Consider the following 576,716-nt stretch of genomic DNA (forward strand, 5'->3'; position numbering starts at 1 on the left):
ATGCCCTTCTATTTGAAATGCTGTCCAGGCCAAGTCCACTTTAAAGAACCATCAGAAGGAAGAGCTGGGCCTTGAAGTTACCCATCAACAGCACCTGGACAGGAGACTGATCAAGGCACACAGGTCACCTGGTCACAGTCTTTCACATTTTGGTGAGATGTACCATATTTCTATATAAATTACAATAATTATGTCTAAATTAGCATCTATAGTCACACATTAGCATATGCAAATCTTATGCAAATCAGTGTCCTCTTTTGCCCTCTTTTTCAGCGATGCATTTCCTTGATGATTCATAAGTGACCACCCTTCATTTGAAAGGCCCATTGTACTCATCTATTTTTGCTCACAAGAACAAAGTCCTTACAATACCAGTATTCTTCTATCCATCCCAGGGGAAACCACCGGAACCTCCTGCTGGATCCTCCCATAGTAATGGAAGACCAAACAACTGTTGACTGCACGGACTGCAAATTTTTTTGTTGTTTTCTATGAGCTCAGAGATTTTACATACATTTACCTCAGTAAATGATAGCCATGTCAGGTGTAGCCAGGAATGCTCAATGTGGCCTCCCTTCTTTCCTCTCTCCAGCCATTATGCTGAAGTCCAGATAGTTTTTAACAATGTACCTGTTCCTTCTAACCACCTTAATGGATGGTTTACTCAAATGAGGGTGGGAGTGGCCATTTTGGTGACCTGGCTCAAACACCGATGACCTCTGTGACCTTGGGGAAATTGTTTTAACTTCCATGCTTCATCTTCCTCATCTATTAAGTTGAGATAACAATACCGTAGAGTCCCTGGCATTGCTAGGTGCCAGAATGAGATCCCCCAGGGTCTGTTGGCGTTTACGTCCAAAGGCTGTTTACTTTTATGCTGGGGAGCTACAGTAAAAGCATAAAACAAACATCCATATTGTCTTCACAGCCCAGTTGCTGATAAATGCTGTTCTAGTTTAGCCTACAAAAGGGAAGAACTTGGCATTCGACCTGCTATCTTTCATAGTCTCCCCCACCCACCCCCTTTTCTTTTGGGGCCTTTGATGTTGTATTAATTGTGCAAATTTGCCTGGCAGGGAAGGGAAGCAACAAAAGACTCATCATCATCCCGTCTAGCCATTGTGCCATAGGAAAGATGTGATGCGATAATTGAATAGCTCAAGTTCTGCCAGCAGGCAGAAAAACAAAATGAACCATAAGACTCAGATGAAAGCTTTCACAGCACTTGACCTCTCTTAGGTGCTGCTCTTACAACTGACAATGTCAAAGCTGAAGTATGGCTCAAGTCAGTCTTCCATAGACTTTTATGCAATTATACCTCCCTTCAAAACATAAGTAGATCTCCAGTTCATCATCCTCCCCACCCCAAAATCTCACTACATATATCTGCCCTGGGGCCTAATCCCCCTGCACCGTTTCTTTCTTGCCCACTCAATTCCTACACCAGCCAGAAATGTTACTTGGGGAAAACGGCATTTTAAGTCAACACAAAGAGGAAAACCAAAATGTAAGTAATCCACATTTAAAGTTATTTGTTAAATAATGATTAAAAACAACTGACAGTCACTGCCGTGCCTTTGACTAGAACACTGGAAGATACCAGTAGGTCCCTTTTTATTGAGCATATGGTGAAATTACTGCCTGCCCATAGGGACTACAGACTTGTTTTTCTCTTTAATGTAAGGAGAACAACTTCAGTGGAATTATTAGGGTCCTAAAGATCACCTCAGTTTCATCCCTCTGGCTCCTAAATATGCTTCCCCCTTATATCACTTCACCTCCAACCAGAGGTAACTATACCCATTTCTTCACATATTATTGAGATATTTAACATTTTATTGCATGCATGTTCCACCTTTTCTCCAGTGAAGTATACATGGTTCTTACCACCCTGTTATCCTTACAGCAACACTATGAGGTAGATTAAGCTGACCCGAGGTCACCCAATGAATTTCATGGCTGAGCAGGGAACTGAACCTAAGGCTCCCTGGTCCGAGTCCAGCATTCTTAACCACTACATCACATATGACGTCCACAAGCAGGACCTCCTACCCATGTTCCCCAGCAACTGGTGTACATAGGCTCACTGCCTCAAGTACTGTACATAGCCATCAGGACGAGTAGCTATTGATAGTCCTCTCCTCCAGGAATTTGTCTAACCCCTTTTAAAACCATCCAATTTGGTGGCCATCACTACATTGAGGTAGCAAATTCCAGTTTCACTATGCACTAGGTGAATTAGTCCTTCCTTTTATCGGTCCTGAATCTCCCTCCAATCAGCTTCATGGGATGATCCCAGGTTCTAGTATTATGAGAGGGAGAAAAATGTCTCCCTATCCACATTCTCCACACCTTGCATAATTTTGCACACCTCTATTGTGTCTCCCCTTACCACCCTTTTTTCCAAGCTGAACAATCCCAGCTGGTGTAACCTTCTCTCATAGGGGAGATGCTCCAGCCCCTTGACCATTTTAGTGGCTCCTTTCTGCACCTCACTACTGAGTGGCCAGTGAGGAAAGGGGATGGCAAGCAAGGAAGGATAGCTCAGCAAGCACTACAGGTCCTGTTGTCCACACAACATATTTCAGTTTCTGAGAGGCTGCATGCCAATGAGGAAATGAAGGGTCTTGGATTACCATATGACCTGGCACACTGTGGCTCCTCCAGCATGCTGAAAGCCTTTTTCCTTGGCTATCCTCACACAAAGAGCTGGAATGCATTTCAAGGGCCCTGTTATTACTTCTCCCTTGTTATGCTACACTTGCTGTGTTGCCTGAGTGACCAGTTTCTGCTACGCAGACACCTGTAATTTTGAATGCCATTTTTTCCCTGACACCAATTCATCCTGAAAAAACAAGCTGTGCACAACAGCATCTCAACCGTACATCCAAAAAAAAAAAAAGGGAACATGCTTCTTTAGAAAAACACTCAGCTGGATGATAACATGCACAAGAGGGAGGGAAAAAAACACCAAGATTGTCTTTTTGTCTTTTTTTTAATTTGGCATTTTGTTATTTGCATTTATATTAAAGCAAAGTGCATCTTTTCTTATTTTTTCTTGTTTATACACATTGCACAATACATAAATAATGATGCTTATAAAACGTCTTTATATTTACAAGTAATAATATATTTATATATAACATAAAATACATTTTTTCTTTAATAAATCTCAGGGTTTTTTAAAGGAGTCTCTTTTTTGTTGTTGTTGTTTTATTTTCCAAAGCACTTCAATGCTAAAATTCCAATGAGAATGCTTCTCTTGTTCACTTAAACCTTTTATATTTAGAAAAATAGCTTATGTTAAGGTCTAAACATGCTCATTGAGCTAAGAACAGTGTAAAATTATCATACTAAGTGTATGAATTCAAGAAGATATAATGAATGACTGCAATTTCTGGATGCAAACAGTACTATCATAAACCTGATCATGACAGGTTACAAGGGGATAAATACTGAAAATCCTTTCCGTCCTTTAAAAAGAAAAGAAAAAGGTATCAAGAAGTCTGCATCGCAGATCGATTTGAAAAGCACAGGCCATGCACCTTATTGTTTTCGTGGCATCACAAATGATCACTAAGTGAAACATGGGCATGCCCTTTAAAGCCCATGCTTCTTTTTCCTCCACAATGACACAGACATAAAGAGTTAAAGCAGCACGTGGCCACATTGGAGAGGGCAGGAAGGAGGGAAAGAGGAGAAAAGGTAATAAAGTTGTTGGCAAAAGTTTTATCCTGCTGCATTTGCTTTCCAAACTGACTCTGTATGTATGCACACATGTTGTGTACATTCATTCAGTGTGGTGACCATGAGGGGTTTCCATCACCACCAGGGATTGGCTTCCTTCAGACCAGCTAAGGAGTTGGTGTTTGTTGTTACAAATAGCAGATGGAATGGTCTGCCCCAATACAGAACCCCGCAGCAAGACAGACTGGTTTGTATGCGAGTGATCAGGAGGAAGGCACCTCATAGCAGTCAAATAATATAAATTATTTATAGCACCAGATTCAAGAGAACCTGGTGGTAGCTAGATCACTTGTTAAAAAAAAAAAAATCTTATGGGCTTTGTAGCTTCAATGTGCATTTAGATCCCCACTGCCTGTGATGGTCTCTCCATCCATTTCAATGGAGAAAATGGATCTTGATGCACTGTATCTTTGTGTGTGTGGACATCTGCTCCCTCCACTGAAATGAATGAAGCAGTCCAAGCGCACAAGAACATTGTGTCTCTACTGAGGAAAACACAGATGTTTGGATTGCTGTGTGTATGTTTATAAAAGGGTGTGGGGAGGAAGTTATAAGATCGTCTGAATTCAAGAGAGGGAGCAATGCAAAAACCAAGTTGCATCCAATTCCAGCCACCAGGTTTGGACAATAACTTAAAAGTGTACAAAACGATAAACTAGCGAAATATGTTCAAGTGAAGTCGCCTCCACCCCTCACCCCACCCACACCCCATCCCAGGTGCCTTCCTTTCCCTTCTGAGTTATTGGTCATTCACACTTTAACAAAAAAAACCTTTTCAAAATACCAAAGCCAAAAAACAAAAAGACAAAAATCTTTCCATAAGCTATTTCTCAAAACAGAACAAACAAAAAAAGTTTGCATGAAAAAGCAAGCACTCAGAAGGAGATATTTAGCAGCAAAGTAGTTATAAAATGTCATTGTTGAGTCCAGTCTGAGTCTCGAGTCATCGGTTATTAAAAATAACCTCCAACCAGCACGGGCAACTGCTGATGAACTGTCTCGTATAGCACTGGCCCCAGCCCTTTACGAAGCTGATCTGAACGGTGAAGCCAGTCCACGGCTGCTGCATGAATTCGTGGTCATTGGGCCTCTGTAAGCTGTAAGCTTTCTCATAGTCAAACGCTTTGATGGAAAAGCCTGGGAACACTTTATGAACTAATAACGTCCTGGAGTCGGGGTTGTCCAGTGTGGCCGACTTGATGAAAATCGGGTAACTGCTGCGGTTATAAACCCACACCCCATCGACTTCCTTGGTCAGCTGGATGCCGTAGCCGATTTTGCTACGGACTTTCTGCACCAGCTGGCTTTTATTATCCGAATTGAGCTGTCCGAGGCAGAAGCCGTTCCCCTGAGGTAGATCATAGAAGATATCCAGGGAGGGCTCTTGGACAGAATATAGCCGACCCACACGCGTCTTTTCTTCCCAGTATGCCACCACGCACCAGTGTGACGGATCCCCCGATTCTTGTAGAACTTGGGAATCTAGAAAAAGAGGAGAGGGAGGGGGACATGTAAGTTTAATCTCACAAAAATAACATGGTCTACTTAGAACACCTGTATTCCTGTTGTCTAACGAATACATAAAGTTGCTTTATCCAGAGATGAGACCATTGATCTATCAATATCATTGGATTTGTGTGAATTCCATGGAAACCAGGCAGACATTTTTTTTTCTTTTAGAAAATTCTTATTATGGAATTGACTAATCTAAATGCGAAGAACTTTTATGTCTAGAACTAAATTTTCAAGAAATGGGCTTACAAATCATAAGGTGCCAAACTAAGAGAACGAGATTTATTTCGGGCTCAATCCTATGTGTGTCTAGACAGAAAAAAAAGTCTTACAACTCCCAGCATGCCCCAGCCAGCCATGCTGGCTGGGGCATGCTGGGAGTAGGACTTTTTTCTGTCTAAACATGCATAGGATTGTGCACTTATTTAAGAAAACACATGTTAAGAACCTCCAGATTTTAACTATATCCTGTCGGTAGTGGGAAGGAAGAGATTACATGTGACAAGTATGTATGTATTGCAAATCCGTCCATTACAAAAGCCTTAAAAAAACATTACAGTCCAGCATCTGAGATGTTTCACAGAACATTTAGAATGTGGCAGCAACAGTACATACTCACTACCACTTGTCTATTTGTACCAATGTGCTTCTGCCACGTGTTGCAACTGTCGCTCAGTTACAAATACCCAAATATGCAAAATAGCAAAAAACCTCTATGGTTATAGAGAATTGGTTCATGATTCCCAGCATGTTTTGAACTCAAGAGTTATTCTTCAGGGGGAACACTATGAGGTGAATGAATGGTTCTGAAGAATTATTTTGACAGTTCAAAACGTGTGAGAAATCCTGTACTGAATTGTACACATCCATGGAAATCTTCTGTCGTCATGTCCTGGAAAACCTTCTGAGCCAAAGAGATTGTGTCTTGCTGTCTAAGCCTGTGTTGGAGAATTCACAAGGCCTGCTACCATGTCCAAAACCTGATAACTAAATGGAATCTCCATGTCCAGAGGAAGGATGCTTCTGAGTACCAGGTGCTGGGGGCATATTTTGTTGCTTGCATGCTCTGCTTGTAGGCTTCCCAGAGGCATCTAAGCTGGCCACTGTTAGAAACAGGGTGCTAAACTTTAGGCTGTTCCATCAGAGCTCTCCTTATGTCAGCTCATTGAGACTTTATGATATCACTACCATGTCATAATGGTCAGTATGAATGAGGGCTTCTGTATTGTAATCCAGGTCTAGCGATGAACTAAAAAACTTTAAGGAGGAAAGTATTTGAGACTGGTATTTGCTGAAGCTCTCTCTCCTCCGCCTTCCTCTGATTTCCAACTGTTTATATTAATCATGAACAAGGCAAAACAATCTTGTTGTGGTCAAGGAAATGGGTGAAGACACAAAACTACCACGTATTGTGCAGTCCTGTATATCCCATAATTGATTTCTTCTCCACACCCCTACCTTCAAATCCTGGATGCAGCTGTTCAGCTTAAGCCAACGCTAAATCAATGGCAGATAACATAATACCAAAGACCTGCTTATCAGCCACAGACATCTTTTGTGATGTCAAATGTGGGTAAGCAGGGCTGACAGCTAGGTACTGCACAGCCTAACCCGCTGCGTACATCATCCTGTTCTTAAAGGCCAATCCCTAGCTTCATTTCATATAATAAATTTTCCCTCGTCATTAAAGAGAGAGAGAGAGAGAGAGAGAGAGGAGTCATAAAAGGAGAGTTAACCATAGCTCTGTCCAGACTGAAGTAGGGTAAGATCGTCTGCTATAATTTACAGGCCTTATTTACGCCTATAGCCAGATCTCTGGTCATAAATGCTAAAGGATACAGACGTCAGATGAGCTATAAATCTGATTGAATTGCAGTTAGACTGTGGTTTGTGGTAGCAGGGTGGAGACCGGAAGTCTTGCATTTGTTAGCAAAAAATGCAGAGGGGGGCAGGAGGGAATGCTTCCTCTCCTTCCCCACCAAACACTCTCTTTTCAACTGTGTCTCTATGGCTAAACAGGGTGAGAGAGATAATTATCACAATTAGTGCTGGAGGGGAGCAAGGAGAGGAAAGGGGAGTATTGACTCAAACTCCCTCCTTAAAAGCTGTAGGCAACTTGCATAGTGCATCAGCTCCATGCCGATTAGCCAGCAATTCTGTAAAGCTTTTTACAGACATGCTAAGACCTGGGAACTCCTAAAGCTGTGCAAATGTTCTTTTTAATAAAGGAACAAAGGAAGGGAAGCAGGGGGAGTAAACCAAGGGCTCAGATTTCGCTGTTTCTACCCCCACATCCCAGCCTCTGAAGCCTCCCTAACTGCCACATATATTAAATAGAAGCCATGAGTACATTAACATTAACCTGAGTACATTAACATTTCAAAACATCCTCTAGCACCTTTCAGTGGGCATTTGCACCATGCTTATATCCCAATTCTAAATATATTGAAGGAGACAAGCAAAGGGCTGGATGTGCCTGATCTAGCCTGATGTCGGAAGCTAAGCAGGGTCAGCCCTGGTTAGTACTTGGATGGGTGACTGCCTGGGAATCGGGCTTCCTGCACTGAGCAGGGGGTTGGACTCGATGGTCTTGTAGGCCCCTTCCAACCCTATGATTCTACGATCCAAAGTTCTGCCATGGAGCTTCTACGTGCACAGGCTCCCCAATCCATTTCAAAGGAAATTGGAGCAGATCCATAGGCCGTTTAAGTTGCACGGAACCAATGGAACTAAAATTAACACTGACCTGAAGAGGTCCCCATAAGAGCCAGAAACTCTAATTGTGGGATATCTGTGGCAGGGGGTGGGGGGGCACGCACACACACACACACACACACACACACGTGAGGCTGACTATCCATGTGAGAGGACGTTTTCATACGATAAATTGGCAATGTGGGAGCCAACCACAGGGAAGCGGTTGTGAGGTGGAAAATATGCTGTTGAGGTAATTAATATATGAACCTGGGCCTAAGACACACCATTCAGCAGCCACATTTTCTACACCCATTTACAATTTCTTAAAAGCCAACGCTGCCAACGCTTCTCTGATTTGACCGTATTCTTATGCCAGCTAGGAAAGTATTTCCTTAGTAGCTTGAGGCAGCTTCTAAAAATGGGTCAGTGTTTGGAAATTAGAAAGATAAAGTTTATGATAAAGTTCAAGAATAAGAAAAGTGTGTGTGTGTGTGGGGGGGGGAATGACACTCCTATGCCCCTCTCCTTAAGCCAGCGGAGGCCTGTGGGATATGCTGCCCCTACTTTAAGGTGGGCCTTGATTTTGTCTTTCAGTTCTCCCCCCCCCACTTCCACCACCCCCTTTCAGTGCCTCACAATACTTTGTTTCATATAACTATCCCAATGAAACCTGGCACTGAATAAGGGGGGTGGGGGGAGAGGAGCTGAATAAGGGGAGGGGAGAAAGAGGCAAACGTTCGTATCAAATTACTTTTAACCTAATTCTCCCAAACTACTTCAGTGTAGTCATCGGGGAGGGGTGCAGTATACAAGGGGAACACTTTTTAAAACGTACAAGTTATTTCCCAAGTTTTGAAGAAACGGGACAGGGAAGGAGGCTACTGTCATGAAAAAAAAAAAAACAAATTGAAAACTTAAGCGGGAGAGAGAGGCAGGGAGAGTGAGTGGCCAGGGAAAAATGTATCTAGATCTGTGTAGAAGGACCTTTCTGAAGCCACTCTATTGCATGAAAGAAAATCCCTCAGACTGTATTCTTTTCCTTTCATCTCCTCGACCCAGCAGTCCACCCAGCAATTTTCAGACAGACGTCAGTTAAAGAGAAGTTTTCAGATTACGTTAATTGCTGAGCCTAGCTAAATTGCAGACTCTTCTGTCTCTGGAGTGTATGTGTGTGTGCAAAAAGAGACAGACAGACAGACTTCTTCAGTGTACGACCCTTACAGCGAAGATCTCACCGCACAAGTAGGTTGCTGTGACTTGCTTGAATGACAAATTTCCTACATGGGTGGCAGAAGCAGAAAGGATTGTGTGGGACCACTGGGTGAATGTGTACCATCACTTGCCAAGTAGTAACTTCCCTCGGTGTGGACGTAGCACACTGGTGAAATGGTCATTTGCACTACCCTCTCAACTGGCAAGAAGAATCTTACCACCTCACCCACCTCTGCTTTGCAAGATTTCGAATCAGGTGCAGAAGCGCGGTAAAGTTCTCCTCACCACTTGGCAGGACAAAACAGGCACTGGTTTACCAAGCGGTTACGTACACATTGTGGTTGCTACTTGGTGGACAGATATAGATTATTTCCCCACAGAGGGTTGGAAGTCGACCCGCTGAGACCTGGGTTCTAATCCCTGCTCAGCTATGGAGCTCACTTGGCGAGATTTTCCTTATGACAGTCTCTCGGTCTAACCTATTCCATAGGACTGTTGTAAAGTTAAATGAGATAACCCCCATCTATGCTATTCAAAATTCCTTGCAAGAAAGCATTCAAATGTAATAAACAAAAAAACTATACTTGGCCTGTTCTAACTTCAGTTAGGCCTGCTTCAAACAACCATAAAAAGCTTATTTTACATCCACAGAGGCTCTTTCTTCTGTCAGCCCCATTTATATGAAGACATGGTGCAGTGCTGGTCATGTGAACACTCTTCTGTCAGCCGGTAACCTGGCTGAGTGTAACTGCTAGAAAAGCTTCAAAAATTTGCAATGTAAATTTGGGTCTGGGGATTCCAGACAGATGGCTCCTGGCACTACTAATCAAAAGACTTTGTGCAGCTATTCTGTCTTTTCCTCCTTAACCAATTTTCCGTGATCAGAAAGTAGCTGAAAGAAGCAGTGGGAAAACACGGGAGTGTTACAAATGGAAGACGTCGTCTGGACACCCATAAAATTCCATGGATGAGACAGAGTGATTGCACAAATAATGTGTGCACCATGGAGTACACTTTAGCACCTAAACACACCATTCGAATCAGCAAAATAGGTGCCATGGATGAAAAATAAACCTCATCAGAGTGGCTACTTGTATTAAGCCAACATAAATATCAAGTGTGGTATGCAAGTTGGTATCTGCATTCATGCTTTTTTTCTCAGATTGGTTTACCACTCTAGGAATCTTATCAGCATCCAGTTATCCTGGGTTGGAACAGATACACATCAGCACTCAATGTGCAACCAAACCGGGCTGAAAATCTACCACTCACTTGCTGCTTATTATCACTGAATGTGCCTTTAATGCTACAAAGTTCTCACTTCCCCAGTTGTAGTTGACTGTAAAATGGGACTTAATGCTGGAAGAATCAGCAGAACTTCCAGCTGTCCCAGGAGAACCAACAGCACAGATGGTCCCATTATTCAGTGCCACGGCTGTGCAATTCGTTCAGAACCAAAGGCCAAATTAGTAATATATCACAAGATAGAGACTCACAGCTCATTTGCATTTTCAGCTGCATGCAATTAACATAATTTGCTTATCTTTTTCATGAATGAGGCAAGTGACAAACTAGTGTTTGTTGTTGGTGTTCAATTCAATCGTCTTCATTCTTAGTTCAGTCTTAGTTTAGAATTGCTAACTTCAAGGGTGGTTTATGTCTACCTTTGCAACACATTCAACACACATATTTATTCTCAATCTTCAGGTAGGCTGCCTGAATATTTTTTAAAGAACAGAATGAATGTGTATTAGCATAAATGTTCATTTGTCATTTTATTTAAACAAAAAGTAAAATCCATTTTTAAAAGACTTGCAAAACTGCTCTGGGGATGAAGGCAGGGGGTGGGGCGAGGCAGGTTTGTGATGTAACCAGTGCCAGCCAATCAGTGCTTTGCACAGTAAGCTTCTGCTATAAACTGGCAAAACTATTTTCCCCTGAACCTAATCCCAACCAAGTAATTGTATTTCTTTATTCTTTCACAATATACAACGTACGTCTGTATGCAACTTTAAGCTGCACACTGATAACACCCAACTTCAAAACCCTAGATGACCTCTCCCAGCAGTTTCATGTAGATGCCGAATAGCATGGGCAATTTAAATCTGTTGAACCCTTTAACCCCTATGGGGCCAAGCCATACTACCTCCCCCCAGCACCATCTTCTCAGAGCCATCCCAACACAGTCCTTCCTAGCCTCAAACCAGCCAGATATCCCAGAAAGATACCATGGTCAATGGTCCTAAAACCAGGCCTGAATCCAGACTGGAAAGGATCAAATTAATCAGTTTCATCCAGGAAAGCTTGCATGTATGAAGATCATAGAATCATAGAATCATAGAATAGTAGGGTTGGAAGGGGCCTACAAGGCCATCGAGTTTTATTTTACTTGAGTAAGGCAAAGTTCTTGATCCAATTTTGGGCTCAGCACATCAAGGAGGCTGTCAATGAGTAAAGGTGTTCAAGGAAGGGAAGCAGAAAGTCTCTATGGGTATGTTAATGCTTTCCCATTAGGAAAAAGTTGAAGCAATGCTTCCCCTGCAGAGGCAATGCCTAGAAATCCCTTTGTAAATATAGTCTTAGAAATACATCCAGATAACGTAATACAAACTAAGAATAAAACTGCAAGGCTTATGTTATCAGGAATTCTACCCAGTCAAGCTAACCAAAGCCAACCTAACTTCCGAATTCACTTTTACTTCCCTAACGAACCCCTTCTGCAGCTGAGGGATGGCTAAAGGCATCCTTCAAGTCAGAATATAGAGAGATTCCCAAAAGCTTAAAAACACAGGATCTGGGATCACAGGGTTATCTATTCCAACAAAACACACTCAAAGAAATCTTATTTAAAAATTGCCTGTGAACCCGCTCAGTTTATGCAGCCATCTCCAGGTGACTGTAACGCTGACTGTCACAGAAGTGATAGCTGCAGGAGCCCAAAGAAAGCTCCCTCTCTATACATTCACTTCCAAGCATATAATGTTAGGATAGCGAATTCTTCAGTTTAGAAGAGCCTCTACATAAAACCAACATGACCATCAGTGATAAATTCATACCCTCTCTCCAAGTCCCTATCCACCTCATGCCACACACTTAATCGTGCCCCAGGAAATCTTGCCACTGTTTAGAACAGAGGTGGGCAACTTGTGGCCCTCCAGATGTTTTGACCTACAACTTTCATGATCCCTCACCATTTACTATGCTAGCTAGGACTTCTGGGAGTTGTAGGCCAAAACATCTGGAGGACCACAAGTGGCCCAGCCCTAGTTTAGAACCATGTACAGCAAGGTATTACAGGGTCCACCACTAGCCTGCTGTCCAATTAATTTTCTGTGGACACATAGCCCTGCTGGGATTCCTGCAAAAATGCTTTATTAGATGGACGGTTTGATGGTTCAAGATTTTTCTTGTGTTCTAAGCAAGAGTGCAGAGGTGATCCTGAGTATGCACTCTTGCTTAAGGGCATAAGAAGTGTCTTGCAGAATCAGGCCAAGTAACACAGATTTATACTATAACTGTTCAGAGATCCTCTTGCTTAGTAAACTTATAAACACGTGGTCGGCCACAGAGATTCTACTATTAAAGTAAAATAAAACAGACCACACATATCAGTCACCACACCTATGATTTACAGAACCACTAGAAAAAACCTCAAATTTTGATGCGGATACCTAAACATTTTATTTTTTTAAAGTTCACCTCTGTACACGAATGGAACCTAAACATCGCATAATGGTGCAACGTGATTGGAAATATTTTCCCCATTCTAAATATGAGTCAAGTGTACAAAAAGTCAATATATCTTCTAAAGCAATTGGCTATGTACGTTTATGAGTTTATCCGTGATGTATGAAACAGCTTATCAACAGCTGTTAATCGTTCTTTGCTCTTGAGAGATTTTGGTCAGATTTGAACAACACTAATATAGGACAAACTGTCCAAGATTCAACAATTCTTGTTGCTTTTGCAGAAACAAGCAAACCTCTATTCTTCATTGGTTCCTCATAATGTCCAGATGATGGTGATTTCAATACAACTGGGCCTAAGAAACTAAATTTCCCATGTTCTTCCATTATGACTGTACAAAACAGCTGAAACTATAGATTCCAAAGAAGCAACCAGGCTGTGGTGTCACACTTACTTAGGGAGTCCTTAATCTGTGGATTATTGACACAACAGACCATAATATCACTTTAGGAGCCATTATGGGCTATTGTGTCAGTGGGTGCTTATGGGGCCTTTAATCCCCAGATTCAGAGACCAGACTGTAAATTTGTTTCTGTGTCTAATTAGGCAGTTATTACTCAGCACATAAAGTAACTCTACAAGCTAAAGCATTTGAAGTTTCAAAAAAAAGGATTCCCATCCAACAAGACAAATGCCCTTTGCATAAAACTGTTTCTTGCCAGAGGAAAAATTGGAAATTCTATAAAATTTATTTTTTCCTTAAGGGAAGCTTGGAAGCTAGCAAATACATCTGTTAAATCTTTAGTGTTGTAAAGTCTGTGTGTTCTTCTTTTCTAGCCCATGATTAGATACACTATCTCATAGGTTAGAGTAGCAGGAAGTACTGTGGACCTACAAGGCCAGTGTGGTGTAGTGGCTAGAGTGTTGGACTGGGACTCGGAAGATCTGGGTCCTAGTCCCCACTCAGCCATGAAGCTCACTGGGTGACTTTGGGCCAGTCACTGACTCTCAGCCCAACCTACCTCACAGGGTTGTTGTTGTGAGGATAAAATGGAGAGGAGGAGGATTATGTAAGGAGGAAAAAAGCCTTGGGTTCTGTAAGGAGGAAAAAGGCGGGATATAAATGTAATAAATAAATAATACAAGGGTACTGTGCATCCAATGGAATCTCCATCAGAATTTGGCTTGAGGGGTTTTGTCTTCTATTTTAAAAGCAAGGTCCTAGTCCTCATGGCTGTAAAGAGCAGTTTGAGAACATGTAGGCATCTGCTTAAGGACATCCATTGTCATTCCCTTTGACATTCCCCCAAATCACCCAGAGCCAAGCCTCTCCTGATCTCCCAACCCACCTGAATGAAAGAGACACACAGGTTGCATAGTCCACATGAATGCAGCCCGCATGTTTTATGGCCCACCATGCCAAACATGGCCCACCAGCCATGCATTGTGGCTTCCCAGGTGCTTGACAAGCCATTCTACTACTTTGTCTTTGCAATCAAATGCTGGTGACAAACGGCTTACTAAGCCTGATGGGCTGCCATTCATGACTGCATTCAGCTTGGTGGTTCACAACTAGTGCAGGCCTGACATGTCTCAGTGTTTCATGTTAGCATGAGGTCTCCCACATTGAATCACACCTTTGATTGGGAAGAATTCTTCAGAATGTTCATTATAGCACGAAACTGGGAGTGGAAGAAATCTTTGGACATGCTCTAGGAAGCAGGCAACTGATCTTATTGAAAACATTAAGGAACACTGAACTGTGGAAGTATATTACCCTTACATCCTCTGCTGTTTTTCAGGACATCATCTAATGCATGGGTTTGGTGCAAGATATGAGAGTCTGAAACAGGAGGGGGATGTTCCAAAACAATGTTTTAAAACCCTAAATATTTTAATGTATGATGGAATTGATTCTGCTCTAGTTTCTCAGCTTTAGCTTACCCTTCTTTTGCATGTGCAACAGATAGGTCAGTACAAAACCCAACTCTGATCCATGTATGCCATAAACTCTTGTGGCCTGTGCCTCATAGGAGTATGCTGCCAACCGGCCATGTTTGCTGAAGAATGTGTCATGTTCACACATTACACTTGTAGTAATAAAGCTCACAATTAAAGTCCCTTTCCACTTGTGGGGTTGTTAAGAGTTATAAATCAGGGCATTGAGAAAAACCACTTATTTTTCTAATGCTCGAACACTACAGGGAGGTTGTTACATGTGCCAAGTTCATTTCAACCACTGAACAAGCCCTAGAAGTACTATATAAATACTGTGTGCAGAATTATACAAATTTAGGGTGCAAATCAGCACACAGTTTAAAATTGGTTAAATCCCATTAATTTCAGTAAAATATGTTTAACTTTATACTGGATTGGACCCACTCAAGATCACTCAACACAGAGGGATTCATTTATTTATTTTGTTAAACATATATACCGTTCTTCCATTTTACAAAGTGAAAACCCTGTAACACATTTTAACCACCCTCTGATATTCACAATGGAAGTGGTTAGAGTGCAGAAAGATTCCCTCCACTCCATCCATTCATGGATGAAGCAAGGATTCTAATCCATATTGGTGATCATGTACATGGAATCCAAGATCCAAGTTATTCCTAATCAATTCACATTGGCCTTGTTCACCCTATCCAATATGGATGAAGTCTGTGCTTTGAAAGGACAGCAGAATTACAGCTGTCAGCCTCCAGCCCTGTCTCTGGTCCCACCTTCCCTAAATACCCTATATAATATCTAAAAGGAACTTCTCCCCCATCCCATATTAAAGAACGATTGTTACATTTTCCAAGTAGAAATGAGCGTGCATACCTTGGCTTTAAACATTACATCAATGTATGGAGTAGAAGCAGGTATGATCCAATTCAGCACACCTCAACAATACCCATATTGCCAAATGTGTCAACAGAGCCATGGACTGTGAGTGTGTGATTTTTTGTTTGTCTGTACATGTGTATAGTTAGAGAGGGATGTTATACAGAAAGACCTAGATCTCATGGCATTTTTAAAAAGAGTCTTTGAAAAACAAACAACATTGATTCATAAATGCTTCATTAGCCACTGCTGCTGTCTAATTATGACAAGTGAATCAATTACTGCTGCTACGAAAGGACCCAAAGAGGAAGAAGAAGGGGGGGGAGGAGGGGGGGAAATCCTTTTTAAAGCCTAATTGTATTTTCTTTAAAAGCCAGCAGGCAGGAGCCATGGAGTCCTCGAATGAGTATGCTTTATAGCTAGAAAAAACACACACATCCACGCACACAAAACAAAAAGGGCTGGTCTGACTGTCTCTAGTGGTTAGACTAAAGCCAGCTGACTCCATTCCTCTGTCCCAGGCCATAGGCCTCATCAGCCATGCAAATTATAGAGTACTGTGGTGTCTGAAGGCCGGATTTCTACTTAGCTCGGGGGGAAAAAGCCTTAGAAGGGCGGGAATCAAGAAACCCAGCCAATTCCATTCATAATATTTACAGTAAATGGCCCTCTTTGCTGTTGTTTGGTACACAGCCCCGCCTAATTATTTTTGAAGTTTTAATTTCAAGAACCTTCTTTTCTCCTGCACGTCTCTTCTCCCCTTCTTTTTAAGTGTCCCCCAAAGCTCTCTAATTTCTTCTCTCTGGCTCCGAAAGAAATTTGCTATCATTAATAATCTCTACAGCACTTGGGGGCAAGCAAAGGAGTTGTTTATCCTCACAGCAATCCTATGCGGTAGGGTAGAGGCTAAAAAAGACAGTTGCTACCCAACAGCTGCCTAAGGAGCTTTATAGCTGAATCACGATTCAAACCTGGGTGTCCCTGAACTTCCTGCCTTTTCATTCTACACTACTAAACAAACAATTCTATGATACCCCCATAATCCTGCCCTTTGCTAAGTAATTAACTATATGATATTATAATGCACAGTCCCCTAACATAAAACATTTACACATTCCTCTGAAATACTGCCTACATAAAATAATCTTAAATTACCTGATGTATAGCTCCATCTCTAATGCTACGCAGGTCTGAACCCAGCCAGACCCCAGGGGGGAAACTTTTTGGAACCTCTATGCAGTAGGGAAGAATGGGATATAAATGTCACAATAAAGACAACAGAAATTATGACCCTGAATACACTATACCCTATAACCCTGAGGCTGCATGTTAACCCTTCTAACAGGCGAGGAGTGCTGAGAGATTCCATAGCACCTGAGGCTTACAAACTGCCTTTTTTTTGACTAATCAATGAGATTCTTTGGGGGAATTTGCTAACATCAGTATAATGCCTTTTAGCAAACCTTGACAAAAATAAAGAGTGCAAAGATTTCAAAACAAGAACCCAGCCAGCATTAAACTAAGATCAAATGGGGCCCAATTGGTGCTAGAAAAACTGAGACCAGATCCCGAGATCTTTATAAAAAGACTTTCACACCTACTGCCAACCCTTGTTTTATTAACGCTCTGAAAAATATGAAAGCTGAAACATGAAGGCTGTATGACCTATGGCCCTTCCATAATAAACACAAATGTCTTAGAGCCATGCAGTTACACCTGTTCTGTCAGTGTGAACAAGTATTCTCACCTAGACTGCTGCTAGTTTCTACTAGCTGTGGGAACTCACTGGGTTGCCTTGGGCACATCACTTAACCCTCAGCTTCCCTTCTGCATCTGTAACATACAGTTGTTGGGATGAATGAGATTAAAAAAACCCCTCAAAGTCATTTCAAATATTGAAACTGCTCCAGAAATTAACATTAACTCTCTTTAATGCCTCTCTGAGGCAGATCATCCAGTGCAAAGCCAATGCAAATTTCAAGGCCTTCTACATTGAAAAATATGGCTCCTTTAGTTTAGAGTTCATTTCATTACTCCAAAAATATTTAAAACAATTTTGCTTATGTAATGTTTCTATAGCAGCAGCATATTTTTCCTCCTACATCCTAGACACAACAAGCTAGACTTAAACTTAACAAACCATTAATATACTTCATCTCCTCTTTAACTCTCAGGTGTCTTGTGAATCCATGGAACCTGATTACCCTTGGGGTCAGGGCAGAGAGAGAAACGTACCCTCCTAATATATAAAAAGTGCACAGACATAAAGCTGTTAGTCCTGAATAACTCTTTTTAAAATACTTTAGGAATGTGTATGACAGCCTTCTAAATAGTTTCTCTCCTGGGTCACCTGAGGCATGTAAAAATCATCTTCAAATAATCAGGCAAGAGAGTTTTTAAAAAGTTGTGGGTTTTGTTTGTTTGTTTTTGAACTAGTAACTTCTAGGGCTATTTTTCAAGTCCAATCTACTATAGATGCTAAGGAAAGAGAACTGGGGGGAGGTGGTGGTGGTCTGTTCTTTGGATCTAACCTTGTAGGTTTTGTTCCTTTCGCTTGCCAACACATCTATGTTAAAAAGTCTTATAAACACCAGCCAACAAAAAAAAATAAAGTGTAGTAATCTAGTATACCAAATTGATGCAGAACACTCAGCAGTACTGGGGATTTTCCCCCTTCCCTGCATGCCTAGCTACATTCCACACAGATATGCTTTCTGCAAGTCTAGTTTTAATAATGTGAGAGCCAGGGAGGGGGTGGCGGAAGAACGCACACGAAAGGAAATCCTTCTCAGTGGCAGTGCACGGATCAAATGTTCTCAGCTTGCAAGACCCAAAACTAGGCATATTAGCCAAAAACCTCTTGATTAAAACAGCGTTTTCCTAGAGAGTGAAGGAAATGTTCGTTCAGTACAGAGATATAAGCAGCAGCAACACAGGCTTAGAATCAAGCATTCGTTTTATCCCCTCCCCATGTTCTCATCTAGCCTAGATTCTTCCCGCTAATAACAATTGTGAAAACTGTTTAGATGGGATGGCATTTTGAACATTTACTACATTCTAGCCAATAAATTCCGTTCCCAGATCTGATGGAGGAAAAGCACCCTCCCTCAATTTCAGCCCCACCCCTCCCCCCTCTGCGTCTTCCCCTCCCCTGGCTTTCATTCCTTCTGTCTTTCTTTACAACCTAATACCCTGTCGACTCAGGGCCAGGGCCTACTTAGGGGGAAAAACAACACAGCCAGGCTGGAGACAGCATGCAGACTGAAAAAGTTAATCATTACTTCTGTCTGCCTTCATAATCTAATCACTTCTGGGTCTAAGCGCATGCAAGCAAAAGCTCTCTCTCTCTCTCTCTCTCTCTCTCTCTCTCTCTCTCTCTCATACACACACACACACACACACACCTCTTCCAAACCTGGTACATGGGCGCTTTCGCCCCTGCTCCGTCCCTCCTCACTCTCATTCACTTTCTCTCTCCTCCCTGCCCCCAACTCTCCAGATAGAAACCTGGGTGACCCCCAAGTCAAGAATGAAAGCTAATAGCCAAAAGCAACAGAGAAGGGTATTTAGACTAGCTCCACACGCTGCTTATCTGACAAAAACCCTCTCCCACCACCCCTCCCCTCCTGTCTCCTACCTTACTCAGTGGATTAATAACACTTAACAATTAAGACAGTACATTACATTCATGAAGCTAATTAATCCTCCCAACATTCCTGGGAAGCAGGCAGCAGAAGGAAGCTGGGAGGGGGAGAAGGAGAGAAATTATTTTTACTCCATTTTAAAGGTAGGCTGTATCAGCGGTTCATTCTGTTGTTAGCTGAAGAGCACAAAATGTGTGGTTCACCTCCTCAGTTCTTACATACTCATTTAAACCGTAGCTGAGCATCCAGGTTTCTAGACTGCTTCCCCCCTGACGTAGCTGAGCACAGCAGTCTAGATGACAGCAAACTGCGTCACCACAAAGTGGGTTAAACACTCACAAGCAGTCTGAGCTACCATGACAAAGCCAGGTTCTGTCTAGACTGCAGTATTTGTGCTACATTCAGGTCAGGTTGCCACTAGGCCTCCTTACTGGCTTTGTTGCTAAAGGAACACACACACAAGCATGGGACAAGCATCATATGGTAAAGGAAATCCATTCGAGAATGGAAAGGAAGAGAGGACAATTTAAAAAATTATGGGTGATAAGGGCATTCTTCTTCCTCACTATCCATTTTCTAGCAGTTAGCTATTTGCTTAGCCTTTCCAAACAAGGAGGCTAACAAACATAAAATCCGTAAGACAATTTAAAAATGAATCAAATATATAATAAGACCAATTAAATGCAGCATGACAGCAAATAAAATAGTACAAAAGAGCTGGAAAAGGTACATAAAAGGACATCTAAATGGTCATCTTTCTCTTGAAGAAAAATAAACAGTGGGGCATTATAGTTAATGTGAAAAAAATACAACTTGGAGTGGGCACTTGACAATGAAATAAAGGTGCAGTAGTGAGAATGAATGGAGAGGGGTGTCCGGACATTACAAGAACTCAAGTGTGTGTGTTTTTTCAATTAAACAGACAGGCATATGGTTTAAGACAAAGTACTTCTTCACATAGTAGATAATTAACCTGAAGAATTAATTACTACAGGATGTTGAGATAGGAACTATCGTAAAAAGCTTTTTTAAATGAGAAGTTATCTTCAAGGAAGATAGGCCTATTGATAGGTGCTGATCATTATTTCCAGAAATGCATCATGTTATGTCCAGAGACTGCATACCTCAAACTACCAGAAGCGCAGGTCAACAAACAGAGCGTGGGATACTGCCACCAGCCTGCTTGTAAGCTCTCCTGGAACATCTTGCTAGCTATCTCAGTATCACTTGCCTGCCTGTGACCAGGGAATTCTGGCACCTCTACTCCTTATATCAACAACAGAAGTGATTCATACAAATCAGAGTGTTTACTCAGATCTGATTTCCACCCAATAATAGTATTTAATATTTGTATGGCACTTTTGAGTGTGAAGTGCTTCACATCCATTATCTAGTTGTAATCCTTATAACAATTCTGTAAGGCAAGTAAGTTTTATTATGCCCCCATATTACAGATGTGCTCAGAGGCGGAGAGAGTGACCTGGCCACCTCATGGCAGAGAAGAGATTCAAACTAGGGACTTGCAAATGCATAGCTCAGTCTCTTGGCCACTATGCTACACCAACTCTCAATCAAAACCATTAACATTTAATAGACTGAGGCTGCAATGCTACACCCCAGGGGTGGGCAACACACAGCGCCAGTGGGCCACATGCAGCCGTGCCCCCCCACCAAATTCAGTAAGCCCTGTTGAACTCAATGGGACTTACTTCTGAGTAGACATGTATACTCGGGATGTTTTCGTAAGATAGTTAAGACTTTCTAAGATAGTTAGGAATCTGAACATGCAATGTTTTAGTAGTGTTTCATTTATTTTTTGGCTCCATCGGCACCAAATTGGTAGCAGGTGAACAAGACTTTGTATATTTATTTTATCTATTATTTATTAATTAAATTTATTAATCGCCCATCTGGCTGGTACCCAGCCACTCTGGGCGATGTACAGCATATAATAAAACAGTTTAAAACAATAAAATTCTACAATAAAAACGTTTTCTAAAATACCCTAACCCACCCCAAATGCCTGCCTGAACAACCACGTTTTTAATGCACGGCGGAAGCTCATTAAAGAGGGGGCATGGCGGAGTTCCCTAGGGAGGGAGTTCCACAGAGTGGGGGCCACCACAGAAAAGATCCTCTCCCTCATCCCCACCAGTCTAGCTGTCCTGGCTGATGGGACAGAGAGAAGGCCATCCGAGGCTGATCTTGTTAAGCGGCCTGTCTGGTGTTGCTGGAGGCGCTCGTTAAGATAGGCTGGGCCAGAACCATATAGGGTTTTAAAGGTCAAAACCAACACCTTGAATTTGGCCCGGAAAACAACTGGTAACCAGTGCAACTCCTGCAGCACTGGAGTGATGTGATCTCGCCGGCAGCTTCCTTTAATCAGGCGAGCCGCTGCGTTCTGTACCAGCTGCAACTTCCAAACTGTCTTCAAGGGTAACCCCACGTAGAGCGCATTACAGTAGTCTAAACAAGAGGAGACCAGGGCATGTACTACCGATGGGAGCAGATGGTCGGGAAGGAAGGGGCGCAGCCGCCGTATCAGATGGAGTTGATACAGTGCTGTCCGGCTCACAGCTGACACCTGAGCCTCCATGGACAGCTGGGAGTCCAAAATGACCCCCAGGCTATGGACCTGGTCTTTCAAGGGTAGCCGTACCCCATTCAACACCAGGTCAACATCCCCCAACCTACTCTCGTCTCCCACCAGAAGTACCTCGGTCTTGTCAGGGTTCAGCTTCAGCTTATTCCTCCCCATCCAGCCACTCACCGTCTCCAGACATTTGGACAGGGATTCTACGGCCAACCTTGGTGAAGATTTGAACGAGAGGTAGAGCTGCGTGTCATCCGCATATTGATAACACCGCACCCCAAACCTCCTGATGATAGCCCCGAGCGGCTTCACATGGATGTTAAATAGCATCAGGGAGAGGATGGAACCCTGTGGCACCCCACACGTAAGTGGCCACGGGTCCGAAACCTCCTCTCCCAGTGCTACCCTCTGGTACCTGCTGAAGAGGAAGGACTGGAACCACCGCAATACATTGTCCCCAATGCCCAACCCCTCCAGGTGGTCCAGGAGGATACCGTGGTCAACGGTATCAAAAGCCGCTGAGAGGTCGAGGAGAACAAGGAAGGAGCATTCACCCCTATCCAGAGCCCTCCTCATATCATCCACCAAGGCGACCAAGGCCGTTTCTGTCCCATGCCCAAGCCTGAAGCCCAACTGAAATGGGTCTAGATAATCGGTTTCTTCCAAGTGTGCCTTCAACTGCATCGCCACCACCTGCTCAATCACCTTGCCCAAAAATGGCAGATTTGAGACTGGGCGAAAGTTGTTCAGAACTTGGGGATCCAAGGAGGGCTTCTTTAAGAGCGGTCTTATCACTGCCTCCTTGAGGGCTGATGGCATCACTCCCTCCTCAAGGGAGGCGTTCACCACTGCCCTGATTCCCTCACCCAGTCTCTCTCTGCAGCCCATAATGAGCCAAGATGGGCAAGGATCAAGTAAGCAGGTGGTCGGCCTTACAGATGAAAGCACCTTGTCCACTTCATCAGGAGGAAGAAGCTGGAACCGAACCAATCCCACAAAACCGGTTTGCCACAGGCCGCCTCTTGCTCACTAACTGTATCCACAGCGTGCGGAGTAACACTCCTAATCTGATCAATTGTATCTGCAAAGTGCCTTGCCAAGGCCTCACAGGAGGCCTTAGAATGCTCCAGTTGTTCCGGAGCCACAGGATCGACCAGGCTTTGGACCACCTGGAACAGTCTCCTGGGGCAGCACTCTGCAGACGCGATAGAGGCAGCATAATATTCCTTTTTTGCTGCCTTCACCGCCACGTGGATAGGCTGAAGATACAGCTCTAGCCCGTATTTGATCATCTTTGGAGCGAGACTTCTGCCACTGGAGCTCTAGCCATCTCACCTCCTGTTTCAGAGCTCGTAACTGCAGATGGAACCATGGTGCAGTCTGAGCCCTGTTCAGGGGGAGAGGGCGTTTTGGAGCCACCCGATCTAATGCCCCAGTGATTGCGGCATTCCAGCCACCCACCAGGGTCTCGACCGAGTGGCTGTTAGCAAGGCTTAATGAGAGTTACATCACATTTCCCCCATTAGGTGTAAACAAACAGGCAAACAAGAAAAATTGCAGGCCCCTATGTTTTTGGATTTAACAATACATTCCTTTCAAAAAGGGTAAAAGCCTCAGCCTGGTTTCCAAAGAAATGTAAGTGACCCACTTAGTTCTGATGCTGTAAGATCAGACTGAGCTACTTTACCAAAGCAACCAACACTAAGAGATAATTTGCATTGTAGGTAGCCAGCACATCTGCTCCCCATATGGTAGAATCTACAAAGTGTGAATGAGAATGTCCAACATATATCCATGAGCGTACATACATACACTTCTCATTTACGCTTTATGTTGTTTCCCTTTGCAGACACTGGTGTCCAGTCCAGTCTAGGTGGCAAATGCACTTGCTCCATAACACGTGAATAATCCTTTAGTTGACTTCGTTCTTTCATGCTTGGAAGTGCAATGACTGAGAGTTACTTTGTCCAACAAGGTGCTGAAGGCATAAAACATACTCGTGAAATAAGCCAGTGTGGGGCACAATGCAACAAAACTTTCTCTAACTGAAAATCTTTATTATCATTATTAGCACCATTATTTCTAAAGCCCGTAAGACCAAAGCAATTTTCTCTTGCTGCTGTATGTTTGCCTATGGAGGAAAACATGATGAATAAAAGGACTTTAAGGATAGCCATGATGAGTGAGACCAGTGGTCAGTTTATCTCAGCATTCTGTATTTTCACAGCTATGAGCGAGATATCACAAATGTTCACAAGCTGGTGGTGATATCCATATCCTTCCCATATTGGTAGTCCACTCCAAAATCATTTGGAGTACAATCTAGTGCATTAATTTTCTAATATCCTGCCTATAGGAAACCCCTTCTACACAATCTTGTCCACCATGGAATCGCACTGCACTGCTGAGGAGTCTGGGACATATATATATATATATATATATATATATATATATATAAAATGAAATACTTTAATGGTATAGCTGTGCTGATTATGTGGTAAGGTTTTTACATGGATTTTTATTGTAATGTCATATGTTAAATTCATAGGGTTGTATCCATACTAAGTTAGTCACATGAAGATAGGAAGCTGCCTTATACTGAGTCAGGCCATTGGTCCATCTAGCCCAGTAATGTCAACACTGGCTGGCAGCAACTCTCCAGGGTTTCAACCAGAAGGTCTTCATGCCTTACCTTGGGATGCTGGGGATCACACCTAGGACCTTCTGCATGCAAAGCATGTGCTCTTCCACTGAACTACAGAAATCAAGAGGACATAGGTTTGTCATGACTAACCTGTCCCATTGATTTCAATGGGGTTAAAGCATGACTAACGCAGCCTGGATCCAACCCATCAATATTATAAATAATAGGACTGGGCCATTGATCCAGTTGACAAAAAACTGGAGTTTTTGCACATGTGGAAAAAGAAAGTGGCTCTATCAGCTTTTTATAGCAGCAAAACTACCTCAGTCCTATCTAAAAACTCATACAGCACATTGACATAAGAATAATAGAGACTTTTGTTGTATGATTTCTTTTATGAAGTTTAATTTTATTGATGCTATATGGACTATTAATGTGTCATCTGTCACTATAGCCTTTTTGTGTGCATGATGCTCAATGTCAGGGTTGGGCAGAAGGTAGATCTCCAGATGTTTCAAATTCAACTCCCAGAAGCCTCTGCCAGCATAGCCAATAGTCAGGAACACTGGGATCTAAAGTCCAGAACATCTGGAAATCTACTTAATGCCCACCCCTGCTCTATGTTATGTCCTATGGTTGAAACAATGAATTACTTACAGAAATAAAAAGAACAACATATTTCATTGTGTACATGTCAGCTCATTTGGACTACTAACAAGGCCTTCTGGGCACCACTGTGACACCATGTTCGGTCTTCATGGCACACCCATGACTCTGCTGCATCTGCACATTAGAGCAGAAGAGCAGTACAGGTGGGCACACTGGCATCCAAAAAAAGCTTGTCTGTTAGCATTGATCATCCAACTGAAGAATCCGTAATATACTTCCAAATAATGCCAGGGCTCCCCTGGAACACAGTTTGGAAACCACTCATCTGGAATGTTAACTCACCTGAGCAAGTATTTGTCCATCAGACTTATCCTTTGATGTTATGGAACTCCTAGTATCTACAAATTAAGTCCACCCATGTTATCATTACAAGTGATACAGCCTGGGGCCAACTTTAGAAGCAATAAAGTGAAAGCTCTTTAGACGTTTTCATCAGGCATAAATGTTGCTTCAGAAGTTAATGAATGTCTGTCCGACTATGAGTACATAAGTCACATAAGATCTGTATGTCTTTAGAAGGGAGGGTATTAAGCTACCAGACAAGACTCCATCGAAAGTTGGCATCACACTCAATTTGAAGAGGAAAATTGATTTAAGCTACTCTTGGCAGCAACACAGTAATGTAAACAACATCTCCAAACAAAGAAAATTACCATCGCTAATAATCCCAAGGTTGCTTATCAGATACAAGCCTCATACGCATATACATTACATTTATACACATCTTGTTTACAGGTATAATTCTACCTCTTAACTAAAACTGAATGAAACTTTCAGAATGAGAGCCTCTAACAGCCTTCCCCAACCTCGTGTCTGCCATATGTTTTGGACTACATCTCCCAACATTCCTGATCATTGGCCATGCTGACTGCAGCTGCTGGGAAGTGAAGTCCAAAAACATCTGGAGGTCTTTGGTTGGGGAAGGCTGACCTATATAATAATTTCTGCTCTCCTACCTGAAAGTACTGTGATCTACACATGAGCTGACCCAATAACCTTGGCTCCTTACCAATGGATCTTCAGCCAGCCAAGATTCTACAGATAACAATGAAACTACCACAGGTGTCTCTCCAGTATGCTCTCAGCCAAAATATCACCCACAGTGAATTAATAATAGAAGGGAAACCTCTATCAAGCAAATAAGAAACATCAGGGAGACAGGCTTTTCCCCAATAACCCTCAAATGAAGACCCTTACATAAGGAAAAGCAATTGTATTGCAGGACACTAGATCTGACACAGTACAGGAAAAAATGTGTGCGTGTTTCTCCTTTGATGCTATATAAAAAACTCACAGCAACTTGTAAAAATTTAACCACAGCAGAGTGTGGCTAGCTCTTTTGCACTTCTATCAATGGCAAGAAAAAACAACAATACATGACTACAGGATGAAAAACTTGAGTAACATGCAGTTTAAGAGCAGTCAAAACACCCAGCAAGCATTCTAGATAAATGAGAACAAGGAAGCATTGCACCTTTATGTCTAGAAAGAACAGACCAGTTTTAATGCCCTCATTAGTTGGCAGTTACCCAGAATCCTCCGGGTTATGGCCCTTTCTCCAGTGAGTTGTGGTTTGGATTCCATTTTTTATTAACAATGCCTTTAAGAAAGGTACAAATGGGATGTCCAAAAAAATGTTGCAGGGTGGCATGCTCCTGTTCAAGTCAGTTACCCATGCCTCCTCCACCATACTCCATTCAATTTGCTTCCTTATCCCAATTTACTGGTCTTTTCCTCCCAACAGCCAGTTAATAGTCTGTGGCCAATGAGCATGTTCAGTCCTCGTTGGGCTGTTTGGGCAGGGGGAGTCCCCCTGCCACCTATTAGGGTTTTTTCCCTACTTTATTTTTTTCTTTTGTACTTCTGCAAACATCAGTGTGCCCTGAGTTCTTGTGCCTGGGTGGTGAGTTTTGGCTACATAAGCACCGACACTCATTCCTCAATGCTGGAAATAGAGGGAATGGTTTTTGTTAGTGAATACACAGGACAGGCTTCCTTTGCTATTTCTCAGGTGAACCAGTTCTGTAAAGACACAGAATTATAATGAGCAAGAACTGGTCTCTTTATTTGTGCTAAACTATCACAGAAAGGGTTGTACTAGCAAATGCCTAACTGCTTTTGACTACTCTTGAGTAGCAAGTGGGATTTCCAAAGTCTGGGCAAGTGTTCATGCATGCTTAGAGCAGCCATGTCCAAAACAAAAACTCTTCTCCCTCCCACGTAGATTTCAGCAATAAACCCAGATCAACATTCATTTTCCAAGGGCCCATCATTCATCAGCCAGCTACAGAGACACAAAGGCTCCTACGACATACCTGAATAATCTATCATCTTTAGACACAAGAGTTCCACACTGAATATGGTGCTTTGTATATGAGGCTTGACTGAGTAAAATTATATATGGGGAAATTGCAGACACACACAGACACACCAGCTGAACAACAAGGAGAGTGTTGCTAATGTGTGGATTTTTTAAATATAGACGATGTTTTAAAATTATGCCAGTGGGAGGGGTGGAGAAAAAGTAAAAAGAGCAAAAGAAACAAGCCAAGCCACTTCAGTCTGTTTGAATTGCCTACATGGTTTTGTTGTGGCGTCTTGCTGTGTTTTAACAAGTCACACTCACTGAAGGATCAGGAAACCTTTACACACTGACAACTACAACCCCAGGCTTTCGTTGTTGTTATGAAAACAAACTGAATCCAAAAATGAAAATTAAAGAGAGAGAAAGAGAGAGAAAAGACAACCAAGCAAGCCTTTTGCCATCTCCTGTAATAGCCCCTATCTGAGTAAAGATGGGGTTACTTTACTAGCAAACAAGCTAGCTATGTGTTTCTGGTTTGTGCTTGTTCAATAAAGGAAGCTATATCAGTCTAGCCAAGCAAGCTTCCGCTCCTTGATGCATGTGAAATCAGGAGGCTAGTCAAATTAGATGCAAACACTAGGCTCACACCCAGCAATGTGTAATCTTGACAAGTGTACTTTCATCACTGCCTCACTCCGTTGCATATACAGAGGCAACAAGACCTGCCAATGGTCAGGACCCAAATGGAGAGAGCAAGATCTGCACGTTGAAGCTAGCTCTGAACGGGGTGCAGAGTACAAAAAGAAAACAAAATCAATCGGTCTGTTCGCTGTTGTACTGGCAGCAGCATCAGACTTTTTGCAACAGCAAAAAGAAGGATGATGAGATTTTAAATGGTAATTTTATAAAGCCCAACACACTGGTGCCTCTGGATTCTTTGTCTGTTTGCTTGTCGGATTTTGCCAGTCACATCCATCCAGAAGTGGGCAATTTGTTTAGCACTAGAGGCTACACTGGAATTACATCACGAGACAAATGGCCTAAGCTAATCTGCATGCAGTAATTGCATGAAATTTATCTGGAGTTTGCATATCATTTTCATGAACAAGGCACAGTCCAAACATAGTTGAAGGACACATTTGTCACATTTATTTATTTGTTCTGAAATAGTTTACCTGAAATGGGTTTTAGCACCTGGAAAAAAATTTATATCTAGACTTTGGAATCATGACATTTGTTGTGGGTCAGTAGACAACTGATTTCCCAGAAGACTTCTCCATATTGATGAGAACTTCCACAATCAATTAGTCTGGCTGGCCACTGCTGGAGACAAAGAACTGGGATAGGTGTAAGGATGGTCTGAGCCAAAAGAGTATTTCTATTTCTAATGCATATCAGTTTTTATTTTTCTAAAGTATGGGGCTTATGTTTATTTGCTGTTGGTTCTTCAGTATTTCTGCAATCACATTTTCAGGCTTATACCTGCAATCAAAACATATCTGAAAAGAAGGCAAACCGGCAAGTAGGATTTGGGAAAGTCTTCACAATAGGCCACAGACTACATGAAGCTCTGCCTGACTTAATGTGTACCTCTATTCACACTTATATTTAAATAGTTAACATAATAGGATCCAAGAAAAAAAAGTTTAGAATCAAGGTCAGGGCTTTCTCGATTGAAGCTAGGATTTTATCAGCCCCTTTGGAACATGATTACATGATAATTGGCCCGAGAGGGTCCCCCCTTAAAGAATAGGTTTAACTGCACCAGTTCATTACAGACATGTAATAGTCAAGCCAGATCCACCAAGACAGCTATAAAAGTTTCTTCCTTTTTTGTTCTTGCTAATGCACAGGGAGATACTGAAGAGGCTTTCAAAGGAATTCCTGGAAAAAAGAGCTGCCAGTTTAATGTTTTTCAAGGCACATACTCAGTAGTGTTCAAGGAGATACGAAACAGATATGATTTTTTCCTCAGCGTAGCAAGGTTAAAAGGGTAAGGAAGTGCTGAGCAAATTTTTATGAAGTCTTTTTTTCCCCTCCTCCACCACCCCAAGTTAAAACCTAGATAATGACACTGGGTGGGGACCAAATTTTAAGTCTGAACAGCCAAACCAAAATTAGCTTCCCAGCCAAAAAGCTCTCTTTGCCTCGCCTTTTGGGGAAGGAACTCAAGAGAAAAATCATGAAAAGATTCTTCAGTAAACTGAGACAGGAGGCGGCGGGCAACATTCAAGTAAAGGTGACCCTGCTATTAAAATATTTTTTGAAATAATAAAAATAAAATCAAGTACTCAAACAGTCTCTCTCTCTCACTCACTCTTTGGAAATTAGACCCACAAGAACATATGAATACTAGAAGGGGGGGGAAGCCCTCATGGCTTGCCATTCCCCTTTCGCCTCTTGCACTAATAACTATGTTTTCCTTCCTTTGCTTTGTCCTTTCCTTGATTTTTCTTTTCTCAAAAGCAATGATGCAATATCCTATCATGTTTCAATGTTTCCTGTTAAGAACAAGGGTGAAAGTTACCATTATGTATTTAAAATACTACTATTAACATATCCCCTCCACCCACCTCAGGGCATCTCATTACAATGGTGCAGAAAATAGCTTTTTAGTCAAGAAAGCCGAATGGTACTCTTATCTTTTATTTTTTTGCACTTGTGTGTAAAAACACTTTCTGAAGTGTTTATCAAGTTAAGGGGCTAAGCTTTGCTCTTGTGACAAAACACTAAAGTCTGAAAGTTAGTTGAGGCTCACAAAGAAGAACATGATCTATCTTCCTCCGAGTATAACACCACAACTTCACTGTGCCACAGCCGACCCCCCCACACACACATACATACACTCTCTCTCAGACCTCTAATGGTTCCACTGGGGTGTGATCCCACATCACTTTGGTATGTGGGTGTATACTGCAGCCATCTGGGCACAGCCCATCGTGTGGGTCTCTCACACCCTATTGGTCCCTGACTGCAGTATTTACACACATACCACAGTGGAGCTGGATCATGCCTCAGGAAGCAACTTCTACATCACTACTGATGTTTGTGAATAGGGCCAATGTCCCAGCTGATTCTAATACCTTTTCTGTTCCTTGTTCAGTCCACAAGTGAACATACATTAAGGATGTGAATGAGAAATTCTATTTGTTTACTATATTCCAACCATCTTTTCCCCGTTTATATATTAGTCAGGGCTTTGCATTGTGGAGGAGCAGAATATACCACCTCCTCCCTGCCACTACACAGATATAGTCACATTTAAGACAAGCAAGTCTATCCCGACACCAAGCCTGGCTTCACAGGATTCTTTTTCCCAGCCCAACCCCATCCTGAAAAAGGAGGGGTGAGAGCGTATGAACAGAGAATCTATGCATAACTGTGCCGCACTTTTTGCCTGTTGGAGGGGAGAAGGGAATATCCTACCTCTGCCACATGAAGGCCCAGGTAACTTATGAACTGGAGCCTTGATTGCAACCATTAAAATGCGGCTGAGGCGAGTTAAAGAGTAACTGATTATGTCAGGTGAGCCTGCGTATTCATTATATGTGTTGAGGTGTGTTTAACTTTGACTTTATCACAGATTTTACATAAATCTGTGGGAGGCCTAAATCAAGACGTTGTTGTCACCAAAAGCACTGAAAGGATATGAGGCCTATATAGAAAGGTCCAAACCTTCCCAGTAGTTGGGTATGGCAACACCCCTCTCACTAATGCAACCAAGTACAAATAAGGAGGATGAAGGGGGAAATCCCACTTAAGAAACCTTAATGAAAATATTTTTGCAGAAAGCCCTGATTTTTCTCAAGACATGCTGGACCCACGTGATTAAATTACTTCAGCCATTCCCTCCAGCTTAACAGCAAACAAAATTTAAGAATACACCCAAGATTTTAATGTTGGTTAAAACAGCTAATTAAAAGCCAGGGGCTAGAGATCCTGAGAGCTGCCAAGCACTTTTAGTTCCCACCATTTTCTTGGAGTCTTGAAACAGCATCAGCCCACATTCTTGTTTACAACTACACAGTTCCTGAACAGCGGAAGACTATCATCCAATTACACCTTAGAAGAAACTCTGCAGAAAACAGTCAGCACAACAGCTAGAGAATAGCCAGGCTATTTGGGTAAAAAGTTAAGGAGGCAAACACTAAGTTTACTTTCTTTGTGTGATACAAATTGAACTAAGGCCACATAACTGCACTTAATAATATCACTGAGCTGAAAATAAACTGGAAAGGAAGCTACTTTGTCACACTAGGCAGACTGCCAGGCTGCTCTGCGTGGGTCATTCAATCCGGCTCAGAAAGATGGTACTTGCTGGCAGTGACCTCTGACTGGGCTGTTGTCATCTTCTTTTACATGGCTCACTCTGAGGTCACTACAAGACGGCACCAGTAGGAATTCCACTTTCATCATTTTGAAACCACACAGTCTGATAAGGCTTTGGCCCAGGACCAAATATCTGGGCAAAAGGTTTGAGAGGTCAGATACCTGCATCTCTTCAAAACCACCCCTCAAGAGTCATAGTGGCTGTGGAGATGAGCCATTGATAGCGAAAAAACTGATAACCCTGGAGTAACCTTAGCTAACAGTAAAATGGTGGGGAAGAGAATCAAGGCACATATTAAATCCTCCTACCAGAACAAACACAACAATAGGAAATATGTGCTGGAGAGAGGAGTCTACCTGAGATGTACTCTAGAGGCCAGGAAGAAAGAAAGGTGCCACAGACACCTTCACCAAAAAAAATCCCCACTTGTTTTGTGTGTCTTGGATCAACAGCTGCATGAGGCTGAATTTACATAGCAAAGTGTGGCTCTGTTGTCCACAGTAAATACTATACCTCCCATAGTTTCTGTGACTGCATGGAACATTGTGTGTGGTTAATTATAATATCCCTGAATGTTCTACCCTTTTTAAGCATTTACATTTTATGTCGACTGGAGCCCTATTCAGGCATTCTGAAAGGGGTAAAAGTTAATGCATGAAAGTCGCTCAAAGGGATGGTGCAGCCGCCCAATTTGATCTGGGAATCCAGCAGAACCGCCCCAGATCACACCCCTGAGACCCACTCGCCAAGCCCCTGCTTGCCCCCTGCCCATGCTTGGCAAACAGCCTGCACTAACCCTGGCAGCCCCATCGAGCTTTGCAGTTGCCATTTTTTGAGAAACAAAATGGCGATCGCAAAATGCACGTATTTGCGTATGTGCAAAGGTGCGCATTTTGCAATTGCGCATATTCGTGTATGCGAAAATGAATTTTCACGAATGCGCATATTTGCATGTGCGCGGAAATGCACATTTTTACAAAATGCGCACTTTCGCACATGCACAAATATGCACATTCACAAACGTGCACTTTCGCATATGTGAACGTGCACATTCTGCAATCGCCATTTTATTCTTCAAAAAATGGCGACCACGGAGCTCGACGAGGCCACTGGTGTGAGTGTGGGCTGCTCGCCAAGCACAGGAGGTGCTTGACTGCTGTCCAGGGACCAGCAAGTGGGGGCAGGGGCTGGGCGGGTATCCGGAGAACCTGGAGGGGGATGGGTTCGCACATCCCTAGTCACACGTTTCCATCACCCCTGTACTCATGGATAGCAACTTTCTGAAGAGGCGAGTCTCCTGTATCTGTGGAGGCTTTCCACACAATTGAGGCTGCCAGAAAACCAGGGCTCTCAATCACATGGAGAGCCTCCATGGATACAGGTGACTCTCTTCAGAAAGTTGTCTTCCATGAGTACAGGGCAATGGAAATGCACAGGAAAGGGGGGCCTCGAGCCCTCTCCTCACTCATTAACTTTTCACTCTTTCAGAACTTTTACCTCTTTAAGGCTAAGGAGTTAAGGAGATCACTATCACAAACCACTTTTCAAACCATTAGTTGGAATCCAGCTCATTGTTCAATAGCAAGGCACCTATCTATCATCCCTTCACTCCACCACTCACATAACGTAACATGTGGCACAAGGCAACCTACGTAACCCACCCCCCTTTCATCCTTGGAAAGGAAAGGAGAAAGTGGAGGTATCTGTTTGGAGCACCCACATCACACATTATGTTATGACCAGTGAAGCGGAGAGGCACATGCCTCCTCCTACACCACACAAAGGCAATCACTGCCTGGGCAACTATTTGAACCAGGCCTTAGACTATCACTATTATCTTCGGGGAAGTGGGGAATGGAAAGTGTCTGCGGTGGGGCATCTGAGGTGTTGTGCAGAGACAGAAGGATTTCCTAACATGGAGACTTCTTTTAGCTCTCTCATGCAAGTTCGCTAGCTGTTCTCTCCAACCGCACCTATTTAAAGTTACCCATCTGGCTCAATTGCCAACTCTTACATGCAGAAGTAAACCGTCTCATGTGATGAAGTTCTCACCACTTCCTTTGGGCAAATTTTATTTAGCAGGCAGATACATAAATAAAGTCATACTCACACCATTAGGGTTAGACTTTTTAAAGGATACTTCTATGCATTTGTTCACACTGCAGTTTTTTAATTTTAAAAACGTTTGAAAACCATACACATATGTAAAACATCACTGAAAAAATTAAACTGTCAGGGAACATGGCAAAAAAAATTGTACCAGAAAAACACATGCAAAAATTGCATGGTTCCCTATAGCAGGAGCTGTGTCTGATAAAGGGCACGACTTCCTTTTCATTCTCACCACAACCAACATCAAGAAAAGCCCCACAAAATGCTGGCTTTTATTATTAATGGCTGCAATCCATCTACAGTTAGTCATGACTAAGTTCCCTTAAAAAGCAATGAAACTTAAATTAGTTGCAACAAACTTCCATTGTTTTCAACGGAACATAAGTTGCAATCCTATACACTCTTTCCTGAGAATAAGCCCCAGTGAACCCAATGACACTTACTTCTGAAGTACATAATACATAGGATTATGATGTTGGTGGCAACAACTTTAGCTGGAGTGGGGCCAAAAAGGTAAAAGTTTAAACTGAGACACATTTGACACAGTCCCATATAATTTATTGGGTATGAAATCAAGAAGGGGTGGTCTAGATCGCTGCTAGAAACTCACTACGCATCACGGAAAATAGGTTTCCTTTAATTCACTTTATTGAAATCCACAGACAGAATATAAATTAAGATTTCTTAAAGAGGTCTAAAATAAAAACCTGTCAAAAGAGTTTTGACTTTCTGTCAGTTTCTACTCGGCAAGTCGGCAGATCTTAAATTACGGCTTCCCTAGCAGCGCCAGTGAAATCTGCAGGACTACTTTAGAGTAAGTAGTTCTGCGGACTTTTCAAAAAACACATCCAAAACCAGAAACGTTGTTTACAGGTTCCCTCCCATTACGTAGAATTCTGAAACGTTCTCCTTCCAATGGAAGGAAAAGCCAGAGGGAGAGGGAGGGAGGAACAGAGAGAGAGAAGCTAGAATGAAGTGTCAGAGGCCAAAAACTACATGGGATAGCTTGCCAAGAGCCAGTCTCTCTTCACTTTGCTGGCCTGGCTACATACTGCTATGGTCAGATGATGTGTGAGGGAAACTGCAATGCCCCTGCTAGTCTGGCAGGCAGCCTGTTTTACTTCAAAGACTCCATTGCTGTCATCTTAGCATTAACCCCTGATAACCTTGTCCTTTTGCGGACAGACCTGAGTTTTTAGGTAAGCCATTTAATAAGGCCTAAGTACAAGCTAATTCCCCGTATAACCAGCCTCTTTTAATGTGAGCAAAAGGGAACATACCATACAGGGCCAAGTTTAAAGCCATATATAAGGAGAGATATGTATTTATATTTGGTATAGTAAATGTAAATAAACGCTGCACAAAGGATTTGAAGGGACAGGAAAGCTTACCAATTGTTTATGTTAAAGATAAACAGATAATAGTGGTTAAACAGGGAAGTGCCTCAATTTAAGATTATAAACAGGGTGTTGAACTGTTAATAAAATGCATGACTCCATTACCGGAGAGGGGGCTAGAATGTAAATTGAAATTTATCTGAATAAAATAATCCTAGAAATGTGGGTAGGATGTGCAGCACTCACAGATAAGGTAGGCAAGGAAATGGAGCAGAGCAACTGAGCTACTAACAAAGCCAAGTATTGAACTTCTATTGTGAAAAGATTATATACATATATTTAAGTTCACCTCTCCATAGCTGACACAGATACCAGCAGGGATCAAAAGGCATAGTGAAACATTCCAGCCCCATTTGCTATTTCATAATGAAACTGCAGTTAGCTACCCTTCAGAGCTTTTGAAGCAAAAGATGAACTGAAGTAAAATTAAACATACGCATTAAATAAGATGAGGCCTATTTTGAAGTAAAGGGGTGCAAGACGCATAAGACTGCCTCTTCACAATATGGTTAGTGACTTGTACATCTAATATCTGCCTTAAGAATAAAATGGGTAATAACTCAGGAACAGAAAGGGTGTTTTTTCAGGAACAGAAATGACTGTTTAAGATCAAAAGTTCTGGTAGTATAAGCAAAAGCAGTCCTTCAGGCTACCCAAAACTAAAGCAGAGCCAACAGTTTTCCACTAGTTTTTGGCAGTGCCGAAAAACTCACTCTCCTTTTTGGTGATTTTTCAGCACTCTTTGCGAAAATGTTTGCTTACAGATTTTCAGTGACCTCACTTATCTCAATTGCCTTCATTTGCCCTTGATGACATCACAGAGCCAAGTCTGATTCACTACATAATACCACCCTGTTCATTACATGTTCCCTGTTAAAAGTAAGATCACTCATGTAACTAATCAAGACAAGAGGAAAATACAGCAGCTAGGGGAACAATGGTGCTAGAGAAGCAGCCGCCAGGGGAAATTATGATACTAAATACGATTTTTTAAAAGGTAAACATTTGCACATCCTAAGCAAGTTTTCAAGAAAAAAATTCTACTCCAACAAAATTACTAGTTTCTCCTCAGATCTAAACTGGAGAACAAGGCCGGCCCTACCATTAGGCAGAATAAAGTCTTGCTTCAGGCAGCGGATGCTGAGGAGTGGGGAACGGCAGTGAGGTATTCAAAGGACCAAGCTGTTTATGTTACTCAGCCTGCTCTGTGTCCCTTAAGCTAGCTTGCTGCCATCAAGACACTGTCGATTACCAGTGTTGAGGTAAGATTCAACTGAGAGTCTAGTCCAGTTGGCTTCTATACAAGGAATGGCGAGCACCTTTTTGTCCTTTGCTATAGGTAGCAAAGTATCTTGGGCCAGTGTTGCTGGAGACTATCAGCACAACTCTACACAGAACCCTTCTTCAAACAAGTACTGAGCTAATTCTTTCTAGTAAAGATTGGTCGGTAATTTCAAATGCAGTGAAACATACCAGCTGATATGCGGGTACCAATGAATATTGGCCTGATGATGATTGAATCTCCATTATTTTCAGAGTCCAATAAAAGATACTTTACATACTCTCTGAACCATGCATATGTTACATTATTTCATTAATAAGAAAAAGGAGTATATTGCAAATATCTCTCCACCCACAATTCTGAAAAGTAACTATAATGTAAAAGTTAACTACATCAAGAAATATATATCAAGCAAATGATGGTCACCATTTGTCTCTCTTTGTTTTAGGCAGAAAACGGTTGGGTCAATCAAAGCATATTCCAACAATAACCCGTATCCTACTGAGTACCAGTGTATTCCAGTAATGGATTGGGCCTCAATCCAAAATCCAATTTTGCCTCGAAGGACCTTAACGATATGGGTATGCCTCAACATCATTTGCAAGTTAGGACCCATGACCTTCTTTACACTTGGTTACCAGATTTTAATAAAGGTCTTAGCATGCTTTCTTTAATCAGAATGAGCATCACTCTATCATGTACTGCAAAGAGTGGGGGTGATTATATCCTAGGAATCCACCCAAATTAATACTCTCCTGGAGTCCACAGTAACATTAATTCATCCCAGTCCAAAAGACAGGAAGCAGGCAACAAATTAGTAGGGTTGGGTGGGAGAGGTGCTGAAGCTGATGGACAAAGACTCACGGAGGAGTGGAAAAGAGAGGCAACTAGGGAGTGTTTTACCTCAGGAGAAGAGGATTAACTGAGATGCAAGGAGAAAAAAAATAGATCCAAGCCACATGTTTACTCCCTACATTTCTCTGTTGAGGTTTTAACCTTTGGGATGATCCTCCCTTAAGAAAACAGTTAAAACTAGGTCCTAGGAACTCCATTTGGCTAGCCAGTCCAGGTTTTTTTTTACCTCCTCCCCTCCAAAGCCCTCAGCTTTACCCTCCCATCCTTTTCCTCCCCTTTTTTTTCCAAATGCCACATATGACATGAAAGGGCAACACCGAGTGAATTAAAGGTCACTTCTGGTGGAACCAGTTCCTTTGTGAGGACCCCCACAGGATTAAGTTTTCACATTCAGCTCCTACATATGTGTGTGTGTGTGTGCGCGCGCGCACGAGCGTGTTTGTCTGTCTCCCTCTCTCTCTTTTTCTTCCCTTGCCAAAAGAATCAAGTCACTGGCTCCAGGCTCCAGGCCTTCCTCCCACCCTGAACTGAGCCTCATTCATTAGCTGGAACCACTGCAGCTCCAACGAAGCCAGGAAGAAAAACAGCAAACATAACAAGTGAAAGAGAGACTCAGATTGGTTATTTTCAAGGGGGAAACACTTGCGCAGCGTGTCTCTCTCCCTCTCTCCCATGTATTTCTCTCATCATTCCAAGCTGGTCACCCTCCCACATCCTCCGGGCAACGCTATCCCCACACCTTCGTCATTCACCAGGGAGAGTACTTTCAGCCACATGAAGTAGAACGAAATAGTTTTTGTAACTCTAAAAGACATCCCTTAAAGAAAACACCAGGCCCTTCTGAATTCTTCAGGTAAATTATGCGCGCGCACACACATACAGCACCGTTTTCCATTGGCACTGTTTTAAGACACCCTCTTAACAGCAAACACCAGATAATGCCTTTCCAATAGAAATGGAGTGGGACTGGGAAAGAGGATGAGTTGGTCTGACTCCTCAGTTCGGTAAATCATTACCTTATGCCCCTCTAACTCCCACCAAATGGCTTTGGCCTGCTAAAAACCTTTTAAATCCCTAGCCTTAATAGCTACATAGCACTTGTTAGAAACTGACACTATGTTTTATTCCAGAGCCAGCAAGCTTCCCGTGTTGGACAACAGAAGATAACTCTGGAAGTCATGCCACATTTTAGTGAAATGGTGTGCAGATGGACAATCAAATGGCAAGTTACTGGATTAATGAAGGTTAAAAAAATCAGCCAGGCAGAACTCTTTAGAAGAGTCCATATAAGGGTCACTTCAACGCACTGCATTGGATTCAGAGTTAGTTATGCTTAGAGTACACCCACTGAAACCAATGAGACTTAACTTAGTCACGATCAGCTTAAGTCCCATTGCTTTCAATGGGTCTATTCTAAGCATGACTAAGTCTGGATCCAACCCATTATGATCTCAACAGATACATATTACAGACCCATGTGTACCTACTAAAATTGAGGCACATGTTAATGTCTTTTTCACACTGTATACACCAAAGAAACATGTTCCCAAGAGGAAGCGGGAATTGCCTTGCTGGATTAAACCAAGGGTCAATCTACTCCAACATTCTGTCATCCAGAGTGACAAGTCAGATGACTCTGAAAATTCACAAGCAAGGAAAAAATATGAAAGCTATCCCTTGTTGTTTGTCCCACTGCCACAGATTTGATATTCAGAGGTAACTGCCTCTGAACAAGGGAGTTCCATGTAGCTGTTATGACTAATCGCCACTGAACAGACTTGTTCTCCATGAGTTTGTCAAATGTCTTCTAAGCTAGTGGCCATCACCATGAATGATTGTGAATCATTATGGACCCATAAGCTCCATAAAGAATTCCGTAAGTTAATGATGTGTTACTTTTATTTCCTTTTCTGTGGGCAAAAAACGACTTGCTTCTGTCTGTGCTAAACCTACTATGTTTGCTCTAATGTTTATAACTTTGGTCTTCAAATCATCTTCAATGTACACCTTTTAAAAGTGTGATGTGTGAAGTGGCCCTTATTTTACTCCAGAGCTGAAGGCTTGTCCTGTATTGAACAATAGTGTTAGCTTCCAAATTGTTCTCCTGCTATCAGTGAAAGGTCTGCCGGTGAATCTTCATATCTCAAGGTGCCAGGCTGATAACTTTTAGAAGTCATCTCATAGTCTATTGTGGTAAGGTGAGAAGGCAATGCACGTATCTTTAAAAAAATGCATGGAAGTGAAGACGGAAGAGGGAAGAGTTTGTGTACTTTCTGTGAACCATCCCCTGTTTAAACTTAAGATAAGTTATTACAACTTTTCCTTGCGGATAAACATAAAGCGTCCTAAATGCCCATTAAAAGCTCATTAAAAGTCCTGTTCAAATACACTCTCCAGCAACCTATCTCAAGCATGTAAAGAGAACAGAAAGTTAGCTTTGAAAAACTGCTAGAAATCCTGAGCACCATCCAACTGAAGGTAAGCTCTTTTAAGTCCGCATGTTTCCAATGGGTTAGAATTAAGCATGTACTAAAATCTCGGCCACTGAAATCAATGGGACTTCAAAAACACTTAATTGTGACCATATAGTACTTCCCTGTTTCATTTTTGCTTTCTGACTGTAGTCTCTCCAGTTAGGGAATGTTTAGATGTTTGCAATGGGGTTAATAACAATCAGGCAAAATTCAAAACAAATGCTCCTTCGTGTGGTGATATTCAGCTTTTGTTTCAGAGCTTATGTAGCTCACCATTTCCTTTGTGAGTGGAAAACACTCCCCTCCCCTCATTAAACTAAATATCTATGAAGTGTGCAGTAAAAATAATTTAAGTTTTTAAAAGATTCCCTTTTTATTAGGGGGATGTTACTTTTTGATATTCTAAAGCTCCAAAACTCACCCAAAAACAACAACACACCAGAAGTATTGGATCTGCTTCAAGGAGGGTCTGAGTGCTGAACACAGTGACAAAAACCCTGAGTGAAAGCACCTTTTACTAATTCTTTCTGTGTTACCTAGAGAGCCCCTTAAGAAAGCATTCCACCACCAGGCAATGTTATTTCCTGCAGCCCCAAGCCTCCACCCCTCCCTCTTTCCCTCCCTTTCAGCAGCAGACCAGACAGACCAAGATGCTATCAATACACAAACCTTTCAAAAAGAGGCTCCCTTTAAAAGCTAGTACTTCCTTTGCTTATTTCATGTGGTATCCTGCGGAACTCAACCCCACCCTCTTGCATACTTCAATGTTTTCTCCTTCTTTAAATCACCTAACATCCTTATTGTATTCTTCTGATTCTTCCTTTTCATTTTGAAGCTTTGACACTTTTGTTTCTTCCATAAGGTCAGCTTTCCAATAAGGCCAGCTTGGCAATTACAACTTGCTTTAAAAAAAAAAAAAAAAAAAGGCCAGCCTTAACTGGCCCTCCCCTCCTTCTGCTCATTTGATTAATTCTCATTAGGGCCCTTTGAACAAACAGAATACTCCCCTCTCAAATAACACAGGCAGGGTATATATTACACTAAAAGGAAAGCAAACAAGGCTCACTTAAATACAGTCATGCTGAATGCAATTCCTGGAGAGAAACACACACTTATGCATACCTAGAGGAAGAGAGCCTACATATTTCTGACATACCAGTCGTAGGCTAATGAATGGAGTACAACTATTCCACAAACCCTAAATCAAGCCAGGACACCTTGGCAAAGGAAAATTATCTTCCAAGAGGTATACGAGTCCAGACAGGTATTTTTTGGCATTCGTAAAAAACATTTAGGGGCTGCACTAGGCATCTCAAGAGGCAGAGTCTCATAAGTAAAAGGAAGGAAGCACAAGACAGCTTTTTAAAAAAGGGCCACCTCCTATAAGAGTTAAAGGCTGGGCTGCGAAAATCTGATTGGATTTAAGCACCCTAACTGTGCACAAAATTGCAGCCATAAACATTACAAGCTAGTTAGAACTCAAAGGGATCTTGGGAAACAACAGCTCTCCAAACCAGACCCTTTATACTTTCTTCCAGTTAGGTCTCAAGAGGTACTTTTTCAAGTCCCCTTCAGAGACCTGGCCATATCCAGGCCCACACACATAAATAAAGTTCTGAGCCACCAAAATGTCTTACACCCCACCTTAATCACTGAAAGCCAGCCTGAACTTGCAACCTTGCAAAAAGCAGGAGTCTGCTCTGGCACACCCATACAGTGGACAGTATATAATTTAGCTCTCTGTACGTAAATCATTTAAGCAGACAGTGCCCTCAGCTAACTCCTGTGCTGTAACTGCCAGTCTACCAGCAGTCCTTGTCTAGGATCACAACCAGTTTTTAACAATGGTGGATGGATATGGGCTTGTTAGACCACAAAGGTAGTGCAAATGAAAGATGGCCTGCTTCTTACTGCCACTCTTCCTAGGACCATAAAACATTGTGGGTAAAATACTACAGCATCACACAAAACTGCTGGATGGCAGTGATCTGAGAAGGGACAGGCCACATCATTTAAAATAAATGACTTGGATTCCTGCATTGAGCAGGGGGTTGGACTCAATGGTCTTATAGGCCCCTTCCAACCCTACTATTCTATGATTCTATGAAAACATATTATGTGTGTTGTCCCAGAGGCATTCTGGCCACCAAGTTGCCAGCTAGCATCAGCAAAGTCCTACACACGTAATACTTGGTGGTAACCATAGCTTGGAAAATCCAAGTCAACTGTTCACCTGGACTCCTAAGAGTAGAATATCAATACAGTCCTGCACACGGTGGGTGCCTACGATCTGGTGTCAGACTAGTAGAAGTCTAAAATAGTTGTTACCAGCCCTGGTTGTAACATTCTATGGAATGGCAACTGAGGTTTCAGACAACTATCAAAGCAGAAATTAAGCTGATTCAAGGCATCTTGACAAGTTATGGATTCCTTCCACCACCATCTAGTACCTGGCAACAAGTGGAGGTCCATCGTCTGTTGGACATCTTCAGACAACAGAGTTCCTTAGGGTTCCCAACATTTGTGAATGCAAAGGTTCTCATTCTTGGGTGTTGGTTGGATCTGTGCCACTAATTAACAGAGGCACATTCACTTCCCCTGCTAGGATGCTACATTGTTGCAAATTATTCTGTTTGCCATTACAGTGACATACATCTACAGGACTGGAGGGTTAGCCTTTCTGAATATTTTTTTTTAAATGTACAACAACACAGGTACAAATGAAATCCTGTTTCTTACCTGAAAGCCCCCCAGGGGCCAGATAATTAGTTCCCCCTGTCTCAGTGGAGGAAGGCACAGAGTCTGGACAACTTGCTGCAACAAAAAAGGAAATGAATTAAGAAATAAGCATGACATACCATCTAAACACACACAGCTCACTGCAAACAATGTCTCCAGCCAAATGAAGCACATTCCACGGGGTTTAGTAGGAAGTTATTACTAATTGTCTGCACAGAGACAGTGCAATTCTTCATGATACATCCACCCTAACTCATCACCCATGTCTAGGCTCCACTGTGCCACTTAATCACATTAGTCAATGAGCACAAGATTATAGACTGGCTGGAATCATCTCCCCCACCCCACCCCCACCTTTCTTTTGTTGAGTTGGTTTTGGTTTCTCGCTAGTGGCTGGTTATTGAAATCCAACTTGCCATGCCTAAGCTGTAGATCAAGATCAGAAAGGATTTGAGCTGAGATAGCAAACTGACAATACGAAAAATAAGGAGAAGGGAAGGGGAAACTTACGATATCTTCCAAAAAAATTTTTATTGCTCCTATTTGCTTATTAGTTCAATATTTCTGGAGCCAGATTTCTAAACATAAATTGTCAACATGGCCTATGACTATACAAAGTTAGGACATGCAGTATTAACAACATGACCATACAAGCATGAAGATGGATACGCACTTTACAGCCATCCCCTCTCCACCCACCCCTAGAAGTTGTTTTCCAAGAACTCACTCTTAAACAGATAGGGAAAGAACACGTGTTACGTGTGCGTATGAGACTGTGTAATCTCATTTTATCAGAGTCAAGTATAACCCTGAACAGGAATATACAGTTTAACAGGATACACTTAATCAAACTGAAAACAATGGGGCAGACAGGAAATTGAGTTACTTGTGAAATACTGTATACTATACACTTTCTAAATGTACAGTGTTTTCTGTGTTTTAAGGAAATAGCTTTTAAAAAAAGAATCAGGTTTTTTTTAATGAGACATGTATGTTTTTTTATCTTGCTGTACTTCAAATGCTTCATCTTGAGATTGCCTTTTACCAAGGACCTACTTCTCACTGAGTCTGGGCTGTATCACTTCAGAATTGGGGGGGGGGTGATATTAAGTAGATAATAATGACCATGTTCACACATAACTCTAAGCCAGAGTTACAGAAAATCCTGGCTTAACGTTCACAAGCTCTCCCACTTGGCTCCTCCTGCCAGCTTGAATGGCAAAACTAAGAACTCACCAACAAGAACAAGCTTAGCGTTATGTCTGAAGCAGGATTCTGAAGCAGGCTTCTGCAACAAGCTGGAATCGCAAACCAGGGTTTGTTCTTGGTTTATGATTCCTGGCTTCTTTGGGGGTAACAAACCAGGATCCAGGTTTGGATACAATGGTAAGCTTTTTCTTGCTATGGAGTTCCTGGTTTGTTTTACACTCCCACTGGCAGGAGCCAAGCAGGAGAGACTGGGCAGCACTGCTCGTGAACAATATGCCAGGATTTTCTGGAATTTTGGCTTAAGTCTTTTGTGTGAACATGCCCACAGTGTGCTTAAGGTATGGGGGGACCTATGATATGCTCTCACCTTCACATTGTACAGTTTCCAGCCCTATGTCAAAAAGGAACATCTGTCGATTTATAAACTGTGTGGCTAAGCAGAAGCAAAGTAGGTCCAGTTTCTCCCATTCTGATACTTCAAGCCTAGCAATTTGGAGTCGCCTGATTTAGTACTGTGGGTCATGCTGCTAACAGAGCCCTGAGATACCCCTTCCAGTACCAGAGACCGAATTGCTGTGTGTGAACCCCTAGGGAACAAGGGAAGGAAGAGGATTTCCAAAGTTAAAGCAGGAGGAAGACATAGAGGCCAGAGATGTGAATAAAGGCATTCGATAACAGCGTATCCACAAAACCATGCTCTTTTAACCTAGACTGACTAAAATTAAACAAATACCAATACCTGACCCAGTTCTTCTACGCACTAAAATGTATTATTATAATAATCATTCTGCTCTACAGCAGTCTTTCGAAGATAGTGGTATAGTGGACAGTATGTTGAACTTGGACCAGGGAGAACAGGGATCAGAGCCCTGCTTAGCCAGGAAGCAAACTGGGCAATCATGGGTCAGTCAGTCATCCATTTTCAGCCTAACCTACTTCACAGGGCTGCTGGAAAGATAAAATGGGACTGTTACGTACATCACCCTTGGATAAATGGAAGGGCAGGATGCAAATGTGATAGATAAATAAAAAGACAGACAACAATCTATAGCACAAATTGTGCAAACAACAAGATAGTGAAGAGGTAACTAGTAGTTTGTGTAAAGTAACTCTATTATGTAGTATTCAGTTAAAGATTCAGCCTTCCCCAACCTGGTGCTCTTCAGATGTGTTGAAGTTGTAGTCTATCACATCTGGAGGGCACAAGGTTGGGGAAGGTGGTCTAGATAGTGCCAAACAACATAATTCCTTCTAAATGGATTACTGTTCACAAATACGAACTTGTCTTGATTTGGCCTTTTTTATGTCAGCTGCATTCTAAGCAGAGCTACCTTCCTCTCCCAGTGAACTATTTTGAGGTAATTTTGGTTCTGTTCTTCAAAGGCTTCCACAGACTTGAAATACTGAGGACCCCATTTTCCTACTCTGGAGTTCAGGTAGTTCCACTACCATGTGAATTCATGAATAAGAAACCCTGCTCCCATTTATTCTCAGTGAGACAGCCAATACCGAAGACAAAATTACTGTTTGAATCAGTAGCTCCAAAAAGTGATGGTCTTTTATTTATTTCTGCCTTCAAAGTCAAATTCATGGCTCAAGTACCACATAACAGATTCATTTTGATTTTCCTTGGTGCATGTACCTGTGCACATATACCTTTTACAAATGTTGTCTCCCTGGCATGCATATGCTACATTTTTTACTTGTACACATTTTTAAAAGTAATGCGTGTACTGATCCAGAAATCCTTGGACAGCACCATCTTCCAAAAACTCAGGGCTAGTTCACATGATCACTGCAACATCAAGTGATGGCTTGCATGTGTGAATGGTCCATCACAGGACGTAACAATACAACAGAGCTTTCATATCACTTCATGTACTGTGCTTTTTGTTGGGGCTAGTCCACATATCTAGCAGCCAGCCATTCAACTCTTTGAGTAATCAAGTGCAGAAAAAAAAATCAAATGACATATCTGTGTGCACGTGAACCTCCTCAGGTTTCACACACCAGATTCCGACAGGGAGCCCTATACCATCATCTCATAGCTCCAACTCTTCCTCTCCCCCACCCCGAAAACCCCCTACTGACATGAACACTTCTACTCTCTTGATAGCCATGCACACCATTGCTGATTCACTTCTTTGCTTCACCTAACCTCTCTGTAAAACTTGCCTAACAGTACACATTTGCATATCTTATTAGGTTGATCTAAGGTTCTCTAAATTCTTATGTATAAAGGCTCTGGGAGGCCTCCATCAGGAACCTCATTTCACAAGCATGTCCGATTCAAATCAACTGCACAGGATCCAAGCATGCTGGTGTGGCAAATGCAGTTCCTGATGTCAAGGTGGCCATGTGAAGAGCAGGGCTGGAAAAAGATTTCAAATTCCTGAGCACCAATTTGGGTTTGAGGTGCTTAGAATTTTTCCAGCCCTGTCGAAGTCCCATGTAGTTCCCCCGCAAGTCAGGTGTCTAAACAATTCCCTAGATTTTGTGTGGCCACATCCAGTATTATTTAGACTTCGCTAACCCAATGGGTTTGGTTTCCATTTACAACTGGGTGGTTTAGGTCTGGCCCTCCAGTGCTGGATCATAAAATTTTAATATTTTTGTTACTGCCACGATGAGTAACAGCAAAGGTGATGGTTCAAGTTTACTGAGATGGCTAGATAGCATCACCGATGCAATGAATATGAACTTCAGCACACTCCGGGAGAGAGCGGAGGACAGGAAGGCCTGGCGTTCTATGGTCCATGGGGTCACGAAGAGTCGGACACGACTGAACGACTGAACAACAACAAACATTATCCCACATTACAGCCCACAACTGCTAATATTTAACTTTCCTAACTAAATGTATTGCCCCTCTCAAGAGACCACAAGCAGCCATCTTGATCAGCACCCTGTCCACAAAGACCTCACAAAACAGGTCAAACTGCCATTTAAAATATTTTCGACATACAAAAAAGTTCAGCAAGTCCAGTTTCTCACACCATGACACTGCACCGACCCAACGTATTCCTTCCCTTGCCTATGGGGGACTGACTTTACCCTGCATCAGATGGGCCCAAGGAAGAGCCATATTGCCTGTAGCACTATGGTAAGAGAAACCAGACCTGTCAAATATCTCCTTACACAGGAAAAACATACTGGGGTGGGTAAAGGGGAAAAAGGAATCCACAGCCTTTAGGCAGAGGGCAACAGGTAACCTATATATTATTTGCATGCCCATGAAAGACAATTAAGTCACAGCTGGTTGGCATGTATTATTCTGTGATGTTCCCTTTTTAGAATTGCTAATCTCAAGTGTGAAAAGAACACTGCTGAACTGAGCTTTTGAAAATGTAGATGTTGAATTCTTTTACCTTGCCTTCTTGTTTCTGAGCCTCCAGCACATAACTTCAAACTTCTTTCCATATCATTGTGAGCTCAAAACTTACTCTTTAAAAAAAATGAATGCTAGGATGGGTCAGCAAACTTACCTAGTATCTCTGGCACCTTTAGAAACATGTTTCCTATTTGACTGCCATCCATCTATGGCGGCCTTCCCTAGCTTCAACTCCCAACAGCCCCATCTAGCATGGGCAATGGCCAGGAATACTATGAGTTGTAGCCCAAAACATCTGAAGGGCACCAGGTTGGGGAAAGCTGATCTAAGGCAACAATCAACATTTTCCTTATATTGGCTAATATAACCAAAAGAGAAGCATCTACCCTCCTTTATGAACTGATGAAGAATACTGTGCAGCTCCAAAACATGGCTAGTTCTACACCAACCACAATTGGCCCAACTGAACAAAGTACAGAAAGGCTTGAAATTTCACCAGGATTCTCTCATCCACCAAGTCTCAAGCAAACAATGTTCAGCAACAAACCTTGAGGTTAAGGAATGTGGGGAAACTTACATTCACAGCAGAAACATACAAATGTTATACAGACACTGTATATCACTCACTCACTCACTCTCTCCTCACAATGGCCTTGATTAAACAGGAAGTTAAATAGGAGTCAGAGGTTGTAATAACCACCTGCAATGACAGACTTATGGGATATTTTTGTCTCTGTAGTTGCACGTGCTACAATATTCAGAGTTCAACTGCCAAATGGACTTCAAGAAGGGGAGGGGGGCTTTGGGTTGAGCAACTGAGGTCTTCTTTTTTCACATTTCCGACTGGCTCCATTAATCACTTCCCATTGGCCGATACAGAGAACTTTCCCTTTCAAAATGGCACATTCAAGTTCTGTGGCTTTCTCTGTTTACACACAGTTTTGCTACCTTATGTCAACACTTGCTAATGAATAAATATATCACTCCACCGACTGAGAATGAGGCCCTGGCAACAGCAGACTGGATGTTTAAACTTCTGCTAATAGATTTATCCTAGCATCTTTGCCGGAAACCAAATGACAGACCCTTAACCATTCTTTCCAACAGCTCTACTGCTGCCAGCTATTCACCACCCTTTCCAGAATCCTTTCGGTCTGTGCAACAGAGGCAGCAATTAGTAATAAACAAACAAACAAACAAAAACCTTAAAAAAAGAAAAATCTGACACCCCAATCCTAACCACTTTACTTGGAGGTAAGTCCCCCTGGCTTTAGAAGAACATTTGTCCAAGCTGGTGTGTTTAGGGTGGCACTTCCTTGGGAGTAAGCCTGACTGAACTCGGAGGGGGGGGTGTTACTTTACAGCAAATAAGCACAGGATTACGCAATGCGACTCTGAAGGTTCCAGACAAGTAACCCTTACTCAGCATTTAGATTGCACACTTGAATGGGACTGACCCATCCATTGGCCAGGGGACCAAGGGGCACTGGGAGAACGCGGAAGGACATCGTGTCAAGGAGAAGAGCAGCCTGGCCCCATCCATCAGCCAGGGAAGGAGAAGCTGCAGGAAGCTTGGTTCTCACTCACTGCCGGAAAGAATACTCTGGTCCAGTTGCCCTTGGACTGCAGAAGTGAGGAGAAGCAGATAGGCAGACTTCAAGTTTACAGGATCTACTTTGGTTCCCCCCTCCCCTAGAATCCACCAAGTGGAGCCAAGTGTAAAATAGTGGTTCAGAAAGAAAGGCAGACACACACTTAGAATTATGGAACAAGGCACCTCTGAGCTGAATCTCAGGCCAGGATTTATTTATTTTTTCAGATCACAATCCTTTCACATGAAAAGCCATTCCTGGTCCCCACTCCACCCCCACCAGTTTTCTTCATTTTAGCAGCCTAATTAGCAGTGGGGGAAGGAGTTGCTGCTGTTGGTATAAACACTAGGGAGTCAGAAATCCTTGGTGATCTACTGCAAATCACCCAGAGATCTACCAGCACCTCCCGATATACCTTCCCTCCATCCCTCTATCCAAGCCAAGACCAACAGCAAGGGGAGTTTGTTCAGGAATCATCAAACTGATTTAGCTCCTCTACTGTTCCCTTCCACTCTCCTTCCCTTGTGTGTCTGTTCTGTTTTACTTTGTAAGCCTGAGGCAGAGCCTCTCCCTCATAATTTTACTGATATGAGCTGGAGAAAATATTGATCTGAAAAGCCAGATAAATAAGTAGTGTTCCCTCTTGATAAACAGGGAAACTGAGGATGAAAGATAGTGACTTGCCCAGGGCTACTCAGTAATCAGAATACAGGTCTCTCAAATTCAAGTCCACTAGAATTCGCTACCACAAGATGTAATTATGGCCACCAATTTGGATGGCCTTAAAACGGGATTAGACAAATTCATGGATGATAAGGCTATCAATGGCTATTAGCCCTGATGGCTATATGCTACCTCCAATATCAGAGGCAGTATGCCTATGAACACCAGTTGCTGGGGAAAACAAGTGGGAGGGTGCTACTCATATCCTACTTGTGGGTTTCCCACAGGCAGCTGGTTAGCCACTGTGGGAACAGAATGCTCGACCTGATGGGCCTTTGCTCTGATCCAGCAAAGCTCTTCATATATTCTTAATGTGCCATCTATTACAGCAAAGCACTTAACTGAAAAAACTAGCAAAGGTATCATCATCAGGTGACACTGTATGCGTAGGAAGAGTCTGTGGGATTCCTATCAGTACATGTCAACACCAGGGCTTGTGGGCAAGTGCTTTCCTTTTTCTCACAGAAATTAATGGAACCCATTCAATTACATGAGAGAAAATAAAGGAGTGCCTCTGAGGATGCCATTGAGGTGGGGGTAAAACCTGCTCTTTGCCTCTGAGTGACCTCAGCCATCAAGAAAAGCTCCTGCTCCTTATGTAATCCCATCCTGGGATCTGTTTCTTGGTCACACTAAGATGTGAAAAAATGTAAGGAACTTGCTATTCCAGATATTTTCACATCTAGGACCTCCTTGGAGTAATTTCTAGAGGGGCAACCACGTTAGTCTGTTGCAGCAAGAAACATACAAAGAGACTTGTGGCACCTTAAAGACTAACCAATTTATTCTGGCATAAGTTTTCATGGACACTGTCCACTTCTTTAGACTTCATGCATCTGATGAAGTGGACAGTGCCCACGAAAGTTTATGCCAGGATTAGTTAGTCTTTAAGGTGCCACAGATCTCTTCGTTATCTTTGGAGTGGTGAATGTTTATCAGAAAAAAATACAGTATTACTTAATAAAGCAAGTCATAAATAGTATGTCACAAAGACTGTAAAACCATTACATTAATATTATCCAGTGTAAAGAGTATTTTACCCCTTGCAACTCCATTCACTTAATAGACAACTTGGCCTGCTTGCATAAGTCATAAACCTGTGTTATTCATATGTGTTACAGTGTGTGTGTGTGTGTGTGGGGGAGTCTTTTGAAAGCAAATGTAAGTAAGGTAACAGGCATCTCATGCGATGCAGTCCTAGGCATTTTTACTCAGAAGTAAGAAGAACCACTGTGTTCAGTTATGCTTCCTCCCTGAGGTGGATTACAGCCCAGGAGAGAGATAAACACCAGGAACACAAAATAAGTTACACAGCACAAGGGTAACAGACATGGGGGGCTTACAGCTGCACCCCAATTTCTTAAATTACTTGAACAAGTTATTATTGATTACAATAATACTTGACATTTGTATTGCGTTTTCAAGTGGTCAAAGTGCTCCGCATGCATTACCTTGTTCTAACCCTTATAACAACCCTGTAAGGGAAGTCAGTATTTTTTGCCCCCATATTGCAGATAGGGGGACTGAGGCTGGGCGAGGCTGGATTGCTTAAGAGGCCTCCTAGTGAATTCATGGCAGAGGCAATATTCAAACCTGGGGCTTCCTGATTCATAGTTCAGTCTACACTACAGCAGATCTTATATAGCACTTTACAGAGGTCCCTACCTGCAAGGAGGTTAAAGCCTAAAGTGGTATCAAAGACTGGCTGAATTTTTGAAAAGAGAAGCAGTTACACTTTATGAACCTGAGGATTAACCATGTTTAAATTTGACAAACTAACCAGATTCAGGGAACTAAACAATTAACAATTGTTTGTTTGTTTGTTTGTTGGGGGGGGAGATAGGGGATGGGAGAGTTTAGTTGCTGCCTGAAGTTGGTCCTTTACAGAGAAGTCTATTTTTAAGCCATGCTAATTTACTGACTTGCCTGACATCAGGATATAATCAATAAAGACAACTGCTCTGCAATCTGTGTTTTGGGTTCATTAATCTTCAGGAGAGATATGAAGTGGCTTTGTGGAATTTTGTTTCCCTCCCCCTCCATTTCATCCACGTTTCCAATTTTCACTAAACCCTCGCTCTCTTCTCTCTTTTCCACAATGCCAGCCTATTTATCTAGCAGAGGGTGAGCCTGCTGCCAGCCAAAAGTTTATGCAGACAACCGCAACAGCGCTTGGTGCCAGTCTCGAACGGGCTTCTGCCCTGGCACGCTGCCACTCAATTACAACCAACAAGCATGCAGAGAGAACTGTGCTAAAAACATCTATGTGCTTCTTCCTAATTTTTCTTTATATTCTATTTGTGCCAAACTGTAGAGGATTATAAAAATAAATAAAATTAAATACCAAATAGAACATTTGAGGAAATCCACATTCCTTGAAATTCACTCATTCCATTATTCACCAATTAAATATAAATAGCTTTCCAGGGTTCCTTCTGCTGCTCCTATTAACATTATAGGCAAGATATTAGATTGATGCAAAGCCGTGTGTTTTCTATTTACAATGTAAATAGAATTTTACATCTTAACAGAACTGAAATTTGTTATTGTTTTTTAAAGGAAGAGGTTGGAAGATTTGGGCTGCAATCCCATGCATACGTAACTTGGATGTCCATTTCACTGAACTCAGTTGATCTTACTTCTGAGTACATATGTCCAGGAGCAGATGAAAATCACTTGTTTTGTCCATAGAGATCTCCTGGTTTTGGACTTATACATAAATATATTTACTTGTCAATCAGACTGGACGTAAGCTCTGTTGACTTAAAAGGAACTTATTATCAAGTAAGGAAGGCAGACTTACAAAATCAGATGCAGGATCTTGTAAAGTCTGATAGGTTTTAAGAACAAAGCCTAAAATCCCAGAGTCCACACTTATTCAGGAATAAGTCCCACTTATCTTAACTGGAATTGCTCACAATTAATTGCGTAGGAGTGTTACAAAAGCTGGCAGCAAATAAGAGCTGAAAAACTCGAATAAACCAGTGGAATAAATAACAATACTACTACTACTAATAAATACAAAAGAATAAGAAAGGGCAATGGCAATGCAGGACAGAAGAATTATTTCCCAGAAAAGCTCAGTTCTCAAATTTCTCATCCCAAAAACTTGGTTTGTTTAAATACAGCTTACTTACCAGTTGGTTTGAGAAAATCCATTGGGTATCTGGAGTAGGGTGGAGGAGGAGACTCTGAAATTAGAAAAATACAGAGAAAATAAAAGCAGAGCCATGAGAAGAGAGAGGGAGAAGAAAAAAGAAAAAGAAAAGATAGGAACTTATGATAACAGTGGCATTCTTGTAGCAAAACTGTTTGTCTTAGCTCTGGGGGTTGGAGGCAGGGCAAACCAGGCGGCGATTGCCTTGATATTTAACTGTCAGATAAACAAAGGGGCCGGCTGGCGCCAGTCTCTCGTGCTATCTGCTCCTCTGGCTGTCTCGACCGGGGCCTCTTTGGCTGGGCTGAACACTCCAGCTCTGGAAATCACCAACTGATCCCGGCTCCCTGATAATCCCAGGCTAGCTAGTTGCATGCACATTTAACATTTCGCAGAAAGACAGGGGAAGGGAAGAGGGGGAGAAAAGAGACAGAGGCACACAATTTAGACTCACATTTTCCTCCCACTTAAGCCCACTCCCCCGCCGCACCCCCCCCCCACGCTCCCAGTTCCTACAAAGCAGCCTGCACACTGGATGGTTTTCTTAATACACCAAACTATGCCAAAGTTTGCAAATGATTGCAATGTTTTCAGGGGAGGAGGATAGGAAAGGCGGAGGGGGGGGGGGAGTACAGCATTCAGCTTTTTAGACCAGGGAGGGGAGTCACTAAAGGGGCTTAAAACATACCAAAGCAGTTATCGTGCCCCCACCCCACCTCACAATACAGACTGTGAACTTCATTTTTTAAGAAGTTTCCACTGACAATTTTAAGCATGTTGTCCGAGATTCTTTCTTCCTCTCCCCCCTCCCAATTTGGAAACCAGAGGCATCTTGCCCGGAGGAGGGAAGCAAGCAAGATTGCAAACTGCTGCCTGGAAATTATGTGTTCTCTTTTATATTATAGAGGCGAAGGAGGGCTGAGTGGGGGGATATTGAGGACAACTAGCTAGCCAAGTGGTGGATTGCTTTTGCAAACCTCAGGCTGGCTGAAGATTTGTATATTAAAACAGAAGATCCGGGGACAGATTTTCCAAAACCCATCAGATGTCAAAATCCACACTGGGCAAACATGTATAATAGTCTGAGGAATGTTGACTGTCAGATCCTGGTACTTTAAAACAATGCCCTGGATTTTTTAAATTGTTTTGCAGAAAAGTATTCCAATATTACATTACAGGCTTCATTCGCTCCTCCAGTATTCACTTCCCTTACTTGCAGATCTACAGGAACTCAAAACGTACACACAAACACGCAGAGTTGAGCAGGTCTACAAAGTGAAGGGCTGCCCGATACTAATATCATACAAACTGCCCCCCCCCCCGCACGCCCTGACTTCTTTTTTAAAGCTAAATTTAAAACTGTCCCTGGCAATCTTTTTTTAATTGCATTTTTATTTACTTTTTTGTTTAAGAGAAACATACAGGCCTACATGGGAATACATCTCTGTTACACAAAAACAAGGCTTCTCTTGTTTCTGTGGCACGTCAAAACTTGGGACTTTATAGCAAAAATATGTAATTGACAGATTTGATGCCTTGCACTAGCGAAATTAAGTCCATGGCCTTAAGATGATTGGCCCCTTAAATCCAGAACATAACATTTCCCAATGGGACATAAATGATGGAAGTTCCCTGGTGGATGGTACTGCCTCCAAATCCACACCACCACGAAGAACCATCCCAAAGTGATGAAGAGGGCTTTGGAAGGCCTAACCTCCCCCCCCCCCATTTTCCTGACCGTGCAAAAACATGGATAAACACATATACACACATGCACGTGAACACTTCGATACATTACAAACCCAAGTTTTGCCTACCTAGTTCACAGAGCCTGCTGAGGTGGTAGGGGTTGCAGCAGACCAGGTCGGGGTGAGTTTTCCCATAGGATTCACAGCAACATAACCTCTTGACTTCCGAGCAATGCCTGAGATCGGGCCACCGAAAGACTTTACACAGGAGCAGAGGGAGGGAGTACCAATGCTGGCCCAGCTTGGAGTCCACCTTGCTAGGCAACAGGAGGCAGGAGGTCCTGGTGCCTCCCCGGGACTCGACGGCTTGCAGGAGGCCCTCCAAGTGCTTCTCCTTCAGCCTCTTCAGCACCGAGTGGGTCAGCGCTTTCAATTCAGCCTCCGATCCGACGTGTGCCTTGGCGAGTTTCCCCGACTTGCCCATGCAGCAGCCCCGGCTGCCTCCTCCTCCTCCTCCGCCGCCGCCGCCGGTCCCATGCGCCCGGCTGTCCGCGGCTCCTTCTCCAAGCTCGCCGCCTTCCTCCTCCCCGCCGGGCGCACGGCTCCGCCAGAGTCTTCGGACAAGCACCGATCGTTTGGTCCTGAACATGCGGGACGAGAAGAAGGTTCCCCGGCTAAAAAACGGGCATGTCGTCCGCAACTCATGAAGAATCCGGGATCCGAGTCCAGGCAGCCAGTATAAGCAGCCTGAAATGATTGGGATGAAGTGGGAACAGAGGACGAAAGGTGGCGGCGGCCGCGCTGCTGTTGGCGGTGGAGAAGCAGCCAAAGCGATCTCAAGCATACGCCAGTCTCTGAAAAGGCTCGGGCTTAATTCCCCCTTCGTCTCTCCTTCTCTCTTCGCCCTCTGCAAAAATCCTTCTAAATCCACCGGGGGGGGGGGGGGAGGATCCCTACAGTTTATTTAAAGGAAGTGAGTCGGCTTTCTCCCCCCCCCCCGGGAAAAAACCAGAAAAACCAGTGGAGCAAAGGAGGGAGGGAAAAAAGGGTGTCAGGATGTCCCCCCCACAAAAAAACCCGACTGGATGTGGAAATATTTTCGGGGGGGGGGGTTCAGACAGAAGCAAACTATCAGGTAGCGTGTGACAGTGAGGTTTTTTCCCCTCTTAACCCCCCCCCCCCAATATTGCAGAAGCCCAAAGGCACAATCCCTGATCAAAAGTAGGGGCTAAATCCAGCCAAAAGGAAGGTTGAGACGCGGGGGAGGGTAAAATTGTATTTAGAAAGGCGATGGGGAGGTCGAGCCACACGCACAAAATTGTTGAGAAGAATTTGGATTTGGACGTTTTGCAGGAACGAAAAAAAATCTGTGATCAAGGAAGAAAAGAAATCCACAGTAATAACAGAAATGTATCCAAAGATCCCCTTCTAAAAGCCCGCTCCTTTCCGTCCTGATCAGGTTTTGTGTGCTTGCTTGCTTCTTCTCAGGGGAGAAAGCATTGCACGAACAGATCTCTGTGTCTCCGGCGCAGCCAGCAGCACCTCGATCCGGTTGCTCCCAGAAGGCGTCTGTCTCGCCCTTCCTCAAGCGCTTTGATCTTTCTGCTGCTGCTCCTAGACGGCCTCCTGGCTGCTCGCTGGGTTCCTTTTCCCAGACGGAGAGTTTCCGAGACGCAAAACCAAAGTTCTCGCCTTCACGATCTCTCCACCCTGCGCCCTTTCGAAACCCCCCTTTTTCTGGTTCTGGGAGGGGGCGGGAGATAGGAAAGGAGGGGAGGGGAAAAAAAGAACGACGAGGACAGTAATAATTAAAAAAAAAAAGCAGTGAGAAGTGACCGAGGATGATCTTTTAATGACAGGCGCTGGAGCTGCCGCCAGCCCCTCCGTCTCCCGAGCAATGCAGTTCTCAGCTCCTTCCTCCGGCGGCTGTGCGTGCAGTTCGCCGTCCTCCAGCTTCTGCGCCTCCCCCTTCCCGTTTCTGCATCGCTTCTTTCCACACACACACCGCAGAAAGGGAGAAGGAGGGCCGGGGGGGGGGGGAATCCACCCAGCTCCTTTCGCCGGGCCTTTTTTGTTTGGATTTGTTTTTGCTTTGCTTGCCTTCCCTCCCTTCCTTTTTCCGCTCCCTTCTTCCTTTCCCAGCGCAGAAGGAGAGGTTGCTCGCCTTCTCCCCCTCTCTCCACCTTCGTTCTTTCTTCCTTGCGGAGCGGAGCACGGATCTCCTAGGCTGCCGGGGGAGGTTTTAGTCTTTCTTTTTAGTGTTGTTGTTTTTTAAGTACAAAAATATCAGAGGGGGCGAGTGCGCAACGAGGAGGGACGGGGGTCCCCCAGCAGAGCCCCGGCGCGCCTCTGCCGCCTGGCTGTGGGGGTCTCGGGGCTGCTCTCGCCTCTGGTCCCTCCTCTCCAGCGAGCCGGCCAGCCCGGGCCAACCTCCGTCCCCCCCTCCCCGCGCCCCCCCTCCCGTTCCCTCGCCTGCTGCCTCGGTGGCTTCCAGACTGCGCAGCAGCGCTGCCCTGCCCAGCCCCCCCCCCCGCGTCTTTTATCACGTGGGCGTCTAGACACCCTGTCGCTTTTTTATTTAAAAAAAAAACACAGCGATTGTATTGCGCAAGGAAGGCATCGGGTTTCTGAAAGCATTTTTTTTCTTTAATTCCTGAAGTCTGGAGAGGGGAAGCGGGGGGGGGGGAGAGGAGGGAAGGAATAAAGCTTAAAAGGTTTTCAGGAAGTCTCCAGGAATAATAATAATAATAATAATAATGGAAATAATATATTTTAAAAATAGGATGGTCCTCAAACATTGGCCGTTGGACACTGTACAATTATTAGTAGTATAATTTGACAATGGAAAAATGCTAATTAAAATTATGTGTGTAGTCATACTTAAATAGATGAGGCTGCAGTCCGCACCAAACCAAGCTGCTGTTATTACTACCACGAGTACTGGGATTGCTGCTGCTGCTACTTTATGTATTTGGCACCATCAATATAACCTGGTGCATTATAGGATGTCCTAAGGAAAAGACAGGTCCTTATACTGCCCCCCCCCCACACACACACACACACACAGGCAAGCGTTGACATGCTACGTCTGAAAGCTCCTGTTGCATAAGCATAAGTGATGTATCTCCCAGTTCTAGTATGCGCTCTTACTGAGAAGCAAGGCCCTCTGTGTTCAGTGTGGGCAGTCCACGGGCAGAGGGCGGGAGGGCAGGCAAATGGGAACAGTAGCATAATACTTGTAGGAGGACCAACTAAAAATGTCACAGAAGAATTTATTCATTTATTTATTACATTTCTGTACCACCCAATAGCCAAAGTACTCTGGATGGTTGACAAAACCAAACATAAAACCATAAAATACAATGATATAGCAAAACAATATAAAATTGTAAGTTTAAAATAGAATAAAATCAGAATGGGAACCAAGATAAAAGCCAGTAGCAGTGCAAGCATCTAAAAGAGCACTAACACAATTTTTTAAAAAGCACCTTTTGAGTTCATCAGAACTCTTCTTCAGGCTGGATGATAAATTCCAGGGGACTTTCTCCTGGTTAAGGGCGCATAGGATTGCAGCTTAAAACATTAACCTGTAAGCGAGGAAATCTCTAGTTCAGACTAATTTCTCCCAGTAGCCCACTAAGAATGCAAGCTGCTATACCAGGAATGGGCAACTTGTGGCCCTCCAGATGTTGGACTACAACTCCCATCAGCCCTAGCCAGCATAACCTATGGGATTGATGATGGGAGTTGTAGTCCAACCATATCTGGAGGTGCCCACCCCATGCTATACTTTCAGCTTCAGCTCCTCTGTCTGCAAAATCAGAATAATAATCTACTTTAAAATATTGCATGTGAAATGCTCCAGTCTAAAGTGCTAAGTACTATTATTAAATATATATTCCAGGGGATGGCCATGTTAGTCTTTTGCAGGAAAAATAACAGAGAGCCTTGTGGCACCTCAAAGTCTAATACATTTATTCCAGCATATGCTTTCATGGACTATAGCCCACTTCATCAGATGTATGGAGTATTATGGAGAGTATGGGGCAGGAGAGAGAGAATTGTAAAGAGTGAAGTCAGAAGGGAATTACATGCAGAAAGTATGGACAATGATAATCACTCTATTAACAGTGAAGTTGCTGCAGTTGTTACAATGCAGTTGCTGATGATACAAACATCCTGCCAGAATAAATTGTTAGTCTTTAAGGTGCCACAAGATTCTTTGTTATTATTAAATGAAGACACGGAGAGACAGACAAGAGAGGGAGAGGAGGGTAACCAGGGAAGAATATGTACAAGTGCTGTTGCAGATAGCTAGAGTATGTTTCAGAAACTTTCCAGTCCTTTTGATTTCAGTGAGGGACTTATGCATTTGCTCAGATCTCTTCCACTGAAATCAGTTGGACTTTGAGACAATCCTAAATGCAATAGGATTTACTTCTGAGTAGACATATACAAGATTGCCTTGTATGTTGTTTAACAGTCTGAATAGTTTCTAAATTTTTGTCCCTGAGTAATGCTAGAGGTTTCCCATATAGCTTCAATGGGGCTTAAGGAAATTCAGGCTAAGTAGGCTCCAGTATTTTAGATAAGCATAAGATAAGTATACACAGAAAAGCTACTGAAAGAATGTGCATTTGGCACCACACATTCCACAGTTTGGAAACTGATGAACTCTACAATAGTCACACTGAAATTACCTGGGATATCTGACACCACTACAATTAGAGACAGGATGTTGAGTGAGGCACCGTAGAGCTACAATCCACACAGTTTCCTTGCAATATATAAACCTGTTGGTGCATTTTGCTCATATTTTGTGGGTTCGGCTAAACTGACATATCTGGGAGGGTCAAGAGCGCATTTTTCACTCGGCTTAGATTGGATAGTAACCCTGGGGAAAGGGTACTTTACCTTACAGCAGTTGCTTTGGCTCACTTGCAAAATTCATCTTGAACCAGTTGCTCTCTACAGAACTGTGTTTGTTTGTTTGTTTGTTTGTTTGCAATGCGGCAGCAGCTTCAATTTGAGCAAGTGCCACAATTCATATGTAGTGTGGAGTTGTAACTTTACAAAGTGGGCTTCCTTGCAGGGAGTGTGACACCTGAGGTTCAAGGAGCTTGCTTTGCAGGTCGCAGCACACCTGCCACAGTTTAAACTCGCACCTTGGCTCTAAGCTCAGCTTCCTTAGCAATTGTACTGAAGCAGGTGACCTGTCATGAATGATGCTGTTGGGCAAATTGTTATTGTATAACAGGGAAATAGAGGCATGGGGACTCTTAATTCACACACTAGCCCACAAAACCACTTTCTGTAGAACCCAAGAGCACAGTCCAGACATCCTGACTCCTAGAGTTTTACAGCACTTGCTTGGCAAATAGCTGTTAAGTGAGCGGCTTTGAAAAATGTAAAAAGGTAGTGTCACGGGTGGAAATAGAAATAAGGACTCCTAGGGTGTAATCCTGTGCATGTTTAGACAGAAAAACTCCTACAACTCCCTTGGCTGGGAAATGCTGGGAGTTGTAGGACTTTTTTCTGTTTGGTAAATTTGTAAGAAAAACGTTATTTCAACCATTTTTTAAAGCTACTTTTTTATTAGCTGGTTTTATTGATCCAGTTGTTATTAGCTGGTTTTATTGATTAAATTGCCATTCTGAGTAATGATCAGAAAGGTGGGATACCAATTAAATCAACTGAGAAATAGCACCTTGCTAGGCAAGGGGGGTCGTCTGGTGTCACTGTGTCTGCCATCCTCAGCTTGAAGGGAGCATCCTTTATTATAGACTCTCCAGGTTCAGAGGCACTCTGCTTCTGAAGACCAGATGTGTCAGGCGAGGAAGGGATGCTGCCATCGTTTGCTGTTTGTGGGCTTCCCAAAGGCATCTCGCTGGCCACTGTGAGGAAACTGGTCTGATCCAGCAGGGCTCTCCTTATATCCTTACTTCAGAAGTGCACAATTCCCTGGAGCATAAGGGATGCCCTTTATTCCAGAACACCCCAGTGCCACACTTCCATAACCTAGAAAAGCTATTGCAGCTGCCCAGTGCTCTCTCTTATTATTCCATAATGCATTGATTTCACCATCCTAATTCCAAGCCACATCTTGCATAATGGCATCCCTCTAATTTTTTCCCATTCGAATTCGATATATTTAATACCTTTATAGCCAACTGTTCCTCCAAGGAGCTCAAGGCAGTGTACATGGCTTTCCTCCCTGACACCTTTTATCATCACAATAGCCCTGTGTGGTAGGTGAGGCTGAGAGATTGTAACAAGTCCAAGCTCACCCAGTGAGCTTCACCACTGAGTCGGCATTTGAGCCCAGGACTCCCCAAGTCCAACACTCTAACCTAGCCATCCATGCTGGCTGGGAATGATGGGAGTTGCAGTCTAAAACATCTGGAGAGCACCAGCTTGGGAAAGGCTGTTCTAACCACTACAGGGAAATATTAAAGAGAGTAACGTGAGCAAACACCATGCAGGATCAGGACAGCATTTGTCATAACCCTGTAGAATTGAGTCTTGAATGCTTTGGTACTGTTAATAAAAGCATATATGAGATTTTGCCAGGGAAGAAACAAGTCAAACACAGCCAGGTAACACAGAGGTAGCGCAGAGGCAATGACTCCAGCAAAACTCAAGAATGTTTCAACTGTAGGGCTGCAAGAATACAGGATGTTCTCAAGGCAACAGGTCCAGCCCCTGGCACCTCCACTTAAAAAAGGTGCCATGCTGGCTGAAGGATTCTGGGAATTGCAGTCCAACACATCTGGAGGGCACCAGAGGGGGAAAGACTGAAGTAGGCCATACTGCTTTGCATGCAGAAGGTCCCAGGTTCGAATCTCATTTCACCAGCAAAAAGAGCCTTGTAGCACATGATGAGAAAGACTTGAGCATTAATTGCTGCTGCCAATCAGTGTAGGATGGACTTGGTTGAGAAATAGTCTGACCTAGTGTAGGTGGCTTCTAACACTCCTAGGAATATAGGGTCAAATAAAATCTGAGTCCTATGAACACTCCTAGAAACAGACTCACTTCCATGTGGACATTAGTAGTTAAAACGTATTATATTAACCACTGGACTGGACTGGAGTGGATGAAGGATTGCCAACATCTTTGCCTAGCAGGGTTCCTGTGTCTTTTAACTGCTGCCTCACAGGCAGAAATTTAGTTTCATCTCCATGCCAGCAAAAGCTTTATCCCTGCCCCAGCAGCTGGTAAGGGCCTGGAGCTGGTGTCCCCCCACCCCCACCCTATCTGCTGTGGGGCAAAATGGAAGTTCTGCTTGGTTCAGCAGATCCGGAGGGGGGAACCCAGAAAGGAAAAGGGCAGGCAGCCCAGCAACAGCCACCTCTTCCACTGGATTAGTGCTATTAAAGATTAAGGTGTCCTCACCAATCTGGGTCACACTCTGGCAACAGCCCTCCCTGCTGGCCACGTCATGCTGCACTCATTGATCCCTTCCAACCATCTTTCATGGCGTTTCCAGATGAGGCTTTTAGTGTGCCATCACCTTGCCTCATTCACAACATTTTACAATGGGGCAGGGTTCCAGACATCATTGTCTTCCATTTGTAGCCCTGTGTTTTGTAACCCATTAAGGAGGGAAAGATGGAATAGCTACACAATGTCATTTGACTGATAGTGCTAGGAGCCATCCTTCTGGGAGCACATTTATTTATTTATTTATTTATTTAAAATACATACATACCCCCTTTCATTACAAAATCACAAGGTGGTATACAGAATTCCTTAAAACAACAATTAAAAGAAACACAAGACACCACAATAACAATAGAGCCACAATAAAAACCAGAAAATCTACGAAGTATGAAAAACCAGTAAATGCTGGTTAAATGTTTATTTATTTATTTGTTGCGTTTATAGCCTGCCTTTTTTCCTCTTTCAAGGAATCCAAGACAGCTTACATTCTCCTCCTTCTCTCCATTTCATCCTCACAACAACAACCCTGTGAGGTAGGTTGGGCTGAGAGTCTGTGACTGGCCCAAAGTCACCCAGTGAGGTTCCATGGCTGAGTGGGGACTAGAACCTGGATCTCCCAGCTCCCAGGCCATAGTCCACTATGTCACACTGGTATAAATAGGTACGTTTTTAACAGGTGATGGCCATAACACTATCAGGGTTGATCCCTGTCCCACTGCAGGATGGAGAGAATTCCATAGGCGGGTGCCACAACAGAAAAGGCCCTCTTCCTTGATGCCATCAGATGTACCTGAACAACTGGGAAGCCCTGATCTGTAGATCTCAGTGAATGGGCAGGTTGATAATAGGAGAAGGTATTCAGCCTAGTCAACCTAGAGTGGTTTAAAGGGAAGTACAAAGTGAGTTTCTTGTTGTCTTCTTGATCACTTAAGGCACTCTGCATGAAGCAGCCACTCAAGACCCCTCAGAATTTCCAGTTAGTGCAGTATAGCTGCCCATCAGATGCAGAGGGCCCGATAGGCAGCTCACATTGCATCTATTTTTGGCTGATCTGCACTGGCTCCCAAATTGCTCCTGAGCTCAATTCAAGGTGCTGGTTATAACTTCTAAGATTCCCAGCAACCAAGAACCAGCAGGATTCTTCTTACAAGGACATTTATTGGACTAATGTCCATTGGTGCAAGGTCATGACAAAATTATCACTTAACTTGAAAGCCTGCATACAGTTATGTAGAGCCCTGCTGGATAATACCAAAGGTCCATCTAGTCCATCAACCTCTTTCCCTACCCTGCTCCCCCTCCCCCCACCCAAAGCATCAAGGTTCCAGTGAACCATCATCACTATTAGCCATTAATAAACCTATCCTTGTGAATTAATCTACTGATTTTTAAGGGTGCAATCGTATGCATGTTTAGACAGAGAAAAAAAGTCCTACAACTCCCTGGCTGTGGCATGCTGGGAACTGTAGGATTTTTTTCTGCCTAAACATGCATAGGTTTGCACCTTATAGCTCCCGTGCAACCAAGTTTTATAAGGTCTAGTCCTGTATAATTTTCCAGACTACCCTCTCCCATATTAACATCCACATTTAGAAAGGTTCCTTGTCTATATGTGATCTGTACAGGAGTGGAAAAGCAGCACACAAACTTTGAAATGATTAAGAGTGCAATTCTATGGGGATAGGCAGCTGCCTCCGAACTTGGAGGTGACCACCTATCCAATGCAGGGCAGAAGAAGCACAGAGGGGATCATTCCCTCCACACTTCTGCCCTGCATTTATGGCTACACAGCTGATTTCGGTACGACACATAGGATGTAGCTGAAGAAACTACATAGGATGTGTCGTACAGGCATTTCTGCTTTCCCGGCCCCGGAACACCTACTGGAACACCCCGTTTTGGCTGCTCTGTGCTCCTCTTGCAAGCACAGAGCTCAGGGCTGTTTCTTCAGCTACGTTCATAGTAAAAAGCAGAGGAAAGAAATGGTGGTTCAGCTATTAAAGAAGGATGGAAAAATGATAACAGATGACAAAGGCAGAGGTGCTCAATTCCTACTTTGGCTCAGTCTTCTCCCAAAAGAGGGTCTATGACCCCCCTGGCAAAGGGGAAGTACAGGCTGAAGGGGCAGGATTGCAGCTTGAGATTGATAGGCATATAGTCAAGGAACACCTAATTACTTTGAATGAGTTCAAATCTCCAGGGCCAGATGAACTGCATCCTAGAGTAATAAAGGAACTGGCAGAAGAACTCTCAGAACCGCTGTCTATTCTCTTTGAGAAATCATGGAGGACAGGTGAAGTGCCAGATGACTAGAGGACAGCTAATGTTGTCCCTATCTTCAAAAAGGGTAAAAAGGAGGAACCTGGGAACTACAGACCAGTCAGTCTGACATCAATCCCTGGGAAAATTCTGGAGCAGATGATAGAGCAATCCATCTGTAAGCACCTTGAAAACAATGCCGTGATTACTCGAAGCCAACATGGATTTGTCAAGAACAAATCCTGCTAGATGAATCTGATCTCATTTTTTGATCAAGTAACCTCCCTTGTGGACTGTGGGAATGCTCTAGACATAATATACCTCGACTTCAGCAAAGCTTTCGACAAAGTGCCCCATGACATCCTGATGAGCAAAGTAGCTCAAAGTGGGCTAGATGAAACAACGATCCTGTGGATCCACAGTTGGCTACAGAATCGGACTCAAAGAGTGCTTATCAATGGGACCTTCTCAAACTGGGGAGAGGTAACGAGCGGGGTACCGCAGGGCTCAGTCCTGGGCCCAGTGCTCTTCAACATTTTTATGAATGACTTGGAGGAGGAGGTGCAGGGAATGCTGATCAGATTTGCAGATGACACAAAATTGGGCGGGATAGCTAATACTTTGGAAGACAGAAACAAAATTCAAAGTGATCTTGATAGACCGAAGCACTGGGCAGAAAACAACAGAATGAAATTTAATAGGGATAAATGCCAAGTTCTGCACCTAGGAAAAAGAAACCAAATGCACAGTTACAAGATGGGGGATACGTGCCTCAATAACACTACAAGCGAGAAGGATCTTGGAATTGTTGTCGATCACAAGCTGATTATGAGCCAACAACGTGATGTGGCTGCAATAAAGGCAAATGCTCTTTTGGGCTGCATTCATAGAAGCATAGTTTCCAAATCCCAGGAAGTACTAGTTCCTCTCTACTCAGCACTGGTTAGGCCTCATCTAGAGTACTGTGTCCAGTTCTGGGCACCACGCTTTAAGAAGGATGCAGACAAGCTGGAGAGGGTTCAGAGAAGGGCAACAAAGATGATCAGGGGACTGGAAACAAAGCCCTGTGAAGAGAGACTGAAAGAACTGGGCATGTTTAGCTTGAGGGGAGATAGGATAGCGCTCTTCAAGTACTTGAAAGGCTGTCCCAGAGAGGAAGGCCAGGATCTCTTCTTGATCATCCCAGAGTGCAGGACACGGAATAATGGGCTCAAGTTACAGGAAGCCAGATTCCGGCTGAACATCAGGAAAAACCTCCTGACTATTAGAGCAATATGACAATGGAACCAATTACCTAGGGAGGTAGTGGACTCTCCCACACTGGAGGCATTCAAGATGAGACTGGACAGCTATCTGTCGGGGATGCTCTGAGTCTGACTTGGATTCCTGCATTGAGCAGGGGGTTGGACTCGATGGTCTTCTAGGCCCCTCCCAACCCTACTATTCTATGATTCTATGAGTTTTGGAAGTATCTGACCTGGTTCAAACACAACAACAACTCACAGTACTGGTTGAGTATGGGTTGAATCATGGGTTGTTGTTGAATCATGGATGGTTGGTGAAATGTTGATTGTGATTATTTGTGAACCCTGCATTATAGTTTAACTATGGGCTGGTAACAACAAACAACTCAAAGTTCACAACCCAACAACAAACCATGGGTTCTCTTCCTGGGTTGTTCATGGTTAACAACTCTTAGTTAAACCATAGTGAAGGGCTCACACATAACGACAACTCATGATTCAACAACAACCCATAATTCAATGACAACCCATACACAACCCATACTTTGGTTTGTCATTATGTGTGAACCAGGCCAGAGACTTCTCTCTCCAATGTTGGAGTAGGCTTAGCTATCCTCATGGCATGCATGGCTGGGTGATAAATTCCAAATTATGGGGATATAGTTTAATAAAACATGCACGTCTTTAAAATATAGTGAGGTTTCCAATACTAAATTAACAGTTCATTCCAAAAGAAGCTTATAACAGGACAGCTCCACTTCATGTGCATGAGGGACCTAATGTCTACCCAACACGCCACCACCTTAAAAAGAAGGGAACTCTTGTGATGGAGCCTCTGTGCTGTCTGGAATGTCCACAACATTATATTTTGTTGGGTGTCACATCCTCAGTTCATGGGAGGGCCTTTTGATAGACAAGAGTGCTGTACACCATTGCTCCGGATGAATGGGCCACTCCAGTTTCCTATTCCACGCCTCATGGATATAGTCTACATCTATCTTAAATCTGTCTGAGAACCACCAGTACAAACAATCTGATGGTCTGAGGAGACCTGGCAAGACAACTATGTTCTTTAGACAGCATTCCAGGGGCCATAGGATCGTGCAAGAAAACCCCTCTGAGTCCATGGACAGAGCTGCGACCTTGGATGGGTTTCCCCAACATTGGAGCCCCCATTTGGGCTCCACCTAGCCGCTGTGGGGGTTTCTGCAGCGGCTCCAACTATGAGGTCAAAACTCCGATCTCATGGTGGGGGGGAATGGGTATTTCAGGGCTGCACTGGTGGGCAAGGAAGGAGTGGCTGAGAATCCAAAGGATCCTAAGCCCTCCTAGCTCCTGACCACACCCCCATCCCCTAGAAGTGGACGAAAGGAAAATATTGTAAGCCCCGCCTCCAACTTGAGTCCCACCCTGTCAACAAGAGACAACAGGATATAGGAAGGAATGAAGCACTCCAGGATCAGAGGGCTCTGTCAACAGCATAGGATTCATCTCTAAGGTCGCAATCCTATGTATGTTTAGACAGAGCATGTTTAGACAGTTTAGACTCTGTCTAAACATGCACAGGAGTGCACCCTAAGTCTTCCAGGAGATGGGGGGGGGCAGCAGATCTCCTGTTTAAAGCTGTCATTGTGTCTGGGTCTGAGCCCATCCCACTGAAAATAACAATTTCTCTGTGTATCTTTCATGCGTCTTCCCCAACCCGTAAAGGTAACCATAGTTATTCTAACACACTTCCTCATTACTGGATCAGAATGTACTGAACTTTGTAACCCATTCTTTTTCATCAGTATGATGGTTCGATGACCTAGATAAGAGAGCAGCAGAGCTGTCTATATCTTTATCTGATATATATCTGATGTCTATATCTTTATCTGATATAGACATCCGGCTTAGTTTAGATACACGTGTTTCCAAATGCATTGCATTTTTTTTTCAATGCTGAAAGCTTTCCAAAGTATTAAAGATTAAAAACATGCTCGTCATAGCAATTCTGAAATTTAAAAAAATCATTTGCAGTGGCATTCATATTTATTATTAAATTGGAAAATGATGGTGGGTAATACGGAGCCAGACAATCTGTCCCTGATATACTGTCCACAAGAAATAATATAAGCCTCTGGTTTGTGCAAACCGGTATTTCCAGACTGCCCTTCCCAAGGGGCTGCTGCTGGAAATCTTGTTCCACAAGTGCCTTTGAAGAGTTAATGGAGAGTGATAAACTCAGGTTAATTTGCAATGCAATTCAACATTTGGCAGACAGTTGGAGCCAGGGAACTGTTAAACTAATTGTCTTACTAACGGCACCAGGGTGTGACAAAGCAAAGGCACAGAAACACACATATGCCAAAGATATAATCCAAAACTCTTTTCAATCCTCCTGACATCATTAAGATACACAAAGATTATTATTCTCCCCTGCTCCAGGCAGCTTGCAACTCTGTACACTTACCTGAGAGTAAGTCCCATTGAATTCAATCACACTTATTTCAGAGTAGACATGCACAGGCGTCTGCTCGAAGCCTGTAGTGCTATGCACACTTACTTGGAGGTAAGCCTCATTAAAGCAATGGGATTTACTTCTGAATAAACATGCATAAGATCGCACTACACCAGCCTTCCCCAATGTGGTGTTGGACTACAACTCCCATCATTCCCAGCCAGTACGGCCCTGTTGTAGTCCAACACATCTGGAGGCTCCCACACTGGGGAACTCTGCAACACACAGTACCTTTTCTCCTCACAGTACCCTTTCCCCTCTTTTTTCCCTTGCATCTCAATAGAGCTCCTCCCAAAGGTGTCCACATGTACAGCACGAACACCTGCAGCAAAGAAGCCTTCGCATGCACAGTTGTACACACAGAGGCTTCCACATGATTCAAAACCCCAATCTCCCAGGAGGACAGATCCAGTCTAGGGCACAATTCACCCAAGCCCTCTTAAGTATTCAGGGAGGAGAAGGCTATCAATGGCTCATAGTCTGGATGGCTATATGGTGCCTCCAGTATCCGAGGTGGTATACCTGTGTACATCAGTTGCTGGGGAACTTGGGCAGGAGGGTGCTATCACACTCATGTCCTGCTTGTGGGTTTTCTGCCAGCAGCTGGTTGGCCCCTGTGTGAACAGAATGCTGGACTAGATGGACCCTTGGCCTGAGCCAGCAGGGCTCTTCTGTGCTCTTAAGTCCCACTGACTTTCAGGGAACAGCTTTTCTTTCCTGTTAATTCAATGCAACTTAAAAGCGCTTCACTTTGGCTGGATTCCAAGATTAAGTTCGGAGCATGCCCAGGTGAGCACAGCCTCCCCACCCCATTTCCAGAGCAGTCCTGCCCCCCCCAACACATTTATCAGCGCTGCCCCCTTCCACTGGGAAATGAAAAGACCTAACTCGTATCAATATAAGCAGGGCCAGCGTCAAGGGTAGGCATGGTTGGGCACCTGCTGAGGGCCCACACCCCAGCAGGTCCCACTGGCAAAAGTCCCCTGAAGTTGCTCCTCCCTTTCACCATTGCAGCCTGCGTGTTCACCTGCCTCTTGCTCTTGGCCAGACAACAGTGGTGCGGTGGTGAAAAGGAGGAGCAGGGGATGCCCCTGCCTACTTCTCCACTGGCTCTCTCTGCCTGTCAAGCAGGCAAGTGGTAGCAATGATGATGAGGAGCAATAACAGCCGGTGGCAATGGCAGTGAGAAGGCAGACTCGCTGAGGGAGGGGGCCCGTTGCAGTTGCCTTGTCCAAGGACCCTCAAAAATGTGGAGCCAGCCCTGAATAGGAGAAAACAAAATTTCTCTCCATTCTTCCTTCTGCGCTTTCTCTTTTTTTCTTGTGCTGTTCTTCCTCACTGCTCCGGGATGCCTCAAGCTCCACCCCATCACCTTGCAGCTATCTCTCTCGCTCTCTCTCGCTCTCTTTCGCTCTCTTTTCTCTCCCCCCGCCCTTAATGCATTCTGAAGTTCGCTCTGCTAGAACCAGGTTTGGCCATGAAGATGGAGAGTGGAGATTCCCCCCCCCCGCCCCCGCCGCCGCCGCCTTCCTGTCCCACTGTGTTCGGCTTTTTATTTATTTTTATTTGTTTGCAATATTCATTACAGGTGGTTTTGAAGAACTGAGAAATAACACTTGGTTGTAAATACCACATTGAGAAAAAGAGTGGTTCCATCTTCTTTAGAAGAAGCCATGTTTCAATGACTCCTAAAGACACATAGGCTGAACTCAGACAACACTAACAACAATAGGTCAGTGGTTAACATACCCTTCCTAGGCAAGATGATAGACAAGAGTGATGGCTGGACAGCTTTAGTCACTCTTGGATGAAATTGTTTATCCAGATCAGGGCAGGGCAACGTGTGTCCCTCCGGATATTTTTGACTTACAGCTCCCATCAGCCTTAGCCAGCATAGCCAATGCTGAGGCATGATGGGAGTTTTAGGCCAAAACCTCCGGAAGGCCACAGTTGACCACGCCTGATCTACATCCATTTCAGTTGGGTTTCCAAAGCCTTTTAAATCATGTATGGAATCTGAGCCTCTCAGTTTTAAAATTGGTGTGTGGGGGGGTTGTAAATGTTGGGGCTGTTGTAAGTTTTGTTTCTTGTATATTACATTGCTTTTGCTTTTATGGTTTTATGTTCTATTTTGTATCTCAATTGTTTTTATGTTTGTTTATTTATTGTAAGCCGCCCAGAGAGCCTTATGTTATGAGGCAGCATACAAATGTCATAAATAAATAAATACATACCACATACATAAAAATGTGGTTTAAAGTAAGTATCCGATAGGTATATCTCCTGCCAATACATGGTTTTAATAAGAATAAAAATAAAGTGTTTATATTCCAATTTCATTTTGCAAAATGCCACTCTTCCTATGCTGCAAGCTGCAAAATCAGATTCAGGTATGCCACAGGACGGCTATGTATCCTCTTATACAGAAGATAGTCCCCTATTTGAAGGGTTGCCACAGGACTGTCCTCTATTTTGTCCTGTCTATTTTGAAGGTGTCCTCTGTTTTGAAGGGCTGTCCAGTCCAACTCCACTATAAAGTTAAAGAACCATCAGAAGGAAGAGCTGGGCTTTGCAGATGCCCATCCACAGTACCTGGACAGAAAACTGAGCAGGGTACACAGATCACATAGTCCCAGGCTTCAGACTATGATGAGAGTGCAGAAAAGGGCAACTAAAATGATCATGTGGCTGGAGCATCTCTCCTTTGAGGGAAGGTTACAACAGCTGGGCTTGGAAAAAAAGGGTGGTAAGGGGATATATCGCAGGACAGGAAGGCCTGGTGTGCTATGGTCCATGGGGTCACGAAGAGTCGGACACAACTGAACAACTGAACAACAACAACAAGGGGATATATGATAGAGGTGTGCAAAATTATGCATGGTGTGGAGAATGTGGATAGGGAGACATTTTTCTCCCTCCCTCATGATATTAGAACCCAAAGGTGTCATCCCATGAAGCTGATTGGTGAGAGATCCAGGACAGATAAAAGGATGGACTTCTTCACATAGCACATAGTTAAACTATGGAATTCACTACCACAGGATGTAGTGATGGCCTCCAATTTGGATGGCTTTAAAAGGGGGTTAGACAAATTCCTGAAAGAGAAGGCAATCAATGGCAACTAGTCTTGATGGCTATGTGCTACCTCCAGTACCAGAGGCAGTGAGTTTATGTATACCAGTTGCTGGGGAACATGGGTGGGAGGGTGCTGTTGCACTCGTGTCGTGCCTGTGGTTTCCTGGTCGACAGCTGGTTGGCCACTGTGTGAACAGAATGCTGGACTAGATGGACCCTTGGTCTGATCCAGCATGGCTCTTCTTATGTTTTTATAAGAGGTACTGTATTTCTTTTAAAATTATAATAATAATTTCTAAATGTGTATCTATACTTATATATTGTATAATATATAAGTACAGATACAGTACATATCTATACAATAAGTATAGATACAATACACGACTGGTGTCCCCAACTAGTCGTGTCCGACTCTAGGGTGTGGTGCTCATCTCCATTTCTAAGCAGAAGATCCAGCGCTGTCCGAAGACGCTTCCGTGGTCATGTGGCCGGCATGACTGAACACTGAGGTGCACGGAACGCTGTTACGTTTCCTGCCGAGGCGGTACCTATTTATCTACTTGCAATTTCTTGCTTTCGAACTGCTAGGTTGGCAGAAGCTGGGACTGAAGACGGGAGCTCACTCTGTCACGCAGCACTTGGGTCTCGAACTGCTGTCCTGCCGACCTTCCAGTCTGCAGTTCAGCATCTTAACCACTAAGCCACCGCGGCCCCACTTATATATTAGCATATGCATTTTTATGCAAATAGCTGTCCTCTTCTGTCTTCTTTTTTAGTGATGCTTGTCCTCTTTTTTGAAGATTCGCAAGTGGCCACACTATGCCCCACCATAAGAAACCTACCACCATTCTGTGCCCTCAACCATCCATCAAGGGCCTACCCAAGAAATCAAAGCAAATTTAAGCCCTGGCTGGATCATACCGGTAGTATACATCAGAAAGCTGTACGCTTAAGAGTTGGACTGTATGATATAGAAATCTTTTTCTGGTGGGGGGTGTGGGTATTTTATTTTTGGAGGGGTGTTAAAACCAAGTGCCTGAAAACCGGATTTGAGGTGAGTTTGCAACCATGCATTGAAAATGTTGCTTGTCTCTCTCTCTCCTTCCCCCATCCTCACCCACCCTCCATTCCTGTCCTGAGTATACTCATCCATTTTCTGCAGGTCTCATTTAAATATTAAATAGCCCCATTACATTGCTAGACCTTCTGTCTTCCACACATAGCCAAGTGGAGACACTCGGTCAGTAAGCAGAAAAGCAGGGAGAGCTGCCCTTGTTTGGTGTTAAATTCAAAAGGTAAATATGACCCTTTGAATGCTGATGTTGTTAACTGTGCCTGGGCTTACCATTTAAGTGGGGATATCCTGTTTTTGATAGCCTGGACACCTGCTGAAAATGGAAGGAGGAAAAGGCCGATTGCTATAGCCCATTAGGTGCTTTCTTCTACAAAACAGTCACTGGAGCCTTGCTTCATCCCCAGGGGAAACAAAATTGTCCTCCAACAGACTAGACAGGAATCCATGGAGAGGAGGCACATCAATGGCTATTCCCCAAAGCAGCAAAGACATTTAGTTTTAGGTGGAAGAGTGTTCCTCTATGCCTCCACCATTCTCTTCAATAATAAATTACACCCAGGAGCTGCCAAGTTGATTAACACGATAACGTTTCATTTACTGCAAACCCCAAATGGACTTAGAATGCAAAGACCCCCTAAACAGAACTTGGATTTTTTAAACCAGAGGACCTCGGGGTCATGCCCTCCTAGGAGTGACTGTTCTAGCCAGTTAAGCCTTCTCCTTACCCCCAGGTTTATGGGAGTCAGGTGTGGCCTTAAGGGTGGCAAGGTGCATTGTATATATACTGGAAAACACTTCCTTCTTTAGCAGTGCTTGACAGGTTTCTAGGCTGAGTCCTGGTAAGCACTGAACCATGGTCAGCACTGCCTCAAATGAATAATTAGCCTAACAAACTATCCCCTTGAGGCCTCTCTGGTCATATGGGAGGCTCTTGACAGTGGCAGGTTGGAGTGGGGAGGGGAGGATAGGTGCGTCTCAAACTGGTGATGCACACGCTCTTGGAAGATGCACATGCCTGGTGTAATCTTGGAGGCTCTTCCCCACGTCAACTGTGGCCTGTACGGCTAGCCTGGCTGGTGTTCTCTCTCTCTCTCTCTCTCTCTCTCTCTGTGTACACAACATGATGCTGGGTTGGAGGAGGAGTTATCTCACTGATCACAATATCACAGATACTAGCCAGTAGGTGGCCACGACATGGAACCATGTTCCACACAGCTCTTTCAGTTGCAGGAGATGTTCTTGCTGAGGTAAGAATCACAGTTTCCCAGCTCAGGACTGGCTCTTAGGAAGTGACATAGAAGAGTTGATTTAGATAGCTGATGACTTCAGAGGAGTTGCCATTCCCCTGCCTGCAACCTCCATCCCTTTGCGTTGTTTAAAAAAACTAATGTGATGGTATGCTCAGCTCTCAGACTCCTCCAAAGGCATAGAAGAGAATGAGGCTTTTGCAGCATTAGCCTCTGTGATAGGCAGGCATGATGGAATCTCTTGATTGGCCAGGTCTGTAAAAATACCCAGGAGTCCAGTCTTCTGCCTATGTCTGGCCAATAGATCAGTGTCTCCTGCCTCTCTCTCGCACTCCAGCCTCTAGGTCCAGCAGCAAGACACGAGGGCCTTAGGTAGGAAGCACATGGGTACCTTGAGCATTCATCGAGTGGAGGAGCAATCCAAAAATATTCTAAATAAATATAATAATAAATAAATGCCCTCTCCATCTGGGGTTTGGAAACAACTACAGCTGCCTCCAACACTAGCCTCATCCTGACATCAGCAATGCAAATGTACAAATGCAGGGATAAAAATATACTTCAGCTTCTTAGGAACTAGCCCTGTACAGGGCTGCATATTTTTATTTCAGATTCCTAGCTGCCAGCATGAACATAAAACTTCGAGTCTCCTGGGATTTCTTTTCATTTTTTTAAAGCCCTGCACAAACGTATTTGAACGTGTTCTTTCTGGGTCATGCAGGAAAGTATATAACTAGAACATGATGAGAGTACACATGTTACTTGCCTCTACTTATGCTCTTTGTATATTTGTAAATAAATCAAATATTACCAAAAATGCCATGTGTCTCCAGTGCTGTCTCTCCTCCAAAGAAATCCAAACTTCTACATAATTCTGCCTTGGCACCTTCTTACAGCCCAGGGAAGTGGAGAGTGTGTATATTTAGCTAACTAGCTAGATATAGATATACAGATATAGATATACAGATATAGATCTGGGCTGTCACTTAAACAAATAAATCTTAGGGATTAATCATATGAGTTATACCCAACTGAGAAATATTGGTTTCTTATATTCAGGATCAGCTCCAAGTTTTTGAATGTCCTTGGACAAAACACCCACATTGAGCCCCCTCCCTAAGTGAGTCTGTCTTGGGGCTTTAGTCCTGACTGGTTTTGATTGTGTACTTTTGGGCATAGAAACTCTCTACAATTCACTACAACAGCTATTACTATAGCTGGTAACTACTATCAAGCAGTGGTGCAGCCGGGGTGGGGGGTGGGACACTGAATGATCACCCAGGGAGTGACAGGGCATCCAAAGCAAACTCCATTTTATACCTGTGCTCATGATGGTGATATGATTTAAGTAAGTTTAAAATTCAAAACTGCACACACTCAGATCTGTATTTATTTTAATCAGGGTTGTCAAACGGAAGTTGCATGGAATGGTAGTTGGGTGCGGTGGTGGGTGGGGCAGACAAGAGAAATGTTAACGATGTGCTTCACAAATGAAGTGATACATATGGCCACCTAAAGCCCACCCCCATCATTAAGTCCGGAGTCCAAAATCACCTTGCTGCACCACTTCTATCACATAAACACCCCACAAAGCAGCCAATAACGCCGGTGTTACGTTACTCAGTTTTTAAAAAACACAATCTGAACAATGGTAGTGTATAGGAGGCATGGAAAAACAAAATCCTAAATCAGTATTTGAGATCAGTAATGGACTAGATGAGGGATAACAAGCTGAAAATCTAGGCAAAATGGAGGTACAGTCCGTAGGATGTTCTTATGACCGGGAAGGTGGCGTTCAACCTCCTCTAGATGGGTCTGTAGTTCCCCTAAAGGCCGAGGCTTGCGTCCTGGGCGTGCTGCACTGTCACTAGAGGTCCAAGTAGCATCAGTGGGACACAGCACCTTCAACGCTAAGACTAGTGTGCCAACTGCAAGCGCTCCTGGAAGAGGCAGCCTGGCCACAGTTATCCATGATGTGGTAACCTCTAGATTGGTCGATTGCACGGTGTTGCACATGGGGCTTCCTCTGATGAGCTCTTGGAAACTTCAGTTTGTATGGAGTGCAGCTGCTGGGTAACGAACTAGGACTGGCTATAGAGACCCTGGCTGCCAGTCCATTTCCAGGCACAATTCAAAATGCTGGACTGTATCCATAAATCACTAAATAGTGACTTGGGGTCTGATTACCTAAAGCAGGGATGTTGAACAAACCACGTGGAACAGATTGGGGTTCCAGTCTGCCCTTCTGGGGTTCCCGAAATAGCCAAGCCCCCTTTCCTGCGACCCACACTTTCCCCTGACCACCTATCATTTGATGGTTTTCAGGCATTTGCTTGTTGTTTCCTCATTTGAAAAGGTTGAAACAACTACCCCAAAGCTTAGTTTCTGGCAGTAAGAGTGTTAAGCTAAAATATATCAGTATTTTTGGGATTTTGACCTCGCCCCTTTTGCCTTTGGTCCTGCCCATCAGTGAACTGCGGCCCCCAAGTGTCTCCAAAATTGAATTAGCCCCATGGGCTGGAAGATGTTCAACACCCTGACTTAAAGGATCGCTGTCCACCACAGGGTCCTGACTAAACTTACTTAGTTTATTTATTTATAATGTTTATACACTGCTCCATATCTAGAACAGATTTCAGAGCAGTGAACACAAAAGATAAAACAGTAAAAAACATAAAAATATTAAAACACCACATTAAAATTACACTTGTTTATAAACACAATACCAATAAAAAACGTAACTGGTAAATTAAGGAATGCCTCCTGGAAGAGTGCTGTTTTCAGGAGGTCCTGGAAACAATGCAGTCTTGGTGCCTGCCTGACCTCCAGGGGCAGGGAATTCCAAAGAAAGGGGGCTACCACACTAAAGTCTCTTCTCCCGGTGGACAATCAGGTGATAAGTCCATGTGGAACCACCAGGAACAGGCCCTCCAATGACCTCAGTGACCAGGCAGGTTGGCAAGGGAGAAGGTGTTCTCTCAGGGTTCTTGGTACCGAGTTGTTTAGGGCTTTGTACATGAGTACTAAAACCATAAACCTGGCCCGGTAGCAAATAGGCAGCCAGCGCAGTTCCCTCAGCAAAGGAGTTATGTGCTGGAAAAGGGGGCTTTCATCATTTTTTAGATTTGTTATGACTTTCATCCGAAGCCCTTCTGTGAGTCCCACTAGCCCCTGTAGTTAGGAAGTGATTAGAGAGACGACCCTCTCAGCTGGGACACCTCACACTTGGAACACTCTCTCCAGAGAAGCTTGCCTGGTGCCTACCTTTTTGATATATTTTGGCGTCAGGCAAAGATTTATTTATTTGCTCAGGCATTTCAGCATGTCAAATAGTTCTTTTGTTTGCCATTGTATGGTTCCGCCTGGTTTTATTGTTGACGGCTGCTGTTCCTGTATGTTGATGCTGTTTTATTGTTTTATTTTTTTATTGTATGGTTTTGTTCTCTTAATTATACACCGCCCTGGGAGATTAGGCTGAAGCTTATAAACGTTCTAATTAAATAAATAAATGACACCCATCTAGTAAAGAAACAGATGGCAACAGCCACCGACATAATGATGGAGAATGGGAAAGGAGGAGAATTCCAAAACCATTTTCTCACACTTTTATAATCTTTCAAGCATCTTGTAAGGAGGCAAAATACAGGAAGTTGCAGTGTTGCAGAGAGAGAGAGAGAGCAAGCGCAAAAGGCAAAGCACCTGCCCAGGCTTGGGGCAGATCCCTGGAGATTTAGTAAACAGCAAAGAGGACAATTTGGCTGTCATTGTGTAATGAACCAGGAGCCAGGGAGATTGTCTGAAGATGGAGTGGTGAGATTACATATGAATAGAAGGGCCTGTCATGCAGACTTTGCAGCAAGCAAACTCTCCCAGTGGGTTATACGGCCCACAGTTTTAAAAGTGAGCGATCAGCTGCAGAGATTTTCAGGGGGGAGCGGTGCGCACAGACCTTCCTTGTGGCAGGTGGTCATAGGGACACCGGAACATAGAAAGTGGCCTTATACTGAGTCAGACCATGGGTCTACCTAGCTCAGTATTGTCGTCACTGACTGGCAGCGTCTCTCCCGAGTTTCCAGCAGGATTCTTTGCTAGCTCTGCCTGGAAATGCCAGGGACTGAAGCAGCGTCCTTCTGCATGCAAAGCATGTCCTCTACAGCCGAGTTATAGCCAGCTATGCAGAGGAAGGCAGAAAAGGAGAAGCAGAATTCAGGTTTGGAGGAGATGCAAATGAGGCAGTATAGACCTCCTTTTATATGAGAGGGAAACATGGTACAAGAGGCGAGTATTCAGGCCCGTGCTTCAGAAACCTTGCTCACCTGTGGCCAATAGCGGCAAGGCAGCAGAAGAAAAGGGGCTGCTCTCTCAGCACTGTCAGGGCCCAGGTTTGCGGGGATCCCTCAGCAAGGCGCTCTCTGTAAGGCCCCTCGTAGTCCCTCCCTTCTTCTGCGACGGTGGAGGTGGGGTCTCCAAGCCTGCGTGTAAGTTTCCCACAATGCCTCCTGACGTATCGTCGCTCCAAGACACTGTAGGGAATTAGAATGGTGGCTTGGAGACCCAGCTGCCTGTCACAGGAAGCCCAGGGCCAGCGTTAGCACTGGTGGACTCTGCCGGGGCACTGGCAGCTGCCAAAGGATGCTGACTGCTGACACTGAGCCTGTGCACCGTGCAGGCACGTGGCTGCTGAATAGGTAGCAACACTTGGCACAAGCCATTGACCTTGTAGCCTGCACTTGCAGCTGGCATTTCCTGGCCGTGGCCCAAGTCATCTTGCTGCCTGAGGCAAAAGACAAGAGGTAACCCTCCCCCCTCCATGTACAGAATCTGAGTGGACTGGCAGTTGTAGCTTACTTCAAAACTGATGATGCTACAATATCGTCCGCTGTACCTGAGGGTAGCAGGATATATTAGGGGGCACAGAGCAGGCTAATTTATGGGATTCAGTTGGAATGGCGGAGAACAGCTGCCACCCCTCAGCACCTGCCGCCTGAGGCAGCTTCCTCACTCTGCTTAAAGGTAGGGCCGGCCCTGGTATTTCCACCCAGGTAGCAGTCACGTGCCTCCATGCTGCTGAGGGAGCAGCCCCCAAGCCTCCATAGGCTCATAGTGCCCTCTTGGGAAGGACATTAAACAATAGCCCTTGATGGACCACTGAGTGCCTTTGGCTCTACTTCTAGATGTGTCATTGGTGTCGCTTCTGTGTGCAGCTGAGGCAGGGTGGCCACTGATGAATGGAAATGCACCGCCCAAAAGAGGACACAAGTTTGCATAAAAATTTCACATGCTAATTTATATGTAGAGATGCAAATTTAGATGACATCATCATCATCATCATCATCATTATCATTATTATTATTATTAACAGAAGTGCAGTGCCCCTCTCACCATAGTGTGGAAGACTGACCAGGTGAGCTGTGTGCCTGTTCAGCCTGCAGTCCAGATACTCTGCTGATGGGCAACCATTCATTATCTTTCAACTTGACTTGGCCTGGACAGCCCTTCAAACAGAGGACACCTTCAAATAGAGGACTGTCCTCTGTAAAAGATCACACATGGCCACCCTAGCTGCACAACTTTGCAACACACCAGGGCAATTACGGGCCACTAGCCACATATTGTGGCCTACCACCATAAGAACATAAGCAGAGCCCTGCTGGATCAGACCAAGGGTCCATCTAGTCCAGAATTCTGCTCACACAGTGGCCAACCAGCTGTCGACCAGGAACCCACAAGCAGGGCATGAGCGCAACAGCACCCTCCCACCCATGTTCCCCAGCAACTGGTGTACATAGGCTCACTGCCTCTGGTTCTGGAGGTAGCCCATAGCCATCAGGACTAGTAGCCATCGATAGCCCTTTACTCCAGGAATTTGTCTAACCAGGTACTTGGCATGCCCCCTGTCCACACACACACAACCCTGCCCCTAGTTCCAGACATGAAGTCAAAACAGGAGTTTTGTTCAGACCTTGATGACTGGGGCTGGGGGGGGGGGCACAGAGAGGCTTCTTTAAGCTTGGTATGTCATAAGCCAGTGGAGGCTGATGGCTCTGATGTCAGTGGGGCAATGAATCCACTCCGGGTTTCAATCAGAACCAGCCAGAACAAGGTGCTTCACACCTTGGGAAGCTCCATTAGAGTTTTGAGTGAAACCCGGAGCAGATTCACCACCCCACCGGCATCGGAGCCACCAGCCTCCACTGTCACAAGCCATGCAATTTTGGCATAACCCTTGGGTGTGTTTAGGATGGGCAGCACTATGTGCAAATAAACAAGATACCTGTAATGTGCCTAGAGGGCATCTAGCCCAACCCCCTGATCGGTGCAGGCATCTTGCAATTGCAGTATTCCTGGCAGATGGCTGTCCAGCCTCTGCTTAAATACTTCCAGCGAAGGAGAGCCCAACAGTCTGTTCCATTGGCGAACAGCTCTAGGTCATTTCTTCTAATGTTTAGCTGAAATCCGTTTCCTTCCCATTTCCACCCATTGGTTCTGGTCCCCGTGGCAAAGATTTCTAAGGCCTCTTTGTTTTAAGAACAACATTTTCCCTGAAAGTCTGCACACCCTTGTTCTGCAAATAGGATTGCAGGCCTTGAAATAAATCCAGTTAATTCGTAGATGTTATGCAAAGATGCAGGTATTAAATTTTGTTTAATCAAATTATAATTAATCCCCAGGAATAATTTCCCCCCCTTAGGTACAGACTCAAAGAATTTGGTTAGAACGTTATAATTATTATTACGCTACATCCCTATGAGAAAAGAGATGTATCCCATTTTTGCAATCTTATATGGAGCTATTTAACTAAAAAACAAAACACCACCTTTCATTTCTCACTTATCCTATTTGCTAAATGCTTAGTACAGAATATTTTCAGGCCAGTCATCTAAAAAACGTTGGCCCAGTCCCAGGAGATAGGTTAGATGTATATCTGAAAAGCCATGGTTTTTAGGTGAATCATATGGCATGTTCTTTTTCAGGGTTCTCACCAACCTTTCGGAGACCGGGGCAGATCAAGGACACAGGCTAAGTGTTTGCTCAGGGTACTTTTGTCCTTGCGCCTTGGTCCTGTGCATACCACACATAAGGGTAAAAACACCATTTAATCTAGGTGGGGGAGGTTCAGGTTTCTCCAAGGGAGCCAAGCCCTACCACTTAATTCTGCCTTGTGGAATAACCAGAACCAAAATGGATGAGGCACCACATTGGAACACCTATGCCCAAAGGAACAGAAGCAAGGCGGGGTGGCTCTGAGTTAAGCACCAAGCGTTGCTCATAATCATACCTGGGTTAATCTCAGGCTTTTTGCTGGCATGAATCTCAAGCTTTGGGAGGGGGGTGGGTTCCTTAGATCTTCAGGACTGACTCCACAATCTCAAGGCCTTCCAAATGGCGCCTCTGCTCCAGGTTCCGCAATTGCACAGTAACAACAGCGTGCCGAGGAGGAGGGTGGCGAGAAGGTAAAGTCTGGACTGCCCAGAGGGAAGGAGGTGTCAGCGATTCAGTTCTGGTGTTGTCTAGACTGCCTTCACAAGTGGTTCAGCATTGCTTTTCCCAATTAAGAATAAACCAACAAGGAAAATAAACCGCAACTGTTCAAAATGAGCCCACCGAACTTTAATCTGAATCCTCAGATATGTTGCTTGGGTCTAAGATCATCTGATCCCACAGGGCACAATCCACCAGGATATTCCCCTTTGCACGTCCTACTGAAATGAATTAAACCAGAGGTTCCCATCCTTTTTGGGTCAGTGGGAACATTTGGAATTTTGAGAGACAGTTGTGAGCACTCTCACAAAATGGCTGCCATGGGGAAGGGGCTTGCCCATTCATAAAATGGCTACCATGGCAGGCATGGCTAGTGCCAAAACACTCACTTCCCCAAAGGCAAACGGGTGAGACTAAAAGAAAAATAATTTCCCCAAGAACCTAAGTACATGGTAGTTTAAAAAAAACTTTTACTTTTAGAAAAAAAAGCTTAAGAAATGAAATAAAAATCAGGAGAGGCAGAGCCCCTGACTGGTGCCACGGTGTCTGTGGAGACTCCACATTTAGACCACTGGTAGAGCAGTCTTCCTCAACATGATGTCCTCTGAATTTGTTGAACAACAGCTCCCATCATTCCCAGCCAGCATGGATCTGGATTGCTGGGCTGGACTAGGGTCTGTTTTACACTGCTATGTTAGCTTTAAACATTACATCTTGCTTTATATTTTTACATTTTTAAATACGGCTTGTGAATTGCCTTGATCGGGCTTTTGCTTTAAAAGATGGCACTGACATGGCGAAATAAAGAAATAAATCATTAGTGGGGGAACAGTAGCAAAGGGAAATCCATCTTTCAGGGAATCTTGGCCACCATGAATGCCCACCAGGAGGGGCTTTGCATTTTGAGGCTTCCATTCCCTCCAACCACTAGATAACACTGCACAATTTGACTTCAATTCACATTTTACCTAGTACACCATCCAACACTGATCTCCAGCTTTGCTAATATAAAGACTGTCATGTTTCTCTCGACTTATCTCTGCCTAACCAGGAGCCTGTGGATTTCGCTTAAGGCTAGAGACAGACCTGGGTAACAGCATCTAGACTTGATGTTTTCAAAAATGGGAGTCAGTTATTTATCCCAGGATCCTAGGTATAACCTGATACTTGCAGCACCTAGCAGAGACTAATTCACTCAGACTGCAATCTCCATCTTGACACTGGGTCTACGCAGACATTATGGCTACATCATCTAGCCAAATTTTTGTATGTTGGTGTTTCTCCTCTGACCCTCATGCCTTGTTTTCTGTACCATGCAGCCTAACCGAAGACCAGTGATGTAAACAACTCCAAGATTATCGCAGGATAACAAACTTAGGATAACAACCTGTGATTTAGTTCATTCTGACTGTGTGAAAAAAGGCCAAAGCAGTGTGCATATTAAGAGTGAAGGTCTATGCATATTTACTTGAGAGTAAGCCCCATTAAACTCAGTGGGACTTACTTCTGAGTAAACACGCACAGGATCCAGCTTTAAAGTGCTGTAAGAAAAAAGGAATAAGGATGAAGTACTGTGATCTTATACACACCTACCTGGGAGTAAATCCTATTGAACTCCATGGCACTTACTTCTGAGTAAGCATTATAGGACTGCACTGTTAGTTACACTGTTATAGCTGCAGGTATATGGCTTAATGTGCTTTGAGCTTTCCGTCATATATTTTTTCTGGCTTCTGAGATGACCAGCAGAAAATAAATCAGCAGCAATACAACAAACGGGGAAACATCATGCTTTTTAAAAAAGTATTCCTATTGTTGGCAGGTATATGGTTATAACTTCAGACTTCCTTCCTTTCAACACGGTAGTAGGTCACAACCTTAACGTTATTTACACAGTGTTTTTTTTTTTTTAAATCTATTAATGATAGGGGTACAGTCAGTTAGGCTATGGAACACGATTCCCTTCCTCGGAGACCCTGAGGCATAAATCATTGTTGGAGGTAAATTAAAGTGTTGACGCCTGACACTAGCAAGCTTTTTCCTAATCGTTCCCTCTAATAGCGAACTCAGGTGGTTGAGTGCCAACAGGACTGGAGCCAAAATGCACCCACAAAGAAACAGGAGAGAGATATTAGCATGTTTGGGCGAACCCTGAGGTTTGCAGAAGTACAAAACATTAAGAAAAAACAAACACCCAAAAAGGAGCAACACCTCCCCCCTGAGCAGAGCATGATCAGTGGACTCCAGGAACCAAAGTATCACTGGAAAACTGGGCAGTGGGGAGTGAATCAGCATGTTTGAGCCTCTTGGAGCATATTGTATCCTAGAGGTGGGCATAGCTGGCTGGCTAGAACCCTGAACACAAGCACTCCCACTAGGAAGTGAGTATATGCGGCAACATTTTGTTGCAAGTGACACTTGTACCTTTATGGGTGCAATCCTATGCATGTTTGGACAAAAAAAGGCCTACAACTCCCAGCATCCCCCAGCCAGCTATGCTGACTGGGGGATGCTGGGAGTTGTAGGACTTTTTTCTGTCTAAACATGCATAGGATTGCATCCTAAAACTCTCAACCCTGTGGGGAAGAATTGTGGGTTTCAGCTATGTCCACACTAAGGACACAATCCACCAAAAGATCACCTCTGCAAGTACACATTTTTTTTAATGAATCCCATTTGCGCCACAGGGCTTGTGCAGAAAGGCAGACCCGAATGGAACGTGCGCCAAATTCTCTTCTTGAACTGAGAATTCCGGCTCTGACGCTCTCTCGTTGTTTGTGCTTGAACAGCTGCCAGTTCCCTCAAAAGCACTGATTGCAAAACATGTTTATTTGGGATGACTTTCAGCAGCTGGGGTTGACCACGATCTGTCCACCCACCAGCTAGACCCTTTCTTCACACAGCCCTTTCCCAACAGCTTCGCCACGTGCCCCTTCTTGAGGGAGTTAGTTTGTGCTATTCCCCCCGGGGGGCCGGGCTGGCTCCAGGTTTTGGAGGGCCCCTGGGCAGGATGCCCACAGAGGACCCCCTCCCTCAGTGAGTCTGCCTTCTTAGTTCAGCATTGTCACCGGTTCCTGTTCCTCTTCCCCATCAAGGCTGCCTCCAGCTCACTTGACAGACAGAGAGCCCGTGGGCAAACAGGCCGTGGCATCTATTTCTCCTCCTTCTCACCACCACCGTTGTCTGGGTCAGGATGAGAGGCAGGTGAACAAGCAGGTTGCAATGGTGGAGGAGCAACTCCAGGGGACTCTTGTCAGTGGGCCCCTGCTGTGGTGAGGGCCCTCGGCAGGAGCCCAACCCTTGATGCCAGCCCTGCCCAGCAATGGTAACACTGGGATGAACTCCTTGTTAACACGTTTGAATTAACTGCACAGTCAATCTCACAGTCAGTAATGGAGCAACAGATGAGAGGAGAGAGAACTGATGGGTGGACCAGTGGGTGGGAGGTGGGGTGGGATGTCAGAGTGGGAAACAGAATGTGTTGAGTGACAGATGCTACAACAGCACCTGCCTTTCACACCACGGCCACCAGGCCACCCTTTCTGCGGTTATGTCAGTCCCGGCTCCTACAAAGTCAAGGATAGGGCAGAGAAACAGAAGGGCAGGGAGGCAGTTCATAGCCAGCAAGAGTAGATCTCCTAGCTATAAGCCAGCCTAATTCACGAGCTTTTTGTTGGGGTCAGGGAGTACTACCTCACCCATTCTGGGGATGTAAACTAGGAACCCCACTTTATATGCTAAGAGGCGGCAGCACAAGACTGGTGGGGTATTGGTACAGTTTTGAAGTACAGGTGGTCATCATGATGGCCCCTGTAGCCACACCCCCAAGGAGTGTCCAACAATACAGGCAACTGTGCTGATCAATATTACATACCTGCTCAAGCAATTTTTATCTCCACCAGGAGCAGGTCTTTTATAGAATCATAGAATAGTAGGGTTGGAAGGGGCCTACAAGACCATCGAGTCCAACCCCCTGCTCAATGCAGGAATCCAAGTCAGAGCATCCCTGACAAATGGCAGTCCAGCCTCATCTTGAATGCCTCCAGTGTGGGAGAGCCCACCACCTCCCAAGGTCATTGGTTCCATTGTCATGTTGCTCTAACAGTCAGGAAGTTTTTCCTGATGTTCAGCCGGAATCTGGCTTCCTGTCACTTGGGCCCATTCTTCTGTGTCCTGCACTCTGGGATGATAGAGAAGAGATCCTGGCCTTCCTCTCTGTGACAACTTTCCAAGTACTTGAAGAGCACTATCATATCTCCCCTCAGGCTTCTCTTCTCAAGGCTAAACATGCCCAGTTCTTTCAGTCTCTCCTCATAGGGCTTTGTTTCCAGTCCCTTGATCATCTTTGTTGCCCTTCTCTGAACCCTCTCCAGCTTGTCTGCATCCTTCTTAAAGTGCGGTGCCCAGAACTGGACACAGTACTCCAGATGAGGCCTAACCAGTGCTGAGTAGAGGGGAACTAGTACTTCACGTGATTTGGAAGCTATACTTCTATGAATGCAGCCCAAAAGAGCATTTGCCTTTTTTGCAGCCACATCACATTGTTGGCTCATAATCAGCTTGTGATCGACAACAATTCCAAGATCCTTCTCGCTTGTAGTGTTGTTGAGCCAAGTATCCCCCATCTTCTAACTGTGCATTTGGTTCCTTTTTCCTAGGTACAGAACTTGGCATTTATCCCTATTAAATTTAACTGTTGTTTTCTGCCCAGTGCTCCAGTCTATCCAGATCACTTTGAATTTTGTTTCTGTCTTCCAAGGTATTAGCTAACCCGTCCAATTTTGTGTCATCTGCAAATTTGTTAAGCATTCCCTGCACCTCCTCCTCCAAGTCATTAATAAAAATGTTGAAGAGCACTGGGCCCAGGACTGAGCCCTGAGGAACCCTGCTTGTTACCTCTCCCCAGTTTATGAAGCTAATGGGTCTTAATTGCCCCTTCAAGACCAAGACACCCCAAAATACTGTGGTTTACAACAGGGAACAACATATTGTTGCTGGGGAAATTCATTCCCCTTCCCCACAGCTACTGTGAGGATTGCGGCTAAGTTCTGAGGCATCAGGGAAGCCTGAGGGGGCTGGCAGGTGGCATCAGTGCCCCTGCTAATAAAAGGGTGCTGGCATGCAGTGCTGTGAGCCCTGGTTCTGCCGCACCTCTGCACAAGGCTTGGATTTTTTGAGACAAGACAGTACAAAGCTAGTACAAAAATCTTGGCATAGGTTTTGAAGAGATATGACAATGTCGGTTTTGGGGTGCTCAGTAGGACCAGAACACCGAGTATATCAGTCAGTTACACACTTGCGGGTGGCAGCATGGACTCAAGGTTTGTGGAACAAAGCAGGGCAAAACTAGGAAGAAAATGTTGGCCCAGGTTTGAGGGGATACTTATAGGATTTGTAGTAGAGCTGTGCACAAATGACCTTACAAAATTCTCCAGCCTATTTGTGGGCAGAGAAATTGGGGGGACAATTTCACTGAATTTCTCCTAGGGGAGGAGAAATTCTCCAGCAGTTTCTCACAAATAGGGCTCACTACTGTCAGGGGTCGTAGCACAGGTTCTTTCTTTTTTCCTAAGGCGTTTTGGTTTCTTGCACTGCTCCTGTAAGTGTCAACAGCATCAACTATGTTGAAGTTTCCACTTTTCTGGGGCAGGATTTTGAATTTCTTGGGCTTACCTAATCCCTGCGAGGTGGCCGAGGCTGCTGTGTGTGTTTTCCCTCTCTATTGCACATCTCTCCACTGCTCTGCAGCCTCCCAGGCCACCTGCACATCCTGAACTGAGAAAGCCCCATGGGAGGAATCGCCTCACGATGTCTTCCTCACAATGGGTTTAACTGAAGTGCAGGAAGCCAAGGAGGCTACAGGCTGCCACAGAGATTATTGTACAATGACAGACAAGACACTCATGCGCACTCCTCAGCCACCTCACAAGCAAGGTAAACACAAGAACTCCGAACCCAACCCATGAGAGTTTCTCCTCCTTTGAATTTCTTTTCGAAAGCAATTTCTCTTCTATCAAATGGAATGAGAATGGTTGGGGGAAATGTGGGAGAAATTTTCAGCACAGCACTCATGTGTTGTTAACAGAGCTTGGAACCAGTGCCGGGTCCAGCCTGGTTCTTGAGGCCCCTTGGGTAACATACCCTCAATAGCGGCCCCCCTCCCTCAGAGACTCTACCTCCTCACCACCACTGTCCCCAGCCACTCTTGCTCTTCCGTCTCCTCTTTCTCATCATTGCTACCACTTGTTTGCTTGAGGGGCAGAGAGCCAGGGAGCATGTAGGCTGCGGCATCTCCTGCTCCTCTTCCTCACCATTGATAGACTGATTGCATTTCTAATCTACCCAATAACTCATGTTCATGATTGTCTGGGCCAGAGCGAGAGGCAGGTGAACAAGCAAGATGCAAGGGTGAAGAGGAGGAGGAACTCCAGGGGGGCGTTGTCAGTGGGCCCCTCCTGGGCTGTGGGCCCTTGGCAGGTGCCGACCATGCTTACCCCTGCTTGGAACTTCCAGGTTCAGAGGCAGTTTACCACTGATTACCACTTGCTAGGAAGCAACAGTGGGAGGCAACCAAACAGGATGCCGGGCTAGATGGTGCCTTGCTCTGATGCGGCAGTGCTCTTCCTATATTCTCCTGTTCACTCTGGCCTATTGGTGTGCAAGCAATGCCACATGGCCAGTTTCACTGCAATTCTCCCCTTTGAGTCAGCCGTCCCTAAACCTGAGTCTCTCCAGATGTTTGGGCCCATACCTCCCTTCATACCTGACCATTGGCCATGCTGGTTGGGGCTGGTGGGAGTTGTAGTCCAAAATCTGGAGGACCTAGGTTGGAGAACCTGGGTTGGGTGGCGGCAGTTGGGCTGAAGTCCCCACTTGCAATCTCTCAGGCCATCAGTTCAAGACCCACTGTGGTCTCATGTCCGGAGATGCTGTCACTGGCAGTACCTGGAGGGTACTGCATGAGCTCCTTTTCATCTGCTTCCCCCACACCCCTCCATGCACACACTGCTCACAGCCATAGGCTCTCTGTGTGTCCTCTTCACCATCCTCTGTTTGACAGTGTCCTCTGGTTGAAAGGCTGTCCAGTCAACAGTGTGTTTAAAGACAAAGAACCATAGGAAAGGAGGGAGAGCAGAGCAGAGCAGTATGCCAATATCATACTGCCCCTATACAAATCTATGGTGCGACCACACTTGGAATACTGTGTACAGTGCTGGCCACCACACCTAAAAAAAAAAGTGGCTGGAAAAAGTGCAGAAAAAGGCAACTAAAATGATCAAGGGGCTGGAGCATCCCCCCTGTGAGAGAAGGTTACAACAGCTCGGATTGTTTGGCTTAGAAAAGAGGAGGGTAAGGGGAGACATGATAGAGCTGTACAAAATGATGCATGGTGTGGAGAATGTAGATAGGGAGACATTTTTCTCCCTCTCTCAAAGTACTAGAACCCGGGGCCATCCCATGAAGCTGATTGGTGGGAGATTCAGGACAGATAAAAGGAAGGACTCCTTCACACAGCGCATAGTTAAACTATGGAATTTGCTACCACAGGATGTAGTGAAGGCCACCCATTTGGATGGCTTTAAAAGGGGGCTGGACAAATTCCTGGAGGAGAAGGCTATCAGTGGCTACTAGTCCTGATGGCTATGTGCTACCTGCAGTACCAGAGGCAGTATGCCTATGTACACCAGTTGCTGGAGAACATGGGCGGGAGGGTGCTGTTGCGCTCATGTCCTACTTGTCGGTTCCTGGTCGACAGCTGGTCAGCCACTGCGTGAGCAGAATGCTGGACTAGATGGACCCTTGGTCTGATCCAGCAGGGCTCTTCTCATGTTCTTATGGTCAGAGGCCTTGAAGTTGCCCATCAGCAGTTAGCCCCTCGACAACACCTGACTGAGCAGGCACAAAAGTTGCCTGGCCACAGTCTCCCCCACTATGTTGAAACGTCTAGCATTCCTATTTAAAATTATTGTCATTGTTTCTACAATTGCATCTGTACATATACATTAGCATATGCAAATGTTATGCAAATCTATGTCCTCTTTTTTGTGATGCATGTCCTCTTTTTTTGGTTCTGCCTAAGTGGCCACCCTAATAGAGATTCTAGTTTGAGATCATGCCTTCAGAAACAGGATTTGGGGGAGTTATTCTAGAATCCAGAATCCGCCCCCCCATCAAATCCTGTTTCTGTACTTCTCCTGATCTGCTGACTTCCTGCTTCCTCCTTAGGCCTTCCACAGTGCAGACAGGTGAGCTAGGCAGTGGTGGGAGTGAGGGTTACGGGCTGGTGAAACTGTGTAGTGGTGGTGGGGAAACAGAGCAATTCCTGGTGAGGGAGGTGGCGAAAATGGAGCAATTCCAGGTGGGGAGGGGGCAAAAATGGAGCAATTCTAGGCAGGGGAGAGGGTGAAAATGGAGAGAATCCAGGGGGGGGGAGAAGAGAGAGAATCCCTCCCCCTAAAGTAATATGTGCTCATGGGACTGGAAAGGTTGCCTACCCCTGTTCTAGATTAATTAATCTGGAATAAAGTACAACCAATAAACTATAGCTGCTTAGCTATCAGTGCCTTACTGAAGGATTGGGGAAAGCAGAATTTTTGTGAATTGCCAAGAGAGCTTCAGCTATTGGGTGGTAAAGAAATTAAATAAATAAATAAATAAATAAGCAGAATCCAGCCCCACAAACAGGGCCACAGTGCTGCTACTAGGCTCTCTTCACACCTGAGGTTTTTTAGCAGGATCATTCTTCTTTAATCACTGGTTTTCATGGGAGCTTTAAACGCTGCTGCTGCTCTCCTGCTGCTATCTCACTACTCTGAGAACGAGGAAAACCCACATTTGCAATGAATCATAGAATAGTAGGGTTGGAAGGAGCCTACAAGGCCGAGTCCAACGCCCTGCTCAATGCAGGAATCCAAGTCAGAGCATCCCTGACAGATGGCTGTCCAGCCCCGTCTTGAATGCCTCCAGTGTGGGAGAGCCCACCATCTTCCAAGGTCATTGTTTCCATTTTCGTATTGCTCTTACAGTCAGGAAGTTTTTCCTGATGTTCAGCCGGAATCTGGCTTCCTGTCACTTGAGCCCATTCTTCCGTGTCCTGCACTCTGGGATGATCGAGAAGAGATCCTGGCCTTCCTCTCTGGGACAACCTCTCAAGTACTTGAAGAGTGCTATCATATCTCCCCTCAGTCTTCTCTTCTCAAGGCTAAACATGCCCAGTTCCTTCAGTCTCTCCTTATAGGGCTTTGTTTCCAGTCCCCTGATCATCTTGTTGCCCTCCTCTGAACCCTCTCCAGTTTGTCTGCATTGTTCTTAAAGTGTAGTGCCCAGAACTGGACACAGTACTCCAGATGAGGCCTAACCAGTGCCTCATCTGTAGTACCATTTTCTACAGATGAAAAAAAATGTACCATTTTCTGTGCTTGCGATTGAAATCATAATTTCCCCTTTGTGTATTTCCACTTTAGCACTTTGTCCCGCTTTGTGTGAGCGTGTGCTAGGGAGTGTTGCTGGGCAGTGTCCAATAATATTGTAATGACAACGAATTGGTGGGAAGGGGGGGCAGGTTACTGACCGCGCTTCCAGTGACAGTTTCTGCCTCTCTCCCATTCCACTATGGGCTCTGAGATCCCCTTGAACAAAGCAATGCTTACTTCTGAGTAAACTCACTGGCTGTAAGGCTTTCCTTTCCCAGGAGTAAATGCCATTGAAATCTGTGTGGCTTGCTTCTGTGTAGGCATGCATAGGAGTGCATTGTAAGTCTACTTAGAGTAGCAGTCTTAAGGTCTCCCATGCCCTTCAATGCATTTACTTGGAACCTTCCCCTTTGCTGACTGCTTCTTCTCCCTTTTGCTCACGAGACTGATGGGCTTCCCCCCCACCCCCGGGTGGATGGGGTGGATGGGGAAGTCTCTCTCAGCCACGCAGGAGAAAGGCTTGACAGGATTTCAGTGGGTATTAAAAGTGCCTTTTCTCCCTTGAATAAATTCATCATGCAGAGCTTGGAATGGTCATATTTAATAGTTTCTTTTTGGGGGGTGGAGTGGTTTTAGATAAGGCAATAATGATGAAGTGATTTTCCATGTAATCCCTCCCACCTAGCCAGCCACTATCTGTTCTCCTAGCCCACCTTGCAGGATCATTGTGAAGCCAATAATGGGGAAGAGCAACAACGGGGGGGGGGGGGGGAGCAAGCTGGGTCTAATGAAGAAAGTGTCCCCTGTGAAGTGGTCGCCTGGGGTGGAGCCGTTAGGGGTGACTTGGTGCATTGACTGTATACAAGTCCATTTGTAGATTTCTTACTTCTGCAGTTGGGAACCTGAAAATCGGTATACACTTCAAACTCAGTAGTGCAAGCAATGTACTGCATTTAATTCCATCACAGGCTGACATATTTAGCGGAGAAGGACTAGCAGCACCAGCAGCCTGGGGGCAAGCCACCGAGAATACTCTCTCTCCCTTGCCACAAACTCGGAGGAAGGAGGGGGGCAGGGGACCAGCTCCCTTAGCCCCCTATCCAGGCCACTAGAAGTTCTTCTGACTTCCCTCCTGCTGTGGAGGGGTGGAGGGATGGGGCAGAGCCATCAACCATGATACAGGATCCAATGATCAGGGGAGGGGAGGGGTATGGAGCCAGCAACCCCCTTCTGTCCTGATTGTTCCATGCAGCTAGGCCCAGCCATTAAAAGATATAATGCGGAGGGATGCGCTATGAGAGGTGCCTGTATACAAGGCCAGTGTAAATCTTGGAAAGGATGTGGAATCAAAAGGACCAGTTTGTAGTGGGATAAAATGCCAGGTGTGAAGAGAGCCCTAATCTACGGGCAAAGGCCCTCTGGACTCCTTGGCTTATAAAAGAAGGATGGAGCTGTCTGAGTGGGAAATTCATGCCACAAATTGGGTCCCTCCAGCGAACTGAGTCAATATAATTAATAATTATAATTTATCACTTCTTAAAATTCTGCTCCTCCTCTGGAGAGTTTAAAGGGGATGGAATAGCAGACGTAGGGTTATTTCATTTTATGCTTACTTAAAGGCCTGGATTCAAATCACCCCGTCAGCCATAAAGCTCCTTGGGTGGTCTGGGGCAAGTCAGTCTATCTAAGTCTAAGCTAGCTTTTAGGATTATGACAAGGGAAAATATTGGATAAACCACATGTATGTTATCCTGAATTCCAAAACTGAAGGAAGAATGGAATACAAATGTGATAGTTAGAGAAACAAACAAGTCTCCCCCCATCTGCTTTCATTTTCATCCAATCTGCAATATGCCATCAGTGTTTGTCCTGTCTGTTGTGTTCTTAACTTCTTGCTAGTTTTATTGAGGAACACTTAATTAAACCACAGATAAAATTATTCTCAATACCCTCAAGGCTCTGTTTAAAGGGAAGGAATCAATTAAATTCAAAGCAAAGGTTAAAAGGAAACGGAATGGTAACCATGGTAGTGTTTTAGTTATTTTTTTTTTAATTGAACGAGTGGCAAAGGAAAGAAAATCACTTTGAACATATTTTAAAAACCTTTTTGACTATAACTGTAAAGAGAATATATTTAGGGTGCAATGCTATGCATATTTAGACAGAAAAAAAGACCTAGAGTTCCCAGCATTCCCCAGCCAGCAGTGCTGGCTGGGGAATGCTGGGAGTTGTGAGATTTTTTTCTGCTTAAACATGCATAGGATTGTACCCTTAAACATTAAATAGAAGAGGGGGAGCAACTGCCTTTGAGAATCATCCAACCAGGAAAGTCTAAAGATGAAGGAATTCTAAAAGAAGAAGAAAAGGCAGGGCACCAGAAAGGAAAACAAATATCTCAGGAACCTTTTAAAAGAGAAAGCTAGACAATTACTACCTCCTAAAGATCTTAAGACCTCTGAATTGGTGACCTCCTGCTGGGAATAAATGATATCACCAGCCCATAAACAAAAGTCAGAATGACCCAGCCCAGCCCAAGCACCACTATCATTAAGTGCTAAGCATTATTATGATGTTGTTCATTCCTATTATTCTTTATTGTCTGCTGCTGTGCTTGCACATTCTGCAGTTTGAGTTTCTCAAGATCCCAGGACTATGGGAAGGATTCTTACGGGGGTGTCTCCAAAATAAATTGTGGAGGTACTCAGCCCTCCTGAATAATAAGAAGAGCCCTGCTGGATCAGACCAAGAGTCCATCTAGTCCAGCATTCCGTTCACACGGTGGACAACCAGCTGTTGACCAGGAACCCATAAGCAGAACATGAGTGCAAGAGCACCCTCCTGCCCATGTTCCCCAGCAACTGGTGTACATAAGCTTACTACGTCTGGTACTGCAGGTAGCGCATAGCCATCGAGACTAGTAGCCGTTGATAGCCTTCTCCTCCAGGAATTTATCTAAACCTCTTTTAAAGCCATTCAAATTGGTGGCCATCACTACATCTTGAGGTAGTGAATTCCATAGTTTAACAATGCGCTGTGTGAAGGAGTACTGTTTTTAATCTGTCCTGAATCTCCCTCCAATCACTTTCATGGGATGACCCCATTGGGTTCTAGTATCATGAGTGAGGGAGAAAAATGTCACCCTATCCACATTCTCCCCACCATGCATAATTCTGTACACCTCTATCATGTCTCCTCTTACCCTCCTTTTTTCAAGCTAAACAAGCCCAGCTGTTGTAACCTTCCCTCATAGGGGGAGATGCTCTAGCCCCTTGATTGTTTTAGTTGGCCTTTTCTGCAGTTGTCTCTAATGGCCTAGTTGGCCCTTGGATGTTCCACTTTTTGTGGAGAGTCTTTTTGGTTTAGCCTGTTTGGGAGAGTATGAACTTCAATACGCTTTGAATGTTCATTTTCCCATTCTGATGGACATGCCTGTTCCATCCAAAGGCTATGGCAGTTTGCACCAGATCCTGTGCTTCTACATAGGTATCGCAAAGATGTATGATAGGAGAAGGGGAGGATGTTGGGCATTGGGTTAAACTGTTCCAAATCATACTTAAAGGGAGCTGCTCTTTCCCATAGAAGATAATGGAATTGATTGGACTCATAGGCACCTTGCATTTTATATCATATACACAAGTTCTCAAGGTGATCCAGCCAGAGAGATCATCTATGTGCCAGAAGCAGGTTGTAGATGTGCTTAGAAGTGTTTGCATCCTCGCCTGCATCACAATGCTGACTTGAGTTCCATTAAACTGGTTGGATCCAGGCCCCATCTGCATGGCACCGCTTTCACCCCCCACCCCGTTGCAACTGTGCAGCAATGCAGCTTCGAACTAGCATCCCTTGCAATACACTCGTGATTTACTGCGGGCTTCCCTAACAGACTCGCAGTGCCCTTTTTCTGCCGTTATACTTAAATGCACAGCTGTGCAGCCCCATGGGGGTGCAACATGTCAGTGGCTTTTTTGTATTTTAGGGGTTCTGTTGTGTCTTTCCCTCCCTCGTTAGTTAAAAATTGGTTGTTCCGTGCCCCTTCATTTCCATGCCATCTGTTTATCAGTTCCCTAGTCTGAGACTCTCACAATGGTTCGCACTCACAGGCGTGAGCGGTACATGCCTACCCATCACTCCAAAATGGTGGCTGGAGCGAGGTTGGTCCTCCCCCAAGACCCTCTGGCCCTTGGGCACTGAGTCCAAAACAACCTTTGTGAAGATACGAAGCTGCAAAAATGTGCGACAGTGTGATTAAAAAACTGAAAACGCCTCTCTGTGCCTCTGTAACTGCGCAGCTGCAAAGGGATGGGGGGAGTAAAGGGGCGTCACAGAGCAACGCAAGCAGTACACATGCCTACACTGCGCCCACCGCAAAATGCGAAGTCAGTTCAGGGAAGGGACAGACGGCCCACAGCAAACACCCCAAATCGCAGTAAAACGCCACTTTGGAAATCTGCAGTTTGGATGGCTGTGAAGTAGCAACTGTGTCATCTATCCCAGCCACCCTGGAGTAAAAGGCTCATGTAGATGCGGCCCCAGGGTCACCAGTTCTTATGCGTGGTAGATCAGCCTTCCCCAACCCGGTATCCTCCAGATGGCCGACATCTACAACATATCTTCCACCCCACCCCCAGCTGTAGCAAGTGGAACCCTACCTGGACAACTCAGCAGAGCTTCCCTAACCCAGCAGTGCAGAACCATTTGGGGCCTGAGGGTCAGATGCAAGCCTCAGCACAGCAGTGCCTTGGCGGCCACATTCCAGAGGTGGGCAGGGCCTAAGGTGAAGTGGCCATGGCTACAGTCAAAGTGGGCCACTCCATTCTGCATCTGGAATGTAAGCGACTGGAAACTTTCTTCCCGCATAGGGGTTGCAGACCAGCACATCTGGAGGACACTGCCTTGGGGGAGGCTGGCCTAGTATATCCTTCTCACAACATCTGTGGGGGGAGCCATCATCACATGTAATCTGGCTGTAAGAGGAATCTTGAGGCAGGGCTGGCTCTTTGCCCCCCTAGGCAGGGCGAGATATCTTGCAGCTGCAGAGGATCCTGGGAGGCAGACTCTGAATTTCTGCAAGCCATCAGACAGGCCATAAGCAGCACACGAACTGAGGCCTAAAAACTGCCTCTGGCATGGCTGGCTCCCTTTGATTGTGCCACCCTAGGACCAATACCTGGACAACTGAACAGAGCTTCCCTGACTGTACAACGAAGAAGGACTTGCCATTAGAAGGAGTAGGGTTATATATTTGTTACGTTTATATCCCACCTTTTCCTCCAAGGACCCCAAGACAGCATACATGATCCTCCCCCTCTTCAGTTTATCCTCACAACAACCCTGTGAAGTAGGTTAGGCTGAGAGTCCGTGACTGGCCCGAAGTCACCGAGTGAACTTCATGGCTGAGTGGGGACTAGAACCCTAGTCCAACCCTCTAACCACTACACCACACTGGCTTGAGCTCTTTAATGGAATGTGACCATTTTGGAGACAAAATAGCTCCATGGCATTTTCAGAGGGCTAATAATATTTTCTGATGCCAGTTGGCTGTTGCAGTGCAAGTTACACCTTTTAGAAATAATTTTAGATATAACGTGTGTGTGTGTGTGTGCGTTCCAAAGGCATTCTGTTTTTGCGAAGTCTTCTCTACTGGATTCTAAAACACCTGGCTTGTAAAAGGCAGAATTCCGCAAAGGTATGCTTTAAGAACTCAAATTAAAGTAAGATTTCACTAAGGACTCTTTAAGGACTCCAATGAACTCATGAAGAAGTATGGTTGTAGACAAGAACAGCTTGCCACCCATGCACAAGCAGACAACTCCCTTCTCTGACCTCTCTGTCTGCCTTAAAAAGAAACCTGGACAGCGCCTTTAAAGAACCAAACCTGGGAATTAAAATTCATAACCTAGTTGGATACAAAAAACAATGGCCCCACTTATTCAGGTCCAGTCAGGCCTGAATATTCAGGGTTGTACCATTTACATAATGGGTGATAAAACTGTTTGGATCCTTACAATTAAATGACCTTTCTTTGTGAAACCTAGTATGAGGTAATTTCATGGAACATGGTATAGTGTTTGCTTCATGGAGCAACTGCATTTTCTATATAGCTTGTGTTTAAAGTTTAAAGCACTAAGGAATGAGTTTGGGTGTTTTAAATGCTTAAAAACGCTTCCTTGACTTTCCCCACCCTTAACCTGAAAGGAAGCAGAATTTGTTCCCAGAAGTGTTTTCTTTACTAACTGCCACTTGAGATGTTAAAGGATAACAAAGCCATGTTTTCAACCATGTGGAGAAGTGCAAGGGAACTATGGCTGATCACAGTTCCCTGGTGCTTGCACACCTCTCATGGCTTTGGTTGAAAACATGCATTTCTTGCACATCCGTGCTATGTATCCACGTATACCACTCTGGGATCCCTTGCAGATGAAGGTGCGGTTTAGAATTCAAAATAAATAAATAAAACCATGTTTTACAGTATACATATAAGCCAGTGATGGGCGGAAGCTATCTTGGGATCTACTGCTTGATCTTTGGGTGATTTGCAGTAGCTTGGCAAGGGTTCACAGTTGTTCAACAGTATCAACAACGAAATGGCGTCTTCCACCTAAATTGGGCTGCTGAAATGAAGAAAGTTTAGAGTAGCCAGGAGTGGGCTTTTGTATGAAAGGGCTGTGAGCCCAGTTCACTTCTGGTACTAAAAACAAATTCCTGCGCTCAGACTATGCTCAGAGGCACCCTGTTCTTTAATTCAAAGTGTACGTCTTTTGCACTTGGCTCTGCTTGGGGGATTTCAGGGTTCTAGTAAAAAACAAAGGAGATCCGACAAGACAGAAATCTGCTTAATCCTGATATAAAATATTTTGGGTGTACACCTTAAAAATGTGTCTTGTGATGTGGCCCTAACCAATGGGGTAGTTTGGGGAGAAGTAAAATGCCCCAGTATTAAATTAAGGGGAGGTTATTTTCTCCCTTCAGAAATAATGGGCAGGTTAGCACATTTATCCATAACGGTCAGTTCTAGATGTCTTCCTAGACAACCTCTTGCCTTGTGTGTAGACACCAGGATGTTCGCTGTTTGGACCAATAGGAGGGGATGGTGAGAGAGGGAATTATGGGAGTTAATTCAACACATCTGGAGGGTACCACATCTGTCCAACTCATCTGTCCAACCTGGGACCGTCTGTATGCAAAGCAGGTGCTCTACCACTGAGTTACAGCCGCTTTGTTTCTCAGTTCTGCCCACTAAAAAACATTGCTTCTGCTGACCTCCTCCTCCGCCCCTATAATTCTGTTCTCTCATTTGCAAACATTTCCCTAAAAATCTTAAACTGGAACCATAGCCCATCCATGCCCTGGCAGGACAAATCTAAAGGAGCCATCAAATCCAACTGAAATCATGGAGAAAACTATGCCTCTGTCATCCTTGTCTTCCAAACGGCCCAGTTCGCTTCAGTTAATGGGCAGTACAGAAATGTAATAAATAAATCAATACATTAAAATCCTGTTAAAGAAATCTATCTCAGTCAGTTCACCATATGAGCTTTAGAGAGCAATTTTAGACAGCGTTCCGACTTTGGAAAGGGGAGTCGGAGATCTAACCCCCCTCCCACCCCCTCGCAGCCAGTGCAGAAAGGACTGCTCTGGCTGCCCTCCGAGGTCAGAAAAGCACCCAAGGAGGAGGAGGAAAGGGGGCGCTCCATTGGGCGGGGACGGAAGGAGACCAGAGATGCCAGCATACGAGTTATTCTGAGCCTCCTCCAGCCTCCTTCCCTCCCCCTCTGAAGCGTCACTAGACAGGCTAAAAAGCCCATCTAGCAAAATCTGCAGAGCAGGAGGACGGAGGGGCGGGGTGAAGATCACCTCCATCACTCCTGCCCTGCGTTGGATGATCGGACACCTCCAAGTTTGAGGGCTTCCAGTCATCGAGGGCACAGTCAATAGGACAGTGCGCTTAGTTAATTAATCAGTTGATGAGATTTGCATACATTCACATGTGATTTTTTAAAAAAAGTTCTAAAGGGGGGAAGCCCAAACTTCCTTCGTTTTTCAAGGCTGCATGCCTGTAACAAGAAGAAACATCTCAGAAGAGGCACTCCTTGTTCTCTCTCACACAACGTGCTACTCTTAAGGCAGCACTTGCCATCTGCAGGTCATTATATGCAGCGGGGTAGTGCTCAGTTTTGCAGTGCAGGCACTCATCAAGACAGTCCCAAGGAGAGTCCAACCATTCAAGCAGCTGTGTTGACTCATATCAGCAAACCAATTCTAGCAGTTTTCCTCTCCACCAGGAGCAGGTCTTTTGTAAAGCTAATGGGGCACAATCCTATGCATGTTTGGACAGAAAAAAGTCCTGCAGCTCCCAGCATTCCCTAGCTGGCATGGCATGCTGGGGCATGCTGGGAGTTGTCGGCTTTCTGACTAAACATGCCTAGGATTGCACCCTTAATTGCCTATTCCAGACCAAACCACCCCAAAATACTCTGCATTACAACAGGGAACAATATATTGTTGATGGGAAAATCCATTTCCCCCAGCTCCTGTGTGGATTGCCCAGGGCCTAAGAGGGAACAGGGAATTTCGCAGCGATCATGGAAGATGACGTCAGCATCCTTGCTAATAATAAAGTGCCGGTACTGAGTCCCTGTAAGGCCTGGCTCCAGTACCCTACTGTTTACAAGCAATGAGCTGGGGGAGCACCCTTTTAGTTGATCAGAACCAGGATTTAAAAACGAACAAAAGCAAAGCAAATTAAGCAACTAAATGTTGCAGCCATGGAAATCTCTTTTGATCTCAAAAACCCAACACAATAATCTGCCAAGTCAAGCCATGCCAGAATACAGAAACGTATTGCTTAAAGTGTTATAGCACAATCCACCAAGAGATTCTTCTGCATGAGATGCACAAGTAGTGCACAAGTGGATCTTGCACAGGAGATCTTCCCAGTGGATTGTGACAGAGCTGTGTTGGACTCGCAGTATAAGAAACGGAGTCAACGGAGAAAATTTATTTTGGACCAACTTGTGTTTAAAATACTGAAAGCAAGCTTTTGAGTCACGCAGAATTCTTCCACAGAATATCCAGCTGAAGCAATGTCCTGCATGGCTCAAACACTTGCATTCAAATTTTCAACTCTAGTTAGTGCACGTAATGGTCTTGTTCCACTTGACCTGTGCCTCTATTCCTTTTCAGTTTCTCTCTCTCATCACCTATGCTTGATGTAAAACCTGTAATTTGAAAACTTACCAAAGAAAATATATTGCTTTAAAACAACAAATGTTGGTTCCATAAAGTATGCTTTTTAACCTATTGTATGCCCCTCATTTCTGTGGAACCAAGAATGCAACAATACGTTGATTTTGTTTATTCTCAGCTACATATGCTAGAAAATCAAGGTGGAATTTTTGTTTAAGCGATGGCTATTTTAAGATTTAAAAAAGAAAACCAGGAAGGGGAAAAAAATATTTTAAAAACTGTCAGCAACTAGTTGAAAAAAAGAAGCCGCTTCGGGCCTTAATAAGTATGTTTGCAAATCCTTTTGACTTGGAGTCTAGACTAGGCTGGTAGAACGCCCATGTTGGAGCCTTGGAAACTGTTAAGAACAGTGGTGTTTTCCATACATCAAGCCTATTTTAAGCATAAGTGCTAGCTGTGAACACAAAAAACCCTGCTGGCAACTTCCCACAAGGATTTTGCTGAGCTTAGGCTTGAGTTGATGGCTGCGATAAATGCCCAAGCGACACCACTGCTCTGGAGCATCCTTGCAGTGGCACACTGCACATGGGAAGTATTCAGGTCCATGCACGTGCCATGCTCCAAACTCACCTCGCAAGCCCCTTGCATAGCCCGCCTCATGCTAGTGTAGCATAGCGGCTGAGCTAGGGTGGCCGTGTATCCTCTTTTACAGAGGACCATCCTCTTTTTGAAGGCGTCCCATTTCAGCCTTCCCCAACCTGGTGGCCCCGAGATGTGTTGGACCGCAACTGCCTTGTTGCCTGGGAATGATGGGAGTTGCAGCCCAACACATCTGGAAGGCACCAGGTTGGGGAAGGCTGCTTTATTCGAAGGGCTCTCCTGTCCAATCCCAGTTTAAGCAGGTAAAGAACCACAGATCACCTGGTCATAGTCTTTCACACCAAGATGACATGTATTGCATTTCTATTTAAATTATAATACTTATTTCTAAATGTGCATCTATACATTAGCACAAGCAGATTTTATGCAAATGTATGCCCTCTTTTTTGGTGATGCATGTCCTCTGTTTTGGTAGTTCATAAGGGGCCACCCTGCTGAGCTACAGACCAGGAAATCCCCTAATCAGCTTTTCGCCCTTGCTATGAATTCATTAGGTTCCTTCTGCAGGCCACTCAGCTCCAGCACAGCACCACCCACTTATCTGCAATATAGGGGGAAGTAATACTGACCTTCAGTGCCGGCTCGAGTTTTTGGAGGGCTCTTGGGCAAGCCACCCTCCCCTCCGCAAGTCTCCCTTCTCACTGCCATTGTCACCAGCTGCTATTGCTCCTCATCTTCTTTTCTCATCGTTGCATGACAGGCAGGGAGCCAGGGAGAAGGAGTGTTTATGGCTCCTCCTTCTCACCACCACTGTTGCCTGGGCCTGAGCCAGAGGCAGGTGAAGAAGGAGGTTGCAATGGTGAAGGAGCAACGCCAGGGGGCTCTTGTCAGTGGGCCCCTGCTTAGCAGGTGCCCTGCCATGCCTACCCTTGACGCTGGCCCTGCTGACTTTCCTTACAGGCTCGTTGTAAGGACTGCAACATGATAAAGCACATGAAGTAGGAGAAAGCCCTACAGTATAGTAATGCGAAGACCTGGGTTCAAATCCCCATTCAGCCGTGAAGCTCACTGGGTGAGTTTGGTCCTACACACTCTCTCTCTCTCTCTCTGCCTAACCAACCTCACAGGGTGGTTGTGAGAATAAAAAGGGCTGAAGAACCAGGTACGCTGCCTTGAGCTCCTTGAAGGAAAAGCAGGATATTAATGTAACAAACAAATCTTAATTCTAACGAGAACTCTGCACCTGCAGAAATAAGGCATCGTAATAATCTGGAAACTGAGTTGCAGTGTCAGGTGGGTGGGAGTGTACTAGGGCCGTGAAGTAAGTGGAAGTGAACGGATACCACCACTGGCCCCCTCACCAGCCTGAGATGCCCTTGCCTGGGCATCCGATTCAGACCTTGCAACCTGCGGCTGAATCTTAACTATAAACACATGGGGGTGACGCCCATAGAAAGCAGCAACCACAAGGAACCCCAACTGCTAACTCCCTCTCTTCTGGGGAGAAAAATGTGGGTTGGGCATAGGGTATGAAAGTGTGTGCCTCAGCAGGGGCTATAGCTCAGGGGTACAGCCCCTGGTTTGCATGCAGAAAGTCCCCCGTTTCTCCAGCTAAGAATCTGGTAGAAGGTGGTGGGAAAGACTTAAGAGCTGCTGTTAGCCAATAGGGCTAGAAGGACAAACCGGCTGATTTGAGAATCAGAATGTCTATGCATCTGATGCTATCACAGCAAAGAGGTTGTACAGACTTTTTTTTTAGTAGTCTGTTGGATACTAGGGCATTCTGTGGCGGCACCTGGATTTTGGAATGCCCTTCTTTGGGAGATTTTCCAGGTTCCATCTCTGCTGGCATTTAGATGGACAGTCAGTGGGTTCTATCCAATGGGTTGTATCCCATGCTAGTCTTAACTTACATCCCATTTCTTTTAATAGGTCTGCTCTAAGTAGGTCTGGGGCCGCGGTGGCTTAGTGGTTAAGACGCTGAACTGCAGACTGGAAGGTCGGCAGGTCAGCAGCTCGAGACCCGAGTGCTGCGTAACAGAGTGAGCTCCCGTCTTCAGTCCCAGCTTCTGCCAACCTAGCAGTTTGAAAGCAAGAAATTGCAAGTAGATAAATAGGTACCGCCTCGGCGGGAAAGGTAGCAGCGTTCCGTGCACCTCGGTGTTCAGTCATGCCGGCCACATGACCACGGAAGCGTCTTCGGACAGCGCTGGCTCTTCGGCTTAGAAACGGGGATGAGCACCACACCCTAGAATCGGACACGACTGGTTGGGAAACCTTTACCTTTAAGTAGGTCTAACATTGGATACAGCCCAGTACTTTTTGTTTTGTCTTGTCTCAGCACTTCTGATGATTGCTGCACTAAGCAAGTGCTGCTATCTGCATTTATTGTCATGTTGTTTGCTGTGACTTTTAAGTTTACGTCTTTGGCTGTCTAGACTGCAGTGTAAGCCACTTTTGATATAACATGTAGAAAAGGAGGATAAAACTCAAGCACAATGTTTTTAATGAAGATGGTTCTCGCATTCAGCTGTGCGTTGAGTGATGGACTCGATGGTCTTATAGGCTCCTTCCAACCCTACTATTCTGTGATCAAGTGAGGCACACATGGTTGTATACTTTGCCTTGTATTTTTGGGCAAAGGGTTCCTCCCAGGTACGAAAACCTTGCTCCACATATGAACATCTTCAGAATTAATACAGCAAAAGTACGACTATCACCTGAGTTGATCAGCGCAAGAGTGTGTTTAATTGGATTAATCTGAATAAATGTGTGTATTACTATAATAATAGTTTTTTTAAAAAAATATTGCTTTAACTGGAATGCCTTTTTAGTCAATTAAGAGGGCTTTAATTGATTAATCTGATTAATCAATTTAATGGTGCAGTTGTCAGAAGACATAAGAACATAAGAAGAGCCCTGCTGGATCAGATCAAGGGTCCATCTAGTCCAGCATTCTGATCACATGATGGCCAACCAGCTGCCCATCGGAAATCTACAAGCAGGACATGAGGGCAACAGCACCCTCCTGCCCATGATCCCCAGCAACTGGTGTAGATAGGCTCACTGCCTCTGGTAGTGGAGGTAGCACATAACCATCATGACTAGTATCCATCGATAGCCTTGTCCTCGTAGGGAGCCATTGAACATGGAATTGCTCTGCATCCGCTGCAGCCTGGACTAATTCTAGCATTGGAGTTAGATTCTTCTCAATGGAAAAGAGAGATCAGCAAACATTGGTCCAGAAACAGACCCCCCCCCCCTTAAAGTCTGGTCAGTTTAGAATAGAAACTAGAGGAGGTATATTTCTAAAAACATGGACTGACTAGTAGTGGTATTTATATCTGTATATTTACTGGATAAGACGTTCCCATTCCCAGGCTGATGTGTGGGTGTATATGACTGAATCCTTCTTGGCTCCTGCATACCTTCCTGTACACCTCTTTACTGAAGTATGTGATTCAGAAGAACACAGTTGTATGCTGTGAATGAATGGATGTGTGACCCATGATTGAACAGCTTTGTATTTATCCCACAAGTGATGTGTGTGTGTTCCTTAGAGCTAGTACACTCAGCGTTGTGGCCAAGAGACTGAGCTGTGGGCCACAAACTTTCCTGGTTCAAATCCTGCCTCTATCTAGGTAGCTTAAGGCAAGCAACTCTTAGCCCCACACCCCCTACCATCAATATGGGGACAACAATAACACCCTGCCTTACACAGTTTTTGTAAGGAGTACAAAAGATAACATGTGAAGTGCTCTGAACATTTCGGGAATTATTTCACCAGCAGAGATTATTTGGTGGGTGTCCCTACCGGTATCCATTGTCTTTTATTTTTGCAATTCCGTAACTACCCTCTTTCTGGGTAAACACATCTGCGCTTGCCTTCTACAGACAGAAGGGCTCTCCTCACAGAAGATGCCTCCACCAAATTTTTAGGGGACCCTGTCCTACAGCACAGCTCATCCCATTCAGCAGGATCTCCCAACCCTCTCTGTGGTATTTTCAGGGGGCTAGAGGAGCTGCTTGGGACAGGATGGGGTAGAGAAGTCCACTTCAGCCGTCCCAGTTGTCCATGCCCAAGTCTGGATCAAGCCCCATATGTGTGGGTATGCACATCAGTGCATTTCCATTCCCTAAAGGCTATGCATGTGTGCACAAATGTGCTGTGTGTGTGAAGTTACCTCCTTGGTTGTTTACGCAGGTTTACAGTGACTGAAGGGTTGTCAATCCCTTGGTGATGAGGATTGACTTTTCTCTGCAATGTGTGTGATGCCTCCCTGATTGGAGGAGATAAGAATGTATTTATGTTGTAGGTATATACTTGGCATACATACATTTGTTGTTGTTGTTCAGTCGTTCAGTTGTGTCCGACTCTTCGTGACCCCATGTCTGTGTATGTCCAGATTCACTCTGGCTGGGTGAGGTGTTCTCACTGAAAGACTGTGATGTGTGTATTGCCCAATTTTCTTATTTTGGTTGTACATTTATACTGTGTTCCCTGACTGGGTGGGCATTAGCGCTGATTTGCCCTTTTGACTGAAAAGACGTATCTGCAGTTGGCTGGCATTTGCCTTGAATGTGTGAGAGACAGCGTTCAATGCCACCAATATACTGATGACGCTAGACAGTTATCTCTGCTTTTCATCCAATCCAGGTTCTGCATTGCTTATTCTGTGTCTGGCCACGGCTTGGACTTCAGCAGTTACCCAGACACATTTTTCAGAAATTCTTTCTCTAGTGAAACAGCTGCATTCTTTTTCTTGCCTCAGATGCGAACCTGGTGATCCCAATTCATGCTGTTGACACTTGGCTACCATAATGCACTCTAGAGGGATCTGCCCTTTATGACTAGTCTGAAACTTCAGCTAGTACAGAACACATCATGCGCATGCAGCAGCATTCACCGCATGTGTAGGCATTGGACTGAGAAGTCTTTATCAGCTGCATCTCCTACGTCAGAGTGCATTGGCCCAGACTCTTTGCTGTAACGCAGCAGCCCCCAACCTGGTGCCCCTCCAGACGTGTTGGGTTCCAATTCCCGACACTCCCCATTCAATTGAATGGGTCTACTCTAAGTAGGGCTAACAGTGGAGGGACGCGCCAAGCTTTTGGGGCGGAGAGCGCGACCTTCCCCCCGACTGCGTTTTGGGGCCGCACCAGCGGTTCGGCACCGCGAGCGGCGGCGGCGGCTCCGCACCGGCCCCCCGCTCGTCCCCCGGAAACGTCCCAAGAAAATCTTCCCAGCCAAACCGCCTCCGCCGAGCGCGGCGCCCGCGTCTGCCGGCTGGGCCCCCGCCAGGCCTGCGGCTCGGCCGGCTCACGGGTGCGCCCTCGCGCTCCCCGCCTGCTGCGCGGCCTCGCCTCGGGCGGGCGCTCCGGCGGGCGCGCACTCGGTGACCCGGCTCGGCAATTGCCAGGCTGGAGCCAGGGCGCAGGGGAGGGACTTCCCCGGCCGGGCGGGGCCGGGCCGGCCTCGGGCGGCCAGCGGCGCAGCCAAGGCAGGCAGGCGGGCAGGCGGGGACCCGCGGAGAGGCTCCAGGCTCGCCGCCCTCGCCCTGCCCTGCCCTGCCCTTTGCTCCGCTGCCTCCCCGCCCCGCGTTGCTCCAGCGCCGGCGGCCCCTGCGATGATGACTCAGGCGGCGGCTGTGCAGTGCCAGCCCGGCAGCCGCCGCCGCCCGGCGACGAATGGCTCAGCGCGGGGGCGGGCGCGCCGGCCAGCCGCGGCCGAGCCAGGCCAAGGGCGCACGGCCGCGCGCGGGAACGCTGCGCGCCGGGGCGGGCGGCGTGGGCAGGCGCCGCCCGGCCCCTCGCCGCCGCGATGGTTCGCAGCTGGCTGCGCCTGGCGCCGCGGCGGGCCCTCCAGCCCAGCGGGCGGCGGCGGCAGGTAGCGGGTCAGCGGGAGGGGAGCCGGGCCCCTTCCTGGGCGGGCGGCGGGCTTGCCTGCCGCGCGGGTCCGTCGAGCTGCCGGAGGGGGCGGGCGGAGACAGAGAACGACTGGCGCGACGCGAGAGCCGGTGTGCCGCCCTCCGTCTTGCGGGATCGGCTTTGGTTTTCCCTAGAAACCCCACCCACCCTTCAGTTCGGGCGTAGAGTTAAAGAATTCCGAGCCCAAGAAGTCCCAGAACTAAATAGAACTCGCGCCTAGGGATGCATGGAATTGGTAAAGTCCATTCTGCCTGTGTTTCGCCGTGCTTTTTGTTCTGTCTTCCCCTCTTGACAGAATTGGATTTTTTCCAATTTCCCGAATTTGCGCAAATTGGCACTTGCAAAAATGTACAACTCCCCCCCCCCCCGTTCATTCCCTGCCAAAATGCACATTTTCATGCCTTCCCTTCTGGAGAAAGTGCACATCTTCAGCTGGTATTCTTTTATGTATTTTACACACAAAAAATTGTGTAAAATTCCAGAAACAAACAAACCTGGTTCATGGAATCTGTGTGACTCAGGAAAAGCCACTCCGCTGCGGAAACCACAGATCAGATTCATAGAAATCTGAACTCATTTGATGCTGTTGCGGATTTCTCTGACATCCCTACTTGCATCCTTCCACACACACAAATCCACTTTTGCATTTTTTTTGTTTCCACAGCTTCATTTGGGGCAGGGGGAGACATCGTGTTGCTGCAGCTGTTAAAGAATTGGGAGCCAGAATCCTTGCTGATGCACTGCAAACCAACCAGGGATCTAACTTTTGATCCAGATCTACCTTCTGCCCACGCCTGGTGTAGTGCTTAGGGTGTCAACACTGGAGACTCAAGCCCTGCTGGCGGGGGGAATGATGGGAATTGCAGTCCGACACATCTGGAAGGTGCCGAGTTGGGCATGGCTGTTTTAAGGACATTGACAAACTGGAGTGTGTCCACAGGAAGAGGTCCAGGATGGCAAGGGGTCTGGAAACCCAAGTCCTATCTGTGACAAACTGTTGAAAGAGCTGGGTATCTTTAGCCTGGAGAAGAGAGGATTAAGGGGAGACTTGATAGCGGTCTTCAGATCTCTGAAAGGCTGCCACGCAGATAAAGGAGCAGACTTGTTCCTAGTTGCTGCAGAAGGCAGGACTAGACCTAATGATTGGAAGTGGCAGGGGACCAGGAGCTGGGTGCCCGTCTCTGTCCCAGATGCTGTAGTTGCATGCTGCATTGAAGACTCTGCATTGGGCAGGGGGAGGGCTAGATGGCCTCCAAGCCACCTTCCAAACCAATTCTATGATTCTGTGTAGAGGTGAAAGGGTGTTAAGAGAGAACTAATCTACGGGTAAGAGTCCAGGTATGGATCCTCTTAAGTCATATGATCTCACCTTGGAACCCTGGCTCTATATTCCTGTGTTGGGATTATTCAATGGATGGGGAAATTGCAGTGGAAGGGCCCAGAGACATCTTTATTTTTTTTATCATGGGTCTCCAAGGCCTGAGCCACAGTTCTAAAAACAGAGTCTGAAACTAACCCTGTCTCAAGCCTTGAAAACAAGAACTTTCCTCTTCTGCATTTTTTTTACAATGAATCACCATACTTAAGGGCCAAAGAAAGGGATAATATTGAGCTTGGATATGGCAGTTTCAAGTTCCTTCTCAGAGCCACTTAAACATTATGAATTTTCAAAACCAAAAGAAGCAGCGTGAAAACTTTCTTTAAATGGTCATGTGTGCACATGCCGTGAAATAAACATACTTGACCATCCCATGTGACTGTGGCCACAGTGTACGTGCATTTGGTCAGATGCATGTGCATTTTGTTGAATGGTCAGAGAGAAAATGGGTTCTGTGTTTTGGAAGTAAAAACCAGTTTCGGATATCAGTGACTGGCTGGCAGCTGTGATGGCATGATTCCACCCTTCCCCAGAGCAGTTCTGCAACTGTAAAAAGATAATAATTGAGATTTACAAAATAAATAAAGCATTGCATTAATGTACAGGTGCAGCTTTTACAAATAAAAAGTGGACATGGGCTACAGCACTAGGACAGGGGCAACTGGATGATAAAGTCAGCATTTGTCATGGAGGCTGGCATGTCTCTCAATTCTGGTAGGAAAACAGGACAAGCTGAGCTTAGCCTGCTGGGGAAAAGGTCAGGCCAACTCCTATTTTTGGTTCAACTGCACAGTATCCAAAGCGATCGGGGTTATTGGGGTGGGGGGGCACTGTTAGATCTGGCCCTTCCTTTGGAAGCCCAAGTGGCTTCAGTGACACAAAGTGCCTTTCACCAACAAGGCAAATGTGCCAGTTACGGCCTTTCCTAGATACAGATAGCCTTGCCGTAGCGATGTATGCTCTACTAGCTTCCTGATTAGATTACTGTAATACATTTGTGGGGCTGCCCTTGAAGACCGTTCAGAAATGACTGGACCAGAAACAGCTGCTAGGCTGTTTCCAGACCATCTTCAAGGGCAAGCCCACAGACAGCATATTGCAGTAACAATGGAGCTGCTGTATGGAACACAACTTGCTGGTTCTTAACACAGCTGCCCTGGCTCCTGGTCCATTTCAGGGCTCAATACAAGTACTGGTTTTTACTCTTAAAACCCTATGCCAGCCTTCCCCCAATTAGGCTCTTTCCATTAGCATTGGACTACAGCTCTCATATTTCCCTAGGTTAGTGGGAGTTGTAATCCAACACATCCAGTTGGAGACGGCTGCCCAATAAGTCTTGGGACCACAGGGCTCCTTTTATGGCTGCCACTTTCCATGCGAACCTGCCCAGTTGCTAAGTTCTTCCACTGAGGCCTTTCCTTGGGTCCCTCCGCTTCTTGAAATGAGGCGCATGATGACTGACTCTTCAGGGCCTGTTGAGTTCTGCTGCCCTGAGTGTGGAATGCTCTCCCCAGGGAACCTTCCCCAGAACAACAATAATAATAAGAGCAGACCAGAATAGGACCAAAATAAAACCAGCAGCAAAAAATGAAACCATCTTGCCACATAAAACCCAATTAAAACCAGCAGAAGAAAATACTAAAAGCAATCCTTAAAATGACTTGGAGAATAAACAGGTCTTCACCTGGTGTTGGAAAGACCATAACGTAAGCACAAGGCAGGCCTCTCTGGGGTGAGTGACAAGTGGGGGCCACCATTGAAAAGGCCCTCTCTCTTGGAGCAATTTGCCTCTCCTCATTTGGTTTAGAGGGCCTTGCCAGTGCTATCTGGCTTTGGTGTTTTCTCTTGCTACAGTTTTGTTCCATTTTATATTGTTTTTATGCAGATCTGTGATTGTATTGTTCTTACTCTAAACGGTGAGCTGCCTTGGTGAGCACATATGTGTCGAAGGGGCAGGATATAAATTAATAAAATAAAACACATCTCAAGCCTGACATAGCAACAGAAGGAGGAATAAACAACTGCTTTTCTGATGGTTCCATTAATGAAGAAATGACCTGTGCTCAGTTAAAATGCAGACTCCTGACTGGTGCACAACCCCTGAATCAGAGGCAGCCCTGGCTCAGCTTTCTTGCGCCATGTCTGTCTCGTATCGCCATCTCAGTTTCAGTTCCTGATTAGTAAAATGAGAACCAAAAAATAAATAAATTGATCATCATTTTGACCTACCTATATTATAGGGATGTTGTAAGTGCTGTCTGCAGTAAAGTAAGAGTGGGGAAGTGCTTTGCATTTTTAATGGTGTTATGTAAATGCTAAGAATTTGTATGATGCACCGGGATTAGTCAGGTAAGGGCAGGGCAGGGCAGGGCAAAGCTGTGCATTCTCTTTGCTTAAACAAAATAAAAGATATGTACCCCTCGGATACATGACAAATATGTGTTATTTCTATATCTAATTGAGTTGGGAGAATTTGGGAAGAACTGTGGTCACTTAGGACACAGTCCTATCTATGTCTTATGGTTGTGGTTGTTTGCTTGAGATGGCTCGTTTAAAGTTGTTTTAGATATATGCTCTCTTGTGTATATTGTCTGTTCTTGTGTTTTTTATGCAAATAGCTTTTGATCTCTGTATACTATATTTTTTAATGTTTTTAATTTTTGTAAAGCACCCAGAGAGCTTTGGCTATTGGGCAGTATAGAAATGTAATAAATAAATAATAATAAAATGTTAGTCCTACAACTCCCAGCATTCCCCAGCCAGCAAAATTGGCTGGGGAATGCTGGCAGTTGTAGGACTTCTTTCTGTCTTAACATGCATAGGATTGCATCCTTAGAGAAAAGACCTTTTTGTCCTGGGGGCTGCAAGACCAGGGACAGAGGGGTAGAAAGCTTACTACCTGGACCACTGGAAGCCCATCCAAAGATCCCTTTTTTCTGAGCTCCATCAAACACACTGCATAAATATAATCTCACTTTTTTTCTCCTGCAGACATGAGGGCTAGAAACTTGTTTAAAAGGAGAAGAAGAAGCTGAGATCCTGAGAAATATTTATTCTTTGTACATCACACTCCTGTGTGCCTGTAAGAAAAATGTCTATATTAATGACCGTCTGTAAGCCACTAAAGAGCCAGTGATACTGTGCAGTGGAAAGAGTGTTGGTCTTGGGCCAGGAAGACCTAAATGCAGAATCCCATATCAGTAAAGCTGCATAGGTGGCCTTTGGCAAGTCACTAGCTCACAGCTTGCCTTACTCTAACCCAGGGGTGCAGAATGTCAGGCCCAAGGGCTAGATCCAGCCTGCCAGGGGTCCCAAGCTGGTGCTCTGGCCTCCCCAGACAGCTCCACCCCCTTTCCCTCAACTATTGATCATTTGGTGGTTTTGTACAGTTTTTCTGCACTCTACAAAGTTGAAATGCCTCTCCTAAGGTTTAGTTTTTGGCAGTAAGAGCTTTAAGCTAATATAGACTGGTATTTTTGGTCCCACCCCTTTTCCCTTCAGCCCACCCACCATTGGAATGTGGCTCCTGAGAGGAGCTCCAGAATGGAATTTGGCCCTTGGGCAAAAGAGGTTCAAACAGTGGAGCCTGGTGGCTCCAATGTCAGTTGGGGTGGTTAATCCGTTCTGAGTTTCTGTCAGAAGCACCTTGGATAGCTCCTTTAGAGTTCTAACTGAAACCTAGAGCGGATTCACTGCCCCACTGACACTGGAGCCACCAGCCCCCACTGGGTTCAACACCCGGATCTAAACTTACAGGGTTGTAGCGCAGATAAGTGTGTGTCTGTGGGGCGGGGGCGGGGGGTGAGGGAAAGGCAGGATAAAAATGCAATGAGTAGGTTTGTGATGAACTTGAGCACACTCCAGGAGAGAGCGGAGGACAGGAAGGCCTGGTGTGCTCTGGTCCATGGGGTCATGAAGAGTCGGACACGACTGAACAACAACAACAAGGTTTGTGAAGTTGCAGCCCTCTGACTATCTGCAAGCCAAGATTCTGAGCAGCTCTTTGGTAAAGAAAAAGTCACACCGCTGCATATTGGGCTTCTTTGCAGGCTTCCTGGTATGCATATGTGGATGGTGAACTGGTTGAACACTAGAAGAATGAAGACTTAAGGCTGTAGTAATCCTCAGAGATCTTCTCCATCAGGAACAACGACAACCCCAACACCCCACGGCAGATTCTGCACATCCCTAACATCTGGAGAGGCCAGTTAATGAACAAAAGCTCAGGTGTCTATTGGATATTTTCTGGCTGTGCAAACATATATTGCATGCTTTCTCCCCCCCCCCCCCCGCCCATCTTCTAAAATATGTCAGAATAAATGTGTTCATGTTTAAGGTGCCACAGGACTCTTCATTGTTTTTGCTGCAATAGACTAATGCGGCTTCCCTCTGGAAACTTCTAAACATCTGGGCTCTCCACCTTGGGGCATGGTTGCTTCTGCATAAAAATAGCAGGCAATGTATGTCTAAGCACATGAAAAAATGTTAATGCTTGAACAAGAAGAAAGGATGAGTGTGAAGATAATATCGCATAGAGGTATGACGCTCTAGTGAGTAACTGGAGAGATTGACTGCATCAGCCTTTCCCATATGTCTCCACAAGGGAAAGTTGAAGGTTTGTGGGGAGGGCTTGGAATATCCGGAGTGGGGGAGGTCCCCACATGTGCCTCCAGGAGAACAGTCCCACATGCGTGTCTATACCACAATGAAATACAGAGCTTATGGGAGCAGGAGCTGGTAGAAATTAATATGTCTGGCAAGACCCAGAACTCCTCTTGATTTCCATGGGCTTGTGCTTTATTGATGTGCTCCATTGATGTCATTGTGCTCCACTGATGCCCTATGTCAGGAGAGGAAGACTTGGGGAGAGTTTTTTCCCATTTCAGGCACCAAAATATCCTGGGCTGTCCCTGTCAACCTTACAACCCTTTTGGTAACTTAAACTATGTACGGTGCAATCCTATGCATGTTTAGACAGAGAAAAGGCCTACAACTTCCAGCGCTCCTTTGGCTGGGGAGTGCTGGGAGTTGTAGGCCTTTTCTCTGTCTAAACATGCATAGGATTGCACCCTTAGCTAGCTTTCTCCAACCTGGTGCCGTCTAGATGTGTTGGACTGCAACTCCCATCATCTCCAGCCAGCACAGCCCATGGTGGGAGTTGTAGTCCAACACTTCTGGCTGGTGCCATGCTGGAGAAGGCTACATTAAGGGAGCACCCCAAAATCAGAAGCATTTCGAAGTAGTAAATAGTAAACCATCCCACTGTTACCTAAACGGGACATAGGCTGGAATGGCAAGAGAGAGCACCTTCTGATCCAAGGATTTTAATGGCCAAATGCTCTGTGCCTCTAGAAACAACAAATGGTCTTGTTGCACCTTAAAGCCTGCTTGCCTTCTTCAGATGCATCTGCTCGTACACCTTAGTGAACGTGCTGGCCTCTGAGGTGCCGCAAGACCCTTCGCTCGTTTTGCTGCAGCCGCTCTTCTAGAATGAAGAGGTGCCTTTTACAGCTGCAGTGAGAGGCAGAAATGCAACAGGTGCACCTTATCCCTGCCATTCCATCCTTGAATAGACATCTCTCATCCAATCCTGCATGTTCTGCATCAATTACACTGCAAAGCCCATCCAAAGAAAGAAGAAAGAAAGAGAAAGAAAGAAAGAAAAAGAAAAAGTTACGACCCTATCGAAGGGCCAGTCAAAAGTGTCATCCTGAGAATGTGGGCTGAAGTGAGCTGCGCAGATTTCACAACCCGTGTTAGTTTCAGCCAGGCAAAGCATGATGAAGCAAGTGCACAGAACCGCTTTGTACTGTGCCAGAGTCTGTATGGATTTGTTTGATCCACATTCTCCGTTTGCCAGAGTGAATGTAGTGTGGGTGCTGCAGAGGCTGGTGGTAAAGCCCAGACACTTATGGCAACAGATGCTGTCAAGGGGCTGCCTCTGAAGACATTTCAAAAACTTCTATTGGGCCCAAGTGTGGCTGCTAGAGCATGCAGGCACATAACTCAGATTCTGTGTCATCATGTCCACTGTCTACTAGGGTGGCCAGGTGTTCTACTCTATAGAGGATGGTCCTCCAATTGAAGGAGTCCTCTATCTGATGAGCTGCCCAGTCCAAATCCGGTTTAAAGTTGAAGAACTCTAAGAAGGGAAAACGGAGGGGCCTTGAAGGTGCCCCTCAACAGCTGGCACCTGGACAGCAGACTGAACAGGTACACAGGCCACCTGGTCATAGTCTTCCCCACTAGGATGAAATGTACTGTATTTCTCTGTTTAAATTTTAGCTATTATTGCTAAATTTGCATTTCCACATACAAAATAGCATATGCAAAATTATGCAAATTGGTGCCCTCTTTTATCCTCTTTTTTGATGATGAATTTCCTTTTCTGGGGTGATGCATAAGTGGCCATCCAACTGTCTATGAAGTTGTTTTCAGGTTCAATTTGAAGTGCTGGTTTTGACCTTGCAAGCAAGCCCTAAACAGCCTGGGCCCAAAGCAACTCAAGAATCATGGCCAAGAATCAACTCAAGAATCAACTGCCAAGATCATACTGCCCTTATACAAATCTATGGTGCAACCACACTTGGAATACTGTGTACAGTTCTGGTCACCCCACCCAGAAAAGGATACTGCAGAGCTGGAAAAAGTGCAGAAAAGGGCAACTAAAATGGTAAAGGGGATGGAGAAACTCCCCATATGAGGGAAGGTTACAACAGCTGGGATTGTTTAGCTTGGAAAAACAGTGAGAAAGGGGAGACGTAACAGAGGTATACAAAATTATGCATGGTGTGGAGAATGTGGATAGGAAGGAGATATTTTTCTCCCTCTCTCAAAATTCTAGAACCTGGGGTCATTCACACAGCGCATAGTTACACTATGGAACTCACTACCACAGGATGTAGTGACAGCCCCAATTTGGATAGCTTTAAAACGGGGTTGGACAAATTCCTGGAGAAAAGGCTATCACTGGCTGAGTCTTGATTAAAGGCAGCCGCCACCATGATCACATCAGCGCTGAAGGAGTTGCACTGGTTACCAGTTGTTTTCCAGGCCAAATTCAAGATGTTTGTTTTGACTTTTAAAACCCTATACAGTTCTGGCCCAGCCTATCTCAACGAGCGCCTCCAGCAACACCAGACAGGCCGCTCAACAAGATCAGCCTCGGATGGCCTTCTCTCTGTCCTATCAGCCAAGACAGCTAGGCTGCTGAGGATGAGGGAGAGGACATTCTCTGTGGTGGCCCCCACTCTGTGGAACTCCCTCCCTAGGGAACTCTGCTATGCCTCCTCTTTAATGAGCTTCTGCCACACATTAAAAACATGGTTGTTCAGGCAGGCATTTGGGGTGGGCTAGGGTATCTTTAGAAATACAATGTTTTAATGTGGAATTTTATTGTTTTAAACTGTTGTATTATTGTACATTGCCCAGAGTGGCCGGGTGACTGGCCAGATGGGCTATTAAGATATTTAATTAATTAATGATAAATAAATAAATAAATAAATAAATAAATAAATTGATGGCCATGTGCTACCTCCAGTACCAAAGGCAGTGAGCCTATGTACACCAGCTGTTGGGGAACATGGGTGGGAGGATGCAAGTGCACTCGTGTCCTGCTTGTGGGTTCCTGGTCAACAGCTGGTTGGCCACTGTGTGAACAGAATGCCAGACTAGATGGACCCTTGGTCTGATCCAGCAGGGCTCTTATGTTCTTATGGCTTCCCATATGAACTTGCCCAAACACTGTGGCCCTGCTCCATCAGAAGTAGGGCAGAGGGGGAGCAAGAGACAGGATTGGGTGATGAGAATTTCGGGTACTCTCCCGAGGAAAGACACCCCTACCCCTGCCCTATCACTGCATGCTTTTTGGCAGAAGCTAAGATGTTCTCTTTATCACCAGGGGTTTTGGGGTGCTGCACTTTGATGACAACATCTGATTGCTGCTGTTTTAAATGTGACTGTGAATTATTCTCCTGCTTTAAGATTAATTTTTAACACTGCTCATTTGTGTTCATTATTTTATTTGTATGTTTTCTTTTAAAAAAATGTTTGCCATCTCTGGTATTCCAATCAAAAAGAGCCATATAAGCATTGATAGTAATTTATAAATTCATAATCCCAGGTATTCCAATGTTGCACGGGGACTTTATGAACTTACAGGGAGAACGAAATTACCTGTATTGGCCTCTGGCCAGAGAAGGCAACTTCGTTAACACCCTTACGCTTGCAAAAAGGAGTTATTGGATCATTAACAACCGTAAGCAGACAGGATGTAAGCGCATGAAATCACTTTATGGCATTACTCCACATTGCACAAGCTTGTCATGTCACAAAGATTTTCCCCTCCCCTTCCGCCCCCATCTGAGAAATAAAGACTTTCGTACAATGTGAAAACCCCCAATGAATTTTTTTTAATGAGCTGAGGTGCTGAAATCATGATAATAAAAGGCATCCAGTATATCAGGTGCTGATGGTGCAGTTATTAAACAGGAGTGGGGAGATGGTGGGATGATAAAAAGCACATCTGCTATGTGCTAATGAATCAAGCTGATTAAGACTCAATTTGCAGGTCATCTAGGCAGAGTGGAAGCTACAGCCTCTGCATTGCAGCAGTAACATAAAAGCACCAGTCACCAGGGGTGGGGATTGCCCCCCGGATCATTCGTTTCATTTATTATATTATATCACATAGTAATATTGCCTACTAGAGCCAGTGGTCCCTGTGGAGGTGTTAGACTGCCATGGACACAACTCTGATTCACGAGGATCAGCCATTGCTAGCGCTGTCTGCTAGCCAGAGGGCTCTACCATAGGAACATAGGAAGCTGCCGTAAACCGAGTCAGACCACTGGCCCACCTAGCCCAGTATTGCCAACACTGACTGGCAGCAGCTCTCCAGGGTTTGGGGCAGGATTCTTTCTTTCCTCACCCTACCTGGAGAAGCCCGGGATTGAACCTGTGGCTTTCTGCATGCAAACCACGTCCTCTACCACACTGAGCTACAGGCTGGCTCTGACCTAGCTTTGCCCGGTGTGAAGCAAGAGTGAGGGGCTTCTGTGGCGTGCTCTCGCTTTAAGTCAAGGATGGGCATAGTCGGGCACCTGCCAAGGGCCCTCACCCCAGCAGGGGCCCACTGACAAGAGCCCCCTGGAGTTGCTCCTCCACCATTGCAACCTGCTTGTTCACCTGCCTGATGCAGACAGTGGAGGTGGTGAGAAGGAAGAGGAGCAGATGCCTCTGCCTCCTTGCTCGCTGGCCTTCTGCCTCTCGAGCAAGCGAGTGGCAGCAATGTCAAGACAGAGGAGGAAGAGTAATAGCAGCAGGTGACAATGGTGGTGAGTATGTAGATTCATTGAGGGAGGGGACCCTTTGAGGGTATCCTGCTCAAGGGCCCTCAGAAACCTGGAGCTGGCACCGGTAGGAAGCAGGGGGCTTGGGAAGGTGAGACACAGTGTTGGAGCCAGGCTTAGTCGTGCTTAGAATAGACTCGGTCTACTCAACGGAACAAGTAAGTAATGACGAACTTAAGACCCATCGACTTCAGTGGGTCTGCTCGAAGCATGACTAAATCTGGATGCAGTCCGCAGTGTGCCTTGCCTCTGACCTGGCCGAACCATGAGCAAAGTGAGATCACACTCCAAATGTTCTCGGCCATCACAGGGTATGCTAGGTGGGCTCTCACTTTGGGTGGAGGGCTGCCAGGTCAGAGACAGAGAGCCAGCTGATGGTATCTTGCCGGGAAGCCCATAAAAGCCTGGAATCTTGAGAAAGCCTGGTTTTATACATTAGCAATGTGACATGGGGACTGAACAGGGAATTGGTTTTGTGTGCGTGCGCACACGCCAATTGCACCATGTCAATAACATGTAAATTCAGCCTCCACACGCAGAACAAGCACACACATTTGAGTGAGGTTGCCCTTGTTTTCCTCTCCAGCAAGCCTCCCCTCTTGAGCCAGCATTTGTAAAATGATATTTCTATATTTACTTAAACATCTATTTAAAGAGGAATCCTTCATAATTACTCACCCACAGATAGATGACACTGTTTTGGCTGTGTTTATTTAGTTTCTATTAGTGATTGGCAAAATGTCTGCTGTGGCCTTAAAGCAGATCTAGATGAATGACCCCTTGATCATAAACTAAAGTATGTTGGTCTTTCTTTTTTTTAAGTCCTTGTGGGAAATGGCATGCAGAAGGCCATATATCAATGTCTCCTCCTATCGTTTCCAGATAAAAATACAAAAAATCCAATAATTTCTAAGGGGGCTGGCTTGAGAAGCTAATTCTCAGATGGATTCTGTGCCATTTTAAGCATCCTAAACTTCTGTGGTGTAGAGAAGTTCATTTTCAGCGCAATCCTATGCATGTCTACTCAGAAGTAAGTCTGAGTTCAATTGGGCTTACAGCAGATCCGAAGATGGACAAACTGTCACGTCTAAAATCCTGCCAGGTTCATGTGGCAAGGCAAACGTGAGGGAGGAATGGTTCCCTCTGCCCCCAGTGCCATTGCAGGCTTCTGTTTTTGGCTTTTTAAACTACATTGCAACCAACGGAAGGGGAATTACTTACATCAGCGCCAGTGCTGGTGTAAAGGTCCTCCCATATTGGAAGGATGTTCGGGGGACTAGACGTCAATCCCCTCTCACCACTCCCCCAATCTGCCCCCTTTTGGCCTCTCCCAGTGTTGGAGCTCTGACGTTGGGGAGATTAGGGCTGCAGAAGTTTCCATGGAGGCTGGGTGGGGGAAGGATCCGAGGCTGTATCTCCCACTCCAAGGACAAACCTCTTTCTCCACCCTCGGGGAAATCCACACAATCCTATGGCCCCAGGGACACCCCCCCCCCGGGGTCCTAGCATTTTAGTCTTAGAGAGCAATCCTATGGCCCCTAAAAAGTGTGTGGGGGCATAGGATAGTTTGGATGCCTGGATCCGAAGTCGGAGTCAATGCCCCGACCTCGGACCCAGAGTTCCAAGCTCCCGAGCCCCTCTCCCTTGCAGCCAGTGTGGAAAGAACCAAGCCAGCTGTCTCTTTGAGGTCACAAAAGCGACCTCACAGGGAAGGCAAAGGGGGCATTCCTGTGGGCAGGGAGCGGAGGGGACAGGGGAGGCTGGCTTACGAGGATTCTCCGGCCTCCCTAGCCTCCTTCCCTCCTCCTCCTCGATGCCTCAGCTAGACAGGCAAAGGCGTCTAGCTGAAATGCAGAGTGGGAGGTGCATGGAGGCTAAGATCGCCTCCACTGGTCCTCCCGCTCTGTATTGGGAGCTCGGATGCTCGCTGCCATCCCCATAGGATGGCGCCCTAAGTGTTCTTAAATGCGCACTCTGGAACACGAAGCTCATGTTTGACACCGTGGGATACCACCATCCACACCAGAATCTCCTGATCCTCTGTGAAGCATTTTTAGGGGGCTGAGGATGCTGCTGCGGGAAGGAGGGGGCAGGAAAGTCCACTTCCGCCAGCACAGTTGATCCAGCATATATCTGGATCTAACCCAACGTTTGGGATTTTGAAGAGGAAATATCCTGAACTGAGTGAAACTCAAACATCTTTCTTACAGATTCATATTTACAGATATTAAAAAGCACTCACTGCAGTTCCGTTTTCGATTTACCCTACACAACTTTGGTTGTATAGGGCACATCCCCATTGTTTGGGAAATCTAACATTGCCTCTCACATGAGTTAAAATCCTCTGATGTTAAGTTTGGTAAGGATGGTTAAAAGAAATGACCAGTAAAAATAATCTCCCAAGATCAATATACTCATCAGCATCTGTGATCTCGAGAATTACCACTGCCATACAACTAAAGTTTTGAGAAAATATATGTAAGTTAAATGCCAGTTTTTATATATGATGCAACAGTGAGGCAAGGTATAGAGTATATCAGTATTGTCTGCTTTAGATGGCAGTGGGGTCTGGGGCCCACTGGAGCTGGTGGGGCAGAGAGCAAGGCCACCAGATATGGAGCAGTCTTTTGAATCCCCTGTAGCTAGCAACCCATACCACAGAAAGGTAGAATTGAGGCACATGAACTTTAAGATCATGAGTGCAAAGCAGAGGGTGGGAGGAGAATTCACACAGCCACACAAAAGCACTCTTTTGGACCCACGTTCTCTTCTTCCAGCAACAACTCCCATTGCACAGAGAATCAACTGACTTTAAGATTATGAGTGCAAAGTGGAGGTAGTGGGGAGAATCCACTCAGCCACACAAGATGATGAAGATGATATTGATATCTTCAGAGCCAGATATCCTCAGCAAGAAAAGAGTCTTTGCAACCCAGCAGCAATATCTGAGGAGGATATAGCCTTCCATGTTAGTACAGCCTTCCATACACACATCACGATCCTCTTGCTTCCAGCTGCCATGAGCCTCTGGCTCACCCAACCTTTCCCAGAACAAAAGAAATATTAGACAAGGTGCTAGGGTGATGCCACCCAGATACAAAATCCAAACTACACACGTACAAAAGCCGTCGTGGCTGAGTGTCTCCATAACAGCAAGGACGGAACGTGGAACCTTCTGCATGCCGGTGGTGATGGGATAACTTCTGTAAACTGCCCAGAGAGCTTCGGCTATGGGGCGGTATAGAAACGTAATAAATAAAAATAAGACCAGAGCTGGATCTGGGGTTGAGAGGGTGCTTGGCAAAGTGATTTCTGGTGAGCCCCCTGCTCTGTCAGTGGGCTGCCTTGGACTCGCTTAGTGGCAGCTGACACCCCCACCTTGAGCTCCACTACAAGCAGCCACAGGTGCCAGAGTCAAGCACCCATTATAATTTCCTACCACGGCCCGAATGGCGCTACATCTGGGGCATTGTGGGAAATTAATGTGGTGGCTAGAGGCAGCCACCTAGTGCTGCTGAGAGTGCTGGGTTGGATTTTTTTTTTGGTAAGGGGTGGTCCCACTAGGACCGCTGGCCCCCAGCAGCTGCCCCAGGATGCCAGATGCTGAGACTGGCCCTGAATAAGGCCTATTATACAACCAATTGCTGATAGTGTTACACCATCTGTGGAAGTAAGTCATATAAAGGACGACATTCCAAAGCCCACATTGCCACAGGAAGGGACCAGCAACTTTGTGCACGTAAAAATCTTTTTAAAAAAAACACACTTCGTATATGTATGTATGTGAAATATTTGTAGGCTGCCTTTCGGGGCAGGAGCCCTCCCAAGGTGACTTACAACAATAAAATCCCATCTGGTAAAAATTGATACAATGATAAAACAGCAAAACCTCATAAAAACAACAAACACATCTGGCCTCAACAATACTACAATCCAGTGGAGGCTGGTAGTTCCGATGTTAGTGGGGCAGTGAATCTGTTCTGGGTTTCAGTCAGAACCAATCCAAACTCTAAAGGAGCTATCCAAGGTGCTGACACACCTTGGAGAGCTCTTTTAGAGTTCTGACTGGTTTGGATGGACACCCAGAGCTGCGGATCCACCACCCCACTGACATCGGAGCCACCAGCCTCCACTGCTATAATCTATAGCAGAATTGCAGCTGCAAAGCAGAACAGTCCAATAAAACATAATCAGGGAGAGATTCTAGCAACCCGGGCTTCTCCTTGCTGTACTACTTTCCTACTTTTAATAAGTTGTTGGTTTTCCCCCCAGGGAGCTTTCAAAAATGTAACACCCCCCCCCCCTTTAGTCTGAAGTCGTACAGTTCATTAAGTATGGGCTCAAGCAATTAAAAAGATATATCTGCCAACTCTATGTCATTATTGTGCTGATACTTGGTTAGGTAAATGGAGCCACAGCCTCCCCTCCACCTAACCCAATCGAAAGGGCTTGTAGTAGGTCCACACAAGACTCATAAAAATTAGTCTGCGACGGAAATCAGATTAGAAAAAAACCTGTACCTCCCCCAGAGCAGGAATTATGAGGTGTTCTTCACATTGGGGGCCCCAATCTTTTTAGACTGGTGGACACATTTGGAATTTTCAGGGAGTGTTGTGGGTGCACTCACAAAATGGCTGCCATGGAGGGGGGCTTGCCCATTCATAAAATGGCCATAAAATGGTGGGCATTCATGGTGGGCATCATGAGTCACAAAACACCCCTTTCCCAGAAGGCAAACTGGTGAGACAAAAAGAAAAATAACTTCCCCAAGAACCGAAGTACAAGACAGAGGTGTGGTCTGGGTTCCAAAACACAAAACCACTCTTTTGAACCAAAATAAAGAGGGCACTGGATGGCAGCACTTCATTTTGAAGCATCCTAGTTTAAAAAATGGTTAATTAAAAATTGTAAATACAATAAAAATCAGGAGGGGCAAGGAACCATGGATTTGGTGCGCAGGGCTGTTGGAGACTCCAGCATTACACAGAACAAAGAGGTTGCAGTCTGGACTGTACCACTCCAGACTGAGAGTGTGGGGTCATATTTCTAATTGCTCCCACGTGCAAAAGAGAAAGAAAACACATCTCACATGTAGAGAATGAGCACATCAGAGAGAGAGGTTTAGCACAGCCTTCTAAGGTGCAAGTTAGGAAGGCAGCTTTGTTTTTTTTTTATCATTTAATAAATGACCCCTTTCCACCTGCCATCTGAACTGGTACGGTCCAGAATTCTACCACCTCACTAAGCTAACACTTGGAATGGCTCACTAGATATGATCCCTTATGTTTGCCTGTTTCATGCTTTTAAAATTGTGGGGGCTAGAATAATATATCCCTGTGTACTTTATAGCATGATTTTTGTCAAAGGGGTGGGGGGGCTCAAGGGCTGTTTCTTTCATCACATGCTGTGAACACAGCATAATTCTCTTAAGTCACTGCTAGTTCTGTAGGATGTGCACACAAGCATCTCGGATGCAAGAGCAATGCAGAGAACCTCAGCATGGCCACGATTCACAAACTCCATGACTTCAGAATTTGGAGAGCAATGCATGAGCAGTCAGGGAGTAAATAACATCTTTTAGGGTGACCCAGATCAGCATTTTTAGGTGGGATCTACAGCTGATAATCACTCAAGTTGGTGGTACCGTCTGCACCACACAGAGCTGGTCTGACCATGAGGCTGTGTGTTACGCGCAGGGCCAGCGTCAAGAGTCAGCCTGGGTAGGCACCTGCCGAGGGCCCACGCTCCAGCAGGGGCCCACTGACCAGAGCCCCTTGGAAATGCTGCTCCTCTTCACCACTGCAACCTGCTTGCTCACCTGCCTCTCGCTCTGGCCCAGACAACGGGGGTGGTGAGAAGGAGCAACAGCAGATGCCACGGCCTGCTTGCTCCCTGGCTCCCTGCCTGCCAAGCAAGCAAGTGGCAGCAAAGTTGAGAAAGACAATGAGATACAATAGCAGCTGGTGACAATGGTTGTACAAAGGTAGCCTCCCTGAGGAAGGGGGCCCATTGAGGGTGTCTTGCCCAAGGGTCCTCCAAAACCCTGACCGGCAGTGGTTGAGCCTACTGGCTTTAGGAGGCTAATTAAAAAGGGGCAAATTCTGCTTATCACCACCCCACGTCAGCCTTTTCTACCCCTCACCCCTGGCGCTGCTGCTTCATTCCTCCCTTTCACCCTTCCAAGATGGCTTCCTAAAACATCCATTTTCCACTACGGCCTTGCGCTCACAAACAGCACATGAGGCGGTAATCCTCTTTCTGGGCTGTACCACGTCAGACCGCTGGTGGTGTTCACATGACTGAACGGTCTTTCATACCAAAATAGTAAAATAAAATAATATAGTACCATTCTCCACACATAGAAAACTGAGATGTGGGGGAGAAGTCGAAATGTTTATATGGAGGAACATTCAGTCATATTGCCCCACCTCCTGCTAGTCTAAAGTGGTACAGCCCAGACACAGGTTTACCACCTCCCCTGCTGTTTGCAAGAATTAGGCCTCAGATGGTAATATCTTAGACCAAACGGATGTTCTCAGCTAGCAGAGGAGTAGGGTTCATGAGCCTGCCAACAATATCTAGGGGCAGGCAGTGGAAGAAGCTGACAGGGATTATGGGTGAAAGTGCGCTGGCTGCCTATTCACTACTGGGCCAGGTTTAAGGTTTCGGTACTAGTGTACAATGCCCTAAACAACTTTGGACCAGGATCCCTGAGAGGGCACCTTCTACCTTACCAACGTACCTGATCACCGATGTCATCAGAGGGCCTGCTCCTGGTGGTTCCGCATGGACCTATGGCCTGACTGGAGTCCACCCGGAGAAGAGCCTTCAGTGTGGTGGCTCCCTTCCTGTGGAACTCCCTGCCTCTGGAGGTCAGGCAGGTGCCAACACCAGCTTGTTTTTGGCACCTTCTGAAAACAGCTCTTTTCCATGAAGCCTTCCTTGGTTAACCAGGCTTGGTTTTATTTATTTATTTATTTATTTATTTTTTATTTATTTATTTATTTATTTTATTGGCACTCTGTTTTTTAAAGAATACTCTTAATATCATGTTTCTTCTTTTTTATCTTTTGTTCATTTTATCTCTTGTTGTTCACCACTCCGGAATCTGTTTAGACATGGAGTGGTATACAAATGTTGTAAATAAATAAATAAATAAATGGGGGGGGGGAACGCTGATGGAAAAAGCAGGCAGGTGAGATGACGGTAGAAAAAGCATTACCCGAGCAGCTGCGGCTGGTGGCTTTTGAGGCTGGTTGGGTGGAGGACAGGGCAGGATTTCAATATTCTACTGAGATGGCCAGAGGAGGACAGCAGAAGATCATGTGTGGCACTCGGCAGCTGCACATGTACCTAGTTGTGGGGGGATCCCTCTGCCACAAGTGGGTGGGGGACAGGTGGCGGGTCACTGACCCACTTGCCCCCAGTATAGAACCACCTCTGTACCTGAGTCCACATTTCTGGGACAAGGACGGGCATTTGCAGAGGAAGTGGACAAAGTTTAAGAGTGCCATTTTAAAGGATTAATCCAGCATTCCCCAACCCAAGCCCTCCAGTTGTATTGGACTACAATTCCCACTGTCTTCAGCTGCACAGCCATTGGTCATGTGGATTGGGGATGATGGAAAATGTAGTCTGACACATCTGGAGGGACCTAGATTGGGGAAGCCTGGATTAAACTAAAAAGCAATGCAGTAGAACGGTGCTGGTCTAGATGCAGCCTTACTCATACAAGCAACATACCATGTCTTTGATGAGACGGGTGCACAAGCCTTGAGTGCCATTTTTCTTGGTAGAAAGGCAGGGTACAAATCAAATTAATAAAAATAAATGTATTAATAAATAGCTCATCTGAACTCTGGATGTTTTATTATTGTAAGACATCAGCTTTCCCTCCAGCCCACTTCAACTCCACTTGGACATCGCTTTTCTGCTACTACGGCCCATAGCCAAATACTATAGGCACGTATTTCAAATCAAGCGTCAGCCTTCCTTAGCAATTCTACTCCTGTGTGTGCCTCTCCTATTTGGTCTATCAGGGCCAAGCAAGACATGATGCCATCAACATAATGAACAAATGCATGAATCTGTTTTTTTTTTAATAACAAATAGCAGGTGTGGGACCCCAATCCGAATTAGAATCCTGATGGGGGATGGGGGGGCCTTACAGTGGCCTGCTGATTGCACAGGAGGCAAAAGATTAAAGCCCCCCCACCCCCCAGCCTGGAGTCACCAAGTATTCTGCTTTGCAGAGACTAGTTCCCTCTTTTGAAGAGTTGGCAGAGGGAGTCCCCTTTTTGAAAGTGTCCTCTGTTTGATGGGCTGTCCATTCCAAGTCCAATTTAAAGCTAAAGAACCATAAGGATGGAGAGCAAGGACCCTGAAGTTGCCAACCGACAGGTAGCACTGGACAGCAGACTGAACAGGCACACAGGTTACCTGGTCAGTCTTCTCCACTATAGAATTGCATTTATTATTTATAAAGTTGCACCTATACATATAAATTTTATATTCAAATGTTATGAAAATGTGTGTCCTCTTCTGAACTCTTTTTTATTAGTGTAATTCCTCTCTTTTGGGGGCAACCCATAAGTGGCCACCGTGCCTCTGTCAGGGCCCTGTCCTGGATTCCCATGGCTGCTAACTACTTGTAAGAAAGTACAATTTTCACAATTGCCAATTGCATGAATGGGGTCACATCTAGTTTGCCCTTCTGTCTCCCAGTTTCCCTTGTCCTCTTAGAATCCTCACCCCAACATTCTCCTCACTTCCCTCACTGCCACAGACTCCTCCTCTTCCAAGCCTTCTTTGCTAGGCCTACCTGCTTTCCATCCTCCTCCTTTCCTAGGCTCTTGCTTTTCCTGCTCCTGCATTCCTAGGCCCCTTTGCCTTTCCTGCCCCTCTGCAGAATCAAAACATTTCACTCAATATGAGGCAGAGCCCTTCTGTCTACCCTCACCTTTCTGTGACATCATGGTAGCTCAGCCAACCATTGCTTTCTTATTTCTTTATTTCTTCAGTGTATTTATTTATTTATTTATTTATTTTATACACTGCCTTTCAGGAAATGGCACTCAGGGCAGCTAACAACAATAAAAGCCAACATATAAAATAAAAACGCAATTAAAACAATAATAAAACAAATACATTAAAAACACAGTTAAAAAAAGACCACAATAAGAGATTAGAAACTGTACCCAACCCAACAGGCCTGCTTACATGACAAAGGTGGCCTGCTTGACTGAAAACATCTTTGCCTCCTGGTAGAAGGACACCAGGAGGGAGTCAACCTAGCTTCTCTCCGCAGGGAGTTCCACAGTTACCATGAAGGCCCTCTCTTGCGTCTCCACCAAACGTGTCTGTGATGGTAGCAGGACCAAGAGAAGGGCTTCCCCAGGAGATCTGAAAACCTGGGCAGGTGTGTGGGACAAGGTGGCCTTTCTAGTAGGTCCTTGCCACCACTAACACCACAAAAAAACTCACTGCGTTAATTACAGCATAGATTTTACTGCTTCCAGCTTTTGACCTCTGTTGACTCAATTCTTCTAAAGACAACCTGATTGTTGGAGCAGAACAGACAGATCCAAGTTCTCCTTTAGTATGTGGAAATACCCTTTTTGCATGTTGCCAAAGAAAAAGGAAAGAAAAAAGAAGTTACACAAATCAGCTCTAAGTGTCAGCAGCAATTACAGTGGCGTCCTTTTCCAAAAGGAAGCTGCAAACTCATAGCCATTAATTTCGCATTAACTTAAGCTTGTGTCACGGCCTGGTCCTCGAGACAATGCATGCAACATGTGCGCACACATATGGCATGTCTGTGGCAAAAAGAAGAAAAAGGTGAAGCAAGAGCTCTTTGAATGGAAATCGCTTCAGACGAAGCGTCTGCAAGTTGTATTGTTCAAGGAGATTAAGAAAGAACAGGAAAAACCCAGGGCTTTAACGTGCAAAGCACAGCCTTAGCTCTTGCCACAGCCAGTGACAAATTGAGAGTTGCCCATAAATCACAGCAGACGATTTTGAGGGATTCGTGCTCTCTGGCAAGATGTAAGACAGCTAGGGCATGCTTATGAAATGGGACAAGCCTGTGTGATACCATTGTGTGCATATATCACTCAGCGGTGGAGGGAGTGTAAGTACGTGCGGGGAAGAAAGAAGAGGAACCTCCAGGGCTTCACTTTTCTTTTTTTGCTTTTGCAGAGGGGACAGGGTCCCAGGCCTTTCCTGATACGCTTTGGGTGCTGGCCACGGTCTTAGGAAGTTGGAGGCTGCAGATTCTCTCCTGGCTGTAAATAAATTGGCTGGCATTTTGGCAGGCCGAAGGCTGTTTTAAATTTAAAAGGTGCAGGGCTGAGGAGCAACCTTTCTGCAACAGAAATATATCAGAGCCCCACTCTCCTTGCGCCAGCCTTGGTATCCCGTTCTCGTCATCAGTCCTGCCTTTTTGGGCTGCTGTTCAAGTCCAGGCATTTGTGACATGGGTCAAACTTTCCATTCTGCCGCTGCTGTTGCTGTGGCATGTTCTTGGAACTGAGCGGAGAGACCTAGAGTTCCATTTCAAAGCAGCCACGGCTTTGAGCATGTCATTGTTTGCCTCAAGTCTCTGCCCTTGACTCCTTGTCCCTTTCCACATCAGGGCCCCATCTGCATGGCACCGCTTGCACCCCCACCCCGTCGCAACTGCACAGCAATGCGGCTTCGAACTAGCATCCCCTGCAATACACTCGCGACTTACTGCAGGCTCCCCTAACAGACTCGCAGTGCCCTTTTTTCCCCATTATACTTAAATGCGCAACGTGGGGGTGCAACACTTCATTGGCTGTTTTGTATTTTAGGGGTTCTGTTGTGTCTTTCCCTCCCCCGGTAGCTAAAAATTGGTTGTTCTGTTCTCCTTCATTTCCATGCCATCTGTTTATCAGTTCCCCAGCCCGAGACTCTAGAGATGGTTCACACTCGCAATACGTGCCTACCCATCACTCCGAAATGGTGGCCGAAGCAAAGATGGTCCTCCCCCAAGACCCCCCTGCCCCTTGGGCACTGAGTCCAAAAGCAACCGTTGCGAAGATACAAAGCTGCAAAAATGTGCGGAAGTGTGATTAAATAACTGAAAACGCCTCTCTGTGCCTCTGTAACTGCGCAGCTGCAAAGGGATGGGGGGAGTAAAGGGGCATCACGGAGCGATGCAAGCACTGCGCACGCCTACAACACGCCCGCCGCAAAATGCGAAGTCAGTTTGGGGAAGGTACAGACGTCCCACAACCGCAGGGGAACCTGCAGCAAACCCCCAAAATCGCAGCAAAACGCCACCTTGGAAATTCGTAGTTTCCAGGAGAAAACCATGGATGGCTGCGAAGTGGCGACTATACCATCTGTCCCAAGGGACCTCAACTCACAGCCGCCCTGGACGAAGAGGTTTGTGTGGACGGGGCCCAGCAGTGGAGGCTGGTGGCTCCAATGTCAGTGAGGCGGTGAATCCGCTCTGGGTTTCAGTCAGAACCAGTCAGAACTCCAAACGAGCTATCCACACACTTTGGATAGTTCTGTTAGAGTTCTGACTGGTTCTGACTGAAACCCAGAGCAGTTTTACCGCCCCACCAACATCGGAGCCACCAGTCTCCAATACACATCAGCCCTGGTTGTATCCAGAAGAGGCAATTACGTTGGTTTGTGTATTTCCTGCATCAAAGCATCAGATTGGGCTTCCCCAACCTGGTGCCTTCCAGATATGTTGGACTACAACTCTCAGCATGGCCCAGGCTAGCTGGGTTGATGGGAGTTGTAGTCCAAAACATCTGAAGGGCACCAGGTCGGAGAAGGCAATACTAGGTTCTAGAACCCAGGGCCATCCCATGAAGTTGATTGGTGGGAGATTCAGGACAGATAAAAGGAAGGACTCCTTCACACAGCACATAGTTAAACTATGGGATTCACTACCAAAGGATGTAGCGATGGCCACCAATTTGGATGGCTTTAAAATGAGGTCGGACAAATTCATGGAGGAAAAGGCTAGCAATGGCTACTACTCCTGATGGCGATATGCTACCTCCAGTAACAGAGGCAGTATCCCTATGTACACCAGTTGCTGGGGAACATGGGTGGGAAGGTGCTGTTGCACTCATGTCTTGATTGTGGATTTCCCGTGGGCCGCTGGTTGGCTGCTGTGTGAACAGAATGCTGGACTAGATGGACCCTTGGTCTGATCCGGCATGGCTCTTCTCATGTTCTTACGTAGATCTGTGCTATTGAGCCTGAGCAGGTTTGTTTATTTGTTTGTTTGTTTGTTTGTTTGAAGCTGCTTCTATATTGCTTAACATTCCAAGCTTTCCAAGTGGTTTACATAAAAACACATCCAATACAAGACAAGACAAGATAAAAACAGTATAAAACAATAAATACCTTAAAAACGTTACAACAAAAGCAGTAAAATAGAGCCATTGTCATGACTGATTGCAAGTCAGGGAAAGCCTGAGTGAACAAATGTGTTTGAAGCTTGCCACAGTTTCCGCCTCTCAAACGACACATGGGAGAGTGTTCCAGAGGGTGAGTGTCGCTACCAAGAAGGCCAGCTCACCTGCTATTTCCTGACGACACACTGTTGGAACAACCACTAAGGGCTCCTTGGAAGATCTCAGGTGTCGAATAGTGTATATTGGGGAAGATGGTCAGTTAGGTATCCTGGCCCCAATTTGTTTGGAGCACTGAATGTCAACAACAAAACGTTGAACATGGCTCAGTAGCTAATAGGCACTCAGTGCCACTCTTTTGAGACAGGCATGGTATGTGTATAGCTAGGAGCTCCACAGAGTATCTTAACTGCTGCATTCTGCTCTAGCTGCAGCTTCCGAACCAGGTGTAAGGGCAGCCCCACAAAAAGTGCATTACAGCAATCTAATTGCGAGGCTACCAGAAACAGGTGTAGCGGGTGTTACCAACAGAAGTTTGTGATGCACACTCCAGGCCGCTTGGGCCTCCGGTGCTCCGCGGCGGGGCTGTGTGTGTGGAATTTCAGGGCGAAAGCAGGCGGATAAGGAAGGCTTAACCCATCCTCTCAGAGCACCGTGGTTCCGATCTGAATTGGGGCTGCACACGCTTACACTGCAGTAAAGAAACCAATCACACATAGCTTTGCTATGCATGATTAGAAGAAGGTTTAGTTTGGCTTTAACTCTGCCTAATCTAGGCTGGCCCTGACTGAGTTCTCTCAGTACACCTCACACCATTGTGCAGAGCTGGAATGACACCCAGCTCTAGCTTTCTTCTCCCAGTGACTGCAGCAAACTCCTCCGTTAGCCTGGAACATTTGATCTCCATAGTAGATCACAGTGTTTTACTCCTTCCTGTTGGTCCCACACAAAGGCATAGAACAGGTAACACGATACTTTTGCTAACAGATGATGAGTGTAGATAGTCAATGACAAAGGGTTGTATAACTGTGTTGGTTTCCCTTGATACTTTTTTTTTTTCCCAGAGGAAAATAAATAATTCTGTTCTTCTCCCTTCCTCCCTCCCTCTCTGTCTCTCTCTTTAAAAAAATTTGGAGACTTATCCAGGTAACAGGATTTAACAGGTTGTGGGAATGCCAATTCAGAGCCAACAATAATTCGACTGACCTTCCCTGGCACTAGACAAAGAACCCCTGCGTCTTAGAAGTCACTCCATCCTGGCTCCAACAATGGAACTTTTCTGGTATCTGTGAACATATCCGATCTGAGAACAGCCAGCACACAAGAAAGAGAGCGCTTCATAAAGAATATATGTCTCTTCTTCACAATGAGCTACTGACAGGGGTATTTCAGAGGATGGATTTAAAAGCATCAGGCCCATGTAGAGTATCGAGTCATTTACTAAAGTCAGAATTCTTTCCAATATAGGTGTTTGTGGTAGAAAATTCTGTTGAAAGGTAAGCTTCAAATTTACTAGGGGGGAAAGAAAAGTTCACAGTCAACTTTTGCCAGCAAACATTACACGCTCTCTCTCTCTCTCTCTCTCTCTCTGTGTGTGTGTATTTCCTGGGAGTTGGAATTACTCAAGCTACTACACTTGCGCTGGAGTTTATATGTAACATTGGGCCCATTCACACTTTATGATAAAGTATCACTTGGTATCGTTTAATGTGTGTAAGGTCTGAGGTTAGTTATCCTGCACTTCCAAGCCTCTAGAGCTATTACCCAAGCCTGCCAAGCCTGTCAAGGTTATTTAACCAATTAAGGGTCTGACTTCTAACTTTCTACAGTTATATATCTTTAAAAACTATTATTATACTTATATCCTAGTATTTCTTGGAATTTAATGGAGAATAGGGTTATCAATGGCTACTAGTCATGATGGCTGTATGTTACCTCCAGTATCTGTTGCCTCTGTATGCCACTTACTGGGTAACATGAGTGGGAGGGAGCTATTGCACTCATTTCTGTTGTGGGCTTATCATCTGAAGTTTCCCTCCAAGTTCCTCCTCTGAGGGAGGCTCAGAGGTTGGCAACAAGGGAGAGGCCTTCTTGGTGGCCCCCCAATCCCGGAACTACCTCCCCAGTGAGGCATGCCTGGCACCAACATTGTAATCTTTTCAGTGCCAGGTTAAGATTTTCCTCCGCTCTCAGCTATTTGACAGCATATGATAAGGTTTTTAATTGGTCCTCTGATTTACTGTTGATTGTTTTAAAATGGTTACATTTTGTACGTTGTTTTTATATTATGTATTTGTTAAGGGCCCAGAGAGCTTTGGCTATTGTGCAGTATAGAAATGTAATAAATTAAATAAAATAAAATTGGGACATGTGGTTGGCCACTGTGTGAACAGAATGCTAGCCTTTGGTCTGATCCAGCATGGCTTTTCTTATGTTCTTACATCCTTTAGGGTGATTTCAGTGGCTTACAGAGGGCTCCTAAGCAGCATCCCATCTTGGAAGCTAGGGCTTGTAGGTCTGGAAAAGTTACAGGAAAAGACAACCAAAAATGATTGGGGTGGGGTGGGGTGGGGTGGGGGGTGGCGCACCTTCCCATTGAGGAACAGCTAAAGAATTTGGGGCTTTTTAATTTAGAAAAGAAAAAGATGGCAGAGATTTATAAAATTATGCACAGCAGTAGAGAAAGTAAAAACAGAGAAGCTTTTCTCCCTCTTTCCTAATAATAGAACTCAGAGTCATCCAATTGAATTGATTCGGGACTGGTGAAATAAAGTCCTTCTCCACCCAATGAAAAATGAACTAAGGGAACAAACAGTTACAAGATGTGGCAATAGCCACTGGCTTAGATTACTTTAAAAGAGGGATAGACAAAGATATAAAGCAGAGGTCGTCAATGGCTCTTAGTCGTGGTGGCTAAATGGATCTTCTATGTTTGGAGGTGGTATTATGCCACTGAACACCTGTTTGCTTGTTGGTTTAAAAATACGTATACACTGCCCTTCATTAACAAATTCCAGACTGGTGTACAAAATTTATTAAAACAACAACTGACATTGAAGTAAAAATGCACAACAAGACAGTAAGTCTAATTAAGCTAGGCATCAAAATCAGCAAACGCTAGGTTAAACAAATGCGTATTTAACAGGCGGCAAAACACCATCAGGGCTGGTACCTGTCATACTGCATGGAGGAGAGATCTGCAAAGGTGGGGTGCCTCAACCGAAAAGGCCCTGCCTGTCTGATGTACATGTGCAGGTGACAGGACAACCAGGAGGCCCTGATCTGTAGATATCAGTGAATGGGCAGACTGGTATCTTAATGATGTAGGATTCAAATTAATATAATAAATATAATATAATATAATATAAGAATGAGAATGTGTTCCCTCCAGTCATATGATCCCAGGTTGTTAAAGGCCTTATATGTCACGAACATCACCTTGAACTTGGCCCGGTAACGTATTGGTAGTCAGTGCCGTTCTCTGAGCAAAGGTGTAACATGATCATGATAGACTGCCCCATTCAGTAATCTAGCTGTGGAGTTATGCACTAGCTGCAGTTCCTGGACTGGTCTAGAGGGAAGCCACACATAGAGTGCACTGCAGGAATCCATTCTTGAGGTTACCAGTGCATAGATCACTGCGGCAAGACTATCCCTGCTCAGGAATGGCTGTAGCTGTTGTTCCAACCAAAGCTGGTAAAAGGCACTCCTAGACACCAGGTCCACCTGGCTGTCCAGGGACAGAGATGGTTCACGGAGCACTCCCAAGCTTTGAACCTTGGGTTCAACGTTTGAACTTCAGGGGGAGCGCAACCCGGCCTGGAACACAGTGCCGGCTCCAGGTTTTTGTGGGCCCTTGGGCAAGACACCCGCAACGGGCCCCCTCCCTCTGTGAGTCCACCCTTTTCTCACTGCTATTGTCACCAGCTCTTGCTCCTCTTCCTCATCATTGCTTCCACTTGCTTGCTTAACAGGCAGAGAGCCAATGACCAAGTAGACCATGGCTTCTACTGCCCCTCCCTCTCAGCACCACCGTTGTCTGGGCCAGAGCGAGAGGCAGGTGAGCAAGCAGATTGTCATGGTGAAGAGGAAGGGCCGGCTCTTGTCAGTGGGCCCCTGCCGGGGCGCGGGTCCTTGGCAGGTGCCCAACCATGCCTACCCTCGACGCCAGGCCTGCCAGAACAGTCTTAATTCTTGGACACAGCAACCTCCATCCACAGAACCTCCATCTTGTCAGGACTCAGCCTGAGGTTATCAGCCTTCATCCAGCCCACTGCTGCTTCCAGTGGCTGGAGAGCAGCAGCAAGGGAGGACTGTTGCCTTCAGTTCAGTTCCTGCCTCTGGGCTTCCCAGAGACATCTTCTCTGGGCTCTTCTTATGTTCTTAGGAACTGACCTACTTAACTTTAACAGTCCTCAGGCTGACCTTGCAAATAAGTCTACAGCAGTGACTGGGCCTCAAAACATTTTTATTAGACAACCTGCGCAAATATATGTTAGTCATTTGTGGCACATTGGCAGAATGAAAGAGAAAGAATGGACTCTTTTCCAGCTTACAGAATATTTGCTGGCTGATCACTTGGGGGAGGTTTTTCCCCACTTATGTTAGCTGATCTGATGAGTGGCCGATCCAGTGCTTCGGACCATGTGACAACACCTCCATAATGGTGCGTTTGAGGCCTTGAATAAAGGCGATAGTTGCCCTTTATTAAGATAATTTTAAATTTAAAAAATAAATTTGGAGCACCCAGAGTCCTGTGTTCTTGTTTGCAGAGGGAGTAAAGGTCCCCGTAGCAAAAACCATTGCAATCTTTTGTTGCAGAAATTTCTGTTCCACAAATTCGTAAAAAAAGAAAGAAAGTCAGAGACATTTTCAGTAGGGCCCCATCTACACGAGCCTCTTACTCCAGGGCGGCTACCACTCGAGGTCCCTTGGGAGAGATGACCTAGTCGCCACTTTCCAGCCATCTGTGGTTTTCTCCTGGAAAACGCAGATTTCCGAGGTGGTGTTTTGCTGTGATTTTGGGGGGTTGCTACAGGTTTCCCTGCAGTTGTGGACTGCCTGTCCCTTCCCTGAACTGACTTCACATTTTGCGGTGGGTGTGTTGTAGGCATGCGTAGTGCTTGTGTCACTTTGTGATGCCCCTTTATTCCCCTCATCCCTTTGCAGCTGCGCAGTTACAGAGGCACAGAGAGGCGTTTTCAGTTTTTTAATCACGCTTCCACACATTTTTGCAGCTTCGTATCTTTGCAACGGTTGCTTTTGGACTCAGTGCCCAAGGGTCGGAGGGCGGTCTTGGGGAGGACAAGTGGCTCCGGCCACTGTTTCGGAGCGATGGGAAGGTACGTACCGCTCACGCCTGTGAGTGCAAACCATCGTGAGAGTCTCAGACTGGGAAATTGATAAACAGATAGCATGGAAATGAAGGAGCACAGAACAACCAATTTGTAACTAACAAGGGAGGGAAAGACAGCCACTGAAGTGTTGCACCCCCATGCTCACGGGACTGCACAGTTGCGCATTTAAGTATAATGGCAAAAAAAGAGGGCACTGCGAGTCTGTTAGGGAAGCCCGCAGTAAATCATTAATGTATCGCAGGGGATGCATTGCTGCATAGTTGCGATGGGGTGGGGGGTGAAAGCGGTGCCATGTAGATGGGGCCCAGGTCTTATTCCTGCTCTTTGCTTTTGTACTCTGAGCGTATTCAGAGTGTTTTTTCTTTACCGGTAATTAATCACAGTCTGTCTCCACATATTTGAAATTATGAGGCAGAGCTTCCAGAGCAGAGAATGTGGTTTCTTTCTAGATCCCTTCCTGAACCCTAGGTGCTCTCTTTTTAGAGATGAAGTAATTCTTTAACCAAGCCTTTTGTTCTCTGGTGATCACTGTATATTGCTGTCCACATGTCCTCATATATAAGATTCCTGTATCACTTTCCTGTAGTCTTTAGGATTTATATCTTGATTGTGGAATTTTGAATTGTCCTAAAATATTGTTATGGGAATGCTGTTGTGCATGACAGGTAAGGAAGTGACCCCCCCCCCCACCTCTCAGCAAAGCTTGGTTGCTCACTCAAGAGCTTTTATGGCTGGTGGCTACTAGCTCCACTTTCCATCTGATTTGGTTGGTGGGGGTGACAGAAACCATTTTGCAGTTGGTATGCAGTCAGCTAAGGAGACTAAAGTCTTGAGTTTTTAAGCTGGCAAGAAAGACCCTTGAGGGGGGTGATCCAAGGCCAGAGCGAGAGGCAGGTGAACAAGAAGGTTGCAATGGTGAAGAGGAGGAGCAACTCCAGGGAGCTCTTGTCTTGTTTGTTTTGAAGAATCTGATGATGTTTTAAAGCTGGGGTCTCAAACTGCCCCTATACAAATCTATGCTGTGGCCACACTTGGAATACTGTGTCCAGTTCTGGTCACTGCACCTAAAAACAAGATATTGTAGAGCTGGAAAAAGTGCAGAAAAGGGCAACAAAATCGATCAAGGGGCTGGAGCATCTCCCCTATGACAGAAGGTTTCAACAACTGGGATTGTTTAGCTTGGAAAAAGGAGGGCAAGGGGAGACACGATAGAGGTGTGCAAAATTATGCAAGGTGTGGAGAATGTGGATAGGGAGACATTTTTCTCCCTCTCTCAAAATACTAGAACCCAACGGGGTCACCCTATGAAGCTACAATTCTATTCTCCCTCCACACAGTTGTGCGGATTGGGCACAGGAGGAAATGGCAAAGTGAGTGGACAGCAGAGCTTTGGAGAAGAGAAGGTGCCTTTTCCAAAGCTTGATACCCCCTAGACCTTGAGGTAGCACTGACCTCCATCCCACTTCAAGCTCAATTAGACCAGTAATGTCAGCTGGGCACAGCCGTCGGAAAGGCAAAATTTGTTCCCCACTGGCTACATTTTAGCCTTAGTAATTGGGCCCCACAAGTGGTCTGTCTGATTAATTATGTTATTTGCTCTTCCCGTAAAGGTATTTGGGACCGTCTTTCCACTGGCAGTTGAGAGGGACTGTATTAGTGCTGCCTTCAGAAGCAGCACCAAAATAGATAGATAGAAGAGGCCCAAACGTAACTTGAGGGGAGCAGCTGATATCTGCACTGGATCTCATTTTCCTAAAAGTAGTGCCTCACTGATTATGGAGCTGCCCTCAGGGAGTGGACACCCACAGGGCTCCAGCTTGCCGCCTTTCAAAAAATGTTTGTTTCTTTGTAGATTGATAACAAAACCGTCTTTGTGACATGGAAAGGTGCCTCAGATCATCTTATCGGAAGCTAGGATTTGGACCTTATGTTCATGGCTAAACTCTCAAGGTACTCCAGAAACTGTGACAAAGTCAGTCAAAGGGGAGAGAGAATTTCCTCATCTATGTCTTTGGAAAAAACTAAAGGCCGGCTTCTGTTCTTAAATGTATTCATGGGATGCTGGCATTTTAATCATGTGAATAGAGTAATATAAGAAGTCCTTCCCGCAGCTGGAGTATTGTAAATCCAAGGAACTTGTCCCAGTGAATAATCAGGGGAGACATTTAAAGCATTTACAAGACGGTGGCTGAAGTCCAGCCTATGCATATGCAAGGGAACGAAGGACCACAGCAAGACTTTGGTTTGGTTTTTCCCCAGCATCTCACACAAACTCAGCATTGTAAACCGCTATCGAACTCTCTCAGTGCAACTCAGACAGCGGTTCTGCTGTGTTTGGGAAATGAAAGCAACCCTTCTGCCAGGAATGTGTGAACTTTCATCTCATGCTTCTCCAGGAATAGAGGTGACCAGGGATTAGCAGGGAGAATTATATGGAATTGTATCCTAACCCAGTGGAGGCTGGTGGCTCCGATGTCAGTGGGGTGGTGAATCTGCTCCGGATTTCAGCCAAAACCACTCAGAACTCTAGAGGAGCTATCCAAGGTTCTTCACACTGACATTAGAGCCACTGACATCAGAGCCACCAGCCTCCGCTGTCCTACCCTAAAGGGAGGGTGTTTGCTCTCTAGCCAGTGAGCCCCAGGGTGTTCAAGCCTCAGGCCTGTGGGCCATGTCTGTCCTCCAAGGTTCTACACATGGCCATGCCCCTTCCCCTGGCCCCAATCCCTTTTCCTCAGCATTTGCTTCTTTTCCCCCTCAACATTCAAAAAGGCTGAAATGACTCTCCTAAGGTTTAATTACAGGCAGTAACAGTTTTAATCTGCCACCCCCACCACACCCCCGTAAACATTTTTTTAACAAAATAATGGTGTCCACAGCGCTTAGGAGGTCTACAAGAGTCAAATTTAGCTTGTTTTCAAGATAAATTTGGTACTTTGGGCATTCCGTAGCCACTACAGAGCACCAAAAGGGTTACATATAGCTTGCAAACAAGCTATATTTAGCTTTTGTTGTGCTCTGTAATAATAATAATAATAATAATAATAATAACAACAACAATACACTTTACATTGTGCTCTATACCAGAGCACATTCCAAATAACCCCAAACATATACAATGCAATAATATAAACAAAGTCAATAATTGCACATTAAATCAAATACTAATAAAAAATTTAACGACCTACAACCAATCAATTAAAACAGCCAACCAATTTGAAACCCAAGTACAAACTGATTGTTCTCACTCTATACATGAGTGGCTATGGCTCTCACTCGAACAAATAAGTTTTCAAGCCTCCTTTAACTTTGTCCAACTCTGGTTCCATACAGAGGTGTAAAAGGAGAGAATTCCACCATTGTGGGGCAAGATGAGAAAACATCTGGAGCCTGGAGCTCTGTGGAGCGGTTTCCTGCCAAACGTAGGTGGCAAACTGCTGATTTCCCCCCACCTTTAAAAACTTGGGGCCCTGTGGAGTGCATGGGGGCCCAGGCCAAAATTGGCCCCAAACATCCCACAGTTACCCATTCATGCTTTGAGCTAAAATATGCTGGTATTTTGGCTGGGTCCATTTTGCCCTGCCTCCTTTTGCCTTTGGCTCTGGAATGTGGCCCCTGAGAGCTTCTCCGAAACGGAATTTGGCCCTCAGGCTGAAAGAGGCTCCCCGCCCCTGCCTTAGTGGTCACCTCAGATAGCTGCGAATCAGGTCATTCTATGCAAAGATCAAAGAAAGCTGAAATGGGGAATTTCTTACATGCGCAAGTTACACAAGCAAGGTCCTTTTCCTTTGAGAGTGGAAATGTAGGCCAAATATTGACCATTTCATGATTAAAATTTGGTGCCAAGGCCCAGGGGTCAGATAAGGTGGCTTTGCGGGCCTGGTTGGGCCCATGCCAGACACAGAAGATGAAACCACTGACAGTTTGAGCGTTTGCTCTGTCTGTACCACCCATGCCGGAGGAAGTCTTCTTGAGTTTGAAAATGTGCAAACCAGTTTTATGGGATCCATAACAATCTGTGTCAAAACAGTTGGGAACATTGTTGCTTTTGTTTTTTCTGATTGTTCTGGTGCACAGTGGGCATGTGGCTGCATTTATTTACTCAATACAATTTACTCAATGTGGTCAGCATAATTTTTCTTGTAATATAAAGGTGTAAGAAAATACTAGTCATGATGCTAATGTCTGAACGAAGATACAGGCCTAGTTGGGGTGCAACATACTGTATCTCAGTTCATTAAGCCAAGCCTTGTGCCTTCACATATTGCCCATTCCCCTCTTCTCAGTGAGCCATGACAGAAGACATCCTGGAGTTTATCAGGGAAAAAACGGATTTCCTGAGACTGCTTAAAGTCCAATTATTTTCCTTAAATCGGGTTCTCCACGGTATAGTTGTTGTATGCCCCAACCCCTGCATTTAGCTTGGGTATGCTAGCCCTGCCCAGGGGTGTGCCTTTCACCATGGCCCCAGTCAAAGGGTATTTCCTCCCATTGTGCTGAATGAGGCTTGCCCTCTCAATGACTACAGAAATAACAGAGAAGCCCCTCAATTGACACTGCAAATTTTAAAGCCGATTAAGTGATTAAGCGCGATCTCAAGGCTCATTGTCTTAGGAAGTAACTACTGCACAGCTTCCTTATAGAGATCCTGTGTGTTAAAATGGGGACTGGTTTCGGTCTCTTTCCCACAACAAACCCATTAATGTTTCCTCAGAAGTAACTCCTATGGTGCTGAATGAGGTTTGCCTTTGAATGCCCACATCAGAACTTACAGAGAATCCCCCTGAATTGAAATGGCACATTTTAAAGTCCAATTCCTTAATTGCGATCAAGCTCGATCTTGGGGCTCTAATTCATTTCCTTAGGAAGTAAGTACTTCACAGCTTCATTATAGATATCCTGCGGGTTACAATGGGGGCTGGTTTTTGTCTTTGTGTTTACTGCTCTCTTTCCCACAACAAACCCATTACTGTCTCCTCAGAAGTAACACCCATTGTGGTCAATGAGGGCCTGCAGGTTAAAATGGGGGCCGGTTTCTGTCTTTGTGTCCCCCCCCCTTTCCCAGCACAAGCATATGTGTGTCTCCTCAGAAGTAACTCCCATTGTGCTCAATGAGGCTTGCTCCTGAAATGCAGGTGCATCTGGACTTTCAGGTAAAGGAGAAGCGGGGGAGAGGGGGGAAGCCTCTCTTATTGGCTGAGCAGCCCCTGCCAGTCAGATGACGTTCACTCCAACCCCCAACCCCACCAGGAAGTATGTTCTGTGACGCGATTTTTACTGCTGCAGAGAACCTGCTAGTGGAACCCTGCTCATTGCAAAGCCAGTTCCTTTTAAAAATCTGGTACTCCTCCATTAGCTTCTCCTTCCGTTGTCATGGAAACACGGCCTGGATGTTAATTTCAGATCTTGGTTTGTTCCGATCCTGGTAACCAGGGTTTCCTAGTTTGGACATAAAGGCAACTATGGCTACTTAATCTGGGAAGTCTTCAATCGGAGCATGCCAAGAAGGGAGGAGGGAAGGGGCAGTGCACAAAGGCAAAACACTCATACATACCTTGGCTTAATAAACCAAGATACGTTACATCCAAATTGAGTCATCAACTATGAAGATAATAAAAATAGGAGTGTTTTTGTGTGGACAAGATCTGAACTCCTCTTTGAGCCAAACAATTCAAGCTTTGCAGAAGTCCATCTACAAGTCAATTCAGATAAGAAATCACAAGCAAAGCAAAATAAAAAAAAGATCCTGCATCTACCATTCAAGCTTAAAATGTGAAGGGTTATGACTGTTGGTGCTTTTTAATGCGCATTTAGATATGTGGTTTGAATGCAGCTATTAAAATACCAGACCTGGTTTTATTGGCGCTACTATCAGCATGAGTCAGGAAGTGGGAACTTTTTTAGGTCAAGAGGCAAAAATGTAAAAATCGAGTTCTAGATCAGGGTAGATTGCCGGCCAGCTGACCTATCTGCTGGAATTCTCCTTGTCTGACAAGTAAAAGGGTGTTCTCGCAAGATAACCAGCACTGGGGTCTAAAAAGTCAGTTTGTCCAAACTCCTCCGATGGTGGACCTGGTTCTGCCAGGCTGAACCTACGACCCACCAGTTTCTAGCACTCTCCAGACATTAGTCTTCCATGCATATACTGTATGCACAGAGGGCAGAGTGGGGCTGCCCCACCAGCTCTGCTCCCAACATCCATGCCATATGTCTGGAAGCACCCATGCGTGTGCAGTTGTACACGTGGAGACTCTCATCCCATTCAGGAACCTGGTGTGTTCTGGGTTCACAATAGGCTCCCCTTTCTGTCATTTCAATGAATGTGTGGATGGTGGGTGACAATACTGGAGGGTGCACGGACAGTGGGAGTGGGACCTGTGGGTGTGGCCCCACTCCACTCTCCATGTGTGTAGTATATACACAGAGGGCTGATGACAGAACAACTCCTCTGTTTTGCCTTTCCATTGACTGGCCTGATTCCTCTTGGCTTAGTGGATTTGGGACTCAGTTTCTTAGCTTGTATGGCAATACGTTGCCTTTATGACATGGGGGGGGGAACCCCTGATCCAGCCGCGGAGGTTCCCCAGCTGGCCCGCAGAGCCTTTGTGCATTTCTCCAGGGGGTGGGACTTGACCTCCAAGGAATCATAATCATGCATGGTGTGGAGAAAGTGGAGAGGGATATATTTTTCTCCCTCTCTCACAATACTAGAACCCAGTGGGGTCATCCTATGAAGCTGATTGGTGGGAAATTCAGGACAGATGAAAGGAAGGACTTTTTCATATAGTGTGTAGTTAAACTATGGAATTTGCTACCACAGGATGTAGTGATGGCCGCCAATTTGGATGGCGTTGAAAGGGGATCGGGCAAATTCCTGGAGGAAAAGGTTATCCATGGCTACTAGTTCTGGTGGCTCTATGCTACCTCCAGTATCAGAGGCAGTATGCCCATGTAAGCAGTTGCTGGGGAACATGGGCAGGAGGGTGCTGTTGCACTCAAGTCCTGCTTGTAGGTTTCCTATGGGCAGCTGGTTGGCCACTGTGTGAACAGAATGCTGGACTAGATGGACCTTTGGCCTGATCCAGCGTGGCTCTTCCTATGTTCTTAATCCCCACTGGTACTGTACTTCTGAGCTGTGATAAGGTTTGCTCTGGCACCTAACTTCACATAAACGGTGATCAGGTCTGAGATGGCAGTGGCTGACCATGAAAGGGGTCTTGGTGGATAACTCAATGAAAATGCTGACCCAGTGTGTCAGCTGCGAAAAGGGCAAATTCCATACTGGGGATCATTTGGAAAGGAATGGAAAATTAAACTGCCATTATCATAATACATTATTCAAATCTATGGTGCGACCACACTTGGAATACTGTGTACAGCTTTGGTCACCACACTTCAAAAAGGATATTGTTGCAGGAAAAGGTGCAGAAAAGGGCAACCAAAATGATCAAGGGGCTGGAGCAACTCCCCTCCTTGTTAAAGGTATTTTTACCATGCTCTTTAGCTGAAAGAGCTCCCAAGTGGCTTACAGATCAATAAAATTCAAAACAGCCTTCAGGCTTCCAATCTAAAAAAAACACAGAAGAAAAAAGGGCTGGAGAAAGTGGAGAAAGAGAAAGAGGTTGTTTCATCCTCTCTTATAATACAATAACCCAGGGATGTCCGATGAAGCTGAATAGTGGGAGATTCAGGACAGGGTACTTCTCCACACAGGGGATAGTCAAACTGTGGCATTCACTGCCCCAAGATATAGTGATTGCCAGCCACTTGGACAGCTTTAAAGGGGGACACCTCCGGAATCAATGGCAGGACGGGTCTCATTACCAGTTGCTGGGAAACACGAGAAGGAGGGTGCTATTGAACTTGTGTCCTGCATGTGGGTTTCCCAAGATGCATCTGTTTGGCTACTGTGGGAAACTAGACACTGGATAGAGCTTATTTAAAAAAAAAAAATTACATTGATATCCTACCTTTTTCCCTCCTAAGGGACCCAAGGCGGCGTACGTAATCCTCCTCCTCTCTATTTTATCCACACAACAACAACCCTGTGAGGTGGGTTGGGCTGAGAGTCTGTGACTGGCCCAAGGTCACCCAGTGAGCTTCCATGGCTGAGTGGGGACTAGAACTCGGATCTCCCGACTCCCAGCCCAACACTCTAGCCACTACACCACACAGGCTCTGAAGACCTTATGTTCTTAAGATCATGAAAATGTCTCTCTGTCCTTACCTTATATCCCTATAAAGCCAACTGTGTTAAAGTGATAGAGAGAGAGTGTTAGAGAGATTAGAGAGAGAACTCTCTCTGTGTTAGAGAGATTCACAGAGTGAATAATGGGATTTTTAAATCTGGTGGTAATTTTGCTGCTTGCCTTTCTCAAAAGGCAGGATGTTCTTTTTGTGAGTCTCACAGAGGTTTACCATTCTGGGCATATTATTCACAGGTCACTGAGTCCATGGCCTAACTGTTAGTCATTACACCTAAATGGAACTTCTATGTTTGGAAGCAGTATACCTCTAAGTACCTGACTCTGGGCACAAATATCTGGAGATAGCCATAACCTTCGTCCCATGGCTGTAAGAGCTGAAGGACATTTGGCTGGTTGCCCTGGGTCTTATCCAACAAGGCACCTCTTACGTCGATGTTTACTGTGCAGAAATCATGTATTTGAAGCACTTTGAATATTTGAAATGTGCTTTATAAATCATAAGTATGGTTAGTATTTTGAAGCACTTACAGTTATTGTATGTTGATTACATAAGAACGTAAGAAGATCCCTGCTGGATCAAGATGAGAGAGATCAGAGGCAATGGCATTGAAAGCATCCCTTGCATTTCCTTGGTTCCCTGCAAAAATGCAGCTTGTACGTACAACACGTACTTCTTAAATAGGTACAGTACCCAACAGTGTGTGCCATTTGCTGATGTGTACAGGATTTCTACGTAATACTGCAGCACAGTACACCCTCCAAATGTACTGATTTGGCTGGTTACCCCCAAACTTTGCAAGTACACCAGGAGTGGGGAATTTCACACCTGTGGGTCAAATTTGGCCCTTCTGGGGTATCAGTCTGGCCCTGTGGGATTCCCCAGATGGCCACACCCACTTTTATTGGCCACACCCCTTTCCTTGACTAATGAGCACTTGGTGGTTTCCCAGCTTTTGCATGGTTCCCCCCCCCCATTCTAAAACGCTGAAATGCCTCTGTTAAAGCTTAGTTACTGGCAGTCAGAACTTAAGCTAAATTATGCTGGGGGAGGGTATTTTGACCCCACCCTTTTTGCCTTCTTCTCCCCCCCCCCGAATGTGGCCCCTGAGAGTTTCTCCAAAACTGAATTCAGCCCCCTGACAGAAAGAGGTCCCCCACCCATGAAGTATATGATGAGTTCTGCAGTTCATAAAACGCTAACATTTGCTAGATCATTACAAAAAAGCCAATGAAGTGATGGACTATCTAAGCAGTAGAAGACGTTGTGCTTTGAAGTCAAAGTGTCCAAACAACTTGGGTTAGGGCCAGGCATGCCCAATACCAACCATTTCCCATAGGTGAGGGTTGTTCATTCACACTGTTTAATCATTACCCCCACCCCCACCCTTTGATGAGTCACTGCAGCATGAAGTGGATGCCTGGTTTCATCTGGTAAACGGTGGGAACCACGCAATAAACTATCTGCACTTCACAGGAAAAAATGTCTCCCGAACCATCTCTGTGTCTGTCTTGAAAATGTGATATTTTCTCCTGCACCCTTTAATCCTGGATCATCATAGCATTGCCAGGGGCAAACCAATCAAATCGTTAGTAATCTTTGCTCTAAGGCAGCATTCCCTGACCAGGCACCCTCTAGATGGGTTGGGCTACACATCCCATCATCCCCAGCCAGCATGATGGGGGTTATAGTCCAACACATCTAGAGGGTGCCGGATTGGGGAGCGCTGCTCTCAGGCAAAACCAATAACCCTTTGTCTCTCAGGCTGCTGCCTCCCCTATCTCAAACTCCATTGTGACTGTTTTGTCTATTCCAAACCTGCACAATGGCTGTGTTTGGATGTCACGATAATTTTTAGTTTGTCGTGACCACAATTAGCCTAGCTCTGCCCAGGTCATGCACTCCCTCTCCTCTCTACCTCTAAGTGTTCGCTTCTGTTCTTGATGGAAATCAGTGGAGGCTGGTGGCTCCAACGTCAGTGGAGATCCACTCTGGAGGATCCACAGTGGAGATCCACTCATCATCAGAATCCACTCTGGCTTTCAGTCAGAACCAGACAGAACTCTAAAGGAGTTATCCAAGGAGCTCCTTGGATAGCTCCTTTAGAGCTCTGACTGGTTCCGAATGAAACTTGGAACGGGCCTAGTGACATCGGATTCACCAGCCCCCCCCCCCCCCCCGGATAGAAATTGAACTGAAGAACCATCAGGCCACCTCCACACATTTAGCATGTGCTTTGGCCCTGATTCTCTTGAAGCTCATGGAATAACAGGCTGAAGCTAGGCATACTAGGATATAAGTTCCATTTAAATCAATGGCAATTACTTCTGAGTAAACTTGGTCAGGATCAGCTTGTCAGCTGTTTTAATAGGCTGTGTTGGCTGGTAGCCATGGGGAGCTTTTCTGCCTCCCGCTGTAGTTAGGGTAGCCATGAGTTACAGAGGAGAGTCCTCTGTTTGAAGGTGTCCTCTGTTTGAAGGACAGTTCTGTCCAAGCTCAGTTGAAAGATAAAGGATCAAAAGAAAGGAGGGAGAGCAGGAGTGGCCCATTAACAGTGAGCACTTTGATCACAGCTGACTGAGCAGGAACTGTGGTTGCTGGGGTTGTCCCCACTGTAGTGTATTTCTATTTAAATTATTTTTATATCTGCATCTATACATATAAATTAGCATATGCAAATGGTGTGCAAATTGGTGTCCTCCTTTTTGGTGATGCGTGTCCTCTTTTTTTGGCTAGACCTCAGTGGCTATATAGCTATAGCCTGTGGCTGGAGTCCCTTGCTTGCATCTCCTGGGGCTAATTTGCATAAAATTTGCATATGTTAATTTATATGTGTCGATATAAATTTAGAAATAATTATTGAAATTTAAATAGAAATACAAGGCAGCCCGCCATAGTGCATAAGGCTGGGACCAGGTGACCTCTGTGGTTGCCTGGTCAGTCGGCCACCCAGGTGCTAACTTTGGATGGGCAGCAGCTCCTATGTTTTGTTATCTTTAAACTGGAATGGGACCAGACAGCCCTTCAAACAGAGGAAGTCTTCAAATAGAGGACTGTCCTCTGTAAAAGAGGACACCCGGCCACCTTACGTCAGGAAAGAGTGCCGTAGGATGTTGTTATTTTGTCCCTTCCAGGCCTCTGATTGTAAGAAACCTGAATGGAGGACTCCTGCTGGCGTTCTTGTCCCAATATATCTCCTAAACGAGGCAAATGTCAGCCTGTCTGCACTGGGCCATGGCCTTCGCTGCCTTTTTGATTCAGAGATATCCTTGGACTTGGTCCTGAAGACAAAGGAACATACATCAGGAGAGCTAATTTTATTCAATCGGTTCCTGCCTCAAGACGATGCCAAGAGGAAACGTGTCTTCCTTAAAGCCGTCTCTGTTACCAGCTTGTTTGCCTGAATGACTTGATGGGTAATTATAGTCCTCTAATATTGACATATTTAAATTGTATCCAAGCAAAACAAATTAATCCCCCCCCCCCCGCTTTTTAGATTACTGTGAGGATCTTTCATTTAGTTATCTGCAGCATGGCAAACATGTCTTCTGAGCCTTGTTTACTGCACAGGATGTCCAGATGTTTTGCTCTTTTGTGCACAAAGTGTGTAAGTGGCAGACGTGTGGGTGCATGCAGCCATGCCTGAATGACATGCTCTCCATTGAGCTGCATGGGAAAGACTATGCAAATAACAAATCTTGCCTGCCAGACAGTTAGAAATATACAATCTTACGTTATCCACGGCTGTGTGTGTGCCAGTATGGGTCAGAATGCCTCCAGTACTAAGGTTGTGCACAGACAAATATAATTTGAGTGGTGAGCCTGCTGTTGGAAGCTCATTCGCCATGTTTCGTTTAGACGCATTCTCAGGGGAGGCCAAGTCTGTCTGTTGCATGCACAGCAGAATCTGGCTGTGCTCTGCTCTGATTGGCTGGAAATTGGTGATGTCGCTTCTCTGTCTCCTCCAAGAAGGCATTTTTCAAACTTTAAAAAATGGATTTCAATTTTCAAAACAATTTAGAAAGGGATGGAGGAACAAGTGCCCGTTTGATTAAATAAATGTGTACACAGGGCTTTAAATATTCAAAAGGCAGATAACCCACCCTAAGCACAGGGGGAGGGGCAGGGCAGACCGCTGAATCATCATTTGATTTTCTGGCCAGCACCTTTGTCAAGTGCCTTGCAAGAATGAGCAGAAGAGAGTGAGGAAGGCAAGTGAGCTGCAGGAGAAAAACTGGCAGCAATATGCCTCTGTGTCTATATGCACGCTATGGGGCCAGGTCTCATGTAATCTGACAATCCCAAGCCCTGGCACATCATCCCAGACGGGTGTAGTTCTGCTCTGACAAATGTGCCTTGCCCCATGTTCTATTTGGGGCAGGGGGCGGAAAGCTAGGTTGGCCGTGTGTCCTCCTTTGCAGAGGACAATCCTCTATTTGAAGGGCTGCCAGAGGACTGTTTTGTCCAATTCTGATTTAAAGATAAAGAACCTTAGGAATTGTTGCCAGTTGCTACTTAGCACCTGAACAGCAGGCACACAGGTCACCTGGACAGAATCTTTTTCACTATGCTGAGATGTACTGTATTTCTATTTAAATCATTTCTAAATTTGCATATATATGAATAAATAAGCACACGAAAATTGTATGCCAATCGCTGTCCTCTTTTTTGATGACACATTTCCTCTTTGGGGGTGATTCATAAGTGGTTGTTCTGTAGTGAACAGGCAGGGAGGGGATTACTATGTCCCAGTGGAGGCTGGTGGCTCCAATGTCAGTGGGGCGGTAAATCCGCTCTGGGTTTCAGTCAGAACCAGTCAGAACTCTAAGGGAGTTATCCAACATGCAAAGCTTGTTTGCTTTGGTGCTCCAGACACCATTTTTAGCACCCATGTGTGTGTGTGGGTGTAGGGGTGGCCCATGGGAGGGTCTGGGGTATGTGAAAATGGCCCCTGAACCTCCCAAAGTTGCCCACTCCTGCCTTACCATAATCCAAGGAATGGCTGTATCTGGTAAAAGGCACTCCAAGGCAAAGCTGCCTGGGCCTCAGTGCTGGATCAAGGAGTACCCCCAGGCCACGTGGAACTGATCTTTTAAGGAGAGTGCTGCCCTGTCTAGAACAGCTTGCATAGCCCTTTCCTGGACATGAGGACTGCCAACATACAGCGACACCATCTTGTCAGGATTTTACATCCATTTATTGACCCTCATCCAGCCCATTCCTGAAGCCAGACACCAGGTCAGCCCCTACACAGCCCGCCTGGCTCCAATGACAGCTGGATATTGTCAGCATACTGATAATGCTTCGCTCCAAACCCTCCTGTGGCCTTCCCTGGTAGGTTCGTATAGATAAGGGGTGGATAACCTCAAACCCAGGAACCAAATCCAGGAACCCAGGCCGAATCTGGTCCTCTGGGATTCCCCGATGGCCATACCCCCTTCCCTTGGCCCCACCCCTTTCCCCTAACCACCAATTGTTTGCTGGTTTCTTGGCTTCTGTGCAGTTTTTTCACTTTCTGAAAGGTTGAAATGCCTCTCCTATGACTTGGTTACTGGCAGAAAGAGTGCTAAGCTACAATAGGCTGATATTTTTTGTAGTTTGGCCACCACCCCCCATTGTCTTTGGTCCTGCCCACCACTAGAATGCGGCCCCCAAGAGCTTCTCAAAAATTGAATTCAGCCCTCAGGCTGAAATGGGTTCAACACCCCTGATACGGATAAGATGGAAACTTGCGGGACCCCAGAAAGTGCCATGGAGTTGAGCAGAAACTCCCAGGTGCTATATTCTGAAGCTGGCCATGCAGGTAGAAGTGGAACCCTGTGCCTCCTGCACCCAACCCACAGAGCCAGATCAACAAAATACCCTGGTACTTGGTATCAAAAGCCACCGAGAAGTCAAGACTCAACAGGGTTGCACTCTCCTTGTCACTCTCCCAACAGAGGTCATCCATCAAGGTAACCAAGGCTGTTTCATTACAAAACCTGTTTGCTTGTTATGTCATCTGGGAATGTGTTAAGCTAGAATTAATGCTTTACATTATTATTATTATTATTATTATTATTATTATTCTTAATTTGATTGTAGATTGATGTTATTTGTGTTAAATAATAAACCTAACTTCTTGGTTAAGTAAATCTGTGTGACGTGGATGAGTGCCAAGATAAGCTGACATTTTACTAGATTTATCTCACCCCATGCTAATGCCTTTGTCCTTTGGGGCAAGATACTAAGAAAGAATACAATAAACCTTGGATAGAGCTCAATGGTTAGAGATTAGAACCTCTCTGTCAGAGTAACTCAAGTAGATCTTCAAACCAAAGCAACAACTTCACTTGTTCTTGAGTCCCTACATCCTAACAATCCAGAAAGTGGATTATTTAGAGATGATCGAGTCCCAGTGGTAAAGCCAGAGGAACTAGGCCCTTACCTAATCCAATACACCACTGACCCCTTGGGCACCAGGGTAAGGATGAAAGGGGCAAAGATTTTCTATAGAATTCCAAGGATGTTTTTCCTCAACTTGGGATAGGGTATTAATCAAGATTCCAAGTTCTCATGAACTTTTGCATCCTTCCAGCACCGCAATTCTATGATTCAAAACTTCAGCATGCAAAATAATTATGCAAAATAAGTACATGACTAATTTCTCTTGTTTTGCACAATGTATTTATTCTGTATGCCAGAGACAATTTATTCTGCCATTTTACTGTTTTGTTTCATTTATGGTACTTGTCCTGTGGGAGAGCTCTTCAGGGCATTGAGATTTCCCGGCCTCTGGAAATCTTATTGAGTGATCTTTCTGGCTTTTGAGATTTCAGCTGGCTTTGCTCACACACATTCAAGCATTTGTTTCCACAATCACGTGGGCTAGAAACCTTTGTTTTTTTAATTTGTTTTTTTTTAAGGTGATGTCCACCAGAAGCTGAACCTGCATTAGGGATGGATGAATCTGTTTGGTTTTTCTGTTTGATTCATCCCAAACTTTGAATAAAAAAACAAGTTCACATGAACATTTGTACACGTTTGTGTATATTTCTCCTAATATACCCATGTTTGTATTCAATTTTGCCTAATATACATTTTTTGCAAGTAGCATTTCTCCTATAGTGCATTTTTGAACATTATTGCCCCCTAATGCACACATTTTTGTGTGCATTTTGGTCCATGTATTGGTTTGAGGGTACAGAATTAGGTAAGTTCACATTAAAATGCAAACCAAAAGATTTCTCCTCCATCCCTATTCTGCATCAAATTCCTCACTCAAATTCTTTGCTCAGAGCTTTCTAGTAGGACTCTAAAGAAGGGATCTGATTAATCAGAATGAGAGTCCATCAAGTTCAGCATGCTATTTCAACAGTGATCATCCAGAAGCCTCTACGAAGTACAACAGAACTCAAATCCAACAAGCCTCCCCCATTTTCTCTACCCCAGCACCTAGTATACAAGGGTTACCTGCGTCTGAATGTCAACTTTCTATTTAGCTAAAGTGTCGAACAACTGCTAATCGACCCATCTTCCTCCCTGAATTTGTCTAAGCCAGGAGTGAGCAACTTGGTGTCCTTCAAAAGCATTGGATTACAACTCCCATAAGCCCCAGCCAACACAATCAATGATAAAGGGTGATGGGAACTATAGTCCAAACATCTGGAGGCCACCCAGTTTTATATCCCTGGTCTAAACCATGGGGAGGCAGAAAGTAGATCTCCAGATGTTTTGGACTTCAACCGACCATTGGCCATGCTGGCAAGGGCTTCTGGGAGTTGAAGTCCAAAACATCTGGAAGTCTACCTTCAGCCCAAGTCTGGTCTTAGTCCAGTAGCCATCACCACGATTCATGGCAGCAATTTCCATAAGTTACTTGTGTGCATTGTTTAAAGTAAGGTGTTTTGTCTTCTCTTGTTCTTCTCCCTCAGCATGTACGCTCTACCTCAGATAATATTTTTAAGTGTTTTAAAATTTGACTCCTCAGTTTGTGTCTTTTTCTGTGAGCCTCTCCCTATGTCCCTTACTGAAGATCACAGATGCTGGAAACCTGCTGAGAAGTGTGTATGTATGATTTTTAACTCGTATTAAATTGCCTTTCTGCCCATGACATATATTAAAAAAAATGGGTGGCACTTGAATAATGGGATCACCCCCTTTGCTCATTCTGAGTCAGTATAATACAGCTTCGTATTTCGACAGCCGCTACACAGGGCAGGTTCTCCTCATTGTTAGACTCATGCAAAAAAAAAAATTAATTGTGGCCACTGCATCATTCTGTTGTCTGAATCTAGCGAGGCTAGCAAAATATCTAGGCTTTATAGATATATATATATGTACTGTATAACAACATACAAACATAAGAAGAGACGTGCTGGATCAGACCAAGGGTCCATCTAGTCCGGCATTCTGTTCACACAGCAGCCAAACAGCTCCCCATGGGAAACCCACAAGCAGGACATGAGTACAACAGCACCCTCCTGCCCATGTTCCCCAGCAACTGGTGAACATAGGCATACTGCCTCTGATACTGGAGGTAGGGATGGTGGAGAATTCTGCCACGGACTCCAATGAGGCCCTGAGGTTCTAAGAATCCGGCCCCCTGGAGTCTGTGGCGAAACGGAGCACTCCCCTCCGCCACCTCGCGAAATTCTCCCCAGACGGACCCTACCTGCCACCCGCTGGTCCGGTCTGTCCGCTGCCCTGGTCTACGGCCGCAAATGGCATCCAGCGTAGCAGACACCATTTGAGTCCCTGCTTTAGCCGTGATAGGCTACGTAAATCTTTACGTAGCCTATCATGGCTAAAGCAGGGACTCAAATGGCGTCTGCTATGCTGGACGCCATTGCCAGGGTGGAAACTGAGCCCATAGAACCCCAGAGCAGTTCTGATTCTGAGGAGGAACAGCAATCCGTGGGAGAGGAGCCCGCTCATCCCTCACAGGCACAGCAGCTGGCAGAGATTCCTCCTGCCAGCATTCCTGAGATAGATAGTGACCCTGGCAGTGAGAGAGTGTGGGAACGGGGCTTGCTGGATGCTCGACGCAGACACAGGGAGCGATGAGCGATGGAGGGCGTGGAAAGGAGGCGTAGTGCCTGTTTGGCGCGCAAGCAATGGTCGCATCCCGTGGACCCAAGGGAAGGATTGAGGAACTCTCCCTAGCCCATAAGTTCAGAGTCTGCAAGTGATTCTCCTTCAAACGGGGACCAACTGCCTAACCCGGAGCATAGGCTACTCTGCTGTTCATTGCTTAGTTGCTGGTGATTAGCATCTGAAAGAGTCATTAAGTTGTAAAAGGATTAAAGCCTTGAAAAGAATCCTTTTGTCTGTGTCTTGAGTTGGCTATTGGAGTAGACTGAAAGGGGCCACTAGGGCGTTCCTGACAGCCATTTGTGGCCGCAGACCGGCAGCGGATGGAAGTCCGGCTGCAGACAGGCCTGGCTGGTGGCTTCGCAGACTCGCCGCAGAGCAGAGCTGGCCAGGGAGGATTCCGGGGGAGGGACAGATCGCCTCCCCCCTCCTGTGGACACCCTGGACCGGAACGGTAAGTGGATTTCGTACATCCCTAACTGGAGGTAGCACATAGCCATCAAGACTAGTAACCATTGATAGCCTTCTCCTCCATGAATTTGTCCAACCCCCTTTTAACGCCATCCAAATTGGTGGCATCACTACATATTGTGGAAGTGAATTCCATAGTTTGACTGTATTCAGATATATTTAACTGTATCTGCATACAGCTGATATGTGTTTGTCAGCACAGTTCTCCCCACCTCGTTTATTGTTTACACATGGCAGCTGTCCCCAACCTGGGGACTCCAGATGTGTAGGGGCTGCAGCTCTTTGTGGAGGGGCTGCGGGCTATTCTGGCTAGGAATGATGTGAGTAGTAGTCCAACACATCTGGAGGGCACCAGTTTAGGGATGGCTGATGTCTGGACAACAGTGGGCAAGAACTATACAGCTGCAGCCCATATTAGCAAAAAAACCCCACAAGCTGGTTGTCTAGATGGTTACAGATTACCATTTCTTCCTCCCTTCCACCCGCCACTTGAACCTAACGTGTGGTAAAATTCTCCTTACTACTTGGTAGGATGATGTAGACCAGGGGTGTGGAGCCTCCCTGGTTGCCTAGATGGCCATGCCCCTTTCTCTTGGCCCCACCCTATTTCCCCCAGCCACCGAGCATTTGGTGATTTCCCAACTTTTGCAGTTGGTTTACCCCTTCTAAAATTTTGAAATGCCTCTCCTAAGCCTTAGTTGCTGGCAGTCAGAGCTTTAAGCTAAAATATGTTCGTGTTTTTGACCCTACCCCTTTTGGCTTCCATCCTGCCCACCACTGGAATGCGGCCCCCAAGAGCTTCTCCAGAATGGAATGTGGCCCTTCTGCACTCCTGATACAAATTATCATTTTGGCAATCTGTATCAGCCTGCCAAGTGTTAAAGGGAGGATTTTGCCACACATCCGGCCACTTCTTTTCACCGGTTGACTAATGGGATGGAGTAGAAGACACTTGGCTGGCAGTGTACGGGCAGCCCTCTAACCCAGAGAGGAACTGTGCTATACTCAGGCTGGGACAGTGAAGTAACTGCACTTTACAATGCAGCCTCCAGGCATACCACCCTTCCCTCTTTCCTTTGGCCTAGAAGAAGCCCTGCTCTAGGCTTGTGTTGGTTGTCCTGCCATGGAGACATATAGAATCTTGTAAATATATCAGTTACACTGCAGCACTTGTGTGGAGCCTAAATCCAGTAGTCAAGAGTCAAAAGACAACACAGTATCAAAAATGAAGGGTCCCAGAAAGCAAACAACAATACAAATTGTGCACAATGACTTTTATTCTTTAAGTTGGGCCTTAGTTTGTAGGAGTATTCTAACTTTCAAGTTATACAAAACTGTAAAAAAAAAAAAAAAAAAAGGACTTCTGTGAAGCCTGACAGTTTGCCTAATCTGGCGGCAACAGCAGTTGATTATCGAAAGGGCATTTTGCAAGAAGGTTTTCTGTACAAGCCCAGTGTCCCTTTCTGTTTTCCTCACACTTTCCTAATTTAACATCAGCTTCCCCTTCTGAACGGCTGTGATTCAGTCTCCTGCCTGACTGCCCTTCGAGACAGTTCCCATTCTGCCCGAGCCTTAGACTTTTGGGGGCCAGGGAAAATACGTGACTTATCTGAGCTGACCGAGAGAGAGCCAGAAACAACGGAGCCAGTAATAAAGGCTGGGAATCATTCCCACAGCACAACCAGGAAGAAAATGCAGACTTCCTGTCTCCAGGTCCTGTGGCTTTTAGATGCCAATCTTCTCCAACCTCCACAAACAGCCAGTGTGGGACAAATGACCAGAAAGAAGTGGTGGTGGTGGTGGGGGGGTGTTTGTGTGTGTGGGTGGGGGGGGCAGGGAGGCTTCCCATGTTATACTGATTGCAATACATTATTTGCACCCAAACTGTAACCCTGAATATCTTTGGTAACGTCAGATGCTTCTGCTGTAAGCACAGTTCCAGTTTATTTTGCTCCATGTACAAGATTGTTATTTATCGCATTGTATCACATCTTTCTGCCAACAAGTGCAGAGCACAGCACAGCACAAACATCTTTTCCTTCTCTTTCAAGCTCTCTGTAGCCTCCCTCTGTCCCAACTTTCTGCTTTTACACCTGCTTGTGACCATCCACTCAAGGGCCAGCGCCAGGGGTCATTATTACTGGCATCTGCCAAGGCCCACACCCCAGCAGGGGCCCGCTGCCAGCCCCCGCACCCCCAGACCCTGCTGCTACTCCCCCTCCTTGCTGTTGCTGCCTGTTCCCTTGCCCCCTCCAAGTGGGCGAGCAGTGAAGAACAGCAGCAGCTTCCCTCTGCCTTGCCCTGTCCCCCTGGGTAGTGGCACAGATGGGCCCCAGAGGGATCATGGGGCAAGGGAATAGGCAGGAGCAACAGTGATGCAGAGGATGTGGGGCTCCTTAGGGAAGAGGCCCCATGGGAGCATCTTGCCCCAAAGCCCGCCCCCCAAAGCTGACCCGATTCCAGTCATTCAGCACTGTCGGTATTCCTATGGGTCTCCCAGAGGGATGCATGGACTTTGTTCCATCTGTTCCATCTGTGTTTCACAAATTGTCAAGTGTCTTTTGTTCCGTCATTCGTCCGTCGGAATCTGATTATTTTTAGGGATGTATGAGAATTTGGTTCCACTTGTGCAGGTACACATCAGCTCAGGTATGAACTTGCACACACACACACCCTGGTGAAAAACCAGTCCACAAATCCCCAGAATCCACATGACTCGGAAAAAGCCAGTCTGCTGCAGAAGCCGCCAGTTGGATTCATAGAAATCCAAAGTCATTTGAATCCATTGTGGATTTGTCTAATCTCCCATATTCCTGGGCAACTCAGTTCCTTTTACCTAGGGATGTCAGAGAATTCCGCCACGGATCTCGGTGAGGCCGAATGCCAGTGCATTCAGCCCCCCGAACTCTGTGGCGGAATGGCCTGCCACCCCCCCGCCACCCCGCAGATCCCCCCCGGGACAAGACTCACCTGGGGTGGATGTTCCGGGCGGCAGTGGCTCCGGCGGCGGCTGGTCTTCTGACCAGCTGCCGCCGCCACCATTTGCAGGCTCGTGTAAAAAAAAAAAAAAAAAAAAGACGTGATAGGCTACGTAAAGATTTACATAGCCTATCATGGCTAGGTTTAAAAAAAAAGAAAAAAAAGACGTGATAGGCTACATAAATCTTTACGTAGCCTATCATGGTTGGGTGGGTTTAAAAAACAAACAAACAGCGTACGCAAATGGTGGCGGCTACGGCCGCCGCCATTTGCGTTCCTTCTTTTTACCGTCTTAATCTACGTAAATATTTACGTAGACTATGACGGCGAAAATAAAGGGGAACGCAAATAGCGTAGCGGGCGCTATTTGCGTCCCCTTTTGATTTGCCGTTTTAGCCAACGTAAAGATTTACGTAGGCTAAAATGGTGAATCAAAAAGGGACGCAAATAGCGCCCGCTATGCTATTTGCGTTCCCCTTTATTTTCGTCGTCATAGTCGACGTAAATATTTACGTAGATTAAGTCGGCCAAAAATAAGGAACGCAAATGGCGGCGGCCATAGCCGCCGCCATTTGAGTACACGTTTTTTTTTTTTAACCTAGCCAGAGCCCTCCGCGGCTGGAAATCCGGCTGCAGACGGCTCTGGCCTGGCCGGCTGCTCCGTGGAGCTGCCGCGGAGCACAGCCGGCCGTTCGAGGATTCCGGGGGGAGGAACGGAGCGCCTCCCCCCCTAGCCAGAATTCCGGGGAGAGGGACAGAACGCCTCCCCCCCACCATCAACATAATCCACGAAAGGTAAGTCACTTTCGTACATCCCTACTTTTACCTTCCTGCCCTTTGTGACTGCAGTTCCCTTCTAGAACATCTCTGTGGCCTGCTTCTCCCTACTTTTAAAGCCTTTCTCAAAATCCACCCTTTCTGTGAACCTTTTGAACTACCTCCAGGGCCGGCCTAATACAGTTTTCTGCCTGAGGGCATAAGAATGGAAGAAGAGCCCTGCTGGATCAGACCAAGGGTCCATCTAGTCCAGCATTCTGTTCACACAGTGGCCAACCAGCTGGTCACAGGAAACCCACAAGCAGGGCATGAGTGCAGTAGCACCCACCCGGCCATGTTCCCCAACAACCGGTATACATAGGCAAACTGGCTCTGATACTGGAGGTAGCACATAGCCATCAGGACTAGTAGCCATCAATAGCCTTCTCCTCCAGAAATCTGTCTAATCCCTTCTTAAAGACATCCAAATGGGTGGCCATCACCACATCTTGCGGAAATGAATTCCACAATTTAACTACGCGCGGGGTGAAGAAGTCCTTCCCTTGATCTGTCCTGAATCTCCCACCAATCAGCTTATGGGATGACAAAGGGGGAGGACAAGATGGCGTTCCCCACCCATTCCATGTACAGAAGCCCACTGGAATCACAGTTGAATCTTACTTCAACACTGCCAAGGGGACAACATCTTCCGCCGCTCCTGAGGCAGCAGGGTAGCTGTGGGTGCCCAGGACAGGCTGAGTGACACACATAGCTCTGTCCTCAAGCAGAGGAGAATAGGCGGGGGGGGGGGGCCTCAGGACGCACAGTGGGAAAGCTGCTGCTGCTACCCCCAAGCATCTGCCACCTGTTGTGGTTGAGTCACTCTGCATAATGGTAGGGCCAGCCCTGATTACCCTAGGGTGGTCATGTGTCCTCTCTTATAAAGGGCAGTCCTCTGTTTAAAAGGCTGGCAAAGGACTCTCTTCTATTTTGAAGGCATCCTCTGTTTGAAGGACTGACCAGTCCAAGTCTGGCTTAAAGATAAAGACCCATCAGAAGGAAGAGCTGGGCCTTGGCTGCCCATCAACAGCACCCAGACAGCATTGGCATAGAATGATAGAGTTGGAAGGGATCTTGAAGTTCCAGTCCAACCCTCTGTGGTCAGTGCAGGATAGCCACAGGTAAAGCATTCCTCCTTACTCCTCCTCTACATCTCCCAGGATTAGTTTTGTAATCCTGAAACAAAAATCCCTTAAAGTAAGGACAGGTTGCTTACCTGTAACTGTGGTTCTTCAAATGGTCATCTGTGTATTCACAGACATATGGGCTCCATGCAGGCACAGGACCCATATGTGTGATGCACAGAGACCACGAAGAAGTACTTAATATTTCTCTATAATGCAGAATGATTAAAGGAGCTCAGAGAGAGAGAGAGGGGGGGGAGAGACTTACTTATACGTACTTTTTGAGTTTATGGCAGAGGAAGAATTCAAGCTTTGGATTTCACAGGTGACTGAATTGCAATCCACAAGATCCACTGGATATTCAAAATGGGGCTTATTTATTTATAGGGGAAAAAGGCTTACAGGTGGAAAACAAGGATTAACGCAGAGACCACTGGTCCATGTAGTTCAGTATTTTCTATACTTGCCTTTGCCAACCTGGGGCCCTTCAGATGTTTTGGACTACAACTCTCACATTCCTGACCACTGGCCATGCTAGCTGGGGCTGATGGGAGCTGAAGTCCCCAGGTTGGGGAAGGCTGCTCTGGAGGTACAGAAAACAAATTTGCCCTGTCACTTATGTAGCAATCCTTGAAATTTTGGAAGATGGCTTTCATGTTACCGCTTCATTGTCTCTTTTCCAGGCTAAACATACCCGATGTTCAACTATTCCTCAAAGGACTTGGTCTCCATCTCACCTGTGTTCTTTGCAGCAGAAGTCTTAGCGACTTTGCCGAACTGGACATTGTAAAGCAAAAGACAGGAGACTTGGGTTTGCCTAGCCTTTCCCAGAATGGCCTGTGAAGGCAGATTCCTTAACCTCACCTTGCCTGATGTTCCTTGCTGCTACCTCTGCAGCTGCCCAGCTTTTGAAAGCACCTGAAATGGAGGACCTAATAACAGCGCTCATGAGATGGAAATTCCGGGCGGGGAGGTTGTTCATACAGCTGGCATTGCAGAGGCCTGCCAAGCCGGCACCTTTAACCAGAAGTTACTGTTTTTTTTACCAGGTGAACTCTGGCTAAAGACCTGCCGTTAGTCAGGGTGACTATAAATGTTCCTGGACAACTGATTCAGTGTTAAATGGCAGTTGCCTGTCCTTTAATTTATTGAAGGGTTTTTAAACGGCTGTTAAAAGAGATGGGGGGAGGGCGAATTGAGGGAAGGAGGGAGGCGGGGAGGAATCAATGCCATCACCTGTCAGGGTTAAATCAGTGGCTGATCCATTTGGATGGGTTTAGGCAACACATCACATGCCTCATTTACTTTGCTAGATTCTAGTTCAAGCCATAGTCAGTGGTGCAGTGACTTTGGCCATGGAAGCTCACCGGGTGACTTTGGGCCAGTCAAAGACTCTCAGCCCAACCTACCTCATAGGGTTGTTGTTGTTGTTGTGAGGATAAAATGGTGAGGAGGAGGATAATGTATGCTGCCTTGAGTTCCTTGCAAGAGGAAAAAAGACGGGATATAAATGCAATAAATAAATAATTAATAATTAATAACTTTTGAAGAGCAGGCACCCATCGTAATACTCCCCATGGCCACACCCCTAAGGTGAGTCCCAAACCACAGGCAGCAGTGTTGGTCCACATCAACAAACCAGTTCTAGCAGTTTTCATCTCCACCATGAGCAGATCTTTTGTAAAATGAATGGGTCTTAATTGCCGATTCAAGACCAAGCCTCCCCAAAGTACTTTGCATTAAAACCCTGAGAATTTTAGATTAGCTCAGAGGGAACAGGAAATTCTGCAAGGGGGGGGGGTGGCATGGTAGATGATGTCAGCAGCCCAGCTGATGAAAAAGTGCTGATGTTGTGTCCCTGCCAGCCCTACCTGCCCTACACCACCGCAGGATCTGTGCGATCTTAGTCAGGGTATCCCCCTGACTTCTTAATCCAGAAGAAGCGGGCTGTTCAAACTGCAGCCTGCCTTCTTAGGTGCTGCATGCAAAGAAGGCTGGGGCAGTGGGCCTTTTGCTGCTCTTGGCACCCATGTCAAATGCTGCCACCCTTTAGAGCCAGCCTGCCTTAATGAATCAATACAGTGAAACAGAACCTCCTGCAGAAGTGTGCGATCTCTCTCCCATTTTGCATTATTTTTTACCATGTCGCGTAATATTTGGACTCTGTTAGTCATGGAGAATAGTAAGAACTTCAATGGATCATTGAAGTCCTGCTGCCTAAGACTTTTGGGTTCCCTTGTTTGAAACCACCAGTGCCTTACAGGACTCATTAGAAATGGAAATACTTCTTGAGATTTGGGGAAAATGTATATTTTTAGATGGATTAGTTCATTTGAGCCAAAGGGACTACTATATATGGCTTTATATTATGGGTGTTGATTAACAGAGTTGTGTTAAAAAGTATACACACACACACACACACACACACATATGCATGCTCAGTCTTTCTGAGCTGTGTGCTGGGGTGGCGAAGGGGCTTGCGTAACTCAGTGAAGTCATAAGCTATGCCGTGCAGGGCCACCCAAGATGGACAGGTCATGGTGGAGAGTTTTGACAAAATGTGGTCCACTGGAGAAGGAAATGGCAACCCACTCCAGTATTCTTGCCAAGAAAACTCCATGGAACGTATCACAAGGCTAAAAGATATGACGCCGGAAGATCAGCCCCTCAGGTTGGAAGGTGTCCAATATACTACTGGGGAAGAGCAAAGGGAATTTCCAAGTAGCGCCAGAAAGAGTGAAGCGGCTGGGCCAAAGCCGAAAGGGCACTCAGCTGTGGATGTGTCTGGTGGTGAAAAGAAAGTCCGATGCTGTAAACAACAATATTGTTTAGGAACCTGGAATGTCAGATCAATGAATCAAGGTAAGCTGGAGGTGGTCAAACAGGAGATGGCAAGATTGAACATCGACATCTTGGGAATCAGCGAACTAAAATGGACAAGCATGGGCGAATTTAATTCAGGTGACCATCATATCTACTACTGTGGGCAGGAATCCCTTAGAAGAAATGGAGTAGCACTCATAGCCAACAAAAGGGTGGGAAAAGCAGTACTGGGGTACAATCTCAAAAACGATAGAATGATCTCAGTATAAATCCAAGTCAAACCATTCAACATCACAGTAATTCAAGTCTAAGCCCCAACCACTGAGGCCGAAGAAGCTGAGGTTGATCGCTTCTATGAAGACCTACAACACCTTCTAGAACTAACACCAAAAAAATATGTCCTCTTCATCATAGGGGATTGGAATGCTAAAGTAGGAAGTCAAGAAATCATCAGGATAACAGGCAAGCATGGCCTTGGTGTACAAAATGAAGCAGGACACGCTGATCATAGCAAACACTCTTTTCCAACAGCACAAGAGACGACTCTACACATGGACATCACCAGATGGTCAATATCGAAATCAGATTGATTATGTCCTTTGCAGCCAAAGATGGAGAAGCTCTATACAGTCAGTAAAAACAAGACCTGGAGCTGACTGTGGCTCAGATCATGAGCTGCTTCTTGCAAAATTTCAGCTTAAATTGAAGAACGTAGGGAAAACCACTAAACCATTCAGGTATGACCTAAATCATATCCCTTATGAATATACAGTGGAGGTGAGGAATAGATTTCAGGGATTAGACCTGATAGACAGAGTGCCTGAGGAACTATGGACGGAGGTCCGTAACATTGTTCAGGAGGCAGCAACTCAATCCATCCCAAAGAAAAAGAAGTGCAAGAAAGCCAAGTGGCTGTCTGATGAGGCTTTACAAGTAGCTCACGAAAGAAGGGAAGCGAAAAGCAAGGGAGAAAGGGGAAGATATATCCAACTGAATGCAGAGTTCCAGAGAATAGCAAGGAGAGACAAGAAAGCCTTCTTATATGAACAATGCAAAGAAATCGAAGAAAACAATAGCATGGGAAAGACTAGAGATCTCTTCAAGAAAATCGGAGATCTCAAGGGAATGTTTTGTGCAAAGACGGGCATGATAAAGGACAAAGAAGGCAGGGACCCAACAGAAGCAGAGGAGATTAAGAAGAGGTGGCAAGAATACACAGAAGAACTATACAGGAAAGATCTGAATGTCCCTGATAGCCATGATAGTGCAGTCACTGAACTTGAGCCGCACATCCTAGAGAGTGAAGTCAAGTGGGCCTTAGGAAGCATTAGTAACAACAAAGCTAGCGGAGATGACAATATTCCAGCTGAGCTATTTAAGATCCTAAAAGATGATGCTGTTCAAGTGCTGCACTCAATATGCCAACAACTTTGGAACACTCAACAATGGCCACAAGACTGGAAAAGGTCAGTTTACATTCCAATTCCAAAGAAGGGCAATGCCAAAGAGTGTTCAAACTACCGCACAATTGCGCTCATTTCACATGCCAGCAAGGTTATGCTCAAAATCCTACAAGCTAGGCTTCAGCAGTATGCGAACTAAGAACTACCGGAAGTACAAGCTGGGTTTCGAAGAGGCAGAGGAACTAGAGATCAAATCGCCAACATTCGCTGGATCATGGAGAAAGCAAGAGAATTCCAAAAAAAGTCTATTTCTGCTTCATTGACTATGCTAAAGCCTTTGATTGTGTGGATCACAACAAACTGTGGCAAATTCTTAAAGAGATGGGAGTACCAGACCACCTTACCTGTCTCCTGAGAAACCTGTACGAGGGTCAAGAAGCAACAGTAAGAACTGGACATAGAACAACCGATTGGTTCAAAATTGGGAAAGGAGTACGACAAGGCTGTATATTGTCACCCTGCTTATTTAATTTATATGCAGAGTACATCATGAGAAATGCCGGGTTGGATGAATCACAGGTCGGAATTAAGATTGCTGGGAGAATTATCAACCACCTCAGATACACAGATGATACCACCCTAATGGCAGAAAGCGAAGACGATCTCAAGAGCCTCCTGTTGAGGGTGAAAGTGGAGAGTGCAAAAGCTGGTTTGAAACTCAACATTAACAAAACGAAGATCATGGCATCTGGCCCCATCACTTCCTGGCATATAGAAGGGGAAGGAATGGCAGCAGTGACAGATTTTATTTTCTTGGGCTCCAAGATCACCGCAGACAGTGACTGTAGCCATGAAATTAAAATATGCTCCTTGGGAGGAAAGCTATGGCAAACCTAGACAGCATAGTAAGAAGCAGAGACATAACCTTGCCGACAAAGGTTCATATAATCAAAGCTATGGTTTTCCCAGTAGCAACGTATGGCTGTGAGAGCTGGACTATAAGGAAGGCTGAGCGCCGAATAATCGATGCTTTCGAACTGTGGTGCTGGAGAAGACTCTTACGAGTCCCCTGGACTGCAAGGAGGTCAAATCAGTCCATCCTAAAGGAAATCAACCCTGACTGCTCATTGGAAGGACAGATACTGAAGCTGAAGCTCAAATATTTTGGCCACCTAATGCGAAGAGAAAACTCCCTGGAAAAGACCCTGATGCTGGGAAAGATTGAAGGCAAAAGGAGAAGGGGACGGCAGAGGATGAGATGGCTAGATAGCATCACCGATGCAATGAATATGAACTTGAGCACACTCCGGGAGAGAGCGCAGGACAGGAAGGCCTGGCGTGCTATGGTCCATGGGGTCACGAAGAATCGGACACGACTGAACGACTGAACAACAACAAAGCATGCTGCGGGAAAGAATTTAGGGTTCAATCCTATGCATGTTTAGATAGAAAAAAGTCCTACAACTCCTAGCATTTCCCATGTTGACTGGAAAATGCTGGGAGTTGTAGGACTTTTTCCTGTCTAAACATGCATAGGATCGAACCCTTAATGTGGGCTCCTGTGGGTCCAAGGCATTCCTCTACAGAGGGGTTGGCCGGCCACCTCTATGCATGATTCAGTGTTCTGGACTTGCTTACCTCCTTCCATTCAGCCTCCCCACACAAGTCTGCCCATGTCTCAACAGCATTGTGTGATTGGGCCATTCAGTTACTGCAGATGCAAACACAACAGAATTACACAGCCTTAGACAAGGCTGTTAACTGCACCTCTGAATGAGTTGGTGTTCTGGGCTTGATCCCTTCCAAACCAGGAGGCACGCTCAGAACATGGGAGCCACAGGGTAGGCAACTGGGTCCTCCCAAGACATTTTGGACTGCAACTCTCACCATCCCCAGCCAGCCTGGCAAAAGCTAAGGGCTTGTAGGAACTGTCCAAAACATCTGGAGGGCACCAGGTTGCCCCTAGGGGGTTTAACACACTTCATTCAGTGCACTGTGAGGCATTTGCTATCAGAGGAAAGAAAATGTGCCCCCATTATATCCACCAAGGGTCACAGAATGGAACACAGAAAGTGGCCATCGTCAGGCCATTGGTCCATCTAGCCCATCATTGCCAACACTGACTGGCAGCAGCTCTCCAGGGTTTCAGACAGGATTCCTTCCTAGCCCTACCTGTAGATGCCAGGGATTGAACCTGGGACCTTTGGCATGCAAATAATGTTTTTTTAATTTATTTTTATTATTAATTAATTAATTTATTTCCTATTACAGTGGAAACACCCTGTAGATAAACAAAGGAAAACATTTCATCTTACATTGATTCATAAATAGGGATGTCAGAGGAATCTGCCCAGGGAGCAAAGGGTGGTGGTGAAGCCCACTAAGCTTTATTCAGCTCAGGCCCCCGGACTTTGGCATGCTTTTCTGCAAGCTGGCCCAACTCAATTTGCATCAAGCCAGGCCAGCTCGTGGATTTCCAGGGTTATTAAAAATTTGTGTAAAGCAATTACAGCCCTGCTGACAGTCTACCTAATTCTTTTTTCTCCCTCTTCCCTCCCCATTGCCTTGTCTTGTGTGTCGTGTATTTTTTAGATTGTAATCCTGTGGGCAGGGACTGTATTCTTTGTTCATTGATTGTAAGCTGGTCCGGGAGCCTTTTTTGGCTGAGGAGTGGGATAAAAATACAATAAATAAATAATAAATAAATGTTAGCAAATGGTGGCAAGAATTTGCACAAATTATGCAAATTGTGAGTTAATTTGCAAAAAAATATGCCAATTGTGACTGTAATTTGCACAAATTATGCAAATGGTGGCTGTGGTTTGTGCAAATTGTGGCTGAAATTTGCATTATTTGTGCAAATTGCAGCTTCAATTTGTGCAAATTGCTTTTTATGCTCCCCCCCCCCCCCGTTCCTGGATTTTGGGAACAAAACCGTGGCTTGGCTTGCAAATTCAAGCCAAATCAGGGACAGCGCAAGAATCCATCAGGCCAAAAACAGACCGGATTTCCAGGCAATGGACATCCCTATGCATAAACACAAATTACTATAGAGTTATAAACATAATAAAACTCATACCAGTTAAATTGCCCCTAACAATAAATAAGGTTGTACTGAATCCTGAACTTTATCATTCCAATATAAAATAAAGAGACTCCATTTTTTCTATTAAAAAATTATTTACCTGTCATCCCTCTCTGACTCTAAACATTTTACTTAATTTCATCATCGAGGCCATATCCCAGACCCTCATACACCAATCATCAATTGTTGGGAAGATTAACTCTCTTTTACCTTATTGCCATTCAGGCAGCTGTCAGTAAGGGAATAGTTATTTCCAGTGGAAATGACTTAAATTTCTATACTGCTTTTCTTTTAAAAAATTAATAAATCCCAAAGTGGTTTGCAATATAAAATCATGATAAAACACAATTAAACCAATAATTAAAACTATGATAAAAACAATATGATCTAAATTGAAATAACTAGGGTATTATTATGCTGACAATACTAGCAGTCAGAGAAATGTCTGGCCAAACAAGTGTGTCTTCAGTTGTTGGAGGAAAGACTCCACACTAGGAGCCCTCCTGATCTCAGTGGGGAGACCTTTCCATACGGTGGGTGTCACAGTGGAAAAGGCCCTCCTCTGCACCATGGCCAGATGAGCTTCAGTAAGCTGCAGGATCGTCAGCAAGCCCTCCCCCCAGAATGTAAAGACCGAGGTGGTCCATACAGAAGAAGGTGGCATGATTAAATCACCTGCTTGTTATGTTAATCTGTATTCAGGTATTTAGTTTTGCAGGAAATTAATGCACAGGTAGGAAAGGGTTACCTGTGTGCAGGATGGGGCTTGCATGTGATTGGCTGTTTTAGTTCTACCTGGGGGGAGCGGGGAGTGAGTGATGTTGGGTGGGGTGTTTCTCTATTGAGTTAGTTTGTTCTGGGGAGACATAGGGTGGGGCGTTGGACAGAGCACTGTTTTGCATGGGGAAGTTAGAGGGGTAGAATCATAGAATAGTAGGGTTGGAAGGGGCCTATAAGACCATCGTGTCCAACCCCCTGCTCAATGCAGGAATCCAGGTCAGAGCATCCCTGATAAGTGGCTGTCCAGCCTCGTCTTGAATGCCTCCAGTGTGGGAGAGCCCACCACCTTCCTAGGTCACTGGTTCCATTGTTGTATCGCTCTAACAGGAAGTTTTGCCTGATGTTCAGCCGGAATCCGGCTTCCTGTAACTTGAGCCCATTCTTCCGTGTCCTGCACTCTGGGATGATCGAGAAGAGATCCTGGCCTTCCTCCCTGTGACAACCTTTCAAGTACTTGAAGAGCGCTATCCTATGTCCCTTCAGGCTTCTCTTCTCAAGGCTAAACATGCCCCGTTCTTCCAGTCTCTCCTCATAGGGCTTTGTTTCCAGTCCCCTGATCATCTTCGTTGCCCTTCTCTGAACCCTTTCTAGGAGTGAGGTGGGCTGAGGCTAATTGATGACATCTTCTAAATAATAAACTTTTATTCTGTTTTACTGAGTTCAGCCCAGGTGCCAACTTGGGCTTAGTTTACACTATTTCATTCATGAGCACATGTTAGCCAGCACCCACGGCCCAAATTAGAAGTAACAGTAACAGTGAAAACTCCAACACGCTTGGCATTAATTGTGAAAGGTTAGCTAGGTCAGTGGGTACAGCCGATTTGGCAGTGACGTCCCACTCCTTCAGTATATTGTCCCAGGCATGAAGGGATAGATAATAGGGGGAAACCTGGGTAAAGGTGGGGCAGATGCCACAGGCGGTCTCTCATTTAACCTGGTCCTGAGCTGTTTAGGACTTTATAAACCAGCAGTAACATCTCAGTCTCAAGGCAAAGCGCATGCAAAGTGCATTACAATAGTCCAGTCCTGGAATTACTAACACATGGATCACTGTGGCCGAGCCATCCCTGTCCAGGAGTGGTCGTAGCTGTCATACTAGCCTAAGCTGTAATGGACCTTGGGCCTCAAGTGATGGAGATGAACCCCCAGACTACATACCTGTCCATGTAGGAGGAGTGCAACCCCATCCAAACAGAAATTGACTCAACTCCTGGACCTGGGAACCGCCTACCCACAGAGCCTCTCTCTTACCAGGATTCAGTTTCTGTTGGATGGCCCTCATCCAGCCCACCATTGCATCCAAGCACTGGTCCAAGATGTGCACGGCCCGACCTGACTCAGATGTAACAGAAAACAGAGCTGGTGTCATCTGCATATTGCTGACACCTTTCCCCAAACCCCTCAATGACCACACCGAATGGCTTCATATAGATGTTAAAAAGCGCTGGTGACAGGACTGTACCCTGTGGCGCCCCACAGCACAATTGCCAGGGAGCCAAGATATAATCCCCCAGGGCCACTCATTGGAACCACCTGCACAGGTAGGAAAAGAACCACTGCAATACAGAGCCCCCTAGTCCAACCTCATGGAGCCGGTCCAGGAGAATACTATGGGCGATATGCTCTACCACTGATCTACCATATGTTCTACCACTAAAGCATGCTCAAGAACATGCTTTGACTGCCATGTCTCTTTGTTTACAAAACACAGCCATGGGGTAGGGAATTGAGATCGGGACCACACTATGTTTTGGGAGAGGTTTATTAACCCTTTTCTCCTGTGCCATTCTCCCAATTAAAATCTACCCTTGAAGCACTTTGGCCTGATTTTTTTTTTTAATGGTACATGTAACAGTTTCGGTTTGTTGTTGGTGGTGAGATCTTCATTGGGAAAATGGTGTGAAGGGAAAAGGTTAAACCGGTGTCCCCTGGCACTGGGGTTTTGATCTGGTTTGGGCCCGTCAGCTTTTTGTAAACAAAGGCATTTTAAAAGTCTCTCTTTGCACATAGCAGATGCAGCCACCCCATTCAGATCAGGATTCCAGCTGTGTCAAAGCGTTAAAGGACCCTTTTCCCATGCCATGGTTCTGATCTGGCACAGCTCTCTCCCTGCCAGCTATTTATTAAAAATAAATCAAAATAAATCAACCACACAAGGGCTGAAGGTGTGAATAACATCACGTCTCTTGTTTGGCCAGTAGAGGAACACTACCTTAGTTGCTTCTGGATGCAGTTTTCTTTCTCAAAAGAAGACGTTGTTTTACATGCAGAAAATTAATATTTTTCTCTATTATTTAGGCACAAACAGCAGCCTGTGTGGTTATTTCCTATTACAACCTCTGCTTGTTAGGAAGTATGAATCTCTTCAAATGGTTTAATCTAATTTGGTCTGCAGGAATACAGCCAGCTGCAACAGGGTAGAGGGAGGGGAGAGAAAAGAACAAAACACACTGGTATTAAAATTAGTTTACAAACTTCAGCCACAGTTGCCCAAAGGATATGGAAACTCATCTGGGCTTTGAAGATGCTCACAGGTCCTCACAACTGTTGCAAGGCAGACTTTACAAGCTTTCCCACCAGCAAGTTTGTGCCCTTTCCTCAATGTAGTTTCGAAGTGCGGAGTGAAAGAAACTGCATACACTAGCACTTTTATAGATATTATTAAGAACAATAATTTATTGATCACACGTAATATGAACGTTTAAAGGCCAGCTTTATAAACAGGAATTGGCACCTGTACGATTCAATTTAGGAGGAGAAGAATTTTTAAAAATAATTTTCACTTATGCTGCAAGAAAATTGCAAAGAAAACAGATCCTCTAGAAATTTAGCACAACTAGTATAGCTGATGGAGTGAACTGGGAAAAGAGAGAGGGAGAGAGAAAGGGAGGGAGGGAAAGGAGGGGTACCCCACTGGCTCTGCCGAGAGGCCAGCTATATTTGACTCTTCCGCTCCCTGAGCTGTTTCCATCCTAGCTGGTCATTATAAGAACTAGTATGGAATTTTTAAGAATTGGCATCCGGGTTTGCTTGTCTTCCTCGTCCCTCCTCATCCCTTTTCCCTTCTGTGTCGTGTCTTTTAGATTATAAACCTGTGACCAGGAACAGCCTTGTTTTCATTGGCTCCATAGAAGCTGCCCTGCGAGCTTTTTCAGCTGAACAATGTGTGTGCAATACTTAAAATAAGTAAATGAGAAATAGCACAGAAACCTGGTTTCTGCTAGAGGAACTGGATTGTATAGTACAATACTCTACTTTGCCACCATATGCTCCCTTTCAGTGGTGTAGCGGTAAATCCTGAAGTGTAGTCATCATGACAATACTCGTTTTTTTAAAACAGAGAAAGAAAAGGCTCTAAGGCAGGGGTGTGAAACCTGTGGCTCTCCAGATGTCATTGGACTCCAACTCCTATCAGCCCCAGGTAGTGGTCAGGGATGATGGGAGTTGGAGTTCAATAGCAACTGGAGAGCCACAGGTTTCACACCCCCACTCTACGGAATAAGACTCTGATCCACCGCTAGTAACATGGCCCCAGGTAGTGATGCACATCATATTTGCATCAAAAGATGTATCCAGTTACCTCATCAGGCTCAGATAAGCCTTGTGATGCAGATGGGAATAAACATCCAGGTGTGCAACAGCATTGCCAAAGCATGTGGAAGCTACTTCTGGATCTGCCATGCAGGATCAGGGCATTCTGGAAGCATCAAACATTTCTTGATCTTTCTAAAGTTTGGAATGGAAACATAGCTTCTTCCACATATTCTATCAGCGCCGTACTACCACCAGTCAGCAATTTCCCATGCTCCAGGCATACAAAACATATGTAGCTTGCCCTTTAGCTGGAAAAGAGTGCGAACTGGGCCTGGCTGGCCTTGCACTGCATGGCTTCACACCACGAGGACCCCAACTGTGTGACTTCTGGAGACGCATGACCTTGATGAGGAGACAAAGCTGATCGAGAAACTGGGAGGCCATGAGACCCGCCTGAACCGTGTGCGTGCCGATGAGGACGGCCTTGGCCAAGACCTTTTTGACCGCCTCACCCTGGGCGAGTCCAACAGCTGAGCCTCGAGGTGCCAACGCCCTCTCCATTCCCACAGCTGTCTCCAAGTGTGTTGCTTTGTCTGGTCTGTCCTCCGTTCCCTAAACAAAACCTACGAACATCGCTGATCTATCCATTGGTTTCTCTTTCAGCCCAAGGGCTGGATGTGATTTTGGAGAAGCTCGGGGCAGGGGGGAGGGATTCCAATAGTGGGCAGGACCAAAGGCTGAAGGGTCAGGGCCGAAATAGCCCAAATGCCAGCAGATTTGAGCTTAAAACTTTTGCTGCTGGTAACTATGCCTGAGGGGAGGCATTTCAACATTTGAGGCCTGCCTGGCACCACCTTTGCTGCCTTTCTGGCGCCAGGTTAAGACCTTTCTCTTCTCCCAGGCATTTGGCAGCATATGATAAGTTTTAATCGATCCTGGATTGTCTTATGGTTATGGCTTGTTTGAAGTTGTTTTAGATATATGTCCTCTTGTGTATATTGCCTGTTCGTGGTTTTTTTTTTAATGTAAATGGCTTTTAATCTCTGTATACTGTATTTGTACCGTTTTTAATCTTTGTAAACTGCCCAGAGACCTTTGGCTATTGGGTGGTATAGAAATGTTAATAACAACAACAACATCAACAACATTTTAGAATGGGGAAAAACTCTGCAAAACCTGGAAACAACATATTCGGTGGTCGGGGAAAGGGGACATGGCGATCTGGAGAACCCTGGAGGGTTGGATTGGGACCCCAGATTGGCTGGATTTGGTGCACGGGCTTGAGGCTTGACATCCCTGGTCTATCGGCAACTGAGAGCCAGTGTGGTGTAGTGGTGAGAGTGTTGGACTGGGAGCCGGGAGATCGGGGTTGTAGTCCCCACTCGGCCATGGAAGCTCACTGGGTGACTTTGGGCCAGTCACAGACTTTCAGCCCAGCCTACCTCACAGGTTGTTGTGAGGATTAAATGGAGAGGAGGATCATGTAAGCCGCCTTGGGTTCCTTGCAAGAGGGAAAAAGGCAGGATATAAATGTGAACAGCTTGGGTTCCTTGCAAGAGGGAAAAAGGCAGGATATAAATGCGAACAATCAATCAATCAATCATAAATTAGCAGTAGCTGCCAAGGGGTCAGGTGTGGTTTTTCCCAGTCATGCTGCTATCCATGATGCAGGGCCAGGGTTTGGGCCTGGTCCTTTCTGAATGCAAAACTGTGGGTCCATTTCCAAGCTATGCCCCTTCCCACTGAATCTGGGGGGATCATTTAACTTGTGGCATCAACAGAGGAAGCAGCAACAGGCTTTTGGAGTTGTCTTGTTGAGCACTATAGTATGGCTTAATTTCCAGAGTTCAGAAACAAATGTTTTATCTAGCTCTTTCCTTTTAAGAATGGGTGTCTCAAAGGCTCTTGGCATTGAGTTTGGATGAATAATAAAAAACCAAAGGCAGGTCCTAACTAGGGATGAACAAATCTGTCAGTTTCACTTTCTCTCACATTCAATTTTTTAAAGGTATAATCTCAAGTTATCTCTGGCCCATTTATGAATAATAGGTTAATGCAAAATGAACGGAATAAAATTCTTACCCATCTGCAATGCCAAATTCAATAGTTACATCTATTCCTGTCACAGAGAGGGCCATGATGTACCTGCCTGCCATATTAAAGATGAGGAGCCTATCACAAAAAAAGAGGTGACAACCCTAATTCAACAAGGGAGAGGGCCTTCTTGGTGGTAGCCCCCCAATGTGGAATGATCTTCCCGATGAGACCTGCCTGTCACCAACATTGTTCTCTTTTTGGCACCAAGTCAAGACTTTTCTCTTTTCCCAGGCTTTTGGCAGCATGTGATGAGTTTTCCTGGATCCTGGATTTGTTTTATGGATTGGCTGATTGCTCAAAGTTGTTTTTAAATATATGTTGTCTTGTGTATACTGTCTTTGTGTTTATGTTTTAACATTTTGCATATTGTATTTTTAATGTTTTTAACCTTTGTAAACCACCCAGAGAGCTTCAGTATGGGGCAGTATAGAAATGTAATAAATAAAAATAAAAATAGAATTCAGCACCACAGACTTGGTTGAATACACAGGTATCGAACCCTGGACTTCGAAGAACTAAGCACTCAAAGCCTGATGGACAAATCTGTTCATTTTGCTTTCTCCCATATTCAAATTTTTAGCATCTCAAGTAGGGAAGTTTGAGAATTTCGTTACGGTTTGCAACATGTCCTATTTGCATACAAACACTTCCGTTCACAACCCCAAACATGAATGTGACCAGGAACCAGTAAAGCAGATGGCTCCGATGTCAGTGGGGTGGTGAATCCTCTCCGGGTTTCATTCAGAACCAATCAGAACTCTAAAGAAGCTATCCAACCTTGGATAGCTGCCCCACTGACATTGGAGCCGCCAGCCTCCACAGGTAATTCTTGGGAAAGTTTTGCAATCTCCAAAAATGTGCATTTCATCTCCCAAAACCCACATTCTCACACTTTAGCCTGTGGGGGGAAAGTGCACATTTGGAGTGGATGCTTGGAAAAGTGCACATTTTTTGTGTTTGAAAATGTGCACTTTTCCTATTCGGGGGGAAAAAGACGCTTGTGTTTGGAAATTAGCACGAGGCAAGACGAGCATCGAGGTAGAAAACTAGAACTGACGAGCTCAAAGATCAGACCTTCTCCCATCCTTAGTCTCAAGTTCTTCCTGAAATGCATGCATTTTCGTATTTTCTGATCAAAAAACAAACCAAACAAAATTCTTACCCATCCCTAGTCTTCATGTGCAGTGCAATCCTATGCATGTCTACTCAGAAGTCATCCCACGGAGCTCTCAGGTAAGTGCTGCCTTACTCAGACATGATCTTCCAATGCTCACCACAACATGGCACCATCTAGTGGATACTGCTGTAGGTTCACACTCAGAGCAAGATGGAGGGGACAGTCAGTTCCTGTTGTTTGTCACCAGCACTGGATATGGCAGTCTTAATATTTCTTCAATATCATCAATATTTTTCAATATCATCAAGGCCAAAGCCACCAATAAGAGTCTATCTTCTTTGAATTGGGCACTCTTGTTTCTAAAACCATCCGAGCGTATCATTATTATCATTATTTATTATTTATAGAAGTGCCTAGAATGTACATGGATACAATGCACAGGTCTCTGCCCACAGGCTCATGATCTAGGGGGTGGCTAGGGGGCGGGGGAGAGATAAAAAGGACTACGGTTTGGATGAGGAGTGGGGCAGGGGGACTTTGCACCTGCTAGGTGAAGCTGAAAAGGAACCAAGGCAAGTTGCAACCATGAACAGTAAGGAAAAGGATCAAAGGAATTAAAATGCAACATCATCAAGAGGGAAACACGAAACAGAAGAAAAAGGAGGATAAAAGGGGAAAGTCTGTCAGCTATCTAAAGGGGGAAAGAGCTCCATCCATAACTATGCACAGTTGGGAAACCTCACAGGGTCGTGAAGGTATAGTAAGAACTTGCCAATGCAACGGAAGCACCAGAGGCATCATGTGCAGCCCCAGTTAGTAATCCAGCTGCTGCATTCCAAACTAACTCCAGTATCCAAACCATCTTCAAAGGCCAACCCACACCAGAGCCTCCCCAGCCTGGTGCCCTCCAGATGTGGCAGTCTACAACTTCTATCATCCCCAGCCAGCTGGGGATAATGGGATTTGTGGTCCAACACATCTAGAGGGCACCAGGTTGGGGCAGGCTACAGTAGCTGAACCAAGGTTATGAGGGCAAGGATTGCTGAGGCTAGGCTATCTCTGACCAAGTAAGGTTGCAGCTGATGCATCAAGCTAAACTGGCAAGAGATACAGAACTCTGCCACCAGGCATGTGTGCCTGGCCCATTTTTTACTGTCTTTTGGGTACCAGGCTATTCTCTTTGGTTCTCTCAAGCTTTTAACGGTGTCCGATTGCCTGCCATGATGAATAGCTTTGTCCCTCCCTCTCCTTTTATTGGCGTAGACAACTTGTGACCCTCCAGAAGTTTTGGTTAACACCTCCCATCAGCCCTTGCCAGCAAAGCCAATGCTGAGGGATCATGGGAGTTGTACGCCAAAATATCTGGAGGGCCACAAGTTGCCCATCTTTGGTGTATGGATTTTATTAGTTGCTGGCTCCTGTGTATTTTTAATTGGTTGCTTTTATTTCTCCGTTGTTTTTATTTTATGTTATGCTGCATCATGTTTAGACTTGTAAGCCACCTTAAGGAGGACACAAAAGGTAGAATGTAAATCCCTTATATAAATAAATAATACAAATCAATAGCATACAACTTGGGCCTCAATACTGCACCAAGCTCCATTTAGAAAGGAGAGATAGAGGGAGCAAGGGGGAAGCCCTGAATTGGCTAGAACTTTAGGCACCGTATGAAAATGCAACCAGGAACCATCATTTTTATTTTTATTTATTTATTATTGCATTTATATCCTGCCTTTTTTCCTCTTGCAAGGAACCCAAGGCGGCTTACATTATCTTCCTCCTCTCCATTTTATCCTCACAACAACAACCCTGTGAGGTAGGTTGGGCTGAGAGTGTGTGACTGGCCCAAAGTCACCCAGTGAGCTTCCATGGCCGAGTGGGGACTAGAACTTGGATCTCCCAGCTCCCAGTCCAACACTCTTGCCACTATACCACACTTCAGAGAGCCATTATATTCCCACCACTTATTCGGCTGGCTTTACAAAACCTCCCACAGAGCAAGGGTCTATTTATAGCTTCTTTCTTTCCCCACAATATTATATTTAAAACTTGGTTGGAGCTCAAGGCAGACGTTCCATAAATAGTTACTGTCTACCCACCTACTTTGTAACCTCTTGTTCTGTACACAGAATGATTCCAAACACTTTATTTGGACAGAGACAAAATGGCGAAGGTGATTCTTGAACAAGATGAGCATCTGCCTGGGGAAATTTGTACAAGTCATTTTCTAACTTCTTCCGTGTTGTAGCAAGATAGTTAAAATGCTGGCCATTATATAACCTCAATAAGAGAACGAAAATGATAAACAAGTGAATGGAAAACCTAAAATGTGGGGCTTTAGGGTTTAGATTAAAAAAATATAATGTAGAAGGGGTTTGATAGAACCTTATAAAATTACTTCTGGTATACGGAGTGGGGATAAGAAATACAGTTTTTCTCTCACATTACTGGGATTTGGGGTCACCCAGTGAAGTTAATTGGTTGTAGAGTGATCCAGAGGAAATGCCACCACTTCATGGAACTCTCTATCAAAAGATATGGTGAGGACCTCTAGCTTACATAGCTCTTCAAACTATTAGGCAATTTATTTGAGAAGATGTCCATCAACATAGCTAAACAGAACCACTATTTTCGGAGGCAGTCTAAGAGGGATGGGCTGCTGGAAGTGATGGGATTATTTAGTAGTGATGCCTCCTGTTAGAAAGGTAATTAGCAGAGAAAAAATAAAAGGCAAAACAGAATGCGCGTTTACCAGTCCCACATGCACACGGACTGTCTTAGAACGATAAAAGAGAGACCACGCTCTTCTTCAGTGAAAGAAGGAAATCAGTTTACTCACAAATAGTCTTGCATATGCAATAGAGGTTCAGCGTAGAGTTTCAAATGAGTTTGTTCAGTCCTTTTTGTATTCCATTACACCAGCAGGAGGGAGAGAGCAAACACATTGGCTCCCAGCAATGATGGAAGTTGGAGCGGGAGGAGGAAGGGGAGGAGCAAAAGGAAGAAATCACAGGAAATCCCATTGTAGGCTATAGAAATCCTGAGGCTAGCTGTAGTCAAAATCCCCATGAATTAGCTAACAGTAACACTGCCCTCTTCCACTAACTTGAAGATGAGGTTTAGGGATCTTGTGGTTTATCTCTGGATGATTTGTGGCAGTCGGGCAATGGTTTCCAGAACTCCTAATCATTTCACAATAGTGACAACAAGCCTCCCCCCACCTTCAATTTGGCCATTTGCATCCCTGATGTGTAGTAACTTAGATGCAGGTCATGACACTGCAGCCTTGCCCAGTGGGGCACCCTGCATTGGTGGCCATCACCACATCTTGTAGACTCACAGATTTGCTTATAAGCAAATGCTTAGGAGTGCTTTCTTCTGGATCACTGTTCTAAATGCATGTTAATTCAGAAAGATGCCTTCATATTTCAAGGCTAAAAAATGGATCAAAGTTAGACACTCTGTTTGTAAGTCCAAATATATTTGTTAAAACAGGCTGTGAGAAAGCAGTTAATTTTGTGCAGAGATGAGCTGAGGGTCTTTTGGGGGGTTGGGGTGGGGGCAAGGATTTTGCTTTTGCCGAAGAAGCTCTGCTTTTACAGGATCTATAGCTGGCTTAGTTTTAGGAAATCTTAATGAATAAAACTGTAACACTTCAGATTAATGCTATCAGAGGAAAATCAAACCTCTTGGAGGGTAAAATAAGATCCAAAACCAGGTAGGCAGGTAACATAAATCCTACAGATCAGGGATGGGGAATGTGTCTCCCTCCAGATGTTGCTGGACTACAGCTTCTATCATCTTTGGCCATGCTAACTGTGGCTGAATGGAGTTGCAAGTCCATCAACATCTGGAGGGCCTCAGGTTCTCCATCTCTTCTATAGATCCTTTTTAGGCTGGAATCCCGTGCCCACTGACCTGGGAGTAAATCCCATTGAACTCAGTGAGACTTAGAATATATATAGGATCACACTGTTAATTACCTAGTGCAAGCTGTCTGTAGGTTAGGTGGCTGCTTCATCCAGTAGAGGCTGGGGGCTCCGATGTCACTGGGGCAGTGAATCCGCTCCGGGTTTCAGTCATAACCAGCCAGAACGCTCAGATAGCTCCTTTAGCGTTCTGACTGGTTATGACTGAAACCCGGAGCGGATTCACCGCCCCACCGGCACTGGAGTCCCCAGTCCGCATGGGCATTATGTGTTTTATGGGCTATTTTTAAATGCTGCATTTCAGTGTTTGCTCCACAGCCAGCATCAAAGTGGGCCCACAGCCCGTCGGGGCCCACTGACAAGAGCCTGCTGGAGTTGCTCCTCCTCTTCACCTTTGCAACCTGCTTGTTCACCTGCCTCTTGCTCTGGCGCAGACATCAGCGGTGGTGGCGGCGAGAAGGCGGAGCAGCAGATGCCATGGCCTGCTTGCTCCCTGGCTCCCTGCCTGTCAAGCAAGCAAGCGGGCGCAACGATGAGGAAGAGGGGGAGGAGCAAGAGCAGCTGGTGGCCATGGCGGTGAGGAGGCAGACGAGGCCTGCTGAGACTGCCTTGCACAAGGGCCCTTGAAAACCTAGAGCCAGCCCTGGTTGGGTCTGTTCAACTGTTTTATTTGTTCATTATTATTATTTTTGTTAGGCCCAGCCCAAGGCATTTTGCTGACTGAGCGGAAGGAGAGGTTGGTCCCCGTGCTCTACCTATGGAGGCTGACTGGACTGGCAGTTGAATCTTACTTCAACACGAGTGATGGGGCTGCGTCCCGCACTGCACCTGAGGGCACTGGGCTTGCTCAAGCGCCATAGCGGAAAGCCGTGTGTAACACACTGCTGTCCTCCAACAGAGGCGAATAGCCGGGGGACTCAGGAGTAACAGCTTCCTGAGGCAGTATCTGCTTCCTGAGGCAGCTGCCTCAGTCTGCCTAATGGTAGGGCTGGCTTTTATAAGCCAAAGCGAAAACTGCAAAAACCTAAAGATCTGGATCTAGGAACTGCCTTCCACAGATGGAAGGTGCCTCCACCCAATTTGGGGGGATGCTCCCTCCCCCCCACAAGCTAACCCCATTCAGCTGGGTCCTCTGACCTTCTTTGTAGCATTTTATGGGGGCTGGAGGGGCTACTGTGCAGAAGGTCAGATAAGTCCACTTTTGTAAGGCCAGTTGCACGCACTTGGATCCAACCCAAATACAGGGAGTTAAATATGTTTAGTGTTATTTGATGTATCAAAGTGTTTTAAGATTGAGAGGAAGATGTGAGTGCCCAAGAGCTTTTCAGACATACTAAAGCCTTTGAACTCATTGTCCTGAATTGTGCAAGCAGGGAGAATGTGGTCTGCATCTTTCTCCCATTATCTTTGTAAATAAAAAGCTAGAGGTTTACTTTTAAAGAAGAAAGCTGAACATTCATGGAAAAGGCCACAGAGACGGTCCTGACTCTCTCTCACACGTACTTCAGCTTGTGATCTGACCAATTGCAAATATTGAAATACAGTTTATTTTGGAGTTATTTATTTTAACATCCTGGGCTCTACCTAAATGGTGTCCATGTCATCTACCAGCCAAAGAGGTGGAGTTGGCAGATCTGGAGTTCCTGAACTAGATAGAGCATTGGTCTAAATGTTTCAGGTCTCTTTTTGTGATGTTTTCCTGGCTAAAAATACAGCCCAGCACTTCAAACTAAAGGAGGAGATTTGAGATTCCTCCTTCTTATGAAGGAGGAACACCAAACAGAAGAGACAGGAGTGGGCATTCAGATGTTTCATTTAAACTTTGCTTTTCAATACGCCATTTTTTTCTTTGGAAAAAAAGAGGCTGAATCTACACATAGCAGTTTTACCATTATCATACTGCAATGATAACTATTGATGCCCATGACACCAATGGGCACCAATGGGTATCACTGCAGTATGATAATGATATAACTGCTATGTGTAGATTCAGCAGAGAAGCTTTTCCCCCAGTTAATGTAGTCTTTTTTTGAAACATGAAACTTCCTACGCCGCCACTGCTGAGTTTCCCTCCCTGGAATGTTGCTTGCCAATAGGCAAATTAGGAGAGAGGTTTCCAAGAGGTTATTCTGAGTCCAGAAAGCAAAACTGACTTTGTTTAGTAGATGGGCATCTTCTCAAAGACTGTGGCTTAAGGACACTGCTGAGAAAAGTATTCTTCATACCACAGTAATGTCTAAACAGGAGGGGGTTGGTGGAAAGTGGCCACGTTCCTTCTTTATGGAGAACAGTCCACCATATAAAGGGCTGTCCAGTCCGGTTTCAAGATAAAGAAGGGAGAGCAACTGGGACCTTCAAGTTGCCGATTCACACTTAGCGCTCGGCCAGCAAAACATGCCTGGTCAGTCTTCCCCACTATGGTGGATGTACCGTATTTATATTTAAAGTATAGTTCTTTCCAAATTTGCATCTATCCATATAAACCCGTATACAGTCAGGGCCAGAAATATTGGAACAAGGGTAACTGTTTTGGCAGTTGGCCTCTGTACACCACCACACTGAAGTTGAAAGGAAACACACCCAGATGGGAGCCAAGTCAGGACTTTCAGCTGTAATTCAACGGGTTTGACAAAAGTGGGGCACTAACCATTCAGGAAGGACAGCCAGTGGCATACACATACACACATCGTTGGTGGCTCATAAGTAATGGAACGAATGGCTGACAAGCAGCTGCATGGCCAGGTGTGGCCTGTTTCCTGGGTAACCCATGACCAGTCAAGCAGATAAAAGGCCTGGAGATGGTTCTGAGTGTTACATTTGCATTTGGCAGCTGTTCACTGGAACTCCCAACATGAGGTCCAAAGAGGTGTCCATGTGAGTGAAGGAGGCCATCATTAGGCTGAGGAAACAAAATAATCCCATCAGAGAGGTAGCAAAAACAGTCGGAGCGGCCAATACAACCGTTTGGAACATCCTGAAAAAGAAGGAATTAACTGGCAAGCTCAGCAACAGCAAAAGGCCTGGAAGACCACGGACGACAACTAAAGTGGATGACCGCAGAATTCCTCTCATGGTGAAGAGGAACCCTTTGACAACATTTAGCCAGGTCAAGAACGCTCTTGCGGAGGTAGGCATGTCATTGTCAACATCTATAGTCAAGAGACGGCTTTATGAATGTAAATACAGAGGCCTCACAATAAGGTGCAAACCACTGGTAATGCTCAAGGACAGACAGGCCAGATTAGCCTTTGCCAGCAAACACCTAAAAAAGCCTGCCCAGTTCTGGAATAAGATTCTTTGGACTGATGAAACCAAGATTAACTTGTACCAGAATGATGGGAAGAGAAAAATATGGAGAAAGGAACAGCTCATGACCCAAAGCATACCACATCATCTGTCAAACATGGTGGAGGCAGTATTATGGCGTGGACATGCATGGCTGCCAATGGAACTGGTGTTTATTGATGACCTGACTGCTGATCAAAGCAGCAGGATGAATTCTGAAGTGTATAGGGCTATACTTTCTGCTCAGATTCAGCCAAATGCTGCCAAACTGATAGGACGCCGCTTCATATTGCAGATGGATAATGACCCAAAACATACAGCAAAAGCCACCCAAGAGTTTCTGAAGGCAAAGAAGTGGGATGTTCTTCAATGGCCAAGCCAGTCACCTGATCTCCACCCAGTAGAGCATGCTTTTCACTTACTGAAGACAAGACTGAAGGCAGAAAGACCCACAAACAAGCAGCAGCTGAAGGCAGCTGCAGTAAAGGCCTGGCAAAGCATCTCGAGGGAGGAAACTCCGCATTTGGTCATGTTCATGGGTTCCAGACTTCAGGCAGTCATTGACTGCAAAGGATTTTCATCCAGGTATTAAAGGCGATCCTTAAGTTTGAAATGTTTGTTTGTTCCATTACTTATGAGCCACCAACGATGTGTGTATGTGTACGCCACTGGCTGTACTTCCTGAATGGTTAGTGCCCCACTTTTGTCAACCCCCTTGAATTACAGCTGAAAGTCCTGACTTCGCTCCCATCTGGGTGTGTTTCCTTTCAACTTCAGTGTGGTGGTGTACAAAGGCCAACTGCCAAACAGTTATCCTTGTTCCAATATTTCTGGCCCTGATTGTAAATGACCGGTATTATCAGGGAAGGAGAAGTAAGCCTTTGAGAAGAAATCATATTATTTAGTGAAAGTTCCTGCTAGAGGTTTAGGATCTTAAGTTTCTGCTTCTCCTGCAAAACAAACCCCCCAGAGGTGACTTGTTCATAGCTGTAATATTATGGAATGCAGTAAATAAAATCCTTTGTGAGGGGGAATTTTTAAGTCACCGAATCACAGAGCTGGAAGCAAGCCAACCCCTTGCTCCAAAACATGCTATCCTCTGCCTAAACTATAGATAATGGCTAGCTTGTAGGACTGGTGCCAGGGAGCAGGGGTCCTTGTGGGTCTCTGGGTATGGCATACTCAGGCCTCCAGTCCTGCCTGTCTCTCCCCATGTTGTGCTGCTCTCTCATTCAAAGTGCCTTACCAATGTGGGGAGACAGGAGGGCTGCACGTGTACTCTTTCATACTTTGGAATTGACTTATGGAACATTTGCTTAAATAGCTGACCACCATTTAAGTGAATGAGTGCTTGTACAGTTGCCAGGTCGCAACCCAGGAAACCTTCCTGTTTCTTTAGAGCCGCGAAGGAGGATGCAGCCATGGCTCCTCTTGTCCTGTCTCCATGGCCCATTCTCCATATACTGTGGGGCGCAATTATCCCCCTGCTCTGGCAAGAGGGGAGACTGGGAGAAACTCCAGCTTCATTCTGCTTTGTGGCTGTTAAGCTGCTTTCTGAGCCACATATCAAAATGGCACCTCCTTTGGTTATCATCATCCAAATAAATGGCCTGGATTTGGATACTTTAAGAACCTCCTTCTCCTTTATGTTCCCACTCATGCACTCTGATCAATATTAGAAGTCCTTCTCCATGTTTCTGTATAAACCTCCCTCCTGCCCCCAACTGAACCGTGGCAGGTGGGTATGAGAGATAAGCCATTTTCACTCATGGTACCATTGTACCATCACTTATGGAAGCTTGCCTGGCCCCATCTGTGTGGGTGTTCTATTGCCTGGTAAAGATGTGGATCTTTTGGAAGGCCTTTGTGGGAGGCTGATCGCTGAGTGGGATTTTTCTACTGCTGTGACAGAAGACGGCCTCATTCTTCTGTAGATTGCTCTTGTATCACTGCTGGTGTTCTATTGCTACTGTATGAATGTCTTTATTCTTTTCATCTTTTGTTGTTGCTCTAGCTGCTTTGGACACTTTACAGAAGAATAGCACACACACTTTAAAAAGTAAACAAATGGCGATTTGCTGCCATTTTATGGTACCTCAGAACCTTCCCTCTGAGGTGGGTTGCTTCACCTTGTCTAACGGTACAGCCAGCTCCATTTTCAAGATGCACCACTGTCAGAGAATAAAACAAAAGTAAAGGCAGAGCATAGCTTACAAAGAAAATGCAACTGCATGAGATGAATGTTATAGATAGTAAGGAATAACGAGAGAGAATACAAATCACTGCAATCCATGGTGTCGTCATCTCCCCATTTTATTACTACATGGTAAATTTTTCACACAAAGTACTGAAAAGTATCCCCAAAGATGGCACTTGATAGATCTGGAGACCAGAAAGGAGTATTCAGGAATGTACCAGACTGTAGTCTCCAGGACCTCAATAGACCTTCATTGTGCCTGACAGAGTCAACCATACCAGGACTAAGTTGAGTATAAACCATCTCCTGTCTTGGGCCTATTCTGCTGTTTCAGCAGTAGACCAAGGCTTCTCCAGTTCTAAGCTTGCTGACTCATAATTAAAAGGCACAGGGAAAGCTCAAGTGAGAGCAAACACTTCTCTTGCGTTTCAACAACTCTATGTGTCATTAGGATGGGCCAGTCTGAAATGCATGGGCTGCTCTCTTGACTGGCCTTTGATTGTATGATTGAAAGACATTCCTCCCAGTCTTAAGCCCCAGGTGACCTGCTAGGAATGTGCAGGGCAATGCGGTCCTGACTGCTTTCAATCAATGAGGAATCCAGTAGATTAAAGAGCATTCAGCTACTTATAACATGAGCTATTTCGCTGAAGTTCATTTAACTAAAACATTCCACTATTCCAGACAATCCTCAGAATTTGCACTTCGAAGTGCACCTTTAAAACACCGACTTTTCCGATGTGTGCAGTCAACAGTCTTTTATTTAAAGGAAAGGGTTGCAGAAAACACTACAAAGAGTTTCCCCTCTTTTGACCAAGATATCAAAGAAAAACGAACCCAAACACCGCACAAAACGTTACTCCGATTTTCAGTCACCTTCCCATTTTTAAATATGTTACGCTGAAAATGCTGACGAGTCAGTCTTTGTATTGCCACTTCCCCCAAATCTGTCTCTGTGCAAAATCCTATGAGCAATTCTGCTATGCACGTGTCTCTGCATTTGCAGTTTTAAATAAATATGAAGGGGCTTTTAAGTTCCAATTGTGCAGAATACCTTACATGACCTTGCTTATAAAAAGACAGAAGGAAAAACACAGTTCTAACATTTGTGAGGTAAAAAATAGAATAAAGCAAAATATCCCACATAAAGCCATTCAGAAGAGTGTTGGAAAGAGTTTCTTTCCTTCCTCAATGAAAGAAAGGGTGCCGTATTTGTTCTGTAATAGACCATACTGGGCAAGGCAATAAACTAGTATATCTTATCAGTTCCTTTTCCTCCACAGTGTGCCATGCAGTACTGTGCATCTGAAGGTAACCACAAGCCCACATTCCATGTGAAAAGATACTACATTAAACACCCCCCCCCAACTTGCTGATACAATATTTTGCCAATTCCCTTTAAACCTGGAAGGATGAAAACCCATAATGTAGGATATTCATTTTTAAACATTCAGAGGTATGTATGCATCTCTGCTTGCATTTCTCTGGCAACACCTGTTTTCCTTAAATCATAGTATGTGCATTTCTGTTTGGAAAGGATTTGGATCACTATCGCAATAGTTCTTTTCTTCACTATTTTAAAGAGTCCAAGAAAACATGTGCAATAGGCATCTGAAATAACACACACGCTGGAAACAAATGGGCATGATCCACCAGGAGCATCTCCTGCACAAGCCTGACTGAGATGGATGATCTTGTGTAGAAGGTCTTCCTGATGGGCTACTCTTAATTTTGTTATAATACTTTCATAAATATTAGTAGCCAGAAAGAAACATTTTAGTGCCTCATCAAAATCATGTATTCTGGTTGAAAATCTTCCCTCACAGGATGGTCAAACTTATCAAAATCAAGGATTTATCCTTCCTGCCTCAATATGAAATATAATTAATGCGATAAGGTATTTTAAACTGCATTAATTCAGACAACATTTCAGTTGCATACAGTATTAAAAGGGGAAAGACTGTTGCAATGATCAAATAAGAAGCCCATAGCAAAAAAAAGTGGTGAAGCACAACTAAGCCCACAAGAAGCTTGAAGGAAATCAACTTACAAATGCTAACTTCCCAAATCAAAATATATTTTCTTGCATTCACCTATTTTTATCTTTATTTTTAAAAAGCTGGTCACGGCTAACATCTCACTTCGTGCTTAACGCCCCATTGCCAATGAAAAATATCCTGGTTTTACAAATATATAAATAAAAATTAGCATACAATCTTGTCATAGTCCCCACAATTTTCTAGCATGCCCCCTGAAAACCACAGTGGGGTTGTACAATAGTAATAAACTTCCTTCTTAATAGGCTTCAGGTTGAAGGGAGGCATTCTGGGAGAGGGGGTGGTCACATCGACACACAGGCTTTGGACTTGCTTGGCCTTTCAACCAGAATCCATAGTGAAGAGCTGGACATCTTGCGGGCACCAGTAAAGTGCCACAGCAGAGTTGTACACCAGGGACCAGACATAGGGGATAAAAAACTCCTCCGGTTGCTCCTCCTCCACATACTTGAACTTCAGTTCTGGAAATTTCTGGAAAAAAGAAAGGGAAGTGTAAGGAGAGAATGCATGAAAGCCTGAGAGAGACGGAGAAATTGAATAATTTATTTTGAGAAGCAACGTCTGGTGTAAGAATGAGTGGGTGGAAGGAACAGACTCCTCAGACAGAGCAAACAACTAGAGCAGACTTCCCCAACCTGGTGGTCTCTAGATGCGCTGGACTACAACTTCCATCTAACACATCTGGAGAATATCAGGTTGTGGATGGCTAAACCAGAGGCTTCTTTGCAAAAGGTTCATGCGGAGGTTCTTATGTTGTGTGTCAGAATGCACATTCTGGTGGGAGCGAGGCAATTATGTTGCCCTACGCACTTTCCCATAAACGTTTATGAGAGAGGGGGAGAAGGGACGGAGACTGGCTTTGGGTCTCTTGCATTCCTTCCGTTCTGCTCAGCCTGTGTCTTTCCCTCCCTCCTCATCTAAGCATTGTCCCAAATTCATCAATTGCAAAATGCTCAGCACCCACTGCTCACGTTAACCCTTTAGAAGAAACACATCAAAAACGGCCCTCCCACTATGCTCCTCATTGGAGTCTGGAAGCAGCTGCATCTTCCTACGTCCTTTCTTGATATTTATTTTGCAGTTACTGTGACACAGTCAAGCCTGTGATTAGTAGAAAGCGGCAGCTATTTGCTTTCTGGCATCCTTCAGAAGAGCTATGCCTATTATTTTATATTGGGATGCCCATAAAGGGAAAAAACAACAATATGAGCATCTCCCCCCCCCCTTATTTTTTTTACACTGACTTCTAAACTCTGCCTGTATCAAGGGCTTGGCAGGAGTTCAGATAAAAGCCACATTTCAGCAATCTTTTCAAGCGAAGATAAAACACGTCCCGCTCCGTAATTTATAAGGATGTGGGTAAGGCTATGTACGAACTGCCACACTGTGACAGAAGCACAGCAATGTTGGTAAAGGCCTTGTACCTCTTTGCTCATTAATAATGGGTTGTGAGAGACAGGATGGCCCCCGTGGGCCGAGTTAGAACATGGACTCAAATTCCAGTTCACAGGGTGGTCTTAAGAAAGCCACTTTCTTTCAATAGCAGCAGGTTCTGCATCTGTACCATGTGGGCAGAGACTGTTACCTTGCACCTCCCATGGCCGTTGTGAGGATGGATTATAGTACTTGACGCACTAAAGGTTAAACTACATGGTACATTCAATACATAGTGTGAAGCCAAGCCTTGCTTTCTTTTTTACTTCCAAGTAAGCATGTGGTTGATCGGGACCACTGGGAGTGAGTGGATGGGTGACGTTTAAACCTCCCCTGCTAAATCTCCCCCCCCCCCACGTGCAGGAGCTAAAGAAAGAAAAAAAATCTCCATTGGCACCAATGGGGGTTTTTTCTTCTTTTTAACGCCTGTGTGTGTTTGTGTCTGTGTGTGAGAGAATTTGCGGGGGGTGGGGGAAGCAGCTGGAGGGAAGGTTCACACCTCCTCTAACCACATATGGTGGGCCCAATCCAGGTAGTGGAGATAAAAAAAAAGTGAAGCTCAGCTAAAGTAGCGTATAATTTAGCCTTAATTTTGCAGTGCCTGTGTAAACTTACCTGGAACTACATCACACTGAATTCTGTGAAACCTACTTCTGATTAAACTTGTATAAGATCAGGTTATAGAAGGCAGAACCCAAAGACTGAAGTACAGAAAAGGGCCACAGTTGTAGAAAGTGATAGGAAATGAGCGCACAAGCACACAACTGTAAGTGGGTCAGGTGAGACTAGTATAATATTGTAACAGTATGGAAACACACACAATAACATAGTGAGTGTTAGTAATCTATTTAGAATAGGATTGTTGTTAGAACAATATAATTATACATATGAAACCAATGTGAATACAATCGTACATATACTGGTAGATAACAGAAGCATCTGTATCACAGGTATATACAAACTATTATTATAGTTTATTCAGAGGATCTTAAAGTCCATTCAAAAAGTCTGTACAGGAACCCGGTTACAGGAATCCAGTGTAATCCTGTTTCGCATATGATTTGCTTCTTCAGATAAATAATAATAACTGTAAATATATTGATAAGATCTGTAGTCATATATATATATATATACACACACACACACACACGCACATAATTTGTTATTTATATATTCACATTAGTTGTCAGTTATTATGGTGGGCAAATCTGCGTGGTGGGCAAATCCATAGGGGGAACTGTCATCATCTACCACAGAGGCTGCTGTACTTCAAGCGAGATGTGCTACTTTTGCAAACTGCTCAGGGACATTTTGTGACGTGAAAGGATAAATTGTTGTCAGTGGAATAAACTGATAAAGGCAAAAGGTAACCGAAACATACACACATGGTCTTCCAATTTTATTTTTGTTCAACCACAGCACGTCTGAAGATCCTTTAATCCAAAGCACAGTTGGTGCTTTCATGGTAAATCTCTCCTCTAGGTTAGTTGAACAAGGGAAAACTTATTTGGGGTCAAATAGTACATTTTGACTCACTGGAAAAGACCCTGATGCTGGGAAAGATTGAAGGCAAAAGGAGAAGGGGACGGCAGAGGATGAGATGGCTAGATAGCATCACCGATGCAATGAATATGAACTTGAGCATACTCCGGGAAAGAGCGGAGGACAGGAAGGCCTGGCGTGCTATGGTCCATGGGGTCACGAAGAGTCGGACACGACTGAACGACTTAAAAACCACTACATTTTGGGGATGCAGAATTCCAGCAATACCAGTCTTTCAAAGATGAAGAGTGTGTTGCAGGTGGCACTACATTTATCTGTCCAATGTTGATTTCATCACGTTGTTTCCCTGCACTAGAATGTACAATTTTAATGGCAGGGTTGTTAATAGACAACTCGTTGCCTGTGGCAGGTGAGAATAACTTTTGAGCAATCACCCAGTGAAGATGTAAAAAACATACTTCTTTTTTGGTGTGTGTGCGTGCATGTGCATGTGTAAAAAAATAACAGAGGGCATGATCCAGCTTTGCTTAATCACTTCAGCTGATTTTGGTGGGAAATATTTAAGCATTTGCTTATCACTCCCATGTAAATCAAAGTGAGAAAAAGTAATTATCTTTTGACTGGCTCATGCCTGTAAGCATGCATGGTCAAGTGGGGGAACTTAAGTAGGGGGAGACTGAACCCCTGCTTTTCTTCTGGAGCCCCATGTCACCAATATCCTTTTACCTAGCTGGATCACTTCTGAAGTCTTTAGTACCTATATGTTGTGCCCCATACATAGGTCGTGTGTTTGTGACTGGGTTGGAAAAATGGTACCGGGGGGGGGGGGGGGAGAGAATGGGCTGGACGCCCATGCGAATTGTGCCACCTGCAGCAGCATGGACCCCTATAAAAGTGTGGGAGATGCAATCACAGATCCTCCACTGCACCCTGGGAACTAGGCCTGTTACCTGCAGGGAGACGGGGAAGAGGGTGAACTCCCTCTCTTTACTACATGAAGATGACAGCCCTGGCAAATGTATGAAATGGACTCAGATCCCTCATTCTGAGCCCTCTCAATATGTTTGCAAAAACGAACTGGGGATCATAGAAGCATAGCAGTGGAAGGGGCCATTTAGGCCAGCAAATCCAACCCCAGCTCAGTCCAGGAATCCAGTTTCAAGCATCCCTGACAGATGACTGTTCAGTCCTTACTTGAATACTTCCAGTGACGGAGAGCCCACCACCTCCCTAGATAGCTGGTTTCATTGTCTGATTGCTCTAACCATTAGGACGATTTCATCAAAAATGAACTCCTCCATTTTTAAACTGGATATGCAGCATATGACAGATTATCTGAACAATTTTTAGTTATCAAGGTAAAGCCTTCTTTCTGAAATGAAACTACTTCTGTGTCAGAATCGCTGTGGGAACCGCTGATATAGTCCAGTGTAAACCTGTCCCCCCCCCCCGCCATGCCTTTGCAATGCTAACATTATTTACTTAATCAACCACAATGAGTCCCCCCTCCCTGCCTTCAAGCAAAGCAGATGTCTGAGTTGGTGGCTTGGACAGGAGTATGCAGCTAGACAGGTCCAAAGTTTACCAGACTGTCTGAGCCATCAAGTCTGTGGTCGAATGCAAAACCACAGGAAGTCCCCGTGAACAGATGCAGTTCAGAAACAGCTGTAGCTTCACCACCACTTTAGTGCAGTTTCTCCCACAAAGGCACCTAAAAGATCACAAAGATAGCAACAGAAGATCATATCTGGCATTGCTCCAGAGGGTTTAATGCTACTCAGAATCAAAAGGCTACTGCAGTACATTAAAGATCAGATTACAGCCTCCATAAAGTACCTCCTGCATGTTTGCCATCTCCTTCTTCTGCTAACTAGTATTTATTAATTTAAAATATTTTTATGCCATCCTTCCGCAAATCAGCCTCCAAGGAAGCTAATCTAAAAATTTAAAGATATAAATCAGATATAAAATGCAAAACAGATCAAACAAAAGCTAGACTGAAATTAAATAAATAAAACAGCAGCAGAATGAGCCAGTAGATTTAAAGCAGCGGCAGAAAATCAGCATACCCTTGTTTAAATATACCAGATTTAACTTGCTGCTGAAAAGAAAGAAGTGAGTACCAAGTGAATATCTTTGGTGAGGGCACTGCACAAGCTGCGTGCCACAACTGAGAAGGCCCTGTCCCTGATAGCCACCCATCTAACCTCTATAGGTGGGAGCACCTGGAGCAGGGCCTCAGGTCACTACCTCAGACAATGGGCAGGCTCATACTGAAGAAGAGGGTTGTTCAGGTACCCTGGCTATTTAGATCTTTATGCATCAACGCTAACACTTCACAATGTGTTATTGTGGAAATAAAACTGAAGTCAGTGGAGATCTTCAAGCTCTGGAGTAATATGTTCAAATTGGCAAGTCTCAGTTAACAACCTGACTGCCACATCCTGAACCACTTGAAGTTTCTGAACGCTTCTCCATCCAATTAGTAAACTGGATTGGGCTGTACGTATATAAGGACTCTTTCTCACCAATGCTTAATGTGCCGTTGTCAGGTGGAATGACTGGAAAAGACCTTGATGCTGGGAAAGATTGAAGGCAAAAGGAGAAGAGGACGGCAGAGGATGAGATGGCTAGATAGCATCACCAATGCAATGAATACGAACTTGAGCACACTCCAGGAGAGAGCGGAGGACAGGAAGACCTGGCGTGCTATGGTCCATGGGGTCACGAAGAGTAGGACACGACTTAACGACCGAACAACAAAAGTGTCGCATGAACACTCCTATAGTGTGCAAAGTGGCCATGACAGCTGTTGTACTTTGTTACACTTTTTTGGTATATAATTAGAATATTTTCATTGTGCATTTTACAAATGTATAGTATGAATAAGAGACGCATTTGTCTGCAAAACCCATGTGACTTTCCTAACTGGCTAAGGCTCCCTGGTATGTTTACACTTGTACATCTCTCTTACATGCATCACAATGTATCCCAGGAAAACATGCAGGCTTTGTTCACTGCTTATAAGATACTCATGCTCACACCTGCCGGCATACAAAGAATTCATGTTCAGAAAGGGAAAACTTAACCACCCTGGAAAAATCTGTAATTTTCTATTTACTTTAAATGGTTTCAATTTGTGCAAAAATAATTGAAAGCAATAAACCCAAACTTTTGCAAACAGCAACCCATTTATTTGGGGGGTTATTCCATTGCTTAGGGAATCAGGAGTGATGTTTGCCATTGTCTTTTTTAGAATATTAGACAATTTGGATATTCTACTGAGACTCACAAGTGCGCACGCACACACACACGCCTTCAGGTTCAGCCAGCACTGTTTACATTGCTTTCCTTTTGCTGCCGACAGAAAGTCGCCTCAACGTGTATCAGCTGAAAACGGGGACATGATTCGGTTGAAGTGTCTGCATGGTATGCAGCTGTGTCTGCCTGATAGTATCTTTATGCCTTTTTTTGGACTTACAGAAGAGACATCAACTGTGGAAAAACTCACAGTCAAGAGAGACAACGCAGACCAGTGGAAATTTACAAAGCAGAGCAAGGTCTATCCTCTTTCATCTGTAGGAAGGCAGGCCTTGACTATACAGCTTATTACAGTGTTAATGCTGAATGAGCTTAAAGAGACAATTTTGTGACCCCCCCCCCCCGTTTCACACACACACCGCTTGCCTGGCTTCCTACAAGTTGCTTAGGGCTAATACCGCTGCTCATTCTACCAGCCTGAGAGGAAGGTGATTTTGGCTCCATGTCTTAGCATGTGGAGGGGCCATGCCTCAGTAACATACAGAGAGTGTCAGGTTCAACCTCTGGCAGCTCAAGCTAAAAATGGACCTCGGAGAGCAGGACTGAGACCTTAGAGAGCTGCTGCCAGTCAGAGCACACAGTACTGGGCAAGATGGATTAGTGGTCTCACTTGGTAAAGGGCAACTTCATACATTCATCTTTTATTTCACTGCTTCTGTATGAAGATTGTGGGGTTTGAGGCAGCCTGGGATACTTTGTGGTCTCTTACAGTGAATTCTGTAAGTTGGCCCAGCCCAACTGTTAAGAAAAGCACTTAGCATCATGGAATGTGCCAACAATCCTTTATTTCATTCATATATCTCTTCCCTTTCCATATGCGGAGAGGCTGTTCTGTGGCTGAGCCCCAAGCCCATCTTCCACGTTAACAGGAGTGAATGGTCATCCCTCTGTGAAGTCAATAAGGCTTATTTTAGGCTGAAAAGACCCTCTGGCTATGTTCCAAACTGGTTCACACCCGTGCAGCCACATGGAAGGAATTGTGCAAGAAGGTTGAGGACGCATCTGCACACAAGAGCTGTCCGCACTCCAGATTTCATGACAAAGTAGAAGCACAGGAAGAAACCACAAAAAATCCACCACAAAACAGCACTGTACTTCCTACTCATTGGGTTTAAATATGGATTTCCCACATCTAACACTCTATCCACTGTATCAAAGTGGCTCTCATGGACTTTGTGTGGTCCATTAGGATGTGATATGAAATAGGAGATAAGATTCATAGAAAAGCCCACCAGCCACTCCCTCACTGTCTCCCTTTCTTGCTAGGCCTAGTGGGCTGCTGTCGGCTTTGCTACTTTTGGAAGCTTGTACCTCCAGCTGCTTCATCATGGCAAGAAGCAGGAGAAAGCGGCACAAAGTATATAGCCATGGGCCGAAAGAGACAACTTGCTAGGTCACTGTCCACGCCCACATTCGCAACAGAAAGCAGGGACCGCATTGGACTTCTGCTTACTTTTGCTGTAACATAAGCTTGAAGATTCCATGTCATAAGCTTGAAGATGCTGCGCCGTCTGGCTCTCCTGACGCAGTTGCAGAGCTAATTCAGAAGTGCTCCAGGAGAAAAGCATTATTGGAAATGTGTGTGGGGGTGGAGAGGGCCCATATACCTTTCAAAGTGCGTATTTATTTATTAATTTTTCATCACATCCTTCCTCCAAAGGGTTCCGGATGCATACGTTGTCCCTCCCTTTTGCCCTCACTATCCTGTGAGGCAGGCCAGGTGGAGAGATAGTAAGTGGCCCAAGGATACCAGCAAACTTGTGTGTCTGAGTTGGGCTTTGAACCCAGATCTCCTTGATCCAAGTCCAGCACTCTGCTTTACAGAGGAGGGCTCATAGCTCAGTGGTAGACCTCAGGCTTTCCACAAAGTGATGCAATCCTTACCATCTCCAGTTTAAGAGTCTTAGGGAACAGGTGATAGGGAAGGAACCTCTGCCCAAGATCCTCAAAAGCCATTGCCAGGGAGAGTAAACAGACAATGTAGGGCTAGATGAGCCAATGGTCTGACTCAATATAAAGGAGGCTTCCTGTCTTCACTATACTGGTTCTGTAGTGTCAACACTGTTATGACATCACTTCCAGGTAAGCAGAAGCGGTCTGGGCATGCCCTTTCTTCTCTAGCGTGGCTGGGAGACGGTCCTTCGTGGGCTGACTTTGTATTACCTCCCTCAGTAAGTATTACTTATTTACACACATGTCAATGTGACTTCTGCTGGATAAACAAAGACAATTGAGGAAGGATGGTCCTATTTAACAGGAGAGTACTGTTCACAAAGCCCAGAGACCGCTGGGTCTGTAAGTATTATTTATTTACACAGATGCTGAGGCTAGTTTCCAAAACTGCTTTAAGTTTGTTGCAATCAGTTGGACTATGTTAAATAGAACTGGTCTAAGAAGGGAGATTCATCAGTCAGAGACAGGGCTGGATCAAGGCCTTGATGGGCCTTGAGGCTAGCCACCTGTAGTGGGCCCCCTACTCTGCCCCCAGGACTGAACTCACACGTGGCATATGTGTGCGTGCGCGCACACACACACACATACACACACACACACAGAGTCAACAACGTACAGTAATAATGCAAAAAACATTTTCCATACATATTTTTGTGTAAATCATCTCCCATGCTTTCCTTGAAGCAAAAGACTAATATGTTTTCCATGGTAGAGAACTCAAATACAAACACAAGTTTCCTCTTTTACAGCATACAGACACAGAAAACTTAAACACACATTGAAGCGCGCTCTCTCTCTCTCTCTCGTGCACACACACACTCAAGAAAGAGACATAGACTGACTCACTGCCTCCTTCAGACACAACAGCCAAACAGGACATGCACGTACACAGCCAATGCTGGCCCAAGGCATTTTCTTGCCTGAGGAGGACCAGAAAATGCCTCCCATTTTTCACTTGATGATCTGGGCCAGTCACTACCTCTTAGCTTAATCTACCTCATGGGATTGTTGTGAGGATAAAATGGGGAGATCTTTAGTTCATGGAGGAAAGGCAAAACATAAATATAATAAAGTAAATAATTTGAGGCTAAAAAATATGTTTCAATATGTTCATAATGAGCCCCCTAGCATGTAAAATGGCCACCTGTGCATTCATTTATATGTGTTTGCAGTACAGGCAAGATGCATCAAATACCCCACTTGGAAATTTATCTTATAGAGGCCAGACACCAACTCTTATAACTCATATTAAACATTCAAAATTCGAAAAACATCCTCTCACTTCTCATATGCCCCACCCATACGCCTCCACCTTCTGCATGAACATCAGTTCAAAGAAAAACAACGAAGGGTCTTGTGGCACCCTAACGACAAGAAATTTTTTCTGGCATAAGCTTTTGTGCACTACAGCCCACTTCAGCTGATGGATGGATTATTATGGGGATTTTCAGGTTTATATGCAGTACATGGGGGAGGGGGGATTGTAAACAGTGAAGTCAGAAGGAAGTTAAATGCATTAAATATTTCTTGAAGGAAATGAAGCAAAGTCTCTTCTTTTCATTAAATACTTCACAGCCCCGCCCCCGCATTTCCCTTAACAAAAAAAAGGTCAAACCACTACTAGACTAGCTAACAACCCTGGCCTTCACAGCAGTGATATCATACACTACTCTCCCACCCAGCAATATGCGTATAACAACCATAGACTCCTTTGACGTGCTGATGTAACCCACAGTCAGCCAAAGTCATCCGTCCCCCGCCCCTCCCAACACACGCACACACACACACACACACTAAGGGTTATTGGCAGACTTTATTTACATTGGCTGATTTTTTTAATGGTTTCAAGAAGTAAAACCAAGGGTTTTTGTGTGTGTGTGTGCTATACCTGAGCTACAAAGAACACGAACCCCTGTCATTCCTACTACCCATTGTTTGGAGTGAGATATCTTACTGCCTAATCACAGCTACACTAAAGTTCTAGAATTCCCAATTGTTTTCTATGGACAGTAATCACTAAAAAAAGAAATGGGGGCAGGTCAAGATGAACAAGAAAACCCCATCTGCAGGCAAGTCTCCAGTCTTCTCTCTATCTCTGTGGCCAAATGTGGGTCATAGCTGCGACTTCATTCATTGGCTAAACACACTGAAAAGTGGTAGCAGACTCATTTCTCACAAAAGAATTGCATAAAATGATTGTCCACTTCTCACAAAACAACTGGAAGTGCCTGACATTTTGCCTCATATCTTGGGTTATACAAGGGCTAGAGATTTGCTCTTTTTTATTTGAAAGCTGGGAATCCGGGCTAGGTAATGGGCCCCCTGAGATGTTGGTCTGGGGGTTACAGCCCCTTTAGCTCTGTGGTTAATCTGGCTATAATCACAGACAAAACTATGGAAGTGTTTGAGTGCACATTCATGCACTTCTTTGGAAGTATTTCAACCTCTCATGTGAACCTGTTGCCAATTATGGTCACCACTGGAGACCCTGTTCTGTGTTCTGTCTCCAACGGAAGCAAGCCTGGATGCAACATGAGATAAGACCTTTTCGGTGGCAGCACCACAGTTGTGGAACTCTTTTCCAAGAGGTTAAATGTTGAGGATGCATCTGCACACAGCAGCTGTCCTCACTCCAGATTTAGTACTAAAGTAGAACCTTAAAAAAACCAAAAGCCATAAAACATACAGACACACTACCACGACAAAATAGTGTAACATTGGCCCCCTGATTGATGGTTTTTAGGCAGGCAGTCAATATGTTTTATTTTGCTAGGCTTTAAATAGGTTTTAAACTGTGTGTTAATTTGCTGGTGGCCACTTTTATTTTGTATGTTTTATAATAGTTTTACCTCTTCAACTATATCAAAATTGTTTGTATTGTTGTGAACAACCTTGGGGGTTCTTATGGGGACTAAAAGGCTGTGTACAAATGTTTCTATAAAGAAATACATATCAGTTCTGTGGGAATGTTCACAAATGGCATGCAAAATTTCCCAACAACGATTAAAAAAAATATTTATATATTAAAATATTTATAACCTGCCTTTTGGTCCATAAGGACCCCAAGGCAGCACACACAAAGGAAAAGAACATTAAAACAAATTTAAAACAACATACCAAATTAAAAGCATAGCTATCATAAAACTCCAGAAAGAAGAGTCAACCTTGTATTAAAAACCATTAAAAGCCAAAAACTGGCAAACAAAATGCCCATTAGGGATTTAGAGTGAGAGGACAAGAAAGTGCTAGAATGAGTAGGATCTTCTGTACATTAATACCCTACCGATTAGCCAAATTAACCGAGATTATGGTGTATCAAAACTGAAAGCAGGGCTGACAGAAAGTTTTGCATACAGTACCTCATCGTTGCTAGCCAATCTGACTTGCAGGAAATTTCCTTCTGTAATAGCAACAGGCCAGAAGATGAAGTAAAATCTATCCATTGAGTTTTCCCCTCAAAATAAAATGTTAACTGGCTGCCCTAACAACAATAATTGCTATGGATTTTTGTTTGTATCATTATAACCTATAAACCCTTTCAATTTAAGATTTACAGTGATTGTTATGTTTGCCCTCAAAATACATCTCTGTAAAACAGGTTACATCAGTTCTGTATGAGTGTGAGGGAGTGACTTTCCTAGGGCACCTAGCAATCTGGAAACTGAACTGAGATCCCTTCCATGCATATCATACACTTTATCTATTGCCCCTTAATTCGTGCTACGGAACAGGGATATAAATCAAGAACTCCCAAGCCCAGATCCAACATACTATTAGCTGGATCACAACAGATGAGATCTATGGAACATATGATCACAAACCCTGGAGGAGAGATAATTCAGGCAACATATATATTCTCAGTGTATGTCAGGAACTTCATGACAATTCCTGGGGCTGTTGTCCTAGGACACTACCACAGCATTTATCAAATCTGGATACTGATCTGGCTTTTGAACAGGATTCCTGATTTATTTGGATATTTGTGGGTATAACAATATACCATGAATCCACAACCCACACACTCGGAAGAGATATTTTATTGATGTTTAATCAACTACTAAGGAAATAGTTCAAGAAAATGACCAAGCTGACTTTGTGGGGTTCTTCTAGCCCCACAGCAGAAACTCCTAGAACTGGAACAGTACTCAATACACTACTCCATCAAGCAGACCACTGGCTTCTTCTGGAATAATCAGATAAATATTTTGGCCAACATTAAACTAGAATGGAGGGTACTGTGATAATTTCCAAAAACCAAGGATTTGCCCTCAGTTTGTGTGTTAGTATGAGAGGCGGGACTATTATTAATATATAGCAGAAAGGGCACCTATTAAGAGAGACCCCAAGCCCGAGAAAAGTGGTAAATAGAAGAAGGAAAGAAAATGATAGATAATTTCCACTGCCACTTAACATATGAGCCAAATCCCTTTTGTATGTTTTAGAAATTAATATTGGATGAGAACGTAATGCAGCAGCTATTCATAGCAATGGACATGCTTTAGTTATATTTGTCAAGTTACAGACATGAAACAGTTGGAAAGGAGTCTACTGCTATGAACTTGCCCTTGTAAATTTTCTTTTAACAATGTGCCATCTAAATTACATATTTGGGCTGAACTCTCAAGATGGCAGAAAAACACTAACAAGATAGGTAGGTTACAGGTGGGGAAGAAAAACCAAAGTTCAGTGAGTTATTCCCATGTTGATTCTGCAGAATTAGAGTCAGAATAGGTTAAGATGATAGCCTACTTTGGCTATAATCCAATGCACACTTACTGGGGAGTAAGCCATATGAACACAATGGTACTTATTTCTGAGCAAACATGTATAGGATCAGACGGTTGATAGAAAAGCAAAACACACTCCATTTATTTAAGTGGGAGAGTTAAACCCACATAGCTTACCTTTCTCCATTTTGGATCAAGTCCAAAACGAAGTGCTCTTCTTCAGATAAAAATGGACAGAGGATGGACAGAGGATAATCAAAATACTGAATGGTGTACTGCTTGATTCTGCATGGCCAACAAGGAATTGACCAATAAAAGGTATCTCATGAATCTGTTACAACACTCTCAGAGAAGAGATACACAAAATAAACCACACAATTCCATTCACTGGATCAACTTCTATCAGCAAAAGATTATACACACTTTAACAATGTACAGAATTCTAAAACATGCAGAATAGAAAGAACTATAAGGAAGGGTCTAAGAAAAGGAATCACCATTGCTGTTATGTGTGTCCTTTACATTCTGGGACAAATGTGGATAAAAGCATTTTATAGCAAAACCATGGAAAGCAGAATTACATGCTTACGTAATGGAGACCAAAGAGCATAAAATCTGAGAAATGGAGAAAGGGGTGTCAACTCAGTACAATATTCATTTGGGTCCAATGGGGGAAACTCCCTTAAATAAATCGCTTCTTTGTCTTTTTATGTAGGGAATTATGTGGGCATGAAGAACGATTTCATAATGGGATTAGACAGACAAGGGAGGGTTACATGCTACGTGACAGAAATGGTTGACGAAGAAACTGTTTCAAGGCAGACATATTGAGAAACAGCTGAGGAAAATGACAAGATCCCACTAAACAAACAAACAATAAACTCCTGACCAAAACCTCCACCATGAAACATAAAATGATTTTAGTTCCTGACCTCGCCAAAGCATTTGTGACCCCATTAAGCACACAAAGTGATTGAATGCTCAGACAGATAAGTAAAATCCCTTTGTATGTTTTTGAGTTTGGGGAATTAAAAACGGAAAAACAGAATAATCCCCAGACCTGCATCTCCCTGTTATTAAAATACAGTAATCGCATGCTGTCATCTTTGCCTATCATACAAAGGGAGATGAGCCTATTAAGGGGCTACTGGGGCTAACCTTTATTGACATGAAATGGACATCAACTGCTTCCTAGTGAGGGATTTGTAGAGTACACATACCAAATGGTGGCTATTTTTGGCCATGTTACAGAAGAGCTGCATGAGCTTTACAGCTAAAATATCTTCTTTTTTGCCCTCTGTTTCCTCACCTAAATGCAAAACCCATACAGGGGAAATAGACATCATTACCTTAACCTATAGAAGCGATTCTGATTAAACATTTGAATTGCCTGTGAGAGCAATAGTAAATCCCCAACTTTGCATGAAGAAGGTCCCAGGTTCAGTCCTTGGCATCTCTAGGGAAAATGACCTCAGGTAGCAGGGCTGGGAAAGACCTGTGCCTGAGACCCTGGAGAGTCACTGCCTGTCTGAGTAGACAAAACTGGGCTAGATGCATCAATGGCCTGACTTGGTATAAGGCAACTCAAGTGTACATATTAACTCTTGAAGACATGTTTTCAAATAAACAGGCACCAATATCTGGTCTTTCAAGAAACACTCCATATTAATAACGTAAGCCCAAACAATTTGTTTCCTACAAGTCCCATGGAATGGCACCAAAACCAGGGCATTTTTCTTGCTTAAGGGACTGCATGATTAATCCTCCACAAACTCCATGAAGACAGCCCATTGCAAAACATGTGCATTTCCCCACCCACCCCTTTTGACGGCCGTCCTTGTAAGCAATGGGCTCTTTTTTCCCCGTTTAGTACATTTGTAGAAATATGATTAAGGATGGAATCCTATGCATGTTTAGACAGAAAAAAGTCCTACAATTCCCAGCGTTTCCCAGTCAGCCATTCTGGGTGGGGAACATGGGAGTTGTAGGACTTTTTTCTGTCTAAACACACGTATGATTCTACTCTAAAACGTATAACAATTCTGCTTCATAGTTTGTAAACTTGGTTGAACTTTATCAGCCCAATCCAATGGCTCCTGTGCACAAGACCTGGGCATGTGAAATCATGCTTGATATTTGACAATGGAACATCTCTGGGATTAACAGAGCTCCTTGTACACAGTCAAATATGGACGTCTTAGACTGTTGTATCTAAGTAAGAATCCTTTTTAAGAGTTTTTTTTAAGGTTGCCTAAAGTTGGAGAGAGCCTCAAGGATCGTCTCTAAAGTATTTTCCCACATCAAGAAAGAAAACATTTTTGAAATTGTGGTTCTGCCCCCTCCATACGCACATCCAGCCTGAAGTTCACAATACTTTTGACATTCATATTTCCTTCAGGGCATTGAGATAGCCTATTTTTATATAGCTAGCTGAGAGAAAACAAGAAAGAATTTTGAAAAGTTAAGGATGTTTCTTGGATTATGCTGACAATGTTTTTTTGTGCAATATGTATAATTTTTAGATGCCTATATAAAGAATAAAAAAGGAAGAAAAGAGAGTGTGGTAAAGTTGCCTTGAAATTCAAGAACATGTTCAAATAGAATGGGGCAAAAATTGCTTTCAATGCAGATTTTTAACTCAAGAGTGTTTCTCTGTGCAATCAGTATTTCATGTTTCCAGTGGGTAGAGTAAGATGCAGGAAACCTAGTTTCAAATCCATGAAACTCTCTTGATCAGCAAGGCACTATGTCTCCCACTGTAAGGATATGTCTTTTATTAAAAATATTTTAAAATAAAATAAGCAATGGTATAACAAAAGAAGTTTGATAACAATAAATACCCCAAAATAAGAATACTTAAACAATGAAAAAAGGAAAAGCTATAAATAAGATAGATAAAATAATGTATAACATAGAACACACATACAGATGCACATGGAAATATGGAAATTATTACTCCAGAAAATGATAAAAAACACCACTTCTCTATAAACCTATCAACTTGAAACCTAAAAGAAAACCTTGAAAAATAGGGTCTGTCTGTCTATCTATCTATCTGGTACGGGAATGACCCTTTAGTTAAGCTGAGTCGCACACACACACACAGAATTTCTGCAATTATCAGCCTCAAAATTCTATTGCTTATGAAAATTACACCTATTGAGTTAAAACTTGAAACTTGGCATCCATAATCTACTTGATGAAGTCTAAAATTGTGCAAAATTTCAAACCAATCTGATATAAATTGCCACAGATACAGCAAGTTAAAAAGTTCTCAAAATGGATACATTTGTATGTTTCACTCCAAGCTGTGGTTTGGCATATCATATATTTCTTTCAAATTCTGGGGAAACTACTGATGTACGATATTCTAGCTTTTCGAGGAGGTGTACTTTTCATTGGTTTGCTGATATTCTGAGCAACGGTTCAAAAGATATTGTTTTTCTGCCTTATGAAAGCCTATGGCAGCAACTGCTGGCAAAGTTATGTCAGGCATGCTCAGTTTCACTCTGAAGCTAGAATGATGCCAGTACTAATGCTGCCAGGCTAAGTTGCAAGCAATTCACAATTTGTGACATTACACAACATTATCACTGATCACGGGACACAGCTTCCAATTTCCTGGCTTTGTGGAACTTGAACCAACATGAGATAGCCTTAACTTTGGTCTTAAACCGGCAGGTTTTTTAAATCACTTAATATATATTGAGCCATTCAAAAATGTGTGGTGTTTTCCAATGGAGAGCTACGCAAATTCTTGCCGCTACCAGTAAATTAAGTCTTAATTGCAAATTTTCTGGTTTTATTTTCTCCTTTAAGGAACTCAGTAGAATTATTTTGGGGTCAGGATGCATGTGATGTCCCATAATTTGATAAACAGTGATCAGAATATTCTTCCAATATTTTGGGATATTTGGACATAGCCAAAATATATGCATAAATCAGCATAAGAAGTTCTCAAACAAACATCACTTATATTAACACAAACAGCATGTGATCTACGTGAACCTAAGAATATAAAGAGAGTCCTTCTGGATCAGACCAAAGGCCTATCTAGTCCAGCTGAATCCCTCAAGTAGGACATGTGGGCAATAGCTCTCTTCCACCTGTTCTTCAGTGATAAGTATTCAGAGGCACAGTCCTTCTGATCCTGGAGGTAATATACAGTCATCATGGCTAATAGCCATTGATAACCTTGTCCTCCATGAATGTGTCTAATTGTCTTTTAAAGCCATCTAAGGTACTAGCCATCACCACCATAGTTCAGCTATGTATTTTTGTCTGTCCTGAATCTCCCATCATTCAGATTCATTGGATGATCCCAGGTTCCAGTATTATAAGAGGGGGGTGGGGAATCTCTATCCACTTTCTCCACACCATGCATAAATTTATATACCTCTATCATGTCCCCCCTTAATCACTTTTTGTTCCTAAATTAAATAAGGCCTGTATGTTGTTGCAACCTTTTCCTCATAAGGGAGTTACTCCAGCTCCCTGATCGCAATAGTTGTCCTCTTCTGCTCCTTTCCCAACTCAACAATATCCTTTTTGAGGTGCGGTGACCAGACACTATTCCAAGTGTGGCTGCATCATAGATTTGTGTAAAGGCATTATGATATTGGCAGATTTATTTTTGATGCCTTTCTTAACGTATTTGCCTTTTTCATAGCGGCTGCACACTGAATTGATGTTTTTGTTGAGCTATATGCCATGACCCCAAGATCCCTTTCCTAGTCAGTCACTGCTAGCTACATCCCATCAGTGTTTGTGTGAAGTTAGATTTTCCTTCCAGTGTGTATCACTTTACATTTACTTACATTTAACCTCATTTGCCATATTTTTATTGCCCACTTCCACAGTTTGGAGGGATTCTTTTGTAGCTCCACACAATTCCTTTTTGTTTTTACCACCATGAATAAGTTGCTGTCATTACCGAAATTGGCCACCTTACTGCTCATCACTAACTCTAGGTCATTTATGAATAAGTTAAAAAGCACTGGTCCCAATGCAGATCCTTGAGAGATCCCATTTCTTACATCCCCCCACAGTGAGAACTGTCCTTTTGTTTCTACACAAGGTTCCTATTCTTTAACTAATTACTGATCCATAAGAAGTGTTAAATGTCACTGACATATTGTTTTAAAGAAATTCATCCCTTTTTTGGTTGAAATATTGGGCAGTATCCAACACTGCCCATGCACTACTGCTCATGTTGTGCCTGCAGGACAAACCACTGGTGCAACAGGAAGCTAGTGCTTCCTAAAGCAACCTTGGAAGTGAGCTGAAACACTCCTTTCTGGAATGGGACAGGTCAGTGAAGCTCCCTTTTGCAAGGTCTGTTGATTCGCTCTGTTCTGGAAATAAGCGTTTTGGTTAATTTCCGGGGTTGCTTTAGGAACTCTACCTTCCCACTGTGGTTCCTAAAGGGCTGCACTGGATTCTGCCCATTATTAAAATATCCTTGTCCGTTCTTTTTCTTTTATGTGACAATTTAAATCTCTATCCTTTTTTTTTTTTTTAAGAAAAAGGAGGTTTTTCATGATTGAAGAATAAAATATAGATTTTACTTATAAGGTTACAAGTAGAAGGTTGTGTAATCCAAATTTCAAAATCTGACTTTTTGCATAGATTGGTATATTTAACGACAATATGCCTTACTTGAAGTTATTATTATTATTTTTTTAAAGGTGGTCTAAAGCCATCCATCTTAAGCTACCACTTCCTCATAGGAAACTACATAGTTACCAATCATCAAATCTTGAAGCTAATTGTTTTTGGTTTTGGACAGAAATATTCCCTAGAGTCTCTGATCCACCAGCTATTTGTTCATTATAAAATAATGATGTCAAGGAAATAAACCTAGGCTAAAATGGTTTGAATTTATAACAGAAGGTTAAAGATGTTCTAACTGACAGCAGAATACTTAAATGTCATTCCATGCCCCATCTTCGGAGCTAGAGTAAATCAAATAATCTAATTTCAACATATTCTTGTTTTGCTACAACTGTCTTATTTGGTTTATACTAATCATAAAGAGAAGCAGATTTCACTGCATAATAATACTGGGACTCCAAAGGTATAGCTACACTACATATTTAAACCAGTTTGAAGCTGAACTGAAACCTGCTTAGATGTCATGGTTTCCTCCAAGACAGCCTTTGCCATTGTAGCTTTCCGGGAATTCTAATAATTCCCAGCTAGGGCCTTTAACCTCTGCTCAGAACTATAATCCCAGGATTTCTTATTTGGAAATCATGGTAGTTAAATAGGCCTAAAACAAGACACAACTAGTAATGCAGACATGCCCCAGCTTATTATACAGGCTGTGCGTGTGTGGGGGGGGATGAGAGTTGGGGGTGGTGGTGGTGATGGTGATGCAACTTTGCAAGCCACTCCAGACTTGGGGACATAAAATTATACAATAAATACATAAAATGAATTATAAGAACTAACACACTGCAGTACCGATAACATACTACACTGAGGTCCAGGCTTTGATATATTTTTAAGAGCAGAAAATCCCAGTCTGGATCTAGGAACTGTGCTGATGGATTCTGAAGAAAGTGCTATCTAAGGTCCAATGAAGATGTTAACGCTGGCTCCCTTTAAACCACAGCTTACAAATTGAAAGCCAGCCCTGATGACACACATTCCTTTCTCCCCTGCCTCCACCCCAATCTCCACCTGGATTTTCTGCCTCAAGCACCACTGTGTTTAGGACCATCTCTGGTTCCCATGTTATGGTGGAAGTGGGGAAAGAAGCAGCATGGACAACTCGTGTTTACCTGTTTCCCCATTTGTGTGAAGTACGAATCAGCCCTGTGAGCCTCAATGTTGCTGGGGGCAGTTCCAATTTCACCACATTTAAAATTCAGGGATTAAGCAGACAGGGCTCCTTAAAGCTAAAAAAGTCTCTTTCTCGTTTAAAAATAGCCTCCTATAGTTTTGGTTGCATAAAAATCCTTTTCATGTGGAGGGTGGCAAAAGGAACGGCATACAGTGAGTCAGCTTACATAGTTTTCTAACGAAGAGGCTCCAGACATGCTTTCACTGGGAGCTGGTGCAAAAGCAATGATGATATCATTGCAAAAGTCCCAACCAGCCAGAGTGACATTGCTCTGGACAACTGGGCCAAAGATCATGCCCAGCACCCACCTCACCTGGGCTTGCAAACACCGCATGCCACCTGTTTCATGCCCTGGAAGACAACAGGTCTCTCTCTGTCTCTGTCTGCCTAGCCATGTCCCAAATGAAATCTCCAAGCCCCTTTCCCTAACCCATCTCTCCCAGCAGATTAGTTTCGGAGGAAGAGAGAACACTATGGAACCCATTTTAAAATTCGTTTGCATGAAGTAGTAGCTAGACAAATAGTGCTAAAATTGATATCTGCCACACACACCCCGCCCACCCCTGGATGTCACCTGAATGGCGTGTCAAGCCTTAACACCTTCCCCTTTTTTGCTTAGGTGGGGGACGACCCTCAGCAAGCCTGGGGGTGAACAGTGGCATAGGTTTCTAAAGGAAGAAGTTCTTCCTAGGTTTTGTGCATTTTAATCTGAGAAAGCCAGACCTGTAAATATTACAAAATGATAACAATTACTTAAGAACAAGAGACAGACTTACTGTCACCAGTTATTAACTTTCTGATCAGGGCAGCCTAGGAAGTGGGTCCTTATCTGTCTTAGTTCAGGACATGCTGACTAACACCCCTATTGAGGCAGCAGACCTTTGGCTCCATAATCTTTGTGTATTGGAAAATGTACGTGGCTGACTGACATTATTCCCTTCTTAAGTAACTGAAGGTCTCAGAAGCGATCAGGGAATTGCAGTCTGGGCCAGACATTAAAATGGGAAAAAAATCAAATTCACATTTCTATTCAGAGAAATGAGGATGTATCACAACAGCATCATCTTTGAAAGTTCACTTTGAAAGAACAGAAAAAGAAAGCAAGACAGAAAAGTGGAGACAGGCGGATAGTGATGGGCTGAGAACACGCATCACACCCTGGGTGGAGTACGTTTTGTTGTTTGTTTTAAGATGACTGCATCTTTTCAAAGTCACAGTGTGGAGAGTCATGGGATGCTTACAACGTCACCTATGAGTGGCTTGCTCTACTCCCATATCCCTCCGCAGTGACCTATTGAAAGCAGAGATAAGGGAAGCTGCCTTTATCGACCCTAATATATTTTTCTGTGGCTTTCTGACACAGCTGATCATGAGGGTGCTGGTGTCATGACTGAATATCCTGAGATGCATTTATCAGATGGCTCAGGTGCCTCTGTTCATTTCTATTACTACTATCTATTTATTAATATTACTTATATACCACTTAATATAATAACCTCTCTAAGCAGTCTCCATATAAATAATAAAAATCACATTTAAATACAATATTAAAACAATTTCAACTACAATAACCATACAATCACATTTAAAATACACTATGAAAAACAATTTCTACTAGACATCTATAGCCAAAGAACTGGGTAGTTAGTATTCAGATCAATACTTGACATTCAGCCCCCTCAAACTGGTATGGCCCTCATTGTCCCCTTAGGATTGCCAGGTCACAACACTGCAATAAAAGCAATACAAGTAGAACTTCTGTTAGGGTCCAGACTCCTGACCTAGCAAACCTATCCCCACTTGGCTCCCTGGCTCATAAGTCTCAAGTTCCCAAACCTCCCTTACTTGTCCACTTTATTCCCACCAATAGTGCATAGGAGGCCTTGCGTGAAGTTTTGCCATTATCCTGTTTTTTCCCCCCTTGGCTCTACCTTTCTTCCAGTCCATGATTCCACCAAACATAGTCTTCCTCAGGCCCAAGGTTTCAGGCCACTGCCTACTCTGCCCAACTTTTTTTTAGCTACCTTGTCTCTCAACTAGTCTCTCTACCATTCCTCTTCCTCCCCTGCCCCTTTATGATTAGCTCCTCCTCATCTAAATTCCCTGCTTCCTCCAGCCTTTCCTACAAACCTCATTCCCCAGCTATCTTTCCTTCAGGCTCCTCAATCTGAAGGATTGCCTGCTCCACACCCTTCCTGCTTCTAGGTTTTTGTCCATTAGCTTGCCAAGAACTCTTCTAAGTCCTCAGTCAATCCCTGTATTGGTTTTAATTTGAGCCAAACTGACAACTTTTCTTTCCCTCACAAAAGCTGGTCTACAAAACTGCTTATTTCCCTGAGCAACTGAACACATTTCATGCCAACATATCAACTCAACCAATCAGCATCAGAAGCGTCACCACCAAAAGCACAATATAAATTATCATTACATTTGTATCTTGAACTTCCTCAAAGGCATACCTGTGTGGCATACATGGAATTCTACCATTTCATCCTGAGTGCAGAGTAAGTGGAAAGTGAAAGCAGATAAGCAGCTCTAAACCATGGTTCGCTTGTTGTTTGTCTGGAAGCTCAAATCATGAGTTTTAAATGATGGTTTGCACAAACCATGGTTTACTGTGATGTCTGAACTAAGCCCAAGTCTGATAGTCTATCTGTTCACTACTTTCTTCCTAGAAGCAGACATATTAGCTAGGAAATGAATTTCCAGATGGGGATGATAGACAATTGTTTGCATCTTTTTGGGACAGTTGTTAACATCTTTCAGGGACCAGCTCTGAGGGGTTCTGCAGGTTTCCATTCTTATCTCCCCCTCCTTGATCAGTTTGCATTTGAGGCTGCTAGGAAAGATTCTGGGGATGTTTTTAGTAAGCTGCTACCAAGAATGCCAGTGACAAATAGCTTTCTATTAAGTTTCTGTATGACCCAAGTCCTGCAGCCTCTGTGATGACTCAGTGTCTGGCCATGAAAAAGGACTTCGTGTGGGCAAGCCCAAACGAAAATGAATGCCAACAAAACTGAAGTAACGATGATCTTGGTGTGTGTTTAGCTCTTTTTTCCTAGGAATGAAAAGTTCATGTTAACGTTTGCATGGTCAGGGTTTTTTTTGGGGGGGACGGGGGTGTACTGGTGTTTGATTTACAATCTATTTACAGATCATACAGGTTGAGAAAGAAGGATCAGATGCAATAACAAGGTCACGCAAGTCTCAAAGTTGAATCAGGATAGATCTCAAGAGTTCAACAAGTTCAGATATCACTAGGCTACTTTCGGTGCCTGGTCTCCGATTTTAGCATTCTTCCTAGGCAGTACCAGAACAAACTGCCTCCACCTCCAACCTCACCCCAGTCCTCACCTACAAGCTCTGTGTATGATTTCCAGGAAAATGCTATGCATCCCATATGGCTAAACAGAAGTTACAGGCTGCAAGCACATCTCACTTAAGTTAGAAAGGATTTTATTTTATTTGTCATTATGCTTCTTTGTTTTATGATATTAAATTTTTAATGGTATTTTAGCTGCCTATCGCCCTGGGCATCTGTTAGGTGGAGCATATAATTCATAAACATATTAAATAAATACATAGATAAATAAAAGGTCACTTGACTTGAATTGCTTGTTTTCATTAGTAGGTCCCACGCTAAACAGAGGTGAAAGGAAACTTTAGTCCTCCGACACTAGTTAGCCTACCACAGAGAGGATTCAGGAATCCACAACTGGTGAGCCTTATCTTCTGCTGGCTATTCAAGTTTGTGACCTGGGAGTGGGGGAATCACTTCATTTGGGTAGCAGGTGTGTCTAAGGCTGATGTCTTCCACGTCCATATAGTGAGAAGGCTACTACCCTACTTCATGACTTTGTAACCTACAGAGTGAACTACTTCTAGTTTGCATATAATGTTGCCCTTGCTAATTGCAGAAAGTCATGGCCTCCTTCCTAACAAGCACAGGTGGCTATTGCTGTCATTTACAATTCAAGATGGTGATATAACAGCAAGATTATTAGGTGACAAGGATTGCAAGCTATGGTTCTAGGGAGAGAAATCCAGGCAATGTACCAGCATACTGTGAAGCTAGAGCAAGGAGCCCAGCCACAGTGCATACCAAGCGGAGCACTGCTATGAACTGAGCTGTATTGAGCTAATCACTCCATAGGGTACCATTTCTCTCTTCCTGACTAATGCACTGTCTCAGCAATTTCATCAGAGACTGACAGGTCTACTTTAGACTGTGCCAGCTTACGGTACCATATACCTTGCTGGATTCAGCAGATGCACTTGCATTGCTGGCTTGCCAGTCTACCTTGCTGGCCCCACAACCTTGGATTCTTTCCTGCTTTGCTTTGGCCAATTTGGAGGATCTAGCCCTATGAAGGACTGTACTCAGTTTGACCCCAGCTAAGAAGGCTTAGAAGAATTGATTAATCAATCAAATCTACATATGAATAAACAATAGTTATGAAGAAAAACACACATTCATTATTTGTTTTTAGATAAAGTCTGCATGTGCTATAGCAGGTACCATTTCTGAAGGGGAATATGTCCTGGGGTGAAAGAGAAGGGGTAATGCCTCTACTAAGGTGGCACCCACCTTCCCCAGTTTTTTAAGTGCCTGTATTAAAAACATTTTTTAATTTATTCTTAAAAACTGGTTGACTGGGGTACATTTTTAATCAGTTAAAAGGCTTTAACTTGGACTTCCAAAAGGCTTTTATAAGTCCCTCACCAAAGACTCCTGAGCAAACTTAGCAGTCATGGAATAAGAGGAGAGATCCTCTTATGGATCAGTAACTAGTTAAATAAAGAACAGAAAGCAGAGAGAAGGAATGAATGATAAATTGTCTCAATAGAGGGATGTAAACAATGGGGTCCCAAAGGGATTTGTATTGGGACCAATGCTTTTCAGCTTTTTCATACATGATCTGGAGTTTGCTGATGACACCAAATTATTTAAGGTGGTTAAAACAAAATGGGATTTCAAGGAGCTCCAAAAGGATCTCTCCAAATTGGGAGAATGGGCATCAAAAATAACATGCAGTTCAATGTAAGCAAATGTAAAGTGATGCACGTTGCGCAAAAAATCCCAGCTTCAACTATAACCTGCCGGGATCTGAGCTAGCAGTGACTGATCAAGAAAAAGATTTTGGGGTTGTGGTGGACTGGTCAATGAAAATGTCAATCCAGTGTGCAGATGCTGTGAAAAAGGCAAACTCCATGTTAGTATAATTAGAAAAGGAACTGAAAATAAAACTGCCAAGATCATACTCCCCTTATACAAATCTATGGCGCAACCACACTTGGAATACTGTGTACAGTTCTGCTCACCGTGCCTAAAAAAGGATATTATAGAGTTGGAAAAAGTGCAGAAAAGGGCAACTAAAATGATCAAGAGGCTGGAGCAACTGCCCTATGAGGAAAGGTTCCAGCAGCTGGAATTGTTAGCTTGGAAAAAAGGTGAGTAAGGGGGGACATGACAGAGGTATACAAAATTATGCATGGTGTGGAGAAAGTGGAGAGAGAGACATTTTTCTCCCTCTCTCATAATACTAGAAGCCAGGGTCATCCCATGAAGCTGATTGGTGGGAGATTCAGGACAGATAAAAGGAAGTATTTCTTCACATAGTGCACAGTTAAATTATAGAGTTCACTTCCACAAAATGTAGTGATAGCCACCAATTTAAATGGCTTTAAGGGGGGATTGGACAAATTCATGGAGGATAAGGCTTTCAATGGCTACTAGTCCTGATGGCTATATGCTACCTCCAGTATCAGAGGCAGTACGCCTATGTACATCAGTTGCTGGGGAACATGGGTGGGAGGGTGCTGTTGTGCTCGTACCCTGCCTGTGGGTTCCTGGTCGACAGCTGGTTGGCCATTGTGTGAACAGAATGCTGGACTAGATGACCCCATGGTCTGATCCAGCATGGCTCTTCTTATGTTTAAATGTTTCAGCTCTAGGTAGGCCTCCACAAATCCAAGGCAGGACACCAAGAAGCACACAGGCCCTTCATTCCAGCTCTCTGTGAATTGCACTGAGAGGGAGGTTGCACTGAGATCTGTACCTGAGGGAGGTTGCACTGAGATTTGGAGCAGGCAGAAGAATTTATTTATTTATTTCATTTCTATACCGCCCAACAGCCGAAGCTCTCTATAGCTGAAGAAGTGGAAGAGACTCAAGTTGATTCTGCCAGACACTCCACTCCTCTCTCCTCAAGTCCTCTGGCATGTGCAGAAGACTTGTGAGAGGGGAAAGCTCAGTGGGGCAAACACAACTAATAGCTGACTACTAAAATGAGACAAAATTTGTGACCCTCTTTTCCTGAAGCTTTGTGCAACTGACTCCAATCCTTGCTATGGTGCTTAAGAACATCCCTCTGTCCCCAGACTGTGCCCTTTAAAATATTTTTGAGAAGAGTCTATAGCCCACATCACCTGGACTGCTTTATAAGGATTTAGAAGGAGACCTTGCTCCTTTGAATTTGGATGGCTGAGGATGCTTTAAAGGCAGAGCTATAGCACTTAAAGCCCCCCAAAGAAGGGGCCCTCTGCCTTCTCTTCCTCCACCCAGCTATGTTCAAGAGTGGATGATATGGTTTAATCAAGTCTGACCACTTTGGAGTAGTTCCAATTTGTTACCAAGCCAACAGAGCTTTCTGATTCTCGTGCCATTAATGGGGAAAATGCCTAAATTATCCTTGAAAAGGAACATGGTTTGAATTACCAGGTGATGAGAGGACAAGTCTACAGAACGAGAGTAGTTTAGCGAAACCTATGGACCTCAGTTATTATCTACACAAAACCTAATACTGCATGCAGTTACCTTTAATAATTTTGAAATTGAGACACTACGTTCCAAACCTGAACAAAATTCAATACCACAAACCATTTCTCATTTTGTGCATTTAGCTTTCCCTCCATCTGTAATTTACAGTGACATTGTTACTGCTTTCTCCCATCACTTCCTTTGAATCGATGCATGATCAAAACTACATGCTTAATAAAAACCAGGGCTAGAGAACCAAGTCTTTCTAAATTGCAATAAGTGAACTAATTTTGATAAGTGTAGAACCTAAGTCCATTTGCTCAAAGTCCCTGCATGTTCCCATGCATTCTGAAAAAGTCAAGACTGATGACCTTCCTGTCATTACAGGAGATTGAAAGAAGTGTTTAGGCAGACTTAAAATAATTTTTCTTCCTTTCCTAAAAATTTGCTCAATCAATGCCAGTCAATGTTGAATGATTTAAATACCCTGTAGTATTACAGAAACTGCTGGAAGTGGTGGCGGGGAAAGAGGGAAAGATTATTTGCTACCTGGTTACTTCCACGCAACACATTAACTTTCCAAACATCTGATAACTGCTACATACTTTTCAAATCCAGAATAAATTTGAGGCATGTTTCATTCCTATACTTGAAAAAGTTTACTTCTTAAACTGTAAAAATAAGAATGATCCACCCTCAGAGGACCCCACCCACATTTCTGCAGGAGTCATTGCTCTGGACTTGCCTCTCAATTGGGAAGAGGAAGGACAAGAGCACTAAAGCATGCACAGATGCAATGGACAGCTTCCTCTAAAGGCAGGTTATTCTGCTGTGGTTTTGTATATGGACCAATTGTGGGATTCAGTCACCTCTCCAATGTGGAGGAAAAATTACCCACCCCCAGAAGAGGTTGATTGGAAGGAGGCAAAGCCAGAATGGGACATCATGCAGAGGCCCTGTAGGCAGCCTCTTCTATGGATGCGTACTTTGGGCTCGCCACGTCCTTCAAATGTATTTAGAAGTAATGCATCTTAATACAAAAATTTTGATAAAAACTTAGATGAAGGGGGAATTAGCATGGTCCTATGAATGGATGTTAAGCTGAGACAACTTCGGTACAAACTATAAGTTCACCAGCTGGTCATGGTCAAGTTGCTTGTATTTGAGCCAGAGTTCCCACCTGTAAAAATTACAATTTTTAAAATGGGGATATTTATGTGCTGCCTTACAAGGAAGCTGTGTGATAATGTAAGGATGATTAAAGCAAAGTGTATGCTAAAATTTATACAGTCAGGGCCAGAAATATTGGAACAAGGATAACTGCTTGGCAGTTGGCCTCTGCATACCACCACATTGAAGTTGAAAGGAAACACACCCAGATGGGAGCCAAGTCAGGACTTTCAGCTGTAATTCAAGGGGGTTGACAAAAGTGGGGCACTAACCACTCAGGAAGTACAGCCAGTGGCATACACCCCCCCATCGTTGGTGGCTCATAAGTAATGGAACAAACAAAAATCATTTCAAACTTAAGGATCGCCTTTATTTATTTATTATTAAATTTATTAATCACCCATCTGGCTGGTCACCCAGCCACTCTGGGCGATGTACAACATACAATAAAAACAGTTTAAAACAATAAAATTCTACAATAAAAACATTTTTTAAAATACCCTAACCCACCCCAAATGGTTAACGCCTTTAATACCTGGATGAAAATCCTTTGCAGTCAATGACTGCCTGAAGTCTGGAACCCATGGACATGACCAAATGCGGAGTTTCCTCCCTCAAGATGCTTTGCTGGGCCTTTACTGCAGCTGCCTTCAGCTGCTGCTTGTTTGCGGATCTTTCTGCCTTCAGTCTTGTCTTCAGTAAGTGAAAAGCTTGGTCTATTGGGTGGAGATCAGGTGACTGACTTGGCCATTGAAGAACATCCCACTTCTTTGCCTTCAGAAACTCTTGGGTGGCTTTTGCTGTACGTTTTGGGTCATTATCCATCTGCAATATGAAGCGGCGTCCTATCAGTTTGGCAGCATTCGGCTGAATCTGAGCAGAAAGTATAGCCCTATACACTTCAGAATTCATCCTGCTGCTTTGATCAGCAGTCAGGTCATCAATAAACACCAGTGACCCGGTTCCATTGGCAGCCATGCATGCCCACGCCATAACACTGCCTCCACCATGTTTGACAGATGATGTGGTATGCTTTCGATCACGAGCAGTTCCTTTCCTTCTCCATACTTTTCTCTTCCCATCATTCTGGTACAAGTTAATCTTGGTTTCATCAGTCCAAAGAATCTTATTCCAGAACTGGGCAGGCTTTTTTAGGTGTTTGCTGGCAAAGGCTAATCTGGCCTGTCTGTTCTTGAGCGTTACCAGTGGTTTGCACCTTGTTGTGAAGCCTCTGTATTTACATTCATAAAGCCGTCCCTTAACTGTAGATGTTGACAATGACATGCCTACCTCCGCAAGAGCGTTCTTGACCTGGCTAGATGTTGTGAAAGGGTTCCTCTTCATCATGAGCAGAATTCTGCAGTCATCCACTTTAGTTATCTTCCGTTGTCTTCCAGGCCTTTTGCTGTTGCTGAGCTTGCCAGTTAATTCCTTCTTTTTCAGGATGTTCCAAACTGTTGTGTTCGCCACTCCCACTGTTTCTGCTATCTCTCTAATGGGTTTTGTTTGTTTCCTCAGCCTAATGATGGCCTCCTTCACTCGCATGGACACCTCTTTGGACCTCATGTTGGGAATTCCAATGAACAGCTTCCAAATGCAAATGTCACACTCAGAACCACCTCCAGGCCTTTTATCTGCTTGATTGGTCATGGGGTACCCAGGAAACAGGCCACACCTGGCCATGCAGCTGCTTGTCAGCCATTCGTTCCATTACTTATGAGCCACCAACAATGGGTGTGTGTGTATGCCACTGGCTGTACTTCCTGAATGGTTAGTGCCCCACTTTTGTCAAACCCCTTGAATTACAGCTGAAAGTCCTGACTTGGCTCCCATCTGGGTGTGTTTCCTTTCAACTTCAATGTGGTGGTGTACAGAGGCCAACTGCCAAAACAGTTATCCTTGTTCCGGTATTTCTGGCCCTGACTGTAGAAATTATGTTAACAGTAATAATAAAACCAAAGCCCCTATTTAGCAATAATTATTACATTTGTAACATAAATGAAACCACAAGTATTTTCTGGCTTGAGAAAGTTGAGTGATAAAGGTGGAATTAGAGGGAGGCAGCATGACCTGTGTGTACTTTCTAAGAAAGTGTCTCTTCTCCAGGGCTACTGCCTTACTCCCACATCAAAAAAAGGGATGAGCCTATATTTCTACAGCCTGTAAATTTGTTTTTAACAGCTGGGGTAGCTCTGAAAACATGATTTTGGAGAATTCTCAGCAATTCTCAGTGATTAACAGTTACTTAGGAAGCCAAAACTACCCATTTAGCCTTTGTTTTAAATGGCTTTATCCCTGCAGGGTCTAGACAATGAGCAAGGCCACTAGTTGGCACCAGACAAGGACTGGTCACGTGGGACCTCTGTAAATCTCAGAAAGCTGCAAACAAGACAGCCAAGCATCCTCAACAGGTCACAGGGTATGCAGAAGCAAATGTTAGGGAGATGAGCTCAAGTGTATGGGCAGAGGTTGAGCTACAAGATCCTTAATTCTCCACTGAGTCATTCCGAGTAAACAAGAGAAAACGACTACAGCATGACTGTAAAAGATCTTGGTTTCAGGTTCATGTCACAATCCTGACAAAAACTAAGTAAGGCTCTTTTAAAAAGCGGTAGGCATGGGTGCAAGCTGGTATTATGAAAATGATGAAATACAAGTTAAATATTTACCCCTATGTTTCTATAAGAAATTAATTTATAATTTGTAACAGCTGCCCAATTAGCAATAGCACAAAAATAGAAATCTACTGACATATCTACAGAACACCAAAACTACCCAAGGCTTATGACTCTGGCTTTGAGGAGAGACAAGCCAGAATCCCTGTTTCAGAAATCACGATAAACAAACTATGGACAGAGAGTCTGTGGTTTGTCAGCCACTCCTGCTGGTAGGAGGGGCCAAACAGGAGCCATCAGATAGTGTGCACCAGCATGACTGTTTGATCCCAATAACCCAGGATTTTCCAGAACCCTGGCTTATTGTGATATTTTAAATGGGCCAGAAGATATTGCTTTCTGTTTTTATGGTATGTGAATCAAAATAAAAGTGAGCAACCAGGCAGGGCAACGGTAATTGTAACCATAATTAAAATTATTTTTGTTATTTGTTTGAAGGGAGGGTTGCCTGTTTGTGGTTTTCTGTATTACTTGTTATGAAAACTCAATACATTAAACAATAAGGTAGTTTTTCATTCAGGGTCATTTCACACATTAAACAAGAGAGCCAGGGCCTGCAGGAGAGGCCACCACCACCACCACCACCAGGGAAGAGGCGTGCCTGCTGCTGCCGGGCCTGCTGCTGCCGCCGCCGCCGCCGCCACCACCAGGCCTTCCCTGTAGACTTCTGCCTGGCAGACTGCCAGTCCCTGCAGGACCAGGCCCCCAGGTACCGAGCCAGCTGTGCTGCTCCACCTGCCCCTCCCTGGAGGGGCTACATAAGCTGGCTGGCTGAGGTGGCCTGGGACAGCCAGGGCCTGCAGAAGAGGCCACCACCGGGGAAGAGGCGTGCCTGCTGCTGCCGCCACCGCCACCACCAGGCCTTCCCTATAGACTTCTGCCTGGCAGACCGCCAGTCCCTGCAGGACCAGGCCCCCAGGTACTGAGCCAGCTGTGCTGCTCCACCTGCCCCTCCCTGGAGGGGCTACATAAGCTGGCTGGCTGAGGTGGCCTGGGAGGTGGCCTGGGAGAGCCAGGGCCTGCAGGAGAGGCCACCACCACCGGGGAAGAGGCGTGCCTGCTGCTGCTGGGCCTGCTGCTGCTGCTGCTGCTGCTGCTGCTGCCGCCGCCACCACCACCACCACCAGGCCTTCCCTGTGGACTCCTGCCTGGCATTATTTTTAAGGGGATTTTTAATTGTTTTTTTGTTTGTTTTGTTTTTTCTGGGGGATTTTGTTGTTTTTAGGGGTGGGTAGCCTGCCTGATAGGCGGGAGCGAGGGGGCATGTGTCCACCTGATGGAGGCAGTGGGGGGAGTGTTGGGGGCCAGAACATACCGAGGCTGGGCGGCAGGCGCTGGCAGAGCGCTAGGGGCAGGCCATGCCAGGTAAGGGGAACAAGGGAGAGATGTGTAATATCTGTCCCCTGCTCCGGGCCTGTCCAGAGCCAAAGGATGGTTGGGGGAGGCGTGACCCCATCTTCTGGCCTTTGCTTGCTGCTCTGCAATGCCAGGTCTGTTACCCAGAAAATCTTCCTCATCAATGACATGATCCTGGATGAGGGTGCAGACCTGGCATGTATTATGGAGACCTGGCTGGCCGAGGCTGCTGCTCCAACCCTTGCAGCCATGTGTCCAGCTGGATTTTCGTATGCACAGCAGCCGAGGGCTGGGGATCGGGGAGGGGGAGTGGCTGTTATCTACCGAGAGTCCTTGGTCTTCACCAGACCCCCTCTCCGGGAGACCAAGGTTGCTGAGTGCATGTACTGGAGGCTGGGCCCGAAGGGCAGTCTGGGGATTCTGCTCGTGTATCGTCCACCCCACTGCACGACTGACTCCCTGGCCGAGGTGCTTGAGGTGGTCTCTGATGTGCGTGTACAGTCCCCTAACTTATTGGTGTTGGGGGACTTCAACGTACATTCGGAGGCCAACCTCACAGGAGCACCTCGGGACGTCATGGAGACCATGGCCTCCTGGGTGCTGCACCATATTCTAACTGGGCCCACCCATGTAGCCGGTCATGCACTAGACCTTGTGTTTGTTTCTGGAGAAGTGGGGAGTGATCTGGAAGTCGGGGGTATATCCACCCCCCCCTTGTCATGGTCAGATCACTATCTGGTGACGTTGGACTTCTCGGTTCCACAACCCCTCCGCAGGGGTGGAGGACCCATTAAAATGGTCCGCCCCAGGCGTCTTATGGATCCAAATGGATTCCTGAACGCGCTTGGGGATTCTCTGTTGCACGCCAATGGCCACTCGGTTGAGACCCTGGTGGGTGGCTGGAACGCCGCAATCACTGGGGCATTAGATCAGGTGGCTCCGAAATGCCCTCTCCCCCTGAACAGGGCTCGGACTGCACCATGGTTCAATCTGCGGTTACGAGCTCTGAAACAGGAGGTGAGATGGCTAGAGCGCCGGTGGCGGAAGTCTCGCTCCAAAGATGATCAGACACGGGCTAGAGCTATATCTTCAGCCTATCACGTGGCGGTGAAGGCAGCAAAAAAGGAATATTATGCTGCCTCCATCGCGTCTGCAGAGTGCTGTCCCAGGAGGCTGTTCCAAGTGGTCCGGAGCCTGGTTGGTCCTGTGGCTCCGGAACCACCGGAGCATTCTAAGGCCTCCTGTGAGGCCTTGGCAGGGCACTTTGCAGATAAAATTGACCAGATTAGGTGTGTTACTCTGCACGCTGTGGATACAGTTAGTGAGCAAGAGGCGGCCTGTGGCAAACTGGTTTTGTGGGATTGGTTCCAGCTTCTTCCTCCTGATGAAGTGGACAAGGTGCTTTCATCTGTAAGGCCGACCACCTGCTTACTTGATCCTTGCCTATCTTGGCTCATTATGGGCTGCAGAGAGAGACTGGGTGAGGGGATCAGGGCGGTGGTGAACGCCTCCCTTGAGGAGGGAGTGATGCCATCAGCCCTCAAGGAGGCAGTGATAAGTCCGCTCTTAAAGAAGCCCTCCTTGGATCCTCAAGTTCTGAACAACTTTCGCCCAGTCTCAAATCTGCCATTTTTGGGCAAGGTGATTGAGCGGGTGGTGGCAGTGCAGCTGAAGGCACACTTGGAAGAAACTGATTATCTAGACCCATTTCAGTCGGGCTTCAGGCTTGGGCATGGGACAGAAACGGCCTTGGTCGCCTTGGTAGATGATACAAGGAGGGCTCTGGATAGGGGTGAATGCTCCTTCCTTGTTCTCCTCGACCTCTCAGCGGCGTTTGATACCACTGACCACAGTATCCTCCTGGACCGCCCGGAGGGGTTGGGCATTGGAGACACTGTATTGCGGTGGTTCCGGTCCTTCCTCTCTGGCAGGTATCAGAGGGTAGCACTGGGAGAGGAGGTTTCGGACCCGTGGCCACTTACTTGTGGGGTGCCACAGGGTTCCATCCTCTCCCTGATGCTATTTAACATCTATGTGAAGCCGCTGGGGGCTATCATCAGGAGGTTTGGGGTGCAGTGTCATCAATATGTGGATGATACGCAGCTCTACCTCTCATTCAAATCTTCACCAAGGTTGGCCGTAGAATCCCTGTCCAAATGTCTGGATACGGTGAGTGGCTGGATGGGGAGGAATAAGCTGAAGCTGAACCCTAACAAGACCGAGGTACTTTTGGTGGGAGACAAGAGGAGGCTAGGGGATGCTGACCTGGTGCTGAATGGGGTACGGCTATCCTTGAAAGACCAGGTCCGCAGCCTGGGGGTCATTTTGGACTCCCAGCTGTCCATGGAGGCTCAGGTGTCAGCTGTGAGCCGGACAGCGCTGTATCAACTCCATCTGATAAGGCGGCTGCGCCCCTTCCTTCCTGACCATCTGCTCCCATCGGTAGTACATGCCCTGGTCTCCTCTCGTTTAGACTACTGTAATGCGCTCTACGTGGGGTTACCCCTGAAGACGGTTCGGAAGCTGCAGCTGGTTCAGAACGTGGCGGCTCGCCTGATTAAAGGCAGCCGCCGGCGAGATCACATCACTCCAGTGCTGAAGGAGTTGCACTGGTTACCAGTTGTTTTCCGGGCCAAATTCAAGGTGTTGGTTTTGACCTTTAAAACCCTATATGGTTGCGACCCAGCCTATCTTAAGGAGCGCCTCCAGCAGCACCAGACAGGCCGCTTAACGAGATCAGCCTCGGATGGCCTTCTCTCTGTCCCATCAGCCAGGACAGCTAGACTGGTGGGGACGAGGGAGAGGGCCTTTTCTGTGGTGGCCCCCACTCTGTGGAACTCCCTCCCTAGGGAACTCCGTCATGCCCCCTCTTTAATGAGCTTCCGTTGTGCATTAAAAACGTGGTTGTTCAGGCAGGCATTTGGGGTGGGTTAGGGTATTTTAGAAAATGTTTTTATTGTAGAATTTTATTGTTTTAAACTGTTTTATTGTATGTTGTACATCGCCCAGAGTAGCTGGGTGACCAGCCAGATGGGTGATTAATAAATTTAATAATAAATAATAAATATAAATAAATATAGGTAAACCTGGGTTTACTACTGAATAGACACGCAACAGGGAGCTGCAGCTGATCTCAGGTCCCTGAGAAGGGAACCTGTATAATACCTATATTTATGTGTTTATCGTATTCATGATTTACATTTTTAAGTGTACACTAGGAACATATTAGGCATGCACCTAAAAATATGATGTGTGAAGTGCCGTTCAGATCATGCAGTGGCCACTCAAACAATCTTAGTAACGTATCTACCATATGAATGCTGTGTTTTATGTTTGGGCCTGTTAATGAACTTTCACAGGAACTTTAGTGGCCAATAAATTTAATCTATTCTATGCCACTGTGATCCTGCTGCTTGTCAATACTTAGTTCATCATACTTCTCACATCTTTCGCTATATGCCCTCTGCAACCCCAATGCTGCCTAACATGGTCCATTCTTTGTGAACTAGATCTCAAGGCACAAATGTATTTCATTCAGATACCTATACCCCACGTGTCAATGCAAACTCTCAGAGCAGCTTCCAATACAAAACATACAATAAAACAAACTTAAAACCAATAATAATATAATAACACACAACAGAAACCTAACCAAATTAAAACAAAAATGTAAAAGTCTTGGAAAAGCAACAAGGGCTTTGCTTGGTGCTGGAAAGACAACAGACTCTGTGCCAGGTTAACAAGTTCCAAAAATAGAATGCCACCGCACAGAAGGCCCTGTCCCCAGGCACTACCTATCTCACCTGCAATGGTGATGAGACCTGCTGAAGGGCAGCTGACACAGATTTATGTGCATTGTATACTTACACACACACACACGCACACACACATACACACACCCCAGCTATTGTGGGCACATTTTTTGGATTTCTTTGGTATATAGTAGCAACAGCTCTGTAATACCTGAAGGCTGCACATGGAGACATGCCACTGAAACCATTCCTTTTTGCAACGTTCTATTATATCAATTGCAAAACCAAGGAAACAGGACTGGGCTTGTAGCTCTTTGAGAAAGCGGATGGAGCTCCTTTGCTCCTGCTATGGCACACAGAATCCAATGCTGAACAACAGTGACAAAAGCCAAGAAATCCTGCAGCCCGTCATTTTGCATTAACAGTGTATTTTTCTAACTTGCTGGATTTCTGCTGAATACAAAAGAGCTACAAACACTTCAGAATGGTTTGCAGATGTCAAAGTATGATCAAAATCAGAGTTTCAGTTTTACCTAAGGACACTTCATGTGTTCCCCTTTGCTGTTGGAAACATAACCTAAAGGGCAAAATACAGATATACACGCGTTTTATGCATAGTGCAAATCTGCATTAATTATTTATTTATTGCTGGCAAAGTGCGCGTGGATGCCCACCAGACAGGGCTGACAGTTGAGCGTACTTTGCCAGCAAAAGCTATGATTTATACATGTGTGTCATGCATGAATAATACTGTTTGCATATACTCTGGACTCAGAAACAGGTTTCCAACTACAAAGGGTAAAGTATGAATTGTCCTTTAATATGCAGCTGTTATTACAAATGTGTTTATATAGCCAATCATCAGTTTGGCCAATGTCATTTAAAAAAAGAGAGAGGCAATTTTAAGACAATTCAGGATTCATAAGTTGTAAAACAGATTTTAAAAATGTATTTTATAATTATTTATATCCACATTTACATGAAGACCCTTGTGGTCATCCTAGGGACTGATTAGGTCCACATCTACTTTGATACAGCAAAGGTGCACCATTAGGTAAACCAAAATTATTTAGTGGGCCCCTTTGTAATGAAGAATCACCAGATCAGAGTTGCTTAAGAGTACCTATGGGCCACAATGCAAATATGGGTAACCTCTTTCTTCCACCACTCAATCCAGTATTGAAAATGATTAAGGTTAATGAATGTGCATTTCCCAAGAACAACCTGTGCCCCTATCACAATGTTCCACTTGACCCCTCTTCTGGCAGGCCTAATCGACACAGAAGTCACATGCTTGCATTCATCATTACTGGGTAGCTACTAAAACAAGGTATCTAGCTTTAGCTCAAGATCGTATTAATGAGATCACTCACTAAAATAGTGGGTAGTCAATACTACCCAATATAACCCTTTTTGATTATGTGTGTAATCTGATTCATGGCAGCAAAATGACACTGAGGTTGCTAAGCAGGTTGTATTCCAAGCTGAAAGCACTTCCGCTTTGAAGAAGAAATATTTGTAAGCGTAACACCAAAGAAATGACCCCACTTTCAGGGATGAAACTGTCAGGACCATGGCTTTTTCATTTGACTTACATACTGAGGATGGATATCAAGGTAAATGACCTGAATCGCTTTACAATCTAAATGGAACAGGATTTCTTTTTGGCGATGTCAGAAATAAACTTAGGGCAAGGCTGAGCAAGCTAATGCACTCTTGCAATCTCTGAAGCTAGCAGCAAACCAGATTTCGTCAGTGAGGTTTGGCAACATGAGGAATCCTGTAACCAATTTCATTTCCTGATAAATGAATGGTCCACTGGGGAAAGTCGGCCAGAGAGTTTCGGAACTGTTGAGGGCTCAGACATTACTAAAAGACTCCTTGAAGGAGCCAGACTGTCTATTGCTTATCACTGCTGAGCCAAAGAGTACCATGCAAAAACATTGGAAGTGCCAGACTCCATTTAGAGCTCTTACTGAAGAACAATGTGATAGCGCTTCACACACACGTGGTAGCCTTTTAAAAACACAGAGCAGCTGTAATACACTTCCTATAAGGTTGTTCTAAGCCAGCCTTCCCCCAACCTGGTGCCCTCCAGATGTGTTGGGCTATAGCTCCCATCATCCACAGTCAGGATGGCCATTGTTGTGGTAGGTTTATAATCTTTGTGGATTTTGGAATCTCAAATAGTAAACCAGAAAAACCTCACCTTCAAAAACAGTGACTGGTGTATTTGTGAGTTGTATAGAGCAGTGTTGATAGTCTGTTGATAGATTATGTCTCTAGATAACATATTTTCACACACACACACACACACACACACACACACACACAGCCTGATGACTCCTGAATGGCAGAAGATAAAATGGAAAACCAATAACTGCTATCATTTCAGGCCCTTCATTATACAAACTCAGTTGGGTTTTGCAAGTGGCTTGCAGGTTACATTACCAGTTGAGTTTGCAAGCTTAACCTTCACTGTACCTTCACTGAGAAAGACAGAAGCCTTCTACTCCCAAATTAACAAGTAAAAACCACTTCACTTACAATTAAATTTAGAAAAACAGGCACATCAGATAAAACTACATGCACCATTCACATTAACTACCTGAATGCACACTTTTTAGGCTATCTTCAGTTATTCCAACTATCCAGTACATCCAACTATATTATATAGCAACTATAATCAGAGCATAGCTATTTTAGATTAAGAACAATGTAAGGATAGTACAAAATGCTGCCCAATTTAGCCCTTACCACTTTGTTAAATTGGTATGCCAGTTAACATGTGAACTTATGATATATTTTGGATGTACTTAGCCCTCAGTGTTGAACGAAAATATAAGAATTGTCATGACAGCGCAAGATTTATGGCTCATTTAGCTTGGCATTTGGTCAATTGCCAGTAGCCTGGATAGATGTCTCAGGAATTTTACAATGAATCCCCTGTTGTGAAAGCCTGGCATCTGGTAGTCTGAGGTATGCTGTCTCTGCAAATGGAGGTTGCCCTTTTAGTGATTGTGGCTAACCAGCCACTGTAAGATCTATCCACTATGTATTCATCTACAATCCTTTCAAAAGCTATTGATGGTAGTGGCCATCACAACATCCTACCACAATGAGTTCCATATGTTGATGGTGTATTATGCAAAGCAGTCCTTGTTTGTCTTAAACCTGCTGCTTATCAACCTCAGTTGATGTATTTTTGCAATTTTAGAGTGAATATTTTTTATTTTTCATGATTTATATCTATCCTGAAAAAACAACAAAGAACCCTGTGGCACCATAAAGATGAAGACATTTATTGTAATGTAAGTTCTTGTGAGTCAAAGTCCACTGCATCATATGTGACAAAAACTTTATCACAATCTTGTCTTTACGAAGCTGCAACACTGTTGTTTTTACTACAAAAGACTATCATGATATGTCTCTCGAATCTATCTTGCAATGTTCCCACTCAATTTTCTCCCCTAAGCTAAAAAAGTTTCCAAGTATTTAAGTTAGCCTCTTCCAACCTGATGTCCTCCAGATATTTTGGACTACAACTCCCAGAATTCCTGACTATTGGCTATGGTGGCTTGGGCTGATGGGAGTTGTCCAAAACATTTGGAGGGTGCCAGGTTGGAGAAGGCTAATTTAAATCTTTCCTAATAAGAAAGATGATATTTCCTTAAGACCAAACTCCTATGCCTTGACAACAATTAGCAGTAGCTCATAACCTTTAAAGCTGCTGTTCTTTGAAATGCTAAGCAACACAGCTTCTCACATTCTTGGATGCTGGACAGGAACAGGGTTGAAGATCTGTTTACTCTTGGTCTACAAAGAGAAATCTTTTATGGAGGGCTCCTTATAAGCTAGAAAGCCAGATAATTATGCTTTGTCGGAGAACTTTGTGGCTTGCTTACAATAAAAACATGATATTACATGGCAAGGAGTTTCAATGGCAGAAATTCAAGAGAGTCTTGCTAATGCACATTTGCCTACATTAAGATGGTGAAGTGGTGCTTGTATTACTTTTCTACAGGGGAGCCAGAAAAACGTTAGGACATTTTATAGCTTTTAATACCAGAATGACAGGTAAAATAAAATTGCTGTTTCGTTCTTGCACTGGTCAGCAATGCTGGTAGGTTGTCTTAATTTTCCTCCTCCTGAGAAGTATTCCCCCTTGACATCTCCTTACCATAAGATGAATCCCACACCACAGCCTTGAACCATATGAAGGCAGAAATGCTGTTTTAACTACAGAGCTGACTGACAACTACAATATAATCACAAACCTCAGGTATTTGAGTTCTCATGTTCAGCCATATTTTAAAAATGAATTTCCTGCCGCCCATCTAGGGATTCCCCCCTCCCATGAAGAAGTCGATACTAATACTTATTAAAGTACGTACTGCAGGATTTCAGACCCAGACCATACCTGGGGAGAAGTAAGAGCTCAAATACCCCTTTTCAAATGTTGAGAGTAATATATAAATAAAGGTTTAGTTACAAGACGAATGAGCTCTCTTTGGGAGAGTCACACAGAGGTTGTGGATGCCATGATAAACACCACTGCTGTTATATCAAGCAATCCTTTGACCAATAGTATGCTTTAATATAACTAGGACCTTATGTGGAAAAAGGACTTCTCTTTGTGACAGCAAAATAAACTAATCTTTGGAATGAGTTACAATTTAAACATTATTTTCAGAGGTTTTCTGGAGCAGATATTTTACTGGGTGTGTTGGTGGCATTTTAAAATTTAAAGAAATAAAAATGCAAAAACTATCATTTTATTTTATGGGCATTCTAGAACAACTTGCCAGAATATGATTACTTCAGTCTTTTCAAAATGTTTAGGTTTCAGCAATGTAGACTGGCGCACGGGGAAATGGCCTGTGAACATTTGTTCTCTGCACCACCAAATAAATAATTATGAGCATGTGAGACTCAGCTGAATAATAGGGCAAAGGAAGGCAAGAAATGAGATGGAGGTCAGAGGAGGAGGAATGAGCAGTCTCCATGTGGGCGGGGGCAGAACAAAGTGGAACCCAAAGCAGCACCCTCATTCCTTTCTCTGGTTTCTGAACTTGTCGTGTAGACTTCCCACCTCTCCATTCTGCCACTATGAGGGTAGAATGGCTGTTTTATTTAAATGAAAGGTGAGATGTTCAGGATGTTGGATTTGTTTGTTTGCAGCAATCAGAATTAAATTTAATGAGTCAATGATGGTCTAAATTGGACTAAATTCCTTCAAAATAAAGGGAAATCTGGCCACCTTAGAAACAGAGCAATGCAGTAAATTAAGGTTTCATCGTAAAGATGATGTCAACCATGTGTTAAATTGTTAAGTTTACCATTGCAGTTTTTCATAGTCTAAATTGCCTAATAGCTAAGATTAGCCTGACTACATGAGATCTGTGCTAGGAGGGTAAGGCCCTTATGGTGGGACAGAACCCTTCTCAGGATTACAACGTAGGAACTTCCAACCAGCACTGCACAGCTCTCAAAATGGCAGAAGGAACTTTCCTTTCAGACTAAGAAAAATTCAGGGCCAGATTTAGGGTACCAATGTCCACCAGTGTCATACCTCAAGTGGCGCAGAATTTAAGCTACAACTGCATAAATGTAACTGCCTTTTCACCAAGGAATTTAGAGCAGTGCATGTGGAGTTCCCAGGTGGTCTTCCATCCAAATATTGGGCAGGCCTAGACCTGTTTATCTGTCTACAGCAGGGATGGGCAACTGTAGGAGACCCCAGGGCCATTTTTGCCCCCTGGTCATCCCTTGCCCCCTGTGAGCCACACTCTGGAATTTAGCTTTGCAAGCTAAATCTGATGCTTTTAGCACTCCATAGTGCCAATCCACCATATTTCATTAATAAAATATTTTCAAAATTTTTGCCACTCTTGAATCTGGCGTGTTGCCCTCCTCTGTTCTAGGAATCAGGCTTCTCTTTAGCCTGTTCAGTGAAACCCCAGCCTTGCTGGTCAAGCAGCAGGACCGTTGGTTCCCCCAAAGTAAGGTTTCCTTTGAGCATGCCTACATTCTAGCCATTTTCTCTCAGGCTTATGTTCCAAAGTTCCAAGGCCAAAGTCAATGAGAGGTTGGGGGCGGTTTTACTTACAAGGTATGTTCTGAGCCTAAAGTCTAACATCAGCCACTGAGAAGGCATTGATCCTAACCATTTCTGCGTCCCAATACTATGATTTGCTTGATGATGTCATTTCACAGTTTGTTTTTTCAGATTTTCCCTCTTGGGGCTGGCATAGTTCCTGCATCCAACTGAATAGTATGCCCACTGTAATATAAGTCTTGGGGTCAAGAACTTGGCAATTCTAAATATAATGCTGCCTCCATTTGTTCTTCACCCCCTAGCTTACTTCATAGGGATTGTTTCTCATGAAATAGCAGTGCACTTTGAAGCCATCTAATAGACTCCCCCCCTCCATTTTTGACAAAGAACACAGGGGTGAGCTAGAAAGCGTAAAATGTTGCCCTCACTCCCCTTTGGCTCTATTTTTAAAGAGCAGGTTTCAGTGTCCTGTTAAGTAGAAGAAGTTTCAATAAACGTTAGATACTTCAGTGCCATGTTCGCAAGGGGCAATGTTGGGAACATACTGGCAAGTATGTGGGAAGCATAAAAGAGAAAAGGAAGGAGTAACAAAAACCCAGGCAATACAGTATGAAATAAAACTTGGGAATTCAACAGAGGAAAATCATTTGTAAATTAAATGTTTTGTCTTCAAATAGCTTAACCAGTAGGAAGTTTCTTTCAAAAGCGTTAATATGTGATCGCTTAAATGTTGCTAATTCTATGAACTCAAATGTCAGCTTTCAGTTAATAATGTCTGGCATTCAAAACAGGTTTTCCCACTTACTACCATTTTTTTTTTTTTAAAGTGCAACAATCTTCTGGCTAACTTCCACAAAAACCCTGAGATAACTCCCAGACTCCAGACATGGTCTCACTCCTCTCAGGCTCTTAATCCTCAAACTACAGATAATTTCACCCAAAGGAAGAAAAAAGAAGAAGACTGTGAACTTTAGGGGTGGGGTGGGGTGGGGTGGGGTGGGGGGAGAAGATAGACACGGAAGCCAATTTTTTACTTATCACTCTGATCTTTAAACTACTCTTAATAATAATCTTCTGCAATAAAACAGGGAGCCTGTAATGTGGGCTGCTTGTCTGCAAGGGAGACAGCTCTATCTCTGAATGTTGCTGCTTCCACCTAAAGACCCAGGCATATTAGTTTTGTTTATCTCCTCCCACCAGAGTGAAGGAGAAATCCAAGAGCTGGTAATTTCACCACCTGCCCCTTTATCTCCCGGCTCCTGCTGGAATCTTCTAAGAAGGCTAATTACCCAGTTTGGACTTTCCCTGCCCTACACAGCACACGGCCAGGAGCTGACACTTTAAACTGACAGCTAATTATATCATGCTTATCTTGAGCAGCAGTCAGGTGAAGATGCTAAGGGAGTTTCCAGTTCTCAGGGACTTGACTGTCAAACACGTTCACCCTCTTTCTCCCAAATGTGTGTCTGGATAGATCTAGACTTTGGTGCTATATCCCTCTGACAGAATATCACAACAGTTCTGCTGGATCAAAGCCAACAGTTCACCTACTAGTCTAGCATCTAATCTTCCACTATGTAGCCTGGGGCTGGAGCACTCAATGAAGTGTATGAAAATCACATGCCACATATGCTTGTTGGGAGAGCAAGCCAACATCTGGCAAATATCTTTGGTAACACTGCAGTATAAACACCCTCTTCTCAATTATCCAAACAACAGTAAGTCCTTATTATCTTAATTCACAGTGTGTTCCTGTGTAGGGTGCTACTCTACATAAATAGCATTTCTTATTTGAACCTTAAGTGCCAACTGCTGAAGGACTCAGCTGATTCTGAAATGAGGTTTTGTGGGCATGGGCTCACTGTTTGATGTGACCCCTCAACACATACAGGTAGGTGGAAATGGGTGTGCAATGGGGTTCCATTTCCCCTGAAAAAGCAGGTATGTAGCTTGGGGGTATTCTTTGTTCCAGCTCTGTCACTTGAGGCTAAGAGTGCCTTTTACCAGCTTGGGTTGCTTCACCACCAGCTACAACCATTCCTGGGCAGGGATAGTCCAGCCATGGTGGTTCATGGTTTGGATTACTGTAATGCATTGTACATGAGGCTACCCTTGAAGATAACTCAGAAGCTTCAGCTACAGCAGAATGCAGCAGCCCAAATTGTAATTGCTACAGCCAGGTACAACCACATTACAGTGATTCTGAAGAAGCTGCAGTGGCTACCTATTTGCTTCTGAGCCCACTTCAAGGTGCTGGTAATTACCTTTAAAGCGACTCTCCCTATATCAGCCCACCCATGTTTAAGATAGTCAGGGAAGAACTCAGGTACATTATGTGACAACAGGGAAGAACCTTTTCTGTTGTGGCACCCTGAGTGTGGAATACCCTCCCTATGGAGGTGTGACTGGCACTGACATTGCAATCTTTTTGGCGCTAGCTCAAAACTTTTTTGTTTTTCTACGCATTTTAATTGCCTGTTTGCTGTATTTGCTACCCTTTTATGGTTTTATGATAATGAATTTGTTTTATTGTTTTCATTGTAAATTGTATGATGATTTAGATCACTTTTGTACACCGCCCTGGTATCCACAAGGATGAAGGGTGGTCTAAAATATTTTTAATAATAAACAAATACACATGGCAATATAATATGGGATCAGTTCTCCATCTTATCTTTCAGGGCAGGTGAACATGATTCTAGATTCATGTTGGGGCCTGATCATGAAAATATGTACAAAAAGTTAAGTGGATGACCAATTCCCCTGACACAGCTCTGCCTCTAAATCTGATGTTTTTACTATGTTTTATGCAGTGGTGCAGTTAGGAAGTTTCAGACAATGGACTTACAGGGCCCTCTTCTTTAGATGGTAATTTGTATTACCTCACTTGGTGAGCGAAGCCTGCTTGCATTTTGCCCTCTCACCCTGCTGAGTGGGACCCTGGATCTCTGTCCCCAAATCCTGCCCTGCCCACACCACTGATTTTTATTATCTTGTTCTTTTCATTCAGTATAATGACCCTGATAATTATATCATATTTTGAAAATAAAACTTGTGACCTTTTCCTGAGAGATGAGAAACAGAAAACGACAAGTGTCATATGCACTCATGTACATTTCTTTAGAAAGGGCAGTGTAAAGGTTCCCAATCCACAGACAGCAGAGTAAAGAGTCCCATGCTACATGTCTAAATCAGTGGATAGTTGACAAACTGGGAAGTGAAAGGCAGTTAGAAACAGTGCAGATGTCATGGGGCTACTACAACTCTTAGGATGCAATCCTACGCATATTTAGACAGGAAAAAGTCATACAACTCCCAGCATTCTCCAGCCAGCATGGGATTGGGAGCAGGCCAAGAGCATTCCCTTCCCACAGCAAATTCTGCCTTAACTGTAGTTAAGAGGTACATTTAAGACAGATGTAGTTAAGACTAACCATGTTACCTGGATTTTAAGCCAGGTGGAAACTGGATCATTTTTTCATTACAGCAGCCTGGCTTGGACAATACTCCCTTCCCCATGTGTTTTCTCCCTACTTACTTGGCATGCCTGTTCATCCTCTAAGGTAGGAGTGGGCAGATCTCCTGATGTTTTGGACTTAACTCCCAGAAGCCCTTGCCAGCATAGCCAATGTTCAGGAATGCTGGGAGTTGAAGTATAAAACATTTGGAGATCTACTTTCTGTCCATCCCTGCTCTAAGGCCACTGGACGTCCATGTGTGGGTGTAATGAATGACTAGGATGCACACATGAAAAATCCAATTTTCATTGGCCCAAACAGCACAGTCAAGACCCTAGATAAAATCTAGGAATTAACCACGCAATCTGGGTCACACGTATCTGACTTTACATGCATATACCTCATGGAAAAATGTTACACCCATGTGACAGCTGGGTGCAAGAAGAAGGCAGGCACATTCTCACTTTCCCACCAAGTGTAGATCGGGAGAAGTTACTGTTTGGTCAATGCTAATATTTTATGTTCCAATGTGGTTTTATCTGATAGACTTTGATAATATTAATTTGATATTTAAGTTGTTTCTGTGCCCCTGAGAGCAGAGTACAGAATTTTATTTTTAATTCCAAAACATAAAGTCATAAGAGAGCTCTTTAAAAAAAATGAATATAACTCAGTAGAGTCCTAAAAAAGGGAAAGTTTACAAAAATGGCAATCTATGTTTCACTCATTCATGTTTTTTGTAGCATTCATATAGATCAATAATCCATACAGATCCCTAAACACAAATATACATGGAACTGCACAGCAGATGATGCAATAATCTAACAAAAAGAAAAAGAACAAATTATCCTTAAAGTGCTGCTCTGTGGGATGCCACCCTCTGATTGGCTTTGCCAACACTCACTCTAAGCCTGTCTTTGGGCAGTGCAACTGCTCCTTGCTTGATGATTTCCAGAACGCGCTCCACTGACAGCTCAGCTCCAGCCTGCTCGATCCGTGAGCTAAAGAAGCTGATCACCTGGAATGGAATGAGAAAAAATATAAACAAGTGGAAGCAGGGGTTAATTAAGCAATGTTAGGATGTCTATCAACCAGATTTTTTGTTTTTGTTTTTTAGATGTGCCAATATGATAGCAATCTATGTGACATTTGTGGCTTCTTAACTGATATTCATCAACTGTCAGGTTTAATGCTAGATTAAAAAGAATATTTAGCATTCACAATTCAATTAAGCCACACAGAGAATTTAAGCACCATTCTTTGCAAATCTACATCTTGATCAAATGTGCTATGGTCATGATCCAAAAAAGTACATATACTAAATTTAGTGTAGCATGGAGGCCAAGAGACTGAGCTGAGGATCGGAAAGTCCCCAGTTCAAATCTTATCTCATGTATAAACTCCTCATGGCCTTAGCAAGCTACCATTTCTCAGTCTCCTCCACCTATCTCTACTCAGGGAATAACAACACCAGCTTATCTCATAAGGCCTGTTGAGGATTCTTGATATAAGGTATGTGAACTGCTTTAAATGCCTGAAAGCATTCATGGGGTCTCCAGACTTTGGGGGCTGGTAGAGACATTTGGAATTTTGAGATGTTGTAGGTGCTGTCACAAAATTCCTGCCATGATCAGTCACAAAATACAGAAAGGGAAACTGGGGAGGGTAAGAGACAAGTAACTCTCCCAAAGCCCTGAATACATGGGAAAATTGATGGCAGAGTTGGGGTCTGAGCCCCGAAACACAAACCCACAGTTCTCCTTCCCATTCAGGATCACCTCCTCAAACACTCTCACCCTATAGTGCACCCCTCACCCAACACTCCCAACAGACAAGATCCGCACAATCTCTCTCTCTCTTGCAGGATCACCTCCACCCATCTACATGCTCTCTCTCCCCCTCTAGATCATCCCTAAACACATGCACACACACTCTGTTTTATACAGACACACACACACATTCTGTTCATCCGTTATACACGCATGCACGCATCCCGCCTTTCTCCTCATCTCAGCCCTGCAACCCACCCTAGGTAGCCATGCAGCTCACCCCAGGGGGAGGGCAGGGAACCTTGGCAAGTGCCAATGAATGTGTCGAAGGGCACAATAGTGCCCATGGGGACTGCATTACTGACACTCGTAGTATATAGAGGCTACATATTATTAAGATGTCCTCAGCCAGTTCTCTTCATACCTTTCTAATCACTCTCTCAAATGGTCACATTCAGACAGTCAAATCCTGGGTTAATAAGCAAGAGCTCTATGCACCCACAAGTAGCCCCTTTGCTGCCACTTCACTTCTCCATTTATAAAAGTGAGTGAAGAAGCCAGGAAGCTGCAGTTAATCACAGTTTTCCATTGCATGCATCTCAGGAACTATGGTTAAGCCTCCCCTTCCTTTGATTTTTTTTAGGTCTATTTTTAGACTGTAAGCACCTTGGGACAGGGATCTGTCTAACCTGTCCTATGTAAAGCACCGTGTGTATGTGTGTTTGAGACTGACTATATACACACATACAGACACACACATGCAGCAAACAAATCAATCTGTGTAAACATGGGATTTATAGGGCTGCTTCTCCATCAGCAGCCCCTTCCTAGTGAACACCTGAACAATTATTTTTTTTAATCCTGATGTACATGAGCTTCCACTTCAGTAAGCTGCACTAGTTCATGGCTTTCATTGCCAACTTAAACAGGAAGGAGGTTCTCTAAGAAAATTTGAAATCATGACAGTAATGAGTGCTGTTCTTTCCATGATCATTCTCAGAATCGTGAAACCCCCACTGACTTGATTACCTTCCACTCCAAGGCCTATAATAATTATTTTTGCAATATATTATAAAGGAAGGTAGGTCTAATGCTGCTAAACGTGCATGCAATCTCGAGAAGTCAGTGGACCTTTCTATGAAGAGAAGCACTGCCCATATCACCGAGGGCTCTAACATTTCTTTGATAATCTTCAAGCACTGTGAAATGGTTTACTGCATGGCAATAATGTGCTTGAGTTGCCTTCTACTGCAGAGCTAGACACCCAACTGGAGCCCTTAAGCCTAATTAGGCCCTTACAACTCTGCTGCTATTAGTAAAACAAAAGAGAGCTGACAGTTTGATTTCTCTAGGACTCAAAGGAGATACATCATCGCTGCAAGCAAGTACAGGCATTACCTCTCTTTTGGAGCAGGAGACTCCTCAGGCTTGCAAAGAAGGCTTTCCAGAATATGCTTAAAGTGCAAAGCAAATGACATTAAATAGGAAAAGCATTTCTTCAGTAAAGAAATAACTAGTCTGCTGATTCTAATCACTCCCTACCATAGATCCTTAACAAATTTCTTCCCAAAAAATTAGTATCACAAAGCAAACATTGCAAGCCTTAAAGCTCAAACTTTGTTAGTTATACTTGACAGGTAAGACCTGAAACCAAAATGTTTCAGTGTATTCTTTCTCACCTGTTAGCAGGCCTGCTCCTGTTCAGGGTTCCTGCCAGCCAGTCAAGCCCTCTTCCAGAATACTGTATGTCAGCTTTCCCTATCCTGGTGTTCTCCGGATGTTTGGACTACAACCTCCATCAACTCCAGCCAGCATGGCCAATGCTGTGCTGGCTGGGATGATGGGAGTTGTGGTCCAACATATCTGGAGGGCACCAGGTTAGGGAAGGCTGGCTATAAGGAGCTCAAAGCAGGGCACTCCACCCCCACTGCCCAGTTTTCCATTTTTCTTTTCTAACTGACTGTAGCTACTGAGCATGCTCAGTCCTCACTGGGTTGTTTTGGGGTTGTTCTTTTGAGAAAGGCTGAGAGAGTGGCTTGCCTAAGACCAGCTTATGAGTTCATGGCAGAAATGATATCTAAACTGGGGACTTTCTAGCACCTTCATGCTACACCAGATTTTGTCCATGAAAAGAGGGTAAGGGTACACACACACACACACGACAGTGTTCTCAGGACTGCAAGTATCTCCTTTTTTAATCTAACAAGTACTATTAAATCCCCATAAATCAAATGAAAATAATCTTTTGCTTCACGGCAAGTGAGCACCCTGTCTACAAAGACATCCTTAAGAGCCAATAACGGGCAACTTCAGCAAATGGTTGCAGTCATTCTTCACTTATTTATTAGGATTGTTCTCTACTTCTTGAGAAGCTTTGTCACTTACTTATCAGAACTATTCCTCTTGCAGGTAACTCCTCATTGCAACAAAAGTAATACACAACCAACTTTCTGTAACAGGACTGTCCAGCATTAGCAATTACCAGTAAGAAAAAGCCTATCACATTCTCCAGAACTGGAGTCCATTTAGTTCTGGAACAGAATTTAGCAATAAATGAAAGCAGAAATCATACTATCTCTGGTTACTAAGTGAAGCAGATGTTTTCTACTTGAACAATATTAGAGTTGTTGTAGCTCAGTCCCACAAATCCAGGCAGCATAACCTGCATATTATGTAAAGAATGTACATATAAGCAAGTTTATGAATATGAGTAGCACAGCATACCTCATTTGTGTGCGTTCTTCTTCTCTGCACCAGCCAAAGTACCAGGGACAGAAACAGGGTAACGAATAATCTTCTTAGTAGTCTCTTTTTTTTTAACACCAGGAAAGACGGAAGTCCCTTTAACAAGTGATCACTTTTACCCTCATTTAACCCAGAACAGACTGGAAATGTCCAGAATTATAAATGAGACAGTAAGGTTATGAACTGGGGCTTGCCACATGGAGCATAAATATTACTCCACTACACCAGCTCTCTTTTGGTTTCCTGGCCCAATTTAAAGTGCTGGTGTTGACCTTTGAAGCTCTAAGGATGCAATCCTATACATGTTTAGACAGAAAGAAGTCCTACAACTTCCAGCATTCCCCAGCCCACCATGCTGGCAGGGTGGGGAATGCTGGGAGTTGTAGGAATTTTCTCCGTCTAAACTTGCATAAGATTGTGCCCTAAGTCTTAAGATATGCCTTGCCCAGGATATCTTAAGGACTGCCTTCTCCCATTTCATGGTACCCCACCATCTGAACTAGGGCAGACAGTTACACAAAACTTTAAACTGAATCCTACGGGGAAGGGAGATGTAATGTTGGGGGTAACAATGGACGTAGGCGCATGCACTGCAATGGAGAGAACAGCTCTGATAGCGCCCAATAATAGTCTTCAGACACATGTAGGAAGAAAGCCAGACTATGAAGCACATGGTCTTCGATGTCTATATACTAATGCCCAGAGTATGGGAAACAAACAGAACGAACTTGAACTCTTAATATAAGAGGGAAATTATGACCTGATAGGTATAACTGAGACTTTGTGGGATGACTCTCATGACTGGAATACAGCAATTGAAGGATATAACTTGTTCAAAAAGAACAGGAGGAACAGAAAGGGAGGTGGGGTTGCACTGTATGTGAAAAATACGTATCTCTGCACAGAAATACAGGAGGAGGAGCTTGGTAGCCCCATCGAGAGCATCTGGGTTGAAATAAATGGAGCAAAGAATAAAAGGAACCTGGTGGTCGACTACCGGCCACCCAATCAAGGAGAAGACAAGGATGAAACTTTTGAAAAGCAAATAGCCAATGTTTTAAGGAAGCATGATGTAGTAGTAAGGGGGACTTCAATTTCCCCAATATTTGTTGGGAGACAAATTCTGCAAAACATGGCCCCTCCAGGAAATTCTTGACTTGTGTGGTGGATAACTTCCTCCTACAGAAAGTAGAGGAAGGAACTGGAGGATCGGCTATCCTTGACTTGATCCTAACCAACAGAGATGACTTAGTGGATCAAGTAGCAGTTACAGGAACTCTGGGGGAAAGCGACCATGTTGTACTTGAGTTCTTGGTTCTAAGGGAAGCAAAAGCCGAGTGTAGCCAAACGCGTACCCTGGATTTTAGGAAAGCTGATTTTCATAAACTCAGAACAATGATCAGTAAGGTCCCATGGCAAGCATCGCTAACGAGAAAAGGAGTCCAAGATGGGTGGGAGCTTTTAAAAAAGGAAATTCTCAAGGCACAAGTACAAACAATTCCAACAAGAAGAAAAGGTGGAAGACAACAGAAGAAGCCAATGTGGCTTCACAAAGAGCTTAGGGATGACCTGAAAACAAAAAAGGACACATATAGGAAGTGGAAAGAAGGCCAAGTAACAAAGGAAGAGTACAGGCAGATAGCACAGAATTGCAGGGATGGCGTCAGGAAGGCTAAAGCTGAGAATGAGCTGAGGTTAGCAAGGGATGCTAAAAACAACAAAAAGGCTTTCTTCAGCTACGTGCATAGTAAAAGGCAGAGGAAAGAAATGGTGGTTCAGCTATTAAATAAGGATGGCAAAACGATAACAGATGACAAAGAAAAGGCAGAGGTGCTCAATTCCTACTTTGGCTCAGTCTTCTCCCAAAAGAGGGTCTATGACCCCCCTGGAAAAGGTGAAGTTCCTGACTGTAAGAGCAATACGACAATGGAACCAATTACCTGGGGAGGTGGTGGGCTCTCCCACACTGGAGGCCTTCAAGACGAGGCTGGACAGCCATTTGTCAGGGATGCTCTGACTTGGATTCCTGCATTGAGCAGGGGGTTGGACTCGATGGCCTTGTAGGCCCCTTCCAACCCTACTATTCTATGATTCTAGAACCTTCGCAATGGTGGCTCCTCTATCACAGAGTTCCCTATCAAAGGAAACTTGCTGATGGGCTTGGGGCAGCAAGTTAAAAGTGCATTTTTTCACAGGGCTCTAGTGACAAAGGGAGGTTGCAGGATAGTTGATGTTCTTGCTTTTTCTTATGTGTTTTAATTTTATGCTGTGCTGATATTATGTTGCTATACTGGTTTTAATATAGTAATTTTTATTTTGATGTTAGCCACCTCTGTAAATAACTTGGTGGAAAGGATTAACAAAAAATATTTTAAAATAAATACACATGAAAAGACTACAGTCTAGCTTTTAAAATTATTTTTTTAAACAAATGTTTGGCAAAAATATGTCTATAAAATCAGTTTAGCAAATAATGACTGGGATGGCATTGAAATATTTTTTTTGTCAAACATTGGTTAATAAATTGTGCTTTCCAGTATTTAGTGTTGATCTAGCCTTTTCCAATTATTGTTATACTTGTCGATTAGCTTTCAAGATTCTGCTTTTTGAAGGTTTTCAGACGTGTGTGTGTGTGATGATTTCTCTGCAATTACTGCACAAATAAGAATGGACTTATTTGTTCCAATATATCAATGCTTTTAAATACATAGCTGACATACCACACACAAAGTCGAGGAAGTTTGGCTACGTGGATGATTGGGCTATAGCCACACAACATAAACCCTTTGAGACAACTGAAGATGTCCTCACTTCTGATCTAAACAGTGTTGTTTATTCGGTCAGTCGCTTCCGACTCTTTGTGACTTCATGGACCAGCCCACACCAGAGCTTCCGTCGCCACCCCCAGCTCCCCCAAAGTCGAGTCCGTCACCTCCAGAATATCATCCATCCACCTTGCCCTTGGTCGGCCCCTCTTCCTTTTGCCTTCCACTTTCCCTAGCATCAGCATCTTCTCCAGGGTATCCTGTCTTCTCATTATGTGGCCAAAGTACTTCAGTTTTGCCTTTATTATCATTCCCTCAAGTGAGCAGTCTGGCTTTATTTCCTGGAGTATGGACTGGGTTGATCTTCTTGCAGTCCAAGGCACTCTCAGAATTTTCCTCCAGCACCACAGTTCAAAAGCATCTATCTTCCTTTGCTCAGGCTTCCTTATGGTCCAGCTCTCGCAGCCATAGGTTACTACGGGGAATACCATTGCTTTAACTATGCGGACCTTTGTTGTCAGTGTGATGTCTCTGCTCTTAACTATTTTATCAAGATTTGTCATTGCTGTCTAGACATACTGGATAAATATTTCTATAAGTGGATGTTACAGCCCAATCCAACAAAGACGGAAGTAACATGCTTCCACCTTTGTAATAGATCAGCAGGCAGAGAGCTCAACGTTCAATTTAAGGGAAACCAGCTCAATCACAACATCTTGGGGTCACACTGGATAGGACACTTTCCTATAAAGAACACTTGATGAAGGCTGCTGCCAAACTGAGAAGTAGAAATAACATTCTACACAAACTATGCGGCACTACCTGGGGCTCAACAGTGGATACGCTGAGAACGACCGTACTCGGTCTAGTTTACTCAGCAGCAGAGTACTGTGCCCCAGTATGGCATCCGCACACGAGAAAGATCGATACACACCTGCATGAGTCAATGCGTATTGTTAGTGGGACGATACGATCTACTCCCACATACTGGCTGCCTGTTTTGAGCCATATACCACCTCTGGATGCAAGCGAAAGAGCGCCCTTCTTCAAGAATACCGGAAGGTTATTGACAATCTCCAGCTACCAATATTAAATGGCGTAACTTACTTGGAGCGAAACAGGTTAAGATCAAGACATCCAGCCATTTCTACCGCTAAAGCTCTTCTAGAAGATGATTTCAATATCCACAACACGTGGAAACAACGTTGGCTAGGAAACTGCCCTCTACAATGCCGAAGCTTGCCCTGCATCTTGGAAAAACCACCTGGATTTGACCAGCCCCATGCGATATGGACAACCTTGAACCGAATTGTCACAGGTCATGGTAGATGTGCAGATGCCCTTTATAAATGGGGCAAAACAACATCATCAAATTGTGATTGTGGGACTGAAAAACAAACTATCCAACATATAGTGACAGAATGTCAAAACCGAGCCTACAATGGAGACTTTGCTGATTTCCTGGCTGTGACAACTGAAGTAAAAAACTATGTCTGTAACCTAGACATATGTTTGTAATATTGCTGTCTATATTTTATATTTTACATTTCATATTTATTATGCTCTAAGTTTTTATTGTAATGCGATGTAAATGCACCATACGATAAAATAAATAAATAAATAGATAAATAAATAAATGCTTTTAAACCATCATTGTAATGAAGAATATTATTTTCCTATATATCTGTTGGCTGGAGGAATGGATAAAGCATTTTTGACTCACTGACTGATGTTTGAATTATGTTGTTTTAAGGTAGTTTTTCTATGTGCTATTTCAGAGAATGCAGCTTATAATTGCTTAAAAGTAAGAAGCAAACAAATATCCTCCCCTGCTGGAAGGCAGGCAGGAGTGCCTGCCTGCCACCTCCTGTCTTGTCTGGTGTCTCTGCAAGAGGGGAAAGCAGGGATCCTTACCACTGCAGCCTTCGAGAAAGGTAGGAAATATCTAGACCTCCCGCTGCTCTCCACTGCAACTGCTGTTATATGCCTGTTAGCGCTACAAGCACCCTTACGGCAGCTTACACTTGAGTTAAAAGTGCAATATAAAAATATAACCATATAAAACTATTTTAAACATTCTACAGCAGTTGAACAATTAAATTCAGAAACAGTCACAACTAACCAAAGGACAATCTTTGCATGTTTTCTTCTTCCCTTCCCATGCTTTTTTCTTTTGTATTATGTCTATTAAATTTTAAGCCTGCAAGCAGGACGTCTATTTTCTAATTTTTGTACCGTGCGTAGAAAGGTTTGGATACTTTTATATATAAATAGCCACTTTTGCCCTGTTGTGTATACAGATTTGAGAACCATACCCGTATGTGCAAATACCAGAAAATCCACAACAAAGGGAACAAAAATAACACAAAGAACATATATGTGAAACGTAGCTATTTAAGAAAGTAATATTATAAACACCATTTTCAAATGTCATGGTAAGTTAATTGTCACTTACCAGATCTATATTCTGCATTATATCCTGGAAAGAGGGGTGTGTTCGAAATTGCTCAAATAGATCCCGCTTATAAAGCAGTGCATACACTAAATTAGGATTATGATGTAGAGAGTTGGTCAAGCAGGAGTTGATTATCTCTAACATCATTCGAATGACTTCTTCAATCACATTCAGGTCCTGAGCCTGTAAGAAGAAGTTGATATACATTAGGCAGAACATATATTATATAACAGAAGTTATTATATAGCCAGTTTCCAATTCTTAACTTCGTTCTAGATGATCCTTCAGGGGCACGCTGACTATGTTTAGTTTTGCATACACAAAATCAGTTGTGATATCTTTTAGCAGACCAAATTATATTGAAGAAGTTAACACCTTGACATATTTTACATGCTTCACTCTGTGGAACTAATCCGGTAATACATCTCAGACCAGCTAGCCTGTCTGGCAGCGGCGTTGAAAATTTTCCATTTCAGAAGGTGGATCTTTAAAAAAATAGAAGTTATGCTCCATCCTAAAGAACATTAGTACCAGTTAGTGCAGGTAGCTATGTCTGTGTTCAAGAGAATTACGTATTTCCGAGGAAGCTAATCAGAGGCTCTCCAATGATAAGATCAGTAAGGGAAGACACGTTTTGAATCAGAAGGGGTAGAAGCAGCCCTGATGCAATTGTATTGTATTATTTTACATAAACATTACGTGAATCCTTCTGGATCAAAAGGCAGGGTAGATATCAAATAAAAAATAATAATATTGAACTGTCTTGCAAAATGTGCAAATAACTATTTTCACTTTTAGTCCCATGTATCCAGATTATTTAGATTACACTGATACTAGAAGAGCAGGTACAATTTTACTATTTAAATGTTGTAAGCTACCTCAGTTGCTATGAAAAGGTATGGTAGAAATCTATAAATAAATAATTTTCTTTTGAAATGGAAAGGTAGAGGTCTTGAGGACCTACACATTATGCAGTCTTCGAATGACACCCCACGCCCTGGAGCCTTTCTCCCTTGCAGAATTGTGTAGAAGCCTGACTGAAGACTCTTGAAACAGAAGCAGGCACCCTGATCCTCAGAGTAGATCATAATGCCGAGTTACAGATAGAACTCTGTAGAAACACAGGAAGGCTACATATATTGAATTGGGTGATTGCTCCATCTAGTTCAATATAGTCTACTCCAACAGGAAAGAGCACTCCACATTCCCAAGCAGAGATCCATCCCAGCCTTGCAACCCGATATCCTTTGATGCCAGGGAAATACTGAGGATTGATTTTGAGACCACTTGCTGTATATGCAAGACTTTTTGTGCTCTGCCACTGACCTATGGCCATTCCTCTGCAAGACAAGAGCATATCCCAGCACATAATACCTTGGAGCTACCTGAATTGTTTTAGGCAAAACAGAATCATAGAATAGAATCATAGAATAGTAGAGTTGGAAGGGGCTTACAAGGCCATCGAGTCCAACCCCCTGCTCAATGCAGGAATCCAAGTCAGAGCATCCCTGACAAATGGCTGTCCAGCCTCGTCTAGAAGGCCTCCAGTGTGGGAGAGCCCACCACCTCCCCAGGTAATTGGTTCCATTGTCGTATTGCTCTTACAGTCAGGAAGTTTTTCCTGATGTTCAGCTGGAATCTAGCTTCCTGTCACTTGAGCCCATTCTTCCGTGTCCTGCACTCTGGGATGATCATGAAGAGATCCTGGCCTTCTTCTCTGTGACAACCTTTCAAGTACTTGAAGAGTGCTATCATATCTCCCCTCAGTCTTCTCTTCTCAAGGCTAAACATGCCCAGTTCTTTCAGTCTCTCTTCATAGGGCTTTGTTTCCAGTCCCCTGATCATCTTTGTTGCCCTCCTCTGAACCCTCTCCAGTTTGTCTGCATCCTTCTTAAAGTGTGGTGCTACTCCAGATGAGGCCTAACCAGTGCTGAGTAGAGGGGAACTAGTACTTCCTGGGATTTGGAAGCCATGCTTCTATGAATGCAGCCCAAAAGAGCATTGGCCTTTTTTGCAGCCACATCACATTGTTGGCACATATTCAGCTTGTGATCGACAACAATTCCAAGATCCTTCTCGCTTGTAGTGTGGTTGAGCCACGTATCCCCCATCTTGTAACTGTGCATTTGGTTTCTTTTTCCTAGGTGCAGAACTTGGCATTTGTCCCTATTAAATGTCATTCTGTTGTTTTCTGCCCAGCGCTCCAGTCTATCCAGATCACTTTGAATTTTGTTTCTGTCTTCCAAAGTATTAGCTATCCCTCCCAATTTGGTGTCATCTGCAAATTTGATCAGCATTCCCTGCACCTCCTCCTCCAAGTCATTCATAAAGATGTTGAAGAGCACTGGGCCCAGGACTGAGCCCTGCGGTACCCCACTCGTTACCTCTCCCCAGTTTGAGAAGGTCCCATTGATAAGCACTCTTTGAGTCCGATTCTGTAGCCAACTGTGGATCCACCGGATCGTTGTTTCATCTAGCCCACTTTGAGCTAGTTTGCTCATCAGGAGATCATGGGGCACTTTGTCGAAAGCTTTGCTGAAGTCGAGGTATATGATGTCTACAGCATTCCCACGGTCTACAAGGGAGGTGACTTGATCAAAAAATGAGATTAGATTTGTCTGGCAGGACTTGTTTTTGACAAATACATGTTGGCTTTGAGTAATCACGGCATTGTTGTCAAGGTGCTTCCAGATGGATTGCTTTATGATCTGCTCCAGAATTTTCCCAGGGATTGATGTCAGACTGACTGGTCTGTAGTTCCCAGGTTCCTCCTTTTTACCCTTTTTGAAGACAGGGACAACGTTAGCCCTCCTCCAGTCATCTGGCACTTCCCCCTTCCTCCATGATTTCTCAAAGAGAATAGACAGCGGTTCTGAGAGTTCTTCTGCCAGTTCCTTTATGACTCTAGGATGCAGTTTATCTGGCCCTGGAGATTTGAACTCATTCAAAGTAATTAGGTGTTCCTTGACCATATGCCTGTCGATCTCAAGCTGCAATCCTGCCCCTTCAGCCTGTACTTCGCCTTTGCCAGGGGGGTCATAGACCCTCTTTTGGGAGAAGACTGAGCCAAAGTAGGAATTGAGCACCTCTGCCTTTTCTTTGTCATCTGTTATTGTTTTGCCATCCTTATTTAATAGCTGAACCACCATTTCTTTCCTCTGCCTTTTACTATGCACGTAGCTGAAGAAAGCCTTTTTGTTGTTTTTAGCATCCCTTGCTAACCTCAGCTCATTCTCAGCTTTAGCCTTCCTGACGCCATCCCTGCAATTCTGTGCTATCTGCCTGTACTCTTCCTTTGTTACTTGGCCTTCTTTCCACTTGCTGTATGTGTCCTTTTTTGTTTTCAGGTCATCCCTAAGCTTTTTGTGAAGCCACACTGGCTTCTTCTGTTGTCTTCCACCTTTTCTTCTTGTTGGAATTGTTTGTACTTGTGCCTTGAGAATTTCCTTTTTTAAAAGCTCCCACCCATCTTGGACTCCTTTTCTCGTTAGCGATGCTTGCCATGGGACCTTACTGATCATTGTTCTGAGTTTATGAAAATCAGCTTTCCTAAAATCCAGGGTACGCGTTTGACTACACTCGGCTTTTGCTTCCCTTAGAACCAAGAACTCAAGTACAACATGGTCGCTTTCCCCCAGAGTTCCTGTAACTGCTACTTGATCCACTAAGTCATCTCTGTTGGTTAGGATCAAGTCAAGGATAGCCGATCCTCTAGTTCCTTCCTCTACTTTCTGTAGGAGGAAGTTATCCGCCACACAAGTCAGGAATTTCCTGGAGGGGCCATGTTTTGCAGAAGACATGTTTTACAGAGAGAAAAAGAAAACACTGCTGCCCATTAGGCTTTCCTGAGCAGGATGCAACCTAAGGAAAGCTAGTGGAGTTGCAATAGTGCACCTGCCTATTGAAGACTGAATCAATCCTGAGTAAGGCATCTTCCCAAATCATGAATCAGATTACAATGCTAATTTGGGTTTGTTTGTTTTTAAATTGCCATCTGTATTTTAAAGCTGTCATGACTCCCAGCCCTGGGATCTTCTCATGAGCAGCAGAGGATTCTGATGAGGACAAGGCATTGGCTACTTACTTGGGGGAAGGACAGTCACTTCCTTATTCAGGGCCCTCCAGGCCAGAGGACACAGCCTTGCCACAGCCCTACAGGACTTGTCAGCCTACATAAGGCTTCAGTTGTCTTTAGCTTCTTGCTGAGACAACATCCTCCTATTATTTTAGTAGGAGAGAGTTCCAGCCAGCAGGGCCCACTTGGAACTATTCAAGGTCCTATTTTTTCTTGCCTTGAACTGTCTGCCAGTAGATGCTACGAGCTTCCTCTGCAAGCCTCAAAGAACCACAGAATGGGGCAAAGGCCTTGAGCCACACAATTATTTTCAGACAGTTTAACTGGTAGCAGAGGTCCTCAATATTTAAGGGCACAATGCTATCAGGATAGCTGGCTGCCACCGAAGTCAGAAGCAGCTAACTATCCTATGCAGGGCAGGCAGAGCACGGAGGGGATCCTTTCCTCTGAGCTCCGCCCACCCTGCTTTTGTGGCTGGATGGCTGATTTTGGCTATCTAGCCAGTGCACTTCAGAGTGGGAGTGGGGGAGGCTGCATGGTGCATAGGAAGCTTCATAATAAAGCTTCTGTGGTTTTTTCCCCTCCCCACCCCTAGGAACGCCCCCTTTTCACCCTCTCCATGCTCCGTTTCTGAGCACAGAGACCGGCGAGAACCGTGCTGCCTACGAGGTGGCAGAGGAGGGGAGTGTGGTTTCTGGGAACTGAGTTTGGCGCACTGGCTCTGAGCTCGGTTCCCAGAAATGGAAAATTCCTCTGGCCGTCAAGACAATGTCTAGTGGCCACAAGATTGCTCTCTAAGTACCTGATAGCTTAAGCAAAACCATGTCCTTTATATATATCTGGATGAAATGGAGCTCTGAGTCTGCAGAATAGGCAGTTAACCCATGCAAAAATAGTGTCTCGTAGGTTTGTTTATATGTTCTTTATTGACAGTTTTGTTGATCTTCCTTTTAAAAAGTATTTTACGCTAGCGGAGAAATACATTGAAGTGGCACATATAGATGAACTCCAGTTGCTGGCATGTCAACTGCACAGAGAATTAACAGAAACAATAGCTTCTTTCCCTACAAACCAGGCCGATAAAAAAGGTTAGCCTAAGTACACAGCCAGGCAGAAAGGAGCCAGGAAAAAGGTAAACAAGAGCCCTCAAACAAACCAGTTCTGTGAGGACCAATTCAAGGTTTGCTTGAGATGTTTTGGAAATATGTAATTTAAATGTATCATTAGCTGGAATATCTTCCCTCCAAGACACAGCACAACTTGAGCTGAAGACAGGGGCTCATGTACTTTTAACAACTAATATAGAAGAGGGAATTTTTGCAGATGCAGCTTGGCATGTCATAGTGCTGGGGGAATGAAAAAAATGATATACAAGTGAAAATCCCTCTTCTATATCCACCATTAGATACACATCTCTACCTACTATTGGCATCTGGTACAGATGATGCCTAGACTTAATGAAAAAATTGTTTGGAATTCCTGATAAGAGAGCAAATAGTAATGGTCGGTATCTCCTATTGCTCTTCTTTTTGGGTGACTTGAGATTTTAGATCTGTGGTTTTACTGTCACAGATATACTGCTGTATCCGGAATTGTAGCTAATGAGATCCCCTGCTAGGCATTGCATTCAACAAAAATACTATACCCCCTTATTTTTGAATAAGGAAAAGTGAGAGATCTGCGTGAAGCCACTCAAAATGTATGGACGCTTCATTCCTAAAGTTGGACTGCATCCTGCTTAAGTAGCCTTGGAGCATTTAAAAGGTATAACATACCATCTCTAGGGAACTATGAAATGCCAACAAATGGACTATATAAAATAATTTTATTTTTCACAACATAAGAACTTGGAGTCATCTAGTGAAACGGATTCCCCATAGGTACAGGATGAACAGAAGAAAGTATTTCTTCACAAAATGCATCAGAATCTTATGGATTCCTTCTCATGAGATAAGTCTAGTGGCTTAAAAATGATTAGACAAATTAGAAGAGATCTATTTATTATTTATTATTACATCTGTATCTTGCCTTTTCTCCTCTTGCAAGGAACCCAAGGAGACTTACATAGTCCTTTTCCTCCCCATTTTTATCCTCACAACAAACCTGTGAGACAGGTTATGCTGAGAGTTAGTGACTGGCCCAAAGTCACCCAGTGAGCTTCATGGCCAAGTGGGGAACAAAACCCGGATCCCCAGAGTCCCAGTCCAACACTCCAACCGCTACACAACACTGGCTTTCCATGACAGTTTAAAGGGAGCTTCCATACCCACAGCCAGCATATTTCTAGTAAACAACAGGGGGTGGCTATCTCCGTTATGCCTCCTTTGTGAGCATCCAACTGCTGCAGAGTGTGCTGAAGTAGAACTATCAGACCGATCTAGCAAAGTAATTCTAAGTTCAACAGTTTTGCTCAGTTCAAGCTCCTTTCCCTGTATGTGAAGTGGCAACATCCAGTGCCTAAACTGAACTATGTATCAAGAAGCAAGCTCTAGCACACTTCCCAAGCGTTTAGCCTGGTATTAATGTCAACTCATAGGGTATAACTAACTTTACAGACTTGTGTTGATTTAAACCATCATTCCCTTTCCTAAGGCTGACAGAGAAGAAAGACAACCCATGGAGGAATCCAACGCTGTCACAGCACGAAAGCTAATGGTGTTGCACTAGTGTAAACCAGCGCTAATGCAACATCATTAGCTTGTTCGGCAAAGAGAAAAAGCAGTGATTTGCCACCGAATTTCACTGGTGTGGTTTGCAACAGAAATTCAATGGCCAATCACTGCTTTTTCTCTTTGGCTAGCAAGCACTAATGGTATCGTGCTAGTGTTGATTTATGCTAGTACTGTGACAGCATCAGATACTGTCTAAAAAGACTATACTGATTAAAACAAAGAGGGACATGTAAAATGACAACGTGAGAGATCACAAGTAAGTATTCTGAAAATGCCCTATCTCCAAGGGCCACTTCACACAACTCAACCAGTATGTTAACAGTGTAGAGTGGATGCAGGTGGTAGCGATCTTGTCACTGCTTCACTACATACTTTGGTTGCAACTCAACCCATATCTATGAAGGTACTGCAGAGCTGCTCAAAGCTTGGTAGCACGGTTAATAAGGACCAAGCTGAAGGAATCGCGGAACTGCTTTATCCACACCATCCTCTGTATGGAATTGCTCAATGCACAACTCATGACATGCCAATTGGTTGTGTGAACTGACCTTAATTACGCTCACCTGATATACTTACATGGTCTTTCAGACAATGTCCCAATGTCAAAGACTTAAACAGCTTCATGTCTTTTTGTGACACAGGAATTATATTACTGAGTCTGTTAATCACTTCTAGCTATGTATTAACGTAAGCAGGAATCCACTGTGCATGTCTTCAGGTTCAACTAACAAGTTGCAGTCTAGTATTGGTTGCAGAGTTTGGCATCCCTACAATCATAGCTTTCATTTTAAACATGTTTCTGCCTGTCAGCTAAAACCTGAAAACATATGGACATTGTCTAGAGAGATGAGGCCTACAGAACTACCATGGCTACTGGCATCACTACCTTCCTTATTCTCACCAGATCCTACTTATAGATTACATGTATTCTAGATTACATGTTGGAGATAGTAATGGAGTGACTGGGTAGGACCCTGACTGATCAGAATCGTCAAAGGCTTGTAATTTATTTAACTCCCTCGCCCATGGCTTCAAATTCCCTGTCCTCTTGCCATTGTAGTTTACTTACCCTAACCTCATATTTTCTACTGCTCTATCTTTGAAAAACCTTTTGAAAGCTTAGACCCTACTAGCAGAGTATTTGAAATAAACATATGCAAATGGCTTTGGCTGTGTTTTGCAGATACTTAATATCTAGTTCAGAAACTGTGCCCCCACCCCCGGTGGGTTTGTATGCCACAAATTAACTCACTCAAATAATTAAAGGGTCTTGTGCGCTCAAAGCACCCATCTGCAAAGGAGGCTTCCTGCTGCATCTATATGATTTCTTGCTCTGGTCTTGATTCCATCCAATAAGATCCAAGAGGCAAGTTCTGATCTCAGGTAGGAGACACATAGGGAGGCCTTCAATGAGGGTAGGTACTTCTTAACTTATAACAAAACTTGGATTAGCTAGCAAATCTCAGATAGTTTCCTTTATTTTGAGTTATTATGAGAGCAGCATATGTATCTTGTTTGTAATCATTCTGGGACATTTCCAAGACTGTTTCTGGAATTTCCTGCATTTTCAACAGAAAATAAAATCTTCAACAAAACTGACGTGGGGGAGGAAAGAAGAAAAAGGAAATGCGCAAGAAGTTTGCATTTAAGTCCAGTGTGTAAACTGCCTTCAAAGCCAGCTTTTCAGTGATAAGAGCTCTGGTGGGTGTATGTAGCTAATTTGTTAATACAAATACTGTAATGCTTCCAGACAATGCTGAGCCATTTTAGAGATAGAATGAGGACATTAAAAGAACAATTGTCCCCTCAAAACTCATCTGTTTTGCAGGTTGAGGGCTGGTCTAAACTAGGAATGGGATCTGTTAATTTTAGGGATCCATATTAATTGTAGTAGTAGATCATCAGCTGCATGATTTAAAAACTTCACATTCTATGCCACATTCTATCCACTTCAAAAATGAAATCAGCCAAGTAAGGACTAATATCCACAAGTATCCTGTTACAATTTCGCCCTGGTCTGTGACTACATCAGATTGACCGTGTAAAAATAAATTCCAAAATCCATGCTGCTGTAATACTTTTATTAGGACAACCAAAAGATCACACAAAAAATTATGCAAGCTTTCAAGATCCCCAGATCTTTTCTTCAGGCATGATGTTATAAAAGGCGGGGGGGGGGGGGGGAGTGACTAGATGGTGAAGTCACATTGACTGCAAGTTCAGACTAGTACCAAGGTGTAATGTGAAAGGAGGAGTCTGTGGGTCAGCAGGTTATGTGATGGCTAGAGGAGGGCTCTGCTGCCCCTGGGAAGAAGAAGGGGGAAAATGGTGCATCCTCCATTTTGGGGTATATAAAGTCCAGCTATTCTCAGGAGTGGTTTCCATCCTGGTCAAAGCACACAGGCTCCTTTTGCTGCTGAATGACAGAGAGAAATTAGGCAGTCTTTATATTAACAAAGCAGGAAGTAACTGTAGATGCTGTACTAGGTAACAGAAGTCAACTGACGCCAATTTGGGTAGCAAATCTCAAAAGTTTGCACATTTTTGGGTGTGTGATCTTTTGGTTGGCCTAATAAAGGTATTACAGCAACATGGATTTTGGAATTTTTCTTATGGTCAATATGGCTATCTGTGCTTTCATGTAAAGGTAATTTCATGAAAGAACATAAGAAGAACCCTATTGGATCAGAGCAAATGTCCATCTAGTCCAGCACCATGGTTCCCACGGTGGCTAACTAGATGCCTTTGGGTAGCCCAAAAACAGGGCGCGAAGGCAACAGTCCTCTCCTGCTGGTGATCCCCAGCAACTGGCATATAGTGGCACACATGTATCCAACCACATCCATGTTTCAATAGACAAGAAGCGTCAGGGAAATTGAGGAGTGAGAATTAATTCTGATATAACATCTTCTGCCACATGAGTGTTTTGGGAAGGGTTCCCATGAAGGAATACACATGGAAAACATTACCCTGAAACTGGAAAAACACACACAGACAAGGAAAGAACAGTGAAAAGGATGCTGAATGCCTGCCATCTTCTGTTCATAGATCTTTCCTGGGAAATCCATGTGGATTTTCAATTTCACCATCACATTTTCCACATGGGAATGATTTTAAAATCAGTCCTGTGGAAGTGAACATTTGAAGAGGCCTAGAGATGTGAGGTAATAGCTTATGAAAAGATATGTATATCTAGGCTTTAGCATGTAATATGGGCCCAATGTGAATTGGAAAGGTGGCAGTGATGGCTATGGCAGGATTGCAGGCTCCTGTCAAGTTTTGGCAGCATCTGCTTCAAGCCTCTTACAAGAATTTACACACATACAGTCTTCCAGGGCAATTTCAGCTAATGCAGGACAGGAGGACAGCACTGCAAACACAGTAAGAGACTGCCCAAGCTAAAATATGTACTCAACGGGATTTTGAGTGATCAGCGTTGTAGAAAATAATGGCTTACTCGACGGAGTTCTACTTCTACACTGGTAATCTAAATTCTCAACCATTCAGAAAAATTGCACTACTATAGAAATCATTTTTCAAGATCATATGTGAATCTCTAATCCCTGTGGAGATAGAAGAACACAAAACAGCAACTTGCAGAACAATCCAGTTCAATTTGCAGCAGAGATCAGATGGGGTGGATGCATGTTTGATGGGTTTGATATCAGAGCCTTGTATTTCAAAATGCTGAAAAATGGATCAGCAATTCTACCACTCTACCAGATACTATGAATCAGCCTTCCCCAACCTGGTTCCCTCCAGATGTGTTGGACTATAACTGCTATTGTCCCTGACCAGTATAGAAGATGGCATTTGCAGTCCAACACATCTGGAGGGCACCAGGTTGGGGAAGGCTGCTATAAACAAAGTCAGCAAACTATAAACAAATGAAAAGTCAAAAGCAAAAGCACAAACTTATCAACTCAAAAGCAAGTCCTATTGCCTTCAATAGGACGTACTCCCAGAACTATGTGTAGGCTTATAGCCTAAAAAAGTCTGTGGTATTTTGAGAACTTGCTGGGGGGCAGGGGCAGGGAGAAGAGTCTAATATTAATTCTAATTTATGCTCTACATTCCCAGCAATTAGGAATAAAACTTCTAAGCGTCAGTACTTTTTTCCTGACTCATGTCTAGAAAATTTATAGGAAAGCATTTTTGCTAAAAAGGGAAACCATGAATACTCTATGAACAGGTTAATTACTTCCAAAACATTAGTCAGTCAATCTGGAAAGAGGTAATATTATGAATGAATGGTAAGTAAAGGAATGAAAGGACAAAGTTCAAGCTGGATTCAAAAACTTAGTTTTACTATCATCTTTAAAAACGGCAATACAGGTTTTGAATTAGAAAAAAAATCAAACCTTGCCAAGTTCAATAGCCACAAACCAACAGAGACATGGCCTGAAATCCTAAACCCACCTACATGGAAGTAAACATGACTGAGTTCATGGGGACTCACTTCTGAGTAGACATGTATAGGATTGCACTGTAAAGTATTGAAATCCACTGATAATTCTACATTGGATCATGGCCAAAGATTTTATCGGGACTTGGAGTAATCATAAGAGCAATACGACAATGGAACCAATTACCTGGGGAGGTGGTGGGCTCTCCCACACTGGAGGCCTTCAAGACGAGGCTGGACAGCCATTTGTCAGGGATGCTCTGACTTGGATTCCTGCATTGAGCAGGGGGTTGGACTCGATCGCCTTGTAGGCCCCTTCCAACCCTACTATTCTATGAATCTATGTATTTCTTGAGGAAAAGTTTACATAAGACTTCTCTTATCAAAGAACTCAATAAACTGTAAAGTATCTCCTCTTCAATACTGAAGTAATGTGTAGTTTAACCATCTAGCAACCACTCCAAAAGGAAAGCAGCACAACAATCGGCTTAGCTAAGAAGCAGCTCCATTGGGCTTTGCCTCCCTCCCAAATGTCATACAGCAGCCATTCCATCAGGCTGTAGCAGAGGGAGAGATAGGCATCAGGGCCTCTCCATCAGCTCAGCTGAGATACCAGCCATTTTTGGCTCCTCCTCTCTTTCACTTGTTTCCATTCCAACCAGTCATGATCATTTTTGTACCCTGCAACTTCCAGCTGTATTACAGCCACGCATTATAAAATCCGTACACCATTAATTGGTGCTTGAGTATTCTTGTTTTCTTTTCCCCTCCCCATCAGTTTTTCCTTTTGAGTTCTGTCTTTTTTTTACTGTAAACCTGAGGGCAGGGACTGTCTTGTTTTTATTGATCTGGAAGATACTCTGGGAGCCTTTTCAGCTGATGAATAGGGTATAAATGCTTTAAATAATAAACAAATAAAATATAATCTTAAATAGCTGAATGGTAAGATGATATCAATATGGGTCTTTTTTTAAAATGAACTCAACCTAAATATGGCACTCTGTCCATGAAAAGGCATGTTGGCAGCCTTAACTGAAGCTACAAATAAATTAGAAACTGTGTTACCCAGTATGCATATTGTCAACAACCATGGTTAATAAACTGGGTTTCTGGGTTCTGGGTTTGGATGTCACAGTAAACAACCCAGGGACAGGATGTCCTGAGCTGTTTATTGTAGTGGGCATGCACACAGGAACCAGCACACATGCTTGGTCCTGCTGCATTTTCAACAACCCACGGTTTGTTAAACATGGATTGCTGATGACATGGGAACCAGGTCTGTGGGTTTTTAATTTTTTTCCTTATGAACCAAGTCACAATCACAGTACAATTAGAGTACTGTTAGATAATTATACAAAAATTCAACATTTTAAAGATACAGTTTTATATATCGAGATGTGCATGCTCATCCACATCCTTGAATTATATTTAAAACTTGGAAACAATTATCTGGAAAGGAGATGAAGACATGGGAAGTTCAAAACTGAATTATTAGTACAGTTTTAAACTTAGAAATGGCTACAGGTGAAGGCATATATGATTTATTTTAACCTCTTGTTTTCAGCACTGTCCCTCACTATTATAATCCACTCAGAGAACATTTATTATTGGGTGTATTAAAAATATAATCAATCAATCAATCAATCAATCAAATATTATTACTATTTTTGTGATCTAATGTATCAGACACATTGATTTCAAAAGCTCTTCATTCACTGTGTCACCCCTTCCTCCAAAGGCCTAAAGCTTCCGGTTGAAGGTAGGAAGGAAAAGAAACAGCAGACTTGGGAGAGCTGTGATAGCAAGGACTCACAACAATAGTTTTAGATTACGTGTTGTTGTTTGTTACATTCCATCTTATTTTTAAAGTTTATTCCCTTGGATGCTGGATAAAAGTTCAATGCAGATTCTGATAAACACAAAAGCTTGTGACGCTATTCAGCTTCCTGTCTCATGGTTTGGGAGCAAAGGTTGCTAGGGGATGCAGAAAAAGGGTTTTTTCCCCTAGAGGAAGCATATAAGAACTTTTCTCAAATGTCATTTTCTTTGTAGCCACGTCTGCCACTATGGAAAAGGAATCAGACATTGTCTGTGAACCCTGCAAAACTTATATTTTCCAAATATGAACTGGAAAAATCTATTTTCGGTTGAAAATGTAGTGATGAAGCCTCTGACACTGGTTGTCTAAGCCAGCAGTTTTCACAATGTGGGTTGGGACTCACCAGTGGGTCTCAGCCTACTTTTAGGTGGGTCCCAGTGCTGCAGACTGCGGAATGCCTCTTTGCTTGACCACCCTGCACCATGGCCATAGGCAGGTTTGGCAGCAGGAGATGGTTAGAGAGTGAGGGTAGTAGTAGTAGTACTAGTAGTAGTAGTAATTTTTAAAAAACTAAGAGTAAAGAGGAAGGGGATAAGAGAGGGTGGCCGCTATTGGAGGAAGTTAGTTTAAAAGTAGGAGAAGGAAGTAATGAAAGAAACTGGCAGTGTAGGGGAAGAGGTTACAAGTTAAGTGTGAAAAGAGAAGGAGGAAAGAAATTTCAGGAGAGGCATAAGAATACTTTGAGAGGCATGGGCAGGGGGAAACAATATCTTCTACTTAGGGTGTCTGGATAAGCAAATTCTACCTGAAATGGAGAGGCTGAGTCATGATAACTCCACAGCCATTGTGTGTAATTCACTGGCAGAGAGCTGAACCATGGAACTCCCTGCTACAAGGAAATAGCTGTGGCAAAGAATGTTGCAATTTCCAAAGAGTGATTAGATACCAATATAAAAAACATGTCAGTAATCCCCAGATGATTATGTCAGACTCTGCCTCCATCTGCCACTATTTTGTGACTGGCTCTGCCCTTGCACTACCATTTTGTGACTTATGGGCTGCAGTCATTTTCAACTCTCTCAAGAGGGCCCCGGGGTTATAAAGTTTGAGAACTCTTGGTCTAAGCCGCACAGAATGTTCAAGAACATTTCAACTTCTCAGGAAATAAAGCTGAATGTTTAATGTATAACTTCCATGGGAAACATGAAAGTTTTCATGAGAGCCTGAAAGAACTGGGCATGTTTAGCCTTGAGAAGAGAAGACTGAGGGGAGATATGATAGCACTCTTCAAGTACTTGAAAGGTTGTCACAGAGAGGAAGGCCAGGATCTCGACCATCCCAGAGTGCAGGACACAGACTAATGGGCTCAAGTTACAGGAAGCCAGATTCCGGTTGAACGTCAGGAAAAACATCCTGATTGTTAGAGCAATACGACAATGGAACTAATTATCCAGGAAGGTGTTGGGCTCTCCCACACTGGAGGCATTCAAGATGGGGCTGGACAGCCATCTGTCAGGGATGCTCTGATTTGGATGCCTTGTAGGCCCCTTCCAACCCCACTATTCTATGATTCTATGATTCCATTTGGCTGAGATTAAAGCTTCGCATAGGACCCAAGGACAAAAATAGCTTGGGGTGGTTGTTTTAGAATGAACTCCACTTCAATGTGGCACCGTAGTAGGGGGTTGAAGGCTGGGAGGATGTCATAGAATCATAGAATTGTAGGGTTGGAAGGGGCCTATAAGACCATTGTGTCCAACCCCCTGCTCAGAAAGCTAAGGGACAGGGAGCTGAGAAAAGATAGTTGAAGAAAAGTTATGGAGTAAGGGTTAGGCAGTGACAAACCAAAACCTGAGGGAACAGTAACTGAAGGAGAAGGAAGCCTGAGGGAAAAGAGCAGAGGAAGCAGAAAACTGAAGGAATTTCACATATGGCTTGCATTCAGACTACAGTTTATCCTGAAGAGAATGAGCTACACCAAACGATTGTTTGTTTGAAATAAACTAACTTCAAACCATGGGTTTCAAACAAACTGTAATTAAGATTAACCACAGTTCAAGACAACACGTTAAACTGTGGTTAATCAAAAACAGAAGCAAAAACTTCCCAAAGGAGGAAGGGGAGTGTGAAAACTCGCTTAGGCTTGTTCCTATCACAATAAACCAGGATTTATCAAGATGTTTACACATACCCATTGACTTGAACTAACTACACAATTTTGGCCACAGGCTTCTAGTATTATTCAATACTTAATAAAAATATATTTCAAGAACAGTAGTTTGGACAAATACTTCATTATATTTATTTATTCTCAACCACCATCCTGTCTAGTCATCTTCTAATTTCATATAACACTTCTAATCTTGTTGCTGTTGTTAATCTCATTTGTATATACAACCAACTATTTTTCATTTCATTATCCTGTTCTAATTTCAAACACATCCACCTATTGTGTCAGTCTTTACAGACATCTTTCCAAAGTTGTTTTTCCTGCTTTTCTTAGATTCTGCATACTCCAGCTAAGTTAACAGCATCTATAAAGGTGCTTGTCCAATGGTGTGCAAATGTGGACACTAAAAATACACTAACACCACAAAGTCTAATCCAAAACTGCAAAGAATAGTGTGGTGATCATGAGAGAGGGATGTCCATATGTAATGTAAATTGAATTCCAACATACAAAATTTCCTATTTGATAAGCCGTAAGTATTGTCCATTTCTTTCTCAAAAAGATTCCAAGACCATTCAACCAACCTGCATTCATATTTGTCTACTGAATATTCATAGCAAACTGTCATAGAAGAGATTCATGTAGGATGTTTATGGACTTCAGATTCTAAACTTTTGCCACACCTTCTAAGGGCCAGGCTAACTGTGGCGGATGTTTTTTAAACTGTGGCAGATGTTTTTAAAGCTCTGACAGTTCCTGGAGATACATATTTGAAACACATCAATAAATAATAAACACCTCCAACCCTCCATGCAGCCCCCCTCTCCAAGTGCTCTTCCTCAGGCCAAGCTAACCTGACTGAGGCAAAATGCACTTGGGAGAAGGGTGGGGGAAGAGAACCACACACTTGAGGGAGGGAGGGGGATGGTTTAGCAACCCATGACTCTATGCCCTTCTTATGTTAAAATCAGAAGCCCACTTGCTTCTAAGGCACTGGGTCTGAACCACATTTAAAAATATAGAACCGGTGCTGTCGCATCTAGTTTGGCCCGAAGAAGACAGATGACTCACTGAAGACTGCAAATCCTTCTGCCACATCATAGGAGCCAAGCCAGTGGCAGCGGGATGGCACTTCAGGCACACGTTAGGCCCTCCAAGGTCACACAGGAGCTTTTATGTACATGCCAGACAGCTGACTTGCTTTGCAGGAGTAACAAACTTTATTTAAATTATTTCATTATTTTAATAGGCTATCTTTAAGGGTAAAACCCTCTCAAGGCAGCTTCCAATCGTCCACAAAACATTAACACAATGTCAAACACACAACTAATCAATAACAGAACCAGCAGGTAGAACTAAAATACAAATATTAAAATCCCTCAACAGTTTCAGCTAAAATAATTTCCACTCAGCAGCCCAATAAAGCAATTAGAAGAAAGCCATTGGGAACAGATTCCTTTTCAGGCTCCCCTATGGGCCTGCAATGAAGGGCCCTGACCCTAAGAGACACCAACAAACTATAGACATTGCTAAGCACTTAAAAGATTCAGGACCGAGGCCCATAGCACACAAATCTACATAGAAGTTGTATATGCTAATTTATGTCTACAGATGCAAATTTAGAAATAATTACTAGGATTTAAATTTCATGGAAGGAAAAGCCACCCAATTAATTTCCCATCCAAATCACAGCAAATAAAACAAATTATTTAATTAAGTTGTGCTCCACCCCTAGATCATCCTACATCAATTACATCAATTTAATTAAGTTGTGCTCCACCCCTAGATCATCCTACATCAATTACATCAATAGCCAAGGCTGTGAAAAGGTATGAAAAAAATGAACAAAAAAAAGTGGTTGGTAAAAAAATTAAAATAAAACAAACGAGCCTTTTCTCTCACACACCCATGGAATTAACGTAGAGGGAAAGCTTCTATTGGCATCAGTGGAAGTCGTCCCCCCCCCCCCGAACTTAATGCAGGGGGGATTTTGGTGTGTGGGGGTGTGTGTGTGTGTGTTGCAGTGTGTGAAAACAGGAGGGTTAACCCTTCCCTTCCCAGTAGCAATCCCCCTTGAAAATTGCCCTCTGTGTGGCAATTTTGCTGATGAAAAAACCTCCCGTTGGCACCACTGGTCACTCAGGACTCTGGGAAAATGATCCAAGGCTCTGGTAAATAGATTTGGAGCTGGGGTCCATGCAACAAACCAGCCTCAAGAACTACCAACAAAAGTCCATGGTGACCTCTGAGCCAATCAGGCAATAGGATCAAGGGAGGTGCAGTTAGTAGAGACATCAGAGGCCTAGGAAGAAATGATAGAAGTGAAGAGGTCTAAGGAGAAGGAAGGGAGTGCAGGAGCATTAGGCAGGAAGGAGCGGCCACTCAGGTCATTATAATATTTGCTGCACCAGGAAAGGAAGCAACTATGCACTTGAAAATGAATGCTAAGGAATTTCAGTGAGAGGTGTCCTGGAAGGGATATAGTCCTACCTTTGCAGACATGCTTTCAAAGTGAAAACTGAGTTGAGTATGTGGTTTCTGTACATGAGAGAGAAAACCAACTCACTACCTTTTTGCATATCCACTTTGGAGCCACTTAATTACCCTCAAAAGAAATTCTGCCAGTCTGGGATGATTGTTAACTCGAAGTTAAAAGCAACAACTCAAGGCTAAGATTTCTGAAAAACCTTAATTAACCGGCTATAATAAGAAAGAGTCAAGAGAAAAAGAGATGAACTGTGCGATGCAAAAATAAATTATATAAAAAAGGACTTCATATTTCAGGAAAATCCAATTAAGCTTTTTTCCCAGGGCACTGTAACATGAGTTGTTCTACGACTCTGCTATACAAGCATGGTGAAAGAACAGTGTGGGAACTGGAAAAACCCATGATCCCAAACGCTTCTTTATTTTCCCCAGGCTGAGTGCGTGTTGGCAAAAGTGGCCAAGCCTACAGTTCTCCCTTCTCTCAATGTGAGGAAAAGCGAAGATTGCTGGCAATTAGCTCACAGTCTTTTCTGAGGCCACTTGAAGCTGTAAGACAGTCTAGTTCCTCTAGAAACGATGTTCTTACAGTGTAATGAAACCCTCTTTATGGAGGCAGAAGCTGTTCTATGATCAACCCCATCCCTGTAAACCAGCTCTTGGGTCTGGTATTTGGGCCACTGGGTCTCATTTCAGATAAAGACCTCTCCCTACAGTTTCCTGCAATGCTCCCATCCATCCCAACCTGTTCAACCTATGTAGACACTGGACAAGATAACAGAATGTCTGTAGCTGTCCTTTTCATATCCACTAAAGTCCACTATAGATTTTTTAATCTATAAACCCCTAAATGTCTATGATGCATGATACTTTAGGGTCTCATTATCATGATTATTTGCAGGGGTCCCCAACCCTTTTGGGCCCATTTGGGAATTTGATAAACTGTTGTGGGCACCACCACAAAATGGCTCCCATGGAGGATAGAGCTAGTCCCATAATGCCTGCCATGGAGGCCTGGCTAGTCAAAAGAGGTGTGTGTGTAGTGAGGTGGTGGTGGAGGAGGAGAGAAATAGCAAGGCTAGAGGCTGGGAGGGAGGGGGGAAATAGCAAGGCAAAGGGGTAGAGGGGAGAGAAAGATTGAAGCTGGAGGCTGGGGAGAAACAGCGAGGTAAAGAGGGGCGAGGAGAAATAGCAAACCTAGAGGCTGGGAATAGCCTCTAGCAAGAAAAAGGGGTGAGTGGGACAGAAAGACTAGAGGCTGGGAGTGTGGACGGGGGGGTGGGAATATGGAAGAAGATTGTGTGGGGCCAGAAAGCAACTCTTTTCTTCTCTTCCTGCCCGCTGAACAGCTGATCATTGGCAGGTTCGGGAACACAAAAGAAAATCTGGCACCCTAATGTTTGAATTTTTTAAATTAAAAATTTTTTTGAAGGAGGGAGGGAGTGGAGAGCTTTGCAGGGTGCTGTTGGAAGTCCCTGCAGGTGCACTGGCGCCCATGGGCACCACGTGGGGAACCCTGATTTAAAAATTAATCACATTCTTGTGCCTGCAAGGGTTACATACGGGTAACGTTAGATCTGTGCCTGCACTGGCTCCTTATTATCTTCCAGTCCTTAATTCAAGGAGCTATTTGTGACCTATATAAGTGGTATTCACCCCTACCTCTACTCTCCATCACAACTTTTAAGATCTATTAGCAATGCCTTCTTATGTTTACCATCTGGGCCAAGTTAGGACAGGAAGGCCATGTAGAGACATATCCTCTCTGGCTGTACCTCACCTGTGGAATTCCCTTCCCTGAAGACTTACCAAAACCAGTATGTGAGTCTTCTGGAGGAAGTGTACGACATTTTCTATTCAACTTGACTGTTGATAACCAAGCCAAGATTAAGGTTTTGTCTTGGGATTTTATGATGGGGTGGGTCATAAATTAATTAAAATAAATAAAATATTTTCTGCAGACTCCATTTCTAGGTTACACAGCAAGACACAAGTTTTGTTATCATATGAGAAACAGACTGTGACTGCCAATGCAAGAGATACTCCATCCAGACAGTATTATGGCATGAAACCATGAAGATATGGATGAATAACATGATAAAACGCAATGAGCAAATGAACAGAACTGAGGAGATACATGTCCGTGTAATTTTGTGTTTCTGCAAGCTGTATAATTCAGAAGTGCCACAGTCCTGAAGAAGAGATTATGTAGAAAACTGTTCCCTTTCTGTTTTCTTATATATGTTGTTATTCATATTTCTATTCAGTGTGCAACAGAACATATCTCTGCCCCAAGGAGCTTACAATCTCAAATTTGACACAGAAGAAGGGGAAGGAAGGGGAGGCGGGGTGAACAGAGTGACATTATGTGATTTTTTCAGTTGCACATGCTTAAATACAGGCTCAGTTCTGCTATAGCATGGGAACTAGGAGGTTGTGCCAAGGGCTTCATAGAAAAGGTGAGTTTTGAGGATGGATTTGGAGGAACCAAAACATGGCATCACACAGGTTTTCTGGGAGGCAGTTCCAAGCATATGGGGCAGCAAAGGTGGAGTCTTAAAAGGAAACAGGAGACCTTTGTATGGTGGAGGAGCAAAAATAATGGGCAGGGGTCTATTGAGGTATAGGAGTGGAGAGGTATGGGGGAAAGCAAGACTAGAGAGGGCTTTGAAGGTTAAAGACAAAGAGCTTGTGCTAAATCCAGGAGTGGACATGAAGCCAGTGAAGAGATTTAAAGGGGACATCATGTGATCAGAGAGCACCAAGAGAGGTGAATGATTTTGGCAGCAAAGTGCTGGACAGATGTGAAGAAAACAAGGTGAGACAAGAAGACCAGAGAGGAGAAGACTGCAGTAGTCTAGGCGAGAGATGACCAAGGCCAGAGTTTCTGCTGCGGGGACAGAGGAAAGACCATATTTTTGCAATGTGGTAAGGGAGAAGTGACGTGACTTGGCTACAGACTGAATATGAGAAACAAAGGGGAAGAGATTAATAAAAAAAATAAAGCCAAGGCTATATGCCTGTTCAATAGGGTGGATAGCAACATTATCATTGGATAAGGAAGAAGGGGCTTGAGAGGAAAGATGAGACTTTTGGTCTGGTACATATTGAGTTTTGGACAATGATGAAGTATCCAAGCAGAAATCTCAGAGGTCATTGGAGATGTGAATTTCGAGTGAGGGTTCATTGTGGGTGAAGTTTGTGGGGGTGTCCATTACAAACATATGAAAAGCATCATGCTGCCCTTTTCCTCACATTACATTGCCAGGTAATTGTAGCTGTTGCTCTCCACCACTTTAGAGTTGGTTGGAGACAGCATGTACCCATTGCCCAGCAAGCACAGAAGTACCTTTTCTCATCTTCTCTCTGACTCAGCAAAATTATGCATAATACGGCAGTGGCAACCATGTGGCACAAGAATGCTTGGAGGTGTATATGGTTGCTGTCTGAATAGCCACTGATTGCCCCATTTACCCTATGCAGAACTGCTCCTATGCAGCCTGCTGTGAAGTAAAAAATACAAGAGCACGGCAAATTACTTGAAGTATGTAGAAAAGTGTATCATGTGGGGAATTTTGTGTAACTGTGGCCTAGCAACTGGGAAGTGCTTCCTCTCCTCCTCCCCACCTCAGCAAAATGGCTCGATAAAGATAAGGAGGAGAAGCCCCTATAGACGGTGGGAACAGGAAGGCCAGGACCAGTCCCTACGGCAGTCTTGGAAAGTTGTACGCGTCTGTTGATGTTAAAACCTCTTACATGCTTCCCACTTTCATTTTTCCTCTCTATTCAGATCTTCTATCTTTTACATTTCCCCTGCCCTTTATTACACTTCTCTTTCTTTAACCCTTCAGGCCAACCCCTCCACCCTACTCTGTGGGCTAGCTTCCTCTTAACAGCAGTGGTTCACAGGCGTAATGCTAGAAACGCTGCGAGAAACTGACATTAATATGAGAAATGCTGCTAATGATTCAGAATAGGACAGCACGCCATGTTGTCCTCGGGGATAAACAAATATAACCACCAGTTAATTAGAGCTATGAACAAAAAATCATCTTCAATAGTGCATTCTTCAGCAGCTTGCAAAATCTGAGAGGCAGACATAAAAAATATTTCCTCAAAATATGAATGCTAGCTTGTTCATGTATATGGTAATAGATAGTAGTTTCTTCGAAAACTTTTAAATGACTGTTAGGAAGGTTAGGAAAGGTGCAGGCTATGACATGTGTCACCCCAGGATTAATTTGTGGAATAAGAGGAACTAAGATAGTCCATTCACAGCAGGAGAACATTTTGTATATCTGCAGCTTTACCAAATGCGAAAAGTGAATCAGACCAGAACCAAAGGGCTTCAAATAGTCTGAAACCTAGCTTTTAGTGTGGGGTGAGTAAAGGAAGCTAAAGCCTAGTTTCGCAAATTGTGGGTTTGGACCCACGAAACCATACAATCCACGGAGTCCAGGGTACAATATTTAAGACTGACTAGATCTTGAGGTAGGTGTAGCCTTCCTCTTCCTGCAACCAAGAACTGGGGGGATTTATGCCTTCACTAGAAGCAGCTCATTCCCCTTGATCTGGGAGGGAACTCAAGACCAGCTGCTGCACACGTTTCCCTGTACATGGTTTAAGCAGGGGGTCAGAGTTATCCTGTTCTACTCCTATGTGTAACTCCCAAGTTTCACTTGTGCAATAGATATTTGTTGCTGGATTTGGGGAAAAGAGGAGAGACTAAGTTTAGAAAAGGGTCCCAGAGTTTTTTTTTTTTAAAAAAAAGTTAAGAGGATAACCATGCTAAAACATAATAAATCTGAAGGAGTGGATTAGCAATTGTTCCAATATTGTTTACAATACAGGATTCTTATATGAACTTGCACACCCATTGTGGTTTTGGCGGTTGGAGAACATCTTTCTCCTTGCTAAGCAGCCCATTAAATTCCTTCTTTCCAACTCCCACTTACACCATCCCCACTACTCATTTGCTAATCCTCTGCCAATCCCTGCTTTATCCATCTAACCTAGATTGCAAACCCACTGGGAGGCATCGCTTATAAACTCTGTACAGCACCTAGCACAGTGTTGGTGCTAAATAATTGCTATACATTAAGTAACAGTTTCTGAATGCCAGTTAGTTACATTTCCCTCAACACACACCCTAGCTGAATCAATCCATGGTGCGAGTGGTCTTGCCTGGACTGGTATAAAAGTGGACAACACATTTCACTGAACAGTAAAACCTAGGCAGGCCTCACTTTCATCCCTAGGCAGTGGGTCTGTGCAAGTTCTGCTTAAACTGCACTCATTTGCAGAGGTCAGACACCTGGAATAAATGAGCACATCTAGTCCTGAATAGGTACATCCACTGCACCAGTTTTTTGTTCACTGAACTTGCACCACCACCACTTATTACTACTACTAGTACCACTACTACTACTACTACAGTAAACTACTCAGTGACACTTATTGTTCCTAATTAGGCTGTTATAAGAGGAACTCTAAGCTAGGTTATATGTACTAGGTTATAGAAACTCTGAACATTTTAGCATTTTCTGAGATGCTGTGCTCGCAAGAGAACTGTAAACAAAACTGGTGAAGACAGAATGTGAAAATTGTATTTCCAAGTTGTAGGAAAATTTGTATCTTCGAATTAACGTTTCAACTACATTCGATAGTTACTTCTATACATTTCATGTGTAACCTATCATAAGAGAAATGAATGCCCTTTGTTCACTTTAAGCCCCAAACAAGCTCATCTCAGCTTGCTTCATCAAGCATTGGAGAACTGCCTATTCATTTTAAATTTCTGACAAAAAAGATGAAAATACAGGCACTGCTCCTTAAATTCAGTTGCATATCTCAACTTCTTGTGCCTGTTTTCACTGATGCCAGGATGATGTAACAGACGCTGCAATGCAATATCTGCCTTGAAGACTGATATAGCAGAATGAGTTGTGTGCAATGTTTAGGGCACCATTCTGTTTCAGGTTCAAACCTCCACCTGATCTCTCCGACACTCATTTTCAAGGGGGCAGGAGGAGTAACACACACTGTAATGCAGTATTTCAGTATTGAAATTGTGTGTGTGTGCACACGTGCGTCTGCAGTATAATTCTTGTGAAATTTGAACATCTGCTCATTCCTTGCACCTCTTTTTAGGGGGCTGGGGAGCAAAATAAATAGCAATGCAGTATCTGAAGCAAGGCCTCTGATATAGCTCACATATATGCAATAATCTACATTATTGTGTGCAATTAACTACATTATTAATCAGCTAAAAGCACTAAAGTTATTATTCAGGCACAAACCTTGTGCACAGTAATTCATTCATCTCTCTCCCCTCAATAAAATGTTACAAAATGTTACCCCCAAACCATTCCTTTGCAACTGCAAGTGGCTACTTAAAGCTACTTGAGTAGCTGGTAGACCGTGAGAAAGTCAATATGTCATTCCAGTTTCATTTTTAGTGAGCAAATACTGTCTAGTCCACCAAAACCATCATCTGAAACTGTCATGTATGGACAGTCTCAACTGAGACATCATAAGTAAAGAAAACACAACTCAAAGTGACTGATAATATGCTTTATCTTGTTAACAGATGCAAAGAATGTGGGGTTGTCCCAACCAGACCACTGATGTCTGCCTCCCTCATTTCATAGCTGAAATCTAGAAAATCACCAGGTCTGCACAGAAAGCTTGGAAAATTCTAGCCTCATACATATCTCTTTGGAGCCTCTTCCTCAGTTAAGCACAACACCAGCTAAGCTCTGGAATGCTTTTGCCACACATGGAAACATGCCATTATACCATTCCAGCCTATGATCAGTCACATCAAACAAACAACAAAACTAGCAGAACTCCACAGACATCACACTAGAGAGATTTGTACCAATGTGCATTTAGACATGAAAGGGGGCGGGAAGAGACACCCCACAGGAATACTTTGACTTTGGGACAGACTTTTCAGTCGTCCTTACGCGTGAATTCGCAACTGCAGTATTGGGAAGATGTTAAAGCATCTTTGCCAGCAATGGCTATGGGGAGAATTGCGCTTTAGGATTTTAGCAAATGAATGCTACATCTTTATGAAGCTTGGTCCTGATCCTGCAAACCTCCAAGATTTTCTAGCCACCTTGGATTTTCACTGCTGTCATGGTGCTGGGTTTTGATGAAGTATTGGGTGCCTCCTGAGTAGGGGAGGCTGGCTATGAGGTTTGGTCTTAATCCTGCTCATTCCCCGCCCCAATTTAAACTGCTGGCTTGGTCACTTTATTGTGTTCCTAAGTGCTAAGCCAGCGAAGAGCAGAGAGGCAGTAGTTTTGACCATTCTTCCCACACAGCTCTGTAGCTGGCCAAAATAACCCACGGGGACCACCAGATGGCACTATTACCCACAATGGGTTAAATAACCTATTCTGTAGACTGTGGGTTATCAGAGTGGGTTGTTTTGGCCAAATAAGCCATCAAGGGTTAAAAAAAAACTCCCATGGGTTATAAAAAAAATAACCCATGATGGGTTAATTAAGCCATCGTGGCTTAATTAACCCATCGTGTCCGTGACGTCCAAATCCAGTCGCTATGTGCTGTCAGCTGTTGTGTGCTTGACAACCCCTTCCAATAACCATTTTTGCAGTCCCCAGGCAGGCAGCAATACAGGAAATTTATCAGCCCACTAGCCAGTCTCCTTATATGAACAGTAGGCAGAATTTGGCTTAATGGGTGGAAAGCAGTTCCTTACATGTCTACATACTGTAAAAATGTTATCTTGAAATTGTGATGTTTAGAAATTTGATTTTCCCTTCCAAGCAAAGCAAAGCAAACATTCTTACAGCCCAGTTCCATGCATATTTTACCCAGATGCCCCACTGTGATCAAGAGGACTTACTCTCAGGTAGGTGTGCCTATGACTGTGGCCTTAGTAACGCCAGTCTGGAGTTATATCATGTGGTCTAGAACCTACACATATTGGAAATCATATGGTTTCCTCGAAACGGACAGTATTCATTCCAAAACCATTCTACTTTTAGTATTGTTAGCTTGCTTAAAAGATGGCTAATACTTTTGTGCTATCATTCTGCAACACACTGTACATGCCAAAGCATGTAAGGGGAAATTAAATATGACTTCTAAAACACAATTTGCTTTAAGGAACTAAAATAATATAAGGGAGTAATTTAGCATCCACCAATGCATAGAGACAGCAAGATTACTGGTCTTTTGCTTCTCTGCTGGGGGAATGAAATGAAGGGCTATTTATAAAGTACTTACTGCTTTGGCTATAATCAAATGTAATAACAAGATAGAACAAAAACAATCTTTTTGTTGAAACCACCTTTATAATACTGCTTTTTAATAACTCTCCTAATGGCCAAATTAGAAGGACCCCAACTGAAGTCATTCATCCCACATAAAACAAACATTGCTTTTTCTTCTTAGCTTTGTTTTACAAGCTATATTATTTCCAGATGATGCTTGAGGGATTTAAAGGTTTTCAAAAGTTAGATGCTGAAACTGGCAGCTGCTTTCTATTTACCATAGACAAATATTAGATGGATCTAAACAGGGGGTTTCATTGACTCCTTTATGGAGCATTAGCTGAGAATGAAAGGGACTGAGAGAAGCATGTCACACAGCAACTACATAACTGGGGTTATTTGGATTATTAACAAGGGGAGGATACTGAATCGCATCAAGAGTTCTGGGCCTGCCAATCAGACCTGCACAGCAGGTAAGGAAAATGTCAGTTTTCTGGCAGGAGGGGAATTAACTGTGTTCACGAATCTATCATGACTGAGCTCAAGAAGAAACTACTTTAACTTGGTTCACATTCTTAGCATGTTCACTTTACTTTGTGGATGTGTCCTTCAAACTTCAAAAGTGGATGTGTCCTTCAAACTGTAATTAACACTGAACCTATTTGTTGGTGATGGGCTTCAAGATTAGAAAGGGTGTTTGCATTTTCAGATATAAGGCTATATGCCTCTTCATAACCAGGAAGAAACCACATGTCATGGTCACGGAACCAAATGATCAAAGCAAGGCCCAACTCCATTTTACTCATTGTGGGCTACTCTATAGTGAGGCAAAAGACAAGGGTAGTACAGGAGAAAGAGAGTGCTTAGCTTTCAAAGCAGGGGAGTACATGGGAGTTGAAACTAAGTAGACAATGAATGAGGAGCTTTTCCAGTTTTTGCTTTTTGTTTGCTTAAATCTTTTTTCTGAATTAAACAAGGTAGGGTGCAATCCTACAGGATTGCTGTCCACTAGACAGAAGCCTCTAATCTCAGGGCTTCCAAGAATCCAACGCCCTGCCATGCTATTACCAGCAGGGCAGGAACGGCGGCAGAGGCTTTTCGAATCCCCCCATCCTCTTGTAAAACAATTTTTGCTAGATGGGCTTTTGAGCCAGTCTAGCTGTGTCGTGCTGCTGGGGGTGGGGACGAAGGCTGAGAGGCTTGTGAATCTCCCCTCCCCTGCCCGCCCAACAGCAGGCCCCCTTTCCTTCCTCAACGTTTTTCCCAAGGTCATGACACCAACCTCAAGTGGGAGCTGCCGTGGACTTTTCTGCAGTGGTTGGGAGAGGAGGGGGTGAGTGTGTGTACATAGGTGTGTGGGAGATCCACAAATGGATCTCTCCTTCAAGGCCGGAATTCGGTTTCCTGCCTTGGAGGAAGAAATCTGCAGCATCCTAGACACTGTCAAGGGACCGCAGGATTGCTCTGCCCATTAGTTAAATTAAATCCGTTAGAAGATTAACAGTACCTCATAATATAGGCCAACCATAATAACTGAAAACAAAATGAAAATCTATTATACAACCTAAAAGCATTTATGTACATTTTATATTTATATTATATTTTAAGTTTTGAAAAATCAACAAAGGCACCAAATCTTTATGAATGTTCTATGCTGTGGCTACCCTCACTGACAACTCAATCCTATGCACGGCTACTCAGCCAGCAGTAAGCTCCACAGCGAATGCATGGATCCTCCTGCCCCCGCCTCCATGCACTGCATACCCCAACTGAAGTACAGTGGATGTCCATGAGGAGCAGGGCCTTCTTAGCAGTACCAACTTTAGGGAATGCACTCTCCAAGAAGGCCTGCCTTGCCTTAACACTGACTTTGGGACACACCTAGCAAAAAACTGGCTTTCTATAAAGGCCTTTGGAATGAGCTGGGTGGCTGAATGGGTAAGGGTAGTGGTAAACATCTCTTTACAACAGGGCATTATTACATCATGTCTATAAGAGGCAGTAGTGAGACTTTGTTTAAAAAAGCATCCCCAGACTCAGCCACATTGGGTAATTTCCAGCCAGTCTCCAATATTCAATTCTTGAGCAAGGTGTTTCTAGATGAAGTGGATTATCTAGATCCATTTCAATCTGGCTTCAGACCTGGTTATGGGGCAGAGAATACTTTGGTTGCCTTGGTGGATGGATATACACTAGGAAGTAGACAAGACAAGACTGCACTTTGCAGATAAAATTGATCAGATTAGGTGTGTTACTCTGCACACTGTGGATACAGTTAGTGAGCAAGAGGCGGCCTGTGGCAAACCGGTTTTGTGGGATCGGTTCCAGCGTCTTCCTCCTGATGAAGTGGACAAGGTGCTTTCATCTGTAAGGCCAACCACCTGCTTACTTGATCCTTGCCCATCTTGGCTCATTATGAGCTGCAGAGAGAGACTGGGTGAGGGGATCAAGGCGGTGGTGAACGCCTCCCTTGAGGAGGGAGTGATGCCATCAGCCCTCAAGGAGGCAGTGATAAGACCGCTGTTAAAGAAGCCCTCCTTGGATCCTCAAGTTCTGAACAACTTTCGCCCAGTCTCAAATCTGCCATTTTTGGGCAAGGTGATTGAGCGGGTGGTGGCGGTGCAGTTGAAGGCACACTTGGAAGAAACTGATTATCTAGACCCATTTCAGTCGGGCTTCAGGCCTGGGCATGGGACAGAAACGGCCTTGGTCGCCTTGGTGGATGATATGAGGAGGGCTCTGGATAGGGGTGAATGCTCCTTCCTTGTTCTCCTCGACCTCTCAGCGGCTTTTGATACCGTTGACCACGGTATCCTCCTGGACCGCCTGGAGGGGTTGGGCATTGGAAACACTGTATTGCGGTGGTTCCAGTCCTTCCTCTCTGGCAGGTACCAGAGGGTAGCACTGGGAGAGGAGGTTTCGGACCCGTGGCCACTTACTTGTGGGGTGCCACAGGGTTCCATCCTCTCCCCGATGCTATTTAACATCTATGTGAAGCCACTGGGGGCTATCATCAGGAGGTTTGGGGTGCAGTGTCATCAATAAGCGGATGACACTCAGCTCTACCTCTCATTCAAATCTTCACCAAGGTTGGCCGTAGAATCCCTGTCCAAATGTCTGGAGACGGTGAGTGGCTGGATGGGGAGGAATAAGCTGAAGCTCAACCCTGACAAGACCGAGGTACTTTTGGTGGGAGACAAGAGGAAGCTGGGGGATGTTGACCTGGTGTTGAATGGGGTACGGCTACCCTTGAAAGACCAGGTCCGCAGCCTGGGGGTCATTTTGGACTCCCAGCTGTCCATGGAGGCTCAGGTGTCAGCTGTGAGCCGGACAGCGCTGTATCAACTCCATCTGATACGGTGGCTGCGCCCCTACCTTCCCGACCATCTGCTCCCATCGGTAGTACATGCCCTGGTCTCCTCTCGTTTAGACTACTGTAATGCGCTCTACGTGGGATTACCCTTGAAGACGGTTCGGAAACTGCAGCTGGTACAGAACGCGGCGGCTCGCCTGATTAAAGGCAGCCGCCGGCGAGATCACATCACTCCAGTGCTGAAGGAGTTGCACTGGTTACCAGTTGTTTTCCGGGCCAAATTCAAGGTGTTGGTTTTGACCTTTAAAACCCTATATGGTTCCGGCCCAGCCTATCTTAAGGAGCGCCTCCAGCAACACCAGACAGGCCGCTTAACAAGATCAGCCTCGGATGGCCTTCTCTCTGTCCCATCAGCCAGGACAGCTAGACTGGTGGGGACGAGGGAGAGGGCCTTCTCTGTGGTGGCCCCCACTCTGTGGAACTCCCTCCCTAGGGAACTCCGTCATGCCCCCTCTTTAATGAGCTTCCGTCGTGCATTAAAAACGTGGTTGTTCAGGCAGGCATTTGGGGTGGGTTAGGGTATTTTTTTTAAAAAAAAAAATTTATGGTAAAATTTTATTGTTTTAAATTGTTTATGGTGGGTTGTACATCGCCCAGAGTGGCTGGGTGACCAGTCAGATGGGCGATTAATAAATTTAATAAATAAATAAATAAATAAATAAGACAGGGGGAGTATGTTCCTTTTTGGTTCTGCTGGACCTCTCTGTGGCTTTTGATATTATCAAAAGCTGATATTATTGACCATAGTATCCTTCTGGACCACCTGGCTGGGATAGAACTTGGAGGCGGTTCCAGTCTTTCTTGGAAAGAGGAAGATATTGTCCAAGAAATAAAAAGTTACCAACAGTTCCCTTTGTAAAAGAATCAGACCTTAAAGACTACTTGTACACTAAGCCCTTTAACTATTTTTCTGATATTTGGCGGGCGTTATCCCTTCGGAAGGGGCTACTATGCCCACAAATGTCATCCAATCCTATCAAAAAGCAAAAAGGTTATAGCCGTTAGTTCCTTATTACAGTCAAAGGGAATACATAGGAAGCTTCACATTTTCCGAAACAAGGTTCTGATTCAGACTTGAGTTGAAGAAGGTGGCTTCCAAAGCAGTCCAAACCAAATCAGGGCCCTTTCCAAAGCAGGATCTAGACCAAATCTTGCCTTTTGTGCACAGCCCTAATAACTACTTTTCCCATGGCTCTTTTGCCGGTGTGAGCAGCAGAGGAAGAAGAAGCCACTGAGGTGACCTGCCAGTATTACCATTTCCACCAGCTGGGACTGGGCCCCATCTCCCTTCACAGAGGCTAGCAGAACCAACTGCCCTGTCAACATGAGAGGAAGAAGCAGGAAATTGCCACCACTTCCACCTTTTTAAATAGCCTATCGTTAATTATATGATATTGCTCTTATGATCTTATGAAAGCCACTCTGGGAGCCTTGTCAATTGAAGAGCAGGGTAAAAATGCTTTCAATACTTATTTATTTAAAGTATTTTTATCCTGCCCCTCAGCCAAAGTGGCTTATATATAATCAGTAAAACAAGACTGTTCCTGGCCTCAGGCTTACAATCTAAAACAACATGGCACACAAGGAAAAGGAATGGGGAGGGAAGAGGGGGGGGAATTAAGGCTTTCAGCAGAGCTGGTGGAATGGCTCTGCTCCCATAAGAACATAAGAAGAGCTATGCTGGATCAGACCAAGGGCCCATCTATGCCAGCATTCTGTTTACACAGGGGCCAGACAGCTGTCGCCCAGGAACCCACAAGCAGGACATGCGCCCTCTTCTCATCTCCCTCAGTACAGCCTGCTGGAATGGCTACTGTTGTTGTTGTTGTTGTTCAGTCATTCAGTCGTGTCCGACTCTTCGTGACCCCATGGACCATAGCACGCCAGGCCTTCCTGTCCTGCGCTCTCTCCCGGAGCGTGCTCAAGTTCATATTCATTGCATCCGTGATGCTATCTAGCCATCTCATCCTCTGTCGTCCCCTTCTCCTTTTGCCTTCAGTCTTTCCCAGCATCAGGGTCTTTTCCAGGGAGTTTTCTCTTCGCATTAGGTGGCCAAAATATTGGAGCTTCAGCTTCATTATCTGTCCTTCCAATGAGCACTCAGGGTTGATTTCCTTTAGGATGGACTGATTTGACCTCCTTGCAGTCCAGGGGACTCGTAAGAGTCTTCTCCAGCACCACAGTTCGAAAGCATCAATTCTTCGGCGCTCAGCCTTCCTTATAGTCCAGCTCTCACAGCCATACATTACTACTGGGAAAACCATAGCTTTGATTAGACGGACCTTTGTTGGCAAGGTGATGTCTCTGCTTCTTACTATGCTGTCTAGGTTGGCCATAGCTTTCCTCCCAAGGAGCAAGCGTCTTTTAATTTCATGGCTACAGTCACCGTCTGCGGTGATCTTGGAGCCCAAGAAAGTAAAATCTGTCACTGCTTCCATTTCTTCCCCTTCTATATGCCAGGAAGTGATGGGGCCAGATGCCATGATCTTCGTTTTTTTAATGTTGAGTTTCAAACCAGCTTTTGCACTCTCCTCTTTCACCCTCAACAAGAGGCTCTTGAGATCCTCTTCGCTTTCTGCCATTAGGGTGGTATCGTCTGCATATCGGAGGTTGTTGATAATTCTCCCAGCAATCTTAATTCCGACCTCTGATTCATCCAACCCGGCATTTCTCATGATGTACTCTGCATATAAGTTAAATAAGCAGGGTGACAATATGCAGCCTTGTCGTACTCCTTTCCCAATTTTGAACCAATCGGTTGTTCCATGTCTGGTTCTTACTGTTGCTTCTTGACCCTCGTACAAGTTTCTCAGGAGACAGGTAAGGTGGTCTGGTACTCCCATCACTTTCAGAATTTGCCACAGTTTGTTGTGATCCACACAATCAAAGGCTTTAGCGTAGTCAATGAAGCAGAAATAAACGTTTTTCTGGAATTCTCTTGCTTTCTCCATGATGCAGCGAATGTTGGCGATTTGATCTCTAGTTCCTCTGCCTCTTCTAAACCCAGTTTGTACTTCCGGTAGTTCTCGGTTCGCATACTGCTGAAGCCTAGCTTGTAGGATTTTGAGCATCACCTTGCTGGCATTTGAAATGAGCGCAATTGTGCGGTAGTTTGAACACTCTTTGGCGTTGCCCTTCTTTGGAATTGGAATGTAAACTGACCTTTTCCAGTCTTGCGGCTACTGTTGAGTGTTCCAGATTTGTTGGCATATTGAATGCAGCACTTTAACAGCATCATCTTTTAGGATTTTAAATAGCTCAGCTGGAATACTGTCATCTCCACTAGCTTTGTTGTTACTAATGCTTCCTAAGGCCCACTTGACTTCACTCTCCAGGATGTCCGGCTCAAGTTCAGTGACCGCACTATCATGGCTATCAGGGACATTCAGATCTTTCCTGTATAGTTCTTCTGTGTATTCTTGCCACCTCTTCTTAATCTCATCGGCTTCTGTTAGGTCCCTGCCTTCTTTGTCCTTTATCATGCCCGTCTTTGCACAAAACGTTCCCTTGAGATCTCCAATTTTCTTGAAGAGATCTCTAGTCTTTCCCATTCTGTTGTTTTCCTCGATTTCTTTGCATTGTTCATTTAAGAAGGCCTTCTTGTCTCTCCTTGCTATTCTCTGGAACTCTGCATTCAGTTGGGTATATCTTCCCCTTTCTCCCTTGCTACTGTAGCCAAAGCCAAAACAAGGGGAAAAGACACATCCCAGAAATACACGTTGATAGTTTCATATCTGTTTAACTATGTCGACATCATGAATGCAGACTAACCAAACATGGGCCAATGAAACATGGGCTTCCACAGATATAAAGAAAATGGACATCAAGAATCCAGCTAAGGAGAACTGCACATGTACACAAGGCTCCTACCACATCACCTATCATATTCTAGATCAGAAGCTGTGGATGCATATTGAATGTACACCAACCGTGCACTAGAAAGCTAATGCGGATATTGTCTATCTGCACTGCATTGCTTTAATGAGAATCACAGTCAAGGTATGTATACATGACATTTGTGAAACACAACTAGAGCTGAACTGGAGTGTTATGTGTTATGTTAGGACTAAAGAAACATACAGCTTTTTGAAAAACATTGTGTCCACTAAGCCAAGAAAAGATTTAGCAAGTTTAAATATATTTGTTAATATCTGCTAGCAGACCAGAAGCACCAAGAGACGTGTTCTATAGTAAAAATTATATTTCAATATATTTTATTGCAAGTTATACTGTTTTTGAGGCATGGTACTTCCCCATGAGGAACATCATCACACACTTCACACATTACACACTAACTAGAAACCAAACCACATGATAACCTGCAGCTGTGTGTACATTTGCTATGTATGGATGGATGCTGGCTAAAAGGAAGCATTATGGTGTTTCCCTTCCTCACCATTTTGCAGTACTTTGCCAGAAATACTCCCTCCCTCCCCTGGCATGGCAGTCAAATGGCAATCAAATACAAATGCTCAAGAACTGCAAGCTGTCAGGCTAGAGTAAATGTCCTAGCTATGAATAGATGTGGTTTCTTTATTTTGCCATTTGCAAATGTATTTTTAAAAAAATTCTTAGTGACTTTCAGACATGATGTCATCAGTAGAGCTTCCTATATTTTGGTGGTGGTGGTTGCCAGGTCGTCATACACTTTGATAGATTCCTGCAGACTTAGAAGATGCTATTTTGACACGTTCACTAAAACATTAAGCTTGGTACTCACGTAATCTGGAAGTGGAGAGTCATCTGAAGCGAGGGAACTTCTCAAGGACTGTGTGGCTTGTTCCAAAACTTTGTTGTGCTTTTTCGACAACAATGCAAACAAACTAGGGAAGAAGAAAATACACAAGGTCTATTCTTTATAAGAATTGATAAAAGGTGCTCTGCTTCCATTAAAAAAATGCCGATTTAGTACTGTATCTTACAAAATTGTATCTTACAGAGGCAATTAAAAAAAAAAGTATATGAGGTTCATACATTTTTCTCATCTTTGTAGCTATGCAACATTTGTAGTCACCACAGGCCCTGCCCTTCCACCAACCCAATCATGCTACACTGAGCTTTGGAGACACTTGGAAACAAGAAGGAGACTCACTGCTTTACAAGTGCTTTCAAAGCCCAGCTTGAGGTCAGGGAAAGACCCCACTTTCCTCCCAAACCTTGAAAAGGGCTAGTGACTCCTTGCTGTATTCCAAATGCCTCTTACACCTAGTGCAAAGTCATGGAGAGACACTCCCACCCATCTTATCCAAGACTAAAAAAAATGCATCTGCCACTGTCAGACATATTTGTAGCCCCCTGGTCTGCACTGGTGACTTGTTCTGGCTGTTGGTTTTTTCCTTAAATGTTCAAAAAAACTGCATGTGAAGAGCAAAAATCAATTATAACACAGACATAACAAATACATCTATGTGTGGCATCAGGGCCAGCGCCTTTGGGCATGGTGCTGCTGCAGACCCCCCCCTTCCTCTTCCTCCCTGCTTTCGCCGCTGCCCCCCCTCTTGCTGCCCCCCCCTTCCACTGCTCACTCCCTCCACTCGTTGCTGTCTGCTGCCAAATGCCTGGTGATCCTTCCTCAGAGCCAGGCATTGCGGAGACTGGAGATGTGTCCCAAGATATCGCCTGTACCGTGGGTGATTTCCTGGGGTACTTCTCATCCAGAGCAGCCACCTTTCCTCTGTTAGCTCCAGCAAAACAGAGGATGGGTGGCTGTTCCTGAGGAGAAGCATCCTGGAAGATCACCCATGGCACAGGCGATCTCCAGTCTCCATACCTCTCCAGTCTCCACAATGCCTGTCTCTGACGAAGGACCCCTCAGAACCAGCCATTTAGGTCTGGCCAGCTCTCTGAAGAGCTGCGCTGGTGCCTTTCTCCTGCTGAAATGGCTCTTCAGAGGATGGGCGGCGGCAGTGAGTACAGGGTCTTACGGGTTGGCAGGGATGGACCGTTCCAAGCAAGTGCCAAACCCTGATGCAGGGTCTGTATTGTGTGTGTACATCTTATTATAGAACTGTATATTCTGCCTTTCTACAGCATATCCAAGGCAGTTCACAGCACAAATAAAAATACGCAAGCACAAACATGTAACAACAGCATCAAGAGAATCTAAAAAACATTTAAAAAATAAAACAATAAAAGGCAGCAAGACCATAAAAACATATTAAGAATAAAACTGTGCAAAAGCTCATTGAACTGAAACTGTCATCACTGTTCTTAAAGCAAGCAGTAATGGGGCCACAGTTGGACTTCCTTTTGGAAACAGTTCCAAATCTTGGGCACCGCCACTGAAAAGGCCCTGTCTTGGGTATTCACGTCCTGTGTTTCAAACCATGGGGGGGGAGGGGAGAGCAGGACCTCCAAAAAAGAGCAGAGATGTCAGGCAGGTTCATATGGAGGAAATTAGTTCTGATCCCAAGCCATTTGTAGCTTTAAAGTTCAAAACTTGTAGCTTGAATCCAGCCTGGAAACAAACTGGCAAGCAGTGAAGCTGGTAGATGATCAGTGCAATATGATCTAATCAAATGTCTCTATTCAGAACTCTGGCAGCCACAATTGGAACCAACTGAAACTTCTACACTGTCTTTAAATGCAGCTCCACATACAGTATGTTACAGTTGCCTAATAAGGAGGTGATTAGAGCATGAATCACTGAGGCCAGGGCTGGTTTCCCCCCAAAAGGGCACAGTGAGTATATAAGATAAAGCTGGTAAAAAAGCATTCTCAACTGTCATTTATGCCTTGACATTTAGGAGCAGGGCTGGGTCCAGGAGTACTTCCACCTGTGAAGCTGCTGCTTCAACCTGTATTTCACTATGTATCAGTTTGAACACTATCTTCCCTAGTTACGAGTCCAAGAAATACAGGATGCTTTTGTGCATGCTGGCTTTACTCAGGCTGTACTATATCAAACCACACTCTTCAGAGTATTCCTGAATATCCCCAGAGGCCTGAATGGAAGCTCTGAGGTTGTTCTTGAGTTCTTGGTTTATGGATTGTAGCTTCTATTTCTTGTGGTCCATATATCACAAGGTATGTGGCTCCAAAAGACAGAGATGTATTTTATTTAGCTCCTTGCTAACGGTAGTTTAAAATAGAGATCTTACATAAAAAGCAGGCCTAATGATATCTTCAAACCACAAATGCAATTCCCACATGCACCATTGTGAAATGTGCACAGCATTTTAGGGGCTTAATACTGACATAATAATTTATAGACCACTCATTTATACAAATCCTTCACGTTATGCAGTAGAGGCTGATCAAAGCAAGCCTACCTTTCTAGGCAATTCATGCTGTAGTCTTAGTAACCTCTATAAACATACAAGCAGCTGCCTCTAAACCAGTATGCCTTGCAATTAAAAGAAAAATAAAATGATCTATTTCACTTAGAAATTCCCCAAGTAACTATCTCACAAGCAATGGTTACTCCAACACCTTTTCTACTAATGTGGTTTAAATACATTAAGGGCACAATTCTATGCAGATAGGCGGCCGCCTCTGAACTCAGAGGCAACCACCTATCCAATGCAGGACAGGAGAAGCACGGAGGGGATCATTCCCTCCGTGCTTCTCCTGCCCTCCATTTGTGGCTAGACAGCTGATTTCGGCTGTCTAGCTGCAGGAGGGCGGAGTGGGGGAAGAAGGCTACCGGACGACACAAAGGATGTGTCATACTGCCATTTCCACCCTCCCCGCCCCGGAATGCCCCCTGGAACAGTTTTGGCTGCTCCACGCTCCTCTTGCGAGCGTGGAGTACGGGGCTGTTCCACACTGCCTGTGAGGCAGCGTGGAAGGGGGGGAAGGTCGGTTCTCCGGGAACCGATCTTGGACCATGGGCTCTGAGGTCGGTTCCTGGAAAACCAGATATCCTACGGCTGTCTAGCTGCTGACTAGCGGCCATAGGATTGCTCCATAAAGCAGGGATCTCCAACCTTTTGGGGCCTGTGGACGTATCTGGAATTTGGGAGGGTGTTGTGGGCATCTAACAAAATAGCTGCCATGAGGGAGCATCCAATTCACAAAATGACTGCCATGCTGGGCATGGCCAGTGACAAAAAACGTTTTCCCCTCGAGGCAAACTGGTGAGACTAAAAGAAAATAACCTACCCAAGACCTAAGTACAAGGCAGAGGTAGGCTCTGAGTTTCAAAACACAAAAACACTCTTTTTAACCTAGTTTTCTTCTCCAACACCCATTTTACAGAAAGCAAACTGATGAGATACAGGGGCAGATTACTTGGCCAAGAAAATGAATACAAAGCAAAAGTGGAAACTGAGCCACAAATGCTAAAATACATATTTCCCCCCACAAAGCATAGCAAAATACCTACTTCACAGAAGGCAAACTGGGGATGCTGAGAGAAGCCTGGCACACACACGCACACACACACACAATCCCAGGCAAAACACACCCACACCAAAAAATGTGAAAAACCCCACCAGGCAAAATACACAAACAAAACCAAGGCAAAATGCACACAACACCAAAACAAATAAACCAGCTCACACACATGCACCACACTTAAAGAAACAGGCAATACACACACATACACACAGAGTACAAGCAAAATAACCCATCTCTTTACCATCTGTTAACCTCCTCACCCACTACCCTTGCTTATGTAAAGGATTCTCCCCGCTACCCTTACTTAGGTTTTTCTTACATTTTCTTATGAAAAGCTTCGGTTTTTCCTTTTCCTGGGCAGCTGGGCATGCTTCAAAACAAAGCACTATGCAATAACCAAGCATTTTTATTTTCTAAGAATGCCTTTGGGGCCCACAAGGAGCTCAGAGACATTACTGAAAATAAAGGTAGCACGATGCTGGAAGCTAGCACTTCACTTTGTAGCATGCTGGGCTCCCAATTATTATTATTTTATTTTAAATACCTTTAAAATTAAAACAAAACACCAAGAACAGGAGGGGCAGGTAGCCTGGCGAGTGCCAAGGAGGTGTTCACGGGCACAGTGTTGGGAACCACAGCATTAAATAGTGTGGCTTGACAAGCCACTGTAAACAAAGGACTTGAGCCCTGATGAAGTGTGAACCTTTAATGTGAGGTAAACCTACCAGGTTCTGGCTAAGGGAATTCACAGCAACAAACCAAGCCACAAAAGAAAACTCATACAGTGACCAGGGGTTTGAACGTAATAACCCATGGGTTGTTGGGGCCACACCACAGCAAGTGAGCAGGCTGCCTCCCACCTGCTTGCTACTAAACAATTGGTTCTGGGTTCACATGTCGTTCTGGGGTTGTTTTCTAAACCAGATGCAAAGTGGGAGTGGCAAGCGGGTAGAAGGCAGTGTACTTACTTGCTTGCTCCCACGCGGCCCCAACCAACAAAAGGTTAATTAATTCACATGTAACTACCAACCATGGGTTAAGTGACCCATGGTTGGTAGTTACATGCAAACTCCTCTAAAAGCTTTCATGACAGGCTCTCTCCCTATACTGAACAACAAGGGGACGATGGTTTTTAACCTGGCTACAAAACTGCCCTGCCCTACTGCACCCAGGAACTTGCTGGAGCCAGGTCTGTCAGGTTTAAAGAATTACATTCTTTTTTTAATACCCAAACTTGGTAAATTTCAGTTTATTTGTTCTGACACTCGCAACATTCTTTTTCTCATACAGCCAGTAGGGATGTAGCACCCCATGTTTCCTACTCATGGTGCAGCATTTTACCTGCACAGTTGTTAATGCTTCAAATAGCTAACCATGATTAGCATTAACATTGGTGAAGCAGATAAGCAGTTAGTTAAATAAAAAAACCTGCAGTGGTCCACAATAAATTCAGATTATTTGCTGCTGCAGGTGGGAACAGGAATATGTTAACAGAAGGCAGTTAAAAAAAACACATTACCAAAAAATATAGATAGACTTCAGTTTGTCTGGGAAGACCAATATAGTGTTGTGATTCATACTAGCATGGTTGTGCAAGTTTTTCCATCTTTATAACCACTGCAATCTTTAAAACAAAAAGTCTGGGGCCCAAGTGACACACTAATTAGATTTACATTGTATTCAATTTATGTGGAAATTAATCTCATTTCCATGGAGGAAACTTGATATGTTCTTTGAAACATTGAAATAAAATAACTAAGGCATGATCTTAAACTAAAAACGGTTGCTCTTTTGCAAGTTAAATCAACCCATGGACAAATTTATAAAAAAAAACATTCAAGAAAGAACATATACTGGGAAGTCAATGTGGCTTTAGATGTCAGGGTTGTTATACAGTAACACAACAAAAGAGGGTTCCAGACACTGGATCATACAGATGTATACTGCTGGACTGCAGGTGGATATTTTAGAGGTTATAGCCCTGGAAAAAGAGATGGCCTTTATATCAGGGGTGAGCAGTAGATCTTTGGGTAATTTTAAGTAGATTGACAAAGATTTATGACTCTCAATTTTTTAACAAGGGCAACAATGAGTCAGTGTGGTGTAGTGGTTAGAGTGCTGGACAGGGACTTGAGAGATCCAGGTTCTAGTCCCCACTCAGCCATGAAGGTCAGTATGTCAACTTTGGGTCTCTACATTTTTGGCCTACAACTCCCACCAACCATAGCCAGCATAGCCAATGGTGAAGGATCATAGGAATTGTAGGCCAAAACATCTGGAGGGAAGTAATTTGCCCACTTCTAGTGTAGAGCAGGCTGAGAATTTCACTGGCTAAAAGAGGACCAGATTTCACAGCTTCAATTTACTGTGCAAACACAAAACCTAAAAACCAACAAGAAGGCTATATGCAGAAAAATCCCAGAGTCTGAAATGGAGGGGGGGATTCATATCTCATTTTTAGATTAATGCCTTCTGAGATAGGAAGGTAAAACTCAGCCCTAGCTATGTATTTCAGCAATGTGATGTAGAAGTATAATTGCACTGGAGAAGCAGGAGGAGACTACTAAAGAATAATTCAGAAGCTGGGGGCATCTATGGGCACTGGGACCCAGGGAAAGCCAGCACAGCAAAGCACCAGGACAACACTACATATACCGATTATGGGAAGCAGGAGATATTAAGTAGGATCCAATGTATAAGGGCAGAAACAGATAAAATGAGCTGCGGTAGAGGTGTGAAAAGCAGCCAAGAAAAAAAGGAAGAATGAGGTGGCCCCCTTCCTTCTCTAGCACTGATGAATGCTAGAGATGGTCAGAATGATGCTCTATATCTCTTTGAAGCCTTTCCTCTTGCTGGGGCTGTCCTAATCTTTTACCGTAGTGTGGTGTGTTTGGGATGTCTTCTAATTTTTTTCCATGCCCTCACTTACATCCCTCTCCTAAGAAACAGCGATGAATGAACACAGTCACAAGGTAGGCAGAGGAATGCATGTATGCATGAAAAGCCAGAATTGTTGACATGTACATCAAGCAAATTCAGCTCCACAAGGATGATTAGCTAACTCTAGTGGTAGAAGAAGCCTTCCAAATGCAAGAGAGGCTTAAGGAATAGAGAGAGGAGCGGGTCCTGCATATGTTTGTGGTGTTTTCTCATGCTGTAAAGCAGCCTTCGCCAACCTGGTGCCCTCCAGATATATTGGATTACAGCTCCCAGCTTCTGTTTTCTTTCCTTTTCTGCCTTACTATTTGTCCCTGGTCTCTGCTCATGGCCCAAGAAGGAAACACATGAGAAAAGTCACATAGAACCCATTTATGCTGCATTGTTATTTATTTTTACAAACAGGGCAATCAAAGTGTAGGGGAAGCATCTTGCAGAATTCATTAAAGAGTTTCATCACAGTTATTATATACAACCACAAATACAAAATTTAAAAGAATGGTCCATTCAAATGTAGGACTATGCAGTAATAGCTAAATTGACAAACTATATATGACACAGAGAAAGGCGTCAAAAATAAAATCTGTTTATGATCTGCTTGAGAGATTATTTATTATGGATTGCTTTCCATGCCACATTTATTTAGATGTAAATATCCGTGTGTATATATGTTGGTATTCATAACTGTATATATGCAATAAGTAAATAAATACATACATAAATGGAGTATCTTTAGTTATTTTATCCCTTTCTAAAGCAGGACGTTCAACACCAGGTTCCATTTGGAGGACCAAAGCCAGGCAGTACGGAGCTGAGCTGCTGCACGAGGATTAAGATTTGCTTTGCTGAAGCTGCTACTGAGTGATACAAGCTGATCAGCCATGTGATAAACCCAAAAGACTTGACAATGTTCCCCCACAAACTAACACAACCCCCCCTCCACACCATTGAATCCCACAAGAAAGCTTTCTCAGATATAAAATGAAATATAACACATTACTCCAGTGGAGCATCTCAAAGCCGACTGGATGAGTCATCTCTGTTAATTAGCTAAAGTTGCTCTTGCTCCTCTCTCCCACTGATCCTTCTCCTCTGTGGCTCATGTAGCAGGATTCTTCTCTTTGTTGGTTTAATGTTGTAAAAGTACAATATATAAATGCAAAATTTCAGAAGCAAGGTTTAATAGTTCACATAAAGACTAACTAATTCCCCGCACACCAGTACTGCTATGGTTATGCATATTTCTTAAACCACTGTGAGAGCAAACATTCCCAAACACTGCATTCCGAATTGCATAAAAGGAATGTTAAGTTGCCTGAAACAAAATGCAATGAACTAGGGTAAGTGTAAAATTCTACAGTGTCTTATCATACAGAAGTTGGGCTTGATATGTACTGCTCTAGTTTTATTTTGTACAACATGGGGGTGGGGGTGGAACAGTGCAAAATAAAGAATACAGCCCTCAGTAACGTGTAATGCTCACTTTATATTACTAAGTGAGCATTGCAAACTCCTAGTTAGCCCTCAGCTTGGATTTTAATCCAAGCTAAAAAAGAACTCCTCCCTTCCACCTACATTCCTGGCTGCTGCTCCTATGGCTTGGCAGTTGCTGCTGCTTCAGCAGCAGATGGGACAAAAGTTTCTCACTCTCTCTCTCTCCCAACTCCCATACCTAATGCCTAGAATGCTGCAACATCTGTAACCCAGACACCATGAGGAGTGGGGTGAAATAAAGTCCTCTCTCCTGCCACTGGAACAGCTGCCACTGCCATGTAAAGAAGTACAAGATTTGGAGAAGGGGTTTCACAGGGGCCTGATGGTGGGGATTTTGATCCCAAACTCCTGATAGTGTAATCGAGTGATGGAGTACCATTTGACTTGTAATTGGATTTGGAGTAAATCTAGCTAGATCTCTTAATTTGTGGGGAAATATATTAGTTTTCTGAGCCCAATTATACATCAAATATAGAATAGTGGGGCAGGCACTTGCCCATTACTAAACTGTAACAAGGATACTATCCTACCATCTTAAGGAAGAACTGACCACCATTGGAGCTGGGCTGGGACCAATGTTCTGTTTCTATATTTCTGTGTGACAGAAAAGAAGCAGTTTTTTCAGTTTGAACGTGAACAGAGTTGTAATTTTTAATCTCAGCTGGCTAGAAGTGAAGCATCCTCAGAGTACAGTTGTTCTTTGCAAAGTAAGCTGTTATACCAGCTTTAAGTGTCTACTTGATTGTCATATGTTCTGCTTATATGTTTTTAAATAAAGCGTTCCAACTAGCACACCAGATGTCCACGTATGCTCTCTCATTCAATGGGAACTAAACTTTAAAGTGCTTTAAAGTTAAACTTTAACTTTAAGGTAAGAAGCCCCTTGACATCTTACCACTCATGGAAGTGGGGAGCACATATCAATCAATACTTGTTTCCAACACAGTATTTTTCTCAGATATATTTCACAAACGAAATACTGGGAGAATTCACATATTCAAAGTTTCATCACTTGAAGTATAAGAGCAAATACTAGTTTTTTTCATTCAGGAATATCACAACCCACATTACCAGCCAAGTTAGAAGAGCAGTATAAACTGTGATTGTATTGCTGAGCCTTTTGGCCAGCACGGCAGATTTAATTTTCATTTGTTTAAATCAGGGTACTGTTAATATTTATCAGCAGATCTGTGTGATACAGCAGCAGTTTGGAAGCATGGAAGAAAATAACTAATTTTATTTCACACTTGATGCTCTGCTGCAGATTTTGTTAGAAACTCTGAAACGACTTTAAGACTAGAATGTGACCAGGTTCTAAAGGTCATCCAATAAAGTTCCAAACGTTATCAGTTACCTCATGCAGATTGAGACCCTTGTGGTAGGGAATTGCTCCAATTCTAACTAACAGTCCCATGAAGGGATGTCCCCTTTTTTCTTGGTATGGCTTTTAACATCAGCACAGCAAGTGAAATAATTGGTTGATGAAACTCTCCCCGGCACTGCATCAACTGGCTTCTGCTTGTCACAGAGCTATACATTTAAATGCATGGGGCCCTGTCTGGGAAAAACACCAAAGACCAGGCAGTTCTACAGGTGTCACTCCCCATAATGGCTGTCATTTATCCAGTCACCTAGGTCCACCTCTCAGCTACTGATCTAACCTGTTGCCTACACAAGAATCTACACCATACGCTGATGGTTATGTGCAGGACTCCAACTGTGAAGAAACAAATGAATAGGGGGAACGCCTGGGGCCTAAACATTTCCCAGCTTAAGGATAAAAGAGATCCAGGCCAAGATGGCTTAATTAACAGGGGCAGGGGGAAGGAAAAGGGGCTTCGAAGATGCAAAGGTGCTAAAAAAATTGCTCGCCTTTCCTTAGGGCAGCTGTCCAACAGGACTGCATTTCAAGTGGAAACGTACTGTAACATCAAGACTGTGTTTTATTAGTGCTTTTTAAAATCATATTATTCTTTGTTGAGTCTTTTGCACTGGAGAGTCTAGCTTTTATTTTGAGAACCTATGTGATCCTTCACATATAACTGAATTTTGCTGTCATGTTTGCAATTCAAGCGCTTTGCAGTATACTGTGATTCTCTCCCCCACGCCGCAACTCCTGCTTTAAAAGGAGGCCGAAATTTCATTTCATATTAAGATTTTGAGTGTCGTGATGTCAGTGAAGATAATTCATAGTAATTCCTACAAGCCAGAGCTCCAGTTCTTACAGTGAGCAGCTACAGGGCAACTGGCTTGCTCATTTCTGTGCGATGAAAAAACTAACAGGTGTGTGTGTGTGTGTGTGTGTGTGAGAGAGAGAGAAAACAATGAAACTTGCTTCTTTGAAGAACTTCTGGATTGAATAGTCTTTTATATAAGAAATGAATATGTTAATGGAGACTGCCAACCCACAAATATAATCTAGGCCAATGTGCTGAAAACTGAATTTCTGAACTGGCACCAATATTTGTTATACTCTTAACATTATATACTGGAATTAGTTTCAGTTTTCAGAAATGTATTGTTAGGGAGCGGGGGAGACCCAATTTTTGTTAAATTGGAGCTAAAGAGCTATCACTTTAAGGCTGTAATCCTAAACACAGTTCTTGGAAGTAAGGCCCTTTGAACACATAGGGACATACTTCTGAAAAAAAAATGCATAGGATTGCATAGTAAGGCTCACTTGAAATCCCATTATGCATGAACTCTGGTGGTGCTTTAAATGGTGGTGCTCTAGAACCTACTCTCTGGAGCAGGGGTGGGCAACATGCTGCCCCCACTGCACCATGAATTTAAAAAAACCTATTTTTTTAACAAAGAAAATGACGTTCCCTAATGGCTACAGACCGCTAAAATGGACACATTTAGCTTGTTTGCAAGCTAAATTTGTCAATTTTAGCACTCCATAGCTGCTATGGAGGATTAAAAGGGTCCAATATAACTGGCAAACAAGCTAAATTTAATCCTTTTAGTGCTCCTGAGCACTAATAAGTGGTTTGCCGCAAAATGTCAGTGGCAAACTGGTGATTTTTAACTTTGTTATTTATTTTCTTCCCAGTGTGGCCTATGGGGAGGGCTGAGGGGACGAAAATAGCCCCAGGACCTCCCGCAGTTGCCTACCCCTGCTCTAAAGAAAAACTACTTTTGGATATTCTATCATACTTGAGTTGAGGCAGACTTGAATCTCAGTGGCTGGGGTCACCAGGGACAAGAATCAGGTTAAGCCCTCTCCACTCCACTCTACTTTCTCCCATACTGGTGAACTGTTTACATGCATTCCTACAGGGCAAGTAAAGCACTGCACTGTGCCGACGTTACATTGAAGGGAGGCGGGGGCAGGGAAAGCATATAATAAGCCTTTCCTTTGCGTATAACCTGCTTGGCATAATGAAGGATATTTTGCAAATTAATAATAAGTATCAAAGAGTGATAGAATCAAATCCAATAATCAGTGCTGATTAGCAAGTGATAATGTACATTATGCCTTGTCTCCCACGGAAGAGAGATAAATAAGGTTAAATAGATGATTCCACCAAGAGGTAGTTGCAATGGTCATGAGAGAAATCACGAAAGTATGGCTGTTTTGGAAACCACAGAGAGCCTTAGGACACCTAGAATTAGCGTGGCATAGACTTACATAGACTAGAGACCATTTGCACAAACACATATACCACAACAAATCTGTACACCTTTTAAGATGCCACAGAAGGACTCTCTTGTGGCTTCAACAGACTAACATGGCAACCCTTCTGGAAGTTGAATATAAAGTTGCTTATAGGTATAAATGAGTAGCAAGAAATTTGAAATAGCAGGAACTATGGGCTTGTCTACATACATTTAAAAAGAACAACAGAAATATCACAGAATACTGGGCATCTTAGTCATTGAGAATGCAAGCATGCAGCAACTAGTAGACAGCCATCAAGGAGTGGATGGTCCTATCAACTATCTTGCTTTTGGAACAGAAGTCAACGATAATAAGGCTACCAGGGTAGCTTTTGTCATGAAAACTTTATCAAAAGTTAAATACATCATATCTGTTTACATAGCACCTTATAACGGTAGCTCTTGTGTGAAGACAACCTTAAATTATGCATTATTCATTGTGCTGCCTCCCAATAATAAGAAGCCCTCCCGCTGCAGACTTGTCAAAATCCTTGCCTGGCCTGAAGTGTTCTAAAACTCACCTGATTCAGGCTGTTCTGTGGGACTCAGGTTAAAACAGAAAAGGGTGGGGAAATTAAACAGAATTAGATGAGATCTGACTGGTTTGCTCATTTCTCCATTCTGTAATCCACCCTGAGCCTAAAGGATGGGGTGAACTAAAAATCTATCTCATACAAAACATAACATAGGAACCCAGAAACATAGAAAGCCACCTTATACTGATTCAGACCATTGGTCCATCTAGCCCTCCCTCGTTTCAGACAGGATTTTTTCCTAGACCTACCTGGAGATGCCGGGGATTGAACCTGGGGCCTTTTGCATGCAAAGCAGGTGCTCTACCACTGCGCTACAGCCCCTCCTTAAGGGAGTGCTTGCATAGAATAATCACATCTGGCCCAATCAAAATACTCAGCAGCTGATATTGGGACACTGCTGCCTGATAATTCACAACTCTCAGTCCCAGTACAGCAAAGGAGTAAATATAACATCCCATCAAGTCTAACCATCTACCTTCTTTATCCAAAGCAAAGGCATGAACTTTGTGTGATTGCCCTGTGGAGTGTCTACAATTATGGGACTTGGTGTATGGTGTTGAAACAGAAAGCCTTGCATCTGTCTCCAGAACCTTGTACATCTGCTCAAGCCATTTTGAGGTGGCTGGAACAGAAGAAGGAACCTTCCAAAATTGCTGGATGGTTTGCAGAAGCACCAGAAGCAAAGGAATTGCTACTGGAGTGGAAACCTCTGACTGTACCACATCAAAAACTGAATCTTTGATCTTGACCACTAGTTGCTGGGTCTCCAGACCAAGAGATTGCATGATATGGAGTATTTGCTCTCAAGAAGGCCCCATATCTTCAGGTGGGAATGTAGGAAACAGATTCCCCACCACAGCATCCAAGGATGATATGGGTGGAGAAACTCAAGAATAGGACATTGAGTCATATTGATACTACTCTGATCCCGAAGGTGGAGACACCCCTTCTTGTTGTCGTGGGACGTAATGCCACAAGGCCCCAATAGATCGGGCAAGTATGAGTGGGGGTAGGACACAAACAGCTAAGCAGTGTAAACTGTTCCATTGGTGGTATCTGTCGAGGGCTCCTTGGAGGTCTCTCTCAGTCTAAACCAGTAGCCAAGTCCAGACACAGACAAAGGAATTCCTTTCAAAGCTTTATTCTTCTTTTACAACTTAACAACTATACCGATTGCAACTAGATCTGAGCAGCACAGTACCTATGCCCTAAGTTGGAACAGTTGGTCCCCGTTTGAAAGGGAATTACTGGCAGACCCCTGAACTTAAGGACTAGGGAGAGTCCCTCCCCTTTTCCCTTGGAGCCTCTGGGCGCAGCCGTTGTTTACGCGCCAACCTGGCACTTCGCCTCCTTTCCGCGCCCTCCATCTGGCGCCGCTCTCTGCGTCTGCGTCACGCATCCAGTAAGTCTGCTATCTGTGATTGGTCACTCCCTGGACTGCTAACTAAACTAGGAATGCTGGTGGGAGGAATCTCCGTCAGCTGTTGGTCCTGGGAAAGAGGAGCGCACTCCTCTCCCAGGAGCGACTGCTCTTCCTCAGAATCAGAACTACTCTGGGATTCTATGGGCTCAGTGTCCACCCTGACATTATCATGGGAACAGCTATCAACACTGCATTTGGCTCCTGGGTTGATGGTACGGTGGGAACTGTCGACGTTGAAGGGAACACTGGAGGAGTAACTGCGAACATTTCCTGAGTCAGAGGTGGCCTCGATACCATAACTGATAGGGTGCATCAGCACTGATCAGGCGAGAAACAATCTGGATAGCAGTGGCGTGAGCCATATATATCCTCACCAATATCCAGGTCACATCTCCAATGAGGGTCATCAACACAATAGGGGTATCAATGGGGATCCCAACAAGATGGAGACTGTCTATCCCGCTTGGAAGAGGGTGAATGTGATCGATACCAGGGCTGCTCACACCATTCAGAACCCCAAGCCGTGCGGTCTGAATGGAAGTAGCAGGAGGCAGCAGAATTGGAGGACCCCCACTGAGACAGAGATAGCACCCACCAATTTCAATGTGCCTACCCTAAATATTACTAAGTCTGGATCCAAGCCTATGTAATCCATCCAACACACAATTATGTGTAAACTCCACAGATTTCAGTAGGACTTGTATAGTATAACTATACACTGAACTGTGGCCTACGTTTTCCCTTTAATATCTACACAATTATTTTCAGCCTCTTGACTTCATACCTTTATCCTCTGTCACACTATTATGATGGACCTCTGAGCTCCTTCCACAGGATTTCAACCACCAAAATACTTTATACCAAGGTGGGGAACTTGTGAGCCTCCAGATGTTGTTGGACTCCAACTCCAATTGTCCCTGACCACTGCTCATGCTGGCTGTGCCTGATGGGAGCTGGAGTATAACATCTGGAGGGCCACAGATTTCCCACCTGTGCTTTATGGCATCATGTAAAGTGGGCTACCAAGAGTAGGCTGGTTGAAAAAAGTATCTGATGACACTTGGGCAATTTGTTCTTATGAACTGCCAAGCGAAGTAGCCCAAGGAGTAGAAGATGCTGCCCAGGCCAAGATATACCAAGCTACGCTGTTCATGACTGCCCATTTGTTGAACTTAATTTTAGGGTTATATAACCAATCCATGAATTGCCAATGTTACTTGTCAGGAAAACACTTTAAAATCTCTATAATAGTGTTTCCATAGTTAAGTACACCAGGATCTTCAAAAACATTTTCCTGATCTCATGCAGACAGGCAAAACTGTGAAAACAGAAGTACCCATTAGATTGTTTAGCTTTATAAAATGAACTATCTCCTTTGAGCTGCCTACTATCACTGTATGCATCAAGAACTGAGTGATTAGCTTAGACAGAGTCAAACTTGCAAAGGGACTACATCTGATGACAAAAATAGATCTCCAAATGAGTGTAGGAAAAAGGACATGGCAATTCTTTTATCCATTTGGCACAAGATAACAAAGGTTGGAAGGGAAGATGCAAAATCTTTTTCAGCTACTCAAGAGTCAGAATGTGAACATTCAGCACTGGCATTTGGCTGTTCTGCTAGACATTTTCTAGTGGTGTTTACTGAGGACCTAGACAGCATGGGGCCCAACATGGGGTGCCGCCTCTTATGTTTTTTTTTATTTGTAAGCAAATGGAAGGGGGAAGAACTGGCATTTCTCACCTGAAAATGTCCCCTAGTCTGTTTTTCACATATTCATCCCAGCCCATGTTCTGAAACAGTAAGGAAGCCAGCTTGGGGACATTTGCAGGGAGAATGATTGATACAGGAGTGGCTATGAACGTCTCCCTTCTGTCAGCTGTTCCTGTCAAATGCTTTCCTCTCCTTTGTGTTCTGTTAACCAAGGTGGGTTTGGGAACTTGAACTGCCAAGATAATTTGTATTTTTGTCCTGCAGTTCCATACCTACTGATGAATTCTGACATTTGATATAGGGAAGATGTTCACCTCTAACACAATGTATTTACGATGTCCCTAACGCTGTGATAATATCATCATCATGGCGATCACTCATGACCGAGTAAGATTGTCTTCCAAAGATAGAGTCTGTGGAAGAGCCATGCAAGGATGCCATGCAAGACTCTTGCCAGGTAACTCCTGTGATTACTAAGCAGAGTTGCTCTACTTCCTTTTCTTCATCTCCACACATGACACTGCCTATCCAATGTTGGTTGAAGACTTCCTCTTTAGCCACCCACCGCCTCTGGCCCTACTCAGTTCACTTCTTTCCTTGGATAGGGATCAAAATTGGGGCTGTGAGACATGGCAGCACTCGGCCATCTCAGAATTCTCCATTTGGCAGCTCACAATCCTAGTGGCCTGCTGTGAGGTACTGAACCTCTTTCACCTTGAGGGCCAAATTCCATTTTGGAGAAGCTCTTGGGGGATGCATTCCAGTGGCGGGTGGTGCCAAAAGCTAAATGGGCAGGCCTCTACATACCAGCCTATTGTAGCTTAAAGCCCTTGCTGCCAGTAACTAAGCCTTAGGATGGCACGCAGCTCTACCTCTCATTCAAATCTTCACCAGGGTTGGCCGTGGAATCCCTGTCTTAATGTCTGGAGACGATGAGTGGCTGGATGGGGAGGAATAAGCTGAAGCTGAACCCTGACAAGACCGAGGTACTTTTGGTGGGAGAAAAGAGGAGATTGGGGGATGTTGATCTAGTGTTGAATGGGGTACCGCTACCCTTGAAAGACCAGGTCCGCAGCCTGTGGTCATTTTAGACTCCTGGCTGTCCATGGAGGCTCAGGTGTCAGCTGTGAGCCGGACAGTGTTGTACCAACTCCATCTGATATGGCAGCTGTGCCTCTACCTTCCTGACCATCTGCTCCCATCGGTAGTACATGCCCTGGTCTCCTCTCATCTAGACTACTCTAATGTGCTCTACGTGGAGTTACCCTTGAAGACAGTTCAGAAGCTGCAGCTGGTGCAGAACACAGTGGCTCGCCTGATTAAAGGCAGCCGCCAGCGTGAGCACATCACTCCAGTGCTGAAGGAGTTGCACTGGTTACCAGTTGTTTTCAGGGCCAAATTCAAGGTGTTGGTTTTGACCTTTAAAACCCTATATGGTTCTGGCCCAGCCTATCTCAAGGAGTGCCTCCAGCAACAACAGATAGGCCGCTCAACAAGATTAGCCTTGGATGGCCTTCTCTCTGTCCCATCAGCCAGGACAGCTAGGCTGGTGAGGACGAGGGAGAGGACCTTCTCTGTGGTGGCCCCCACTCTGTGGAACTCCCTCCCTAGGGAACTCCACCATGCTCCCTCTTTAATGAGCTTCTGCCACGCATTGAAAACTCGGTTGTTCAGGCAGGCATTTGGGGTGAGTTAGGGCATTTTTAAACCATGCTTTATTGTATAATTTTACTGTTCTACATTGTACTGTTGTACATCGCCCAGAGTGGCCAGGTGACTGGCCAGATGGGTGATTAAGAACTTACATACATACATACATACATACATACATACATAAATAAATATTAGGAGAGGCATTTCAATCTTGTAGAACGGGAATGCACACAAGCTTTAATACCACCACATGATTTATGGTCAGGGAAAGAGGCCTGGCCATCTGAGGGGCTGGATTTGGCTGCAAGCCTGAGGTTCTGCACCCCTGGTCCAAGATATTGATTTTATTCCCCTTCTTGATGCAGCAAAGCCTCTGATGCCATCCTCAAGTGACAACTCTGTTCATTCCAATGAAACTTCATGCCTATGGATGTTTCTTCAGATAAAACATTTCTTACTCTTGGTTTTAATCTGAACAGCTTGGAAACCTCTCTCCTACCACTGGGTTTTCATCTTCTCCTAGGACCCCTCAGCAATAACTCTATCAACTACTATACTGTTCCGTTTGTTCTGGGAAGGGAAAACTATTTCAAACTGCATGCCACATTTTTTTCTTCCCTTGACAATCAAGCTGGTTTTATTTATGTTTACTGTGTGGTCTCTGTGCCATTATATGCTTGCATACCCAGGATACTGTTATTTCCATTCTGGATGCTCTCCATGTTCTGGTCAAATTTTGTCATGCAATATTTTCCTTGCTTTCCCAAAATTCTTGGCACCAGTCATAATACATTAAAGAATGTGTAAAGCAAGTGTAGCTTGAATTTAAATGTACTATTATATCCAGAAAAACTGTACTGCGCTTTGTTCTTAGTGGTAGACTTTTTAACGTATATTGCCTTGAGCATTTCACAAATTGGAAAAGCAACTCAGAAATGCTATTAATTTATTTTAAAATGTTTATTTATCTCAATTAGCTTTTGGTGATTTCCACATAATTACACAGACGTGTGATTTGCTGCTGGGTAGAGTGTCTGCTCAACACTTTCCCAATCTTATCTGCTAAAATGTACTGCTCAGTTGTCAGGAACTAGTAGACCATTCACTGGACCAAAGGACTAGTCTGAGCCTGTCAAACAACAGATCAGTTCCAGAATAAGGGATGATAACAAGTAAAAAGCAAGGTCTGCTTAGTAAACTTTCATGCTTCCCTAGTCTCCTGACTCCATCTCCTGGAAAAAGAAACAAGCACACTAGGAACTGCAGAAAAAGGTAAGTGTGTGTGGAACCAAGTTCTAAATTCAGCCCATCACTCAATCTAGCTGTGACCACTGCCATTTTCCCAGTAGTCTCAGAAAGGAAGAAATAATATGGGGCTGCTGTCAAAAACATCAATCTTACGTCCGTTTCTCCACTCTCCCAAGTAGACATATCAAGCAGCTTATTCCAATATGAGTAAAGTGGCTCCAGGAGTAGAAGAGAAGGGGGTCTGAGCCGTAGCCATGCCCCGATATCATACCCCACTGCTGGCCGTGCCCCCTTGACATCCATGGGCTTATATAGACGTCTGCAAAGGGGAGGCTATACATGAACAGCTGCTCAGACAATCCACGTGCTTGATCCCATGTGGCCAGTGACGGCTGGGGCCAGCAAAGGAGTGTGCACTGGGGCAGGGCCAGCAGTTTGGCCCCACTTCCTTTCTATGCATGAAGGAGGCTAATATCTAATATTCAACCATGTGATGTCATCATCACAGTGTGACTTTCCCTTGCCCTGCAGGTGGCAGCCAATGGATTGGAGTGGAGAAACATTTTGCCAGATGTCAGTTGCTGCTGGTTTTTAGCACCAGTCCCATAACTGTCATAACATCTAACTCCATCCTAAAGCAATGGTTTTCATACCATGTTCCATGGAACCCCAAGATTCCCTGGAAACTTACCAGGGGTTCCTGAATGAGAAGATGAATAAAATATGAGCTTCTCTGAACGACAGATAGGTCCTGCATGACTCAAGAATAAAGCAGCCTTCCCCAACCTGGTGCCCTCCAGATGTTTTGGACTACAACTCCCATAAGACCCAACCAGCATGGCCAATAGTCATGGATTATCGGAACCATAGTCCAAAACACCTAGAAGGCACATGGTGCCTACCCCTGCTCTAGAACATCTCTCAGAATAGTTGGCTATGCCAGGGGTTCCACAAGTTGATGTGGAAAGGGTTCTGTGAAGTAGGGGCTCTAAAGTATTTATATATCTTGAGTCAGAAATGCTTGCAAATTAAAACTATGGTAAGCTTGTGGAAATACACCCCATATTATTTACTGTGAAGCCATGTTGGACCTGAAGTTTATAACTACATGTGTCTTAAGACACAAAGGGACTGTTAGTGAGTAAACAGGTACTGGTGGTCCAGAACCATCCCTCCCTCCCTCCACCCATTCATTCCCTTTCGCATGCACAGACCAGTCACACAGAGCATGCAGCATGCAGTAAATGGAGAGCAGAGGTTAATAACCTGGAAGCATAGGATCTGAGAATGTGAGAACAAGTTAAAGACAACAGCTCCTCTCCATTGTCACTGAGGCTCAAGAAGCAATGCTGCAGCGTAGAGCAGTGGGAGTGGGGGAAATAGAGTTTGTCCAAGACACAGACATATCTCCGCAAGTGGCGGCAGGTGTAACTGCAAGACAAGAGTAAAGGGAAGAAAAGAAAAGAAGAAAAAGAAAAGAAAAAACAAACAGGAATTTTCCTTTAAGAAAGCTGCACCCAAACATGATCCAAACAAGTCAGTGGCAGATGTCAAAGAGCAAAGCAGCAGTTTAAAAAAAGTTAAAAACTGTAAAAGCAGAAAGGGTGGATAGTCTCTGCAACAACCCCGGATGATTTCATTAGTGACGCAAAGGAGGTTGCCGGCTTTAGCAGGGAGGGTGTGTGTAAACACACCAATGTTTGTGGATTTACTTTTAGGGAAAAATTCAAACCACCTTTTCATGCAACTTAAAGACAAATACTCTTGTGCCAAGATGTAATATAAAATGTTATGGGAACAGTTACACAGCTTGTGTGGTTTTATACAAACTGCCATCTTCAACTAGAGGAATGAAAAGGCCAAATTCATTGCTAAGTTACTGCTTTGAGGTTCTCCCAGCAGCCTTTAGAAACCTAGCAGTTAACAATAACCCAGTTTGCCACAACAGTTAGGGAGTTATAGGCTGGTTAGTCCTACTGCCCATGAATCATCATGGTACTGCCTTAAGTTCTGGGGTTTTGTTTTGCAGTATATATCCACTTCTGTCTTCCTGCTGCACAAACAGAAGCTTCTTGGGAAGTATCACTCAGACATTTAGCTCTGCTGTAATTAATTTCTCTCTCTCTCTCTCTCTCTCTCCCCCAGTTCCCAGCATTCATCCCACTGTAGTGTGAGCAAGAAACAGAACTCAGGACAAGGGTAGGTTGACAGGTCCGCTTGGATCTCAATGGATCTGTTCGTACATCATGACAACCCACCATGGGTTAATTTACCCATGGGGGTTGTCACCTCATACCTGGTGTATGCAGATGCCATTTTTGCACGGCGACCAAAGGTGCCTGCTTTGCCATGGCTTGTTATGTCATGCGAATCCAGGCAGCAGGGGTTGTTTCAGGGTTAGACAACCATTAAATAATGCAACCATTTAACCCTCAAACAACTGTTGTCGCCTGAGTTTGCATGATATGACAAACCACGGCATGCAAAAAGGGTGCCTGCAGGCATCTGACACTATACAACAGCCCCTGTGGGTAAATTAAGTCATGGGGATGGGGCCACAATACCTGATGGAGTGCCTCTCCTGGCATGAACTTACCTATACTCAACATTCATCATCTAAGGCCCTCCTCCAAGTGCCTCCTCCATGGGAAGCTCAGAAGGTGGCAACAAGGGAGAGAGCCTTCTCTGTGGTGGGCCCCTGGTTATGAAATGATCTCCCTGACAAGGGCCGCCTGACACCAACATGGTTATCTTTTCGGTGCACCAGGTTAAGACCTTCCTCTTTTCTCAGGCAATTGGCCTGAGGCTTTATTTAAGTTCTAGATTTTTCTTATTATTGATCATTTGAAATTATTCTAGATATATGTGCATCTCTCTGTGTGTTGTCTGTTTATATGTTTTATGTAAATGATTTTTATAACATATTTTAAGGTTTTAATCTTTGCAAACCACCCAGAGAGCTTCAGCTATTGAGCAGTATAGATATGTAATCAATGAAATGAAAATGATATGTTGAGCTGCTGTGTTGTGTGAACCAGGCCGATAGCTCCCACTACATTTTAGGGGACACAGTTGAAATTCAAGGGGTGGAGGGGCCAGCTTCCACTCCTGGCTCTAGGTTCAGCAGGGACAAATTCAGCTCCAGTAGTAGCCCCAAGTACCGCCCCTTACTTTCACCCATATAGGGGAATGGTTGCCATTCATTCCTACTGACAAAAGCAAAGTGCTTGGGGAAAACACTGCAGTGGAGAAAGTAGTGATTGCAGTGGAGAAAATGGTGAGTTAAGGTTTGAACTTCTCCCCTCTCATCATCCAATCTTGTGTATTTGTACACCTAATCAGTGAAGTGCTGAAATTAGTTCCTAGTCTTAATTAATGATTTTAAATGGCAACCTAGAAGTTTCATCAGGCGATACGCCACCCACCCCACAAGCGGTACAGATACAGAGGCCAGTCTTGCATTCTTCCTGTCTGGCTGCCCACAATATTTGTAAAACCCTCTACCAAAATTTTGTTGGATTGCCCTGACACTGTTTTCAAAATCCTGCTCTCAAAGACCCCTGCCTTCTCCTAGGAAGAAAAAATTAGGTTGACTTGTATACCAGGTTCAGTATGTGGTTATGCTTTCTGCAAGGTTCTCTTTTTTAAACTGCCAATTACTTTGCTTTTTGAAAGAAAATATGTACTTAATATCTGCATTTTATTACTAAAATCAATGAAAAGGAAGTTATTAAAGCAAAAATAATGCACTCTCCCAGAGACTTCTTTCTGCTTCTTAACCCCAAAAGCAACTAGCAGGCATTCTCTCTTTGTGAGTGGGTGGGGAAAAGAGGTATGTGCTACCCACAACAGATTAGAGGCTGCACATTTTCCTCTTGCAAACAGTAAACTTAATTTCTAGCTATGTGGCAGTAAAGCACTGAAATGTTTGATATCACCATCTAAAAAGTTAGCATTTGGAATGTCTGGGTAACTAGAGCCTGAGAAATCAGTAAGTGTGGTTTGGAGTTTTCCTACTGAAAACAGTTGTTCTTACTTAAGGATGAAACTCTGCCATTTTAGGAGATAATGAAACCAATACAATATGTCTAGTGCCTTCTCAGTGTATAATTTTTTTCCAGGGTTATGTGCTGCATAAATCAGAAGAGTTATTAGAAAATAAAATGTTATCATCTGTTCTGTTTCAACTAAAGAAATATTTTAAAAAATATTTATGTTCTTGAACTACCACTCTATAAGATCCAAAATAAGAGCCAAGAGTGTGCGCAGCCAAACCAATATAAAAATAATATCTCAAGAGAACAAACAAATGATATTAAGAACCCTATTTCAGAGACTGAGTAACTGCAAAAAGCTATTTATAAAGATGATCAGACATACCCAGTTATCAAGACATCAGCAATTAAAGTGCACCCGCTCATGCACTCCCAAACGCACCCAGGCACACAGAAAGGGACATGTTTGAGATTTCAGGATCCTCTATACCTCTCCGCATGTATCCTAAAGCTCTTAGTAGTCTCAGGGTGCTTACGCCTGTCGATTCCTTTATGCCCCACTGATTCCCTTCTGCAAGCTGTAGGTCCCATTGATTTCCCTTGTGCAAGCGGGACCCAATGTGCTTATGCAAGGGAGATGGGGAACTTCCTCAGAGAAACCCTGAAACAAGAAGAAACACTTGTTTCTAGAAGGAGGCAGGTCATCAGCGCTTCCTTATGCAAGCTCCACCAACCTGTCTCCTTCCAGAAACAAGTGTTTCTGCTCATTTCAGGTGTCCTGGAGGTGCTGAATTGCTGTTGCACAAGCAGTGGAAGCTGCTTGTGCAACAGAATTGGCAGAGCGAAAACACCTCATTGGATTTTGCCAATTCTCTTTCAGAAGACAATCTAGTTGAGTGGGTACATTTCTTCTATTAATTGATTGCCATTCATTTTATCCTTTTCTCAAAAGTAACATTTCTAAGAACTGGTGGAAGACTATGCTCTAGGAATGTCTCAGAGTTCTACAGTTCTTACATGTTCTACCTGGAGATATGGACAGAATTACTTGGAAATGTGAGATTAACCATATGTATGCTTGATTCTTGTCTGGTCTATCTGGGTCTCATGTGGTTAATGCCCTTCTGGGAGAGGGGATTGTTCCTAAAGAGGCTACTGTGAGGCCCACCTTGAAGAACCCTACTCTTGATCCAGGTGATCTGAACAACTACCAACCTGTATATGCAAATGACCTGTGCCACAAGATGGATGTGGTGAGTGCAGTCCTGTTGCTTTTCCTAGACTTCTCAGCAGCATTTACTATTGTCAATCTTGCTGGTATGGGACTGGGATTCACTGTCTTTCAGTAGCTCTGGGTCATTCCTGGAGGGTCAGCCTCAGAAGGTGGTACTGGGAGACAGCTGCTCCACCCCATGGTGTACAAGGTTCCACCTTGACTCCCATGCTTTTTATGAAACCTCTGGGAGAAGTCATCCAATGGTCAGGGCTGACTCTCAACTCTATCATTCCATCTTCTGATCTTAAGAAGGTAGTGGAGGTCCTGAACTTGAATATGGTGCCCGTTCAGGAATTAACTATGGCCAACAAGCTAAAATGTAATTCCAATTTAACTTAAAATGGATGCATATGTTTGGAGTCCAGCTGACACAGGTTTCGGTGTACAGCCTCTTCTAGATAGAGATACAGTCAGGGCCAGAAATATTGGAACAAGGATAACTGTTTTGGCATTTGGCCTCTGTACACCACCACATTGAAGTTGAAAGGAAACACACCCAGATGGGAGCGAAGTCAGGACTTTCAGCTGTAATTCAAGGGATTTGGCAAAAGTGGGGCACTAACCATTCAGGAAGTACAGCCAGCAGCATACACACACACCCATTGTTGGTGGCTCATAAGTAATGGAACAACCCAACATCATCTCAAACCTAAGGATCGCCTTTAATACCTGGATGAAAATCCTTTGCAGTCAATGACCGCCTGAAGTCTGGAACCCATGGACATGACCAAATGCTAAGTTTCCTCCCTTGAGATGCTTTGCCAGGCCTTGACTGCAGCTGCCTTCAGCTGCTGCTTGTTTGTGGGTCTTTCTGCCTTCAATCTTGTCTTCAGTAAGTGAAACGCATGCTTTATTGGACTGAGATCAGGTGACTGACTTGGCCATTGAAGAACATCCCACTTCTTTGCCTTCAGAAACTCTTGGGTAGCTTTTGCTGTATGTTTTGGGTCATTATCCATCTGCAATACGAGGTGGCGTCCTATCAGTTTGGCAGCATTCGGCTGAATCTGAGCAGAAAGTATAGCCCTATACACTTCAGAATTCATCCCGCTGCGTTTATCAGCGGTCAGGTCATCAATAAATACCAGTGACCCGGTTCCATTGGCAGCCATGCATGCCCAGGCCATAACACTGCCTCCACCATGTTTGACAGATGATGTGTTATGCTTTGGATCATGAGCTGTTCCTTTCCTTCTCCACACTTTTCTCTTCCCATCGTTCTGGTACAAGGTAATCTTGGTTTCATCAGTCCAAAGAATCTTATTCCGGAACTGGGCAGGCTTTTTAAAGTGTTTGCTGGCAAAGGCTAATCTGGCCTGTCTTTCTTGAGCGTTACCAGCGGTTTGCACCTTGTTGTGAGGCCTCTGTATTTACATTCATAAAGCCGTCTCTTGACTGTAGATGTTGACAATGACATGCCTACCTCTGCAAGAGCATTCTTGACCTGGCTAGATGTTGTGAAAGGGTTCCTCTTCACCATGAGCAGAATTCTGCAGTCTGTCAAGGGCTCTTTGGAGGCCTCTCTCAGTCTAATCCACTAGCCAAGTCCAGACACAGACAAAGGACTTCCTTTCAAAGCGTTATTCTTCTTTTACAACTTAACAACTATACCGTTTGCAACTAGATCCGAGCAGCACTGTACCTATGCCCTAAGTTGGAACAGTTGGTCCCCGTTTGAAAGGGAATTACTGGCAGACCCCCTGAGCTTAAGGACTAGGGGGAGTCTCTCCCCTTTTCCCTTGGATCCTCTGGGCGCAGCCGTTGTTTGCGCGCCAACCGGGCACTACGCCTCCTTTCCGCATCCTCCATCTGGCGCCGCTCTCTGCGTCTGCGTCGCGCGTCCACCAAGTCTGCTACCCGCTCTCCGTTACTCCCTGGACTGCTCTCTAAGCTAGGAATGTTGGTGGGAGGAATCTCTGACAGCTGTTGGCCCTGGGAAAGAGGAGCGCGCTCCCCTCCCAGGAGCGACTGCTCTTCCTCAGAATCAGAACTACTCTGGGATTCTATGGGCTCAGTGTCCACCATGACACAGTCATCCACTTTAGTTATCTTCCGTGGTCTTCCAGGCCTTTTGCTGTTGCTGAGCTTGCCAGTTAATTCTTTCTTTTTCAGGATGTTCCAAACTGCTGTACTGGCCACTCCCACTGTTTTTGCTATCTCTCTGATGGGTTTATTTTGTTTCCTCAGCCTAATGATGGCCTCCTTCACTCGCATGGACACCTCTTTGGACCTCATGTTGGGAGTTCCAGTGAACAGCTACCAAATGCAAATGTAACACTTAGAACCACCTCCAGGCCTTTCATCTGCTTGATTGGTCATGGGGCACCCAGGAAACAGGCCACACCTGGCCATGCAGCTGCTTGTCAGCCATTTGTTCCATTACGTATGAGCTACCAATGATGAGAGTGTGTGCATGCCACTGGCTGTCCTTCCTGAATGGTTAGTGCCCCACTTTTGTCAAACCCCTTGAATTACAGCTGAAAGTCCTGACTTCGCTCCCATCTGGGTGTGTTTCCTTTCAACTTTAATGTGGTGGTGTGCAGAGGCCAACTGCCAAAACAGTTATCCTTGTTCCAGTATTTCTGGCCCTGATTGTACATTATCCTCAAAGAATCAGGTACAAAACTTGGAAGTGCTCCTAGATCCAGCACTTTCTTAGGATATCTAGATAGTGGTGGTAATTAGAAGCACTTTTACCGCCTTTGACTAGTTTACCTATCCCACTAAAATTAGACCAGGCTTCAGCCATTCATGTCCCAGTCCCAGATCCAAGTTCGATCGTTCCAATGCTCTCCATATCGGGCTGCCTTTAATCCTGCAACTAGTTCAAAATGTGACTGCCAGAATGCTGACTGGAACCTGGACCATATAAGTCCCACCTTATAACAGCTTCACTGGCTGTGTATTCATTTATTGGCTCAATTTAAAGTGCTGGTGCTAACTTTCAAAGCCCTAAATAAGCTGGGACCAGGATATCTCAAGAACTACATTCTCTCATATGAACCTGCCCAGACTTTGAGATCAACCTCAGGGATCCTACTCTATGTTCCATTACCACTAGAGATTCAGAGAATGTCTGTATGGCAGGGATGCAGCACATGGAAAATCTGCATCTGGTCAACAGAGGCTGGCACCACTCCCGTGGCCCACTCCCTCCATAAGCCCTGCCCCTGCCAGGGCTGGGAGGAGGTGGGGAGAGGTATCCCTACTGTTATTTTGGATCAAAGATCAGAGGTAACAGCAGGGATTTCCATGTGCTGTTGCTTCACTGTGCAGACTTTCTTGGTCAGTGAAGCTCCGCGCACATGGAAGCCAAGACAGCGGAAGGGTCCAGGAGGTTGTAAATTATCTAGATCCATTTCAATCGGGCTTCAGGCCTGGTTTTGGAATGGAAACTACCTTGGTCGCCCTGTAGGATGACCTCTGACGGGAGAGGGACAGGGGGAGCGTGACCCTGTTGATTCTCCTGGCCCTCTCAGCAGCTTTCGATACCATCAACCATGGTATCCTTCTGGATAGGTTGTCTGGGTTGGGAGTTGGAGGCACTGCACTGCAGTGGTTCCGCTCCTACTTGGATGGCCGATTCCAGAAGGTGGTGCTGGGGGATTATTGCTCTGTGTCATGGCAATTGTGCCATGGGGTTCCACAGGGCCCTATTTTATCCCCTATGCTGTTTAACATCTACATGAAACCGCTGGGGGAGGTTATCCGGAGATGTGGGCTGAGGTGCCATCAATATACAGATGACACCCAGCTCTACCTCTGTTTCTCATCAAACCCAGGTGGCTGTTCTGAATCAGTGCCTGGGCACGGTAATGGACTGGATGAGGGCCAATAAACTGAAACTCAATTCAGACAAGAAGGAAGTACTGTTAATGGGTGGTTCGTCTGCCCGGCTAGGTGATATTCAACCTGTTCTGGAGGGGGCTGCACTCCCCCTAAAGGATCACGTTCGAAGTTTGGGGGTGCTCTTGGATCCAGAACTGTCACTTGAGGCACAGGTGAACTCAGTGGCACAGAGCACTTTTTATCAGCTTAGGCCGGTATACCAACTACGCCCTTATCTGGACAGAGATAGCCTAGCTACAGTTATCCATGATCTGATAACTTCTCATCTGGATTACTGCAGTGCGTTAGACGTGGGGCTGCCTTTGAAAACGGTCTGGAAACTTCAGCTGGTCCAAAATAGGGAAGCAATATTGTTAACAGGGACTGGCCAGCGAGCTCACATACGCCAGTACTTTTCCAGCTGCACTGGCTGCCAGTCCATTTCTGGGCCCGATTCAAAGTGCTGGTATTAACATTCAAAGCCCTTAACGGCTTGGGGCCAGGTTATCTGAAGGATCGCCTCCTCCCATATGTGCCTGCCTGGACCTTAAGATCATCGTCAGCGGCCCTTCTCCGTGAGCCCCTGCCAAAGGAAATGAGGCAGGTGGCTACTAGGAGGAGGGCATTTTCTGCTGTGGCACCCCGACTGTGGAATGAGCTCCCTAGTGAGGTTCGCCTGGCACCTACAATGTATTCCTTTCGGCGCCAGGTGAAGACCTTTTTATTTTTGCAGGCATTTTAGCATTTTAGCTTTCTAGACTTCTAGCTTTGCTGTTTTAAATCTGTATTTTAAACTCCTGCACTGCTAGGTTTTATCGTGGTTGTATTGTTATATTGTGGTTTTAATGTTCTATATATTTTAAATTGTTTTATTGTGTGCTGTTTTAATTTTTGTGAACCGGGTATAGAAATGAAATGAATGAATGAATGAATGAATGAATAAATAAATAAGAGTAATGGGGACCTGACCAGATAGGCTTTGCCCTCCCCCACCTCCTTCCTCTATTAATAGTTTTAATGTTGCTTTAGTTAGGTGTTATGTTTTAAATAATGGTTGTTAACAGCCTTGAGGAATCCACTGGGGATGAAATGGGATATAAACATTTTAATTAAGAAGTATTAAGAGGAAAAATAAACTACTACTGTTAGAACTGCTACTCATACAGAATCAAAATTTTATACGCTTAAATAAGGGTCACTCCTAACATTCATCATAATTTCTAATGGAGATCAAGCTCTGTAACGCTTGAAGAAAAAGTGTGTACTCTTATTGTCTGAAGTGTGGTGTGAGTGTACTTTTCACCACAAGTACACTACTCAGGCAGCTGATACAAGGAGCAGTTGGGCAATCAATGTACTTATGCTGAAAAGAATTAAGATTGATCACTGTGTGGAAACTATGATATCAAAGCAGCCCTAAAATAAAATATATTTGAGTTTATTAGTCACACATCATAACCCAGCAAGGGTAGGCTGCTTTTACAGAACAAAATATCTGTCAATCACTGCTTATGGCTGTGGGTTTTCACAGTTAACTTGCTATGCTAAAATGCTTTCAGAATGTATGTTAATGGTTGGGCTGACCCTATACTTTAAAGCCACTTTAGATAGCAATGGCCAGACACATGAATTCACATGCATCAGCATGTCATAGGATCAGCAGGGGAAGAGAAGAGTGGCTTCTTAAATCAGTCTTGCTGCTTTTTCTTCAAAACTGCAGCTTTATATGCTCAAAATGGGGCAGGCTGCTCCTGTTTCCACATGTGATCAAACAATTGTAGGATCCAAAGCCTCCCCCAATACTACAACAGTTGGAATTGCAAAAGTGGGCAGTGGGGAGGGGGGAAACAGCCTCTCCATGATCCACCAATGCTTGCTCGATCATCCCATCAGGTGGTAAGCTCCTAGACCACTGTTATGTGAGACTGTGCATAGCACCACGGGAACAAAAATAGTTCCAATCCTCGTGTAAACATTATGTGTCAGACAATTTTTGTAAACACAAAAGAAAGAAAAGATAGTCTTGGAAACAAACATGTTCTCCCAGGCTGCCTCAGGGATATCAAGTACTCATTTGAGAAACTTGGGGTAAGAAGGTATTTATGAGATGGTTAATTTAGGTCACCAAAGGATTTTCTATCACGTTTTTTTCCCCATCCTGCTGAAATTAAAAATGAATTGTAAACTTTAAAGTCCTTACAAGCATCTAGCGTACCTTGAGTTTCTTATATCTTGTAGAAATATCTATCTAAATAGGCACGAGAGAAACCAGCCACCTTGTTTATTTGTCTGCAAGACAATTCATGGCTAAAGCAACAAACTATGGCTAACAAACTATGGCTTAGCATTTTGTCCAAATGCAGCCAGTGTGGTGCAGTGGCTGTAAGGACAACTAGAAAGCAGGAGGTTCCTGGTTCGCATCTCACCTCTACGATGAATGTACTAGCTGACCTTCAGCAACCTACTCTCTCTTAGCCTCAGTCCCTCACCTGCAATATGCGGGACAGTATGACAGACTTACCTCACAGGGTTGTATGGACTACTCCTACATAATGCACATGAATGGGCTTGAATGCTTGAAAGCTCTAAACAAATGTTATGACTTATTAAATAAATCCAAAATACTGCCTTTCTGTAGTTAGTATAGTGGGACAGAGGGAGAGCGTGAGAATAATACATATATCTGTATTCACAAAAAAGTAAGATTTTATTTACAAGTCTTTGGCAAATACGTGCCACATGTGTTAGCTCACAGAAGTTCTCTTAAACCGAGAGCCACAAAAACCTAATTCTATCAAGCTTGATTATGACCTAGATAGTATACTGTTTCTTCTCCCTTATCAGACAAACACAAGCACATATTGTTTGTTATGCAAAATATTTTTGGTTCTAACAGCCCCTCTTAAAAATGTAGCCATCAGTTTGACATGTGACCCAAATGTTGCCTCTGTAAAGAATAGTGAAAGTAGAGGTTTAAGTAACTTTTAAAGAGATGCTTAATATGCAGAGTGCTTCAAAATTACACACACATGTACAGAGGGGGGGCGATGATCAGATGTGGAGGTTTTCAGTTTGCCTTATGTTGTGGGTAACCCACATTTTGAGAGCAACCCATTGTGATGTCTTAAAAGGAGTAGCATTTTTTAAAAAGAAAAATACTCCCATAATTTGTGTTGAAGCAAGATGGCTTTGACAGAGCTAGTTCTTTCACCATGCAGCCAGTTCCTCCAAGGCAAACAATGTTTTTCAGGAATTATGTATAGGTAGACTTTCTGTGAGCACAAACCCCAAACATTGCAACTATTTTAAAATGTGGATAAATATACTTTGCAAACACTGTACAACAGCTGAGCAATTTCTTTGTTTAGAAGAAACCTTCCTACAGAGTATGGGATGTTATGTTCAAATGGAGGTATAGGAGCAGTAGCAGAATAGGAATTAAGACATAGGACTTGTAGAAAGGCATGGGATATGGAAACAAAAACTGTAAGGAGAGGGAGATATGGATTGGGGAGTGACTGACATTTGTGCCAAACAGTGCCTTGGCCCCGCCCAGACTTTTGGACTTGCTATATCTGGGTGCACAACCTGAAGGCTGAATGCAGCTATGGCTATGGGTTGTATGGCCCCCACCCACTTTTCCAAAGACTGCAGAAAGGAGGACCTGAGAAAGACTGAAGAAAGGAGGCTTTTGTCAGTGGTAAGCAGGGAAACCCCAGTCTTATTTCAGAATTGTGCTGTGCTTTGCATGCCTGAAAGATGTGGCACTGGGCCTTACTCCTAAGTAGACACGCATAGAATTAAGCTTGGTGGGAATATGTCCAAATTGGCAAGAAGTGCATTTTTGTGTGTGTGTGTGCACAAGTGTGCATGCGTGTGCATGCATGTGCTCGTGTGTATGTGTGGCCCCAGTATATCCCTCGCCCCCCATTTGTCCCTCAGAGCAAAATGGTATTTTTCCCCCTGCATCCATGTAGTCTAGTCTCAGGATACTTCACAAGCTCTTTGAATTCTGAAGTACATGCTATATTTCATGCCCTGCAATGCAGTAGAAGGATGTTCTGTAGGAGATCACATGATTTACATGCATAAGCCTCCAGATCCCTAGCAACTCCAGTTTCAGGTAGAAGGGATGATAAAGACCTGAGCGAGATCTTGAAAGGCTTCTACCAGAATAGAGCAGTAGATGGTACTGGACTGGATGGACCAACAGCCTGATTCAATACAAGGCAGCTTCATATCTTCATATGATCATTGCTATTAAAAGGATTGTATTTTATTGTTGCCATTCTCACCCTTCCTCCAAGGACCTCAGGGGAAGGCACATGGGCTTATTTCCTTTTATATTCACAACAAGTAATTGGCCAGATGCGGATTTGGTGGCAAAAAGGAGTTCTTTTCCACCACAACCATTGCATCATTTCAGTGTCATCCAGCAGAACTTTTCCGAGTCGTTCATGGCCTGGCACAGTCTGGGCTAAGGAGAGAGATGGTGGAACTCTTGGTAGCACACTGTGACAAGTATGCATGGCAATTTGAAGATAAAGTCGCTCAAATCATCACAACTCAAATACCACAGATAATGCAGTTCCATTAGCAGAGGTTTTACTGGATGAGTTTCAGCGGTTGAGGCACAAGGATGCGGACAAGATTCTCGGCCAACTCCAGTCAACCTGTATGCTTGACTCTTGCCCTTCATGGCTTATTACATCTAATAGAGAGGGAATGGCCGGCTGGCTCTAGGAGGTTGTAAATTCCTTCTTGAGAGAGGGGTGGTACCGGCCTCCTTAAAGGAGGCAGTAATTAGGCCACTCCTGAAAAAACCTAACCTGGACCTGGATGATGTTAACAGCTATAGGCCAGTAGCCAACATCCCCTTCCTAGGCAAGGCGTTTGAGCGGGAAGTTGCCAGTCAACTCCAAGCACTCTTGAATGAAATTGATTATCTAGACCCATTTCAATCAGGCTTCAGGCCTGGTTTTGGAGTGGAAACTGCCTTGGTCACCCTGTGGGATGACCTTTGCCAAGAGAGTGACAGGGAGAGTGCAACCCTGTTGATTCTCTTGGACCTCTCATTGGCTTTTGATACCATCGACATCCTCTGAGGTCATCAGAGGGCATGCCCCTGGTGGTTCCACATGGACTCATGGCCCAGCTGGAGTCTACCAGGAAAAAAAGCCGTCAGTGTGGAGGACCCCTTCCTGTGGAACTCCCTGCCTTTAGAGGTCAGGCAGGTGCTAACGCCATGTTGCTTTTGGCACCTTCTGAAGACATTGTTATTTCGAGAGGCTTTCCTTGAGTGACCAGCCATGGTTTATTAAATTCAGAATTTGTTTCTTTTAAAATGTTTTAATTGTTTTAACATGGTGTTTTGTTCTTTTAACTTTGTTGTTCACAGCTCCAAAATCTTTTGATGTGGAGTGGTATATAAATATTGTAAATAAATAAAATAAGTAAATAAAGTATACTATCATTTTTATCCTTTGGCTAGACACAGGTTTGGTAATTCAAAAATACAGTGGAATTGAAGGATTTGCTTTCTACAGTTGCAGTAATTTTCACAGTGACCTCTCTGCAAATTTGCAATCTGTATCTGTAAGGGCAACAGGGATGACTTTCCATCATAGCTTGATATTTGTATGTAACTACAGAACTGCATGGCGAGGGGGCGGAGAAGGAAACTCACTAGCGCAGGGAATAAAGTTTGTTCAGATGGGACCAAATTGCAAGCAGTATCTGATCTATTCAATTGAAAAACCAAAGTTAACATGCATATGAGGCAATGGCTGCTCTTCAATATTACCTTCAAAAGTTATTCAGTATGTTTGAGTAGAGACAATAACTCTGATTAGACAAAGCCAAAGGTCCTGGGGAAATGGTGTTTAAATATTTGGAAGAAAAAGGCAAGTAGTCTGAATAGTGATTTCTAAAAAAAAAATTGTTCAAACAAGCAGTAGGAGAGAAATCTCTTGAAACAAACAAGGCTGTGGTTAAGTCTTGCATTTTAAAGGATTGTTTCTCAGAAGCTAGGCTTGATTTCCCAATCCAATTAATAAACCATACCGAAAAGAACATATACTACTTGGAGAGATATTGTTTGTACTAACTGATACTTCGAAGTCATTCCAAAATTCTACACCAACTGTACACAAACCATGTATGTTCTTTAGCACTTAAAGAGATATTTGTATCTCATATTTTCAGAAAGAAAAGACAGAAAGAATCCAATACCTAATGATCAACTGCAACACACTGCAAGACACAAGTAATACTGAGAAGTTCAGCCATTAAAAAAGTTCAGACAACCATGGGGCTGTCCCAACATGTCATCGGCCCAACACGTATAAAAGGACACACGCTTAATCTGGTTTTCTTGACTGGGCAGGAGGATGGTGATCTGAAAGTGGAGGAATTAACATCTGTCCCTTTGTCATGGTCAGATCTCTTCCTGCTGAGGTTTAGACTCCTGGCAGCCTTCCCCCTCTGCAAGGGTGGGGGACCTATTAAAATGGTCCACCCCCGGAGGCTAATGGATTCCAATGGATTCCAGAGGGCTTGGGGGGATTTTCCTGCTGGTATGGCTGGTGCTCCTGTTGAAGCCCAAGTCGCTCTGTGGAACACAGAGATGACTCGGGCAGTTGACATGATCACGCCCAAGCGCCCTCTCCCTCTGAGCAGAGCCCAGCCAGCTCCTTGGTATATACCTAAGCTGAGGGCAATGAAGCAAGAGGGGAGATGTCTAGAACGCAGGTGGAGGAAAACTCGTGCTGAGTCTGACCGAACACAGGTAAGAGCCCACTATCAAGCCTACTCTGTGGTGGTGAGGGTGGCAAAGAGACAGTTCTTTTCCACCAGCATTGCATCTTCTCAGTGTCATCCAGTGGAGATTTTCTGAGTGGTTCGCGGCCTGTTACATTCTGGGCCAGGGAGAGAGATGGTGGAACACTCGGTGGCACGCTGTGATGAGTTTGCAAGGCACTTTGAAGATAAAGTCACTCAGATTCGTCATGAATTGGACACCACGATTAATGCAGTTCCATTGGTAGAGGCGTTCAGAGCACTGTCTGGTCCAGTTTTATTGGATGAATTTCAGTTACTGAGGCCTGAGGATGTGGACAAGGTGCTTGGCCAAGTCCGATCGACCACTTGTGTGCTTGACCCTTGCCCTTCATGGCTTATTAAATCAAACAAGGAGGGGATGTCCGGCTGGGTCCAGGAGGTTGTAAATTCCTCCTTGAGAGAGGGAGTGGTGCCTGCTGCTTTAAAAGAGGCGGTAATTAGACCACTCCTGAAAATGTCTAACCTGGACCCAGAGGATGTTAACTATTATAGGCCAGTGGCCAACATCCCCTTCCTGGGTAAGGTGCTTGAGCGGGTGGTTGTAGAGCAGCTCCAGGCACTGTTGAATGAAATGGATTATCTAGATCTATTTCAACTGGGCTTCAGGCCTGGTTTTGGAACGGAAACTGCCTTGGTAGCCCCTGTAGGATGACCTCTGACGGGAGAGGGACAGGGGGAGTGCGACCCTGTTGATTCTCCTCGACCTCTCAGCGGCTTTCGATACCATTGACCATGGTATCCTTCTGGATAGGTTATCTGGGTTGGGAGTTGGAGGCACTGCACTGCAGTGGTTCCGCTCCTACTTGGATGGCCGATTCCAGAAGGTGGTGCTGGGGGATTATTGCTCTGTGTCATGGCAATTGTGCCATGGGGTTCCACAGGGCCCTATTTTATCCCCTATGCTGTTTAACATCTACATGAAACCGCTGGGGGAGGTTATCCGGAGGTGTGGGCTGAGGTGCCATCAATATACAGATGACACCCAGCTCTACCTCTGTTTCTCATCAAACCCAGGTGGCTGTTCTGAATCAGTGCCTGGGCATGGTAATGGACTGGATGAGGGCCAATAAACTGAAACTCAATTCAGACAAGAAGGAAGTACTGTTAATGGGTGGTTCGTCTGCCCGGCTAGGTGATATTCAACCTGTTCTGGAGGGGGTTGCACTCCCCCTAAAGGATCAGGTTCATAGTTTGGGGGTGCTCTTGGATCCAGAACTGTCACTTGAGGCACAGGTGAACTCAGTGGCACGCAGCACTTTTTATCAGCTTAGGCTGGTATACCAACTACGCCCTTATGTGCACAGAGATAGCCTAGCTACAGTTATCTATGCTCTGATAACATCTCGTCTGGACTACTGCAATGTGTTATACGTGGGGCTGCCTTTGAAAACGGTCCGGAAACTTCAGCTGGTCCAAAATAGGGCAGCAAGATTGTTAACAGGGACTGGCCAACGAGCTCATATTACGCCAGTACTTTTCCAGCTGCACTGGCTGCCAGTCCATTTCCAGGCCCGATTCCTGCCAAAAATGTGGCGGGTGGCTACTAGGAGGAGGGCATTTTCTGCTGTGGCACCCCGACTGTGGAATGAGCTCCCTAGTGAGGTTCGCCTGGCACCTACAATGTATTCCTTTCGGCGCCAGGTGAAGACCTTTTTATTTTTGCAGGCATTTTAGCTTTCTAGACTTCTAGCTTTGCTGTTTTAAATCTGTAGTTTAAACTCCTGCACTGCTAGGTTTTATTGTGGTTGTATTGTTATATTGTGGTTTTAATGTTCTATATATTTTAAATTGTTTTATTGTGTGCTGTCTGGTTTTAATTTTTGTGAACCGCCCAGAGAACTTCGGCTATTGGGCGGTATAGAAATGAAATAAATAAATAATAAATTAATTAAAGCTTTTGTGCATGTGTAGTTTGGAGTTTGGATGACATCATCCTAGCATCCTATCTAATATTTCTTTTGTTCTGCCAAAAGTCTAAATAGGCAGGAGAGTTGTGGCAACTAGGAGCAAGAGGATCTTGGTTTTGTATACTAGGTTACCTGCCTTTATTGTAATTTAAGTTCATTTTTTTATTATTTATTAGATTTATTACCCGCTCATCTGGCTGACTACCCAGCCACTCTAGGAGGCATACAATACTAATAACATGAAATACAATGAATTTACATAAATAACTGAATAAAACGACGTAATAAAACAACGCCGCTCTAAAAACCTTAACCCACCCCAAATGCCCGCCTGAACCAGGTTTTTAAAGCCCGGCGGAAGCTCATCAAAGAGGGGGCAGGGCAGAGGTCACTAGGGAGAGAATTCCACAGAGTGGGGGCCACCACAGAAAAGGCCCTCTCCCTAGTCTTCACCAGCCTAGCTGTCCTGGCTGATGGGACAGACAGAAGGCCTACTGAGACCAGTCTCGTTGAGCGGTGTCCCTGGTGTTGTTGGAGGCTTAAGTTCATTGATCTATGTGTCCTCTTCTGTAACTTAAAAGAGTTGCCCACTGCAGTATGCAAAGTACAAATAAATGCAAGTGTCTTCCTGACTACCAAGTCACCATTCCAGCTAGGCAATCCACGAGGGTACCTTTAAATTGACCAATATTTAGCCTTGGCAAGAAACAGTCCAATCCTGAAGCAGCCTCACCTCAAAAGTGAGGCACCCCTGGTCGTATCCCTTTTGTTCTACAGTCAGGGCCAGAAATATTGGAACAAGAATAACTGTTTTGGCAGTTGGCCTCTGTACACCACCACATTGAAGTTGAAAGGAAACACACCCAGATGGGAGCGAAGTCAGGACTTTCAGTTGTAATTCAAGGGGGTTGACAAAAGTGGGGCACTAACCATTCAGGAAGGACAGCCAGTGGCATACACACACACACATTGTTGGTGGCTCATAAGTAATGGAACAACCCAACATCATCTCAAAGTTAAGGATCGCATTTAATAAAAGGTAAAAGTGACCCCAACTAGTCGTGTCCGACTCTAGGGTGTGGTGCTCATCTCCATTTCTAAGCCGAAGAGCCAGCGCTGTCCGAAGACGCTTCCGTGGTCATGTGGAAGGCATGACTGAACACCGAGGTGCACGGAACACTGTTACCTTTCCCGCCAAAGCGGTACCTATTTATCTACTTGCAATTTCTTGCTTTCGAACTGCTAGGTTGGCAGGAGCTGGGACTGAAGACGGGAGCTCACTCCATCACGCGGCACTCGGGTCTCGAACTGCTGTCCTGCCGACCTTCCGGTCTGCAGTTCAGTGTCTTAACCACTAAGGCACCTGGATGAAAATCCTTTGCAGTCAATGATTGCCTGAAGTCTGGAACCCATGGACATGACCAAATGCTGAATTTCCTCCCTCGAGATGCTTTGCCAGGCCATTACTGCAGCTGCCTTCAGCTGCTGCTTGTCTGTGGGTCTTTCTGCCTTCAGTCTTGTCTTCAGTAAGTGAAACGCATGCTCTATTGGGTGGAGATCAGGCCACTGAAGAACATAAATGTACACACACACAACCTTCCCCTCCTTGCTTCTCTCTGTGTTTCTTATTTCCCTCAGATAGTCAGGGTCTAAGGAGAAACTTCAAAGTTCTCCATTCCAAAATCTATTTTTGTAACCAAATTGGGTTTGGCTACAGGGTCCCTAATAACAGCCTAGCCATCTGTTTGGTCTCCCCATCAGTGCCTAAACCAGCCTTGGTCTGCATGGCACTACATACCACAAAATGGTATTTGGGACGATATGGGACTAAATACCATAAAATGGTCCAAGGTGATTACTCCACAGCTTGTGACCAAAATCACAATCCCTGGGAAAATTCTGGAGCAGATGATAAAGCAATCCATCTGTAAGCACCTTGACAACAATGCCGTGATTACTCGAAGCCAACATGGATTTGTCAAGAACAAATCCTGCCAGATGAATCTGATCTCATTTTCTGATCAAGTCACCTCCCTTGTGGACTGTGGGAATGCTGTAGACATAATATACCTCGACTTCAGCAAAGCTTTCGACAAAGTGCCCCATGATCTCCTGATGAGCAAACTAGCTCAAAGTGGGCTAGATGAAACAACGATCCGGTGGATCCACAGTTGGCTACAGAATCGGACTCAAAGAGTGCTTATCAATGGGACCTTCTCAAGCTGGGGAGAGGTAACGAGTGGGGTACCGCAGGGCTCAGTCCTGGGCCCAGTGCTCTTCAACATTTTTATGAATGACCTGGAGGAGGAGGTGCAGGGAATGCTGATCAAATTTGCAGATGACACAAAACTGGGTGGGATAGCTAATACTTTGGAAGACAGAAACAAAATTCAAAGTGAACTTGATAGACTGGAGCGCTGGGCAGAAAACAACAGAATGAAATTTAGTAGGGATAAATGCCAAGTTCTGCACCTAGGAAAAAGAAACCAAATGCACAGTTACAAGATGGGCGATATGTGGCTCAACAACACTACAAGTGAGGAGGATCTTGGAATTGTTGTCGATCACAAGCTGAATATGAGCCAACAATGTCATGTGGCTGCAAAAAAGGCAAATGCTGTTTTGGGCTGCATTAATAGAAGCATGGCTTCCAAATCCCAGGAAGTAATAGTTCCCCTCTACTCAGCACTGGTTAGGCCTCATCTGGAGTACTGTGTCCAGTTCTGGGCGCCACACTTTAAGGAGGATGCAGACAAACTGGAGAGGGTTCAGAGGAGGGCAACAAAGATGATCAGGGGACTGGAAACAAAGCCCTGTGAGGAGAGACTGAAAGAACTTGGATTCCTGCATTGAGCAGGGGGTTGGACTTGATGGCCTTGTAGGCCCCTTCCAACCCTACTATTCTATGATTCTATGAACTGGGCATGTTTATCCTTGAGAAGAGAAGCCTGAGGGGAGATATGATAGCGCTCTTCAAATACTTGAAAGATTGTCACAGAGGGGAAGGCCAGGATCTCTTCTCGATCATCCCAGACTGCAGGACACGGAATAATGGGCTCAAGTGACAGGAAGCCAGATTCCGGCTGAACATCAGGAAAAACTTCCTGACTGTTAGAGCAATACAGCAATGGAACCAATGACCTAGGGAGGTAGTGGGCTCTCCCACACTGGAGGCATTCAAGATGAGGCTGGACAGCCATCTGTCAGGGATGCTCTGACTTGGATTCCTGCACTGAGCAAAGGGTTGGACTCGATGGCCTTGTAGGCCCCTTCCAACCCAACTATTCTATGATTCTATGAAAATCTATAGATGAAAGGATAGCTTATGCCTGGTGTGAGTTTCCAAGCACCTATGGCAAACCAGGAAATGAGGTCCTTTGGCATCCTCGTACTCTGAAACAAGGTAAATATATCTGCTTTGGCTTCCTATGTCCTGTCTCACCATATCCCTAGCATCCTCTCTGCTCCTTCTTTGTTGAACCGTAACTCCCCATTTCCCTCCCTCTCTCTAATTAGGAGTAGTTAGATTCTCTCTAATTCTGTCGTGCATTAAAAACGTTGTTGTTCAGGCAGGCATTTGGGGTGGGTTAGGGTATTTTAGAAAATGTTTTTATTGTAGAATTTTATTGTTTTAAACTGTTTTTATTCTATGTTGTACATCGCCCAGAGTGGCTGGGTGACCAGCCAGATGGGCGATTAATAAATTTAAAAACAAACAAACAAACAAACAAATAAATAGTCTGCCAGTCCCAAGCTAGTTGGATGGTATCCTAATCAAGCCTTTTTTTTCTGTAAAGATTTACAGTACGATAAAACTTGTATCATGAGTTAATTTCTCTACTTTTTGCTGAATTACAGTGCATGGTCTGCTGTATGCGGACTACACCAGTGCAAAGGATCCCTATGGTACGGATTTATTTGGTATGTGTGTATATACGCAGATTCATGCACACATGTAAATGAGGCCATTTAGTAACACAAGGCTACCTCAAAAATGCTGCTGCTCTCAAATACGGTAAATAAGGCATCCCCTGGTGCCTGTGCAGCTTTCCATAGCTCTCTGCTCCCTTCCTAGAGTTACTCAAGAGCAACTGTTTCAAAGCCAGCACTGCCACAGCAACAACCTGGCCCAATGGGAAGCTTTCTCCTGCATGCCTCCCACCAACAAGAACAAAGAGGCCGCAGGGTATGCTTGGGATATCTATCCAGTGGGGTGTGGGGTGGGGAGAGAAACACGTGGAGCCTGCTGAGGGTCTTTAGACACAAAGCGAGCAGAAAGGGCGCAGCAGTCACAGAGTGTTGAGGAAATGGTTCCTTCGTTATTTATTTAAAATATTTCTTGGCTGCCTTTCTGGGCAGGAGCCCTCCCAAGGTGGCATACAACAATAAAACACATAATAAAAACCGATGCAGTATTGGAAATGGTAAAAACACAATAAATACAACAACAAACATTCTAAAAAACAGCGGACACTAGCATAAAATAAAACTTGCAAGACACTGCAGCCAGTCTGGTAAAACATAACCAGGGGAAAGCCAGCGTAAAGTAGTATGTTTTCAAGGCCTTCTTAAAAGTCTGCAATGATGGGGCCTGGCGGACCCTCAATGGCAACTTATTCCAGAGGGCTGGGGCCACTGAGGAAAAGCCCTCTCAGTCATCCACGTAACTATTCTCACAGGCGGGCAAATGAGAAGGGCCTCTCTTGCTGATCTTAAAAGTGTGGGCAAGCTGATAAAGGTGAAGGCGGCCCTTCAAGTAATTTGGTTCCAAACCATTTAAGACTTTAAAGGTCAAGCCCAGTTCTTTAAATTGGGCTCAGCAACACACCAGTAACCAGTGCAGCTGGCACAGTATAGGTGTCATATGACTGAATGGCCTCGGTCCCACCAACACTCAGGTGGCCACATTCTGCACCAGCTGAAGTTTCCGGACTGTCTTCCAAGGCAGCCCCAAGTACAGCGCATTACAGTAGTCCAGCCTAGACGTCACTAGTGCATGGATAACTGAAGAACTACACTGAGGGGAGTGGTGTGTGTGTATGTGAAAGATCTGTTCTACTCAGAGAAAAAGCATTTTATACCTGTTGAGAGAGACAGTGCTTGAGGGTGCCAGGATTTTTGAAGAGTAAAAAGTAGCAGGCCTATTCCTCCAATTCCTAAGTGTAGAGAGACTGTACTCTTCCCAACAGCATAGAAGGTGGCAACCAATCTTGTCAATACTGGAAAAGGGGAGCAACGCTTAGTCCCAGGAGGAAGCTTAATGCTGCTGAAGCCTGTATGAAATTAAAGATGTTTTGTCCACACCCCTTTTGGCATCCATTTTCATAGAATCATAGAATAGTAGGATTGGAAGGGGCCTACAAGGCCATGGAGTACAATCCTCTGCTCAGTGCAGGAATTGTGACTAGCCACACCCTTCCAAATGTGCCCACAGGCCCAAAAGGGTTGAGGACCCCATCACAGACAGATTTTAGCTACCTTATTTAACTGCTGCTGCTCTATAGCTACTAATGAGTATTTTATCTTAAAGCAATGTATTTTTCAAGACAAATATGAAAACTAGCACAACTTCTTGAAGAGAAGGGCTCTAGCCACCAGCAGGCCAGCCAAGGAAGGTAAGCAGCTGTAGCTCCATGTAACGTGACACACTCGTATTAGCAAAAACAATTCCACGTACATAAAACTATAGATAATGTGGCCTCTAATGTAAGCATGTTGCCACTTTCTCCTCCCCATGATGCCCAAATTTTCTAATCACAAGCACTCAAAAAACCCAAACCTTTGCTTCTGCTTTTTTGAGCCTCTTCTCAGGGTCACCATTAAGCATGCAAAGAGTTGAACTACTTGGCAATTACAAAAAAAGTAATAATATTTACAGGCATGCTAGGCATTAATACATTTCAGAGAGTATAAGTAAGTGCTGGCAACGGTTCCAGACCAAACTCATAGCTGCTGTCATATTTCAAAGGCAGAGAAGGAATGCAGGGTCTAGATATTTGCCAGAAAATATTCCACATGGTTTTGTACCCATCCAAGTCCAATGTTGAGAGGCCGCCCATCTGGGCAATTTGTGTAACCTCTGCCCTCTTGGCTCACAGCACCCTTCTAATGGAACGCAGTATGCTTGCACCAGATGGATAATGAATGTATTAATATCTTACCAGGTGCCCATTTCTGAATCCCCAGAAGGTTCGACCAGGCTTAAACCAGGGTTCACCAGTATTTCCATACTGGAAACTACAGATATTAGCGTAAAACCTTAACTCCATATGCTCCACACACTAGGACATGAACTATTTGTCATTCTGATGATGCAGCTAAACAGCAAGACGTAGTGCACAGGGGAAACAATGCTATAACAAAGGGTGATGTGTTAGTGTTATATAAATGATGGGTCTCATGCAGAATCCTTTTAATTAGATTTAATTTTCTAAGGAGACCTTTTCCTCTGCTGTGATAATTTATCAATACAAACTTCTGCCCACATTTTAATAGCCTCCTTATCTTGTTACAATACTTTCCACTAATTGCAGTGACGCTTCCCAGAACTGGGGTAGCTAATCAGCTTATAAGATTTGCCACAGCTGAACTAGGTCATCACACTACTACTAATACCATTGGTATATGTTTCTTTTGTTTTATGCCCCTCAGGATTCCATGCATTATTTCTCTATCCCTTTGAATGGCTGCTATGTTGATATTGCAAACAGGAACTACTCAGAGCCACAAGATTCAAGTGCAGTAGCAGATCTCTGAAAGAATTACTCCCAATACATTGCATTTATTTTTCAATGGACAATATGGACGATCAAGCCAATATTAAGTACTTTCAAGACCAATTTGTTTCAGTGGGAGAGTTGAGCAGGTGCTTAAAACACTCCCATTAAAATAAGTGGGACTCAAAAAGTACACGCTTCCTCAAAATACATTAAGTTGCCACGTTCCTTCGTCCTCCCCCTTTGCAATCAACACACTCCAGGAAACAAGGCTTCAGGCACACTACTTTGTTAATTAACGACTAGCTTATTTACAAATGCAGATTTTAGGACACTCTCAGACTGCAATGAAACAGCTAATCCACACATTGACGGAATATCAACAGAGGAGCTGAAATGGAAGTTAGAGGAGTTGCCAGCAATCTGGGCAAGAACTTCTTGGCCAGACTAGTTTCACGGGGATGCTCCTCCCTTAGGGTGGCTCCCTCCTACGTAGGCTTTCATGAGTGGCCAACCCAATGAAGCATCTCGGCCCCGCCTCTAACTTTTCCCACTTCGCTCTGCGATGGACCCTAGCATCTCTCAAGTCAAGCCCCTCGCTCTCTTCCTCCCGCTCTTCTGAACCCTGGGTTCTCAAGGTGGAGGAAAGGGGTGTGTGTTCAGGCTGAGCCATCTGTGTCAAGATCTTGGGAAGAAAGCCTTGCCTATCTGAGCTCACTAGGGAGGGTGCTGAGCTCACTAGGGAGGGTGCCTCCCTCTGTTCTGGCTGTTCCCATTCTGAATCTGACCTGCCAAACATCTCCACACGCTCAGATTCATTCCTGACATAAAGCTGCTTTCACAGAACACATTTTTTAACTTTATTGACAGTGCAATCTGACAAATGTTTACTCAGAACCAAGTCCAATAGCATTCAGTGGGCTTATTCCCCAGTAAGTGTGTTTAGGATTGCAGCCTTAATCTTTGTGATGACTTCACAGCAGCCTGCCGTGTGCACATGGAAATGCGCATGCTTCTGCTCTCTTAGAAATACTATACTTAGAATGTTCCATTCAGGGAGAGGCCTCTTTGTTCAAGGGCAGAATCCAGATGCTGTGTTTCTCTATGCTAGTAATTCTCAGACTGTTTGGGGAAACCCTGGGCTTCTTCAATTAGTTTATCAGGAACAGCAGAAAAGCTTCAATGAAAGACAGCTTGACCACTACTACCAATATTTCCCTGCAATGCTTAGCTGCAGATGAGTGTTCGGTGAGTTCTAGGGCACGCTCTCAGTTCATGCACGCCAAGAGTGAGGGCCCAACTGGCCTGGCCAGTGTCTTGCCTTGGAAGCCTCTGGTTGAAAGACAGCCTAAATATCCCCTAAATAAAATAAAACAATAACAAAGAGTGTGTGCTTTGGAATACTCCCCAGAATATTCTTCAGTATTCTGGGTCTCCAAGGCAAACAAGTCAATGTAGAACGGGATCTACGGAGGGAGACAGTTTTGAAAACCACTATTCTATGTTGATGACAAAATGGAGCTTGAGAATCTTTAGCACGGAACTGAATCTGTTCACAGTAACAGGATAACATACACCCAACAGAGCATTTGAATTAAATAGCTATATTTCTAGGGGCTATTTTTTAAAATTAACAATTACTGTTTCCCATATTACATGCTGCATGAGCCATGTAGTAGTAAGAAACCAAAAAAAGAAAAAGCATTCTTAGCATTATTTCTGGAAAAAGCCTAAGAATATAGCCAAGCCAAAAAATAGTTTCCATCACTAAATACGAATACATTTTTTCAAGAATGTTTAGCTTTTACAACTAGCCACACCAACAAAATACAGTGATAGTCCTTTGGGGGAAGTTAACTTTTTTTTTTCTTCTTGAAAAGCCTGACCTTGGCAGAAACTAAGATCTGCCCAACTCTTATTCAAAGAACTGAAAGTGGAAAACACTAAGCATCTTACTGAAACAAATCTTTGAGAACTCCTTCAGACTTACTTTCTTTTCCCCAATAACAGGCAGTTACTAGCCTTCATTTTGTGAGGCTAACATGAGACCTACACTTTCCATCATGCTATTTAAAGAATGTTTACTAGATGGTAAGTACATATGCAAGAGGGAAATTAGGGGAATAGGAGGAGAGGCCTTTTTGCAGACCTTGCTGCCAACTACTACCATCACCACCCAATTATCATCTTGCTCTATTAAACATAACCCAATAAGCAGCCCTTGGTGGCTTCATATTGGGGTGATTTGGTACCACCGATGAGGTATGTTACAGTACAGTTAAACTCTTTCACTCTTAGCTAGTCTCATGGCAGGAGAGATTATAAAGCATCATTACAATTGGATGGCTTTAAAGAGGGACTAGAAAATTCATGGAAGATTAGGCTATCAACAGCTACTAGTCATGATGGTTATATATTAGCTCCAGATTCAGAGGCAGTATCTCTCTGTATACCAGTTGCTGGGAAACATGAGTGGGAGGGTGCCACTGCACTCATGTCCTACTTCTGGGTTTTCCATCAGGCAGCTGGTTGGCCACTGTGTGAACAGAATGCTGGACTAGATAGGCCTTTGGTCTGATCCAGCTTGGCTCTTCTTATGTTCAATGCACACACAATGATATGGAGGGAACGATCCTATGCTGATCGATGGTCACCTCCGACCCTGGGGGCGACTGTCTATCTAGTGCAGGGAGGAGTGGTGAGGAGCAGATCTCCTCCTTGCTCCCCCACCCTACTTTTACGGCTAGACAGCCGATTTCGGCTGTCTAGCCACGGGAACTCGGAGTGCGGGAAGCAGCGGCCGGATGACACATAGGATGTGTTTTACTGGCCTTTCTGACCTCCCCGACCTACCCCCAGGAACGCCCCGTTTTCACTGCTCCACACTGCTCTTACAAGTGTGGGGCCGATCCATGCTGCCTTTGTATGCATGGATACAAAGTGGTGTAGGAGTGGGTGGGGTGGGGTTCTCCAGGAACCAACCTATCCTAGGGCCGACTAGCCACTGACTAGCGGCCATAGGATTGCGCGCTAAGACATGTTAGCAAAAGTCCTACTGACTTCAGCAGAAGTTGCTTCCATATAAGCTTGCTTAGGACAGTGAGCTCATCCTATCTTCTGCACTGCAGGATATCTTGGTTATGTTTTGCACAGTTTTATTCACATTTCTTACTGCATTTGGCTTGTGTCTTCTTCACACCTCAATCTAATGCACAATTTCTTCCCCCATTGTTGATATGTGCTGGGATATCCTGTGGTCTAGGACCTCTCTGAGGTGGTATAGGCAGAGCAGGGTTTGCTTGCCTACCATTCTCTATAATCAAACTTCTCTCAATAGTTGGCTGTCACACCCTTACCATGCTGGAATGGCATGACAAAGCAGCAGTCAAGTTAGAGGGGTGGGAGTACAATGGAAGCAAAATGGAAGGAGAACAATCATCTGCATCCATACATTGCATTAGTTATGGCAGACATTTGGAGTTAGCAGAGTTTTCCTGTCTGGACATACTTTATTATGCTGTGAATGGAAATGGCATAATTTGACTGCTCTTCAGTCTGATATATTAACTCAGGGGGATACACAGCTCTCATTCAAAAGAAATGAAAGTGGAAGATTCAATGTGTGTCAAATTCACAACGAATAGAGATGAATGCACAACAAGACAGCTATGCAGGCTAGCCCTTTGTGAGCTCTTGAGACTATGGTTAGTCCGATTCTCAGAAAAGCTACTCTAATTAGGGATATGGAAATTCTACTTTAACAAGCTGTGTAGTACCGTAATTATCTCTTTGCAGCTTGACTTGTCCTTCTTTAAAAAGAGTGACAGATGGTGGGGCCACAGACCTGGAGACACAACACACAAACTTACTCAAGAATATACACCATGGTTTGAGCTTCCAGAGAATCAACAGGCAAGTCATAGTTTAGAGCTGCTTGTCTGCTTTTACTTTTCATCCACCCAGCTCCTTAAATTCATTCTCATCTCCATGGTGCAGCAGTCTCTTGAGGTAGAGTGATGGCCATCACTACAATTTGTCAATGGTTTATGAATTCAGATTTACAGGCAAATCACAATTAGTGCAAACTATGTTTCGCAAACCAACTTAAAACTGCAGTATATCCTGGTTTGGCAGCCCCTCACAAACCATGGTTTGTGAGCAGACACAGGTTCAGACATAAAAACAAAACCATGATTTGGTGTGATGTCAGACATTTAAAGAAAAATTCACTTTCCTGCAATCCAACCTAGGAATGGAACACTGATCAGTGACTCCACCTGGGAACTACCCCCATAACACCAGAATATTTCATTCTTCCCAATCAAAGCCAAATGGACTTCTTGCTGGCCTAAATCCCTCCCACTCTCTCTTGCATGTTGGAATTCAGTACTTTCAGGGTTTAATAGCACACAGGGAAACTGAGAGTTAATTTCGGACTACAAACAAGGATGTGAAAGTTTCATATCCTGGTTTGTAGAGTTAGATTAAACCACAGGTTCACGGTTCATCTGTAATGGGAAAATGTAGTTTTAATAAATCGTAGAAATAGTGGATCCCAGCATATGAAAGAAAGAGGAGAGAAAACGGGGGCATGCAAGTAAAAGGCTTGTTGTTGTTTTAGACCAACATTATCCTATATCTGAACCAGGTCACTATGTATAAACACATGTATTAAAGCCCCAATGCTGTTTTAGTGTTAGAACAGCAATTTGGGGAATGGATAATTGAGAGTGGGGAAATGGAGTTTGCCCCTTCATGGATCACTGCCTTGTTGTGGCGAAGGGGCTTGCGTAACTCAGTGAAGCCATAAGCTATGCCGTGCAGGGCCACCCAAGACGGACAGGTCATGGCAGAGAGTTCTGACAAAATGTGGTCCACTGGAGAAGGAAATGGCAACCCACTCCAGTATTCTTGCCAAGAAAACCCCATGGAACGTATCACAAGGCTAAAAGAGGTGACGCCGGAAGATGAGCCCCTCAGGTCGGAAGGTGTCCAATATGCTACTGGGGAAGAGCAGAGGGTATTTCCAAGTAGCGCCAGAAAGAGTGAAGCGGCTGGGCCAAACCCGAAAGGACACTCAGCTGTGGATGTGTCTGGTGGTGAAAAGAAAATCCGATGCTGTGCTCCAATATTTTGGCCACCTAATGCGAAGAGAAAACTCCCTGGAAAAGACCCTGATGCTGGGAAAGACTGAAGGCAAAAGGAGAAGGGGACGGCAGAGGATGAGATGGCTAGATAGCATCACGGATGCAATGAATATGAACTTGAGCACGCTCCGGGAGAGAGCGCAGGACAGGAAGGCCTGGCGTGCTATGGTCCATGGGGTCACGAAGAGTCGGACACGACTGAACGACTGAACAACAACAAATGGAGTTTGAGCTGAAGTGGGGTGGGTGGTGGTGTAATTAGCACTGTCCTCATCCACCATTTCTCCAAATAGCTTTCATCTCTGTAGGATTTCAACCAGATGTTTGGCTTGTAAATATGCTGTTGAAAGTGGGGGGAAAGTGTGGGGGGATTTGGAGCAGGGAAACAGTCGACAGGAAAAGAATTAAGTCCCTCCCACTCCACTTCTCTGTTCGCAATTCTACCTTCCTGAAGCTGCTTTTCTAAAAAATAAACACAGTGTTAGGGCTCTACTATGCATGTTACACATAGCACTTAATTTTCTCCTTTATAGGTAACTTTCTTTAATCTTTTATTGTTTTGTATTTTCTTTTTATGATATATGTTGCCTTGGAAGGGTTACACCCTTAAAGATGGCCTAAAAATAATTTTAAATTAAAAAATAATAGTAACATTGGCATCTGCCCAGTTCAGCTAGTAAAGCTGAGGTTGCTTATCCATGTAATATTCCTGGAATAATTATTTGAGTGGGATCCAAGAGGAATGTATGGGGATTTGTAGTCTCTGGATGACTCCTGGATCCATCATTGTCATGAGAGGCCGAGGTGACCCCAGTGGCTTGGAGAATCCATTACCAGCTTTGAATGGTACATCAAGTATGCCCATTCCTGGATAGGGATAGCTTACTCACGGTGATCCATGAGCTGGTAATCTCACGGTTAGACTACTATATTGTGCTCTACGTGGGGCTGCCCTTGTGCCTGGTTTGGAAGGTGCAGCTAGTGCAGAGTGCAGCAGCTAGGATGCTTAGTGGAGCACCTAGATATACACATATTACTCCTATGTTAAAAGAACTGCATTGTCTGCCTATTACCTACTGAGCCATGTTCAAGGTTTTGTTGTTGACATACAGAGCCCTAAACAACTCTAGACCAGGATACCTAGCTGACCATCTTCCTTTATATATACCCAGTCGACTCCCAAGATCTTTGAGGAGGTCTTACTGGTCATTCCACAGCCAATGGAATGTCACCAGGTAGCAGCACATCAGCGAGCCTTCTCAGTGGTGACACCCACCCCTTTCCCTGACCTGTGAGTGACTCTGTTACCACCCTGCTTTATTGTTATGATGATGCAATGTTTTTAACGGTTTAATTATTATTTATCTTGTTTCTATATTGTTATGTTGTACTTTAATGTAAACCACTTATTTTAATATATAAGCAGTATAAAAGCATTATAAATAAATCCCCCCCAACACACTTACGTGCATTTAAGTGATAACCTCATGTACATTACAAAATTAAAGGTAAAGGTAAAGGTGTCCCCAACCAGTCGTGTCCGACTCTAGGGTGCGGTGCTCATCCCCGTTTCTAAGCCGAAGAGCCAGCGCTGTCCGAAGACGCTTCCGTGGTCATGTGGCCGGCATGACTGAACACCGAGGTGCACGGAACGCTGTTACCTTTCCCGCCGAGGCGGTACCTATTTATCTACTTGCAATTTCTTGCTTTCGAACTGCTAGGTTGGCAGAAGCTGGGACTGAAGACGGGAGCTCACTCCGTCACGCAGCACTTGGGTCTCGAACTGCTGACCTGCCGACCTTCCAGTCTGCAGTTCAGCGTCTTAACCACTAAGCCACCGCGGCCCCCCACACACATTACAAAATTAGTTTTCCATAAAAGATAACTTTACAATAGGGCTAGTTGACCCCATTGCTTATCTCCTAGTTGTCATAAGCAAGTAATGTTGCTGTTTTATGAGCATGATCATTTATACCAGAGTAATTAGCATGGTAGCAATGCAACCAGGCACATAAGAACCATCATTAGCACATTTTTCAAAGTCTGGAAAAAAAAGCAGTGTAAAACTATGAATAGCATTATAATCTCAAATTGGGACACTATTTACTTATACATAAGCAACATTTAACACCCAATTAAGGATTGTTCCAATAATGATTAAATTCAAGGGCAGCGTCCGTCCAAGTCATCTGTTACTTCTACTTTCATGGCCAGGAGCCAAGCATGAAGAAATGATTTACACCAATCTGTCAATATTCAATGTGACGAGAATTACTCCGTGATAGAAAGTTCTGTTTTACTGTGCTCCTGGTGAACTATAAATGACGAGTCTCAGTTATATCTTTAATGCAAAATAAGCTTCATAATTTAAAATATTGGCAATCTGTACTCAGAGGAGGATTTTAAAAACGCCTTCACAGAAGCTGAATTACTTTTCACATTAAGGCAGGAATTATTAGAGCATCTGGTGAATCTTGAATTATGGCTGACTGTACTCTGTCAGCTGCATGGCTAAATAGATTTTAAGAGTTCCTCAGCTATTGTATGTTTTTTTTAAAAGAAAAACACCAAAGCACTAAAATTAAAATTGCACTTAGCGGATTTTACTTTACCTAAAATCATTCATTCAGTCTTTACATTCATGTGTTACCTAAAAATATCCTTGTTGCTCAGTTCCTTGACCAGGTCTGCTGAATACTTATTGTCTACAATTCTTTGTCTTCCAAAGTTCTTCTTCCTGGCCCACTCTCAAAAGTAAGGTCACATTGTGTGATTATAATCCAAGCCACATTTTCTGGAGTTGGGTGCTTTAGACAAGAGTTATAATTTTTGTCAGCACATCAATTTTGTTACAATGAAATGTTATCAAAATTAAATAAAAAATAATGTTAGAGTATATTAAAGGGATTCTTATATAGGAGCTACTGCTACTCAAATTCTAATATGATAAATCAGAAAAGTCTATTTTCATGGAGTGAGAAGTAGTGCTGTTGTTCTTCAAGCCACCAATAAATGTATTAAGAGCCTTGGTCTTCAACCTGATGATCAGGACCCACTATCTAAAGGATTTTGGTGACTGGCCAGAGAATAGGGCAGCCAAGGCCAATCTTGAGCTATTCAGAAGGTTTTGATAATATCGAAGACTGCTGAGAGGTCCATAAGAAGCAACATGGTTGCACTAGCCCCCACATCCATTCCCCAGCACTGGTCATCCACCAGGGCAACCAAGGAGGTTTCTATCCCAAAACCAGGTTGAAAGCTGGACTAGATTCAAATAATCAACATCAATTCCAGGCAGTTTTGGAAGAGATGACACTATCACTAATAACCTTACCCTGCTTTCCTTTCTCATAGAATGGGATCCAGACTGGCATAACACAGAGGCATCCAGGGACAAACTGAAGCTTAGAATCATAGAATAGTTGGGTTGGAAGGGGCCTACAAGGCCATCGAGTCCAGCCCCCTGCTCAATGCAGGAATCCAAGTCAGACCATCCCTGACAGATGGCTGTCCAGCCTCGTCTTGAACGCCTCCAGTGTGGGAGAGCCCGCCACCTCCCTAGGTCATTGGTTCCATTGTCGTATTGCTCTAACAGTCAGGAAGTTTTTCCTGATGTTCAGCTGGAATCTGGCTTCCTGTCACTTGAGCCCATGATTCCGTGTTCTGCACTCTGGCATGATCGAGAAGAGACCTGGCCTTCCTCTCTGTGACAACATTTCAAGTACTTGAAGAGCACTATCCTATCTCCCCTCAGGCTTCTCTTCTCAAGGATAAACATGACCAGTTCTTTCAGTCTCTCTTCATAGGGCTTTGTTTCCAGTCCCCTGATCATCTTTGTTGCCCTCCTCTGAACCCTCTCCAGTTTGTCTGCATCCTTCTTAAAGTGCGGCGCCCAGAACTAGACACAGTACTCCAGATGAGGCCTAACCAGTGCTGAGTAGAGAGGAACTAGTACTTCCCGGGATTTGGAAGCCATGCTTCTATTAATGCAGCCCAAAACAGCATTGGCCTTTTTTGCAGCCACATCACATTGTTGGCTCATATTCAGCTTGTGATCGACAACAATTCCAAGATCCTTCTCACTTGTAGTGTTGTTGAGCCAAGTATCCCCCATCTTGTAACTGGGCATTTGGTTTCTTTTTCCTAGGTGCAGAACTTGGCCTTTATCCCTATTAAATGCCATTCTGTTGTTTTCTGCCCAGCACTCCACTCTATCAAGATCACTTTGAATTTTGTTTCTGTCTTCCAAGGTATTCGCTATCCCACCCAATGTTGTGTCATCTGCAAATTTGATCAGCATTCCCTGCACCTCCTCCTCCAAGTCATTCATAAAAATGTTGAAGAGCACTGGGCCCAGGACTGAGCCCCTCTCCCCAGTTTGAGAAGATGCCATCGATAAGCACTCTTTGAGTCCGACTCTGTAGCCAACTGTGGATCCACCTGATCATTGTTTCATCTAGCCCACTTTGAGCTATTTTGCTCATCAGGATATCATGGGGCACTTTGTTGAAAGCTTTGCTGAAGTCGAGGTATATGATGTCCACAGCATTTCCACAGTCCACAAGGGAGGTGACCTGATCAAAAAATGAGATCAGATTCATCTGGCAGGATTTGTTCTTGACAAATCCATGTTGGCTTCGAGTAATCGCTGCATTGTTTTCAAGGTGCTTACAGACTGATTGCTTTATAATCTGCTCCAGAATTTTCCCAGGGATGGATGTCAGACGGACCGGTCTGTAGTTCCCAGTTTCCTCCTTTTTGAAGATAGGGACAACATTAGCCCTCCTTCAGTCATCTGGCACTTCACCTGTCCTCCATGATTGCTCAAAGATAATAGACAGTGGCTCCGAGAGTTCTTCTGCCAGTTCCTTTATTACTCTAGGGTGCAGTTCATCTGGCCCTGGAGATTTGAACTCATTCAAAGGAATTAGGTGTTCCTTGACCATATGCCTATCGATCTCAAGCTGCAATCCTGCCCCTTCAGCCTGTTCTTTGCCTTTGCCAGGGGGGTCATAGACCCTCTTTTGGGAGAAACCTGAGCCAAAGTAGGAATTGAGCACTTCTGCCTTTTATTTGTCATCTGTTATCATTTTGCCATCCTTATTTAATAGTTGAACCACCATTTCTTTCCTCTGTCTTTTACTATGCATGTAGCTGAAGAAGGCTTTTTTGCTGCTTTTAGCATCCCTCGCTAACTTTAGCTTGTTCTCAGCTTTAGCCTTCCTGATGCCATCCCTGCAGTTCTGTGCTTGCGTTCAGTAAAGAAGGTGATGGTTAGCAAATTAAGTACACTTCAGTGTTTCACATAGTGAAAGTGAGACATGAAGCCTCAGCTAATTTTGCACAAAAGGGAGGGGAAACTTGTTCTATGTTTCTGGCACATGATCAGTGTCTATCACCAAACCTTGGCTGAAGCGTGGACACCGCCATCCAGACATGCTGATGTTTAATTCCTAGTGATTTGCACTTGTAATCAAGTGCAAATCAGCCCTGTTATCCCTCTTCAAAGAGTTCTTTGAAAGGCCAGTGCTCCACTCCTAGTAGTCCTGGAACATAGAGGTACGAATGATTTATCCACCTCCCTGGGTTCTCCTCATGTGTAGATGCTAGGCAGAAGCTACAGCCAGTGTGTGGATTTGATTTGAAACATTTATAGAACACACTGCAAAAGTAACATAGGCATGAGAAAGCCTTACCACAGAAGTGGCAATGCGGAGGCTAACAAATGCAGGTTTTAGAGCTCAAGGGCAGCTGATGTGAACTAACATCCTGTAGGGAATTCTGGAGACTAGGCAAGCAGAGCTGTTCAAAAGTCAATGGAATGACAGCAAAAAAAAATTCCGAGAGTATTCCTAGCTTCCAAGTATTACCTATGACGAGATGTTACTTAGTGTTACAATTGTTCAAAGAATAGCCCCAGAAATACCATGTAGGATAAATGATGAGTGGAGGAGTTATTGGCTTGGAAGACACTGGAGGAACAGAACTCAGTTTCAGAGGTTCTGCTGTGACATCAAGCATGTTTAAAATAAGGAAGTTGTTGATAAAAGTAGAGGCTGCTTATCAGACTGGATTTTCTCTTATGCTTGAACTTGGCAAGCATAAGAGAAAAAGCAGGAATGAGAGTCATCCAAGTATCTCGTTCAAAAGCCTTAGGCAGAGAGCAGAGCTGTCAACCAGGCATGAGGCCCACACACATCAGAGCTGCCACGGAGTAAGTTTTTAATGTGCTACACCATGCGAAAAGTCCTGTTTCTAACCAGAATGTTTTGTTTTTTGGTTAACATGTCAGTCCTGTTGTAGAAGGGGAGAAGGATATTGTCTGACCATCTTCTAAGTGTGGATGTGTGATGTTTCACAAGTTTTCTGTAATCACAAGTCTTTAGGAACAGTGATTTTCAAACTGTGTTCTGTCAAACCTGAGATTCCTTGGAAAGGCACTGGAGATTTCATGGTAAGGAGATTAGTAATAGTGGACAAGCTGTCCAGAAAGACAGCTTGTCCGTGATTACTGATCTTCCCCTGTTCCGAGGCACACAGGTACCCTCTCGGTTGGCATGTGGCAGTGGTGGGGCCACACAAGCCTGGCTATGATTGGAAAATGCACACTAGAATCCTTTGCAAGTTACAGGAGGTCCTAAGGTCAATGCACAGGGACTCCTTGGCAGACAAATCAATGTGGCAAGCACTCTTTGAATGTAGCAAATTTAAAATGTCAAAAATGGCACAACGAGCAGCTCCATCCATCCAAACAAGATGTGCCATAGGCTGATAATCACATGGTATTGAGGGAGCTATTGAGGGAGCATGGCCCCATATTCATCTATGACAATCACACTTCTCTTCTACAGCACACTAGTATATTTATTTATCCAATACAGTGAACTGTACAGATTACAGTGCACTTTACCCAAAGTGTTAGCAATAAGTTGATTTTTATTCAGGATAAGCAACATTAGTGTTTGTCATCTATACCATGTAGTTGTGCATTTCTGGCTGGTATAAGAACCTGTCATTAGTAACTAGCTATGGTGTAAATCGAACATACCACATGGAACTTCAAAATTTAATCCAGACTCCATGAATCTAAACATAATTTACTTGAGTTAATATTCAAATTTCAGCAATAGGAAATTCAAGTATCTTTCCTGCAGAATTTAGGATGAAGCTAGTTTAAATATTTTGTAAAAGGCTTGTATTTACCTGATGATCCTCTGAGCGGCATACTGATGAAGTGAGCGGAACTGTGCTGACATATTGGCTAAAGCTGCCAAACAATTTGTATGAAGGTATTTGTCCTGTTGGAGATGAGGAGGGGAAAACACACACATCAGACCATCCTTTCTGTATACAGCAAGACCTGTTAAAAGCAAATCGCTCACTAGCCTAACATCCGTTTACCGGAGGCAAGGTTGCAATAAAGACAAACCAAACTTGTGTTCTGATTTTAGAAGTAAGCATTAGTGATATGCAATCACAACTTAATATGCTTGGGTCTTTTATGGAGGTGTCACTGCATATTTGTAGCGTGTGGCTGCATATTTAACCCTGGTCAGAAGCTAAGGTGAAGAACAGCTTTCCTTATTTTTCCAGACTTTAATATTTATTTTATAGAAAAAATACTTTTAACCAAAAAAAGGGTTGTAATAGTGCAATTTCCCTTTTTAGCTGCAAACTGATACTCAATGTTCTAAATAAAGGACGTCGATTTTAATGGAAATTATAGAATTCTAGCTGTTAGAATCATGTAAAATCATAAAGAATACTATTTCACAATCTTTTTTCACCACTTCTTGAAAAATTTAATGTACGGGCAAGTGCCACAGGTCAGTCATAGAGCATATGCTTTAGTCCCTAGTATCACAGTTAAATGATCTCAGGCAGGAGGGCTGGGAAAAACTTCCTGCCAAGTCCCTAAAGAGTTGCTGCCAGTCATAACAGACAATACTGGGCTACACTGACCAAAGGCCTGTCTGTCTGAAGTAGCTTCATATATTCAACAGAAAAAAGAGAAGTTTACTAGGAGTCATTCTTGATAAACATCTCTATTAGTATTTTGGCTATAACTGATACACATACCCAAACTCTCACATTTCCACCATTTTCAGTTCTCATTCTTATCTGTGGAATGATGTGCCATTGTGACATCATTTTAAAACTGTTTCTCCTTAGATCCTTCCATAGAGAGAATACTTTGTGTGTGTGTTTCTTTCCCATGACAGCACTCTCACTTCATCGCTACTATTCGCTGGGAACTGGTTTGTGAGGATGGGAACCTGCAAGCCTGTTCTATGTGAAATCAGCCCAAAATACAACTCTTACCCTTGTTCTTGTCATGTTGTACTGAATAGTTCTTATTACTACCAGGATTAGGAGACTCCCCAGTGAAATTTCTGTTAACACACGTTCTGAGTACCAAGTAATATTTTTCAATATCTGCAAAGACAGAAAAGAGCATATCTTATCGTCCTTCAATAGTGAACATCATGACATTCGCTGGACTCTGCTTTATTTCACAGAAAGAAATCAATGAAATCTTCAGAACTGATGCGCTGCAAATTAAAATGTGGGGATTAGTCTCTCCAAGGTTTTCAGAGAGCTCTGTAGCCTTTTCAGCAGCTCAGACTTTAGAGGGAAATAAAACTGTGTCTAGTTTAATACGAATACTTGCATATGACTGAATCCAGTCATCTTATACCACATAATCAGAACACAAATTATTTTAAAACAAAACCAGGGAATTGCTGTTGAAGTACCATTTCAGCAACAGCAACTCAATTGTACAAAAATGGTCTAAGATATGGGAAAACAGCACTCAATCATAAAATGAAAACCACTGAACACAGCAATCCTAAGTGGTGATTTTGGGGTGGGGAGAGAGAGATAAAACTAATGCATGTTGGATTGCTGTAGTCAGGATGGGAGGGAAGGCAGTTGTTGCTGATTTTTAACTGGAAGAGTTTTGTTTTTTTTTAAACAATCCCTTCCCTTTGAAACCAGTGGGAGAGGGATTAACTACATTGTCAAGGGGCCCAGTCCAGGAGTGTGTCCAAGGAATGAGGGAACTTTGGATCCAGTAGATCCAAGGCTGTCCCAACACAGCCCTGGAATGCCCCAAGCTGGCCCTTACTGCCAGTGGGAACACTGCCAGCAGTATTCCTACTGCTAGCTTTCTGTGGGCACACAGCAGGGGCTTCAGCAGCGGACATGTTGCCATGCCAGTGGAATGGCAACTTCCATCTTAAACCCCCTCACCAGCTTTTGGCCAGGATTAGGATTGCTCTTTAATGTAGCTTTGTATTTGTTATTATTCAGCAGCTTGTTTTTCAATATGTTAATAATGAAGATGTCAGGGTGGAAACTGAGCCGATAGAACCCCAGAGCAGTTCTGATTCTGAGGAGGAACTGCAATCCGTGGGAGAGGAGCCCGCTCATCCCTCACAGGCACAGCAGCTGGCAGAGATTCCTCCTGCCAGCATTCCTGAGATAGATAGTGATCCTGGCAGCGAGACAGGGCGGCTTGCTGGATGCTCGACACCGACAGCGCCGACAGCTGGAGGGCACGGAAAGGAGGCGTAGCGCTTGTTTGGCGCGCAAGCAACGGTCGCGTCCCGAGGACCCAAGGGAAAGAGGGAAGAACTCTCCCTAGCCCGTAAGTTCAGGGTCTGCAAGTGATTCTCCTTCAAACGGGGACCAACTGCCTAACCTGGAGCATAGGCTACTCTGCTGTTCCTTGCTTAGTCACTGGTGATTAGCATCTGAAAGAGTCATTAAGTTGTAAAAGGATTAAAGCCTTGAAAAGAATCCTTTTGTCTGTGTCTTGAGTTGGCTATTGGAACAGACTGAAAGAGGCCGCCAGGGCGCTCCTGACAGAAGAGTATTTAAGGGGAGGGACCCCCATCTAAGGCCACACATTGCAAAGTAAGAGATATAGTCCGCAGCGAAGTGTATATTCCTCTCAGATGCCCCTTTGGTAAGCATGATTACCACGGTGTCTGGATAAAAACTTGGCGTGCTTCTTGTGCAAAGTGAGAGGAACATTCTGGAAAAGGTTACAGAGGGGCTTACTCTGATAACTTTCATATGAATGAGGATTCCAGGAGTATGCTTACATAAAACTCTTTAACAAGCGTGTGTACGTCCAAGCACATAGGGCCCATCTTAGTAACAGTGAACCTAAAGCTGCTGGGGGGTGTGGTCAGTGGGCACAGTCCCACTCCCACCTCGCACGTGAGGGAGTTCATGTGAACACATCTCATACCTCTCACATTTAATGGCTACTGTTTCTCCCCCCCCCATATATATGTATTCATATACGAGTGAATGGTGTGTGTGCATGCAAGTGTGCATGTGTGTGCTGCAACATTGTTTTAATTGACAAATTTTTATATAGCCATTTTGCAAAGTCCATTTCCAATAACATATTGAATAGTTTATGAAAGATAGACAGATGTCCATGTACATATATCTGGCAAATGACAACAATGCTTTATGTTTCTGAAGAATGCAAGTCCACAAAAGCTTTTGCACAAGAAATCTGTTAGGTCTTTGAGGTGCCACAGGACTCTTTAGTTTATCTGTTGATGTTCTCTCAAAGCTAAGGAAAGGCAATGTTTGCAACGTCTTTGGGAACTGCCACTTTCTATTATGTTGTTACAAAACAATACAAATCTAGCCAAAGAGAAGAGAGTTGCTTCTACCCAAACTCTTTTCTTTGGAATTAACATCCTTTGTTCACTCATGATGTTGTTGCCAAGTTGTTGTATTCAGTGTTGTCCTCCTATGTTTTTTCAGACCTGATTTCTGGTGATGTTGATAATGTTGCAATAATACGCAACTGCAGCCTATTCAGTGTGGCCAGGCAAAATGCTCTTGAGGCTTTTAAAGGCTTCCCCGCTTTTAATTAAGTTTCCCTCCTTGAAGGGAAAGGTTTCAAGGAAAAGTTTCCCTCCTTTTATACTTATTTTGACAGAAAAGATAGAAAGAAAAGAAGCAAGGGAACCAGTAATTTAAAAAAAAACCAACCCTTTCCCCTAGGGGTAACAGACACTAAAGAATAATTCATTATTAATAACCCAGCCACAATGAAGAGGAAGAAATACATCCAGGAGGAAGAGGAAATGTTTAATTAACATTGCAGGGAACCTTTGCTGAACAGGGCTTACTGGTGAATGAACATTATAGATCTTGGCCATGGAGAAGACTACTGCTGTATAATATATTAAGTACTATGTGGAACATCTGTTTTAAACAATACCTCCAGAGTTCTAAAGGGCTTTAGTGTGAAAGCAATCAACAATATGCACAGTATAATGAAGTCTGACAATTTCCAGTAAACATTTTATGCTAACTGAGGAAATTAGTATTACTGGAATTGAGGCCCACTCCATAAATAGGTGGGAAAATCCATAGTTCAGTTGCAGAGTACAGGTTCTGAATGCACAAAGTTCCAGATTCAATCCCTGACATCTCTAATTAAAGGATCTTAAGAAGAAGAGCTAGGGAAGAGACCTTGGAAAGATGCTGCTACTCAAGAGTAAATACTGGGCAAAGTAAATATGAACCAAAGGTCTGACATGGTATAAGGCAGCCTTCTTTTTTTTAGTTCACTCTGAAGTCATCACTTTTGGAAAACCTGAAGCAACCCAGGCAAAGGTATACAATTACATGGTAAACCTGTAAGGGAATAAAAGCTTCTAATACTAAAGCAAGATACATTCAAAAGTTTGCAAAGGGGCTTCTTACAGTATAGAATGACTGATATGGTACCTGCATAAAAAAATAAAGAATGAGTTCTTCACACTAAAATAGACAATAATAATAATAATGAAAAGGGACAGGGGAAGAAGGAAACCATCTGTGGAAATACCTGGTGAATTTAGAGCAGAGGTTAGCTACAATTAATATCAAAACTGGACTATTAAATTAAAAGAAGGTGGGGAGAAACAGACATGGGGATTCGTAACTTCAGACACAATTGAGGGAGGGTAAGGAGATTAATGGGTTGCTTCTTCATTACTTTGTCTTACTAACACATTTCAGATTTGTAGTTTGTCTGATTTGCTTAAGCGAATAGTTTGAATGTTGAAGTGAGGGAGGAGATACCCATCTGCATATCCAAAAGACACAGAACTCTTGCAAGAGACTGGGAGACCTCTTGCTCTCCTCTTGTCCCTAGAGATTCTCTCCTTGACTGTATGCAGATTTATTCTCAATACTGATACAATTTAACCCAGACACTGAAAAGAGACCACAGAGTAAAAAAGGACAACACAGCTCTGTAGCCATACAATAACTAATGCATATTTGCTTCACTGTATACAGCAAGGTATCGCACGGGTGGGTTGACTCCACTCTTGCATGGTGTGTTTTTACTTACTAGAAGCCATAGTCCTCCAATGTATTTTAAAATGTACAAAGCAAGAGTGTACACTCAGGAACGCTCAGCAATTAAAGCATCTGTGTTTAAATAAGCGTTTAATGAATCTTTGTTAAATGATCCTGACTATGCACTCTTGCTGAACAACATATAAACATTTGAAGCACATCACTAGATCAGATGAAGGCAAGAATCCCAGTAATCAGAAGGCACTAGGACAACCACTGGAAATTGGCCAGTGAGCCACCAGTGTACCACTAGTACACTATGCCCACACCTAATGTATAATATCCTCCCAGCAAAGCACTTCAGGACCTCTGGCTCAGGCGATAGGGTATCAGAAAGTTGAGCGAAGGAGAAAGAGCTGAAAATTAGCTTATGGAAAACAGAAAAGGTACTTTTTTGTTGGTCTCAGGTCATGAAGTGCACCTTTAAATACAAGTATCTTTCTACACAGACACCATTATTATTTACAAAACTGTTGCATGCAAATAGTACAGCAGAGAATCAACTTGCCCAATCCAAAACTATTTCCTTCCAGAATATTCTTAACAATTTGACTCCTGCCTAGAGCTTAATAATATATGCCGAGCTGTGCATCCAGGTTGAGAATCTCAAAAAGAAGTGCTCACTGAGGAAAACAGTGCCCTATTAGCGTATTACCATTATTAAGAAAACAGGATTCAATATGGGCACAGGTAGCTGCTTGTGTGAAGCCAATGGCAGAAAGAGATCTTTTTTTTAATCTTCTTTCCAAGGAAGCCAAAACCACAATTTATTTTCAAACAAAAATCCTTTGACCAGACAGGAAAGCTTTTGTGGCTTCCTTGGGGGAGCCCAAGTAAGAGTCTATATAATCAGTGATTTATAAAATGGTACTTACTAAAATTAATCGTAACCATCAATAAATAAGTGTGGGTACAATACCACAAAATACATTCAAGACCTCACAAAGGCAATACAGTTATAAAAGCAGGAGGGATGTGCAATGAAGGATGGGATGGAAAATGCAGCCTGATGCACAACACCTTCATTACTTTTGTTTTCTCTGTCTTCTAACATAGGACAAAAGCTGCTTCCTTCCAAAATTGCTAAAATTACCTAGCAAAGCAGTTTTTGAGAAGCCTCATTCATTCCTAGCTCTCTTGAAAATGGCTACAAAAGATGGAGCTTCAATTTGAACATGAAATGTACTGTGTCTTGAATACGTACACCAACCTTTATTCCAATATGCTTCAAGCAAGGTATTTCATTGCACACTATCTAGAGTTTTCCTTCCTCTCCTCCCCCACCCCTTTGCAAACAGAAGTAGGGGTTGATACCCCTGACCATTTTGTCTGACCGTAACTCAGACCGTTCGCCCATCTTCACAAATTCCCATCCATGGGAAACAACTCAGCAAGATTACAACAGCGAAGTCCTAGAGCCCAATCATTTACCAGAAGAGCAGAAAATGGTGGCTAGAATAGGCAAAAAAAACATGGAACTAGTTCATGGAAAAAACCATGAACAAGTCCAAAGGGGTTTGTAATCAGCGAGTTTCTTTTTTTTAAAGTTATTATTATTTCCCCTTTTGCTCTTAATTACTGATCTTGTTGTGGTGCTGTGTAGTGTTATTTCCTTTTTCTTGCCTGTATTTTCAACTTTATTTAAAATTTAATGTTAAGAAGAATGAGTGCTGTTACGCTCATGTTCTGCTTGTGGGTTCCTGGTCGACAGCTGGTTGCCACTGTGTGAACAGAATGCTGGACTAGATGGCTCCTTGGTCTGATCCAGCAGGGCTCTTCTTATGTTCTTAAGAATAAAAAAGAAACACAGCAGATCCTGACCCCCCCCCCCCCCGTTGAATGACAAAAACATTTCAAACAGAGGAGTATTTCAAAAGCACTTTGCGATATAACATGAGGGGTGGTGGTGTTTAATTAAAAAAAAAATTCTCATTGGGCTACCACAAGCCCCTTGTGGGAGCTTAAGTAACTCTATGAATCCTGGCCAGTGTATTTAATTTTACCTCTAGACTGACTTCATATAGATTTGAGAGGTGAAGAAAGAGAGATCATGCACACACATAAAATTGGATGACTTGGGGTCAGATCACCTCCATCATCAATGTGGTTTTCAAGAACCAAATACAAACAGTTGAATTCAAATGAAGTTAGTCACATTAAGTTCCCATTAAAATCAGTGAGACTTAAGCTTGTTACAACTAACTTTTTACACTGTTTTCAATGAGACCCAACATGGGTCTCACTGATTATCCACTGATCACACAACCAGGTTCAAATGCAGAGTTAGGCAAAAGCCCCCTGAACCTTTCTTCAGGACTCCCAATATTTATTTAATCAACTCTGTAAAGTAAATTTGCTAGTTTATATTACTTTATTCAAATGTAGTATCCAAAGAGAACCTTACTGAAGTGGCAGTAAGAGTTTCTCGAAAAATATTTGGCAGGAATGGCCCTATGGGAAAAGCCTAGAAATCCTCAAATGCTGAATCGTAAATTGAATCCATAAAAACAACAGTCATCCCAGTGAACTTGGCAACAAAAAGTTGTGTACATCCTTATAAGACCTACATTTAATTATTATTTTAAGTAACTTTATCATAACTCGTAACTTACCACTTCATGAATGGATCGATTGAAACCATCATCTTCAGTCAGGATTAACAAAATTATCAAAGCCATGTAAACGTGGTGCGAGTTCCTTTCTTCAACATGATAAAGAATCTCAAGAATTGGCAGAACCTTGAAAGGTGGGATGGGGAAGAGAGAAATAGGGATGTATTAGAATAGTATTCAAAAATTCCCAGAACAAAAATGCAGGTTTAGTTTTAGATCCTCCTGCTTTTATTTAAGCCATTAATTCAGTAACTCAAGAAAAAGAAGAATCAAAAAAGCAATCTCTACCTACATAATTTTTTTAACCATCTTGTGTGTTTTTTTTCTTCTGCTGCCAGAAAAAATTAAAATCAAGGTAAACAAACTCAGGTGGGTAGAATAATTCAATTCCTAATAAACAATATTTCCGGTTGTGCTTTCAAGAAGAATCACCACGTTCTAAATTTCCGATCTCAATTTACATTACAGGGTTAATAATAATATATGTCTAACTCAATCTCTTCAACAGGTAAAGCAGATAGGGTCTAACAGTTTACTAGTATTACTACTCAGCATGGTTTTACGGCACTTATGCTACTTCTATTTAAAAGAGGCATCCTTTGTTGTTATCTTTTCTTCAAATTATTTCAATATTTTTCAAATCAAAGAATGGCTAAACTGTTTACTAGATCCTGCAAAGCTTATTGTTAGATTACTTTCTAAGACTGCCTTAACATCCACCACAAAGATTGCTACACTCCTTCCCATGGTGCCAGATGACTGTTCTCCTCTCCTTGTCTTTACCAATAAAGCCCTCAATCATGTCTTGTTGCTAGGAGAAACTGCCGCCTTTTTTCTGAATAATGCGTATTTTACAGACAGCAACTCAATCCCATACCATTAATTGTATGGGTTACCTTCTTATACTAGAAACAATTGAATACTGACCTTCACAAGGCACTATTTTATGAGAATTCTGACTATGTGAGCAAACTATCCTTACTGTTTTATTCTCGTGAGCAAAGATGGTACAAAGAGGAAAATATGCTAAAAGCAAAGGGCAAGGTTTTAACTTTCTCCTGTAGCACTTGCAGTGGCTGACTTGGTTGAGCCATCTTAAAAATGGTGATGCTTAAACTTATGTCTTTGTCTAGAAACAACTTCGTTGCCGCAACCCCTTGTGCTTTTCCAGAGTGTATAACTGTTCCTCATCATGATGTGGGTCAGGGGTCCCCAACCTTTTTGGGTCAGTAGGCACATCTGGAATTTTGAGAAAGTGACATGGGTGCCACAAGGGGGCTTGCACATTCATAAAATGGCCGCTATGATGGGCATGGCTGGTCACAAACATTCATTTCCCAAAAGGCAAACTTGTGGGAGTAAAAGAAAAGTAACTTGCCCAGAAACCTGAATACAAAGCAGAGGTGGGATCTGAGCTCCAGAATACAAACCACTCTTTTGAATCCAAATGAATATGGTGCTGGAGGCAGCACTTTGTTTTGCAGCATGTCAGCTTCCCAGTTAATTCTTTTAATTAAAAAAATCTTTAAACATAAAATAAAAATCAGTAGGTGCAGAGAGCTTGGTGGGCACCAAGAGAACTGTCTATGGGCACATTTGTCCCCATGGGCAACACTTTGGAGACCCCAGATGTGGATTACGACTAATAACCCAGTATCCTGCTCACTGCATGGAGGAGGGTTGTGTGGATTTCATGCTTCTAATACAATTCTTTGGGAGCCATTAGTAACTGGGAGAGAGGAGAGCTTGTTGTTGTCGTTCAGTCGTGAACAGATAAATATAGATCCATTGAAAACTAAGCTCAGGAAAGAACTGAGGCCAGAGTATAACTGTACAAAGACATAATGAATCAATTACTATAGAAGTTTCTTTTAAAAATGGAGAAAATAAAAGTCAGGCTCATAAGCTAGGAAGCAATACAGCAAGCCTTGTCAATGATGCTTTGGGGGAGGTGGGAGTGTCAAGGAAAGAGGAGCATAGATTCAATTCCTTTTTCTTGTGGCACAAACAAAATGCAACTTGAAGTTAAATGGCAACAACAGAGGGGGACAGGATAGGTTTATAACCTGGATTTCAAAAGATGGATTTTCCATCAATATCATCAACTTTTCCTAGAAAGTGAGTTGCTGTGCTTTAGAATACCATGTCTTGGTTTACAAGCAAGTTTTTCTACCGTCATCTAAAGACTGGCACAGACTGAAAGCAGGACTAAATTCTATGCCTTCTCCCAGAAACATCTATTTCTCCCTTTTTAATTGCATCCAGCCTGAGAAATGGGTTCTTTGCAGCGCTCAAATACCGGGGGGGGGGGGGGGGCGGGCACTGGTCAGAGGGAACCCAGACCCCATACCATTTGTAATGGCTGAGTTAGCTACTGCTTTTAAAAGGCTACAGGGTCCATGATTTGGCTACTACTGGTGGAATCAGTGGGTGAAGACTATGGATTTCGTTAAGGTCCACCTACCTTTCTCCCCATACTTCAAGTACTGGTTCTATGTAACTGAAAAGCTCACATACCACATTGTGATCTTTCATCCTAATCAATGTATTATTTTACTATCTTTGTATGCTTTTGCTGTTCTTCAATTACGTAATTTTACATGTTTATATTAGCTGTAAGTATTTACCACTTAGCCTTTTCAATGTATAACTAGACTGGCCAAAGAATGGTAATAAAAGATGGAATTCATTTGTAACACCAGTACAGGGATGCTACTTTGTGTTTTGGTAGCCTATAATCCCTGAAGTGAATGGGTGGCTTGGTTATTCAATACTGGGCGTGCTCACACAACACGCTTGCCCATGATGGGTGACTAGCCACACGCTTCGGGTTGTTTTGCAAACAACCCACAGTGTGTGGCTAGCGCACCTGCCAGGCAATCCGGCAAACCACCCACAGTGCATGGCTTGTTTGCCCCCTCGTCCCTCATCCCTCCCGCTCAGTCCTCCACATGGCATCCCAGGGTACTTGGCGGCAGACATGTCTGACGCCATGTTCCTCCCTTCCCAACTCCAATCACAATCTGGATCACGGTTGGAACCCTTTTTTTTTTAATTTTCCCAGCTGGGAAAACTTTTTTTGCACTTTCCCATGATATTAAGAGGCTAGTCCACTCATCAAAACATGGGAATCCCTCAGGTAAGTGGGTAATTTTAACCCCTTTTTTTAACCTACTTACCTGCAGGTTTCCCACACTTTTATGGGTGGACTACACCTTTGGGGTGGTCCCCCACTTGGCACCCCAGTCCCCCCCATGCCCTCCCGACTCCTTCATTTAAAAGTAGACACGCGACCTGTTTGGGGGAAAGATAGCTGAAGTGGCTTGCATTTTGAAAGCTGTCAAAATGAAAGCTGTTTCTGCGAGCCTTGGAGGAGGAAAGTGCCCACTTTTGTATAAAGAAGCGGGGAGCCTGGCAGGGGAAGGGGTGGGGATACAGTGGCGGGGGTGTCTGCATCGTATCCCACCCCTCCCCGTACCAGGCTCCCTACTTTTTCATATATATTTTTTTTATTTCTTCAAGCTGCTCTAGCGCTACTCCATTAGAGTGATATGAAGAAATAAAACTTAAAAGCACCCCTTGCCGAAAATCGGCTGGAGGGGGGTGACAGCCATCCCTTACCAAGGACCCTATTGCCCCAAGGATCCTTGGCGGCGGCGGCTGGATGCCACCATCACCCCACAGCTGATTTGCAGCAAGCGACGCTTTTAAATTCCTGTGCAAGCCTATGGAACGCGATCTTTATGGAAAGGGGTGCTGTGGACTCAGTACAGGCTATCCCCACCTGCACCCCTGTATGTTTGCCAGGTGCAATATACAGGGATGCAGGAGGGGCAAGACAGTATCCTTCAGTTTCCACTGTTGTGCATGTGCGCATATGTAGAAAACTGAAAGGATTTTTTTTTTAAAAAAAACATTTCCACACATTCCCCAGGGCTCCAATTGTGATCAAGATTGCGATCAGAGCCGGGAAGGGGGGACAGGCGGGGGTAAAAGGTGTGTGTGACAGCCTCTCAAAGGTACTGTTTGGGCACCTTTGGAGGAGCTGTCACTGGCAAGAGGGAAAGGGCACGGGCAGCAGCTTGGCTACGATCACAAACGGCAATTGTGGCCCCACTCAGCAAGAGAAGCAGAGGTTTCTGCTGTTCTTGCAGAGTGGTTTGCTGCCCGATGCCCTTTACTCACAATGGATTGGCATGTCTGGGTTCACATGGCATGCCTACCCATCATGGGTAAAACAACCCCTACTGCAGATCTTGGTTATCTGGGTGGGTTGTTGGGAAAAACAACCCACCTTGATAAGAATGGTCTAGGTTCACATGATATGTGAACAGACATCGTTAGCAGTCACCCATGATGGGTTAGCATGTCCTGTGAACCCAGTCAGTGAGTTACACACATTCTGCATACATGTCAGAGGCACTTTTCTGCCTGGAAGTCCCAGATAATAGTAATGCAGCTAGTGATTTGGTAGATACAATCCCTCAAGTGAGGTCGGAATGGCTGTGAAAGTCTGTCCAAACGCACACACAGGTACACACAAAAATGCTCAGGCGAGTGGAAGTGCAGATCAGATGTCCCACAAATTATTCATACACCCCCAAGTACAGTCCCACAAATTCCAAAATTCAACAGCCACCAGCATCCACAGTTGTATAACTTTTGAATTCCCATTTCATAAAATCAGAAAGGAAACATGCCCTCACTTAGCTTCCACTCTAGTACCTAATTCTCTCAACCACCGTGCAAGAACAAACATATTACAAGGAAGCTCAAATTTTATATGTTGAATATTAATTGCAGTACAGTGGAATATTCAGTAAAATACTTACCAGATTTTCCATATCCGTTCGAGCCAACATATATGTTCGAACATTGCTGTTCTGATGCAACAGAGTGTACAAAAGAAGGGTAGCTTGATCAGAGTTCTGTTGTTCACACAAAGTGGTGTATAAACTGTTAAAATTAATCTGGAAAGTGTGAGGATTTGGTGAAGGAAGAGCTGTGCTATCTGGAAGGAAGGAAACAGCAAATATAGCTTTAATTGTGCTTTTAGTCTTCAATCTAAGATCAGCACTTCAATCTTTTTAGACACTCAAGTCACCTTTAGCCCAAATGTACATTTGGGGACCCATTGCTTAATTTTGTACCATATAGCTGTATGTTGGTAGTGCTGCCGCTGTGAGTCACCTTAGGGCAGGAGCAATCTAGTAGTGGGTCCCAACCTACCAGTTGAAGACCAATTACTTATATCACAGATTCCTAGAAAGCTTGTTATATCTGTTGTTAAGTTTCACGTTTTATCCTAATTCTCTGTATTTATTGAAAAAAACACAATTATTTAAACTACTAAAAACTATGACTGGGCCATGGCCCAGTGACAGAACACGTTTTTGGTGTAGCCAAAACAACAGGAGAACAACAGGCTTTTTAAAGCATTTTTCTCGTTTTCTGGGCTTTCACATCTCTAGTGAAGATCCCAGAATGCTGCACAGATTCTGTTCCCGACATCTCTGGTTAAAGGATTTCAAGGAGTAAGACTTGAAAAGCTTGACAGCTTGGAACAGCAGGTGCCAGCCACAGAAGACAGCTTGAGACTAGAAAGACCAGTGGTCTGCCTCAGGTCTGGGCAGAACTACACATATCCCTAACCTCATATTTGCCAATGTAACATAAATGCAGAGGCAGAAGGGGCATTTGTACGGGAGAATTAGTGGGAGGGAGGGATGCTTAGCACTTCCTATACACACAGAATCTCCCCTGCATAGGTCTCTTTCCTCTCTGCCCCTCCATTTCCCTTTGAATGGTCTCAGTTCTGGAGCCCAGCTGGAGGAAAAAACCTATTTTAAAAGGGAAGGTGAGACACTCTGCCCAACCTACCTCACAGGGTTGTTGTTGTGAGGATAAAATGGAGAGGAGGAGGATTATGTATGCCGCCTTGGGTTTCTTAAAGAGGAAAAATGGCGGGATATAAATGAAATAAATAAAATAAATAAATTTGTTTTTCAAATAAGGCATGAAGTTGAGGACCCAGAGTTTTCCTTGCAACAAGCAGTCTTCCCCCAACATGCTGCCCCCCCCCCCCCGAAGACAGTTTAATTGGAATTATCTAGCACACAACTGATTAATTATCTTTGGCATCTGAATATAAAATTATTCTTTGGCATCTGAATATAAAATGTGAATGAATTTGACATATGTGAATTAATAAGTTACTGTTATTCCTGATTTGCAAATGAAAACCAAGAGGCTGGAAGGGTACAACTTACATACAACCACCCAATAGGCGATGCCCAAATTACAAGGAGAATCAGAATGTGTCTGGTCCCCTTACCAATTGTAATGCCCCTTAGCTACCAGTTTTAGAAGGATAAAGGGGAGGGGGAAATGATCTGGCTAAAATGGGGTGTGGCGAGTCAGGGGGTGACGCTTGTGGATTTTATTAAAGGTTTCCCTACTTTACCTCCCCCCGCAATAATTTGAACAATGCCAATAAGCCCAGAGTCAAGCTAGGATTTGAATGCACAGCTCCCTAGTTTAATCCAGGATAACAAAAAGCCTTACTTTGTTTCTTAGTAGATGATAGTTTTAAAAGGTACATACCTTGTGTGTTCTTGAAGGACGTAATAGCTTGTCTGTAAGGGTTTGGTGTATCTGGTGCATCGGTCAGATTTGCCAGCACAAGCAGCAGCAGAAGACTTTGATTAGCTAGAGGTGAAGTCTCTTCCTGCTGAGGAGCCCGCTTGCTTCCCACGCCTCCTAACGTGAACACTGTCCACAGACCAGCTAAATGAACAGGGGAAAGCGTGTGATTAGATTTCTTGGGTAGCCTTGGCTTGATGTCTAAACTATATTCTGAGCTCTGGTTTAGTTTGTACAAATTAAGAAAATGATTTAGAAGTTTAGACCAGATATTAGTCATATCTACACCTCATTCCAATAGGACAGAACTTCTTGAACCAAAATAACCCGGAACCAAAATGGAAATAATCTCAGAATGAAGAAATAGTATGTAATTTAAAACAGACATGCAGCCCATTTCCACATGCAGTTTCAAGGTATTATGGTGTGATGGCAAGAACCCTTGGCAAGAACAGAGGGGTAAAAGAACCCTTGTTTTGGTACAACACAGCTAGACACTGTGTTGAGCTAGTGGAGCAGCTACACCAGCACAAAACATTTAAACTACATAGTTATGCCAGTGTGAATGACTGACGAAAAGCCAGACATGGGTGAAGAAGGGGAAGCGGTGGGGTTGCCATGGAAGGGGAGGCGGATTAGTCCCCATTCTACTCATCATCCCATGATCAGGATTAGCCTGTAGGATGGAGCCCAGAAACAACTCCTCGACCCAGTGTAAAATACCACAGCTCACAAAAGATACAGCAGCACAGACATTTGGGACTAAGGGGCTGAGGCAGCTCACATGTTCCTTCTGTTCAGGTAATATTTTGTTACCACAAGTTTCTACTATCACAACTTTTTATATATGGATCAGGAGAACATTTTTAAAAGAATCTAATAACATTTCTTTCAGTAACGCCACCTACTTATTCCATTAAAAACTTGGTTAACCCCACATATGCTGTCCTGAGCACCTTGGAGGAAGGGCAGGATACAAATGCAACAACAACAATTTATCCCTCTTCTTAAAAATATAGTTAGCACCAACTACTGCTCTAAGCCACCGAGGACTGCGGTGGCTTAGTGGTTAAGACGCTGAACTGCAGACCAGAGGGTTGGCAGGACAGCAGTTCGAGACCCGAGTGCCGCGTGACAGAGTGAGCTCCCGTCTTCAGTCCCAGCTCCTGCCAACGTAGCAGTTTGAAAGCAAGAAATTGCAAGTAGATAAATAGGTACTGCTTAGGCGGGAAAGGTAACGGCGTTCTGTGCACCTCAGTGTTCAGTCATGCCGGCCACGTGACCACAGAAGCGTCTTCGGACAGTGCTGGCTCTTTGGCTTAGAAATGGAGATGAGCACCACCCCCTAGAGTCAGACACGACTGGCTGGGGACACGTTTACCTTTACCTTACTGCTCTGTTATACCAAAAATTAATGCCTGTAGTGGCATGCATCAAACTGCATAGTGCTGAATAAAACCTAACTCTGATTGTAACACAATTGTGGTAAAATTTCTCTTAAGCAATCACAGATGCAACAGCAACACAGTTGTCTAGGTGGTCTGATTAAATATATTAAGGCACCTTTGGGACACTATAAAGTATACCCATTGGCCCATTGTAATGTCATGGGTTATTAAAAACAGGCTTAACCTAGCACTAAGCTCTCTACACAGATATTTATAGCTGTCCCAATATGGCATGGTGAACCTATGGAATAAGAGTAAGACTACTGAGAAACGAGAATTCATTTGTATGTTATCCCTCCCACACTCAACTCCGCACATGTTGAAAACTGGCCTTCTCCATGGCATGATAGTTCTGTTCACAGTGGGGAGGGGTCATGGGGAAATATGCAAACATGCTATTCCCTCCATGGAGTATGAAGTGATACCATTCAGCAAAAGCTGCACTATGTGATTCTGCTTATTGCACAGCAAAACTATAAGCCCAGGTCCAGCATTCTCTCCTTTGACCCATGGGATCTCTCAACCCTGAACTGCAAGTCTGGAGATGAGCAAAAAAGGCCATTACATGGGGCTGCCCTTGCGCCTGGTTTGAAAGCTGCAGCCAGTGCAGAATGTATCAGTTAAGATGCTCAGTAGAACACCTAGCTATACACACCTGAGATCTTCTGTGGAGGCCTTACTGGTCATTCTGTGGCCAACAGGATGTCACCAGGAAGTGATGCGTCAGCGGGCCCCCTCAGTGATCGTACCCACCCTTGAGATCTCTCACACTTGTGGTTCAAGAGGCAGCAACAGTGGCAAATTTTAAATGCCTCAACACATCTATTCACACAGGCTTTCCCTGACCTGTGGGGACTCTGTTATTACCCTGTTGTTACTGTTATAGTATTGTAATGTTTTAAAATGTTTAAAATGTTTTAATTTATTATTATTATTCTGGGCTGTTCTATTGTTATGTATTTCAACGTGAACCACTTAAGGATTTTAACATATTACGCGGTACAGATTATTTAAATGAATAAATAAATAAAATGAGTGCGACCCTCCAGTTGCAAGGCAGAAATGACCACAAGAAGTAAGCCACACAATGCCACGAATATACTGCACTAAAACTTCTGCAATTCAGACAAGTGCACCCCACCGCAAGCTATGTCAGAAAGCAATATGAACTTTGTTTCACATGCTTCTTCAATAGAATTGTTTCTAATAAGATCTTCAATGGAATTGTGTTAAGAGTATTAGTGTATTAAACACATTGATCAACACATTGATTTCATTTCTCCTCTTTAAGTACAGAAAAGCAAGCCACCTTTTGCAATGTGCTTTGATAAGGTGGGTGGGGGCAGTGGAGAACAAGTTTAGAGAGCTGCTTGCCTTCCTTCCTCAGGATGCTCAAAAGTAAAAGAAAGCAATAATAACAACCAACAACACTTCATATTGAGCTTAGCTTAGCCCATACAAAACCCACAAGCAGGACATAAGTGCAACAGCACCCTCCCACCAATGTTCACCAGCAACTGGTGTACACAGGCATACTGCCTCTGATACTGGAGGTAGCACAGAGCCATCAAGACTAGTAGCCACTGATAGCCTTATCTTCAGGGGTTGGACTCGATGGTCTTGTAGGCCCCTTCCAACCCTACTATTCTATGATTCTATGATTCCATGAATTTGTCCAATCCCCCTTTAAAGCCATCCAAATGGGCGGCCATCACTATATTTTGTGGAAGTGAATCCCATAATTTAACTATGTGCTGTGTGAAGTACTTCTTTTATTTGTCCTGAATCTCCCACCAATCCACTTCATGGGATGACCCCAGCTTCTAGTACGAGAGAGGGAGAAAAATGTCTTCACACCATGAATAATTGCGTACACCTCTATTATGTCTCCCTTACTCACCTTTCTCCTAAGCTAAACAGTCCCAGATGTTGTAACCTTTCCTTATAGGGGAGTTGCTCCATCCCCTTGATCATTTTAGTTGCCCTTTTCTGCACCTTTTCCAGCTCTACAATATCCTTCTTGAGGTGCAGTGACCAAAACCGTACACAGTATTCTACGTGTAGTTGCACCATAGATTTGGATAAGGGGAGAATGATCTGTCAGTTTTCCAATCCTTTCCTGATTGTGCCTAACACGGAATTTGCCTTTTTCACAGCAGCTACACACTGGGTTGACATTTTCATCGAGCTCTCCACCACAACCTCAAGATCTCTTTCTTGGTCAATCCCTGCTAGCTCACATGCTATCAGTATATATGTGAAGTTGGAATTTTTTGCCCCAACATGTATCACTTTACACTTGCTTATGTTGAACCGCATTTGCCATTTTGATGCCCATTCTCCCAGTTTGGAGAGATTCTTTCGGATCTCTTCACAAACCACCCTAAATAATTTGTTTTCATCAACAAACTAGGCCGCCTCATTGCTATTCCAGATAATTTATGAACAAGTAGAAAAGTACTGGTCTCAATACAGATCCCTGTGGAACTCCACTATTTACATCCCTCCATTGGGAGACTGTACTATTTATTCCTACTCTCTGTTTTCTGTTCTTTAACCAGTCACTAATCCATAAAAGGACCTCTCCTCTTATTCCATGAGTGCTAAGTTTGCTCAGGTGTCTTTGATGAGGAACTTTGTCAAAAGCCTTTTGGAAGTTCAAATAAACAATGTCTACTAGTTCACCCCCGTCTGCATGTTTATTGACACTCTCAAAGAACTCTAAAAGATTAGTGAGACAGGACTTACCTTTGTGGAAGCCATGCTGATTCTTTTTCAGCAGGGCTGTTCTTCTATACCCCTACTAATTTTATCTTTAATAATACTTTCAACCAGTTTACCTGGAACACACATTACGCTAACCAGCCTGTAATTTCTCAGATCCCCCCTGGATCCCTTTTAAAAAATTGGTATTATATTGGCCATTCTCCAGTCCTCTGGTACAGAGGCTGATCTTAGGGACGTTACATATTTTTGTTAGACGATCAGCAATTTCACATTTGAGTTCTTTAAGAACTCTAGGGTAGATATCATCTGGGCCTGGTGATTATTAACTTTCAATTTGTTAATATGGTTGAGAACTTCATTCTCCTTCACCTGCTCTCTCACCGCAGTGAGAAGCGAAGGACCGTACTAGAAGTTCCTGTATAAATCCTGTTTTTTTATAAATGTGCTATTGTGTTTTTGGATTTTTACACTGTTGCTGGTTTTTACTCTGGTTTTTACTTTTTTATTCTGTTTAACACTTTTAAAACATTTTATATGTTTTATTATATTGTTGTTTTATATGGTTTTACACATTATGTGAACTACCAAGAGAGCTCTGGCTATTGGGCAGTTTGGAAATGTGATAAATAAATCTTGTTGATTCTGCAAGAATAAACCCGCTAAAATCTGATGTGTTACTCTGGAATTTTTCACACATGCATGATCTAAGAAAAATGTTTGTGTGTGTGAAAATGAGGTCATCCACCAATTTGGTGCTTAAACTTGCACTGACTGATGAACATTTTCAGAATCATTTCTAAATCATGTTTAACTCCACAGTCCAAAAATCACCTGTTTCGTCTAACATGTGACCAGATTTCAAACTGAAAAGGAAAGCTATAAGAAGCAGCTTTTGATCTGTTGTAAGATAAAGTGCTTCTTTCAAAATCAAAATCCTAGATTAAAATTCTACAACTCTTTTTATGAGGCTGTTCTAAACATCATGCGCATACACAATCTGTCTCCCCAGATATAACCTAGAATTGGGCGGGGGGGCGGGATCAAGTTTTCAATGAATATATGGCACAACTCAGTGTAAAATTCCAGAAGTCAGACATTTTTTTCTTTAAGATTATTATTCTGCGTATGCATTCCTGTTCAATCTTCTGTTGATTACTGATGTAAGCTTTTGGGATTGTTCTCTCACTGCAAAAGTCAATTTGGTCTATTTTACTTCTAGCACCCACAGCCCACTTTTATCAACTTCAGTTAAAGATACCATCCATTTTTATAAACTGACGCTGTGCACCAACTGTTGGTCAGCAGACTTAAAAACAACACCACTTTTTATTAGCTCTTGGCACACACAAAAAGATACATTAAGAAATCTCAAAGGCTTTTGTAGGTGAAAATATTATTTTAGAAACTGCTAGAACTAGATGCAGTAAAGATCATTTTTGCCCATACAATAACAAAGCTATTACTAAAGTTAACGCAGAGTTGAGCATCTTCTGAATCATTGACAGAAACGCTAAATTTGAAAATGGAAGCATCTGGCTAGCCGCTTTGGGACACGGGATGTTGGAATAGACAGACGCTGTGACAAAAATCCCCCCACAACATTTGTAGGACAATTTGTTGCCAAGAAAGGGGTGGTTGTTTGTCTTCTTTTGGGGTGGGGGGATAAATTGGCTAGGCTTTTAATGGTAGGATAGCCGAGGGGGAGAGTGTTTAAGATTATTTTCAAAACAGCGTTGTTCCCATGAGCATTCTGATCCTAGAAATGCTGCCAGGAGAAGCAGCTACAAGGCTTTTCTTTTTAAAAGGGGGAGGGGGAAGAAATCCATTTGCCATCTTATCTTATAAAACTAAGAAAAGCCAAGCCAACTGCCCCCCCACCCCCAACTTCACAAATTTCTCAGACATTTCTCCTGATGTCCGCTTGTTTTCAGAGGCGTTTTGTTTTTACCCCTTGTCCCACCAATTGCTCAAAGAAGCTGGGCCAAAGGTCCTTGTGTTCTTAATGGATAAATTATGTAAGTAGACTTTGTTGTTCAGTCGTTCAGTCGTGTCAGACTCTTCGTGACCCCATGGACCATAGCACACCAGGCCTTCCTGTCCTCCGCTCTCTCCCGGAGTGTGCTCAAGTCCATATTCATTGCATCGGTGATGCTATCTATCCATCTCATCCTCTGCCGTCCCCTTCTCCTTTTGTCTTCAGTCTTTCCCAGCATCAGGGTCTTTTCCAGAGAGTTTTCTCTTCGCATTAGGTGGCCAAAATATTTCAGCTTCAGCCACAATATTTAATTTCCAATAGTTGTGTGTGTTCACAACTAGAGATGTAAAATTTCTGGAAATTTTGAGGCCTTGGTAAAAAAATATTTTTTTCAGGGGTAGGGGTGACAAAATTGGAAATTTTGGAAAAATTGAAAAATAAGCTATACCTATTTTTTTTAGTGCCCTTTACAGATCTGAAGTCACTTTGCTGCTTTAAGACAGCCTTCCCCAACCTGGTGCCCTCTAGATATTTTGGACTTCAACTGCCATTAGCCTCAGGCAGCGTCGCCAGTGGTCAGGAATGTTGAGCACTGCAGTCCAAAACATCCAGAGGGCATCAGGTTGGGGAGGGCTGCTTTAGGATCATGAAGCAGACTTTCTCTTTCTGATGTTATTTGATGTTTGAGTTAGTTTGTTCATAAAATTATGATTATATTTTAAAACTTTTAAAAGTAAACACAGTAAATGTGTAATTATTGTCTGAATAGATTAGAACTAAATTGAATGACTGCTACAGCATCAGAAACACAGGACTCTATAGAACAAAACCCAAGTTGTCAAGAATGCACACTTACTGTCAAGAATGCACAATGGTGACTATACTCACATGTGGGGAAACTGAGCATAAATGTCTATCAGTAAAATATACTTTAGACCAATAATTTTAATAAGGAATGAAAGAACTAACTACACTGGGAAGTGTTACATCCTCTTTTTTGTTGTTTATTCGGTCAGTCGCTTCTGACTCTTCGTGACTTCGTGGACCAGCCCACGCCAGAGCTTCCTGTCGGCCGTCACCACCCCCAGCTCCCCCAAGCTCGAGTCCGTCACCTCCAGAATATCTTCCACTCATCTTGCCCTTGGTCGGCCCCTCTTCCTTTTGCCTTCCACTTTTCCCTAGCATCTTACAGAGAGGATTAAAAAAATATTTTTCCCCATGGCTTCATTATTTCATTTTACATGTCTAGTCTTTCTATAAAAGCATTCTTATTACATAGTTTTTAGAAATCATTTTGTGGGGAGTAAAGGCTGAGTAACAATATATAATACTTTGTCTTAAATTTTAAGGAATGTATTTCATAATACAAAACTATTCAATTTTTCAGAAAAAATGGTCCTCGGAAAGAAATGGGAAAAAAAGTTTTTTTTCTGAATTTTCCCAGGCCTTCACATCTCTAGCCTTCCCCTCTTATCTCTCTGTTCTTCTATCCCTATGCATCCCTGCTCGTGATCTCTGCTCTTCAAGCACTACCCCCCTCCTCCACCCAACGTACCCCTGCTCTCTCGTTACTCTGTATGCTTGGATTTGCCTTCGAAAACTCCTGTATGAAACCACCTCTCTTACTTCCTTCAAATCCCCCCTCAGAACCAACTTTTTCACTGGCTCCACCCCGTATTCCCATGCCCAAGTGTAACTAAGCCTTAGCGCATGCAATTGAAACAACGGCATAGTGCTTCCCTGTTTACCTCAGCCTCCACTTCAATCCTATTCCTGTTTCCCCTGTGCAAAATTTTAGTTTGCAAGCTTCTCAAAGCAGGGGCTTTTTCTCTTGTAGTCGGTAAAATAGAGGTGTTGAGCCTCAGGCCTGTGGCCAAACTCGGCCTGCCTCGGGTTCTATAGCTGGCCCCACACCTTCCCCTGGCCCACCAATTCCCTGGCTCCACCCCCTTTCCCCCCAACCACCAACTGTTTGGTGGTGTCCTGGCTTTTGCAGTTTTTGCCCATTCTAAATGGTTGAAATGTTTCTCCTAAGGCTTAGTTACTGGCAGGAAGAGCATCAAACTACAATACATGGGTATTTTTGGTATTTTGGCCCTGCCCCCTTTGTCTTTAGCTCCACCTACATTTGGAATGTGACAATACGCCATAAGTATCTGAGGGGGGAAATTGAAGCATACGTAATGTGATTTAAATGTTATATTATGAAGACATTTTTACTGGAATACTTGTAATAAAGACTACCCTTGTATTATTTAAATTTAAAGAATTTACTTCCCTTACTTTATTTAAATTTAAGAAAACACACACAAAGGTACTGAAAATTGTTGACACACTAATTAATATTAGCAACCCAAAGAAATGTGCATGATATGCTGACAACCACTCATCTATTTCAACAGAGTTCAACTCTCTTCCCCTAAGGTTGTTGGGGCACCTTCAGCTTCACTGTCACTATTTCATAGTTCCATTTCACTCTGAGACGTATATGCATTCTCTCACATACTTGCTCAAGATCATCACCCGAAAAACATTAAATGCAACTTTGAAACTGCCAAGCTTGCCGAATATTGTATTTGCAATTGGCATACATTCATTTTTACTAATGAACTTATGAAACAGAAAATTTTCCACCCCACATCACTGCCCGGTGGTTTATGATCTTTCTCCTGACAAGTATTTTTGCTAAAATCACAGAGACTGAAAACATACCACAGAGGCACACAAACACTCCCAGTCTCCAGTGTTCAGGCCTGTGGTCTCAGCAGGCATGGAAACCAACAGGCACCGTTAAGAAGAAAGCAGTTTGTACTTTCTGTCAGCCTCCAGGTACTGCGATTACACGGCCTGATGGAATGTGGATTCTTCTTCTTAATATTTAGGCATAAGAAAACGCTGTAGCTCCACTAGAGAGACATTAGAAGAACTAGATAATAAAAGCTTTGAAGACTGACAGCAGTACCATGCTATTTTTAAGAGAATTCCTAAATTTTTCAATAGCATTTTACAGTCTGTGTGTAACATTAAGAGTCAAAGTTTAATCCGGTGAATGGCATTTGACTGAGATAATTAACCGACGCTAGTTTGCAGTACAGAAAAAAAGACAACTGAAAACTAATTATGAAAGCATCGTTTTCAGGCGACATGAAGTCTGGCAAAATAAAGACAGTTTTGAATACTTGAAGATTGGCTTTGCTTTGAGATATTAGCACTTGACTAGTTTTCAAGCAAGACAGACAAAATGTAAATGTACTTATGGAAGCCTTAAACAGCAAGTAAACTTCGGTAAAATTTTGGTTTTTACTATGCTAAAGCCGAGATTGAGACAATGATGGTGGGTAGGTTCTGTGACCTTTTGGTTGAAGGAGAGGGAGAGTGAAAAACCATTTTTAACAGGGTTCAGCTTCCACAACTACCATCTTAGGACTGTAGATCATTCCAGTATTTCTATACTAATGAGGAAGCTCTTGTAGACTTTAAACCTGACCCTATCCACATTAACTAGGAAGGTAAGTCCCAGGGTGTTACAATTAGGCCTACTCCTAGAGGTGTGCTTTGTGTAAATGCAGCCTTCCCCAACCTGATGTACTCCAGATGTTTTAGACTTCAAGTCCCATCAGCCCCAACCAGCATGGCTATCAGGAATCCTGCAAATTGGTGGCCAAAACATCTGGAGGGCAACAGGCTGGGGAAGGCTGTGTTATGTCTCAGGTTACACTGAAGTGTGTTGGGATGAAGGAGGAATGGAAGGACTTTTAAAAATGAGTACTCAGCCACCTCTGTCTCTAGCATAGATCACAACTAGGTCCCTATTCTCCTGGAACATACTGACCAGGTTTGCAAAATCATGGAGGAGGAAATAGGCCACGGTGGCTTATTTCCTGCTCCGTGCATACCCACCACGTGCCAGGGGGATTAGTATAATTCAACTCAGCAACATAGCTTGTCGTGTCATGCAAACCTGATGAGGGTGGCCACCAAAGATAATTATGCTGCCAAGGGAAACTACACTACTTCCCGCCCCCCATCAAGTGACAGGCATGTATGGAGGGGGAAATAAGCCACAGTGATCATACGAACCAGCCCACAGTCTGAGGAAGAGACTCAAAAGCTTGCATACTGCTCTGTGGTAGGCAATCTTTTCAATCCCACAGGTGCATTTGTCATTTCTTTTCTGTCTCATGGACAGATTTTTTATTTATATATTCTCTCACTTCTTGCTTCCCCCCACCCTTGCCTGGATTCTCTCTATTTTTGCCCTAACCCATACGCTGGGATTCTCTCTCTTTTTGCCACTTTCCTCAACTAAGGAGGAAGCAGGAAGTCAGCAGGCTTCTCCTGATCGATCAACTTCCTACTACTTCCTTAGGATTTTGTTGCCATCGCCTGGCATAAGTATGGTGGTTGGTTTGGGGAACTGATGACTCTTAAAGGTTGTTTGTAGTCACACAACTAACCAATCAATGTACAAGGTTTTAAGTATGAATATAATACTTTTTTGTTGCACTGAAGGTGAAGCTCCAGGGTAAGGACTACACTTATGAGAATTTTCATGCAGTTTTTTAAAAAAGGTTCACGAAATGATGAAGAAATTGGACAGAACGGACTTATGAATGAATACATGCGAAATTATCACAGACTGGATATGGACTGCTTTGTATATCCCTAGTAGTAATGAGTGATTTCAACAGTCCTGATCTGCTGGAATTCTATTTCTGCTAAGAATGGAACATCCAATAAATTCTCACAACTTCAATTCTTAGAAGGTGGAGGAAGGAACAGGAGATTTGCTAACTTAGACTTAATCCTGACTAACAGGGACAAACTGTTGCTTTAATGTTATTTCAATGCTGCTTTAATGATCTGATATGATTTTATTGCTTTTGTGTTTTTATGTATTATTTTTATTTGAGTTGTATACCACCCTGGTGGCATTTGTGGAAATATTAATAATAAAACAAACTGGTGGATGAAATTAAAGTGGTGGGAACCTTTGAGGAAAGAATTTGTGATAGCAAGGGATGTGAAAATGGAGTAGTCAGATGTGTATCGTGGACTTTAGGAATGCTGATTTCAAAGATCTCAGAGAAGAGTTGGGTAAGATTCCACGGCAAGAAATTCTGAAGGAGAAAAGAGTTCAAGAGGACTGTAGATTCTAAAAGGTGAAATATTGAAGGCACAATCACAAACTATTCCAGTGAGAAGTGAAAATGGGAAACATTTCAAGAAGCCAGTGTAGCTGCAAGGGAACCTCTGAGGAGCTGGGATTTTAAAAGCTTATGTAAAGGAGATTGGAGGAACATTTATCCAAGGATGAGTACAATAGAATGGCCCAAACCTGTATGGATGGTGTCAGGAAGGCAAAAGCCTACAATGACCTGAAAACAACAAAAAGGGCTTGTTTAGCTATGGTCCAAGCAAGAAGAAGAACAAAGAAGGTTTAAGTCGGCTGGTTGTGGAAGACGATGAAATGTTAACAGGTGATGGATGGAGAGAAGGTGGAACTACTCAACTATTTTGCCTCAGTCTTCTCCTGCAAGTGGAATTGTGTTTGACTTGGGAAAAGTAGAACAAACAATATAAGAAGGGACTTACAGCCCAGGACAGGGTAAGGAAATAGATGCTAGCTGCTTTAAAAGAGTGCAGGACACGGAATAATGGGCTCAAGTTACAGGAAGCCAGATTCCGGCTGAACATCAGGAAAAACTTCCTGACTGTAAGAGCAATACGACAATGGAACCAATTACCTGGGGAGGTGGTGGGCTCTCCCACACTGGAGGCCTTCAAGGTGAGGCTGGACAGCCATTTGTCAGGGATGCTCTGACTTGGATTCCTGCACTGAGCAGGGGGTTGGACTCGATGGCCTTGTAGGCCCCTTCCAACCCTACTATTCTATGATTCTATGAAATGAGTTTACATCTCCAGGGCCAGATCAGTTATATCCCAGAGTGCTGAAGGAACCTGTGGATATTATTTCAGAGCCGCTGTCTGCAGTCTTTGAGAACTGTTGTAGAATGGGTGAGGTGCCACAAGACTGGAGATGGCAAATATTGTCCCTATCGTCCAAACGGGTGAATTATAGCCTGGAGTCGATACCAGGCAAAATTCTGGACAGATCATGAAGCAGTCAGTCTGCGAGCATCTGGAGGGAAAATAATATATTTTCCCTCCAGATGCTCGCAGACTGACTGCTTCATGATGTTTCATGAAAAATCAATGTTTTTCTTCTTTTTTTATTAGGAGCCAGCAAGGGTTTGTCAAGAATACATCACACCGGATCAACTCTATATCTTTTTTTGATAAATTTGGTAGATCACGGAAATGTCATGGACATAATATATCTTGATTTCAGCAAAGCATTTGTCAAAGTTTCCCATTACCTCCTTATTGACAAGATGATAAGACGTGGGCTGGACAATACTATTAAGTGAATCCACAGCTGTTTGAACAACTGTACCAAGCGAGTGCTCATTAAAGGCACTCAAGGTCACAAGTAGAGAGCCATTGGCTTCCGACCTAGGCCCTGCGCTGTTTAACATTTTAATTAACGACTTGGATGAGGAAATACAGTGGGGCTGCAACTCCATAGAAGACAAAATCAAAAACCAAAATGATCTTGACAGGCAGAAATACGGGCCAAAACAAGATGAAGTTCAACAGAGATAAATGTAAAGTACTTGAAAGGTTGTCACAGAGGGGAAGGCCAGGATCTCTTCTCGATCATCCCAGAGTGCAGGACACGGAATTATGGGCTCAAGTTACAGGAAGCCAGATTCCGGCTGAACATCAGGAAAAACTTCCTGACTGTTAGAGCAATATGACAATGGAACCAATGACCTAGGGAGGTGGTGGGCTCTCCCACACTGGAGGCTTTCAAGATGAGGCTGGACAGCCATCTGTCGGGGATGCTCTGATTTGGATTCCTGCATTGAGCAGGGGGTTGGGCTCGATGGTCTTGTAGGCCCCTTCCAACCCTACTACTATTCTATGTAGCATTTAGCTACAAAAAACCTAAGGCCCAAGTATAGGATGATGGAGACCTGGCTTGGCAGCAGTATCTATGAAGAGTATCTAGATGTCTTAGTAGATCATAAGCTGAATGTGAGCCAGCTGTGTAATGCTAATGCAATCTTAGGATGCATAGTGTCTAGATCACAAGAAGGAATAGTTCCACTCTATTCTGTGCTGTTCAGACTGCATCTGCAGTACTGTGTCCAGTTCTGGGTGCCATATTTTAAAAAGGATATTGACGAACTGGAGTATGTCCAGAGGCGGGCAACCAGCATGTTAAGGAATCTGGAAAACAAGCCTTATGAGGAAAAGTTGAAAGAACTGGGTATGTTTAGTCTGGAGAAGATCAAGGTGAGACAAGGCAGTCTTCAAATATCTGAAAGGCTGCCAGACAGAAAAGTAGACTTGTTTTCTGTTGCTCCAGCGGGCAGGTCTATAACTAATGGATGCAAATTGCAGAGAAGTAGATTTCAGCTAACATTAGGAGAAACTTCCTAACAGTAAGAAAGAGTGGAACAGATTGCCACAGGAGGTAATGGGCTCTCCACTAGAGGGATTTAAGCAGAAGCTGGTCAGCCATCTGTCAGGGATGCTGTAGTTGCATTCTGCACTACAGATCCCGCACTGAGCAGTGTATTGGACTTGATAACCTCCAAAGTTCCTTCCAACTTTATGATTCGGCTTTCTAAAACCTGCACACGTAGTTCTATTGTGATTTAACCAAACCTGATCTCCCCACTTAATTTCACCTCAGTGATCTCTTCATGCTCAGAAATCAAGGGTTATTCTATACTCCTTCAGCAAAACACGGGATGATAGATTAGAAAAGGACTGAGGGGAAAGGAGGGGGAGAACAACCAACAGCAAGCCTGATCATCTCTCAGGTGTACTGTGGATTGTTCAGTGAACAACCCACCCACCGTGGCTTATTCGCAGGGTGGCTTAGAGTGACATGCGAACCTGTCCAGAGCCTCTGCTACCCTAAACTACATAAGAGACACAGCAAGCAGATTCAAAGTAGGCTAGCAAATCAAAATGAGAGATGTCACAAAGACCTACATTTCTGGGCTCAAACACAAGGCGTTATGACTTCCAAGTTTGAGAAAGGGACGAATTCTGCTTTTAGTCCTGGGAAGTGTAATTTCCTAAAGGAAAGGGGATTAGATAACCCAAAGGAAAACAATGTTCCCGTGGTTGACTTACACATGGCATGCAGCACAGAGATACATCAGGCACTGGAGGAGTTGAGGGGAAGAAACCTCCCTCCCTTCTGGTCACTTGCAACTATCAGGGGGATAATTTTTCATTATGGGTGGATGGGGGTAGGGATCAGACACTATCATATTCCTGGGTGAGGGGGAATAAATAATAATTACTACTACGGTTGCTTCTCCATTTCCTACAGTTATTTATATCCCACCTTCCAGGATACAAACCCTTCCAAGGCAGCTTACAAGTAACACTAATGATCATTAATAAAATCACAACAGTATTTTAAAAAAAATAGCTAGTGATCAGGCTCCTTCCCACCGGACCGATGGTAGTAAGTGGGTCTATGGGGGAGTGCTACAGTCCAGCTAGAACAGAGTCTGAGGTGGCTTAACCTGAGCCCATCTGAGTTTCCCACCATTATTTAGAACACAGAGCATACTAGGTCTTATCTCCTGTGTCCAATCTTCTCATATGCATTTTAGTTTTAATTTGGCACTATCTTGAATTAGGACTCGCTTTGGAAAGCATAAACAATACACACACACACCCGTTATATACAACCTTCATGAACTTTTAAAAATGTGTGATAGTCAATTTGGGGGGGTGGGGTATTTTCTTTTAAAAAAAAACTCCACTGGGTGAACAGTTTGCCTTTCACAGGGAATATGTTCACATATCTGTAGCAAAAAAATCCTCTCCTCCTGCTCTCAAGATTTATTCCTTATGTGCACATAACATTTGTACAATTGTCAGTTTTCGTTAACGTCATGCAAAAGAACGGGTAAGCCAGTATCATTGCCAAGCTGCTTGGATCTTGCATCCTTTAACAAGCTACATCCAGAGCTAGAACAGAGAGCTGACAGGGTGAGTTAAGATAGCAAGGTCTTGTGACCGACCCCTGTACATCGCTGGCACCAGCCAGGCTAGACCAAGGCTCCAGCTTCTGCGCCTTGGCATGACGGCTTCCTGACTGACTGGACATATTTGCTCACCGGCCAACTCTGCTCCGTGTTTTCTCTCCTCGGCTCAGCCAGTCCCTTTTGCCTCTGTAATCACTTCTGCCGAAATGGGTTGTTTGTCCAGTCACTTTTAACACATAATTTCAGGCTCCATAAATTTAGACACCATTAAATATTGGAGGATATAGGTATCTTTGTTATTAAGGATGACGTTTGACCCAACTGCATTGCTTTAAACTTGGTTGCCTCATAATAAAAGCCTCTTTTGAGGATTTTTTTTAACCAACAACCTCAAGAGGAAGAAATGTTTTTAAAAGTAAGTCATCACACACACCCTTTCTGAGGGTGGGTGAGAAAGCCACCAAAGAAAATCAGTTCAATTCAACTGCACAGTCACGGCTCCAGTCAACTGTTATATAATAAAATAAAAAACAACAACAACAATGTCCTCAGGGCAGTTTACAATCATAAAGCCCCCAAAATAATAAGATAACAATGAAAACAATAACACAGCTGATGAAAATATCAAAATATAAAAACATTTAAAATATTAGAGAACCAGTAGTAAAACTAATAATAAAAACAATAAATTAAATGCCTGCTGAAATAGGAAGGTCTCAGCCCGGCATTTAAATGTATACAATGAAGACGCCAGATGGATGTCCTGGGAAGGGCATTCCACAGATGGGGGTGCAGGGCACTACAGAGAAGACTCTTTCACTGGTAGCCTCCTGTTAGACCATTGTGGGTGATGGCACCCAAAGAAGAGCCTCCAAAGGTCTTAACAGTTGGGCAGGAACATATGGGAGAAGGCGCTCCTTCAGGTAGATTGGTCCTAAGCTGTTTAGGGCTTTAAAGGTTAGCACCACCACTTTGAATTGGGCCTGACAGCCTCCATAGATACAGGAGGCTCTCCTCTTCAGGGTGACGAATATGACAATGAAGAGTGGCAAGGCTGCAGCGGTCCCTCTTGTCACGTGTTTGCTTCATTCAGGTACAGAACACCTGAATAGGGCTATAGTCTCTCTATACAATAGCGGCATAGGTTCTCAAGGCCCATTTTTATCCTCCTAGGCCTTTTAAGCTCTGAACTTGAACAGCTTTAAGCTGCTCCTTTTCATTACTTGTGTTATTGGTTTTATTTTGCCTGTATGTGTTCTGATTGTGTATTGTTTCCATTGTTACCTAACCTGCTGTAAACCATTTATTTATCTATCTCGTTATGAATGTCAATTGTTTGAAGAATGTATAAATGCATTAAATAAGTAGACGAAGTTATCTGGATCCACCTAACCGGTCTTGGAGGTGATGCCGGGATTGCTCAGACTTATTGAAACAAAACAAAACAAAACAAAACAAAACAGCAAGACTGGTCGCTCAGGATGAGCATGGGAATTTTCAGCCTTTGTATCAACCCAAATAAATTCATCTTCATATAACAGGTCAACATTACATCTGGAAACACATGTTCTGATTATTATGGATCTTGAAATGACATCAGTGGCATGGCTGGATCATTACTATCGGAAGATGCAAACACACACTTCAGGGGGAACGGCCAGTACTACATGTGTCACTAAGAACTGTAGATTACAGTTCAGAAAGTGATCTTTTCCACAGTTGACCTCCTAATAAGAATGAAGTGTGAGCAAAAACATCAACACTAACTTTACATGTCAAGCACTAATTAGAAATTTAAATTTGAAAGCTTCCATCTGCAATGCTTGGCAAAGATGTGCTCTAAAGCCTACTTAATTTTCACTAAGTTTCAAACCCACTAATTTATAGTTCAAGATGTACTCATAGCAGCAGATCTTTCCAAAGATCACACATTCCATAAACACAGCTCTTTAATTTTCAGTTGTGCAAAGTCCTGGCAAAACAAGATGCTGCTGAAAATATGCCACATGATCATGTGATTATCAGAAGTCAAAGTGTAGTGCTAAAATGGGTGTTGGCAACTGGGATTAAGAACAAAACCAGATGGGACAAACACAGCTATGGAAATAAAACTTTACATCAAATATTAATGCAGAAAAATCAGGAATATGGCATTCTCCCTCAATGGCATCTATTCAGCCAAATTGATTTTTAATAATTTCTTTTAACTAAATGCAACTATATAAATTCCATTGTTGGCTACACAACTTAGCACATCAGACACAGATCTGCAGTAGCTACACAGGGATGTGTTTTAAGCAAGGGGTGGCCAACTTGTGGCCCTCCAAATGTTTTGGCTTACAAGTCCCGTAAGTCCTAGCCACCAAAGCCAAGGCCAAAACATCTGGAAGACCACAAGTTCCCCATCTCTTAAGCCTTTTATTCAAAACACCAATAATGGTTTGTAAACAGCTTAAAATAATAAACATAAAATGGTTCCTAAAAGTACAGCTGTAGTCATGCAAGATGGCAATGGGAGTTGAGGGTTAAGGCTTGTATCCAATGTTAATCCTTCTTAGAGTAGACCCACTGAAATGAATGGGACTTAAGTTAGTCATGGCTAACTTAAGTTCCATTCATTTCAATGGGTCTACTCGAAGCAGGACTAACACTAGATATGAGCCTGTGGTAGAGATGGCCCAGTAAGAGTCAAAACACAAAGACGAGATTTGTTAGAAGAAATGTAGGAGAAATATGCAGCTAATTCTGCTTCATCTACCCTGTCCAGGAAGCATAGCCTTTTCTTTCCCAGATACAGAAATTCCAGCACTTTTTTGCCCAGCCTCTCCATCTAAGGTCACATCTATACTAGGTTCCCTTGCTGTAGGTCAGTAAAGTAAACTCTCAAAATTACATTTATAAATGTACTTAAATGTTCCAATTGTCTGATTACCTTGAATAATATTCCATGTTATAATGATTAATTAGTACAAAAGTAGCAGTTCACATGCAAAAATAATAAAAATCACAGTAAAAATACATATATAGTGCAATATAACAGTAAAAAATGGAACTTACAACAACAAAGGTAAGATAAAAAGAGACAGTAAACAGAGCAGCAGTGTCAAATTCAGCTAATTGTTGGGGGTGTAATGCAGTCAATGCTTCTTTTATTTATATGCTTTGGAAATGCCCAATGGCCACCTCCTTTTGGGAGGAAGTTATTGTATGGATAAATTTTGTACTAGAAAGCTCTTTAATATTTACTGATGTAAATGTTCTTTTAAACTATTTACCTGCTTCTTGGAATTTAACGCATGGTCAGCATAAGTGGATTTTTCACTCCCTTTTGGCTGCTAAAAGACTGATACTACGATATTGGAAGGATGAAGGCTCACCGCCTATAACGCAACGGATTGAAGACTTAACAACAATAGCAACATTTGAAAGAGTGGTATATGGGTGTAACTTGCAAATGGACTTATATGCGGATATTTGGAATGCTTTTACTGAAATTGATGTGTAACCTATTTTTCCCCCCTTTTTCCTTTCTCGAATATTGTAATATTAGAAACTGAGGATTTTTTTAAACATGTCGTTGCATTTTTCTTTCTTTTTTTAGGTTTTGTAACGTTTTCAGTTTGTTTTGTTTTGTAGAAATTCACAATAAAAGATTGGGGGAAAAAACCATAGCAGCAGTAGCATGATCAATTATAAGCCAGTGAAAGCTTGCATGAACAAGTAAGTTTTTAGGAGAACTTTTAAACACACCACATTTTCTGCCTCCTGAACCATATGGGGGAGGGCGTTCCAGAAGGTGGGAACCACTACTGAGAAGGCCCACTTTCAAGATGTTATGTGGTGACATTTTTGGATGTGGAATGGCTAACAGTGCCTTCTCTGAAGATCTTAGGTGTCGGCTGGGTGCATATGGGAAGACTGTCTGATAGGTATCCTGGTCCCAAGTTATTTAGGGCTACTTTAAATTGTTATACTTTGTAAAACAGGGAGAGAAAAGGAGAGGAAACAGAAGTCCAAGATTAAAAATAAATGGCAAGGATGGGACAGTCAAGTGATGGTATCGGTAAGGCTAAACCAGGATGGTTGATTCCAAGCATCCTTTTCAAGTTGAGGACATCAGCCATTTAGCACAGGAACACAGGAAGCTGCCTTATACTGAATCAGACCATTGGTCCATCTAACCCAGTATTGTTGACACTGACTGACAGTGGCTGTCCAGGATGTCAGGCAGGATTCCTTTCTAGCCCTACCACGAGATGCTGGAGACTGAATATGGCACCAACTGCATGCAAAGTAGGTGCTCTTTCACTGAGCTATAGTCCCTCCCTTACAAACATCTCCCTTCCAAACACCTAGCTGTGGCATATTCTGAACACCATGCAATGCATTTTTCACAAAAACTGAAGAACAAAGATAAAGCAATATTAATTTATTTATTATTTATTTATTTATTGCATTTATACCCCGCCTTTCTCCCTCTCGCAAGGAACTCAAGGCGGCTTACATTATCCTCCTCCTCACCGTTGTATCCTCACAACAACAACCCTGTGAGGTAGGTTGGGCTGAGAGTCTGTGACTGGCCCAAAGTCACCCAGTGAGCTTCCATGGCCAAGTGGGGACTAGAACCCGGATCTCCCGGCTCCAAGTCCGTCACTCTCACCACTACACTACGCTGGCTCTCATTAAGGGTTCATAATAAGTGTTATCAGAAATCCAGCAGTTTTTATTTTTGGAAATAATGATAAAAAATTAAATGAGTTGTCTGGAAATTAATCCAGAATGATTCTAAGAAAATGGAGATTCTTCTATCATCATATCTACTCTCCCTCATCTTTTAACCTATAATGTTGGAACAAAGATTAGCGCTGTACCTCATTGTTTGCTCATTGCCAAGGATTCACTGGAGGGTACCAAAGATGATAATGTTAAAGGGAAATCTCGGGAGGCTCTTACTCAACCTTCTCAGACACTCTCAGTCACAGGAGAAAGCCAATAAGGGGAAGTGCTCATCCACTGACCTTTCCAAGAAGTTTATCAGTTTCCCCAAGGCCTCTTTTGCTGCATCAAGGAAGGTTATGTTGCCATTTCCCTCTGGCTCATAAGCTGAAATTCCCACTGCAGCAACACCCAGAGAGTTTGCCTGCCCTCTCAACTAATCTAATAGGAATGTAGCTGGCCTTCAGCGGAACTGGCCAATATACTTTACTCCAGCTTCAATAGCTACAATGTGATCTGTGTGATGATACAGGATTCTTTTGCTAACTTTTTTTTGTTTCTGAATGTTAAGTCTTCCTATCGGGAAGGGTGCAGCTTATGGCCAGGAAAGTTTTGAAACTAAAAACAGAGCGATGTGCTTGGCTGAGATTAAAGCTCTTAACATTAAAATACAAAATAAATTATACCATCTAAGAAGCTCCAAGAAGCTCTCTTGGCAAGATGCTCAATCACAAGTAGCAAACTGTTCTCACACCACCGGTGATCCATATGTGCACATTGTTTCACACAACCATATTATTGCTCTGTGCCACCTGAGGGGCTTTCATGGGCCTCCCCCTCCTGGATATCAATTGGGTTACCTCAGGTTGCAACAAGACAGTATGAAGGGCATTTCCACAGTTCTTGAAATTGCTGGCTGAAAGCCAGCCAATCACCCATCCACAAGACTGTGTAAGGTGCTTTGTAAGGATCTCACACATTTTAGGTTGGTGGAAGTTGCTACTGCTTTACTGTATATTTGTTTTGAGAAAGCAAGGAGAAAAAATTAATCACATAGGAAAAAGAAAGAAAGAAAAAAAAGCAGGTTGAGTCAGGAGGGTTGAGGGGTTTTTCCCTTTAAAAAGGAAAGAGAGGAAGCAGCAAGGCAGACTAAAGGGGAAGTTGAGTTCCATGTAAAAGGAACTACAAAGGATAAAAGTCAAAGAAGGAAGCCAGGATTTAACCCAAGAAGACAGATTGTGTCAAAAGAAGAAAGACTCGAATACAGGAAGGAATTAAAGAGGCCAGAAAGGAAGAGTTGTAGCCTCCTTCCTGCTCTGGCAACCCCAACTTGGACTGCTGCTTCCTTGCTGCCATTAGCAGTGGTAAAGCAGTGATCCTGGCTCCTTCAGGAGTAAGTCTATTCCCTCTGTTCCTAAGAAGGACAGGTTGCTTACCTGTAACCATAGTTCTTCAACTGGCCATCTGTGCAGTCACAAATATGGATTGTGCCTGCGCAGAGCCTCCGTTGGAACCTTCTAGAACTGAGACTTTTAGGTGAGAAGCCTGCTCTCCATCCCACACATGCCCAGAGCACGGTGCTCCCATCTTTTCCCTCAGTTTCTTTGAGGAAGCTGCAGTAACAGCCTCTAGCCTTCTGTCTACATCAACAGCTTCCTTCAGAAAGACCCCAAAACTCTTTATATGTCTGAGCTTTGATATAGCTTGCAGCAATTAGGAGTTTCATGTTGGTATTCAATTCACTTAATCCCCCAAGGCAGCTTGTACTACAGACCAAGTGAGTCAGAAGCCAGGGCCTGGATGGCATTATCTCAGGAGTTTAAGTACATCTTAGTAGAAAGCATGGCTGCACTAGTGCAACGATGCATGTTGTGGCATTGCATTGGGGAAGAGGAAGACTGATTCATCCACCTTGTATGAGTGACTCTGGTAATACATTCACATAAATAACTGCAATTCCAAAGTCAAACTTGGTAGGACCAGGCTGCCCTCTCCTGCTTGCAAAGATGCAGCCAAGGGCCAAACATCTGAGGCCACAGCCCAAAGAGATCTCAGGGCTCCCAAGTGTACTCCCCCACCTTCTTTTTACAGAATTAAAAGATCAGTAAAAAATGTTTTTACAGATTCTTCACATACTGAAATCACTGCAACAGAGGCTGGGGACATGCTATAATGATTATACCCTTACAATAAGAGAAGCAGTACATTCTGTGAGAGGGAAAAATGTCCAAAAATAATTTTAACACAAACTATCACCATGCAAATAAGATAATTAATGATAATTAGGTGAAGAAACCTCAGGATGTCAGCTTCTCTAAAGCTGGGTGAAATAGCACAGGGCATTTGCACTAAGGTCGGCGGATGCTGCTTTTTAAAAAATTGTGTCATCTTTATTGATCCTGCATCAGCACATCTCACTGTCTGTCTGTCTCTCACACACACACCTCTACCCCTCCATCTGGAAACATTCTTAATGTATATGCAACCCCATACAGGCCGGTGCACTACCTGCCATCCTTGGGCAGCTGCCAGGGTTCCATCACTCTGGCAGGGACCACCACTGACACTGGTCTTTAGCCCAGCTTTAAAAAAACATCTGACTCAGAACTGTGAACAGTGCTGAATGGCTGTCTGGCTACCACTTTAATTTCCCACAATGTACCTGACATAACGTTGCACTGGGGCATTGTGGGAAATTAAAATGGTAGCTAGACCCAGCTGCTGCAGCTACTGCTAGATAAGTCCTCCAAGACCCCTCAGTGGAGAGGAGTGGGGGGAAGGACCAGAGAGCATTTTTCTCAGGGACTCCTCAAACCTGGAGCCAATCTTGAAGCCCATAAGAAAAAGTTGTAAATGATCATTTCCAAATCCACTGTGGAGGTAAGCCCTAAGGATGGGAAAAATATATACAGTTTCCTGTAAGCTTGGGAGTTTAAAAAAAATCTGCCATATGCAGGGCTGGCCCAACAATGAGGTGGCAAGAGAAGTCTTCCACTTACTTTGCAAGGAGTTCCAGAGAAGAGGGGAAGCTATGCTGTGACCAAAGGGGGAAAGGCCCTGGCTTGCCACCCTTTGTTGCATGTTGCATGGGAAGTGCAGTCCTCAACTGGCAAAAAGGTTTAGGCCAGCCTTGGTCTTACTTTAAATCAGCATATTTCCACCTGAGTCCTGTATTTTTTCCCAATAATGGTGTCACTTTCCTCCAAATCAGTTACCCAGAAATGCCACTGAAGAAGCCAATAGACTGATCTGACACAAACCACCCTACCCTGCCCCAAATGCAGCCACATAAAGTCTCAAACCCAGATTGATAACCACCAATCTGGGAAGAAGGTAATTAAATTTAATCTGTGACAGCTAGGTAGTTAGTTTTACTTACACACTGTCATTTTGCTTAGAGCAGAAACACTATTTTAGTCTTGTTATAATTTGGCTGGGCAAACTTTCACAGAAAGAAGGAAAAATGTTTTTGATGGCTTGTTCAAAAGGAAAAACAGCCATTTATCAGAGGTTGTGTAAAAAAAAAAAATCTCATACTTGTGTTGGAAACTCTAGCTTGGCAGAACACATTTCATTAGAGTTGGCTCTTTTAAACCATTCGGTGAAAAAATAATGTTGTTTGTTATAATCCTGTTAACGGCTTGGCCTAAATTAAAAGAAATAAATGTCAAAGTCAGAGACGTTCCTACATCCTTAACCCAGCCTTTATGTCTAAAAAAAAAAAAAAATGGGACAAGTAAAAAAAACTTCCCTCAAACCTTCACATCCAAAAAGGCAAATTAAGACAAATATCCTTGCTTGCCATGGCTGTTGCCCGTTTTCTGTCAGAACAGATTCCTTAATACTGACAGTTATTGCCGTGTTGGTCTCAGAGAATAAAGGGGGTGATTGAAACATTACAGCACCCATGTCGAAGCTGCCGAAAAGCACTTTTCTGTGGCAGCGCTCCATGCAGCAAGTGTAACGCTTCCAGGCATCTTTGTGTCAGCCCAAATGTCTGTAACACAGCCATGCCGAACGTTGCCAGGGATGTGCAGGGCTGGCATGGAGACACTGCATATGTTTGGACAGACTCACAGGATCAGAGGCTTTAAAGTGTTGCACTTACACTGCACAAAAAGCTGAAACCGTAACATCTGAGAGCTAGATCTGGAGGATATAGTGAAAAATGTATACGAAGATGATATCTAAACATGTGTTTTCTGTGTTATTGGAAAGATAAACATTTATTTATTTATGACATGTACTGGCTGCCTTTCCAACAAAAAGTTGCCCAAAACATTTTGAGGTTAAGAATTCCAAATTCTTCCATGCAGTATGCCAGCCTGGAGACCACAAGGAAGCAGCTTACTCGTGTTGCTTGCCTGCTACCCCAACATCAGAAGCCTGCTTCTCTCAGACTATAAAAACAAGTGTACAGTGTTTTAGTAGGCCTGGTCTGTGCGCAAATATTTTGGGGGCAAAAAAAGCAAGTTTTCAAAGGCTTGCAAAGTCCAGAAGACGTACCTAAAATCTTGCCTTTTCCACCTGTTTCACTTCTGTCTGCTCCTCTTCTCAGGTAATGCTTTGAAGCAATTGTTTTCCGAAAGGGTGGGTCTTTCTGCTGGCGACATGATCCAGCCAATCAGGGGTCACATCACCAGTACAATAATGTCATCGCACCACACAGCCAATTAGATTGGGCTAGATGACAACATCATAATGCCAAGTCAAAACAAAGCAATACTTCCAGTCCTCATTCTGAACAGGGCAACATTTTCACCTTATTTTCTTGTCCCCAAATTATTGCTGAAATAAGGAGGGGCATATTTTTAATGAAAACAATACAACCCCCATTTTGGCTCAGCAGTCTTATAATGCATGCCATTAGCTCTAGGATCCAGAAGTTGTGATGCTATATTCACCAGTACTATTTTCACAGTTCTATTTACATATAAATTGATTATAATCCCTACTTGAATAGATAATTGCCTTTTTATCGTGCCCTCTCAGCATAGGTTACATACAATAAATGTCAAAAATCCAATTAAAACATACAACCAAACCTCCCTCAGTACTGCTATAAAAGTTATTTCCCCAAAATGACAGAAAGAAAACTGGAAGGTTTTTCTGTTTTTCTTCAAATGTCCTATCACCATGAAGTGACAAAAACTTTAAGTTCCATCCCAAAAGAAGGAGATATTTAATGATAGCTATATGTAGGAACAGAGTCTAAACTGATTTTTTTTTAAGCTTAAAACAATTGTACAAAATTTTCACTTGACAGATGTAATCATAGCAACACATGAGCTGCATAAAACACATAAGAATCTGTTTGTGGACTTTAATAAAGATATTAGCATTGCCTCCCCCCCCTACCCCCGGTGTCCCCAGACACCTTCCTTGGTGCCTAAAGGGTTCCCCTACCCCACCAAAAAAATTTTTTAAAATGTTTTTAACCAAGGGTGGCTGCATGCGCTGCAAACTGAGGCCACCTGCCATCTTTGTTTCCCAAGAGAGGGAGGGGAGTGGAGGGAGAGATGCATGGGAGATAAATGGTGTGCATGTGTATATTTCACTGGTGATCATAGGAGGGAAAGGGGAAGAGATGGGGGGGGTGAATTGGCTGGCAGAAGGAAAATTAATGGATTGAGAGTTAAATGAATTGATTTGAATAATGAATTTGGGGGGATTGATCTGGGGTAATTTTCCAATTAATTTTTGAGACATTTATTTAGAAATGATTTAGGGAAATTAATTTGCTTTCCTTGTGTGAAATAAGTATTCTGTTGAAGCAGAAAACTGTGGGTTCAGAGGAGTGGTTTTATGGGTCATTCCCCACGCTTGGCTTGTTTGCAGTTTCTTGGGCAACTTATTTGCCTCTCAGCCTCAGCAGTTTGCCTTCTGTGAAATGGATGTTTTATGACCAGCCACACGCAACACGGCAGCCATTTTGTGTAAGAGCATGGCCCCATGGCAACCATTTTATGACACCTTCACATAATTCCAGATGTGCCCATTGGCTCAAAAAGGTTAGGACCCTTGCTCTAGCAGATAAGGTAGCTTTCCCCAATCTGGCCAAATGTGTTGGACTGCAACTGCCATCATCATGGCCAATGGTCATGCTGGCTGGGAATGATGTGAGTTGCAGTCCAAAACATCTGGAGCATGCCAGATTGGGGAAAGTGGAGAAAAAGTCTTCAATTTGCAAACATGCACAAATTCCTGACTATCCCTGGAAAAAAAGACTGGGACCTGTGGATGATTTGGGTGTACTCAATGCTGTAAGCAATGTCGAAGTTGAGTGGGTATAGACCCAAATGGTGACTGGATGAGGTATTGCTGCAGACTCCACATAAGCTACTCAAAGCTTTCTATGCAAGAATACGTATAAAAAATAAATAATTGTTAAGATATGTAAAGGGGAAAACCCAGTTGTGTAGCTTGTCCTATTTTCAGACTTATATTCCAGACTTCCATAGCAAATCCACTATTTCCCATCCCAGTCATGCCTTATATTGCTCTGTACTAGCTGCTGCTAAAAGGCAGGCTTCATGTTCTGATGTTTGAGGGGGGAAACTTGTTTACAGGTTTTTCCAGTAATCAAGCCACATTGAACTACATATGCACCAAATTTCACCTTTCTATGGCGGAAATGCCTTAAAGCACTTTATAGCCCTGCCAGTGAAGACTTTTTAGATGATCCACTATCTAACATAAGAGGGAAGAGATTTCTATTACTTAGGACAGATGCATGTCAGGAATCTCTAACGAGCCAGTCTGGAACAATTTAAGCAATTTATCCATGATTTTAGGGGAAAGAAAAACTGCTCTATGTTTGAAAGAACAGCAATAGTCTTGCAAGTCAAAACGTTAAATGATGTGCACATTTCTAAATTAAACAGAGCCAGAAAGGGTTGTGGGTGGCTGCCTCATCTTACAAGCTGCATACCCTGTACTTATCCCAAAGAACAAAGATGTGCTCTTTTACTGCCTCCATGAGGAAAATCAGATGCATTGTCATGGCTGGACTGTAAACTTTCCTGGCAAGTTAACACAGACCTGCTTTTTAATATGACTCAGCAAATTAGTCACTGAATGGATTTTACTAAAGAAAAAGGAAGATCCCATATTTCTAGGTTATCCATTTGCTTGCATGGATGTCACCTCACCGCTGAGGGTGAGGAAAGGTAACACACATACTCTATTACTGTTGCAGCATCTCTCAAACTTCTTGATTTCAAGCCAAACTTCTAAACTTATTCTACCTTCTACCATGCTTCCCCAACCCATCAACAATCTCTGTTTCCATAGGTTAGCACATGGAATCCTTGCAGAGATGGCCAAAACGTTTTGGTCCCTGAGTCCCAGATAGACTCGCACCTACAAACTGTAGGCAGTGGTCATCCTAAACGCTATTGCAAATTTACCACCACCTTGGAGGGAAAGAGGGCCAGATATGAACAAAAAAAATCAGAATGCTGAGAGCCAGTGTAGTATAGTTACTAGAGTGTTGGACAAGGACTGGGAAGACACAGGTTCAAATCCCTACTCAGCCATGAAGCTCACTGGGTGATCCTGGGTCAGTCACACTCTCAGTTTAACTTTGAGATCCTTGGAATAAAGGTGCAATATAAAATAAACAAACCCTTAGGGAGTAATCCTATGTCCCCTAGATAGTGTCTAGAGGACATACGATACTTCAGTTTCCTGGATCTGCGCTCAGAGACAGGGCTCTAAACTCGGAGCCAGGAAACCGTGCTCCCTGACCCCTCCCACTCCCCCTTGCAACCAGCATGGAGAGAACCACGCTAGCTGCTGCTGAGCTCACAAGCGTGAGTTCATATGAGGTGAAAAGGGGTGTTCCCAGGGGAGGGGAAGGGAGGAGACCGAGGCGGCAGCCGTATGACAAATCCTATGGCCACCCCAGCCTCCTTCCTTCCCCCTTCCCAAGACCTCTGCTAGATGGGTGAAAACACCTATCTAGCTTACATGCAGAGCAGGAGGCATGACGCACTTCACGCTCTGCACAGGATACTCATAAGCCTCCGAGTCTGGAGGCTTACTAGTACCCAGGGCACATCCTGTAGAATTGTGCCTTTATATATTTAGACAGTATCTATATAGTAATCCCGTAACAGAAGTCTTCTGGGAAGCTCACAAGACAGATACGCCATTTAAAAAATCAACAAAAATTACAAATTATTTATTTTTATTTATCACTCAGATTTGTATACCGCTTTCCACGGAGGTATCAAAGCTGTGAATGTAAAATGCAATGGCATCAGAACAATAAAATATAACAATAAGTCACACAATGCAACAGTAACCAACAGTAAAACTGCATACTCTACTGTGTGCTACAAATTACAGCTGGCTGGGTCACACTTTATGGAAAGCCTGTGTGAAGAGATGAGTTTTAAGAAGACATCTAAACAACTTAATACTCTCTAAACATATTAAAAACTAAAACAGAATTAAAACGTATATTACTGAGAGACCCTGACTGTAAGTTATTTTTAAAGCCTGGGTGATTAAAAAGATTTTCGCCAGGTGCCAAAAAGGTCAGAAGATGCCCAGACTAACCTCTCTGGGAAGGCTATTCGATAACTGGAAAGGCCAACTGCCCAGTGGTTACCCACCTCACTTCATTTGGCAAGGGCTCTCAGAGACGGGTTTCTGCAGGGAGAAGGCTGCCTTCAAGTAACAAAATCACTAGGAAAAATAAAGCTGCATTCTCTTTAAGCACCCACTGCTTCCACAAAACAGCGACTGCCAATGCTACAGCATATTCTTTATTTGACTTATAACCAACAAGAGGTTAAACCAAGCCCATGCAGAAGTGGAATGTCTGCATCACGGTACATCAAAGACCCTTCATTTTTTAAAATCTTCCTCTACTAACTTGAGACAAGACAAGAATGAAAACTGTCAGTATATTTTGGATTAACATTTTGCTCACCGTGGGGTCTCTAACAGGGAGGAGGTGCAGACAATCTGCTTTAATTGTTTTTGTTGCAGGAGAGTTACAGACGGGGAGGGGAAAGGAGGAAATAAAACGCATATGAAAGCCTTCCTACCACACACAGCACTGTGGTTAGGACTTGCCAGCATTCCGTACAGACGTAGAATTGATTCAGTCTGAAAACAGATACCCAAAGAGGCAGGACATACCAAAATATGATTCCTGTCACAACAGAAGGAAAGCCCAATCTATGCACTGAGAAGACAACAACTAGGTAATACGTGTTTATATGGTACAGAAACTAACCTCCTACTGGGACACACAGCTGCCCCTGCAATGAAAACAGCTGCCAGTACTCACAAGCGTTTGCTCTCTATACCTTCAAAATGATCTCCAACATCTCTGGGAGGGCCTTATAATGGAGACGTGGTAGTAACATGGTCAGGGCACTTCACATGACCAAAAATGAGAGCTTGAGTCTCACTTGGCATCACAGTGGAAAGGTACATGATCCGTTGGCCTGGGCATGAAGTCAGCTACACCTGAAATTCGTGTGGCTTCGCCACCCCAGCTTCATTGAGCTAGACAGACTGAGGAGGAATTATTAAGACAACATACTCTCCAGATATAGATAGCAACGAAGGATGCTACTTTTATTGTCCATTCCTTATAAAGGTCAAAAGGAATTCATACCAACTCACAGAACAGTTTAGAAGAGAACTGTGAGAACAGAAGTTGAAAAGTTGAACACAACACACATGCACACTGCCCCCCGGCTCTCCAGATATCCATGCTGCAGAATCACTGGCAGGCTCTCCCTCAGTCTTATCAAAACCTACAGCAAAATTCCTTCCACTCAGCACAGCTCAAGTCATGCTCTGCTTCTGTTTTTCCTATTGCTCCCATAATCCTATCTTCATTCCCATGGAAAGGCAAGCAAACCACACATGCAGTAAAATCAAAGCCGCGAATGCCATATCGGCACAGACATGGGTAGCACTGGTACAACAAGACTCACTTGCTACTCCTGATGCAATTCCATAAAGCAGTCCTCCTCCATCTGACTCCGGCTGAAAGACATGGGCTCCTGGGGGAGGGCTTCTCTCTTGTCTGATGAAGTTATATAGCAACGTTTTCACAAGCCTGCTGGTATACGGGAGACTGGAAATGCAAAACAGCCAGATATCTAGGCTGATTTATGATGGCACAAGAATATTTAAATTATATAAATGCCAAGCTTTAAAGACATTTAAAAAATAAAAATGACAACAGGACAGTAAAGGTTCTTAACGCCAGCACTTCAGTTTTATTGGCACTCTGTTTTTAAAAAGAATAATTTTAATATTGTTTTATTCTTTCTGACTTTTTATCATTTTATCTCTTGTTGTTCACTGCTCTGGAATCTGTTTAGATGTGGAGAAGTACACAAATGTTGTGAATGAATGAATGACTAATATCCAGACGAGCACTGTCTGACTGTAGTGAGACATTCTCCCAAGCATGCATGTGATGATCCTTGGCCTACTGTCATTTAAAAAGTATTTTACTCTATTTTGAGCAACATTATATTTATTTCCCTTCTTAAGAGCTTTGGAGGGAACTGGCCAGCCTAGTCAAGAGAGGTGTGAATTACATATTCCATGCTTCCTCAGCTCAGAAATGGTTCAACAGAGTGCTTAATTCAAATCAGCCTTCCTTACTATGGAGAACACATCTTAGAACACATTTCCTTGATTGGGTTTCTACAAGGTCAGTCTCCTGAATTCTGTATGGCTTGCAACTCATGTATTGGTCCACATCTTAAAGGGTGGATGTTTTCCCTTTTCCCCAGTACTGAAGGTTTCTTCCATAAAAGGTGGAACTGAAGTTAGCCAAGAGATCTTTTGGCTATGTGGTGGGTCTTCTACTCCAAGTGCCCCTACATACTGATTGGGTGGGTGACTACTTGTGAGAGGACCTTTTCTTGTGGTGGCCCCCAAACTGTGGAATGCCCTCTCTAGAGAGGTCTGCCTGGCACCTACTTTGTTGACTTTGGGACACCAGACAAAGGCCTTTTTATTCTCCCAGGCCTTTTTAAAATGTTTTTTTAACTGGTTTTATTTTTTAACGATATGTTTAAAATTGTGTTTTAAAATCATACTCTTCCATGTTTTAGCTGCTTGGTATTTATCTCTCCCTTTAAAATTATTTAAAATTATTGTTGTTGCTGTTTTTAAATTCTTTTAATGTGCTTTATCATTGGTTTTATTGTATTTGTTTTTATTATACATGCCGCCCTGAGAGCTTCGGCTACAGGGCAACTCATAAAATTAATGATGATAATGATAGGATTTCCCTTTCTTTTGTTCTGAGATAACATCCCTAGATATGTCCTGCAAGGCTGCAATCTGGGAGAAGAGCAAGGCTGGTCCTACCATTAAGCAGAATGAGACAACTGCTTCAGATGGAAGATGCTAAAGGGTGGGAGCAGTGGCAAGGTGTTGGAGGACAGAGCTGTGCGTGCTATGCACACTGCCCAGTACTCCTTAAGTTAGCCTGCTGCCCTCAGGTGTGGGGGAAGCTGCTGTTCCTTCTCCATCGCAGTAAGGCTCAACTGTTGTTGTTCAGTCGTTCAGTCGTGTCCGACTCTTCATGACCCCATGGACCATAGCACGCCAGGCCTTCCTGTCCTGCGCTCTCTCCCGGAGCGTGCTCAAGTTCATATTCATTGCATCCGTGATGCTATCTAGCCATCTCATCCTCTGCCGTCCCCTTCTCCTTTTGCCTTCAGTCTTTCCCAGCATCAGGGTCTTTTCCAGGGAGTTTTCTCTTCGCATTAGGTGGCCAAAATATTGGAGCTTCAGCTTCATTATCTGTCCTTCCAATGAGCACTCAGGGTTGATTTCCTTTAGGATGGACTGATTTGACCTCCTTGCAGTCCAGGGCACTCGTAAGAGTCTTCTCCAGCACCACAGTTCGAAAGCATCGATTATTCGGCGCTCAGCCTTCCTTATAGTCCAGCTCTCACAGCCATACATTACTACTGGGAAAACCATAGCTTTGATTAGACGGACCTTTGTCGGCAAGGTGATGTCTCTGCTTCTTACTGTGCTGTCTAGGTTGGCCATAGCTTTCCTCCCAAGGAGCAAGCGTCTTTTAATTTCATGGCTACAGTCACCGTCTGCGGTGATCTTGGAGCCCAAGAAAGTAAAATCTGTCACTGCTGCCATTTCTTCCCCTTCTATATGCCAGGAAGTGATGGGGCCAGATGCCATGATCTTAGTTTTTTTAATGTTGAGTTTCAAACCAGCTTTTGCACTCTCCACTTTCACCCTCAACAAGAGGCTCTTTAGATCCTCTTCGCTTTCTGCCATTAGGGTGGTATCGTCTGCATGTCGGAGGTTGTTGATAATTCTCCCAGCAATCTTAATTCCGACCTCTGATTCATCCAACCCGGCATTTCTCATGATGTACTCTGCATATAAGTTAAATAAGCAGGGTGACAATATGCAGCCTTGTCGTACTCCTTTCCCAATTTTGAACCAATCGGTTGTTCCATGTCTGGTTCTTACTGTTGCTTCTTGACCCTCGTACAGGTTTCTCAGGAGACAGGTAAGGTGGTCTGGTACTCCCATCACTTTAAGAATTTGCCACAGTTTGTTGTGATCCACACAATCAAGGCTCAACTACCAATCTGGTAAATGGAATGGGGAGAAGTGCCATTTTGTTCTTTGCCTCAGGCAGCAAAATGTCTTGGGCCAGCCCTGGAGCAGAGGACCAGCAGTGCATATAGCAATAGAGACGGTAGCAAGGATGGGTTGTGATAGGCAGGACAACCTGTTCCCTTCCTGTTGCTACCCAGCTGCAAAAGCAGTAATGCCCCTTCCCAAGCGATCCACACAGCTGAGGGAAATGGTGAATGCTCAGCCACCAACGGCCAACTAGCAACCTTCATACACCATCCCCTAAGCACGGGAGGGTTCTCACAACACCGAATGGTGGCTCACCTGACATTTTCAGAACTATTGCCTCAAGGGGATGTTGAGAGAAGAAGGCTGCAATCCTACTCATGCTTACCTGGGAGTAAGCCCCACTGAAATCAGTGGGACTTATTTGCAAGCAGACATGCACAGGATTGTATTGTAAGTGAAATAAGAATATTATGAAGCACTTTGTGCACTGAAAGGTCCTGTAGCATGTTCTTAAAAAATTGTTCTAGATCTGCTGAACCTTCCAAATTCACCAGGATTCCAAATATGTACAGTACATACATACATACATACATACATTATAAGGTGGGAATGACAGTCCCACAGATATACATAAAGTATTTTACATTTAACATCGGCATCTATTTTTACTGCCTCAGCATGCTTATGAACTGAGTATTTTCTCATCTCCCACAGTTGTTATAAGTGTCAGTTCACTCTCAGTTTGAGAGATACTCCTGTATCACAGATGAACCTATAGCTAAATGAAAGCATTTGCAATATTCAGAGTGAAAACACAAGCATTTAATAAATTCCATTAATGACAACAATCTATATCAAAAGTGGCACTGTGGTTTAACATACCATCGACCATGCATGAGGTATTTATGAACAATGCTTTCCCGCAGAATTTCCTTGTGGAAAAGTTGGCAGGAGAGGAAAACAACAAGGGTCGTCACAGCTTCCAAAGAAATGCTGTAGGTTATGTCTCTGCAAGGAAAAAATAATAATACAACTATTAATTAAAACCAATGAATATATATTTATTAGCTGTAATTTTATATTATATGCAAATGCTTGAAATTAGTATTTCAAGCATTTATAAAAAGCCTGGTGTAAGGGAGTCCTTGACAATAAGAAAAGATGTTCTGTTATAGCGTAATCCTACAAATCTCTGCTCAGGAGTAAGCCCTACTGAGTTCATTGAGATGTATTCCCAGGTAAGTGTGTATAGGATTGCAGCCTTAGTTAGTTGTATGAGGTCTCATTATTACTACAAATAAAGTACCTACATAAATTTAGCTAGAAAGTGTGTAAGACATGGTGTTGCCACCAAAAATGGCATCTCCGTATCACGTTCTCTGTCTAAAATGCTTAGGATCACTTGCCCCATGTTGTGGTGTTATCATGTGTTTCCCAATCCCACATCATTATCTGGCAGTGGTGTTTATGTGGAAACATACCACATGATAATTCACAATTAGGGGTGTTTCTACACATCATAGCCAAGTCTTGACCTGAGGATGACATTCTCAGCAGTAGCCCCGTGGTGTGCATAATATATAGTTCTACCCAAAATACAAGAAGAAAGAACACTTGATAAGTGTTCACTGAAAAGGAAAAGAAACTCCTTATTCAAGAGAGAAGTAAATACCAAAAGTTTAAGACAAATGAATTGCCTCCAATGAAAAGTGTGTTGTACTTGAAGCAGGCTAGGCATAAAAAAAAAGAGTATTTCCTCTGTTAAATAGTTTTCTCTAGCATCTTTTTTAATGGAACACTTCATGAACGTGTGTGTCACCTGTGTGCAGTTTTCTAGCATCTTTTGAGATTGGCACTCTTGCGTTTTTCTCTTTAAATGTTACCCCAGCAACATGGGAGCTTCTCACAGAAAAGTGACTCCCATCCCATTTGGCTAGGAACTTGAGCACACTCCGGGAGAGAGCGGAGGACAGGAAGGCCTGGCATGCTATGGTCCATGGGGTCACGAAGAGTCAGATATGACTTAACGACTGAACACAACAACTGTGTGGGTAGGGGCCCCAAACAGGAAAATTGGCATCCCCTTTCCTGTGATGGGAAAGACGCACACAATCACTCTCCATTTAAATAGGATTATTTAAATCAGGTGTCCCCAACCTTTTTGGACCTGTGGGCACATTTGAGAATTGAGAGACTGCTGTGGGCACCACCACAAAATGGCTCTCATGGAGGATGTGGCTAGTCACATAATGGGTGCCATGTGAGCCTGGCTCATCAAAAGTGAACTAAAAGGTGTGGGGAAGGAGAGAAACAGTGAGGCTAGAGGTTGGTGGGGGCGGGGAAATAGCAAGGCAAAGGGATAGATAAAGAGCAAGGCTAGAGCCTAGGAGGGGTAGAAACAATGAACTAAAGGTGAGAAATAGTGAGGCTGGGAGGAAGGGGGAAATAGCCAGGTAATGGGTTAGCAGGGAGAGAAAGAACAAGAACAAGGCTAGAGGGCTAGAAAGGGAGAGAAAGAAGACTGCCCTAACATTTTCCCAAGGTTTTTATTTGAAATGTGTGTTTTTTAAGGGAACAGGGAGTGGAGAGCTTTGTGGGCACTATATTGGGGAACCTGATTTAAATCATTTAAATTCTACCACAACTAAATAATGGTCACCCTTGGAGAAGTGCCACACACATGACAGGTGTACCATTTAAAATGGCTCCTAAGAGTTGTAAGTTGTTTTATAATAAAGTGTTTTCATGATCTGAATCCCAGAGGATATTTTTTAAAAGACTGCATTCAATACTATGAAGAGAGTTTGTCACTTTGGGTTTTTTGCTTTTGTACCCGAGCCTATAGGCCTACTTGGTTCTTACTTTCAGCATACAGAAATGATATCTGAATAATTTTCAACTTAACGTTAATTTTTTTTCGGCTTTGCTGTTATGTGATACCGGATAGGAGAGATGTTCTGAAAGCAGTAGTTCTCAACCTTGGGTCCCCAGGTGTTGAGGTACAACTCCCATCATCCCCAGAAAGCATGGCCAATAGTCAGCAATGATGGGAGTTGCAGACCAACATCTGAGACCACCAGATTGGGAACCATTAACCTACAGATTGGCCCACATTAGCTTTTTGAACAAAGGCCACTTCTTATTCTTCAACTTCAGCCTAGTAAACTTATTTCACTGGAAGCATTAAGAGTTAAAAGTTCACTAATTTAGGAAGATTGCCAGAACAGGCTGATTCACATTGCAAGCTGCAAATGATACAGGAACAGGGTTTGACAGCCATACTTCCTGAGGGTCCACCAGAAAGGTGAAAGAGAAGTCGCCAAAGAGGATAGGTCAGTTTAGAATGCTGAAAAGTAATGCTGAGTATCTGGTTATCGGTCTCAGGATACAAATACAAGAGCTCAATGTGAACACAATCTTCCCTCTTGGCACAGCTCCCAAAATTAACACCCACTAATGGCAAACATGCGTGCAAGGAATACACTAGTTATGGCTGTCAAGGAATGTTTGGAAAACTTCCCAATTTACTTTAAAAAAAGTAATTGAAAGCAAAAGTCCAACAGTGACCTCTTCTGCCAACCTTTTCTTAATGGAAAGAACAGGAAATATTCCTAGTTAGTTTTCCCACCTCCACAGAAAAGAAGGGAGTGCATTTAGAGGCTACAAAGGGGAATTAAGATGTCTCTTTTATGAGTATTTCTGTAGCCTTTGGACAAACCTCAGACACTCAATATTTTGATTTCTCATCTCCACCCACATTTATATACATCCATAAAAATAAAAATGATCTATAACTGATGTGAAACTAAATTAGATGATCCTAAAAGAAGAGTTCCTTCTAGCAAGTCTAAACCAAACTAAGAGTTTTCATCCTCACAACAACACCCCATCCCGAGCCAGTCATTCTGTAAAGCAAACAAAAACCTCTACATGCTTCTTTTTCAGCAGCATGGTTTAGTCATACAAACTGAGTGCATTCAGATGTACTGGCAAACAATGATTTGCCATTATGAGACAACCCTGGGCTTGTGTACCCCTTTCTCCTCTTTGCCTTTCTGCAAGAGGAGGAGATTAGAAAGTTCATATACTGATTAATGAAAAACCATAGCTTGCATAGCATGGCTGTTGCAATGGGACAGCCATGGTTTGCCACATTCAAATGAAACAGAAAACTGTGGTTTGCCACTCACCAAGATAAAGACCTTCTAATCTAAGAACATAAGAGCAGCCATGCTGGATCAGACCAAAGGCCTATCTAGGCCAGCATTCTGTTCCCACAGTCGCCAAACAGATGCCCATGAGAAGCCCACAATCTCCCGCCCGTCAACAGAGGGGAACGGGAGGATGGGGCACTCATACAGAAGGTTGCTTATGCTCATAATGGCAAACCATGGTTTTTCATTGCAGCTGAATGCAGCCACTATAGAGGCAAGCATATATATATTTTACAGACACATCAAAGCAGTTCTTGCAATCTGAGGTTTGATTTAAACTTTTCAAGCTTTTTTCAGATAGCCTTGACACATCTGTATTGGGGGGCTCTATTGATGCCTGGCACTGGGAGAAGACTGTGAGATTTGAAAAGCTAGGATGCTGATTTTTTTTAAGCATTTCAACTCTCCAGTACCTATAACTACCTAAGAGGCTTTAAAATGTTGATCAGCCTGTTTGCTTGTTTTTAAGCATCCTTAATTCTGGCTGGCTGAAGGGGGATAGTTAAGCATACCTATATACACACCCAGATGGCAGGAAGAGATAAGACAAATAAAACCCTTGTGGTATCTGACATGTTAGCGCCTTTCATGCATGTTTTGAATTGCAGAGAAGTACCATGTTTTAAGAGTTCATTTGAACACAATTAAAATGTCAGAAATATGGATCTCTCTTGGCCAAAACACTCTTTTCTTTCAAAATCCTATATTTTGACTCAAATTTAACATATTGAAATAATGCCTAGACTATGCATACTTCATTTTTGGAAGCTTTAATTTGTTTAGTCCCTCCCCCACCCCGATTCTCATTTATTTATTTATAATTTATTTATTGCATTTATATCCTGCTTTTTTTCCTCTTGCAAGGAACCCAACGTGGCTTACATTATCTTCCCCTCTCCATTTTATCCTCACAACAACAACCCTGTGAGGTTGGTTGGGCTGAGGGTCTGTGACTGGCCCAAAGTCACCCAGTGAGCTTCCATGGCCGAGTGGGGACTAGAACCCGGATCTCCTGGCTCCCAGTCCAGCACTCTCATCACTGCACCACACTGACTCTCATCTTGCTATCTTTCCCACCATGGGCTGTCTCCCTACTGCCTTCAGTGAATTCATTCCAGGACACAGCATAATGTTTGTCTCAGATTGATAGCATTCTTCCCTAAGCTAACCCTGTTTAGAGAAATGTGGGCGCTTGGACAACCCAACAGACAGTATCAGATGTCATTAATTTAGCTACATCCAGCTCTAAGTTTAGCCCAGCATCTTGGGCAGAAGTTTTTCCCATCCCCTCCATCAGAGGGGGTATCTTAATGGAAGACACCAAATCCTGGTGCCTTGCTTTGAACAGTTGCCCCCTGCCCCCATTCCATATCACAGATTGCTTCTGAAAGTCCTTTCAAATGTCTCTTGCCATGCAGCATTTTTTAGGGGGTGAGATCATTAAGAAAGATGCCTCTAAAGCCCTGCTGGGCTCATGGAGCTAGTTTCATGGAACTCTGGATCCTGGTGACTGATTTTTATAGGGGTTGACTATAGTTGCAGGCTTTTTTCAAATGGAGTGACTGGCTATCTCTTGTCTCCATACAGCCCCATGCTATCTTCCAACAAAGAGAATGATTTATGAATGTGTCTATATTACTCAATCCTTCCACCTCTCAGCATTTCCTCTAATCTGCCCTAGACAGAAGTATCACTGTTGCAGGAAGTACCAACAATGCCTCTTCGCATAATCGGAATGACTCCTCTAAATCATGCCACAAATCCATTAGACAGCCACTGCCCCCAAATTAGTGTAATGACGACAGGACCATGTTTCATGACAGCAAGGCTTCCAAAGAAAACAGCTGTAACTTTATCAAGATGCTAAATGGCTGTCCAACATCCAAGTGAAAAAGAAATCAGCAACATAAAATTTAAAAAGGCTCCAAAGAGAGAAACATGAACTTCAGCAGCTAATCTGGGAAAAACAGAAAACAAATTCTACTGAAATTGTTCAGGACTAACCAGTACAAATATTTTCAGAAGAGGTAACTAAACACACAGGTACTTAAGATTGCTTCATTAAACCCCCCACCCCCACCCCTTGAAAAAAAAATCAACTTAAACTATAAATAAGATCTGGACAAAAGGATGGGTAACTGTGCTGCTTTTACCAAAAGAAAAAATGGGGAAGTTGTAACTCTGAAAGCAAAGTTTCCAAAACATTTTACCCCACCAAACAGAAAAATTTAACTGACCTTGTTGCCTGCTCAAACTAGGTTAAAAGTTTCCTACTAGTTTGTTTCAAGGACCACTCAACACCACCAGGTTGATATCAGCTTGGGCATATAACACTCTCTTTTATTCTTGATTTTTTTTCTTTTGATCACCTATTGTATCACCTGTTGTACTGAACACCTACTCCAATACTCAAAAGATTGCTTGTGGCATTTCAAACATTACTTGGTCCAACAAAGTATCATTTGCTCTATTTTTTTTGTTTGTTTATTATAAAATTGGCAAAAACATGGACTAAAAACTATGGAATTCTGGAACCATGAGAACTACATCTTCTCAGAAGGCAGTTGAAACAGATATTCCATAACCTCTATGATATAAAGTCTACTTACAAAAGAGGAATCTCAACAATTAGCTGAATAAGGCAGCACAGTAACTCTTCTATAAGGTCTTCACGTTCTGTTCCTAAAGAAAACAAAAATAAACACTGTTGCTGGAAGTTTTAATAATAGCAACCCTGCTTTCCCTTCTTTACAGAGGAAATCAAAAATGTTCATCCAGATTCCCAGAGACAAGTTCAAGCTCACCAAAGTTTAGGTTTTCTAAAAAAAAAATATCTGCCCAAGAACAACATGATGCTGAAATTTGAGGAAGGGGTGTACGAGAATTTGATTCTCTCAAAATTACAAATTCAGAGCCTTCAGATTTTCAATATTACTACCATGGATGAAGTATAAGCATGGCAAAACCTAGCCGAAGCTTGTCTAGAAAAAGGTTAGAATCCTGTGTCACATGGAAATTAAGTATCAAAGAATGGAAGGAACTGGTGGATAGATATGCGAGAAGGGAACAGGGCAGAGAGGGGTGGAGGAATGAAATGAAGAGACTGAAAACACCAACTGCTCTGTAATGCTTTTTCTGTTGCCTCTAACAACCACCCTATGAGCTAGATAACTATTATTCCAATTCTACAAAAAAAGGGCATCAAGGCTGACTTGCCCAAAACAGAGCTTGCCCATGGCAGAGTCTGGACTTGTCCCCAGACTCTAAGCTCCAAGTCCAACTCTAGCTATCAACTCATTAATATCTCAGTAATTTTTTACAGGCTTAAAAACTGTAATACTTGCATTCAAATCAGAGGAACAATTAAAACTAGGTTAGGAGGATATTAGAGCTTTAGGCAGTATCCGACAGTGTCATTCTGAATTTGGCCCAATTGTTTTCCGGGCCAAATTCAAGGTGTTGGTTTTGACCTTTAAAACCCTATATGGTTCCGGCCCGGCCTATCTTAAGGAGCGCTTCCAGCAACACCAGACAGGCCGCTTAACAAGATCAGCCTTGGATGGCCTTCTCTCTGTCCCATTAGCCAGGACAGCTAGACTGGTGGGGACAAGGGAGAGCCTTCTCTGTGGTGGCCCCCACTCTGTGGAACTCCATCCCTAGGGAACGCCGCCATGCCCCCTCTTTAATGAACTTCCACCGCGCATTAAAAATGTGGTTGTTCAGGTAGGCATTTTGGGTGGGTTAGGGTATTTTTTAGAAATATGGTGTTTTTACTGTAGAATTTTATTGTTTTAAACTGTTTTATTATACACTTGTACATCACCCAGAGTGGCTGGGTGACTGGCCAGATGGGCGATTAACAAATTTAATAAATAAATATTCTGCAAACTAAAATAGTGCTAGCAGAGCTCCACCAAATCTTTCTGTTGTGTGACCAGTTGCACAAGCATAATGCATAAGCGTTTGTGAAAGTATAATGCACAACCGGTTGTGCGTTACTCTTGTGCAACCACTTGTGCAACCACTTGCACCAGCACAATGGATTGCACAGGCTTAATGCACAGCCACTTGCACAACCACACTTGCACAAACGTAACTTTAGTTAGATTCTTCTCTTGTGCATAGCAGAATGACACAAATGACACGTCATTTGCGCTGACACAGTTGAATACTTTTGGGGAGTTTTGAACTCCTCAACTTTTTGATGTATACCTGAAGGAAAATATACATGTATTTCGCATATTATCAGTCCCACCACTTAAAGCGGTTGAGAACAATGGATCTACAGGAGCAAAAAGGCTACATCAGAGGTTCCTCCAGGTGTTTTATACTTTATAGCAGAGAAGTCTAACTCCCCAGGAGAGTATCACCAGAAGTTCAGGAGAAATGAAAACCCTGTTACTTAACAGGTGAGAAGGAGCAAAGGAAAGACGAATGGAGACAAAGAGAGAGAGACAGAAGGCACATATATAATACAAAATTAAAGTTGTTCCTATGTTTCAGTTTGGGGTTAAAGGCAATTCCTGGGTCTCAGAAGTGTATAAAGACTACCAAATTAAGTAAAATGAATGGGCACAACTGGCCAGCTGAGACACAATTCTTTCAATTTAGCACTTCCTTACAAAATTACTATCAGTACTACACAGCTAAAAAAATATGTAGAGGGAAATGTTCTTCTCTCAGATGCAATAATTAAGCAAAGGCCGTAAAATGTAATAGCTTTCATTTGACTGCTTCACAAGGTCCAAAGGAAACAGGATTCTTCCCCCTCCCCCCTCCTCTTTCCATTATGTTTACTTGGGGACATGCCAGTCATTTGCAACCAAGACATCCTTGAGTTTACATATGGTTAGACAGTGCCTTTCAATGCAAGAGTTTGTAGAATTAAGTCCTGGCATAAAAGGAACGTTATGTGCCATCATTATCCAAGCCTCACAACATCCTAAATGAGGAAATTATCCCAATTTTATAGAGAGCTAAACTAAAGCAGGAAACAATCAGCTGGCAGAAGATCACAGTGAAGGAGAGATCACACCAAGGAGGAACTCCAATTTCCTGGCTTCTGGATCCCTGCTCCAAACCCAACAGACCACACACAAGCACCTTCTTTTTTAAAGATGTCATGTTGCCTATAAACAAGGCAATTAAATGCCACTTTCTTCAACCAATATACTGTTACAAGATTTGCTGCCTTGATTAGTAGGGATGGGACTATCTCAAAAGGTTTTCCAGCCAGGGACAAAAGAACATTAATGTTCCCTAATGACTGGGGGTGATTTAATGGCTCTCTCTCCCTTTGGAATGTGACACTGTTCAGAACTAGTTGGTAGGACAGAGAGAAACAGTTGGGAGTTTTGCGGGGGCAGGGGGGCAAGAGCTGTAAGCAGAGCTGGATTGGAAGTAGTGGAGAGCTGCAGGGCTCCAAGCAGTTGCTCTCTGAGTTGCTGATGCAGGATCTGTGGTTTCTGCTGTATTGCTTCCAATATGTTGTGCTTGCACATCTGTAAATAAAACAAGTATTACCAAGACACCATGCATCTCTCATCCAGAGACACTATCCCTGGATTTCTTACGGCTTGAGGAAGTGGGGAGCATTTAACACCGCACCTTATGCCGGCATAAGAACCAAAGCAGATGTGATAGTGGCTATGGGTTAAGATATGCCTGTTTAAATGTTTTGCCTGTGCCCGGTCATGCATAACATGCACTTGCCATGCAAGTCGCCCATTCACATGCAGAGTTGGCACAGGCTGCTGTTCACTATCATGCTAGCTCCACATGTAAACAAGCTAAGTCACAAGATGATTGCATTTGCGTGTGACAGGCATGCATGGAACACTTCTATGGACAAGCAATTCAAATGTTTCAGCTCTTAATGAATATTTATCTAGCTGTTAAAAGCTCATCCTTGGTTTCCTGTGACAAATAAAAGAAGAAATTCCTGCTACAATAAAACTATCAGCTAGCAGACCTCACTCTTGAGTATTATAATCAGGAGACTTTTTTTAAAAAATATTTAACTGCTTGTGGTTTCTTTACAGCAAAAGCACATTCTCAAGACTTAAACAGGATTTTAGTGAATGGATTTCACTTGACACTTGCCCTAGTCTGGGATTGTTTATTTATTTTGAACATTTGTATAACTCTAACGAACATTCAAGGTGGCTAAGAGCAGCATATTTTAAAAAATCACATGCACACAAATAGCAGAGAAGCATCCACTCAGTACAAACTGCAAATAAACTAGACCCAGTAGATTAAAAATAATTCAAGATACTTCCAGCAGCATTTCAGTCAAATCAAAGCAGGAAATACAAAATGTAACCAAACTGAGTTAAACACCAAAAGCCTGGAAGAACAGGACTGCCTTAGTCTTGTGCCTAAAAGAAAATACTGACGTCAGGCATATGTCTCACAGGAAGGGATTTCACAGATGGAGTGAAACCGCAGAAACAGTCCTCTCCCCGGTAGTCACCCACTTAACCTCTGGTGGTGGAGACACTCACAGAAGGGCCTCCGGTCATGATCTCAGTTGTCAAGGCAGGTTCATATGGAAGCAAGCATCCTTCAGGTCCCCAAGCCCCTAATCCTTTATGTTTTTCAGAGTCAAAATCAGAACTTTGAATTGTACCCAGAAACAAACTGGGAACCAATGTAGATCTTTAAGAGGGTAGGTGTAATACCCTACCACTGGTGATCCCCAATCAACAGCCTAGCTGCGGTGTTCTGCACCGGCTGAAGTTTCCAAAGACTTTTCAAGTACAAATATAAAGCATTTGACAGTAATTAAGCTTGGATATTAGTAAAACATGGGTGGGCAGCTTGTGGCTTTCCAGATGTTTTTGGACTGTAATGCCCATCAGCCCTAGCCAGTACAGTCAATGGTGAAGGGTGACAGGAGTTGCAGTCCAACAAAATCTGGAGGACCAAAAGTTGCCAACGAAGAGTCGGACACGACTTAATGACTGAACAACAACAACATACTAAAGCATGAATCATCATGGCAAGGTAATTCCTGTCCAGCTGATGTGCCAACTGAAGTTGCAAAAAAAGGTGCTCTGACTGCAAGCTATGAATGCAATCTGAGCACCCACAAACTGCACACCTGCTCCTTTGGGGGGAGTGGAATCCCATCAGTTCCACTGACCTCCAACACCTCCGTTTAGTGGATATGGATATAGACACATCTGGGCACACAGCTGCATGACAGCACAGGACATGGGGAGGCAATGTTTTGACAGAACAATGACAAGTTTCTAAAAAACACTTTCCTGCCATACTCAGCTGGAGCTGCTCTCCAGCAACTGACATGCAAAGGCTTACTACCTCCAAACCTGGAGTCTCCACCCAGCCATCATGACTAATAGCTGCTGATAGATGTATCCTCCATGAATTCATTTAATTCTTCTACCAAATCCAGTGGCTAGCTATTACCAAATTTTGTAGCAGCAAATTCCATAAGTTTATTATCCATTGTATGAAGAAGCCATTCCTCTTCCTAAAAGTTTCTGATCAGTGTTCTGTAGAAAACAGAACATCACAGCCGTGTTTCTTGGCTCTGCCAGAACATACATTTGGCTCTGGAAGCAGTCTTAAAGCAAGTTTCTTTCTCTCTCTCTCTCAATCTCATATGTACATATATAGATGTATCAGCTACCAAACTGCTGAACAATGAAATCCTTCTACTTGTAAATAAATGGGATATAAACACAGAGATGTGAAGGCCTAGGGGAAAAAAAACCAGAAAAAATGGGGTGGGGGCACAAATTCAGGAAAAAATCCATTTTCCCCCCAAGGGATTTTTTTGAAAATTTGGGAGAAACCACTCCCCCTGCCCCAGTTTTTCTCCCAGTCTTTCACATCTCTATATAAACATCTATACAAGTTCATGGTTGCCAATTGGCCTTTTCTGGCCAATACCATCCTAAACAAAATGTTGCAGCGCAGAGTACACCTCTTCAGGATTCCAGCCACTCTATTCCATTCCCCGCCCCTGGGTTTTCGGGGATGGGGAGGCATAATCATTCCATGCCCACTGAGCATGCCCAGTCCTAACTGGGCTTGGTTTTTTTTGCAGATCAGCGCTTAGGGTTTTTATTCTAAAAAAAATATGTTGTACTTCTGCCAACATTGAAGTTTGCCCCAAGCCTGCTAATGCCTGCCCTATTGTACATTGAGGCTACATTAGGATAGGCATTCTGAGAATGAATTCTCTATCTATATATCTATCAATCATAAAATGCAAGCATTGTGAAACACAAAACTGGGAAACTTAATAACAGACAGCATTTTATAGTAATAAAGTACTATAACCCTAGTAAATGTGTGATGCCATTTCTTCTCTTAGAATTGTTAATAATTTACCATAAGAGCCTGGTGTTCTTTCCTCATAAGTAAAATGAAGTTGCAGTTCTTCTTCTGACATCTGACAGATCAACACCTTGAGCAGGCAGCAAATAATAAACAGTGCATTGTGAGCCTGCCAGATAAAGAGGTGGCTAGAAGAGAAACAGAAGTTTCAATGTCACATATACCAATCAAACATATTGCAAGAATTATACTCAGATATGCATTTCTGCAAGTCAAGGACTGCTCCTACAGACCACATGTATGAGTTAAAACCAAGGTCTTGTGTTAGCCAAAAAGAGTGCACACACAATTAAAAAGCAAAAACATTTATCTAAATCATTAATTAAAAAAAGATACTACAATTTGTATGAGGAATAATAGATACCATTACTAAGAAACACCATTTTACTGTAAAGGACATGAGCTTAGAAAACTGCTTAGGCAGCCTCAGAGGTTCTTCCTGTCTCAGTCCTTTGATGTAATCATTCCCAAGTGACTGGGGACATTTGTACTTTGCACGTCTTGCTTTTCACAAAGAAGATGAAGAACATCTAGAATGCAATTCCTACACGAATTAGTCTATCCAAATGCCAAAGCAGGCACTTTTCAGCAATGAAAAAAATCCCTCTCTTTGGGGGGAAAAAAAGAAATGGAAAGTCACATTTTCTATCCTATCCAAAAGTAGTGTGTTCCAGAGATAATGCGCTGGATTTAAAACAAATTGAGGTTTAACGACAAAGCTTCATCAAGCTGGTTTGTAAATACTCCTAAAAATAATCACTTGAGCTGAAAAACAAATGTTTATTTTGCAAACTAGACAGATGGTAGCACAACATTAGAAGCGATTGCCACATTCTAAATGGAAAAAACTACACATAAAATAATTGCTAAATCATTATCTTAAACACTTGTAAGCTCCAAGGAATTTTGAGTCACAGACTATAAAACTAGAAAATAAGCAATGTGACGCCATTTTTATTGTCTCCCCTTCCCACCCTCAGTAAATAATGGGACAGCACTGCCCTGTGCAAGACATGCCAGAGATTAATACAAACTTACGTAAGCAAATATTTGTTGTGTAACTGAGAACAAGCAGCAAAGTTTGTTAAGACACCACTGCTTTCCAACATTTCACCTCATCACCAGAATTTTGAACCGTGCAAAGAGTTTTACTGAAAATAACATATAAGGTTAGAAAGATTTAGGGAACAGGGCCCCTTGCTAACCATAAGCCCAGCACTGAAAGTATCAGTATGGATGTAACGCCAAATTCTATTTACATTACATGTGTGCAGTATTTGTAGGAAGACATCTGTGGCTCAGATGGGCATCATGCAATCAGCCGGCCACCCTCAACCTACTTGCTACAATTCACTGTCTGTCAACAGCCACATTGAACCGCCTAACTTCTTTGGACCCGCCACCAAACAGCTGCCAATAAAAACAGAAGGTGGTGCCATGGGCTAGTTACACAGCATAAGACTATTATCTGACCTGATGTCACTACTGATGTCACTTGACGCAATGCAAACTTGTTATGACTTGCTGATGGCAATTAACAGAAGGTAAAACTCATTTTTATAAATGAAGGTGCTCTGATGAAATTTGGTACTAAACCCACAATAGGCCTGAGGCAGGACTCGCTAAGCTTAAGGGAGATGCAAGCAACTCCTAGTTTGAGAGGGTTATCAGAAATGCTTAAAACCAGCATTTTACTTAGCTATCCACCTGGGGTGAGTAGCTTGCCAGCTGCATGGCTCCACCAGCCCTGTGTACACACTAATGAGCCAAGTGGTAAATGTTCTTGTATTTAAAAATCAGCAAAGCTGACTTAAACAAAACCCACAAACATGTTGCACTTACTTTTGACATTCTGCTGAGATTTTTAACTCTTTGGTTCTAGAAAGGAAGACTTTAATCAGTGCTGCAAGATTTCCTGTCCGAGGATTATTCTCCACTAGGAGGAAGAATTGAACAGGTTACACGCCATGTCAGATCTTGTAAAATCTACTCTGGGTTTAAAAATTCAATCCTATGTATACTCACCTAGAATAAGACCAAGTGAATGCAGTAGTGCTTAATTCCTAGCAAATGTGCTTAGAATCAAGTTGCAAAGTCTTTCTCCTCGAAGGCTCCTGCACTCCCCAAATCTGCTTGGAAGGTACCCCAACCCTCTAGAACAGATTTCGAAAGTGCACAGAGAGTTGTAGGGGGGAGACAGAATTGCCCCCCAACCTGTTTCGCTAATGGAAACAGTTCTGTCAGCAGCTGGACTTAATTAGGTACCTCCACAGCAACTACTGGGAAAGCTTTTGCATCCAGTCCTCCACTCCGACGCTACAAGGTTATTCCCTGGGGTGCTTTTGTTTGCCTTAAGCTTGGCCAGAGCAGGCAATGGCACTTCTATTAGAAGGCCTTTTATTACTGTAATACAACTTGCTCTAAGAAAGACTCCCCCTTTAGTGAGTATAATTCGTGGGTTCACACTTCTATTATCTATTCTTCCTACTCATTAAAATTCAGTGTTCTTTGTTCTCATAATATATGCCACAAGTTTCTTCACAAATGCATAACAGGACTGCAATATTTGCAGCACAATCCTATTTGAAGCTTACTCGGAACTCAGTCCTACTGAACTCAGTCAGGCTTACACTGTAGATTGCAGCCTCAGTTGTTTGATGGGTTAAAGAAATTAAAAACTCTTTCACTGAAAAGGTGCCCTAGTTAATCAAGCTGTAATTTATCAAGTAACAATGATGCAAAATTACTTTTCAGTGCAAGTACTTACCAGTGGTGCAGTGAAGCAGAAACATTAATAAGCTGGGTATTATGCTACGTACCGCTGCCCTTTGACGGTTGGGAGGAGGGGTGTTTGTGTGTATACATTCACGTACGCACGTGGATGAAATGGATCAACAGAGCTGCCTGCATTTTTGGACTATCCTTGGAGACATGGCTATGGGACCAGGTGTGATGAGTTCCTGCACTTCAAAATTTACCACTACACCATTGTACTTACAAACACTGTGTGTGACAGGCACTATCTTAGAAGAGGCATTCCCTTTTCTTTAACATACAGCAAGGACTGCCTCGTATAATGTAATGTTTATCACATGGATCATCTAAAATTAAACATTTTTAACAATTTCATTCTATGCCAACTTAAAAGACTTGATTGATTAATCAATTAGAATTCACATGACTAAGATTTCTTTAATAACGTAGTAGTGATGGGCACTAGGTTAGATGGACCTAGATGTTATGAACACAAAGAGCTGCCTTTGTACTAGAGATGTAAAGTTTCTGGAAATTTTGAGGCCATGGGAAAAGCCAGTTTTTTTCTGGGAGTTTCGGAAAAATTGGCAATTTTTGAAAACTTGAAAAATAAGCAATAGTTATTTTCTTAGCACTCTTTACAGATCTAAAGTCACGTTGCTGTTTTAAGACAGCCTTCTCCAACCTGATGCCACCAGATATTTTGGACTTCATCTCCCATCAGCCTCAGGCAGAATGGCCAATGGTCAGGAATGCTGGGCACTTTAGTCTAAAACAGCAGTCCCCAACCTTTTTGGTGCCAGGGACCAGTCCAATTTTTCCACGGACCAGGGGGAGAGGGGTTTCCGCTGGCGGACTTCCGGCCACTGGGACATAAATGCGTCCCTATTCTTTGTAGTAATTGGCTACGTAAAGATTTACATAGCCTATTACTTGTAGAACGGGGACGCAAATGGCATCCGTGTAGCGGATGCCATTTGTGTCCCAGCAGCCAGAAGTCCACCAGCAGCTGGAGCTGGCCGGCAGCTCCGCGGACTCGCTGCGGAGCGGAGCCGGCCAGGGCCAGCGAGGATTCCAGGAAGGGACGGATCGCCTCCCCCCCCGCGGACCCCCCGCAGACCCAAGGTGAGGGGGTTTCGCACACCCCTGTGGCCCGGTTGCTGACAGGCCATGGACCGGTACCGGTCCACGGCCCGGGGGTTGGGGACCCCTGGTCTAAAACATCCGGAGGGTACCAAGTGTGGGAGGGCTGCTTTAGGAACATAAAGCAGCCTTTCTGTTCCTAAAGTTATTGTATGTAAGACTTAGTTTTCTCATAAAATTATCATTATATTTTAAAATTTAAAAAAGTAAACTCAGTTAGTAAATGTTCAATTATTGTCTGAATAGATTAGAACAACATTAAATGACCGCTGCAGCATCAGAATCACAGGACTCTATAGAACAAAGCCTAAGTTGTCAAGAATACACATTTACTGTCAAGAATGCACAATGGTGACTCTACTCACATGTGAGGAAACTGAGTAGAAATGTCTATCAGTAAAATACACTTTAGATCAATAATTTTAATAAGGAATGAAAGAACTAAATATGCTGGGAATCTTACAGAGAGGATTAAAAAAAATAATTTCCCCTATGGCTTCATTGTTTCCAGACATTTTACATCTCTAGTCTTTCTATAAAAGTGTTATTACATAGTTTTTAGAAATCATTTTGGGGGAGTAAAGGCTGGGTAACAATACATTAATACTTTGTCTTAAATTCTAAAGGAACGTATTTCATAATCCAAAACTCTTCAGTTTTTCCAATTTTGGGGGGGTGAAACAAAAACTGTCCTCAGAAAAAAAAGAGAGGAAAAAAGGGGGGGGGCAGTTCCCTACTTTTTCTGTTTTTTTTCCGGGCCTTCACATCTCTACTTTGAACAGTATCTCCTTGTTAACTCTTGTCCCCTTCCCTTCTGTAATGCATAATGTCATGCTGGTGCATTTGTTTCCCAGCCTTCCCAGTGATTGTTCATGATGTGGAACACAGGTAGAGAAGTGCACAGCATCACAAAGTCACAACATGGGTAGGGGTGTTGTAAAGCAGTAGGAAAAGTATTTAACATGTATTTGCCATTTTTTAGCAGCAGCCGCATACCTCCCATAATGTCTAATTCTACCCTCTCAGATGGCTTTAACAAAAGATTAGACAAATTCATGGAAGGTAGGTCTGTCAACAGCTATGAGCCATGCCAGGTAATAGAATCTATAGTGCAAAATCTGTAGAACCGTGTGGCACGACAGAAATGCTCAAATTAAAATTAAAACAAATCACCATGTTCAGAGGTAGTGTGCCTTGGTCTGATTCAATAAGGCAATACGTTCATATTTAAATTCAAAATAGGTTTTAGGAAGGATCAAACTTCAAAATTTTAAAGAGGCAGCTAATGCAGATTCCAGATCCCTTTTCATATTCCATCTCTGCTTTTACTTCCTACATATATTCTCCTTGGAATAAATGCTTTTAAATCCTTTTTTTTTTTTTTTTAAGGAAAAGGAAGATGAAAAACAACCTGTTCTACTACAACTTAATATAACTGTGCCCAAGCCACTTCCTGTGACAGCATGCAAAATAAAGGAAAAACCTGTGAAAACTTTATGTTCAAACAGCACATGCGGGTACAATATGTCTACATCAAGCCTTGGGAGTAAAGAGTGTCTTTTAAAATCCCATGCACAGAGCACAGATGGAAGATATTAAATGCACCACAGATACAAAGGTTTATAGAGCAGTGTGATTTACTAGGAAAGTTGACAATATGAAGAACACGGAAATAAATGCCAACATCAAAATAGCCTCCTACCTAAAGACTTGCAGACCGAGACAGCAGCTTCTTCCAAAAGCTTTAACTCAGCACTGAATACAAAAGAAAAAATTGATTAGAACCAACAGCGAGCTTCTGTGGAAGCAACTCATTAATAAGGACACAAAGAGGTTTTTTTTTAAAAGGAAAGCAATTAACATCTGTTATCATGAAGCATGTCATTCCTATGAATTACAATGTTAGCCCTTCCCCACTCAAGGGCTCAGGGTAAGTGAAACAAAAACCCAAATATATAAACACACACACTGCAAAACTTACTGAAATGTGATACAGCACAATGATAGCTAAAACTGCACAATACCAGTTTGATTCCAAGTAGTAACGTGTGGCTGTGAGAGCTGGACTATAAGGAAGGCTGAGCGCCGAAGAATTGATGCTTTCGAACTGTGGTGCTGGAGAAGACTTACGAGTCCCCTGGACTGCAAGGAGGTCAAATCAGTCAATCCTAAAGGAAATCAACCCTGATTGCTCACTGGAAGGACAGATGCTGAAGCTGAAGCTCAAATATTTTGGCCACCTAATGTGAAGAGAACTCACTGGAAAAGACCCTGATGCTGGGATAGATTGAAGGCAAAAGGAGAAGGGGACGGCAGAGGATGAGATGGCTAGATAGCATCACAGATGCAATGAATATGGACTTGAGCATACTCCAGGAGAGAGCGGAGGACAGGAAGGCCTGGCGTGCTATGGTCCATGGGGTCACGAAGAGTCGGACATGACTTAACGACTGAACAACAACAACTAGACTGTAAGCCAAATAAAAAGGTGCTACAGTCAAAGTTAGTCAAACAGCTGAGTTTTGGCCATCTACAATAGCACCGTAGCATATAGTGGCATTCTCTCTATGGTAGGTAACAGCTAACAATGGACAGCTGCTTATGCTGGCCAAATGCATAGTTTGTCTGTAAGGCAGGCAAAGAAGGCAATCTGTATATTTCTTCTCCTTCATTATATCACACAAGAATTAACTTCCCTCCAGAAGTTTTGGACTATAACTTCCATCACCCCAGAGCACTGGACATACTGGCAGCAGCTGATGGAAGGTGTAGTCCAAAACATCTGGAGGGGCCCAGGTTGGGGAAGGCTGGTTTACCTCATTGCATTATAGGAATGAAACATGTTGCAGCTGTGTAGTGTTATGACAAGCCAGTGGTTTCCACGTTTTCTACCCTCAGGGAAGAGTTTCCACTTCAAGTTGTCTGCCATGGCACCTCTGCTCCTTGCAAAGGATTCTGGGGGCATGCCACAGGGCACACCTGACATTCATACAAGACACTGGCCAGGCCTGCTGGGCCTAACCTTTGCCTCAGTTGAACCAAGAGTGAGACCTGTAACACAACCCACTCTTTCAGTTGGCCACACACTACAGGAGGAGATGGGTGTCAGTGGTGGGCAACCTGTCTTTCAGGGAAGTTTATCTACTGTAACTGGTTCTCTCACTGAGGAAACCCTGATAAACTTATGAGGAATGCCAGGAACACAGTTTGAAAACCACTGCAAAAGGCAACCAAACGTCCTTTCAAGAGGGCAGAACCTCTTCACATTAACAGTTTCATTGCAACATCTACCAATCAATAATCAGCATTTACACAGAATGTTTAATAAGCAAATGCTTTCATTTATTCTGACGAGGGCACAAATCTAATTTTAAGGTGCATCCGTGTGAAAGTTTACCATTAGATCATAGTCTGAACATTCAAACCATATTACACCAATTCTGCATCAGCCGCACTGCCTGCCTATTTGCTTTTGGGCCCAATTCAAAGTGCTGGTATTGACTTTTAAATGCCTTAACAGTTTGGGGCCACATTACTTAAAGGACTTCCTACACCCATACAAACATGCTAGAGCACTAAGATCAACTGTGCAGGACCCGCTTGTAGGCTTGCAAGGAAAGGAGGTTGGGCTGGAGGGCACAAGAGACAGGGGCTTTCCAGTGGTGGCTCCACATTTGTAGACTCTCTCCCTCAGGAGATATAATCAGTTCCTTCCCTCTTGTCTTTTAGGTTGGCCTTAAAAACATTTTAATATCAGACTGCTTTTTTAAAATTGAAAGGTAGATTATATTTCTATTTATTCTTAGTAGCCCTATTTTTCCCCTTCATGGATCACTGCCTTGTTGTGGTGAAGGGGCTTGCGTAACTCAGTGAAGCCATAAGCTATGCCGTGCAGGGCCACCCAAGACGGACAGGTCATGGCAGAGAGTTCTGACAAAATGTGGTCCACTGGAGAAGGAAATGGCAACCCACTCCAGTATTCTTGCCAAGAAAACCCCATGGAACGTATCACAAGGCTAAAAGATATGACGCCGGAAGATGAGCCCCTCAGGTCGGAAGGTGTCCAATATGCTACTGGGGAAGAGCAGAGGGAATTTCCAAGTAGCGCCAGAAAGAGTGAAGCGGCTGGGCCAAACCCGAAAGGACACTCAGCTGTGGATGTGTCTGGTGGTGAAAAGAAAATCCGATGCTGTAAAGAACAATATTGTTTAGGAACCTGGAATGTCAGATCAATGAATCAAGGTAAGCTGGAGGTGGTCAAACATGAGATGGCAAGATTGAACATCGACATCTTGGGAATCAGCGAACTAAAATGGACAGGCATGGGTGAATTTAATTCAGGTGACCATCATATCTACTATTGTGGGCAAGAATCCCTTAGAAGAAATGGAGTAGCACTCATAGTCAACAAAAGGGTGGGAAAAGCAGTACTGGGGTACAATCTTAAAAATGATAGAATGATCTCAGTACGAATCCAAGGCAAACCATTCAACATCACAGTAATTCAAGTCTATGCCCCAACCACTGAGGCCAAAGAAGCTGAGGTTGATAGGTTCTATGAAGACCTACAACACCTTCTAGAACTAACACCAAAAAAAGACGTCCTCTTCATCATAGGGGATTGGAATGCTAAAGTAGGAAGTCAAGAAATCACCGGGATAACAGGCAGGCATGGCCTTGGTGTACAAAATGAAGCAGGACAAAAGCTAATAGAGTTTTGCCAAGAGAACATGCTGATCATAGCAAACGCTCTTTTCCAACAGCACAAGAGGCGACTCTACACATGGATGTCACCAGATGGTCAATATCGAAATCAGATTGATTATGTCCTTTGCAGCCAAAGATGGAGAAGCTCCATACAGTCAGTCAAAACAAGACCTGGAGCTGACTGTGGCTCAGATCATGAGCTGCTTCTTGCAAAATTTCGGCTTAAATTGAAGAACATAGGGAAAACCACTAAACCATTCAGGTATGACCTCAATCATATCCCTGATGAATATACAGTGGAGGTGAGGAATAGATTTCAGGGATTAGACCTGATAGACAGAGTGCCTGAGGAACTATGGACGGAGGTCCGTAACATTGTTCAGGAGGCAGCAACGAAATCCATCCCAAAGAAAAAGAAATGCAAGAAAGCAAAGTGGCTGTCTGATGAGGCTTTACAAGTAGCTCACGAAAGAACGGACGCGAAAAGCAAGGGAGAAAGGGGAAGATATACCCAACTGAATGCAGAGTTCCAGAGAACAGCAAGGAGAGAAAAGAAGGCCTTCTTAAGTGAACAATGCAAAGAAATCGAGGAAAACAACAGAATGGGAAAGACTAGAGATCTCTTCAAGAAAATTGGAGATCTCAAGGGAACGTTTTGTGCAAAGATGGGCATGATAAAGGACAAAGAAGGCAGGGACCTAACAGAAGCAGATGAGATTAAGAAGAGGTGGCAAGAATACACAGAAGAACTATACAGGAAAGATCTCAATGTCCCTGATAGCCATGATAGTGCGGTCACTGAACTTGAGCCGGACATCCTAGAGAGTGAAGTCAAGTGGGCCTTAGGAAGCATTAGTAACAATAAAGCTAGCGGAGATGACAGTATTCCAGCCGAGCTATTTAAAATCCTAAAAGATGATGCTGTTAAAGTGCTGCATTCAATATGCCAACAAATCTGGAACACTCAACAGTGGCCACAAGACTGGAAAAGGTCAGTTTACATTCCAATTCCAAAGAAGGGCAACGCCAAAGAGTGTTCAAACTACCGCACAATTGCGCTCATTTCACATGCCAGCAAGGTGATGCTCAAAATCCTACAAGCTAGGCTTCAGCAGTATGCGAACCGAGAACTACCGGAAGTACAAGCTGGGTTTAGAAGAGGCAGAGGAACTAGAGATCAAATCGCCAACATTCGCTGCATCATGGAGAAAGCAAGAGAATTCCAGAAAAACGTCTATTTCTGCTTCATTGACTACGCTAAACCCTTTGATTGTGTGGATCACAACAAACTGTGGCAAATTCTTAAAGTGATGGGAGTACCAGACCACCTTACCTGTCTCCTGAGAAACCTGTACGAGGGTCAAGAAGCAACAGTAAGAACCAGACATAGAACAACCAATTGGTTCAAAATTGGGAAAGGAGTACGACAAGGCTGCATATTGTCACCCTGCTTATTTAACTTATATGCAGAGTACATCATGAGAAATGTCGGGTTGGATGAATCAGAGGTCGGAATTAAGATTGCTGGGAGAATTATCAACAACCTCCGACATGCAAACGATACCACCCTAATGGCAGAAAGCGAAGAGGATCTAAAGAGCCTCTTGTTGAGGGTGAAAGAGGAGAGTGCAAAAGCTGGTTTGAAACTCAACATTAAAAAAACTAAGATCATGGCATCTGGCCCCATCACTTCCTGGCATATAGAAGGGGAAGAAATGGAAGCAGTGACAGATTTTATTTTCTTGGGCTCCAAGATCACCGCAGACGGTGACTGTAGCCATGAAATTAAAAGACGCTTGCTCCTTGGGAGGAAAGCTATGGCCAACCTAGACAGCATAGTAAGAAGCAGAGACATCACCTTGCCGACAAAGGTCCGTCTAATCAAAGCTATGGTTTTCCCAGTAGTAATGTATGGCTGTGAGAGCTGGACTGTAAGGAAGGCTGAGCGCCGAAGAATTGATGCTTTCGAACTGTGGTGCTGGAGAAGACTCTTACGAGTGCCCTGGACTGCAAGGAGGTCAAATCAGTCCATCCTAAAGGAAATCAACCCTGAGTGCTCATTGGAAGGACAGATACCGAAGCTGAAGCTCCAATATTTTGGCCACCTAATGCGAAGAGAAAACTTCCTGGAAAAGACCCTGACGCTGGGAAAGACTGAAGGCAAAAGGAGAAGGGGACGGCAGAGGATGAGATGGCTAGATAGCATCACGGATGCAATGAATATGAACTTGAGCACGCTCCGGGAGAGAGCGCAGGACAGGAAGGCCTGGCGTGCTATGGTCCATGGGGTCACGAAGAGTCGGACACGACTGAACGACTGAACAACAACAAGCCCTATTTTTAGTTCTTGGCTGACTGAAATAGAATTAAATTGTTTAATTTTGTTTTTTCTGCTTATCTTTATTGTGATATTGTTAATTTTAATAGTGTTATAGGTTTCTTTTATTGATTTTACTATATACATTTTGCTACCTTTGGAAACTACTGCATTTTAAAGGCAGCTAATACATTTCTTTGAATAAATACATTCTTTAAAAAAAACTAGAAGGGGGAATGCAAGAGGGTATCCTTCCAGAAGCAGGAATAATATGGCATGGGGAAAACTCATGTCATCACTTACACTGTCCTCTACACACACGCCTGTGCTGACTGTACCTGCAATACTGTGGACCCTGTCCTCGGTACAAACAGGTTGTTACCAGTACAAGTAACAAGTAGGCACACCTGAAACCACAGGCGTTTGCATCCAAACATGCCCAGACAGCCTGCACAGGCACATGTTTAGATATGGAGAATAATTATTTGTTCAACATCGCTCAGTGTGTCCATTGCTGAAGTGGGATTTGAGCTCAGGTCATCTTGCAACTATAGATATCTGTAGAAAAATGATGATTGCATCATCACCATCATCTCTCCCTTCCTCCACGTAATTGCCCATTTCTACATAATTCAGGAGTTGCTTTGATCAAGTTCATCACTCCCATGTCTATGCCAGGATTTCATCCAGTCTTTATTTACTTATTTTATATCCCAGCTTTTTGTCAAAAATTGTGCTTATGGCAGCTAACAATAATAAAATACAGGTATTTTACTACAGGTAAATACATGTAAAATAAAATAAAAATAAAATAACAAACCCTTAATTAAAACATAACATAGCTCTGATGTTAACACTTTATCCCTATTGTCCTGTAGACCCAAGACCATCAGAAAGGCATCTGAATACATAAATGCCACTGCATGTCGACTGAAAGCATGGTTCATTCTACTAAAAACTTTGCCTCTGTGTACTTAGTGCTTTCAGGGATGTACAAGTTTGCAATAAACTATGCCATCAACAAAAACAAACAAACAATAAAACATGCTGTGCTATAGGAAACAGAAATTTATGGGCCGCTGCACAGATTACCAGAGTACCACGTGTGGCTTTTAAAGATGTGTTCACACATGGTGGACAACCTCAACCAATGGCATGACATCTCTTTTACATCTACCACTTAAACATATCTAATTGCAGGAAACTTGAAAGCATTACATAATTTAACATTTTAATAACTGTTAAAAAGCCAGTATAGCTTTTGAGCAGAGCTCTAAACTGTAGCCAGCCCTGGTAACCAGACATTATTTGTGTGTGCTTGGACCCAATCTCTCTCACTACTTCTGACCTTCCCCACCTCTCACTTTTCACCAGGCTTGCAGAAACTCAGAGGCAGTGAGAAACATTCTCTTCTTTTAATGCTGGATGAATCCAGAAGTGCAACTCAGACTTGAAGAGGGGTAAATTGTTCACTTGTAAGTAACGTCACAGAGAACTTTGAGTAAAGAGAAGTCCCTCATTTTGTGCTGGGTGGGAGAGCCAGACTGCATCCTCTCCCAAATCCTTAGCACATTCAGAAGATTTGGGGCAGGAGAACCCAGCCTCTTATTTTGGAGAAACTCAGAAGCAACTGGTTGTATATTCAAAAGCAGTGAGAAACTCTCAAGTTGCTTCTGAGTTTCTCCAAAATAAGAGGCTGGTTTCTCCTGCCCCAAATCTTCTGAATGTGCTAAGGATTTGGAAGAGGATGCGGTCTCCCACCCAGCACGAAATGCGAGACCTCTCTTTACTCCAAGTTCTCTGTGATGCATGGAGAACTCCAGGGAGGAAAGGGGCATACCTCATGTTGTGCAAGCAAACACCAGGAAAAGATTCACAGCTGCCAATAGCAACCCTTCTCCATTGATCTAAGAAGTCTAACACCCTGTTTCCCTCCTTTATAGTGTTCATTGCCACTCTATACGTTAGATTCCCTTCCCATATCAGGTGATTTTTAACTGGTGCCCTGTAGTCTACAGTCTGTAGGCAGTAATTTCAGCCAAAAAAAAATCTGGCAGTGGCAAGAGGTGTAAGAGCGGCAGGAAACAGAGTGCCATTGGCGTTAGACAGCGATGAGTACACTACGTTTTTAAAGCACAATCAAAATCTTGCACCAAGAAAAGCTGAACTTGCATACATCTGCTCACTTTGCATAATTCAGGCAGCTCCTGCCAGTCATAGCAGAGGACAAGCTGTCATGCAGAACACTGAAGCTCCACCCACGGACACCGGAGATCCTGCTCAGCTTTCATCTGGCTTCTGGGATTCCACTAGGCATTATCCCACACATAGATTTAAGAGCTGGCTAGAAGTTTGCTTTTGAAAATGATAGCCAAGCTTCTCAAGATGCTGAAATCCATGTTCAAAAGCCAAATTCCACAGTCTTGCCATGCAACTGCAAATTGTGGAAGGCATAAAGCTCCAGCTATGGACAGTATTAGAGATAGAGCTAACAAAGCAGTGGAAGCCTGCAAGGCAGTGAAGCCTCTCCAATATAAAAACCTATTTTAAGGCAGCATAATATGGATGGAGACTAGCTAGAGTGGGAAGAAACTGCTAGAATCTAAAGATGAACACATATGACTGGGGATTGAAGACCCATATTTGGGTAGTCTCACTTACTTTAAGGCCAGTGTATTCTACTCAAACCCTCTTATCAGTTAATGCAGAGGTGGGCAACTCTAGGCCTTCCAGATGTTTTGGCCTACAACTCCCATCATCCCTCACCATTGGCCATGCTGGCTAGATCTGATGGGAGCTGTAGGCCAAATTATCTGGAGGACCACAAGCTGCTCACCTTTAGGTTAATGGGAAACAGGCTACTGTTTGAGAAGCAGTATGAGACTAAGTGGGAAGTTAGTAGGTCATCTCCCACAGCTGGGTAGGACAACAGGATTTCTTAGGGCTGTTTCACATGCATTATATTTTATCTACAGAGGTAGATAAGACACCCTTTCTGGGAGATAGTCTACTCTGCTCCCCACTCCCATGAATCATTAGTACACCCTGTCTATTTGGCCACGTGTACTTGTGTCTGGAAGCTATGTACATCATAGCTTCAAATATGTGGCAAACAGCAAACTCATGCCATTTTCACATGATACCAATCGGTTTAATGAAAATGTGTGAAATGGCCCTTAGCTGTATTGAAAATTATTATACTGAGTGCTTCGCGGTCTTTCTTGCCATAAAGAGTATTACTGGCCATTAATTGCCATTCAGCATTACACAGTGCTTAGAGCAAGTGGAAATCAGGGGAAAGGCAGCACTGAGGAGCTCTGGCAATTCATTTCTTCGCAAGATTAGGGCAGGCTGTTTGCCACCCACTTTGTGCAATCAAAACCACTGCAAAAGGTCAGAGTACACTTAGAGCAGAAATCCACTTGAGCGCCGTCCTGAAGCTCAAGTATCTACTCATGCAATGATGTTTTTGTACATTCCCAGTCTGCCTACTCATGGGATAATTACATATCATCCCCACATGTTCTCCATAGGATTCCTCATTTGTAGAATACTAGAGGTACGTGCTGAAGCCCAAACTTCTCCAGGGAGTTAAGATGTAAAGCAAACTCATTTCAGGGAGGTCTGGTTATCCCACTCATCTTCAAGCCAAATGATTATAAGAATAAGATTCAGCGAAAACGCCTTTTGAGTTGCAATGCTCCAAGGAGACTACGATACTGTAGAAAGCAGAGAACCAGCAAGTAGTGGCAAACTGCACAGTAGCAGAGAAATGTATATCAGTCACCCTCAAGATAAAAATATGTTACATAGAGGGGTAGTGGGGGCATTAAAGCCCCCCTCCAACCAATTCTCTCCTGCAAATGCCCCCCTAGCTAAATTTATAATTTTCCTTCCAATTGGGGTCCATGACCAGAAGGAGCCCAGTTGAAAAACAAGCCAGGGGCAGGACATTTGTAGAAGAGAAACAATACACACAAGGACCGAACACCCCCATCTCTCCCACCTGCTGATTCTCCCCTGCTGAATCACACACACAACCATAATCAAAACATATTAGCCACTACGTAGATGTTTTCCTAAATATGTATTTACCTGGAAAACGTCTACTTCTGCACTTAGACATTACCAAACTATGAATGAATCTGCTATGACCCACAGGAATGTGTGTGCGCCAGGGCTCTGTGTATAGTTGAGACACCACAGCAACCCTGTTATTCTGCAGACCTGCAAACTACTTTATAACCTTTGGGGTGTTGGAGAGCTTCTGAAATTCAGCATTGGCGAGCGCCTCCAAGACATATGACCTTTCCTAGGACTGCAAAAGAAGTTTGCATACTTGTGAACATGTAATTTACAAAGCAAAAACAAAATTCTACAGATGGTTGAAGTATATACAGTGAACACTATGTGGAAGGGGAGCAGGATTGTGGAGGCAAGCCCCAACCCCTGCAAGCATCCATCAGACTGTGCGTACAGACCTTATGCACAGATGAACTGCTTTGTGTAGGTTCCCCAATCACACATACAGTTTTGTATGTATACAGGGGCTGTACACACACTCTTGTGAAGATGTGTAGGTTGGGGGCATGAGACCTGCCACATGCTCTCATTGCTCCATCCCAACCCAAAATACACACACTGTATACATTTTGGTCGCCTGAAGAGGGCTGGAGTATAATTTTCCAGAATTTTACTTTTGTATAGTGCCTGGAACACCTATGTACCAAAGAAATCTCTTTTGGGGCTAAAGTTCAGATCTCAGTGAGATGGGGGTCTTAAATCCAAAATCGGGTTATGTTATGTTTGACATCTTGGCTGTGTTTGTGTATAGTGATACTGCATGCTCAGTTGGAAGCTGCTGCTAAGAGAAATGTCACTGTGTTGATTTTATCATTTTTTCTTTTAGTGTGAGTTGGGTGTGGGTGAGCTAACTTATTGCTGGGTCTCTTAATATGGGTATCATGCTGAATGTGGGTATCATATAGTATTGTATTATATATTATTAACTGGTCTATACATGTTCACTTAAACTTCTGATATGTTTAAATGAAATGCAATTCTTCAAATGTCAATGGTATATTGTAGTGTAGTTTTGGTATAGCTACTGTATTTTGTCTATTCTGCGAATCTCTTCATTTTCTACTGTATTTGTGAAAAATGACATATATAAATAAACTATTTATAACCATGACTAGAAATAATCAATAAAGGTAACATGAACTAAAACAGCCTCTTTGAGGTGGTATTAACTCCTGTAATTAGAATCATAGAATAGTAGGGTTGGAAGGGGCCTACAAAGCCGTTGAGTCCAACCCCCTGCTCAATGCAGGAATCCAAGTCAGAGCATCCCTGACAAATGGCTGTCCAGCCTCGTCCTGAATGCCTCCAGTGTAGGAGAGCCCACCACCTCCCTAGGTCATGGGTTCCATTGTCGTATTGCTCTGACACTCAGGAAGTTTTTCCCTGATGTTCAGCTGGAATTTGGCTTCCTGTCACTTGGGCCCATTATTCCGTGTCCTGCAGTCTGGGAGGATCGAGAAGAGATCCTGGCCTTCTTCTCTTGGACAACCTTTCAAGTACTTGAAGAGTGCTATCATATCTCCCCTCAGTCTTCTCTTCTCAAGACTAAACATGCCCAGTTCTTTCAGTCTCTCTTCATAGGGCTGTGTTTCCAGTCCCCTGATCATCTTTGTTGCCCTCCTCTGAACCCTCTCCAGTTTGTCTGCATCCTTCTTAAAATGTGCTGCCGAGAACTGGACACAGTACTCCAGATGAGGCCTAACCAGTGCTGAGTAGAGGGGAACTAGGACTTCCCGGGATTTGGAAGCTATGCTTTTATTAATGCAGCCCAAAATAGCATTGGCTGTTTTTGCAGCCATATCACATTGTCGGCTCATATTCACCTTGTGATCAACAACAATTCCAAGATCCTTCTCGCATGTAGTGTTGTTGAGCCACATATCCCTCATCTTGTAACTGTGCATTTGGTTTCTTTTTCCTGGGTGCAGAACTTGGCATTTATCCCTATTAAATTTCATTCTGTTGTTTTCTGCCCAGCACTCCAGTCTATCAAGATCACTTTGAATTTTGTTTCTGTCTTCCAAGGTATTCGCTATCCCACCCAATGTTGTGTCATCTGCAAATCTGATCAGCATTCCCTGCACCTCCTCCTCCAAGTCATTCATAAAAATGTTGAAGAGCACTGGGCCCAGGACTGAGCCTCTCTCCCCAGTTTGAGAAGATCCCATTGATAAGCACTCTTTGAGTCCAATTCTGTAGCCAACTATGGATCCACCAGATCGTTGTTTCATCTAGCCTACTTTGAGCTAGTTTGCTCATCAGGAGATCATGGGGCACTTTGTTGAAAGCTTTGCTGAAGTCGAGGTATATTATGTCTACAGCATTCCCACGGTCCACAAGGGAGGTGACTTGATCAAAAAATAAGATCAGATTCGTTTGGCAGGATTTGTTCTTGACAAATCCATGTTGGCTTCAAATAATCACTGCATTGTTTTCAAGGTGCTTCCAGATGGATTGCTTTATCACCTGCTCCAGAATTTTCCCAGGGATTGATGTCAGACTAACTGGTCTGTAGTTCCCAGGCGCCTCCTTTTTACCCTTTTTGAAGACAGGGACAACATTAGCCCTCCTCCAATCATCTGGCACTTCACCCGTCCTCCATGATTTCTCAAAGAGAACAGACAGCGGTTCTGAGAGCTCTTCTGCCAGTTCCTTTATTACTCTAGGATGCAGTTCATCTGGCCCTGGAGATTTGAACTCAAAGTAATTAGGTGTTCCTTGACCATATGCCTATCGATTTCAAGCTGCAATCTTGCCCCTTCAGCCTGTACTTTGCCTTTGCCAGGGGGGTCATAGACCCTCTTTTGGGAGAAGACTGAGCCGAAGTAGGAATTGAGCAATTCTAATGTAGGGATGCAGAACCTCAGGCCTGGAGACACAACTGGGCCCTCCTGGGGCGAGATCCGTGCCTTTGGCCCCACCCACCACTAGAATGCAACCCTCAAGAGCTTCTCTGAAATGGAATTCAGCCCTTGGGCTGAAAGAGGTGCAACATTGCTCCTGGTCTAATAACTAACTATAACTGTAACTAATGCTATGTGGATTTATACAAAGCAGGAGCAATGGGCATTGCCTCCCCACCCAGCGATATTCTATGCCCCTTCTCTGAAAGTTCAACTCTAAAACAGACAAATTGAAAAAGACCCAACACACAGTTGTATCTCAGCAAGTAAAAGAGCTAGGAACAAGAGAAAACATGCCAGCAGTATTCTGTACAACAGTTCAATAGGAAGTAAGATAGAGCAGAGCAAGCTGCTCCAGCTGGTCCAGGGACTACAGAAGCAGGCAAGCTCCCAGAGAGCGAGCGAACAGAGCGAGCGAACAGGAGTTGGCCAGGGGAGTTGCAGTGGTTGAAGAGACAAAGGAGACAAAGGAGACAGAGGCTAAGAGGTAAGTGGGTTGCAGGAAGCCCAGGGCGCTGCCCTTTATCCTTCTGACTGGCTGTGAGCTCACCAGGAGCTTCTGAGAGCTCCAACTGAATTGGAGGGGTGTGGCCTGAGTACTCCCAGCAGCTGACTGGGCGGGAAGCTTCAGTCTGTTTCCCGCCTCCCAGCTGAGCAGAGCAGAGCAGAGCAAGCTGCTCCAGCTGGTCCAGGGACTACAGAAGCAGGCAAGCTCCCAGAGAGCGAGCGAACAGAGCGAGCGAACAGGGGGAGCAAACAGGAGTTGGCCAGGGGAGTTGCAGTGGTTGAAGAGACAAAGGAGACAAAGGAGACAGAGGCTAAGAGGTAAGTGGGTTGCAGGAAGCCCAGGGCGCTGCCCTTTATCCTTCTGACTGGCTGTGAGCTCACCAGGAGCTTCTGAGAGCTCCAACTGAATTGGAGGGGTGTGGCCTGAGTACTCCCAGCAGCTGACTGGGCGGGAAGCTTCAGTCTGTTTCCCGCCTCCCAGCTGAGCAGAGCAGAGCAGAGCAAGCTGCTCCAGCTGGTCCAGGGACTACAGAAGCAGGCAAGCTCCCAGAGAGCGAGCGAACAGGGGGAGCAAACAGGAGTTGGCCAGGGGAGTTCGGCAGGGGAGGTCAAGGGGGAGGCCCCTAACATTTTTTTTATTTTATTTTATTTTATTTTACTAACTTTTTTTCATTTATTTGTCTTGTAACACACACTTCCACACCAGTGGGACTCTGCTTTTAACCTCTACTGAGTAGAGGAGCAGGCACAGGCTAGTCTAGAACAATCACAAAGCTAGACACAAAAAGGGAAAAGAGGCTATGGAAGGACAAGACTCTCCAGTGGTGGTGACCTGCAAGGTGTGTGCAATGTTTGTTTTCTTGCCTGAGAACAACATGGCCTACACCTGCAACAAGTGCAAGTTGATCACGCTGCTGGAGGAAAAAGTAAGTGGACTGGAGCGGCGACTGTCAACCCTCCGGGGAATAAGAGAACACGAAGAGTTCTTGGACAGAATGGGGGAACTACAGCAGCAAAGGGCAGACCACAAGCTTGAAGAGCAACAGCAAGATGAGGCAGTGGGAAATGCTGAGGTGAAGAAAAATGGAGTAGAGGATACTCCTTGGAAAACGGTGACAGTTAGGAGAAGAAGAACTAGACGACACTCTGCACCAGTGGAAGCGGTGGAGCTGTGGAACCGATTCCAGGTACTTGCAGATGAGACTGGAGGACAGCCTGCAGAGGAAGAATCACAGGGGAACCTGCATGAGAGTGAGCAAGAGGCTAAAGGTCAGTCAAACAGAGGCGATGAAACCCAGGCCTACAAGAAGAAGAAGAGAAGAGTGGTAGTAGTGGGAGACTCCTTGCTGCGTGGGATCGAGACCCAAGTATGTCGCGAAGACCCGTGGACTCGCCAGGTATGTTGTCTCCCGGGAGGACAGATTAGAGACGTGACTGAAAGGTTGCCTGCACTCATAAAGCCCACTGACAGGTATCCCTTTCTTCTCATCCATGTGGGAACAAATGATACCGCCAAGCGGAGCTACGAAGAGATCACGTCAGACTTTGAAGCTTTGGGAAGGAAACTCAAGAACTTTGGGGCCCAGATAGTTTTCTCATCCATCCTTCCAGTAGTTAGAAGAGGGATAGAAAGGGAACGAAAAATACTCCGGGTGAATGACTGGCTACGAAGGTGGTGCCGACGAGAGAGATTTGGATTCTGGGACCACGGGCTATACTTCCTGGAAGATGGGCTGTTGGCTAGGGATGGGTTGCACCTCACAAAGGCTGGGAAGAATGTGTTTGGCCACAGCATGAAGAACTTCATCAGGAGGGCTTTAAACTGAATCCTACGGGGAAGGGAGATGTAATGTTGGGGGTAACAATGGACGTAGGCGCATGCACTGCAATGGAGAGAACAGCTCTGATAGCGTCCAATAATAGTCTTCAGACACAGGTAGGAAGAAAGCCAGACTATGAAGCACATGGTCTTCGATGTCTATATACTAATGCCCAGAGTATGGGAAACAAACAGAACGAACTTGAACTCTTAATACAGGAGGGAAATTATGACTTGATAGGTATAACTGAGACTTGGTGGGATGACTCTCATGACTGGAATACAGCAGTTGAAGGATATAACTTGTTCAAAAAGAACAGGAGGAACAGAAAGGGAGGCGGGGTTGCACTGTATGTGAAAAATACATATCTCTGCACAGAAATACAGGAGGAGGAGCTTGGTAGCCCCATCGAGAGCATCTGGGTTAAAATAAATGGAGCAAAGAATAAAAGGAACCTGGTGGTCGGAGTCTACTACCGGCCACCCAATCAAGGAGAAGACAAGGATGAAACTTTTGAAAAGCAAATAGCCAATGTTTTAAGGAAGCATGATGTAGTAGTAATGGGGGACTTCAATTTCCCCGATATTTGTTGGGAGACAAGTTCTGCAAAACATGGCCCCTCCAGGAAATTCCTGACTTGTGTGGCGGATAACTTCCTCCTACAGAAAGTAGAGGAAGGAACTAGAGGATCGGCTATCCTTGACTTGATCCTAACCAACAGAGATGACTTAGTGGATAAAGTAGCAGTTACAGGAACTCTGGGGGAAAGCGACCATGTTGTACTTGAGTTCTTGGTTCTAAGGGAAGCAAAAGCCGAGTGTACTCAAACGCGTACCCTGGATTTTAGGAAAGCTGATTTTAATAAACTCAGAACAATGATCAGTAAGGTCCCATGGCAAGCAATGCTAGCGAGAAAAGGAGTCCAAGATGGGTGGGAACTTTTAAAAAAGGAAATTCTCAAGGCACAAGTACAAACAATTCCAACAAGAAGAAAAGGTGGAAGACAACAGAAGAAGCCAATGTGGCTTCACAAAAAGCTTAGGGATGACCTGAAAACAAAAAAGGACACATATAGGAAGTGGAAAGAAGGCCAAGTAACAAAGGAAGAGTACAGGCAGGTAGCACAGAATTGCAGGGATGGCGTCAGGAAGGCTAAAGCGGAGAACGAGTTGAGGTTAGCGAGGGATGCTAAAAACAACAAAAAGGCTTTCTTCAGCTACGTGCATAGTAAAAGGCAGAGGAAAGAAATGGTTGTTCAGCTATTAAATAAGGATGGCAAAATGATAACAGATGACAAAGAAAAGGCAGAGGTGCTCAATTCCTACTTTGGCTCAGTCTTCTCCCAAAAGAGGGTCTATGACCCCCCTGGCAAAGGCGAAGTACAGGCTGAAGGGGCAGGATTGCAGCTTGAGATCGACAGGCATATGGTCAAGGAACACCTCATTACTTTGAATGAGTTCAAATCTCCAGGGCCAGATGAACTGCATCCTAGAGTCATAAAGGAACTGGCAGAAGAACTCTCAGAACCGCTGTCTATTCTCTTTGAGAAATCATGGAGGACCGGGGAAGTGCCAGATGACTGGAGGAGGGCTAACGTTGTCCCTATCTTCAAAAAGGGTAAAAAGGAGGAACCTGGGAACTACAGACCAGTCAGTCTGACATCAATCCCTGGGAAAATTCTGGAGCAGATCATAAAGCAATCCATCTGGAAGCACCTTGACAACAATGCCGTGATTACTCGAAGCCAACATGGATTTGTCAAAAACAAGTCCTGCCAGACAAATCTGATCTCATTTTTTGATCAAGTCACCTCCCTTGTAGACCGTGGGAATGCTGTAGACATCATATACCTCGACTTCAGCAAAGCTTTCGACAAAGTGCCCCATGATATCCTGATGAGCAAACTAGCTCGAAGTGGGCTAGATGAAACAACGATCCGGTGGATCCACAGTTGGCTACAGAATCGGACTCAAAGAGTGCTTATCAATGGGACCTTCTCAAGCTGGGGAGAGGTAACGAGTGGGGTACCGCAGGGCTCAGTCCTGGGCCCAGTGCTCTTCAACATTTTTATTAATGACTTGGAGGAGGAGGTGCAGGGAATGCTGATCAGATTTGCAGATGACACAAAATTGGGAGGGATAGCTAATACTTTGGAAGACAGAAACAAAATTCAAAGTGATCTGGATAGACTGGAGTGCTGGGCAGAAAACAACAGAATGGCATTTAATAGGGACAAATGCCAAGTTCTGCACCTAGGAAAAAGAAACCAAATGCACAGTTACAAGATGGGGGATACGTGGCTCAACCACACTACGAGCGAGAAGGATCTTGGAATTGTCGTCGATCACAAGCTGAATATGAGCCAACAATGTGATGTGGCTGCAAAAAAGGCAAATGCTATTTTGGGCTGCATTAATAGAAGCATCGCTTCCAAATCCCGGGAAGTACTAGTTCCCCTCTACTCAGCACTGGTTAGGCCTCATCTGGAGTACTGTGTCCAGTTCTGGGCACCACACTTTAAGAAGGATGCAGACAAGCTGGAGAGGGTTCAAAGGAGGGCAACAAAGATGATCAGGGGACTGGAAACAAAGCCCTATGAAGAGAGACTGAAAGAACTGGGCATGTTTAGCCTTGAGAAGAGAAGACTGAGGGGAGATATGATAGCACTCTTCAAGTACTTGAAAGGTTGTCACAGAGAAGAAGGCCAGGATCTCTTCTTGATCATCCCAGAGTGCAGGACACGGAATAATGGGCTCAAGTTACAGGAAGCCAGATTCCGACTGAACATCAGGAAAAACTTCCTGAGTGTCAGAGCAATACGGCAATGGAACCAATTACCTGGGGAGGTGGTGGGCTCTCCCACACTGGAGGCCTTCAAGACGAGGCTGGACAGCCATTTGTCAGGGATGCTCTGACTTGGATTCCTGCATTGAGCAGGGGGTTGGACTCGATGGCCTTGTAGGCCCCTTCCAACCCTACTATTCTATGATTCTATGATTCTAAGTAGTCCTGCTCCCACTGTCCGGTGTTCTGGCCAGTAAGTGCAAAGGTAATAGGATGATTGACACTTCTAAAAATATTACTGGAATTAAAGCATTACTTAGGGAGCAATCCTATAGCCCCTAGACATCATCTGAGGGGCCACAGGATTGTTCAGATACCCCCTTCCAAGGACGAGACAGTACTCCGACCTTGGAAGAGTGAGTCGGAGAGCCGACCCCCCCTTGACCCCGACCCCTCACAGCTGGCATTGAAAGAACCCCGCCAGCTGCTCTCCAAGGTCAGAAAAGTGACCTTGGGGAAGAGGGAGCATTTCTGTGAGCGGGGATGGGAGGAGACTGGAGAGGCCAGGTTAAGAGCTATCCTGAAGCCTCTCCAGCCTCCTTCTCTCCCCCTCCAAAACACCTCAGCTAGATGGGCAAAAAAGCCCGCCTAGCAAAAAATGCAGGGTGGGTAGAGGAGGAGGCGAAGATCACTTCCACTGGTCCTCCTGCCCTGCATTGGATGATCAGAAGCCTCTGAGTTTGGGGGCTTCCAATCATTGAGGGCACAATCAATAATTGCATATAGCAGATCTCCACAACTTGCCATCCTTCAAGCAGAACACTATGTTTTGCTTTGTGGTTCACATGTTTGTGAAATCGTGTTATAGATGGTCACATCAGTAGAAGTAGAAGTGTACCTTTTGCCTTAGAAATGCTTCCTGTTAACCACTACAGATATTGTCACTGCTAACAGTTGCAGAAGCGTCTGTATCCAGTTAATTTGTTGGAAATGTCAGAAACAAACAGGGAATGTTTATTATTTATGGCGAAAATGTCTATTTGAAAAAAAAAGTATTGGCGAATGATTAATATGTTGGCTGCAGCAAGAATATTTATTTAAAATTATTTTTAGGCTGCCTTTAAGGGTAAATCACAAATTATAATATGCAAAATAGTGGAGAGCGCAAATCATACCTTTGAGGGATGACTGGATAAAATATGGCATTTTGCTATTATAGCAAAATTAACACATTATATTAAAACAGCAGAAAAAAGACAGAGGGGACACATTTGCAGAAAACGACATGCTTTATTAATTTTTACAGAAGTAGAGCAATATATCAAAATATTCAATCTTGTTTTTCAATAACCTGATTTAGGGCGCAACCCTATTGAGATAGGCAGCCGCCTCCGAACTCGGAGGCGACCGCCTATCCAAAGCAGAGCAGGAGAAGCATGGACCCTCCACCCTGCTCCTGCCCTGCATTTTTGGCTAGACAGCCAATTAAGGCTGTCTAGCCGCGGGAGCACGGAGCGGGGAAGGAGGCCTCTGTACGACACATAGGATGTGTCATACATGCAGTTCCGCCCTCCCCGCCCTGAAACGCCCCTAGCCTTGCCCCCTTTTGGCCGCTCTGTGCTCCTCTTGCGAGCGCGGAGGAAGGGGCTGTTCCGTACTGCCTCCGAGGCAGCATGGATGTGCGGGGAGGTCAGTTCTCTGGGAACCAACCTCTGAGTGTGGGCTCCAAGGTTGGTTCCCAGAAAATGATATATCTTATGGCGGTCTAGCCGCTGTCCAGCAGCCATAGGATTGCTCTCATAGTTATTTATAAGATGTGTGTAAAGGGAAGAGAAAAATTATTGGCAAGTATGGTTTTGGATTCTGCATATGAAACATATAATGTATGCATAAGTGAGTGTGAAAATGCCTATATCTTATTCTAAAAAGCCAGAGGGGATGTCTTATCGATACTTGTACATATTTAATTGCTCTTACCATATGTGTTTTTTTAAGCACAAAAAATGAGAAGTGTCTGATCAAAGAAATTCACTCAACAGGAGTCAATTCACACTATATACCAGAACCTCTCTGTCTCACTCACACACAGAAGTGGGGAAGGAACACTGGGGGTGGAATATGAATACAAAGCCAGTATGTCTAATGGATCTTATTGATTACATACAAGAAGTGTTAAAGCTTCATCTCCTAGGTGGTCCCCTTTTCTCATCCCAAGAAACAGACAGCTATAATTAAAGACAAATGGTAAGAAACGAAAAAGAAAAAAGGAGAATGTATGCTCCACAATCTACAGTCACACATCACAATTCCTTGGATCTGAAGAACTGGGACTCCCCTAATTCCCTCCACATTTTAAAGTAGTCCAGCTGGCTGCTTGTCATCAAGATGTATCCCTTCCTGACACAGAATGTTTTTAGGCTACAGAACCACTAACAAGGTTCTTGGGGTGCACCATCTTCAGAACAGAACAGGCTTTTGTTTTTCTTTTAAAAACAAAAACCAAGTGTTGCCTTCAGGTGGCATGATGGACTACCCACCAGCACACTTCTCCATTCAACAATCTCTAGTTTTGAAGACCTTGATTGGAGTGCTCAATTTTACCACCTGAATAGCAGGATAATTACCGACTTAGTTTTTAAAGACATAGTGACTCATGAGAAACGGTACTGTACGCCCACTTGGGTAACATAACAGGGCTGGGAACTAAGCCCTAGCAATAAGAGAGGGCAACTGGTTGGCCATGAGCCAGGTGTAGCTTGCTGACAGAACATATACTTCCAGTAGATTAGATGATTACCAGAACACTGTTCGGCTTTATCATTGCTGTTTTCATCATTACAAAAGTAGCATCGTTTCTAAATCCCTTGTTAAAACTGTAATTTTTATTATAATGATACTACAAAAGTTATAAAAAATATACAAAGTGTTAATGACATCTGTGATATAATGATAAAAATACACATTTAAGTGAGGGGAAAAGTAAGCAGAAATAAAGGGAAAACCTACATAATTTATGAAAGAAAAAATAATATGGTTCCATTTTATCTTCAAAAACAAAGACCATCTTGTAGGTTCTTAATCCTTAGAGTAGAAAGGCCCAATTGCAAGTATAGCAATTGTAGTCTGCTGAACAATGCAATTCTGTTACTAGAAATCTGAGAAATTGCAGCTTTCAGGCAGAGCCTGTTAATCTGAACAGGCCTGGTGCAGATGCTACAGTGCAGAGGGGGCTGCAGGTTGTGCATTCCCTCGCATCCCTGGCACAAATGCAGCACTAAATCTAAGGTTTCAAGACATCTGCAGCAATGGTTGCCATGGTTAACATTAACCAGATTCCCTGTTAGCCAGGTTTGCAAACCAGCTTCAACCCCTAGTTAAGAGCCATAATTCCAAGACAATGGCTTGGATCCAAATATCTGTCTGCCCTCCAAAGCAGCAGGAGTTGGGTGTGAGGGGCTGCAGTGTGTGCATGGATATGTGTAAAATCTGGTCACATATACCCTTGTGTGCCCAAACAGAGGTTTGGATCTAAGCCTGTATAAATCAATTTTGTCTTGATATTTTCAAGACTGTGCTCCTTCAGAAAGTCTTACAAATTCAAACATATTCCAGACTCTTCTCCATCCATTGCTGACACTTTAAATTATTTCTATTTTAAAGCAATCGTCGTGCTTGAGCAATTAAAAAAATCATCTTATTAACCATATTTCTTTTACTCTAATATGATTACTTAAGTAAAATTATCAATGGAAAGGCTTTTCACTTAATACTCTCCCTCAACCCAAATCGATAGGACCAAGTCCTCCAAGAGAGTGCCAATACTCAACTTGTATTCAGGAAGCTATGACAAGCCTTCCAAGGAAATGCAGAGTATATAATAACAGCTACATTCTGGAAGCGGGAAAAATGAGTAGAAGTGGTGGAAAAACTGCCTGAATATTTTTTTCTGTTGTGAAGACAGAAGATGAACTATTTTACCTACTTACGCAGAAAATGTGTCCGCATGTCATCAACCAAGATTCATGAAGTGGCACAAGAGCAGCAACACTAAATTACCTATTTATTTCATTTGCTTTGCACCACGATCCCTATGGAGGCCCTGCTCATTTAAAAATGAATGAATATCAAGATGGAAACAGTTTTTTAGTATGGATCCTTTCATTAGCCCACAGTGTGGGACTGTTAAACTTCAAACTGCTTTCCGATTTCGAAAAATTAACCTAAGGGTGGCATTTTCCAAGCAGTAAATGTTTATTTAGTAGGCTGATAGCTGTTCAAGAATTCCCACTTAAATATATTGCAGATACTGTCAAACATGACTTAAAAAACCCAAAACGCTATTGATATGAGCTTTAAAGTATAATATATTCATCAATGCTAGAGTAATACATACCCACCCACTCTAATCTAGGGACAGGCCACTGGGGGCTCAGGTACCAAATCCAGCCCAATAGACCCTCCTGATCCCTAAGACCACACATACACACCCCAATATGCCCCTCAGCCACTTTCTCCCAGACTGAAACACAGGCAATGGCTCATTAACTCGTTTTTCCTGCAGTGTGAACTGCACAAGAGGCTTTGGCCGAGTCTCCCCTTATCACTCCAACTCACAAATCATGACACAAGAAAGTGGTAGAGAGCAGCTGAAGTATCTAAAGAACGAATTCTTCCAAAGCACTTGGGGACAGGGTTTGCGGGGGATTAAAGAGCTCTTTGCCTGTATTTTGGCACACAGTGGAGCAAGTCAGTGGGAGGAGCCAATGCTGCTGGCCCCTCCGCTCTTGCCCAGGTGAAAATCTGGTCCTGGTTAAAAATTAGTTACAAAACTAGGGATGAAAAGTCAAAACCAAGAAAAAGTAGATGCCTGAAAAACAGTTTGCGAGCTTGGAAAACATCCTCCCTGTGTTCCTATGATATGCTGTTGGAATGGAAGGCCTATAGCATATCACAGGAAGACATGGTTTGCCTCACATCTGGTTCACACATACACAAGAACATAAGAGCCATGCTGAATCAAACCAAAGACCTATGTAGTCCAGCATTCTGTTCACATAGTGGCCAACCAGCTGACATGAGTGCAACTGCACCTACTGCTCGTGTCCCCAGCGACTGGTATGGAATACATCTTTATGTGCGGATGGCTAGCAGCTGGATCAGTGAACTAGCTCCAATAAAAAGCATTGTGTCTGGAGGAATACTGAAGTGATGCCTATGGCGTTACGTCTGTGATGGCCTATTCACTCACATACATGGTCACTGGATGTTGCAGCCACCCATATCACATCAGGAACATGAATACGTGAACCTCCCTCTGACACTGAAGTGACCAACAGAAATAACCTGACTTCATTCTTCACTAAGCTGTCTCCGCTTTTCTACTGCTCCACATGGCCTTCCTTCACCCTCCTCTCCATCAAAGGGAAAGGAGTACATCACAGTTGCTAGGCAGTCACAGGACATTCTTTGTAAGCACTTCTGCCCATGGTGGTAGAAAGAGGTGCTAAGCAGCCAACTCTCTGGCATACCTCTCCCCTCCCCTGCCCAATGTGGTTAGTGCCCAAGACAAATGTTCCATTTGACCAATTGACAGCATGGCCCAGAGCAGCTAGGCAGTCAGCGGAGCAGGGAAGGCAATGCCGTGCCTTCCTCTTTCCTGGATCTTTCCGGGATTGAAGAATGCCTGCAAGTCTCCTAAATCACCAGCATGCCTGGACGGTAGGGTAAAGATGTCCTGCTAATATATACAGAAATAAGGCTGGGCATCCTAGAAAGAAAAGAACCCCAGCACTCATCTACATAGGAGTAACTCTTGTTCATCAAAGGGGTTGGGTGAGAGGAAGAAAAATACATTTTGTAGAGATCGTGTGCGCATTCCATATACATAAATATATAATACTGTACTCTTTCCAACTGAGTAATCCTTGTGTTAACTGATGGGCTTTCAGTGCTGCTCTTGGGAAACCTTTGCACAACCCATGATAGTTATCTTGCAGAGCTACTTAACTTTAATTGTTTCACAACCCTGGTAGTAGCAAGTGACTATACAGTCAAAGTGATGTTAAATTAAGTCAAGTAAAATTTAAGAGCTTGACGCTAAAAATTCACCCTGCCTTGCAGTTTCCCAGCTTGAATTAATGGACTCTAGAGCAAAGGTTTGAATAAGTTTATACCTGCTCGGTATGTCAAGGCAAATCCTACACACTAACAGTGACCAGGATTCCTACTGCTGCATGCTAAGGAAGAAAGTGACCAAAACCAAGAACATGAACTCTCTTCCACCTATGCTGCAAGACACCATGAGGCCGGAAACTTAATCTTACCAGCGCTGCTGCCATTTCTGAACATGTCTCTTCCAGGTCAATGACAAGACTGCTGGGAACGATGTTCCCTTAAGTCCTTCCCGCCCTCACCAAATACCCTGCCTTTCCATATTCCAATATCCTTTGGCCCAGTTTGGCCCTCCTCTCATAGGACAGAAACCACCCCTTCCCATTACCCTTTTCACTCGGTGTCAAGGGAGGAAAAAATGCCCTTCTTGTCCACAGCTAGTCATACCTGCCCTCTAAGCATAAGTACACACAAAGAACTTCTCTTCAAAGCCCCGTTAACGGAAATATACATGAATCTTTTTGTTCAGAAGTCACACTTGAACTGCCTGTGAACTGCATGCAGCTTGTCAGCCAAAACAAGGGCCACCCATGCTCTTTAAACCAAGCCATGGGCTAGTTAACACATCCAAATGTATGGCAGCTGCCCACACAGCAGTCATGTTTTTTGACACATTAACCCTAGAGTAGACATTCCCTTCAAGAGAGAGGGAATACAAACATCCTTCCAAAAAAAAATTTTTTTTTAGGTAATTCCTTTTTTAGTTTAATAACTGGGCTTTTAACAGCACAAAAGGACTTTCAAAAAAGGTTTGAAAATACACACCAGACAAAGACAACCCGTAGTTAACCGATACCTACCTGATTTTTCACGTAAGATACAAACTACATATTCCAATGCAATTGTGGAAGAAAAGTGTGTGAAACAGTTTTCATGTCCCTTACCTAGGTAAAACTCTCCCCACTCCTTGTCATCATTCAGTATACTCATACTACAGATTTTAAGGGACTATTCATAGGAAAAGACACTGAAGCATGTAAATTATTGTGCCCGCTTTTAAAAAATGTAGTATATTAAGGCAACTTAAAAACTAGCCACTTTTATGTTTTTCCATTAAAGAGTCACAGACACTATTCTTCAATCAGCTATGTGTAAAACTCAAGGGAAAAGAACAAAGTGAAAGGGTAAATATTAAGAGAAACATGATTTTCAGCAAACTCTGCTTTAGTTTGACATTTTCTAGCAGTAAAGCAGCTCACACTTGTCCATGAACAAATATACAGATAATGTGTTAATGACAATCCCAAAAGCTCCCACAGACCAAGGACAGTAAATGCATTAACTATGGGGCAGGGGGGAAGATGTAACTCTTGCCTTTTGTTAGGAATGTATGAGAAATGTGTTTCAGTTTGTTTTTGACCAGAATTTATCCAATTCGCACCTCACAGAACCAAATGCCGACTCAAAAGCAATTTGTGATCAAAATCAGTATATTTCTGAGCTTGCAATGTGATTTGTGGAACAAAATGCATTCAAACAATGAGTATATTTGAATAATGTGCATTAAAAATGCATATTTATGAAGATGTGCACAGAGATGCTTTAGTCAATGGGAGAAATACGTACATTTAAAAAATGCACACAACTGATGCATATATTTGGAAAATGTGCATGAAAATATGCACAAATTTTCTTACAAGTAGACAAAGCAAAGCTCACAATCTGGGATGGACACAAACTTCCCGGTGGAATTCAGAAAACCTCGATGATCTTGAGCTTTGCTGATTCACACATCCCTAATTTATGTACTGCCACCCACAGCTTACCACCTTAAGAGGACAAAATATGTCAGGGTATCTGAATGTACAGGAAACAAAGAAGAATTCCTGCGTGCATATATACCCAATCAGTGTGAGCATGAAGGACAAAACAGACAGGTGTGTGACTGTAACACTTGACAATTTAGATGTGGTCTGCATCATATTTTCTATATGGAAATGGTATCTATGTAGGAAATACTTCACATTTGAAATGCTCTAATTGTTAAATGGTAGCACACCTCTCAATAGCTCAGCTGTCATGCAGCAGCACCACCTAGTGTTCAACACAACATACTACATTTTCTAATCAATTCTCATTCACAAATAATTGTTTTGATAAACACATTCTAGAACCCAACATCGTGACACTCAAGTACTGTCAGCTGCAACTGAACTGCTCCTTAACCAAATAATAATGCTCACTCATACAGCTATGGGGAATATCAAGATATAGAGCAAAATATCCGCTATAAAAACAAGGCATGGCCCTTCAGTTCTGCTTTCTGCAGCATTTTCCATCCCAAAGTATTAATCAATATGGCCACATTTACTGGAACTTACTTCAATTAACATAGGTTGAATCCAGGTTTAGTCATACTTAAGAGTTGATCCTTTGAAACCAACAGGATTTAAATTAGTCATGACCAACTTGTCCCCCTTATTTTACTGGGCCTACTCTAAGCAAGACTAAGTCGGGAGCCAACCAATATACTTTTAAGACCTTAACACTCTTTAATTCTTCTACATTAATGGCAAGAAAAGAGTTCCTGTAAAGAAACACAGGAATATATACTGCTGTTTAAAAGAAGTGTAATAACCTAAGTTCTGCCATTTCTAGTACATGATTGTTGCAGGAGTGAAACCCAGCCTTCCTCCTTCCAAGGAGCCTCCGTCAACTAGAGAGAGTATGGCTACTTCCACTATAAGCAGTAATAGGAAGCACAGCCAAGAAAAACTCAGGGATATTCCCATAGGGCTTCACTGACAATCATCTTCTGGGCGGGATGTGTGTGAAGGAGAGACATTATGGACCCTGAAATCAACGTATCACCTCCAGAATAACCTACAGAAATAGGCAACATTGTTTCCTTCTGTTCATGCAAATATATGTTATGTTTATTATTTTTTGTTTGTTTGTTCATTCATTCATTCATTCATTCCATCTCATTTGTATACCACCCAATAGCTGAGGATCTCTGGGTAGTTCACAAAATTAAAACCACAAAAATACAACAGAAAATACAATATGAGATATAATAGATTAAAATTACAGAATAAAAATGCAACCAGAGTAAAACTAGCAGCAGTGCAGATATTTAAAATGCAATAGCAGATTTAAGACATCAGAGCTAAAAAACTGGAATGTTAAAATGCTAAAAATGCCTGGGAAAATAAAAAGGTCTTCACCTGGTGCGTGAAAGAATACAGTATAGGTGCCAGGCAAACCTCTCTACGGCATTCGTTCCACAACTGGAGTGCCATAGCAGAAAATGCCCTTTTCTTAGTAGCCACCTGCCTTACCTCTTTTGGCAGGGGCTCCTGGAGAAGGACCCCTGAGGATGATCTTAGGGTCTGGGCAGGTACATATGGGAGGAGGTGATCCTTCAAGTAACCTGGCCCCAAGCCATTTAGGGCTTTGAATGTTAATGCCAGCACTTTGAATTGGGCTCAGAAAGGGACTGGCAGCCAGTGCTCCTGGAAAAATACTGGCATAGTATGTTCTCATTGGCCACTCCTCATTAACAATCTTGCTGCCCTGTTTTGGACCAGCTGAAGTTTCTGGACCGTTTTCAAAGGCAGCCTCACGTATAATGCATTCCAGTATTCCAGACGAGAGGTTATCAGATCATGGATAACCGTAGCTAGGCTATCTCTGTCCAGATAAGGGCATAGTTGGTATATCAGCCTAAGCTGATAAAAGGTGCTCCATGACAATGAGACCACCTGTGCCACAAGTGACAGTTCTGGGTCCAAGAACACCCCAAACGACAAACTTTATCGTTTAGTGGGAGTGCAACCCCCTCCAGAAAGGTTGAATATCACCTAGTCAGGCAGACGAACACCCACTAACTGTACCTCCGTATTGTCTGGATTGAGTCTTAGTTTATTGGCCCACATCCAGTCCATTACCGTGCTCAGGCACCAATTCAGAACAGCCAAAGCCTCACCTGGATTTGATGAAAGAGAGGTAGAGCTGGATGTCATCCGCATATTGATGACACCTCAGCCCACACCTCAGAATGACCTCCCCCAGCGGTTTCATACAGATGTTAAGCAACATGGGGGACAAAATAGAGCCCTGTGGAACCCCATGGCATAGTTGCCAAGGCACAGAGCAATAATCCCCCAGCGTCACCTTCTGGAATTGGCCATCCAAGTAGGAGCGGAACCACTGCAGCACAGTGCCTCCAATTACCAGCTGAGACAACCTATCCAGAAGGATACCATGGTCAATGGTATTGAAAGCCGCTGAGAGGTCTAAGAGAATCAACAGGGTCACACTCCCCCGTCCCTCTCCCAGAAAAGTTCATCTCACAGGGCAACCAAGGCAGTTTCCGTTCCAAAACCAGGCCTGAAGCCTGACTGAAATGGATCTAAATAATCCGTTTCCTTCAAGAGTGACTGGAGTTATCCAGCATGTACTCGCTCAAGTAGCTTGCCCAGGAAGGGGATGTTAGCCACCGGCCTATAGTTGTTAACGTCCTCTGGGTCCAGGTTAGGCTTTTTCAGGAGAGACCTAATTACTGCCTCTTTTAAAGAGGCAGGTACCACTCCCTCTCTCACAGAGGAATTTACAATCTCCTGGACACAACCAGATATCCCTTCATTGTTCGAAGTGATAAGCCATGAAGGGCAAAGGTTGAGCACACAGGTGGTCGACTGGACTTGGCCAAGCACCTTGTCTGCATCCTCTGGCCTCAATAACTGAAACTCATCCAATAAAACTGGACTGAATGCCTCTACTGAGTGTTCTAATTGCCTCTACTGATGGAACTGCATTAATTGTAGTGTCCAATTCACAACAAATCTGAGCAACTTTATCTTGAAAGTGCCGTGCATACTTGTCACAGTGTGCTACCAAGGTTTCTACAGTTTCTTTCCCTGGCCCAGAACATAGCAAGCCACGAACCCCTCAGAAAAGCTCCACTGGATGACACTGAGAAGATGCAATGCTGATAGAAAAGAACTGTCTCTTTGCCACGCTCCCCACCACGGAGTAGGTTCGATCATGAGCTCTAACCTGTGTTCAATCGGACCCACCACAAGTTTTCCTCCACCTGCATTCTAGCCATCTCCCCTCTTGCTTCATTGACCTCAGCTTGGGTGTCTACAATGGAGCTGGCCAGGCTCTGCTCAAAGGGAGAGGGTGCTTGGGAACAATCGTGTTGACTGCCCGAGTCATCTCTGCATTCCACAGAGCGACCTGGGCTTTGACAGGAGCACCAGCCATACCAGCTGGAAAATCCCAGAGCCCTCTGGAATCCATCGGAATCCATTAGCCCCTGGGGGTGGACCATTTTAATAGGTCCCTTGCAGCAGGGAAAGGCTGCTGAGAGTTTAAACCTCAATAGGAAGTTAACTCATTTCCTTAATAACATGAAGCAGCAGATGACACTAGGCAGTTCCAAGTTTTGTCTCCAAGTGTGTCTGCAAAGACATCCACAAAGGTGTGTGGATGTTTTCAGCAAGCATGTAAACCAGGGATGCACACAACCCACAGCCATCCAGCCCTGTTGTGCGGACCCTCAAAACCCCCAGCTGCCATCATAAGAACCACTGCCATAAAAAACACAGCAGTGCAGCACTAAGAGCTACTGGTGCCAGTAAAGCAGCGAGAGAGTTGGGGTGGCTGAGGCAGGGAGGGAGCTGTATCTGCCACCCTTTCTGAGTGACCATGAAGCAGCCAAGATCGCTGCTTTACCACCAGTAAAGCAGTGATTGTGTCAAGGTGGCTTGGGCAGGGAGCAGGCTACAGATTCCTTCCACCACCAGGGAGCCCAAAGCAGCGACCCCTGAAAAGAAAGCATGTGAGAGAGAGAGAGAGTGTGTGTGTGTGTACATCCCAGACACCAGATGCTGCCCTTGGGACCAAAAAGGTTTGGCTCCCCTGATATCAACTAACTGAAGCCCTCGATGTGACAACTGGAAGTACCTTACTTCACAAATAATAGAAAGAAGAGCAGCAGCTGCTGTACCCAGCTAGGGTTGCTGGGTCCTTCCTCCACATAAGGTATCTGTCTTTATGAAAGCTCTGCAATATCAAGAGAGGATGAAGCCGGTGTGCCTTCCTCACCCCACTATTCCACCACTTTCTTTACTCATCCTTCTCTCCACCCTGCTGAAGAGCAAAACCCAAGTCCTACTTGCTTCAGCAAACAAGTAACAATGGTGAGCAAAAAGCACAATGGCTGCAAAGGTTTTTGTCTGTGCTGAAACCTTTTAAAGAGAGAAGAATCATCTGCAGGCAAAGAGCTAGAAACAGTAGTTTCAAAGTAGCTGGCAGCCCAAACCAGCTAAAAATTATTAATCTCCCAATGCTTTAATTGAAAATCTTCACATATTTACTGAACACCTTACCTGCTTGTTGGTGTGTTAAAGCTAAAAGAAAGCAACTGATTCCAAAATGGGTCATTCTCCGAGATCGTCTCTCGTCCTGACAGTTTTTTTAAGTACTCGTTTTCTGGAAGCTCATTAATGCTGCTGCTAGTTGCTCCCATCTTCTCTTTATTTGGTCTGTACTTCTTAAGGTTTCATGTCACTCAAACAAAGCCTACAAACAGATTGAAGAAATTTATACACCACTCGCATCACATCTTTTTGACAAACTATACACACAATTTTGCAAAGAAAAATAACACTCTGATTTCATGCCAAAAACTCACTGAACAGCAAAACCACACTGGAGGAGGAAGGTACTGGAGACATTTAAGTAAGGCTGTAGCAAGTGATATGATGGTTTCAAGGTTTCGCCTGGAGCTGATGGGACTGCCCCTAGGGCTGCTGGGAGCAATAAAGGCAGAAAAGTTTGATCAGACGTTCTTGTGTGCTTTGCCCAAGCTGGATTTTATATTTTTGAAAATGGAGCATCAATTTTTCTGCCTTTCTTACTCCAAGCAGCTCTAGGGGCAACTCTAAGTGAAACCTGAAACCATCACCTGCTAGAGCAGTGGTGGGCAACTTGCTTTGGCTTAAAACTTCACCACTGGCTATGCTGGCTAGAGCTGATGAGAATTGTAGGCCGAAATATCTGGAGGGCAACAAGCTGCCCACCCCTGCATCTTATTTGAATGCCTGCAGACCCTTCCTCCTGCATTCCACCTCCAGACCATGATCATGCAGACATCTTCACTATAACATCCAGTCAGTCTTTTTCCCCCTTTATGGATCACTGCCTTGTTGTGGCGAAGGGGCTTGCGTAACTCAGTGAAGTCATAAGCTATGCCGTGCAGGGCCACCCAAGACGGACAGGTCATGGCAGAGAATTCTGACAAAATGTGGTCCACTGGAGAAGGAAATGGCAACCCACTCCAGTATTCTTGCCAAGAAAACCCCAATGGAACGTATCACAAGGCTAAAAGAGATGACGCCGGAAGATGAGCCCCTCAGGTCGGAAGGTGTCCAATATACTACTGGGGAAGAGCAGAGGGAATTTCCAAGTAGTGCCAGAAAGAGTGAAGCGGCGGGGCCAAAGCCGAAAGGACACTCAGCTGTGGATGTGTTTGGTGGTGAAAAGAAAGTCCGATGCTGTAAAGAACAATATTGTTTAGGAACCTGGAATGTCAGATCAATGAATCAAGGTAAGCTGGAGGTGGTCAAAAAGGAGAAGGCAAGATTGAACATCGACATCTTGGGAATCAGCGAACTCAAATGGACAAGCATGGGTGAATTTAATTCAGGTGACCATCATATCTACTACTGTGGGCAAGAATCCCTTAGAAGAAATGGAGTAGCACTCATAGTCAACAAAAGGGTGGGAAAAGCAGTACTGGGGTACAATCTCAAAAACGATAGAATGATCTCAGTACGAATCCAAGGCAAACCATTCAACATCACAGTAATTCAAGTCTATGTCCCAACCACTGAGGCCGAAGAAGCTGAGGTTGATTGCTTCTATGAAGACCTACAACACCTTCTAGAACTAACACCAAAAAAAGATGTCCTCTTCATCATAGGGGATTGGAATGCTAAAGTAGGAAGTCAAGAAATCACTGGGATAACAGGCAAGCATGCCCTTGGTGTACAAAGTGAAGCAGGACAAAAGCTAATCGAGTTTTGCCAAGAGAACACGCTGATCATAGCAAACACTCTTTTCCAACAGCACAAGAGGCGACTCTACACATGGACATCACCAGATGGTCAATATCGAAATCAGATTGATTATGTACTTTGCAGCCAAAGATGGAGAAGCTCTATACAGTCAGTCAAAACAAGACCCGGAGCTGACTGTGGCTCAGATCATGAGCTGCTTCTTGCAAAATTTCGGCTTAAATTGAAGAACCTAGAGAAAACCACTAAACCATTCAGGTATGACCTCAATCATATCCCTGATGAATATACAGTGGAGGTGACGAATAGATTTCAGGGATTAGACCTGATAGACAAGAGTGCCTGAGGAACTATGGACGGAGGTCTGTAACATTGTTCAGGAGGCAGCAACTCAAATCATCAGAAAGAAGAAGAAATGCAAGAAAGCAAAGTGGCTGTCTGATGAGGCTTTACAAGTAGCTGAGGAAAGAAGGGAAGCGAAAAGCAAGGGAGAAAGGGGAAGATATATCCAACTGAATGCAGAGTTCCAGAGAATAGCAAGGAGAGACAAGAAGGCCTTCTTAAATGAACAATGCAAAGAAATCGAGGAAAACAATAGAATGGGAAAGACTAGAGGTCTTTTCAAGGAAATCGGAGATCTCAAGGGAACGTTTTGTGCAAAGACGGGCATGATAAAGGACAAAGAAGGCAGGGACCTAACAGAAGCAGATGAGATTAAGAAGAGGTGGAAAGAATACACAGAAGAACTATACAGGAAAGATCTCAATGTCCCTGATAGCCATGATAGTGCGGTCACTGAACTTGAGCCAGACATCCTAGAGAGTGAAGTCAAGTGGGCTTTAGAAAGCATTACTAACAACAAAGCTAGCAGAGATGACAGTCTTCCAGCTGAGCTATTTAAAATCCTAAAAGATGGTGCTGTTAAAGTGCTGCACTCAATATGCCAACAAATTTGGAACACTCAACAGTGGCCACAAGACTGGAAAAGGTCAGTTTACATTCCAATTCCAAAGAAGGGCAATGCCAAAGAGTGTTCAAACTACCGTACAATTGCGCTCATTTCACATGCCAGCAAGGTGATGCTCAAACTCCTACAAGCTAGGCTTCAGCAGTATGTGAACTGAGAACTACCAGAAGTACAAGCTGGGTTACGAAGAGGCAGAGGAACTAGAGATCAATTCGCCAACATTCACTGGATCATGGAGAAAGCAAGAGAATTCCAGAAAAACATCTATTTCTGCTTCATTGACGACGCTAAAGCCTTTGATTGTGTGGATCACAACAAACTTTGGCAAATTCTTAAAGAGATGGGAGTACCAGACCACCTTACCTGTCTCCTGAGAAACCTGTACGAGGGTCAAGAAGCAACAGTAAGAACTGGACATGGAACAACCGATTGGTTCAAAATTGGGAAAGGAGTACGACAAGGCTGCATATTGTCACCCTGCTTATTTAATTTATATGCAGAGTACATCATGAGAATTGCCAGGTTTGGATGAATCACAGGTCGGAATTAAGACTGCTGGGAGAATTATCAACAACCTCAGATACGCAGACGATACCACCCTAATGGCAGAAAGCAAAGAGGATCTAAAGAGCCTCTTGTTGAGGGTGAAAGTGGAGAGTGCAAAAGCTGGTTTGAAACTCAACATTAAAAAAACTAAGATCATGGCATCTGGCCCCATCACTTCCTGGCATACAGAAGGGGAAGAAATGGAAGCAGTGACAGATTTTATTTTCTTGGGCTCCAAGATCACCACAGACGGTGACTGTAGCCATGAAATTAAAAGACGCTTGCTCCTTGGGAGGAAAACTATGGCACACCTAGACAGCATAGTAAGAAGCAGAGACATCACCTTGCCGACAAAGGTCCGTCTAATCAAAGCTATGGTTTTCCCAGTAGCAACGTATGGCTGTGAGAGCTGGACTATAAGGAAGGCTGAGCGCCGAAGAATTGATGCTTTCGAACTGTGGTGCTGGAGAAGACACTTACGAGTCCCCAGGATAGCAAGGAGGTCAAATCAGTCAATCCTAAAGGAAATCAACCCTGACTGCTCCTTAGAAGGACAGATACTGAAGCTGAAACGCAAATATTTTGGCCACCTAATGCGAAGAGAAAACTCTCTGGAAAAGAGCCTGATACTGGGAAAGATTGAAGGCAAAAGGAGAAGGGGACGGCAAAGGATGAGATGGCTAGATAGCATCACCAATGCAATGAATATGAACTTGAGCACGCTCCGGGAGAGAATGGAAGACAGGAAGGCCTGGTGTGCTATGGTCCATGGGATCACGAAGACTCGGACACGACTTAAAGACTGAACAACAGTCTTTTTTTCCCCCTCCTATTGCCCCCCACTATTGCCACCAAACTACTTTTTGTAACATCTTGCTTAATGAAGAGGTCTGAAGATCGTGAAAGCTTGCATATTTTTGGTGATCTTTTTGTTGACCTAATAGAGCTATTATTATTATTATTATTATTATTATTATTATTATTAAATTTATTAATCGCCCATCTGGCTGGTCACCCAGCCACTCTGGGCGATGTACAACATACAATAAAACAGTTTAAAACAATAAAATTCTACAATAAAAACATTTTCTAAAATACCCTAACCCATCCCAAATGCCTGCCTGAACAACCACGTTTTTAATGCACAACGGAAGCTCATTAAAGAGGGGGCATGACGGAGTTCCCTAGGGAGGGAGTTCCACAGAGTGGGGGCCACCACAGAAAAGGCCCTCTCCCTCGTCCCCACCAGTCTAGCTGTCCTGGCTGATGGGACAGAGAGAAGGCCATCCGAGGCTGATCTCGTTAAGCGGCCTGTCTGGTGCTGCTGGAGGCGCTCCTTAAGATAGGCTGGGTCGCAACCATATAGGGTTTTAAAGGTCAAAACCAACACCTTGAATTTGGCCCAGAAAACAACTGGTAACCAGTGCAACTCCTTCAGCACTGGAGTGATGTGATCTCGCCGGCGGCTGCCTTTAATCAAGCGAGCCGCCACGTTCTGAACCAGCTGCAGCTTCCGAACCATCTTCAGGGGTAACCCCACGTAGAGCGCATTACAGTAGTCTAAACGAGAGGAGACCAGGGCATGTACTACCGATGGGAGCAGATGGTCGGGAAGGAAGGGGCGCAGCCGCCGTATCAGATGGAGTTGATACAGCGCTGTCCAGCTCACAGCTGACACCTGAGCCTCCATGGACAACTGGGAGTCCAAAATGACCCCCAGGCTGCGGACCTGGTCTTTCAAGGGTAGCCGTACCCCATTCAGCACCAGGTCAACATCCCCTAGCCTCCTCTTGTCTCCCACCAAAAGTACCTCGGTCTTGTTAGGGTTCAGCTTCAGCTTATTCCTCCCCATCCAGCCACTCACCGTCTCCAGACATTTGGACAGGGATTCTACGGCCAACCTTGGTGAAGATTTGAATGAGAGGTAAAGCTGCGTATCATCCGCATATTGATGACACTGCACCCCAAACCTCCTGATGATAGCCCCCAGCGGCTTCACATAGATGTTAAATAGCATCAGGGAGAGGATGGAACCCTGTGGCACCCCACAAGTAAGTGGCCACGGGTCCGAAACCTCCTCTCCCAGTGCTACCCTCTGATACCTGCCAGAGAGGAAGGACCGGAACCACCGCAATACAGTGTCTCCAATGCCCAACCCCTCCGGGCGGTCCAGGAGGATACTGTGGTCAGTGGTATCAAACGCCGCTGAGAGGTCGAGGAGAACAAGGAAGGAGCATTCACCCCTATCCAGAGCCCTCCTTGTATCATCTACCAAGGCGACCAAGGCCGTTTCTGTCCCATGCCCAAGCCTGAAGCCCGACTGAAATGGGTCTAGATAATAAGTTTCTTCCAAGTGTGCCTTCAGCTGCACTGCCACCACCCGCTCAATCACCTTGCCCAAAAATGGCAGATTTGAGACTGGGCGAAAGTTGTTCAGAACTTGAGGATCCAAGGAGGGCTTCTTTAAGAGCGGACTTATCACTGCCTCCTTGAGGGCTGATGGCATCACTCCCTCCTCAAGGGAGGCGTTCACCACCGCCCTGATCCCCTCACCCAGTCTCTCTCTGCAGCCCATAATGAGCCAAGATGGGCAAGGATCAAGTAAGCAGGTGGTCGGCCTTACAGATGAAAGCACCTTGTCCACTTCATCAGGAGGAAGAAGCTGGAACCAATCCCACAAAACCGGTTTGCCACAGGCCGCCTCTTGCTCACTAACTGTATCCACAGCGTGCAGAGTAACACACCTAATCTGGTCAATTTTATCTGCAAAGTGCCCTGCCAAGGCCTCACAGGAGGCCTTAGAATGCTCCGGTGGTTCCGGAGCCACAGGACCAACCAGGCTCCAGACCACTTGGAACAGCCTCCTGGGACAGCACTCTGCAGACGCGATGGAGGCAGCATAATATTCCTTTTTTGCTGCCTTCACCGCCACGTGATAGGCTGAAGACATAGCTCTAGCCCGTGTCTGATCATCTTTGGAGCGAGACTTCCGCCACCGGCGCTCTAGCCATCTCACCTCCTGTTTCAGAGCTCGTAACTGCAGATTGAACCATGGTGCAGTCCGAGCCCTGTTCAGGGGGAGAGGGCGTTTCGGAGCCACCTGATCTAATGCCCCAGTGATTGCGGCATTCCAGCCACCCACCAGGGTCTCAACCGAGTGGCCGTTGGCATGCCCCAGAGAATCCCCAAGCGCGTTCAGGAATCCATTTGGATCCATAAGACGCCTGGGGCGGACCATTTTAATGGGTCCTCCACCCCTGCGGAGGGGTTGTGGAACCGAGAAGTCCAACGTCACCAGATAGTGATCTGACCATGACAAGGGGGGGTGGATATACCCCCAACTTCCAGATCACTTCCCGCTTCTCCAGAAACAAACACAAGGTCTAGTGCATGACCGGCTACATGGGTGGGCCCAGTTAGAATATGGTGCAGCTCCCAGGAGGCCATGGTCTCCATGAAGTCCCGAGGTGCTCCTGTGAGGTTGGCCTCCGAATGTACGTTGAAGTCCCCCAACACCAATAAGTTAGGGGACTGTACACGCACATCAGAGACCACCTCAAGCACCTCGGCCAGGGAGTCAGTCGTGCAGCGGGGTGGACGGTACACGAGCAGAATCCCCAGACTGCCCTTCGGGCCCAACCTCCAGTACATGCACTCAGCAACCTTGGTCTCCCGGAGAGGGGGTCTGGTGAAGACCAAGGACTCTCGGTAGATAACAGCCACTCCCCCTCCCCGATCCCCAGCCCTCGGCTGCTGTGCATACGAAAATCCAGCTGGACACATGGCTGCAAGGGTTGGGGCAGCAGCCTCGGCCAGCCAGGTCTCCGTAATACATGCCAGGTCTGCATTGTTACACTAATATGGTTTTTGGAATTTGTCTTTTGGCCAAGACAGCTACCTTTGCTTTTGTGAGATCTGGAGAAGAAACTCTGGATTTTATATTTAATGACCCCTTTGTAAGTGATACAAGCGGAGAAACTTTATATATAGATTAGGGGTTCACAACCTATATCCCCCCCAGGCCTTTGCTTTAGCCCATCAAGGGTGCCATAAGCTCACCACCACCACATTCCCCCACCATCTCCAATCTGACCACCACCTGTACTCTCTAATCCCTCCTGCAGAGATCCACATACAGAACACTCTTTTCCTGCTGCTGCCAGCAGTGAGGAAAGAGCGATCTGTTTCAGAATCATTGAGATGTATGTACAAGTGTATGTGTGTGCATTTGTATGTGTTTGTGTGCATGCATGCGCGTGTGTGTGTGCGCACACGCACACATGCGTGGCCCCTGAGCCAGCACCACATGTGACCCACAAGGCCGAAAAGGTTGTACACTCCCAGTACAGATAAACTAAACAACACCACGTTGGCATCTAAGGAAAACATAGGAAATTTAAACATTTAACAGATATTAAGATGTCATCTTTCCTAACCTAGCACATTTACATTAGTGTTGTACCAACTGTACAATATTATGAGTTACATGTTTTGTGAAGCAGTGCACGTGATCATTCACTTTCTCAGGGAATCAAACCACTAGCAATTCAATGTTATTTGTATGCTAAACACTCTTGCCCCACCCAGAATTTACTAGCCCATGAAAGATATACTACCATGAAGAAGGGGGAGGAATAAAACATTAAAAGGGTAGTGGGGATGGAAGCAGTAAGTCATTCACCAGCAGACGATGAACATAAACACCACAAAATAGAATCATAGAATAGTAGGGTTGGAAGGGGCCTACAAGGCCATCAAGTCCAACCCCCTGCTCAGTGCAGGAATCCAAGTCAGAGCATCCCTGACAAATGGCTGTCCAGCCTCATCTTGAAGGCCTCCAGTATGGGACAGCCAACCACCTCCCCAGGTAATTGGTTCCATTGTCGTACTGCTCTTACAGTCAGGAAGTTTTTCCTGATGTTCAGCCGGAATCTGGCTTCCTGTAACTTGCTAATCAGTTAATAAGTTGATGCTTCAGTGTTCAGAGCTCACTGATGCACACCATTCTTGAGAAAAAACTCTTAAAATCAGCACTCATGCATGCAACTAGCTGGCCATTTTTAAACTTCTAAAAAATATTACTCTGAGGCTCTGTTTGGAACCAGGTCCATCCCAATACACCACCAGAGAGTACAGTTATGGCCTGCATGATTCCTCCCTGCCTACCCCTATAGAGGGAGGAAACCATCAAAATGGGTGCCTGTTCTCTGACAAGGTGAAGCAGCACTGACTGGACAGAAGCTGCCTTTCTTTTCTGTCTTACTCCCTGTTCTTTAGGGGGGAGGCAGAGAAAAGAGAGGATCAGCACTTGCTGCACAGGAAAAGACGAGAATAAATGGGTTTTTCCCTTAAGGCTGGTGGACACGGGTGAAATAAATGTTCTGGAGGCTAGAATGGTTTGGAATGATCAGGGAGAATAACAAGAAGATGCAGAGCACAAACCAAACATCCCCTTCTAGTCAGAAAGCACCCAACTCTGCTCCCAACCGCTTGCTAAATCTAAGGCAGAGCAGAAGATTCAACTTTAGGCTACCACAGCAAGTTAAATTAGCTGAAGGGGAATTGGTTTGGAATGATACAGATGGGGAAATTAACTTGTTTGCTTTCTGTGAAATGTGACATGCAATGGATGTGGGGTCAAAGGAGTGGTTTGGTTATTTTAGGCATCTTACCCCCTGCCTTGTACTCAGTTTGTGGCCTTGGGCAGGTTACTTGTCTCCATGTAGCCCAGCATCCTGTTTCCAACAGAATATTTGGGAAGCTCGCAAGCAGGGCATGACAGCTGCAGCATTCCCTTGTTTGTCCCCACCAACGGAAATTCAGAGATGTGTGTCTTATGTGTATGAGTCTGGTCCTGCATGCATGTGCCTGAGAGAGAAGTGGGGGTGCATTATGTTGTCATCTCTCAGACTCTGGTATTGAACCCATCTCTAAAATGGCTAAATGTTTTCTAGAAAGCCTCCTAAACACTTACTTCCTTGATCATATATTGATATTCCATATGACATTGTAGACATTGTTTACTTGGACTTCCAAAAGGATTTCAATAAAGGCCCTCACCAAAGATTCCTGAGCAAACTTAGCAGTCATAAAATAAGAGAGGTCCTTTTATGGATCAGTAACTAGTTAAAGAAAAGAGAGCAGGAATAAATGGTACCTTCTCCCAATGGAGGGATGTAAATAGTGGAGGATCTGTATTAGGACCAATGCTTTTCCATTTATTCATAAATTATCTGGAATTAGGAGCAAGCAGTGAAGTGGCCAAGTTGCTGATGACACCAAATTATTTAGGGTGGTTAAAACAAAAAGGGATTGTGAGGAGCTCCAAAAGGATCTCTGCAAACTGGGAGAATGGGCATCCAGATGGCAAATGCGGTTCAATGTAACCAAGTATAAAGTGATGCAGGTTGAGGCAAAAAAATCCCAACGTCAAGTATAACCTGGTGGGATGTGAGTAGTGGTGACCGACCAAGAAAAAGATCTGGAGGTTGTGGTGTACAGCTCAGTGAAAATGTCAACCCAGTGTGCAGCCACTGTAGAAAAGGCAAACTCCATGTCAGGCATAATTAGAAAAGGAATGGAGAATAAAACTGCCAATATCATACTGCCTTTATACAAATCTGTGGTACGACCACACTTAGAATACTGTGTACAGTTCTGGTCGTAGCACCTAAAAAAATATATTGCAGAGCTGGAAAAAGTGCAAAGGAGGGCAACTACAATGATCAAGGGACTGGACCATCTCCCCTATGAGGGAAGGTTACAACAGCTGGGTTTAGCTTGGAAAAGGGGTGAGTAGGGGGAGACATGATAGAGGTGTACAAAATTATGCATGGTGTGGAGAATATAGATAGGGAAACATTTTTCTCCCTCTCTCGTTATACTAGAATGCAGGATCATCCCATGAAGCTGATTGGTGGGAGATTCAGGACAGGTAAAAGAAAGTACATCTTCACACAGCGCATAAACTATGGAATTCACTACCACAAGACATAGTGATGGCTAACAACTTGGATGGCTTTAAAAGAGGGTTAGACAAATTCATAGAGGAGAAGGCTATTGATGGCTACTAGTCTTGATGGCTATACGCTACCTCCAATATCAGATGCAGTATGCCTATGTACACCAGTTGCTGGGGAACATGGGCAGGAGTGTGCTGATGCACTCGTGCCTGCTTGTGAGTTTCCTGTTGACAGCTGGTTGGCCACTGTGTGAACAGAACGCTGGACTAGATGGACCCTTGGTCTGATCCAGCATGGTTCTTCTTATGACATGACCTATAGCAGGGGTGCAAAAAAGGCAACCTGCAGTGGTCCCCCCAAGTACTGTCTGGTGGCCCCAATCCCCAGAAAAAAAAAACACTCTAGGAACCATCTCTATGGTTTCTGCCACAGAAGTCTTGTTCCGCAAGCATTCCTGGAGCGTCCTAGGAAGGCTCCTGCCTGCGTCCTACAATGCTGTAAGATTAGAGCTTCTACGACAAGAACCATAAGCCCTGTTCCTGGAGAGGGTTTTTTCTTTCCCTGAAATTTCCAGGTAACAGAGTGTGGGATGTCAGGATCCTTCAGCAAGGGAGTGGATTAGAAGAAGGGAGAAAGACTAGGAGCCAGCATTCCTGGATGGCTAGTTTGTTTGAGAACTGAGGTTCTTGGGAGGAGTGTTGATTTTATCTGATCATAGTACACGCCAGGCCTCTGAAACACCCTTGGGCAAGAACTGGGTGCGAGAGGGTGGTATGAGAGAGTTGTATGTGAGTTGTATGTGAATGTGCATGCATATTCATGTGTGCATATGTGCAACACATATGGTCTTCAGAGGCCCTTCTCCAAGTGCACCCACCACATGAAGTGAGGCAGGTGGCTATTAAGGAGAGGACCTTTTCTGTTGTGGCACCCCTGTTGTGGAATGCCCTCCCCAAAGAGGCTCATGTGGTGCTTACATTGTGGTCTTTTCAGACCTTCTTAGTTTTCCAGGGACTTTAGATTTTTCAGTTTGCTGTTTTTAAATCTGTTACTATATTTTTACATTTTTACACTGCTGCTGGTTTTTACTTTTGTTTTGTACAGTACTTTTAAACTTTTTAAAATGTCATATTATGTTTTATCATGCTGTATTTTATGGTTTCAATTGTTTAGAACCACCCAGAAAGCTTCAGCTATTGGGAAGTATAAAAATGTAATAAATAAATAAACCCCCACCACCGCAGCAGACATCCGATGCAGCCCTCAGGGGTGAAAAGTTTATGCACACCAGATCTAGAATCTTGAGGCTTGGTTCAATTTTCTTGAAGTATCTGGTCTGGATATAGGTTACTGTCTACTTTATGATCATGGCACAGTTGTAGTCTGGATTGCATTGACTTGTCACAACCTGGTATCATGTGTGGATGGTACTATTTGGTGATAGAGGGCCTGCAACGTATGCCAATAGCTGGACACCACGGATGAACAGAGGTTCTTTTGTGGGCCCTACCTGCCAATTCACCAGGCTCTGCAAGTGCCAGTGGCTTGCCTGGGCAGGGACTTATAGAAATGGGATTACACCAGTGCTAACTCACAGGACCTGTTTGCACTTTTTTTGTTTAAAACTGTGGGTTATCATGAATAAGCCTGATCTTTCTCACTGCAAGCAGGAGCAGCTAAACAATCCACAAACCTTCCATCTGTGGTTTGGCTAGCATTACATCCCAACCAGAAACTGCAGCGTGACTCTCCCTTGACAAGCCAGAGAAACAACAATCCATGGGTTCTTCCTCTAGCTTATAAGGGGAGAGACAAGCCAGAGCATGTTGTGACATGCAGACTGAGCCACTATGCTGTCTCCAGAAAGTCACCTTCTCTTAACCTAGGCTCCTCATCTGTAAAATCTTAGCAACAGTGACCTATCTATCAGAGTTGCTGTAAGTGCAAAGTACAAAGACAAATATGACCATAAATCCTTAGCATATTAATTTGCAATTTAAATTATTAAGTGTAACAGTAACATTTAATACTTTTAAGTAACAGACATACATTTTGCTCATTCTAATATTTTCTAAGAATTTATAAAACATATTCCAGATTTTGTGATAAAAGCCAAAGTATCAAAGTTAAAACAAACAGCAAATAGCAACCAATGCTAGAGGATTCCTATAAAAAATTAAGCAAGCATGATTACAGACTACTAGTTCATACCTAGATGGCCATGCAATGTTCTATGGCAGAATGCCATTTCTTAATGTAGAAGAGCAAGTCTTATTATTAATTTGGGATTGATACATCCAAAATACAAAGTTATTAAGTTTATATTTGATGGACGTTGATCCCATACAATTGTACCACTATTAATATGAGCATCTATATAAATCTATAATCTTAGTTTAACTTTTCCATTTATCCCTAGGAAAAAATTAATCCCAAAGTCATTCTTCATGGGAAATCATAAACCCTGATGAGGGCACGAAGGGAAGCAAGCTTTTTTTTTTTTTTAGAGAGTCACTTGCCCACCCTTGCCCCCTGCAGTGCCACCTTACAGTCCAACAGACACCCCATCATGTATAAAATATGTATCACCTTGAATCAGCAAAGTACTTTACAATCTCATTCACTTCCTCATAACCTCTCCTCGATTTGTCAACAGCAGTAGACAGTTAGCACCCATGTACTTCCCTCTGATTGCTACATAGCAGAAGGTGTACATGTGAGCCCTCTGCTAAAAGGTTTCAATAACATTAAAGTTTTTATGTGCCAAAACAGTTTCTCACCTTTAGAGTTTCAAATTATCCTGCTGAGTGAATTTCAGACTTCCTTTAGAGGAGGACACAATAGGTACTGCAAAAACTGTAAGACAGATATATAAATATGAAGTTAATCAAGCATCAATGCCAAGCTTTCATGGTTTTCTTACAACAGAACCTGCATAGAGAATGAGTCCTTATGGAGTACACTTCATCTAGAATTACTAGGAAGTTAATGAGTAACCTTTCGTTATTCGCTAGTGCATCCTCCTTCATGGCCCTTTAATGCTAATACAAACATCACCATCAAGCCACTGACATGCAAGTGTCAAAGACCTTTCCCTTAGCAGTTAGGAAGGAATACTCGAAGATTATTTAAGAGTCATATTCACCGCAGTGTTTGAGCTTTTCTCATAGTTTATGACCACACTATCCTACTTCTAATTTTCCCCATTTACTTATATTTTGCTGTGGGGTGGACAGAAAGTAGACCGGGATCTACTGGTGCATCTCTGGGTGATTTATACTAGATCAGCAAGTTTCCAACTCCCAGTGTTTTGACAACAGCAAGTAAAATTGCAACAAAAATGGACCCTGTGCCAATCACTTCTCTCAGCTTCAGTGTTCCTCAACTGTAAAATATTAGTATTAATTGGTTGCCTCTAACAAGGTCTTTCCCCTTCATGGATCACTGCCTTGTTGTGGTGAAGGGGCTTGCGTAACTCAGTGAAGTCATAAGCTATGCCGTGCAGGGCCACCCAAGACGGACAGGTCATGGCAGAGAGTTCTGACAAAATGTGGTCCACTGGAGAAGGAAATGGCAACCCACTCCAGTATTCTTGCCAAGAAAACCCCAATGGAACGTATCACAAGGCTAAAAGAGATGACGCCGGAAGATGAGCCCCTCAGGTCGGAAGGTGTCCAATATACTACTGGGGAAGAGCAGAGGGAATTTCCAAGTAGTGCCAGAAAGAGTGAAGCGGCTGGGCCAAAGCCGAAAGGACACTCAGCTGTGGATGTGTTTGGTGGTGAAAAGAAAGTCCGATGCTGTAAAGAACAATATTGTTTAGGAACCTGGAATGTCAGATCAATGAATCAAGGTAAGCTGGAGGTGGTCAAAAAGGAGAAGGCAAGATTGAACATCGACATCTTGGGAATCAGCGAACTAAAATGGACAAGCATGGGTGAATTTAATTCAGGTGACCATCATATCTACTACTGTGGGCAAGAATCCCTTAGAAGAAATGGAGTAGCACTCATAGTCAACAAAAGGGTGGGAAAAGCAGTACTGGGGTACAATCTCAAAAACGATAGAATGATCTCAGTACGAATCCAAGACAAACCATTCAACATCACAGTAATTCAAGTCTATGCCCCAACCACTGATGCCGAAGAAGCTGAGGTTGATCGGTTCTATGAAGACCTACAACACCTTCTAGAACTAACACCAAAAAAAGATGTCCTCTTCATCATAGGGGATTGGAATGCTAAAGTAGGAAGGCAAGAAATCACCGGGATAACAGGCAGGCATGGCCTTGGTGTACAAAATGAAGCAGGACAAAAGCTAATCGAGTTTTGCCAAGAGAACACGCTGATCATAGCAAACACTCTTTTCCAACAGCACAAGAGACGACTCTACACATGGACATTCCAAGATAGTCAATATCGAAATCAGATTGATTATGTCCTTTGCAGCCAAAGATGGAGAAGCTCTATACAGTCAGTCAAAACAAGACCTGGAGCTGACTGTCGCTCAGATCATGAGCTGCTTCTTGCAAAATTTCGGCTTAAATTGAAGAACGTCGGGAAAACCACTAAACCGTTCAGGTATGACCTAAATCATATCCCTGATGAATATACACTGGATGCGAGGAATAGATTTCAGGGATTAGACCTGATAGACAAGAGTGCCTGAGGAACTATGGATGGAGGTCCGTAACATTGTTCAGGAGGCAGCAACTAAATCCATCCCAAAGAAAAAGAAATGCAAGAAAGCAAAGTGGCTGTCTGATGAGGCTTTACAAGTAGCTGAGGAAAGAAGGGAAGCGAAAAGCAAGGGAGAAAGGGGAAGATATATCCAGCTGAATGCAGAGTTCCAGAGAACAGCAAGGAGAGACAAGAAGGCCTTCTTAAATGAACAATGCAAAGAAATCGAGGAAAACAACAGAATGGGAAAGACTAGAGATCTCTTCAAGAAAATTGGAGATCTCAAGGGAACGTTTTGTGCAAAGATGGGCATGATAAAGGACAAAGAAGGCAGGGATCTAACAGAAGCAGATGAGATTAAGAAGAGGTGGAAAGAATACACAGAAGAACTATACAGGAAAGATCTGAATGTCCCTGATAGCCATGATAGTGCAGTCACTGAACTTGAGCCGGACATCCTAGAGAGTGAAGTCAAGTGGGCCTTAGGAAGCATTACTAACAACAAAGCTAGTGGAGATGACAGTCTTCCAGCTGAGCTATTTAAAATCCTAAAAGATGATGCTGTTAAAGTGCTGCACTCAATATGCCAACACATTTGGAACACTCAACAGTGGCCACAAGACTGGAAAAGGTCAGTTTACATTCCAATTCCAAAGAAGGGCAATGCCAAAGAGTGTTCAAACTACCGCACAATTGCGCTCATTTCACATGCCAGCAAGGTGATGCTCAAAATCCTACAAGCTAGGCTTCAGCAGTATGCGAACCAAGAACTACCGGAAGTACAAGCTGGGTTTCGAAGAGGCAGAGGAACTAGAGATCAAATCGCCAGCATTCGCTGGATCATGGAGAAAGCAAGAGAATTCCAGAAAAACGTCTATTTCTGCTTCATTGACGACGCTAAAGCCTTTGATTGTGTGGATCACAACAAACTCTGGCAAATTCTTAAAGTGATGGGAGTACCAGACCACCTTACCTGTCTCCTGAGAAACCTGTACGAGGGTCAAGAAGCAACAGTAAGAACCAGACATGGAACAACCTAGTGGTTCAAAATTGGGAAAGGAGTACGACAAGGCTGCATATTGTCACCCTGCTTATTTAACTTATATGCAGAGTACATCATGAGAAATGCCGGGTTGGATGAGTCACAGGTCGGAATTAAGATTGCCGGGAGAATTATCAACAACCTCCGATATGCAGACGATACCACCCTAATGGCAGAAAGCAAAGAGGATCTAAAGAGCCTCTTGTTGAGGGTGAAAGAGGAGAGTGCAAAAGCTGGTTTGAAACTCAACATTAACAAAATGAAGATGATGGCATCTGGCCCCATCACTTCCTGGCATATAGAAGGGGAAGAAATGGAAGCTGTGACAGATTTTATTTTCTTGGGCTCCAAGATCACTGCAGACGGTGACTGTAGCCATGAAATTAAAAGATGCTTGCTCCTTGGGAGGAAAGCTATGGCCAACCTAAACAGCATAGTAAGAAGCAGAGACATCACCTTGCCAACAAAGGTCCATCTAATCAAAGCTATGGTTTTCCCAGTAGTAATGTATGGCTGTGAGAGCTGGACTATAAGGAAGGCTGAGCGCCGAAGAATCAATGCTTTCGAACTGTGGTGCTGGAGAAGACTCTTACGAGTCCCCTGGACTGCAAGGAGGTCAAATCAGTCCATCCTAAAGGAAATCAAGCCTGACTGCTCATTGGAAGGACAGATACTGAAGCTGAAGCTCAAATATTTTGGCCACCTAATGCAAAGAGAAAACTCTCTGGAAAAGACCCTGATGCTGGGAAAGACTGAAGGCAAAAGGAGAAGGGGACGGCAGAGGATGAGATGGCTAGATAGCATCACCGATGCAATGAATATGAACTTGAGCACGCTCCGGGAGAGAGCGGAGGACAGGAAGGCCTGGCGTACTATGGTCCATGGGGTCACGAAGAGTCGGACACGACTGAACAACAACAACAACAAGGTCTTTGTACAACTCTGGAACACTGTCCTATCTGGGTAAACAGATCTTAGGCAAATGAGGCAGGGAAGTAGGGACTCCGGCCCTGGAAACATGGGATAAGCATCAGAGTGGAGCAAGGAATCATATTAAGAAAATATCACAAGGAACTATAGTAAAAGCCTATCAGACCCTGGGTTATTTTTAGAGCTGAGACCCTCAGCATGAAGGGTGCCCAAACTGAAAGAATGAACTGTTGCTCAAACTCCAGAGCACCTATAGGGTTCAAAACAAAGAGTTCAAAGGGTTTGATGGCTCAGAGACTGGATCAAGGATGGGTCAGAACAAACGTTGGCTCTGGGAAATGAAAAGTAACCTCAGGGAGGTTCCTTGCCCCATGACAGGCCATAGCAGTATAGCAGAAGATAATTAGTTACTGCTATTCAAAACAAAAGGTATTGTCAAGGTCATCCAGGTGGTATGTGAACCTGCTGACCTGTCTAGGGGATGGGAATGTTTCATGATTAGGCCAAATTTCCCACCAAGGTTCTCAATTGGCCAATTCAAAGGTACTTTCTGGGTTTGTGGACTGGGTGGTGGGCATGGCAATCAGGCGGCTCAGAGTACCTTCTACCAGCTTTGGCTGGTTCACCAGCTACGGCCTCTCCTGGACAGGGATAGCTTGGCCATAGTGGTACAAGCACTAGTAACCTCAAGACTGGATTACTGCAAAGCATTCTATGTGGGGCTGCCCTCCAGCTGTTGTCAGGGATGCCTCCTTTTCAGCAGGCAACTCCTTTGCACTGGCTGCCTATTCACTATGACACTGGCCAATTTTAAGGTTATGGTACTAGAGGATAAAGCCCTAAACAACTTCAGACCAGGATACCTGAGACAGCGCCTTCTCTCTCAGGTATCCTGAGAGAGAAGGCACATGGCAATCAGGCAGGCATTTAGCATGTTTCCATAGGGAGCAATTTCTTTTTAATTTAATCAATGGAAGAAGCATGTACATAATATGGCTCTAGCCACACTGTGGCTGTCCAGAGCCACTATGACATTCTTGGTAGTTTTCTGTGCCATGCTTCCGAAACCAAAATGGATTCTTGAGCCGATGAAATACATAGCTCACAATGCACATGCCCAGCCAGCCAGCATGTCTGAACTCCTCTATAATTCTGTTAGTGTTATCAGCAACAACTATTTTGTGGATAGCCACTGTTGATAATGTAGTTGTCATTGTCAGTGCTTTCTGTATTTCCGTCTGACCTCACTGTTTACAACCCTCCTGCAATCATATGTGCGTGTACACATACATGTTTGCATCTCTCTCTCTCTCTCTCACACACACACACACACACACACACCCCTGCAACACTGGATAAAACTTCATGTATCTGGTGAAGTGGACTGTAGTCCACCAAAACATATGCCATAAAGTTGTTAATCATAAAAAAGCCACAAGACTCTTGTTTGCTTTTATTTTTAAAATCTTGAACTGGGAGTACATTTTTGCAGGTTTGCAAATGTAACCATTGCTACTTTTACTGATTGCTTCATATTATGTTATAGCAAGAGTAAAGGGCCAAGTTTCAGAACGAAATGTTAATACATTTTCACTTAAACTTTAATCCAAGGTACTGGATTGTTTTTTGTTCTTTACTGAAAATACTTGAGTTCCTGCCTATTTGGATATTCTAGGGGCTTCATGTTGATATTGCCATTAGAGTAGTGAAAATGAACATTGTTGTTCAAGTAATAAAATGTTCAAAAGTTTTATGCATCTTTGTTGACTGAAGAACTATCTTCTGTCTTTCTACATTTCACAAGTTTTTATTTCCCCAAGCCACTAAACTACTTATATCTGTAGGTTCAATATTTTGTAATGCTTTATAGGCTACTCTGTAAGCTACTGAGACATTAAGAGTACAATTGGAAACAGTCTACAGCAGAAAGGGAGCTCAGCCCTGTAAAACTTCAACAAGATCACTTTGACATTCAGCCATAAAACTGTGCAAGTTAGAATCAGGCAGCTATCTCAAAACTTCAGTCTTATTTGCTTTCTGCTCACTGTCATCTCTCTGCTCACAGTAATATCTCACATGCTGGAGAGGCAAGTTGCAACCAACAGTAAACTTCTCATCCACAGTCAAAAACTCATGAATGTCAAACCTGAGTAAATCCACTTTGACATGTCCTCTGGGTGTAACAAGTTTCCCAAAATAAATCTATGAAATATTCTGGCACCAATATTCCCCCCCACCAAAGCCTGAGACCATGAAGGCTAGCAGGAAATGGGGGCACTGCCCAGGCTTAAACCCAGTCCCGAATACCCAAGGTTGCAGTTTCACTGCGAAGCCTCTAAAGCTTCATGTGGGAGAAGTCACAAGAGAAGCCAAGATACTGGAGCTCCCCAGGATCTACAGAAAATAAAGACTGGTGCCTCTCTGCATGAGCTTGGCATGATAAAAGGTATGAGCACCCACAACAGAAGGGCTGAATAGAGCTAAAAAACTAGAAAGAAAAAAGGTGAAAATAAGTTTTTTTTAAAAAACACTGCCTGGGATTTTGTCACAGGCATTTGCATCACATTACAGTGCCTTTTAGAGTTGACAGCAAAATGTCTGTCATCGTGATTGTATTGGGGGGGCAGGGCTTTGTACTGTAAAGATCCCTGGGGCTCACTTCCACCTGTGTCATCCCCGTCACTCAGGGTTAGGCCACCTAGTGTCAGGGAATATATGACAATGTGAATTTGCCCTTTGTGATACATTTAGTAGCCTACTGGTCCTTCTAGCCATGTTCTATCTACTCCGACCAGTGGTGGCATGCCAAGGCCTCAGGGGGAGGTCTTCCCTGGTCCTGTCAAAATCCTTCTAATTGGAGATGGGTTTGAAGCTGGGACCTTCTGCATGCAATGTATGCACTCTACCACTGAGCCACGGATCCTCATCTCTCCAGCGTCCTTATCATAGAATCATAGAATAGTGGGTTGGAAGGGGCCCACAAGGCCATGTAAATGTAGCACTTTACTTTTCCCCATAGGGGCAAATGGGAAAAAGAAAAGGGATGCACTCAAGGACACTGTTGGGGGGGCTAAACTTGTTTGTTGCCTCTTGGGAACCCAGCTACTAAGAACCATGCCAGCTCTGGTCTACATTGCTCCACCTTGGGTTCCATTTCTTGCTAATGTTACCATGCAGTTTTATAAATGTGCTCCTTGGTTTGACTTGATATGAGGAACCCTCTTATAGTCTTCACCTGACCGGTATGTCTGACTATGCGGACCTGAAGTCCTTAACACAGTGCTGATATATAGAGAAAAGCTGAAGGAATGCTTTTTTAAAAAAAATTGTAAAGCAGCTTGAGCAACAGGGGGCCTGGCAGTAGAAAAGTATTTGACATCTGGTACATGAAAAAGCATTTGTAAGGAAATCTGGTGACAGATGCTAATAGAACATCCAATCCCAAACTACTATTCTGCTTTCTCCCATCAACTGAAATTGTACAAGGTTTTTCTTATTATCAGTCCATTATATTTACATATCCTGCCTTTCCTACAAGGACATCAAGATAGCACACACTGGTTTCCCCCCATTTTTTCCTAACAATCCTGTGAATTAGGTTAGGTATACAGACTTACACACACTGAGCCAAAGCTTCCCAGTGAACTTCACAGCCAAGCAGAATCTGAACCTAGATCTCCCCACTCCAAATCCAACACACTATTCACTACATATGGGATGCATATATGAAGTTAAAAAAAAAAAAAAAAAGCTCCAACGTTCAGTTAGAACCAACTACAAGATGGCAGCTCTGGAGCAGAGCTATTCAGAAATAGCAGTGCAGGGGAATGGTTCCCAGAAGATGTTCTGTTTATAAAGTGTACAGCTACTCCATGTGCTTGCACTGAGCTTCCAAGGCCACACATCATAGAGGAAAACTGTCAGCATACCCACCACCACCACAGAAGCTTGTCCTTCAGTACTCACTTCAGTCTCACTGCAGAATCTCCAATAAGGTTGTAAAGAACCCCAGGTTCCCTGAGACACAATCTGAAAATTCATAGCATGCTTTAAATCTAATCTGAACCACATTAAATGCTCCTTGCCTCATCCTCCACCATGTCCCCATTTGTAAAGCGAGAACAAAAAGGCCCTTTGTTACTCTCTCCTTCTAAGTAGCAGAAAAAAGAGGAGTGGGGGCCAATGCATTTGACTGACCCAGTGTAGTTCAATATCCTATCCATTGGTTTGGCCATGAGAGACCCAGCTCAATGATACAACTCACTAGAGAACTTAAGCAAGCCATTATCTCTCTGCTTAATCTACCCTCACGAAGGGTAAAATTAGGTAAGGATATACTGCAACCTACCTTGGATAAAGGAGGTGAGAAAGGAAAGAAATGCAAATAAAATACTCAATGAGAAATGTCTTCCATAATGCTAATATCCTGATAGAAGAAACTACAAATCCTACTTGGAATAAGAAACCTACCGGTAGTGGCATAACTCTTTTTAGCCTTCGTTCCCATGGCCAATGTAAGCACTGTAATTCACTGTAATTCTAACAAAGCCCTGTTCAATTTACATGGGAAAGTTCATGCTATATCAGCTAACTAATTTCCATGTATATAGTTGCCTGATTTGTGTATTTACCTTTAAGAGTTGCATAGAGGGAATTTTTTTACCAGCTGTGGTTTCCCACACCATATTTTCTTTTCTGTGCATCCCTTGAATTCCTAAGGCTTGAAAAAGTGTTGGAATCCTTTTAGCACCTGAGTGCTAGCCGGGAAAGCAAGCCAATGGCCAACAGCTGAACACTTAAAAAAAATCCAAACCTGATATTCGACATATCAAGTTAAAACACACCAGTTTAAAGCTTTAGCTACAGTAAACTTGCCTTATGGGGACTGTTAAGATGGTCATGGGGAGAAAATGCACAGAGTGTTGCTTCTGAATAAGCCGTTCTGAAATAAGAAGTGCCACACAGAAGCATCACAACAATCCCTGCAATTGGTCCACCTCATCCCCCTTGGAGGGTTACCAATTCAGGATGGAAAGCATGTTGCTGTATCAAGAAATCTTCCTGAGTATTTTGGCTAGCAAGCTGCATGAATGCAAGCACAGTATTCCTGAAAACCAGTCATAAGGGCTGCATACAGCATTTTCAGAACAGATATTTGGGGGCTGCCACCCCAGGATTTTACCTAAAGCAAGTAGGAAATGGACCCTTAGGATTGTGCACTTGCTCCCCTCACCACACAGAAGGAAACAAGGGCACTGGAAGATCCCACATTAAAATACATTTTGAATGATTTAATTGGCTTACCCATACTAAGGGGAGCAAAGGAGGGAGTGTGGTAGCCTGAGGAAGAGGGCCTGAACAAGTAAACAGTCCCTAAAATGCTGGAAAGAACTTGGCAGAAGTAGCTTAGCACGTTCCGAATGTGTTGGATTCTGGGATCTACATCAATTTTGCCTTTTGGTTATGACTGCCCCAGCTGCTAATTCTTAGGAGGATTATTTCCCACGTATCTTTTATTTATCACCATTTTCTTTTTCAGCCAAAACATGTAATGAAACTGAAAACTCTCTGTACCAATTTTTTAAAATACAACGAGTCAAATAATACAAATAAAATGTTATGGTTTTGGTCCTTGTTTACAAAGCCCTAAACAACACAGGACCAGGATATTTAAGATCCCTTGATCCCCTACCAACATGCTTGACTGCTGTGCTCATCAGGAGATACCCTCCTGGTGGTACCCAAGACTTCAGAGATTTGGTCCATCCTGATTCAGAATAGGGCTTTTAGTGCTGTAGTGCTCAATTTCTGGAACTCCCTACAAATTAAGCAGGTGGCAACTCTTCTGGGTTTTCAGAAAGTAATCTTGTCCTCTGTATGAAGTCTTGTTTTTGTACATCGCTTGTGTTTCTATGTTGTTAAATTAAATAAATTTTTAAAATGAGTAAGGCCAGCTTCACAAAGCAGAGTCACCCTTTTAGCACTGGGGAGAAAAACTGGGAGAGTAAAGTCAAATAGTTTCGCCTTCCTCCAGTAACATGGCTATAGGAATGGGGCAGGCTAATTTTTATTAGAAGGCCTTTCACAACTCAGAGAGACTCAAGATCACTATAGCATATTTAGCCTTTGAGGCAAAAGTAATATACACCACCAAATCTTCCCTGGCCGATTAAAGAGCTATGAAGATCACCTCAGGACACAAAAACATGTGGCAAGACTGAAGCCTTTCACAATTCTATACATATTTCAACACCGTGCCTGTGACAATAAGCCATTCGTCCTGCTGCCTACAACTGGGCTAGCTGAATAACTTATTCAGAACACTGAAGTTACAGTGGAAACATATAAGCTACAAGGCTACTGAGAGCCTGAACAGAAACTGTGAATTAAACAGTAATAATGATACAGGACTACATTTTCACAGTACACCTCAGTGAGCAAGTGTGTGCCTGAAAGTATTTTATGAGCTTGTACAGGATATGGAGTATTTAAAGTGTTTATATAACAGTTCAGGAAAAGGGTATTTAAAATAAATTAAACTGTTTCCTTTCTCTGCTGTGAATGTATACAATAAGTTAATATAGGGGAGGGAAACAACTAGAAACACAGATGTCACTATCTGCTGGCTCATATCATTAGCAAACTATAATACTAGGGAAGGCACAGATGCCAATGCCACAAATGACTTAAGTTTGTTAGGATTACTCAGGATAATTTTAGGAAGCACTCTCAAATTGAAAATCGCTCTTATAGATCTTATTCTACAGTCTACTGGAGAAAGACTGCAGTTTTGCAGAACAGCCACCTCACCAGGATCTCTCAGGACTCTTGAGGAAATGCTGTGGTAAAAGAAACCTATACGAACTCATGTGCAGAATCTCAACACAAGCACCCAGAAGACAGGGAAGACAGCTTGCAGTGATCATACACCCCGTTTCTAGCCCAACGGGCCAGTTCAGATGTTACTTATCTGATGTACAAGCTGTACAAAGACCTTTACCATATGCACAGCTCCCAATGTGTGCAATGTCCGCAAAACAGGATTGCATGTCCCTTGCACTGAACCCCAAGTTTTCCAGAGGCTTTTTATGTGTGTTAAGCAACATACAAACCAGCTCTCACCTCCTACACTTTAAAGCTATAGGGTTCTTCCACCAACCTCAATCACTACCACCATACTTGGAACTCTACTGCGGTGGCACTGAGAATTAAAGCTAAGGATTTAGGAACGTTGTATGGAATACTCTCTTCCTCTCTCAGTATTTATCACATTTTTATAATGCCCCACATCCCAAAATCAAAGGGTAGTGTAGATGGTGGAGTGTACTCTACACTTTATCCTTACAACAACCACCTTCTGAGGCTGGTTAGGCTGAGTCTGGCTGGCCCAATGCCAAGATGGGGTTCTATGGCCAAACTATTATCATAAATGCATCCAGTTATTTCTGACCCTTCAGTTTTATCAAGTCACTATGGGTAGTAGAAACTTAAAATGCACAGTGTTCTAAAACAGCATTGCCTGAAACGGTTTACTTTTAGAAATCATTGAAAGTAGCGGTTCTTTATCTGTTCTCACTGGTATGGCAGTTCTGTAAGGTGATCTGGAATGTAGGTGTAAAATAGTTAGCAAGAACACAGGTCACAACCCAAGGAAACTAAAGAAACAGGCAGATATTACTCAGATGCACAACAGTCCTAAGGAACTGTATGTGGTTAACACTTCTACACCCATTGCCCTTCACATCAGCACACCTGATGAAGGATGGGATAATTAATCCAAAATATGATGCTATTTTTAGACAGTTCATAAGAATTATTTTAAGCAAAAGCTTTCTGTTTCACAGATATCACATGCAACTTTGTTCTGTCCTTGTGTGACCTCACTCCACACTAACCTCACTCTCCCAAGTATGCAGTAATATATGGATACAGACACACACGCATAGACACACCCTCTAATGTTTATTTTTTATCAGTTTTACCCAAACTTCAGCATGTTCCCAGATCGAGTTACAAAACAAATTAAAAACATATTAAAATAAATTAAAACAAGAACATTAAAACACCACAATGTAAAAGAGCAGTATAAAAGCAATCAGCAGTAATAAAAACAAATTATCAAACAGTATAAAGGCAATGGACAAAAGGTTACAAAGCCTGCGGAAAGATATTTGCCCAACACCAAAATGACATTAAGGAAAGTGCCAGGTTAGTCTCCCTGGGCTGAGTATCCCCACAGCCATGATGCCACCACCAACATAGTCCTTTTCCTTGGAGCCACTCGTCAAATCTCAGATGGCGAGGACACCCAATTAAGGGTCTTCATTAAAGATCTTACTGTACAGGCGGGCATAAGCAGAGACAAGAAGTCCTTTGGGTATACCAGTCTAGAGCCATGAAGTGCTTTAAAAGATCAAAACCATCACTTTAAATTGAGCCTGGAAACTAACTGGAAGCCAGTGCTATGAGATCTTAATCAATCCCTATGCAGCTTGCATGGAATTTGGTACAGGCTACCTAATTTGATATCTAGAGTATCACAACTCTTGCTTTTATAAGCAATCTTCTTGCCTGTAAAGCTATAAAGATTCCTCATTTCAAGCCTACGCTAGCAAAACATCAGAAAACATCCAGGGCAGAGGATACCGGAAGGACTTTGGGTGAAGAATTTTAGTTCCCTGCATAATTCTTGCCCCATTCCATTATTAACAGAAACAGAACAAATTTGTAAAGTCAGGAATTACTATATAAATTTGCTTGATTTGTGAGCTTTAGACACATCACAGTCTAAATACTGTTGGCATGGAATTTCGGTTATTTTGGCACAGAATTTCAATTTTGTGGCACCATGTACCACAGAATTTGTTTTGTGGCCTTCATAATGCCTCAGAGGTCCAATTTACCATATTTCATTTACACACAAGTAGACCCATGGGTAACTTGACAATGGTTACACCGATGTTTTCTTTTCTACACAAACATGAACATACCAGGGATTGGCTTCATGACATATGTTAGAATTAATGGTACTGTTGCAGCACAGCTCATGTTGGATCTGATCAAATAGAAGTTTCTGCCCATGACTGAAGAAACCCTGACAAAACTGAGGGCTAATTCAAAGAACTGTTTTAAGCTTCTTCTTCCTCGCATGAACTGAACATGCCCTAGCGAATCGCTAAGTGTACAACCCTGCACACACTTTCCTAGGAGTAAGCCCCTCTGAACACAGTGCAACTTACTTCCAAGTAAATATGTATAGGATAGAGCTGTAACGATAGCCACAATGAGCACAGACTGCTGGTGTACATGCAATCAGCAGCACATTTCTCTCAAATAGCTTGTTGTACTCACACTGCCTGATTGATATTCATGTTTGACCAGGGGAGATTGTAATCACTAGCAAAGTAAATGCCATGCATGAAGAAGGTCCCAGGTTCAATCCAATTAAGACAACCTCTGCCTGAGACCTTAGAGAGCTGCTGCCAATTACGATAGTACAGGATATGTGGGCCACCTCTACATCCTAGACTTAGGGAGGAGATAATAGGGCCTCTCTTAAGTGCATTTAAAAGATCAGAAGTTGGCCAAAAGTATGAATTCTCCCCTTAACCATGGTTAAACATTATGCTGGAGCAATATTAACTGCAGCTAAGCTAATTAGGTTGGCTTCCACAACCAGGATTGGAAATCATGTCTCTCACACCCATGTTTACTAATCACAATGTCATGAAATCCTATTTTCTTCTCGAAACACCTTCATTTGTAAGTAGGACACTCAAGAGAAATCACCATAAATCAAGACTATGATCCAAATACCAGTGATAGCAGTTATTCTATTTTAGGAGTTGCCATACAAACCTCCATCTCCAGACTGATACATTTCCACTCAATAGCATGTTGTACAGACAAACCAACACAGCCTTCCCCAAGTGCCCTCCAGATGTTCTAGACTACAACTCCCAGCATTTTGATCATTGGCCATTCTGGCTAGGACTGATGGAAGCTGAAGTACAAAACTTCCAGAGGGCACTAGGTCGGGGAAGGCTGAACGTGTGTTTGAAAACTGGCAACCCCATCACAGTTGGCACTGATTTGTCTCATAGCCAATCAGATCTTCCCTTCTGTACATATTGGTCATCTAACTCTGCCTTCAAATTCACCAGCCTACAACTAATATCGATATAATTAACTCTACTTCCCCCCAAAGAATGCAATCTTCAATCTGCCCATTTCCTCTGCCTCATGAATGCGTCTAGAATTACACTAGCCGTCAATATTATTTCAGATTTTCAGGCCTGACCTAAAACAGTTGCCCAAGTAGGTGAGAAAAAACCCCAATGAAACTGATTACAGCAATGACAATTATATATTTTAATAGCCGTCAAACCCAGCCTCAGTCTATAGTGACATCCAGCAACATTTCCTCCATATCTACTCTTGTGTACAGGAATTTACTCTCAAAAAATGGCCAAGCTCAAAACTACCTGTCAGTTATGAGCACACATGCTCCACCTTAATTCATCCAGATTCACTACTATCACCATCCACTTTTGTTTACATATTTTAAAAGTGAGAGAGGGAGACACCATTTTTATTCCTCCATCTATCCTGATCGAGCATACACTCGGTATCAATTACCATAGATAAATCTGCTCAAACCACTTTGTCATATTCCTAACCAGGGTGGTTATAAAAGTGGATTCTCACCTCTTATCAAAGCAAACTTAATGGGGTTAAGGGAGTCAAGCCGCTGTGAGTACAAAATCAGGCTAAGTGTGTTATTTTCTCCAGATTCATTTATGCAGGATAAAAGCCTACACTCACCTACCTGTGTGTAAGGGTGCTTCCAGACAAGGCTTTTATCCTCAAACACAGAATGTTATGGTGGGCCCACACACCACAGAACTGGAAGGGACCTTGAACATCATGTAGTCCAACCCCCTGCTTAATGCAGGCTCTGCACTGCAGGATGCACCTACAGCATCCCTGACAGGCAGGCATCCAGCCTCTGCTTAAATACCTCCCTCTGCGTGACAGCCTTCAAATATTTGGACTGCTATCACATCTCCCCTTCATCTTCTCTTCTCCAGGCTAAACATACCAGCTCTTTCAACCGTTCCTCATAGGACTTAATTTTCAGACCCCTAACCATCCTGGATGCTCTTCTCTGGATGTGCTCCAACTTGTCAATGTCCTTCTCAAAAGGGGGCGCCCAGAAGACATCATCTTCCATTTGTGAGCCTCCCACATTTCCCCACTGTTTTGTTCCTCTTTTTTCTTATCAGAAAACAAAGTTAAGAAGGAAAAGACGTTATCACCCCACCATGCCTTCTTGACCAGTAGCAACAGAAGCCCCTCGTCTGGAAGCACCCCAACACTCGCTTCTCTCAGGGCGGTGGTGGCCTTACCTCTAAATAAGCCTGCACAGGATTCAGAGTACCAGTGTGTGAAACACTGTGCACACTACGAAGTATGTATGCGTGTGTGTGTGTGTGTGTACACAGAGAGAGAGATGTAAAGCGGCACAACAGCAAAGCAACAAGGAGGCTCTGGGTCCACTATGGATGCAGTCAGTCTTGAGGTAAAATATATAAGACAGAAAGGCTAACGGAGTATTTTAAAAAATACATTCTGAGCTGGACATTGTGGCTTCCGCCCAGCACGGAAGCCGCGACGTTTAGCTCCGTGCTGTGAGCCGTCCTGCCTTTCTTACGCAGATACATCTGGGGCACTGGCGCACTCTGCGTCTCCAGGTCACCCTCTCCTCCTGACCCCACATGCCCCAAACTCACCTGACCTCCCGCCTGTCGCGGCTACCACGGGCCCCTCTCCTCCCCGGCGCCCGCTGCCCAACCAAGCCCGCGGCCTCCCCTCATGGCCAAGTCTCTCTGCGACACGCGGATCCGCCCCCGCCCCCTCCGCACGGCCGGGAAGATGCTCAGCAGCCCGGCATGAAACTCTCGGGGCGGCGCGAAAGCGCGGGGGAGGGGGAGGGGGCGAAGGAGCGGGGCGGCGACTCACCCGGCTCCGGCTCCCCGGGGAGGGGAGGGGGAAGGGAAAGGCGGCGGCGGCGGCGGCGGCGGCGCCCAGCCTGCCCGCCCGGGCACCGCGGGATCGCCTCAGGGAGCTGCCGCGCGCAGCCGCAACTCTCTCGTGCGTGCCTGCGTGCGCGCCCGCCTTCCCTCCTTAGGGCCCCTGTCGCGCGCGAGCGCGCGCCCCGCCTCGCCTCCCCTCCCCTCCCCTCCCCTCCCCTCCTTAGGGTCTCGCGCGCCCTCAGTCAGCCCAGTCAGTCACTCCAACGGTCTCCATCTTTCCACGTCGTCACCACTTTCCCTCTCCCCGCCGCCAGCATCTCCGGGAGGGAGGGAGGGCGCGTGGGGCGGGGCGCGAGAAGGCCACGTGACTATCCTTTCCCCGCCCCTCCCAGCCGCGAGAAAGCGAACGCTTTGCTGGTCCGTCCGAAGAGCATGCCGGGAAATGTAGTCCTCCGAGGCCTAGATCTACATAATCGAAAGGAGGGGAGGAGCAGGCGTTTCATTTTTGCACAACACCTGATGTTTGGTGGTGGTTGTTGTTGTTGTTGTTGATGATGATAGTGAACTATACCACTTCAGACTGCAGTTGGGGACTGCCATTTTTAATTCTCTTAAAAAAAAAAAAAAAAAAGACACCCTGCAAGTAGGGAAATTCTTAAAAAGCTAGCGCATTAGGAAGAAAAGCTCTACTTCAACTCACTCCCTGATGTACTCGTTTTCCATTTGCAGGGAGGGCGGGCATTCAAAAATCCACAGCTTTTATCGCCTCATTCTGCTGCCTGGTCTCATTCACGTGGTGTTTTTTCAAGTTATAGCAGGTACTATATTTAATTTATTTATTGCATTTATCCCGTCTTTTTTCTTCCTGCAAGGAACCCAAGGCAGCTTACTTGATCCTCCCCCTACTCTCCATTTTATCCTCATAACAACCCTGTGTGGTAGGTCAGGCCGAGAGGCAGTGACTGGCCCAAAGTCACCCACCCTAGCCACTACACCACTGGCTAGATTTTAGACATTCCTCGACTCACTTGGGAAGCAATCCTACTGGGATGGGCAGTCACCTCCGAACTTGGAGGCGACCGCCTATCCAATGCAGGGCAGGAAAAGTGTGGAGGGGATCGTCCCCCCTGCAATTCAGCCGCCCTGCATTTGTGGCTAGACAGCCGATTTCAGGAAGTCGGGGAGGAGGAAGCAGTGGCTGGATGACAGATTGGATGTGTGGTACTGGATTTCCGACTTCCCCACCCTGTCATGTCCCCAGGAACACCCTGTTTTCGCTGCTCTGCACTCCTGAGCGCGGGGCCATTCCACGCTGCCTATGAGGCAGTGCAGGAGGGTGTGAAGGTCAGTTCTCTGGGAACCAACCTCAGAGCACAGGCTCTGAGGTCGGTTCCAGGGAACCAACCTATCTTATGGCCATCTAGCCGCTGAGTAGCGGCCATAGGATTGCGCCCTTAGGGTGCAATCCTATGCATATTTAGACAGAAAAAAGTCCTACAGCTCCCAGCATTCCCCAGCCAACATAGCTAGCTGGGACATGCTGGGAGTTGTAGGACTTTTTTCTGTCTAAACATGCATAGGATTGCACCCTTAGGACACAATCCTATGCATGTTAAGACAGAAAATGTCCTACTATCCTGGGAGTTGTAGGGCTTTTTTCTGTTTACACATGCATAGAATTGCACCCTTACTATCTCTGTGAATATTCCAGAATAAATTCGTTAGTTTTTAAGATGCAACAGAACTCTTGATTGATTGATTGATTTTTCTACAACAGAATAACATGACTAGTATCTCTCTGAAATATGCTTCTGATGTTTCAGCAACTTGAAGGGGGGCAGAATCCACCGGCTTGACTGCCAGAGCAGTAACAGTGGCACTCCTGGAGTCTACAAGTTAGGTCTACTACAGCTGTTTGTTGAAATATTTTTACATCACCTTTTTTACCCAGTGGATCTACACGCCTGCTTACAATATAATTTAAACAATATACTTTCAATGATAGTAAAACACAATACAGTACATAAACTGTCCATAAACCTATGCATGTTTACTCAGAAGTAAGAGAGCAAGTCTGGTGTAGTGGTTAGAGTGTTGGACCCTAGAGGAAGACCTCTATGTAAGTAAGCTGCATTGGGTTCCTTGAAAGAGGAAAAAAGGCGGGATACAAATGTAATAATAAATAAGACCTACTGTAGGGCTCGGTCCCAGGAATTTATATATGTATTTATTTAAAGTATTTCTATGCTGCCTTTCAGGACAGGAGCACTGTTAAGTTTGTTAAATAGACAAGTCCATGGAGAGAACAATCCTATGGCCCGCTAGACAGTGTCTAGTGGGCCATAGGATATGCTCATTTCCGGGACCCGACCTTGGAGCCCACGCTCCCGGAAAACTGACTGACCCTCTCATCCACGCTGCCTCGGAGGCAGCATGGAGAAGCCCCATCCTCCGTGCTCACAAGAGGAGCACGGAGCGACTGAAAAAGCCTATGAAGTGCTTTCAGAATTGTCAGATGTTCCCCGCAGCTAGCTGGGTCATTTTTTAGCATGTGTCCTACTGGTATTGTTTTTTTTTTATTTGCAATGCATTGGTATGTAGTGAAATACGAACCATTCCACACTTTACCTGGCAGCAAACCTGGTTTTGCCACTAAAGGCACAAGCTTATGGGAAATACATGGGAAATAATATGCCCTAATGAATATCACAGTGAGATTTACTTTCAAGTAAATATGCAATAGAATGGAGCTGTAAGTGTACACATACAGTCAGGGCCAGAAATACTGGAACAAGGATGTTTTGGCAGTTGGCCTCTGTACACCACCACATTGAAGTTGAAAGGAAACACACCCAGATGGGAGCAAAGTCAGGAGTTTCAGCTGTAATTCAAGGGGTTTGACAAAAGTGGGGCACTAACCATTCAGGAAGTACAGCCAGTGGCATACACACACCCCCATTGTTGGTGGCTCATAAGTAATGGAACGAACCAACATTTCAAACTTAAGGATCGCCTTTAATACCTGGATGAAAATCATAGAATAGTAGGGTTGGAAGGGGCCTACAAGGCCATTGAGACCAACCCCCTGCTCAATGCAGGAATCCAAGTCAGAGCATCCCTGACGGATGGCTGTCCAGCCTCATCTTGAATGCCTCCAGTGTGGGAGAGCCCACCACCTCCCGAGGTAATTGGTTCCACTGTCGTATTGCTCTAACAGTCAGGATGTTTTTCCTGATGTTCAGCCGGAATCTGGCTTCCTGTCACTTGAGCCCATTATTCCGTGTCCTGCACTCTGGGATGATCGAGAAGAGATCCCAGCCTTCCTCTCTGTGACAACCTTTCAAGTACTTGAAGAGCGCTATCATAGCTCCCCTCAGTCTTCTCTTCTCAAGGCTAAACATGCCCAGTTCTTTCAGTCTCTCTTCATAGGGCTTTGTTTCCAGTCCCCTCATCATCTTTGTTGCCCTCCTCTGAACCCTCTCCAGTTTGTCTGCATCCTTCTTAAAGTGTGGTGCCCAGAACTGGACACAGTACTCCAGATGAGGCCTAACCAGTGCTGAGTAGAGGGGAACTAGTACTTCCTGGGATTTGGAAGCTATGCAATAATAATTCCAATAATTCCAAGATCCTTCCAAGACAATAATTCCAAGATCCTTCTCACTTGCAGTGCTGTTGAACCACGTATCCCCCATCTTGTAACTGTGCATTTGGTTCTTTTTTCCTAGGTGCAGAACTTGGCATTTATCCCTATTAAATGTCATTCTGTTGTTTTCTGCCCAGCGCTCCAGTCTATCAATATCACTTTGAATTTTGTTTCTGTCTTCCAAAGTATTAGCTATCCCGACCAATGTTGTGTCATCTGCAAATCTGATCAGCATTCCTTGTATCTCCTCCTCCAAGTCATTCATAAAAATGTTGAAGAGCACTGGGCCCAGGACTGAGCCCTGCGGTACCCCACTCGTTACCCCTCCCCAGTTTGAGAAGGTCCCATTGATAAGCACTCTTTGAGTCCGATTCTGTAGCCAACTGTGGATCCACCGGATTGTTGTTTCATCTAGCCCACTTCGAGCTAGTTTGCTCATCAGGATATCATGGGGCACTTTGTTGAAAGCTTTCCTGAAGTTAAGGTATATTATGTCTACAGCATTCCCATGGTCCACGAGGGAGGTTACTTGATCAAAAAATGAGATCAGATTCGTCTGGCAGGACTTGTTCTTGACAAATCCATGTTGGCTTCGAGTAATCACTGCATTGTTTTCAAGGTGCTTCCAGATGGATTTATCATCTGCTCCAGAATTTTCCCAGGGATTGATGTCAGACTGACTGGTCTGTAGTTCCCAGGTTCCTCCTTTTTACCCTTTTTGAAGATAGGGACAACATTAGCCCTCCTCCAGTCATCTGGCACTTCACCCGTCCTCCATGATTTCTCAAAGAGAATAGACAGCGGTTCTGAGAGCTCTTCTGCCAGTTCCTTTATTACTCTAGGATGCAATTCATCTGGCCCTGGAGATTTGCACTAATTCAAAGGAATTAGGTGTTCCTTGACCATATGCCTATCCATCTCAAGCTGCAATCCTGCCCGTTCAGCCTGTACTTCGCCTTTGCCAGGGGGGTCATAGACCCTCTTTTGGGAGAAGACAGAGCCAAAGTAGGAATTGAGCACCTCTGCCTTTTCTTTGTCATCTGTTATCATTTTGCCATCCTTATTTAATAGCTGAACCACCATTTCTTTTCTCTGCGTTTTACTATGCACGTAGCTGAAGAAAGCCTTTTTGTTGCTTTTAGCATCCCTTGCTAACCTCAGCTCGTTCTCAACTTTAGCCTTCCTGACGCCATCCCTGCAATTCTGTGCTACCTGCCTGCGCTCTTCCTTTGTTGTTTGGCCTTCTTTCCACTTCCTATATGTGTCCTTTTTTGTTTTCAGGTCATGAAGCCACATTGGCTTCTTCTGTTGTCTTCCACCTTTTCTTCTTGTTGGAATTGTTTGTACTTGTGCCTTGAGAATTTCCTTTTTTAAAAGCTCCCACCCATCTTGGACTCCTTTTCTTGTTAGTGTCACTTGCCATGGGACCTTACCGATCACTGACTGAGATCAGGTGACTGACTTGGCCATTGAAGAACATCCCACTTCTTTGCCTTCAGAAACTCCTGGGTAGCTTTTGCTGTACGTTTTGGGTCGTTATCCATCTGCAATATGAAGCAGCGTCCTATCAGTTTGGCAGCATTCGGCTGAATCTGAGCAGAAAGTATAGCCCTATACACTTCAGAATTCATCCTGCTGCGTTTATCAGCAGTCAGGTCATCAATAAACACCAGTGACCCGGATCCATTGGCAGCCATACATGCCCATGCCTTAACACTGCCTCCACCATGTTTGACAGATGATGTGGTATGCTTTGAATCATGAGCTGTTCCTTTCCTTCTCCATACTTTTCTCTTCCCATCATTCTGGTACAAGATAATCTTGGTTTCATCCGTCCAAAGAATCTTATTCCAGAACTGGGCAGGCTTTTTTAGGTGATTGCAGGCAAAGGCTAATCTGGCCTGTCTGTTCTTGAGCATTACCAGTGGTTTGCACCTTGTTGTGAAGCCTCTGTATTTACATTCATAAAGCCGTCTCTTGACTGTAGATGTTGACAATAGCATGCCTACCTCCTCAAGAGCGTTCTTGACCTGGCTAGATGTTGTGAAAGGGTTCCTCTTCACCATGAGCAGAATTCTGCGGTCATCCACTTTAGTTGTCCTCCATAGTCTTCCAGGCCTTTTGCTGTTGCTGAGCTTGCCAGTTAATTCCTTCTTTTTCAGGATGTTCCAAACTGTTGTATTGGCCACTCCCACTGTTTTTGCTATCTCTCTGATAGGTTTATTTTGTTTCCTCAGCCTAATGATGGCCTCCTTCACTCGCATGGACATCTGTTTGGACCTCATGTTGGGAGTTCCAGTGAACAGCTGCCAAATGCAAATGTAACACTCAGAACCACCTCCAGGCCTTTTCTCTGCTTGCTTGGTCATGGGGTACCCAGGAAATAGGCCACACCTGGCCATGCAGCTGCTTGTCGGCCATTTGTTCCATTACTTATGAGCCACCAACGATGGGGTGTGTGTGTGCCACTGGCTGTGCTTCCTGAATGGTTAGTGCCCCACTTTTGTCAAACCCCTTGAATTACAGCTGAAAGTCCTGACTTCGCTCCCATCTGGGTGTGTTTCCTTTCAACTTCAGTGTGGTGGTGTACAGAGGACAACTGCCAAAACAGTTATCCTTGTTCCAATATTTCTGGCCCTGACTGTAATTATATTTGCAATTGTAGACAATCCTGGCTCTTAAGTTGCATAGATATGAGTCAGTATGCTATGTTGTGACTAGAAAGCACCTCTGCAACTCAGCTCCTTCCTGCATTGTGAAGGTAACACCAGAAGCCCCAGGAAGATCAGATACCTTTCAGCAAACCCTCCTCTGTTTCTCACTATTTAGCATTGATTGCTAAATCAACAATGTCTTATATGCAGTACTGAACAGCGGTTTCCATGTATAGGAATCTAAATGCTCTTCTAGGCTGAAATATTCTTTGGATCCATTTCTCTAAGCGTGAAGATTAGTCGTGTGTTTTGTCTTGTCTAAATCACACCTAGAGATGCTCAAATGGTTGCTTTTTAATGCCTTGGGAAGGTTCACTGTAGCAGTGTCTGGAAGGTTCAGATTTAAGTGTTAAGATGGGTCATCAATCTTATTCAGTCAAGTACTGAGTTCTGAGCTTCAGCATCTTCAATAGTTATGTGCTTTCCACTCAACATCTCAGGTTTCCATTAACTGAAATGACAACATTAAGGGAAAATTAAATTAGACCAGGCCATGAATAATTCCTCCCTCTACTTTTTTAATGACATAATCAGAACAGCCTCTGGCTAGAAACAGAACTCTTCTAAAGAGAAAAGTAGCTGAATTATATAATCATATGCAAATATATACAGAAAAGGGGAACACGAACTGCGGCTTGTGGATGAAGTTCTGGTGTAACCAAATGTTGACAGTGAGCCCAGTCGACAACATTTTTGTTTTAGCCATTTGTATCTAGTGAAATTAATTAGAAATTACCCTCCCAATATTATTCCTTTTCTCAGCCTTATTGAAAAAAGAATATACCAGCATTCTTTTTTTTTCTCTGAATCAATGGGTAAAATGCCCCGGTCTGAAGTTATGAATTCTTACCAACACCACAGATTAAAAAAACCCCAAAACCTGACTCCAGTTCCCAATATTAAGCACTCAGCCTATCAGATCTTTGCTTGTGAGTCTCACGATGGCAGCTAAAGTACTTTCAGTGATCCATCCTAAGCATATTTGATTCTCCTTGATCTCTTGGCAGCTTTTGATACCATTGACCATGGTATCCTTCTGGGATGACTGTCTGAGTTGGGAGTGGGAGTGCACTGCAGTGGTTTCGCTCCTGCTTGAAGGGTCCGCTCCAGAAGTTGGTGCTTGGGGAACGTTGCTTGGCCCCGTGGATTCTCCAGTATGGGGTTCCACAGGTGTCCGTTTTGTCCCGCATGCTGTTCAACATCTACATGAAACCGCTGAGTGCGGTCATCCGGAGATTTGGAGTGTGTTGTCATCAGTATGCTGATGACACACAACTCTATTTCTCCTTCTTCATCTTCATCAGGTGAGGCTGTGCATGTGCAAAATCGGTGCCTGGCTGCAACAATGGACTGGATGAGAGCTAATAAATTGAAACTCAGTCCAGACAAGACTGAGGGCATCTTAGCACAGAGCTTTTATCCTGCTACTGACATTGCTCACTCATGGAAGTTTGCCGGCCTTTAGATGGCTGTGAACCTCTGGGGTGTCTCCTGCACTAAATGACTTTGATTCTATTTTTAAATAGATTGGAGATAATGGGGTATCAAATTACCCCACTTATGTTCCACTTGAGTTCCCTCCGTGAAAAAGGAAAAGCTGCAAGAAGTGGAGCTAGATCAGTGAAACATATGGAAGACTGATAAGGGGGAGAAGGAGGGAGAAAAGGAAGCACGTGTAAAGGGAGTCCGTCGTGATCCTGCATTTAAAACGGAAGCAGAAAGCCCCATTTTAAATGCAGGATTTTAGGCTGGTGTAGAGATGCTCTGAGATGCTGTTAGTAGGCAGTTCATCTGACCAGATGTAGGGCGCTCAACCTGTTCTGGATGGGGTTGCACTCCCCCTGAAGGAGCAACCAAGCTAGGAGGTCCGTAGCTTGGGGGTTCTCCTAGAACCATCCCTGTCACTTGTAGCTCAGGTGGCCAGTGGCACGGAGTGCCTTCTACCAGCTTCAGTTGGTGGCCTGGCTACGCCCCTATCTGGACAGGGATAACCTGGCTTCAGTTGTCTATGTCCTGGTAACCTTCAAGCTAGATTACTGCAATGCACTCTATGTGGGGCTGCCTTTGAAGACGGTTCGGAAGCTGCAGTTTGTGCAAAATGCAGCAGCCAGTTTGGAAACTGGGACTAGAAGGTCTGAATATTTAAGACCAGCCCTGGCCTGCTTGCATTGGTTGCCTCTATGTTTCTGAGCCCGATTCAAGGTGCTGGGTTTTAACCTATAAAGTCTTACACAACTTGGGACCACGCTACCCGATGGAGCACCTCTCCCGACACGAACCTACCCATTCACTATGTTCAACATCTAAGGTCCTCCTTCAGGTGCCTACTCCAAGGGGAGGCTCAAAAGACAGCAACAAGGGAGAGGGCCTTCTTGGTGGTGGCCCCCCAAGTGTGGAATGATCTCCCCCATGAGACCTGCCTGGCACCAACATTGTTCTCTTTTCGGTACCAGGTCAAGACTTTCCTCTTTTCCCAGATATATGGCAACATGAGATGAGTTTTAATTGATCCTGGATTCATTTTATTGTTTGTCTGATTGCTCAAAGTTGTTTTTAGATATATCTTGTCTTTGAGTATATTGTCTGTGTGTGTGTGTTTTTTGAAATTTTGCATATTGTATTTTTAATGTTTTTAACCTTTGTAACCCACCCAGAGAGCTTCAGCTATAGGGTGGGATAGAAATGTAGTAATATTTACTCAAAAGTAAATGGCTTGGATCCAGGGTACCTAAATGACCACCTGTTGCTCTATTTTATTTATTGCATTTGTAACCCACCCTTCCTCCAAGGAGTTCAGGGCTATGAACATGGCTTCCCACTCCACAACAGCCCTCCAAGTTAGGCTAGGTTAAGAGATAGTAAGTGGCCCAATGTCACCTGGGGAGCTTCATGGCTGAATGGGAATTTGAGCCCTGATCTTCTTCCCCTGATAATGGAACTATTGTTTCTTCTTTGCATTTATGGTGCATACAAGTAGCAGTTGCAAGTCTTTTGTTTGATTGACTGAGGTCATTATGCCCTAGTCTTCTATTTGCAAGAATCCAATCTTTTCAGTGATGGCCCCCCGACGAGGCCCACCTGACACCAACATTGTTATCTTTTCAGCGCCAGGTTAAGACCTTTCTCTTCTCCCAGGCATTCAGCAGTAGATAACTGTTTAATTGATCCTGGAATGTCTTATGGTTATGGTTGTTTTTGAGATTGTTTGTTTGAAGTTGTTTTAGATATGTTTCTTTTGTGTATATTGTCTGTTCATGTGTTTTCTATGTAAATGGTTTTTAAGCTCTGTATATTGTATTTTTTAATGTTTTTAATCTTTGTAAACCGCCCAGAGAGCTCCGGCTATTGGGCAGTATAGAAATGTAATAAATCATCATCATCGTAATCTAAAAACAGAAGGGAAAAAACCTAGATCCACTTCCATACAAAACACCTTTTATTAAGAATGCCAGCTTACTATAATACAAGCACACCTTTACATTTTATCTGGAGTCATTCTGAATATTATGCAGGTGTTGCCAGCAAAGGTATCGCAACTTGCACAAGGTTATAGTGCTGTGTTTGGTTTTTTTACTTTCTCCCTTTTCTCACTGTCAGAAGGGCAAAGTGCCTCAATCAGAAGCTCAAGAGCACAGAAAATGAGGATATTTTTTCTCCTCCTATCATATCAGGAGGATTGCCCCTCTCAAAGATTAGTATCTGCTCACACCAAGTTTGCTTCATGATGTCTTGCGGCACCTCCAAACAATTTAGAGCATAGTTTTGCGGAGGTGAATTTAGGAACAGTAAGTTGGCAGCTACTAGTACTTATTATTAGCGTTAGGGTACTTACAGTGCTGCTTTTTTCAGGTACAGTGCAAACACCAGCTTTTTAAAGACAAGTGTATTAGTCACGAAAGTGGAGTTCCAGGAATGTTTTTGAAACAAGTTGTAAGTTTGACAGTAACACTATTAATAAAATGTGAAGCCTAAAATCTCTAACACTATCAGCTGCACTGCAAGTTCTGGCCACCAATGTCAAGAGGAGCAAGACAATATATTAAAACTTTTTTCAGCTATAGAAACAGAATCATCCCAAGTCTCCCTAGGTGTGTGTATGCATGTCTATACATATTCCAAGTTTCCATTTTGATAAAAGTGCAATGAAATTTCCAGCTGGGAACAGGATCGTCAGTTCATTTCCAATAGCAGCCACAATCCCACAGCACAAGCTGATTTAATCCGTTTTTTTGTCAGAGATTTCCATAGGCCCACTTCTGGCAAATCCATTTGTGATGCCATTGTTTTTGGTCTGAAACATATGGAAAAAAAATTCTGTTAATTGCACATTCAGGTCATCAGAGCATTCGATAGGAAAGAGTCAGATGGGGCCATAAATTCAGAATGAGTTGCACCATGGGACTTTTCTTGGTATGGACAGGGCTGAGCATCTCTTGGTTATTCAGACTCACAGTTTTGGGGGCCACTGAGCCTGGAACAGATATATCTGTATAAATTATAGAGGACTTTCTGAGTGTTTAAGGGTGCAATCATATGCCTGTTCAGACAAAAAAAAGTCCCAGAACTCCCAGCATTCCCCAGACAGTTATGGGGACATAGGAGTATGCCCTACGAAACTTTGCCTGCAGCCCTGTAGGGTTCGCAGGCCAAACACCAATAACATGTTAAACCAGCCTTCCCCAACCTGTGCCCTCCAGATGTGTTGGGACTCAGCATCCCCCAGCCAAGGGATGCTGGGAACTGTAGTCCAACACATCTGGAGAGCCCAGGTTGGGAAGGCGGCATTAAACTACTGCTGCAGAATCTTCAGTAGCTCCACAAAGCAAGCCAGCACAACATGCTACCAATTAAGCTGAACACAGCCCCACCAACCATGTTTGGCAGCCCATTCTTTATTATTTTATTTATTTACTGGTATTTATGAATTGTTTATATTATAACATTTTCTAAGTGATATGCAAACAATACAGAATAGGAACCATAGTAAAATACAGTACAGAAAATTAAAAGTAACAACAACATGACACAGGGCAAAAACAAAAACTCCTTTCTCGGAAAGCTTGTTTCAATCGAGAAAGCTTTCAGTAGGTGCCTAAGATCCAAGAGGGTTGACTCCTGTCTACTTTGAACTGGGAGGGAGCTTCAGAAAGTGGGTGCAGAGGCACTAAAGGCTGCCTACTTGGGTTGCCAAGGATATATAATTGGCCACAATACATGGCTGGTGGGTTACATTCGGCTGAGTGCATCAGACTGTGCAGACATGGGGACAATGCAAAGTGCTGGCTTTGACTCCGAGGAGTCCCGACAAGCATAGCTGCATTTGCATCTGCACAGCAATCGTGACTCAGACAGTTGCGCATCCCAGTGCGCCCCCGCCCACATCCCACAGTGCGCCCCAACTCCTTGCAACAAGCAGTGATGGTTGTGGAACATGCAGACACTGTGATCTGGTTAGCAGTCGCTGCACTATAAGCAGGAAGGAAGGTGTTTGCTTTCTGTTCTTTCACACAAGCTGTGAAGCTACAAATTGGCTATATGTTTAGAGACCAACGCCTCCCCGTACTGTAAAAGCAAGGTGATCCGGTGTTGGAAATGCTCACAGGATAAGAAATAAACACAGTCAAGCAAGCCCAGGTGGCCTCCCTGAGACCCTACCACAGCCTTGGGGAAAGAAAGACAACCTGATAAGAATGACAGAGCCCTGTTAGATCAGACTCTGGGACTATATAGTTGAGCATGCTGTTTCCAGCAGTGGTACACTGATAAGAACATAAGAAGAGCCCTGCTGGATCAGACCAAGGGTCCATCTAGTCCAGCATTCTGTTCCCATGGTGGTCAACCAGCTGCCCCAATGGGAAGCCCACAAGACAAGAGTGTAATAGTAGCCTCCAGCTCATGTTCCCCAGCAACTGGCATAAATAGGCATGCTGCCTCCAATACTGGACGTAACATAAAGCTCGCAAGCATGGCATGAAAGCAACACCCCACCACCACCACACTGCCGCCCTTCCACACACCAACCAGTACCTGGAATAGTTGGGAAAGTTTCAAGGAAGCCCCAAATGCTACTAATAGATTCACAACATGAAAGCAAAACCCTCTCAACCACCTTCTTTTTAATGGGGGGAGGGGGGCTTAGCCCCAATTTACCTTTTTCCCATATTTCATTTTCAATTATACTTGTCTGCTGTCTCAACAGGAAGAAAATCATGCATGCTTACACAGAAGTAAGTCCATACTATGCTGAATGGGGCTTACTCATAGGTAAGCATACACAGGACTAGAGCATTAGAAAAAAGACTTTAGACAACCCACAGGAAATCATTATGGAGATACCCCATCCAGCCCCAGCCCCAGGTTTAAAAATCACAACACAGTAAAAAATGACATATTTCTAAATCAGCTTCAAAATGAATGGTTTCTTTGCTTTCCATGACTGTTCTAGAACAGAGAATCACACTCCTGGGAATGCACGGCTACAGCTGCAGAATGAAAAACAAATAAGCAACTATACCAGATCTAAGATCACATGAGTGTTGTACTAGAATGAGGACATTTAGTGTCCTAGAAATGTTTTCCACTAGCAAAGCAACATGATTAGCTCGTTCTTCATTTCAGACAGGATGGGGTTTTTTTTACATCTTGTTTAGTTAATGCTTACTTTAGAAACTTCAGATTCATCTGTGGAGCCCTTGTCCATGGTCTCATGTCTACTTTCAGTGCTACCCTTTTGGTCTTCCTTCGGCATTTCCCGCACCGCTTTCTTGGGCCAAATCCGCTTGATAAATGGTGAGATGATGGGATAGAGATACGGTTCAAGGAATCTTTTATAGACCCACAGCAGAACTGGAATGACTATACAGGGAATGCACACCATGGCTCTTTCAGGTTCTGTGGCAGGAATGTGCTGGAACGCTAAATACAACATAAAGCAGTAATCATTTAATACATTCAATGGCCTATGCACCCCATTTATTTACAAAATTTATAAACCGCTCTATATCTAAAAATGTTTCCCAAGCAGTGAACAATAAAGAAAGATCAAAATATCAAAAAACACACATAAAAACTTAAAATCAAATTATGCCAATAAAACCACGGTTGGTCATTCAGGAAACCTAAAGGCTACACTCCTATGCACACAATATGGGACTTCCTATGCAAGTCCCACTGAACTTAGTGGGACATACGCCCCAGCAAACATACATAGGATCAAGCCACATGATCAACATGATTTGGCATGACACAGCAAGTCTGTAAGTACTACATTCTTTTCTCTTGACAATTAGGTTTTGTTAGTAGGCAGTACAAAACAGTAGAGAAAAAGTATGAAAGCAAAACATGGACATTTCATTAAATAAGGAACAGATTAGGGAATGTGTACAAATCCATAAACATAGTATAACAATTTCAGAACAGAAATCTAATTCAGAACAGGCCCTCAAATTTTAGTTGCATTTCCTTTGCACAACAGCACTGGATGAAGAAGAGGTATACAATCCAGGCAGTGGAGACTGGTGTCTCCAATGTCAGCAGGGCAGTGCATCCGCTCTGGGTTTCAGTCAGAATTCTAAAGGTTCTGCGAAGCACCTTGGATAGCTCCTTTAGAGTTCTGACTGAAACCTGGAGTGGATTCACCATCCCACTGACATCAGAGCCACCAGCCTCCACTGAGTCCAATGTTATACATTTTTCTTCAGAAGCAAGTCCCACTGTGTTCATAAGACTGCAGCCTTAAATACCAAAATAAAGTAGTTTGGAAAACTGCAATTTTAGAAGTTCTCACTTTGAAAGGCAGTTTTATTGAGAAAGTCAAATGCTGTAAACATGTATACATGAATACACAACTGAATTCTGTTCACTGCTCAGACCATCAGCCCAAATCAACAACTAAGGTGAGGACATGTATTTGTGTCACCCACATTGCATATGCTCAGCTGACAGCTGGATACATTGAAGCAATGTTCTTCGCAGCTCCATCTCCTAACCAACGGGCTCTAATACTGTAATGCAGTGCTCTAAGGGATGGGGGAAGTGGGGAGGAAAGAGGAAGGATCTGCTGGGGAAAATGGTGGAAAGGCTTCTACCCCAAGAAGAAGCATTAATGGAGCCATGCAATGACCAGGTCAGGTAGACTGCTCACACCTCTAAATAACAACACAGGTTAAACACAGTCTGTTTCATCTTCTTTGAGTTTCATAGTGTGTTTATCAGGGTACTCTGCATGGCACCCTCAGAACAATTTCAGAACCTACTACTATGGAAGCACACTTCTGTGGCAAATTAAATGATGAATAAGTGGAAATAAGTTGTGTTGATGCTAAGGAACTGGAGAGAAGGCATAACAATATCAGACTATTATTGGTCCATTTAGCTGGCAACTTACCTCTAAAGAACTACCAACTCTAGATTACAAAACAATAATCTAAATTCCAGTAATACACTGGCATGGCATAAAAAATTGTTGATGGTTGATTCCTAGAGTACGCACTATGGATTAAATGGCAGGGTCTGGTGCTGCTCTCCCAAAAGGGACAAAACCAATCAGCTGGGCTCTGTCCCCTTTTAGATTGAGTGCTAATCTGCACAGTATAAGTTTGCCACCATCACATAAATGCCAATCAAAGCTTTCTAGAATGATCATCACCTTCACCTGGTTTTTAAAAATATCAGGCTCTGTCTGAAGTATAAGTTTCCTCTAAGTAGTACAGTAACATCTGACAGTTTGTTACAGATGCTAACTAGCCAGGTTTTCCTATAAATTTTAAATCCTGGTTCAAAATGTAGATAACTGCGGCCACTTTACCTTTCATACATTTAAGTCAGTTTTCATTCCTGGGATTTTGAGACAAAAAGTTATGAAGGCACTGTTGCAAAGAGCTACAACATGCCTGTTTGGCTTTGTTCAGAACAATGACCTTCAACGCACTGCGGCAATGGACTGAATTACTTACAGCCAGTCCCATGCCTGTTTACTAGGTATTTTATCTAGAGGTATCTTATTTTTCATCTCGTATGCGGCTTTGAATTTTTCCCAGAAAAACAGGGCATAAACAGCCAGCTAAATCAAGTCCCACTTTGTTCAATGCAACTTACTTCCAAGTGTGTCGAGGTAGAAGCATAACACATCAATCCTATCCATGTCTACTTCATCCCAGGTAAATGGGTATCGGATTACAGCCTTAAGGCATGCATGTTTAGACATGAAAAAGGCCTACAACTGGCTGGGTAATCCTGGGAGTTGCAGGAACTTTTCTGTCTAAACATGCATAGGATTGGGCCCTTAATTAGTAAACTAAAATAATTAAGTAAACTTAATTAGTAAATTAGAATACGGGAGATAATCAGCTAAAAGCGTACCTATAACACTTAGGGTGTAATCCTATGCATGTTCAGACATAAAAAAGGCCTACAATTCCCAATATTCTCCAGCCAGCCATGCTGACTAGGGAAAGCTGGGAGTTGTAGAACTTTTTTCTTTCTAAACATGCATAGGATTGTGCTCCTAGAACCCTTTTTTGTTGTTGTTGTTTATTCGTTCAGTCGCTTCCGACTCTTCGTGACTTCATGGACCAGCCCACGCCAGAGCTTCCTGTCGGCCGTCACCACCCCCAGCTCCCCCAAGGTCGAGTCCGTCACCTCCAGAATATCATCCATCCATCTTGCCCTTGGTCGGCCCCTCTTCCTTTAGCCTTCCACTGTCCCTAGCATCAGCATCTTCTCCAGGGTATCCTGTCTTCTCATGTTTAAACCAATACAGGCACACATTTTAAATTAGCTACTTAAAGGTGCAATCCTATGCATGTTAGACAGAAAAAAGTCCTGCAACTCCCAGCATGTAGGGGTTGTAGGTCAGTTTTCTGGCTAAATATGCATAGGATTGAACCCTAAGTTACTTACTTATTTCATTTCTATAACGCCCAATAGCCGAAGGTCTCCGGGCAGTTCACAAACCTGGGCAGTATTCTAAGTTACTGGCTACTATCAGAAACTCCTCACCATTACTGGGGAAGGGAGAGGGGGAAGACCTTGAGTTTGTCCCACAGGACTGGAGAGAGGATGATCAAAACGTAAGAGTACTAGATTTTTCCTCCCTTTCCATTAAAAAAAAAAAAATTAATTATAGAGCATTTTCTCAAATAGAGACATTTCCATTGCTATTTACAACTGTGTACTGTATACTGTACTATACAACTTTATACTACTATACAACTATATATTGCTAGTGTTCCTATTATCTTAAGCAAAATTCGCCCCCCGCCCCGGCAAATTAGCAAGAACACAGTTTTAAAAATAACATATACAAATGAGCAACTGTTGTTACGTCATCTTCGGTGAGATGTGAAAAGGCCGAGCAGGAATGACGGCTGGAGGAGGAGGAAGGCCAGCGACCCCCTGCCCTCCACCCGCCTACCTGCTCGCCCACCCAAGACCCGGCCTTGCACTTACCTGCGCGACCCTCCAACGTCTGGCTGAGCCGCGACGGCAGGAGGGGGGGAAGGACTTCACTTCCGGGAAGGAAACGGCTGTCGTCATCCGACCAGCTCCAATAGGAAAGCCAGGCAGGGACGTGACGTAACAGGATGTGGGCGGCTCGCTGCGGGCGCCATGACACTAGAGGCAGGATGGCGTGGGGTCAGAATCCCCCTTTTCCATAAAGCCCTTTGCCCCAACTCCGAGCACCTTCCCATGCCTTGCCGCTGTGACATGCAACTGCAATTGCTGTGCGTTCTTGCCTTGCTTATCCCTGTCTCGCCGTGGTTTCGCCGGATTTTTAATTGTACGCCCCTCGGGGCAGGGATCTATGCTCTGGTACTTTGTAAAGCTCTGTACCCACTGTTATCAACAGCAGATTGATGGAGGCAACAGTGGGCATAGAATAAACAATATCATTTCAGAAATATATATCCTGCCTTTCAGGACAAAAAGCCTCCTGCACGATGCTAGGAGCAGCAGCGATGATTACAATGCTGGGAAGTTTCTTCCCAAGGGTTCGGAGAATTGGCTGGGGCATGCTGGGAGTTGTGGGGCTTTTTTCTGTCTAAACATGTGTAGGACTGTGCCGTTAGAGCACAATCCTATACATGTCTACTCATTAGTAAATCCCAAGGATTTCAAAGAGGCCTGCTTCCAGGTGTGTATAGGACTGTAGCTTTAGAAAGCATAATCTGGAGACACCATCCTGAATGTACTGGCTCCTTCTGGGGCTGCTCCGCTTGGTGGAGTAAAAGCTGAATCTAACCCACTGTTGTTTTTAATATAATGAATTATGACACCTCTTAACAATGTTAGGCAATGTTCCTATAAACAATTCACTTAACAGAACTTCTCTTGGGATTTTATCCTTGAATACCAGGGTTAACTCACAAATATGGAATCATAGGCAGCCCTAGCCAATAACCTATGTTGTTGGTGGCTGTTTGTTTGGATGTGCCTTTAGTTATAGGTTATCACTCTCCCCCTTCTCCCACACTTGAGATAAAATCAGAAGTTTCAGCTTCTAGTTAGCCACAAGCTATAGTCTGCCATTACGTCTGAATGTGGCAAACTAGTTTGCTCAAACCAGTATCCCAAGCTATAGTTTGGGACATTTAAACCCCACAACTAACAATTGTCTCCATCTTAAATAAAAGCAGAAGCTTCTCATATCCTTCCCTCAAGTGTGAGGAAGCCCCAATGCTCATACCTATTCATCTTGATGACAAACCATGGTTTGTTGTTATACCTGAATAAGGCCATTGTGGTACTCCTGGCTTCATGGAATATTTACTATGTTACCAGTCAATAAGCCATCAATTGATGGTGAATTGACAATATTTGAAGTTAACTGACCAGCAAGCCAACAAGTGAGAGCAATCTTATGGCCCCTAGACCGCATCTGGGGGGCCACAGGATAGTTCGGATTCCTGCGTCCAAAGCGCTCTGACCTTGGACCCAGGAGTCTGCACTCCCTGCCAGCTGCCTCTGGAGAGGATGATAAAGGGCAGTTCTGTGGGTGGGAAGCAGGGATACAAGCTCTCCCAAGCCTCCTTCCCTCCCCCTTTGCAGAGCCCTAGTTAGGCAGGCAAAAATGCCCATCTAGCAAAAATGCAGAGCGGGAGAAGCACGGAGGCGACAATAGCTTCCACATAAGAGAGCCAGTGTGGTGTAGTGGCAAGAGTGTTGGACTAGGAGCTGGGAGATCCAGGTTCTAGTCCCCACTCAGCCATAAAAGCTCACTGGGTGACTTTGGGCCAGTCACAGACTCTCAGCCCAACCCACCTCACAGGGTTGTTGTTGTGAGGATAAAATGGAGAGGAGGAGGATAATGTAAGCCGCCTTGGGTTCCTTGCAAGAGGAAAAAAGGCGGGGTATAAATGCAATAAATAAATGCCTCCCGCTCTGCATAGGATGCCTGTCAGCCTCCAAGTTCAGAGACTGACAGGCATCCAGATAGGATTGCCCCCTTAATGTATTTCTGTCCCACCCATGCACCCAAGGAGCAGGGAAACTGTTTTACAGCTTCATCCAATGCATGTCGATTTGGAAATGTTAAGCCTACACGGGATTGCAGTGCTGTTATGACTGTTTAAAACACCAAAGTTGGAAATAATTGAGAGGAACTGACAAAAATGTGACATGCATCTTAAAAATGCTTTTGAAACCTGCAAAATATTAATATTTAGAGAATATACATAACCCTATTTGAAACAAAAAAAGCAATTGCACGTAGTTAACTCAAATATTATATTTATTTGTGAACCAAATGGATGTTTATTCCCGAGCCATCAGTTTCTGCTTCTTCAGTTTCTTTTGAGATATCTGGGGAAAAAATACATCAAATCAATGTCCATTTACTACAATATCACATGCATTTACAACTTATTATGAAAATAGCAACCACCTTTACAACACAGTATATACTCCATTACTCTGAAGGAATTATTAAACTTAAGAATCATAGTAATGTATTTTTCTATTAGCAAGTCGAGAGAAGTTTCAGGAAAAAAATGCCTGCAACAGCAGAAAGCAAATCGTAGTTTTATTATTTCCCACAGTAACTCATATTTATGTAATACTTAAGTAGGAAAATTCAAAGCTTGACACTTCTATGCTTTAATTTCCCTTACAGACTTCATAATAATTATGTTTATGGACCTTTAGATAATTAAGACAGTAAGTCAGTTCACCTGCATACACTTTCACATATAGACTCGGTTCGCACATCTCTGAGCAATTCCTGGGCCATTTAACTCAGGATTTGTGGGAGGAGCAAAGTGCACAAAGCACAGGCTTGCCAGTTCCATTTCAATTAACAACTCAAGAACACACCATTCCTGGGTTGTTTATGGTTAAACAACCCAGAATTACTCCAATGGTTTGTTGCTGGATAATTACATGTCAGTGAATCCATAAACCCAGCAATTGCTCAGAGTGTTATGTGAACCAGGTCACAGTTGTGCAGGCTACAAAAAATTCCCTTTGTAAAACATTTGCAAAAACAGTATTAAACATTGCTCTGAAATGGTTGCCTTCATCACCTAAGTACACCTTAGGCTGCAATAATAAGCACATTTAGCAGGGAGAAAGGGCCACTTAACACAGTGGGTTTACTTTTTAGTAAACATATGTAAGACTGCTCTGGTAATTTCTGCAGATAGATTACTTTGTAAAAATGCAAATCACATTCCAGTTATGCCAAGGCACCACAGTGTTGTTTTTTACACGCTGACAAAAGCTCCTTGGGCAGATATGCCAACTAGTTTCATACCTTCTTCTTTTGAGCAACTTCCTCTTCTGGCTTAGGCACAATCTGCTCCTTCTCTGTGAGGATCATCTCAATGTGGCAGGGAGAGCTCATATATGGGTTGATGCGGCCATGAGCCCTGTAGGTTCGCCTGCGCATTTTCGGGGCTTTATTAACTTGAATGTGCTCAATTACCAGAGAATCTACATCCAGACCCTGGGAGTAAACATTTTAGAAATTTCACATTACAATCCCAACAACAAAGTAGCTTTATCTACTTCAAGTGAATTGTAAACTTTCCAAAACTACATCTGGAAAGTTAAATGGAATGGAAAAATAGAATGGTGAGGTCCTTTCAACTACAAAATCTAACCACCAATTATAGTGGCTCAGAATCTGCATTTGTTTCATTGTTACTCCAAAGGTGTCCTAAGAGAGTCATCATTGCCACCAAAGCCCACTGCAATTTCTACATTCTTCTCGAGAAGCCAATGGCCTAGTTTGCATGATCACCACAGCCTACTGTAGCTTCTTTAAGCCATGGTGGGTTGCAGCATGTGCCAGCGGTATTGTACATATTCTAGCTATGAGAGAAAGGCACCACTGCTTATCATGACAACCAAACTCAGTGAGGGTAGGCTGTTTCCATGGTTAACAAAACAGCCCACAACCCATGGGCCGTTTTTGAGTTTGTGGGTGGTTTGTTAACCACAGCATCATCACCTGCTGCAGCTTGATCATGTGAACTGGCCCAATTTGCCTTCCATTTCTCAGACCTTTAACAAGCGTTTCATTAACCCCAGCTCTCCCACTAAATACAAGTTCATCTCCCCTACGCCAAGCTCACTTAGCAAAAGGCCTTCCTTCGCTTCTCATCCTATTCAATATGGTTTCAACCCATTATGGAAACCATTAACCTTTGCTCCATTTATCCCATCCAAGCAAACATCTTGGAAGCAGTCATAGCTTAGTAGTAGAGCACATGCCTTACATGCAGGTCCCAGATTCAATCCCCAGTATTTCCAGTGAAAAAGCATCTCAGGTTCTAGGACTGGGAAAGACTTTGGAGAGCCAGTTAGAATTCTACCAGACATCATCCTTCTTGATCTATTCTTTGAGTTGACAGTAACGCTGTTTTTGTTGTTGTTTTTGCTAGTCAGGCCCCCAATGAACTTAACAGTATTTTAGAGGAGAGAACCTTAATACAGAACAAAACCTAAGCAACACCACAATACTTTCAATATGGGCCAACCTGTATTAAATTTTTACCTTGAGCTCAGCATTGCTCTCAGCATTTTTGAGCATGTGCAGGAGGAACTCGGCACTCTTTTTTGGCCAGCGCCCCTGTGTCCAGCCCCACTGCTTGGCCTGCAAGATGAAAAGTTTAGTGTGAGTTCTCTTTTAAATTAAAACGTTCACACACTTTGTTTTTTACAGGCTGCTCAGAACCAGATTTTGTTTTCATGGTTAATCCAAAGGTGTCCTAAGAAAGTCATCATAGCAACCACAGGCATACATGGAAGAATGTGAAAGACTTGTGTGAAGGATCACAAATATATTCTATCCAAACAACTTCATAGCTAGTTTCTACTCAAAATGGGAATAAGGATTCAGTAAAGGCCAAAGAGTACATCCCCATTCATTTCACTGATATTTTCCAGTATCTGCAAAGAAGTACCTATATGGTGAGTGTTAGCAACCCATTCACAAATGGTGAAAATAACTTGCTGCTGAAACAGCCCATATTGGCACTAGACTGACAGCAGACAGGAGGGGTCGATGTAGCCCAGACTTTTTGAAACCTTAAGCTGCTCTATCCCATGTGGACCAAGTAGTGAACATGATTTTTGTACTGAGTCAAGTACCCTCATGAATTCATTGTGGCTTCCATTTTTAACATTATCAATGACCATCTGCCTTCTCAATTCATGTATTATGGCTAGGAATGGGCGAAAGTCCCTTACCTGTCCTCGAAGCTTGCTTCGCGGTGGGGGGGAGGCGCTTCGCTTCTCCCCCCGAAGTTCATGCGAGGGGGGGGAGGCACCCCGCCTCGCCCGGCCAAAATTCAGGCCGGGGGGAAGGCACCCCATCCCTCGCCGGCAAAATTCAGGCCGGGTAGAAGCACCCCGTTTACCCGGCCGCGAAAAAAAAGTAAAAAACAAATAACACCCCCGTGATAGGCCACGTAACGATTAACATAGCCTATCACGGCTAGATTTCCAAAGTCAGCCGTGATAAGCTACGTAAATCGTCACGTAGCCTATCACGGGTGACTTTGAAAAAAAAACACATACGCAAATGGCAGCCCCCATAGGGCGCCGCCATTTGCGTTCCTTATTTGGTCCCTGTAGTCTACGTAAAGATTTACGTAGACTACGGCGAAAATAAAGGCAACTTATTTTCGCCGTAGTCTAAGTAAATCTTTACGTAGACTACAGGGACCAAATAAGGAACGCAAATGGCGGTGCCCTATGGAGGCCGCCATTTCCGTACGCGTTTTTTTTTCCCCCAAAGTCACCCGTGATAGGCTACGTGACGATTTACGTAGCCTATCATGGCTGACTTTGGAGATCTAGCCATGATAGGCTACGTAAATCGTTATGTGGCCTATCATGGGGGTGTTTTTTTTTTTATTTCACTTGTAATGGCGGCAGCGGCAGCCGGTCGAAAGACCGGCTGCCGCCCCCGCCCCCGACAAAGGCGTGCCGAACCGCCACCGGGAGGGACATTCTCAAAGGTAAGTCCCATCCCGGGGGGGGGGGGGAGAATTTCACCGCCGATTTCGGGGGGCCGAATGCGTTGGCACTCAGCCCCCCGAAGTTTCGGGGAGAAATTCTCCCCCATCCCTAATTATGGCTATTCTTTTGCCAACTGAGATTCTCATCACAGCTGAAATGAATGCCTATTGAAAGGTATACCTCAAACTGCTATTGACTGTCATCAACACTCACCACAACCACCCCTTCCAAATCCATACCTGAGCACACCTGCCAACTCCACCATTGTAACGACGAAAGGGAACACACTGCTTCTTCAGAGTCACATCCTTCAAGTATTTGGTGGCTTTCCGGATGTGCATACCCTTGATAGCTTGGGCAGTCTCACGTGTGTTCTAAAGAGGGGAAAAGGAAAATTGAGTAACTGCCTGTTTTTCTGTCTGTATACAGACTTGAACTACACAGCTGCCTACTCGGATACATCCCAAAGCCACTGTCTGTAGAATGAGTCTAAGCTTGTACAAAACTAATCTAGGGAAGTAACTGCTCAGATCCACTTAGCTGTTTTCATGGTAATTCCAAAGGTGTCCTAAGTTGGTCATCACTGCAGTTATCAAATACTCCTCATCCCTGCAAATAAACAAACACTGATCCCCTCCCTCGTTGGTATTAAGAATGTCACATTGATTGTTCAAATGTTGTCCTTAATGGGACATCTAATCACGGCAAAATATATACAGGAGAGCTGTATGGATAATACTAGGCAAGAATTCAAGTATTATTTATGACTCTTCCTAATCTCAGGGCTTTACGAAGTTAAACTGCAGTGCAAATTCATAAAGCTCTGGAAAAGGATCCAAACATCACATCAAGCTTTTCCCATTACAATAAATGGTTGACAAAATGTAAGCGGTGAACAGGTGTCTACGCTATTTGACTGGCCTTTTTTGACTGGCCTAAGTAGCAAAGACAAAAATTGTGGGCCCAGGGCCTTCCCCTTTTTCAGCCCCTTGTAGCCTATACCCAACTCCCAAGTTTGGACCTGGAAAGGGTAACTTGCAGTTTCAGGCACTCAGCAGCCAAGGAAGCCAGCCCAAACAACCTTTTCCTGCTCTGGAGCAGGACAGAGTTGCCGAGAGCTTGCTGGTCTGGCCAAGGAACTTTGGCAATGCAGCAGCCAAAGAACTCCCAGCCTTCTTTCTAAATATGAAGCTGTGGAGAGGTCGGGAAGTATTGTGTGACTGCCAGGTAGATCCCCCACCCTCCTCTGCAACTCCAAGGTTGAGAGGAAGGCTGGAGTTCATGACTCACCATCATGAATATAAAAGTGGAAACCTTGCAGGAAGCAATAGGATACAGATTTTTCTTGTGTTTCTTTTATTTATTACAAAGACAAGGGTAAGAAAGGACTTTGAAGAAGTTATATATCGCCCCAGGGCATGGTCTTAATCTGTAGTCAGTGCCTGAATAGCAGATCATCTAGAAGCCAAATGCACCCTACCTTGAGTTCCCTCATCATGGAAGGAAAGCAGGATATGAATGTAATAAATTATTAAAAAGTTAGTGGGAGAGGAAGGCAGATACTGGAAGCCAACTGGTTGTCTTGTACATGACTAACATTTATATAATCTCCATATTTATAAAACTCAATGTGAAAAATTATGTTTAGTCCAAGGTAATGCACTGCTGAGAGCACTATACTCCCATCAAAAGTTATATTTTGGTCCAGACCTAATACATTTGCAGACGGAAGAGGAATCAAAGGTAGATTTCATGTACCTTGAAGTGGACACGAAGGTTGGAACCCCTTGACTTGCATGCTATGAGGAAAAAAGAAGAAAAGAATTCAGAAGTTTTAGTCATGAATGAAGTCTCTGACGTATGCACCTGATAAAAAATACTTACATTTTGTGGGGTTTTCTGGATCGAGCGAGTAGCGGACCATTTTCAGAGCTTACCTAGAAAAATTTAGAAATATGTATGTTTCAGAGTTGCTGCAGTAAGTTATCTCCACCCTGTCAAGCTGACTGAGATAGTTAGAAGAAAGCTCCTCAGAAGTCAGAAGAAGAAGAAGTATTTTCATGATTTAATCCAAAGGTGTCCTAAGAGAGTAATCACTGCAGCTTCTATTTTTATAACAAAACTTTCAGACTCAACGTTCCTTTCCCTAACAATTCATGTATGGACAGAATTCAGTGTCCTGCTAGCTCACACTTAAATTATCATAGAATTGGATTGCTGCAGAAAAAAGTCCTACAACTTCCAGCATTTCCCCGCCAGCTATGCTGGGAGTTGTAGGACCTTTTTCCATCTAAATATGGATAGGATTATACCCTAAAACAATTAAAAGAATGCTAAAAGAGGACCAATGCTCTTCAGAGTTACCCTGTCCCTAATTTTAAGTACAGAACCAATGCAAAATCTCACCAAAGCCTTTACACAGCACTAGATGGTTCATGATCATTTCATATGGTAGTGAAAAGGATATTTCTCCCCACTCCTTTCTCTGCCGGCCATAACTGAAAACTTGCATGAATTATACTATAATAAAGGAAATACTCTGTGTGAACATTAGAATGGATTTGCTTGCGGACTGTGCCAGTCCTACAAGTAGTTGAAAAATTGCAAGTTTTGATCCATTTTTAACCCAGCCCTGTTAAGATGACTTCAGAGAGCTATCACTATCATTAGTTCTTAGCCTATTAGATTTCAGAACTGCCACGTGTCGACTACTCCTCCAGAAACAGGATCATTCATGTTCTAGCTATGGATCTTACGGCAATACTAACCCTAATGAAGCCTTCAAGATCAGCTGGGTGACCAGCCAGATGGGCGATTAATAAATTTAATAAATAAAAATAGAACTGATGGGGAAAGGGAGGACACCTCTTGCATCAAGGCTCCACTTCCTCCCCCCCACCCCAGACGGCATTTATCCTGCGATATTGCAAACCTTGCATTGTTTTCAAGCTGTCCAGACAGAGGAGCCTTCCCCAACCTGGCGTCCTCCAGATCTTTGGGCCTTCAACGCCTATCAGCCCCAGCCAGCATGGCTAATGGTCAGGAATGCTGGCGGTGGTAGCCCAAAACATCTGGAGGCCCCCAGGTTGGGAAAGGCCCGCCCTCCCAGATATTACAAAGCCAAGCATCCCGGTCTTTTACGAGGACTAGCCCGCAGAAAACCTACGAAGCGCCGCCTCTCCCTCTTCCCAGGTCGATACTGCCCGCCCGCTCTCCCCTTTTGTTCCCCCCGTCGCCCGCATGTGGCCCTAAAGCTGGAGCTTCTACATCCGGGGTTTTCAGAGCCTCCCAGCTCACGACAGCGGCCATTTTCCACTGCCTCCCCCCCCCCATTTCTCCATCGGCCTATTTTTCCCCGTACACGCCCCAAAACACGGAAATCCCGCGGCGGGCGAACTGCTATACGCTTCCCCTCTCCGTATGGGGCAGCCTCCGGGGCCCCCGTGACGGGATGGTAGCCCACAGCGGCGGATACCACCCCAGGCCCAACGCGGCTCATCCTACTTACCTGAGACGGGCCGCTACCGCCGGGGAAAAGGAAGAGCAAAGGACTCTGGGAGGAACTCGTGTTACTTCCGAGTCTCGCGAGAATTCATCACAAATCTGGATTTACCAGTAAGGGGCCGTGGGGAAGCTGCGTAACTGAGAATAAAACGAAGAAGGCCGCGTGTGGAACACGGGGGGAAATATTGGTTGTTATTTATGTTTTATTCATTCTCTGCCTTTCTGTGATAAAATCAAACTCAAGGCAGCTTACAAATGAACATATAAATCACAACAAAATTGACAAGCATCCTAACAATAAAACATAAACTTAAAATAAATAAACAACATGCAGCTTAAATATTCAAGGAAAAGCTCGCAGCAGCTAATACAAAACACTATGTTATAAAATGCAGTATTTTGTCAATTTGGGTAAGCCATTTAACATCACAGTGATCCAAATATACGCCCCAACCACGGATGCTGAAGAAGCAGAAGTAGATCAGTTCTATGAGGATCTGCAGCACCTACTGGATAGTACGCCAAAAAAAGATGTTACTTTCATTACAGGAGACTGGAATGCTAAGGTGGGTAGTCAAACGACACCTGCAATTACAGGCAAGCATGGTCTGGGAGAACAAAATGAAGCAGGACATAGGCTGATAGAATGTTGCCAAGACAACTCACTGTGCATAACAAACCCTCTCTTCCAACAACCTAAGAGACGACTTTATACATGCACTTCACCAGATGGTCGACAGCGACATCAGATTGACTACATCCTTTGTAGCCAAAGGTGGCGGACATCTATGCAGTCGGTAAAAACAAGACCTGGAGCTGATTGTAGTTCAGATCACAAACTTCTTCTTGCACAATTTAGAATCAGACTAAAGAGAACAGGGAAGACCCACAGCTCACCAATATTCCTCATGAATATGCAGTCGAGGTGAAGAATAGATTTAAGGGACTAGATTTAGTAGATAGGGTCCCGGAAGAACTATGGACAGAAGTTCGCAACATTGTTCAGGAGGCGGCAACAAAAAACATCCCAAAGAAAAAGAAAACCAAGAAGGCAAGATGGCTGTCTGCTGAGACACTGGAAGCAGCCCAAGAAAGAAGGAAAGCAAAAGGCAACATTGATCGGGGGAGATATGCCCAATTCAATGCAAAATTCCAGAGGTTAGCCAGAAGAGATAAGGAATTATTTTTAAACAAGCAATGTACGGAAGCAGAAGAAGGTAATAGGATAGGAAGGACAAGAGACCTCTTCCAGAAAATTAGAAACATCGGAGGTAAATTCCAGGCAAAAATGGGTATGATCAAAAACAAAGATGGCAAGGACCTAACAGAAGCAGAAGAGATCAAGAAAAAGTGGCAAGAATATACGGAAGATCTGTATAGGAAGGATAATAATATCGGGGATAGATTTGACGGTGTGGTCAGTGAGCTAGAGCCAGACATCCTGAAGGGTGAAGTTGAATGGGCCTTAAGAAGCATTGCTAATAACAAGGCAGCAGGAGATGACGGTATTCCAGCTGAACTGTTTAAACTCTTGCAAGAGGATGCTGTGAAGGTGATGCATGCCATATGCCAGCAAATTTGGAAAACACAAGAATGGCCAACAGATTGGAAAAGATCAACTTATATCCCCATACCAAAAAAGGGAAGCACCAAAGAATGTTCAAACTATCGGACAGTGGCACTTATTTCACATGCCAGTAAGGTAATGCTCAAGGTCTTGCAAGGTAGACTCCAGCAATTCATGGAACGAGAATTGCCAGATGTACAAGCTGGGTTTAGAAAAGGCAGAGGAACTAGAGACCAAATTGCCAATATCCTCTGGATAATGGAGAAAGCCAGGGAGTTTCAGAAAAACATCTATTTCTGTTTTATTGACTATTCTGAAGCCTTTGACTGTGTGGATCATAACAAATTGTGGCAAGTTCTTGGTGGTATGGGGATACCAAGTCATCTCGTCTGCCTCCTGAGGAATCTGTATAACGACCAAGTAGCAATGGTAAGAACAGACCACGGAACAACGGACTGGTTTAAGATTGGGAAAGGAGTACGGCGGGGTTGTATACTCTCACCCTTCCTATTCGACCTGTACGCAGAACACATCATGCGACATGCTGGGCTGGATGAAGCCAAGGCTGGAGTTAAAATTACTGGAAGAAACATTAACAATCTCAGATATGCAGATGATACCATTTTGATGGCTGAAAGCGAGGAGAAGCTGAGGAACCATATGACAAAGGTGAAAGAAGAAAGTGCAAAAGCTGGGTTGCAGTTAAACCTCAAAAAAACCAAGATTATGGCAACCAGCTTGATTGATAACTGGCAAATAGAGGGAGAAAACGTGGAGGCAGTGACAGACTTTGTCTTTCTAGGCACAAAGATTACTGCAGACGCTGACTGCAGCCAGGAAATTAGAAGTTGTTTACTTCTTGGGAGGAGAGCAATGACAAATCTTGATAAAATAGTGAAGAGCAGAGACATCACACTGACAACAAAGGTCCGCATAGTTAAAGCAATGGTATTCCCCGTAGTAACCTATGGCTGCAAGAGCTGGACCATAAGGAAGGCTGAGCGAAGGAAGATAGATGCTTTTGAACTGTGGTGCTGGAGGAAAATTCTGAGAGTGCCTTGGACTGCAAGAAGATCAAACTAGTCCATACTCCAGGAAATAAAGCCAGACTGCTCACGTGAGGGAATGATATTAAAGGCAAAACTGAAATACTTTGGCCACATAATGAGAAGACAGGATACCCTGGAGAAGATGCTGATGCTAGGGAAAGTGGAAGGCAAAAGGAAGAGGGGCCGACCAAGGGCAAGATGGGTGGATGATATTCTGGAGGTGACGGACTTGACCTTGGGGGAGCTGGGGGTGGCGACGGCCGACAGGAAGCCCTGGTGTGGGCTGGTCCATGAAGTCACGAAGAGTCGGAAGCGACTGACCGAATAAACAACAACAAATACGTAGAGTCAGTCCCTTCTAGTTCAATGATGCTTCCTTCCAAATACATGTGTATAGGATTACAGCCTTAGCATTTTGGCCTTAAAATACATTTGGTAGGTCAGGCTCAGAAATAATAACTTGCCTAACAGCACCCTCTTACTTTCACAGCTGGGTGAGAATCTTACCTTCTCACATCCAGATCCAAACCTCTAGCCAATGCATCACATGAACATCAAATCTATTACTATGATTTTAGTTTATGAATCACCCTATATCTGAAACTCTCAGGACGACATACAGAAATAAAACAAATACAATGAAACCAGTGATAAACTCCATAACAGATTTAAAAAATAATAATTGAAAAGCAGCAGCAATAATTTAAAATAATTTTAAACAGAAGCAGATAACACAGATAAAAGCAAATTTTAAAATGCAGCTTTAAACATAAGTAAAAATAAAATAAGCTTTTTTTTTTCTTTTTTTTTCAACAGCTTGGGAGAATAAAAAGGGTTACTAGCAGTAACACTTCATATTGCTCCAGTTTGGTTTTTCATGTGTTTACTACAGGCATACGTACTAGAAAGATCTGTCATTTTGTTCTGTTCCTAACACAATGAAATTAACTTGGAGCCTAACAATGGCTATAAGAAGCTCTCTCAATATATAACATGCTCTATATGCCTTTTTTGCAACCACATCACACTCCTGATTCACATTCAAGTTCTGATCAACTACAGCCTTGATGTCTTTTTCACATGTACTGTTGCCAAGCCAGGCATCCCCCAACATATATCATGAACATTTGGGGAGTGGGGAGGGGGATAAAATGCATGTTTATAGGATGCATGTAAGAACATGAGAAGAGTCATGCTGTGTCAGACCAACGGTCCATCTAGTCCAGCATTCTGTTCACACAGTGACCAAACAGCTGCCCACGGGAAACCTACAAGCAGGACATGAGTGCAACAGCACTCTCCTGCACATGTTTCCCAGCAACTGGTGTGCACAGGCATACTGCCTTTGATACTGGAGGCAGCGTATCACCATCAGGACTAGTACTCATCAATAGCCTTCTCCAGGAATTTGTCCAACCCCCTTTTAAAGCCATCCAAATTGGGGGACGTTACTGCGTCTTGTGGCAGCAAATTCCATAGTTTAACTATGGGGTGTGTGAAGAAGTACTTCCTTTTATCGGTACTGGATCTCCCACCAATCAGCTTCATGAGATGACTCCAGATTCTAGTATTATGGAGGATACCTGGCTTATCTCAAGATCGTAGTCAATCACAACTTGAATGGGAGTGATGCGATGTGGTTGCAAAAAAGGCCAATGTGATTTTAGGCCATATTAATAGGACCATTGTTTCCAGGTCATGGGAAGTAATAGTTCCACTTGATTCTGCAGTAGGAGAATACTGTATCCAGTTCTGGGCAACACACTTTAAGAAGACTGTAGACGTACTGAATGGGTTCAGAATGGGCTCAAACTAGAATGGGCAATGAAGGTGAGCGCTATGGAAAACAAATCCTCTGAGGACAGTTGAAGGACAAGGCTCTGTTTAGCCTAGAGAGAGAAAACTGAGGGGAGAAATTATAGCTCCCTTCAAATATCTGGGCAATCCCATAGAAGAAAGCAAAGACGTATCCTCTGCACCCACAGAGAGTAGGAGTAGATCCAGGGCTGGCCTTAGGGATGGGCAAGCTAGGTGGTCACCCAGGGCACCGAGCTGTGGGGGAGGGGTGCCAAGCTGAGCTGAGGAGGGTGCCTAGCTGAGCTCAGTGGCTGTGTTTTTTTAATATATTCTCTGCAGTGAGCTAGGGTGGCAAAAAAGCAAGTGTTTGTAACCTTTCTTTCGAGGTTCTACAGGTTGTTGGGGTACTAACTATAAAAAATGATCTTCCTTCAATTAGCTTTAAAGTATGTTTCTTTTTCAATTTCTACTTTGATGTCATTTGCGCTGGGTAAAAATCAGTGGAATACAGCTTTACTTCAAGGAGACGTTACTAAGCATTTAGCACTTCAAACGCTGTAAAAACTATAAGCACTATATAAATAATAATAATAATAAAATAAAGCTGTAAGCTGAAAGCGGTAGGCTGGATACCCTTTTTATTTATGGTTTTTCTTTATTATTTTTAAAGATAAAAATAATGAACATACTAAAATAAAGAATGGTTAAAAAATAGGAACTGCAACAAGGCAAAAAATATTAGAAGTAAAGCTTATGATAGTTCTGCTGTGTTGCATAGTGCATGGCCACTGCTCAGAATGTGGCTTTTCAAACTTTAGCTTGTGCAAACTGTAGCATAGTGGCTGAAAGATCAAGGTTTTGAGCAATGTCATTCTCAATGGACATCACAGCTGCACCAGGTCCCATAAATCCTCTGGGTGGCCCTGCAAACCTGATTGGGTGGGGGGACACACCTTGCCCAGGGCACTATTTATCCTAGGGCTGGCCCTGAGTAGATCTAACAGGTTGAAGTAAGAGTAGGCTAGATTTCCATTGTATATTAGGAGGAACTTCTTGACCATAAGAGCAGTCTGAGATGGAACTACAGTCAGGGCCAGAAATATTGGAACAAGGGTAACTGTTTTGGCAGTTGGCCTCTGTACACCACCACATTGAAGTTGAAAGGAAACACACCCAGATGGGAGCGAAGTCAGGACTTTCAGCTGTAATTCAAGGGGTTTGGCAAAAGTGGGGCACTAACTAATCAGGAAGTACAGCCAGTGGCATACACACACTCCCATCGTTGGTGGCTCATAAGTAATGGAACGAATGGCCGACAAGCAGCTGCATGGCCAGGTGTGGCCTGTTTCCTGGGTACCCCATGACCAAGCAAGCAGATAAAAGGTCTGGAGGTGGTTCTGAGTGTTACACTTGCATTTGGTAGCTGTTCACTGGAACCCCCAACATGAGGTCCAAAGAGGTGTCCATGCGAGTGAAGTAGGCCATCATTAGGCTAAGGAAACAAACCCATCAGAGAGATAGCAAAAACATTGGGAGTGGCCAACACAACAGTTTGGAACATCCTGAAAAAGAAGGAATTAACTGGCAAGCTCAGCAACAGCAAAAGGCCTGGAAGACCACGGAAGACAACTAAAGTGGATGACTGCAGAATTCTGCTCATGGTGAAGAGGAACCCTTTCACAACATCTAGCCAGGTCAAGAACGCTCTTGAGGAGGTAGGCATGCCATTGTCAACATCTACAGTCAAGAGACGGCTTTATGAATGTAAATACAGAGGCTTCACAACAAGGTGCAAACCGCTGGTAACGCTCAAGAAAGACAGGCCAGATTAGCCTTTGCCAGCAAACACCTGAAAAAGCCTGCCCAGTTCTGGAATAAGATTCTTTGGACTGATGAAACCAAGATTAACTTGTACCAGAATGATGGGAAGAGAAAAGTATGGAGAAGGAAAGGAACAGCTCATGATTCAAAGCATACCACATCATCTGTCAAACATGGTAGAGGCAGTGTTATGGCATCGGCATGTATGGCTGCCAATGGAAACAGGTCACTAGTGTTTATTGATGACCTGACTGCTGATCAAAGCAGCAGGATGAATTCTGAAGTGTGTAGGGCTATACTTTCTGCTCAGATTCAACCGAATGCTGCCAAACTGATAGGACGCCGCTTCATATTGCAGATGGATAATGACCCAAAACACAGCAAAAGCTACCCAAGAGTTTCTGAAGGCAAAGAAGTGGGATGTTCTTCAATGGCCAAGTCAGTCACCTGATCTCCACCCAATAGAGCATGCTTTTCACTTACTGAAGACAAGACAAGGCAGAAAGACCCACAAACAAGCGGCAGCTGCAGTAAAGGCCTAGCAAAGCATCTCGAGGGAGGAAACTCCGCATTTGGTCATGTCCATGGGTTGCAGACTTCAGGCAGTCATTGACTGCAAAGGATTTTCATCCAGGTATTAAAGTCGATCCTTAAGTTTGAAATGATGTCTGTTTGTTCCATTACTTATGAGCCACCAACGATGGGGGGGCAGTGTTTGCTACTGGCTGTACTTCCTGAATGGTTAGTGCCCCACTTTTGCCAAACGCCTTGAATTACAGCTGAAAGTCCTGACTTCGCTCCCATCTGGGTGTGTTTACTTTCAACATCAATGTGGTGGTGTACAGAGGCCAACTGCCAAAACAGTTATCCTTGTTCCAATATTTCTGGCCCTGACTGTAATTACCAAGCGAGGTGATGGGCTCTTCCTCCCTGGAGTTCTTCAGGCAGAAGCTGGACAGCCATCTGTTGGGGATAGCTCTGGATTTCCTACATTGAGCAGAAGTTGGACTTGATGGCCTACAGGGCCCTCTCCACCTCTATGAATGATTCTATAAAGGTGCAATCCTATGCTGGGAGTTGTGGGACTTTTTCTGTCTAAACATGCATAGGATTGTACCCTTAGTTAATAAATTGCAACACTGATAAGGAACCCCCCCCCCAAATGATAATGGGTATATTACTCCAAACCTCCTCTTTTGTTCCTCCTCCTTTTAAAGGAAATCTAGCTCTTCTGAGTTAACGTCAGCACAAGCATACAGCATAATTTTTTTACATTTATTTTATTATTATTAATATAATAACACCTGGCATCTAGTCACTGCCCAAGGATGCCAGGGGTTGATGCTGGCACTGAACAGATCTCTGCCCCAAGAAGATTAGCAACAAAACCCAAGAAGAGATAATTCCCTTGTGGGGAGCTACAGTCACTGTCTTCATTGCTGTGCTATCCATGTGGATTGAGCTAGTCCAGTGATAGCTATTCTCTTTGGCAAGCGTACACAACTAGTTTAGTACACAGCAGTACAAGCACACACCCCAGTGATTTAATGTGGTTTTGCTCTTGTCAGGGAATAGGAGAAGCATCATGTGGAAGAAGGTGGTACCGGAGTGTAGTCGTGAGACTGTGCTGTAACCAGGCCTAGTATGAGCCCTTCTGCTCCTGTCTAAGTGTTCCACAGTGCACTATACCTACTGCTATTCTGTCTGAACGAGCATCATTCTGAATGTGTGGCATTAGTAACGCATTTATCCACTGCAAAGCACGACTTCTGAAGCAGAGGAAGCTGCATGTTATACCAGGTCAGACTATCTGTCCATCTTTCCCTCTACTCTCTACTCCAGCGGTGGGCAACATATGGCCCTCCAGATGTTTTGGCCTACAACTCCCATCATCCCTCATCATTGGCTCTGTTGGCTAGGACTGATGGGAGTTCGATGCTAAACACCTGGAGGGCCACAAATTGCCCACTCCTGGTCTACTCTGACTGGCCGGGGTTCTCTAACATCTCAGGCAAAAAAAGGTCTTTCAGGGCATCTTAACTGGAGATACCAAGGACTAAATGTGGAGCCTTCTGCATGCAGCACACTTGCTCTAGCACTGGCCTCTGGTCCCTCCTATTATTATTTTACATTTCTATACCGCCCCATAGCCGAAGCTCTCTGGGCGGTTTACAAAAGTTGAAAACATTAAGATACAATATATGAAGTTTAAAAACCACTTACATAAAAGCATACGTATGTACAAATGACATATAACTAAAAACAACTTTGAGCTAAAAACAATTTTTTAAAAAATCCAACAATAAAACAACACAGCTTAAAAACAGTATACAGAAGTCAGCAAAAGGAACAAGCATTCTCAAAAGGGAAGGCCGGCCGGAATAATTAATACCCGCTTAAAAACCTTCAACGAGGTCAGCAGGCACATTTCAACCTGCAGGTCATTCCGCAAGTGAGGGGCGGCAAAGCAAAAGGTCCTCTTGCGTGTGGCTGCCGGTCTCACATTAAGCAGCCGCAGCAGATAGCGCTCAGAGGACCTCAGGTGGCGGACTGAGATGCAGGGGAGAAGGCGCTCCCTAAGGGACCTTGGACCTAGACCATGCAAGGCTTTAAAGGTTCGGACCAGCACTTTATATTATGCTCGGAAACAAATTGGCAGCCAGTGTAAAGATTTTAAAACCGGTGTAATATGGTCTCCACGGGGTGTCCCAGAGACCAACCTGGCTGTCATATTTTGTACCAGTTAAAGTTTCCAAACTAAATATAAAGGCAGCCCCAAGTACAGCACATTGCAGAAATCAAGCCTAGAGGTTACCAGCACATGCACCACCATCATCAGGTCCACATGTTCCAGGAATGGGCATAGCTGGCGTATCAGCCGAAGTAGATGAGGCACTTCTCACCGTTGCCTCCACCTGGGGTGCCAGGAGAAGGGCTGGGTCAAGAAGTACCCCCAGGCTATGAACTTGCTTCTTCAGGGGATAGGGCAACCCCATCCAGAACTGGTTGAAACACCCTAAAGTTTTGATAGGAAAAGTTTTCCTGATAAGAAGCAATTAAGCAGTACTGCATGAGTAAAAAGCAAAACAAAAACCCAAACCACCAGGTGGAGCTGTTTGATACTCCCTTGACTTTTTGACAGACATCTGCATAACTTTAGGTGCACAAATGGAAATTATGCATGAGTCCTCAGCACGCTTTCATTTCCATACTGAAGGCAAGGTGAAATTAAATTTTTTTACTGCTTTTCCTCTTCATTCTTGCAGTTGATTAAATGTGCAATTACTTTTTAGCTGTCTCAGGTAATATGGTCAGAATTCATACAGCTTCATGAGATGATCCCAAGAGCAAGCATTGCACCTAATGGAATTGTTGCCATTTCTTCACTCTGAATGTATATACTACATCAGAACAAACCAAATTCCATGCCAAAGATAGCTGAATTCTGCAGCCTGCATAAATCAACTGTGGTTGTGTGTATTTGCTTATTTTACAGATTCTGCTTCCTCTAGTTGTGTGGGGCTGAGATGTGGTAAAGAAATACGCTAGGTACTGAAGCCCCATCTCTCTGAGTGCTCGCTGCGGATAATGAGAGTTGTAGTCCAACACAGCAGGAGGGCACCAGGTTGGGGAAGGCTGGTTAGGAGAAACCCTGCTGCAGGCTTGTGTTAACAGCCGTATCAGAGAGATGTATATATAGCCCGGTTAATAAACCTATTTAGTTACCAGCCCTTGCTAGGAGCCTGAATTCAGTAGTCAGGGTTCAGCAGATAATGCAGCCCACATGATTTTGAGCCTGTCTTTGCAGACAAAGGAGCAGAAACGTGCTTTATTAAACAAACACAAAAATACGAAAGCTGGGATTCTCAAGATCACTGTGGATATATGCAGCTTTGATTTAACTATCTTTTAAGATCCATGAGATTCTCCTACAGTCTCATCCTTTCACTGACTTTTGAGTGAGAATTCCAAAGCCAGTCAGTTAAGCACAAAGATTATACTAGCTTTTCCCCAACCTGGTGCCCTCCAGATGTGTTGGACAGTATGGCCCTTGCTGGCTGGGAAGGGCCATGCTGGGAATGACAGGAGAAAGGAGTTGCAGCTCCAACACATCTGGCTGGGGAAGGCTGGATTATACTATGCTGGGGAGGGGACTCCCCGACTTGTGAAATTTGTGCACTTCTGATTAATTTAAACAATAAGTGTATAAACATATTGGGTGTGATCAGGCAAAAATTAAGCTCTTTGGAATCTCTTTGGTTTCAATGGGAAAGCTAAGCACTTGCTTAAATCTCTCCCATTCAAATCATTGAGATTTCAAAGGGCTTAACTTTGGCTGGATGATACCCTACAGTATATGTATCTCTTAAGCAGGTAACAGAAACATCTCTTGTTTTCCTTCTTTTAAATGAATCCTACCATGAGTGTCCACAGGAATTTTTCTAAGGGTGGGAGCAAAGCTGCCCAGCAGTTTGTGGTTTTAATTCATGCACATAATGTGCACCACTACAAGACCCCTGTGCACTTTTCTTGTGTGTGCTCTTTGTTGCTTAGAGTCACATTCCATGACATTTAGAACTCTACACTGAGTAGTAGAAAATCTTGGGAACTGAACAGCACCAATGCAGAAGAGTGTTATAGTCAAGAAGCATCATAAGCTCCAACAAAACGTTATTTGGAGTGAGGGATAAAACACACACACACACAGGAACAAGAGAAAAAAACCCAAATGCACAAACACAGCACAGCTGTCTTAAGAATATCATATATATATTATGGCTTCGCTACCCTTAGTGACAACTTCACATGACTTGTCCTAGAATGATTCTTCATCCTGGAAATGTTGGTGAACATTCTATAGAACAGTCTTCCCCAACCTGGTGCCCACCAGATGTTTTGGACTGCAACCCCAGCATTTCGCACCACTGGCCATGCTGGCTGGGGGTGAGTGGAGTTGATGTTCAAAGCATCTGAAGGGTGCCAGGTTGGAAAAGGCAGCACTAGAAAATAGCAGTGGAGTCTGTGGGGAGTATCTTTAGCAGTGAAAGGAGAAATCAGTATGCTTGATCAGGTTTCAGGGTCCTAGAGGACCCTGGACTACTCCTTTTACTTTTCATCTTCTTATCAGCCACTTTTAATATCAGCTAACAATACAATTTTTGTATGGCTTGAATTTGGAATGGCTTGAATGTTCTTTTAGAACTGCATATTTTTCCTTGAACTGTAAATTTTGGGAATGGTTGCACATTTTTTTAAAACCCTAATAGCATCAGAGAACAGGTCTACAATCTCTGGTAGGTCTGGTGACTGAGCAGCGATAAGGACTGGGCACTAGGGAGGTTTCTCCACGACAATGGGAGGAAAAATGAATGGAGGATTACCCAGATTTTTTCGAGGGATCAGCTTTGGTGTGCTTTGGCCCGCTCAGGGATCCACAGGCGAGTGCAACGCACCACTGTAAGTTGCTTCACAGAACATACTTCGGGGGGGGGGGGTTGGAGTGAACATCATCTGACTGGCAGGGGCTGCTCAACTAATAAGAGAGGATTCCCCTCATCAAGGCTCCCCCCCTTTCTCCTTCAATAAAATCCTGAGGTTTCCTCCTGTGTCTTGAGAAAAATCACTCTACCTCTCCCCCGCGCACTCATTACTTACTTCCTTAAAGCAACAATCATCACAGGAACACAGTGTTCTCCCTGCCCTCCTGCGATCAATTGAAGCTTCAAAGTTTCAGAGCTTTGACATTAAGGCTCCTAAATGCAATATTTCTATTCATGGGAACCTCAGTAACTTCAGGAGTGTGCATTTTGGGAACAAAACCTCATTGACCACAATGGGAGTTACTTCTGAGCAGATGCACATATGTTTGTACTGCAAAGACAGGGATGGGAAACAAAGGAATGGGAAACCAGGCCCCTTTATAACCCAATGCTGCGCAAGTTTACAGGTTGAAGGTGCAAAGTAGTTACTTCCGAATGGCAGTAAACCAAACTACGGAGAATTGCAGCATCGAGATTGTGCTTTACAGCCCTTAGGGAATTTGTGCTTTAAAATGTGCCGTTCCTATTGAGGGGGATCTCTGGAAATTCTGAAAAGTGCATTCAGGGGACAAGCCCCATGGAGCACAATGGGAGTTACTTCTGAGTAGACACACATATATTTGTGCTGGAAAACACAGGGACGGGAAACACAGAGACAGGAAACACCCCTTGTTTGGGGTCACAGTGAAAGGCATACCGCTGGGCAGGGCTAGCATACCCGAGGTAAATGCAGGAGTTGGGGCATGCAACAACTATACCGCGGAGAACCCGACTTAAGGAAAAGAATCAGACTATAAGCAGTCTCAGGAAATCCAGTTTTTCTGCAATAAGGTCCGGGGTGGCTGCGGGATGGCCACGACATCATGTATCTCTAACAACATCCAAATGCAGACAGCTTGGAGTAAATCACTCGTGGAGACAACCCCGAAGTCTACACAGATAGGAAGAACAAGCCCCTGAGAAATTTGTATACTAGGTCTACCACTCTGTTGTTGCACTGCTGCTACAATCAGTTTCACAGCGACGTCGGCATTTCCCTAAAACACCACCACCAATTGACTACACTGTAGAGTTGTCATACATCACTCAAACATACACCCCTTCACAAAATGGGAATAACAAAACTGAGCTACTTTGCAGGACTTGTGTAACCCACAGTTTCTCAGCCACTGCCCTGCCTCCTGCAGTATCAGAGGCAGTATCAGTATCAGAGGCAGTATATCTGTGTACACCAGTTGCTGGGAAATATGGGCAGGAGGATGCTGTTGCACTCATGTCCTGCTTGTGGGTTGCCTGTGGGCAGCTGGCTGGCCAATGTGTGACCAGCATGCTGGACTGGATGGACCCTTGGTCTGATCCTTCAGGGCTCTTCTTATGGTCTTAATATGGATATAATAATGAACTTTATCTGCACACATTGTCAAGGTATTTTTTGAAATGTTTGTGAACTCAGAAAAAAATATTAACAAGATTTAAAAAGATCATGAACTCCTGTCTTTGCTGCTCACTTTTGTATTTTAGTAGACACACTACTGCCCAAACTCAGCTACATGGAACTCCTAGATTTCTAAATTGTTTATTATGATACTGCAATTACTTCCTAACAGGAAGACCCCAAAAAAGGTTTACCATACCAGAAGACTTAAAACACACAGATAGTGGGCGTATTAACCACTGATGTGACTTCATTCATTGGCTAAAAACACTAAAAGGTGGGAACATGGTAGTTTCTCACAAAATGAATAGGCAGAATAGTGGCTGCACATTTTGCCTCATAACTGTGGTTCTTCAAGGGCTAGAGACTTGCTTTTTTTAATGAAAATTTGGAATCTGGAGATTATGGCTCATCCCCAGGGGGTCAGTTGCCCCACCTTGCCCCTTCCTGCAGATACCAGTAAGCATGAATGAAATTTGGAATAGCTATCCTCATAATATGACATTTAGCCATCTCTCCCTTTCCCTTATGTTCTCTTTCAGCACTTTCCAAGGCTTTGTGGGTGAAAGCATATAGTTTTAAGGTGCTTTCACATACCAACATTGACAGCCCAATCATATGCATGTTTACACAGGGTGGGGGGTGGGGCAGTTAAGCCACAAAAAGCCAGTGTACATAAGGAATGCATCTTCCCTTGTGTTTCTGTGATTGGTAGGGATTGTCCTTACAAGCAACACCCCCCACCCCACCCACACTTCCCAGATGGGTGACATTCCTGTGTTCTCTGCCCACCTCACCTGTGGGCTGGAAAACAACTAATTTTTTCACTTTAAATTAAAATGAACTCAGCCAGGGAGCCAAGCCAGGTGGAACAGGATGGGAAGTCAGTGATATGCATAGTCACAGTCAGTGAGGGAACCCATCATACTCTTGCCCATTTGCTTTACAAGACTGCCAAAGTGAGGGCCTAACAGGCCGCATTGTTGCCTGGCTGGGTCTGCCAGAAAGCCGGCCTCACGACCCCTTCCAGGTCCACATTCTGCCATTTACATTCCAGACAGTCTCAACTGAGATCGATGAAATCCCAGCCTGCCACCTGTAGGTTGAATTTACTGATGTTTCCTGGCTGGAGAGTAGAGATAGATGTGAGAGAGGCAACACAAGGTGCTGTTCCCAGTCTCAGAAGCTACTTTGGCATGGACGGGGCAGGCGCTGCACAGCAGCTGCTGTTGCTGCTCTCAGAATGACCCCATAACTGGAATCTGGTGGGGGGCTGTTGCACCCCATTGCCACCACGAGGAGATGCCCATGAATCCTACCACAGGATGTGGAAGCTGATGCAGCTGCATAACCGCACTTATTCTGCATCATGAGACTTGGAGGTGATGGGAGTTTCTCCCAAGGACTGTTTTCCAAGGTTCATGAACATTTGAACTTTAGTTAATAGATTATTTGATTTCAGCCTAAGTATTAAAAAAAATGCAGTTTTTCCATTGTGAGTTTAGTTTTGTCATCACTTATGCATAGTAAAGTCCAGTGACCTCTATGGATTCAGGATTTCAACCTAAGCAAGTGGATTTCCATAATGAAATGTTCCATTATTATTTTTTGTAGCTTTAAAAATAATACCCATCCGGCCATTCCGCAGACTTCCTTTAGACATGTTTTCCCCTCCCGAACATTTGTATCCCTGGAGCAAGTCTGCATTTCTAAATAATATTGTGCTAGTGAAGTGGAACTCCACTGACTTCATTCGGGGGTTGATTGACGCAAATGTATTTGTGAACAACATAGCCTTGGGGTCCACTGAGAGTCTAGATTGACATACACAGGCAAGTTAATTATCAATCATTCTAAATACTAACTAGTAGGTATGTTTTTCTTCACTAGGAGTGATATAGCCAAGGATTTGTATGTAAACACTGGACATTTACTACTCTAGCCGCTCCTTTCTCTTATCACTTCTGGGTGGTTCAGGCAGTTTCTATATTTACCTGGACACTAGCTTGCTATTCCTTCTTACTGGGGTATCCCTCTATTCATTATTCATATTGTTATGTGCTTCCACCCCAATTCTCTAAACAGTGTGAGAACTCCAGGGGTGCAAGCATTACCCCGGGCTTTCATTTCTTTGGAATGATGTAATGAAACTTATGGTGTTTTTGTAATATATGGCTTATTTTCATCCCCCCCACACACACACATATATGCATAGATGGGGATTAACACTCTAGCAGCTATTACTCCCCCATTAGGTTTGGGGGAGGCTCTTGCACCCTAAAAATGTCTCCAGAGCACCAACTCGGCTCTCTGACTTTCAGCCTGATCTTGTCTGAGAGTGATCTTCAAATATCTGAAAGTGTCAGGTTTCTTTTAGCCCCCACTTTATTTCTAAGCCCAAATATACACAGAGGAGAGGCTTCAGTCTACAGCTTTTAATCAATTACTTCACAGGGTCATACAGATGCAAATTCGTAGTGACTCCCAGGCTACAAAGGAATGCCTTCAGGGGATTCAAAAGGAAGTTACGAGAGTTGCCAGAGTTGCCCACCGTTTGAAGAGGGAGGCGGTCTGACCAGCCTAACTTAAGTGGAGGAGGTCCCTCTCTTCTCGTGAGGCCTCTAAGTGCAGCTTTTCACGCAAGGCCAATTGGGTAGACCATCTAAGTTCTGCCCCGGCCTTCTCTCTCTTTGCTCTGCACCTGTGTCTGGCGTCTATTAAATCATGCTCCTCCTGTTTGCTGCCCCTCACCGGGAGGGGGGTGAACAGGGACCTTCATCCAGCTGGACCTTTGAAACCTGAGGAGCCTGCCTAGTCATGTCTGGACTAGCCTGGGAAAACACCTCCCCCATGTCTGGTGGTTCTCCTTCAGAATCTGAACTGCTATCCCGCTCCCAGCACTCAGAAACACCCCTGACAGAAAGACTATCGTGCAGGACCAGGAGCAGATTTGTTCTCTGCTGCTCCAGAGGGCAGGACTAGAACCAAGGGTAGAAATGGCGGGGAAACAGATTTAAACTAAACATTAGGGGAAACCTCAGCAATACTGGCCTTAACAGTGAGAGCCCAGGATAGCCCTCTCATGAGGCGGAGTGAAACCCACACTTCAGGTGGCGGAGTGGGAGGAGTGAACTGCACTGCTCCCCACTGCTGCTGCCTCCAGTGGGTGCTCTGGAGAGCCCAGGCAGCTGCCCTCTCACTGCCCTTTGTGCCGCGGTGATCTCCTGAGACACCCCTCCCATGCCTGGCTCTGAGGAAAGACCCCTCAAGAGCCAGGCATCATGGCCAGGCTGGTTCTCTGAAAAGCTGCACTGGCTGCTTCCTCTGGCAGTAAAGGTAAGGGGGCAGGTGGGGGGGGACAACATGGTAAAGGGAAGGGCAAGAAGGTGGGGGTGCAAGGTGGTGAAGGGAAGGGGGCTAAATGTGGCAGCAGTAAGGGAAGGGGGCAACGTGGGAAAGAAAAGGGGATGCAGGGCACAACACAGCAACAGTAAGGGGAAAGGGGTGAGGGTGTGGCACAGGAGTGGATAGGAGGGGGAACAACAGGGGAAGGGGTGGGGCGCCCCTTGGCAGGGGTGCATATGCTCTCTCACCTCAGGTAGTGGGAGAGCTTGCATCGGGGCTGGTGAGAGCTGTTCAGCACAGTTCTGTCTCAAGAGATGGTGGAGGTAAACACCTTTTCTGGAGGTACTTTGCAGAGGCTGAGCAGCTACCTGTCAGGGTTGCTGTGGCTGCATCTTGCATTGCAGAGCCTTCATTGTGTAGGGGGTTGGACTACAATAGGCAAGGTCCAGCTCTATGATTCTGGGAAGGTAAGACCCCTCCCAGAGCTGCTTCCTTGTCATCCAGAAGGCCGAGGATGGAGGGCCACCAGGCTAATCATCAGAACAAAAGGAAGGTACTGGGCACTTTATCAGAACCATTAGCATGTCCAAGGCTCTCTTCATACCTGGCATGTTATCCCACTACAAACTGGTCCTTTGGATTCCAGATCCTTTCAGGGATTTAGACTGGCCCTAAATGGAGCTAAAAGCAGTTGGCAGCTGCAGGAGAGAAGGAACTTTAGGGGCAGGTGTTATTACTTCAGTGTAACATGAAGCAGCTTTTCTTTTTTCTTTTTTTAAGGTGTTCGCTACCAAGAAAAGCGCTGAAGTGGAGGACATTGATAAGAGAGAGATACGAGTATGCTTAGTAAATAGTGGACAGGTGTTCTTGTGGCTGCCCGGACCTTAAGATCATCATCAGCGGCCCTTCTCCGTGAGCCCCTGCCAAAGAAAGTGAGGCGGGTAGCTACTAGGAGGAGGGCTTTTTCTGCTGTGGCACCCCGGCTCTGGAATGAGCTCCCTAGTGTGGTTCGCCTGGCGCCTACATTATATTCCTTTCGGTGCCAGGTGAAGACCTTTTTATTTTCCCAGGCATTTTAGCATTTTAGCTTTCTAAATTTTTATCTTTGCTGTTTTAAATCTGTATTTTAAGCTCCTGCACTGCTGCTAGGTTTTATTGTGGTTGTATTGTTATATTGTGGTTTTAATGTTCTGTATATTTTAAATTGTTTTATTGTGTGTTGCTTGGATTTAATTTTTGTGAACCGCCCAGAGAGCTTCGGCTATTGGGCGGTATAGAAATGAAATAAATAAAAATAATAAATAAATAATAATTGTGTATTTATTTTTTTTAAGCTTACAAATGCCTTCCCATGTTCGTAAGGGTTCAGAAACTTAAATCCCTTTGGCAGATTTGTTGGAAGTTATCATATAGAATTAAATACCTATCTGGGGATAAATGAAGGATACCAGACTGAAGATGGTTTTTGACAAGGTATTAAATAAACGCTGCCATCCTGGAAGCAAGCACTACTGAACTCAATGGGACTTACTCCTGTGTAGACCTGTGTAGGATTGTGCTGTGACTTAATGAGAGAACAAAAGGATTTGTCACTAAAAACAGATCCAAGATATCAAACAACATGTAGGGTCATATAAAGCAAATTCGCAGAAATCAAATAGCTAACAAGGACATACTTTTATTATTAGGAGATGCTTTTCTTCTGGATAATTTTGTACCACTCAAAGAAATAATGAATTTGCTTTTCTGAATTCCGAGTTTTAAAAAGTATTTATTCTTTCTCTCATCTTTGTGGTTATTGTTAAAGATAAATGAGTAATATTGATCATGGGACATTTTAATAAACTACTGATAAAAAAATTAACATGTTAGCCCAGCAAGATATAAAGGAGGAGAAAGGACGGAGACACACACACACACACACACACACACAGTTTATCATATATAATTTTATTGTATCATTTTCAAGTGTTGGAAAAACTTTGCAGAAAGTAGGTATGAAACATCGTAATACCAGTGCAGACACACCCTTCGACCTTAGATGTTTTTTGCACAAGTCATCTTCAGGGATTCTGCCAAGAAAACTTGAAAAGCTTTCAAACCTTAAAGCCCATATTTCCTAGAAACCTACTGAACACATCTTTTAGACAAGGTGTAATGTTTGCTACAGCATGCAAGGCTAATCTCAGCGTAACCCCATGTGATTACATAGCATAGCAGGGAAAGTGGTAACAAAAAGCAGAGTGAGTGTGAGGTCAGCAGTTTCCCTAAAGACGGATATTCCGACATACTTTGTTTGGCAACAGATGATTGCTTTGTTCCCAGCCGCTCCCACATGCCCTAGAATGACTTCAAAAGAAACCCGGGTTCCTCCCTTCACTTGCAGGAATATGATCCTGCATGTGCTTCTGCAGGTGCAACACGGGAGCAACTGCCATTCTGGAGCAGATTATATCTCATAAAACAGGAACTCTGCTCTGATCCTGCTCTTCCTACATTGTAGTCATGAACACTTTTGCAGTCAAAAACCACAGTGCTGTTGTAGAACAGCATGTAGACTCGACATTGCGGTGATTTAGTTCTATGTTGATGTGTTTCTGACATGCATCCCAGTCCTTTGAGAAGCAAACATATTCTGTTACATTGGAGGCTCCTGGAACCCCCTGACGTTCTTAAAGATTGTGCACATGGAACAGTCAGTGGTGGTTTTACCTTGCGTTTGATAACTACCACAAAACCCATAGCTTCCAGGAACCAAACCTGTCAGGAGGTCACCCCTGCTGCCTTCTGAAATCCTCAGGTAGCCAGAATCAACATGCAGACAATAGGGCTCTTTCCCAAGGCTTTATTCCCATTCAACCTAATGATGCTTACAGATGCTGATTGCTTGCTCCTACGAGTGAGACTTAAGACAGCTGCCTACTCAGGGGTTCTAGCCTTAGGAATCAGTTGATCTCCGTTTGGAGGGTAAGGCGGGAAACCTCTGAACTTATGGGCTAGGAGGAGACAGTCCACCCCTTTTCCATGGGGTATTGGGGTGCCACTGTTGCCATCACGCCAAGCAGGCTTAGTGCTGCCACTCAGCGCCCGCCATCTCACACTTGAGGGTATGCTGGCGCCTAGCATCCAGAAACTGCTGTTGCTCTGCCCTCTCCTTGCCAGGGTCCCTATCACTCTCAGGAATGTGTACCGGGAGGGGCTCTCCCCCTGGCTGCTCCTCTGAAAAGCGCGCGGGTTCCTCTCCTGCAGTTTCTACCTCTTCCTCAGAATCAGAACTGCTTTGGGGCTCTCTGGGCTCCGATCCAACCCTGACAAAACCCATCTCTGCTAATTGTAAGTTGCCAGTTTCCGTGGGACCAGACTCTGGATCTTTTGAGGCTAATCGTTTTTTGAGAGAACTGAGGGCACTCTGAAAAGAGGGATCACTGCCCATGGTATTTACGCTTCCCCACTGCTACCTCTGGATGACAAGTGTTGTGGATAACTGTATAGTCTGGAAAACTTGCAGAACCTTCTGAACCAGAGGTGGCAGTGGGACAAAAGAAAAGTGTCAGCATTGTGGAAATGGATGCCTCTCTCAAGCCACTTTGAACTTCCTTGAACACAACTGTCTGACTCCTACCTGAGTCTGAATCAGCGGAGGCTGGTGGCTCCGATTCATTCATTCATTCATTCATTCATTTATTTCATTTCATTTCTATACCGCCCAATAGCTGAAGCTCTCTGGGCGGTTCACAAAAATTAAAAATTAATTCAGTAAGGTGCTGAAATCGCTCCGGGTTTCAGTCAGAACTAGTCAGAACTCTAAAGGAGCCACCCAAAGCACCATGGATGGCTCCCTTAGAGTTCTAACTGGTTCTGGCTGAAACCCAGAGTGGATTCACTGCCCCAGTGACATTGGAGCCCCCAGCCTCCATTGCCTGGACTGAGAAGTCTCACGCGTTGGGCATATAGGAGCATCTGAGTAAATATGCAGCCGCCAGTCTTTCAAAGCTAGGCCAAAACTGTCAGCAGCCTGTTCCAGGAACACGCGCTGGAAGCACCTGTCCTTGAACTGAGGTTACCGCAAGGTGAGCCAGGCAGGGGAGAGCAGAGAAGAGGCAGAGATGGGAAGACAGGAAACTCTGGGCATTTAGCAAGAACATGGGAAGCAGGTAGGTGGTCCTATCCTGTTGACTGTAGCAGGATCAAAAGGGGACTGCCTTTTGATCCTGCCAGGATAGGATCGCTTACTTTGTTCCCAGGTCCCTCATCAGAACTGCTCGAGGTTTCCTGCTTTCCCTCTTCTGCTTCTGGTTTCAGTCTAAAGCTGCACTTGTGTACCCACTGATCAAGGAGTAAGCCCCATTGAACCTAATGAGACTTACTTCTGAGCAGACATGTATTGGATTGCACTGTCAGTCACTTTATAGTACTAAGGTTATGCCTCAGGTCGTCAGTCTAGAATACACTAGAAAGGTCTAGAATACACTAGAATGTTGCAACTCCTCTGATGTTATAGGTTCTCCCATGAGGCTGATTGGCGCCCATCCTGCCTGTCCAGATCAGGTCAGCACCAATTCTGTTGAAGGTAGGGAGGGGGTCTCTACAGTCACCAACCAGGAACTTCCTTTCCTTAACATGGGACTGTGGTGGTTATTTCCATTATTTTGTTTTATACTGTTGCCTGGAGCGATTTCACTTCAGAGTAAACAGATTATAGACTACAGCCATGGGGTCGAACCTAGACCAAAATAACCACTTTAAAGTCACTAGAGGATTACCTTGGCTCCATCTGCACAAGCCTTTTACTCTGGGGTGGCTGTGAGTCAACGTCTGTCGGGACAGACGATGTAGTCGCCACTTTGCAGCCATCTGTGGTTTTCTCCGGAAAAATGCGGATTTCCAAGAAGGTGTTTTGCTGCAATGTTTTTTGTTTGCTGCGGGTTTCCCCGCGGTTGTGGGCTGTCTGTCCCTTCCCCAAACAGACTTCGCATAGTGCTTGCATCACTCTGAGATGCCCCTTTACTCTCCCCATCCCTTCGCAGCTGCGCAGTTGCAGAGGCACAGAGAGGCGTTTTCAGTTATTTAATCACACTTTCACACATTTTTGCAGCTTCGTATCTTCACAATGGTTGTTTTGGATTCAGTGCCCAAGGGCCAGGGGGTCTTGGGGGAGGACCAACTTCTCTCCGGCCACCATTTTGGAGCGATGGGTAGGCATGTACCGCTCACGCCTGCGAGTGCGAACCATTGTGAGAGTCTCAGACTAGGGAACTGACAAACAGATGGTATGGAAATGAAAGAGCACAGAACATCCACTTTTTACCTAACGAGGGACCAAAAGAAACAACAGAACCCTAAAATACAAAACAGCTACTGAAATATTGCACCCCCATGCTCATGGGACTGCACAGCTGCGCATTAAAGTATAATGCTCTTTACGTGGGGTTACTCTTGAAGACGGTTCAGAAACTGCAGCTGGTACAGAACGCGGCGGCTCGCCTGATTAAAGGCAGCCGCCGGCGAGATCACATCACTCCAGTGCTGAAGGAGTTGCACTGGTTACCAGTTGTTTTCCGGGCCAAATTCAAGGTGTTGGTTTTGACCTTTAAAACCCTATATGGTTCCGGCCCAGCCTATCTTAAGGAGCGCCTCCAGCAGCACCAGACAGGCCGCTTAACAAGATCAGCCTCGGATGGCCTTCTCTCTGTCCCATCAGCCAGGACAGCTAGACTGGTGGGGATGAGGGAGAGGGCCTTTTCTGTGGTGGCCCCCACTCTGTGGAACTCCCTCCCTAGGGAACTCCGTCATGCCCCCTCTTTAATGAGCTTCCGTCGTGCATTAAAAACGTGGTTGTTCAGGCAGGCATTTGGGGTGGGTTAGGGTATTTTTTTAGAAAATGTTTTTATTGTAGAATTTTATTGTTTTAAACTGTTTTATTGTATGTTGTACATCACCCAGAGTGGCTGGGTGACCAGCCAGATGGGCGATTAATAAATTTAATAATAATAATAATAATAATAATAATAATAATGGCAAAAAAAGGGCACAGTGGAGTCTGTTAGGGAAGTATGCAGTAAATCGCGAGTGTATCCCAGCAGAAGCTAATTCGAAGCTGAAATGCTGCGCAGTTGTGATGGAGTGAAGGGTGAAAGTGGTGCCATGTAGACAGCGCCCTTATTTCCAAGGGTACAGTCTATCAGGAACACCTTCTATGTCATTGCCAGACTGAGGATTTGGGTAGGAGAACCTCTTGTGTCGATTGTATTCAAGAAATGTATATTACACTCGGTATGATAAGAATATACATAGTAATAAGAGTGACTCATTGTGCAATTAATAGATATATTAAAAAAATTAACAAAATTTGCTTGAAGACAGGCAGTGTACACCCCATTTAATTACTATATCTTCATGTTTCCAGAAAGATAACAGTGCACAAAGCTATACGCAGCCAGCCAGAATGTTTAAGAAAATGTATTGGTGCATGATGCTGACAGAAATAGCAGCTTTCACCTACCTTCCAACTATGCTCCATCCCACACTTCCAAAATAGTACTTGTAGAAAACATGTTGTACCCTAAGAAAATGAGTCCTGTCAGCATATCATATGAATTTAATAGCAAGCAATTCCATTTCTGAAACTGGATCAAATGGGTCTGCCTTTGAATACAAGTTTGAAGATTCTGGGATGTATTTTTATATGTCCGGCATGAGTATGGGGGAACTCTTATCGTGTGGCGCAATGGGTCTCATGGTGTTGACTAGAAATGGAAAACATTCAGCAAGACAATTGTCCTGCAATTAATAAGAAGAGCCCTGCTGGATCAGACCAAAGGTTCATCCAGTCCAGCATTCTGTTCACACAGTGGCCAACCAGCTATCAACAGGAAACCCACAAGCAGCAGGACACACGTGCAACAGCAGCCTCCCACCCATGTTCTAATGAAAAAATTTCTGTCTGCTGAACAGATATAGAAAGAAATAGCATTATTAACACATTTTAGGACTGAATTCTTTAATGTAAGGGATTTTAGACAAATCTTCCTATTAAAAGTATTCTTTCAACACATCAAACCTTCACCATCCAGACATTTGAGATTTTATGATTAAAAAATTTGACACTGCAATCTTTTTATACAAACACACACACACACACACACTCAGAAGTAAGTCTCCATTGGGTTCAATGGGGCTAACTCCCAGGTAAGTGGATATAAGATTGCAGTCTTGGGATTGCAGAATTGGGATCATTCATGGAGCAGGGTTATCTACCGTTAGAGACCTTGGACTGACAAACTGGACAGATCTCGGTGCTAATGGGGTGGATATCAGGCAGGGCAGGAGAGGGTTACTGCTGCTGGGGGCATTTTAAAAATGACAGGTCATTCAAAATGATGTAGGTGAGCAGAAGAGGGGATTGTGACTTTTGGGATACAGGACCAGCCCAAACATTCAGCAGAATGAGTCGGCCACCTCAAACTCAAACCACACATGAAGTTAATTGTGTATCTGAGCCTTGTTTTCTTTTTTTAAGTGCGTGCAGTCCCAGTTCAGATTAGGAGTAGTGCATCACAGAAGGGGAGGATTAAACCTTTCCCACCCACCCATTTGCTTCCCAAAATTCTGCATTCCCTACCCCTCTGCCATGGGGGAATTAAACAAAGGAAAAAAGTCTCAATTGCAGTCAATGGAGGGTTTTCTTTCTTTTTAAAATCGCCCTTCGGGGGGAGGGGGAGATAATTTCGGGAAGGGCACCCATGGCCACTCTAATGAATGAGTGAGGGGAGAGTGGGATTGGGGCTGCAAGCCACACCCCTCCAAAGCTGACATGCGCATTGGTCATGCCCCTCCCAACAGCCACATGTGTGAAAGGTTCGCTACCAGACTCTACAGAGTAAACATACAAACATATAGGGCCAGTGTGGTGTAGTAGTTAGAGTATTGGACTGTGACAAGGGAGACCCAGGCCCAAGTCTCCACCCAACCATGACATTCACTGGGTGACTTTGGGCCAGTCACTGACTCTCGGCCTAACCTGCCTCACAGGGTTGCTGTGAGGATAAAATGGAGAGAAAGAGGATCATATACACTGCCTCGGGCTCCTTGGAGGAAAAGGCCAAATATAAATATAACAAATAAATAATAAATAGCCATAAATGAAGAAGTCAAACATATGTATTTATTACAATTATTTATATCTCCCCTTTCAAGATACACATCCTTCCAAGGTGGTTGGCAAATAAAATAAAAATGCATTTTAATAACAACGATAAATAATATCAACATATTTCTTTATTTATCAGAAAAAATTATACCATTATACCACTTAAGAATATAAGAGCTGTGCTGGATCAGACCAAGGGTCCACCTAGTCCAGCATTCTGTTCAGACAGTGACCAACCAGCTGTTGACCAGGAACCCACAAGCAGGGCATGAGCACAACAGCACCCTCCCATCCAAGTTCCCCAGCAACTGGTGAGCATAGGCTCACTGCCTCTGGTACTGGAGGTAGCACATAGCCATCAAGACTCGTAGCCATCGATAGCCTTCTCCTCCAGGAATTTGTCCAACCCCCTTTTAAAGCCATCCAAATTGGTGCCATCACTACATCCTGTGGTAGCGAATTCCATAGTATTTATAGAATTCCACTTAATATATTTTAAAAGATCTTGAAGAGGCTCACATCATTAAAACATACATCAAAACCATATCTGAAGACACAAGTATTTCAAAACAACAAAACATAGCAGAAGTCATCAGGGCTTCCCAGAGGGTGGTTGGTGGTAGACGGAGGACAGAGGTTCCAGTTGGAGCAGGCTGCGAGGTGGTCGCCAGTTGGCGTTATCTTTATGTTAATATAAATGTCTGTAGCATGCAGGGGTGGGTGACTTCTAGCTCTCCAGATGTTTTGGCCTACAATTCCCATCAGCCCTACCAGCATAGCCAAAGTTGAAGTATTATGGGAGTTGTAGGCCAAAACAGGGGCCGCAGTGGCTTAGTGGTTAAGACGCTGAACTGCAGACTGGAAGGTCGGCAGGACAGCAGTTCGAGACCCGAGTGCCGCATGATGGAGTGAGCTCCCGTCTTCAGTCCCAGCTACTGCCAACCTAGCAGTTCGAAAGCAAGAAATTGCAAGTAGATAAGTAGGTACCACCTTGGCGGGAAAGGTAACAGCATTCCGTGCACCTTGGTGTTCAGTCATGCCGGCCACATGACCATGGAAGCGTCTTCAGACAGCGCTGGCTCTTCGGCTTAGAAACGGGGATGAGTACCGCACCCTAGAGTCGGACACGACTGGTTGGGGACTCCTTTACCTTTTAGGCCAAAACATCTGAAGGGCCACCGATTGCTCACTCCTAGTATGGTTACCGTGACAAAGAGCAATATGCTCAAAATGCCTGGGGCATGTTTTAAGAATACATCCATTTTAATGGCACCTGTGGGTGTTTTCCTTCTGCCTTTCCCCATAAATTGGTGCAACTCCCTTGTTTCTAGCTGTTGGATTCAAAAGGGAGCACCAGCAGGGGGCTCCAGGCTCCTTCACAACCTTAATTTGATCAGCCTCCTCACCTACTGCTTAATATGATATTGGGTTACTGCTGCTGGCCGTTCCTCAGGCAGATTGCATGTAGATGGACCAGGATGATTGGCAGGTGTTTCCTCCCTGGGGGCCAATGGCTATGAAACAGTTGGAGACTACACTGGAGTGTTTTGAATGGGAGAACTACCAGAGGTTCGTAGAGCACCTGCTTTGCATGCAGAAGGTCCCACATTTGAGCCCCAGTGGTATCTCCCATTAAAAGGGTCAGGCAGCAGTTGAGAGGGAAGTATTCTCTCCCTGAGACCCTGGAAAGCCATTGCATGGACCGTGGACTGTGCTGGCAGGGAACTATGGGAGTTGTAATTCAACACATCAGAAGGGCACCAGGTTGGGGAAGGCTGGTGTAGATAATACTGGACAAATAGATGGGCAAATAGTCTGACTTATATGACATTAACCGTGCAGTTAAAGGGCAGGGGCTGACGCAAGGGTCTGTGTCTGAAGGCCGTGGAGACTGGTGGCTCCTATGTCAGTGAGATGGTGAATCCACTCTGGGTTTCAGTCAGAACTCTAAAGGAACTATCCAAGGTGCCAAACCCAATTGGGGGGCAGGATAGCTCCTTTAGAGTTCTGACAGAAACCCAGAGCAGATTCACTACCCCACTGACATAGTACCACCAGCCCCCACTGTCTGAAGGAACATTTTGGATGAGAACATTTCCTCCATGTTTGTATCAATTGCCTAATTAAAAACTATGGATTTTTGAAAAAAATAAGCCCTTCACACATCCGCAACCACTGTACCCTGTAACAAAGAAATATGGATGTTATGTTTTATGTATTATTGTCTTTCCATTGTTATTCTCTTCTTCTGAGATTGTTGTGAGCAACTTTGGGCACTGTTTTAGGGTGTAATGTGTCCTGCTTTACTGAGGACAGACTTCTTTGAAGGGTTGGTAGTGAGCAATGCTCTCTTTGAAGATGTCCTCTATTTGAAAGGCTGTCAGGTCCAAGTCCAGTTTAAAGATAAAAACCATAAGAAGGGAGAACAGGGGCCTTGAGGTTGCCCATCCACAGTTAGCAGACAGAGCAGGCACACAGCTCATCTGGTGACAATCTTTCCCACTAGGATGAATGTATTTCCATTTAAATTATAGTAATTATTTCCAAATTTGCATCTATACCTATAAATCAGCACGTGCAAATTTTACACCAATCTATGTTCTCTTTTTCCCGCAAAGTGTAAGTGGCCTCCCTTCACAGCTTATTGTGGAAAAGCAGCATACAAATACACTGATGATGATAATCAAGTAAGCAGAGGAGTCTGAATGGCAGGGGGTGGGTGGAGAAAAAAGAAAGACTGGGGGTGGGATGGATGAAGGACAGATGAAGTAAGAGGGAGGGAGGGAGGGAGGGAGGGAAAGTGGAAAAGAAAAAGCAGGCTTGCCAATGAGAGCAATTTGAAAGGGCAGCTATATATACAGAGCCAACAGGCCTGCTCCTCCTTACCCTGGCAACAAGAAGTCGCTGTTCCCTGGGAGGAGTCTACTTCAAAGAGTTCTGTAGAAATCCTTGGAGCCAGGTACGCACAGGCATCTCTACAGCTTTGCGGCCACATTAATAGGAATTAACATTTTTCAGGAACGCTAGGATTTGGTTTGTGCAAAGCATTGAGAGCGACATACTTGCATGTAGAGATAAGAACATCCAAACAGGTGCCCAAGGATTTAGCTGTGGCCATAAGGTCCCACTGCAGGGAGGCTGATTCCACGCATACATACACAGATGTATACATACATACAGATGTATTCATGCATACGCATACACACACACCAACACCTGCAGAATTAACAGTTGCAAAATACCCAGTTGCAATTGGATGCTTTCACTGAAGAATTAGAAGCTGTGGATTCTCTATGAAAAGTCAATTGGTGGTGATCAGAGAGCCTCTAATTTGGTCAGATAGCTGTTTTGTGGTATATCATGCTGCGTTTTGTTTTTCTTCACCACTGTGTCTACCCGCTGCCATGGAGTTTGTGTCGAAACAACACTGCATAAGAAAACAAAGTTGAAGAAATGCACTAGGAAGGTAGACAGGGAAAGAGGCAGCTTAAACAAAAAGAGCTGATCGTCAGATAATGCAGGACATCAGTTTTCAAACTCTCTCTGCCTTTCAGGGAGAGCATCTCTACACCAGCCTAAAATCCCTCATTTAAAACAGGGCTTTCTGCTTCCATTTTAAATGCAGGATCACAACCAACTCCCTTTACATGTGTTTCCTTTCCCCCCTCCTCTTTCCCCCCTCCTCTGAGTCTTAGATATGTTTCATTATACAGCCACTAGATGGTGCTGTGGTCCAGCTCCTCTTATTGCCAGTTTTCCTCTTTTCAGGAGGGAATGCAAGCAGAACTCAAGCGCTGTAATTTGGTAACTCATTATCTCCGATCTTTTAAAAAATAGAATACAGGTCATTTAGTGTGGGAGACGCCCTGGAGGTTGATGATGTCATCTAAAGGACCCACAAACTTCCATGAGTGAGCAATCTCAATAGCAGGATAAAAGCTCCCTGTGAAGAAGCCCAGAATCTCTTCCGTGTTGTCAGATCTCCTGCACGTCTGCCGTGGACACTCCAGTGTGCCGTTTGCAGAGGATTCTAGGTAGTGTTCTGGAGTGTATGCTCAGTGCATGCAAGATGCTGGCCAGGACTTTTGGTCCTCATCTGCTGTGTTTGAACTGAGAGTGTGCCCTGGAACATGACCCTACAGCTGTCCACTGTAGAGCAGGGGTGGACAGATGTCAGTCTTGCAGGACCTGCTTTGGTTTCCTCCCCACTAGATCCTAAGAGCTGCCATTGGGAGCCAAGTGTTTGCACAGTGCAGGAGTGCAGAACTTCAGATTGGGGGAGGCAAATCTGGCCCACCTGGTGTCCAAATTCCACCCTTCTGGGCTTCTCAGATGGTTACACCTCTTTCTCCTGGCCACACCCTCTTTCCCTCAGCCACCCATCGTTTAGTGGTTTCCTGACTATTGTGCAGTTTTCTCCCCATTCTAAAAGGTTGAAATGCCTTTCCTAAGGCTAAGGTACTGGCTGTAAGTACTTTAAGCTAAAATACACTGGAAGTTAACGCATTTTGGCCCCCTCCTTTTGCCTTCAGCCACACCCACCACTGGAGTGCAGCCTCTGGAAACATCTCCAAAATGGAATTGGGCCCTTGGACTGAAAGAGGTTCAGCACCCCTGGCTTACCACAGGGGGAGAGAGAAGACATAACACCAAGAATTAAAGAAAGGTACATTGTACTTCTGAGCACATGCTTAGCCCAGTGCCAGAATGGCAAGGAACAATTTTCCTTGCCTTGCGTGAAAAGACTCTCAGACTTTTCACACAAAAGTCCACCCCTGGTTTTCCCTGAGTTTTCATTTTGAGAGAGAGAGAGAGAGAGAGAGAGAGAGAGAGAGAGAGAGAGAGAGAGGCTTTTTGTAGTTTTCATAGTTGCAAGTGTTTGATGTTAGAAATCCTTGCAGATTTACTAAAAACAATGGTGCAGCTAGGTAATTTTAGACCCTGGACTAATGGTTGGGGGGGGGGCTTTAGATTTGGGGTGGGTTAGGGTAATTTTAGAAATATGATATTTTAATGTGTAATTTTATTGTTTTAAACTGTTTGTATTGTTGTACATTGCTCAGAGTGGCCGGGTGACTGGCCAGATGGGCAATTAAGAAATTCAATCATCAATCAATCAATCAATCAATCAATCAAGATGGCCATGTGTATTATTTCAGTTGTGAAGCAGCAATTGACATCCCCCCACACACAAAGCAAACAACCCCACCATCATTCCGTGCTTTACAACTGCTTCTACACACCTGATAAATTAGAACAACAACAGCAAAACTGTTTTGCCAGCCCTGATTAAAAAATAATCATACTCTGAGCATGTGCAGTTTTGCATTTTAAACTCACTTAAATCATAGCACCATTATGACAATGGGAAGAAAATGGGGTTTGCTTCTGCAGTCCTTATCACCAGTGCTCTCTGGGTGTTCATTTGCCCCTCCCTCTGGCTGTGGGGCCCTGAACTTTGGCCCCACAGTCCAGCCCTAAATGCACCACTGATTAAAAGTCACTCAGAGAAAACTATCAGTAGACCTTGATTTACCTTTAGCCCCATTCTAATTAAGAGTGAACACATCGGGGGGCGGGGGGGTTGAGGGACAAGACAGGATTGTGCATATGGTGGCCATATGTCCTACTTTAGAGAGAACAGTCCTCTATTTGAAGGGCTGTCCAGTCCAAGAAGGGAGAGCAGAGGGGCCCATCCACCTGGACAGCCGACTGAGCAGGCACACCGCTCACCTGGTCATAGGTTTGTACCGTATTTCTCTATGCATAAGAACATAAGAAGAATCCTGCTGGATCAGACAAGGGAGCCACCAGCCTCCACGGAGGATCCCGCTGTTAAATATTTAAATTTCAGATTAAAGTGGCTGTTTCCCACATCACAATCCACAGTATATTTGCACATTTTTAAAAACCATGTTAGGGACAAACTTGCAATCACTTGTGAAATGCCCCTACATTATTTGTTGTTACGAATGTCAACTGCCGACTGCTTTCCCAATAGAGTTGCACAAAGCAGCAGACACAATTTAAAACAATCCATTAAAAAACATCAACACACCAATAAACAGGACAAACCATTATAAACCTAAAACTAACGCATTCAGCATTCATCGAGATTGCGTTGACTGATGATTTGTTCTCCAAGAACAGCTATAGACATTTGAGACAAGTCATTCATTAGGTCTGCCTCCTTATTCTCTGCCTGTGCCTGAACAGGCAGGAATTCAACAGTCAAGTTTTTCCCATCACTACATCTCCATCCTGGAGCGAGCTCCACCTGTTGAATTTCTGCTAAAACGCTATTAGGGCTTTTTAAATGTCTTTGCTCAGTCATCCTGTGTTCGCTTTTGAGCTTGTGTAAGCAGCTCACTGCCCTCTCTGAGACCCCAGCTTTATGTGCGAGGTTATTTGCAGTCAAAGCCTGCCCTTCCCCCATAACTCCATTCATTCCCCAGCACCTCTCCGCTCCCTGTACAAATTCCCTCTCTCCATCCTTCTCAAACCCAGATTAGGTGGAGTGGGGGTGTTGGGCAGGGAACCTGGCAACCACAGCCTGATTAAATCCTCATGTGTTCTCTTTGCTTGTTCTTTGTGTCCCCCCCCCCTTTTCTTTCTTCATTCCTTTTGCTCTCCCTGTTCAGAAGAGGAAACGTACAAAAATAGGAAAAAAGGAAAAGTGCTTCATATTTGGATAATATTCAATAAAAAACAGTTCTAACCATATCCAGAAGATTGGACAGGGGGCGGGGAGAACCAAATATACCCTCAAATATAAAAACAACCCCCCCCCAAATCATACAGCTGTGTTCTAGTTAATACTAGAATCATAGCATTTTAGTGTTGGACGGGGCTTTGGAGGTCACCTAGTCCAGCCCCCCTGCTCAAAGTAGAATAATATAATTTCAGAGTAATGTTCAGAGGAAAAATCAAGTAAACAAAAACACACAGAGATGGAACCTATGCATATATCCTCAGGAACATCTTTTAATTGACAGAACAGCACTTTTAGCCATTTCACACACACAACACGCCTGTTTTCCTGCCCATGTTTTTGTCATTTCAGCAGCCAGACTTCTTTTTGTTGCTACTGCTAAACAGCTGGACATCAGAAACCCTTGCTGATCTACTACAAGTCACCCAGAGATCTACCAGTAGATCCCAATCTACCTTTTTCCCACCCCTGCTCTAGCTCATGTACCCCTTTGACAGCTAGGTCGCAGCAAACATATAGGTTACCCTCCCACTTCCCCTTCATATACACAACATCCCTATATTTTATCACCAACCATGGAATATTAATTGCCTGCTGATCCAATTTCCACGTTCTTTTCTTTGTGTCCTTCCATTTTTTTTCACAATGTGAAAGTTTACAGTCTTACAAAGAAAGGAACCTAAAAAAAACTGTAGCAAAACAAAACAGCAAATGTCACTCTAACATCCCAGAAGGCCATCAAGATCGCTGAAGGCCTTAAGCATTCCTGCTGAGCAGCCACCCACAGATGAACGAGACCATTTGAAGGCTGGGGGGTGGGCATTCCCATGCTCCATATTTCTGTGGAAAGAGAGAGAAAGTTAAGAACATAAGAGGAGCCCTGCTGGATCAGACCAAGCGTCCATCTAGTCCAGCATTCTGTTCACACAGTGGCCAACCCGCTGTTGGCAGGAAACCCACAAGCAGAACATGAGTGCAACAGCACTCTCCTGCCCATGTTCCCCAGCAACTGGTGTGCACAGGCATACTGCCTGTGATACTGGAGGCAGCATATCGTCATCAGGATTAGTAGCCATTGATAGACTTCTCCAGGGATTTGTCTAATCCCCTTTTAAAGCCATCCAAATCGGTGGACATCACTACATCTTGTGGTAGTGAATTCCATAGTTTAACTATGTGCTGTGCGAAGAAGTGCTTCCTTTTATCTGTCCTGAATCTCTGACCAATCAGCTTCATGGGATGACCCCAGGTTCTAGTATTATGAGAGAGAGAGAGGCGGAAATGTCTCCCTATCCACATTCTCCACACCATGCATAATTTTGTACGTCTCTATCATGTCTCCCCTTACTCACCTTTTTTACAAGCTAAACAATCCCAGCTGCTGTAACCTTCCCTCATAGGGGAGATGCTCCAACCCCTTGATCATTTTAGTTGTCCTTCTTCCAGGTCTACAATATATTTTTTTAGGTGTGGTGACCAGAACTGTACACCTAACATGGAGTTTGCCTTTTTTTCAGTGGCCTCACACTGGGTCGACATTTTCATCGCGCTGTCCACCACAACCCCAAGATCTCTTTCTTGGTTGGTCACCTCTAGCTCAGATCCCATCAGGTTATACTTGAAGCTGGGATTTTTTGCTCCAACGTCCATCACTTTACACTTGCTTATACTGAACTGCATTTGCCATTTGGATGCCCATTCTCCCAGTTTGGAGAGATCCTTTTGGAGCTCCTCACAATCCCTTTTTGTTTTAACCATCCTAAATAGCTTGGTGTCATTGGCAAACTTGGCTACTTCATTCCTCAGCCCTAATTCCAGATCATTCATGAACAAGTAGAAAAGCATTAGTCCCAATACAGATCCCTGTGAGACCCCAATATTTATTTCCCTCCATTGGGAGAATTTACCATTTATTCCTACTCTGCTTTCTGTTCTGTAAGCAGTTACTGGGACCTCTCCTCTTATTCCATGTCTGCTAAGTTTATTCAGGAGTCCTTGGTGAGGGATGCTATCAAAAGCCTTTTGGAAGTCCAAGTAAACAATGTCTACCGGATCACCCGTCTACATGTTTATTGACAATCTCAATGAACTCTAAAAGGTTAGTGAGACAGGACTTACCTTTGCAAAAGTCATGTTGATTCTTTTTCAGCAGGGCTTGTCCTTCTATACACGTAGTAATTTTATCTTTAATAGTGCTGTCAACCAATTTACCCGGAACAGACATTAAGCTAACTGGCCTGTAATATCCCGGATCCCCCTGGATCCCTTTTAAAAAATTGGTGTTACTTTCACCATCTTCCAGTCCTCTGGTACAAAGGCTGATCTTAGGGATATGTTGCATATTTTGGTTAGAAGATTGGCAAGTTCATATTTGAGTTCTTTAGGGAGCAATCCTATGTGGATCAACAGTCGTCTTTCAGCTGTCTAGCTGCAGGACTCAGAGCGCAGGGAGAGGCGGACAGATGACACATAGGATGTATCATACTGTCACTTCCAACCTCCCCACCCCTGCCCACCCCCAGGAACGCCCCATTTCCCCTGCTACATGTTGCTCTTCTGAGCATGGAGCGCAGGGCGGCTCCGCGCTGCCTACAAGGTGGCGCAAGAGTGGGTGGAAGTCGGTTCCTGGGAACTGACCGCTGATGGCTAGCGGCCATAGGATTGCGCCCTTAAGAACACCAGGATGGATACCATCTGGGCCCAGTGATTTATTTACTTTCAATTTGTCAATAAGGTTGAGAACTTAATCTTTTGTCACCACTATTTGCCTCAGTCCCTCAGACTCCCTTCCTGAAAACATCAGTTCAGGCACAGGTATCTATCCTATATCTTCTGCAGTGAAGTCAGATGAAACGAATTCATTCACCTTCTCTGCAATCTCCTTATCTGCCTTCAGTACTCTTTTAACTCCATCATCATCCAATGGTCCAACTGCCTCCCTAGCTGGTTTCCTGCTTCTGATATATTTAAAGAATTCTTTAATGTTGGCCTTGATATTGTTAGCAATATGCTCTTCAAAATGCCTTTCTGCATCTCCTACTGTCTGCTTGCATCACCTTTGTGCAAGCTTGCACTCCCTTTTGTTTTCCTTACTTGTGCAAGACTTCCATTTTCTGAAGGAAGCCTTTTTCTCTCTAATAGCTTCCTTGACTCTGCTCATCAACCATGCTGGTGACTTCTTGGACTTGGTGGGTGGTACCTTTCTTAACCTGTGGTATACATTTTAAGCAAGGAAAGGTGGTTTTTCAACTTGATTTATGTTTGTGGATGGAAGCGTGTGCTAGCATTTTAGCTGTGTAACATTCTTCAACATGCAGCATGGAAAGGTAACTCAGGTATACAGGGCTGGTCCAAGACAATTTGCTCCCTGAGGTGAAGAACAAGATGGCTCCATTCCCATTCTATGTACACAGGCTGACTGGACCGGCAGTTGAATATTTCTTCAATACTGGTGATGGGACAGCATCGTCCACTGCACTTGAAGGCAGCAGGCTAGCTTTGGGGGCTCAGAGCAGGCCACACTTCTCTCCTCCAACACCTGGCTGCCATCTTCCAGCATCTGCTGCTTGAGGTAACTGCCTCGCTCTGCCTAAGAATCAGGGCTGGGTGAAGGGCTCCCACGAGGCAGGGTGAATCCTCTACTTCAGGCAGTGGTGAAGGAGGAGCAGCAAATTGTGTGCCTCCCCTGCTCCCACCGGAAGGCTTGACTCCTCCTCCTCCCCTGGAAAGCCCTGCTTGCTGCTCTTCCACTGTGGCATTTGGCGTGGCAGGAGAATGGGGCCGCTGGGGCTCTCCGGAACAGCCACACATTCATGGACACTAATGACCTTTCCAGAGACTCCTGCCAGTCCCACTGTGGCAAATGCTGCAGTGAGAGAGTGGCCGGTGGGGCTCCCCAGAGCAGCTGCCTGCCTAGTTTTGCTCTGAGGGGATTTTCAGCGCAAAAGAGGGCCACCTGCCCTCTGGCTCATGCTGAGAATCCTCTCAGTGCAAACCAGACGGTAAGCAGGCTCTGTTGAGAGCCATGTTGGCAGAAGCAGCAGCCAGTGTGGCATATCCGAGAGCCAGCCTGGCCCAAATGCCTAGCTCTGAGGGGGTCCTTCCTCAGAGCCAGGCATTGTGGGAGGGGTGTCTCTGGAGATCGCCTGCCTATGCAATTATTTGCCAAAATTAGTTAAACCAAATAAATAGTACAGCCTTAAAGGCTTGATTCAGCCAAAGATAAGCAGTGTTTGGTCCCATTGTTTTCAATGTGAGAGAATGGCCCTCTTATCTTTTATTCTTTTGTGCCAATGTGATATGAGAAAGCCCTTCATAGAAAAACACAAGGAGAGAGATGTGTATAATTTTTGGCATATATACATAAAATTCATGTTAGATATTGGGTGGTTGGAAGGTGACAGGTCCATGGAAGGTAATATAAAAGGGACAATCCAGAAGTGGATCACAAGCATACCTTGGATTTTTAATTGCAGACTGGAAGATAAGACTGCTCTACAATTTCATTTGGGCTTTTCTCATGCAAATGAGAGTTTGCTCTTTTTTTTCTACAAGTGTCTCCCACTCTCAATATTGTGCAATTAATTTCTGTAACAATCTGTCTAGCAAACCCCTAGGAAACCAGAGCTGGGATTCCAGAATATGTGAACACACTATTTTTTCCTTTGTTTGCTTTGAGCTTAAGCTAAAGAAGCGCATGGGGTTAACAGATAACCCAACCCAAACACCTATTTCTCTTATGTACTGTGCTTCTGTTTGAAGTTCTTCTATTCTGCATCTGAATAGGGCATCTTTTTCTTGGGCTCGAACCATTTTCTGCAGTGCATCCCAATTCTATGCATGTTTACTCAGAAGTAAGTCCTGCTAAATTCAGTAGGACTTAACTCCCAAGCAAGCTAAGCATCCCTAGAATTGCAGCCCGCTCCTCAGTTTGCTTGGAACTAACCTCTATTGCGTTCAGTGACACTTTCTCCCAGGCAAGTCTGCATAGGAGACCCCTAAGTAACCATCTCCAGAGGATGCCATTTGTTCCAGTTTCAGACATCTGGAGACCCAGATGCTTCAGCTGCAATACTGGGCATGTGGGAAGCATATAGTCCTCTGGCACCTTGTAACTGTGGCTATACTTTGGTGGATGTACGGCAGGGGCTTAACAAGGTTAACAAGAAGGGAATGAACAACAATGCAAATGCAAATAAGAGATCCTGCTAGAGCACGTTACCTTGTGGAAACTAGCAGAAGTGCAAACAGGCGAAATTAGGATGTGTCAGGAACTATGGATCCTAGTGGGCAGGTGGGACCTGTGGAAACTCTCACAGCCCGCGCAGGAGAGCGGGGCGGGCATTGATGTGGAATGCTGTTACATCACCTGGCGTGTTGAACATCAGCATCCACCACCGCTGAAGTGGAGGAGTAGAGGCAGATGACACTGAGCGAAGATAATGGAAAGTGAGATAGAGGCTGGTCAGAAAGAGAAGCAAGTGCTTCTTGATGGGGGTTCCTCCCGCCCCGTCTTTGAGGACTTCTGAGGAACTGCGGGCTGTTCATGTTACTCCGGCCCGCTGTGCGGCTGCTCCTCCCTGAGTCACGGGCGTTAACGGGAGAAGCCCCAGAAGATGTCCCTGGGTCACCCTTCCCCAACCTGATGTGTTGGGCTGCAACGCCCATCATCCCCAGCACTGCTGGGACCACAGCCAGATAAGCCCACCAGGCCTGCTGACAGAGGAGGGGCCGTCAGTGGGCATTTTGCCCGCCCCCCCCGCCCGACCTGGAGCCAGCCCTCTGCCCACTGCACTAGCACTGTGCTTGGGGGCGGGGCTGCCCCGGGGCTGCCCCCGGCCAGGGGGCGCCACCCACGCGCCCCGCGTCTCCCCCGCGCCTGCCTGCCCGCCCCCGCCGCGCCTCCCGCCGCGCCCCCTGCCTCTGATCTCGCGTGGCGCCGCGCCGCGCCGCCCCCCTTCCTCGAGGAGGGCGTGTAGACTTTTCATTCAGACTTTTTGGCCGGCTTTCCCCCCGCGTCAGGGAGGCGTGACCAATCAGCGCCCCGGAGCCCGGGCCTGAGGCGTCCCATCCCATCTGGCCATGGGTCAGGTGACGCTCCCGGCTGCCTATTTAGACACGCGAGCCCGCGCCGCGCCGCTCTCCTCGGCTCGCCGCAGCGCCGGACGCCCGAAGGCGCGCCGCCGCCGCCGCCGCCTGGCATCTCCGCCTCGCCTCGCCCCGTCCCGTTCCGCCCGTGGAGAGGGCGGCCGGCGCGTTGCCTCGGGGCGCTTCCTCGGGGCGCTTCCTCCGGCCAGCCGCCCGCTCGCGAGGCTGAAGACGCTCCCGAGGGAAGCCCGCGGCGCCGCAGCGATGAGGAGCTTGGCGCTGCTGCTGCTGCTGCTGCCGGCGCCGCGCGCCGCCGCCGCCTCCCGCGCCGCCCCGCAGGACTCCCCGCCGGCGCCGGGAGAGCCCCGCGAGGAAGGTAACGCGCGGGCGGCGGAGCGCGGGGGGCCGTGTCGGCGGCGGGCGGGCGGGCGGGCGCGCGCGGCTGCGGCGGGTCGCGGGCACGGTGCCTCGCGCGCGCCGGCGGCGACATGCACCTGCGGGCAGCGGAGGCCGGCGGCCCCGATGTCGGCGGGGCGGCGAAGCCGCGCTGGGCTTCAGCCAGAACTCTGGAGGGGCTCTCCGAGGTGCTGAGCCCAGCTCCAACCTGGGTTCAGCACCTGGGACAGCGCCTGCCAGAGTTCCGACGGAGACCCGGAGTGGGTTCTCGGCCCCACGGACTTCGGGGCCACCAGCCTCCCCTGCCGGCGTGTGCTTGGACGGCTTAAATCCAGATCCACGCAGGAGGGGCCGTACCGGCGGTGGCGCATGTGCTTTGCAAGCAGGAGGGCCCAGGTTCAATCCCGCATCTCCAGGCAGGGCTGCAAAAACTCCTGCCTGAAACCCTGGAGCGCTGCTGCCTGTCAGTGTTGACAACACTGGGCTGGATGGGCCACTGGTCTAAGGCAGCTTCCGATGTTCCTAAGTATACACGAGGCCTAAATTGCTGCCAGCGTGTGTTCTTGTTCTCTCTCTCTCCCCCAATAGCTGGATTTCTTCACAAGGTGTGTGTGATTGTTAATGGGTAGGACAGGCATTTGTGTTGCACATGGGCATTCTGGCCAGTGTAGGTTTTCTGTTCACACAGTGCACAAATCAGCTGATACGTAAGCCTTGGGTGTAAAAATACTCCGTCTTCTCCCCCCAACCACACAAAAAAAAAAGGATGAGAGGGAACTTGGCAACCTTTCATGGGGGAAATGCAAGTAGAGCCCGTCTTTCTCATGCTCAGAAGCTCTTGGTTATTCAGGGAAAATTTGATGCCCTGGCACTGAAAGCAGAGTTTGGGGGAGATCTAGCTGAAATAAGCCCACACTCATAAGAAACAGTACCAGTGTTCATGCAGTTGTTGCATTGGTATGATACTGAAAGCTACACCCGCAGGGGTAAATTCTTAAACAGAAGGAGCTGAACTGGATGAAGGCTGGAATTCTGTGCCAACTTACCATGGGTAAGCCCCATGGAATGCAATAGGGCAGCTTTCTCTAACCTGGTGCCCTCCAGATGTTTTGGACTACAACTCTCAGCAGTCCTGACCATTGACCATGTTAGCTGGGGCTGATGGAAGCTGAAATCCAGATGACCTGGAGGGCACCAGGTTGGGGAAGGCTGCAGTTGAGCTCATTTCTGGATCAACACGCGTAGGATTGTGCTGTTAGTTAATTAGGCCCAAAGCACTGAGAGAGAAAACAAGCATGCTTCATATTCTAATTTTGTTTCTTTGGTGGGTCTCTGGTGCCTCTTTAAAAAGGAGAAAGCATGTGCTGTCTCTCTACATGCCTCGCAACTGGTTCTCTCTGGAATGTTGTGGGCGACCTGTAAGAAATGGCACTCGGGGACACCATCTCTCTTGCTGACGTGTGCTTAGTCTAGCCTGTTCAACTGGTTCTGTGACTTTAAAAAAGAAAATCAACTTTCCCCGTTGATGTAGCACTATGTAATTCCACTTGCTTGCATCTGAATTCTACTGTTGCAGCGTGTATATCAACACACATGCAACTTACAGCTGAAGCATTCTTGATGTACCGGGTGCTCCGCTTTTTCAAGGACTCTTATCACGGTTTCACGGTTTTCTGGCTCGAATTAACATTTTCCTCTCTTTGAATTCTGGTCAAAGAAACGAAAATAGGTCAGTAGGTCTCCGTGTGTGGAAAGGGAGCACTCCTGAGGGCATACGATGAGTAACCATTTTTCCGATTAGATTTAACCGTCTTCATTACAGTCTTCTTTTTCCTCAAGCTTCCCGTAATGTGTGAGGAATATATAAGCTCTACTTAAAATGGAAACAGTTGCTGAATTGGAGGGACACAATAGTTGGAGCAAGGATGGGATGGCTTATCAATCTTCTGAAAGAGACTATAGGACTGTACACACATACATCGGTGTAAGTCAGCCAGCCTTAACCTGGTGCCCTCCAGATGGTTTTGGATGACATCTCCCATCAGCACTGGCCAATGTTTGGGGGTGATGGGAGTTGTAGTCCAAACGCATCTGGAGGGTGACAGGTTGGGGAAGGCTGGTGTAGGTCAATACTCACATGAGTGGGAGGGTGCCATTTGTATGGGTTCCACCCCTCTTTGACACATGTTAGCATAATGTATGCGCAAAGCCTATGTGCACTAATTGTGTATGCAGTTTGAGACCCTGTACCTGGCAGGTTTCCCAACAGAGCCTACCTGTCTACAGTCTGTAGATGCATAAGCTGTGGGTATACATGATACTGGACATGCATTAAAAAAGTGTGGGGCTAGTAGGCACGATTGCACATCCCCCAGTATATATGCAGACTGTACACAGAGGTTATGTGTGTACCATATTGTTCTTATGTGTGCATAGTCTCCAATTCTCTGTACCTGTTGTGCAGGCATGTGGGGCCCAGCGCAGTCTGTGAGCTGGTGTCTGTCAGGGGTTTAGTATGCTAAGTGCTGGCAGGACCTGATGTTTTGGGTGGGAGAGAAAGAAATTGGTGTGCTTTCTTAAAATCCTGTTTTTATGTGTAGTCTGATACAAATTATTATTATTATTAATTTTCTATACCACCCATTAGCAGTGTGGGCGGTTCACAAAAATACACATCACAATAAAGATAATAAAAATATAATATAAAATCTCTAACACAAAAAATTTAAAACAATTTAAATAGCTAAAACAGTTACAACAAGATACTCGCTGGACCTGATAAAAACAACTGACAGAAATGCCCCATCATATGCCATCAAATGCCTGGGAGCAGAGGACAGTCTTAACCTGACACTGAAAAGATGACAGTGTTGGCACCAGGTGTACTTCACTGGGGAGATTTTTCCAAAATTGGGGAGCCACCACTGAGAAGGCCCTCTCCCTTGTTGCCTGGGAGGAGGCACTCGGAGGAGGCTTCTGATATTGATCGTAGTGTCTGGTAGGCTCAGACAGGGAGAGGTGCTCCACCAGGTATTGTGGTATATGATGCAGCTTTCCTCAACCTGGTACTCTCCAGATTTGTCGGATTACAACTCCCATCACTCCCAGCCAGCATGGCCACACAGCTCTGCCCCTGTCCCCGGTCACCGTTCTCCTTGCCCTCTGTGTGTAGAGTGTGACAGAAAGCCTCCTTTGTTTGTGGAGGCTCTGTGTGATTTAGAATTGTGGAAAATTGGGGTTCTTTGGCCTGCGAATTGCTCCATGGACAGAGGAAGCTCTTGTGCTGCAGGCAGTCGCACCCTGCACGTGCTCCTCCCCGCTCCCCCTCCTCGCATGGAGAGCCTATATGCATTGCAAATGCATGTGCAGGACTTGAGTTTGATCCACCTGAGGCTGTGCTACCTTCTGGGGAACTTTGGGGCTTCTTGGAAGCTCATCAGGGCTTCCTCAATGAGAGGGTGAATAATGGCAGAGAAGCTTCCATGAAAGGCAACCTGCCCACGACTGCCAAAGTTTGCCAGCAATGTGCAGCCGTAGGTGACGGTTGGCTGTCCCAGCTGAACTGCTTGACTTTCTGTTCAGTGATGGGGCCCAACAGGAGAGCCCCAAATCCTTCTTGAACTGAATACGTACCCTGGAGCCCTGCTTAGAATGTTTTCCAGTGGGCAGACATGTGGGGCTTTTTCAGCTGCCGAGGGGATGTGGAAAACCTTTCCTGAAGATTTAAAAATGTTGAGTTAGCACACTAGACATTAAGGGGGAGAAAGCCCATGGGGCAGAGCAGACAGAATATTCAGCTCGAAAGCGACCAGTGAAGTATACTGTGTGGCCAGTTTCTCATCCTTGCAGGTTTTGTGAGGATCAACATGGGGTGACCTGAGCTCCTTGGCAGAAGTGGGGATACAAATCCTTATAGCTCTGGCTCTCCACTAGTTTTTCCTGTCTACTTTTGGATAGGGTTTTGTCTCTTGTGGTTATTGTGCAGTCTCTCGTTACCCAGATGCTTAAAAAAAATTATAAAAATCATTCAATGCAATAAATAAATGGGATTGTCAACCTTTGCAGCAACCCTGTTGCCCTCTGAAAGAAAGGTACTTGGCTGAAGCCATTCATTAAGTCCCCAGTGACTTACAGTCACTATTGTTGTAAGGAGTGTGTTCCTATTGGCTCATACTTTCATCTTTGTTGGGAATGTTCTACAGTGCGGGAATTTTGGAACATGGTTGCTGATTGCTGTCAGGAATGTCTTCATGTTAGACCATTGCTGGCTCCTAACGCAAGGCTGCATCATTGTTTTGAACCCAAGGATCCTGCATTTCTGCCTGAAGACCTTCTTAAGCAATTGTATACAGCTGCAAAATTATGTATAGCTTATAACTGGAAGTCTCCAAAGCAACCAACTAAAGAGCGGTGGATTGATAAAAATTTGGGAGGCTATGAGTATGTATAAACTTACTCAGCAAGTGCAGCGAGCAAGGAACCCTAATGTGAAGAATGATTCTATGGCACCATGGTTTCCATTCATTTCCTATGCTGAGGCACTTCAACCTTTTCATAATGTTCCAACAAGATACGGTTGCCTGCATTTTTTCTGATTACTATGCACAAACACACAAAATGGCATACAACTGCACACACTCCTTTCATAGTTGTAAAACTTGCATTTTTACTTTCAATAGAAATTGAGCTCCTACTTAGATCTATAATTAGTGGATTCCTTTGTTTCTTTAGTGATTGTGATCTTTTATTACGCACATTTGTCTTCTTTTTATTGCCTTTATTTTGTTGACCTTGTCTCAAAATAAAATAAAATGTCATGATAAAAAAAGTCCCCAGTGGAGGTTGAACCCTTTATCTGTGGGAACTGCATTGACTCATGTACTAAGTAATGTATATAAGGAGTGAGTTCTTGCATGTGCCTCTGGTAGCATGAAAAGCTGCCAGACACATATTATACCTGTCTGTGGAGTTTATGAGAGCTTGTGGCTACCTTTAACATACATCTAAGAATGTAAGAAGAACCATACTTGATCAGACCAAGGGTCCACCTAGTCCAGCATTCTGTTCACACAGTGGTCAACTAGGTGCCCACAGGAAACCCACAAGCAGGACATGAGTGCAATAGTTGGAGTCCAGCGACTTCTGGAGGGCCACAGGTTTCCCACCCCTGCTTTAGATAGATACCTTACGAATACTCCATAGTTGTTCAGTTTATTCACCTGCTGCTGGGTGATGCTAAATTCCAAATACTCTTGTTCCAGATGACGGCATTTCTCAGTTGCTAACACCAGGAAAAGAACCAACAAAAGTTCAGAAGCTGCAAGTGAAATTCAATGTGCGCACCTCTACAGACCCAGAAGACAAAGGCTGCTACCTCACCATTGGCCAAGACCAGTATCTAGAAGATTGCAAGTTCAACCTCTCCGCTAAAAGCTTCTTCATTATTCATGGATGGACGGTAAGTGCAGTGCAACTTTACATAGCTCCAGGCTGCTCTTGGCACAAGAGGAGCTGCCCAATTAAGGGTGTGCTTACTGTTGGCAGCATTGGTATATCTAGGCACATATTATATATGGCCTTGAACAGGGAGGGCTTCAATACAGAGTGCATCTTACTTGTTGTTTTCTGGCTTCTACACCTGCTCTTTCTAGGTCTCTGGAATGGGAGTTCTCAGTTAAATGTATCTGTATTATTTGCAAAGCTGCCATTGGATGAACTACTGTGATGCTAGGCAGGGCAAACAGAAGGGCCTGGGGAAAGAGGGAAGCACATGGGAAGCACCGTAGCTGCCATATTTGTTTACTTTTTAAAACTGCCCAGGAACTGAAGTTCTCTGGGCAGCATATAAATTAAAAACATAAAACTCAGGCTAATAAAACAATGGCAATATAACAGGACTGATGAAACCAGTAGCAGCATATAGTAAAACCAAAAGTAAATCCACCAGCAGGAATAAAACTGTGCAAAGATCTAAAAGCACTCAAAACAATTCCTAAAATGCCTGGGAAAATAAAAAAAGGTTCTTTGCCTGGCACCGAAAATACCACAGTGTAGGCACCAATGAGCCTTTCTGGATAGAGCATTGAGATGATGGTGTGCCACCACTGAAAAGACCCTCTCTGTTGTAGTCACCCTCTTGCCTCACATGGTTGGGGCACTTGCAGAAGGGCTACAGATGATCTTAGGGTCTGGATAGATAAATATGGGAGGAGATGCTCCTTCAGGTAGCCTGGCTCCAAGCCATTTAGGGCTTTAAAGATTAAAAATAGCGGTTTGTTTGCTTTTCAATTTCTCCTCACGCCAGGCAGCAGCGACCCCCTGGCATATTTGATGCCCCTCATATTTACTGTAGTTCAAAGGCTGTGGGGTTTCTTCTCTCCCCCACTCCCAGAATTCTTGCTTGCGCAGCAAAGAACATCTGACAGGCAAGACAAGCGATAGGAAAACAGGCTGTCCCTCTTCTCCCTCTGCTCCTTTCTTTAGTCGTCCAGCATATTCCCCCCCACACCACCAGCGCTCTTATTCAGGTCTCGCTAGGCACTGCTACCACAGTGCACCAAGGAACCCTGAATGCTCATAATTTGCACACAAGAATGCAGCAGGGCTTGCATCCCACACGGAGGCCTGGCTCTCTCGTGCAGATATGAAAATTCATGTGCAACTCTGGCCTGATGGTGGCACAAGGCCATCCCTGGGAAGCCTGGTGGCACAAGGAGGGTTGACACAGAGGAATGAGAAAAAGTCTGAGCAGAGAGGAAGGACTGGGGAGTGGAAGAGGGTAAGCAGAAGGAAGAGTGGGCCAGGAGCCGCATAGGTAAACAAGGCAACATTTACTCATCCTAATTCTTTTAACCCCCCTGCCCAAACTGTGAAGAGGGAAACCAGGGTTTCACAGTATTTGACTCCAAGGACTGTTGGGGAAACATCTTACTTGGTGCTGAATAATTGGGATGAAGTATATAGAAAATGCCACAGAGTCACTAAAGAGTAGCGTCTGCTCCCATTCTTTCTCGCAGGGCCATAGCAGCAAAGCGCTTATCTAAGCAGAGGTGCCTTGTTCTGCCTGCATAATCTGGATTTGCTCTGAGTGTCCCAGTTTTTACAAGGGTCTTCAATATCTAATTTTTAAAACCAGTCCCTGATTAATGATGGTCACTGGACGGAGTGACCATGATAAATCAGGGACGGTCTGATTAATCACGGTCCCCAAGGTGCCTGTTGTGGAGACGTTTGGGGATTCCCTTTTTTTTAAAGAAAAAAAAGTTGCATTGTACACTGGAGCATGAGTGAATGAGTAAGTGTGCAGATGGCCAATGGTCAAGGATTATGGGAGGTGTAGTCCAAAACAACTGGAGGGCACCAGGTTGCATATCCCTGCTTTACTGTGACGTCCAACCTGGGGATTCTGGCTTGTTCCTTTCCTAACAAGCCAGAATCATAAGACAGGGTTGGTTGTTGGCTTGCTAGGGAAGCAACAAACTCTCCTGTTCAAGGAGGGAAAGCTGATGCTGAAAATAGTAGGTTGCCTAAAGCCCTCATCAGACATTCGAAGGCATCTCTGCATATGCAGTGAACGTGTGTGTGTATGTGTGTGTGTGTGTGTGTGTGTGTGGTGTCCATAAGGGGCTCAAGACCTACTGCTAGGGCTAGTATTGTGACTGTGAGCTTCCTAGTTGACAGCTTGGCTTCTTGGCCATTTGCTCCTGCATAACAAGCTGTAATAGATGCAGTGACCGGTGCAGAGTAACTCCTGCTCTGGAGCTCTAAACTGGGGTGTGGAACCTGTTTTCTGTTGAGGGCCGCGTTCCCTCTGGGGCAGCGGGGACTAGTGGCTGCGATGTAAGTGGGGTGGTGAATCCTCTCCAGGTTTCAGTCAGAACTTGAAGACAGCAATCGAAGGTGTACCTTGGATAGCTCCTTTCAAGTTCTGACTGATTCTGACTGGAACCCAGCGCAGATTCATCGCCCCACTGACATCACAGCCACCAGCCTCCACTGGTAACAGGCAATTGGTTGTCTGGGCGACCCCGGGTTGTTAGAGTCTCTGTTAGAGTCCTCCTCTGATCAGAAAGGACCTAAGGATTGGGTTTTTTTCTCTTCCAGCTGAGTGGCATGTTTGAACAATGGGTTGGCAGCCTGGTGTCGGCTCTGCAGGGACGAGAGAAGGATGCCAACGTGGTGGTGGTTGACTGGCTCTTCCTGGCCCACCAGCTCTATCCCAATGCTGTGAACAACACCAGGGTGGTTGGAAAAGAAGTTGCAAAGCTGCTGGACTGGTTGCAGGTAAGACGTGCCAGCAAAAGCCTTCCCGCGTGGAGCAGTGGAAATTGTGCAAGAAGGAAGCCGTTGGAACTTGCACGGCGCTGACGCGCTGGAAACGCTGGGCTTGCTGCTGCACGCCCGAGTGCTGACTGCCTTGCCAAGACGCCACGTGCCAAGCTGTTGATCTGTAGGGCGGGCAGACGGGGCTGCTTATGCTTGGGCTCCTCTTCTGGTGCAAGTTGAATCGGCGCACTCGGCCGTGTTCTGATCTGCCTGTTTGGCCGGCCGGCCTGCTTGGCCAGCCCACTGGCCCACCCAGCCACTCGTTCCTGCCCGCCCAGACGCTTCTCTGTGTCTCAGCCATGGGGCTCCCTCGAGAAGTCAGTCGAACTGCTGCGAGAGATTGGCTCACTTCTCATGGGAGCCCCACAGTTGAGGCACAAGGCAGAAGCAGCTGCCCGCGGTAAGAAGAAACGGCGGCTGGTGGAGCACCCAATTGGTTGCTCTAGAGAGCCTTGCCAGTTGCTCTCTTGCTGCAGCAAAGGAGAGCGGCTCGCAGGGCTCTCCAGAGCCCTCGCTGGAGGCAGCGGGGAGGCAGGAGCGGGGGCCCCTGACAGGAGGTGGGGGAGAGTGGTGCCATTCACCGCTTCTTCCTCTCTGCTCCCTGATCCAGGCACATCAGCCTGCATAATGGCAGAGCTGGCCCTGTGGGTACCCCAGCACGTTCACTCAGAAAACCCCAGAGTCTAAAGTATTGCTAGTAGATGGTTGAACATACTTGGTTGTCCCCCAGTGTTGCCTTAGGAAAACTGCTGGCTCATTCAATTAGTGTGGCCACCCGCCTCCCCATAGCTAGACAGTGGGGTTCTGCTTTGCTCCACTGCCTCCTCCCACCTCTCCATCTTTCCCACAGTTGGATAGCCAGCTACCGCTCTGTTTCTGAATAGCTTCCCCATGCCTCTCGATGAGCCTGTGTTTCCAAGCTGCTGTTGTTCATCCATTTGCTATAACTACCTGGCTCAAGCCTTTTCCAACTGAACTTTCCAACCTTCAGAACTACTGACTGTATTCCTTGGTACAGCCCTTCCTGGACTTGAATGTGCAATCCTCCACCAAGAGAAAAAAAATTACCTGCGCATAAACTAATGCTTCGGTCTGCAATCTTTTCCCAGGCACGCTTGCTTTTTTACAGACATAGTCTTCCTGTGAGGGAGCATCCAAAACAGTGATTTCCCCCACCAGCCATGTAAAGTGGTACAGTCTAGGAAGGGCTGTATCTGCACAGTAGCTTTGTGCAAGTGTGTGCCCCCTTTTGTTACATCCTCATTTGGGCAAGATTTCCATTTTCTGAAGGAAGCCCTCTTTTCTCTAATAGCTTCCTTGACTCTGCTCATCAACCATGCTGGTGACCTCTTGGACTTGGTGCTACCTTTCCTAACCTGTGGTATACATTCAAGCTGAGCTTCTGTTATTGTGGTTTTTAGCAACCTCCAAGCATTTTGAAGAGATTTAACCCTCTTGACTCCCCCTTTCAACTTCCTTTTTACCAGTTCCCTCATTTTAGAGAAGTTCCCTTTTTTGAAGTCAAATGTGACTGTGTTGGACTTCCTTGGCAATTTTCTACTTAAGGGTGCAGTCCTATGCATGTTTAGACAGAAAAAGTCCTACAAGTTCCAGCATTCTCCAGGACTTCTTTTCTGTCTAAACATGCATAGGATTGTACCCTAAATACTGTATATCTGATAGCACTATGTTCACTGTTTTCAATTGGTTCAACAACACTCACATTGCTCATACTAGGTCCTGGCCAGCACCAGTTAGGATTAAATCCAGGGTTGCCTCGTCTCTGGTTGGTTCCATGACCAACTGTTCTAGAGCACTGAGATACTTAACCACTGTTTAGTCCTACTTAGAGTAGACCCATTGAAATGAATGGGACTTAAGACTAACCTTGGATACACCCTACTATGTGTTGTTCTTCTGTATCTCATCTGAAACCCTTAGATCAAGGCTGGGAAACCTTGGCCCTCCAGATGTTGTTAGACTACCTTCCCCACCATCTCTGCCCTTTGGCCATGGTGGCTGGGGTGGATGGGAGCTGTAGTTGAACAACATCTGTCAATAACAATGCAAGTCACTCAAGCTTCCACTCTGTGTTGCAGTCAAAATCACCGTCTGGAGGTTGTAAAAGCGGTGTCGGTTTAACAGGAAAAACAGGTTATCTTTGGATGGAAATGGCTTGCCTTTGAAATGGCTGCTATTGATGTTTTCACAGTACTCTCAGATTTGAGAGTGAGTGATCCAGTTGTTTTTCTGTTGGTACTACTCAGCATCCTCTTCACTTCTTCCCCTCTGTACGTTGCATCCCACTTTGTCTAAATAATAGCTTTTCATCCACAAAGGAATGGCCAACCCTCTTGATGTTGCCCTTGCAGGAGAAAGAGCATTTCCAGCTCCAAAATGTCCACTTGATTGGCTACAGCCTTGGTGCGCATGTTGCTGGATTTACCGGCAACTATGCACATGGGACGATAGGCAGAATTACAGGTAAGCTGGCCATCAGATGGCTTTCCGTCTTCCGTTCCAAATAGGAATGTGGCTTGCTGTCTTTCGGAAACCACTAAATGCCCTGTTTTCTGCTTGAGGCAGCCTTGTGCCATGAGAAATCTGTTGAATCTGTTGAAGCTATGCAGGAAACTTCAGTGAACTGCTATCGACCCAGTTCCCCCATCTGACTGGAAGTCACTCAAAACACACTTAGATAGTCTGATGTTCCCCTCTCTCCTTCCTGACAGTGGGGTGGTGGATCCATTCAGGGTTTCAGTAAGACCAAGTAAGAACTAAAGGAGCTATCCAAGATGCAAAGCAATAACTGGTTCAGACTGAAACCCAGAGCGGATTCACCACCCCACTGACATCGGAGCCACCAGCCTCCACTGCTGACAGTGTGAATCAAGCAGTGTTGCCTGCTGCTTCAGTCCAGGGCAGCCTTCCCCAAGATGGCACTCTCCAGGTGTGTTAGACTATAACTCCCATAATTCCATGCTGGCTGAGAATTATGGGAATTGTAGTTCAACACATCTAGGGGGTGCCAGGCTGAGGAAGGCTAATCTAGCGGGGATAAAACTGCTTTAGCTTCAAGAAACAGGAGATGAGGGATTTAGCTCTAGGGAAGCAACAAGAGCAGGGAACTTCCATCATCCGGCACCATTATCCATGGTGGCTAGGGCTGGTGGGAGCTGCGGTCCAACAACATCTGGTGGGCCCACGTTCCTCACCACTGTGTAATGGGTCTCATCTCCATTCATTGATTGATTGATTGACTGCATTTATATCCAGGCGTTTTCCCTCTTGCAAGGAACCCAAGGCGGCTTACATTATCCTCCTCCCCTCCATTTTAGTCTCACAACAACAACCCTGTGACATAGGTTGGGCTGAGAGTCTGTGACTGGCCCAAAGTCACCCAGTCAGCTTCCATGGCCGAGCGGGGACTAGAACCCAGATCTCCCGGCTCCCAGTCCAACACTCTAGCCACTACACCACACTAGTGACTCCTATGACTTCTGCAAAAAACATAAAGCAACCAGTTGCAGCGCTTTAGGGGGAAATTGATATGGCACAGCTTGGGACCGCAGTATCTGACGGAGTGCCTCTTCTGGCATGAACCTACCTGTACACCTCTTTCACCATCTAAGGCCCTCCTTCAGGTGCCTCTGAGGGAGGCTTGGAAGGTGGCAACAGGGAGAGGGTCTGCTCAGTGTTGGCTTCCCAATTCCTGCACAATCTCCCCAACGAGGCCTGCCTGTCACCAACATTGTTATCTTTTCAGCACCAGGTTAAGACTTTCCTCTTCTCTCAGGCATTTGGCAGCATATGAGGAGGTTTTCATCAAGTCCTGGATTTTTCTTCTTGATTGTTTAAAAAATTGTTTAGATAGATGTGCGTCTGCGCTGTCTGTTTATATGTATGTCTGTAAATTTTTTTAATACTATGTATAATGTGTTTTTAATGGTTTTCAATCTTTATAAACTGCCCAGAGAGCTTTGGCTATTGGGCAGCAGAGAAATGTAAGAATTGAAAAAAATGACATGAACACCTGAAATGAGAGGGAGCACAGGTCAGTGGCAGAGCACAAGGTATGCGTGTAGATGATTCTGGGTTCAGTTGGTGCCACCTCCAGTTTAAAGGATCAGGTTGCAGGTAATGGGAAAGAAACCTGTCTGAGCCCCCGGAGAGCTTGGCCTAGATAGACAAATACTGTGACAAGTACTATAAATACCATAAAGCAGATTCCTGCAAAATATCTGTGGCCATCTCAACGGAAGGGCTAACCCAATACCTCTGCTCCTGCAGGCTTGGATCCAGCTGGCCCAATGTTTGAAGGAGCTGATCCCAGTAGGCGGCTCTCTCCTGATGACGCAGACTTCGTGGATGTCTTGCACACGTATACGAAGGAAACGCTGGGCTTCAGCATTGGGATCCAGATGCCGGTTGGCCACATTGATGTCTACCCCAATGGAGGAGACACCCAGCCAGGATGTGGCTTCACCAAGGTCTTGGGATCGCTTGCCTCTGGGAGTAAGTTCTACCACAAGCTGGCGCTTCAGGGGATTGCGTGGTCACACTGATTGGAATACAATCCTCCAGCATGCAGAACTGCTTTCCTCTGGGAAAGGAGGTATAATGTAGTGGCTAAGACTGAGCTTAGGAATCTTAAGGGCACCATCCTATGCATGTTTAGACAGAAATAAGTCCTACAACTCCCAGCAGTCCCCAGCCAGCATTCTGTCTAAACTTGCATAGGATTGCGCCCTAAGTTACTGGTTCAAATTAATCCTCATGGCTGGGGCACGCTGGAAGTTGTAGTCCAACATATTTGGAGGGCACCAGGTTGGGCAAAGGCTGCATTTGATGGTCTTGGGCAAAACTGCCTGGGCCTTTCTACAACATGGATGATGATGATGATGATATTCTTATTCTCATTTGTATCCAAACCTTCCTCCATTGGGCTCAGCATGATGGTCATGAGTGTCTGTTTCCCTGCTTTATCCTCCTAAGAACCCTGTGAGATAGGCTAGGCTAAGAGAGTGACTGGCCTAAGCTTACCCAGGGAGCTTCATGGCTGAGTTAGGAATTTTGAACTGAAATCTCCCCAGCCAAAGTCCAATGCTCTCACCCAGCCTGCCTGCACCCTGATGCCTTCCTGGTGTTTTGGACTTCAACCCCCATTAGCCCCAGCCAGCATGACCAATGGTCAGGAATTCTGGGAGTTGTCGCTCAAAAAATCTGGAGGGCAGCAGGTTGGGGAAGGCTGCTTTAACCACTACCACTTTAACCAAACTACCCTTACCTTAAATTTATTTATTTATTTATATTTATTTATTTCATTTCTATACCACCCAATAGCTGAAGCTCTCTTCATAAAGTCTTAATTTAAGGATTATAACAAGATAAATGCATGTAAAATGCTTGAACATGCTAGTGCCAAGTATTAATAATAATGGGTAAAATCCAACAGAAGTCCTGCTTAGAGTAGACCCATTGAAATTAATACGACTTAAGATTGTTGTTGTTTTCAGTCGTTAAGTCGTGTCCGACTCTTCGTGACCCCATGGACCATAGCACGCCAGGCCTTCCTGTCCTGCGCTCTCTCACGGAGGGTGCTCAAGTTCATATTCATTGCATCGGTGATGCTATCTAGCCATCTCATCCTCTGCTGCCCCCTTCTCCTTCTGCCTTCAATCTTTCCCAGCATCAGGCTCTTTTCCAGGGAGTTTTCTCTTCACATTAGGTGGCCAAAATATTTGAGCTTCAGCTTCAGGATCTGTCCTTCCAATGAGCAGTCAGGGTTGCTTTCCTTTAGGATTGACCGATTTGACCTCCTTGCAGTCCAGGGGACTCGTAAGTCTTCTCCAGCACCACAGTTTGAAAGCATCAGTTCTTCGGCGCTCAGCCTTCCTTATAGTCCAGCTCTCACAGCCATACGTTACTACTGGGAAAACCATAGGTTTGATTAGACGAACCTTTGTCAGCACGGTGATGTCTCTGCTTCTTACTGTGCTGTCTAGGTTCGCCATAGCTTTCCTCCCAAGGAGCAAGCATCTTTTAATTTCATGGCTACAGTCACTGTCTGCGGTGATCTTGGAGCCCAAGAAAATAAAATCTGTCACTGCTTCCCTTTCTTCCCCTTCTATATGCCAGGAAGTGATGGGGCCAGATGCCATGATCTCAGTTGTTTGAATGTTGAGTTTCAAACTAGCTTTTGCCCCCTCCACTTTCACCCTCAACAAGAGGCTCTTTAGATCCTCTTTGCTTTCTGCCATTAGGGTGGTATTGTCTGCATATCTGAGGTTGTTGATAATTCTCCCGGCAATCTTAACTTGTCCCATTCATTTGAATGGGTTTACTCTAAGTAACTTCTGTTGGATTTTACCCAGTATTTAAAACCTTGCCAGGAGCCTGCCCCCTAATCAGGAAGTCTCTGATTTGAATGCTGCCTGTTCCATGAACCCCTGGTGGCCCTAAACAAGCCAGTCTGCTTCCATCTCCCACCTGCAATACTCACTTAACTTACAGGGTTGGTTTAAGGATTTCATTTAGATCAGGGACAAGCATCCTGGTGCCTTCCAGATGTTTTGGATACCACTCCCATAAGCCGCAGCCAACATAGCCAATGGTCAGTGATGATGGGGGTTGTAGTCCAAAATGTCTCGACGGCTTCAAGTTGCCCACTCCTGATCTGGACAATGCATGGGAATCAGTTTGAACAGTTGAAAGCTCTATATTGACCTTCAGTATTTATCTCACACGTTTCGCTTATGGAAACATGAGGGAAAAGAATCCTAGCAATACTCTGCTCCAAGCTTCTCCAGCCTGGTGCCCTTTAGATGTGTCAGAGTACAATTCCCATTGGGCATGCTGGCTGGGAATGATAGAAATTGCAGGCCAACCCATCTGGAGGGCACCAGGTTGGGGAAGGCTGTTCTACTCAGTTGCTCATTCAGATAATGAATTTGGCTCTGACCTTTACCAGCCGCTCAAGGGAAAGCCCTTGGCAAACTCATTTAGGGCGCAATCCTATGCATGGCTGGCTGGGAGTTGTAGGCCTTTTTCTTTATAAACATGCATAGGATTGCTCCCTTAATCCTATTTAAAATGTTAATTTAAATATTTTGGTTGCTTGAACATATTAAACCTAAACTGTGTTTAGGTTCTGCGTGGATTTTTTGAAGCCTTTACATCACACTGCAAAACCTCTGGCTACAGGCCTGCTCAGTCCTTGGCCAAGCGTGGCTCGTGCTGAACTACAAAGGACTGAGAGGTCCGTAAATCTTGCTGGACACATGTCTTGCCCCTGCCGACTGACGAGAATGCAGAATGGCTGGTTTGCTGCTTTACGCATCTCATCTGTCCTCCCCCACACACCAACCCTTCCTTCTAGATATCGGGGACGTTATGAGGTGCGAACACGAACGGTCCGTGCACCTCTTTGTGGACTCCCTTGTGAACACAGATAAGCAGAGCTTCGCCTTCCAGTGCACGGACCCTGGCCGTTTCAAGAAGGGCATCTGCTTGAGCTGCCGCAAGAACCGCTGCAACAGCATTGGCTACAATGCCAGGAAAATGAGGCACAAGAGGAACACCAAGATGTACTTGAAGACGCGGGCCGGCATGCCCTTCAAAGGTGGGCGCGTTCTTCCTCCCCTTGGTGTCTGGGCATGTATGCCTGTGTGTGTCTTTGTGTGTGTGTGTCTTTGTAACGGATATGTATATGTATTGTGGAAGACAACACTTCCGGCATCTGCAATGTTGGGGGTTCTCAACGTTGCTTCATCAGATGATGTTGGACTCAGTCTTCCAGCATCCTGACCATAGGCTGGGGATTATGGGATTTGAAGCCCAACATCAAGGGCATCTGCATTCAGGAACCAGTCAAGTAGAAGTTTCCTCTTAAGGAGTAGCTCAGGGTGGACAACTTCCAGGGGCCAATTTCTCCCCACCCACCCTTGCCACCGTCGGATTTGCTGCAAAAATTCAGTGGTGTGGCAGTGGCACACGAACAGCTGTTTTTCTTTAAAACCTTAGGGCGGTATCTAATGGTGTCATTCCACAAATTCAAATAGTGCTAGCAAAGCTCTGCCGAATCTTTCCATTGCACAGGCTGTTGCCTACTACGCTTGCACAACCTGTGGTGTAAGCAGTTGCACCACTGTGCTTGCACAAACCTAATCCTTTGGTTGGATTCCCCTCTTGCCTGTAGTTTGGAACCTAGATTCCGCTAGTGCGACATCATATGTGCTAATGGAATTACACAGTTCTCTATTGCCCCTGGGTTCCCAGATGCTGGACTACAACTGCCATCATCCCTGACCATAGGCTGTGCTGGCCATGGATGATGGGAGTTGGAACCCAACATAATCTGATGGGCCCATGGTTGGGAATCCCTAGAGTAGCGGTTTCCTGTTAGGGAGTAGGCAAATGGTTGAATGCCCTTGTCGCTCGCTCTCCATCCTACATCGAAGCAGAGGCTGAACCAGCATAAATCTGCAGGCCAGCAGCTGAAAACGATTGCCCTTGGCATTTGGGCAGTAGCCAATCAGCTTGTTCCCACTAAGAGACTGAAATTATCATAACATTCATCTAAGGGCCAAACTAGACGTTACGTGGTCAATTAGGAATAAAAAACAGCTGTAGAGAGCTGCAGCTGGGATAGAGGAACAGTGTGGGGAGAAGATGACTAACCCTTTGGAGGGGGACAGTTTTGAGCAGAATAACTGCTGGATGGGAAACAATTAAACAGCCCTTCCAACTATTCCTCGGATTTGTATCCTCTACTGGCTGTTTTTCATTCAGATCATCATAATCCCGTTCCCTCTATTTCTGATAGTTCAGTTCAGGCTGTGAGTGCTGATGCTTATGTTGTCAAAACAGCCCCACCCACAGACAAGAAGGAGGCACCAGCAGGCTCAGGGGAACCCTAAGTTTGTAGAAGTAGAAAAACCTTTAAGAAAAAACCCTCAAAGGGGGCGGGGGACACATACCCCAATAACCCAGTGAGGACTGAAAATGCTCATTGGCCATGGAACAATGACTGACTGTTGGGTGTGGGGAGAGAACAGAAAACCGGGGTGGGCAAGGAATGGGATTCTGAATCGGGAGCATTCCGCACTACAACATCTTGTTGCAGGTCCCACTGGTAATAATAAATCCTGGCTGGGAGATTGTTATCCGCATTGGCTCACTTACGTCATGTCTCATTTTCCCTGTGGTTGCCAGACTGGCCTTTCAGCTGATCAGCACAACTCTTGAGTGCTGTCTCCTCTTTTGCAATAGCACCACCTCCCTAACTGTTCTCAGAAAATCACTTTGCTGGTTTCCCAAGCAGTCTCTCCCTTATGGCCTACTAACCTCCGTGGCTCCTGCAGCTAAACCCCATCTGAGCTCTCCATCACAAAAATCTGGGCTTCAACTCCCAGAAGCCCTTGCCAGAATGGACAATGGTCAGAAATGCTGAATGTTGAAGTCCAAAACATCTGGAGGTCTATTTTCAAAGACAAAGATGGGCAAGAGAAAAATGGTGCCTCTAACATAGATCTCCATAATAGTTTGTGTGTGCAAGACGTCATTTGCCCCATCGCCACAGCCTAATCCTGGGCTTGCTCACTCTTCTCCTACCCGGGTGCCCCCTATGGCTCAACTATTTCTGTTTCTAGTAGCGTCATTGCTGGCAAGCAAGCCAGAAGCAGGCAAGAAGAAAGCATGAGCCCAGCCTTCCCCAACCTGGTCATCCCCAAGTGTGGTGGTCTGCAACTCCCATCATTCTCAGCCAGCCATTGCAGCTGGACAGATGCAATGGAGTTGAAGCCCACCACATCTGGGGGGCAGCTGGTTGGGGAACGCAGCATGAAACCTTTCAGGTTTCCTTCTCTGGTGTGATATTGGCTTGCATATACTGTACATCCCTGTATTTGGAAGAGGGCCAGTGCTGTCCTGAAACAGGAATGTTTCTCCCTCTCTCAAAATACTAGAATCCAAAGGGGTCATCCCATGACGTCGATTGGTGGAAGATTCAGGACAGATGAAAGGAAGGACTTCTTCACACAGCACATAGTTAAACTATGGAATTCACTACCACAGGATGCAGTGTTGGCCGCCAATTTGGATGGCTTTAAAAGGGGGTTGGACAAATTCCTGGAGGAAAAGGCTATCAATGGCTACTGGTCTTGGTGGCTATGCGCTACCTCCAGTACCAGTTGCAGTGAGCTGGTGTATACCCCTTGCCGAGGAACATGGGCAGGAGGGTGCTGTTGCACTCGTGCCCTGCTTGTGGGTTCCTGGTCAACAGCTGGTTGGCCACTGTGTGAACAGAATGCTGGACTAGATGGACCCTTGTTCTGATCCAGCAGGGTCTTCTTATGTTCTTAGAGGACATCCTCGCCACAACCAGATGGCAAGGGAGAGGGGAGAGAGACCAGCTTCCCTCTTTGAACGCACGCAGCTGTCTTCTGAGTCAGGCCATTTTCCAGGGGCTTCACCCACTTTCCCAGCAGTGTTACCTGAGACCCTTTTAACTAGGGATGCTAAGGACTGAACCTGGAGAGTGGAGATGTTATGCAGGTAAAGCAGGTGCTCTGTCAATGAGCCGATGGCCCTTCCGTGTCTGCCACCTTTTTAATAGGCTTCTACTTGCCCTTTCTTTGGTGGTTCTTAGCCTCTGCTACTCCATGGAGCTGTTCGCATGTAACAGCGATCCATCAATTTAAAAATGGATGTGTTGTCATGCACAAGTGGGAGACAGACAGGCAGAAAATATGCTTGCCTCTTCCGCTTTTACTCCGCAACCCATGATTGGCTCCTTCTGAGCATGATGTCTGATCTTGGAATGCTAGGTTGTTTAGGGGATGAACAACCCAATGGTTAACCCATAGTTTGTTGTTGGGTTAACCACTGGGTTGTTTAGCCCCTAAAAGAAGCAGCAGTCCAGGTTCAGATATCACACTCAGCAACTTATGAAGGAGCCAGTTGTGGGTTGCTGAGTCGAAGTGGAAGTGGCAGGCGTGTTGCAGGTGGGGTACTTGCTCTCTCCCACTCATGCACAACAACCCACTATTTCTTAAATTGATGGGTTGTTGTTACATGCGAACCAGGTCATTCTCTTGCTGTGAAATGTGGGAGGCTCCAAAGCTGCTGCTTGACTAAACTGTGAAGAATGGAGCCAACTTGGTCCTGTTTTAATTGGGGGCGGGAGTGGGGGAGGGAGATGGACTCTGTTGGTTTGTAGGGGCTGAAGAATAGACTTGACCTAAAGCAAGTCAGGCTCAAAGGATCAGCCATCCCCAACCTGTCGCCCTTCTGGTGTGTTGGACTACAACTCCCATCAGCCCCAACCAGCACAGCCAATTATCAGGCATGCTGGGATTTGTAGTCCAACACATCTGGAGGGCACCAGGTTGGGGAAGGCTGGTGTAGGTAGCAAGAAGGGAAGAGGCCCTACTCCCGGTCATGGAAAGGAAAGATAAGTTGGTGGCAAGTTCTGTTTGATACGGCACTGTTAGTATCCGTGGCTTTGCTGTTGGACACCAGCAACGCCCTGACCCCAAATCATGATGAATGCATCACTGGCATTAGCTCTCCTTTGGAAAAGGAAATGCAAGGAGCCAAACACCAAAACCACATCAGTCTGAGGATGAGTCCTCATCAGTGCTTTCCCCCACCACTGGGGTATGCCTTGGGAAATAAGAAAAGGCCAGCTGGACCTGACCAAGGGTAGACCTAGCCCAGTAATCTGTTTCCAACAGTGGCCAAACATTTAGAATACAATCATAGAATAGTAGGATTGGAAGGGGCCTATAAGACTGTCGAGTCCAGCCCCCTGCTCGATGCAGGAACCGAAGTCAGAGCATCCCCGACAGATGGCTGTCCAGCCTCATCTTGAATGCCTCCAGTGTGGGAGAGCCCACCACCTCCCTAGGTCATTGGTTCCATTGTTGTATTGCTCTAATAGTCAGGAAGTGTTTCCTGATGTTCAGCCGGAATCTGGCTTCCTGTAACTTGCGCCTGTTATTCCATGTCCTGCACTCTGGGATGATGGAGAAGAGATCCTGGCCTTCCTCTCTGTGACAACCTTTCAAGTACTTGAAGAGCGCTATCATATCTCCCCTCAGAAGAGAAGTCTTCTCTTCTCAAGGCTAAACATGCCCAGTTCTTGCAGTCTCTTCTCATAGGGCTTTGTTTCCAGCCCCCTGATTATTTCATTTTATTTATTATATTTCTACACCGCCTTATAGCCGAACTTCTCTGGGCGGTTCACAAAAATGAAAAACCATTATATAAAATATAAAAACCATTCACATAATGACATAGAACAAATAACACACACAACAACAACAACAACAACATATATCTACAACAGATGTCTCCAGGAATCCCATAAATAGGGCATGAAGGCAATGGCACTCTACTCTTCGAATCTGAACATGAGAACTCCATCTGCCCATTGTGACTAATAGCCATTGATAGATACATCCCCCATGAAGCCATCGACTTCATTGGCCATCGTCACATCTTTGTGGGTGGGGGAGATGTTCTCCTCAGATCCTGGACTGTAGGAATGTGTGCCCCTTGTTAAACAGAAAATAGTTCCCACAGAGAGCTGTAGTAGATCTGCTGGGTCAGTCGGAAAGAACTGCATTACAAGCCGCAGACAAAACTGCTCCTCATGAGTAAGCACTCCAGCTTGCCACTTCACATGGCAGGCTGGGGTGCTTACACTCACGTAATTAGTCTGCTGGTATACAATGGCTGATCTTTGCAGGAGAGCAGAGAGAGACGTCCTCCCTCTCTTTGGAGGGGTGTGGCTGGAAATGAGGGAGTCATGCAAATGCTTTCCAGGTCCTTAAGGTTTCGCCTCATCTGTGGTTATCTGTTTCTGATCAAGGTTAATGTGCACAGAGCCCCAGCAATGCTACTTGGCGAGGAGAAGGGAAATCCTGTGCCAGTTGGCACTTTCCTTGCAAACCATGTCTGTTTATGGAACAAAGGATTTGTAGCCCAAACTTTGGCTCCACGCTCAGTGTCTTTGCTTGTGTCTCCACAGTTTTCCACTATCAAATGAAAATGCATGTCTTCAGCTACAAAAACATGGGTGAAACGGAACCAGCTTTCTCTGTGTTGCTGCATGGCACCAATGGAGATTCTCAACCTCTCCCTCTGGAAGTGTAAGTGGGGAATTTTAGACCACATTCTCTTCCTCCCCATCCCTCTTCAGGTTGACACTCTTAAAAACAGGTTGTTTAGGAAGCACCTTTTTCTTGCTTTGCTGCTCCACCTCAGTTCAGAATGGGTCACTGGAATGGCTTATTTTACACAAGAGAATGGTTTGGAAAATATACTCCAGCCTTCTCCAACCTGTCGCCCTCCAGATGTGCTCAGGGATGTAGTCCAACACATCTGGAGGGCACCAGGTTGGGGTAGGCTGAAGTACTCGGTAACTTTAAGACTAAGCTGGCAATTGGGTCAAAACAAGTGGAGACTCTGCAACAAAATGTTGCAGTGTATCCCTGATGTGTCTGTGTGTGCATGTGCATGCATGTGTTACCTGAGTCTGTGGCTGAGCGGACTGTTGGAGCATGATCAAGGGGGTATTTCTCCTTCAGAGGAGGAGTGGCACAAGGGGGGGGGTGCTCACAAAGGTGGAAGTCCCTGCAAGATGAAAAAACAAACCGCAGGAAGAAAGCCAGGAGCAATCTGGACCAGAACCTTTCCTCCTGTGGTGCTAGTTTTCTTCCTGCAGGGATTTTTTTTTTAAATGTAGGAGAACATTTTAAAAAATTGGTTCCCCCCCCCCCCTCGGCTGCAGCTTGAAAATTTCTGCCCATTCTGCTGCCATCAGGTTGCACTGTCGTAGCCTGCTGCATTTGAAGGACAGGCTGAAGTGGTGGTCACATTATGCGTGGATGGCTTAAAAGTGGCAAATTGGATTAGGTTGACGGTGTTCCAACTTCCTTATACAATAGGAACTTTCTTCATCTTACTTGGCTTCTGAGGAACCACTGCATGTGTGTCACTGAACTTGTGTATTGCAGACGATTCTATGGGATATTGGAGGGCACGCAGTGGGTTAATGCTGGATATTGTTGCTCTGTGCGAACTGAGAATGCACCTCATACTCTTCTGGCTGCATACTGGAGAGAGACAAGTGAAGTGCTTGTCTGAGACAAGTGAGAGGAGCAACAAAATGTTGCACTGTGAAGTGCTGCTGTTCAGGGTTCCACCCACCCATGCCTTGTTTCAAGATAATCCATTCTGTTCCCCTTCCTCTCCTGCAACAGACACTTGGCATTCCCTGTCCACTGAGCACGCTCAGTCTTCAATGGAGGTATTTAAGCAGAGGCTGGGTGGCCATCTGTCAGGGATGCTGTAGCTGCACCCTGCAGTGCAGAGCCTGCAGTGAGCAGGGGGTTGGACTAGATGATCTCTGGTGCACCTTCCAACTCTATGATTCTATAATTCATTGGGTTGTTTTGATTATTAAAAGATTAAAAATCTTTTAATTTTTTCTCTGAATATGTTCTCTACTTCTGCAAACCCTGGGATTTTCCCCAAGCCTGGGGATCCCCCCACCCACCCCTTGGGCATGGATGTTGCTGTTTCAGCCACCGAAGGTGTGGCACTCAGAGGACTGACTTCGCTGTTAGTGCAGCTGATGCAAAGTGATGGACAGGCTGCCTCTCATGTAAGCTTCTCTGCCGTTACTGATCTTCCCGTTGGAGAGCCCTTGATCAGCCTGGTTCCCTCCGACACAGCTTTGAAAACCACTGAACTCGATGAACCCGGAGCCATTTTGCGGGGAGGAAGACGTGGCGTTGGAATGGTGTTGGGCAAAGATGAGTGGGCGAACCACCTGCCTGTGCGCTTCCTTGACAAAACTACTTCTGTCTTGTTTTCAGGTTTGGGCAGATTGGCCTCAACTACACCAACACCTTCCTAGTCTATACTGAAGAAGATGTTGGTGATGTTCTGAAGATCAAGCTCACTTGGGATGGGTCCACTCAGTCCTGGTACAGCCTATGGCGAGAGCTGAAAAGTTACTGGTCTCGGCCTGAGAACTCATCCAAGGAACTGCACATTAGGCGGATCCGGGTGAAGTCTGGCGAAACTCAACAGAAGTAAGTGCAACTGGATATATGCAAGGGAGGCTCGGCTTCAACTGCTGGAGAGCAACACACACACACACACACCTCTGTTGCAGCATGGGCTTCAGATACATGCCTGCACCAGAAATGTAGTTGGTTGTTGTTGTTGTTGTCGTCGTTAGTATTTATTATTTATTTCATTTCTATACCACCCAATAGCCGAGGCTCTCTAGGAGGTTCACAACAACCCCTCCCCTCACACATACACACACACACACACCACAGCATTATAAACACTACACAACATCACATTACAATAAAACGTAGTCTAAAAAATTTTAACATACAAAATTTAAAACAATTTAAATAGCTAAAAACAATTTCAATAAACATTTTCAATAACAGACCTGTTCAAGACAGCTGACATAGGTGCCCCATCATATGTTATGAAAAGCCTGGGAGTAGAGGGCAGTCCTAACCTGGCGCCAAAAAGGTGACAGTGTTGGCACAAGGTGGGCATCAGTGGGGAGCATTCGGGGGGCCACCATTGAGAAGGCCCTTTGTTGCAACCTTACGAGCCTCCCTCGGAGGAAGCGCTCAGAGGAAGACCTCAGATATTGATCGTAGTGTCCAGGTAGTTTCATATCAGGATAGGGGTTCTGTCAGGTATTGTGGCCCTGAGCCGTGTAATCAAGCCATGAATTCTTGACAATACAGTTGCAAATGATCAAGCCTCTTCCAGTTTGAAAAATGTTGCTGTATCAAGAAAGCAAGTCCTGATATTTAAGGGTCCTCAGGTTGCCTGAATTGCAGCTCTTCTCCAATTCCTTCCTTATGAAAAACACACTCACACATATGCAGACAAGAGACTGTTGGTTCTCATAGTTTGGTCGGCTTTCATCAAAATGACGGGCTTGGGAGGAAACCAGTGAATGAATTGGACACATCTTTTCATCAGTTGCTATTTTGGTTTTGGAATACCCAAGTCAGCTTTCAAGTTACACATTAAAATTGCACACATGAGCCTGCAGGAAGTGATCGCCTCTAAGAATATTAATGAGGAAGCAAGAATCCTGAACGATGCCTTCTTCTGACCAGCATTTTTACATATTAACTTGAGGATGTAGTGGACTCGTTAACCAGCTGGAAGATGAGTTTTATAGCACAGTCTCACGTTGTCTTTCCATAAATGGAACTTTGATCAATGCCCAACCTCAGAGAAGTTTCTTTTGGTTTCTTCACAACAATACATTCTAAAAGAATAGCTAGCAAAAAGTATAAACTACAGTAAACTTTGATTATACAGGCAATAGTGTGTGTGTGTGTATCTGTGTGTGCGCGCGCGCATTCTCGCATGTACGCGCATGCGTGCGTGTATGCGTGCTTGATAGAATCTTTGTTTTCATCCATCCTGTAAGCCTCTCTCTCTCTCTCAGTCTTGTATTCTTTTGAGTCACACTGAGCCTACTAAACCAAGACGAGGTAACAGGCCTTTAATATCAAGTAAGGTACCTGTTGCTTTTAAAAGTAATGAAAAGCCAAGGGATATACATCCAGATCCACACTGCAAATGTTTAACAGCTTTCCCCAACTTGGTGCCCTCCAGACGTGTTGGACTACAGCTCCCATAATTCCCAGACAGCATGGCCGTTGGCCCTGGGAGCTGGGGTCCAACAAAGCAGGACGACACCAGGGCAGGGGAGGGTGCATATACAAGCCGCCTTGCTAAACATCTTCGGTATAGACTAGGAAGGTGTTTTGTGCTTAGGTAGGTTATTTTCTTTCTAGCCTCACCAGTTTACCTTCTGGGAAATGAGGGCTTCGTGACCCGCCATGCTCACTGTGCCAACCATTTTATGAATGATCAAGGCCCCCTTTCCCAATGGCAGCTGTTTTATGGGAGTGCCCCCAACACTATCCCAAAACTCTAGATGTACTCACCAACATGGTGCTTGTTTTATTCTTATTGACAAGAAAATGACTGTGGGAGTTACCAGTTCTGCTACAGAAAGTTCTAGAAGTTGGAGCATGCGGCTTGCTATCGCACTTTCCATTTAGAGGCCTCTCTGCAACATGCATTACTCTAATCTTAGCACGGTTGGATTTCTTTCCTTTTTTTGTTTCAGGCTCACTTTTTGTGCAGAAGACCTCCAGATGACCAACATATCTCCTGGCCGAGAGCTCTGGTTTATAAAATGTCGAGATGGCTGGCAGAAGAAAAACCAAACAATGTAAGAATTCGATAAGACTTCAGGGGTTCATGTGCTGTTTGCAGTAGTACAAAGTGTGACTGGCTGACTTCATTGCAAGGATTTTTTGTTACAGCTGGACTTCAAGTAAACATGAGAGATCTCAAGTTCTAAGAAGTCATCCGTTATGGATGAGTTTTAATTTTGGTAGTTGAAGTAGGCAGGTAGGGAGTACCAGCAGTCCATGAACGTTTCATTTTTTTTTTGTCTCTTTGAACTCCCCCACCCCAGTTTAAGACCCTCTTTACACGTACCTTTATTGCTGGAGATGTCACCACCTCTGTGGCAGGTGACATTCTGGTTGGGTCACAGGAACATCGGAAGCTGCCTTATCCTGAATCAGACTGTTGGTCCATCTAGCCCGGTATTGTCGACACTGACTGGCAGAGGCTCTCCGGGGTTTTAGGCAGGAGATGTTCCAGCCCTACCTGGAGATGCCGGGGATCGAACCTGGGACCTTCTGCATGCAAAGCAGGTGCTCTACTACAGTGCTAGGGTCCCTCCCATTTCAAAGGATTCCTGCAGAAGTATGTTTGGCATACCACATCAGCAGCACCTAGTTTCTTGCTCGCATAGTCAATGTGCTGTTGGAAGAAGCACGAAGGCAGAAGCTGTTACAGCCACCTCCTGCTTACCTGATCCTTTGGGTCAGGAGTGGGCAACTTATGGCCCTCCAGGTGTTTTGGCCTATAGCTCCCATTAGCCATAGCCAGCAAAGCCAATGGTTAGGCATGATGGGAGTTGTAGGCCATATGATGCCCATCATTGCTTTAGGTGGAAATGCCAGGGACTGATGCAAGGGCCTTCTACGTGCAAAGCTAGTGCTCTGCCGCTGAACACCGTCCCCCTCCACACTGCACATAATACTGAATCGTCTTCCCCTAAAAAAGAGCAATAGAGTTCGTTTTGGTAAAATAAAATACCCCTTTTTTGAAGATGCATTCTACAGGTGGTCAGACTTTCCACTTGCAGGATCTACTTTTTTTTGCTACAACTCTGAGGAGCAAAGGGCTGGATGCACCCAATCTCGTCTGATCTAGGAAGCTAAGCAGGGTCAGCCCTGGTTAGTACTTGGATGGGAGACCGCCTGGGAATCAGGCTTCCTGCACTGAGCAGCGTGTTGGACTCGATGGTCTTGTAGGCCCCTTCCAACCCTAGGATTCCATGAGATCCACCAACCAGAGCCAAGTGCGAAATGGTGGCTCAAGTGGGCAGACATTAGTGAAGAATTAAGGAACAGGGTGTCCCGGAGCACATGGGCAGCCCAGGAATTAGCGATCAGTGCCGGAACCAAGCTCCAGAGTCCTTTCACAGAAAAATCCACTCCTACTTCCCCGCCCCCTGTTCTTTTTCAGCAAGGTGATTTAGGAGTGGGTTAGGGTGGGAGGCCTTCAGTTCTCACTATTGTTAGGCAGTTGGGAGTCAGAAACCCTTGCTGATCTACTGCAAATGTTGAAGAGAGTTAACAGAGAGCTGGTATGTTGTGGGCTAAAAGACTGAGCTAATTGTAGGGTGTCCATGTATCCTGTTTTACAGAGGAGAATCCTTCCTTTGAAGGACTGCCAGAGAACCAGTAGAGGCTGCCAGCTCCAAAGTCAGTGGAGCGGTGAATCCGCTCCGAGTTTCAGTCAGAACTCTAGAGGAGCTATCCAAGGTTCAGAAGCACCTTGGATAGCTTCTCTAGAGTTCTGACTGGTTCTGACTGAAACTCGGAGCGGATTCACCGCTCCACTGGCATCGGAGCCACCAGCCTTCACTGTCTACTGGTAGATCTTGGTCTATCTTCTGCCCACTCCTGTTCTAGAGCATTTTGGGGCACTGTGCCTGGGGGAAGCTGGGGAAGCATTGCAGCTCTTGTCTCTGGATTTCAGTGCAACCTGACCAGTGGTGCTTCATGCCTGTTTTAAAAGATGTCTTTAACTGTCACCAAGCACATACAGAGCTTTATTGAAAGCTTGCGAATGACACAGTTTTACTGTAAGGCATATTTAACTTTGTGTGGTGGATGGAAGCCTCCATTAGGAGTGTTCCAAACCTCAACAAGTCTATTTTGTGGTCCGCTGCCCATTAGGTCAAATGACAGCCTTCATAAGCTGCACTGGATGGCAAATTTGACCCAAGAAATCCTGGGAGCCTTTTTTTTTTGCCAGTCGCCTTACATTATTTATTTTTATTTATGTACCACATGTATATACCGCTACACATCTAGACAGTGTCACCACGAGATGTAATGATGGCCACCAACATGGATCGCTTTAAAAGGGGATTAGACCAATTCATGGAGAATAAGGCTATTAATGGCTATTAGTTGTGATGGCCATATGGTACCTCCTGTATCAGAGGCAGTATGCCAATTGCTGGGGAACATGAGTGGGAAGATGCTGTTGCACTCCTAACCTGGTTATGGGCTTCCCATCGGGACCACTGTGCAAAACAGAATACTGGATTTGGTAGGCCTTCAGTCTGATCCAGGACAGCTCTTCTTATGTTCATGTTGTCGGATTATATAAAATTGCGTTCAAGTCATTTACATCTTTTTCTCTCTCTCCCTCTCCTTTAGATCAGTATCAAGCTTGCACTGAACATGTCTTTCTTGGTTGACTTTCTACATTCATTGGGGACTGAACCAGCCAAATCAGCTGAGAAAGCCACTGCAGAAGAATAGCTGCTCAGGCAAAAGCTGTTGCTGCAAACTCTTTATTATTATTAATATTATTATTATTATTATTATTTCTCTTTCTTGCTAGCACTTGCAACAGCTTGCTGTTTAAAGGTGGATGTCTTGGTCTCAAAGAACTGTGACAATGTGAACCATATTTCTGAGAACTTCGCATATTTATGGCTTCAATGGCTACCTTTTTTAGCATAACTTATTACTATTATTTTACAAAAAAAACCCACGATCTGTTACTAAACTGGCCCTCCTTTTGGAAAGCCTGTCTTATGTGCCTAAACTTACTTGTCCTGATGAGTGTTCATGCCAAACCCCACTTCTAGATCTTACATACTACCTGCTCATAAAAATACAAATGCATTGTACAGGGTTGCAATACAATCGTTTGCTTGCCTTACTACAGGCTGGTCTTCATGTTCAGCTCAACCACATGGTAGAGACCAGCCTTCCCGACCTGGTGCCCTCCAGATGTGTTGGTCAGCAATACCCATCATTCCCAACTCCTTTCTGTTTTTTAGTCTGGGTCCTTTTATTAAACTCGATCATGCCCACAAAGTGTAGTAGGCCACGAGAGAACTGCTAGGGTGCTGTAAGAAACGAATAATTGGAGGCGCTGGTGTACCCAAAGGAGCCACCCAACCAAGGAGGCTGCACGTGGCATCTCTGTGATTTACTGCTTTGGTATACACCTCTCCAATCAGTCATGGGGCTACTTCTCTGCATGTTTAGATGTGATTGTATGACCTAATTGCACACACCGTATAACCACGATGTTACTGAATTACTCAAGATAAGGCCTATTGCAACTGGCTGCTATGGACTTGCTTTCTTCAGAGCAGGGACTGATGCAGGAGCCATACAGGGTGGGCTCTGCTGCAGGTGGGTGATTCCTACTCATGCTTGCACACACACTACCTTTTCAGGAATGTCTGAAGTGTACTTCAGTTGTAATTCAGAAACAAAGCTGTGCCTTGGCTATAAAAAGCCTACAAAATGTACAAATACGCTACGGAAGTGCCCTATCAAAGGTAAATTCTTACCTCGAGCATGTGCAAAGCTATTGCTGGTTGATTTCTGCTCCCAGTGGAGAAAGGAAGCAGTGCCAATTTAGAAAAGAACCTTCTTTGGGCTCTCTTCTCTTACAAGTGCCACACGTATGGGCCAGTTGTCTATGGTCCTGTCCCAACAAAGTCAAATTTCTTTTGCATGTAGTTTGTCTTGGTCCTGCAGAATGGAAGCCTTTGGTAACTCAGATGTGACATGTGTGCCACATGTTTATACAAATATGTTTCTGAAGCCTTGTGAAGTTTTATGTGTATATAATAGGTTTTCTAATACTTGCACCTCCCCTATTTATTTTCCAAATGTTTGTGTTTTTATATGTATAAAGAGTCTAATCTAACAAGTTTTTTTATAAGCTTGAATTTGAAAAATAAACTAAGTGACTTCTTTTTTTAAAAAAAATATGGGTGACATTTGTACTCTTCCTTTAAAGGACCCCAGTGGTGTACAGGCATTATACTATAGTCCCCTGTGAGGAAGGTTAGGATGTGATGGTGAGCGCTACCCAGTAAATGTTTTGGCTGAGCAGGGATTCCATAGGGCAAGTCCAATGCTTGGTTCACTAAACTGCACTGTTAGCAGAAGTGACTGAATGAAACAAACTGAATCCAGAAAGTGAAGGGCTTGGCAAACTTTACTGAGTCATAAACAGGTTGAACAAAACTGTAACAATATGACTGCTGTAAATATCCGTTTACAGGCAAAGTCTACTGGCTAAGCAGCCAGAATTATAAAACAGCAGAACAAATCAGGCCAGGCTTCTTACAGAATGAAACCACTACTACTACAGAACATACTGAATATGCCAGTCTTTTTATACTCAAGAAATCCAGGCTAAAAGGAAACTTATTTGGTTCCACCTGGCTGCTAGACAACATGGCTGCTAGACCCCTGTTTGCACCCAAGACTCTTTCATGCATCCAGAGCTGTTAATTAACACTGCAGCCTGGGTGTCCCTGGGTATTGCACCTACTAACTGCTTTTAAAACACCAAGAACAAATTAACTTTTAGCCTGCACCACTTTGTGTGTGTGTGTGTGTGTGATCCCGTGTTCACTATTCCAACAACTATCTCTCTTGAAAGCCTAATTCCATGTGTGTTCATTTGGAAGCGCCAGTGACTTCAGTGGGACATATATCCAAGTAAATGTGAACAAGGTTGCTGTATGCATCTTTAGTCTGAAGTTGGTCCTACCGATTACAATGGGTCTTAGACCCAGGTAAGCATGCACAGCCTTCACTGTATATTCATTTATCTGAAGTAAGCCCCATATAACTCAGTGGGGCCTACTTTTGAGTAGACTCATATAGGATTGCACACTTTCAGTCTTCTAGAGGGCTAAAATTGGGATTGCCAACTAACCAAAATAAAGAACATTTTTAACAGGAAAGTCAGCACATGAAGCTGATCACAGAATAGTGACAGATGTAATCTGTAACAACTGCTCTCTGACATACATGCATACATCACCATCCTGTCAACAGATCAAACTGCTGCTAAAGGCACAACTACAAGAGCCAGGTTGAACACTGGCAACCCCCTCCCATTTTTCCTTGCTTTTATTTATGTAGTAATCATACTTATATACTGCTTAATATTATATCTAAGTGGTTTACATACAAAATACTAAAGCTACTCTTAAAATACATATATAATACAACATAATGTAATACTGCTTTTGGGCAAGCACTTATGAGCAGAGGATTATGTCTGGAAGTGCTCCCCATTAACAGGGCAATCCGCTACATGTCTACTCAGATGTATGTTCCATTGTGTTCAATGGGGCTTACTCCCCATAGATTGCAGCCCCAGATTGCAGCCTTAATTAGCAAAAAATATGGTCTGCAACATACTTTTTTTTTAGTACAGGTCTCTTGATGATGATTCCGTAGATTGAGCATTTCGGTCAACTGGTCCAGAAGAGATCTGTTCCTCCTCCTTTGCCTTTTAGGTGAATTCAGTTTGCAAGGAAGCATTAGGCAGAGAATGGTGATGGCTTGCTGTTGTCAAGGCGGCACAAGAGCAGTTTATTTGGTTAAAGCATAAAGTGGTGATAGTGTAACCCACAATATCTCTGCATTAGATAGAAGTGGGCAGGTTCAGCCTTTTCTGACAGTGTGATTCTCATCCATATTTGCAATAACAAAGAAAAGAAACGTCAGAGATCAAATTTAAATGTATTTTGAAATAAAAGAAATAATTCTCACTGATACACAACAGTAATACACAGTCAAGGGATAGTAATACTCTTGATATTATTGGCAGTCTGGTTGCTATTGCTCCATAGCAGTAAAGAAGTCACAAGTTTCCTTCAGCTATTAACAGGGTGCAGAGAAGAAGAAAAAACATACAATGAGCTCACAGTCCGTTTATACTTGTTGCAGTTTTCTTGTGCAGGAATCTAAATCTTTATTCTTAGTTGCTTGTATCCTAAAAACAAGCAAAGCAGGCCTGTGAATAACATAAGAGTCTGAGGCCCTTCCCTCTGCAGCAGCTTTCTCTTCTTGAGCAAGGCTGGACTGCTGGAATCTTCTCTTTACATACATAAAACTAACAATATTTAACTATATCTTCTAATATAGGCAGATACATATTTTACAATATTACAAAATTATGACTCTGCTATTAAAGTCTATTTTAATCCCACCAAAATAATGTCTGACCATTCCCACTTTGATCCCTTTTTATCTTTGATCCCTAATTAATCCCTTTTAATCTTTGATCCCTAATTAATAATTTGGTCTCAACACACACCTAAAAACAAGCAAAGCCGGCCTGTGAATAACACAGGGTCTGCAGGCCTTCCCTCCACAACAGCTTTCTCTTCTTGAGCAAGCCTGCACTGCTGCAATCTTCTCAGAGAAGCCAGCCCACCCAGAAGAGCACTTACTGAGCATGCTCCAATAGCTGGTTCTAGAAAGAGAGCGGGGAGGATAATACCCCTACCCAGTGCCAACAAACACAGGCATGCTAGATTTACCATTCTTTTAACAGTGCTGGGAGCAACAAGTGAAGCATGGGTTACGTTCTCCGCTACTAAACTAATGCTGTCCCCGACATTCAACTTTCCGTTTAACAATAGTATTGTGGAGTCAATGGGACTAATGTGGCTACTGTGAAAAACAGGGGTAGGAATGTTGCGTGTGAGAGGTTATGTACATACTTGTAGGCCCCTTCCAACCCTACTATTCTATGAGTCCTGGAATCTCACAGGTACACGCTTTTGTCTTTGTGGCAGGCTCCCAGTTATGGTTTCTTGAACAGATGTTTCCAAACTTGGCATATCTATATCTTCATTCATTTCAGTCAGGGGAAATTCAACAGAGAGATCTGGAAGTTCCTGTCCTTGAATGTAGGGTACTGTATCATTAGGATCAATTAACAAGGTACTCTCAGCTGTTGGCTGCAAGACATCATTTACTTCAGAAAGATTAAAGTCTTTTGGGTTGAACTCAGATGCTTCAGTGTTCAAGCCAACTGTTGATTCATCTTCATCTGTTCTGTTGAATATGTCAGCATCTGACAATTCATAGTCAGCTACTTGAGATCCCTCCTCATTCAGAGCTGAAATGAAACCACATGGTGGCAACAAATCACGATGCAGTATCCTTTCTGGCCTGTCATTATCTTCAGATCTCACAACATAAACGGGAAGGTCTTGTAGTTGTTTAATGACCACATATACTTGGCTTTCCCATTTATCTGTCAATTTATGCTTTCCTCTTAGGTTTAGATTGCAAACTAAAACTCTGTCACCTGATATATGTGAAAACTTGATTTTTGCATCCCATCTTCTTTTATTAGCTTTTTGGTTCTTCTCAAGATTCCTTTCGTGCCAATTCATAAGCATACTTTAGCCTTCTTTTTAGATCCTTCACATACTGCTGATGAGTTATTCTAGTCCTCCCTTGCAGCCAGAGTCTAAAACATAAATCAATGGATAGCAATTGAACTGTCTGCCAAACATAAAAAAATAGGGAGACTTTCCAGTCCTATCATTCCAGGTACAATTATAAGCACAGACCAATGGTTTAACATACTGCCTCTACTGAGCCTTTTTATAGTCCTCTAGAATTCCCAACAAGCTTATTAGGGTCCTGTAAAACCTTTCCTCAGGATTTCCTCGAGGGTGATGAGGCGTGGTTCTTGATTTTACACCTACTATAGTGCCAAGCTCAGAAATTAATTCAGATTCAAAATTTGTTCCTTGGTCACTATGTATTCTTTTTGGAAAACCATAGTGACAAAGAAAATTCTGCCACAAAGTAATAGCAACAGTCTTGGCTGTTTGGTCTTTGGTTGGGTAAGCTTGAGCATATCCAGTGAAACAATCAGTGATTACTAAGATATTTCTGGTATCACGATCATCAGGCTCTAGCACTAAGAAATCTATACTTAAGAGTTCCATGGGTGCATAAACTTGTATATTCACCAAAGGTGCTGCTTTTTCTATTGGTGCTTTCTTCTTGATGCACCTTTCACAGGTTTGGCACTTCTGTTCAACATCTGCTGCCATTCTAGGCCAATAAAAGCGATCTTTGACTAGTTCTAATGTTACCTCTATACCCATATGTCCAACTTCATCATGAAGACCTTGTAGTGCCTAAGACCAATGAGAACGTGGAAGTACTAACTGGTCAATAACATCTTGTCATTTCACTCTTTGGCAGAGTACACTCTTCATGTAAATGAAGTTGATTCCATTCTCTCAACAGTAACTGAACCTCAGGGGGTTCTTGTTTCTCTTCTCCCTTACTAGGCCTTTTCTCTTTCTTTATCATGTCGATTAACCTGGACAAAAACTTTCTTCTGTACTCTTGCCAGTCTTCAGGGCAGAGTCCAGGTATACTAGGTGTTCCGGGCCACAACTCTGGGCATTCATATTAATCTGGAATAGCATGGTCATCACAAGGCAACATCTCAATTATGGAAGAATCATCTTCACTGGTATCTTCACTGTTGGTCTGCACCATAACTTGAACTAAATGTTTTTCACACAAAGCAGAACAAGTTGTTGTTGTTGTTGTTCAGTCGTTAAGTCGTGTCCGACTCTTCGTGACCCCATGGACCATAGCACACCAGGCCTTCCTGTCCTCCGCTCTCTCCCGGAGTGTGCTCAAGTTCATATTCATTGCATCGGTGATGCTATCTAGCCATCTCATCCTCTGCCATCCCCTTCTCCTTTTGCCTTCAATCCTTCCCAGCATCAGGCTCTTTTCCAGGGACTTTTCTCTTCGCATTTGGTGGCCAAAATATTTGAGCTTCAGCATCTGTCCTTTCAATGAGCAGTCAGGGTTGATTTCCTTTAGGATGGACTGATTTGACCTCCTTGCAGTCCAGGGGACTCGTAAGAGTCTTCTCCAGCACCACAGTTCGAAAGCATCAATTCTTCGGCGCTCAGCCTTCCTTATAGTCCAGCTCTCACAGCCATACGTTGCTACTGGGAAAACTATAGCTTTGATCAGGCTTTGCTCTTGCTATTCTGAAACTCATTTTTGTAGTTTTAATGCACTGCTATCTTTAAATTCAGTGTCATAAGGCCTGCAAGCTAACCCATCAGCATCTCCATTTAATTTACCTGCTTTATATTTAATGGTAAAATCATAATTTGACAATGCTGCCAACCATTGATGCGAAGTAGCATCTACTTTTGCTGTGGTGAGAACATATGTTAAAGGGTTATTGTCAGTTGTAACCTCAAATTTTGTTCTATAAAGATAGTCATGGAATTTCTCTGTTATAGCCTATTTAAGGGCAAGGAATTCCAACATGCCCTGGATAATTTTTTTCACTTGCACTTAGTCCATGGCTGGCATATGCAATTACTCTGAGTTTTCCTTCCTGCTCTTGATACAGTGCAGCTCCTAATCCTGTCAAACTAGCATCTGTATGAAAAACATAGGCAAGAGCCCAGTTTGCAAACCCTAAGACAGGTGCAGATGTCAGTAATCTCTTGATAGCTTCAAAGGCTTCTTGACAGCTTTCAGTCCACTGTTCTTCTAATCCTTGGGAGTGGTTACCAATGTCATGCAACCTTTTCTTCAGTCTTTGTACTCTACCCACCAGGAGTGAAGTCAAAGGCTTAGTAATGGAAGAGTAGCTTTTTACAAATCTTCTGTAATATCCTGCAAAACCCAGGAACGTTCTTAATTCTTTCACAGTCTTTGGTCTTGGCCAGTCCTTCAAAGTGGACAGCTTATCAGGATCAGGTTGTATGCCTTCTTGTCATATGACACATCCCAAGTACTTCTCCGATGTTTGAAAGAATTTGCACTTGGAAATGGACAACTTCAAACCATGTTCCATCAGCCATCTGAGGACTTTCATTAATCTTGCCTCATGTTCTTCCAGGGTTGCTGAAAAAACTGTTAGGTCATCCAGGAATTCAGTGAGATTGATATATTTTATAACACGCTCCATCATCCTTTGAAATGTTGCTGGGACATTGGTTAATCCTTGTGGCATCATGCGAAACTGCCAATTCACCATTGGTGTCATAAATGCTGTTTTGGGTCTGTCTTCTTTCTCTACCTCAATCTGGTAAAATTCACTCTTTAAATCAAGGACAGAGAACCTTTTAGATCCAGAGATCAAAGAGAAGGTCTCTTCTATTCTTGGTAGAGGATAGGCATCCTTCCTGGTGATGTTGTTAAGTCAGCGGTAACCCACAACCGTGCTTAACGCACCTGTTTTCTTTCTGACCAGAACTACTGGAGAAGCGTATGGACTATCTGAGTCCTCTATAATGCCACTTGCTAGGAGTTTATAGAAGTGCTGTCTTAAATCTTCAAAATCAGCTGGTGAAACAGGTCTTATCCTTTCTTTAAAGGGCATATTGTCTGAAAGGTGAATGACATGTTTCACAACCTTAACATGACCTATATCCAGGTCATGCCTTGAGAAAGCTAGAAAGCTTTCCACCTAGAGGAAAGAATTTGTGAATTCTTTCCTCTAGGTGCTGTTTATATTAAGTGCTTATGGGTGAATCACCAAATCCAAAGAAAAGGAAATGTTATTTTTCCCACTTTCAGGTGGCATGGGCCTGATCACAACTATGCTATGGGCACTTGCGTTCTGTATTTGTACAGTGATTTTACTACAAGAAGCAGAAACTTTGGCAAACTGAGTTTTTAGGACCAACCCTCCGGGAAAATTTTTGTTTTCTGCATCTTCTAACAACATCTCAAATGGTCCTTCTCCTGAAAATTATCTTGCAGTTTCAGCGACTGTATCCTCAGCCTATCACATGGTGATGAAGGCAGCAAAAAAGGAATAATATGCTGCGCTGCCTCTATCGCGTCTGCAGAGTGCCGTCCCAGGAGGCAGTTCCAAGTGGTCTGGAGTCTGGTTGATCCAGTTGATCCGGACCCGCTGGAGCATTCTAAGGCCTCCTGTGAGGCCTTGGCAAGGCACTTTGCAGATAAAATTGATCGGATTAGGAGTGTTATTCTGTGTGCCATGGATACAGTTAGCAAGCGAGAGGCGGCCTGTGGCAAACCAGTTTTGTGGGATCGGTTCCAGCTTCTTCCTTCTGATTAAATGGACAAGGTGCTTCCATCTGTAAAGACAACCACCTGCTTACTTGATCCTTGCCCATCTTGGCTCATTATGAGCTGCAGAGAGAGATTGGGTGAGGGGATCAGGGCGGTGGTGAAAGCCTCCCTTGTGGAGAGAGTGATGCCATGAGCCCTCAAGGAAGCAATGATAAGATGGCTCTTAAAGAAGCCCTCCTTGGAACCCCAAGTTTTGAACAACTTTTGCTCAGTCTCGAATCTGCCATTTTTGGGCAAGCTCATTGAGCAGGTGGTGATGATGCAGTTGAAGGCACACTTGGAAGAAGCCGATTATCTAGATCCATTTCAATCAGGCTTCAGGCCTGGGCATGGGACAGAAACAGCCTTGGTCACTTTGGTGAATAATATGAGGAGGGCTTTGGATAGGGGTGAATGCTCCTTCCTTGTTCTCCTCAACCTCTCAGCAGCTTTTGATATCATTGACCACGGTATCCTCCTGGACTGCCTGGAGAGGATGGGCATTGGATACATTGTATTACAGTGGCTCTGGTCCTTCCTCTCCGGCAGGTACTAGAGGGTAGCACTGGGAGAGGAGTTGTCGGACCCATGGCCACTCACGTGTGGGGTGCTACAGGGTTCCATCCTCTCCCCGATGCTATTTAACATCTATGTGAAGCCCCTGGGGGCTATCATCAGGAGGTTTGGGGTGCAGTGTCATCAATATGCGGATGACACGCAGCTCTACCTCTCGTTCAAATCTTCACCAAGGTTGGCCGTAGAATCCCTGTCTAAATGTCTGGAGACGGTGAGTGGCTGGATGGGGAGGAGTAAACTGAAGCTGAACCCTGACAAAACCGAGGTGGGAGACGAGAGTAGGTTGGGGGATGTTGACCTGGTGTTGAATGGGGTACGGCTACCCTTGAAAGACCAGGTCCGCAGCCTGGGGATCATTTTAGACTCCGGGCTGTCCATGGAGGCTCAGGTGTCAGCCATGAGCCAGACAGTGTTGTACCAACTCCATCTGATATGGCGGCTGTGCCCCTACCTTCCCAACCATCTGCTCCCATTAATAGTACATGCCCGGGTCTCCTCTCGTCTAGACTACTGTAATGTGCTCTACATGGGGTTACCCTTGAAGACGGTTCGGAAGCTGCAGCTGGTGTAGAATGCGGCGGCTTGCCTGATTAAAGGCAGCTGCCAGCTTGATCACATCACTCCAGTGCTGAAGGAGTTGCACTGGTTACCAGTTGTTTTCCAGGCCAAATTCAAGGTGTTGGTTTTGACCTTTAAAACCCTATGCGGTTCCGGCCCAGCCTATCTCAAGGAGCACCTCCAGCAATACCAGTCAGGCCTCTTAACAAGATCAGCCTCGGATGGCCTTCTCTCTGTCCCATCAGCCAGGACAGTTAGGCTGGTGAGGACAAGGGAGAGGGCCTTCTCTGTGGTGGCCCCCACTCTGTGGAACTCCCTCCTTAGGGAACTCTGCCATGCCCCCTCTTTAATGAGCTTCCAACACACACTGAAAACTTGGTTATGCAGGCAGGCATTTGGGATGGGTTAGGGTATTTTTTAAAAAATGTTTTAATGTATAATTTTACTGTTTTAAATTGTACTATTGTACATCACCCAGAGTGGCTGAGTGACCGGCCAGATGGGTGATTAAGAAACTTAATTAATTAATTAATTAATTTGAAATGTATATTGAAATAAAAGATATAATTCTCGTTGATACACAGAACAGTAATACACAGTCAAGGGATAGTAATACTCTTGATATTATTGGCAGTCTGGTTGCTATTGCTCCATAGCAGCAAAGAAGTCACAAGTTTCCTTCAGCTATTAACAGGGTGCGAAGAAGAAGAAGAAGAAGAAGAAGAAGAAGAAGAAGAAGAAGAAGAAGAAGAAGAAAAACAATGAGCTCACAGTCCTTTTATAGTTATTGCAGTTTTCTTGTGCAGGAACCTAAATCTTCTTTCTTCGTTGCTTGTATCCTAAAAGCAGGCCTGTGAATAACATAACTCCAAGGCAGGACATCCTTAAGAGTGAAGTCAAGTGGGCCTGAGGAAGCATTACTAACAACAAAGCTAGCGGAGATGACAGTATTCCAGCTGAGCTATTTAAAATCCTAAAAGATGATGCTGTTAAAGTGCTGCACTCAATATGCCAACAAATTTGGAACACTCAGCAGTGGCCACAAGACTGGAAAAGGTCAGTTTACATTTCTATTCCAAAGAAGGGCAACGCCAAAGAGTGTTCAAACTACCGTACAATTGCGCTCATTTCACATGCCAGCAAGGTGATGCTCAAAATCCTACAAGCTAGGCTTCAGCAGTATGTGAACCGAGAACTACCGGAAGTACAAGCTGGGTTTTGAAGAGGCAGAGGAACTAGAGATCAAATTGCCAACATTCGCTGGATCATGGAGAAAGCAAGAGAATTCCAGAAAAACATCTATTTCTGCTTCGTTGACTACGCTAAAGCCTTTGATTGTGTGGATCCCCAGAAACTGTGGCAAATTCTGAAAGAGATGGGAGTACCAGACCACCTTACCTGTCTCCTGAGAAACCTGTACAAGGGTCAAGAAGCAACAGTAAGAACCGGACATGGAACAACCGATTGGTTCAAAATTGGGAAAGGAGTATGACAAGGCTGCATATTGTCGCCTTGCTTATTTAACTTATATGCAGAGTACATCATGAGAAATGCCGGGTTGGATGAATCACAGGTCAGAATTAAGATAGCTGGGAGAATTATCAACAACCTCAGATATGCAGACAATACCACCCTAATGGCAGAAAGCGAAGAGGATCTAAAGAGCCTCTTGTTGAGGGTGAAAGTGGAGAGTGCAAAAGCTGGTTTGAAACTCAACATTAACAAAACTAAGATCATGGCATCTGGCCCCATCACTTCCTGGCATATAGAAGGGGAAGAAATGGAAGCAGTGACAGATTTTATTTTCTTGGGCTCCAAGATCACTGCAGACGGTGACTGTAGCCATGAAATTAAAAGATGCTTGCTCCTCGGGAGGAAAGCTATGGCAAAACTAGACAGCACAGTAAGAAGCAGAGACATCACCTTGTTGACAAAGCTTCATATAATCAAAGCTATGGTTTTCCCAGTAGCAACGTATGGCTGTGAGGGCTGGACTATAAGGATGGCTGAGTGCCAAAGAATCAATGTTTTTGAACTGTGGTGCTGGAGAAGACTCTTACGAGTGCCCTGGACTGCAAGGAGGTCAAATCAGTCCATCCTAAAGGAAATCAACCCTGAGTGCTCATTGGAAGGACAGATACTGAAGCTGAAGCTCAAATATTTTGGCCACCTAATGCGAAGAGAAAAGTCCCTGGAAAAGAGCCTGATGCTGGGAAAGATTGAAGGCAAAAGGAGAAGGGGACGGCAGAGGATGAGATGGCTAGATAGCATCATAGATGCAACGAATATGAACTTGAGCACACTCCAGGAGAGAGCAGAGGACAGGAAGGCCTGGTGTGCTATGGTCCATGGGGTCACGAAGAGTCGGACACGACTTAACGACTGAACAAGGCTAAGAAAGAAAAATATCAAGCATCTCTCCATAAAAACATTTGTCTTTCTAGAGATTAATCTTAAACCAAAGATCAAAAGTTATTTCGTAAAGTATCTAATCCTTCTTGCCCTGCACCAACGTTTCTATAAATGTTTCCAAAAGTCCATAAAATGCCTTCATCTGTCTGTGGAGATTTGAACTCTGCTAGTTTTTCAGGTGCTGCAAGGCACTTAGTTTTAACAATAACAAGGGAATTAGTTGTTTGGAATGTGCAGCCTTGAAAGAAATTTTGCTTCCTGGTTTTCTCATTCTCCTATTCAGATATAGTCACACTTTCTTGTTTGTTTATTAGTTATTTAAAATACTTTATGCTGATTTTTGGCACTAACAAGTGCCTCCAAACTAGTTTCCACAATAGAAAGAATAGTAATGCTGGGTACAACATGTCAAGGTGAAGCACCTTTATGGCCCATTCATTTCAGTTGAAGAGAGTTAACAGAGAGCTGGTATGTTGTGGCTAAAAGACTGAGCTAATTGTAGGGTGGCCATGTGTCCTCTTTTGCAGAGTTCAGTCCTCTCTTTGAAGGACTGCCGGAGGCCATCGTCTATCTGAGGATGCACTGCGACTGCCCTGTCCAATCCCAGTTTAAACTTTAAGGACCATCAGAACTGTTGCCCATCGACAGTTAGCACCTGAACAGCAGGCTCAACAGCCTGGCACACAGCTCACGTGGTCACAGTCTTCCACACTCTGTTAAGATGGGGCAGAATCTAAGGGGACACTTCTACCCATGCCGAACCTCTTCTGCCCCGCCAATTCCGTTGCGCAAGTAGACCCCACCACTTGTGCAACAGCAATTTAGTGCTTCTGGGGCAACCCCAAACAAGAGGAAACTATCATTTCCCCAAGGAGGCAGGTCAGCGGAGCTCGTGTAAGGGAACTCTACCGACCTGCCTCCTTCATTTCAGAGCTTCACCCAGGAAGCTCTGAGATTCCCTTCCATAAATCTCCCTTACACAACAGAATTGGCAGGACCCACCATTTGTGGAAGGGAATCAGCAGGGTGGAAAGGAATCGGCAGGGGCGGAAGCACCCACTGGATTCTGCCAATTGACTGTATTTCTAGTTACATTATTTCTAAATTTAGATTTATATGTATAAATTGGCATATACACATTTTATGCAAATTGCTGTCCTCTTTTCTCCTGTTTTGGGTGATGCATTTTCTCATAAGTGGCCACCCTACTAACCAATCAGACCCTGGTTGTGTTCTCAACTCTCCCCTGAACTCATTAAACCCATCACAGAATCCAAACAGGGGAGAAGCCCTGCAGATGCTCGGAGTTTGGAAAGAGCTTCACTCTCCGTACAAGAAGATTGAGGGGAGACAGGATAGCGCTCTTCAAGTACTTGAAAGGTTGTAACAGAGAGGAAGGCCAGGATCTCTTCTCGATCATCCCAGAGTGCAGGACACGGAATAACAGGCTCATGTTACAGGAGGCCAGATTCCGGCTGAACATCAGGAAAAACTTCCTTACTGTTAGAGCAATATGGAACCAATTCCCTAGGGAGGTGGTGGGCTCTCCCACACTGGAGGCATTCAAGATGAGCCTGGAAGCCACCTGTCAGGGATGCTTTGCCTGGGGTTCCTGACTGAACAGGGGGTTGGACTTGATGGTCTTATAGGCCTCTTCCAGCTCTACTATTCTATGATTCTATGATTGCAAGTGCCTGATTCTAAGTGGCCTCAGGCAAGTCAGCCTCTCCCAGCCTCAGCTCCCCCAGCCCCCAATCTATGGTACAGGGGCAATAAGTATTATTGTCCCTGTACTGTAGATTGGGGGGTGGGGGATTTTTAAAGCCTTACAACAACCCTATAGAGTGAATCAGTTACTTTACAGGGTTGTTGTAAGGCTATAAAAATCTTTCAAAGTATTTTACTATTTTTACAGCGCAACCCTTGTGCATGTCTGCTCAGAAGTAAATACTGTTGAATTCAAGGGAGCTAGTGTGGTGTGGTGGTTCAAGTGCTGGACTGGGACTCAGGAGATCTGGGTTTTAGTCCCTAGTCAGCCATGAATCTCATTGAGTGACTTTGGGCCAGTCACTGACTCTCAGCCCAACCTACCTCACAGGGCTGTTGTGAGGATAATATGGAGAGGAGGGGGACTATGTGAGCCACTTTGGGTTTCTTGCAAGAAGAATGGAATAATATGTGATAATAATATGTAATAAATATAATAATAAATAATGTAATAAATGTAATGTAAAGTATGTAATAAATGTAATAATAAATAAATATTTGAAAAGGGGATTTACTCCCAGGTATGTGTGTACAGGATTGCAGCCCTCGGGTTAGTAAGGCTGGCTGGAGGGATCCAGGCAATTGTAGGGTTTGTTTTTTTCTGTTGAAACATGCATAAGATTGTTTTATGTCTTATGCTCAATATTATATTTTATGCTGTTTATAGTTTTTATATTGTTGGCATGTTTATAGATTTATATTGTTGGTTGTTTTTATTGGATTTTATTTGTATTATTATTATTATGAATTTTGAATTTTAAAACTCCTAGAGAAATTCATTTTATGAGGTGCTTGATAAAATAAATAAATTAATAATTAAGCAAAGGGTTGCGACTAGATAATACTTCGGGTGCTTCCAGGGTGGGGCTGGGGTGGGGCTCCTAGCACTAACCATCATGCAGGCATTGTGCAGCAGTTCTGTCGTTTTTACCTTAACGGATTTTCCACGATAAGGAAAGAGAAGAGGTGGGAAAACACTGGAGGACTATGAGAGGAAGGTGTGGTCTGGATCCCCTGTAAAATTGTGTGAACGAGGCAGGGAGATGGCACAATAAAAAGCCTTGTCTAGAAACACCCTTTGATCATTTGAAAGTGCTATACAAATGTTAATAGTATAACTGATGTGCTTGACGCTTTCACTGAAATCAGTAGGGTTTGCAAATGCTTCACTTTGTATGGACTGTGCCCATTCTTTTTGAGCAAAGACTTTTAAACCTAAAAAGATGTATTTTCTTGATAAAACTTTTATGATGCACTGCTTTACATGTTAGAAGGCATATCAATATTTTCCCCTCCCTTTGGAATGTAAGCTTCATGGTGGCGGAGAGCTGGTCCATTTTTGTTTTGTCTATGAAACTCTGTTAGGCACTATATGTACTGATGACATATAAACTGTAATATAAGAGATGGAGAGGGAATTATTGAAGAAGAAACTTTCTCTCATAAGGACTACTGAGAGAATGTACATGAAAAGGTTTGAACAGCACTGTATTAATTCAAAGTATTCTGATTAGAAATGTTTCGAAAGTTTCCCATATTGGCCATTGCTGGAGATGAGTTGTTACTGCAAAGGTGGGCAGACTTCATGTTGCAGAATCTACTTTGTTGTTGTTTTACTAGAATGCCATGATCCACCACCCTGAGCCAGGTGCAAGAGATCTATGCTTAGCAATAAAGAATTCTGAGGAATTTGTTCTGAGTACCAGAATAGAGTGGACCTCAGAGTCCTAATACACAACAACCCATTACTGGTTCTCTCTCTACCCTGCCATTGTAACCCTGACTCAGTATTAGATTTTATGCTGTTGACATGTTTATAGTTTATAGTTTTATACTGTTGGTTCATTTCAGCAGTATAATTTAGGGAGAGGGAGGAGCCATTTTGTTCCTGCTATTGTTTAAAAAATTGGAAGTCAGAAATCCTTGCTGATCTATATCAAATCACCCAGATATTTACCAGTAGATCCTGATCTACCTTCTTCCCCCTCCTGGGTTATTGGACAGAAGGGACCATTGGCCTAATTTCTAACAACAATTATACTTTTAGGGCCCAGCCCTATTGGTGTGTCTGGAAGCGTCCGAACTCGGGGGCTTAAGGCCATCCAGTGCAGAGAGGGAGGAGCGGTGGAGGTGATCTTCACCTCTGTGCTCTTCCTGCTCTGTATTTCACCTAGATGGGCTTTTTTGCCCATCTAGCTGAGGCACTGGGTAGGGGGAGGGAAGGAGGCTGGGCAGGCCGGAGGATTCCTCATAGGGTGGTTTCCCCAGTCCCCTCCCCACCTATGGGAATGTCCCCTTTACCTTCTGTCTGAGGCTGCTTTTGCAAGCTCAGAGAGGCAGCCAGCGCAGTTCTCTCCATGCTGGCTGAGAGGGGGAGGGGGAGGGAGCGGGGAGCTTGGACTCCCGGGTCCGAGGTCAGAGCGCTGACTCCGACCTCGGATCCAGGAATCTGAATTATCCTACCCCCAAAACAGATGCTGTTTGGGGCCATAGGATTGCTCTCCCCTGCATTTAATTTTTAAGCAGCCTGCTCCTTATCAACAGATGTAATACAGGTAAGTCAGAAATAAAATGAAGAGGACACACAGGAACTTTTTTTTTTCAAGAACTTCTTTCTTCCAAGGCCATGGATGTGTGCTAAAGAGTAGGGCTGTGCAGGGACCCCCCGATCCGGCTCAGGCAGATTCAGGGGCCCCCCGACCCGTCTCAGCCCCTAACCTGAAGCAGGTTCCCCCCCCCCGCTCCTTACCTGGGCTGCCTCCTCCTCTGCCGCCGCCACCTTCTCCGTTGTGCCACCTTCGCCGCTGTCCACTGCTGCTGTCTCCGCTGCCACCGCCGCCACCTCTGCTGCGTCCTGCGGCCTGGATGCATGATGACTCTTCTTCCAGGGAGTTGCCATTTTTAAAATGGCAACCTCCTGGAAGAAGAGTTGCCGCACGTCCAGGCCTCAGGAGGCAGCAGCAGAGGTGTGGTGACAGAGGCAGTGTACAGGCAGAGGCGTCGAGGAGAAGGCAGCTCAGGTAAGGACCTGGAGGTGCCGGGGGGGGCCCGACCTGCTACGGGCCCCTGACCCATTCCAGGCCCCTTCGTGCCCCCTCCGCTTTGCCTCGGAGGGGGCACAGAGTGGCCCAAAGCAGTCTGCTTTGACTTGGGGTTCAGGCCTTGGGCCGAAGCGATGCACAACCCTACTAAAGAGGTCTTCTGTGTTCATTTTACTCACACTCTTTACAGTTTATGAACTGACTTAACAGTTTTGTTGGGGCTATCAGTCAATCTGGCTGTATTTGTTTTGACTGAGCCCAGGTGCATTTCAGGCACAGCCTAGCTATGCAGAAGGAAGATGTTCTGCACGTCCGCTTCCTCACCACAATGCTCTATCCACCACAGTAGCCTAAATTTTCATGGAAGGAAACGGAAATAGCTCATGTAAGGGAGGGGGTTGAGTCTGGCATCAATGTGCCCTTGTCACTGGTAGAGATCCCAGAAAGAGGACGCCATACAAGGTCCTGCTTTTGACTTTCACCTCCTCCATCTTAAGCATGGTCAGAGCACTATTTTAGGTTCCAATACAGGATGGTGAAGGAGACCTCATTAGGAGGGAACAAAGAATTTGCAAGAAGGCAGTCTCTTGCATGTGTTAAAGACTACATTACCAAAACAACAACAAACATGGAGCAAGTTATAGGCATTTGTTGTGGTTCCTTTTGGGGCATCTCATAATAACTGCAACATTCTCAACTAGGGTAGCCATGTGTCCCAGTTTACAGAGGACATTCTGTCAGAGGGCAGGCCTCTATTTGAAGACATCATCTATTTGAAGGGCTGGACAGTCCAGGTCCAGTTCAAAGATAAAGAACCCTAAGAAGGGAAAGCAAGGAGGTGCCTTGAAGGTGCCCATCAACAGCTGGCACCTGGACAACAGACTGAGGAGGCACACAGGTCACCCGGTCCCAGTCTTCCCCTGCTAAGGTGTGATGTAATGTAGTTCTATTTAGATTATAGGCATTATTTCTGATTTTGCATGAGCATACAAATTAGCATTTTTAAAAATTATACAAGCCAGTACATTCTCTTGTCTTCTTTTTTTATTATCCATTACCTTTTCTGTCTTTCTTTCTTTCTATGTGTAAGCAGTCACTACATTGTCTACAGAGGACAAAAAGTCCTTTGACTTGTTGGCCTAGCAGCAGCACTGAGCAAAGCTCTAAGCCCACACATGGAGGCCACCACCTTAATTGTGCTGGCCCTGCCCCCAACACATCGGGAGTGGGGCTGGTGTAATTCAGGTTGTGGCACCGCCGCACCGGCAAATCACAGTGCATCATGCAGACCTAGAGCTCTGCTTGGTGCTGTTGCCAGTAACAGTGCACAGATTTTGTTAAATTCATTCTGTCTGCGTTCTCAGATTGTAAAGCACTTTCCGTTCCATCGTCCGCTCATGGACGGAATCAGATTTTTCTCAATTTCCTGGACTTGTATTCTTGTGCACTTCCATAAACGCACATTTGCGCAAACGTGCACTTCTGCAAACCCCCCAAAATGTGGAACTCTCCACAAAATTCATATTTTCACACTTTAGTCTATTGGGGAGAAATGTGCACTTTTGGTCAGTTTTTTTTTAAAGTTTCATATTTTTCTATGACTAAAAATGTGCAAAATTGCGGAAAGTAAAGAAAAAGTCTGCAAGTCCACGGAAGCCGTGCAACTCAGGAAAAGCCGGTCCTCTGTGGAATCCACAGGTCGTATTCACAGAAATCCAAACTCATTTGAATTCATTGCAGATTTCTCTGACATCCCTAGCTGCCAGGCTGGTCCATCGTCTCAGTCCTTATCACCACCCAATGGAGCCACAGCAGCTACACATCAGTTGCAGTGCTGGTGGCAGTCAAGCAACAGAAACAGCGTGCATTGCCATGTCCTCTGGGCTCCAACACTTGCCTAGTATGCTGCCTGCTGGCATTAGACCTGCCTTAAAGGTTTGTCAGGCCTTGATTACGGCACACCTTTTTGTGGACTAGAGTCCACTGCATCAGATGCATGAAGTGTCCTCCTTAGTTGATGCATGTGTATACACAAACACACACATGGTTGAAGAGAAAAATATGTAAACAGTGATGGCAGATAGAAATGAAGTGCAAAATACTCTCTCTGACAATACTTAAAAACTTAAATGCATGCAAAGGAAGCAGAGTGGCCACTCACAACAACAGTAATTGGTGGTATAACACAATCGTCTTAGCATGGCTAAACAAATTAACTCCAGGAGTGGGGCAGGAAACCATTCTCTCTATTCAAGCCTAAATTAATAGAACCAACTTTTGGTATTTGTTCCAAAACAGCTATTTCACACTGGAGTTTCCCCTTGAAATGTCTCTGTTGGATAACAGTAACTTTCAGGTTGGCAGCAGAACGTCCAGGGAGACTGAAATATTCTCCTATTGGTTTCTGAATGTTGCCGTTTTGCTTGTCAGATTTATGTTCTGAAGAGCTGTGCTAGTTGACAGTCCCTCTTCCACACAGTAATAAAAGCTACAGTTCTGTGACTCTTAAGATGGAAATGAAGCGATAGGACTGAGGCATTGAAGCTAAAATATCTGGATGAGATCAAGAGGCTGGGCTGCTGTGGTCGTTCGTTCAGCTCCATGCAGGGCACAGCACCAGATGGCGTGGCTGTACACTGTGGAATTTGGCACAGAATGCCCAGTTGTTAACAAAATGCAATCATCACTGAAGCGGCTTTGTAGATTGCCAGGTTACATTGCTTATTTTTAGACCACAATGTAAATTCTTCCTCCATCTGATTTGCAGCTACATATAATAAGCCGCCTTGGTGAAGTCTCTTCCTTGTAATTCTCTTCCTTCTTACATACCCTAAAGGGGAAGTTGTGCTTTCCAAAGGCACAACATTTGAATGAATTTGCTTTGCTCCTTTATTTCATTTATGGAAGCTGATACAGTGCGGTGGCTAAGCGTACGCTGAAAAGCCCATTACTAAAATCTTGCCATCGCTTAGCTATGAAGCTGGTCTCAAATTGCCCTACAATGACCTCAAGCAAGCCATCCCATCTTACTGAAAGAACTGGGCATGTTTAGCCTTGAGAAGAGAAGACTGAGGGGAGATAGGATAGTGTTCTTCAAGTACTTGAAAGGTTGTCACAGAGAGGAAGGCCAGGATCTCTTCTCCATCATCCCAGAGTGCAGGACCCGGAATAATGGGCTCAAGTGACAGGAAGCCAGATTCCAGCTGAACATCAGGAGAAACTTGCTGACTGTTAGAGCAACATGATAATAGAACCAATGACCTAGGGAGGTGGTGGGCACTCCCACACTGGAGGACACCAGTGCCAAAGATGGTGGGCTCTCCCAAACTGGAGGCATTCAAGACGAGGCTGGACAGCCATCTGTCAGAGATGCTCTGACCTGGATTCCTGCATTGAGCAGGGGGTTGGACTTGATGGCCTTGTAGGCACCTTCCAACCCTACTATTCTATGATTTTATGGGCCAAACTATATGATACGTTATATATAGTGGAGGCTAGTGGCTCCAATATCATGTAGAGCACCTTGGATAGCTCCTTTATTGCTCTGGCTGGTTCTGACTGAAACCAGGAGTGGATTCAGTGCTTCACTGCCATTGGAACCACCAGTCTCCACTGGTTATATACATAGTGTAGAGCTGATATCTGTCTTTCTTACTGTAAAGAAGGGTTGGGGAACCTCTTTCAGCCTCTTCTTGATTTTGGAGAAAACCCCGGAGCCGCATTCCAGTGGTGCGTGGAGCCAAACGGAAAAGGGGGTGGTGCCAAAGGAAAGCGGCAGGGCCAACATACCAAAAATATCAGCATATTTCAGTTTAAAGCTCTTACTGCCAGCAGCTAAACATTAGTAGGAGAGGCATTTCAACCTTTTAAAAGGGGGGCGGATTGGGGGGAAGTGGGCGGGGCCAGAAGAAGGGACCATTGCCATCGGAGAAAACCCAGAGTGCTGGATTGGGACCTCAGGTGGCTGGATTTGACCCATGGGCTTGAGGTTCAACACTCCTGTGCTAAAGTAAGCACACGGGGACCTGATCAAGATCATGACCACCTCACACAAATAGGGAGGTTTAAATCTCCCCCCACCCAGCATCTTGTTTTCTAAAATCCCCTCTGCCTGGGGGCTAAAAAAAGAGAAGAAGCTCAGTTGATGCTGACTAATAGCCTTTTCTCTTTTGTGTATGTGTGTGTGAGAGAGATTTTAATAGTACAGTCTACGACTAGCTCGTATGTATAAACAATCTAAAAATGTGTGTGTGTGTGTACCGGGGAGATTTTGGAAAACATATGATCAGGGGTGGGGGAGGGAGGTTTTAAACCTCCCGTCCTGCGCAGAGTGGTCCTGATCTGGACTTGGACACCACATGCTTACTTTAGAGCAAGAAGGGACGGCCAGCTGCATGCTGTTTCATGCAGTTTGACTCTCAGGTTCAGTGCTGTCATCTGCAATACGGCCTTATCCAGCCTGACCAGCCTGACACTGTCAACAGTGGCAAAGGTGGAGGCATGCTGGTGGGTGCTGCTTTTCATGTAGCAGAAAGAAAAGCTGCATCTGTTCTTCACAACTGTTAAGAGTGCGTGAGCCTGCTCTTTTTTTATTATCTCAGGGTGTCTCTACACAAGCAATTTATTGCACACTTGTGATTGGTCAGTTACAGAAGTTTGTGGGTCCTTTACACGATGCTGTCAACCCCCAAGTCATCTCCTACACATTTCCCCCTTTTTCCTGCTTTCAAAAAGATCAGAGATAAGCTAAAGTAAAAGTTAATGGCACCACATCGGCAGTGTGTAATGCCAATATAGCGCTACGAACTTCCTGAGGAAGGACTTTCCTCGATTTAAACCACGTCTCTGTCATGTAAATGCTGGAGCAAAATGAAGGGAGACAGATCTGATCCCCCACCCCACCAAGCTCAGAATCAACACCCTCTGTTGATTCAGAGCACCCCAGGGCTTGCTCCCAAGTAAGTGTGCCTAGGATTGCAGACTTGTGGCACAATCTTACATCTACCCAGAAGAAAGTTGTAGCTTTCCAGGGGGCTGTGAGGAAACAGTTCAGCACAAGTTAAGTGAGGAAAACAAGACTCCTCCCCCCCCACTCCTTTGCACACATGCCAGGGAGGGAGGGAGGCTCTCCCCGATTCAAACCATGTGTCTGCCATATAAAGGAGCCCATCCTATTCCTGCAAAGAAACCCAAAGCAGGAAGCCCCAGTAAGGTTGCGGGTTTTTTGCTTAATGTAGAGACACCCTCAGGGTTGCCTGGCCTCAGAGTTCAATCTGAAATGTCAGGGTTCTCCTGCCTTCTCCAGGAGAAATGGTTAAACCTCAGGCACAATGCCCGAACCAAGGTGTGTTGTATTCCATCACAGCGAATTAAGTACAGCCCAGCAAATCCAGATTCCCCCTTCTCTCTCTTCTTTGGCTTTGAAACCGCACTGCAGGTCTGTGCTAACAACCCTGTCAGGGAGGTGTATATAACCCAGTTAATGAACAAGTCATCAAAACCTGTGCAGAGCCTGGATTTATAGTCAGTGTTCTGCAGACAACACACAAGGGTCAGGCTATTTTCTGCTTGGCTTGATGAGAGTTTTGGCTAAGTAGGGTGGCCATGTGTCCTCTTTTACAGAGGACAGTCCTCTATTTGAAGGGTTCCCAGAGGTCTGTCATCTGTTTTGAAGGCATCCTCTCTTTGAAGAATTGTCCATCAGCAGCACCTGGACAGCAGGCCAAGCAAACACACAGGTCACATGGTCAGTCTTCCACACTGTGGTGAGATGCGCTGTATTTCTATTTTAATTACAATAATTATTTCTAACTTTGCATAAATACATATAAATTAGCATATGTGAATTTTGTGCAAATTGGTATCCTCTTTTGTCTCCTTTTCTTGGTGACGCTTGCCCTCTTTCATGGCGATCCGCAAGTGGCCACCCAACGAGGAGGAACAGAGCCAGGAGGGGTGGCATAGGGCTCCCTACTGGGGTGCCGTGCGGGCCTCATCAGGTGCCCAACCCCTGGTGCCAGCCCTGATGTCAGTACATCAAGCCGCTGTTAATGGCATGCTGCCTGGCCATCTGAAAAGTTAGTGATTTTGCACCCATACCATATCTTCTTTACAAACACCCACTTCCCACTTTGAGAACCACATCTCCGCCAATAAAAATGTACTGGAACAAAGCTTTTAAAAAGAGTGATTGTTTTATGCTATGACCTTGAATGCAAGCCACTGACACTGAGTATCTTGAGATAAGGACAACCCTTTCCTGTTGCCATAAAATCACACCTTTTTATGAACTGAACTGAACTGAACTGAACTGAAGGGAAGCAACTCAGTATTCTTAGGCTTCTATTGAAAACCTTTTTATGGGCATCAAGCCCGTTCCAGATTCCTGGTGGCACTAAAGCTTACTATTGCCCGGTAGCTACATGAGCAAGACAAGAGTGGGGATCCCACTGGGGCTTATCAAGTGCCCATTAAATCCTACATTATGACTTTAATTTATTGGTTTGTTGCCTTCCCCAACCTGGTACCTTCCAGATGCATTGGACTACAACCCCCATCATTCCCTGCCAGCATAGCCAATGAGAGTGTAGTCCAACATATCAGGGGGGCACTAAGTTGGTGAAGGCTGCTTTATTTGGAAAACTGCCCGGTCCAAGTCCAGTCCAAAAATAAAGAACCCTAGAAAGGAGAGCAGGGGAGCTGAAGTTGCCCATCAACACCTGGACAGCAGACTGAGCAAGTACACAGGTCACCTGGTCACCGACTTCCCCAGTATTGTGTTTCTATTTGAATTATAGAATTTATTTCCAAATGTGCGTCTATGCACATAGAGGAGCATGTGCAAATTTCATGCAAATCAGTGTCTTCCTTTGGCCCCTTCTTAGGTGGGGCATTTCCTCTTTTATGGGTGATGCATTAAGTGTCCTCTTTGGCTGCTCTTGCCCATTCCAAGAGCTAGGAAGAGAGACTGCAGGGGAACAGATAGTTGTTGTTTTTAACTTTGGAGCTTCAGCGAAACAATGCCATCTGGAAGTTAGCCAAAGTGCTAGATTGTGACAACCCATAGAAGTGCTAAGGAGCACTGGGGGACATATATGAAAATATATCCCATATATCCTCCCGATTCCAACATACAAGACCAAAATGCAACTGGATGCATTGATTATTAAACATTTAAATCATGCCTGGCTTCTAGGCTGAGCACATGGTGACAACAAGCACATGTGAATGCCTATGCCAGTAAGAGATTGACGGTGGTTGTCATTTGAGGCAAGGCCTCCAGGCGGAGCAGGGTCTGTCTATGGGGGACGGATGTTAATTAATTTACTCTCTGAACCTGGCAAGGACTGATCACTGCTAACAGCATCCAGGGAGATAGCACACAGTCAAAGGTGTCGAATGGCACACCACCAGGCTGAGCTAAGGGCCAAGCAATATGTTAAGAGACGGGGGAAACAGCCTGCATGACGTGACATCTAGGGGCATTTCCGCACCCCTGCTGCTGACTTCAAATGATCTGAAGTGGGAACAGAGAAACACGCACTGCAGGGAGGTGAAATACGTTGTGCCATGTGGTGTGTAAAGCGAGATGTTTCCAGTGGCAGATGGAAGGAGATGCAGAGCAACAATTGCTTTGCATCATTTAGAATGTGTAGCTTGACTCTGAGGGAAAATCTAGTTGTTACAGCGCGAGAATTTCATTTCAGTTTGCAAATCATCCCGACCTGCCCCATTCACCACCCCAGGTGCAAATGAGAGCACATTTCCGCCCCGGCCCCCATGGCTCCATATTCCTGAACTTGCAACTGTGTTCAAAAATCCATTTTTTTTTAAAAGGGCACTCTGAAATGCCCTATGAGGAGGCATCAGGGGTCACTGTACAGTCCCCTAGGTATTTCTGGTTGCCTAGCAGCAGTAGCCACCCACAGTTAGGGCTGGCGAAACAGAAGAACAAGACAGGGGCTCTTTAAATGGATCCAGGACTCTGAGGGAGGAGGAAGAGGTGGGGCAGAAGCACAGTATAAAAGCCTGAATGCTAGAAGCTCAAGTAAGGAGCTGGAGGAAAGAGGTTCAGGAAGAGTGGCTGAATGGAGCCACTAGAAGTAACAAAGACTGGAAGGTAAAGAATGGGAGAAGAGCAGCTTGGCTTCCTTGAAGGCCAGGGACCTACAGCAGAGGAGGGGCTGCTAACAAACCCAAAAGAGACTTACCTGTTCAGTCAGCAGATATCAGAAGCCTACAGGAACTGGTGGATAAGAAAAGACTGGTTTAATTCCCCAGCAAGCTCAGGAACAGGCCCTCCTGCCTACTCATCAACCTTAAGCAGCAGTGTGTAAGCAGTCCCTCAGATCCTACTACTCTGGCAGAAGGTCTAGAACCCACAGCTACCTGCATTGTAGACCTTCTGCCTGCTCTGGCAGATACTTACCAGTGTTGCCCTCAAAGCATCCACCCTGGTCCTGCACTACTTACCTCATGCTGTGACTTGGTTTCAGAGGCATATCTGCAAGTATTCCTGCAGATACTTACTTGAGAGACTGTGTGCTGTACCCTGGAACTACTTACTACAGGCACCGAAAGGAGACCCTGATCCTGCAGCTACTGATTTGACTGATCCTGTGCTGTAACAGGAATTAATAAAGTCTATAGTTTCTGCATTTTTGTAGTCCCTATAGTTATTTGGGGATGGAAAGAGGACAGAGGGACCTGTTCCCCTTGGCAGAGGGGGCACATGTTGTGACATGCACATTAAAATGTGCATTTTTACTCAATAGAGGGAAGTGCACATTTCTGAAAAATGCGCACAGAAATGTGCATGTTTCCTGTTTGGAATGTGCATTTTGCCCATCCAAACAAACTGAAAAACAGGTTGGAAACAAAAACCTAAGTGAACTGAACTGAGCCTTGAAATGACATTCAGGGAATTTCAGCAAGCTCAAATGTCCCTCGTTCTCCCATCCCTACCCTACCCTAACCCTATGTTGTTTGCCTTGAAATGCAAATGCAGGGGCCAAAGACAGGAGTGTTAAACCTCAGGACTTGGGTTCAGAAACACTGCTCTAACCCAGATGGGGCAGGGAGTGCCCAGCCTCTAAAGAACTGAACAAAAGAGAGTGAAAATCTTACACATACATAAATGAGATGGGAAAACACACTGAAATCAATCAGACAAATTTCTGAGATGAGATCGTCATGAGAGTCACCACCATCAAATGAAAACAGCAACACAGAAGTTCATTAAAAGGTGGGGCACAGTTGTGTCTCTGGGTGGGGAGGATGTAACCTTGCTTTTAAAAGAATTGAGGCTGCTGCTTGTGTGTGTATATAAAGACAAAATGAGCACTCCTGCACTGATGGGCATTCATTTTTAAGACAAAAGTATTGGGGTACAATCTCAAAAGCGATAGAATGATCTCAGTACGAATCCAAGGCAAACCATTCATCATCACAGTAATTCAAGTTTATGCCCCAACCACTGAGGCCGAAGAAGCTGGGGTTGATTGCTTCTATGAAGACCTACAACACCTTCTAGAACTAACACCAAAAGAAGATGTCCTTTTCATCATAGGGGATTGGAATGCTAAAGTAGGAAGTCAAGAAATCACCGGGAAAACAGGCAAGCATGGCCGTGGTGTACAAACTGAAGCAGGACAAAGGCTAGTAGAGTTTTGCCGAGACAACACGCTGATGGAAAACCCCATGGAACGTATGACAAGGCTAAAAGATATGACGCCGGAAGATGAGCCCCTTAGGTCGGAAGGTGTCCAATATACTACTGGGGAAGAGCAGAGGGAATTTCCAAGTAGCGCCAGAAAGAGTGAAGTGGCTGGGCCAAAGCCGAAAGGACACTCAGCTGTGGATGTGTCTGGTGGTGAAAAGAAAGTCCGATGCTGTAAAGAACAATATTGTTTAGGAACCTGGAATGTCAGATCAATGAATCAAGGTAAGCTGGAGGAAGTCAAACATGAGATAGCAAGATTGAACAGTGGCATCTTGGGAATCAGCGAACTAAAATGGACAAACATGGGCGAATTTAATTCAGGTGACCATCATATCTACTACTGTGGGCAAGAATCCCTTAGAAGAAATGGAGTAGCACTCATAGTCAATAAAAGGGTGGGAAAAGCAGTACTGGGGTACAATCTCAAAAACGATAGAATGATCTCAGTACGAATCCAAGGCAAACCATTCAACATCACAGTAATTCAAGTCTATGCCCCAACCACTGAGGCTGAAGAAGCTGAGGTTGATCAGTTCTATGAAGACCTACAACACCTTCTAGAACTAACACCAAAAGAAGATGTCCTTTTCATCATAGGGGATTGGAATGCTAAAGTAGGAAGTCAAGAAATCACCGGGAAAACAGGCAAGCATGGCCGTGGTGTACAAACTGAAGCAGGACAACGGCTAGTAGAGTTTTGCCGAGACAACACGCTGATTATAGCAAACACTCTTTTCCAACAGCACAAGAGGTGACTCTACACGTGGACATCACCAGATGGTCAATATTGAAATCAGATTGATTATGTACTTTGCAGCCAAAGATGGAGAAGCTCTATACAGTCAGTAAAAACAAGACCTGGAACTGACTGTGGCTCAGATTATGAGCTTCTTATTGCAAAATTTCGGCTTAATTTGAAGAACCTAGGGAAAACCACTAAACCATTCAGGTATGACCGAAATCATATCCCTGATGAATACACAGTGGAGATGAGGAATAGATTTAAGAGATTAGACCTGATAGACAGAGTGCCTGAGGAACTATGGATGGAGGTCTGTAACATTGTTCAGGAGGCAGCAACTCAAACCATCCCAACATAAAATTGTTTTATGGTATGTTGTACATCGCCCAGAGTGGCTGGGTGACCAGCCAGATGGGCGATTAATAAATTTAATAATAATAATAAAGAAGAAGAAATGCAAGAAAGCAAAGTGGCTGTCTCATGAGGCTTTACAAGTAGCTGAGGAAAGAATGGAAGCGAAAAGCAAGGGAGAAAGGGGAAGATATATCCAGCTGAATGCAGAGTTCCAGAGAATAGCAAGGAGAGACAAGAAGGCCTTCTTAAATGAACAATGCAAAGAAATCGAGGAAAACAACAGAATGGGAAAGACTAGAGATCTCTTCAAGAAAATCGGAGATCTCAAGGGAACGTTTTGTGCAAAGACGGGCATGATAAAGGACAAAGAAGGCAGGGACCTAACAGAAGCAGATGAGATTAAGAAGAGGTGGAAAGAATACACAGAAGAACTATACAGGAAAGATCTTAATGTCCCTGATAGCCATGATTGTGCGGTCACTGAACTTGAGCCGCACATCCTCGAGAGTGAAGTCAAGTGGGCCTTAGGAAGCATTACTAACAACAAAGCTAGCGGAGATGACAGTATTCCAGCTGAGCTATTTAAAATCTTAAAAGATGATGCTGTTAAAGTGCCGCACTCAATATGCCAACACATTTGGAACACTCAACAGTGGCCACAAGACTGGAAAAGGTCAGTTTACATTCCAAGTCCAAAGAAGGGCAAGGCCAAAGAGTGTTCAAAGTACTGTACAATTGTGCTCATTTCACATGCCAGCAAGGTTATGCTCAAAATCCTACAAGCTAGGCTTCAGCAGTATGTGAACCAAGAACTACTGGAAGTACAAGCTGGGTTTTGAAGAGGCAGAGGAACTAGAGATCAAATCGCCAACATTTGCTGGATCATGGAGAAAGCAAGAGAATTCCAGAAAAACGTCTATTTCTGCTTCATTGACTATGCTAAAGCCTTTGATTGTGTGGATCACAACAAACTGTGGCAAATTCAAGAGATGGGAGTACCAGACCACCTTACCTGTCTCCTGAGAAACCTGTACTAGGGTCAAGAAGCAACAGTAAGAACTGGACATGGAACAACCGATTGGTTCAAAATTGGGAAAGGAGTACGACAAGGCTGCATATTGTCGCCCTGCTTATTTAACTTATATGCAGAGTACATCATGAGAAATGCCTGGTTGGATGAATCACAGGTCGGAATTAAGATTGCCGGGAGAATTATCAACAACCTCAGATACGCAGACGATACCACCCTAATGGCAGAAAGCGAAGAGGATCTCAAGAGCCTCTTGTTGAGGGTGAAAGAGGAGAGTGCAAAAGCTGGTTTGAAACTCAACATTAACAAAACTAAGATCATGGCATCTGGCCCCATCACTTCCTGGCATATAGAAGGGGATGAAATGGAAGCAGTGACAGATTTTATTCTCTTGGGCTCCAAGATCACCGCAGACAGTGACTGCAGCCATGAAATTAAAAGACGCTTGCTCCTTGGGAGGAAAGCTATGGCACACCGACAGCACAGTAAGAAGCAGAGACATCACCTTGCCAACAAAGGTCCGTCTAATCAAAGCTATGGTTTTCCCAGTAGTAACGTATGGCTGTGAGAGCTGGACTACAAGGAAGGGTGAGCGCCGAAGAATTGATGCGTTCTAACTGTGGTGCTGGAGAAGACACTTACGAGTCCCCTGGACTGTAAGGAGGTCAAATTAGTCAATCCTAAAGGAAATCAACCCTGACTGCTCATTGGAAGGACGGATAGTGAAGCTGAAGCTCAAATATTTTGGCCACCTAATGCGAAGAGAAAAGTCACTGGAAAAGACCCTGATGCTGGGAAAGATTGAAGGCAAAAGGAGAAGGGGACAGCAGAGGATGAGATGGCTAGATAGCATCATCAATGCAATGAATATGGACTTGAGCATGCTCTGGGAGAGAGCGGAGGACAGGAGGGCCTGGCGTGCTATGGTCCATAGGGTCACGAAGAGTCGGACACGACTTAACGACTGAACAACAATGGAGATCAATTTGTTTCGCTAGTTTTTCTTATAAAAGTACATGGGGATAAAAAAAATAAGAAAAAATTATTTGTGTCTCTTTTGTGTCTCTTTTGTTTTTACAGGATGAAAAATTGAAACAGCCTGTACAGGTCACAGAAAGGTTACAGGGAGCAAAGGGAGAGGAGAAAGTGGACAAATTCAGGCTGTTTCTGTGTTCTTTTTCCAAATGCCTATAAAATGCGGACACTTTGTCCCCATTTTATATCTCTCTATCTGAAATATGGCAAACCCGATCCTTTCCATAGCTAGTTAGTAGTACAATGCCTGAATTTGTTATTCCAGCTGGATGAAAGACAGATGTTACAAGCTGGAGAAGAGCAGATGGATGTCCCTTGAAAGCAATGGGAAGCTTACAGGATGTGTGCCTTTTAAAATTTCCTGTAAAATGGGGACCCTCCACTCTGTCCATCTGAAATGTGGCAGATCTTGTGTCCTAAAAGATGATGTAGGTTGCCTGAAAACGTCAAGCTATTTGGAAGGGGAAGAAATGAAGCCACAGGAAGCAGAATATTGCCAGGGCTCCCATTAAAAGCAATGTGTATGTGTGTGTGTGGGAGGGAAATGGAAATAACAGAAACAAATGAACTAGTTCCACATCAGTTATGAAAATGAATTAAAAGCAAAAGAATTAATAAGAAAAATTAATGAAATTTTAATAACAAAAACCAATGAAATAACTATTTCTTTTGTGTACCTCATCTCACACACATGCACAGAGAGAGAGAGAGAGAGAGCGTGCTTTGCATCGCACCAAGGAAGAGTAAATATCTCCAAATCCCAGCTGCGGTGGGCACTGGGTTATATAGCTGTGATGCTTTTGTCTCGACTTTGCCTTTCTCTTTACAATTGAGTGTGTGTTTGCCTGCATGCCAATTTTCGAGATCAAATGGACTTAGCCAATCAGCAGCTCTTTGCCATTGAGGGTTTGGACATACTATGGGAAAACCCTGCCTGCGAAGCAGCTGAGGTCTCTGCTCAAGATGTGCTTATTACCTCCTCACTAGGGGTACAGATATCTTCCTCTGGGTGATCAAAATGGGACCTGTCTCTCAACTGAGAGCTGCCTTTTCCTTATCAATGTGCCCTGGTTTCCTAGACCATCTCTACACCAGCCTAAAATCCCACATTTAAAATAGGGCTTTCGGCTTCTGTTTTAAATGCAGGATCATGATGGACTCCCTTTACAGGCTCTTCCTCCCCCCCTTTCCCCCTCCATTTCCTCCTTATCTGAGTCCTCCAGATGTTTAATTGGTCTAAGCTCCTCTTATTATGGCTTTTCCTTTTTCACCATCCACCAACAGCAAGATGTGGCCCTCGAGAGCGAAAAGGTTCTCCACCCCTGATATAAGGGATCCCACTGCCATCATAATACTGAAAAGCTTATGGATTACTGTTCTCATTCTCAGGATATTCTTGCCACATTTAGGGATTGTAATCAGTATTTCCACAATCTGGATATCTTTTATGTAGGAATTTTACTCCCCCAGCATCTTAATGCTGCATGTTTGCAATTCCTGACCAGGCCATGTGACCTCTGTTCCATTTTAGTTGGCAGGTGTGTGGGGAAAAGCCGTTTGCTTTTGACCCGATTTCTAAATGAACAGAAAAGCTCAGATACGCTGCCATATTTTTCATAGAGAAAATTGTTCTTCGCTCTTATCATGACTTTTTAAGACTTACTGGCCTTCCCTACAAATGGGCTGTGAAATTATTATTATTTTAATCGCAAAAGTCAGACAGGATGTATTGCAAGAGCCCCAGTTACTAAGGAATACCTTTTTCCTTCCAATATATTTGCAATAAAAGAAAACATTTGTCTTAAAAATCCCAGTTGGTTTATGCTACATGTGGTATATGCTACATGTTTCACTAGGATAAAAAGGAAGAAGATCTAAAGGACTCCAAAACAATACATCGGGAGTGTCTTAGGGTGTTCTCTTAACAGAAGACAGTCCTTTGCAATTCCCTTCTGCAGTCTCTCTGGTCAAAGGCAACCTCATAGCTATCATACTATGCACGAAATATAAACGGCGAGAGCATCAATGGAGAGTAGTTCCCACATTCTGGAAATTACTTTCACTGAACAGCAAAACCCAAGTCTGAGTATCTTTCCAATCTAATGCAATTTTAGCTCCTTCCATTTGTCCTCATAAGCCACACCCCCTACTCTGAGTACAAATCTGTCTCCACATTGTATCAAAACAGCATCCATGCCCACAGGGGTATCATCTAGTGAACTGATATTCCTGCCACCGCTTTAATCCCAGAAGGGAATTTCCAGGAATGTTTCATTGTCCCACCCCATCCTCTTCCATAAAAAATACAGAATGACTCAAGAAACGTATGAATATTTATGCGGCATTTGGTATGTTTGTTGGAGGCAATGGGAGGGAGACATTGACAAAGTACAACCTGTGGGTGTGTATCATGATGGCTATATATTCTATCAGAGGCAGGCAGGCAGGCAGCAGGCCTTTCATTAGTTGCTGAGAAACACGAGTGGGAGGGTGCCGGCATCGAGGGTAGGCATGGTTGGGCACCTGCTGAGGGCCCACACTCCAGCAGGGGCCTACTGACAAAAGCCCCCTGGAGTTGCTCCTCCTCTTCACCCTTGCAACCTCCTTGTTCATCTGCATGTGGAGAATGTGGATAGGGAGACATTTCTCTTCCTCTCATAATACTAGAACCTGGGGTCATCCCATGAAGCTGATTGGTGGGAGATTCAGGACCAATGAAAGGAAGGACTATGCCACTTACCCAGTACATAGATAAACGATGGAATTTGCTACCACAAGTTGCAGCGATAGCCACCAATATGGATGGTTTTAAAAGGGGGTTAGACAAATTCTTGGAGGAGAAGGCTATCAATGGCTGCTAGTCTGGGGGGCAGGGGTCTTCACAACAAGAGAACAAGAAGCGCTTTGGAGTATTACCTGGATTTTCATGGAATCAGCTTTGCTCTGTCAGGGACACACGAAGCAAGAAAAGCCGAGAGTGCCATACCTTTAAAACCCACTATTCAGAGGTCACACAGCGCTTGAAAGGAACATACTTCCAGATGGGGTGGGGGAGTGGAACTGAACATCATCAACCTGGCAGGGACTGCTCAACCAATGAGAGAGGCTTGTTTCCCGCCCCTGTCCAG

The 576,716-nt window shown here is 44.2% G+C and overlaps 6 protein-coding genes and 4 non-coding genes across 14 annotated transcripts; 2 read left to right on the forward strand and 8 right to left on the reverse strand.

The window, feature by feature from the left end:
- Positions 1–2,997: 2,997 nt before the first annotated feature.
- On the reverse strand, positions 2,998–56,393 carry SMAD7 (SMAD family member 7). Its single transcript, XM_084832885.1, has 4 exons — positions 54,558–56,393; positions 52,721–52,774; positions 42,729–42,803; positions 2,998–5,229 (listed from the first exon to the last, which is right to left on the reverse strand). Exons 1-4 carry the CDS (start codon positions 55,270–55,272, stop codon positions 4,691–4,693), a joined length of 1,383 nt encoding a protein of 460 aa, XP_084689011.1. The 5' UTR covers positions 55,273–56,393; the 3' UTR covers positions 2,998–4,690.
- Positions 56,394–87,669: 31,276 nt separating this feature from the next.
- Positions 87,670–109,682, forward strand: LOC146351940 (uncharacterized). The gene is made up of 4 exons (XM_084829638.1): positions 87,670–87,705; positions 88,980–88,999; positions 105,035–106,115; positions 106,545–109,682. Exons 1-3 carry the CDS (start codon positions 87,670–87,672, stop codon positions 106,098–106,100), a joined length of 1,122 nt encoding a protein of 373 aa, XP_084685764.1. The 3' UTR covers positions 106,101–106,115; positions 106,545–109,682.
- Positions 109,683–181,144: 71,462 nt separating this feature from the next.
- On the reverse strand, positions 181,145–451,301 carry DYM (dymeclin). 5 transcript variants are annotated; one of them, XM_084832891.1, is made up of 19 exons: positions 451,202–451,301; positions 435,310–435,385; positions 422,366–422,558; positions 392,438–392,490; positions 388,681–388,774; positions 386,833–386,966; positions 381,078–381,150; positions 375,137–375,262; positions 371,602–371,744; positions 341,652–341,834; positions 339,881–340,059; positions 335,049–335,174; positions 328,372–328,485; positions 327,253–327,347; positions 291,607–291,771; positions 272,053–272,155; positions 238,089–238,271; positions 229,259–229,372; positions 181,377–183,811 (listed from the first exon to the last, which is right to left on the reverse strand). In XM_084832891.1, exons 3-19 carry the CDS (start codon positions 422,503–422,505, stop codon positions 183,662–183,664), a joined length of 2,175 nt encoding a protein of 724 aa, XP_084689017.1. In that variant the 5' UTR covers positions 422,506–422,558; positions 435,310–435,385; positions 451,202–451,301; the 3' UTR covers positions 181,377–183,661. The 5 variants fall into 5 exon arrangements, with proteins under 5 accessions (XP_084689016.1, XP_084689015.1, XP_084689012.1 ...); XM_084832890.1 differs by lacking the exons at positions 291,607–291,771; positions 451,202–451,301 and adding an exon at positions 450,973–451,091 and having other exon boundaries at positions 181,145–183,811; XM_084832889.1 differs by lacking the exon at positions 291,607–291,771 and having other exon boundaries at positions 181,367–183,811.
- Positions 451,302–460,990: 9,689 nt separating this feature from the next.
- C2H18orf32 (chromosome 2 C18orf32 homolog) lies at positions 460,991–468,092 on the reverse strand. The gene is made up of 3 exons (XM_084832921.1): positions 468,022–468,092; positions 464,234–464,487; positions 460,991–461,863 (listed from the first exon to the last, which is right to left on the reverse strand). The coding sequence occupies exons 2-3, from the start codon at positions 464,447–464,449 to the stop codon at positions 461,789–461,791; spliced, it is 291 nt and encodes a 96-aa protein (XP_084689047.1). The 5' UTR covers positions 464,450–464,487; positions 468,022–468,092; the 3' UTR covers positions 460,991–461,788.
- A 2,192-nt stretch (positions 468,093–470,284) lies between these two features.
- RPL17 (ribosomal protein L17) lies at positions 470,285–477,574 on the reverse strand. The gene is made up of 7 exons (XM_084832920.1): positions 477,545–477,574; positions 475,921–475,973; positions 475,795–475,835; positions 474,276–474,410; positions 472,568–472,666; positions 471,323–471,514; positions 470,285–470,373 (listed from the first exon to the last, which is right to left on the reverse strand). The coding sequence occupies exons 2-7, from the start codon at positions 475,958–475,960 to the stop codon at positions 470,326–470,328; spliced, it is 555 nt and encodes a 184-aa protein (XP_084689046.1). The 5' UTR covers positions 475,961–475,973; positions 477,545–477,574; the 3' UTR covers positions 470,285–470,325.
- Positions 471,683–471,748, reverse strand: LOC146351944 (small nucleolar RNA SNORD58). The gene has a single exon (XR_014788688.1). It is a non-coding gene; the product is annotated as a small nucleolar RNA SNORD58 (small nucleolar RNA).
- Positions 472,736–472,802, reverse strand: LOC146351945 (small nucleolar RNA SNORD58). Its single transcript, XR_014788687.1, has one exon. It is a non-coding gene; the product is annotated as a small nucleolar RNA SNORD58 (small nucleolar RNA).
- On the reverse strand, positions 474,558–474,625 carry LOC146351946 (small nucleolar RNA SNORD58). The gene has a single exon (XR_014788689.1). It is a non-coding gene; the product is annotated as a small nucleolar RNA SNORD58 (small nucleolar RNA).
- LOC146351947 (small nucleolar RNA SNORD58) lies at positions 476,062–476,138 on the reverse strand. Its single transcript, XR_014788690.1, has one exon. It is a non-coding gene; the product is annotated as a small nucleolar RNA SNORD58 (small nucleolar RNA).
- Positions 477,575–517,575: 40,001 nt separating the features above from the next.
- LIPG (lipase G, endothelial type) lies at positions 517,576–545,208 on the forward strand. Its single transcript, XM_084829639.1, has 10 exons — positions 517,576–517,624; positions 520,700–520,896; positions 523,542–523,721; positions 526,136–526,247; positions 528,054–528,278; positions 531,142–531,384; positions 536,797–536,917; positions 538,649–538,867; positions 540,961–541,065; positions 543,644–545,208. Exons 1-10 carry the CDS (start codon positions 517,576–517,578, stop codon positions 543,663–543,665), a joined length of 1,473 nt encoding a protein of 490 aa, XP_084685765.1. The 3' UTR covers positions 543,666–545,208.
- Positions 545,209–576,716: the final 31,508 nt, after the last annotated feature.

The sequence above is a fragment of the Heloderma suspectum genome, chromosome 2 (assembly GCF_057233095.1).
Source record: "Heloderma suspectum isolate Gila_16-S chromosome 2, 16-S_ref, whole genome shotgun sequence".
NCBI classification, from domain to species: domain Eukaryota; kingdom Metazoa; phylum Chordata; class Lepidosauria; order Squamata; family Helodermatidae; genus Heloderma; species Heloderma suspectum.

Excerpts from the sequence above, each read along its gene's own strand:
- SMAD7 (XM_084832885.1), bottom strand. The coding sequence starts at position 55,272 with ATGCTTGAGATCGCTTTGGCTGCTTCTCCACCGCCAACAGCAGCGCGG. Across the intron at positions 52,775-54,557 it reads CAGCAGGCTCTGTGAACTAG|AGTCTCCTCCTCCACCCTAC; the intron begins GTAGGCAAAACT and ends TTCTAATTTCAG. Across the intron at positions 42,804-52,720 it reads GGATTTTCTCAAACCAACTG|CAAGTTGTCCAGACTCTGTG; the intron begins GTAAGTAAGCTG and ends TTTTTGTTGCAG.
- LOC146351940 (XM_084829638.1), top strand. The coding sequence starts at position 87,670 with ATGTCCGGAGATGCTGTCACTGGCAGTACCTGGAGG. Across the intron at positions 87,706-88,979 it reads TCACTGGCAGTACCTGGAGG|GCCTTCCACAGTGCAGACAG; the intron begins GTACTGCATGAG and ends CTTCCTCCTTAG. Across the intron at positions 89,000-105,034 it reads GCCTTCCACAGTGCAGACAG|GGCTAACAGTGGAGGGACGC; the intron begins GTGAGCTAGGCA and ends TACTCTAAGTAG.
- DYM (XM_084832891.1), bottom strand. The coding sequence starts at position 422,505 with ATGGGAGCAACTAGCAGCAGCATTAATGAGCTTCCAGAAAACGAGTAC. Across the intron at positions 341,835-371,601 it reads AATTGCATCAGGAGTAGCAA|CTGGTCTGTGGACAGTGTTC; the intron begins GTGAGTCTTGTT and ends CTGTTCATTTAG. Across the intron at positions 335,175-339,880 it reads GAACGGATATGGAAAATCTG|GTTCTGCCAATTCTTGAGAT; the intron begins GTAAGTATTTTA and ends CCACCTTTCAAG.
- C2H18orf32 (XM_084832921.1), bottom strand. The coding sequence starts at position 464,449 with ATGGTGTGCATTCCCTGTATAGTCATTCCAGTTCTGCTGTGGGTCTAT. Across the intron at positions 461,864-464,233 it reads ATGAATCTGAAGTTTCTAAA|ACCAAAAACAATGGCATCAC; the intron begins GTAAGCATTAAC and ends CATATGTTTCAG.
- RPL17 (XM_084832920.1), bottom strand. The coding sequence starts at position 475,960 with ATGGTCCGCTACTCGCTCGATCCAGAAAACCCCACAAAAT. Across the intron at positions 474,411-475,794 it reads ACCTTCGTGTCCACTTCAAG|AACACACGTGAGACTGCCCA; the intron begins GTACATGAAATC and ends TCCCCTCTTTAG. Across the intron at positions 470,374-471,322 it reads AAGTTGCTCAAAAGAAGAAG|ATATCTCAAAAGAAACTGAA; the intron begins GTATGAAACTAG and ends TTTTTTCCCCAG.
- LIPG (XM_084829639.1), top strand. The coding sequence starts at position 517,576 with ATGAGTGGGAGGGTGCCATTTGTATGGGTTCCACCCCTCTTTGACACA. Across the intron at positions 517,625-520,699 it reads TCCACCCCTCTTTGACACAT|ATGACGGCATTTCTCAGTTG; the intron begins GTTAGCATAATG and ends CTCTTGTTCCAG. Across the intron at positions 528,279-531,141 it reads GGGATCGCTTGCCTCTGGGA|ATATCGGGGACGTTATGAGG; the intron begins GTAAGTTCTACC and ends CCTTCCTTCTAG.